Genomic DNA, 556,413 nt, shown 5'->3' on the forward strand with positions numbered 1-556,413 from the left:
AGCAAGGAGCAGGGAGAGGAGTGCCTCAGGTGCAGGGGGGTTGTCCTGGCCCTTCCCTGGGCTGGGAAGGGGTGGTGTGGCCGGTGGCCCTCTTGCCCTGTTTCACTAGTCGCGCTGATCCCGGGCTAGAGCTGTGCACCTCTTGTGAGGTGGGTTTCTTGTTTGCTTGTTCAGAGCTGAGGAAGGAGAGGCAGGCCAGGGCATGATGTCACTGCTCCAGCTGCTGGAAGAACCCTGGTGTCAGGCAACCCCTGGTATATGTGCTCCAGAGACTGTCTTTCTTGTGACTTGTGAATCTCTTGTTCACAGCTCCCTGGCAGGTGAATGGCGGGTGAAGGTCACTTAACACCTGGCTGATTATTGGTCACCCCTTTGTTGCTTTGTTGTTGTTGCCACATCTGGGCTCCTCTGTGGGTGTTTCCTGGATGCCAAACATAAGTCTGTGAGAAACCTACAGCGAAATCGCACAGCACCGTGTCTAGGAGACCAGTTTCAGCAGGCAGTGTTCCCTCTCCCTTTTCCCACCCCAGAGCGGAATGGATTCTGTGATGTGATGTGTGACACATCACCTTCGCATTGGTGTACACAACACAATTCACGTGGCAGGGGGCATAGGGTTCATAGTGTGGCAAGGGGCTCAGGCATGGGGTAGAGGGTTGGCGTGCGAGGGTGTGAGGGCTCTGGCTGGGGGTGTGCGTGAGAGGGTGGGGCCAGGTTTGATGGGGGTTTGGAGCAAAGGAGAGAGTTTCAGGTCAGGGCTGCTGCAAGGAGCGAGGACTACCCCAGTTCTCTTCCTTGCACCAGCACCTCAGCTGGCAGGGGGCAGAGGGCGGGGAATAGCACGTCTCCCACCATGATAGAGCTGGGGCTGCAGCAAGGTTGGGACTAGGCCCAGGCCACCTCAGGTTTGTCCTGGCCATGGCAGGATTGGGGCCAGGCCACCCCACCGTGGATGAGTCTGAGCCAGGGCTAAGTAGCTGCCACAGCTTTCTGCCCTGTACAGCCTCCCAGAGTGCCTGCACAGGGCTAAACAGTAGCTGCATAGTTGCACAGCTGCACATCTTACAGGTCAACACATTATGACTTTCCACAGGTACCTCAGAAGGCATACTTTGTACACCATGACTCATAACCATATACCAGTGGTGAATCTGGGGTCCAGGGAGTTGTTTTGAGGTACCATGTATCACAAGGGGTTAATTTCTCTCCTGGATCAGAGCACTGGGAAAGAGTCACGTAGACAGCTGGCACTGGGTTAGTATGAATGGACTAATGAGGACTGACTGTCAACATATGATTCATAGATGTAAAGGCCAGCAAGCCCCATTGTGATCACCCAGTGACTCTCACCTGACCTGCTTCATACTACAGGCCACAGAATTTCCCTGAATTAATTCCTGTCAGAATAGCTCTTTCAGAAATACGTCCAGTCTTGATTTAACCATTGCCAACAATGGAGACAGCCACAGCCCTTGGTCAGTTGTTCCCTCAGTTAATTGCTCTCACTGGTTCAAATGTGCCCCTTATTCACAGACTGAATTGGTCTCACTTCAACTCCCAGCCTTTGGACCTTCTTAGATATTTGCCTGCTACATTGAGGGGAGCTTTATTATACCAATTCTGTAAATCCTGCCAGTCTGGGGTTACGTCCCCCTTCACCTTCTCAAGCTAAGCTAAACAGGTTGCAATTGTGGTGTCTCTCACTGCAAAAATGGGCCTTATAGTCCTTTTTGTGGCTCTTCTCTGAGCCCCATACAACAAATCCTTGATGGGAAGGAAGTTCTCATACTGATACAATGGAACATCCAGGCCAGACATTAACTGTTAGTAACTAACAACCCAAGGAGGCAGAACACGTGAAAACAGCATGATGGGAAGTTGAAACAGGCTGGCAGTGTGAACAGGTTGGGGTTCATCTGCCACTGCCCAGCTCCAGGGGAGTATCACTCTGTAGCCATGTCGAGGCAGCTGAGGCTGCCGGCATGGACACAGGACAATCTGTGCTTTGCTTTCCCATCCTAGCCCACCAGCCCTGAACTACTGGATTCCGTGGCCCGGATTCCCAAAGAGGTCTAGGCGCCATCCTCCCTTTGGGTCTGAGGATCTATGCTCAGATGACTGGTCAGTGCTGGTTCCTTTGGAAAGGCTGTTCTGTGTCACTGCAAAGCTCTGCCAACTCCCTCGCTCCCCAAGGGAAATGTCTCTGAAGGTGTCAAACTGACTTGGTCCCCAGCGGGAGAGCGATGGTGAGAACCAGAGACGTGCCCCTTCCCTGGCATCACAGCTCAGCCTGATTGTGCCCAGCTGCTGCGTGCCTTCTGCCCCATCCATGTGGAGGTGTGGGTGATTATTGCTAGGGTTGCCAGATGGTTTCAACAAAAATACCGGACACACTTGACATTACATCACAATCTACATTACATCTGATTTAGAAAATACTGGACATTTCTATTTTCTCAATTTGTTTCCCGAACAGAAAGCTCAAATATTGGACTGTCCGGTTCAAAACAGGACACATGGCAACCCTAGTTATTGCGCAGCTGAGCCTGCAGGGCCCCTTTGGCTTTGGGAGACCCAGAGCTTCTCTCTTGTGCCAGGAGGCAGCACGAGGCTTCGCTGGCATTTAGCCAAGAGCCAGGCCTGAGGGCAGGGCCAGGTGAGCTCTCAGTGTTTCCTGAATGCGCTGGGGGCATTAGAATGTGAGGGGTCTTCTGGTCGCTGTGGCTCCAGGGCTGCAGAACTCAGACTGGGGACCAGGGCAGGCTCTGTTGCAGGGACGGGGGCTCCATGGCACTGGCACGACAGGACTGTTTTTAATAGTAACGCAACTTCCACGATGGCCCAGATCTCTCCTAAGCAATCAAGAAAAGCTGCAGTTTGTTTTTTCCACTACAGAAATTCAGGAGTTAATTGTTAGCCGATCGTGGACTGAAATGGCCCAGAAAGGGGCCCTGGGCTCTGATCCGGCATGGGTCTCAGCTCCCACTTTCAAGACCCCACCAGGGAAGCTGTATGTGTAGGTAGGTGGAAAGCTCAGCTAATCAGGGCCTAGCTACTGTGTCAAGAGAGATGGGCTAAGGGTTGTTAAGCACTTTGCTTCTGCGCAGGGGTGGAGGGGCTTTGGAGTAGGGAAAAGTTGGATTCTCCTCTTAGAAGCAAAGTGTTGCAGGTGCTTGTAACAAAAAATGCCTGGGCTGTAGTCTTTGCCAGAGACCATCGGGGATCTGTGCGCTGGAAGGAGAGGGTGGCAGGCTGGGCTTGATAAAGAGCCATCATGGAAAGAGCTCAGAGCAAAGCTGTAGGGTTTGATATTCCTTGATCTCTGCTCTGTGATAACAATAAATGATAAACTTGGTGCCTGGGCTACATTTTCTTTCTGGTGCACAGAGCCTGCCCCTCCTCCCTAAACAAGTAAGAGCAGTTTATGATTTTAAAGTGGAGTTTTCAGAGATAAGAAAAAAGCTAAGTAGGGCTGACAAGCCATTAAAAAAATTAATCGCACTGTTAAACAATAATAGAATACCACTGTTTAAATATTTTTGAATGTTATCTGCATTTTCACATGTAGTGATTTCAGTTACAACAGAGAATACAAAGTGTACAGTGCTCACTTTGTATTCCTTTTTGATTGCAAATATTTGCACAGTAAAACACAAAAGACATGGAATGTTTCAATTCACCTAATACAAGCACTGTAGTGCACTCTATCATGAAAGTTGAGCTTACAAATGTAGAATTATATACCAAAAAGCTGCAATCAAAAATAAAACACTGTAAAACTTTAGCACCTACACATCCACTCAGTCCTATTTCTTGTTCAGCCAATTGCTCAAAAAAGTTTGGTTACAATTTTCAGGAGATAATGCTGCCCGCTTCTTGTTTCCAATGTCCCCTGAAAGTGAGAACAGGCATTCACACGGCACTGTTGAAGCAGGTGTTGCAAGATATTTACATATCAGATATGGTAAACATTCATATGTCCCTTCATGCTTCAGTCACCATGCCAGAGCACATGCTGCTGATGCACTTTAAAAAAACCCGAATTAATTAAATTAGTGACTGAACTCCTCGGGGAAGAACTGTATGCCTCCTGTTCTGTTTTACCTGCATTTTGCCACATATTTTACATTATAGCTATCTCGGATGATGACCCAGCATTTGTTCATTTTAAGAACACTTTCACATTTGCAGATTTGACAAAATGCAAAGAAGGTACCAATGTGAGATTTTTAAAAATAGCTACCGCACGTGACCAAGGTTTAAAAATCTGTCCAAAATTCTGCAAGGCCCAAGGTGTGACACATGCTTTCAGAAGTCTTAAAAGAGCAACACCCTGAAAAGGAAACTACAGAACCCAACCCACCAAAAAAAAAAAAAATCAACCTTCTACTGGTGGCATTTGACTCAGATGATGAAAATGAACACGTGTCAGTCTGCACTGCTTTGGATTGTTATCAAGCAGAACCTTCCATCAGTGTGAACGAGGGCTGTCAGGCAATAAAAAAAATTAATCGTGATTAATCATGTGCGCTGCTCCTTTGAAACGCTGCGGCGGCACTGCAGGACTGCAGGAGCCCGGGATCAGCTGGAGTCCCCAGCTGGTCCCGGGCTCTGCTAGTACTGCCCCTTTGAAACACAGCAGCAATGTTTCCAAGGAGCAACACCGCGAGAGCCTGGGATCAGCTGAAGTCCCCAGCTGACCCCGGCTCCGTGCAGCGCTGCCCCTTTGAAGTGCTGCTCCAGTGCCTCAAAGGGGCAGCATAAGGTGGCGCCTGGGATCAGCTGGGAACACCAGCTGATCTCAGGCTCCTAGGGTTTGTCTAGACTACAGGTTTTTGTTGACAAAAGTGGACTTTTGTCGACAAAACTATACCTGCATCTATGCTACCACCGAGTTCTGTCGACATAACATGGACAAACTCGGCAGTTTTGTCGATGGCAGTAAACCTCATTCTATGAGGAATAACGCCTTTTGTCAACAGAGTTCTGTTAACAGAAGGCGTTATTGCATCTACACTGTCCTTTGCATCCACACTCTCATGTCGACAAAGCGGCTTGCTTTGTCGACAGAACTGGATGCAGTCTAGACACTCTTTGTCGACAGAAACTTTGTCGACAGTATCTGTCGACAAAGCCTCTGTTGACAAAAGCCAGTAGTCTAGACATACCCATAATGTGCTGCCCCTTTGAAGCACTTGAAAGGGACAGCGCAGCATTAATGCCTGCAATTAATGCGTTAAAAAAATTAATCCTGCACTGGTTTAATCTCAGGCATTAACGCACATCAATTGACAGCCCTAGTGTGAATGCATGTCCTCTGGAATGGGAGCCAAAGCATAACGAGGCATATGAATCGTTAGCGCATCTGGCACACAAATATCTTGTGACACCAGTTAAAACAGGGCTGGGCGAAAACCTGTTCTCACCCCTCAGAGGCATTGTAAATAAGAAGCAGGCAGCATTATGTCCTGCAAGATGGAATCAAATGTGTTTGTCTGCACAATTGCTGAACAAGAAGTAGGACTGAGAGGATGTCAAGGAGCTAGTTTTACAGTGTTTTGTTTTTGAGTGCAGTTATGTAATAAAAAAAATCTGCATTCGTGCATTAAACTTTCATAATAAAGAGATTGCACCACAGTACTTGCGTAACACTGACAGACCCTGGGTGACAGCGGATGAAACTTGGGATCTCTGAAGCTTAATGCATGAGTTTCTGTTGCAGTGGTTTTGATATAGTGTTGGCACCTTGCTGGTTGCTATGCTGGGGCTGTGAGTGACCCCCACTGGCTGCTGTCTGTAGCACGGCCCAGCAGGACAGGGGATGAGTCACTAGGCAAGGGTCTCTCAACCTGTCCGACCAGTTACCTCCCAGGGAGAGAAACAAAGGAAGGAGGCAAGGCCAGCCCTGGCTGGGGGGCAGGGCTGGAAGAGGGTTTTAGTTTCTGTCTGGTATCATGGAGGAGGCAGCCTAGGGAAGGGGCTGGAATTTAGGGGCCCAGTCTCCTCCATCTCTATGGGGGCTGAGGCATCCTAGGCCTGCCCCGTAACCAGATTGCATCTATGCTGTGCTGTATCCTGGAGAAGCAATAAACACCCTCTATTCTACTGGCTGGTAGAGTCTGTTCGTGCCACTACGGGGGTGCAGGAGTCGGGAAAACCCTGACACGCCGGCACAGTGGTCTCCAAACATTTTATTCCCAAGATAATTTTCTGAATATAAGGGCAACCCAAGGGCTACCCTGGTCCTTCCCTGAGGCTCTGTCCCTTCACTAAAGCTCCGCCCCTCTCACTCCATCTCACCGCTCCCTTTCCCTGGGCTGGGGCAGTGGGTTGGGATATAGGAGGAGGTGCGGGTGCTGGCTCTGTGAAGGGTTCAGGTACCGGGGCAGGGGGTTGTGCAAGAGGAGGCGGGAGTGCTGGTTCTGGGAGGAGGCTGAGGCTGTGGCAGGGGTTGGGATGCAGGAGGGGGCTCAGAATGCAGAAGTGTGGGACAGAGGCTACAGGAGGGGTCTAGGGGTTGGGATGCGGCCTCCTGCCATGTGGCACTGCCAGTGGATGGCTCTAGGTTGGTGGCACAGTGAGGCTGAGCAGAGGCAAGCTCTCTGTGTACCTCAGCCCCACACCACCCCTAGAAGAGGCCACAGTGTTCCTGTGGCCCCAGACATGGGGGGAAGTGGTCACGTGGCACCACATGCTGCCCTTCTCTGCCGGCACCACTCCCTCAGCTACCACTGGCTGCAGTTCCCTCTTCCTGGCCAATGGGAGCTGTGGGGTTGGTGCCTGCAGGCAGGAGCAGTGCAGGAGACTCTGCCTCCCACCTGCCCATCTGGCCTCCACACAGGGTTCGCATGTGGGACTGGCACAGGCAGGGATCCTGCTGATAGCAATCAACTGGGAGACTCCCCAGGATCAACCAGCTGACTGCGAATGACCCAAGGGTGACTACTGCATGGAGTAGAGCCACAGAGCGTTGAGCTAGGGCTGCAGCGCAGACTCATTAATCTCTCTGTCTGTGTCTCAGTGCCACTAGAGCCGGGGTGGGGACCCTAAGGCCCAGGGTGCTGGATGCAGTCCCTGGCTTGCCTGGATCTGCCCCCCGGGGCTCAGGACTCCTTCACCAGCATTGTGGATTCCGTGCTGGCGCTCCAACCTCCTATGGTCCCCTTTGACACTGAAGCACACAAAATCTACTAGCCTGGGCCCCCTGGGCTCTGGTGTGTGAGGGGAATGTGGAGAGTGTCTTTCTGCTTCTCATTTGGGGGCTACATCGGTGAGGTTTGGGTTGTTTTTGTTTTGCTTCTCACTTGTGTGTGGCCACTGACTGATTTTTCGATGGCTCTCGATCCAAAAAAGGTTTCCCACCCCTGTACTAGAGTATAGCTCTCCCCATTGGTCACTCTGCATGCAGTAGAGCATTCCTCTACAGTTCCTTCCCTTTCCATGGTATGGAAAACAGTCCCATTCCAGGAACTTCCTGCTTTCCTGGCACAACCAAACCCTGACCTTGCTTAAAGTCAAGAGAAGAGGAAGCTACATACCAAATTTGGTGGTCCTAGCTCTTACCATTAAGGAGGACGAATGGACCCACAGGCAAAGACAGACAGACAGATGGAGGCACATTTCTAAACTATATAGCTAGGTAGATTGTGAGGCCAGAAGGGACCACTGTGATCATCTAGCTTGACCTTAGAGCAGATCTTTTGGATAAACATCCCATCTTGATTTAAAATTTGCCAGTGATTAAGAATCTACCCCAGCTCCTTAGACGTTTGCCCAGTGGTTAATTACCCTCACAGTTAAGAACTCGGCCAATAAGAGCTGAGAGATTGGCCTGGAGGATGGGAGCAGTGCACGTCTCTGTCCTCTCCTGGAGCAGAGAGCCATGTGTGGTTTGCAGCTTGCAGTTTGAAGTGATTTGGGGCTGCAGCAGGCAGGGAGCCCAGCCTGCCTTGTGGGTGCTGCCGGGCTGCTGGCTTAGGTAAGCGCCTCCCAGCCATAGCCTGCCTCTGGCACCCCAGGCCCTCTTACACCCCAATTCCCTCCCCTAGGTCACCATCCAAACCCTCTGCATCCCCTGCCCCAGGTCACAACTGCTTTCCAGAACCTGTCCCCACTTCTACACCCCTCCCCAGGCCAGAATCCTCTCCTGCACCCACACTCCCTCCTAGACCCTGCACCCCATTCCTCTGCCCCAAGTCACCATCAACACCCTCTATAGTCTGCACCCCTTTTCCCCCTTCTCCCAGGTCACAGCTCCCTCCCAGACTTTGCACCCCCTCCTAGTGCCCCTTTCCCAGGCCAGAACCCTCTTGTGTACCCGTACTCCCTCCCTGACCCTACACCCCTATCCCCTGACCCAAGTCATAACCCCCTCCTTTGCCCAAACTTCCTCTCAGACCTCTCACTATCTCCTTCACCCCAGTTCCTTACCCCGTGTACCCTTCTGTGCCCAACCTCCATCCTAGACCCTGCACATTCTCCACAGAAAAGTGCGGCCCTTGACCACTTTCCGAAATCTGGGAGTGGCCCCCCATCAGAAATTATTGCCTACCCCTGTGTTACATCTAGGTCCCAGTGGTTCATGTGTTTATTTATCTCATATCTGCCCTGTATGATAGCACAGCACTTTTAGCCCCATTTTACAGAGAGACTTAAGGCTTGTCTACACTACAGGGGCCAAGCCATGCCTGGGGAGGGAGGTGGGAAAGAATAATGTACTAGGTTGGGTTGGGACCCAGGAGATCTGGTTTTGATTCCAAGCTCTGCTACTGACTCCTTGGGCAAGTCACCACATTATAGCATGTCCCAGTTTCTCCTGTAAAATTGGCTAGTTAGAGTGAGAATTGAACTGCCTCTGTCGGCAGAGGGATGCAAATCAAGCACTTTGAAAGTGCAAATGAGCCGAGGGTTTAAATATCCCGGGCTTCATTTGCATACTCACGTTCGGGCGCTGTGGTGTTCAAGCGCCCTTTCAAGAGTGAAAGTGAAGTCTAGCTGCGGTTCTGCCGACAGCAGGGAGCTTTTTCGGCAGATCCTGTACTCCTCGTTTTTTGAGGAGTACAAGATCTTTAGAAAACAGGGCATTTCTGTCAAAAATGCCCCGTCTAAACTGTCGGGTTTTTTTTGTTGAAAAACCCTGTTTAAAAAAAAAAACGGCAGCCACCATTATGTAAACGAAGCATGGGATATTTAAATCCCGGCTTCATTTGCACTTTTGATATGTCTAATTTACATCCCTGTGCCGACAGAGGGGTGTAGTTTAGACGTACCGTTACTGTGTATCTGTGCAGTGCCTGCTGCAATGGTGGGGTCCATCACCTTCTCCCCCAGCAATGCACATAGATGGCTCAGTCTGCGTGGGGATGTGGACAAGGTCTATTAGAAACAACCAATTCAAATCAGAGAATTGAATGACATGCATTTACCTTCCTTCCTTCCCTTCCCCCCCCCCCCCCCCCGCATACCCCTTCTGTTCTGAAATGTGATTTGTTCTTTTCATATGTGTTCATTTTTTTAATTGTATCCTTTGGTAGATATGGTTGTGACTATTTTCTTCCACTATTTGATCTGAGGAAGTGGGTCTGGCCCACGAAAGCTCATCATCTAATAAACCATCTTGTTAGTCTTTAAAGTGCTACATTGTCCTGCATTTTGCTTCAGCTACACCAGACTAACACGGCTACATTTCTATTACTATGCTCCCTAAGCACCTGCCTGTAAAGTGTGGTGAGAAAAACTGTGTTGCTAGGGTGGAGTTAAATTTGGGAGCCATCTGCTGGAGGCCTTAAGCAATCGGTAATAAAGCATCACTAGCATTTCGAAACATTGTACAGGGTGAATTTCCAGCACAAACGGTGTCACGCCCAACATGTGGTAACTCTATTTTGAACCTCATCATCCAGAATAAAGAGGAATGAATCACTGGTTGAGAAGTTGCTAGTTGCCTAGGGAACAGTGACCATGAGCTGATTACATTCAATACGCGCTAACAGAAGATAGGCTTTATACTTGCGGCCCAATGGGCTAATTTTCCAAAGCTGAGGAAAATTCTGAGCAAAATTGATTGGGAGGAAAATTTAGAAAAATGTGAATGAAAATTGGGAGATATTAAGAGGAGTTTATTAGTTGACCAAAAAGCTGGAAGAAAGAGGGCAGCTTTAGCTATAAGTTCCTCCTGGTTCAGTGCAAAGTGAAGGCAACAATTAAAAATAAAAAGAGCAATAAATAACAAATTGAACAATGGGGAATAGATAGAATTGGACCTAAATTACAAGTTATAAATTGCATAACATTTGGGAGGGAAGCTAACGAAATCAAGGAAAAATTGGTGGTCGGCTGAGCTAAGGACAATAAGCAGCTTTTAAAGTATATTAGGAATAAGTGGAATTCTAAACCATTATAAGATGGAGATGGTGAAACTGTTAATGATGAAGAAAAGATAGGTATGTTCAAATATATATATATATATATATATATATTCTGTATTTGAAAAGAAGTAGGATGATGTGCTTGTATTATATGAGGATCATGAAGTACTTACAAGTTGATTAGTAACTGAGGAAGACGTTAGACAATTACTACTATGGATAAACAATCCCAGATAACTTATATCCAAGAGTCCTAAAATAATTGGCCAAGGAGACCAATGAGCCTGCGTATGTTCATTTTAATACATCTACATTCCAGAAGACTGAGAGTCTAATGTTATGCCAGTATTCCAAAAGGACAAGTTGGATGACCTGGGTAACTGTAGGCTGGTTAGCTAGGCATCAGGCCAGGGCAAAATATTAGAAAAGCTAAAATGGGATTCAGTGGAGCGATGGGAATATCATTAAGGCCAGTCAGTATGGTTTTATGTATATGTGGCCTGAAGCCTTACAGAAGAGGGGAGCTTACTATGGGAGAGATCCCAGAGGTCGGGAAAATGGCAAATATAGTACCTATCTGTAAAAAGGAGAAAAAGAACAACCAAAGGAATCATAGTCCAGTCAGCTTAACTTCAGTATCTATAAAGATAATGAGCAAATAATTAATTTGTAAGTGCCTAGAAGTTAATAAGGTGATAAACAATAATCAAGATGGAGTTATCAAGAACAAATCATGTCACACCTCCTAATAGCCTTCTTTGACAGGGTAGCAAGCCTTGCAGATGTGGGGAAGCAGTTGATGTGATATTTCTTGACTTTATACAGTAAGAAATGTAAAAGTCTAATATATCAATACATTAAACATTAATAAGGACCAGAGGGTATTTACCCAAGAGTTCTCAAAGAATTCAAATATGAAATTGTACAACTAGTGATTATGGTATGTAACCTATCACTTAAATCAGCCTTTGAACTAGATGACTGGAGGATAGGTAATATAATGCCAATTTTTAATCAAGGTTTCAGTGGTGATCCTGGTAATTACAGGTCAGTTAGCCTAACTTTAGTACCAGGCTAATTAGTTGAAACTATAGTGAAGAATAGACTCATGACACAAAGATTATCATGATTTATTAGAAAAGGATCAACCCAGCTTTTATAAAAGAAAATCATGCATCACCAGTCTACTAGAATGCTTTGAAGGCGTCAACTAATGTAGACAAGGATGATTTTGTTGTTGTCACTGTAGTGTACTTGGACTGCCAGAAAGACACAAAACACTAATAAGCAAAGCAGAGTCTTGGGACAAGAGGGAAGATCCTCTCACGGATCAGTAACTGGTTATAAGACAGGGAACAAAGTGTAGGGATAAATGGTCAGTTTTCAGAATGGAGGTGGAGAGGCCCTTCCACTCCAGCTGAACCATCATTGTAATAATCACTGGTATTACCCAGTCAGACTTTCCTTTGAGGGGTGGAGATAGACCTTCCTGAAGCGTGGTCTCTGCTAACTCTGGACAACTGTGGGGAGCAGTGAACAAGGGAAGCAACTGATACTAGAGGACCAGGAGCGGCTTGAGGAGAGCTGCCGGCAACTGGCGCCCTAGGCGGAATGTGCGATTGGCGCCCCGCCTCCATAGCCCTCAATGGCGTGACGTCATCATTGGGCACCGCGTTAAACGCGGTGCCCTAGGCAACTGCCGAGGTTGCCTGCATCCACAGGCCGCCCCTGTAGAGGACCTTGCCTCACTGATCACTCACAACTGAGAGAGGACTGAAATTAAGATGCTCAAAGGTGGGAAGACTTGCCTAATAGATGGTGTTGATTCACTGACTGCTGGCTTTCCCAAGTTTCTTATGTGTCTCCCACTTCCCATAATGCTTTTTTGTGTGTTTTAAGCCCTGCAGTTGGTGCTTATATGGGGGAGGTGTAAAGGTGCCCTGGCTAGGAATGGTATCATTTCCAGATTTTTGAGTGAACGCTCAAGTCAGTTGTCATGCCCCCCCTCCCCATGCTTTATGTAAATTGGCTGATGGATATGCATAACTTAAGGACACTTTAGGCAAAATACTGTAGAAACCATTTCATATTTAGCTAGAAGCCATTCTGTATAACAAAAGCCATTTCAGTTTCTTGTGTCTGCACGAGGGAGTGAACTGGCCTTCACCGAGGTGGGGAGAGACCAGAGGGATGCGCTGTTGGAATGTGTTAATGAACTATTTTGAGCTGAAGCTCGAACTCCCTCTTTCTATGCTGATAATAATTCCTCTTTAAAGTTCTCTTTGATTTCTTGCCCTGACGTCAGACTTGTTTGGTTAAGGGTATAAAATACAGGCAGTCCCCGGGTTACATGGATCCAACTTACATCAGATCCCTACTTATAAACGGGGTGAGGCAACCCCGCACTAGCTGCTTCCCCCCAGCAGACCAGGGAGACGCGAAGCTAGCGCCCCCCCCCCCCCCCCCAGCAGACCAGGGAGACGTGGAGCGGCTTTTCTCAGCAGACACCTCAGCTTGAGAATAAAGGACTGAGGGAAGTGAGATGTGGGAGAATAAAACTGAGCTCTGGAGAAATGTTTGGCTAGAGTTTCCCCTACAATATGTACCAGTTCCGACTTACATACAAATTCAACTTAAGAACAAACCTACAGTCCCTATCTTGTACATAACCCGGGGACTGCCTGTACTAGGATTGATTGTATTAGCCAGCTTTACTGGGCCCAACTTTGCTGGGACCATGTTTAGCTCACTTTGCTTTACTGATCAATAAAGCAAATCAGTTGTTAGCCGCCTAAACAGAGAGGAGCGTGTTTTTGCTTCGACAATACATCAAGTAACATATCATTTTAAAGTTACAAACTGCTGACTGTGTATATTCTATTTCTGTGCATGTATCATTCATGTATGTGAAGTTAGAAATATGACGTGTGAATCTGTTTATAATTATAAATGTGCTAATGAGGGCCATTAGTAATACTCCAGAAACATAATTAGCCCAGTGCTCAAACCAATTATTTATGAATGGCTTTATTTTTCCTTCAGAGGGGTAGCTTAAAAAACAACAAATAGTCTGGTAGTACTTTAAAGACTGACAAAAGAGGTAGATGGTATCATGAGCTTTCGTGAGCACAACCCACTTCTTCAGATGACCTGTAAGCCCAAACCATGGTTGATCCTATAACGATATGTGAACATGCCACCTGGTGCTAGAATCTATCTTGAATCTGATATTTTCCCATGAGGATGGGGAGTGTTACATAATTTCTGCCCTGGGGAAAATCTATTTAAGGAATGAAAAGCGATCAGTTTTTTGTCTTCCTCTGGCCTTTTAAACTGCCTTCCCACCCCACAAGAATACATAAGTGGCTGCTGGATCCAAGCCAGAGAAGATAACCCTGGCTTGTGAAGAATTGCACAGGATATGTCTGAGATAAGGGCGAAGGTGAGATTGGTGTATTAGGATTAGTGGTGTGTTTTGTTTGTTTTGGCTTAGTAACTCACTTTGATCTGTTTTCACTTGCATTCACTTAAATCCTACTTTTTATAATGAATAAAAACAATGTTTATTGTCGAGCCAAGTGTAAATATGTGACCTGGGGGGAGCCACAGCAGTGCATATCTCTCTTTCCTTGATGAACAGAGTGAGCCTTATGAAATTTCTCTGCGTAAAACTTTTATACAGAGTAAGTCCAACTTATGTGGGGGTTTTCCAGCCCTACCTAACCAGCCTTTTTGTAGGGTGACACCTGGCAGAAGGGTTGTCTGTAGGAAATAAGTCTCACCCGAGCTGCTTTCATTTTTTGAGGAGATTGTTAGTTTGGTTAAGACAGGTAATAGTGTAGATGACGTATACTTAGACTTGTGTAAGGCATTTGATTTTATGCCATGACAGTCTGATTAAAACCTTAGCATTCTAGCATATCAATAAAACACACATGGAATGGATTAAGAACTGGCTAACCGATAGACCTCACAAAGCCTTTCGAGGCTAAATTAACACAGCTTTTTCAGCCTCCTCTTGTCAGATCAGCCAGGAGCCATTCTCTGCACCTGAGCCATTTTGAATTCCTTTCAGCAGTGACTGCTGGGGAGGGACACAAAAGAGGCCATGTTACCCCCCACCTCCACGTGACTCCTCCCTGTGCCACCCCTAGTCTGGGAAAGAACTGTCCCTAGGAAAGTGTGAGGCACAAGACAATCCCCCCTAGACCCCACTCCACCCCTTACCCAAAGCTCCCTCCCCAAAGCAACATGGCTGGGACTCAGGAGAACGGAACAGGTTAGGGCTGGGTCACGCCACTTTCAACTGATATTGATGAGTGCAGGGGGGTGGGCCTAACCCCTGCTGCCAGTGCCATCTGCTGCCAATGCCCCTTCCCCCATGGCATTGTGATGCTTTGTTCCTCTTCCCCCCTCCCCCGATTCCTTTTACTTTGAAACAAGGTGACCAGAGATATGCCACCAAGATGAGATCTTCCCAGTGCCTGGTCCAAAGGCAGGAATCCTTCCCTATCTCCCACTGCAAAGCTCTTACCTAATAGACTCTAGGATTGCATTTGCCTTTAGTCATGGCTGCATCACATTGGTGACTTGTAGTTATCCGGGGATGACTCACTGACATCATCATCCAGTCTTCCCGTGATGGCCTCTGTCATTTCCAATGGATGAGTTCACAGTGGACATTCCAGTCCTTAACCTCATTAAATTTTAATCCTGTGTCATATTCCACAGGTGGGATGGCTAAGGCAGAAGGAGGAGTCGGGGGAAAGAGCAGGGCCAGTCCTAACTAATTGGTGGCCCTGGGCAACCACCCGGCTCACCCACCAGGAAAATTTGTCGAGGGGAAAAAAAATGCTGGGGAAAATTTGTCATGCCAAAAAAGGATTAGGGAAGAATTCAAGATGTTGGGCTGAAATGCGGTTGCAGCCCCTTTAATTGTCGCATGTCCTGAGCAGGCTTCTGTTGGGGTCTGTCAGTGGCCCCTTGAAAATGGTGGCCTCGGGCTACTGCCCAGCTCGCCCTCCCCTAAGACTGGCTCTGGGTAAGAGTTTGGGTCCAAGGCAGGAGATGGGCAGAAGGCTGGGCATGGAGAGGAGTAAGGGGGTAAAAGCCAGTTTTGCTGCAGCTGAGCTGGGCAGCAAGGACAGCAGCCAAGATCAGGGGGGAGGGTCCGGGTTCCCATCTAGGGTTGCCAGATGGTTTAACAAAAAATACCAAACACCCCCCAACACCTTCCCCCTCAAAAAAAACACACTGGGGAAAAAATTCTGTTGAGAAAAAAACAACAACAAACAAACAAACAAACAAAAAAACAGCAGCAAAACTTGTTGAGAGGAAAAAAAGGAACTGACCGGGGCTGAAAAACAGTCGTGGCCCCTTTAATTCCCGGGACCAGTGTTTTAAAAAAAAAAAAAAAAAAAAAAAAAAAAAAGGTGCCAGTACTCCAGGGGAAAAGTTATTGATCCAAAAATAAAAGGAAAAGTTTACAATTGTTGAACAAAAAGGAGAAAAGTGTACAGTAGCTGATCAAAAGAAAAAAACAAACCCATTTTGCCTTAAGAGCAGAGTAGTCATGCTTTTTCATGCTGAGACTTTTCAGTGAAATGTAAACCACAAACTATATTTACATAACTAACAAACAAGCAAGAACGGTTAAAAGATGCACAGTACAGATTATTAAACATAGTCTAGGTGCAGGGAGGACAATTGGGTAGTGTTGCTGGCCACCTCAATCCTTTGGTCCTTCTGGGCCTCGGGAGAGGAACAGCCAGGAGATCCCTCGAAGATGACTAGAATCAGGTACGCTGACTTGAGCCTTCCGCACGAATCCCAAAGCCTCTTGGCTGTTCTTCAGGACAGGCGATGGTGGCCTAAACCCTAGCCTAAACTAAAAAGAAAAACCCTAACTACGCCCGATGCACCAGACAAACAGTCACGATGATGGCCGATGTGCTTTGACCCGACGCTTTACAATTGGGGGGGGAGGTAAAAGGAGGGGGTGGGGAAGGGTAGGAGATGGGAGGGAGTAGTCTGGGGAGACCCAGGCGACCCTACTATGGGGCTTGGGCAAACATGTCCACCAGGGCCTCTCTGATGCGCACCACATCCTGGCGCGCCTGGCAGATGGCAGCTGTGTCGGGCTGTTCCAAGGTCTGTGCCTCAGCTGCCATCCATGCAGGGAGGAAGGCCTCCCCACTGCGCTCCACAATGTTGTGGAGCATGCAGCACGTGGCCAGTACCTCCGTTGCATTCTGCTCACCCATCTCGAGACGGGTGAGCAAACAACGGAAGCAGGCTTTTAAACGTCCAAAAGCGAGCTCCACTGGGTTTTGGGCCCGGTTGAGGCGGTCGTTGAACCGGGCCCGGTTCTGGTCCAGCTGCCCCGTGTAGGGCCGCATTAGCCAGGGCATCAGGGGGTAGGCCACGTCCCCGATGACGCAGATGGGCATAGGCACATCCCCGACAGTCAAGTCCCGCCGGGGGAAGTAGGTGCCCGCCTTCAACCTGCAAAACAGTCCAGAGTTCCGGAGGATGCGGGCGTCGTGTGCCCGGCCAGACCAGCCCCCGTAAATGTCCAGGAAGCGTCCTCGGTGGTCCACGAGGGCCTGCAGAACAATGGAGCAGTACCCCTTGCAGTTCATGATATGGGCCGCTCGATGCTCCAGGGCCCGAATGGGGATGTGGGTGGCGTACAGGGCTCCCCCGCAGTTGGGGAACCCGAGGGCAGCGAAGCCGGCCATGGTATCATCCATGTCGCGCAGGCGGATGATTCATGGGAGCAGGGACATCATTGACGGCGTGGACAACCTGCAAAAGGGTGCAGAGAAACACAAGGGAACACATCACATACAGCAGGGGTGAGTGTGCGCTCCCTTGGGCCCCCCCCTTGATTCCCTCTGTCCTCACACACACACACACACACACCAGGACCCCCCCTTGTCCCATGCCCCCCCCCCACCAGCGGGCCTGTGCAAGGGAGGGACGGCCCAAACCCCTGGGTGACCCAGCCTGGAGTCTTGGCTGTCCCTGGGCCTGGAGTGCAGCACCCTCCCCCCATCCCACTCCCCCTGGGACTTACCTCAATGACAATCACTCCGACGGTTGATCTTCCCACCCCGAACTGCTGTGCCACCGAGTGGTAGCTGTCCGGTGTGGCCAGCTTCCAGAGTGCGATGCGGGAAGCTTCCCTCTTCTTCACAGGGATGGGTGCCCGCAGCTGGGTGGTGGTTCTCTGCAGCGTGGGGGTGAGCCAGGTACACAGCTGCAGGAAGGTCTGCTTTCTCATCCGGAAATTCCGGATCCATTGGTGGTTGTCCCATATTCCTAGGACCACCCGGTCCCACCAGTCGGTGCTGGTCTCCAAACTCCAGAGGGGCCTCTCTACCGTGGGGTGCTGATGCGACAGGATTGCCAGGGCCTCCCTGGTGAGGGAGTCCAAGGCGATCTCTGCCTCCTGGTACATGTACAGCAGGGCACCGGCATGCAGCATGAGCTCCAGGCACCTGTACAGCTGCAACAGGGGCCCGAGCAGGTACATGGCCACCCACGGCTCCATGGCAGACAGAGTAGGGCAGAAGAAACAAAACTCCGTGAAAAGCAGTTGGTGTCCCCAAAACGCAGAGGGCAACCACCGAACCTGATAAGGGTGCCAGTCCCTGGCAGAGGTCACAAGGCAGGGGAGCACGAGACCAATGGCTGTCCGGTGAGACCCCTTTAAGCTCATGTCTGGACGGAGCTCCGGCCCTGCCCCCGGAAAGGTCTGGTGGCCTTTGCCCTCTTCAAAATGGTTCCGGGCTTCTGCTTTTCCGGAAAAGCATGCTGCCAATGTAGACGCTCCTTTTCTGGAAAAACTGAAAACGGAATACTATTCTGTTTTAAGCAGTTCCGGAAATTCGTGCCAGTGTAGACGTAGCCCCCAGGCGTTGGGCCCTGCCGTGCAGCGATGGCTGGGGAGGATGCAAATTTTTCCTTTGCTCCCTGATGCATAACACCTTCGCTACACCTCTGCAGTGCTCACATTCATGAGGGGCTCCCCGCAGGGCTGGCCCACAACATTTTGGCCCCCTCGCTGCACCAGCAGCAGACACAATTTTCTACACGCTGGGTCCTTGTGGCGCCCCCCCCCCCCAGTCTGCCACCCGCCTTAGTTCGCCTCCTGGTTAGGCCAGCCCTCGCCCCCTTGCTCCCCATAACTCCAGCGCTGGGAGCAGGGGATGTTTAGCAGCTATGGGGGGGGGGGGAGGAGGCTAAAGGAGAAGGGGTGTGTCCGTGTCCGCACGTATATAGGGTGAAGGGAGCGATAGGGACAGATGGGAGGGAAGTAAACTTTTCCGCACCAGCTGGCAGGGAGGCGGGACGGTCTTAGGGGCGGGGCTCTAGCTGTGACGCCTGGTCATTCGCAGCGATGCCGAGCCTTGGAGCGAGTCTGTGGCTGGTCCCGCTGACGCTGCTGCTGGCCGGGCCGGGGCTGCGCGCGGAGGGCCTGGCCGGGGGGTTGCAGGACGTGTCGGTCTCGGATCCCGCCGTGCAGGAGGCCGTGCGGTTCGCGGTAGCGGCCTATAACAAGGCCAGCAACGGCCCGTACTACTGCCGGGCGGAGCGGGTGCTGCGGGCTCGCAGCCAGGTGAGCCGGGCGGGGAAGAGCCGCAGTCCAGGGGTGCGGGTTGGAAGCGGGGCGGGGGTGGAGTTTGGATCGCTGCGGGGAGCTGCGGGAGGGGAGGGCGCTGGATGAAGAGGAAGCTCCACAGCCAGATGGGGGGGGGGGGGGGAGCAGGGCCGCTGGTTAGGGAATGACAGGTTGCAGGGGAGGCGTCCTGGTAGCAGCTTCTGTCCACACTGCTGGCCCATGGGAGGACCTGTGGCTTGGGGGGGGGCAAGGATCCCCCTTGGTGCTAACTCCTTCAGTTACAGCTGAGTGTCCTGCCTGAAAGGGGAGGGGAATCCTGGGCTGCGACGTGCTCATACCCCCCCCCCGCCCACGGTGAGCCCCATGATCTCAGCTTCCTGTAACACAACATCGCTGCAGCCCAGGGGCTCTGGAGAAAACCTGGCAAACTGGAGCATAAGCAGGCACAATGCCCATTGGGCAGACCCTGGCACCTGCATCCCTGTGCCACAGCTTCCCATGCATGTGGCCGTGTACCCAAGCCCCCAGTCTCACGGAGTTCATTGAATTCCATCTCCAACCCTCGTGGCCGTGGGGAGACCCTTGCAGTGTGAGTTTGCAGCATGGGACTGTCAGGATGCCCTGTGTGGAGGGTTGTGAGGAAGGGCATTGATTGGCATCAGTGTGTGAGCACCTGAATGCCAGAGCCTCAGCTTTCATCTAAAATAAATTGTCTCCAGGCCCCCTGGCTGCAGAGACTCCCCTCCTGTGTTAGGCTGGTGTCACGCAGGGAATTCCATATTGGTGGCTGTACCCATCACAGGAATGCTGCTCTGTAGCCCGGGCCTGTCATCTCCCAGCATTGTCCAAGCACTGTTTGCCCAAATCCATGCCCTGCCCAGCCTCTCACCTGGCCAGGGCGGGTTCCTTCCCATTGCCACTGGTTCTTTTCCAGCACTGCTTCCAGCCCTTGTGGTGTTCGGAGGGGGGGGACTGTCTCTGGGATGGTGTGTGTGGTGCTGGGTGCTCTCCTGCTGATGATGTGCAACTCCCAGTCTGAGACTGAGAGCAAGGAGGGCTTCCCTGCTGTGTTGAGTGCTGCACAGGACCCTGGCTCAGATCTGGTGATGAGGGTCCCATGCAGCACTTAACACAATGGGGCCCTGATCTCGCTGCCTTAGAACCTGGCCAGGTCTGGGAGCCAGGCAGCATAACTTGAAGACCTAGTCAAAGAGTGGCTAGACTGTGGGGTCCATCCCACAGTGGCTTGAAAGGGATGCACTCAGGGAATGGGGAAAAGATCATCAAAGGGGTATTTTCCCAGGGCCCACAAGAGCACCCTTGTGCTGTGTTTTTTCTAGCTATGCACTCTTTCCACTGCTACCCACTCTGGATCAGCCCATTGTCTCTTAGCTCCTGGCTGTGTATGTGAACATCTAACTCTGCTGGAAGCCAGAAGATATGTGGTGATGAGACTGTCTGAACTAATTGTGCCCCTTCTAGGGGCGATCAGGGTCAAGTCCAACCATTATTATTGGTGTGACACTTGTGCCTAGAAGACTCAACTGAAATTGAGGGGAGGCCCCCTGTCAGCTGTAGGGCTTCCTGACCAAGATTGGTGGGAGGGCCTGTAGGGGTGGGATGTTTTCCCATCCCAGTTGTCCTTTTTGTATCCATCCTGTCTCCTCCTATCAAGCATGAACAGAGCAAGTCCTCAGTCTCTCTGTGAACTTATACATGCTCAGCTGTGCCCTCTTGCTCTTGGAAATTGGTTTTCTGTGAGGTGGGCAGTAGCTGTCCCGCACTAGACAGATGTGACCTCACAATTGAACATTGCTCCCATGGAATGTTGTTTACGGCTCTCCAGCACCTAACACTCTGAAGAACTCTCAGAATGATCATGCTGGGCTTCTGCAGTGCCTTTTGCCCGAGGCTTGCCCTGTGCTAATACTTGCAGCATGGGGGAAACGCTTTGTTCTCATCAGGATTGTCTTTCTTCACCTTTCCTCAACAGCCCGTTACTGTGGACCTGCTGGTCTAATTTGATAACCTGGCTGGGTTAGGTGAGGGACTGGAGAAGACTCAATGAAGAGCTACAAGAACAGTAGGGAGTCTGGACTCCTGGAACACAGTGCCACTGAAAAGGACTTAAGGGATGTGAGCTCCCAGTATGATGATGTAGCTAAGAGGGCTATTGCAATCCTTGAACATCTTAAGCAGAAGAATAAGCAAGCAGGAGTAGAGAGGTGCTATTACCTCTGTCTGTTGTGTCAGACTATTACTGGGTACACAATCTAACCTTTCAAAGTGTATTAGTGATTGGCGAGAACTCGGAGAAGAGCCACTAAAGTGATCTGAGGGCTGTAAAACTCCTTCTATTTTGCTTCCGCAAGAGAAGGTGGATAAGTGACTTGGTCATGGTCCCCAAGTATCTATGTGGGAGGAGATTGCTGAGAGCAGAGATTTTAATCCAGCAGACAAAGGTAGAACAAGATCCAGCAACTGGGACCTGAAACTGGACAACTTAGACTAGAAGCAAGGTGCACTTCTTTAACAGGAAGGAGGATTAACCATTGGATGACCTATTGCAGGCACAGGGTGAAATTTGTGCCCCAGAAGTCTTTAAAGCAAGATTGGATATCTTCCTCTAGGACATGCTACAGGTCAACCAGAGGGTGCAGAAATAGCTGGGGAAAATTCTCAGGCCTGTGTTTTATAGGAGGTTAGAGGTGATAAGCACCGTTCCTTTTTGCCTTAAAGTTCAGGATTCCCTGCTCCACCAGCTTGCGAAGTTGACTACTGAGTGAACAGTCAGTTTTGATGCTAAACTTCCCTGAATTAGTGGAACACGTGGAGAGACATTCCATAAAAGTTGTGGCTGTATAAAGTGGTGTCCTAGATACAGATTAAGGATACAGTTAATCAGCTCTCAGCCCCAGCTATGTGGGACTGCTCTGGGGGAGCCAGTTAACTTTTACTAGGTGAGGCTTACCCGGTAACAGTTAACCGGTTACTCATTTACAGCCCTAATATAGATGCATGCTACATATCAACAAGTGGATGGAACCACCCACTTGTGGGCTCCCTAGCCTCTACCTGCTCAACCAGGAGGGAAGAGCAGTAGCAGGGACAGAAGATGGAGCAGCATGTTGCTACTTGCATCGTGCTTAGAGCCAAATTCCTTTGTTCCTGGGCCATATTTCTTGGTTGCCTCTTTATAAAGCTCCAGCTCTTTTTATTGTTGCTGGTGCTAGATAGACCCAGTCATAACAGTCCATCTTCCCTCCATCTACAGAGGATGAGGAAGGACTAGTGGATTGGCTGGTAGTGCTGAGGACAAGTCAGTCCTACAGAGCAATCTGTATCCCTGAGGGAGCCAGGCCTGTTCCAGCACAGTGCATTGTAATACAGACAAATGCAAAGTTATACATCCAGGAACAAGAAATGCAGGCTGTGCTGATGGATTGAGGACTACCTCCTGGACTGCAGTGACCCTGAGCAGGATCTAGGGTTCACAGTGGACAAGCAGCTCAGCATAAGCTCCCAGATTGATCCTTAGCTGGGTAAGCAGGTGCATGGAGTAGGAGCAGGGAGGGGATTTTATTTCTGTGGGAGCGATACTGCAACCCTGCATCCTGTTCTGAGGGTCACATTTTCCAAAGGACACTGAAAAAGTGGGAAGGCTGCAGAGAAGAGCCAGAGAACTAATCAGAGAAAGTGATTAGGGGATGAGGAAATGCCTGATGGTGAGAGACTTAATGAGCACAATGTGTCTCGACAGCTCCAAAGGGTCTTGGTCACTTAAGTACCCTCAAGGGCTTTGTCACCTAGTGGAGAGAGGACTAATGTCTGGAAGTTAAAAACCAGTCACACACCTGTAAAAACATGTGCCTCATTTCTAACTAGAAAGGGTCATCATGGCATACATGCAATGTGCCTCAGCTGGCATATGAGCAGGTTTCATCAATGATTATGGTCTGCTGGTTGGATCGTTAGCATCACTGGTCTAGGCTGGGTACCAAGAGGGAGTGTGACAGACTAGCTGGGACAAACTTTCAGCAGAAGTGGTGGATTCACCGTCTCTTAGTGTCTTTAAATCCCATATGGCTGCCTTTCTGGCAGGTGCTTTGGCCAAGTGGTGTTGGGCTCAATGCAGGGGAAATGGTCTGATGTTCTCTGGCCTGTGCTATGCGGGAAGTTGGGCTGGATACTCTGACCTAGTGAGTCGGGAGCCAGATTAATGATCAAGGTTACCCAAAAGAGCAAAGTCGTGTGAATGCACCTGGGGCACGTTGCGTGTACGTCATGATGACCCTCTCTTGTTAGAATTCAGTAGCTTTTGTTTTGCTACTTGTGTATAATCCTCACCGCAAAATGGCTGACCTGGTATTCTCCAATTGGGAATAACATAATAAAAGCATTCTGATTGGTTGTTAAATTGCATGGTGTGTTAAACATGTGCTGCAAAGAGCTGCATTAAAGAGCCATTTGCAGCTTCTGAGCCTCGTCTGAAAATCACTGGCCTAGCCCTAGTTAGTCGGCTGGGCCCTTCTGGCCTTAAACTCTATGAATTGTAACCAGTTACCTTTCTTATCACTTTTTTTTTTTCTCACTAGCCCAAAGCATCGTTTTGTGGTACTGTCCCCATCCATGAAAGTTCCCCACAGCTGCCCAGCCAAAGGCCCCTACCCAGCCTGCAAAGCATAGGGGTAACTCTGCTTATGAGTGGGCTCCCTCCCATTGGCCATGTTGAATCCACACTGGTCTGGCATGGCCCCCCACCCCTTCCCTCCACTACATATGTACCTGTCTAGTTGTGTGTTTCTTTGTCTGTTGTCCTTTTGTATAGTGCCCAGCACAATGAGGTCCTGGTACAGGACTGAGGTTCCTAAGTGCTACCTCTAACCAATCTCTTTTTTATAAGAAAAAGGGTTTGGTTGGCTTGTTACACTTTCTTCTTTCCCTAAACCAAAACATTTTGCAGTAAACTTTGTTGGCCAGTTCCCACCAGATACTGAACCAAAACATCTGTCCTGTTTCTCTGTTTGTGTTTTTGCAAATTCCCCCATCCCTTTTGTGGTGGTGGTTTTTATTTTGCAAACTAAGGGGATTGAGAAGTACCTCTTTAATTCTTTGAGCCTCCCGGGAATTGTAAAAGCCAGCATATCCTAGCTGAGAAGCAGAGTATCGGTGTAACTAAGTATTGTATGTTTGTGTCTAGCTATATGGAAACCTTCTGAGTGTTTCCTTGTGCTCTCAATCTTGCGTATAGATGGAGGATGCAATGCTTGCCAGAGTGACTAAAACCTTTCCCTGTGTCACTTCAAAGCCGAACCACGTTTGTTTGAGGGGAAACTTGGTTTCTGAAAAGGATGGCATTTCCTCCCTCCTGGAGATAGGAGAAATCCGTGCACGTATTTGTTTTAATCCTGTGGAACAAAAGCAATTTTGATTTCTCTGAACTGGCTTTTTATTCTTCAGCTGACTCTGGGGAAGAAATCATGCTCTAAATCCAGTGACGGATGAGTAGCCTGCACTGGGACACAGGCAAAGCTGAGTTTTATTCCTGGCTTTGTTACTGAACTTGGATAAGTCCCTTCTCCTCTCTGCCTTAGTTTCCTCTCCCACCCTTAAGTGCTGGAACTAGAGGTGCGGGGCGGGATTGTGCTGCAGTTCCCCCTGGCTTGAAGTGGCTTTCATTATATATAGGGTTTACAGTTTGCTTCACTGGCTCTCAGCACTCCCGCCATATAAATTCTTCTAGCTCCCCTACCCTTTGTCTATTGCAAGGCTGGGCAATAATTTCTGAGGGGGAGCCATTCCAATAATTTGGTATGTAGTCAAGGGCCACACTTTCCTTATATTAATGGAAAGGGTGTGGGGTCTGCAATGGAGGTTGGGTGCAGAATGGAGCTCAGGGTAGGAGATTGGGATGCAGGAGGGGTGTGTGAGCCTGGAAGGGAGTTTGGGTGAAGGAGGGGGCTATGACCTGGGGCAGGGGGGTGCAGGATCTGGGAGGGGGTTTGGGTGAAGGAGAGGATTCTACTAGAGGGAGGGGTGCGCAGACACACGATCACTCACTCTGAGTGGCATATGAAGCTGTCGCAGGCAGCGAGTGTGCCCAAGGATCCCACTGAAGCATAGGATGTTGGCTGCTCAGAGGATCACAGCAGACTGGAGCCAAATGTTTGGTGGGCCTGATCCACCCCTGGTCTATTGCAGGGATGTAATAGTGTAGTTGATTAACCAATAAGCAAAAGCTTATAAGTTAATACTACAGACTACATGCATTTCCCCCCCCCCCCCACCAGTAAATATTTTAGCAGGCTGGCCAGCAGCCCGGCTTGCTCCTGGCTTGCACTGGATCCTGGACCTACCCCTGCTGCGGCTCTGCATTTAAAGTGTATTAGGAGCTGGGCGGGCAGGCAACCCAGTTCAGTTCTGGCTCGCACAGGGTCTGAAGCTCAGATCCAATTTAGACAGGGGGCTGTTGCCACCTTGCACTGCTGCCTGTTTACCAGAGGCAGCAGCACAGGGCACTAGGCAGGTGGTCTGTGAGGGGAGCGGTTTAGTCTGGCTTCCCTCAAAGACCAGCTCTCTCCTGGCACCCTGCGTTGCTTCCTCTGATACAGAGGCAGCAGCACGAAGTGGCAGAGGACTTCTCAGGAGTGGGGCTGGAGCACACTGGTTGCCTGCCCCACACCCGGGAACTATAGAGTAGTTGACTAACTGATAAGAATTCAAGAGGTTACTTGACTATTCAGTTCATCCATATCTAACATCCCTAGTCTATTTGTCTAACTCTTCAGTTCTGGAACAGTCTCTTATTGATTTCAATGGGCTTTGGATCAGCTCCACTGCCTGGCATGGGGGGGGGGGGGGGGGATCGTGTGGATTTTTATGAGAGGGCAGAATGGCGGAATCTGCACAGTGCGTGGCCCAAACATGGGCCTGGATCTCAGTCTAGGCAGCGGGGGGGAGGGGAAAGCTCTCTGTGCAGCTGTTAGAATAATGATGTGGGTGGGGCGAGGGCCCAGTCTCAGTTGTGGCCTTTGAGCACTGCCATCTGCAAACAAAACAGTTATAGTTTGTGGAGCTGAAACTCCTGATGCCACAATTCCCTACTATTGATCGGAAGTGGGGAAATGTCCAGAACCCTCTTCACGCTGGGATCTCTGCTCTTGTTCCAGGTGGTGGCTGGTGTAAAATACTACCTGACCGTGGAACTAGTGACAACACTGTGCCGGAAAAATGGGGCAGGCCTTGGAAACGTGGACATCAGCAAATGCCCCTTGCCGGCAGCATCAGAGCAACTGGTGAGCAGAGAAAACTGCATAGTGTCTGGTTGAGGCATCAACTTCGTGTAGGCTCAGGGTTGCCTTGCGAGATCAGGGATCTCTGCCCAGCATGGATTATTCTCTGTAAGCTAGGCTCTGTCCAGCTGACCTCTCCAGGGAGGCACCACTGCCACAGCCTGGCTAAGAGGGGAGGCAGTGGTGAATCTGGAGAGATGGAGTCTGGCCTGTGAGTGTGACCTATAGAGGGGAACCATGAGATGAGGCACTTGAATCACAAGGGTTGGGATTCATCACAGCACCCTATCAAAATCAAAAGAGCTCCAGCTTTGGCAGAAATATTTTAAGAGTTGGATAGTTTGGCCAAAAGTTGAAATTTGGAGCGTAAGAGAATAGGACAAGCTAATTATGCCCCTCCCTATCAGCAGTGACTCAGGTAAGAAAACTTAACATAAAGTCCCTAACCTTTTAATCTGAGGGGACCTTTTGGACAAATGACACTTTTAAAACGGACTGGATATGGGGGCAGTGACTTGCTATTAGAGTTGGGATCATCTAGAGCAGTGTTTCTTAAACTTTAAGACCTAGAACACCAAACAATACTCTATTTTTTTTTTAAATGGGGAACACCAAGGATTTTTTTGTTGGCGTGGGGGAAAAGTTGTTGAGCAAAAAAAAAGCCCTCAGAAAAGTTGATGAGCAAAAATAAAGGAGGCTTGTTCCTTTAAGGGTGGCCATTTTGAATTCTGTTCTCTCTGCAGCACACTGGTGTGCTGCGGAACACACTTTAAGAAATGCTGATCTAGAGCCTTTGGGATCACAATTGTAAATAATGGCTTCCCATCCACTTAGGTCAATGACCTGTAGAGCAGTTGCATGCCAGTGTTGTGTGAGCAGGTGATATCACTGTCACTAAATTCTTGAGCCTGATTCTTGCTATGCAGTGTACCATAAGCCAAATTATACTAGGATAACTGCAGCCATGCTGTGTTTCATAATTCTCTAATCATGGGACATTTTCCTCCCTGCAGAAACTGCACTGTGAGTTCCAGGTCTGGTCCCGTGTCTGGCTCAACGACACACGGTTGTTATCTCAGAACTGCTATGACTCTTGAAACCTGTCCCATCTGATGACTGTGAGCTGATCTGATGCTGCCTGAAGGGTCAGATGCTCTTCTATTGCCGCCTCTTCTCACTAATCAGCCAGCCACATTCCCATCAAGTGGGTGGGAGATCAGAGTCTTGGACCTCCCTCTCCCAAGTCGGTTTGGAAATAGCTGGACCCCCTTTTCTCCTGGACCATTTGATTATTCCGTCCTGCTTAATGACCACATTGAAGCTCCTGGACGCTTTCTGTTGTAGCTAAGATTTGGCATCTCCTATGATGTAGGGAATAAAAATGATTTAACCATAGCTGAATGGCTGGTATTTTTCCCTCCCTCATCCCTCTCTTCTATGGTGCTGACCACTTCATATATTTCAAGGTTATTGTTGTCAACTGTGCTGACCTGCAAAACATAATCCATGGAATCTCATCCAGCCCATATCTGGCAGTTGAGTTAGAGCATAACTTTCAGTTCAGACAGACATCCAGTCTTAGGGTATGTAGCATGTTGTGCAAGTTAATACAGTAATAAAATAGCCCTGTCTGGGATTGTGGCCATAATGGTTAATTGGGTTACCCAGAGTGTTCTGGGATGGAACTGTGCACAACCTCTCCCTTGCTTCTTGCTTTCGCTGCTGGTGGTGGGGAGTTTATTCATGCTCTCTCTCTCAACACCCCCTCCCCACTGCATTGTGATGCCCCTGAGTAAAGCAGCAGGTCCCAGTCAGCTGTGCTGGGAGTAGACTGACTGTTACACTTAGTGATCACTTAGTGATTTGGGGGAATGGGAGGCTTCCCAGCAAATCAAAAAATCTTTTATCCTGAGCTGTTGTAGGCTTCCACTGTGTCAAGGGCAGCAGAGCTCTGGGTCTATTTTTTTAATACAGTAAACAAAACTACCCCAGAATAGACCTGACTCAGGGCTCACATTTCTCCTACCAATGAAAATATCTCCACAAAGTCCTGATTGTTTCCAAACTGCTCGGGCCAAAGAGGCAACAATCCATGTATAATTTGTGGATGGGGGAGATTCTACCTCTTTCACTCACCCCGACCCGATCTTGCTCTTGATTATATAACAGTGTACTCTCCCACCTGTAGTCCTCCCAGCAATGGTATGTGTCACTAATGCAGGGCCAAACCGGCATAGAGAAGGGAACCTGGGAGTCCTGCCTTCCAGCTCCTTTATCTCACACTTACTCTCCATCCCCTCTTTGATTCAGGAGCCTAATCCAAGAGTCTGGCTCCCAGCTTCCCCAGTCTCACCACCAGACCCCATTCCCTTGCTAAGCCCAGGTGGGCTGGCCTCCAATTCCTGCTAGTATCTATAGACACCGCCCTCTGAGGTAGAACCCAAGAAGTCTGACTCACCACTTCTTTCTCTAACTATTGGACACCACTCCTCTCCTAGAGCCAAGCAGAGAGGCCAGGAGTCCTGTCTGCTGATCACATGCTGAGGAGCACTCCACCTCCTTAGGACCCGTGGCTCCATGCAGGATCTCAGTTGGACACTGGTGATGGCCAGCTGCCACCCCATCCCTTCAGCCAGGCTGCCCCATCCATCTCACATTGCTCATGACAAAAGAGGCCATGTCTGGCGTGGCAATGAAGCAGGCTCACATGCTCTGGGGGTTCAGGGTTTATTAGCTCAGGGTGCAGCAGCACACCAGGTTACAAGGCCTGTTCATACACTGCTGAAAACACGGCAACCCTTCATTCCCCAGACTGCTTGGGCACTCTGTGTGGTGCTTTGTGCCCCCTCTAGTGGCAGCAGGGCCACATACACAGGTTGAGGAGGCTGGTAGAGCCCTGGCTTGTAACTCAGGCAGGAGTGGCCCGTGCATTTCGATCCAGAGGTCAAAGGTTGGTGAGAACTTGCCAGGGGTGACTTTTGTCCCACACCCATTAGTGAACATACCTGACCCCCAAGGCTGCTAAGTGTGTGGGGCTGGAGAGGGAGGCTAGGGATAGGGTGGCCAGCTAGGTCCAGAATCATTACCGTGCCATCAGGTTCCCCTTTGCACTGGGCAGAGCGTGTCTGAGGCTGGCACTGCCCACTGCCTGCTGTGGGTGTAGCATCCTCTGGGGCTGGCACTGCTCCCCTCCCCCAGCACCTTCCTGCTTTCCAAGGGAGTCCCAAAAGCTCCCCTCCTTTTGCAGGCATGTCTGGCCCTGCCATTAGTTGCCAGTTTGAGGTCCCTCTGATACCTGTGTCTGGGCTGTCCTCAAACTGGGAAGGAGGGATCACTAGGGAACCCCTGTGGCTTTGCCTACTGCAAAGTCCCCTCCCCCCCTCCGAAATCACTGTTCCCTCTTCCTGAAATGGAGGAGACAATCAGCCAGGACCCACCAGGTTGGACTGCTGTGTTAGGGCAGGTTAACAAGGGTTGGGGTGGGGATAATAAGGGGAGTCCCTGTGACTGAGACTCTTGACAGCGTGGCCAGCACCCTCTGTGATTGTTGACATGCAGGGAAACACCACCTAGACATAGCAGTTCCGGCTAGGGGAGTAGCACTGGGGCTTACACATTTGATGGGGCCTAGCAAGAGAAATGTGGTCAGAGCCGAGATTTCTGTTCCCAGGAATGGGGGTTGGTTGGGAGTTTGGATCTCAGCTAGCCTGGACCATGGGAGAGAAACCTAGAGTGATAGGTGGGAGATAGAGAAGGGGTGTATGTTCAGGTAAAGAGAGACTTGGGAATGGACAAATAAATAAATGTATTTGGAGATAGGCAGATGGGTGTCTATGGGGATAGATGGAGGGTCATGTTCTGTATAAGGATGGATCGGTGCATGTGGGGACAGCTAGCGGGGTGTCTGTGGGGATGGATGGATAGATTAGTGTGTATGGGAAAGGACAGGTGATGGATCAATACAGGGGGCAGATTGATCTGTGTCCAGATGGGTGGCCCAGGCCCATCTCTCGTAACTGTCAAAAAAGCAGCCAGTCCCTAAGGCACCCATTGGGCAGATCAGTGGCTGCCATTGCTCTAGGAAGTTCATGTCTCTGGGAATGGCCTGCCATCCAGAGTCACTGTCTCTTCGAATGGTTCCTCAATGTGTCACCAGCGATGGGGAGGCATCAGAGCGGAGACCTGGGCGGCTCAGCGTCACGCTGTTCAGGTTAGCCACGAAAGTTTCCCAGCCTCTGCGGAGGGCTCGGTCCATCTGCTGGAGGATAGAAAACCGGGTGAATGTCCAAGGACGGGTGTGCTGTGATCAGATCCCCCCATTATTTGCCTCCTTCCTCCCACAGCCCCAGGACAGGCACAAAGGCCGTGACAGAAGGTATCCAGTGGAGCTGTCCAGGGGCTGCCCACTGAGAGCCGGGAATAAAGTCCCAGCCAGGATCACAGCAGGCTATAGACTGAGCCAGCCAGGAGATTCCCCTGGACCAGCAGCTCTTTTTTCCCTCCACCTGAAGGGTCTTATGTGAGTCTTCTGAGCTGCTGGTCTTCTATCAGGACGTGCTCCAGACGTGAAAGCTACTTTTTGTGACCAGGACTGTTGTGGCCACCCAGGAGACAGACCTCCTCACTGAGCCCCTGCTACCCAATTCCTGTCTTCATGTGCAGGGAGTGGAGTCCTCTTTGGTGCATTGGAAATTGATCCTGGCAGAAACCACCAGGATCAGAGACCTCCAGGACTACGACAGGGGGGACTGAGTGGATCCCTGAGTGCTTGGTTGGCACGTGGGCTCTCCAGCCTTCAGACCCCCTGTGCCTACTCCAAGAGGTGGGGGCAGCCTTATCGCTCACTTCTCAGGTTTTCTCCAGCAGGTCCTGCGATAGGATGCCTCCCCACTACACTCCAGTCCCACTGGACCTTTTTATTAAGCCCCGGTCCTACAAGCCCTCTGGCCTCCTCCCTTTCGCATCCTGAGTCAGCCACATACTCTGAAGCTGCTTTGCTTTCAAACTGCACCTAGGGGAAAGCTATACATGCTCGCCCGCCACACGTCCTATTTCCTCGCCCTTGTGTCTCCAAGTAGCGGGACTCTCCCCTACTTGTGGAGGGTGAGGAATGCCAGTGGAGTGCTGTGCTGGAGGAAGGAGGGCACAAGAAACATAACAGGCAGGCAGGCGAAAAAGTGGCATGGGGGCATCATTTGAGCTCCCTGCCTCAGGTGCCAAAATGTTGTGGGCCGGCCCTGAGTGGCCCAGCCTCTGTTCTACCCTGGTCCTGCTGCCCACTGGGGATATCAGTTGGCAGCTCCTTCCCAGAGCTGTGAGCATGGGCATGTACCTGGTGTGGTTCACTCCCATCCCCAGAGCCCATCTGCAGGGTGAGGAAGAACCTGGCGCATGTCTTCCTAGAATGAACCAGGGATAGTCCCTTCTCCAGCTCCTCTAGGTGAGGTTCTGGCTGCACTTTTTTCTGCACAGATGGACACCTTGACCGTGGCCCCACAAAGTTGCGAGACCTCCTCATTAACCTCCTCCAAATTGGCCATCGATAGCACCAGGAGAAGGATGCTCATGCTCTGCTAAGGCAGGGCCTATTTCTGTTCCTCTCTGGTTTCACATATCCAGGCAGAGTTCCTTTGGGCAGCATTCACAGGTTCCCTAGACAGCGTTGGCGAGCAGTGGGTGTCATCCGGGGCTCTCTGCTCGGTTTCCCCCTTTGGATCCTTCATTATGAACCTGTGACCTCCACTCCTGTCCCTGGTATTCATTAGTTGTCCCAAGAATTCATCTGGATCCTGGGTCCTGTCCTACCTGCAAGGCTGGGGGTGGAGTCTTTAGACATGGATGGCCTTGTGCCCCCACCTCCCTGGTTTTCCAATAACACTCAGGATGTTAGGAATAGGCTCCCATCTGACCCCAGGGCAGAGGGACTGAGTTGGCCGGGTGTTGGATACAAGACCTTTCCCTCTAGGGAAAGGCTCCATTCTGGCCTATGACAGGCTGCCAGGTAACTGTAAGAGAGAATGAACCCAGGCCTTTGTGACTAATTAGATCCTTCCCAGCAGAGACAGTTTAGCAGCTCACCTAATTCTACTTGGGGCCACTTCAGGTAGTGAGCAGTCCCAGCTGAGAAGGGGCCGGGAGCTTCTCACAAGGTGCTCTCTGAAATCTGTGGGGGTGGGGCATTTCATCTGAGGGAAGTCGGTCCAAGCTGCTGAGTGATAGGAGTTACAGAAGTACTTCTGAGAAGTGAAAAGCTCAGGGAACTAGCCCTGGAGGTTGCTGCCCTGGCTAAGGGCCAGGATCCTGGGAAAGTCCAAGGTGGGGTGACAGTAGCTCAGTGGGGTGGATACTAAATACCTAGGTCTGGAGAATAACCCCAAATGGGAAGGCTGTTTAAACTTCTTCATTGCGGGGAGGGAAATCCTGGGAAATCTGTGGGGCCTGTGAGCTGGGAGAAGGATCCAAAAATGAGGAAGAACAGCTCTTGCGCAAAAGGGGGTTTTTGTGCAAAAAGGCACCGTCTACGCAGCACTTTTCAGCACAAAAACCTCTTGCACAAAAGGGAAAGGAAGAGGAAATGCAAACAAGAGCATGATATATGCAAATGGGCGCTCCATTTGTAGTTGCTCGTCCGCAGGTGGCTCATAGTGTAGACATAGCCTTAGGCTGTGAGGTAACTAAGCTGTTAAACCTCTGAGGCCTACATGCCCTTGGTACTGGGATTATCAGCACCTCAGGGCAGTGACTATTGCTTGGTTCTAGTTTAGCAGGACCTCTAAGGCCAAAGAGATGCTGGTCTGTAGGCGCTATCCTAGTATAGCTAGCGAGGGATTGTATGTAAGAGGGGGATTCCTAGATATTGCTGTTATCAGAACAATCCTCAATATGAGCCAGAAAGTTTATATACCAAGTGCTATTACAGGAGGCTCTATCTTGGGAACCCCTCTTCAAAGAGCCCTGTAGTTGTAGTGCTAAGTCTAGCCTAGGCCTCCATGAGACATGGCAATTTTCAAGACTATTTGAGTCAGCAGCTGGATTTTAGGACTTGGAAAAACCATGTGTGATACTTAAAAGAAGAGTGGGCTGCACTCTGATAAGGAGAGGTTCTATGAGGATTAGTTGACACCAACCCTGTTTATACATAGGGTCTGTTATGATACATTTCCTGACTTGATAAAACATTGAGGGAGAAGGGAGACCTGGAGTGTCCTTTCTTGATATTTGCTAAACAAACTTCTGATGTTTTGGTTTGAAAGCACTTTTTCTTTGAAATTTAACTTCATTAGGCTTAATAATAATTGGAAAGTGTTTTATTACAATGGATCTGAGTCAATGCAGTTTTCTGTTTAGGTGGCAAAACCTTTCTGCTGTGTGGGGAAGGGGAGAGGAAAGATTTTAAAATCTCAGATCCTCATGGGACGTGATAACCATTTCCCACCAAGCTTCTTAGAAGATTATTTTTGTTCTCTTTCTCCTCTCCCCCCACCCGCCCTCCGCCCACACAAAGCTGGACAAATTCATTTCCAAAGGCTTACTAGCACCCCTTTATTGTCTAGTTTATGGGAGCAGGGAATCGGATATGGGGGCCTTTCACCTTCAGCAAGTGCTGGCTCGGGGGGAGAAAAGGGAACTTTCCCCTCTTGGTGCTGGCTTTGACTGGGCCCCAGACCAGAGACAACCTCATGTCACCATTCCCCGAGAGCCTTCACAACAATGCTACTGAGGCAGTGCAACTTTACTGTCCCCAGCACCTGATTTAGTTTCCTATCGGTAAAACAAGTTGTTAAGTTAGGTGGTGGACCAGGGAATTGAACCTAGGTGCTTGAGTTACAGACTAACACCCAGGCTAAGTCTAGACTACGGAGTTTTTTTTTAAAAAGTGACCTTTTTTCAAAAAAGACTGCCATTGCATTCTTTCTAAATGAAATCAAAAGAATGCGGCGGTTTTTTCGACAGCGGTGAACCTGCTTTTTTACGAGGAAGAACGCCTTCTTTCGAAAGAGCTCTTTCGAAAAAAAGGTGTTCTTGAACGCAAACAGAGCTTTTTTGAAAGAGAGTGTCCAGATTGCCTGGGTGCTCTCTTTCAGAAGAGCGGATCACTTTTTCAAAAGTCTTGTTGCTGTCTAGGCAATCTCTTTCAAAAGAGGCGTTTTCGAAAGAGGCTTGTAGTCTAGACGTACCCCCAGAGTACTGGATCATCCTTCCCCTCCATGGATAAAGGGTTAATAGCGGTCTAAATAAATGGCTAGAGTCTGACCGATCAAAAGGCTTACAACAGTGTATAATGCTCTCTCCTGGCAGGGTTTATAACCTCAGGCCTGTTACACCTGTACCTCATGTAGCTGTCAGGTATTAACTCTTTAGAAACAGAACCCTCACATAAAAAATTAGCAGCCTTTTTGGGGTGGGAGCCTGTGGATTCTTCTGCCCGCAACTGTGAGGCAGCAGTAAAGTTTTAACACTCCTCCCCACACCAGGTGAAAGGTAGAAAATGCCACTGCTAGAAAAGTATCAGGGGGTAGCCGTGTTAGTCTGAGTCTGCAAAAGCGGCGAGGAGTCCTGTGGCACCTTATAGACTAACTGAAGTGTAGGAGCATAAGCTTTCGTGGGCAAAGACCCACTTCGTCAGGAAAAGACTCTCTGGAGCTGTGGGCTGGAAAAAGCAGAAAGGGGTAATGATATCACTGGGGAGAGGACAGATAATGTCACCATCGGAGAAGATTGGAGATGGAGGGTGAGGGAAAAGAAAGAGAAAATGCCACCACTGGAGGAGATGGGAATGGAAACCTCCAAGGGCTATTGGGAAAAATCTAGGCTGGGATGGGTCTGGTTGGAAGGCCAGGAACACATTGTGGGCGGCTCCCGTCACTGCCCCAAACCCATCCCATGTTGCCCCTTCCCTCCCAGGTTTCCAAGCTGTTACCTTCTTGCGCTGCTTCATCTTGTGATAGCCCTTGCTCTGAGCCTCTCCAATCAGCAGCTCCCCGTCATCAGGGCTTAGTGAGTGGGGCATCTCTGCTGGGTTGGGGGTCCTCTCGGCTGGGGACTCTCCTCCCCAACTCTTCCACCCCTTCAGGCTGACCGCTCTCCTCCTTCCCCTTGGCTTAGCTTTGTCAGAGCTCTCAGTCTTGTCCCCCAATACATGGGGCAGGGTGGCATCCTCCAGTGGGCTGTAGGTGGGATCCAGGAGGCTGTGGGTTTTGGGCGTGCGGAGGGAATATGCTCGTCGGAAGCTTCTGCCATGGGCCATCTCGGTAGTGGGGGTGGCCTGATTGGAGCTGGCACTCAGTCTGATCCTGTCCCGTCTGACCCGCAGACACCAGACGCTCCTGTCCCAGTCGGATCTCCAAGGGTAAGTGACTCATGCTTCCCTTTTTGCTCTGGCTAGGATGGGTGTGGCTGCTGTGGGTGTCACCCCATCCAATCAGGCCACTTATGGAAATTCCCCGCCCCCTCCGGTCCCATGAGGCCAAAGATCCCTGCAGTGGCTGCGTTATCACAAAGTTCCCCCTTGCAAATCTTGGCCCCTGGGGTCGAAGGTCGATGCAGCTGCTCGTCAGAAGTCGCCTCCACGTTGCGCAGTGGGGTCAAATGTCACTGCCGTTGTAGTGCAGTCAGTGATGGTCTTATGGGCAAAGAGCAGGAACAGTGTCAACAGCTTAAAGCCCCCGACATGGACCCTGATGCCTTAGGCCCACAGTTGGCTGGCCTGGTGAGCTCTGGGCAGTGCCTGGCACATGGGATCCCTGTCTCTGACTGGGTGGCTCCCCCCACAGTGACCTTGGTCAGATACATCCTTTGTTTTCCCCATCTATTGCATAGGGGTCATTATCCTGACTGCCTCTGTTAAGTGCATGGAAAGTGCTGGGTAAGAGCTAGGGGTTGTATCAGAGCCTGTCTGGTCTGGGAAGAAAATTGGAATCCAAATCCAAACCTCCCCTCGAAACGTTCAGGCCCCTCCCACTTTCCCAAATTAATTCTCTGGGTGCATAATGTTGGGTGCAGGGAGGCTCAGAGCAGCTGTTACTGGGGCTGGGTGCTCCTGAGGGAGGGACATGAAGCAAAAGGGGGTAACTGAGGCTGCAGAGAAAGGGGCATCTAGTGGCGTGTGTGATTGGAGACCCCCATCTCTCCTGGTCCCAACCTGCTCCCAATATCTCCTAGGCCTGGGTCTCCCAGCTGCTCCCATCTCTGCTGTTCTCAAATCCCAGTCTCTCCCAGCCCCTTTGGAGGGACGAGAGGGGCAGGAGCTCAGCATTAGAGGGTAAATATTCGAGCCCCCAGGGACGCTGCTGCCTCTGGGAGGAGGGAGAAATGACACCATGGCAACTGCAGGCAGGGGGAGGAGGAGCTGGTGCCTGAAGGAAGCTGGTTGTGACACAGACTGTGAGTCCTGCCCATGACAGGCTGGTGAGGGCGGAGAGAAAAGGGACCTTGATGACTGAGTGGGGCTGGTTCTTTGACAAAGATGCAGCTGACAGTGTGGTCATGGGCGCTAGCCTGTCACAGGGTGCGTCTGGGGAATGGTGCATGAGGCTGATCCCATGCACTCAAACCACTTCCCTTTCCATCCGCTGTCAAAGCAGTTTCACGGTGGCCAGGCTCTGGGCTTCCACTACACCAAGATCCCAGCTGGTCACAGTATCTTATTGCTCTTATCCATAGTCCCCAGCTGATCCCAGCATGTCCCAGTCCAGCTGCTCCCAGGTACATGACTGGCCGGACCTTGGTAATCCCTTGCAGTCTGTGGCATCCCTGCCCCAACACCCATCAGGTGTTTTAGCATCAACGTGTTGCTAAAATCAGCCCGGGAGAGAAATCCAGAGGCTGCTATCCTTGCCCCCTGCACCTCCTCTCCAAGGACAGCAGCAGCACCAGCCTTCCAAGGACACAGGGGTTCTATTCTGGCCACTGACCATGAGCAAGGCTTTTCCCCTCCATGAGACAGGGACTGTGTCTGTGCAGTGCCTGGCATGACAAGGGACCCTGATCCAAGCTGAGCTTTGTACAGCTCCCAATGTGACACGGACCCCAGTGGCAGCTCGGATCTGTAGAGTGCCAGGCTCAGCAGGGCCCTTGCTCCCTGCTAAGGTCTATGCAACATGGAGCCTGATTTTGGCTGGGGCTGTTGTGATGCTGTGATATAAATGTTAGTACCTGTTAAATCTGCTCCAGTTCTTGCTTCAATGAAAATCAGTCTCTTGTTAAAATCCAAGACTTTTCTGTACTATCTGAGTTTGATTGTCTGTGTATCCATCGATCCATCTGTCTGTTCAAGAACTCCTCCTAAACGCTAAGAGCTAGGACCACCAAATTTGGTATACAGCTTCCTCTTATCCTAACTTAAAGCAAGGTGCGGGTTTGGTTGTCCAAGGAAAATGGGATGTGCCTGAAATGGGACTGCTTTGCATAAAACCAGACAGAAAAGAGATAGAATCACTAGGCAGGTGAAAGGGACTGGCTGGGGGTGTGTACCCCACACCTGTCCAGGACTGCCGCAGCCCTGAGCCTTCCACCCCCACGTGCTGTTTACAGAGCATCTAGAGGGTGATGCCCCCCTCATTCTGTGGGGAACATTGTTGCCTGTTCCCTTTTGTCAGGGCGTGAGAGGAAAGTGAAGTTGCTGCATTCCTCATTCTGGCTGACAACTGCAAGGGGCAGATGGACCTGCGCCTGCCTCAGCCAGGGGACATGCACCGCTCTGCTGGCTGTGCCTGCTGGAGTTCCAGCGGCCATGGAAAGGTGTTTCTCACCTGGCCCCAACCTGCTGCAGTGAGAAAAGCTGGGGAAGTCCTCTCTAAGCCTGGTCTACATTGTAAGGTTAGGTTCTAGTTAGCCACGTTACATTGATTTTATAATGAATGGGTCCCACCAAACCCCTTCTACCAACCTTAAGAGCTTTTAAAGTTGAATTCAGTACTTTACCTTGACAAGGGAAGTGGAGCTAAATTTGATCACACAGTGTCAGATTTGGAGTAGTGCAGACACAGCACTTTTCAATTCACATTCTTGGATTCAGGGAGTTGCCCCACAGTTCCCCAATGTAACCACTCTGGCCAGCACTGTCACTGCTGCTGCACGCCCAGGTACAAAGGAAAAGTCCTGAAGACTTTTGAATTTCATTTCCTGTTTGATCAGCATGGTGCAAGCCCAACAGCTCACCTGACCATGAATGTCCAGGGCTGCAAATGAGCTCCAGAATGGAGCATGCAGGAGACACTGGGTCTGACTGTTGTCTGGGGAGAAGAATCTGTGCAGACAGCACTCCAAACCAGCAGAAGAAACACTGACATCTTCTATACCGAAATCGCACAGGGCATGGTGGGAAAACGATACAGCAGGAACACCCAGCAGTGCTGCATGAAGGTGAAGGAGCTTAGACAAGAATGCCAGAAGACGAAGGAGGCAAATAGTCACTCAAGGTCAGAGCCACAGACATGCTGCTTCTAGGGGGGACTCAACCAGTATCCCAAAACTGGCCGTGGATACCTCCCAAGTGCCTCTACAGGCAGTGAGGGGGAAATCTCGCTCCCCTGGGGTACAGAGCCCCCAGAAGGGTCCGAGGCCGGAGGTCAAATCAGTGAGGCAGGAGAGAAACTTAGAAGAGAAAACTTTATGATGCATGCATGCAGGCTGTCACTTCCAAGAGTGAAGCAGCAGCCCTGACAGACAGATTCAGGTATCCTTTATACAGAATTGTTCTTCTTTAACATATCAAAGTCTCAGCAGAAGTACTCTGAGACTTCTGTTCACCCCAGGAGTGCTAGAAGTAAGTTTTTACAGTACACAAAGCCACATGAGAACTTGAGTGGAGGAGTCTACAAGGCAAACTGTGACAAAGATAAGAGTTTACATGATAATTTGTGACAGACTAGGAGTATCCATGAATTTGAGATAGTCATTTGTAAGGGTCTTTGATTAGAGTTAATTTGATTCTCTCTGTTACAGGAAGAGAGGCCTGGAAAACTTTTTAACCCTTACAGCAGTTTTCTTTAGAGAGTTTTGATTTTTGCACAGTTCCCCCCTTTAGACACAATTGGAGTTATTTGATTTTTCTCCCACAATTCCCCCCTTTAATACTCCTATTGGAGTATTACTCAAAGTTATTCTAGACATTCTTAGGTATTCTTCTTTTGCTGGGATGAATTCTTATCTTAGAGGGAGGTTTTCTTTATCAGTTGGGTAAATGATCCACTGCCCATTCACCCCCAGATCTTTACCAGTGCCAATATTGCTTTTAAAACATAAGGGAAACATAAGGGAAGCATTCCCTGATGGATGTAATGCTTGAGTAAGGGGAATCTCTGAGGCAATTAGATTTTTATGCCAAATCTGCCTGTTCCCCCCCATGACTATGTACTTTTGGCACAGTGTTATCATTCTGGGCATTTACCCACTCCCGCTCTCCTGTAGAGTACTGACTACCAGTAGATCTGAATTTTAGGGGTCTGGTCCACAGGGAGGCAGGAGTTGGGATAAACTGTAATGGTAAAAGGCCTTCAGAGCCTTCTATAAGCTGTTCACATATCCAACAGTCACTTATATTGGTGAGGGACACAACCTTTTGCAGGGCTTCCCAATAAGGGTGGGGAAAGTTATATACTAAGGCTATTCTGACTACTAAAAGAAGGAAAACAATCCTTATCCTATTATAGTATCTTAAATTTCTAAAGTAGAAAGGATAATAATAATATAGTAATTATCTAGCAACTAGCAAAGCAGTCTTTTAAGTAAACTTAATCAGTTAGTATTGTTTGGCTTGCCTCTGCAGGCACTCTTCGAGATTTCGTAGTCTCTTAGTTCACTCAATACTGGAATGGCTTCCCCTTTGTGAGAGCTATGGGGCGCCAGGCTCACCTGTAGGTCTTTTCTGGCACAGTCCTACCTCTCAGGTTGTACCTCGAAGCTCCTGGTGGAGGCCGGTTTGGTAACAGTCTGGTTTGAGAGTCTGCCACCTCGGTCCACTGAACCTCGTCCTCAGGTGATTCCTCCAGGGAGGGGTCCTGGGTGACGGGGTCAATCAGCTCTGTTGGATCTGCAGTTCGGCGTACATGACTTGCGTGGATCCACGAGGGGCCCTCCTTCACCTTTACTGCTGTGTGGGTGATGAACAGCAATTGGAACGGTCCTTTCCACCGGGCTGCCAGGGAATTCTTTCTGCGATGTTCCTTCACGAACACGTAGTCGCCTGGTTGGATGTTGTGGCACGGCACATCAGTAGGTGCTGGGAGGGCTTCCTTTACCTGCAGATGCAAGCTCTTCTAACCGTCATTTTATGTCTAGGTTTTTTTCTTTCTGTGTGGCTGCTAGCCTGTGGGCCTCCTGCAACATTAAACTGCTTACAAATCACACATGAATTAGATATGAATTATATATTCTTGAGACAGCTTCTAGGTGCATGCCTGGGGCGTACCATTGTTTTGGGATTTGTGAGGCCACCCCCCTTTTGCTCATGTGTGTCATTTGATGAGACACCTGAGCAAGCTGCCATGTGAGAGATTTTTGGGGCGACTGGGCAGCCATCAGGTGCACCCATTATCCCAGCTGGGGATAAGGAGCAGCCTGCTTTCTCCCAAAGGTTTTTCTCTGCAGGTTGAGCAGCTTGCTGTAGTTCTATCAGGTCCTGCAAAGAAACAGGGAGGGAAAGAGAGACCAGAATCTGAAAGGGAGCCAGAGGTCCATGTGCTGCTGCACGTCTGGCCGCTGCATCAGCATTCCCATTATCCAGAGAAACAGGATCAGTGGCACCTGTGTGGGCCGGGCAATGGGTAATAGAAAGGGATGTGGGTAGCTGAATAGCATCAAGGAGTTGGGAGATAAGGGGACCATGAGAGATAGCAGAGCCAGAAGGGGTAAGGAAACCTCGTTGTTTCCAAATTTGTCCTGTGGCATGACAGACAGAGAAAGCATACTTTGAGTCAGTATAAATGGCAGCAGACTGTCCGGACGCTAAAAGGCAAGCACGAATTAAAGCGATGAGCTCAGCAGCCTGAGCTGATTTTGGTTCCTGGAAGAGACAAGGCCTCTAAAACATTATTATCTGAGACCTCTGCATATCCAGCCTTTAGTTTACCAACTGAATTTCTTTTATATGAGCCATCAGTATACAATACAAGAACTGCATTTTCCAGCAGTTGAGCAGACAAATCTTGGGGAGGCTTTACACAGTGCTCAAGCAATTCTTCACAGTTATGGGTATGTGCTTTACCAGTAGAGGGTAAAGGAGAAAAAGTAGCTGGGTTAAGTACATTACATCTTTGAATTACCACATTTGGGAAGAGAGGATAACATTCTCATACAGGGTTTGTCTCTGAACAGATAGGTGCTGAGTGCGGTGTCGCTGTAAGAGAGCAGAGACAGCATGAGGGACCTGTAAGATAATGCTGTGGCCTAATGTGACAGGTTGGGCCTTTTTCAAGTAATTCAGCAGTAGCTGCAACTGCCCTCAGACAAAGTGGGAACCCACGGGCTACTGAGTCCAGTGTTGCAGAAAAATAAGCTACTGGACGAGGTGTGGGTCCAAGGGGTTGACAGAGAACTCCAGCTGCAATTCCATCCTGTTCATGACAAAACAGAGTAAAAGGCTTGCTATATTTAGGTAAGCCCACTGTGCAGAAGAGTTTTAAGGGAAAGGAAAGCAGATTCACATTCTGGGGACCAGGTCACTGGGTCAGGAGCTAAGACTAAGAGTAGAATAGTAAGGGGCCTGATGAGTCCAGAAAAGTTAGGAATCCATTGTCTGCAATATCCTGCAGTACCCAGAAATTTGTAAACCTGACTTTGGTGAAAGGGTGAGGAATGGAAAAAACTTGTGAGATTCACTCAGGTGTTAACTGGCGGCCATCTCCTGAAAGTAAATGTTCTAAGTACTGAACTCTTTGTTTTACAAACTACAATTTGGCTTTGGAAGCCTTGTGACTCTTTTTAGCAAGACACTAACACATATGAGGTATCAGTTTTACATCTTTCCTCAGTTTTACTAGCAATTAACACATCATCAACATACTGAACTGCAGGGAAGAGAGAGAGAGTTAAGGTCAGCTTTTTAAAAACTGAGAAAACAGAGTAGGGCTTTTACAATAACTTTACAAAAACATGTCCAGGTTAATTGATGACCCTGAAAGGAAAAGGCAAAGAGAAATTGGGAATTCTTATGCACTGAAATAGAAAAGAAGGCAGAACATAAATCTATTACAGAAAACCAGGTTAGGTACTACTGGAAATCTAGGGATTACAAACTTATTAATGGCTCTTAGGTTTTCTTCAAATCTATAGATTTGCTTTTTCACAGGTAGTACAGGTGTATTACATGGTGAAGTTGTATAAACAAGTATCCCTTGTTTAAGGAGGGAGAGATTACAGGCTTAATGCCCTCTTGTGCCTCCCTAGCCAATAGATACAGGGCTACCCTTGGGAAAGGCTTGTTGTGTCTGTATGTTATTTGCACTGGTGTTGCAGAGGCTAGCAACCCCACTTCATTCACAATGGGCTGCCCACAATGTCTCTGGGACTTCTGAGAGGTCCAGGAGGGGTGTATGTCCTGAGGTCTCATCAGATTCCTCTGAGAGTAGTAATGCCATCAAATCTGGAGCCTGATAGGGGGAAAGGTCAACAAATATCCCTTCCTCTCTACAGAGAAGGTTTGCACCCAATTTACACAACAAGTCAGGTCCCATAAGGTTTACAAGAGAAAAGGGAGATAACAGGAAAGAATGTTCAGCTGACAAGGGTCCAAAGCGGGTGGGGGTGCAGATGGCACATCTGGGGAATCAAGCTGTTTCTTTAGAGTAGCCAATTCTTGCTGCAGCTTTTCAATAGAATCTTTTTTGCTAGCCATAATGCTCTGATTTTTTTTTTTTTTACTGCCACATCCTCCCAGAGGCACCAATATTCCATCTGGTTAGGATGTTTTTCCTCGAGGAAAACTCTAAGATAAGCAAGCTTTTGTAAGTCAAAGCTCTAGTTGCCATGTATTCTGGGAATTCCCCTGAGTATAGCCATTCCAAATGCTCAATAATTCCTTAAGTCTCCTTAGTTTCAAACCTGCAGGCAATACCTAGCTGACTGATCATCTGAGACAAGGGAGTCCCAGGCTGTGAGAAACCTTTTCTCTCAGTAGGAGACAGACTTGAGGGAGCAATCTTATCCATGTTAGCACTGTCTTGTCCAAGGACAGCGCAGGAGCCCAACAGTACTACCCTCTCCAAGGATAGTACAGGCGTCCAGCAACACTACCCTCTCCAAGGATAGTGTGGGAGTCCACACAAACTGTCAGCTTCACTCACACTCCTTATGTGCCGGGGGAAACCGCCCTTGCTTTCAGCAGCTGTGCAGTGACACTGACAGCACTGGTGCGGCTGCGGTCCCACTCCGGACTTCACTCACTCAAAACCATGTGCTTGGACTCGCCACCAATCAGTCAGCAACAACAACAACAACAACAAAATCCAACCCCTATTTGGCTATACCCAGTGTTTTCGTTTTAAGTTTCCCTCAAGCCTCTTAACAAAAAAAATTTTAAGTAAAAGATGACTCTTACCGCCAGCTGGTCCAGCTGGTGCCGAGAACAGGGAGGCGGACCGGGGGATTTTAAATGGATCCCTTACCCTCCAGATGCGCGCTGTAGTCCGTTCCCATTCCCCGTCATCAGCCTTTCCAACTGGAGTTCCAAGCCATCCCACTTCTGACACCAAATTGAGGGGGAAATCTCGCTCCCCTGGGGTACAGAGCCCCCAGAAGGGTCCGAGGCCGGAGGTCAAATCAGTGAGGCAGGAGAGAAACTTAGAAGAGAAAACTTTATGATGCATGCATGCAGGCTGTCACTTCCAAGAGTGAAGCAGCAGCCCTGACAGACAGATTCAGGTATCCTTTATACAGAATTGTTCTTCTTTAACATATCAAAGTCTCAGCAGAAGTACTCTGAGACTTCTGTTCACCCCAGGAGTGCTAGAAGTAAGTTTTTACAGTACACAAAGCCACATGAGAACTTGAGTGGAGGAGTCTACAAGGCAAACTGTGACAAAGATAAGAGTTTACATGATAATTTGTGACAGACTAGGAGTATCCATGAATTTGAGATAGTCATTTGTAAGGGTCTTTGATTAGAGTTAATTTGATTCTCTCTGTTACAGGAAGAGAGGCCTGGAAAACTTTTTAACCCTTACAGCAGTTTTCTTTAGAGAGTTTTGATTTTTGCACAGTTCCCCCCTTTAGACACAATTGGAGTTATTTGATTTTTCTCCCACAGCAGCAGCACTGAAGAGGACAATGTAGAGGAGAAGAATGCTCAGCAGGCAAGTGGATGATCTGATCTCACTGATGCCAGGACCTTTTCCTACCTCTGGTGCCAAACTCCTCCCAGGATGGACCTATTGTTGCTGGACCCTCATGACAGGAAGGGCAACTCTGATAAGTTCATATTTGTTACCACGCCACAATGGTTAAATGTAGTTGGGTTTAATGTTTGATCTGCCCTGAACAATTGGGATACAGTGGCAGCCAGTCCACCTACACAGCAGGTGCTTTCTGGAAAAGTTTATTAACCGTGCCTGGAGATGGAATAGGAATCCTCCCAACACATCTCTTCAATGCTCTCATGGAGATACTCTGCAATCTTTCTCAGGCTATATCTAGTCTGCCGCTTTCTATCAGAAAAAGGTATGCAAATTGTGCTCCACAATTTGCATACCTTTTTCCAATAGTTTTGTCAGAAGAGGATTTTCCGAAATTTGGCCCGTCTACCCTGGGCAGAATTTCAGAAAAACCTCTCTTTCGGAAGAGCCCTTCTTCCTTGTGGAATGAGAAAGACAGGGCTTCTGAAAGAGCATGTCTGCTCTTTCGCAAAAAAAGTTGGAAGAGCAGATGTGTTCCCTGGACACAGCTGAGTTTTTCCAGGATACCTCTTATATCCCAGAAAAACTCCATAGTCTAGACATAGCCTCAGAAGGATTCTGGGAAGGGCTGTCTTATTCCATCCTCCATGATAAGACACCATCCCATGCCAAGCCACCAGCAAGTGGTCTGGCACCATTGCAGCAAAAAACATTGCAGCATAGGGCCAAGTCTTTGGTCATATTTTTGCAGCATCCACTCCCTATCATGCTCTGTGATTCACAGAAGACTGATATCATGCATGGTGAAATGGGGGAAACTTTGTTGTAACCCTGGCTGTACTGCCCTGTTTGCAATGGGCTTGAAGGGATCACGTTGGAGAACAGCTATGTTGTATATGGGGGTGACCCCATGCCAACTGCGCACGTGTCCCTCCACCTTAAATCTGCTGTCCCTTCTTTGCAAACGTGAACACATGAACAATGAGGGCTGTAGATTGCAAGCATTCTCTCCCATATGTTTTCAAAGAACCCCTCCTAACATGTTGCTTACCATGCTTGCCAGCAAAGAGAGTTCAGTCGCCCAGCACTCTGCTGTGTAGTATACCTCACTGGTAGGCACTTAATTTAAAGCGCAAAATTCAGCCTGGTACCTAACACATGCTATAAAGTACTTAATTCACTGTAAAAGCGTCATCCTTCTGTTTTTTACTATGTTTCTTCTGTAAAGTCTACCTTTGTTGGGTTTTTCCAGTGCAGCTAGAGGCCTGTCTATGGTACTTCCCCCTGTTCCAGCAGTTAGACTTTCTTAGATTAGCAACAAAACATTTAACGATCTCATGCAGTCCACCCGCACTGATAGGGCACAAGCCAAAGCATGGAGGAGCAGGCTGTTAGAGATCATCTACACTGTACAAGAAAACATGCAGGGAACATGAAGGTGACATGTAGGATGAGATGTTGAGGCTCATGGGGAAGCAAACAGACCAGATGAGATACCTGGCAGAGGTGCTGGAAAAGCAGTTAGAGCACCAATCCCTCCTGTATTGATTGATAAACCATCTGCCCTGCTCACCAAGTTCCATGTCCCCCTCTCCCAAATGTCTTAGAATGTGTGAGGAGGGCCCAGGAAGCCTTTCACTCAACTGCAAGGGATGGCTGTCATTCCCACAGCTTTGATTGCTATACAGCATGATTGTCATAAGCTGCATGTCCTTGTGCTGTATTATCAGACCTTTGTTACACCTGCAACTCCTTTTTCATTCAGTGATGCTTGTTTCACTGTGTTGCCTAAATAATGATAGAAATGTAGCCGTGTTAGTCTGGGGTAGTTGAAGCAAAATGCAGGACAATGTAGCACTTTAAAGACTAACAAGATGGTTTATTAGATGATGAGCTTTCGTGGGCCAGACCCACTTCCACTTTGATCTGAGGAAGTGGGTCTGGCCCACGAAAGCTCATCATCTAATAAACCATCTTGTTAGTCTTTAAAGTGCTACATTGTCCTGCATTTTGCTTGCCTAAATAAAAATGCATGTTTTCAGAACATTCAGCTCTTTAGTCACGGTGCCTACTGCAGTTGGGGAGAGGGTTGTTTTACAGGGCAGCACATGTACGACAGGGACAGCTTGGTAATAAGCAATACACACACCTGTCACATCATTGGTCATTCATGAAACTGGTTTTCAAAGCATCTCTGATGCATAGGGCATCTCAATGTGCTCTTCTTGTTCCCCTAGTATCTGACTGCTCATAATGTGCTGCCAAGCGATCTGCTTCAACCCCCCAGCCTGCTAGCAACTTTTCCCTCTAACTTTCACAGAGATTATGCAGCAAGCAGCAACAGCAATGGGAATATTGCTTTCACTGAGGTCTAAATAGTCAGTAAACTGCACCAGTACCCCTTTATATGCTCAAAGAGACATTCTACCACCATCATGCACTTGCTCAGCCTGTAGTTTAACTGCTCCTTACTGATATCCAGGCTGCTGGCGTCTGGCTTCATGAGCCATGGCAGCGAGGGGTAGCCTGGGTCTCTGAGGGTAACTATTGGTGACATTGAAATGCCAATAGTTAATTTTCCAGTCTTAGAAGAAAGTTCTGTCTTGCAGTTTACTGGAGACCAGAGTGCCTAAAGATGTGTGTGTCATGCACCTTTCCTGATCTTCCCAGTTTGATGTCGGTGAAATGGCCCTTGTGATCCACCAATATTTGTAACACCATTGAGATGTACCCCTTGCAGTTTATGTACTTTTTGGTAAGGTGATCTGGTGTCAAGATAGGAATGTGTTCTTTTTGCCCTACCACAGTTAGAGAACCTCATGGAGGCAAAGCCATCAACTATATCCTTCATGTTTCTCAGAGTCACTAGCAGAAGGGTATTGATTGCCCTGGCTACTTGGATCACAGCAGCCTCAATTGCAAATTTACCCCTACCAAATTGATTCCTGACTGACTGGTAGCAGTCTAATATTGCAAACTTTCACCAAGCTATGGCCATTTGCTTCTCAACCTGGTGCTTCCAGGTGGGGGGAAGCAATTTGCAAAATTCTATGAAATTGGCCTTCTGCATGTGAAAGTTTTGCAGCCACTGGTCATCGTCTCATAGCTGTATAACTGTGTGCTCCCACCAATCTGCACTGGATTCCTGGGACCAGAATCAGAGTTCTGCTGTGTCTGCCAGCATATCCCAATTGCTCCCTTCATTGGGTTACTGTACTGCTGTATGCATGGTCTCTTCACCTTCTCCTTTGCACAGGTAGCTCCTTCAACTTTATAAATTCGGATGCTAAATGTCAACCTCAATAAATGTGACCTAATTTCATAGTATAGACATACCCCTAGAGACCATCAGTGGAGCTGTATTATAAGGGGAAGAGGTTGGCTCTATGTCCTTCTCCAAAATTCAGTACTATACTATAAAGTGCACAGCACCCTCTACTGCTGTGTTAGGGTGTGGAATGTGATGGGAGAGTCCCCTGCAGAGCTCCCTGCTTCCCAGCAAACCCTAGCTAGCACCATGCTGGTGGCTGTCCCTTTCTGAGTGCCCCTGTCCTACAGTTTCCTGCAGCAGCAAGGTTTCCTGTAGACCTAGACCTCCATTGGCTTTGCAAGCTCAACTTACCAGAGGAGAGACCTATGCCTTGCTAATACCCCCTTTTTTTGTGGGGAGGGGGAATCTGTAAAAGCATGAACTGCAGAGATGATGCATCTATTTGTAAAGCTACAGAGCTCCTGTCAGGGATTACTCCCTGGGATAATTCCCTCTGTATCTCCTTTCTTTTTTCTACATGCTGGTTCATTAATACATTCCAGCTTTATGGTGTGTGGAGGAACAGTTGCCAATAAGACCATTTCTGTGTCACCTGCCAGTCACCTTGCGGCAGAAAGGCTCTTCAGCAGGGACTTGATCCCAGTAAGGACACGTGTGAGAGGGTTTGTTTTTTTTGTTGGGGGGGGGGGGGGAAGAAATGTGGACTCGCCTGGATGGAATCGGAATAGATCCGCTGTGCGTTATCAGCCCCTCTCTCGGCAGCGAGAAGGTGGATTCCCAGCAGGATCAGTCCTCAGAGAGCTAGTCTCCCTCCTGAATACGGGACGGGGGTCTGGACTGGGTTCTTTTGCCTGCCTCCCAGGTGCCATTTCGGCGTCCTCACAGCGAGGAAGTCCGCGGTCTTGGGTCCCACGGGCAGTGGCCTGGCAACGCGGAAGGCGGGGAGCCCGAGAAGGCAGCTTGGGGTACGTAGAGGGGATGCTCAGGACACAGCCTTACTGCAGTCTGACGCCGCTCGTTGTTTACGGCCCAGAGGAGGGAGGTGTCCCAAGGGGCGCCCCCCAGCCCGTCCGCAGCCTCGAGCAGGGTCCCCCTGCAGCCCCTGCCCCGTCCCAAGGGGCGCCCCCCAGCCCGTCTGCAGCCCCGCGCAAGGTCTCTGCAGCCCCAGGCGCTGTCCCCACGCTCATTCCGCACACACCGCACCAAGCCAGCTGGGGGCCCGCGCTGTTACAGTGTTATGGTCACATGTTCCCTGCCTGGCTGAATGAGTCACTCGCCCCGCCCACCACATTGGGGGCCGTCCCTTCCTCCTAGCACCAATCGCGGCAGGGGAGGTCTTAGTCTAGCCAGCCAATGACCATTCCAGGATGGGGGAAGGCGCCGCCACGTTTCCCCCCCTTGGGCGGGACTCTTGGCTGTAGATTGATAAATTCATTGTCCAATGGAAAATAGGCATGAGAGATTCTGTCAATAGCAGGCGGCCAGTATCCGGGGTGGCCAATAGAGAGGGGGATGAGTCACCGGGGGGTGGGATGGCGCCAGGCTTGAACCGGTGAGTGACAGGGCTGCTCGTCCACAGATCGGGCGCTGGGGCCGTGATAAGGAGGAGAGGAGGGTGTGGCAACAGCAGCCAATGGGAGCTGGGATCGTAGTGGCACGGCCAATGAGAATGCAGGTGGGCGGGGCAGGCAGGGGGTAGGAGATATCCGAGTAAGTTGCGGTGGCTGGTACCTGACAGCTGGGGAGCGAGGGGCTGTCGCGCCGCGGGGTAAGAGGGGCCCGCTGGGGTAGGGTGGGCTGGGTCCCCAGCACCCCATATGGACCAGCCCCTCCCCCCCGCATGAACCGGGCTGTACCCCCCCGCATGAACCGGGCTGTACCCCCCCTGCCCCATATGGACCAGCTCCCTCCCCCCCGCATGAACCGGGCTGTACCCCCCCTGCCCCAAAGGGACCAGCCCCTCCCCCGCACGAACCGGGCTGTACACCCCCTGCCCCATATGGACCAGCTCCCTCCCCCCCGTATGAACCGGGCTGTACCCCCCCTACCCCAAAGGGACCAGCTCCCTCCCCCCCGCTTGAACCGGGCTGTACACCCCCTGCCCCATATGGACCAGCTCCCTCCCCCCCGCATGAACCGGGCTGTACCCCCCCTGCCCCAAAGGGACCAGCCCCTCCCCCCCGCATGAACCGGGCTGTACCCCCCCGTGCCCCAAAGGGACCAGCCCCTCCCCCCCGCATGAACCGGGCTGTACCCCCCGTACCCCAAAGGGACCAGCCCCTCCCCCCCGCATGAACCGGGCTGTACCCCCCCTGCCCCAAAGGCACCAGCCCCTCCCCCCCGCATGAACCGGGCTGTACACCCCCTGCCCCAAAGGGACCAGCCCCTCCCCCCCGCACGAACCGGGCTGTACCCCCCCTGCCCCAAAGGGACCAGCCCCCCCCCCCCGCACGAACCGGGCTGTACCCCCCCTGCCCCAAAGGGACCAGCCCCTCCCCCCCGCACGAACCGGGCTGTACCCCCCCTGCCCCAAAGGGACCAGCCCCTCCCCCCCGCATGAACCGGGCTGTACCCCCCCTGCCCCAAAGGGACCAGCCCCTCCCCCCCGCATGAACCGGGCTGTACACCCCCTGCCCCAAAGGGACCAACCCCTCCCCCCGCATGAACCGGGCTGTACCCCCCCTGCCCCAAAGGGACCAGCCCCTCCCCCCGCACGAACCGGGCTGTACAACCCCTGCCCCAAAGGGACCAGCCCCTCCCCCCGCACGAACCGGGCTGTACCCCCCCCGCCCCAAAGGGACCAGCCCCTCCCCCCCGCATGAACCGGGCTGTACCCCCCCTGCCCCAAAGGGACCAGCCCCTCCCCCCCGCACGAACCGGGCTGTACCCCCCCTGCCCCAAAGGGATCAGCCCCTCCCCCCCGCATGAACCGGGCTGTACCCCCCCTGCCCCAAAGGGACCAGCCCCTCCCCCCCGCATGAACCGGGCTGTACCCCCCCTGCCCCAAAGGGACCAGCCCCTCCCCCCGCATGAACCGGGCTGTACACCCCCTGCCCCAAAGGAACCAGCCCCTCCCCCCTGCATGAACCGGGCTGTACACCCCCTGCCCCATATGGACCAGCCCCCCCCCCCGCATGAACTGGGCTGTACACCCCCTGCCCCAAAGGGACCAACCCCTCCCCCCCGCATGAACCGGGCTGTACACCTCCTGCCCCAAAGGGACCAGCCCCTCCGCTCGTATGAACCGGGCTGTACACCCCCTGCCCCAAAGGGACCAGCCCCTCCCCCCCGCATGAACCGGGCTGTACACCCCCTGCCCCATATGGACCAGCCCCTCCCCCCCGCATGAACCGGGCTGTACACCCCCTGCCACAAAGGGACCAACCCCTCCCCCCCGCATGAACCGGGCTGTACACCCTCTGCCCCATATGGACCAGCCCCTGCCTCCTGCATGAACCGGGGCTGTATACCCGCTGCCTCCAAAGAGACCAGCCCCTTCCTCCCGCATGAACCCGGGCTGTATAGCCCCTGCCTCCAAAGGGACCTGCTCTACGCCCTGCATGGACTGAGGCTGTACACCCTTTCTGTTCTATGGACCGTCCCTTCCCACTGCACGGACTAAGGCTGTACACATATCCATTCCCCATATGGACCTGGTCCCCCCCTTCCTATATGGATGAATCTCTCCCCCTGAATGAGCCTGTGCTGGACACCCCACCCCCCTGAATGATCTGCCTCCCCTTGATGGACACACTATCCCCCAGCATATGAGTCAGGTTGTAGATACTACTTGGTCCTGTCATGAGTGCAGGAGACTGGACTAGATGACCTCTTGAAGTCCCTTCCAGTCTGCTGTTTCTATGACCAGGGCTAGGCCTCTCCTTATTGTATATTCCACTTGCTCCCTTCTGTATTTGTACTTTATTGTACTGTATTGTCAGCTCCTCCTTCCCTTCCTCATGTAGATCAGGCTGTATCTCCTCATATGTATCAGTGCTGATCTCTCCCTCCTTGTTTGGTCCAGTCTTCTCCACCCCCCACCCTTGAACCAGTCTGTATTACCTTTATGGACCACACTTGTCAAGGACTTGGCAGGGCTCCCCTTTCCCTGGCATGTATTAGATTGTATGACTCTATATAGACTAGTCTCTCCTTCTCTGTATTGACCAGATTTCTTTGTCATCCCTGTATGGACTGGGCTGAATTGCCACATGTGTACCATTGATTGTCTGATTTGGGACAGCCCCTGGCAAGGGCTGGGCTGGCTCTGGAATGCCAGGCTTTCAGGTTAGTCCATGCTTTTTCTGGGGGCTAGCCTGTATCACATCATATGGACCAGTCTATGTCAGGAAGTGAGCTGTGTTGCCTAGATTAGTCCATATTTGGGGTTATTGCATCTCTAGGGGACTAATTTGGGCTCCCCTGTGTATTACCAGTGTGTATGGCTTTATATGGAAAAGTCCAAACTGCCCCATACAAATCCATCTCCTTTTTGCCCATTGTGGGGCCTGGGAGTCTCCTTAATATAGAGCACACCAATGTCTAAATTTCCTTCTCAAGGAACCATACCAGGGTACCCTTTGACTCCCAGTAAGGACTTTGATGTATGACCCATATGGACCAATCCCAGATGCCCAATAAAACCTATCTCTCCTTCCACCACAGGGTTTGGACCGGGCAGCCCTAATACAAATCTGTCTGAGACCCTACTACCCTTTGGGGCACTATATGGCAGGGAGTGTTGTGGGAGAGTGGTCTGTATCTGCTTTCCCTTACATTGTGGACTTGTTTCTATCTTCCAGTAGAGATTAGAACCACCTCTGATGGTACATGGCTTAGTTCCCTCTCTGATAAATTATACCTCCCCCTCTTAGAAAATAGAGAAATTTGTGGCCCCAGTTCCCTTCCCTCTTTGAGATTGGCCTGTAACTCTGCAATATTGACCCAGACCTTAGATTCTCTAACTTTAATATGGATTAGTATCTATCTCCTGGTGTAGATCTGTCCTTGGCCTTCTGACACTTTAGTAAGGACTAATGTATTGATTAGAAGCCACAGCAGTTGCACCTCTCTGAATAGGGGCATTATTCTTCATTATGAGCTATTATAGACTGCTTGGTCTTCTGCCATCCGAATATTGACTAATCTGTATCCCCATAATATGGAGTCATCTTTAGTTCCTATTGCCTCTATATATATCCCTCAATATGATCTGGGTGTGGGCCTTCTGCTGTTGTAATGAGGAGGCAGACTGGGCTATATTGGGAAGGATGGACAAGTATGTGGGCTATTTGGATAATGGTCTATGTTGGGGAAATGGGGCTGTGATAGGTAGAGTATAGGACCTGCACTGGTTTCTATTGGGATGGAACAGTTTATTGTGCAGGGGAGGGATTAACTGGTCTGTATTGCTGTGGGTAGATTAGTACAGGACTGTGCCTCAGGAAGAAGGTGTGTAGTTTGTATCATCCCATACCCATTGGCATACCCGACTGAACAAGCAGGCATGGTTCTCTTGTACAGCATCTTTGTGAGTGCTTGGGGATACTGAGTGGGCAAGGTTACAGTTAAAACCAGCAGAGTTGTTGAGTGTGCAGCCCTTTAGGGCTCTCTTTGTATGAGTTACACAATCTCAGCCATAAATCTCAAATTAGTGAAGAGTCATTGCCTGGTAATTATCACTCCAGGGTTACTGGCATCTGTTTCAATTGCAGATGTGAACGTCTAGAAAGGCCTCTTGTGATGTGCTTCCTGACAGCCTGGGATTGATCTGTTCTCCCAATCTCCATGATGGGACCCGTTCCCTGATCCCGTGGACCACTCAGAATGTCTGAGACCATTGATCATACTGGTTGTGTCCTCTTTCAGGTACTGGTCTGTAATGGACAGGGAGGTCTTCAGGTTTGTAAGGGAGCCTAGTTCTTGTATGTACTGGGAGGGCGACATCTCTTGCTAACTTCTGTCTGTAGGGGCATGATGTGTCTGGGCTTCCACCCTGTGATTAGAGCTCAGGGTCTGATTTGGGTAGCTGCAACTGGGAATTGACCAAACAGGACAAGGGGAAAAGATGCACTCTACAGTGGGAAAACTGATCTGCCTATTGAAAAGGGAGGGCCTGGTGTGTAGTGGGGTCCATGTTGGCCTTTAGCTGGTGGGACTGTGGGGCTTGTTCTCACAGTGGTCTCTAACTGGAGAGGATGGTGCCATCTGGATGTGGGGAGGACCAGTCCTGCCCCCATGATGGAGATTTAGTTTATGGATCAAGGTCTCTGTGTTTAACTTTGAACTTGGCAACCTGGTGGTATGAGAATGGGGCACTGCTGCTGCATGTTAAATTTGCCAGAGCATGTTCTTGCTGTAATACCTTGTTACTAATTGGTATAATGGTAGCAACTGAAGGTCCCAGACAAGATGGGGGGGGGTCCTGTTGGGATGAATGTTGCACAGACCCCTTAACCGAGATGAGGTCCTGTTGGACAGGATGCTTCATGGCCTTCCATCAGGCTAGGCATCCCACCAGCACATAGCAAGACACACTCTGCTCTGAAGAGGAGTTCACAGTCTAAATGGACAAAGGGTGGGAGAGAAACTTTCCTGAAGTCACGCAGCGGGTCAATGGCAGAGCTGGGAACAGAATCCAGATCTCCTTAGTTCCATCTAGTATACACCCCACGGCCAGATCATGCTGCTCTTCCCTGAGCTCAGAAGTGGATGGCATGGTGGGAAGAGCTCTCCTCACAGGACAGCTTGCCCCACTGCCTCTCTGGTGACACATTGCAGGTCTCCTTGTCAGCTCCGGACATGGGTTGTCCCTCCTGCCTCTCACCGCTATGGGCACCCAGCTCGCATCTTGCCAAGCTGAGAGCTTTGTACCTTCCCCAGGAACTTTCTGCTCCTTGGCGGGCTGACTTGAGCCCCATGCTGCCATACTTTCCCAGCTCCTTCCTTCTCTCTGAAACTGACAGCTGCTTTCTAACCTCAAGCTTAGCTCTGCCAGGGGCTTGGGCTCCAAATGGAAACTGGCTGGGGCCTCAAATCTACAGGGGCATGTTTGGCTCTGGCTCATCTGTCTTGCGTTAGGCTCAGAGACCGCATCCTAAGGCTGCCACAGTAGTGCAGTTCTTAATGCTGAGCCACATGTATATGACCATTTGAGGATAACTGATGATAATTATACCCAGCTTTTCTGTAGCACTTGTCATCAAAACAGTTCACAAAGGTGTATCGCTAGCCCCAATTTACAGGTGGGGAAGCTGAGACATGGGGGGGAAGCGAATTTCCCATAGTCATCCCACATACCAGTGGCAGAGCTGGGAACAATCCTGAATCCCAGTCCAGCGCTCTACCCATTAGGCCACAGGGCTGTTTCCTCTGAGCCAATATTTCTCAAAGTGGTCTGTGGACTCACTGTGAGAAAGCTGCTACCGGGCCACACCGGTTTGCTTCCTGGCTCTGCAGCCACGGAGCCTAGCAACTCCCACTGGCTGCAGTTCACCGTTTGCTGCTAATGGGAGCCACAGGAAGCAGAGTGACCCAGGACACTGCTTCCTGCAGCTCCTTTTGGCTGCAAATGGCGAACCGCAGTCAATGGGAGCTGCGAGGCTCTGTGGCTGGTTAATAAACAATCTGGAGCAGCTCGGTAGCAGCTTTCTCAGAATGGGTCTGTGGACCACTTTGAGAAACGCTGCTCCAGGCCCACTCCTATTTAAGCAGGAAACTAGGGTCTGTACTCTTTTTTTGAAGACATGCAGGTTGTTTTTTTTTTTAAGCTAAGTTCATTTTCATTCAGCCAATTCAGTTAGGAGCTGAGAGAGTTCCCACTATGGGAGATCAGTCTCTCATTGAAAGGCTGAGAGCTTCCAAAGAGACCTCCTCATCTTCCAAAATGACTTCTGGCAAAGCAGAAGCTGTATCTCAAGATCTGATATTTTAAACAGAAAAGGTGTGTTTGGAAAAGCTCCTTTCAGGCTGTATTGTAAAGAAAGGACAGACCTAATTTTATTTCCATAGTGGGTTTCATAGTTTGAACATTAGGGCTGGCAGAAAGTTTGTTGTCAAAGCTTTTTTTTTTTTTTTTTTTAACTAAATAGATTTTTAAATAAAAAAACCAGGTGCCTAAAATCTAAAGTACTAAACCTAAAATATTTTTATTTGGAAATGCAGCTGCACTGTCTCATGGGAATTGTAGTTTAGTTGCCTCATGTCCCCTTCTCTGTTTGCTAGGTCCCCTCGCAGGATTTCATTTTTCTTGATGCATCATGGCTGTGAATTTCCGTGATACACCACCTCCCCTCTTTTAGAAGGACATTGTGCTGCATCATGGGAAATGTAATCTGATAAGGAAGCCTAGTTAAGAGAGGAGAATGGGAGCATGAAACAGCTGAACTACATTTCCCTGGATGCACCAAAGCCAGGTAGTCTCATGATGTGTGAACTGCATGCCTTCTGCAGGAGGGGAGGCTGCTGAATCGTGGGAGACGTCCTCTAACCAGAGAGGCTGGCCTAGGGAGGAGAATGGGAGCATGAGGAATCCAAACCTCATTTCCATGAGACTTCCAAATTAAAATATTTCCATTTTTGATTGAAATGTTTTTGGTATCTGAATTTGGCAGTGGGAGGGAGGGAGAAGGAAATCCAAATGTTCAGTGGATAATAATCCTATTTTCCCAATAGCTCTGTATAACCCAGGGCAAAGAAGCTGACCTGGCAGATTCTGTGTCCAACCTATAGTGGATTATCAGGCATAATGTGTCTGCAGTTTCCCTGCCTTCAGGATCACTGTAGGGCAGTGCATGGTATGCCTGGTAGGCCCCTCCCTTTCACTGGCTTGCTTGTGAAACAGCTGTTCTCTGTATTTGATTTGTAGTACAACCTACTTTGTCTCTCAAGAGTTGTTTGCTGAAAGTTTTTGTTTCAATTAAGGGCTAATTAGCTAATTCTTTAAACATTGATTAGTTAATGATTGTCACAGCAGGGCTGTAAGCCTTTAGTGGGGCTATTAAAAGGTCATGCTAATAAATGATTTACCAGGGTAGTAAAAGTTGGGAAAAAAAGGCTATGATTTAATCTCCAAGAACATCTAGGTTTCAGTTTTGTGGCAAATGTGGGTTTGGGGGCCTCAGGATTGCTGGATTCTGTTTGTAGCAATGGAAGAGGGAGTGATGTCTAGTGGTTAGAGTGGAGAGTATAGAGAACAAGGAGCCAGGAATCATGGTTTCTCTTCCTTCCTTCTTGAGAGGAGTGAGGATCAAGTGGTCTTGGAAGCTGGAGTTCCTGTGTTCTGTTCCCATCTTTGCCTTTGCCACAGCCTTTCCGTGTGTCCTTGGGCATGGTCAGGGAGGGCCTCAGTTTCTCCACCTGTAAAAAGGTGGGAGAAAGCCAACCTACACAGAGGCTTTGTGACTTCTTTCATGTCTGTAGAATGCTTTAGAACCCAGGCACAGGCAGCCATAGGAGGATTACTCATCAGGTGCAAGTTGAACTCTTCTAGATAGTCAGTATCCTAACTGGCGCTTGCAGAGGTTGTGCTGCCTGATAGTACAGAGCACTGGTATCAGTGCCGTAGCTGAGGTGCTGTCCATCAGCTATGCTGTGGGTCTTGGAGAATGGGGCAGAACAGAGGCTGTTGCCTGAGCATCAGACTCTGTTGGTTTCTAGATTTCTTTCACTAGCTGGCAAACGTCATCCTTAGGGTTGCCAGGTGTCCGGTTTTGAACCGGATAGTCCAGTATTTGAGCTTTCTGTTCGGGAAACATAATATAAATATAAATGAGAAAATATAAATGTCTGGTATTTTCTAAATCAGATGTAATGTAGATTGTGACGTAACGGCAAGTGTGTTCAGTATTTTTGTTGAAATCATCTGGCGACCCTAGTCATCCTGAGCCACAGGACAACAATTTTGTAGCCCCCTGAGACATTTCCCTCTTTGTTCTTTGGGATAACTTGGTATTTCTGTCCTCAAATCACTTTGCACTGGAGTGGGTGGAGAGGTGGCTGTAGATCTCTCCCATCTCTGACTATCATGGTGAAGCGGGAGCAAGTCTGAGCCCTGATCATAACGCTCAGCTGATTTCAGAGTCTACTGCTACAGCCTCTTGTACGGCTGCTGTGGAAGGGAGGATTTTAAATGGATCAAGGAAGATATTTATAGGGGGAGAAGCCTGCAGACACATGTGTGGATGGGGGAGCAATTTGCACATGCCAGGTGGATATCTGGGGGGGAATACTTTGCAGGTGCACATGTGATTGAGTGTGTGTGTAGGAGGAAGCAGTTTATAGGCACACGTGTAGAGGGGGCACTTTGCAGGCTTGAGTGTAGAGGAAGCACTTTACAGACACACACGAGTGAATATGTGCAGTGGGGGGGGCAGTTTGCAGGTGTGAGTGAGTGAGTGTGTGTGCGCGCAGACTGAGATGATCAAAAGTCCTGATTTTGTAGGGATAGTCCTGATATTTGGGGCTTTGTTTTATTGATGTCTATTATCCCATCTCAATTTTTCATGCTTGCTATCTAGTCACCTGGTTACAGGCAGAGGTGTGTGCATGAGGGAACGGTTTGTATTCTTGTGTGTGTATGGTGCTCACATGAGAGTGCAGGGGGAGTGCTTTGCATGCACATGTGGGGGGGAAGCACTTTGCGGGTGCATATACAAGTGTGAAATGTCTGGGAGGGAAGGAAGCATTCAGCGGGCACACACGCACTCCCTGTGTGCACTCTCATATATGGGGAGTGAAGCACTTTGCAACCACAAGGAACTTCTCCTGCATTGCAAGGGGCCGCTGATCAGCTGGGCCTTCGTGCCTTGGATTCCTCCGCAGGGGACAGGTGCGAGGCTTCCCCCTCCACGTCTGTCTGGCTGCCTGGGCTGCATCATTCCTTGTGTGAGCAGGGCCGGAGGACGTGTTAATGTGCAGCTCGGTGCTCAGCAGCAAGACACAGCTGGCTTTCAGAATTATCTTTGCCACTTACTGGTGAAGGGAGACAGAGTGTCAGGTGCCAGCACAGCTGAGAGCCGGACAACCCAATAAGGACACGCAGTAAATAAAACGGGTGGGGAAGGTGTCTGCAATGGTTGCTTTTGTGTTGTTGCAGTGGCTGTGCTGTGATCCAGCGCAGCCCCTGACTGCTCAAGCAGTGTCTGTCTGTCTGATACGCCCATGCCCTTACTGCTGCAGTATCTATCAGTTATGGGATCCACTAGATTGTCCTGGCTACTTCTTTGTTCCCCGGGCCCACATATTGCTGTGGTGCCCGGGAACCCCTCACCCTGGACAATAGTTATAGATTCAGGGACTTTGAGGCCAGAAAGGACCATCCTGATCATCTTGTCTGACCTTTTGCACCTCACAAGCCACAGGAACTCTCCCCCTGCACTCCTGTAATAGACCCTCCTAACCTGTGGCTGAGTTACTGAAGTCTTTCATGGGTTGGGAAGCAGAAGGCCTGGGGACCAGATTTGCCCCCCGGCTTACCTGGATCTGACCCCCGAGGCTCAGGGCTCACCCCCAGCATTGGGCAGCTGGTGCTGGCACTCCAGTTCCCCGCATAGGGCTGGAGGGCCAGCACTGGCTGAGTGCGGGGATGCCCCAAGCCTCGTGGCCCAGAGTCAGGCAAGCCAGGTCCAGCTCCAACCCATAGGCAGGGGGAGAAAGAGGCTCCTGCACCCTCCTCCCATGCAGACTCCTGACCCCCACTTCACTTCTGCACCTTACTTCCCTCTCAGCCCACTCTTGCACATTACTACCCTCTTAGCTCTTTCACCCCCAGCCCATTCCTACACCCTACTGCCTTCCAAGACCCACCAGCCCCCAACCCACTCCTGCACCCTCCCTCCTGCCTAGAGCCCACACCCCAAGCCTGCTTTCCTGCCACACACTGAACTCCAGAGCCTGGGGGGGACCACACAATCTACTAGTCTGGCCCCCCCAGGCTCTGGTGTGTGAAGGAAATGTGGGGTGTATCTTTCTGCTTCTCAGACAGGGACTCACTTTTGTTCAGACCCCGACTGGTTTTTCTGTGGTCCCGGATTTTTTTAAATAGAAATGTTGGTCAGAAAAAGCAAGTTCAACGTGCCTGGCCTTGCAATGGAAGTTGGGGAGGTTCATGATGGTCCTTGGTCCTGGGGAAGTTCATTCCACAGCCACGGACCTATCCTTGAGTTCTCTCCTGCACAGACGAGCTTTCCCTTTCTTGCTGAGAGCAACTTTGTGCCCAAGGAGCAGATCTGTTAACCAGGTTCTTCATCATGGCTCTTAAATGTCTTGGACCCTGACCACGGAGTGCCTTGCAGACAGAGTCCAAGGCTTAGATCTACGGGTGTGGAGGACAAGGCTGATGTCTGCGTGGAAGCCTGCCTGGCTGAGCAGATGTGCTGCAGCAGCTGTCTGTACTTGGAGCTTCCTGAGCACTGAAGGCTTTGTGCCCAGGTATGTGATCGTTGCTGGAGTTCAACTGAGAAGTGACAAAGGTGGGAATAACGGAGTCCAGGATGGGATGGAGTTTCCTAGCCAACAGGAGAGGATAAGAAGCATTACTCGCGGTGGATCTCTGCCTACTTAGAGAGGGGAAGCACATACCTTTCTCTGCATGATCATGTAGCTTGAGTTCTGCCAGCCTCAGTGGAAGAGGTAGGCTTCAACTTTTTCTCTTCACTACAAAACCAGAACCAAGGCATCAGTGGAGCCAAGCAGCTCTGAGCACACATTGCTCAGCAAGGAGATTATTATGGTTGGTAGGCAACCTGATCTCTTGATTGCAGAAGAGATTCCATGTTGTGGTAGTGCCAGACGCTCTGTGTTAAGACTGTTACTTTTCTCCATCCAAAGGCTCTGCATTTGGTTGTTGTCAGCTGCAAGAAAAATATTGCACTGCTTTGAAAATGAACTGTTTAAATAGCATCTTCTTGCTCAGCAGATCTTCAACCTGCCTGCCTCACTGTCAGAGCCACAAACTTTAGCATCTCAAGCCTTGGAGAGCTGGATTCCATTCCGGCACTGGCATCCGTCACCAAATGCAGATCCAAATCCTTTGGTGGGGGTGGCCTGGTTGTTGCTAAAGGCATGATGTGCAGGTGATGGAAAGGAGGTCACCAAGGGCAGAGTCTGGGCTGTTGATTTTCTCTCTTCCTGGGGATGACTCAGATCCTGGAGTGAGTTTGCAGTTAAAAAAAAAACACCCAAACCATCTTGAAACTGAGCACATTTTAATTTGGAGCCAGTGAACCTTCACCCAATTGAAGAAGTGAAGTGCTTACATAAATAGGAGAATATTTACTATAGTTTAGGCATTCCCTCTATAAAGCTTTATAAATGAATATTTTGAAGCTCATCTTGGTGGCTGAGCCAGAGTGGACCTTTTTAGCAAGGGTGCAGAAAAGAGCAACAAATGTGATTTGAGGAGGTGGCAAAAATGCCTTGTGGCGAGAGATCTGAGGAGCTCACTCTGTTTAGCTTCTCAAATGGAAGATCGAGGTGTGACTTGATGATGTGTAATCACCTTCACAGGGAGAAATCGCAGCTGTACAAATACTGTGTACTAAAGGGCTCCGTAACCTGGCAGAACAGGAACCAATACATCTGTGTTTGTAATGCACAGGGCTCATGGTCCATGACTAGCACTATGGTAGTAATGACTGGAAGTCAAAGTCCGACTTGTTCAAAGGAAAAATAAGGTGTTTTTTTTGTTTTTAATAGTGCAGGTGATTTACCATTGACACAAACTCCCAAAGGAAGAGAGAGATTCTCCTCCATGTTTTAGTATTTGCAAATCCAGACTAGATGCTTTTCTGGAAGATGCTTTAGAGGAACACAGGATATTGAGCTCCATACATGGTATCTGGATCTTGTGTTTACATAGGAGGTCAGACTAGATTGTTTCATGATCCCTTTTGGCCTTAAAATCTATGAATCTAACTGCCAAGACTGACGCACTCATCTGTTATGACCATAGTTGCAGGAGATGGTGACCAAGGATCCTAGGGGACCTGGCTGGGGGAAAGAACTTCTGGGGGGATAGGAGAGCTCCAAAGTGTGATTTCCTTGGGGAAATGCTGCTATAGCCTTCCTATGTGGTTAAAACTTTGTCATAACTGGAATGGCAGTCCGACTACCTGCAGCAGACATCTGAGATGGGCCTCCCAAAAAACTGCCTACGGCTTTGCTCACATGATTTCAAGTCCTGCACCTTCCTTCAGTCTTCTGGCTTGCCCCTTCTTGTTTAATCCATCACCCTCACTTCCCCCTCATTGGGAGATTCGGCTCTTAGCCTTCAGTAGGAACATCCTGTTCCACATGTGATGGCAGAGAATGTTTCTGATCTTGCCGCTGGCACAGTCTTGATTCATGTTCTTGCGAGAATGTTTCTGATCTTGCCGCTGGCACAGTCTTGATTGATGTTCTTGCAAGAAGCAGCGGATGAGTAACCCTAAAACGTATCCGTTGTGGTGAGGCTTGTTTTGCAGTTCAGGTCTTTGCTTGGAAATGCGGCCTTCAGCACTGTGGATGTGTGTGAAGGAAGGATTTTAATGATCATTGTTTGTGTGATTGACTCCCCTGGGAGCACCTCGCTGGAAGATCGAGTTTATTGCAGGTAAGTCCTGTCCACATGTGCACAAACTCTCGCTCAGGAGGGTGGTGCTGTAAGCTTGGGATGGCTGGTTGGAGATGCGTAATAGGCTAAAACTCAAATGACTGTAACTTCTTAGCAACATATCCTAGTGGCTAGAGCACTGGACTGGGATTCAGGAAAGCTAGGTTCTCTTCTCAGCTCTGCCTCTACCCTGCTGGGCAAGTCACTGCCCCTCTCTGTGCCTCAAGTTTGCTAACGATACAGACCTCCTTTGTAAAGCGTTTGGAGATGCAGGGACAAAAAGTACTGAAGAAGAGCTGGGGACCATTCTGCAGTGTGGATGCAGGCTAGCGCCACCCAAATGCAACTAAGGAGCCTCCGGGGTCATTGAGATTGGTCTGAGCTGTCACAGCCAACCCTCTGATGGAATCCCAGCTGGAAACATAGGCAGCTCCGTCTTCAAACGAGTTGGTTTGTTTGCCTGCACCGCCCACTCCTGGTACTGGGAGCTGCTCCAGAACCTCCCTTCCCTGCTGGGCACAAACCTTCTCCTCTCAGCCTCCATTGATTCCTGGCCAATTGGTCCCCATTTGTTCTTGTGCCAACACTGTCCTACAACTTCAGTAACTCTTCTCCCTCCCTGCTGGTATCCTGGGTGTAATTTTCAGGGAGCAGATCCCCTCTCTGCCTCTCTCTGGCCAGGCTAAGCAGAGCCAGCTCTGTATGAGCAGCTCTCTGTTTCCTGGATCAGCCTAGGAGCACTCCTCTGAGGTGGGCCAGTTTGGGTCCATTGTTCTAGAGCAGGGTGACCTGAGCTGTGCACGGCTTTCCAGTCCCTGGCAGCCCAATTCAGTTCTCTTTTATGCATCAGCCTGGATAGACGATGGGAAGGGGGAAGCTGAGCAGGTTTGACCAGAGTGTATGGTCTGATGGATCTTGGTTGGGATCATTGTGTTCTTCACGAGCATTATCACCATTTTACAGGAGAAAGTGAGGCACGGAGAGGAGGAAAGGTCTTGGCCAAGGTCACACAGTGAATTAGTGGGAGAGCTATGAATACAGCTCAGGCATCTTATCAGCCCCAACCCTTCTCTAAGCATTGGGTCTCCCCTTCCCTTCCTGTAGATGGAACCCAGGAACTTCACCGGTCCTCTAACTACAAGACTCCCCTTTCAGAAAGGAGAGGAGAACCCGGTCCCTTGCTCTAACCGCTACTGACCGCAATTCCACAATCTAGCCATTCTTGCATTGTGTTCAAAGGTCCAAGCCATGGAGTCCACTGATCTCAGCATTCAAGCCCTTGGCAGCTGCTCAAGTCCAAAAGGGCAGTCCTCCAAGGGAGGAAGGATGGCTCCGTGGCAGTGTTCCCTCTAACATTTTCTATCCTTGGGCGGGTTGATATTTCTGATGTGCACCACCAATATTGAGGTAGTGAGTGTGTGGATGTGCACCACCAATACAAACAAAACACACACACATAATTTTAAGCAGTCCATATGTGTGAAAGAAAATATACTAAAACAAGGGATATTTAACAAGGAGCAATGCTTATAATATTTAGTATGAAATCAAATAAAGAAAATTAACACTGCCTGTGGAGTACAGGTATCAACCTTTCCAACAACTCAAGCTAGAACTTGCTACTCTGACTCATAAGAGCCAGAACTCCACCAAATAGCAAAGATCTGGCCTTAATGCAATACATGTATTACAGTAAAGTCTCGGTTATCCGACTTTCACTATCTGACCGTCCGTTTTATCTGACGGTGCCGCCTGTCTCGTGATGGCACGGGACTCCAGGGACACTTCATACGACAATGGCACGCAGTGCAGGCTTGGCAACCCTACCTCCCCGCCCCACGCCTGGGGCAGCTTACGCTCATGCTGCAGACTCACCCGGCGTTCAGGTATGCTAAGCCCGTGTCCTGCTCGGGGCCCAATCCTGGCCGTCCTGCCACGTTAGCGGCTCCGCTTTTAGGAGCGGGCCTGGACCCGGCCGGAGAAAGCAGGGAGTCCGGGCCGACGCAGGAAGGGAAGGGGAGGGGGGGTATGGTGAGGGGAGGCAGGAACGCCGGGGCCTTGGGCTCATCCAGGCGGCCCGGGGGAGGAAGAGGAAGGGGAAGGCTGGGGGGGGAGGGAGGGAGTTGTCCCCCTGCGGAGCGAGCCTGGCTCTTGGCCGGAGCAAGAAGGGAGTCCGGGCCGAGGCAGGAAGAAAAGGGGAGGGGAGGTGTGGCGAGGGGAGGCAGGAGCACTGGGAAATTGGGCATGTCCGGGCCGAGGCAGGAAGGGAAGGAGGGGTGGCGAGGGGAGGGGCCGCCACCGGGCTGAGGAGAGGCAGGAGCGCCGGGGCTTTGGGTATGTCCGGACGGCCCGGGGCAGGAGAGAGGAAGAGGAAGGGGGGAGGACGCGGTGTCCGGAATCTGCTGGGGAGGGGGCAGCACACGCGCCAACTTCCCCCGAGACAAAGAGCGGAACCAGCTTGGGATGCTTCCTCCCCCCCCGCTGCCGCTACTGCTGTCCCTATTATTCAACATTTCTGGTTATCCGACTATCCTTTGGTCCCGTTTAGGTCGGATAACCAAGACTTCACTGTAATTAGCTTCAGGGGGTAGCCGAGTCTGTACAGGATAAACTTAAAAAACAACAAATGGTCTGTTAGCACTTTATAGACTAACAAAACACGTAGATGGTGTCATGAGCTTTCGTGGGCATAGCCCACTTCTTCAGATGACCGGTTATCTGAAGAAGTGAGCTGTGCCCATGAAAGCTCATGATACCATCTACGTGTTTTGTTAGTCTATAAAGTGCTACCAGATCATTTGTTGTTTTTTAAGATTATCATGTATTAATTAGTAACACAGATTTTTAAAAAATCATTAAATTCAGAGTTTTAGATCTCTGCAACACTCCTAAAACATTCTGTTAAAAGAATCTTTTTCTTTCTTATCTTAAGCCATTAACACCTATGCAAACTTTGTTTGCAATGCAATCATACAAATGTCCTGGCACACATACTTCCCGTGCAGCCTGCTCCCCGCCTCATCCCAGTCAGACAGAGAGGATTGCAGCTAGTCAGACACCCCAAACAAACTGCCCCCTGCCTCTACCTCACTGCACAGATGCCAGCACCCGCCTACCCTCTGTTTCCCCCACCTACACCATGCAGTCAGCCCCTTATCTCCCGCTTCCCGGAGGCTTGAGAGTGCTGAGTTTCTGCCTCTCTCTCCTCCTGCAGAGGGATGCTCTAAACTCCTGTCCCTTCTGACTCCTCATCAGCCACTTAATTACTTACTCCCTCCCTCCCTCCCTATCCTCCCAGATACTAATTGTCTCCTTATTTCCCTTTTTACCAGCTCTGGTTACTCCTCAGTTCAAGCAGGCAGCTAGCTCCATTTAGCTGCTTGCTCAGTGAGAGCCCCTTCCCCGCCAATCAGTTGTTCTCTCTGCCTGCATGGGAGCTCTGAACTTCTGAGCAGAGACCAGAAAACTGCTGTGCAAGTGCGCAGGTGTCCAGTTTATGGGGAACCTTGCTCAGTGGTTAAGACACTAGTTTCCAACTTGGGAGATCTGGGCTGCTGCCCCGCTACAAAACTTCTTTGTGATTCTGGACAAGTCACTGAGCCTCTCTGTGCCTCAATTTTCCCATCTATAAAATGGGGATAACAGGGCTGTCCTACCTCACAATAAGGATAAATGCATTAGCAGCTGTGAAATGCTCAGATACTAGAGTCATGTATAAGTTCCTTAGGTACCTAGCTATTTCTGTTGCGCAAGGGGCATCTCTTCCCCCCCCCCCCCCCATTGGAGTCATCGGGCAGGTGGTGTTGGTTGGCAGCTCCCTCTGGTCCCCCACCCTGCAGTTTGGCTCAGGTTGTCTGCAGTCCCAGACAAGCTGAGATCTGTTTTATTTTAGAACTCTTCTGTCTTTGAATAGTTGGCAATTTTTTCATTACTAATTGGGTTGCCTGCATGACTGAGCTGGAGAAGAGTGTGTGCTACTTGGCAGTGCAAAGGAAGCTCCTGTTGCCTGTAATTGGGAGGGAGGGCTCTTTATTGAGCCCACTTCAGACATGGTACTGATAAGGGGTCAAGGGCTTGCAAATTAATTATTGCAGATTTACATGGGTAATCTGGCAATGCAACGAATATTCAACAGGCCTTCACTGAGCACATGAGTATTGCCAGTGTCTAGAGCTCTGAAAATCTGCTGAGATCCACTAAAACCATGTTTGCGGCTCAGCTGCAAATACAGATTTTGTGTCTGTGCAGGGCTCTACCAGTGTGTTCAAAAAACCAGCCATCACACAGCACGATAGTGTGAGACTGGACTAAAAATCTGGCCATTAAAAAAATGCTGGGGTCTTTGTCTTTTGGTTTCTGAGTCTGCAGGGTCCAGTGGCTTCAAGGTTTCACGTTTTTTTCTTGGAACTGTGCAGGGTGGAGCCTTATCTTTTCATGCAAAAAAGCAGTTGACATTTTCTAACACTGTCATGTGATGGCATGAGCCTCAGGCTTTTTGGAAAATGGCAAATATTGCCAGACTCTTGATAAAACAGTAGGGGCGGCAATACTGCAATAGTTTTCAGCATTTAGATCTATTTAGGGAAATGAACTACAATAGCTCTTGCAGAATAGCTTCCTCTGAGGACCCTGATGTAAAGAGTGCCTTTTTTCTGATTTAGCTTAATCTGATTTAGCGTAATGGATCAGGTGCAGGGAAGGGGTCTTAGGCTGAACAGGGGCAGGGACTGCTGATCTTATGAGAGAATGAGAAAGCTGGGCTTATTTAGCCTGACCCAATGATAGCTGAGAAGGGATCTGGTTGCTTCCTGTCTAAATGTATTGGGGGAGAACCCCAGAGAGGGGGAAGAGCTGTTGAAGCGAAAGGAAAATGTCAGCACAAGATCAAAGGGGTTAAACTGACCATTAATCAGTGGAGACTGTTAAGGAAAGTTTTAGCCATCAGAAGGGTCTCCTCTGGTTCCGGAACAGCCTTCCCATAGGAGCAGTGGAGAACAAATACCCTTGATTCATTTGAGGATGCTAGGGTTACCAGATAGTTTCAACGAAAATACCAGACACGCTTGACATTACATCACAATCTACATTACATCTTATCTAGAAAATACCAGACATTTATATTTTCATTTTTATATTTTCTCAATTTGTATCCTGAACAGAAAGCTCAAATACTGGAGTGTCCGGTTCAAAACCGGATACCTGGCAACCCTAGAGGATGCTGCTGACTAAGTTTCTGCCAGGATTCTAAATGGGGTTGGCAGTGGTAGCAGGGATTGGATTCGATCATGTAGGAGGCCCTTGCCTATATAATCCACTTTGAATTTGAATTCAGCTTAACTTGCAAAAGGAACTTCTGTTCAGCATAAATGTTCATATGGGGGCTATTCCGGAATAGCTCTTGTGCCATAAATTTACACTCTACCTCATTCTACGCAACGGGATTTTGCTGGCACCACTCAGACCGCTCCCTCGACCATGGGCAGAAGTATGGAGGGAAGGCCTGGCTTAAGTTACAGGAACAGAACCAGTTTATAATCGCCAGGGAAAGCCCAGATCTGCTGCCTTTCAGTCTGGTTCTTCCAGTCTGACCATCCCTGTTCAGACAAGTCTGAGCACTTCCCCAGAAGAGCGAGATAGCTGTGAAGTGTAGTTGCTCTGGCGTGGTCTCTTGCTGATCCCTCAAGGTAAGCTGTGAAGTGAGTCCTGGAGGAAGCCTGTGCAAGAGAGTTCTGGTATAGCTACGCCTCTTATGGGGGAGACTGGGTTGTGCATTTTGGTTTTGGGGCAATGTTTCTATGCCATCAAAAACCCTGGGGCTGGTGCAGTAATTGCAGCAAACTGATGCTTTTGCTGGGGTGGCTTATGTCACTGCTCAACCAGACTGAACTATAGCCGCACAGTTTTTCTAGGGTACAATTGGCCTTAGAAAGAATCTCCCCTCTCTCGCCGTGTGCTACCCAGTCCGAACTGGAGTGAAATATCCATCCCCATATGGTGCAGATTACAGTGTATTGTTTGCATGGAAGCCACGCCCAGGAGCCCCTGTCATGGGCCAGGTCCCATTGTGCTAGGCACAACATAGAACAGATAGATGGTCCCTGCCCCAAAAAGCTGACTAAGTATAAGCCAAGAGATAACAGATGGTGACAGACACAAGGCTCAGTATGGTGGGCAGAGGCATCTGTACACCAGTGGTCTCATCCTTGTCAGGTTTTTGGTACCTCATGGCTTGAAGGAGGGAATGAGGTAGCTTTGCTGATGTTTACAGATGTTGCCCCTCCTCCCCCAAACCTTGAGGGCAGCCCGGGAGAAAGCACAAAGGTGTGTGTGTGTGTGTGTGTGTGTGTGTGTGTGTGTGTGTGTGTTAATGTAAGAAGTGGGCAATAGAGATTGGCACTGTGAGCTGATTGGAGGTGGGACTGCTTCTTTTAGTGCATGGGAGCTGATGGGTATGAGGGGAGTGGCTGTGAAGGGCCTTGAAAGTGAAGATAAGTAACCTTTGTCTGATATGCTGGAAAAGGGGGAGCCAGTGGGAAGATACAAAGAGGGATGATAGAGTCAAAACCATATGGACAGGTACACTCTGCTAGTGACAGATGAAAATATACTATTAATAATAATGAAAGAAAACGCTCACATTTGCTTTATGGACCATTCTAATTATCTAGTCCTGAGCTTCTCAGCTGATGGGTTGTGACCCCTTGGGGAAGGTGCTATGAAAGGCATTGGGCAGGGAATCCTGAATCCTTCTGGGATCACCTGGGCATGGCTCCCCTCAGCAATCCTTGCCATCAGGCGGCTTTGTCCGTTGGTCATTGATCGCCCCTCAGCCTCTCCTGCTTCCTGCTCCACAGTAGCTTAGTCTCCCAAGGGCCAAAATACTTTAATGTAACCACACTTAAGTCTTTGGGCTTAATGTAGGTGTAGATGGCTGAAATGTACTGGTCTGTGCTATAGAGGAGGTCAGAATAGATTTAATGGACCCTTCCGACCTTATGCTCTATGAAACCTCCTGAAACACCCCTTCTCCCCAGTATGTTAAAGTTTATCATCGATTCATTTACTATGCAGATAAAGTAAGTGTTGTGACATTATTTGGCTTGGAAGAAGGGCCACCAATCTGAAACAGCTGAGAAAAGACTCCTCTGGATCGTATCACACCAATCAGAGAATTTCACCCACTGATTCTTGTCCTGAACTCAAATCCTTCTTCCTTCAGGCTTAACGGCTTTCAAAAATAGATAGCTGTAGTCCCATTAGTCATTGTTTAGTTAAGCTACATTGCACTTGGTTCCTCTTTCCTCATCACAGTAATAAGCAGTTGCTCCAGGCTGTTGAATTCCATCTAACACACACATGGGTGAGCTCTTCAAAAGCTGCCAGAGGAATTTGGAAACCCTGTTCCCATTTAAAATTGCATCAGAAATCCCACATAAGTATATGTAGTTGGAGGATATTTCATTGTCTCTTTGGGGGCCTGATTATGTGCATTTTTCTCCATAAAGATCCAGTGCAGCCGTGGGCAGGGACTATCTTTGTAGTCTCTGTTTCTGGAGTAAAATGGGAGGGTGATCCGTGTTTAAGACCCCTATGCACTATCCCAATACAAATTACTGGCAGTGATTCTAGGGAACTGTGCATTGTGGGAGAGGTACCAATTGCCACTGAAAATTGTTTAGGCTGGTATGGAAACTTATCCCAGTTTCTCTTTATATAGCCGCAGCTATTGTGCGCCTCACAACTTTAATTGTATGTATCCTCACACACTCCATGTGCGAGGGAATTATTCCCATTTTACAGATGGGAAGATGAGGCATAAAGAGGCTAAGTCAGCCTATATCTGTTATTAAACCAATAGTCATGAGATTTTTAAGATCAGAGGGGACCATTAAAGCATCCAGAATAGCACAGGCCAGAAAATCTGTCACCCAGCTACCTTTGCACTGAACCCAGCACTTTGTGTTTCAGAAAGGCCACCAGATCTTGATTTGAAGACTCATGAGCTGTAGAATCCACCCTTCCCTTGGAAGTTTGTTCCAGTGGTTAGTCTCCTACACTGCTAAAACTGCACCTTCTTTCTAATTTGAGTTGTTCTGGCTTTTACGTCCAGCCACTGGTTCTTGTCCTGCCATTCTCTTCCAGACTAAAAAGCCTTTAGTAACTGGTATAAAGATGCCTGGCATTGGTGTAGTTTGTGCTGTGTCCCATGTAGGCATCGCAATACCAGTAGAAACACTTCTATAGCAATATAACTGCACCCATGCGAGCAATGCTGTGTACCAGTAGAGTTCAAGTGGGACAACTTGTGTGTGTAAACTGGATAGGAACTTAGGTGTGGAAGGAACCTCCTGGTTGCTGAGTCCATTTCCCTGCTATTACAAGCAACCCCTTTGCATCATCCCGTTCATAAATTTATCTAAAATCTGGATTAATAGATTCTCAAGGCAGAAGGGTCCGCTGTGCTCATCTAGTCTGACCTGCAGTACATCACAGGCCATGTCACGCTGCTCTGAATTGATTCCTGGTTGAACTACAGCAAATCTGCTTAAAAAAAATCCAGTCTTGATTTATGAATTTCCAGCAATGGAGAATTCTCCACAACCATTGGTCTGTGCTTCTTGTTAATTACCCTCATGGGTAGCTAGCTGAGTTGTTCTCCCCCCACTTCTCCACCAGAGAGGCTGTTCCAGAACTTTCTTCCTCTGACAGGAAGAAACTTTTTTTCATTTTCAGCTTTTATTGATTCCTGAGCTGCTTATCCCCAGTGGTTCTTGTGTCCTTGAGCTCCAATGGCTCTTCTCTTTCCCTGGGGTTAACCTGCCAATGTATTTATATAGAGCAACCGGATCCCCTCTCAGGTTATGTCAAGACTGCAGGCTTCTTTTGGAAGCAGCTTTTCTGGAAGAGATCTTCCAAAAAAACTTCTTCCGAAAGAGAACGTCTACACAGCAAAAGTGCATCGAAAAAGCGATCTGCTTTTTCAAAAGATAGTGTCTACACTGAATGGATGCTATCTCACATTTAAACTGTGATTACTATGGATGGAGTGGCCACCAGGGCACCTGTGCTTTTCCCTCTTTCCTCTTCTTTTGAAAGAATTCCCTCTTCCCTGCCCACACACGCCTTTTTCCAAAAGAACTCTTCCTCTTAGAAAGAGGTTTACCAATGTTGGAAAACCTTCTCAGTTCTTTTGATTTTTTTTTTCCCCCCAAAGAACATGATTGCAGTGTGGACGTAACTGGAGTTTTTTCGGAAAAACAGCTGTTATTCCAAAAAAATTCTACAGTGTAGACATACTGTCAGCCTAACCAGCCCAGCTCTTTCAGTCTCCATGCCACCATTCCCTGTCAGCCTAGGAGCTTTTTCAGCACCTGGCTCAGTTTAAGTTCACTTTTGGTGACCAGAACTGCACACAGTATTCCAGATGAGGTCTTCCTCGCGCTCTGTCTAATGGCATTAATATTTCCCTGTCTCCACTGGCAATGTGTTGCCTTAGATCTTTGCCTGTAAATTCTCCTGGACATTCATCCTGATCTACATAAAGTTACTTTAGTGTAAGACTATGGATGTGAACGTGTAACTGTAAACGGTTAACTGATGAGCCTGGGCTCATCGGGTAACTTTCATGGTTACATGCAGGTTGCCAGTACACATAGGGAACCATCTTAAAAGCTGCCTCCCCGCATGCATCAACTCCCAGGGAGTCGCCTGCCCTCAGCCCCGCTCTGCTGCCTCTGCATCAGACAGCAGCGCAGGTGGTGGGGGCAAGTGAGCTACGTGTAACTGCTAAAATTTTCTGCTTGTTACCTATTTACTTATTAAATGGAGATATTAAAATGTGTTTAATTACCTACCAATTTAGAAAACTTGGCAGGCAAACAAACAGAAAACTCATAATTTAATTTAAACCTGATTTATATAGATTTCTAATAAAATTGTTTCCTTACTAAATTAAGCTAAATCAATGTAAGCCGAGTGTATATTGGTTTGAAGTGTCTATACAGGCAGCCCCCAGGTTACGTTCAAGATAGGGACTGTAGGTTTGTTCTTAAGTTGAATTTGTATGTAAGTCAGAACTGGTACATATTGTAGGGGAAACTCTAGCCAAACATTTCTCCAGAGCTCACTTCCCTCAGTCCTTTATTCTCAAGCTGAGGTGTCTGCTGAGAAAAGCCGCTCCGCGTCTCCCTGGTCTGCTGGGGGGGGGGGGGGGGAACGGACGCTAGCTTCGCGTCTCCCTGGTCTGCTGGGGGGAAGCAGCTAGTGCGGGGTTGCCTCACCCCATTTGTAAATAGGGATCCAATGTAAGTCAGATCCATGTAACCCGGGGACTGCCTGTATATGCTTCCTGTAGATGGTTAACTATATTGACTTTACTGGTGCGTCTTTGAACACGATTCACTCTTGCTGTATCTCGGCGTGCAATACCCGCCCCTCCACTACCTCCAATCTGACTGCACAGAATCTAGCACAATGGATCCCTGATCTCAGTCAGGTCTCTAGCTGCTACCAACCATGGTGCTAATTTAAAAAAAAAATACAACTTTAACCTAAAGCTCATTTGGGATAAAACCTCTGTCCACCCCACCCTCCAAGGCCTTTCACCTCTGCTCAGCAAGAGGACGCAGATGTCACTGTGGCAGAACCCCACAGTGCTTGGTCTGAGCATGGGTTTGTGTAGAGTTAAAGAGGGAGGTGCTATGTCAGTTCTCATGAGTTGTGCCAGCTGACAAGTTGCCAAGTTGCCAGAGTCTCAACTACTGTGGCTGGCCCCGTTTTGAAAGTGAACCACATGATGATTCTTTTCTTTTCTTTTCTTTTCTTTTCTTTTCTTTTCTTTTCTTAACAGATTGCTTCCCAGATCACATGACCCACATGGGTTAAATGGGCTGGCCATACAAGATCTTTAATAGACTGCGTATGAGCAGAATTGGATTTAAAAAAATGTGCACATAGTGTCCCATGGGCACGTCTCAAAGTCAGATCATCCAACCGGGGTGTGGTTAAAGAAAGGGCTGTAAAATCCTGTTTGATCTGTTAACGAGTTAAACATTAGGTTAACCTAATGTTTAACTAGTTAACTGACTAAGCGGGATCCTAGGCAGGAGACTGCTCCAGCCCTGCTGGACCAGCCCTTAACCCTTGGGGCTCCCACTTCCAGCCTTGTGTGGGGCTGGTAGCTGGGGTCCACTCCCAGTCCCAGCTGTTAGCAGTGCAGGATGGTCAGGTGGTCATGCATGGTGGCCTGGCAGGACTGAAACAGTCCTCTGTCCATGGCAGGCTGTGGATGGGGGCTGCTCCCTACCTGGTAATCATTGCCCCGTTATCTGTTCACATGCCTAATTAAAGAAAGGACCTGACAGCATCTAGGATTTGGATAATACAGGTTGGACCTCCTTTGTCTGACACCCTTGGCACCTGACTTGTCCCGAATGAGGGAATTTTCTGGATATAGGGAGGTCCCCTGCCACTGGCGTCCCAGAACACTCCCCCCCTCCCTGCAGTTGATTCCACTCCAGCTCCACTGCCACTTGGCTCCAGCCTGCAGGGCTTGGACTTGGGCTCTAGCCTCCTGGAGCTCCCCAGGACAGAGCTCCCCAGCTTCTGTGGCCCCGCTTCTCCCCTGCCCAATTAGCTGCTCAATTAGCTGCTCCCCTTCCCAATTAGCAATCCCCACCAGGGATGGGGCTTGCCTGCCCCACCCAGCCAGGGCTCCTCTGGTTGGCCTCCTTGTCCTCTATTGTCAAAGTCACCAGAATTTAATGCGGCAGCAGTGTCTATAAGTAGCTATATGCAGAAATACAAGGCCTACTAAACACGGTTATTTGAAACCCAACTGTGTCTGAGAGAAATCACATGTTCTTTGTTGTGTGGAGCCTAAAGATACAGCCTCTGTAGAATGAAAGAAATCAGAGGGAGGTTCCTTTCTTACTCAATTTAGGTCAACTAGACATTTTTCTGCTCTTTCATAGACTTAAAGGCCAAAAAGGGACCATTAGATCATTTTGCACAATAGGGTTCTATTTGTGACTAGGACTCTTAAGCACATCAGTAATACGATACAAACCTACTATATATTTTAGAGAGTTTGTCTGTCTGTTTGTTCAAGAATGCCTCCTAAATGGTCAGAGCTAGGGCCACCAAATCCAATATGTTGGAGGTCCAACCTCATATCATAACTTAAAGCAATGTAACGAGTTGGTTGTGCCAGGAGAACGTGATGTGCCTGAAATGGGATTGTGTCTCATAAAACCAAACAGAAGAGAGAGAATCACCAAAGCAAGTACAATCCTCATAATTGACATAAGTGAGCAAATGTTGAAAGAGACTGCACCAAGATGAGTCAGGAAAAGAGGATGAACCTGGAATACGATTGCTTCTCAATAAACCTTACAGAAAAAAAGATAAAATGGAGAAATGTGGAGGAGTGCTCTGGTTTGGCACTACCAGGAAACACTGGGTAAATCCACTAGTAATAAATAATAATAACCTATCTGAATAGCATAGGCCAGAGAATCTCCCCCTTGTCCTGCTTTGAGCCCAATCATTTATGTTTGACTAAATATTTTCCAGAAAGATGTCTAGTTTGAATGTGAAGACCTCAAGAGATAGAGAATCCACCACCTCCAGTGGGAGATTGTTCCATTGTTTAATCCCATGCTCTCTTAAAACTGTGTGTTTCTCACTTGAATGTGTCTGGCTTTTAATTCCCAGCCATTGGTCCTTGTCCTGCCTCTCTGCTAAACAGATTGCATTAATACCCGAGCTTTTCTCAATAAAGTTTGGATCTGTGCATTTTCTGCCAGCTTCAGTCACTCTTGAGCATGTGCCAGTGGCATTTGAATAGAACTTTAGATGGCTCCAGAGCTGTCAAGTGCACACAGGTCACTAGTCCAGGTGGGAACTGACTAATCATCTGCTGCAAGAGTAACGGCCCTGGAAGCTAGTGGATCTTGCCTCCTTTAAATAAAGGGCATGTGTTTTGATTAGCTTGCTCACCTGGGCTCTGGGCTTTCCCATGTACAGCTGCATGTATTATTTGTATTCCCATAGTACCTAGAAACCCTACTCATGGACTGGCCTCCGTTGTGCTAGGTGCTGTACAGCCATAGAACAAACATGGCCTCTGCCCCAAAGAGCTTCCAGTCTAAGTATAAGTCAAGACACTACAGATGAAGACACATAGATGGGGGAGTCTAAGGAATCCGCATGGTAGGCAGTGGTCTCCATGCCCCTCTGGCCTACCCATTGTTGAGTATACTGTAGACATAATGGCCAAGGAGGGTTTTGAGGAGGTTAATGAAATGGCTTTGTGATTGCTTACAGAGAGCTCCTCCCAAGCACAAGGGACAACATTGGAAAACACAAGAAAGAGCTTATTTGCAAATGTAGCAAGTGGGTAACGGAGGCTGGCACCGTGGACTGATGGCATGTAGGCATCAACAACTAGATGGTGAATGAGAGCTGATGGGTAGGTGAGGAATGGCTATGAAGGGCCTTGAAGGAAAAGATGAGTAGATTATCTCTCTTACAATGCAGAAGAGGGAGCCAGAGAGGAGGACTGACCTCCTGAACCACCCCCCTCACCCAAAAAGTAAGCATCTTCCACATCGGGATGGGATCTTTAATGACCTTTGCAGTGTTCAGTTCTAAGATGGCCGCATTGCTTTTGGAGATGGCTACACCCAGTATGCCAGGTGCAGGTTTGCAGAACTCCCTCTTCTGCCTTGTGGCTCAGTGGTCACACTTCGGTGTAATGCGCTGCTGGGTCTTGTTAATTTATTAGTCTCAGCCACCCATTAGTTCTGCAGGCTAATGCTATGAATGTTTTTTTGGGTCTTGTTTTAAATCTTACCCCTTCCAGTTTAATTGCCTTTCCCCTGTGTTCTGGTACATTGAAAAACAGCCTCTTCCAGGACAGGAACTTGGGAAGGGCACTAGCCTAGGCCTTGGGAGGTCAGGGTTTAGTTCCATGCTCTGCCAAAAACCTGCCTGTATGACTCTTGGGCAAGACCCTTTGTCTCTGTGCTTTAGTTTCACCATTTGGCAGCCAGAAACACCATCAAACTGTTGGGGGTTAGTGCATAGGCTCTGACCGGGGGTGGGAAATGAGGTACCTTGGTATGGAGACTGGGAAATGAGGGGCCCTCACAATTAGGGTTGCCAGATAGTTTCAAAAAAAATGTGATAACTATTTGTCAGGGGGAGCCCCAGTGAGTAACCAGGGAGACCTGCAGGGGGGATTCGGTAGGTTGGGCCAAAATGCAGTCGTGGCCCCTTTAATTGCTGCGTGTCCTGAGCCCGGGAAAAGCAGATAAACTTACTTAATTAGAAAGTACTGGACATTTATATATCCGGTATTTTCTCAATTTGTTTACTGGACACAAAGTCTAAATAGCGGATTGTCTGGTTCAATACCGGACACCTGGCAACCCTGCTCACAATAGGGATGTTAAATATCAGTTAATTGAATAGTTCAGTCACCTCATGAATTCTTATTGGTTAGTCGACTAGTCTGTGGTACTTGGGGGCGGGGCAGGCAGCCATTGCACGCCAGCCCCACTCCTGAGAAGCCCCATGCCACTCCATGCTGCTGCCTCTGTATGAGGCAGCAGCGTGGGGTGCCAGGTGGGAGCTGTTCCGTGAGGGAAGCCAGTTTAAAAACCAGCTTCCCTTGTGGACCGGATTCCTGTCACCCCTTGCTGCCACCTCTGATATAGAGGCAGCAGTGTGGAGTGGCAGCAGCCCCTGTCCGGGGTGTGTGTCTGAGCTCTCGGACCTGGTGCAAGCTAGAAATGAACCGGGCTGCCTGCCCACCTGACTCCTAATACACTTTAAAAGAAGAGCAGCAGTGAGGGTAGGTTCCGGATCCGGCACGAGCTGGAACTGAGCCAGGCTGCTGGCCAGCCTTCTAAAAAAAAAATTACTGGTGGTGTGCGTGGGGGAGAAATGCATGTAGTCTATAGTATTAACCTATAAGCAAAAGCTTATCAGTTAATCAACTACACTATTGAATCCCTAACTCAGAGCCCTTGGTGGAAGGAGGGATTTTGTGTGGGAGAGAAGAGGGGCAACACACAGATCCCAAAGGGGATTTTTTTTTGGGGGGGGGGAATTGTGAGGAGTCCCTGACATAGGGAGGAATGGGGTAGTGGTGGCACCCAGTCAGCTGTAGATGTCAATGGGGGGATGCAAGGAGCCTCTGGAGGATGCAGTAAACGTGGACAACACAAGCTATGAAGTGTATTCTGTGAGTGTCTCAACACTCCTGTGATAAAGCCATTAACAATTATGAAGTGTCAGTGAGGACTGTATAAGTTCATTAGATAGATACACTATTCATTATTTTGTAGTCTGCTCTCACACGTCAAGCCCTAATCTCTTCTCATTCCCATTTCCTGCTTCTAATGATTGTCATCACCCCGCTCTAGACCTTCCATTTCTGCTAAGTTTGATTTTTGAAAAGCACTCGCCCATTTTTGCCTAAATTGTCCGTGCGTGGAGCTGACAGCTGAAATTTAACTGGAGCCCTTTTATGATTCGCCTCGCTCTAATCAGCAAAGGTCAAGAGTGAAGGTTACTTTCTCCCTGCTTGAGAAGGGCGTTCGGAGCAGCCTGACTTTCCACGGGAGCAAATCTATTTAATAAGCCAGATTCTAGTCAAAGAGTTTTGATGACTCAATAGAGACTTTCAGCAGCCGTCTTGGCTGTGGTGAGGAGTTTGACCAGCTCTAGCTCTTCTTAACAGGCCAGTTTTCCAAACAGTCCCTGTGGGTGTTTGTAATGCTTTGGTGGGGATGCGGGGATGCTGTTTGGCAGCCTGGTTAGTGGTGAGTGGAAGAGTCACAGTACCTGAGGGAACTGCACCTCTGTCCTCCTTGAAGACACCATACTTAGGCCTTTAACTTTCACCTTCCTCTCCCTCCAGACTCAGGACCTCGGCTGCAGGCCATTGGTTCCCTCAGCAGGTCTGCCCCAGAGGCAGTGCCAGAGCTCGTCTTCAGTCTTCCCAAAGCAAAGGACTGTTTATTCAGAGCCATATCCTTCTGGAGTAAACAGAACTAGAAAGCAATAAATTGTGGTCTAGCATAGAAAGTGTCACTATCTTCAACATGGGGACTCTGACAGCTTGAGTCCCTCAGGCCCAGGGCAGGGCCTGTCTGTCTGGGCCACAGAAGATTTTTGCAAATCCAATTAGCACTGGGGTGTGTATTTAGCATATCTCTTGGCACAGCTACCCTGGGATAAAAGCCCTGTAGCATGGTCATGGCTGGCCCTGCTCAGCTGACTTGGGCTCAGTCTTCAGGGCTGTAAAATTGCAGCATAGACATTCGGGCTAAGGCTAGAGACTTTCCCAATATGGGGTCTTAGCCCTGCATTCCAGCCTGAGTGTCTACACTGCAGAGTTACAGTCCTGTCAGCTGACCCACAACATGGAGACTCCCCGCCTGGTTTTTCTGTTGCAGTGCTGTCTCTTTGAGGATCTGACCTTTAACCTCTCTGTGCCTCACTCAACTCCCTGTCTATAAAATGTGCAGAATAATAACTTCTTGGGTGATGATGGGAGGGTAAATACCGTGAAGGTTGCTAGGCTGTTTTAGTAATGAGAGCTGCGTAAGTGCCAAAGAGAATCAGTTTTAAGTTTTGCCATGTTACTCTTAAGTGCGGTGACTTCTGGGTACCTATCCCACAGTGCTCAGCTACCCAGAATTGTTTATATCATGTATTTGTATTGAGGTAGTGCCTTGGATTCCCCATCATGGCTCAAGGCCCCATGGTGCCAGGCACTGTGCGGACACACAATTCAGGGACAGTCCTGGCCCCAGAGAGCTTTCAGTGTAAATGTAAGGGCTTATCTACCTAGGGAAGTTATTTCGAGATAAGGTAGGGTGTGAATTTGAAGGTCTAGAGCAGTGGTCTCCAACCTTTTTAAGCACAAGATCACTTTTTGAATCTAAGTCAGTCCGGGATCTACCTCAAACCCAAATACCCCCACCCCACCCCTTCGCCAAGGCCCCACCCTTCTCACTCTGTGAAGATGGGGTCCAGGGGAGGAGGACAGAGTGACTTCAGTGCCCACCTGCCTCTGTCTCCCCCACCCTGCACAACAAGTGGGAGGCTTCCAGGGGGCAGCTCTGAGGCTCTGGGCAGGAGCAGCAGAGCAGTGGGGCAGCTGAAGTGCCTCCCAGCCAAACCAGTCAGGGTCACCTGTCAAAGGCTAGGGTTGCCAGGTGTCCAGTATTGTACCGGACAGTCCGGTATTTGCACGCTCTGTTGGTAAAAAAAATAAGAAAATACCGGACATGTGCAATGTCCAGTATTTTCTGATTTTTCCAGCTGCGCACCGGACGGAAGCCTGGCATGGGCGGGGGGAGCGGCTGGGAGTCCCAGCTGGGAGGTGGGGCCACGATTGCTGCTGGGAGCCCTCGGTCAGTTGAGTGTGAGGAGGAGGGGAAGCTGCCTCCTCACTCGTGCGTTGCCGGGAGCCTGCGCGGGGCAGGCAGCAAGTGCTCAGGTCAGTCCCGCTCCCCGCCAGCCAATTTGCTCACCCCTCCTCCCCGGCCAGCCGGTTCTCCCCCCACTTCCCCTCCTGATCGTCCCTGGCCAGCCCCCCTGCACCCACCCCAGCTCTGCTTCCTGCTGGCCCTTTCCTCTTCCTGATCTCCCCCCGGCCAGCGCCGCTGCACCCCCCTTCCCCGCCAGCTCTGCTTCCCACCGCCCCTTCCTCCTGGCCACCCTCGCAGCCCCCAATACCCCCCAGCTGTGCTTCCCGCCCCCCCCCTTACTCACGGCCAGCCCTGCCCCTGCCCTGATCCTATCCCTGCACTCACTCTTAATGCTGTTTTTAATTTAAAAAAAAATTTTTTTTGTGCTCAGCAACTTTGGTCCCCTCCCCCCTTTTTTCCCCTTCAACAGAATTTTTTCCAGGTGTTTTTTTTTTCGGGGGGGGGGGGGGGTGTTTGGTATTTTTGGTTCAACCCTCTGGCAACCCTATCTTGTGGTTGGTAACCACTGGTCTATAGCTATTTTGGGCAATTTCCCCATCTAGAAAAGCCTGAAGACTCACTACTGCCAACCCCAAAGATGAAAGAAATCATGAGTCTGGCACCAACCATCTGGCAACCAATCATGAGATGGACACTACTCCAGGCAGCTGTGGTAGCCTGGGGCCCTTTTCCTTTTCCACCCCTTTTCCACCCCCAGGAGGTAATGCAGCATAAAGGGGAAACTGAGGTGCACATTTCATTCATACAAAATATTACTGAAGATTCATCCTCCGGGATCAAACTGAGCGTGGTCACTGTAACCAGTGTCCTGGGAATGTTTGAACTTGTCATTGTTATCCCTGCGCTCTCTATCGCTGCCACTGCTGCTCCGAGACCCTCTTGGAACCTGCTTCTTGGACCTCCGGCAGTGCAATCAGCTGCACCTGGTTGAGCTCCCCAATGCCTAACCCTCTCTCTGTGCGATGCCCTCCTTAGGGTGGGGGTTATTCTCCACTGTCTTGCTGTTTCTTTCCACTAGGCTTATTTTTCTGTCACAAGTCACTTACTGCAAAACGCTTCTCGAGCATTCAGGATCCCACTTTGCCACCAGCAGGCATGGAGTCACAGCCCATATGCACCCCTTTTGTGATAATAAGAGTATAGGGGAAACTGAGGCACATCAAAAATATTGCAGAAAATTTCCATTCTGTCACACTAGTCAGCTTTGGAAAATGTGCCACCAAATGATTTGTGCTCCCCTTGTATAGAGAGAGACTTAAAGAATTCCATGTAGTTATTTTATCCAAGAGAAAGCTAAGAGGTGATGTGCCCATGGCCTAAGGACCTCCCTAGGAAGCAGGGTTATGACACAAGCAGGCTCATTAGTCTGTGAGAAAACAGAACAAGACTGAATGGTTAGAAGCTGAAGCTGGACAAATGCAAATGAGAAATTAGGCAAAGGGTTTTAACTGGGAGGGGTGTTGACCATTGAAACAACTGACCTAGGTGTCTGTAAATCAAGACTGCATATCTTTCCATAAGATTGTTATAAATATTAGTGGGGTAGCACCTAGCAGTTTCAGTCACAGAGTGGGGACCCCCACTACTCACATGGTTCAAACACAAACTGAAAAGACTCTCTTCCCAAGGAACTTGCACATTAACTCACACAGAAATTATGAGCTTGATCCAGAATTACTGGATGGGATTCCCTGGTGTGGCAGATGATCCCTTCTGGCCTTCAAAATCTATGTAAAGATTGGCTTGGGATTTCATGATCTCAGGCAGAAGACAGGACTTGATGAAATACTAAGCATGGTTGCAAAAGAAACATTTCTTTGCCCATCATATTGTCATTTTTCTGACTGTGCACCTCAGAAATGTAATCTGTGTGTATTTCATTCCCCGAAGTGCATCTCCTTCCACAAAGGATAACAATGCTTTTGCATGGATGGATAGATGTGGGGAGGAACTACTTACAAATGCTTTGAATTCTTTGGATTGTGCACAAGTCCCTGGCAGCTCAAGACAAGATTGTTCATTTTTTTTCTTTTTCTCCTTCTTTTGTTTCACATGATTCGCACGCTCCGATTTTTCAATCTCAAGAACTCCAAAGCAAACATTCTAGTTTACATTTTTCTTTCGCCTCCTCCAAGGTGAATTGTGAGAACTCTCTGACTGAATGCTTTGCAGACTGTTTTCATTGGGCAAAGAGGTATGTTCTTACCTGTTAACTAACATGGTTTGTAGTTTTCAAGTGTGTCAGCAGGTTGAGGTAAGGGCTAGGGAATACCTAGGAATAATATGGATTCATATTTTTCCAAGGCTGCTCATGTTTGCTCTTAACCTTGAGCATATGGTGCAAATGCAGGAGAACACCATCCGATTGAGATTAGTGTCTGTGTTAGAACACAACCAGTGAATTTCACTAAAGCCTTCTCTTTAGTAGGAAAAAAAATTAATAGATTTATAAGGCCAGCAATTGGATCAGCCTCTCTGCCCTCCATTTTTATTCCTGGGTGGACACTGTCCACCATTTACCCCTGTATTGAGCGCAATAACATCTGTTTGATGAATGCATCTTGCAGAAAGTCAGCCAGTCAGATCTGAAGCCACTGAAAGGTATGGAATCCACCACTTCCCTTGGGAGTGAGTTCCTGTGGTTACTTGCCCTTGTTATTAAACATTTGAGCTTTCGACTTAATTTTGCATTTGTCTGGCTTTAGCTTCTAGGTACTAGTTCTTGTTCTGCCTTTCCTCACCAGCTTGAAAAGCCTTTTGTTCTCTTCATCTGCGAAGGTCCTTATGTGCCATGAGCAAAATCTCCTCAATTTTTTTTTATTAAGCTGAATGGATTGAACTTCTTAAGTCATAGGGCTCAAACTGGTGGTAGGTAGGTGAAATGTAAGGGCCTGTAATATGCAAGAGGTTAGGCTAGATGAGATAAAGGTTCCCTCTGGCCTTGAACTCTATGAGGTATCTCACTGTAAAGCTTTTTTTTCCAGTCCTTGGATCATTTTTAGAGCTCTTCTCTGCACTCTCACCCATCTTTCAAAATCCTTTCTAAAGTGTAGACACCAGAATGGAAAAAGGAGAGCCTTGCATGGATACAAAATTGGTATCTGCATCTGCAAAAATGATCCATGTATATCTGCTACCCACAGAGATAAAGTGAATATCTGCGGATTTATCTCTCTATGAATGAGAGAGTCTCGTCTCAGTCTCCTCAGAGCCATATACAAAGGTAAAATCACCCCCCTGTTAACTTGGAGGCAAACATGAGGCAAAACTCTTGGTTCCCCACTACTGTTTACCTTGATTGGCTAATGTATGAAAGCTACAAACTGCCATCTCTTCAGGAGGGTTTCACCACCTCTTTTGCGAATGTGGTCAGAGCATTTCTTTTTTCTGTGTGTGGACATAACCTCAGGCCAGATCTATACTAGAAACTTTGGCTGGCATAGCAGTGTCATAGATTAATAGATTCTAAAGCCAGAGGGCCCACTGTGACCCTCTAGTCTTACTCCCTGTAAACCTCAGGCCAGAGGCCAGCTCTGAATTAATGCCTGGTTGAGCTAAAGCAGATATTTTAGAAAAAAAATGGAAAAATTCGGTTTTGATTTAAAAATGGCCTGTGATGCCTTGTGTGGAACGTGTAAGTACTGTGTACCTTCTCTGAACTTTATATATTAGCAGAATTCCTGGTGTAGATGTAGAGACACTGGCATAAAAATCCTTTTGCTGGCATAGCTAACTTCACCTGGGGATGTATGGTATAACCTCTACTGGCAAAACCACTTTATTTTTCACATAGAAGCTGCATCTGTTTAGGGCAGGGGTGGGCAAAAGGGCCTCTGTGGGCCAGATCCGGCCTGCCAAGTGGGTTGATCCAGCCAGCAGAGGTCCTGCTGCTCCCCTGCCCTCAGGCCAATCGGGGCCTGGCGGGAAGGGGGAGGAGAAATGCACAAAGTCTTTTCCCACCCTGCAAGGGGCTTGGCACTTTGAGCAGCAGCTGGCAGTTGTCTCCGCTGGCGAGTGACGCTAAGCGCGGTTCTCTCTTGCAGGGCGGTGGCAGACTTCGCTCACCTCCCCCCCCCCACGCCCTCCGGCTGATTGACCTGGTGATGGGGAGGAGTGTGTGAAATCTCCTCTCACTGCCAGGGGCTTGGGTGCCTAGAGGGAACAGTTTAGAACAGCTGGCGGTTCTCTTGGGGGCGGGGAAGGGAGACCAATCAGGGCCTGTGGGCAGGGAAGCACAGAAGTGTCCTGGCCCCGCCCCTTCCGCCCAAGGGCCTGCCCCTTCCAGGGAAGACCAGGGCCTCTTAAAAATTTCTGAAGTGGCCCCTGGTCAAAAATTATTGCCAACCCCTGACTTAGGGTTTGCTGGAAGAGTTATACAGGCAAAGGTGGCCTAGGGTAGACCAGGACTGAAAAGACAAGACATATGGAAGGAGAACTGAGGTACAGAGAGGCAATTGACATGGATCTTGTTTATGCTAGGAAAGGTTTCCCAGTCTTGCTATGCTAGTACAGGCAGTCCCCGACTTACGCGGATCCGACTTATGTCGGATCCGCAGTTACAAACAGGGCTTTTCTCGCCCCGGAGGACACGGACTGTGGGACCTTGCGGTCCCGCCGCCCGTGTACTCCGGGGCGAGAAAAGCTGCTCCGTGTCTCCCTGGTCTGCAGACCAGGAAGACGTGGAGCAAAGCTGCGGAGAGGCTCGGGCAGCAGGGCAGCCCAGGCGCGCCTGGGCTGCCCCCCTGCCGGCATCCCCCAAGGCTTTGCAAAGCTGCGGAGGGGGCATGCCTGGGCTGCTCCGCTGCCCGAGCCCCTCCACGGCTTTGCAAAGCCTCGGGGGAAGCCGGCAGCGGGGCAGCCCAGACGCGCCGCGGCTGTCCCTCTGCCGGCGTCCTCAGAGGCTTTGCTCCCAGTCTCCCTGGTCTGCTGGTCTCCAGCAGACCAGGGAGACTGGGAGCAAAGCCGCGGAGGACCTGGCGGCGGGACCGCGGTGCGTCTCGGTCTGCCGCCCGCGTCTTCCTGGTCTGCTGGGGGGGGGGGGCGCAGCTAGTACGCCCCCCCCCCCCCAGCAGACTAGGCTTTTCTCCGGATGCCTGTGGCAGAGCAGCTGGGGCGCTGCCGGTTGGTCCCGCAGCGCCGCTCGGGGCGCTACTGGACCAACCCGGCAGCACCCCAGCTGCTCTGCCCCAGGCGTCCTGATTCAGCCGCTGCTGGTCAGTTTCAGCAGCTACTGAATTAGGACTGGGGCAGAGCAGCTGGGGTGCTGCTGGGTTGGTCCAGTAGCGCCAAGGAGTGGCGCTACTGGACCAACGCCGCAGCACCCCAGCTGCTCTGGCCCAGGCGTCCCCAAGTCAGCCGCTGCTGAAACTGACCAGCGCTGACTACAGGAAGCCCGAGGCAGAGTTGCTCTGCCCCAGGCTTCCTGGAATCAGCTGCTGATCAGTTTCAGCAGCAGCTGACTTGGGGACGCTTGGGGTTCTTAAGTTGATTCTGTATGTAAGTCGGAACTGACGGTCAGTTTCAGCAGTGGCTGAATCTGGATGCCAGTTCCGACTTACATACAGATTCAACTTAAGAACAAACCTACAGTCCCTATCTTGTACGTAACCCGGGGACTGCCTGTAGAGCTCTACTTCAAACAGAAATTAATTCATAGCAGCCCTATGGCCCATATTATGCAGGTCAGACTAGATGATGGCAGTGGTCACTTATGAGCTAGGAATGCAGACAGCAGTCACGAACAAAAAAGGACGGTCTTGCTGGTATAACTGTGCCTATGCTAGGGCTTATACCTCCAGTTATGTCAGTAAAAGAAAACAAAACTGCCCTTAACCTGGAGCAGCCTTTGCAGTAATAATATGATGTAGTAGCTCCACGCAGTTGCTGTGAAGCACTTCAAAATTGCCAGGGTAAACTGCAGGAGAGATTAAAAAGAGCAAGGGATGAACATGTCTCCCCTGATAAGGGCAGGACTGGGCATGTGCTGAAGAAGATAGTGGAAGGAAAGAGTCAAAGCACTAGGAGGGCAGTTGGGGCCAATGGGGAGAAATCAGACTGAGCAGCATGGAATGAAGATTCATCAGCAAGTTCCTTAGAGCTGAGAGAATGTGAATTGATAGGGTCTGTTGGATTGGCTCTCACCAGCACTGCAAAGCTGGATGTGTTTGTCTCTCCAGGCCTGCAGAGCAAATGTGCTTAGTAAACACACCACTGCTGGGATCAGAGAGTAAACCTGGGTTTCTATTTTTTTCTTCCATGATAGTCTGCCCTCTGTAACTCAGGCAGGCAGAATTTGCCTCTACAACTGGAATTTAGCTAATGGTTCTCATGCATAAGCCAGGAAGAAATATAGCTCCTTTTGGTCTTGCATTTCTGAGCCAATATGCTTAACCAGAACTCCTTTTGTCAGTAATAGGCTGTGTCTATACTTGCACTTGCTCAACACAACTTACATAGTGTCCAGAAGCAGCTAAGACCTCTAGGCTGCTGCGGCTGCCTACCAGCATAACCCAGCTACCTCCTGTCTCCCAGCTATAGTGTGGGCAGGAAGGGGTTAAGCCCTAAAACCACATTGTGACTGGAGCCCAGGGAACCTGTTTCATTAAATGGTTCCTGGTGCCCAAGAGTTGGCAGGGGCAAGTGCCTAGTGGACAGATCAGCCCTGTGCTCCCTAGGGGTATGTCTAGACTACATGGCTCTGTCGACAGAGCCATGTAGATGAGTTTACTAGATATAGGAAAATGAAGCGGCGATTTAAATAATCGCTGCTTCATTTACATCAAAATGGCCGCTGCGCTGTGCCGATCAGCTGTTTAGCGGCACAGCGGGGCAGTCTGGACGCGCCGCGGTCGACAAGGGAAGCCTTTGTCAACCGCTTCGGTATGTCTCGAGCCAGCACATAGTGAAGGCTGCAGTGATCAGTCACCAGGGCCTCACATGGTGCATCTTTGTCCCACCCCCAGCCTTGCACACCCACCCCCATTGTCAGCCACTGGACAGCCGCCCCATTCACTGCTGGTAGGCAGGCAGCTGGCAAGCAGGGATCCAGCCAGCAGCAGGACTTGCCAGTACGAATGGGGGGATGTGGAGGGGGGACAGAAAGTATGGAGCAATTTGCCCTTTTAAAGAAAAAGTCAGGACACCTGAGGAGGGTATAAATGCAGGGCTGTCCTCTAGATGCCTCGTGGAAGTTTTATTTCAGAGAGAGAGAGAGACAGAGACAGAGACAGAGACCTTCCTTCCCGGACTACATCCTCCATGGCACTTTCTCTCCTCTTTCTGACGGAACATGCCTCTGATGAGACCCTGACCATGATGCATCATGGAAGATGTAGTTCTGCCAGATTATGCCTAGACTCATAGATCGGTGCCACACAGCACTCAACCGAGATCAGAACTCCATTTTGCAGCACCTGACACCAACCATGTCTCTTTTAGGGATGTAAAAGAGTAGTCGAATAGTTGACTACCCAATAAGCCTAGGCAGCAAAGGCAGGAGATCAAGAGCCAGTGCTGGGGAGAGCTGGCTTAAAAGCCAGTTCACCCCGGCACCGTTTCCGTAGTGTGTGGGGGCGGACGGGGGGAGAGCGCAGGAGAGGCAAAGGTGTAGCAGAAAGCCCAGCGCGAGAGGGGTCTGAAGCACTCCCTGCTCGTGCCAGGTTCCCCACTGCACCTCCCCGCCTTATCAACTAATCAAGTAGTTAATGGAAATTCCATTGACTACTCGATTCGCTGATTAATTGAAATGTAACATCCCTAGTCTCCTTGACTGAGATGGGGGGAGGCCCTCATCCTGCTACACAGACTCTCCTACTGAGATCAGGGGCCCAACATGCCAGCTACAACAGTACAGGGCAGGGAGCTGAACTAACTGGATTCCTGGTCTGATCCAATCTGACAGTCCCAATATGACTCCCAGAATGGTTTGCCTTGTCAGCAGTAGCAGCAGATGCTTGCTGCTTTCATGTACACTCAAGGGCTGTGTCTACACTGGGCCACTTATTCCGGAAAAGCAGCCACTTTTCCGGAATAAGCTGCGAGCTGTCTACACTGGCCCCTTGAATTTCCAGAAAAGCACTGACGATTTACTGTAAGAAATCAGCTGCTTTTCCGGAAAAACTATGCTGCTCCCGCTTGGGCAAAAGTCCTTTTTCCGGAAAACTGTTCCGGAAAAGGGCCAGTGTAGACAGCACAGTCGTCTTTTCCGCAAAAAAGCCCCGATCGCGAAAATGACGATCGGGGCTTTTTTCCAGAAAAGCACGTCTACATTGGCCACAGATGCTTTTCCGGAAAAAGGGATTTTCCGGAAAAGCATCCTGCCAATGTAGACACTCTTTTTCCGGAAATACTTATAATGGAAAACTGTTCCGTTTTAAGCATTTCCGGAAAAAGGTGCCAGTGTAGACACAGCCATAGTGCCTGTTAGAGTCTCTTGAATTGTTGCATCTGCCCTTCTTGTGTCTGACTGTCAGCTTGTCTCCGGCAGTTGATGCCAGTCCAGTCTCTGTGTGTCAAAGCGCCGCTGCACAAGCTCAGTAAGTGTGACAGCTGCGAGAAAAGGCCCCAGCTGATGTTCAGTTAAATCCTGTTCTTCCTGTCTGGATTCCTTAACTTTCTGACTCCAGCCTTTCCCTCTCCCTCCATGCATTTCGAGCTTGGTAACAGCTGTGGTGTCTTGTTCAATACTGAAATAGCTTCTCCCAGCTGCCTGGTCCTTGTTCATCATTCGGATCAGGCTGTGAGCTGCTGTTGTGTTATGGTGGTGACTGGAAGTTACAACTGAGACCAGGGGCCCTGTTGTGCTGGGAGCCTCCCAGGACCCCCTATTGCGGATACAAGTGCTTGTGCTGGTAAAGCAATTCCTGAGTGGGAAGGAGAATCGGCTGTATTGGTGCAAGGCACCTTTATCCTGGTATAGCTGCTGGCCGTTTCTCCGTATCCACCTGTTGCCTCTCATTTACTGTGCAGGGTTTGTCTGTGCAGGGCAATGGGGTGTACATTTTGGCTATGTCTACACTGGCCACAATTTCCGGAAAAGCCATGCAAATCAGGTAAGTCAGGATAGGGAAATCCGCGGGGGATTTAAGTATCCCCCGCGGATTTAAATAAACATGTCCGCCGCTTTTTTTCCGGCTTGGGGAAAAGCCGGAAAAAAAGTGTCTAGACTGGCGCGATCCTCCGGAATAAAGCCCTTTTCTGGAGGATCTCTTATTCCTACTTTGAATTAGGAATAAGAGATCCTCCGGAAAAGGGCTTTATTCCGGAGGATCGCACCAGTCTAGACGCTTTTTTTCCGGCTTTTCCCCAAGCTGGGAAAAAAAGCGGCGGACATGTTTATTTAAATCCGCGGGGGATAGTTAAATCCCCCGCGGATTTCCCTATCCTGACTTACCTGATTTGCATGGCTTTTCCGGAAATTGTGGCCAGTGTAGACATAGCCTTTAAAATGCTAGAAGGCAATCTGGGAGACAAAGGCAGCAAGATCCAGCGGCTGGAAGCTGCAGCTGGACAGTTCAGACTAGGAATAAGCTCCCCTCTCCCCAGTAACCATGAGGGTTATTAAACTAGTGAAACAATTTCCCAAGGGCTAGGGTAGGTGCTTCAGCCCTGGCCACTTTTCAATCAAGACTGGAGGTTGTTTTCTAAAAGGTCCATGCTAGGAATTAATTCAGGTCAGCCCTGTGGGGCCTCTGCTGTGCAGGAGGTCGCACTCCATCAGGGCTCGGCAAGATGTGGCCCGGGGGCCAGATCTGTCTGCCTAACACTTGGATCTGGCCTGTGGGCTGCATCTGACCACTTTCAATTTATATCCTGCTGCCTGTGCCACAGAATTTCCAGGCAATGGCTGAGGCAGCAGGATCCATTTTAAATGTCCCACGGTTCTCAGTCTGGCAGGGGCCAGAGCAACAAGCCCTTTAACTAGCTGCAGCAATGCGGGAGGCTGCCAGGTGATAGTAGGGAGGCCAGGAGCTGCGAGCCCTTTGCTGTGTATTTAATTCAAAACCTTTGGCCCCAGACAATTCTGGGGGGAGGCTAGTCCTCAGCCGGGCCCCTTCTGCTGGCCCATGGCCACTTACCAAAATTCATTAAGTGGCTTCCCTGTGAAAATTATTGCCCCCCCCCCCCCCAACTAGATGATCGTAGTGGCCCCTTCTAGCTTTATAATTTGCATCAATTGTGGAGTAATTCCTGGGGAAGGCTTTTGTCCTGGAATCAGTTTTGAAAGTGGATTAAAGTGAACCATGAAAAAAACACCCTAGTTCTAGAATAAGAGCATCCATTGTGGGAGCTCTTGTGGAATAACTCCGGTCATCTGAAGAAGTGGGCTGTGCCCACGAAAGCTCATGATACCATCTACATGTTTTGTTAGTCTATAAAGTGCTACCAGACCATTTGTTGGGTTTTTTTCTGTAACAGACTGACTCGGCTACCCCCTGAAGCTACTGCAGAAAAGTTATTCCAAAATCCCTACCGCCCGTCAGTTTTGCTATGTACAAAAGCCCTCCAATTGGAAGCTCTTTGGGGCAGAAACCATCTTTTGTTTGGTATTTGCACAGCTCCTAGTGCAGTGGTCCATAGCTGGGGCTCCTGGGCACTACCGTAATCCGGCCCATTACACTGGTACAGAATCTGTGCATAGACCAGGCTTAAGCAAAGAAAGCAGGGAGGAGGAGCTCTTGCTGAATAAGTCTGTGTAAAGTGACCTGACATCCTGATATTATTGGCACTGTCTTGATACGAGGGATTTTGTCTTATATGCAAATATACCTCCACTCCTTCCCCTCCCCCTTGCTGTCTTGTCACTCCAGCTCTGTGCATGTGTGTGTGCACACACCAGGCCAAAATGCCTTGCCCAGCATGGTGGATTAGGTTTCCCGGGCTGCAGGCTCACATCCTCACCACTGGACCTTCCAGCCTCTCTAGATGAGCAACCCGTGGTCTGATGACTGTCCGTTCCCCTTGAAGCGTAGAGGGGATCTGATTGCTCTGTAGGAATGCTTTCGAGCAGATATCTCAGGGAGGGAGAAGAGCTACTGAAGCTCAGAAATAATTTTGGCACAAGAACAAATGGGCATAAACGGGCCAATAATTAGTTTTAGCTAGAAATGAGAAGGAGGCTCCGGAGGAGCAAAGGAACCAACACTGATAAGTTTCTGGCCAGGATCCTATGAGGTTGCCTGCAACAGCAGGGACTGGACTCACTGATTCCAGAGAGGTTTCTTCCTGCCCTGAGTCCCAAAGCCCTGGGTTTTCTATTCCCTCAGCAATTGCATCTCTGTTCCAATTGCTATTCTCAGCACAACTCTCCCTGGCTCGCTTATTGTTGTTTTGCTTCCCTTAACTTTCTTCTTTTGTCTCTGCAGGATAAAGCTTTTCCCCTTCTGGAAACCCAGCTTGGATCAGAGACAGCGCCGTGTTTCTTGCCCACGATCCCAATGCACTAGAAGCGAGGCGCAGGCTCTCTGAACGTAGGTCTCTTCTGCTTTCCTTACTCAAACTCTCCTCACACAGGCACGTTGGTTGGCTTCTAAAGCTGCTTGACTTTACATCTCTGTTGCATTCCCTCTGTGCCGTCTGGGAAGAGTAATCACCTCTCTGAATAATCTGGTTTGGTTTGTATATTGCTTGCAAAGAATGCGCTCTCACAATCGATATGCCCCTCGGCAGTCAAATTACAAAACCAAATGAGACCATGTGGCCTACTAGCTACAGCACTGGTTTGGGACTCAGGACTGCTGAGTTCTAAGAGTAAATGCTTCACAGAGTAGGAACTCTCTCATTATGGGTCTGTGTGATACCTGGCACGAGACCAAACTCCTTTTCCTTACGGTAGCACTAGAGATTCCATGCTGGGTGCTGCAAGAGACAGCCCCTATCCCTCATAAAACCACATTCTAAATAGACAAAGCTTGGGAGGAGAAACTGAGGCACAAAGAAGGGAAGTGATTTACTTAAGGTCCCACAGTAGATAGGTGGCGGAGCTGGGGCTAGATCAGAGGAGTCTGCCTCCTAGTCTGGTGCATTAACCACTAGACCGTACTGCTTCAAGTTTGTAGACTGTATGAGGCAGTGTACACCAGTATGATGGGTACTGCACTGGACTGGGAATCAGGTTCTTTCCTGGTTCTGCCACTGGCCTGCTGCATGGCCTTGGGCAAACCACTTTCTACTCAGTTTCTTCATCTGTAAAATGGGAATCTTCAGAATAAGGTACCAGAATTGTGAGTCTGGGTGTCACTGATGTCTGAGTGACTTAAGTCAGCATTAAGTGATGGAAATAGCTATGAGCTTGACTGAGAGTTCCACCAGTTTCAGTCATCACCTGTTATCAGCCAATGTTCTAAGTTCTCAGCCATTTTTGGCTGTTCGGTCCACATGACTTCCAGAATTACCCCTGCAAGATGTCCCATGCTTTCAGCTACCAAACTAGTAATCATATTGACCTCCTTTTTAAAGTGCATTGAGATCTACTGAAGAAAAACTCTAGGTAGGAGAGGTATTATTATTAGGCAGCATTTGCAAAAATGTTAAAGCGAGTTAACTTCAGTGCCACAATCTCTAGACACGCATAGCAAATCTTGGATTGACCTATTTGTCATGGCCAGGAATGGGAACAAACCTTTGTCAAATGCCTGCATGCCACTTCACAGTGATGTTACTTGGATCCTGGGAATAAGCCGTTTGAAGTGTCCTCATTAGAATTTCCATTGTGCTGTTTAACAGTAGAGATGGGCAGAATTTTTCAGGTGAAACTTGTTTTTGCCATAAAATGCAGGTTTGTTGACTGAAATGTTTCACGAATGTGTGTCAAACCAGATTGTTTCACTTTGAAAATACAAAAAAAAAAAAAAATTGAATTTCAAAATGACTCATTTTTTCTTCAGTTTTGTTGGAAAAAAAAGTTTCAAAAAAATCTCAAATTAAACAAAACATTTTGTTTTGAATTTTTTATCATTTCTTTTAAAAAAAAAAACCCTAAAAAATTTCATTTCTGATCAACCCAAAACCAATTTTTTATTTCCCCTACCTGGTTTGGCCACAGAATTGAAAACTCATTTATTTCTACAGCTCTGGATGATTGATGTGTAGTCACAAAAGACCCCTTGGGATTATTCTCCAGTGTGTTGATTATGCTACTGGCACCTGCCTTCTTGCTCTCTGGGGCTCCCCACCACCTTCTCTTGCTGGGCCAGATTCTCTGGTTTCCCCCAAGCAAGGCACAGAGTTGGAGTTTCCACAGCCATGAAGAGCAGTGCAGACACTGAACCACTTCAGCTCTGGGAGAATGCCATTCTAGGGCATAGCACCCAGGAAACCAACCCTTAAAAGGGATAAAAACCACAAATAAATCCATCTTTCTCTTTATAAGTTTTACACAAGGAAAGCTCATGAGGATGTTCACCTTCTTTATCAATGAAAGAGAGGTATGCACACTGGTCATTTTCCCCAGGTAACAATTATTTACACGGAGCCTGATAGTAAACAAAAATGTTCTAAGAAGTACAAACAGTAGGATTTAAGTAGTTACAAGTGAAAACAGACAGATCAAAATAAGTTAATAAGTTAAAATGAAAAGAAAACACATAGCGAGTTCTAATTCACTGAAAAACTTACTGCAAGCAGATTCTCTAAAGAACTATTTTGTTCTAGGCATAATCTTCAGGTCAGAGACCACTTCTTTTATCTTGACCCTCTTTGGAGTGTGTCATACCAGCTGAAGACAAAGGGCTGATAACCTCCCCTTGCTTAAATAGTCTTTTCCCCAGGGTGGGAATTTTTTGTTCTACATTCCCCTTTCCATGGAAAAATACCTGGGTCAAAATGGAATCCCTCTGTCAGATGGTAGGGCACCTGTCTTACTAGTCCAATCACCTTAGGACTTACAGGATAAACAAGGCTGTTTACAAGTCTTTAAACTGATCACAGAGGGTGCGTCTACACAGCAGGGCTTAACTCGAAATAAGCTATGCAAATTGAACTACGTTAATTGGGTAGCTTATTTTGAAATAGGGAGTGTCTACTCAGCACTTATTTCAAAACAGAGCACCCTTCCTCCGACTTCCCTTACTCCTTGTACAATGAGGGTTGCAGGAGCCAGAGTAAAAAGTCCTTTAGCTTGACAGGATTTCAACATTATTTCAAAATGCTGTGTAGGTACGGACTAAGTTATTCCAAAATAAAGCTAGTTATTTCAAAATAACGTTGCTGTGTAGATGTACCCCAAGTCGCTAAGTTGGCACCAGTAATGGCTCTCATTAGCACATTTTAAAACTATAAGCAGTCTCATAGTTCATATTTCTAACTTCACATACAAGAATGATACATGCACCACAATAGGATACACAGATCCAGCAGATTGTAACATTAACATTGATAGGTTACATGAGGTATTTTGTTTAAATCATCTCTGAGTTATGCATATTGACATTCATAACACTATGTTTTATAAAGTATTGCGGGGGGGAGGGGGAACTGTCACAACTTCATCCCAACTGCACGTTCAAGTCTAGACAGAGCCTTAGGATGCATCTAAGCACATAAACAATTGGCAAGGGTAGCATTAGTAGTTTGGTGCCAGTAGTGACAGATGGATGCCTGTCATTCATTCCTATGCTAAATGGCACCAGGAGTGAGTCAGTTAACATTTTCCAAGGGTTTGAATTAGTGTTTGGTGTCACTTCTGTGTACAGTTGATTTATGGAGCATGACTAGTGGTGATGTCACTACTTTATGCCCACATGTGGCCTAAAATCAGGGCTCAAAATTCTTCCTTGGTGGCTTTGTGATGTAGAGCCTATGGCCCAGAACAGTGCCTGGCAGTGTGCTTGTCACTGATCTTGGGTAATCTCTCTTGGGTCCTCAGTTTCCCCTCTCTGTTGTATTAGACTGTAAGATCTTTGGGGTAAGTAAGGCCTGTCTCGTTATAGGTCCATGTAGCTCCCCTTGCTATTGGTCAGAGGGATGGGCCTGTATGGCACCTAGCAGGGAGGGGGCCTCCCTGATCTCAGTGTAGTGCCTAGCGCCTGGGGCTACCCCCGAACCATATTGCCTTGTAGTGAATACATTTGGAAAAGCTCTTTAAATTAGCCAGTATAACAAACGTGCAATGAATGGACTCTGGGGGCTGCTCATCTCTAAACTGGCATTTCCTGCAGCTGTATGATTCATTCCTTTATGCCTTTGTTTTCACTCTAGTATCTCTCTCCATGGGCTGGAAGTGTCTGTCTGTCTGACTCACTCTCTCTCTCTCTCTCACACACACACACACACACACACACACACACACACACACACACACACACACACACACACACACACACGTTAAGTTGCAGCAATTGGAAATGAAATGGCATCAAAAAGGATAATTCATAACAACTGAATACTCTTTTCTCCCCAGATGTTTGGGCTGGAACCCTGTAAGTTACTGCATGGCCTCAGCACAACCCACATATTTCTACCCAGGCAGCTGATGGCACTCAGTCCATCACAGTATCAGGCCCTGCATTAGGCAGTTTGAGGCAAGCTTGCCCATGTGTGACAGCATGGGAAGCAGGCTGGGGGAAAAGGTGGGAGGAGTCTGGAGTCAGTGGGGAAAAACACAGGACCTTGAAGAATCAGAGAGGCAAAGGCAATTATTACTGCCTGAGGACAGTGGTTAGAGGCCTGGAACAATGAAGTAGGGGCCCAGACTCGTTAGGCCAGGTGCTCCTCAGATTCTGAGGCATGGTTGGCTATGATAGTAGGGGCCTGGACTTGAAGAGCCAGGAGTTCCCTTCCATTTCGATCTTCTTGTGAGATCGAGGCCCTTCAGGCCAGACGCTGCACAGCACTCGGCAGATTGGAGGCCTACGCCGCACCAGGCACTGTGCAGGCCCGGGCCAAGCTAGAGCCCCCATTGTGCTGGGTGCTGTCCTGAGACACCATGAGAGACAGGCTCTGCCTCAAACCGCTTCCAAGGGACAGCAGATGCATACGGACCCAGTGAGGAGCACAAGGAAATAGTGAGACGTCCACATCCCTGGGCTCCAGTGGTTATTTGGCCTCAGTGTCACTGGTTCCTGGAAATCCCTCTGATTTCTAAACCTTCATGGAAATGTGGTTTGTTCCACACAAGGGAAGAAGATGTTGACCCAAAAGGAAATGAGCATGTGCTCGTTTTCAGACCAGTTGGCTTTCATCAGCTTTTAGATGTTCAGCAGCTCATCCAAGTGAAGGAACAGATGTGAGACTAGGGCTGATCTGTATCATACAGTTAGCTCGATATAAGGCAACTTATGTCCACCTGATCGTGTCAGTGTCCACACTGCAGCCTTCCTTCCACTGATATAAGTGCCCCACTACACTGGCATAACAACGCCACTTCTGCCAGGGCTATGCAATTAGGGTGACAGTGTCTGTGTAGACAGCGTGTCCTTCACATCAGCTGCCTTGTCAATTTCATGACTCCTGCTGTGAAATTGATAAGAATACTGGGCAGCTAGAGCCCATCTGCTCTGGTCTCCCCTGGAGAGCTGGGAATCTCCCCCTTCCCCTCCTCCCCCCCCCCCCCCACCCCACCCACGCTGGGCTCGGTGTCAGGGTGATAAGCCTGAGCAGCTTGCTCTTTGCCAGGAGTCAGGCAGCCTTGTCGATTTCACAGCTGGGTGAGCAGGGAGCTGGGTGGCAGGAGGAGAATTTAGGGCAATTGGATCCTGTTCCCAGGAAGCAAAAAGTCCTGGGCAGCTTCCCTGTGCTCCTAGTGGAGAAGAGGGTGGAGGGAAGCTGTGGGGAGTGTTCCCCCGCTCCTGGTGGGAAATAGGGACCAGGAGGAAGGAGCTTGCTAGGAGCCTGTGGTGCAGCCAGGTTCCCAGCAAGGAGCTGCCAGCAGAGCAGGGAGAACGGGCTCTTAGCTCCCCACAGTGCCCCCTTAGGTCAGTGGAAGCGCATACATCCATGCCCGAAGGAGTGTAGTGTGGACATGCGCCTCTGTGAGTAGACCTAATATACGTCCATTTAAGTTTGTAGCGGAGACATGCCCTGAAACACCTTTGACTTTGTCTTCGCTGCTTTGCAGTTTCTTGCCAGACGAAATGCTGTTAACTAAGTTTTCTCTCCCCATTTTGATATCTGTTTTGTTACCTGGTGACAGTGGGGGCTATTAGGATAGGATCCTTCTCTCAGCTTGGTGTGACACTGTTTTAATGCAATTTAGATGGAATGTGAGTATGTGACCCCAGGCTTTACAGCTAATGGCTGCTGCTCTTCAGTCTGGCTGCAGAAGAAGGGTTTCATTTAAGGCCTTCCAATATGGCTGTAGAAAAACCATCTTGTTATAATCTGCCATCATCTGAACTGAAGGTGAGTAGCCACTAATCTTCTGGAGAGAGGGGGCAGGATTTTCAGACATGCCCAGAGATCTTGGAGTGTCAATCTCATGGCTCTGCTCATCCTCAGGCTTCTTAAAAAGGGCCTCTCTTTACAAGAGCAAGGGCTCGGTGCTTTCTGAAAATTAGGGAAATCCCCAATGAGACGTTTGGAAAGTTCTGTTCCGGGACACTGCAGCAAAGGGCAGGCCAGAGGCAGCTGGGTAGGCGGCTTGCTCTAGCGGCATGAATTGGACTGCACATATTTCTGGGAGCAGCAGGGCTCCGTTTCCAGTTGCTCATACAGCTGAGCTCTTTATTCTGCTTAAATTCAGTGGCGTTCTGGCAGCGCCTTGTATCTGATGCTTCAAACGTTCCCCCCCCCCCCTTTCATTTGGCTTTCAAATGAGGCAAGAATTCTTGTGCGCCAGCTCAGTCCTTTAATCCTGCAGCCATGCACAGTCCTGGGAGATTTAGAAGAATGAGATCTTTGTCGCAAAGTACTGATTCAGGCTTTATCCTAGTTTTGTGCTCTTATTCCTTTAACTGGGAGACTATTTGAACCACTTAAATGGACCCACATGAATGCTTCCAGCTAAAGGTGGCTGTACATGCAGATTCCGTTCCTCTTGAATAGAATTGGCCCAACTTCTATTGTGTATTCTGCCTAACGCTGATGTAGCTTGTTCTTATAAGCAGACACTGAGCACCTCAGGGCAGGGACTGTGTCTATCTGCAGTGCCCAGTGTGATGATGTCAGCAGGGGTCTGTAAGACACCTGGCACCATAGGGGCCTTGCTCTCAGGCAGACTGTACTGTTGTTATGATTTGTTTGTCAGGCCAATGAGTTGTGCCGTGGATCTACATTCACGTTCACTGGATGTTAGCCTAGATTGCTTTCAGATGCATGACTGCTCAGTGCAGTCTAGGAGTATGGGCACTGCCTTTGCATAGCTAGTAGGATTGTATGAACAAGGTGCCTTCCTTCCCTCACAAGCCTTTGTTGGTCAGTGGACAGAGTAACAGGCGGGGAGTCAGGACTTCTAGGATCAGTCCCTGGCTCTGGGAGGAGTCTAGTGCAGGGGTGGGGAACCTCAGGCCTGGTGGCTGGATGTGGCCCCCTACTTGCCTGGATCTGGCCCCTGAGGCTCAGCACTGGGGAGCCCCACAGCCATCTCCCTCATTCCTTATGACCTCCTGGAGTTCTGAGGTTGACTGGAGCACCATCAGCGGTCGATTTAGTGGGTCCTTACTAGACCCGCTAAATCGAACCCTAGAAGATCAATCCCCAGAGTGTAGATCTCTGGGTAAGTATAGACAAGCCTGAGAGGGTTGATTACTGTTTGGAACTGGGGATCTAGGCTCCTGGGTTCTGTTTCTAGGGAGAGCAGTGGGAAAGTCAGGATTCTTGGTTTCTCTTCCCAGCTCTGTGAGGGGAGTCTGGCTGGGAGCCAGGACTCCTGGGTTCTACTTTTAGCTGTGTCCGCCAGGGCTCGAATGCAGGAATGGCCGAGTGAGGTCCATGGGCTTGTGCTGTGAAGAAGGTCAGACTCTATGAACAGAATGGCCCCTGCTAGCCTCTGATTTTGCTGAATCCAGCAGGGTGCGAGCGAGCGTCCCAGAGGCAGTACTTTCCCAGTCTCATCTGTCCCACCAGCCCCACAGTCCGAAAAATATGTCTCCCAAGTATCTTCTCACCCTCTTGTCTTCACAGCAGTTGGGAGGCACAGTCCAAAACCTGGTGGTAGGCTGCATTGACTGTGACTGATGTGGAAGAGCTGGGAGATGAGCAAGGAACTTAGCTCGGAATTGACTAGGCATTCTAGAGGGGCCATAATAGGGTGGTCTGGCCCTTTAAGAGCAACAAGCAGGTGGGTTGCTTTGGGGTCAGACAGCCCTGTTCTGAGGAATAGTCCCTTTAGGAACAGGCTGTTGGGGAGAAGATCATCAGCCCACACTTGGAATGGGGACCACATGCCTGGCTGCCACTGGGAGTATAAAAGAGTGCTCTGGCCCCAGCTTGGTTGGTGGGTGAGGGGGAGAGGCTGGGAACTGGGGCGGCAGGGCCACAGGGCACTATCTGAAAGTGGCTTAGTGGCTAGGGTGTGTGCCGGGGTGGGGGAAACTTGGGTTCAATTTCCAGCTCTGCGCACAGACATCCTGTGTGACTTTGAGCACATCACTTAGCTGCCCAGTGCCTCAGTTTCTCATCTGTAAAATAGCAGAGGCTAATGTCCTTGCCCTGCCTCCCACATGCAGTGACTGCGTAGTACTCTCCATATCAAAACACTTACAAAATGGATCATTATTCCTATTTAACAGGTGGGGAAACTGAGGCACCGAGCAATGCTGAGACCTGCCCAAGCTCACCAGTGAGTCAGTGGAACACCTGGAAGTAGAATCCAAGTCTCCAGCCGAGAACTGTGGCTCCTGGGCCACGGGGCCACTGTTACATTGTTTCACTTGGGGAAAAATAAACCCACCCTAAAGATATGGGGCCAATCCACTTGCTAGTAGCAGTGTTCTCTTGAGTTCTGTTGGTGCAATAACGGGTTGTCCCTGCCGAGTTAATGAGAGGGATCAGTACCGGGGTGTGAGCGGCCATGCTGCAAAGTGGCAACTGAGCTACTGTGTCCCCTGGTTTACTGGCACTGTGCTCTCCCTTCTGTGTGGCCAGAGTGTCTCTGGGGGCACATGGCAAGGCTCTCTGTGCTCCAGCAAGCTGCACCACTCTCACTTCTCTCCTGGTGGGTCGCAGGAGAACTTGTCTGTCCCGAGCAGAAGGGGGGATTGTGGGAAGGTGTTGGACTCTCAAGTAGGTCACTTACCAGCCAGGCCAATTGGCCTGAGCTGAAAGCCCCACAGAATATCGGGCTGTGTGTCTGATCAGCTCTAGAGCTTGGACTAATGGCAGTTGGCGAGCCCAGGATAACTCCCTGTATTCCCAAGCCCGGCACAGCTTGGGTTTAAAAAAATACAAACTGAGATTCTGGAGCGCAAACTCGCGGTGTCAGAATGGGGGTGCTGCACCTCCCTGCATCCAATCTCCCTGTTTCCTGTGAATGTAGGCAGGAGAATTTCCCATTGCAACTCTGTCTACTCACCAGTGGAGGGCACCTCCTGGAGGAAGTGAAGGCAAAGTTTCCATCCATTTCTATAAACAGCAAGTTAATTCTTTAGTAAATGCAGACCCTGAAGGGTCAAACTTGGTGTTTATGGCATGTTTCAGCAGAAGCGTTAGAGCAGAGGGGGAGAGAGGGGCTGCTGACCCACAGAATAATCAGTCAGGGGCTGCACAGGAGTGAGAAGTGGGTCCCGACTGAGAAGAAGAAAGAGACTCCCCACTTCTCCTCCCACACCAGAGCCTAGGGAGGCCCAGCCTAATAGATTGTGTGCGCTAGCCCTGCAGTGGAGCAGTGGGAGGGCTGGAGAGCCAGCACAACTTCCCAATGCTGGGGGGGCAGGGCTGAATCTTGGGGGCTGGACTCAGGAAAGCTGGGGAGCTGCATCTGGCCTCCAGGCCTGAGGTCCCTCCCCTCCCCCCCATGCTTTAGATGCACTAATTAATATGGCCTTCCCCAACAGTGAGAGAGGTCCATATTATTTCCATTTTATAGATAGAGTAACTGAGGCATGGAGAGATGTGACATGACCATGTTCACAAAGGGAGTCTGTGTTGATCAAGATGGTCCATGTTTATCCAGGACTTACCATCTCCCTAAACACCTAAGGGGACTGGAAGTTGGCAGCCTGGTTTTGAAGGCTCTGTTTTAACTACACTTCTAGAGTGGGGAATACCCCAAAAGTCCTGATTTCCTGTTCCTCTGCTCTGTTTGACCACACATGTCCTTCTAGTAGCACTGTACACATAAAGTCCCATTGAAGATCAAGGCCCTGTCCCACTAGGCATTGCCCAGACACACTGTGAAGGACAGCCCTTGCCCCAACAAGATTACAGTCTAAGAAGACATAGTGGGGAAGCTGAGGCACAGAAAGGGAAAAGGGCCTGCTCAGGCTCACAGCGCAGGTCAGTGACAGAGCCAGGGATGGAAGCCAGGTCTCATGTCTTGGGACTAGATCTCAGGACTTAATGTGCCACTGATACGCAGTTGAGTTAAATTTGCAGAGCTAGCAGTTGGGCCTGATCTCTTTTATTTGCCGACTGAGCAAATAGCTGTAGTCAGAGACAATAAACATACCGCACACAATGGCCCCTTTCGTGTCCCTTTTGCAGAGCAAAACTGCACAGTAAACAGGCTTTTGGAAGAAACAAAGGAAACCAGGTTGAAAAGAAAACAGTAGATACAGTGTAGCCCAGGCCACTCACCTAATTTGCTTCCATTTGTAGCCCTTCTAATGTGCCCAGTGGGAGTTTACAACAAGCTTCTTATTACACTAACAACTGTGTGTCTCATAAAATTCCTTTAATCTTGAATTCCCCTGGGCACTTTGGAAATACGTAACTGGAATACAAGCTGCACGGCTGTTGCTTCCGCCGCTGCTGACATGTAGCTGTCTCTGGGGTGGAACGTAGCCGCGTGTTTGACTGTGATCTTACTGTGCATAGCTGGTGTTTGCTGGGCAGCTGAGCTGACCTTTGACTGAGATGAATGGTGCAGCTCACACCTCTCCAAGCTATTGTTCTAGTTCTCTGCGGGCTCAGCGGTGCGCAGCAATGAGGGGAACTCCTGGCACAATTTACCAAGGGCGGTGGTGGAGTCACTGTCCCTGGCAATTTTAAAATCAAGATCGGATGTATTCCTAAAAGCTCTGCTCTAGTTCAGCCAGCTGTTAATTCAAGGAATCCCTATGGCCTGTGTGTCCAAGAGGCCAGGCTAGATGCTCAAAGTGGTCCCTTCTGGCTTTGTCATCGCATTCGCCTCATTCACAGAGATGAATGGGGTAGCTGTTCACACCTCTTTGTGATTCTGCAGGTTCATCAGCCTAGGCAAAGCAATCTGAACACCTGCCCCCGACTGTGAACTCTGCTAGAGTTATATAAAGGTGGCTAACTGCCCTTCCTGTACTGATGTGCGCTGTGCTGCTATAAGCACTTTCATACTGGCATAACGGAGTCCATGCTAGAGCAGAGGATTGTAGTTTTAACTGTACCGGTAGAGCAGTACAGCCTTAGTGCAGGCCTATGCTACGGGACAATGCCGACCTCAGGCACATAACTCTACGTGAAGAGTATAGCTGGAGTTGATGTACCTTAGGTTGAGTTGCTAGGGGGTCTCCACTGTGGTGTATCGATGGGGAAAACTCTCATGATGACTCCCCTTAGGCTCCTCATTCTGGTAGAGTACCAGAGTCGACAGGAGAGTGATTGGTCCTCAATTTAGTGGGTCTTTACTAGACCCGCTAAATCAACCCCCAGTGGATAGATTGCCACAGCTCCAATCTCCCGGTAAGTGTAGACCTGCACTTTGTGCATGGGCTAGTTATGCAATCAGCTAGGAGTTGCACCCTTTTGCCTACATAGCAGTGTCAGCAAGCCCTCCAAAGCAGACACCTGTGTGGACAGAAGATGGCTTCTGTTGCCATAGGGTGTTCAGGGAGGTGGTGTCACTGGGCCGGCAGAAGAACCCCTGTCTGCTTACACTGCATCTCTACTATGGGCTTTACTGGCACAGCGATCCTAGTGTAACTGTTCTGGCAAAGCATTTGGAGTATGAACAAGCCCATAGTCTTTCTGTGTTGTGAAAATAGCTTAAGCCTTAACTCCTTGCCTCATGGGGGCATATGTCCAATTAAAGTGGGCAAGAGGTTTAAATGAGCACCCCGATAAAAGTACCCAAGGATTTTAGCTAGCAAAAAAACTGGTGCCTGCTCATCGCTTCATATCTGCTCTGATTCAATTGCAGATGACAGCTTGGTGAAAGAGTCTGGACAGCAGGGAATCTTGGCAACAGTTAACTCCGCAAAGATCAGGTTCAAGCCACCTGCTGTGTTTGACCTACATAGCAAAGGCCAAAAGTTAACTTCTCTTTAATTTTATTCAGTGCTGAGAGCTAAGCAGTAGATACCCAAGTGAGAAAGTCTAAGTTGCATTGCTGCACGGCTGTATTCAATGGAATGAGCTTTTCCGCCCTGTAAATTAGGTAACTGGGTCCTTCCCCATGTCCTTCTAAGCTCAGCAGAGCCATGTGTAACTTGATCTAATGCCTAATGCATGCTGTCTCGTGAGCCAGAGAATGGACTGGAAAATTGAATTGCATAGGGGATGAATTGCACAGGGGGTGAAAGGTTCCAGTGGATTTTTTAAAAAGTTCAAAGATTGAATCTCTATTAGAAATAGTGCCATGGAGCCTCATGGGAGCTGTAGTTCACATGTTTCAGTTCTCCTCTACATGCTGAGCACTCTACATCTGCTTACTACATCTACCATGGTTTCCCCTCTTGGGGAGGCCATGGCCATGGGGCATCATGAAGGGTGTGATGGCCCAGAGAAGAGAATGGGCACATGAGGAATCCATGTTAACAGCTACTATGAATTTAAAGGGACAGTCTACTCTTGAAAATGACATGTATCTTGGTGTCAGCTGTGCTGGCTTGAGTTCTGAAGTTTCTCTGCACTATTCAGCTATGGCATGGGGAGCTGCAGTCTGTTCTTGCTCCTGCATTGAAAGAGTTCACCAATTCCCTATTAGAGGATCGAATAGGGATGCCTGCACTGAAAGTGAAGGGGAGAGTCCTGCCAGGACTCTGGGGTGGTAGTTATGCAGAAGAAAGGAAGAACCCATTTTAATAATGCCCCTGGTTGAGTGAACATGGGACCTCTAGACCTTAAAGCACAAGTTGGATTTTAAAGAATACCAGGGGGCTGCATCCTCTGCTTACTAGGCTTGCCTACCCCCTCTCTCTGGCCACTTTCGCTTTGCTGAGGGAGCCTGTTGATGCTGATCACGTCATTCTGTCGTGATGTCATTCTGTCGTCCGCCAGGAAAAGCTTATATATAGATTTGAAGCTTGCAGCTTGTAACCTCAAAAGGGAGAGTCCTGGTTGGATTGGTCCCTGACCTGGGTAAAAGCTCTTGCAATCTGGAAATAGTTAAGAGCCACGTAGCTAAAGAACCACTAGACTAGAGCTCCGAGGCTCTAACTTCTAGACATACTTTGGCCACTAGAGAGAGACAAAGAATCATGCAGCATTACCTAGACTAGAGCAAGAAAGAGCGTTTATCAGAATTTTTTTATGTGGAAAGATTTTGGTGAACAATAGAGTTGTCAAAACTGAACACTTCACAGGAAATGTCCATTTGAATGAAAAACGTTTGGTTTGCCCTGCAGGGAATTTCATCGCAAGTCAAGGTTTGAAAAGAAAAACAGTAGTTTTGCCTTAAAATCTCATTTTATTTTTTAAAACTGTTAATTAAAAGCAAATGAAAATGTTATCTCAGTTGAAATGAGAATTGAGGGGTTTTTTTTGTTTTGTTTTGACTTAAATTCCAGCTAGGTGTGTTTGTTTTTAAAAATCATAAACCCTTAAAATGATACTTTAATCAAAATATTGATTAGAAACAAGTTTTTTTGTGTAAAATGTCATTATGATTGAAACCAAAACTCCAAACAGACAGAAAGTCAAACATCCACACCAAAATAACCCCCAAACCCAGAAGAAACAAGTCTGAAACAAAATGATTCATAATACATATTTTAACTTAAAATGTCATTTCATTTTTCCATTAAAAATCCTCACAAGACAAAATGATGCTATCTGGTTGAAATGTCAAGTAGAGAAAATAATTTTGTTTAAATTGTTTTGTTTTTTGTTTAATCCTCCCCCAAAATGAAAAAATGTTTTAATCAAAATGGGGACTGGAAACAAAAGATTTTTTTTCATGTTGACTTAAAATGTTGGTCAGTAATAACTGTTTATTAAGGCAAAATTGTGAAACAATGTTAACATGCTACATCATACGTTGATTATTCAGGATCTGGTTAAAAAACCTGGCTAAAGATTCTGGCTTGCCATCCCCCTCTGAGTATGCTGAAAAGGGTGGCCACATTTCTTAATAAGAGTCGCAGTCTTTTTTTTAAAAAACAAACAAAAATGTGAGTTGACACATGTTTATTTTGAAGTGGTTTTCAGAACTTCAACTAGATAGTCCAGATTCCCCTCCCCCCCACCCCCCCCCCCCCCCCGGACCGTTTTTGGAGTATTTCAGACTAACTACAATGTGTGGGCTTGATAGATGGGTATCAGGGCTTGTGGTATGCAGGAGGTCAGACTGGTTGACCAGATGGTCCCTTCTGGCCTTAGATCTGTGAAACTATGTAAAGACTTTTTTGTCTGACGTTCCTTGAGGGGAAAATATCATTGTTTTTTCCCACCAGTTTGTAGTAATGCAGATGGGAAGGGAATACAAATGGGTCAACCCAACCCCATGTTAAATGAAATAAAAAAAAATTATTGTGTCTTTCTGTTGTAGGAGTGAAGATGGCTAGAAAGAGAAAGGTCTAGAGGAGACGAGTGGCAGGGTGAGGGATGCTTCTAGAGAGACTTCACAGAAGGAGGAGGAATAGAAAAGAAGAGGAGGAAAAAAAAGGCAGATGTTAGAAAAATACAGTGAGTGACTGATCTGCTAGGTGTAATCAACCATGATTGAAAAATGCAGTCTTTCAACGGGAGACCAAGGTAACTATTAGTTTGTAATTAAGTGAATTAACATTAGTCTCTCCTGCCTCACTGAGGGCATGTGTACACTGTGGCTGGGGGGTGTGCACCCCTGCGTGGGGAGCCCATCACGTAAGTGCTCTGAGCTAGTGTGAGAGAGGCTGTGGCTGCACGGGCAGCTGCTCAGGTGAGCCACCCACATAGGTAACCGAAGGGTTGGGTGATTTGGTCCCAGGTGGCTAGGCCAAGCCAATGCTCATGCTGCCACGGCCACATATCTCCTTCTAATGCCTTACCGTGAGCAGAACTAACATGCGTAGACTTGCCTGCTCCCAGAACCTCCCAGCTGCAAAGTAGAGTTCCTGCTGTCATTTCTGCAGCAAACTTCAGGGGCTGCTGCTGTTTCAGATTGATTTATTATTTGTCACTGGGAGCTGTTTCAACTGATTCAGTGTAAGAGCAGTTCACACAGGGAGCTAATCTGGAATGGTTAATCTGCTTTATATTCACAGTTAAATTGTTTGAACTCCTCTATAGTTTCCCTGAAGCCAGGCTGACTAGGAGCTTCCTCTAGCCTGGTGCAATCTTTGAGTTTCCTTTTACTGCTCCAGTGGCCTCTTCAGCCCCCTGCTTAAAACTTGCCAATCACTTGCTCTGGAATTCCAGCAAACAGCCTGCAGGCAGTTCCATTGAGAGGGGATTACCTAGGAGGCAGGTAAATAGGCCACCTACCAGTCTTATGCAGCACTCTGAGCCACAGGCTGATTGCCTTTGGTCTCACGCTGAGAAAGGTAGAACTCAGCATTGGATCAACTTGCAGCCTTGGCAGAGGTAAGAGGTTGGGGAGGGGGGATGCTTTGTGGGACTGGGCGCAGTTTGATTTCCCTTGGTGTTGCTTGGGCCTTTGCAACATGCAAAACGTGGCCCCTCTTGCCCACAAGCTGCCTGTAAATGTGCATCCACAAGCCCTTGTCTTGACTGGGATAGGAGGTCAAGTTTAGATCTGCTCTGCTAACATGCTAGCTCAACCCAGTCTAACCCCAGCCTATCCTCTTGAGCAGATGTAAGATTAAAACCTTTTCTCTCAAGTTTGACTAGTCAGATTGTTGCCTAAAATCCTGCTACATGTGCTAACCTCTTTCCCTAGCATGGGCAGTAGCTGAGGCTTAGCTAGCACGTTTTAGTGAAGCCCAGCTTTCATCCTAGCCTGCTCAAGGCCGGTAAAGAAACTTGGGTGCTAGAAAGCCATTTCCAGGATGAATAATTTGCAGATTTTAAGCAGGGGATGAGAGAACGGTAAAAGGTCACCAAAAGACTTTATCTAGTCATTAGAGGAAGCTCCATGTTAACCCAACTAGAGGGAAATATGGGGTGTCTTGCTGCTCTCCATGATTACTTTTCAGTCAATACTCAGTTCTTCTACTTGGGTTTGGTAGCTGGAAATGTTCTAAAGTATAAGGATGGTCCAGCAGCTGGGACCTGTCTGATGTGGTACAGGTCCCTGCTCTGCCAAAGATTTCCTGTGTGACCTTGGTCAAATTGCTTAGCTTGTCTGCCTCAGTTTGGCAGTCTGTAAAATGGGGATAATTACTTGCTAAGATGAACATTGGAAGTGTGTGTGTTGCAGTGGTGAACTGGTGCTTTTCTGTCACTGCCATTGTGAAACAAGGCAAGATTTATTGTTTGGAGAATAGCCTAAAAACCCAAATGTGGAGGTCTGCAGCAGGAGGGCCATGGCTCAGTGCTATGTGTTTGGTTCTGGGGTCCACACTTTGTGGATTGGAGAGGCTGCAGACGAGCCACAAGAAAGATTCATGGCCTGGAAAACAAAGGGAAGACTCATCTAGAGGGGGACGTAGACCTGAATTGCTAGAGCACAGTAGTAGCTCAGCAACTAAAGGAGCCCCATCGGTGTAGCTTATCCGAGCCAAAGCTAAGAGGTGGTTTGGTCCCAGTCTACAAGCACCTCCATGAGGAGGAGATCTCTGATGGCAGTGGCTCTTTTTTGTCCAGCAAGCAAAAGCAGAACAAGATCCAGTAGCTGGAGATTTGGTCTCAGATGGATCCACAAAGGCCTCTTGAGCCCGGTGACTGAAGTCCAGGACTCCTGGGTTCTGTTTCTGACTGGCTGTGTGGCCTTGGGAGAGCTCACTTTGTGGATCTGTCCTGAAGAGCAGAGGGATGGTGCAATGATTAGGGCATTGATCCAGGACACCTGGGTTCTTTCAATTCCCTGCTCTGCGACAGGCAGGTCATTTAATCACTCCCTGCCTCTGTTTCCCCATCTGTATAAGGGGGAGAGTGGTGCCTACCATTGCAGATATCCCCCCCCTCACCCCGAGTGTCTATACATAGTTTGCACAATCTTATAAAGTGCTTGATGGTTTCAGTTCTCCGCCCGCCTCTCAGATCACCCAGTGACAAGCTAGAAACCCCCTGCAGCCATGGGGGAATTGGGTGTGGGCTGGGTTCCAGACATGCCTCAGACCTTGTGTACCTAGGTCAGCACAGCCACAGTGCTCCAGGGAAGACAGGAGGACCTTAGCTCCTAACAAGGTGAGAACACAATTCATTCTTTGCCCTTTCAGCCATGCTGCAGCCAGTAGGTTCAAGTGCTGTTTTGGGCTGTGCAGATTCGGGGAGACATTGTTCTGGGGTAGCTTAATGACTGTTCCTTGTTTTGTAAGTTTTTCTGCTTTGAAAGTGGGGCCCTGGCTGGGGTCTGTGCTGCACCCAGCACAATGGGGCCTTGAGGCAGCACTGTAATAGGAATAACCACCAATTACATCTACTCTTGTTTTCCTGAAGCTAATGCCTCATGCCACAAGCTGCTGGCTTTCCCAGTGGCTGGTTATCTTTTCTACAGAGCTGCCAGTAGCAGTGTTGTGGGTGGTCAGCTCAACAGGGCAGTGGGCACTACCATTGCAAGACAGGCAGTAGTACTGCATTGTTGGAGGCACCCCTTGGACTGCCTCCAGCATGGGAACTGCTCTTAGAATTTTTATTCTATGATGCCAACAGGCTGTTAACCCAGACAGGGGCCTGCTTTGTGCCAGGTGCTGCACAGACACATGGTGAGAGACAGTCCCCGGGCTGAAGAGCTCATTGCCTGAAATGACAGCAGGCCATCCTTCAGACTGAAGGTATTACCCAAGGCCAGTAGCAGAGCGGGGACTAAAACCCAGGTTCCAGGATCAATGCCCTGCCCACTAGACCATGCTGTGCTTTGTGTGGGGCTTGGGATATTGACCATTTGTGCCACACAACAGGCGGTGTCAGGACTGTAGCAGGCCTCCTGCCCCCAATGCAGCAGGATAAAGCAGTTAGCTACAGAGCTGAGGAGGGGTTTATAAAATGTCAGGGACAGAGCTGTATTTGGGTGATCAGGCTTCCTAGGCCACAGGGCACCATGTCCTGCTTTCTACTGATCATTGTTTATCTTCCATGACAGTCTAGGAGCCCCAGTCACTGATCAGGGCCCTCTCCTGCTGGTGCTGTGCAGGCCCTGCCTAAGATGATGAGGTCCCTGCTGGGCTAGGCACTTAACCACAATCCCTTCCTTACCAATCTGTGTGTATTTTGGCTTCTGATAGCTATAGGTTAAGTCTTTCATTGAAATTTGTACCACATGCCTTGTGCCTCTGTTTGCTAGGTGTGGACACGTGCCTTCTTTATTGGTGAGTGCCCAGTACAAATAGCTCTGTGGCTGATTTATTATTAACTGTAGAGAACCATCAGTGACTCATGGCAAAGCTTGGGAGATCCTCCCACAGTGCTTGGCTTTTTGACTATGAACAAGTCTGTTCCACCCCTGAGAATGAAGCACTTAAACCACGTGGCCGCTAGGGGGAAGCAGCACAACTTGGGAACAGTAAGATCCAGTGAGGAAAAAGCACAGGTGCCCTGGTGGCCACTCCAGCCACAGGAATCACAGCTGAAATGTGAGAGAGCATCAATTCAGTGTGGATGCTTTCTTCCAAAAAAGCAGATTGCTTTGCCAATGTGCTTTGGCAGAGTGGACACGCTCGTTCAGAAGACATTTTTTCGGAAGAGCTCTTCCGGAAGAAGCCTGCAGGACAGATGAAGCCTGGCTCAGACCAATAGTCCATCTAGCCCAGTAATGGGCTTCCAACAGTGGCCAATGCCAGGTGCCCCAGAGGGGATGATCAAAACAGGCAGTCATCAGGTGATCCATCCCCTGTTGCCCTTGGCAAAAGTGGCCCTGGGCAAATCCTTTCCCTTCTTGGTGGCTCTGCTCCTCCTCTCTCCCCAAAACTTCTTGTCTCTCTTGAGACATGGGATTCTTGGGCAAATCCCTTCCCCTTTCTATGCCTCAGTTCCCCCTGCCACATTTCATTTCTTGAGACCATGGGTGGAGAGTGACCCCCCTGGCTTGGGGAAGCTAGTCTGTTCCTCAAGCCTTCGGCACCCACCAGAGCCCAGCCCTGGTGTGGCTGCTGGTCTCTGCCCAGCATCTCCAACCTCTGCCCCTACTGTGTCCACTGTCCCTTGCTCCGGTCCAGCACCCCTACCTCCCATAGCCTTAGAGCGCTGGGCAGCTTGGCCCTAGTCCTTGGAGACCCAGCAGCATGGCTCTAGCCTCCCCAGGTCACCTGGCCTGACCCCCAGCTTGTCCCGGCCTGGAAGGCCACCTGCCAAACTGCCAGCCTCAGCACAGGTCAGGCACTGGAAGGTTGGCCCTGGGAGCGCGTTGTGGCCCCCAGCCTGCCTGTCGGAACAGGAACAGCAGGAGAGGGCCTGTAGGTGGAGCAGGGGCAAAGACGCATCAGGCTGTGGGGAAGACAGAGCCTCTGTGCCTGGATACCGGCCGCCTGTGCTTTAGATTGTCAGCTTGTGAGGGGAAAGAATGTCTTCCTGTGGACTCCTGCAGCACAATGAGGGTGGGGGTCCCAGGCTCAGTCAGGGTCTGTGCAGCGCTTGGCGTCATATGCTCCTGTTCTCCGCTGGGGTCTGTGTCATGCCCGTGCACAGGGCGCCCAGCTCTGTCAGAGCCTAAAAGCATAAATAACGGTGCCACCCCAGGGGATATCAGTTAATCACAGTAGCTATGGAAGTTATTTAGGGGCACACAGCGGCCACACACTTGTCTGACTCTATTGCCTTCTATTGTCAGCAGATTAGAAGGAAAGTCATTTCCCCTAAATCGCAGAGCCACAAATTTCAAGGCTGGAGCGGAACTGACAGAAGCCCAGCCAGAGTGCAGTTTCCTTTGGCAGCACCTTGTGGCTGGTCATGTTCCCTGTTTTCTCTGTCTGTGGTTACGCTGATGATGTTCCACATGGTGTGACACAGAAGGATGCACCGCAGCTCAGATTTTCAACAGCGAATAAGGAATTGTAGGATGATCTGATTCCCATTTCACTGTAATGAGCATCGAGTCTCCAAATCCCCCAGGCTCTTTGGAGAAGCATCAGCCTTAAAGCAAGAAAATGCAGCTGTAAACAGAGCACAAATGGGTAGAGGGCTGATGCATCTTAACCCATTGCTCCTGAAGTAGATGAGATTTGCCAGCTGACTCTGCCCCTCTAATACATGACTTGGGTTCTGACCAAATCACTCAGTGATTGAATTAAAGGTGGAGTCCTGTGTGCTGGACATGTTTAACTCCCCCGTTTCCCTCCTCCCCCCCCCCCCCCCCCCCCGCTCTGCTGGAGAACAGCTCCCTTTTGTTTGCAGCTTGCAAAATGGCCTATTGATGGTATTAGTAGTAAAAGTTGCTGGTAGTAGCCCCATGAGCAGTGGCTGCCTTACAAAGAAGAGGGCTTACTTCCAGGGGCTTTGATCCAGTTGGGTTAGTTAGTGTTTGCCCAATTTATCTGGGGGAAATGCTTGTGCACAAGGATTCATGGGAGGCAGGGTTATCTAGTGGTAAGTCAGGCACTGGACTATGAGTTAGGATACCTGGGTTCTATTCTTGGCTCTCCCACTAACCTTGGACAGATCTCTTCCACTCTTTCTGCTCAGTTTCCCCTTCCACCCTTCCTCTATTTACACTGTGAGCTCTTTGGGCTGGGGTCCGTCTCTCCCTAGGTATCTGTGCAGTGCCTGGTAAAGTGGGGGTCTTGATCTTGGTCAAGGTCTGTGCAGCCACCTGCATGACAAGGACTGTGATTTCAGCGAGTGTGTCGAAGGTTTACTGTAATACACACACGAAAATCTGCTAAATCTTGTTCTATGCTGAATTTTCTCCCAGCAGACTGGCACAGGTCCAGTTCTTCCAATGGGATGCCAGCTGCCCTTTAAATATCTCTTCCCCTTTAAATCTCTCTCTCTTCAGTGGTCTCCACTAATCTTGGGTCTCTGTCTGGTTCTTTCAGCATTATTTGCCAATGCTTCAGTAAAATTCACTTTATTTCTCTCTGAGTGATGGGAGTAGAGAATGGATTACTTGTGTCTGTCTCTGTATCCCAGCATTCATTTCATGGATAAATACCAGCTCTGGGTATTTTCCAAATGTGGAGGGACGTGAGGCTCTGGCTAGGTGACATCTCAATATAAATGTTCTCCAGAAAACATGCCTTACAGTGATTGCAGGAGCTGAATCTCTTTAGCTTAGCAAAGAGGAGATTAAGGTTGTGGGTAACTTGATCACAATCTCTAAATACCTAGATGGGGATCAGAAATGTGATCATCTAACTGGCCTACAAAACACAGTCATAAAGCAGCCCTGGATTAATTCTGGTGGAATTAATCTGAATTAAAGATCACAATCTCTTGCCAGGGCTCTTCACATTAGCCAACAAAGTTCTAACAGGACCCAATGGCTGATTGCTGGAGCTGGACAAATTCATAGGTGAGTAAGCCACACATTTTTACTAGCGAGGGTGATTAACCATGGGAACAACTTCCCAAGGGCTCTGGTGGATTTCCATTGCTGGCACAATTTTAAAATCAAGATTAGATGTTTTTCTGAAAGATCTGCTCCAGACAGATCTTTAATTCCGATTAATTCCACCAGAATTAATCCAGGGCTGCTTTATGACTGTGTTTTGTAGGCCAGTTAGATGATCACAGTTGACCCTTCTGTTCTCCGTTTTCATTGGCAAACACCCACCAAATACCATTCACTGCTCTGCTCTATGCAACTGTGGACGCAGTTGGGTATAAAAGTTCTTAGACTGCGATGGCTGGTGCCTGTACAGTAAAGGGAATGAGCTGTACTGGTACAAGGCGCCTTTACACTGATATAACTGTGTCCACAGCAGGGACATTAAATATCGGTTAATTGAATAGTCAGTTAACCTCATGAATTCTTATTGGTTAGTCGACTATTCTATAGTCCCCGGATAGCCCTTGTCATGGGGGAAGGAGAGGGGTCTGAGCTGGAACTGAGCTGGGCTGCCTGCCTGCCTGGCTCCTAATACACTTTAAATGCAGAGCCGCAGCGGGGGTAGGTCCAGGACCCTGTGGCAAGCTGGGACTGAACTGGGCTGCTGGCCAGCCTGCTAAAAAATGTCCTGGCAAGCGGTGGGGGGAAATGAGTGTCGTCTATAGCATTAACCTATAAGCTTTTGCTTATCGGTTAATCGACTATACTGTTACATCCCTAGTCCACAGTAGGGGTTGTACTAGATCACTCCCCTTCAGTCAGTGGCATTCTATCCGTATGACAAGAGGGGTGCACGCTTAACAGTTTCTGTCAGCAGAGCTCACTGCACATATCACGGGCTCCTTGCATCCCTCCACTTCCATCCCCCAAACACGCACACTCTCTCTTAGGGAACCCCTGCACTCCAGATATGTCCTTCATGTTAAGGACTTTTTGTACCCCCTATTCCATCTCCCCTCATATCAGGATCCCTTGCTAGGAGCTTTGTGTGTGACCCCCATTTTGCCCTGAGCTGCATTCTAGGGTCCTCTTTTGCCCATACCAGCCTAGCAGTTCCCAGAAATTTGGAATTGATTGGATTTGGTGGCCCAGTTATCGTGTTATAGGCAGACAAAGAACTGCCATCGAATTTAGTGTGAGATTTGGCAAGTTTGGCCAAAGGTATGTGTGCAGACAAGCCCTTGGTCTCTAAGGGTATGTCTACACTACAGAGTTAGTTCGAACTAACGGACGTTAGTTCGAACTAACTTTCATAGGCGCTACACTAGCGCTCTGCTAGTTCGAACTTAATTCGAACTATGGGCGGAGCGCTTATTTCGAACTAGGAAAACCTCATTTTACAAGGATTAAGCCTAGTTCGAACTAGCTAGTTCGAATTAAGGGGTGTGTAGCCCCTTAATTTGAACTAGTGGGAGGCTAGCCCTCCCCAGGTTTCCCTGGTGGCCACTCTGGCCAACACCAGGGAAACTCATCTGCCCCCCTCCCGGCCCCGGACCCCTTAAAGGGGCATGGGCTGGCTACGGTGCCCGTGCCAGGTGCAAGCCTGCCAGCACCCAGCCAGCAGACCCTGCACCTGGCACGGATCGAGTCAGCCACCCGATGCCCCCCAGCCCTCCCCCTCTTCCCGGGACCAGGCTGGTGGCTCCTGGGAGCTTGCCCGGGACCGCAAGAGGCGGGCACCTGCCTGGGCTAGTGCGGACATTGTGGACCTTGTCCACGATCTCCGCACTAGGCACAGGAAAGTGGCTGGCTTGGGCAGGAGAGCTGCCAGCCTGGCCACCCAGGAGCAGGTGTGCATGAAAATCAAGAGGGTCCACTGAGACCCCTGAGCCCTGAGCTTACAATGGCCGTCCTGGGTCAGACCAAAGGTCCATCTAGCCCAGTAGCCTGTCTGCCGACAGCGGCCAACCCTAGGGACCCTGGAGGGGATGGACTGAAGACAGTGACCAAGCCATTTGTCTCGTGCCATCCCTCTCCAGCCTTCCACAATCCTTGGGCAGGGACACCACTCCTACCCCCTGGCTAATACCACTCATGGACCCAACTTCCATGACTTGATCTCACTTCCCTTTAAACTCTGTTCTAGTTGTAGCCTTCACAGCCTCCTGCAGCAAGGAGTTCCACAGGTTGACTCTTTGCTTTGTGAAGAACAACTTTCTGTTACTACTTTGAAGCCTGCTACCCATTCCTTTCCTTTGGTGTCCTCTAGTCCTTCTTTATGGGAACTAATGAAGAACTTTTCTGTATGCACCCTCTCCACCCAACTCCTGCTTTTAGAGACCTCTATCCTGTCCCCCCTCCGTCTCCTCTTTTCTAAGCTGAAAAGTCCCAGTCTCTTTAGCCTCTCTTCATATGGGACCTGTTCCCAACCCCTGATCATTGTAGTTGCCCTCCCCTCTCCCAGCCTCTCTTCCCCTCTCCCACCTCCTTTTCCCAGTCTCCCCCAGTTTTGTTCAATAAAGATAGATTCCATTTTTGAACACAATTGTCCTTTATTTTGTACATCAAGAAAAGGGGCTAGGGAAGGGTAAGTGGAAGGAGGTGAGGGAGGAATGGGGTACGCGCCCCCGATGGGGAGGACTGGGCTGGATCTGCAGGCTTTTGGGGGGGAACCTCTCCTGCAGCTCCCCGATTGCCCCCTCTCCCCAGATGGCAACCTGCGGCAAGTGCAGCCGGTCTGATGGCCGAGTGCTGTGATGTGCCCAGTGTGGGTACTCCGGGCACTCCAAGCCAGGACTGCTTTGCAAGCAGGGCACCCCTGAGAACTGTCTGTCCGAGGTGGGGGTCGGGACCCTTTAAGCACAGCCCTCGGCTAGCCTGAGACAGCATCTCCACGCTCTAAGTCCTCCTCTGATGCCCTGCCGGCACTGCTTCCGGCCATCCTTAAGCCTGGTTCAGGGTCCACTTAATGTGGACATGCTAGTTCGAATTAGCAAAACGCTAATTCGAACTAGTTTTTTAGTCTAGATCCGTTAGTTCGAATTAGCTTAGTTCGAATTAACTAATTCGAATTAGCTTAGTTCGAATTAACTAATTCGAACTAAGTTAGTTCGAATTAACGTTGTAGTGTAGACGTACCCTAACTGTTCTAATTGCAAAGAACGACCTGAGTCTGTAGAGGGCCTGAAACAAAGCTCTGAGGGGTGAACTGGCTGGTGAGATTGAAGGGTGCTGACTCAGAAACCAGTATCGACACAGTGGCTGTAAGAAAGCGGCGGGTGAATCCTATTATGAAAGTGCCATGACTGAGTTGTAGGATAGGCTGGGGTGAGGGGTTCGTTTGGTTGGATCTCAGCTAGAGCTGGCCAGGAAATGACTTTCCCATCCTGCTGGAATTTTCAGTATATTGACATTTTTCCCAACTTGGATGGAGACAAAAAGTTGACTTTTTGAAAATTTCCACAAACCAAAACTTGATTTCTTTTTAAAGTTTGGGTCAGAACGTTTAGATAATTCCAAGATGTTTCATTCTGATTTTCTCCTTTTCTTCTTTAATATTTTTTCGTCTTCATTTCAAAATTTTAGTCAGTTGAAAGTTCTTTTGACTTGAAAACTATAGGCCTTCTGATTTGAAAACGTCACAATTCAGTAATTTCAGAACTTTCTTTGCCAAATTATTTGAGTCAGAACATTTTCTGTATTGTACCCTGTTTCAGTTTCAATGAATTGGTGTTTTTTGATGGGAAATAATGGGTTAGCAAACATTCGCAGATGGCTCAAATCTCAAACTGTCCACAGTTCTCCTAGTCTATTCCTAATCATGTGTCTGGACAGCTGTTTGTGCCTGCAATGCTTTTGCTCATGTTCAAAGATTCCCAAGTAGAATTTTACATAGGAACTTCACAACGGCCATACTGGCTCAGACTGGTGGTCCAGCTCAGACTAAATTTGTGCCTGTGACAGTGCTTCAGAGGGAGTGAACAGAACAGGTAATTGTCAAGTGATCCTTCTCAGTCGCCCAATCCCAGTAACCAACCAAAATAGCATTTTATGCCATTTTTATGCCATATAAAACAAAACCTGAAAGAGGTTATTATTCCTTGTTTGTTCTCGGAAAAGTGGCCTCTTCTTTTGCCTCTTCTCCAATTTATTCCTCTTTGTGTTAATTGTCACGATTTTGTCCCAAACGTTTCCAGCTTTTAACCAAACTGGTTTGGTTGCCAAAAACAATGTTTGGATTTCAGATGTCCAAAATTAAAGAAAGAAATAACCAATGAAAAAATTGGATGAAATTTCGGGTTTGGGGGAATTCTTTTCACTACCTTTTTTTCCCCCCAGGGTGGGTAAAAGTACAGTTTCAAGGACTAGGAGAGCTAAGTCCACACCAGAAGTGTAGTTGTAGGTCTCTTATCTGCTGATGCTATTGAGTGCAGTAGTGCTTAGGAGCCATAGTTATGGCCGAGGGACCCTAGTGTGCTAGGTGCTGTACAAACACAGAATGAAAACACAGCTCTTTCCTGAAAGAGCCTTCGGCCCATGCAACAAGATACTTGATGTCTACTTTCTTTCCCTAGCAGAGCGGAGGAAGGCTGCATGTGTACAACGCAGAGAACTGTCTGTACAAATTGGTCTCGCCTACCCTAGCAGAATGGCTGATTAGCTCATGTCTCATTTCATTCTGCAGCTCTCCCAGTCAAAGCAGCATGACAGGAACAGTGGTTAGAATAAAATCCATCTCAGGCACTTGATTGAGGATTAACACCTTGGTATCTTCCATCAGAGGTTCTGTAAATATTTTCATACCCTGTGTGCCAGGCCTGGCTTACTACACCACAGAATGTGGCTAGCTGCACCTCCACACCAAGAGTGAGGCTAGAACAGGAAGTTGAGAGTGACACATCCTGGGAGTTAGTTGATTGCTCATTTGAGGTTAGCTAATATGAGAGTGGGTTGAAAACTTCCCAGCTGAACGTTTTTCTGTAGGAAAATACTGATTCAACAAAATCGAAATGTTTCCTAGGATTGTCGAAATCATCTGCAGGGACTGATTGAAACGTTTCCTGCTGACTTTCTCCTTTTCACTAATGAAGCCAGAGAAGAGCTCCTAGTCTGGTGTGACCCTGGCACCCCATGTTGGCAACAGATTGGGAGTGGTTATGAGTCTATACCCTGGGACTTGTCTAGATATGCCAGATGGGCACGTTTCCCCTGCGAGTGCCATCTTTATGATACTGCTGCACAAGGGGCCGCGTGTGGTCTCTGCTGAAAGCAAAGACTGGTTGTCATGGTTATTGCAGAATGTATGAACAGAAATATTGTAAGAGTTATGTGGCATGTAGAATATTCTGTGCGGAAGCTGCTGAAGGTGAAACTGATCACCTGAGTTCGGGTGGTTCTCGGACCTAAACCAGCCTTACGTGAGAACAGTTGATGTCTTTGACCCAACCCAGCCTAGTGTTTACAGTTTAGACATGGTGCAGGCCTGGGCCTTTGCATAGCACAAAAGAGTCCAAGAAAAAGATCTCGAATAGCAGCCAAATGAAGTTACCCAAATGCCTTGGTTATGAAAAGAGGCAAAAGGTCTGGAACTGTATAACAGGAGAAAGAAGGGCACAAGTTGGTATCCCCTGCTGCAGTGCCACTCTGCCATATGGATCCAGCTCTCTCCAGCGGATGGACTGACTGCTGGCAGAGAAAGGGCTTATTTATATTTCCCTTTGATCTGTTTCCACACTCTCAGTCCTTCTGCTTGCTTCAGTTTGGATCTCTCTTTGGCTGTGTCTATACTTGCAAGTTTTGGCCACGAAAGTACTGTCAACAGGCAAAAGTTGTTAAAACTGGAAACTTGCCATACCAGTTTTTCTGGTAGCTTCTGTGGAGAATTCATGGTCACATGTGCAACTCTGTTATCGACAGAAAGAGTAAAGCACCGTGGGTATGCATCCCACAGTGCCTTGCGTCAGCTTCACTCACTAAGCCCTGGGGGAAAGCGCAAATAAGCGTCAAATATGTGTCTCTTTGCTTTGAGCACAGACACCCCTCAGGGCTGCGAGCTGCAGAAAGAGTCGTGCTGAGTTGCAGCGAGGGAACAGGGGACAGAGCTGTGTGCATGGTGGGATCCAGAAGTCAAGGGGCTGTGCATTTGGGTGTAATGCAGTTGGGTGTGCATAAAGGATTGGAGGGACTCTGGGGTTACCTATCTCCATAGACTTAGCCACAGCTTATCTCTGCTCTCCCCCATGGTCTCACTAATGGGCTGGGTCTAGACTGGCAAGTTTTTCCGCAAAAGCAGCTGCTTTTGCGCAAAAACTTGCCAGCTGTCTTCACTGGCCTCTTGATTTTGCGCAAAAGCACTGATGTTCTACTGTCCGAAATCAGTGCTTCTTGCGCAAATGCTTTGACGTTCCCGTTCGGGCAAAAGCCCTTTTCCGGAAATGTTTTTGCGCAAGAGGGCCAGCGTAGACAGCTAAAAACTGTTTTGCCCAAAAAAGCCCTGATGGCAATCGGGGCTTTCTTGCGCAAAACCGCATCTAAATTGGCATGGACACTTTTCCGCAAAAAGTGCCTTTGCGGAAAAGCGTCTGTGCCAATCTAGACGCTCTTTTCTGCAAATGCTTTTAACGGGAAAACTTTTCCGTTAAAAGCATTTGCGGAAAATCATGCCAGTCTAGAGGTAGCCATGGAGTTTAAGGACTGGGTGTGCTAATTGCTAGCCTGCAAAAGAAGAGAGGGTATGTCTACACTACCCTCCTAATTCGAACTAGGAGGGTAATGTAGGCATACCGCACTTGCAAATGAAGCCCGGGATTTGAATTTCCCGGGCTTCATTTGCATGAAGCCGGCCGGTGCCATTTTTAAATGCTGGCAGTTCGAACCCCGTGCCGCACGGCTACACGCGGCACGGAGTAGCTAGTTCGGATTAGGCTTCCTAATCCGAACTAGCTGTACTCCTCATTCCACGAGGAGTACAGCTAGTTCGGATTAGGAAGTCTAATCTGAACTAGCTACTCGGTGCCGCGTGTAGCCGCGTGGCACGGGGTTCGAATTGCCAGCATTTAAAAATGGCGCCGGCCGGCTTCATGCAAATGAAGCCCGGGAAATTCAAATCCCGAGCTTCATTTGCAAGTGCGGTATGCCTACATTACCCTCCTAGTTCGAATTAGGAGGGTAGTGTAGACATACCCAGAGGGACTGGCAGAGCCTAGAGTAGGATGCTTGTGTTACCAGCAGCTCATAGGCCTGGGCACAGATAGGTCTCCCTCATACTATGAACAGGCACTAGTGATTCACCCTGTACCCCTTGGGTAATCCTGCAAGTGTCACAGCTGCTCTGGCAGACAGAGAGCTGGTCTTAGGAACAGGAAGGGAGAAGGGCAACTGAAGCCAAAGGGCAGTGTCAGCAAGAGAACAAATGAGGGAGGTTTTGGAATAGGGATGTTAAGAGGCGAGTAATTAGCAAATTGTGTAGTTGATATAATTTGTATTGACTACATGATTAGTTGATAAGGGAAGTTATCCCCAGCTGCAGCTCTGCAGTTTAAATGTAGTAAGAGCTGGGTGGGCAGGCAGTCCGGTTCCTGCTACATTTAAAATGCAGAGCCACAGTGCGGGTAGTTTCCAGAGCTGGTGTGAGCTGGGACTGAGCCAGGCTTGCTCATGCCAGGTCCAGCAGCCCCTGTGCGTGGGGGATCTCAGTGGCGAGCGTGGGCCTGCTGTGGGCAGAGGCTGCTTCGTGGCAGTTTCCTCTGTCCCACCCCCCTGGCTGTTGCCTCTGATAGAGGCAGCAGCACGGAGATGGGGCAGACGGCACCGTGGAGACGGTGCTGGGGGAACTGGCTTTTAAGCCAGCTCCCCTCAGCACCGGCTTGTGCCCCTCCTGCCCCCCAGCTGCTCAGAGGCAGCAAGGGGGTGGAATGTGAGTAGTCATTACTTGCTTACGTCCCTAGTTTGGAATAGTCTCCCCACAAGACCAGGTCAGTCTGAGGATGGAGTTGGATACTGCAGAAGGAGCTGGGATTTTCTGCCAGGTCCTGCCTGTGATAGCGTGGACTAGGCTGGATTCTCTCTGTTATTCTCCATCCTGTTCTTTCTGCATCTTGATCTCTTCTTGGCATTTTTTGATAGCAACTGTGCCCTGGCATTAATACTTCCCTATTTCAGCTGGAACTGTCTCACCTAATGCAACATTTGCAAAGCGCTCTAGTCCTCTGTGATCACCTGTCTGACCTCCTGTAGTATATAACACAAAGAAACTCGCCCCGCCAGTCCTGCCTCAATCTTGGATCTAGTGGATGATCCACATATGGTCTTCTCTGCACAGAAACCACAGTATTGCCAACTCTCACAATAGCAGGAAGTTTTCTAAAAATCCTGCCTCTGAGTCATGTAATGCTGTGGGAATCTTCAGTCAGGAGTACTGGCTCCGCCACTGCCCTTGGGCAGGCCACATCACCTTGTTGTGCCTCAGTGTTTCCATCTGTAAAATGAGGCTAATATACTGGCCACCATTGCAAAGTGCTTTGAGAGTTAGAGTTATTCCAAGGGGAGAATCAGGAGTTGTGACCTGGCTGCTTGCCTTGAATTTATAGCAGGGTGAATAATGGCTCTGGGACAATTCAGCAAAATATTTTTGACATAAGTGAATTTTTTAAATGTTTTCAGTAAATTGAAAAGTGGAGAAAAATTACCTGTGAGTAAGGCAAATCATTTTGTTAACTTGCGATAACACGTTTTGTTTGATTTGGAGCTTTTAAAAACATTTCACACTTTTTTTTTTTTTTTTTTTTTTTTTTTTTAAAGAATAGCATTAAAGGAAATTTTGGACCAAAAAGATATTTTGAACTGGAAACTTGAAATATTTCCTTTGTGAAATTTTTTAACTGAAACCTGGGGATTTGGGTCATTTATTTGTTTACATTTTTTTCCCGACTGAAACAATTTGGGAAAACCACCACCATGAATGCAAAATGTTACAGTGTTTCCAAATGTGCATATTTTGGTAGAAGCAAAGCTTCTGCTGAAAACTCTCTCCTGCTTCTACCTGCCTTCCTAGGAATGTCCCTGGCCACTAGCTCTATGTGATCCAACCTTTATGCCACTTCTTGCTCTGGATGCGCAGCCCTGGGGAGACATTGCTAACACTACGGCTCATTCTCTGCATGCTGATCACTAGTGTGGCATCTGTCAAACTGTCATAAAGGTAGATGACGATGCTTGAGACACCCACAATGGGCTCCAGATGGCACTGTGTGCGGGCACATTGAAAGCACTGCAGAGCATGTTCAGAAATGTGAGAGGTTGAAATGGCGCTGTTGTAATAGAGCTGAAAAAACTCTTCCAGATGCCTTGTTCCTGAGGAATGCTTTCTGCTTCAAAATCAATGCTTAAGAAACCAAATCCCTCTGGGATTTTGACAGCCTCAGGCATTGTAAAAACTCAGGATCTCAGCTTCGGAAAAATCACAAGATTGGAAAGTTCATGTTTTCCGGCCTTTCTCTGTTGGGCTGAGAGGCTGAAAACTTTATTATTTTCAGTTGAAAATGAGAATTGCTTGTAATCCCAGGACTCTGGGAGCATGTGATTTAAGGAAGATGCCAGATACCTGGAGGCTCATGATAAAAGCTCAAGAGCCAACATTATTGCTTCCACCTGTGAAACTAACCAGGCCTGAAATTGACATGGTTTTTAAAGCCTGTGGGTACATCTACACGGCAGGGCTACAGTCAAATTAAGCTACCCAACTTCAGCTACGTCAGTTGCGTAGCTTAAATCGAAAGAGCTTAATTCAGCTTTTGGCGCTGTCTACACAGCAGCAAGTTGGAGGAAAAACACTCTTCCTTCGATTTCCCTTGCTCCTTGTGAAATGAGGGCTACAGGAGTCAGGGTAAGAAGTCCTCCAGCTCGACATTATTTCGAAATAAAGCCTTGTAGTGTAGACGTGCACTCTGTTATTAAATAACGCTACTGTGTAGACCTACCCTGTGTGGTCAGACTGGTGTGCTTCGTGGTTGTTTCTTACTAGACTTGCATTGCAGTTGCCATGCACTAATAATCCTTAGCTCTTCTTTAGGACTCTTTACCCTTGATTCTCAAAGCACTACTGAGGAAGCTGGTATCATTATCCTTTTTAACAGGTGGGGAAACCGAGGCGCACAGTGGGGAAATGACTGTCCTGTCGTCACCCAGCAGGTGCGTGTAAGAGGCAGGAACAGAAGCCAGGTCTCTCAGATTCTACTGGAAGAAGGGACACTGTGTTCCAATCCAGTGATGGTTAACCTGCAGCCAGAGGGCCATATGCGGCCCATTGGGGGTCTGTGTGTGGCCCACAAGATGTTTTGTTTTCAGTTGCCCATGTGCAGGGCTGCCAGATTCCCTTGGTTTCCACCTGTGGAGGTTTTTTCCCATTGGTATTACTAAAGTGACACGCATGTAAAGCGAGGGCACAGGAAGTGAGGTGCCTGCTGATTGCTCACAACATTGAGAGCCCCGTGCTCCCTCTGTGTCCAATCAAAGCGCTGCCACGGTTCAGTTGGCACAGCCTGCAAATTCAAGGTACGCAAGTGCAGTTACTTAGCAAAACTGCCCTCTCCTGAGAGACCGTCTTGGATACAACAATTTTGTGGCCACTGAGATAAAGGAGGGTCATTCATGCAGCCCTTTGCTGATCTAGTCTGACCTCCTGTACAACAGGCCATTGGCCTGCCCTGAATTAATTCCTGGCCGTGCTGGATAAGATCTTTTAGCCTGAAAAACATCCCATCTTGATTTAGCTGTTGCCAGCGCTGGAGCCTCCCATGATCCTTGGGAAGCTGTGCCAGTAGTTTATTCTTCCTGTTGTTACAAATGTGGCCATAGCGCCAATCTGAATTTGTCCAGCTTTGGCTTCTAGCCATCGGCTCTTATTAGACCTTTGTCTGCCAGAGCGAAGAGCCCGGTATCAAATTTCTGTTCCCCATGTTGGAATTTAGAAACTGAAAGTCCCAGCCAGGGTCCTATCCCTTCGGTGCTACTGCCTCCTTAGCTCACTCCTGCAATGTTTGCACTGTCTTCCTGCGCCCTCTCTTAGTCCCTAAGCCCGGTTATTAAATAAAGTTTGTATCATGCTGGTGCAGGAAGCCCACAGTCAGGCTGGGTGTACAAAAATATTGTTGCCCCGTTGCCAAATAGTAGCAGACAGCAGCCCTTGCAGACTGACTTTCTGCTGCAGGGGAAATCAATGATATGGAGCCTTGGAATTCCCTTAGTGCACCTTCCCTGTTTGCACCACCCAAACAGGCATGCTCATCCAGTGAGTCATCGCACAGGCAGGGGCGGCTTACCTTAGGAAGGAGATGCGGGAGGGGGCGTGTGCTGGGAGCCCATGCTGGAGTGGCTGGGCTAGAGAAGGCAGAGCTGGAGAATCTGGTAACACAAGTGAGAGCCAGGGGGCTACTGGGGGAATTAAAAAGCAAGGGGTTGGAAGATGGAGGGAAGGTGACATTTCCCCAGGCAAGATGTAATATGCCCGTCAAACTCCTGGGCCTGGGAAGTCCTTCGGGCAAGATCTTGACAAGGTCAGAAGGGAATTGAACAACAATATGGATCAGGAGAGTAGCCAGAGTTGGGATAGCTGAAGGTAACACACATTCTGGAAGGGGTTTTAAACCCCCTGCTTCAGGGCAAAGCCTCCCTGTAAGTGCGAACAGGTCCCAGGCTTTGTAGCTTGTGTTGGTCGAGTGCATTGTCCCCAGAATGGGCCCCCTGCAGCCCTCCTTTCCCTCTCCCTCCACTGCCCCTGGGGCCCTCCCTCACATTCCCCTCTATTTCAGGGACTCCACAACTCCTCCAACCTCCCTCCTGCCAAGAGCTGTGTCCCCCCCATTATCACCTTGCCCCATATGACAGGGGTTGTGTGTGACCCCCTCTCCATTTTTCTCTCCTTATACAAGGGACTCGGCATGCCCCCTCCTGTTTCCCCATACCAGAGTCCCCTGTTCTCATCCCATGGGGATGGGTCTATGTGAACATCTTAACCCTCTTCACTATATCATCCCCTCTTCTAGACCAGGGGCTCTGTGTAGCTCCATCCTCTCACAACTGAATTCCCCAATTCCTGCCCTCCTGTCACCTACTTGTGGTTCTGTCTGCCTCATTTCTCCATACCAGGAACCACCATTCTCTCCCCGTGCCAGAGGCTGTGCACACCTGCCCATCAATGTTCCCTCTAAATTATTCATCCATGTGCAGAATACATTTTGTGATGTGCACTGAGGCATGTTTAGAAGTGCACCACTGATAGAAACTCATGGTGTGGGTGCTCTGATAATCAGCTGGGCAGCATTTGAATCTCTCCTGGGTGACTGCCCAAGCACACAGCTTACAGGGTGTACTTGAGGGCGGGGGGCTGCACTCGATGACCTCTCGAGGTCCCTTCCAGTCCTATTATTCTATGATTCTATGATGCCCATCCCCACTCCTATTTTTCTCCTTTCTGTCTGGGTGTTGGTGGTTCAGGTGTCACCAGGTTACACGCTATGCGGAGGATCCGCACTGGTGGGATGGGATGGGGTGGGGTTAGGCTGGAGGGTACAATGTGCCTTCACATTGAACCCTCCAGTACTGGCAGAGGCTTCAGATGTCCCCCTTTCTCCCCCAAATCCATAGTTCCGGCTTCCTGGTGCCTGGAACATTCCCTGGTATTTTGGGATTGATTGGCGGTGGGCTTGGAATGTTCCCACCTTACAGATAGGATTAAGTGAGTGAGAAATGCCACCAAATTGAGTGTAAGACTTCCCACAAGCTTGGCCAAGCAGAGAGCAGGCTGAGATCCACTGTGGGGGCAGATTATCCCCCGTATGCTGTGGCGGGGTTCTTGCACCTTCCTCCGAGGCATCTGGTGCCAGCCAGCCACCGTCTGAGCCAGGCTCGTGAGCCAGATAGATCCTGGCTCTGCTCCAGTCTGGCAATCCCTGTGATCCAATCTAGTGAGGAGTTAGGTCAGTAAAACCTTCCTGAGGCTGCATCACCCAGCTTGTGTGACAGTCCTGCTGCAGCGTGTCCCCCAGGCAGTGCCCAGTGTTGCCTGTCTGCAGGCCTGTTCCTGGGGGTGGAAAGCGGGGGGAGGGGGCGAAGAGGGCAGTTGCTCCAGGCCCAGCAATTTAAAGGTGCTACCGCAGCAGCGGTGACAGCCGGAGACACGGGCCCTTTGAATCGTCACCTGAGCGCCGGACACTCCATGTGTCTGAAGGCTGGAAGAGGACGTGCCATGTTCCAGGCAGCCCTTCCTCTTCCTCCCTAGGCTCCGCCCCTTCTGGACACACTTGCCCAGGGGCCCACGTGTGGCTCCCCTGCCTGTCTGGTTACCTGTACACACTCCACTGCCCACGTTTTTGGAAGGATAAGCTCCCCCTTTTCCTGATCACCTTTAGGCTTCGTTTCACATGGAAAAACCACATAATTTGTGAAAAAATACTCCTTAAATGAGTGGCCTCTTGCCAGTCCCAATTGCCTGCCGTTTTAGCAGCAACAAATGGGTGGTTATTACACCATTAAGCCCAGCTGGCTCGCTCAGTATGGTATTACACAGCCGGTCAGTCATGAATCTGAGCTGCAACCTCTTCTAACAGAGGGCGATTTTTTGGGAGTGCAAGAATTATTAAAATACTATAAAGCCGGAGTTTTATTGCCTTGGTTACTGATGTCTTTGGAGGCGTTGTAAATTTCAACTTGGAATGGCTGGCAATTTGCATTGGTAATTGGAGCATCTGCTGGTACTCTGGTTAATTTATGTTTGGGGAGCGGGGGTGGGGGTGGGGGGGTTGTGCAGCTAAAGCCGGGCTGGTCACAAAGGGGAGATTGCGAATGGCTGCCATAGATTCACAGGGTTACAGCTGTTAGGTTAGATGATCTTGGTCTGATCTGTCCATCACAAGCTATTAAATTTCACTCCCTTACCCCTGAGTTGAGCTTACCAAGTGACAGGATCATGTAGTGCAAGTGTGTCTATTGTGTATTCACATAGCTCTTCGGGTCAGGGTGACTGGGTTTTATAAAGGCATCGCTTGATGGTGCAGAGCTCTTGTGCTGAGTCACGTAGCAGCCTGATCCTGATGGCCATGCTGGATTGATGCAAAAGCTCTATGAGCAATGAGCCGCTGACTCAGGCCCTGGCTCGTGTAGTCATGTGATTGCAGTGGAATCTCAATTGCCATGTACAGTTTGGACCTTCCTTGTCCAGCACCCTCAGGACCTGACCAGTCCCAAATGAAGGATTTTGCCAGACAAAGGGAGATCCCCTGCTGCTGGCCTCCCAGCCTGCTGCCCCTACCTGCTCCTGATCCAGCTGGGGAGCCCCAGCCAGGGGGAGTCCATGGCCACCTCATCTTTGCAACTGCTGATCAGCCGGGGAGCCCCAGGAATCCCCAGCCGCCACAGGGCCCCACTGCTGCCAGCTGACTGAAGCTTCCCAGACGGGGGCTTCCCACGCGTCAAGGCTCTTTGATCCAGCTACATCTATGGCCTGGCAGGACCACGTATGTTGCTGGACCAGAAAGTCCTGAATGTGAGAGCTTGCACCTGTAGAAAAATGTAGAGTTTTTAGCTCCTGCGGTGGGGGAGGAAAAGTTGGAAAATGTTTCCTACATACAAGCCACCTGCCTGAGGCTGCAGAGAGCCTTCACTGATTGCTCCAAGTTGGGCAAGTATCACTGACCCAGTGATGCCTTCCTGAGTGTGTTAAGAACCTGAGCTGATTGCTGTGGGCGGGGAGAGCTGCCTGTCTGAACATGCAGAGAGCCTGAGATGGCCTCACTTCCTCTAGCACAGCAGTTCCCAACCTTTTCCAGATGGGGACCCATTTTGACAATTCAAGAAGACTTGGTGACCCAGGGCAATTCAAAAAATGTGTGAATGGCTCCTTAAGAGCCACCTGGGAAACCACTTGGCGACCCTTTTGAAATGTAATGGTGACCCATATTTGGGTCCCGACCCATAGGTTGGGAAACCCTGCTCTAGCACATCCTCTGGGGGAATAAAAGCACCTGCCTAGTTAGCACTGTGTTGTGTCATGGTACGCTGGAGCTCCCAGCAGAGATGTCCACAAGCCTTGTCTGTTATGGTCACAGCGAGAGCCCCCATGTTGCCAGCTGCTAAAGAGCAGACACACGGTGAGTGTCCCTGCCTGAAGCATTCACCATCTAAACAGAGAGTGGGAGGTCACGCTACAGGACAGAGCTGGGAATAGAAACCAGCAGTTCTGACTCCTGGTCCTTCCCTTGCTCTTACCACTAGATTTCCCTCCCTTCTTGAGCTGGGGATAGAACACAGGAGTCTTGGCTCCTAGCCCTCCCTGCTCTAACCACCAGGCCCTGTTCCCTACCTACAGCTGGGAACAGACACCACCAGTCCCAGCCCTCAGCCCATTACCCCCACCCCCATATTGTTCGGAATCTGCCCAGAGATTTCAGTAGCTAACTGCATGCAAGGAGCATTGCCATCTTCCTGGCATTTTTAGCATCTCAGAGCCACTCTTGCTTATTGCTGTAACCTCCATGCTGCAGAGTCCCTGAACCTTTAGACAAGCTAGCACCACTTTATCTCTTAGAAACAGATAATGCTGGCAGGTTTCCCATATTTGCTTTTAGCAAACAGGCACGAATGCTTTTCCTATTGATCAAGGGCTTAGAGAACTCTTTTGTAAGGAGACATTGAAGAGATTGGGATCATAGAGAGACTGGAAATCAGAAGGGACATAAGAAAATTATACACAATGAGATTTTCTAAACTAAAGGCTTATCACTTAGCCAGATTTGGGCAGATTTTCCCCCGGGGACAGCCAAAGATACCTCCTTGAGCCCAAGGCCAACCCTGGCCAAAATTCAAGTCCCTGCTCCAAAGCATGAGGACACTAGATCTTTTGAAAGAAAAGATGGGCCAGGATGCCTCTTTTTAACATGGCCAAAACAAGACATTCCCTGACCTCATTCTCTGAAAGGGCTGAACCAGTTTGGCTGAAACTTTCCCCCAGAAACACAGCTTTCCACAGGCAGGATCATAATAACTAATTGCCATGGCGCGGCAAAAGCCTCACTACACGCATGCTCTTAGTTAACCAGTTGACTCCAAAGAGGTATATGTCTGTAGACAGCACTCAGGGTGAGATTCACCAGACAGCACTTCTTACAGGAGAAGCGAGATTGGGGTTTGGGAGGTGCCCAGCAGCACACTCGGGACACTAAGTTAGGTCACGGTCTGTGGATGCCTGAATTTGATTTGGGGCTTAGAGGTGTTATTGTAATATTACCCGTAGCCCCGCCATTGTGAAAAGAACATCAGTACACACAAGCCTCTGTGGGAACCAGATTATTCCAAAGGGGGTGCGTCTCGGCAGGTAGCGTGATCAGGGTGATGTGCCTCGCTCTGTGCTTTTTGCTGGAGAAGCAAAATATAAATGGATGGGTAAATATTAGCAAAGTCAAAAACCCAAGCAAACAGACAACAGCCCTTAGCACGCAGCCCACATTTCTTAATGCACTAAGCACACACGTGTCAAAAGATGAGAGGAGCTGGAAGGTTAGCATCCATATCAGAGGACTGGCCCATTTGGGCCAGCAACTCCCTTGCACTCCTGGGAGGCAGATGAACTCTGAAGTACCAGATGTGGGAGAATTTACTCCCTTCCCACCGCCCACCTTCGGGGTCTTGCTAAAAAATTTAAAAACAAATTATTTCAGGTGTTTGGCAACTCAAGGAATCAAACATTTCAATTATTGGGAAACTGATTGGGAAAAACTGAAACTTTTAGTTATTGGAAAACTGAAACTTCTTGTGTAAAAACAAAACAAAAAAGTATTTCAGTTCTGGAAAACTGATCCCCCCCCCCCCTCCAGAAATCCAAATAATCGTACACAATGGACACCTGGAGATTTCCATCTTAATCAAAAACCCACTTTTTGTTGGAAAAACCTTTCTGGAGGAAACATTCTGTTCAGCTCCATGGGCTGCATTCACGCTAGACAAAAAGGAGTTTTCTAACCATGTTTGCTAAGATGTGGTAATTATAACTGTGGTCCAGTCCAAGGCACTTTGTAGCTTTCGCATGTGGTAGCAGGTTGTGGTAACCTCTGGGGAAGACTACAGCTGATTTTTGACCTGCTGCTATAAATGAATAGATTGTAAAGCCAGCAGGGACCACTGTGGTCATCTAGGTGACCTTGTAGGCCAATGTTCGCTAACCAGTAGATCAGGATCTCTTGGTAGACCTTGGAGCTTCTGACAGGTGATCTTGACTAGTTTGGCCAAGAGGCTATCAAATGCTGGCACTTCAACTGCCCCTCCCCCCACTGCTGTGCACCTCCTGCCCTTTGCCTTGGAGCTGTTCCCCTCTCCCACCCTGTATTCCATCTCCACAGAACGGATGGGGTGGGCACAGGGCTTGGGATGGAGGGAGTTTGCTGGTTGCTTTTGAGAGTGGTGCAGGGCTAGGGCAGGCGTGAGCCTACCTTAGCCCCACTGCACCACCTCCCAAGAGCCACCTGTGGTAAGCAGTGTCCAGCTGGAGCCTGCATCCTGAATCCCTGTCCCTGTCATGTACCCTCCCCTGTACCTCCAGCACTGAGCCCCCCTAGACCCAAACTCCCTTACAGAGCCTTACCCTGAACCCCTTCCTATACTCCAACCCCTGCCCCAGGCTCAGCTCAGAGCCCCTCTTACATTCTAAATCCCTTAGCCCAAGACCAGATCCTGTGCCCCTGCCTAATGAAAGGGAGGAAGGATGGGGGAGGGAGGAAGAATGGCGTGAGCAAGGGCAGGGCCTTGGAGAAGGGGCACAAAGGAGGAGGGGAAAAGGTATTTGGATTTGAGGTAGATCCTGGATTGCATTTCAATTCAAAAAGTGATCTTGTGCTTTAAAAGGTTGGAGACCCCTGTTGTAGGCCATAGGACTGCCCTGAATTGATTTCTGTTTGCGTGAGAGCAGATAGTTTAGAAAAGCTTCCCTCCTTGGTTTAGAAATTGTCTGTGACAAGCCTGGGCTACACTACAGAGTTAAGTCAATGTAATGTAACTTCCATCAACCTAACTGTGGAAGAGTCTATGCTGCAGTGTTGCACCTGTGAATGTAAGTTGCCCACTACATTGACCTAATAACAGCCCCTCCGCGAGAGGCACAGAGCTTAGGCTAATGTAGTTAAGTCGACGCAGTGTCCGTGCAGAACAGTCTCCAACCTTTTTATGCACAAGATCACTTTTGAAAGGTAAGTCTACGCTACAGGGTATGTCTAGACTGCATCCTTCTGTCGGCAGAGGGATGCAGATTAGGCAGGTCGACATTGCAAATGAGGCAGGGATTTAAATATCCTGTGTCTAATTGGCATAAACACAGCCACCGCGTTTTGCCGACTCAGCACTTTGTCTGCAAAAAGCGGCAGTCTAGAGGGGGATCTGTCAAGAAAGAAAGGCTTTTTCGACAGATCCTGTAAACCTCCTTGCAGGAGGCATAAGGGATCTGTCGAAAAAGACTTTCTGTCTCGACAGATCCCCCTCTAGACTGCCACTTTTTGCCGTCAAAGTGCTGAGTGGGCAAAACGTGGTGACCATTTTTATGCAAATTAGGCATGGGATATTTAAATCCCTACCTCATTTACAATGTCGACCTGCCTAATCTGCATCCCTCTGCCAACAGAGGGATGCAGTCTAGACATACCCACACAGTTTTTAGTGACATGGCTAAGATCTGCCCAGGATCTCTCTCGCCCCTTCTGAGGCCCCACTCCTTCCGTCACTCGCTGTCCCCCACCATCACTCACTTTCACCGAGATGGGGCGGGGGTTTGGAATATGGGAGTGGGTTGGGATGCAGGAGTGAGGGGTGCAAACTCTGGGAAGGAGTTGAGGTGCAGGGGGGGGCTCCAGGCTGGGGCAGAGGGATGGGCTGTGGGGTCTAGGAGGGAATTTGGTGCAAGATGCAGGCTCCGGTACGGAGGTGCTTACCACAGGCCCTACGCCATTCCTGGAAGCGGCTGTTTTCTGGTACGTCTCTGCAGGCCCTGAGGAGGAGGGGGCAGCGGGTCTCTGTGCACTGCCCACAAGCCGTGAGGACAGTGAAGGGCGTGGGGGCAGTGCACAGAGCATCCTCACACCCTCTCGCCGCAGGGCCACAGAGACGTGACAGCAGCCGTCCACTTCCAGGAGAGCCTTGGGGCCGGAGCAGGTAGGCAGCCTGCCCAGGTACCCTGCTGCACCACTGGATTTTTAGCAGCCAGAGAATGCGATCAGCTGGCAGAGGCTCCAGGATCAACCAGCTGATTGCGATTGACCTGCTGGTGACCACTGGTATAGATACTGAGTAGACTGTTCCAACTGTCGGGTCCCATAGCGGACAGCTCACAGCCCCACCAGTGGCCGCAGGTGGCGGGGCTCTGGGCTGTCAGTGCCCCACACCAATTGGCACAAGACATGCACTGAGAGGCGCATAATATATTAAAATCAATGTGGTGGCTGTATGCCAACTTACTTAATTTTGTAGTGGAGTTGCACCCCGAGAGTCCGCCACAGCCACTGGGAAGTTGTTCCCGGGGTTTATTCCTCTCACTGTTACAAATTGGCATCTCGTTTCCAGTTTGAATTTATCTTGTTTTAGCTTCCAGCCACTGGATCTGGTAGCGCTTGGATTGAAGAACACATTATCAAATGTCTCTTCCCCTGTGGGTCCTTACAGATGGGGACAAAGTCACACCTTGTGTGAAAGCTACAAACTAGCTTGTTCACACTACATTTTCTGTAGGTATTAGCTGCAACATGGTAAGAACACACCATTTTCAGGTTGGTGGGGTTTTTTTTTCTGTGAAGACAAGTCCTTCTATATCGCACTTGCTGCTTAATTATAATTCCCCTTCTGATCAGATCAGGGAGCAATTAACAAGCTGAGGCTATCTTAGTGTGTCGGCTTGACTCTGTTTCAAGCGATCTTCTCCCGACACTGGCTTGTCTCTCTTTGATCGCTCAGCGCGGGTGTTCTTGCAGAGAAAGTAGGTCATAAGTCTTGTCTAGTGCGGCTCCGTAGGGAGGAGAAGGGGCAGAGTTTTTGTGCTGTCAGCTGTGTGTCGAGCGGTGTGCTCTGCTGTGTACTCAAAATGGATTTCACAGCCCAGTGGCAAGGCGTCAAATAAAAGAGCTAAGTGGGGAAAAGACTCAGTGCTGTTACTTGTGCCAGTAAGAAGGGCCATAGCCAGAGCAAAGCAAGACCCTTTTAGGTAGGGGCTGGCGGGGGCTGGTGGAGGGGGTTGGAACAGACAGTGTTATCTCACAAAGTAAGGCTTTGGATTGAGAGTCAGGACACCTGGATTCTATTTCCTGCTCTGCTGCTGACCTTGGACATGTCCTGTTGCCCCTCCGTGCCTCAGTTTCCCCATCATAATCCTTCCTTTGTCTGTCATCTCTGTTAGATTATGAGCTCTTTGAGGCAGGGGCTGTTTCTCACAGAATGTCTCTGCTGTGCACATCTTTATCCCCAATTTCTGTTTGGGGCATGACAGCACCCTGCCTGCTAGTGGCCCTGGTGTTGGTCAGTCTGTGTAACTCTCAGCCCAGTGCAGGCACTGATGTCGCTTGGAATTGGGGCAGCACCTGGTCTGACAGGGGCCCCAATCTCTGTGTCTGCTACTGCAATGCAAATGATAAAAATATTTGATGCCCAACTTGATTCCCTTTAAATGGACAAGTTTGTCTTATAATGCTGACAACTGTAGAGGTCAAACCAAGATTGGGGCCCCCACTGTAACAGATGCTGCACCGACCCGCAAATACATTCTCTGCCTCAAACAGTGTACAATGGGAAACTGAGGCACAGAGTGGTGAAGGGACTTGCAGAGGGTCATACTTGCAGAGGTGAAGGGACTTGCCGAGGGCTGGAACAGAGCCAGGAATAGAACCCAGGAGTCTTGACTCCTAGCCTGTCCTGCTGTAACCACTAGATCCCACTTCCAAAATGCTGGAAATTGTGGCATGAAGGGCTGTGCCTTTAAGGGTTGAGAGTCCCAGGCAGAGTGTGGGTGAACACTGTGTTTATGCACATCCAGCTGAAACCAGACACAGAATAATGCTGTTTTCTTGCAAGCTCCTGAAGCACGGAGCGATCGCTGACTCCCATCCACCCACATTAACCCACTAGACCCCACTCCCCTCCCAGAGCTGGGAGCAGAACTCACAAGTATTGACTCCCCTGAGCCCCGCTCTAACCACTAGACTCCATTTCCCCTCCCAGAGCTGGGGATAGAACCAGAAGTCCTAACTTCCAGCCCCATGTCACTTAACCCCACTGACCTGTAGTCCCAATCTGTCTACTCCCAAACTGTCCCTTGCTGATTTTACCATGTGATATTTGGGAGAGAAGGGGGGCAGATTCCAGTTCGTGTGGAAAGCAGGACTGCGCCCTCTTAGTGTTTTCTATTCCCCAGTCTTTCCTTACCGCCCAGTGAAGCTCTGTTTTTTCCTGTTGTAAACACGTATGTTGGAGAACCGCAGCTGCCTAAAACGGGGATTAAGCTTTCTGCAGGAAGCCTTCATGCAGCCGTGTCCCAAGTGTGGCCCTTAACCCTGAGACATTAGCACTGCGCCTGGGCATTCGATTCCTGATTGGCTTATTCGCGCTGGTGCTCAAGTCTGCCCACATGCCCCGTAGACTCTCCCCTCCAAATGGGTAGCACCTTTCAGAGCCCTGTGGATGCAACTAACAGGGTGAGAGAGAAGAGCCAAATGTTTCCCTTTGCTGAGGGCTGTGATTATTCAGTGCACTGTCTGCCACTATCTAATTCTGCAGGCAAATGTTCCTAGTATATTTATCATACCGAGATGTTGCCAGCTGGCTGAGAACAATAGCAGATGTGTTCGGGCCAGTCGGGTTATGAGTGCTATTTATTATTTATATCCAGTGGTCCTGAGATCCCAGTGAGGACTGGGGTTCCATGGTGCTTGATGTATAGACACCGGATGGCAGGCAGTTCCTTGATTACTAGCTGTTTTACAGTAGTATCTAAAGACCCCAGCTTTGATCAGGGCCTCACTGTGCCAGCTGTGGCACTGACCCCACCCAAAATTGGGGCTCCCATCATGCTGGGTGCTGCACAGATGCTTAGTGAGCAAAGCTGTAGACTGAAAAAAGAGAAAGGAAGGATTCTGTGGTGGGAAGGGAGGTAGAAACTGAGGCACAAGGTAAATGAAGTGACTTGCCTGAGGTCCCACGGAGAGTCTGGGACAGAGGCAGGAACTGACCCAAGATCCCCTGAGTCTCAGGCTGAGATCTTAACCACAAGACAGCCCACCCCTGCTCTAACCCACTACATCCCCCAAACTGCCTAGGCATCCTGGCTCAGCCTCTTGCTCCAACCACTGGACCCCACTCCACTCTCCAAGCTGAAAACAGAAACCTGCAGTCTCCACTTAAGTGCCTTATCCACTAGCCCTCACCACCTCTCCCTCAGTGCATTGATTCCCTGCACTCTCTGAGAATGTCCTTCCCTGAGGCATTAGGCCTCCAGGCAGGCTCATGAGGGAGCGATGAAATGCACCTTCCATAATCTGACTCCTACCCACCTCCCAGGCAAGTGTGTTTACTTGTTGAGCAATCGCTATCAAAGTGCAGGCAGATTTCCCAGCCCACCAGCTTGGCATCACTCCCGGGGGGCTAGCACAGCACTGTGGCTTGTGTATAAAGACACAGGAGATCCAGCCAGGGCAGGGGTTGCCTTGACTTCACTTCTTCCACAGAGAACTTCGCAGTAGGTACCCTTCCTGGTTCTGATTTGGGGACGAGCAGCCTGGACTATGCCACGAATCCCTGCCTCTTTCTGAATTGGACAGTTGCCTCTGGGACACGCGACAGGGAACAGGACCAGCATGGTCAGTGGTTAGAACACCTGGGTGCCACACAGGGGTGTGGGTCTAGTCCTGGTTTAAGGAGGTGGAGCATGAGCTAGGGGTTACAAGAGTCAATGCTCCTGTGTTTTCGTCCTGGCCTTGGAAGGGGATTGGGGTCTGGTGGGATATTACAGGAGAACTGGGGTTTAGTACCTGCCTCATCCACACCTGTTGTGTGACCTTAGGGAAATTCTATGCCCTTTCTCTGCTGATTTCCCTTCTCCCTCCAATGGGGATTCATAAGTGCTTCAGTGATAGGCCCTGCCTGGGAATCAGGATGCCTGGATTCTAGGCCTGTTTTGGGAAGGAGTCGGGTGGATGTGGGGTTTAAACGCATTTAGATTCTGTTTCTGGTGCTGCTCCTCAGCTGTTGTGTGACCTTAGACAAATGGCTTTCTTTTGCGGTGCCTCAGTTTCCCCTCTTCCCCTGTGGTGTATAGCAACAGGTTGTGAACTTTTTAGTGGTGCTCACTGTGCAATGTTATTTAAAAGCTGCTGAATCCACCCTGAGCAATAATGTGTGTGGCGCTAGACCCCGCATGCGTGTATGTGTCATGAGTGATCTTGGGTATTTGGGAGCCAGCTCTGCTCCTGATTTCTTCATATTGTTATTATCTAGAGAACAAAAAGGCACCAAACACCCTTTGTGTATTTAGCCTTTGAGCTGTTCCCAGCAGGGACTGTCTGGCACTGGGGTCTGTGCAGTACCTGGCCCTAGAAGGGCCCTGATGTCATTCAGAGTCTGTCCAGCTGTTGGCACAGTGGGGGCCCTGATATCAGTTGGAGCCAGTGCAGGGCTTGGCACGGTGGAGCTGTGATCCCTGGGATTATGCGGCGCGCAGCACTTTATTGTAGACACCAGAGCAATGGAAGGAGTTCTTGCTTTAGTAAATGCCCCTGCCTGAGAGACGGTAGCTAGGTCAGCAGTAGAATTCATAGCCCTGGTCTGCACTAGGATCTTACTTCGAAATTCCCCCCCTCCCCGCCCCCGGTTGAATTTATAAGCAGTGCGACCACACTACCAAGCCCGTTTTTTCGAAGTAATGGGCCATGGAATTGAAACTCTGTACTTCTGCTTTTCATCAGGAGTAACGCTAATTCCAAATTAGTAATTTCAAAATAACGGTAGTGTGGACATTCCAGTGCTGCTAATTTGACCTAATCACGCCCCAGTGCTTCCTGGGGCTCTAAGTCCATGGTAGCGCATCCACATTAAAGGAGCCTGCCTGAGACTAATTTCAATGGTTTCCTGTAGTGAGGACACACTACTTTGAATTTGTTAAATTGGGAGTTCTTAAGTCGAATTTAGTAATTTCAAAATAGTTTCTGAGTGTAAACATGGCTATAGAGTTTAAGACTAGAAGGGACCAGCTCAGCTTAGGCTTCAGATATAGACCCGGCTTTAGGGTACATTTACACAGCAACATCAAAATAACTAGCATTTCGAAATAACTTAGTCCGCGTCTACATAGCAGGCAGTTATTTCAAAGTAATGTTGAAATACTGTCAAGCTGGAGGGCTTCTTACTCCAACCCCTGTAACCCTCATTGTACGAGGAGTACGGGAAGGCGGAGGAAGAGTGTTCTATCTCGAAATAAGTGCTGCGTAGAGGCTCCCAATTTTGAAATTACCTATTTTGAAATAAGCTATGCAGTTGATGTAGCTCAATTTGCCTACCTTATTTGAAGTTAAGTCCTGCTGTGTAGACGCACCCTGAGATGTGATGCGAACTGGAGTGGGCCAGTCAGGGAATATTAAGTAGGAATTTGATGGTGGAGTCACCTCTGTATATAGATTCGTAGACTCCATGTAACCTTTATGGCCGCACAGTCTGATCGCTCAGGACTGCCCTAACTGATTCCTGGCTAAAGTAGTTAAATTAGAAACAGGGCCTGGCTTTGCTGCCACCAGACTGATGTAGTGCTAACTGATGGCAAACTAGAGTGAGTTGTGTGGCTGGAGAAGCAGAGAGCCATCTGTGGGAACAGTGTTGAGCATGGGCTGGACTCAATTGGCAGCATGGGAGAGGCACAGAGCAGCTGGGACCAGGACCCCTTTTTTGTCTGGTGTTGCACAGACAGGCAGTGAGAGAGAGTAGAAAGCTCATGATCAAACTAGACAAAGCTGGGGAGGAGAATAGAGGCATAGGTGAGGAGAGATTATGCCCAAGGCCAGTGGCAGAGCCAGGGGTAGGCTCAAGCCTCCTAAAGTACAGCACAGTGCTCTATTTAGTGCACCATGCATTGCTCTGAATGACTTTCCCTTGCAGTGGAATTACATTTTCCTTCTTGTTTGCATGTGGAGGTTAACACTCCATACCCAATTACCGTGCAGTCTGTTCCCCAGAATGTCCTGCGTGGAAAATGTCAGTGTATTTCCAGCCAGCTGCTGGTAAGCTAAAGGGAGCCTTTGAGCTGATAATTTTATACCAACCTTGCATTTGGCTCAAAGTTCTGTTTACCTGCTTTTTATTTGCGTTCCTTTGCTCAGCTTCCTGCTGCTGTTCAGTTCCATTAGTTTTCAATGATCTTCATTCCTGTAAAGTTGCATCTACGCTTGGAAAAAAAAAAGATGCAGAATTTCATAGGTGGCAACATCTCAATGTGGAAAAACTCAGGCCAGTCAAACATTTTTTTTTGTCAAGATTGTTTTTGATAGAAAATTGGGTTTTTGGACAAAGAAAATGTGCAAAAATTGAAATATTGATTTTGGAAATACCATCACAGTGCCTTATTTAGAGTTGTAGTTTGAAGGCCTTATGCTCCCATTCTCTTATGAGACTCTATGGGTAGGAACTCCCCTGCCAGGTGCCACCTCCCCACTCCAAGAAGGGAGATTATGGTACATTGTGAGAGATGTAGTTTGACCAGGAAGTCTGGTTAACAGAGAAGAATGGGAGCATGACACAGGCAAACTACAACTCCCATGAGGCATTGTGGCAGCTCCACAAGAGGGAAGACCATTATGTGTCATGGTAAATGTAGTCTGGCCAAGGAACCCATCCTGTTGAATGAGAGGGTGAGGCTAGGGTTGCCAGGTGTCCGGTATTGACCCGGACAGTCTGGTATTTTCTCCTCCTGTCAGGTAAAAAAAAATTCAGAAAATACCAGAAATGTAATATGTCCTGTATTTTCTGATTTTTTTTTTCCTGGCCAGGAGGCGAAAATACCGGATGCTGACCAGGTTCCGCAGGGGAGCAGTCTGGCTTGGAGCAGGAAGACAAGATGGCGGCAGCCGGTTAGGCCAAAAAGCCTCAAAAGCATTTCTTAAAGGGGCCATGCTGTTAAAAAAAAACACACACACAATTTTTTTTCGCTTAGTAACTCTCGGAGTCCCTATTTTTTGTTGTTGTTGGTTTTTTTTTTTTTGTTCAAGAACTTTTATCTCCCCTCCCCCCCTTTTTTTTCCTCAACAGAATTTTTTCCCTGGTGTTTTTGTTTGTTTTTGTGGGGGAGGGAGGGGAGAAGGGCTGGTGGTGGTCGGTATTTTTGGTTAAACCATCAGGCAACCCTAGGTGAGGCCCCAAACGACAATTCCCATGAGACACAAAACATCAAATAATTTAGTTTTTATATCAAAATATCAATATTTTCCATGTTGGTTTTTCCTGTGTGAAATTTATGGACAATTATCAATATTTTCATATTTGTTTATATTTTAAAAAATTTGGAAAATGTCAAAATTTCCATGAAAGGAAAAATCTTTTTTTCAGGCAGTTCCCGTTAATGTAATCAGTGCCATAGATGAGCTAGGAATTAAAGCCACATTTCCACTAGGGATGTGAAAGTGAAACCGTGTACACAGCAATGGTTAACCTTCACAGTTACATGCAGGCTCCGCCTGCCCTCCCCTCCACACACACTGCACATTTTCTTTGGTCAAAAACCCAATTTTCCATCAAAAACAATCTTGACAGAAAATGTTTGACTGACCTAAGTGTCAGCCCCCTGCCTCTTAGAGCCCCCCACCCCCAGAGCCCCCCAGCACTAGCCCTGCCCCCGGAGTCTCCAGTGCTTGTTCTGCCCCCGGTGCTGTCTCCCAGCTGCCAGATGAGTTCTGCTGTCTGGTTTGCGGCTGCTCTAAGGCTGTTGTGCTGGGCTCTGTGCAGCCCTTCTACTGAACAGCGAATAAGGTTTTCGTCTACTGTGCAGTAACCCCCTCCACCCCAGAAAATACTGGACATGTAAAATGTCCAGTATTTTCTGTTTTCCTCGGATGGAAGACTGGCGGGGACATTTTTCCCCTGCCACGTCTGGTGTGGGGAGCATGGAGTGGTAGCGCAGAGACTCCCCCCCCCCCCCACACACCATGTTTAGGATTTTTTGTGAAGGTATCTGGCAACCCTAACAGCAAACCGCTCGTCTTCGTCCCAGAGGAGACCCTGCCCCTGAACCCTGCCTGGTGCTGATTGGCTGAGAGGCGGGGCAGGACATGCCTCTCCCAACAGCTGCAGCAGGAGGGGAGTTGCTGGGCGGTGTACCCTAGACCTGGCACCCAGAGGTTCTGCAGCCTGGCACCGATCCACGGACCAGCAGTTGGGAACCGCTGCATTAGATCATCCAGTCTCACCTCTTGCATAGCACAACCCCTAAATTGCATCCAGTTACCCTGGGATTGAGCTGTAACATGGAAGCCTGACTCTCTTAGGGCCACAGGCACTGTTCAGATAGCCCTGCCCCGCTACTCCTATGCTGGGTGCGGGAGTGAAAAAGGAGTTGTCCGGCAGGTGTCCAGTATTCACCCAGACAGTCCGGTATTTTCGGACCTAAAATGTCTGGTATTTTCTGAATTTTTCCCCGGCCAGGAGGCGAAAATGCCAGGCACCTGGCAACCCTACAAACACTCAGTGCCCGGCTTCCCCCCTGCCCTGAGTCCTCCCCTAGCTCCCAACACCTCCAGCCCCCTTGCTTACCTGGTTCCCCAAGGCTGCTGGCCAAAAGATCTAGCGGAAGCAATGCTTTCCTCTGGATCTTAGTGCTCAGCCTCTCCCCTTTTCCTATCCCTGCACTAACTCTTAAAGGGGATATGCTTTTAATGCTGTTTTATTTTATTTGGCTTACTTGGAGTACTTTGGTGGTGGTTTTTTGTTTTGTTTTGTTTTTTGCTCTGCTCACCAACTTTGGTCCCCCCCCCCCCCCCTTTTTCCCCTTCAACAGAATTTTTTCCTTTTTTTTTATCTTGGCATTGGAAAATGTTCAGAAAAGGACAACAAAAATGATTAGGGATATGGAATGGCTGCCATCTGAGGAGAGATTAATTAGACCTTTCAGCTTGGAAAAGAGACAACCAAGCAGGATACCATGTAAAATATATATAAAAATCATGACTGATGTGGAAAAAGTGAGTAAGGAAGAGTTATTTACTTCTTCCCACAGCACAAAAACCAGGGGTCACAAAATGAAATTAATTGGTAACAGGTTTAAAACAAACAAAAGGAAGTACTTCTTCACACAACACATGGCCAACCTGTAGAACTCCTTGCCAAAGGATGTTGTGAACTTCAAGACTATAACAGTGTTCAAAAAGAGCTAGATTAATTCATGGAGAAATGGCTATTATCCAGGATGGGCAGGAATAGTATCCCTAGCCTAGGTTTGCGGGAAGCTGAGACTGAGTGACAGGGGATGATGGATCACTTGATGATTACCTGTTCTGTTAGTTACTTCTGGGGCATCTGGCATTAGCCACTGTTGGAAGACAGGATACTGGGCTAGATGGACCTTTGCTCTGACCCAGTGTGACCATTCTTATGTATGTTCTTATTTTCTAAAAAGTCAATTCAAGTCAAACTGAATCTCTGACAACTTCTGCTAATTGAAAAAGTCCATTTTGGTTTGAACAACAACAACAACAACAACAACAAAAAAGATATTACTCAGCCACCAGATCTGGGCTGAATGCAGTGAGATGTAACAAGCTCCATCTGTTTGGGTTTGGAAAAGATTGAGAGGTGATTTGTTTACAGTGTCTAAGGATCTTTAGTGGAGAAAGGCAGAACAAAACCTTGTGGCTGAAAGTTAAAGCCCGACACATTCAGACTAGAAACAAGACTCCTATTTTTAACAGCATTGATGATTAACCATTCAAATAAATGCCCAAGGTTTTAGTGAAACACAAATGATTGGGAAAATTCAGGAGGAACTACATGAAATTCTTTGTTCTGTGCTATACAAGATGTTCATCTACGTGATCTAACCATCCTTTCTTGCCTTAAACTCTATGAATTGATTAATAAATAGATCCCTGCTTTGGTGAATAATTACTAAATATCACAACATGCTTACTTACCACCCAAAAATTGTCCATCTGTTCTCTGAAACTCTGCTCTGTTGATTTCCTAACCATGTGTACTTTGTGGTTTATCTGACTTCATTTTCCCAGTGTCTCTGGTTTGCACACAAAACGAAGTCATATATTTACTATACCACAGACTATGGGGCACCCTTTGATCCCCATAATAGAATCTGGGTTGCGTCATTCTAGTTCACATAGGTAAAGGAGGCTACTGTTTAACTGGTTAAGCTGATGTTGTTTGGAAATATTGTTCTCTATTCTCTGGCCAAGTAGGTCAAAGGCTATTGCTTAGTTATGGACTTTCACCCAGCTCTTCCCCTTTCACAAAACCAAAGACCGTCACAAGTTTTCCCATGGAAAGTTTGTTTTTGATTAACAACAAAAAAAAGGCTTTCAGCTCAAATTGAAAATAATTATCATTTTTTCATTTCTCAGGAAAATTTCCCTACCTTTTTTTCCACCTCCACAGTGAAAGTTTATTGCCATTTTATGTTTAACAAAAATGCAGGGTTTTGGGGAGAAAACATGGGATTCTGTAACAAAAATAAATGAAATTAATGGGTAGCAGGTTTAAAACAAACAAAAGGAAGTACTTCTTCACATAACACACAGTCAACCTGAGGAACTCCTTGCCAAAGGATGTTGTGAAGTCCGAGGCTATAATAGAGTTCAAAAAAGAGTTAGATAAATTCATGGAGGATAAGTCCATCAATGGGTATTAGTCTAGATGGTGGCAGGGATAGTGTCCCTAGCCTCTGTTTGCGCTTGTCTACATTAGTGAGTTATTTCTAAATAACAAGTGAAGTGTCCACACTAACAAGCCCATTATTTCGAAATAACAGGGAGGGTATTTTGAAGTAATAACTCCTGCTTTCCACGAGGAATAACGCTTATTTTGAATTTTTTCTATAACTTCAAAGACTTGGAAATTGGGTTTCTTTTGTTTCTGTTTTTTAAATGAAAGCTGCAATTCTCCCAGAAGCAGTTGACACTGGGAGCTGAACTTAGGACAAACTTTCTATATTCTGAGGCTTATAATAGAATCCCAAGTGTTTGTAACACCCTTTGATTTTTCCCTCTATGGAAGCATTCTGTATTTGTGTAACTGCGCCTGGGATTCCTGTGTCCATTTCTGGTGTCGACAGTTCAAGAAAGTTGTTGATGATCTGGAGCGGGATCAAAGAAGGGTCATGAGAATGATTAAAGGATTAGAAAACATGTGTCAGTCTGTTCATTTTGACAAAGAGAAGGTTAAGGGGTAACTTAAATGTCTAAGTACCTACAGGGAACAAACATTTGATACCGGTCTCTTTGGTCTAGCAGCTAACAGTCTAGCAAGAGTGAAAGAGTAGAAGTTGAATCTAGACAAATTCCAACTACAAATAAAATGCAGGACAATGTAGCACTTTAAAGACTAACAAGATGGTTTATTAGATGATGAGCTTTCGTGGGCCAGACCCACTTCCTCAGATCAAACCTTTGATCAAAGGTATGATCTGAGGAAGTGGGTCTGGCCCACGAAAGCTCATCATCTAATAAACCATCTTGTTAGTCTTTAAAGTGCTACATTGTCCTGCATTTTGCTTCAGCTACCCCAGACTAACACGGCTACATTTCTATCACTAACTACAAATAAGGCACACCTTTTTAACAACGAGGGTTATTAACTACTGGGTTAATTTAACAAGGGCTCTGGTAGAATCTTCATCACAAGAATTCCTTAAATTAAGATTGGATGCTTTTTCTGAAAGATTTGCTCTAGTTCTATCTCTGAGTTTAGGGAATTGCTATAACTTGTGTTATATGGGAGCTTAGAACTGATGAGCCTAGAATCTGGTCTTAGACTCTGTGAATGTATAGTAGCAGGTCCTAGCCTTCCCACAGTGATCACCATGATCTGCAACTAAATATAAGAGCTACAAACCACCTTGGAATTTACCATAATTTTAGTTACCGTATTTTCCGGTGTATAAGGCGACTGGGCGTATAAGACGACCCCCTAATTTTCCAGTTAAAACATAGGTTTTGGCCTATACTCGCTGTATAAGACTACCCCCCCTTCCGAGGCAACAGCATTTAATAACATCAGATTTGATTTAAAGAATTTTAATTAAAATGGTTTTGACTTACCGGTACTTAAAATCCTTCAAAATCCTCATCATGTTCATACAAAGCCTGCTTGGATTGGCAAAGGTTGTAATAGCCCGCCTCTCTGACTCAGCCAATCCGAGCAGGCTTTGTATGCATTAATAGATGACACCGCTTGCCGTGATTGGCTCAGCGCGGTACATACAGAATCAGCACAGGGACGTTCTGTATGTAGCCGAAGCTACAGTACTGTATTAGGGCACATCCAGCGGGCTAAAAGGTAATAATAGGGATGTTCTGTATGTAGCCGAAGCTATAGTATGTTTATACCCGGTGTATAAGATGACCCCCGATTTTTGGGGGATGTTTTTTAGTATAAAAAGTCGTCTTATACGCCAGAAAATACGGTACTTAAAATGTGCTAATGTCATTGATAAAGACAATATTTCCACCTTTCTGGGTTGGAAACTGGACTCGGGCATTTTTAATGCCAAAAGGGTCCATTAGATCCTCTGCTCTCACCTCCTGTAAAACATGGACCAGAGAATGTCACCTCTGCACTGAGCCCACTGACTTGTGCCAGAATAAAGCATCTTCCAGAAAGGCTTCTATTCTGGGTCTGAAGCCATCGAGAGATGGAAAATCCACCACTTCCCGTGCGGGTCTGTTCCAATAGATAATCTCCCACAATGTTAATAGGACTTGTGGGTCCTATTCCTAATGTGACTGCATCTGGCTTTAACTTCCAGCCATTGATTCTTCTTGGTCTGCCTCTCTCTCTGCTAGATTAAAGAGCCCTTGAGTACCCAGAAGGATTTTCTTCCCATGAAGGTCCTTATACACTGTAATCAAGTCACCTCTTGATCTTCTCTTTGAGGAGCTAAACAGCTGGAGCTCGTTGTGTCTCTCACTGTAAGGCCTTATTTTCCAGTCCTCAAATCATTTCTATGGATAGCGGTGGGGCACCCTTATCCGATCTGGCTGGCTCAACTGGAGCCAGATGTTTCGCTGAATCTGTACAACCCAGCTTGGCTTTGCATTCAGTGCAGAACATACAGTAATGAGATTTCTAGCCTAGCTCATTGCTATCCAGAGCTGTGCTGCTTAATAGATCCCACTCTGTGCCATACCACTGTCACTTGTGTATGTGCCAGCGGGCAGACCATGACCAAAGCCTGGCTTGTCCCCTTCTCCCGCAAAGCCATATTTTTGGAAACCAACAATGGCGCATTAGCCAGATTCAGGCGATTGAAGCTGGATCTTCTGCTTGCCCAAGTGTAGCTGGTTGGAGAAGGAATGGGCAAAGCTAAGGATCCACAGAAGGCAGCTACTGGTCATGCAGGGAGCGGCCTGCCTGCATCCCACGGCTGACATGTATGTGGGGGGTGTTCTCGTCCTGGCAGGATGGGTGACCTATCTGAGCACTTCCCTTATGCTGTTGCGTTGGCTCTGCCAGCACCGGCTGATTGTTTTATCGCACTTCATTTCTCTGGTGAACTGTCTCAGTTCAGGAGCTTCAGGGAAATCAGACACTTTGAATGGTCCCTCTTTGCTCATCTGTACAGATGACACTGGGGGTTCAGGGAAAGAGAGGAATTGAAAGCCCTAAATGATGGCATTAAGAAACGGCTCATTGCATAAGAATATAACATAAGAACAGCCGTACTGAGTCAGACCAAAGTTCCATCTAGCCCAGTGTCCTGTCTGCCGACAGTGGCCAATACCAGAGGCCCCAGAGGGAGTGAACAGAACAGGGAATCATCAAGTGATCCTTCTCCTGTCGCCCATTCCCAGCATCTGACAGAGGCTAGGGACACCATTCCTACCCATCCTGGCTAATAGCTGTTGATGGACCTAACCTGCATGAATTTATCTAGTTTTTTTCCTGAACCATGTTAAAGTCCTGGTCTTCACAACATCCTGTGGCAAGGAGTTCCACAGGCTGACTGCACTGCGTGAAGAAAAATTTCCTTTTGTTTGTTTTAAACCTTCCACATATTAATTTCATTTGCAGGGCCCTGTTTACAGTGTTCTCCTATCAACATCAGCGATATTGACAGCTGACCCTGCAGCTTAACAGAACAAAGATGGGTCTGCCTGAAATGGCAAGTGCTCATCCAGTGGGCAGTATTGACACTGAACCCATCCATGGAGGCCTGGGCTCTTTCATACCGTCCTTGTATCTGTCTGCCATTATTGTAGTGTTTTATGGTGCCAAATGAGAACTTTGGGCCCCTCACTGTGACAGGTGCTGCACAGATCCCAGCCAAGATCAGGGTGGGGCACAGGAGAGGCAGCCTCCATCCCGAAGAGCTCACATTCTAAACAGACAAAGAGTTCAGGGGGAATAGAGGCACAGAGAGAGGACCGTCCATGGATGCCTAGGGTCATGGGCAGAGCTGGGAATAGACTCCCAGTGTACTTATGGCCAGTGCAGTGCTCTACCCAAATTGGAAAGATGGTAGGGCACTGCACCGGCCACAAGTACAATAGTTGTGGATACATTTAAGAGAGTCTGGGGAGAGCAATGCAAATGAAAAAGGTTTCAAAGATAAGCTGATCTATGGGGAAAGGTTAAACACTTGGCATATTGTCCTGAGAAAAGAGAATGAAGAGAGATTTGATATGAATCTTCAGATATGTTCAGAGCTGCTATAAAAGAGGACTGTGGCCAATTGTGTTCTCCAGTCCACTGCAGGCAGGACAAGAAGTAAGGGTATGTCTACACTAGCCCCCTAGTTCGAACTAGGGAGGCTAATATAGGCATTCGAAGTTGCAAATGAAGCCCGGGATTTAAATATCCCAGGCTTTATTTGCATGTTCCCGTCCTTAGTTCGAATTAACTGTTACTCCTCATGGAACTAAGGACTAGTTCGAACTGGGGGCTAGTGTAGACATACCCTAATGGGCTTAATCTGCAGCAAGGGAGAGCTAGGTTAGATATTAGGAAAAATGTTCTGACTCTAAAGGCAGTTAAGCTCTGCAGTAGGGCTCTGAGGGATTTGTATATCCCCAGACAGTCACTGGAGATTTTAAAGAAAAGGCTGGATGGACACCAGTCAGGGAGGCTCGAGGGTTAGTCTTGCCTCAGCACAGGGAGCTGGACGTGAAGATCTTTGGAGCCTACGTGGTTATGATTCTATGAGAGGAGTAGTTGGCTGTGAACAGAACCCATGTGTCCTGGCTCCTGGATCTGAGTGTTAGCCATAACAGTGTCTGTGGTTTGTGGGCTTTTTAATTGAAATTCTCTCTCTGTAAATTCCAATCCAATATCCGTTTCTCTTCCTGAAATTCCTTTACACTGGGTGAGCTTTTGTAAAGCATTAGATCTGTGCAGAAAAAGCCAAAGTAGGAAAGCAGATCTAAGGCAGATAGAATTGTACACTGTGTTGCTCCCGGCATGCCTAGAGCCTGGCGAAAATCTCGTTAATAGAGATTTGAAGGAGTTTGCAATCACTTTCTACCCTCCTGACGCCCAAAGAAGCCAGAGGAAACAAGTTCTGGGCTTTTCTTTTCATCTGCGTTTTGTACTTAATTAGACGAAAGAAGGCACTTTTTGCTATTTTGCCTCCAGGAGATCAGACGATTTGCTAACATTATTTCCATCACAGTTTGCTCTCTGATGAAGCTGTCTCCTGGCCCATTGTGTGGCTTGATGGAACACTACCCAATGGGGGAAAGCAGTGACTCTGAAATGGACCCGAGCATCATCGTGGTTATAATATTACTGCCAACACTGGCGATATTTCAGAGGGACTGCTGTGACCAGCTAGTCAGACTTCCTGCAAACCAGCTCATAGGACTGCCGTAAATTAATTCCCTTTTGAACTAGAGCAGATCTTTTAGAAAAATGTCACAAGTTGGTTTAAAAATGGCCAGTGATAAAGAATCAACTACATCCGTTGGTAAATTGTTCCAATGGTTAATTCCCCTCACTGTAAAAAAAAAAAAAAAAAACCCAACAACCCCAAACACCTTATTATTCCTTGTCTAAATTTGTCCAGCTTCTAATTGCAGCTGTTGGATCTTGTTAGGCTGCTAGACTGAAGAGCCTTCTGTTATCAAGTATGTATTCCTCCTGTAGATACTTCTAGACTGTGATCAACCAACCCATCACCTACTTGGGGTGTTTTCTTAAATCATTGGCTCCTGAAGGCATGTGAGCCTATCGTTTTTTAATTTCAAAGCAAGTTTCTGGCCCTTGTGTTTAGGAAGAAAAGCTTGCAAACGGGACCCCTGAAGGCAAAGTTAAAAGAGCAGGATATTTATTCTTGTAAAACATCTCCTGCTTTTTGAGCTGATTTCATGATTTGAAGCGCCCTGACTCATGACTTTTGTGTGTCTGGCTTTGCAGTGCAGGGACACCAGCCAGCTGTGCACTCCTGAAACAATGTTGGGGCTCACACAGTCACTACCAGGACATGGTAAAGTTTGCAGCTGGCGCAAAGCTCGGCAGAGCAGGGAAGACCAATGGTGAAGGGGTGAGCTGCACAGAGGGAGCTCAGTCGTTTGGGAGCCTAGGCTCATTCCAACAAGGTGGGCTCATATACAGTCTGAGGCAGAGTCGTACTTCCAAGGTACAGGGTACATCAGGTGCTAGATACAGGACAGGGCAGGACCTGGAATACAGGGTCTCCAGAATGGGCTCAAATTCTGGTGGAAACCATCTGCTCCATGAGCTTCTGTTATAATGTGAGGGCTGAGATCTCACATGAGCCTGGGGTGGATCAGTGGGAGGCTGAGCAGGAGTGGAAAGTGGCATCACCTCTGTATATGTGACACTGGTACTGTCAAGGGTGCTGTTTCAGGGGAGTGGGGGAGGGGGGTGGGTTAGGGCAGCAGCTGTGTGTACTGGGACACCGCTTGCTTTTCTTCCAATTCCCCTGACTATTAGGGAGTAAGGGGAAAGTATATGGCTTCTATGCATGCTTCTCACTCCTGGCTAGTGAAGGGAGGGGGCAGAGAAGTAATTCACAGAATCCAAGTACTTTCCTCTCATTCCCTGACAGGGGAATGGGAGGAAAAGCAAACCACATCCCAGTGCGCACAGCTGCTGCCCTCCCTGCTCTCCCGAAAAGGGGCCTTTGGGTGCTGTCCAGCACTGGGGTGTGTATTTAGACCCATTGTAGAGAAAGCGCCACAAGAACGACCTGAGAGCAGGGAAACCTGCTTCCTAAGGAGAGGCTCATAAAAATGCACTGCATGGCCCATGTGTTCCTGCAGAGAAGAGGGGATCTGTGCCTATCCCCTTCCCCGGGGAGTGAGTAGTACCCAGGCAGTCCCTCACCTGGTGCCAGATCAGAGCCGGTGCCCTCTAGAGGGAAAAGGCCCCTGTTCTGTTCCCCAGTCCCCACCCCTCTGAGCCAGCTGGGGCCATATCCGAGATGGCACCCCCAGAGCGGAAAGAGCCCATATTCCATTCCCCACTCCCCATAGCCAGCCAGTCCCCTGCTATGGAGCCAGACTGGAACCAGTACCCCCTGAAGGACAAAGGCTCATATCCCATTCCTCTTCCGCCCAGTTCTCTCCCACACACCCAGGCCCAGACAGTATTATCCAGACCATGGTGCCACTCTGCCTTTGCTGGGTTCGCGTCTCCTCCATTCCACTTGTCTCCTTTCCAAGGACCCGACCGGGGAGGAGGCGGGGAGGAGCCAGCACAGAGTCTGATGACACCTGAAAGTTAATTTGGGGCTTGTGCGTTGGAGGCGCTGTTGATTTTCGACTGTAAAAATAAATCTGCTGCAAAACTCCTGTGATTTTTTTACCACTTCCCTGTTTAATCACAAGGCATGTGCTAGCTGCAGACAGGGCCTCAGGCAAGGGTTGCGCGTTCTGTAGGCTGGTCTGGTCTGGACCATTGCACCCAGCTCGGCATCTTACAGCCCTCCATCTTACAGCCCTCCATTGCCTCTGTGCTCTTTGGGGGCCACCCAACCATCTGCTTCTATTTCAGGCACTTCCTGCAACTCCTCCTTCTCTGTCATGCGAGGGGCTCTGTGTTTCCCCCATTTTCCTTAGCCTTCTTGCAGCACAGCAGGGTCCTGATCACTGTCAGGGTCTGCACGGCACCTAGTACAAGGGAGTCCTTGATCTCTGGGTTTGTGCCGCTGATGGGTTGTGCAGCGTCTGGCAGAGTGGAGGCCCTGGTTTTGGGTGGGTCCTTTAGGCACCGCTGCACGCAATCATCATAAGTTGAAATATCACCAGGGTCACTCGGAATTTGGACCCATTCATCCAAAGTCAGAATTCATACCCATTCACCTGCAAGGCACTAGTGCCAATGAGATCTCCTCCGGGGCTGCAAATAGCTCTTTTGCCTTTGATTAGGTGGGGATCTGGCTGCAAGAGACCACGGTTGGGCAAGCATCTGGCAGAAGAGAGCCCTTTCCCTGGTGTGTTTATACCCAGCCACTGAGGCAGGGAGATCTTCTCCCAGCCCTTCCCCCGCTGCCTGGGAGCCTTTGCAGAGGGGGACCTGTCCCCTGCATGTGCTGCCCTTTGTATCACCCTGATGTGCCGGCTCTATTTGTCTCTCCCCAGATGCTGCAGCTGTGTTTTGTGAGAGGAGGCCTGGGGTTCCTGGGCATCAGGCGCCTCTCCCTGATCCATGCCGCCTTCCAGAGCACCCAGCGGGTGGAGTACAAGCCCATCAAGAAAGTCATGGTGGCCAACAGAGGTAAGAGATGTACCCAGCCCCATTGCTGCAGATCCCAGCGACTACTCTGTGGCCCTGTTGCCTTGCTAAGGCCCCACCCTAACCCATGGCCCCCAGGACAGTGACATAGCGTGTCCCCTCCCAGAGTACCCGCACTGGAAGCAGGTCCCCACCCATACTATCCCAGAAGCCTTGAGTCAGGGGCCTAAGCCCCTCCTTCCCTACACTGAGTCACCTTAGGATGGGGTCGGTACAGCCCCCCAGGCAGGGGGCTGGGAGCAAACACCCCATTGAGATGCCGTGGGTCTGCTCCTTCCCAGGAGTGATCTGCTCAGGCATTGTTGGTGTGTCAGTCGCCGCTGGGGCAGCTTCCCTTTCACAGCGTGATTGGCTCAGGCTCTCTGCAGACTCCGGCAGCTGGTTGCCCTCGTTTGCCTTCCATGCCCAACCCCCTCTGGGTCATTCCTTGGTGTGTGTGCTGCAGGGGAAATTGCCATCCGGGTGTTCCGAGCCTGCACCGAGCTGGGGATCCGGACGGTGGCTGTCTATTCCGAGCAGGACACAGGGCACATGCACAGGCAGAAGGCGGACGAGGCTTATCTCATTGGGAAGGGACTGCCCCCCGTCCAGGCGTATTTGCACATTCCTGACATCATCAAAGTAGCCAAGGTATGATGGGAATAGGGTTGCCAGGTGTCCGGTATTCTACCGGACAGTCCGGTATTTGCGCTCTCTGTCCGGTAAAAAAAAATCAGAAAATACTGGACATGTGCAATGTCCAGTATTTTCTGATTTTTCTTGCTTCGCATCGGACAGAAGCCCGGCATGGGCGGGGGGAGTGGCTGGGAGGCGGGGCCACGATTGGCGCTAGGAGCCTGTGATTGCGCAGAAGCCTGGCAGGGGGAGTGGCTGGGGGGCCGCCCCTGCCACGTTTCTGCGCAATCACAGGCTCCCAGCGCCCATCATGGCCTCGCCTCCCAGCCTGGGAGTCCCAGATGGGAGGCAGGGCCGCAATTGCCGCTCTGGGCGCATCGGAAGCCCAGAAGCCTAGCGGGGGTGGGAGGAGTGGCTGGGAGGCGGGGTGCGATCGGCGCTGGGAGTTCTCTACAATCATTTCAGCTGCAGGATAAAAAGGAGTCCTTCTAAATTCTTCTATAGCCTTAGCTTTAGAGGAATAGAAAACAATGAAAATAGCATGCACATTTGCACAGTTACTTCTAAGCCTCTTTACATAGAGACGGTGTAGGATGAAGACTGTTTATAATAAAGTTTAGCATGTGTGTTTGTGGCAGTGATTTATTTATGTATTTATTTTTTTGCTCGACAGATTTTTAGCCCGCGTGTTCGCTATTTTTTTGGGAGACCATCTGGCAATCCTAGATGGGAATGTCGGGGGGGGGGGAGGGTACAATTAATAATTAATACAAAGTGTGATCATGAACAATCATATTATGGCTGTCAAATTATTACAAATTAACTGAATTTAATCGTGAGAGTAAAAAATTACGATTAATCATAGTTTTAATTACACTGTTAAGCAATCACAGAATAAATATTTGATTATAAATATTTTGGGGTGATTTTCTACATTTTCAAATATTTTGATTTCACACAGAAGTATTCAGTGCTCACTTTATAGGATTAGTTTTGATTACAAATATATGAACTGTAAAAAAGATAAAAGAAATAATAGTTTTCATTTCACCTCATACAAGCCCTGTACTGCTGTCTCTATCGTGAATGTGAGATTTACAAATGTAGAATTTTTGTACATAACTACTGTATGTAACTAGCACATTTACCTGGCATTGCTCAGGTCCGGGGAGGAGGGGCTCAGGGCAGGGGGCTGAGGGTGTGATGGGTGCGGGAGTCAGGGTGGGGGGGATGAGGAGAGGGTCAGGACAGAGGAGCGTATGTGTATGTGTCTAAGGGAGGTGTGGCTGAGATTTGTACTAGGGCTGCTTGATTTTCCCGTTCCTGTCCCTGTCAGGGAATGAGGTCAAAGTGCACAGCTCATCTGCCCCTTGAATTCCTCATCCAGAATGAGGAAAACAGCAAACTGTGCACTTACCCCTCGCTCCCTAACAAAGGGGACCAGCCCGCAGAATCCCCATAGGAATCTGGGGTGGAAACTTCAGCTCCCCTTGTCCTCCCTAATGGGCACCTGGAGAGTGGGAGGCTGGAGGCTGAGCAGTCCCAGGCGTAGGCACCCTCAGCCAGCCCCTTTCACCTACCTGGTGTGTGTTTCTCTTTTCTATATGGTTTTCTGAGAAGCAGTCCTATTCTAGACACATCCCATTATCCTGGCACAACCAAACCCTGACGTTGCTTTAAGTTACGGTAAGAGGAAGCTGTATACCGAATTTGGTGGTCCTAGCTTTTATCGTTTAGGAGGAGTTCTTGAACAAACAAACACAGACAGACAAACTCTCGAATCTATAGTCAGTTATTATACAATTGTTATATTGTTATATATTAATTATTAGTAATTAATATAAACAATGTAAAACTTTAGAGTTTACATGTCTACTCAGTGTGTTCAGCCAAGTACTAGGATAAGTAAGTTTGGTCACATTTATGGAAGATAATGCTGCCTGCTTCTTATTTACAATGTCACATGAAAGCGAGAACATGCGCTCACATGGCACTGTTGTAATGTAAAGTGAGCACTGTACACTTTATCGTCTGTGTTGTCATTGAAGTCGATATATTTGAAAATGTAGAAAAATACCCAAGATAGGTATAATAAATGCAAATTGGTATTCTATTATTGTTTAATTAAAACTGTGATTAATCACAACTTTTGTTTTATCTAATGAATTTGTTTCACATTAATTGCTTGAGTTAACTGCTGTGAATTGACAGCCCTGATTATGATTAATATTTACAAAATTAGACTGGATTGGGGCTTGGACTAGGTAGTGTGTACTTGACTCTGGAAAGGAAATGGGGCTTGGTAGGTTACACTGCAGGGAGCTAGGTGCCAGATCTCCTGGGTTCTGCTCCTGCTTCTGCAATCAACTGGCTCTTTGCCATGCTCAGTTTCCCTAATCTTCTGGGCACTTGAAGGCCTGTGGGTTTTAAAGAGGCCACTGAGACATTTCTCTGATGACTCTTCCCTTGTGTCTGCTCCCCTAGGAGAATGAAGTGGATGCTATTCACCCCGGCTATGGCTTCCTGTCAGAGCGCTCAGACTTTGCCCAGGCTTGCAATGAGGCTGGAGTACGCTTCATCGGCCCCAGCCCAGAAGTGGTACGCCAGATGGGTGACAAGGTGGAAGCCCGTGCCATCGCCATTGCTGCAGGTAGGGGGCGCTCTCCCCTCTCAGCCAGTGTTGGCCCCAGTGTGATGCTAGGAGGTGGTGGGCCACAAGGATCAGTATGGGGTGCTCTTCCTTCTAGGCAGGGCTGACCCCTGACTGGAGCTTGGGGCATTGAGCTGTTGGGGGTGCTGCATCCCAGATGGCTCTGCTAGTAACTCACTGTGTAGCCTGGGGCAATCCACTCTCAGTGCGTTTATCACAGTAGTGTCTAGAGTCCCCAATATACTGGAACCCCAGTAGCGGTGGTCACTGCATAGATCCCAATGTTAATCAGGCCCATGTTGTATTGGGTGCTGTGCAGACACAGAGGCAGTCCTGCTCTGAACAGCTCATGCTCTAACTAGACAAAGGGTGAAGGGGAAACTGAGGCACTGAGCGGGGCTGGGATTTGCCCAAGGTCAGTGGCAGAGCTGGGAATGACATGCCTGTGTTTGCTCTCTCCTAGGGGTCCCTGTGGTGCCGGGCACCGACTCCCCAATATCATCTCTCAGTGAGGCCCATGAGTTCTCCAATAAGTATGGCTTCCCCATCATCTTCAAAGCTGCATATGGCGGAGGTGGACGAGGCATGAGGGTCGTGCGCAGCTATGAGGTACCATTCATTGCAGAGGAAAGACACACCCACCCTTAATACCCTTCTGGCGTCCTGGCCGCCTCTTCTGGGGCTGAGTGTCAGTGGCAACTGCAGCTTCTGCTCCTGTAGCTGTAGCAAGTTGGCTGGTTGACTGGCACATTAGTGGCACAAGAGTCTTCTCCTGTGCATCACATGTGGAAACCAACTGTCCAGCTGCAGTGCTGGTTTTGCATGTCCCTGTGCCAGACCCCTGCGCCCAAGAGCCATCTCCCAGGTATCTGCCATCTCTGCACCCCCTTGCCAGAGAGAAGCAACATCTCTTTAATGTTTCTCCTGGAGGTCACTGGGTGGCAAAAACAGAGGCAGTAGCTTACTTTTGAGCAGTGGGTTCCACGCTAAACCTTTCATTGGCAATGGAAGCTGTATACGAGGGATGTTAGATGGCGTGTAGTTGAATAGTCGTGTAACCACATCACATTTTAGCAGTTACACGATTATTTGATAGTCCCCGGAGGTGGGGTTGGAAGCAAGCCCTGTCCGAAGGGAGCTCGGATTCTCTTCCCCCCTCCCCCGCAGAGGCAGCACCATGGAGCTGGTAGGCTGGCTTCCTCCAGCATTAGCTCCTGCCTGCCCCCTCTCACCCCTCCCTGCCTCTGTAGGAGGAGCTGGCATGAACAGAGAATCAGCTTACAAGCCAGTTTCCCACCTGTATCAGCTCCTGCCTGCCCCCACCTCCCTACCCTCCATGCTGCTGCCTCTCTAACAGAGGGGGCAGCTCAGCAGGGGAGGGCAGGCAGAACTGGTGCTTGTGGGGAGACAGCTTAAAGCTGGCTCCCGCCTCCCCCACTTCTAATATAGAGGTAGCAAGAGAGGGTCATGCCTGTAGTCGACAGGATTAACCGATAAGGCCAGGCTTATTGGTTAATTGTGAAGTCCAGAAGTGGTCAACCTGCAGCTCGCAAGCCGCAAGGAAAAAATTGTGGCTCCTGACAGAACCGAGACAAACCTGGAACCACTCAGGTCAGCCGGTCTCACGGCGGGCTGCTCTGAGCCGCATGCGTGCTCACGGCCCGTGCCGTTCTGCTCATGGCCCCCAGTGCACTCTCATATCCCGCACGTGCAGGCCGGGTCGCACTCAGCATCCCAGCCTGCACACGCTAGCAGCCGGCCACTGAGCGCAGGTGGTGGTGGTGGCAGCAGCGCCTCCAGCTCCGGCTCCAGGTGCAGCGGCACCTCCAGCTCCGGCACCTGGGCATAAGGTTGGGGGGAGGGAGGATTGGGTTAGAGCTGGAGGGAGATGCCTGGCTCTGGAGAAGGGAGGGAAGGGAGATTGGGTTGGGAGGGGGGAGCGCATGGCGTCCCAGCATCCTGGCCAGCACACACTCAAAGCCAGCTGCTCAGTGCATGCATGCAGCACCTGGGGAGTAGCGGCAGCAGCAGCAGCTCTGTTCCAAGACCCGGGCATGAGGTTGCGGGGAGGGGGATTGGGTTACAGCGGGGAAGAGAGGTGTCTGGCTCTGTGGAAGGGGAGGGGAGTTGGATTGGGTGGGGAGGGAGGGTGCGCATGGCATCCCAGCCAGCACATGCTCAAAGCCGGCCGTTCAGAGCACACGCCCCAGTGCCTGGGGAAATGCGTGTGGTGGTAGCAGCAGCTCTAGCTCTGGCTCTGGCTCTGGCTCTGGGACCCAGGCATAAGGTTGTGAGGAGGGGCATTGGGTTAGAGCCGGGAGGGAGGCCTGGCTCTGGGGGAGGAGAAGGGGATTGGGTTAGAGTGGGGATAGGGGGCTGGCTCTGGGGGAGGGGAGGGAAAAGGGGGCGAATTGGGTTAGAGGGGCAGGAGGGAGTAGGAATCCTGGTACTGCACGCCAGCTGCAACTTCTCAGGAAGAACATGGCTGTCATGGGGAGCAGAGGAAGAGCATGCGCTTCCTGAGAAGTTGAAGCTGGCATGCAGTCCCGGGACTCCTACACACACACACATCCTGCACAGGCAGGCAGCAGGGGGAAGGGCCAAGCGACAGACCTGGTGTTTCAGGAAGCGCGCCAGCTGTTTATGGGAGGGGAAGGGAGGAGAGGGGAGGGGAAGAGCAGCCGGGATCTCCAGGTACCAGCTGAGCTGTCCTGTCCCCTCCCCCTGGCCAGACCCCCCGCACAAGCACCCACCAGCACCTTGCCCCAGCACTCTGTCCCTTGCCTCCACTAGCACAGTTGGGGACCACATTAGTGAGGCTTGGGGTTTTTTGGAGGGGTTGATCTCAACATTGTCCAGCTTGGAGCCCCGTCCCTGGGATGGTATACCAGCACCTATTTTCTCCCGGCGCGTTTCTTTTTTTTCTCAACAATTTTCCGCCCCAGTACGTGGCTCCTTGAACTCTGTCCACTGCTATTTTGGCTCTCAACGGGTTGGCCATTCCTGATGTAGTCAACTACACATTGACATCCCTACTGTATACAAAGATATGGTAAAAACTTCCTGCTACTCTCAGCACTGCCTGGGCTGCTTTGTCTCAGCTCTCATCCTAAAGCTGAGAAAACCCTGAGGCTGCATGAAGAGTGTACAGCAAGGGTGACGTCTCTGCACTCCCTGGCAGACTAACTCTATTGCACAGCAGAGAAAGAGGTGCCCCTTGCTCCAAAGTGGGAGGTATCAGGGACTGAAGGGACCTTACCTTCAAAGTGGCAGCATGGGTCCTGGACAGTGCTCCTTGTAAGCTAACTGTTTGGGTGACCACCCAAGAGAGATTCAGATGTCATCCCGGCTGATTAGCAGGACACTCATAGTGCCCACAGCCAGCAACATGTGTTTCTACTTGTGGTGCACATTTTTACATGCTTTGGCACACACAACAAAATTTATTCTGCGCTCGGATAGAAAAAATGAGAGGGAACTTTGGTCTTGGAATAGGAGGCAGGATGCCTAGGTTCTCTCCCTGGCTCTGGTGTGGAACTTGGGCAGGCCCCTTTCCTTCTTGGTGCCTCAGTTTCCCCTGCCATCCTGTGTCTTTTTAAACTCTGAGGTTTCAGGTCAGGGATTATTGCAACACAAAGGACAATGGGAGCTTCAAACTCATAATTTTCCAAAGATCACCAGTAATTTGGTGGGAAAACTGGGACTAGAGCCCAGCAGACCTCACTCCCAGCCACCTTACCCCTGCCCACCAGACCTCAGTGCTTTCCCAGAGACTAGAACTCAGGGGTCCCAAGTCCTAGTCAAATGCTAGGCCATGCTGCAGAGTCAATTTTTCACCTATCTGCCCCCTGCAGGAGTTGGAGGAGAATTACACCCGGGCGTTCTCAGAGGCACTAGCTGCTTTTGGGAACGGAGCTCTCTTTGTGGAGAAGTTCGTCGAGAAGCCAAGACACATTGAGGTCCAGATCCTGGGTGAGCCTCAATATCCCTCTGCCTGTCTGATCCAGTCCCAGAGCGGGAGGTGTGGGCGGGGGCTGGGATGGGACACAGGGTTTTTCTCCTCTAGGAGGCACCAGGTGTGTGCCAGTCCCAGGGCAGGGGGAGTGGCTGACTTGGGGGCAGGGAATGGGATGCAGGGCCTTTCCCCATTAGGGCATGCTGGCTCTGATCCAGCCCCAAGGTTGGAGGACATTGGTTGGGTGTTGCCTGCCTCAGGTCTCTTCTACCTGTGACCAACGGTCCCCAGTCAGTGGAAGGGATACAGCATTGACCTTCCCCTCTCTGCAGGGGACAAGTATGGGAATGTGGTGCACCTTTACGAGCGGGACTGCTCCATCCAGAGGCGGCACCAAAAGGTCGTGGAAATTGCCCCGGCGGCTCACCTAGACTCCCAGCTCCGTTCCAAACTCACCAATGATGCCGTCAAACTGGCCAAGCAGGTATGAGCCACCCTGGGTTTCTGGGCTGGGACAGAAGGGCATTGGCACAGCTGTGTGTGTGCGGCGCTCAGAGCTGGGATAACACAAGGCTGTGGATCGGGACAAGGGCAGGGGAGTTGTGGGGTAATTGTTAATTAGGAGCCTTTGAGATGCCAACTGTCTGATATCATGTGTCTCACCACTGGTCCTTTGTGAAGTACAAAATTATTTCCGTTCTGTCTAAACACGATTGCTTTCTTCGGGAGGGGGTGTAATCCCCTATCTAGAGTATCGGTCTGGGATCCAACATTTCTGGGAGGAGTGTGCAGTAAGGTAGTTAGGACAGAAGTGGATGGGTATCAGGACTTTTCCTGGCTCTTTGCGCCTCAGTTTCCCATCACTGTAAGAGCTGAGAATAGAGTCCAGATTCCCAGTCCCGTTGCTCTGACCACTAGACCCCACTCTCCCCCCAGAACCAGGAATAGGTCTGGGGAGCTACCTTGTTATCCACGGTCACATCTCTCTGCACAACTCTCCCCTGGATGCCCATGGGAAGCTCACCATTGGTTACGCTGCTGGCCCTGATCCCACTGCCTGTCGTGCCTCACTGCTTACTTGTACTTGCCCGTCTGTCTCTTGTCTCTTGCCTCATGGTTAGGCTGGAAGCCCCTGGGGGGCAGAAACTCTCTTTCTGCTCTGTGCATCTAGCACACGGGGAGCTTGGGTCATGCGAGGGCTCCTAGGTGCTTCTCCAGACAGACAGACGGGAAACGAGCAGTAACCCAGACCCCAGCTCAATGCCCTTGTCCATTGGACCAGGGTGTCTCGAACTGTTCCCGGCTGACGCTTGCTGGATTCAGGAGCCCATGCTGTGGGTTGGGGCCCTTCCAGGGCCATCCCTAATTGGGTCTGGGACCAGGATAACCCCTCAACTCCATCACAGGCCTTGCCCTGCTCCACCTCTTCCCACCCCTGCCCCATCCCCCAAACGCTCACCCACTCTGCCCTCACCCCACCTCTTCCTGCCCCGACCCCTGCCCCTGCTCTGCCCCTCCTCACTCCCTCTCCACTTCTTTCCCCAAGCCCCCTCCCCCAAGCAACGCAACTCAGGGAATTAGCGGGGGCTGGGCCCATCCCTGCTCTCACCAGCAGCGTCAGGAAGTGGGACGATCTGGCCCCAGCCCACTCCACTTCCCACCATCCCTTCCCTCAAACGGCCTCCCCCTGCAGCAGGAGTTCCTCCCCCACTCACCAGTGGAAGCAGGAAGTGGAGCGACCCGGCTCTCAGGGGAGGAGACTTGGGGGAAGGGGTGGAACCGTCCCCAAACTCACCAGCAGAGCAGAGTGGGCTGGGACTGCCGGTTCGCTCTGCTTCTTCCCCCTGCTGCCACCGCTGAGTGCAGGGGTGGGTCTGACCCCTGCTGCTGGCCCTGGGTCCCTCACTAATCTCCCCAAAGCACGGTACCCGCACAAGGATGACTTTGGACCCATCTGTCCATCTCTGTTACCCGCTTTTGGTAGGAGAGTCATTTGCAGGTGCCCTGGTGATGGAGTAGCTGAATCTGAGATGCACAGAGAATGATGGATCTTGACAGAGCCAGGGCCTGCTGTGTGTCTTAATTAGCTGGCATTCATTCCCAGAACACCTGATCTCCTTGTGGGGACTTGATGGCTCTGTTTGTCAGCCTGATTGCATCCTGTGTATCGCTGGTGCATGGTCAGGAATCCACTCCACTAGTTAGGTGTTTTATGGTCACTTCCAGAGCAGTGCTTCTCAAACTTTAACAGCCCAAGGGCTCCAATTTTGATTTCAGATTTTTCACAGATCCCCAAAACTCCCCACCCCACCTCAGCCCCAGGCCCTGCCCCCACTCCACAGCTTTCCTCAAGGCCCCACCCCAGCCCCACCTCTTCCCATACCCACTCCACACTCAGTGCAGACCCTGACAGGGATAGGGGTCATTGTTGGGCTGAGTGCTGCACGGACACTGACATCGGGGCCCAGAGTGCCCAGCATTGTACAGACACTGAGTGACAGCACCTGCCCCAAAGAGCTACTGTCCCAAGAGTAAAATAAAGAGGTGAGACTGAGGACCGCAGTGGGGCTGGGAGTAGCCCAATGTCAGGGGGACTCTACATGCTACCATAATGCATATGATAACACTACAGCTCAGATTTCCTCTTGCGGGGGGGAAGAGTAGGGACGGACATAAAAACGTACAGCCACTGGCTCGGCTGCATAGGAACACACCTCTTGAATCCTTGTGTGCTGAGTACCCCATTGGGACGCTCCTCCTCTCTGCAGTTTAGTAAATCACCACTGCAGCTCAGAGCCAGGCTGCCTGCAGCGGGGAACTGGGGTAATGGAATTTGTCAGCGGCCTCTGCTGCTGCCCCCTACAGAGCAGTGTGCTCTCCGCGTGTGTGCGTGTGTGGGAGATGTTGCCCCCTGCTGTAGATTTTCAGAGTCCCTGCTTCCCACACTTGAGTCCCCACCATGTAGGTAGGGCCTTGTATTCTGTGTTCCTAGACGTATACATTTACATTTAGCCGTATGCAGATACACATTGTGTGCTTGTGTCTGGCTGACGAGCGATCCAGATCACTCTGTGTCTGTGACCTGCATTCTTTGTTTTTGATCACTCCCCCAATTTTTGTGTCATCTCCAGGTTTACCAGTGATGCTTTTGCTTTCTTTCAGGTTATTAATAAAAATGTTAACAAGCACAGGGCCAAGAACTAATCCCTATGGCACTCCACGAGAAACATCCTGTTTGATGAGGATTCCCTGTTTACAATGACATTTTGAGACCAAGCAGTTAGCGAGCGATTAATCCATTTAATGTGGGCCGTGTTCATTTTATATGTTCTAGTTTTTTAATCAAAACATTGTGCGGTACCAGTCAAATGCCTTCCACAAGGTTAAGCATATAACACCAAGATTCTTACCTTTATTAAAAAACTTGTAATTTCATCGTCAGATGATATCATTAGTTTGACAGGATCTGGTTTTGATAAACCCCTGTTGACTGGCATTAATTACATCTCCGTCTTTTAATTCTTTATTAATCAGCTGCTCCATTATCTTGCCCCGGATCAATGTCAGACTGACAGGCCTATAATTATCTGGGTCATCCCATTTACCCTTCTTATATATTGGCACAACATTAGCTTTCTTCCAGCAGCCTGGAACTTCCCCAGTGTTCCAAGACTTATTGAAAATCAACATTAATGGTCCAGTGAGCACCTCAGGCAGTTTCTGTTGAAATCTTTTGGCATTTTGTCAAAAAACTATAAAGAGAAAGTGTGAAGGCCTGGAGCAGGGCCCATGACGCGAGGCTGTGTACAAACTCTCAACAAAATCCAGACGCATCAGTCTGGTGAACAGGAGATGCCAGGTGTTTGTCACGATGCAGTAGGACAGTTAAAGTAGTCATGGTCCCGTCTCGCCCAGTTGCTCAAAAAAAATGTGTGCAGGACAGTTTTCCTTTGGAAAATACAGCTTAGCTAAATCAACAGGTTTTGCAGGAAGCTGTCAGTGCCAGCAAAATATTAAGACGGATTCAAAACGTTATCATTTTGATAGTTTAGAGCATTTGGTTTATACTAATACAACAAGCCCCAGCTCCTCACTAGGGCTTTTAATCCCTTGATCTCAAAGCATTTTCCAAAAGAGGCCAGTAGCATTATCTCCATGTTACGGATGGGAAAACTGAGGCATGGGGGAGACATGACCTATCCAGAATCACTCAGCAGTATGCTATCAGAGCTGGGAATAGAACCTACAAGTCCTGAGCAACTAGATCAGCGGTGCGCAACCCGTGGGTCGGCTGTGTTCCTGGGGGGTCGCAATGCTGTGCCGGTGCCATTTTGTTTTTCCAGCTCAGCACTCGATGTACGCACGGCGGGAGTGGGGGGGAGTGGCAGGGGAGCGGACCGTCACTTTAAAAATTAAAGGGACCGCAACAAAAATTATCCCAGCTTTTTTTTCCTCAACAAAAATGGAAATTCTGGTTCCCGAAAAATTCCAGGTCACCTCTAGTGGTGACACGTACTCAGCTGTGGTAGAATCTGGCTGGTAGAACTGTGTGCAGAAAGTCTGGGGGTCAGGACTGCTGGCTTTAGTCTCATCTCTGGGAGAGGAGTGAGGACTAATGATTAGAGTGGGAGGTGGGGCCTCAGAGTCAGGACTCGAGTTCTATCCTTAGCTTTGCTGTGTTTTTGGGAATAGGGGCTGTCAGTCAGATTTAGAAAAAGCCCAGGAATCCAGCGCTGGGAGAGGTGATTTGTGCTGATGCGGTAGAGCATTGTGACAGTCGGCTCGGAGTGGTGACATTAGCAGCTGTTGTCTAACTGTGTCCCTTCCCCCTCTGTGCTGGGTCTCCATTGTGTCTCTGTGAAGTGAGTAATTACCAGACTTCCTAACGAACTCAATACACCTCCCATGCACTGTGGGCGTGACAAGTTGGGGCAGCAGCTGTTGAAATAGATGCCCCCAGTATGAAACATTCCACTTCCAGGACTCCTGTGTTCTATTTCTGGCTCTTGGAAGGCAATCGGATCTAGTAGGGCTGGGCTCTGTCCCAGCTTTGGTGGTTGAAGGAGTCTCATGGGTGGAGTAGGGGTGATTGGGAGTCAGGAATCCTGACTCCCAGTCCCGAGTACGGTGTAATTGCTAGAGCAGAGGGGTGAGAGTCAGGACTTCTGGGTCTGATTCCCAAGTTTGGAAGGTGCAAGGGCTGATCCGTGTCCTCTTTGTGATTTTCAATCCCGCCACATGACTTTGAAGGCAGACAGCTGTGAAATGTGCCGCGGGAGCATCAGTATAAGCCTCGCTCCTGAATTGCCAGTGCTACCTCCTCCTCTTATTATGAAAAGACAAAGCCAGCGGCAGAGCTGCTGATGGGTTTAATTGTCTCCCCCTCCAGACGCCTGCTCTTTGTTGGCCTCTGGACCTGCACAAGACTCCTTGGCAACCTTGTGGCAACCAATCCGTGATGCACTTTAAGCCAGGAGTTTGGGGGAAGGGAGGGACAAGGAGGAGTCAGGACTATTTCCCAGCCCAGATGGTGAAGGGGAGTGGGGTCTAGTGGACAGAGCAGTGAGCTTGGCAATCAGTACTTCTGGGGATCTATTCCCAGCCCAGATGGTGAAGGGGAGTGGGGTCTAGTGGACAGAGCAGTGAGCTTGGCAATCAGTACTTCTGGGGATCTATTCCCAGCCCAGATGGTGAAGGGGAGTGGGGTCTAGTGGACAAAAACATAAAAGAGCAGATTTTCTGGATGCGATACAGAATAACATAATAGCAGGACCCTGCATTGCTGCCTCTGATACAGTGGCAGGGGGCCAGAGCACACGGGCTGCCGGCCCTGCCCCCAGGGACTACCGAATAGTCAACTAACCGATAAGAATTCATGAGGTTACTCAACTATTCAGTTAAGTGATATTTAACATCCCTACTATGTGCGGCACCCAGAACATTCTGTTATTCTGTATCTCATCCAGATCCCGAGTGTCACTTCCTCTTTGCATTCTCCCCTCACCCAGCTAATTGGAGTCAGCAGCAAATGCCCCCTGTGGGCCACTGGAGCTTGCAAGCCTCCAGACATGTGCCCCCACTCCCACCCTGGCAAGGTGTAGCTGCTCTCTGGGTGCCTCCTGCCTCCCTAGTGCAGATGCAGTCGCCCTGCAGGACACCTGGCACTAGGGGGCAGCGTTCGCCCAGCAGATGCGCACAGGCTGTGGGTTCCATGCATCTCTGCTATGGAATGATGCATCTGAGCTACATCCAAAGCCCTGCTGGGTTATTTTCCTTCAGGGACAATGAATCGTAAGCGACAGGATAAAATAACAGGCCACGGATCTTGACTTACAATTTGAGGCTCCAGCTCTGTAACCGAGCTCCTGGTTATCAGGGCCCTGACGAACTAACAGAAGCTCTTGGAACACGGTGGATTGAGGTTGCCAAGTGCACTAAAGACACCTGCCAGTAATGGGCTCGGCACAGACCCTGTGGGTGATCAGGGGCCCCGCTGTGCCAGGTGCTGCACAGATCCTGAGCGAGATGGGGAGTCCTGTGGGCCAGATCCAGCCTGCCTAACAGTTTGATCTGGCCTGCAGACTGCATCTTGTTGCTTTCTATTTATATCCTGCTGCCCAGGCACTGAATTTCCAGGTGGTGGCTCAGGCAGCAGGATCCTATTTAAATGGCTCACGGTCGTGGTGCTACCTGGCAGGGGCTGGAATAGCAAACCTTTTAAATAGCCGCCGCAACCCCAGGTGGCTGCCAGGCAATGCAGTAGAAGCAAGGCTGGGAACCGCCAGCCCTTAACTGTGTTTTTAATTCAAAGCCTCCAGCCCCAGAGAAATAGCGGGAGGCCAGTCCTCAGCTCCGCTCATTCTGGGGGTAGAGCCAGCATGAGCCACATAGCAAGTTCATTAAGTGTCCCCCCATGAAAATTATTGCCCACCTCTGGGCTGGGCACTGCAGACACATGGGTCAAGACCAGGGCCCCCATTGTTCTGGGTGCCGCACATAGTAGGGATGTTAAATATCGCTTAATTGAATAGTTGATTAACCTCAAGAATTCTTATCGGTTAGTTGACTATTCGGTAGTCCCTGGGGGCAGGGCCAGCAGCCAGTGTGCTCTGGCCCTACTCCCGAGGGGGCCCCTGCCACTGTATCAGAGGCAGCAATGCAGGGTACCATGCGGGAGCTAGTCTGCAAGGGGAACCAGTTTAAAAACCAGCTCCCCTTGCGGACTGGCTGCCTATCACCCTGTGCTGCTGCCTCTGATAAAAAGGCAGCAGCATGCGGTGGCAGCTGCCCCTGTCCAGGTGGGATATGAGATCCTGGACCTTGCATAATCTGGAACTGAGCCGGGCTGCATTCCCGCCTGGTTCCTAATACACTTTAAATGCAGAGCCACAGCGGGGATAGGTCCCAAGCCAGGACTGAGCCGGTCTGCTGGCCAGCCTGCTAAAAAATGAACTGGCAGGGGGAAGGGGGAAACACGTGCAGTCTATAGCATTAACCTATAAGCTTTTGCTTATCGGTTAATCAGTTAACCAACTATACTATTACATCCCTAGCACATAGCAGGACAGTGACCAGGTGTAGCAAAATGGAGGCTACAAGGGCCACCACTGTGCCTAGCCCAGCACAGTTACATCTCACATGGGGCCTCTGAATTACACCAGACAGAGCGTTGAGCAGCCCCTGGCCTGTGTGGCGTCCTCGCCCTGGGCACAGAGCATACTTGCAATAATTGGCTGAGAATTGACTTTCCTGGCTAATGGGTGCTTCTTTGCAGCTTGATTAAAGCCCCGAGACAAATGGCTGCTCACCCTGATTCCCCTTTGCTTTCAGACTCCTTCCCGATGAGCGCTCTGCAAACAGGCTCCTATTTATTCCTTCTCCCGTTCAGCTTATCAGCCAGTTCCTTCCAGTTCAGCCTCCTCCCCCTGGGTAGTCAGTGAGAAGGGTTTCAATTTCCTTCCAAGGGGCTTGACCCAGGGCAATGGGAAAGTGGGAAATAGAACCGTGGGGTACTGCTTCCCCCATTCATTTAGCCTGGGTACCTCTACACTGCAAGCTTCTTTTGGAATAAGTTTCCTGGAAGAGATCTTCTGGAAAAGCTTATTTCGAAATAGAGCGTCCACACGACAGGGAAGCCTCAAAATTAGTCCAAGGAAGGCTCCCTAATGTGGACATGCTATCTTGACTTAGAGCCCCAGGAGGCACTGGGGAGGAATAACTTTAGAATGGCCCCGGGGAGGAGCTATTTTGACATAGCAGCAGTGGAGTGTCCACACACACCCTCTTCTGAAAAAGCTTTTTCAGGAACGGGCTTATTCCTCGTGGAATGAGATTTACTGCTGTCGGGAAAAGCCCTCTGTTGTTTTGACTCTCTGTCGAAATAACGCAATTGCAGTACGGACACTAGTATTATTTTTCTGGAATAACAGCTGTTATACCGGAAAACGGTGCAGTGTAGTCGCACCCCGGCTACGTCTACACTGGCCCCTTTTCCGTAAGGGGCATGTAAATTTCACCTATCGTCGTAGGGAAATCCGCGGGGGATTTAAATATCCCCCGCGGCATTTAAATAAAAATGGCCGCCGCTTTTTTCCGGCTTTTAAAAAAGCCGGAAAAGAGCGTCTAGACTGGCCCCGATCCTCCGGAAAAAGCGCCCTTTTCCGGAGGGTCTTATTCTTACTTTGAAGTAAGAATAAGACCCTCCGGAAAAGGGCGCTTTTTCCGGAGGATCGGGGCCAGTCTAGACGCTCTTTTCCGGCTTCTTTAAAAGCCGGAAAAAAGCGGCGGCCATTTTTATTTAAATGCCGCGGGGGATATTTAAATCCCCCGCGGATTTCCCTACGACGATAGGTGAAATTTACATGCCCCTTCCGGAAAAGGGGCCAGTGTAGACGTAGCCCCTCTGTCTAGATTGTGTCTCCATTGTGCCTGAATCCATGGCCCGTCTTTCCAAGAGAGGAAGCATGGCTCAGTGGTTAGATTACTAGCCTGTGACCGAGGAAGTGGTTCAGTTCCCTGCTCTGCCGTCGACTCCCTGGGCCACTTGCTTTGTCTGGGGCTCTGTTTCCCCATTTGTAACACTGGGATAATAGCACTGCTCTTCCATCCGCCTTAGGCAGGGATGATCCGTGTCATATCAGCACAATGGGGGCCCTGAACATGGGGCTCCTGATGCAGAGCCAGGCTGGGAACAGTGTCGAAAGGGCTACATTTGCATCATGAGCCAGTTCAGCCCAGCACTTTGGCAGTATCTGCAGAGCAGCAGGTTCAGTGGGGGATTCCTCTGGAAAGAGGCATCAGAGGGAGCAGATGAGACGCCAGCTACAGAGCTGCGCCATTGATCACTCTCCTTTTCGTTCCCAAATCCCCTTCAAACGCCAGCTGCTTTCACATCTCCTTGGCTCCATTGCTCAGGCACTTCAGCTGTGCTTAACATCTTGCTGCAGGCCAGCACATCTACCATACCCTATTTAGGATGCAGATCTGGGTGCTCTGTGCAAATAAGGCAATGCCCTGATTTGCATATTTGAATATACATCACCTCCTTTGGATACATCTCTCCCCCAGCCCTCTTGGCAGATCCCCCCCCCCCCCCCCCCCGTCTCCTTTTCCCTCTCAGTTTCTTACCTGAAATAATAGGGATTTCTGGGAGCAGGTCCCCTGAATCCTAAGGCTCTGGGTCTGATCCAGGCACGTGCAATACAGGGATGGTTGTCCCACTAGTTGGATCTGCACAAGGTCTCAGGCACAAGGGCTTCTGGGAGTGCAACCCAGCATTTGTGGGGCTGCTGCAAACTGAGGTGTCATGCGTGGCCTCATGTGCCCCACCACAGGCAGTAAAGGACCAACTTTGCAAAGGCCTTACCTCTCTTCCTGCAAATCCAGTATTAGTGGGTAATGGACGCTGCCAGGGGCCCTGACGGAGATCCCGTTGTGCCAGCTGCCACACAGACCCGGACTGTCTTGGTGGGTGCCACGTGGACCTGGAGTGTGAGTGGGGCCCCACTAGGCTAGGTACCACACCCCTTGAGTGACAGTCCCTGGCCTGCAGAGCCACAGTGTAAAGAGAGTATGGAAGCAGAAGTGGAGGTAAAGGGGCTTGTCCAGGATCACCCAGTAAGTTTGGTGGCATAGGTGAAATTGAATCCAGGCTCCTAGCTACCCCTCCGTCCCCCCACCCCCACTGCTCTAACCACTATACTGTACTACCCCCAGAAGTGGCGCTAGGACCCAGTGGTTCTGACTGCCAGCCTGGCAAGCCTATCTAGTGTCTATTATGCATGTTGCTACCAGGTATCTTTTCTCCAGCTGCTGATTTGCAGGAAGCTCCAGCCTTGCTGATCCCGCTCTTAAACCCACTCAATCGCCTCGTAATGTGCTTTCATTTAATGATCAAAATGATATTTGATTAGGCTGCCTGCTCTACATTTTTTCTTAAATAGATAATTAAGAGATTATTTCCTCTCAAGTTTGTTATCAGGTAATTTAAACTGCAGGAAACACAGATGCATTTCCATTTGGAGCCGCTCTTTATAGGACTCAGCAGATGATTGGGGTGTTGCTCATCTTTCGGGATGGGGTGGAGATGCCAAATCATGATGCTAGTTTAAAATATATGGGAGTAAGACACTGCTGCTGTTTGTGGTAAGAGCACAGGGCTAGGCCTCAAGACTTCTGGGTTTTATTCCCAGCTGTAGGTGGAGAGTGGGGAGCAGCAGTCATTAGAGCAACAGATGTGGAAATCAGGACTCTTGGGTTATAGTCTCCCTCTTCTCCCAGAGCCTCCTTTTCTATCATTACCCGTCTCTATCCCCTCCCAAAACTGGGCCTAGAGCTCAGAAGTCCAGAATCTCACCACAGAAAAGAGGGCAGAGAGAAAACAAAGGCACGGAGTCGGGAAGGAACTTTCCCAAGGTTGCACAGTAGGTCAGTGGCAGAGCAACAGTAGAAGCTGGCTTCTAGACCAATGCTTGCATCACTAGCCCAATGTCTTTCTTAGCCAGGAACTCCAGTGAGGCATGAGCCACGTTCATGTGGGGCTCTCCCTTTCCCAGATGCTTCCTCTCTGATCGTCAGCCCCAGCAGGGGTAGGAAGAGCTCCTCAGTCTCATGCGAGCCAGTGCCAGCAAGGAGCAGATTCTGATGTCTCTTTACCTTGCTTTTCTGTTGCCGGTGGTGGGAGTTGGGTGGGCAGCGCGGTGCAGTAAGAACAGATAGCTCGGCTCAACCCCCAAGTGTCAGTAGGTGGCGCTGGCGCTCAGGTACAAGCACTTGGGAAATAACCGCACAGTGAGGGGATGCGATTCCAGTGTTCGGGCTTGGAGGAGGCAGGTTGTGGAGTGTGGTCATAAACCAGACACTGCACTAACTGAATGGAAGGACCCAGTGTCCTCACCCAGCCATCTGCCCTGGCACAAGGACATGGAACTTTGCCCCTCCCACAACATAAGCCCCACCTCCTCTAGGGTATGTTTACACTACCACCATAGTTCGAACTAGGGTGGTAATGTAGGCAACCGGAGTTGCAAATGAAGCCCAGGATTTGAATTTCCCGGGCTTCATTTGCATAAAGCCGGGCGCTGCCATTTTTAAATGTCCGCTAGTGCGGACTCCGTGCCGCGCGGCTACACCCCAAGAGAGCAGACATACCCCAAGACATACCCCAAGAGAGCAGAGTGAGATGTTGTTATAATAGATTTCTAGTATGGCCCAGAGGCCCTGATGGAGAGAGGAGTCCCCTTTGGGCCAGGAGCTGCACAGACCCTGACTGAGATGGGGCCTCCCACAGACACAGTGAAAGACTCTGCCCCCCAAGAGTTTCCAGTCTAAATAACAATGGGTGGGCAGATAAACTGAGGCACACAGAGGGACAGGGACTTGCAGCAAGTAAGTAAGTTGCAGAACTGGAAGTACAACCCAGGTGTCCTGACTGCCACCCTTGCTTACTCTAGTCCACCAGACCCACTCCCCTCCCGTTAGCCGAGAACAGAGCCCAGAAGTCCTGCTTGCCAGTCATGCTGCCTTGTTAAAGGGGGAAAATATCATTGCTGTCCAGGCCTCTTAACATTCAGGAGCTCTGAACAGTTAAAACATCTTTAATGAGCTCCATGCTTCATTATCCTCTTTATGGCTGTCTGGCGCCCGCTCCCCCTGCCCTGCAAAGAATGAAATGTACAGTTAATCTATATTCTCTGGTCTGTGTTTAATTCCTACTCTTCCACTGACACCCTCCCGGTTGCTCCATTCAAGGATTTTCCTCCATCCTCAGCTTCCCATGAATTCCCAGTCTCCACAGCTTGCGGGCTCCGTGTTTAATTAGCAGGCGTGGGTTGGATCAGCGATGCTCTGTCTGATGTCCTAGTGCTGCTGCAGAGAGAAGGCCCCGTCCTGTCACTCTAGCTCAAGGTCACCCTCAGGGCTGTGATGCGGCCAGGCAGATTTTGTATCTGTAATTCAGCATCTGGGTCTTAAATAGGCCGGGGAATGGAAGAAACAGAACTTGGGGGCCTGACTCCCAGCCTTGGCCCCTGCACTTACCGCTAGACTCCCCTTGTCCCCAGAGCTGGCAACAGAACCCAGGTGTCCTGGCTCTCACTCTAGCATGGTGACCACTCCACCCTTGTTTTCCAAGCACTGTGTCAGTGTTCGCCACCACAGTGCAGCATCTGCTCAGCGGGACACAGAGATGCTGGCTCCTCATGTTCCTTTCTTCTGTGCTGCTGCTGGCGGCTGCTCTGCCTTCAGCGCTGGGCTCCTGGCCAACAGCCACACTCTCCAGCTGCCCAGCTCTGAGAGCAGGGCCACCACCAGCAGCAGCGCAGAAGTAAGGTTTGCAGTATTGTAACACCCCCCCCCCCCCCCCCCGCCATAACCTTGCGACTCCCCAGCAACTGGGTTGAGCATTGGCCTGCTAAACCCAGGGTTGTGAGTTCAATCCTTGTGGAGGCCATTTAGGGATCTGGGGCAAAAATTTGTCAGGGATGGTTCTTGGCAGGGGACTGGACTCGATGACCTTTCAAGGTTCCTTCCAGTGCTAGGAGATAGGCAATCTCCATTATTTCTATTTATTTAAACTCCCTTTTAGGTCAGGATCCTACTATTACAACACTGTGAAATTTCACGCTTGAATAGCTGAGATCATGAAACATACAATTTTGAAAATCCTACGACTGTGAAATGAACCAGAATGGCCTGTGAATTTGGTAGGGCCCTGCTCAGGAAGGAGCAGTCTGCACCTGCCATCTGGCACCCTGCACCTCAACTGACACAGGGTTCTCTCTCCTGCCCTTCAGTGAGATTCAGCCTCTACACCTAGTGCTGGGGGTGGGGTTCTTGATACTGCAGTCTGAGGATTACCCACCGGCCATTAGGGATCAGGGGAGCTTATGCTGGACACCTGGGTCCCCTGGAATCTCCTGTCCTGCTGCTGCTCATGTGGAGGACACAGCCTGGGACCTTTTCCCAGCCTCTGCTGGGGGAGATGCCCTTATCATGGGGCCTGAGTTCCATCCTCAGCTCTGTGAGGCAGTGGAGTAAACGGAGTATGAATGGCTGCTGGCTGTTCATACTGTGCACTCTTCAGGGAGAGTCTGTGCAGCAGCTGGCACAGTGGAGCCCCGATCCCATATGGGTTTGTGCAGCACCTGGCACAGTGGAGCCCCGATCTCATTCAGGCTTGTGCAGCACCTGGCACAGTGGAGCCCCGATCCCATTTGGGTTTGTGCAGCAGCTGGCACAGTGGAGCCCCGATCTCATTCAGGCTTGTGCAGCACCTGGCACAACGGGGTCCCTGATCTCAGCCAGCAATGGAGGTTTCAGTTAGGCATTACCATAACGCGTCAGGAGGGCCCCAAAGAACGTGGTACACCCTTCCCAGGGCATTGTCAGTGGCAGCCTCAGCCTGTTCCTCGCTCCGTGGCAGTGGCCGCGTTCCCCGGAGAACACCATGTTTATTTCTGATTGAAGAGGGAAGGGAGGAGGACTCTGCAGCGGTGCTTATTGCCAGGCTGAAATTACCCACTTATCCCAGGGCCCTTGGCTGAGCGCTCTGCTTCCATTACGGCTAGTTAATATCTATCCTGCAAGGAACCGTTCATTCAGAGAGGCAGGCCTGCTAACTTAGCCTCCGTGCTGCTGGAGAAGCCTTTGTAACCTTACGTGGGTAGAGAGGTTAGCCGATCCCACTGTGGCTTAATGGCTGGAGCTCTGTGCTGGCAGGGAAGAGACCTGAGTGCTAATCCTGCCTCCCCTGAGGTGCTGATTCCCCTCCCAGGCTTAGACTGCAGGCTCTCTGGGCCAGGGAGCTCTTCTCGCAGGCCGACTCACAGCCTCCACTGGAACAGTCAGCGTAACGAAGGGTTGTGAGGCAGGATTGGCAGCACCCCTGGGCACAGGCTGTGCAGTAGCGGCACGGCTGCGCAGCTCCCTCCCATCCATCCGGATGGCGTGCGGTGGAAGTGTCTCCTTTTGAGCTCCTGCTGCGAGCCCCTCTCCTGGTTCCGAAGGGGGCTCTGGTAGCGTGCCTGCCACTTGAATGCCCTTCCAGCGGCAGCTAGTTACGTGCCAGTGCTCCAGACTTCCCCTGTTACATATTTTGCCCTGTCCCCCGACATCCCTGGATTTAACAGAGCGTACCTTTGTCTGCACATCGCCTGCTGGGATGGAGGACGCAGCAGCTGGCAGAGAAAGTGCTGCAGTTGCTGCAGTCACTCTAGACGCCAGTGCTAAGGGGGAGAGTGACAGAGAGAGAAATTGTGTTTCCTCCCATCCCCCTCTGTTTACACAGCAACATGAGCCCCTGTCCTGGGCCTGCCTGGCTGTGGTCAGGCCACAGGGATTCCGAGCTGTCCCTGGCAGCAGCCGGGAATCTCCAAGCACCTGGGGTCCCTGGCAGATGCAGGGAAAGAACCGGTTCTTGCAAGTGGCTTGGGTTGAGTTCAGCAGCTGGCTCTCTGCAGGGCGCCGTACGGGAAAGGGAAGCTGAGCTGAGGCAAGGCTGAGAGGCCCAGGAACTGGCAGATTGGTGGGGAACAGGGAGTGTGGGGAATGGCTTGGGGATGGAAAGGCTCCCAAGCCTGTGTCCTAAAGAAGGCCTGGGCCACTGGGCAGAGGGTGGGGAGGGGGGACTCAGCAAGGGGGCCAGGTGGGGGTATCAAGGAAGGAGGGAGAGATTGGGGCAGAATCTGTTGCCTCTGGTTTCACTGCAGCAAACACATCCCAGATGCCCAGTGTTTGGCTCGCTGGGGTAGCTGAGTGGATATCAGAAGTGATGCTGCCATCTACTCCACGTCTGCTCCCACCTCCAACCCTGATCAGAGCAACTGGCCCGTCTAGCACGGCATCCCATCCTCCTGCCTGTGATCAGCCCCGTGACCCATCTAGCTTGGTAGCCCTTACAGACCTGCTGTGGCTGTATCCTCTCCCCAGCAGGGACCAAGTCTCACTGCAAGAAATGCCCTTGGACAATGAATGGACAATGTCAGCAGGAAAGCTGCTCCCAAGTATTGGGCTGGGGGTCAAGACACATCTGTCTTCTAATCCCAGCTCTGCTATTGGCCTTTCCCCTCTGCACCCCAGTTCTCCAGCCCACTGTTTAGACCCTCAGCTCTTTGGAGCAGGGAGCATATCTCTGGGCAGTGCCCAGCCCCCCACTCTGTCCCTCTGGGTCATGGCGTGGAGGTTGGGTGGTGGCCCCAATTCCCAGATGAGTTAATATGACCAGCTCAAGCTTTTCCTCCTGCCCCAGACTCTGCTCAGCTGTTCCCTGGCAGGCTGCTGTGTATGAATGTTACATTACGGCTAATCACGCCAGCTACATTAGTGTCACCTCCCGGCATCTGAAACCTCCCTGCGCAGCATCTTGTGGAGTCGAGTGCTTTGGTTGGGAGGGCTGGGATTTAATTAAGAGCCGTATCCGAACGATGCCTGATTGCACTCAACCAGGATTCAGCTGCGAGCCAGCCAGGCCGCCCTGAGAAGGTGTCACGTGCTAACTGCCAGGGACAGAACGAGGCCACAACACCGCTGACCCGTCTGCTCGCTTGCCCCTGCAGTGCCCTTCCTCACCCGCCTCCTGGGCATGGGATCCTCAGCACCATCAGCCTCACTTGGTTGATCGGGATGTTGCCACTTACATCCCCGGGGGCAATTCCCATCTCCCATCAGAACCCAGGAATTCTAGCTTCCAGCCCTCCTCTGCCCACTAGACCCCAGTCCCCGCACAGAGCCAGAGTCCTTACTTTCAACCTCCTCCACTCCGACTCTAACTCCTAGACTCCACTCCCCTTCCAGCATCAGAAATGGTTCTCTGGGGCCCAGAGTCCCAGTCACCCTGCTGTAACTGCTAGACCCACTCCCCTTCCAGAGTCAAGAATAGCACACGGCAGCCTTGTCTCCCAGGCCTGTGCGCTAAGCCAGACCACGGCAGCTCTGTCTGCTGCTAAGGGACACAGCTGGAATGCTCAGACCCTCACGGACCCCTCCTGTCCTTGCAGGTGGGCTATGAAAATGCCGGCACGGTGGAGTTCCTGGTAGATAAGCATGGCAAACACTACTTCATTGAAGTGAATTCCCGGCTTCAAGTGGAGCACACGGTGACAGAAGAGATCACAGAGTAAGTGACGCCTCTTGCTCCCCTGTCTGCAGCGGTGGGGCACCTGCCTAGGCATCTAAACGGGGATAAGAAGTAGGAAGGTGGTATTAGCTCTGTATATGGCACCAGTCAAATGGACTGTCTAGTGGAGAACCATCATCAAGTGGGGATATTTCGAGTAGAGGTACATGGGGATCTGACAGGTAGACACTGAATTGTGCATTGTTAGGGGCCAGAGGGAACATCTAAGAGACAATTATGGGTCACTTCCTTTCTTTTGGAGTGATCACCTCAGGCTCGCTGCAGACTCAGGCAGAGTTGCTGCTTTGGTTTATGTGCCTGTCACATTTGGAAGGTTTGTCTGGGACCATAAGCCAGGCTGACTACTTTTTTTTATAACAGAAGCTGTGACTCTGTGGCATAACTCCGGGAAGGTCACTCTGGCCTTCCTCTCTCAGGTCTGCAGCAGGAATATTTTGAACACTGTGACCTATCTATGCAGCAGCTTGCAGTCAGGGCCAAGACCCCTCTCCTGCCCCACACAGCTGAGGAGTCTTGCAAATAAATAGGACAAAAAAAGTGGGCTATATACGAGCTTGGTAGTCAGATGACAGATGTGAAGGGGTGCTGGTCAGTGTTTTCTCTATTTTCCCCCATCTGTGAGTGGAATAAATTTTGTTATGTGCATCAATAGATGTGCACCACCATTAGAAACACATGCTGCCAGCTATGAGCGCCGCAGGTGCTCTGCTAATCAGCTGAACAGCATTTGACTCTCCCCTGGGTGGCTGCTTAAGCCCTCAGCTTACAGGGAACACTGGTGCCGGGGCACCTGGCAAAAGCAGAGGAACATGGGCTGTGCCAAGCATGGAGGCATGGCCCAGCCTGTGGGAGAGGGAATGAAAGGAGGCAGTGGCGTAGTGAGAGGGGACTGGGGGCGCCACGCTAGGGGAGCACCAATTTAGCTGCCAAAAGTTGTGGTGGTGTTTGCTTTTTTATGATGATTTCCTATTTTGTATGTATTCCAACAGTCGACTGTGAAAAGGTGTCAGCAAAACCTTCAAAAAGTGAACAGGATGATAGTTATGTTATACTGCAAATGTCGAGGTTACACTGCATGTGTTTTAGCTCGAATGGCGGCAGGAATATGCTCCACCCAATCACCTCAGTTCGCGTGCATTTGGAAGTAATCCAAAAAAAGTGAACAATGTAAATTTTGGTAGCTAAATTGGCGCCTCCCTAGCGTGGTGCCCGGGGGGCAACTCCCCCCCCCCCTTGCTATGCCACTAGGAGGAGAAGGGAGGGGGTGGCAGGGTGTGAGAAGGTGGTGTGTGGTGGGATGGGGAAGGAGGTGTCTTGAATCCAAATGCTGCTTGCTTCCCTATCTCAGACCCATGTGCCCATCTAGCTCGGCCTCCCATCCTGCTACCCCAGATCAGAGTAATGGGCCCAGCTAGCCACGTATGCCCCAGCACTTCTCTTTTCCTTTGGTGCAGGGCGCTTGTTGGTCTGCGTTTGGGCAGCACCTGGCACCGTGGGTCCCGGCTCATGCCCTAGGTATAACGTAAGCCACACTTCATCAGAGGAAATGCTGGGTAGGCTAGAGTAGCCCTGAGCTGTGGCTCATAGCCCGGTGTAATACGCGCCGGAGAGCTGAGTATCTGCAGAGCTGAGACCATATCTGGTTGCTGTGGTATGAGAAGGCAGCTCCGCAGGGCATTGAATGGTGGATGTTGCATTTGCTGTTAGCTGCAGACCTAGCCTTTGAGCTGACCTCACCGCATGCACCTCCCCGGAGCTGGGGCATGTTTTCACACCCAGCTTACGACACAGCACTCTAGAGGAGCAGTAGGAACTAGGAATGTAAAATCCCAATGAATCAATTAAATGATTAACCTACTAAACAGAGTTGGTTACCCTAACATTTAACCGGTTAACCAACTAAGCAGGGTTGGGGCTGCTTCTGCTGCTGCTGGCAGGCTCCCATTCTCAGTGCTGGCTGTGATCAGAACTGGTTAACTGGTACCTGGTAAGCATCATGCAGTAAGGGTGATGCTTACCGGGTAACTGGTTAACCGGTTACCAGTTCACATCCTGAGTGGGAACCCATGAACGGTGCTGAGAGGGGAAGAAGGAAATCCTTCCCCCCGGCTTGGTTGGGTTTTAGCAGAACTGCCACCACCAACATCGGAGGCTCTCGGGCGTTCCACATTCTCATGTCAGATCATCTTGAAAATCATCAGGTTGGTGTAGAAAAAAATCAGAAATCCACTGAAATAGCATCATGTTGACTTTAAAAAGCACCAACATTGGCTTAAACAATATGCGCTTATTCTTTAAAATTATGAAATTTCTCCCTATCTGGGAGGGTTAGAAAATTACTTCAAAAAAGGAAAAAAATGAGTTTCTCACATATTCACGACTCCAGGAGCTGTGCTTTACGGAAAGCACTAAATATCGGGAGACTCAACACTGTGGGTGCCTGAGTCATGCTATGTGCTGAAATTGTGATTCCCTGATGAATTATTGTTTCTATAGAAGGTTTGCCCACGTTTGATTTGAATGTTTAATTTTTTATATTGACAGATAATAGTGATGTTTATTTTAAAGCTTTGTACAATTTGTATCGATTTAAATGTTCACAGCTGCAGCAAATTCTGGGGGGTGTCAAAGAATGGGGAGAGAGAGGGTGATTACTGAGTGACAGTAGATGTTGAGATTCAAAAAGTTAACGTTTTACAGCCATTAAAACACATCGTATCTCCAAATACACAAAGTAAATCCCCAGAAATCACCCTGGAGTGCATTTCCAAGCAGCATTTTTCTTGCATTGCCCATCTGTGCGTTTTGGCTATTGCAACAGGAAGTGTTTTTGCATCGGTGTGTGTGATAAAACCACCAACATTTACTGATGACAGATCTCAGCCTTTCAAGCCTATTTAGATGATGGTAGCAATCGGAAGGTCCAAATGAGACACATACACCCTGTTGTGCTTGTGCTGTACACGCTCCCCTGACTATAGCTGGGGCCCAGAACACTGCACAAGTGATTGCTCCAAACCTGTACATAAATAACGGATGCTAAATCACTCCAGCGTGGAAGTAGGATGGCCCAGTGGTTAGGACACGTGCTGAGGACTTGAGAGACTACGGTTCACTCCCTGCTTTACTCCAGACACGGACATGTCACCCAGCCTCTGGGTGCCTCATTTGACCTATTGTATAACAGAGCTCTCTGCTCTGCCCTGCCCTTTTGGGCTAATACATCACTGCTCGGGAGGCACTCAGACAGTGTAGCGTGTAAGTGCCAGCAATGGACCCCACCAGATCTGAGACCAGCTGCATGGTTATGGAAACCGCCTCCCCCTACCCCTCCCACTCAGGTGCTGCCTAATTCTCTGCCAGTCAGCACACACTCTGCTGGTGCCACACCACAGCTTACAGGCAGCTCAGAGCTTCACAGCCAAGAAGCGGGATTCTCACACTGTATTTCCTCCTTAATTTGCCAGTAGGGCCTGATCCTGCAGGTGTGCTCTGAGCATGCTCAGGATCAGGCCCTGTGCAAAGGAAAGCATGTGTGTAAGTCTGGGCCAGGAATGTACCTGGGCTGTGAGAGATGCAGGTTTGAATTCCAACTCTGCCTGAGCCCAAGCAAGGACTCAGCTGCAACTTTCTACAGCCCTGGGCAGAGCTCTGAATGCTGAGCTCTTGGCCTTTTGAGACTTGCCCTGTGAAAGGGTAGTCCTGTCTCGGACAGCTAACTCCAGGAGAGGGTTCGCAGGTGAGGTGCTGAGTCCTGCCCTTTCCCTCTGCATTTTACTCCTGCCGAGCTGAGCTGGCTCCCTGCACAACTGCTGGCTTCTGAGCCTCCTTTCCTTCCTTGACTCCTTACTCGGACCCAAGAGTTCCACTGGGCAGCAACCCAGCAGCCCTTAGTGTAGGCGCTGCAGCCTGACACTCTGTGAATCTAGCCCTCCTCTTGCTCCAGGGTTTGTGACGGAGCAGGGGCTTGAACCCAAGTCACCCTGAACTGCTGCACCCGTGAAATGGGTGAAAATGAGGCCAGGATAATTTGTGGCCTCCTGGGTGGTGAATGTAGCTCCAGGTGACTCAGGCTGAACAGCCACTGAGTGCAGCAGCCTGTCTCCGCCGGTGCCCAGCACTAGATGGCATGTGTTAGACACACACCAGATACTGGACTTAATTCAGGGGGAGCTGGAAGAAATGGAATGGCCTGGGATAGACAGCAGGCCAGACCAATGCTCGGAGGTACCTTCCGACCTTACAATCTGTGGATCTGTACTTCACAGGAGTGCGCTTCCAAGCCTTTTTCCAACTTTGGGTTTCTTGGGAAGCCGGGCTCATTTGAGCAAGGTGCATTTTCCTGCAGCTGGAGGCCAGGTTGTGTGTTCTGGGACAAGAAATATCAGCTGCACCTACTGGGGGTGGGTGTGGGGGTGTGGGCAGGGCTGTGTCTGGGGCTCTGGAAAGGAGTCAGATCCTGGTGAAAACCAGCTGTGAGCTCCCAGTGGGAATGGGGGCCAAGAGGAAATGCAGTTTGGGGTGGATCCAGGGGCAGCACTGAGTAGGAGCAGGGACGGGGCCTCATGGCACCAGTGACTGGGATGCAGCATTGCAGAGAAAGAAGCATAAGAGGGATCAGAGGGCTGGAAAACTCTGAGACTTCTTAGCTATTTCTGCTGAATAAAACAAGGCTGGCTGGCCTACGAAGCTCCCTGTTACAGTCTCATAGACCTGGGGAGGGTGGCAGCTCTGGACTGCAGCTGTGGGGAGTGGCTCGAACACTCTGCCCATTTTGGAAGGGCTGGATGCTACTGCCAGTTGGCTGGTCCAAGTCATCGCTCCTTCCTGGTCTCAGCATCTCTTTGTCGCACAGTGGTAACGGCAGCTCATCTCACTCTTAGGGAGGGATCCCATATGTCTCCCACCCCAGAGTACCCTGCATCTCAGCCCCTGGCGAGAAGTCCTGTACAATGCACGGAGCACGGCCATGTCTAGCAAGTTTATTGGCAAAGCCAAGCGCAGTAATGAATGTGAAGTTGTTATCAATTAGCTGGCAATTGGAGATTAGGAATGGGTAAGGGGGGTGCTGTGTGTTTCCAGGGGCATTAGCAATGCCATAAATCCTTGTCAGCACTGGACATATGCAACCAATTACAAAAATTAGCACTAATTAGTGGGACAGAGCCTCTGGCTTCACAGTTTCCCCAAGCAGCAGTCTGCTCCCAGGGAAGCTCTAGCCAGACCATGTGTTCTGCTGACAGCTTGCAGGCGTTCTTGGCTGCAGAGGGGCCAATGTGTGCCTGCGGGGAGGGAGGAGGCTCTGCTTTCGGAGGGTTTTCTCTCCCCAGGCTGTCTGGCCTCAGGGCTCTCCCGGAGATAGGTACACACAGGGTATACAGATCATGGTCAGGGAGGTTTCCCAACTAGGACACTGCTCCACTGTTTGCCAAACTAATCTTAGTTTGTGTTAGTGTCCTACAGCGCCCCCTGTTGAGAGAGCTGGCACTGGGTTAGCCAGCAGCTCCCCCACAGCCACTGCTGCCTTGCTACCTTCAGCGCCCCCTGGTGGGCCTGGAGTAGCTGGACACTCCCTCCACAGCCAGGCCAGCACTGGAGTATCCTGGAGTATCCCCTACAGCCAGTGCGCCTGCCTTGCTCCCTACAGCGCCCCCTGCTGGAACAGGCCAGCACTGGAGTATCCCCTACAGACAGTGTGCCTGCCTTGCTCCCTACAGCGCCCCCTGCTGGGACAGGCCAGGACTGGAGGAAGCAGAAGTTCCCCCACAGCCAGTGCATCTGCTCCATACAATGCAGGGGTACTGGAGTAGCCAGGCACAGATGACCCCTCTCCCTCCAGCACCTCTCCCCTGAAGATGGTGCTAGTCACTTGGTGTCCATGGTCACAGGCTGGAGAGTAACGAGGGAGGATTGAGGCCTAATTTCCAGCTGACCAGAGTGTCTAGCCACGGCCCCATGGCTGGGGGTGCCGGCGTGACACGCGGGAGGCCAGAGGCTCCAGCAGTGAATGTTCCTTTGCTGGTGCTGGGAAGCAGAATCCCTTTGAAGTTCCAACCCAGGGAGCTGGGCTGAATATAAATCACTTAGCCTGCATGGCTCCAGCAACTACAAGGGAATGAGGTTCCAGCTCCACAGACCTAACTGAAGTGCTCATGACCCTCCCAGCCTTCTCTCTCTGCACCTGTCAGGCCAAGCCAGCCTCTTTCCTGCACGGTGTTGCAGGGAACTATTTGATTCTCAGAGTCATGGAGGCATGGAAGGTGAAGGATTGGAAGGGCTTACAGTCCCCCTACCCCCTTCTAACCACCAGAATTTATTTCCCTCCCAGACCTGAGATAGAACCCAGGAGTTCTAGCTCCGAGATACCATCCCCACTAACTGCTTTAATTTGTGGCATTGCTTGGTGGCTGTCAGTGTCACATGGTTCAGCTCAGGTGCAGTTCCACTGTTGTATACCAGGGTTGCCAGGTATCTGGTTTTCAACCAGAGCACCCAGTTGAAAAGAGACCCTGGCAGCTCCAGGCAGTGCTGCTGACTGGGACATTACAAGTCCAGTTGGCGTGGGATAGGCAGGCTCCCTAACCAGTGCTATGGTTTCCAGGAAATGGCCAGCATGTCCCTCTGGCTCCATGGCATAAGGACGGCCATGGGGGCTCTACGCACTGTCTAGAGCCCCCTTCTGCACCCCAAGCCCCTCATTCCCAGCCAACCCTGGAGCCTGCACCCCCACAGCCAGAGCCTTCACCCTCTCCTGCACCCCAACCCCTCACCCCCGTCCAGTGAAAGTGAATGAGGGTGGGGGAGGGCGAGTAACAGTGGAAGGGGGGGTGGAGTGAGCAGGGAGCGGGGCTCAGAGACGGAATGGGGCCAGGGTGTTTGGTTTTGTGTGATTAGAAGATTGTCAGCCCTATTGTATACAGCAAGGGCATTGTGAGGGGGGTACGTGGGTAGGAGGGACTGGCCAGCAGCTTGTGGGCTGACTACCAGAAGGCGGGTCTGACGCCCACAGCAGGAGTCCAACTTCCCCACACTGTCTGGCAGCAGTGGGGGAAGTGGAGCAAGGCAGCCCCAGCTCACTCTGGTTTCCAGCGTATTGCCCCGGGGGAAGGGGCGGGCTTGTCCCTGCACTCACTGGTGGGAAGTGGAGCCATGTGGCTGAGGGAGCAAAGTGACCTGGGCCACGTTGCTCCACTTCCCCTGCCGCTGCTGGTGACTGCGGAGAGGGGCCAGACCCCGCAAAGTCCCCTGGGCTGCATCGGTTGAGGGAAGAGACAGGGAGAGGGTGGAGCGGGGCAGGGGAAGAGGCAAGGCCTGGGAAGCAGGGGGTTGTCCAGGCCCTTTCCTGGACTGGGGAGGGACGCCATTGCCTCCTAGGTTCCCCTCATCTGCTGCCTCTGGTTTATACTGGGAGCAAATCCTTTTAAATGAGACGGTTGTCAGGCAATGTGCTCTAATGGCTAAGAGAGTGGACGGGGTGGTGGGATTTCAAGACTCTTGGATTGTTTCTAACTCTGGAAGGGGAGTGGGGCCTATTGATTTGGAGCAGAGGTGAACTGAGAGCCAGGAAACCTGCTTCTGTTCCTGGCTCTGCTACTGCCCTGGGGGAAAATCTATTTGCCTCTCTGTGACTTAGTGTCCCCGCCCACCTGTTGTCTCTTTAGGTGGTAAGAACATCTGGACAGAGATGGTCTCTGTGTTTGCACTACTGTGGGCCCCAGACTCCATCAGGGTCTATGCAGCACTTGGCACAGCATCTGGGACGTCTACAGTGTGATAATAAATGTGAATTCTGTGCCAAAGCCACTTCTCTCCTAGCCCTTTGTGTGTGTGGGGGGGGGGAGGAATCTAGCTGTAGATTATAATGAGAACCCCCAGTCATGCCCCATTGTTGTTCATGCTCCGTAGCCACCCTACCCTCGTGCTATGGATTGAGTGCAGGTGGAGCCTTGCCTAAAAATAGCCACATAATGCTCTTGAAATCGGCTCTCTTCCTCCACCCTAGCATGCATCCGGCTCTCCATTGTGCAGTGGCAGGCGCTGCTGCTTGTGGTTAGAGAAACTCTCCCACCTCCTTGTTGCTTTTATTTTCCTGTCTGGTTTTTTTCGTGAATTGGGTGAGAGTCCAGGCTGATCCAGGGAGCCTGCCTCACCTTTCCTCTTCGCTTCAGTTATCTGTGGGGGAAGTGGTGGGGGCAGCAGGAAGTTCTCTCCTGTCTTGGGTGGCTGAGGGGCTTCGGACTGATTTTTGTACATGGACCCAGTCACCTCCTCAAATCACTAGTCTCTGCTCCTGTCCCAGACCTTGGGAGAGAACCCAGGAGTCCTCGCTCCCAGCCCTCCTGCTCAGACCCATTACACTCTTCTCCTAGGTGAGGAGTCCTGGCAGCGAAGTGGGGTCCAGTGATTAGAACAGACGACTGTGGGGGTCAAGCCTCTGAGATTCTGTTTCCATCTGTGGGAAGACAGTGATGTCTAATGGTTAGAGCAGGAAGTGCTGGGAGTCAGCTGGCTCTGCGAGGGCAGTGGGGTGTAGTGGATTAGAGCTGAGGACCTGGGAGCTAGGACCCCTAGGCTCTATCTCTGCTCTGCTGCAGACTTTGGGCAAGTCACTGAGGGTATGTCTAGACTGCAGAGCTTTTCCGGGATATCGGAGGTTTCCCGGAAAAGCTCTGCCACGTCTAAGGAACGCATCTGGTTTTCCGAAAAAAATATCAGTAAAGAGGACACGTTTTGTTGGCATCCCTGTAAACCTCATTTTACGAAGAAGAAGGGAGGTTCCGAAAGAGGGTTTTTTCCCCAAAATTGGGCCCTGTGTAAATGGGCCAAATTTTGGAAAAGCCTCTTTTGGAAGTAAATCAGAAAAAGATACATTTCTTTTTCCAATTTATCTTTGTAGTCTAGTCTGAGTGTCTGTTTCCCACTCTGCAAGCTGAGGATGCCGTGCTTCCCCACCACATGGGGGTAGTATGAGGGCTGGTGCTTGGCCGATGGCAAAGTGCTGGTGCACAACTAAGGATTTGTCTACACTGCAACACTGTTCTGAAATAACTTAGTCTGCGTCTACACAGCAGGCAGTTACTTCGAAATAGTGTCAAAATACTATCAAGCTGGAGGACTTCTTACTCCGACTCCTGTAACTCTCACGGTACGAGGAATACGGGAAGTCGGAGGAAGAGGGCTCTATTTCGGAACGAGTGCCGTGTAGACGCTCCCTATTTTGAAATAAGATACGCAATTGACGTAGCTCAGTTTGCCTAGCTTATTTCGAGGTAAGCCTTGCAGTGTAGACGCACCGTAACTGGGAGCAGGCAGGGATCTGGTTAGATGGCATTAGTGCTGAAAGTCAAAACAGTTCTCTTCAGGTCTAAGGCACAGCCCGTGCTGGCTGCCAGCAGAGTCAGGGTCATGGTATCAGAAGGCTCTTGAGGTTTTCTGAACCTTCTTCTGAACCTGCTGGGAACAGCCTTTGGCAGAGACCCCACGACAGGCTAGATGGGCATGTTGGTGTGATCTTGGGGTGCAGGGAGGGATACCTGTCTGGATGACCCCCTCACACTGATCCAACACAGCAGGGATGGGCTTGGGAGGGGATCAGATACCTGGTTAGTTGTGACCATTGGGCTGATTTTGCAGGACAGTTCCCATGTTCTCAGCTTGTATGGGGGGGGGGGGGGATTTCTGCTCCCTGCTGGTGAGAATCGGGTGTGTGGTAGGTGTTGTGTGTGTTTGTATTTGTAGGTGCCCGCACTATGATCCCTCTCTCCTTTCCCAGTGGTGCTCTTGGAAAGTTTCCATCTCCTCTTTTGAATTCTTCAGCACTGTGCGAATGAATGGCTCAGAACTTAACAGCAAAGGTTGCTGAAGCTTAAGGTCGGGGCCAGACATACAGAACGTGCTGTGTTCATTACGTGGCCCAGCCATCCAAAACAGCCGGCCATTTTGCACCCGGCTGGGGCGCTGCAGCATTAGCAGAGATAATTTTGCCTCATTTATTGGGGGGGGGGGGGGTCTAATTTGAGGTGGCAGGAAATCCAGAAGCAAGAGATCTGGTGGCATTGAAAATCGATGTGCCTGCTGCAGTGCAAATGTAATTGACTACATGCCGTTATAGATATATTGTGTGCATACTGCAATATGCTGCATGCAAATACACATGCAGCTTCCAATCCCAATATGCTGTCTGCAAAGGAAATTTACCACATGCCAAGATTTTTATGTAAAATGTAGACACACATGCACACATATACTGCATGCAAATCTAATATACAGTATGCATATGTAGTATACTATGTGATAATGTAATAGATTGCATACGTACACAAACTTATGTGCTGTGTTCATAATGCAATATACTGTATGCAAATATGTATGCAATATGCACATCTAGTATACTATATGCTTATTAATACAGTGGATCAAAATATAATGTACTGCATGGATAATTAATATCCTGTGTGCATAAGCAATATATTGCATAAAGATATATAGCTTGTGTGCATATTTCAAGTGCCTGTTAAATATACTGCAGGTGTATGTAACATGCTGCATGAAAATAGGGTACGTCTAGACTACATGGCTCCGTTGACGGAGCCATGTAAAATAGTTTACTCGGCATAGTCAATGAAGCGGAGATTTAAATAATCCCTGCTTCATTAAAATAAAAATGGCCGTGGAATGAGGAGTAACAGTAGTTTGAATTAGGATCTTTAATTCGAACTACCTAGTCCGTGCCGCGTGTAGCCGCGGGCACGGGGTTCGGACTAAGGGGGATTTAAAAATGGCGGCACCCGGAAACATGCAAATGAAGCCCAGTAGATTTAAATCCCGGGCTTTATTTGCAACTCCGCTTGCCCTCATTACCCTACCTAGCTCGAACTACCGAGGTAGTGTAGACATACCCTGATATATCTCACACCATTAGGTATTTACTGCATGCAAATATGCATATGCATGCAAATATAATTCACTCATGCAACTGTTATAACGTGCATGTGTAACATGTCAGGGGCATGTTTAATGTAGTGTGTGTAAGCGTAAGATGCAGCATACAAATATAATATATTAAATACCTCTTCATTATACATTGCATGCACATTTAATAAACTCTACATATGACCTCATGTGTGTCAGTGCCTGGAGCTAGCTATATATGCTGGCATTTCTACTGAGATCCTCTCTATCCCCCCAGCTCCAGGGAGCAGGCTGAGAAGGAGCCTGAGCTGTGTAATTGCTTGCATGCTTTGGCACACGCCAGACAAATTACAGTCCCTGGAGATCAATACACCATAAAAAATACACAAAAAGCAAGTATATTTACGCCCTTCCTCTAGAACGATTCTTTCTGAGCGCCTGGTTGGTGTTCGGTTCCTTGCTGTGTAATAGAGGCAATGTGCCTTGATTGTTAGAGCAGATGGGGATGGGGATGGAAGCCAGGACTCCTGGATTCTGTTCTTGGCCCTGGGAGGGGAGAGGGATCCAGTGGTTAGAGTCCACAGGAGGGGCTGAGAGTCAGGACTCCTGCGTTTCATCCTCAGCGCTGGGATGGAAATGAGGGTGCAGTGGTCGGAGTGGGGCAGACTGGACTTCAGGGCGTATTCCTAGTGCAGGGGAGAGAGTAGACTGCAATGGTTAGAACTAGGAGTACACTGGGAATCAGAACCTCCTGGGCTCTGTTCCTAGTTCTGTTGGTGACCCTGGGCCAGTCCCTCCCATCTTTATGCCTTGGCTTCCCCTCCCAGCCTTGGCATATTTCGACTAGAAGTGGCTTGGGGCAGCCTGGTATCAGAGGGGTAGCCGTGTTAGTCTGAATCTGCAAAAGCGACGAAGAGTCCTGTGGCACCTTATAGACTAACTGAAGTGTAGGAGCATAAGCTTTCGTGGGCAAAGACCCACTTCGTCAGATGCATGCCATCTGACGAAGTGGGTCTTTGCCCACGAAAGCTTATGCTCCTACACTTCAGTTAGTCTATAAGGTGCCACAGGACTCTTCGTCGCTTTTGGGGCAGCCTGTTACTGTCTGTGCAGCACCCAGCACAACAGAGGCCCAAGCTTTGGTTGGGGACTGTAGCTGCTACCACAATGCACCTAATAACGAACAATGAGGATGTCAGAGCACTTTTTGATTTGTGAGACTTGCTGGCGGCCTGTCTGATTTCTCTTGCCACGGGCCTCTGTCACTCCAGTGGGTGCAATATAAAATATTTATCACACAAACATGCAGCGCTATATTACAGCCAGTGCCGAATCTCAAGGTCCTTTGCTGAAATGACACATCATCTGCTGCAGCTCTTCCTTTGACTCGCACTGTCCCAGCAGGGCTCTCTGTTCTCTGTAAACCCCTTGTCTGTTGCAAACTGCCATGAAACCGCTAAGCTAAGCTTGTTGCTTTTGGCTGGCCTTAGCCGATGTCACCTCTTGTATCCTTGATCGCCTGAGATCTGACACCGGAAACCTTGTATTTATCCAAATTAAAGGCCCTTTTGCCCTCTGGCAGGAAAGAGATGGTGCTGAGAATCTGTTTTGTGAGTTAGAAGCAATAGGAGTGGAAGCTTGGAAGATTTTCTGCTGGTTGTCCTAAATTTGGATCATGCTCCATTCCCACTGCTCCTGCACTACCCACTAGGCCTCCTGCTTCTCTTGCACTGAAACTTGTGATGTTGCCTAAAACAGCACCATCTGCTGTCTTTTGCTGTAACAGTTATTGTCTGCTCGGATAACTTGTTCTCCTCAAAACAGCTTCTACAGGCCAGTTTTCATGGAGGTTAGGTCCATCAGTGGCTCTTAGCCAGGTTGGGCAGGAATAGTGTCCCTAGCCTCTCTTTGTCAGTAGCTGGAAATGGGTGATAGGGGTGGAATACTTGATGATTGCCTGTTCTGTTCACTCCCTCTGGAGCATCTGGCATTGGCCACTATCAGCAGACAGGACACTGGGCTAGATGGGCTTTTGCTCTGACCCACTATGGCTGTTCTTATGTTTATAACGTTAGAGTATTTACCATTGCAAACACTTGGCAGGCTGGCCAGACCTGAAAGTCCCAAGAAACTTTGGGCTGTTTCCTAAGCCAACTTTCAGGCTGGGGTTATGGCACCAAGCTGGGACTCCAGAGATCTGGGGTCAATTCCTAGCTCCCATGCATGACCTTAAGTTGCTCAGTGCCTCGGCTTCTGCACTTGTAAAATGCGGATCCCATTTCATTTCACCCCCATGGTCAATGCTAGGTTAAATTGAGAGGTTTGGTTTAGAGGGGAGGCCCCTAGGAGTGGGAGTCATGACTCCTGGGTTCTAATTCTGTGTTCTGCCTCTGACCTAGGGTAAGTCTTTACTTTTCCATGCCTCAGTTTCCCCTCCAGTCCTTTTATTTGTTTAGACTTTCAGGTCTTTGGGGCAGGGACTATCTCTTGTGTGTCGTGCAGCATCTGTGTTGTACTTAAAAGAAGCACCCGGGATCTTTTTCAGAGGGATAAGGCAAAACGCCACATTTATTGAACATACATAGATCAATCAAGACTCATCATATGCATATGATATATATATCACTCATAGAATCTTAGATTCATAGAACCATAGAGCTGGAAAAGACCTCAGAAGGTCATCAAGTCCAGCCTGCTGCTCTAGGCAGGACCAATCCCAACACACACACACACACACACACACACACACACACACACACACACACACACACACACACACACACACACACACACACACACACACACACACACATCGATGCTCCGATGGTGACAAGATTAGACCGATGGTGACAAGATTAGACCGGGGTCCTCTGCAAGACACTTCATTTTTATAGCAGCTTCCCTCTCATGCAAATCTATCCCAGATTCAAAATCTAGGTCTGTGTCCATTGGTCCTTTGTGCTGCTTCTCTTTGGGTGTTGTCCCAATGCTGTTCAGAGAGGGTGTTTTCCAAAGAAGGTGCTTGCTTCTAATCCCCAAGGCTGTCAATATGTCTGCTCTTCTTTCTTGAGCCCACTTGACAAGTTTTATTGTCCTTGGATCTGGCTTCCACCCCCTCTTCAACTGTTGTAGTTGTCTGGAGGTGCTTGGCTTCCAAGTCTTACTCATTCACACCTCATTCATTCAACAGGGCAATTGATTACAGAGTGGGGGGGGGGGGGTAGATCTTATTCTACTCCTAGCAAAAAGACATTCTTCTTCCACTTTAACTTTATACCCAGTTTTCTACAAGTTTTCTATATAGGGTTCTAATACAAAGTTCCCATATCAAATAGGGGTCTAATACAAGGTTATATGGAAAGGCACAATGCCAAGTCATATGAAATACAGGCAGTCCCCGAGTTACGCGGATCCGACTTATGTCGGATCCGCAGTTACGAACGGGGTTCCTCTCCCTGGTCTCCAGCAGACCAGGGAGAGGAAGCAAATCGGCGGAACACGTGGGCAGCGGACAGGGCTGTCCGCTGCCCACTTGCTCCGAGGCTTGGCTCTGCTTTGCCCCCCCCCCTCCCCCTGGTCTGCAGACCAGGGGGACGGGGGGGGACGGGGGGCAAAGCAGAGCCAAGCAGAGCCAAGCCGCGGAGCGCACGATCAGCTGACAGCCCAGACGCGTCTGGGCTGTCAGCTGGCAGCGCGCTCCGCGGCTTGGCTCTGCTTTGCCCTCCCCCCCCATCCCCCTGGTCTGCAGACCGGGGGGGGGGGGGAGCAAAGCAGAGCAAAGCCGCGGTGCACGCGAACAGCCACGGCGCGTCTGGGCTGTCCCGCTGCCCCCGTGCTCCGTGGCTTTGCTCCAGACACCTGTGGTACAGCAGCTGGGGCGCTGCCAGTTGGTCCCGTAGCGCCGCTCTGGGCGCTACTGGACCAACCGGGCAGCACCCCAGCTGTTCTGCCCCAGGCTCCTGATTCAGCCACTGCTGGTCAGATTCAGCAGCAGCTGAATCAGGACGCCTGGGGCAGAGCAGCTTGGGTGCTGCTGGGTTGGTCCAGTAGCGCTGAGGAGCGGCGGCGCTACTGGACCAACCCAGCAGCACCCCAGCTGCTCTGCCCCAGGCGTCCCCAAGTCAGCCGCTGCTGAAACTGACCAGTGGCTGACTACAGGAAGCCCCTGCCCCAGGCTTCCTGGAATCAGTCGCTGATCAGTTTCAGCAGCAGCTGACTTGGGGACGCCTGGGGTTCTTAAGTTGAATCTGTATGTAAGTCAGAACTGGCGTCCAGATTCAGCCGCTGTTGAAACTGATCAGTTTCAGCAGCGGCTGAATCTGGACGCCAGTTCCGACTTACATACAGATTCAACTTAAGAACAAACCTACAGTCCCTATCTTGTACGTAACCCGGGGACTGCCTGTACAAAACAGCACAATGCAAAGTCATATGAAATTATGTGAAGATACTTAATACATAGATTTATCTACATTTGGAGCAGCAGAGCCTACTTGATTTCAAGCAGGAATATGTGTAGCACCCCCAAAAAATGAGGTTCTGATCCTATAAAGTGGAGCCCCCCTCAAATTCAGTTACCCTTTACTGACATACGAATACATCCGTTCATGGTCCCAAAGTTCCATGCTATAGTGAGGGTTGCAGATGGAAACTGTGGTAGATAGCAGTGGATTTGCCCTGTAAAGAGCTTTTGAATCCTGCTGTCAGTGCACAAACAACCCACCTTTCAAGCTTCTTTAATAGGAGACCTAGTTTATATTTATTTTGCTAATATGTACCTAGATTTATAGCCACGCTGGGGCCAGTGTGCAGGCTGCTTTTACAACGCACTCAGCTCTTTAAATTGAGATATTTGCATATTTATCCTGTAACCTTTAATGAACATAAAAAACTCCAACCTTTTCCAATTAATCACCACGCTAAAAGGCCCAAACAACAATCTAAGGACTGTTGGGCCTGCATGAAATAAATACATCCAGCTCGGAACCAATTTGTCAAGAGGAGAAGAGTCTAAATAGCCATGTCAGGGAGCTGCTGATAGGTATGAGAGCAGGTTCCAGGGAGAAGGCGGCATTCATGCACAGTGGACGTCTCCATCATATAAAAAGCCCTTTTCGTGCCGTTCAAGCACAACCTGAGCTAACTACTGGACATTGCTTCTCTCCTGGAGCTGGGCTAGAACATGGGAGTCTTGGCTCCAAGGCCCCTGTGTTCTGAACACCACTGCCCTCGAGGTGAAGATGGAATTCTGTCCCCTGCAACCAGTAGACTTGGCCTCCCTCCCAAACCAGGGGAAGGAACCTGGCTTCCAGTTCTTACCTCGCTAGATCCCCCACTTCCCAGCCAGGCCTGGATACAGAACCTAGACATCCTGGCTCCCACTTCCAAGACCTATCCACTGCTCCTGTGAAGGCTTTCCCCATCCCATTCTGTCTGCAGGGTGGCCCGGCTAGAGGGCGGGATGTGTGACATCCTGTCACTAACTCATTTTAATTCCAGCTCTACCACGGTCACCTTGGGCTAGTCATTTAACCTCTCTGTCCTGCTGGGGGGCCCCTCAGCCATTGGGATCTTAATTGCAGCAGTAAAATACTTTGAGATAGGCTGCTGAATTGCCAGTGCTGGCCTGTCCCCTGCCACCTCTTCCTGCAACAGCTGTAATTTTACAAACAGCCCCCAAATTCCACCCCAAAGGCAGGTGCTGCTCAGCATTGTGTGAGAGAGCCCTGTATAAAGAGCCCCGGCACCCCACCCCAGAGGCAGCTGCATCTCAGCACGAAGTGAGGAGTTCATAAATGTCAAGGCTCAAAGGGCTCGTTGTGATCACATCGTTTGACCTCATGTATAACACTAGCCACGGAATGTCCTTGAACTAATAAGAGGTCCCTATATAATCAGCCCTGTCCTGCGCCCCCAGCTCCACCTCAGCAGTGGCTACATCTCAGAGCCAGAAAACGGATTCCTGCCTAAACAGCTCTCATGCCCCACCCCAGAGTCATCTACACCTCAGCCCACGCTGCCCCTCAACCAGGGCTGACCAGAAGATGTGTATAGCCTGGTACCTGCCCCCCTCCACTTCCTGCATGGACACATTAGAAGTATATACATTGTGTGATGGCGAGGCACTATTAACTTGTGTCAGCTCCATGCAGGCATAGATGGCCCCACCTCAGCTACAGCGGCCATCAAGCTTTGTTGCTGGCATTGTGCGAGGTGGCTGCCTGTCTTTGGAAGATAACGCTATTTGATGGGCATTTATTCATGGAGGGACAATGGACCTGGCTCCATTCATGGAGCTGAGATTTCTCTAGTACCTTTCAGCCTGAGCCCCCTGTCCCCATCAGAGCAATCTGTCTTCCCCCAGAATAGCTGGAAATCCATCGCAGACAACTAGGTGGTAGGAGTAGGATTATTCCTCCTGGGTTCTGTCTTACCTCTGGAGGAGAGTGGGCTCTAGTGGTTGGAGCAGGGGGAGCTGGGAGTAAAGACGCCTGTGCTCTATTCTCAGCTCTCCTACTGATATAGGCCATACCCTGTAGCCTTTCTTTGTATCAGTCTCCCCATCTGGTCAACAGATTTAATAGTTTCCCTGAGAGTGGAGGGGGGATCAGTAGAATATGTTTCAATGGGACCATCTTGCCTGGTGTCCCGTCTCTGACAGTAGCTAGCACCAGCTTTGTTAGGGGAAGGTGCAAGACACCCCCTAATGGGGAGCAACAGAATAACTGCCCTCTAGGACTATGTAGCACTTTAAAGACTAACAAGATGGTTTATTAGGTGATGAGCTTTCGTGGGCCAGACCCACTTCCTCAGATCAGAAGTGCTACATAGTCCTTTAAAGTGCTACACAGTCCTGTATTTTGTTTCAGCTCCACCAGACTAACACGGCTGCATTTCTATCACTGCCCTCTAGGAGACAGCTTAAAAGCCAGTTCCCCCAGCACCATCTCCGCAGTGATGCCTGCCCCCTAGAGGCAGTGGAGTGGGGCATTGAGGTGTCTGCTCTGGCAGCAGCCCCTGTCCATGGCCAGCCCAGGCTGACAAGAACAAGGGCTGCTGGGCCCTGCGCGAACTGGGACCGAGCAGTCCCAGCTTGTTCCGGTCCAGAACCGCTACGCCTCCGCTACGTCTGACCAGCAGACCAGGGAGATGCTGAGCAGCTTTTCTCGCCCCGGAGAACGTGGGCGGCGGGACCGCGGCTCATCTGGGCGTCCCGCCGCTCCCGTCTTCCGGGGCAAGAAAAGCCCCGTTCGTAGCTGTGGATCTGACATAAGTCGGATCCGCGTAAGTCGGGGACTGCCTGTACAGGGTTTACAGTCTGGTGCAATGGTGCTCAGCACCCCCACTATACACCAGTGCCCCTACCCTGCTCGCCTTCATTCTAGCATGTTAAGGCAGGGTGAATAGTGGTGGGATCTTCTAGCGATGAGTTTCCCACGCTCATAGGGCGGCCTGTCCCTACCCTGGATGGTGATAACAAGTTGCCATCCAGGAGGCATTTGATGTATAGACCTGGCTAATGCTGGCAGATGTGCGAAGCACCATCCAGAGACGTGAGAGAGCTGGAGAAGCCATGGGAAGTGCTCCGCATGGCAAGGCTGATCAGAAGCTAAACCGAGTAGTCAAATGCGGTTTCCTGATTGCAGATGGAGGGACTGGTGTGTTGAATGGTTGCCCCTGTGTGTGTCTGGGTGGGCGACCCAAACTGTTAGCAAAGCAGTCACCAGAGGGACCCTAAGTGGAAGCAGAGAGACAGGGCTTTTGGGCACAGAATGGGACTGGCTGGTGACATGCAGGGGCTTTCAGACCTAGGCAACTGCCAGTTCAGGGAACAAAACTTTCTCTGTATGCTTAGGAAATGAATAGAGTGGCACTAAAGAAATAGCAGACTGGGATCATCTATTTCTTCTCCAAATGGGAACAATCTAGCAAGGCTCTGCCTACCAGCAATTAGCCTGGGATGAAAGGGCACCAGCATTAAGCACTATCCATTGATCAGTCCTGATTTTGCTACTTCCTGGCTCATTCCCTCTCCTCTTGTTTCTACACTTGGAAGCAGGATGAGTGGCAGTGGGATCCAATGGCCATGAGTTCCCCAGGCTAATGCGATGAAGAACTAGATCCATCTGACATTTTGAAAAGACCCTTCTTGAGAACTGAAGCTGCATCTTCCTGAAACACCTCATGCTTTGCTTCACAAAAGGGTGGGAACAGCTGCTGACCTATGCCAGGCAAAATGAGGGTGATTAATAAGCCGTAGTAGCAGCACTTTGTACCAGCTGTTTGTGTGACTGGAGGAGCAGGGTGGAATTGTTAATATCAGCTCTAACTTTGGCCCCTAGTCCCAGCCCCCTGTTGTCCCAGCCTCCACCCCCATGAACTCGGCTAATGCCTCTAAATCCTGACCTGCAGCGCCCATTGGGATTGAAAGGCATTGGCAGAGCCGGGGCAGGGTGGAGGGGCACTGGCAGAGCAGGGGGGAATGTGAGGCGGGGCTGGAGGCAGGGTGGAGGGGCGCTGGCAGAGTAGGGGGGAATGTGAGGCGGGGCTGGAGGCAGGGTGGAGGGGCGCTGGCAGAGCAGGGGGGAATGTGAGGCGGGGCTGGAGGCAGGGTGGAGGGGCGCTGGCAGAGCAGGGGGGAATGTGAGGTGGGGCTGGAGGCAGGGTGGAGGGGCGCTGGCAGAGCAGGGGGGAATGTGAGGCGGGGCTGGAGGCAGGGTGGAGGGGCGCTGGCAGAGTAGGGGGGAATGTGAGGCGGGGCTGGAGGCAGGGTGGAGGGGCGCTGGCAGAGTAGGGGGGAATGTGAGGCGGGGCTGGAGGCAGGGTGGAGGGGCGCTGGCAGAGCAGGGGGAAATGTGAGGCGGGGCTGGAGGCAGGGTGGAGGGGCGCTGGCAGAGTAGGGGGGAATGTGAGGCGGGGCTGGAGGCAGGGTGGAGGGGCGCTGGCAGAGCAGGGGGGAATGTGAGGCGGGGCTGGAGGCAGGGTGGAGGGGCGCTGGCAGAGTAGGGGGGAATGTGAGGCGGGGCTGGAGGCAGGGTGGAGGGGCGCTGGCAGAGCAGGGGGGAATGTGAGGCGGGGCTGGAGGCAGGGTGGAGGGGCGCTGGCAGAGCAGGGGGGAATGTGAGGCGGGGCTGGAGGCAGGGTGGAGGGGCGCTGGCAGAGTAGGGGGGAATGTGAGGCGGGGCTGGAGGCAGGGTGGAGGGGCGCTGGCAGAGTAGGGGGGAATGTGAGGCGGGGCTGGAGGCAGGGTGGAGGGGCGCTGGCAGAGTAGGGGGGAATGTGAGGCGGGGCTGGAGGCAGGGTGGAGGGGCGCTGGCAGAGTAGGGGGGAATGTGAGGCGGGGCTGGAGGCAGGGTGGAGGGGCGCTGGCAGAGTAGGGGGGAATGTGAGGCGGGGCTGGAGGCAGGGTGGAGGGGCGCTGGCAGAGCAGGGGGGAATGTGAGGCGGGGCTGGAGGCAGGGTGGAGGGGCGCTGGCAGAGCAGGGGGAATGTGAGGCGGGGCTGGAGGCAGGGTGGAGGGGCGCTGGCAGAGCAGGGGGGAATGTGAGGCGGGGCTGGAGGCAGGGTGGAGGGGCGCTGGCAGAGCAGGGGGGAATGTGAGGCGGGGCTGGAGGCAGGGTGGAGGGGCGCTGGCAGAGCAGGGGGGAATGTGAGGCGGGGCTGGAGGCAGGGTGGAGGGGCGCTGGCAGAGTAGGGGGGAATGTGAGGCGGGGCTGGAGGCAGGGTGGAGGGGCGCTGGCAGAGCAGGGGGGAATGTGAGGTGGGGCTGGAGGCAGGGTGGAGGGGCGCTGGCAGAGTAGGGGGGAATGTGAGGCGGGGCTGGAGGCAGGGTGGAGGGGCGCTGGCAGAGTAGGGGGGAATGTGAGGCGGGGCTGGAGGCAGGGTGGAGGGGCGCTGGCAGAGCAGGGGGGAATGTGAGGCGGGGCTGGAGGCAGGGTGGAGGGGCGCTGGCAGAGCAGGGGGGAATGTGAGGCGGGGCTAGAGGCAGGGTGGAGGGGCGCTGGCAGAGCAGGGGGGAATGTGAGGCGGGGCTGGAGGCAGGGTGGAGGGGCGCTGGCAGAGCAGGGGGGAATGTGAGGCGGGGCTGGAGGCAGGGTGGAGGGGCGCTGGCAGAGCAGGGGGGAATGTGAGGCGGGGCTGGAGGCAGCGTGGAGGGGCACTGGCAGAGCAGGGGGGAATGTGAGGCGGGGCTGGAGGCAGGGTGGAGGGGCACTGGCAGAGCAGGGGGGAATGTGAGGCGGGGCTGGAGGCAGGGTGGAGGGGCACTGGCAGAGCAGGGGGGAATGTGAGGCGGGGCTGGAGGCAGGGTGGAGGGGCGCTGGCAGAGCAGGGGAGTGGGTGCAAGGACAGCGCTGGAGCATGCAGTGCAACGGCAGCTCTGTGGGGGGCACTGTCCCACAGCGTTTCCTGGACACCATATGTATCCATTGCTGCACCCTTCCCTTCAGACAGCGATTGTCACCAGGTGCTGTTCATTGGGGCTATGGTCCCTCTCCAGATTCCTCTGGGAATAGCGAGCCTCGGCACTGGCAGGGCAGGCCCCTGGCCTTGCTGAGAAGGTGAGCTGCTGCTTAGATCAGAGCCCAGACTCCTATCCTCCCTATGCATCAGCTGCTCTGTATGGGCTGGAGTGTTTACCCCAGCAACAGTGCTGTCTGTCACCCCGTATTTGTCTGGGGAACAGCAGTGGATCCATGGTCTGTGAAAATGAGGCTGAGGTTTGGACAGGGGCAGGCAATAGGCAAATCTCCATCATGGAGCTGCCGTTGCCCTGCAAATGGTATCCCTCGTCATACCCCCAGCTTGGCTGGTACCCCTCAGTCCCAATCCACGGTCCCTGTTATCCTAGCTCTGGGCTCCCCTTAGCTCTGCTGCTGCTTTTTACTCCCCACCCCAGCTCCTGCTATGCTAGCCCTGGGCTCCCTTCACACACAGTTCTGCTGGTGCATCTCAGTTCTAGCCCACAGCACCTTGGGATCCCAGCCTCCTGGGATAACCCATTCTGACTCTTCAGACACAGGTTGTTGTAGCAGAGGTGGCCTTGGGCTAGGGCTTGGGACTTGCAGGACCTGCTTGGAGCAAGGCCTCAGTTTCCCCTCCTACTCCTTGTTCAGATTGCGAGCTCTTTGGGCTAGTGACGGTCTCTCACCGTGGGTATGTCTACACTGCATTCCTCTTTTGAGAAAGGAATGCAAATGCAGGCCAGCAAAATTGCAAATGAAGCGCGCATTTGAATTTCCCATGCTTCATTTGCATAATTACAGCAGGCCACTTTTTCAAAATACTCTATTTTTAAGAAGAAACGCAGTCTAGATGGGGTTATTTTAAAAAAAAACCCTTCTTTTGAAATAACCCTTTAACCTAAATAACAGCGTTTTTTTTCTTTCAAAATAGGGTATTTCGAAAAAGCGGCCGGCTGCGATTATGCAAATGAAGCACGGGAAATTCAAATCCATGCACCATTTGCAATTTTGCTCCCCTGCATTTGCATTCCTTTCTCGAAAGAGGAACGCAGTGTAGACATACCCTGTGGCTGTGTCTAGACTGGCCACTTTTTCCAGAAAATCAGCTGCTTTTCCGGAAAAACTTGCCAGTTGTCTACACTGGCCGCTTGAATTTCTGCAAAAGCACTGACGATCTCATGTAAGATTGTCAGTGCTTTTGCGGAAATACTATGCTGCTCCCGTTTGGGCAAAAGTCTTTTTCCAAAAAACTTTTGCCCAAAAGGGCCAGTGTAGACAGCAGAGATTTGTTTTCCACAAAAAAGCCCCAATCGTGAAAATGGCGATCGGGGCTTTTTTGCCGAAAAGCGCGTCTAGATTGGCCACGGATGCTTTTCCACAAAAAGTGCTTTTGCGGAAAAGCGTCTGTGCCAATCTAGACGCTCTGTTCCGAAAATGCTTTTAAGGGAAAACTTTTCCGTTAAAAGCATTTCCGGAAAATCATGCCAGTCTAGACGTAGCCTGGGAGTTTTTGGCTCTGTTTTAATACAGCCCCTTTATTAAAGCCACTTGCCTCAGTTCGAGCCTGTGGTTAGATCTGGGGGACAGGGTTCCCTCTGACTCTGGGAGGGCAGTGCTATTTAGTGGGTGAGAGCAGGAAACCGGCACAGAGTCCTTCACTGCAGAGTTGGGAAGAGAACCCAGGAGTCCTGACTCCCACTCTCGTCACTGGGCCCCACTCGGGATCTCTCTACATAAAGGCAAGGTCTAAGCTGCCCGGGGTTATGTCACAAGCAGATGTATTTAAAACCGCTGCGTTTCTAACCCAGCCTTGAGTGCATGGATCATAAAATATCGATCACCCTCTAACGTGTGCATGTTGCAGAGGCTGGTTGCCTGTTAGAGCCTTTGTCAGGCATTTGCCTTATTGACTGAGCCTTGATGGCTCATTTGTCACTTTGACAGCATTGTATAAACCTCAGTCTTTAGGATTCTGTGTTAGAGGCCACACACCAGCACCCTGTTCTGCTGGAGGCTGCCCCGACCCCAGCTGAGATCTGGGTAGGGATGTTAAATTTCGATTAACTGACTAATCGAATAGTTGAGGCAATTTTCATTGACTATTTGATAGTTGATAGGGCACCTTTGCCTTTGAAGTGTAGCAACAGCCATAGGACAGTTGCTACACTTCAAAGGTGAAAACACTGGGGACTCTCCTGCTGACCCCAGGCTCCGTGCGGTACTGCCGCTTTGAAACGCCACATGCAGCCTGGGGACACCCCAGCTGGCTCTGCACGTAATGTTTCAAAGTGGCAGCACCGTGTGAAGCCCGGGGTCTGGCCCCCGGCTCCACATGGCACAGCCGATTTGAAGCACTCTTCCTCTCACCCCCTTTGCTGCCTCTTTCTGATAGAGGCAGCAAGGGGTGGGGGGAAGCAACCAGTCAACTAGCCTATCGACTATCTGATAAGCAAATTCTTATTGGATAGTTGACTAGTCGTTCACATCCCTAGATGGGCCCTGCCCAACACACTGAGGCTATGTCTAGACTGCAGGCTTCTTTCGAAAGATGCTCTTTCGAAAGCATCTTTCGAAAGAGCATCTTTCGAAAGATCGCGTCTAGACTGCAGGCGGATCTTTCGAAAGAAAAATCCGCTTTTTCGAAAGAGAGCACCCAGCGAGTCTGGATGCTCTCTTTCGAAGACAGCCTCTTTACATTGAAGAACGCCTTCCTTCGAAAGAGCCTTCCATCAAGGCTCAGTCAATAAGGCAAATGCCTGACAAAGGCTCTAACAGGCCACCAGCCTCTGCAACATGCACACGTTAGAGGGTGATCGATATTTTATGATCCATGCACTCAAGAGGAGCTTTCGAAGGAAGGCGTTCTTCCTCGTGAAATGAGGTTTACCGCCATCGAAAGAAAAGCCGCGTTCTTTCGAAATAATTTCGAAAGAACGCGGCTTGAGTCTGGACGCAGGGGAAGTTTTTTCGGGAAAAGGCTACTTTTCCCGAAAAAAACCCTGAGTCTGGACACGGCCTGAGAGTGACAGATCCTGCCCCTTTGTCTGAATAGACAAAGGGCAGGAGGAAAAACAGGCATGGAGAGACAAAGGGTTTAGCAGGCAGGATTAGAACTCAGGAGTCCCTGACTCCCAGTCCCAGTTGTTGAACTAGTGCTAATTTTCTAGAGTGAGGTAGTTGATCTTGACCTGAATACACCATGTGCTGGAGTACCCCTGGGTCAGCTGTGGAGTGGTTAATCCCTCTCCCTGTTAAATTGCTGCACCTGATATCCAGCCTGTTTGTCCAGCTCCAAACCAATCAGCTGTGGAGGGGAGATTTGTTCCGTTCTATTTCTGAACTGTCCTTAAGAGGGGATTTTAGTCCTGGTTTCTAAGCCGCAGGAGCAGATTTTGGAGAGCAGAGAGCTCTTTGCAGCAGAATGAGATCCTGTGGCTAGGAAGTGAAGCTGGACCAGTTCTGGTCAGAAGTGAGGCCAAGTGTTTTTAAGTGGGAAGAAGATTGACCATTGGAACTGCTGACCCAGAGATAGGGTGAGTTCTCCGTCATGTGGAGTTTCTCTGTAGCCTTGGGGATTGGCCCCTGCTGGAGACAGAGTCCGTGCACTGAGGTGCTCCAGTGACTCCTCTCTCTCTGCCTGCCTGGTGCATTCTACCCAGATGCTCGGGGTCCAGCTAATCACCAAATTGGGGGCTGGGAAGGACTTTCCCTCTGGTCAGATTGGCAAGAACCTGGGGGCTGTGTCTAGACTGCATCCCTTTTACGGAAAAGGGATGCAAATTAGACACATCGCAATTGCAAATGAAGCGGGGATTTAAATCCCCCCTGCTTCATTTGCATAAAAATGGCTGCCGCTTTTTTCCGACTCGGAGCTTTGCCGGAAAAAAGCGCCAGTCTAGATGTGGATCTTTTGGAAAATAAAGCCTTTTCCGAAAGATCCCTTATTCCTCTTAAAATAAGGGATCTTTTGGAAAAGGCTTTATTTTCCAAAAGATCCGCATCTAGACTGGTGCTTTTTTCCGGCAAAGCTCCGAGTCGGAAAAAAGCGGCAGCCATTTTTATGCAAATGAAGCGGGGGGGGATTTAAATCCCCGCTTCATTTGCAATTGCGATGTGTCTAATTTGCATCCCTTTTATGGAAAAGGGATGCAGTCTAGACACAGCCGGAGGTTTTAATTTTGCTCCTCAGCATGGGGCGCAGGACACCTGCTGGGATCAACTAGGCATGGTTCACGCAGCAATTCCTACCAGCGCAGGGGCTTTGGATATGGAGGACCCTCTGCCTCTCCTGTTCTCTGCCTGACGCTCACAACAAGTTTCTCTCCTGAGGACTGAAATACTTTGGTCTAACTGAAGTCTTTTTGTTCAATTCAGGGGGAATCAGGTGAGATTAATTGCCTGTGCTATACAGGATGTCAGGTTGGAAGATCTATTGGTCCTTTGGGTTTCAAAGCATTTTAGGCCACAAAAGTTGAACTGTAGCTCACCTGCCAGATTTGAGCTGGAGGGAGTGACTGGGGTAGCTCCTCCAGAAGGTCCGATGGGGTGAACAGAGCGGTCCTATACAGTTTTGAACCCCAGAAGGAGCCGAGTCCAACAGAACGGACACAATGTGTCATCTGTTAGAAGCAGAGTTGGGTTCTTTGTTCTATCTTCCCAGTACCTAGCACTAGGGGATCCTGGGCATCATGGTGATCCAGGTACTGCCTCCCTCTCCTCAAGCAAACCTCTGTCGAATTTACCAAGCCAGGCCGGAGCTTATGTTGTAGGCAGCACTCTGACTGAGTGTAGAGGGGTATATTTTGAAGGTGAAGCTCAGCAGAATATTGGGAGCCTTAATTCTAATGTAAGAGATCAAACAGGACCACGAGAAGGTGATTAAAATCTGTTCATCATCCTGAGAAGTAGCTGGCCTAAGCATGCCTTGATGCAGCTGGGTGGAATTCTTCACATGAAACATGCCAAAAATGCATGTTCTGTAACACTGAAACGTTTCTCAAATTTCCGTCCATTTTGCAGAATTGTTCATTTTGGGCGAAAAAAATCCCCCAAATTAAAAAATGTTGAAAAGGCCAATGTTAAGGTTTTGGGGGGAGAAGGGGGACTCTTTGCATTCACAACCGCTTTTCCTCTCAATTTCCTTGAATTTGCTTAAAATAGGATGGTGAATTGAGGGGTGGCAAGTGCATGAGAAGAGGAAATGTTTTTAGTTCAGTCGAACATTCTGGTTTGACAACATTGAACTGAAAGGGTTAGTTCAACCCAAAGGGAATTTCTTTTTCAGTCTTCATTTACCAAACATTCAGTTCAGACTACATTTTTACTTTTATTTTTCTATTTTAAACTTGCCAATACACTGGAAAACCGTGTGTGGTGGGTTTTTTTACCCAATTTTCCATGCCTGAGAGAACTGGGGACTTGAGGATGCCTTGATGTTAGGGGCTCTCTGTTTCTTTGGTGTATTCTTTGTTGTGTTGTCTGTCCTGAGGCTACAGTGTAGCTGGTAGATCTTGTTCTGAGGAATGATTGTTCCTTCAGTTTTCCTTTGTCCCTCTTTGAGCTCTTTAAACATCCCCCCTCCCCCTTCCCGCCAAATTTCTCCCTCCATGGCTGTTAAGCTAAACTTGGCATATTTATAGAGCCCAACAAATTGGCGGATGCCTGCTCACAGATGTCTGCTTTCTATCCACGGATCATTTTTGTGGATTGGATACAGATACAAGTTTTGCATACGCACTGGGCTCTATGTATTTAATACTTTAAGCTTCTGAGTATTAGCACCACCTTCAGTTGTGAGTTTGTAAAGCCTCAGAATCCAAAGACATATAAACCCCCCACGTTTGTTGGGCTTGTGTTTTTTTTTTTCAAGCTCTCTTGATCGTTTAAACCAAACGTGATTTCTTTTCTCCCCTCCCCAGGGGAGGGAGACTCAACTCAGGACTTTAAATGCTTGAACTTGGCTCACTGGGCCTATTGTAAAACCAGCTCCCTGTCTTCTGAGCTCTCCGCTCAAGTGTATTCAGAATCAGACTGGCTGGTGTCCACGAGCTGGATTTAGTCCGGTCTCGTGCATCACTGGCAGAATTACTGGCTACAATTCCAGCGATGTGGGCCCAGTTCAGCAAAACACATCAAGGCCCTAAAAGGACATTCATTGCCCCAATCCGACAAAGTCCATAGGATTTAGATTGCTACTGGCCTTTCAAAAAACGCTTGTAGTTAAGTACCTGCTTGAGTAATCCCTTTGCTGTTCAACACAGCATTTAAACACTGGCTTAACTTGTCATGATTCTAGGTGCCATTCCAGTAGCATCCAGAGGCACTGAGATTGTCAGGGGGCATTGTGTTAGGCTCAGTGCCTAACACATGCTGCGCAGTGCACAGGCACGCAGTGGGAGATGGTCCTTACTCTGAAGACCAATAGTCAAAGGATGAGAGGGGAAAATGAGGAGGGAGGGGACTGTCCTGTCACTTTATGCCTCCATTTCCCCTTTGTGTAGTAATAATGAGGCTACCAATCCTGACCTGTGCTTGCAGAGGGCTTTGCAATGGGGGGTAGAAAACCCTATGTGATCCCAAAGGGTGTTAGCCCGGAGTGTTCGGAGACCCAATGCACCTGCAGCTCTCCAGCCCTGTGAGGACACTGGGGGATAATGGAAGAGAAGTGTGGCAGGTGATGTGAGCCATTATGGGGGCTCTCTATGAGATAACAGGCCATAGGGATTAGGTGCCCCATTTGAGGGTTGTTCAGTGACACCTGGGCTCTGCAGAGGAGGTCGGGTTGCTGGGAACGGTTCTGGCAGACACTGGCAGTCCTGCAGTCAGCTGAAAGTTAACCCCAGCTCCCGTCTTCTACTCTCTTGGCAGCGTGGACCTGGTGCATGCCCAGATCCACATCGCAGAGGGGAAGAGCCTGGAAGAGCTGGGCCTGAAACAGGACAACGTACGCATCAATGGCTGTGCCATCCAGTGCCGCGTCACCACTGAGGACCCCTCCCGTGGCTTCCAGCCCGATACTGGCCGCATCGAGGTAGGACATCGTGCCGTGTTGCTGCGGGACCATACAGGCCCAGTTCAGCACCATACTGGGGAAGGGCCGAGTGTGGGTCTGCTCTTTGTTGGAGGACATTTTGACTTGACATCAAAAAACTAAAATTTTCATCCCAGACCTGGAAAATTTGGAAGGGAACAGTTTGGGCTGAAAGCTGCTGAAAATCCAGGACGTTTTCCCCAGAACCTTAACATCTCCCGCTAGGAACTTCCAAACGCTAGGCAGTGTTTGGCCCCATGATGTTCAGTTTTCAGTGTTCAAAGAAAAATCAACAATTCGGAGGCTGGTGGAAATGTTCTGTGGGAATTCTCTGTGTGTGAGGAAACCCCGTTTTCCTTTCTAAAAAGGCTCCCTGGGAAAACATTTTCCCTGAGTGACAGGTGCTCTCAGCAGCCTCGGGGTGCATGTGGGAGGAGGAGAAAGCGGTGTGTGTTAGAGGTGGAGGGGGCGTTACCCATAGCACTGTGTGTGACGCTCAGTCTGGGGTCAGATTTGAATCCACTGGCAAGCATGTGTTTAAGCCCACTTCTGTGCCTGATCCATGGAAGCTAGCAATGAGGTCTAGTGGTTAGAGGTTGGAGCCAGCACCCCTGGGTTCTATCGCCAGCTCTGGGATGGGAGTGGGAGCTAGCGAGTTAGACCCTGGGGGGGGGGGAGTTCAAGGGGGGGCTGAGAATCAGGACTCCAGGGTTCTATCCCTGGCTGTTGATCTCACATGCTGAAGCCTCCAGCCTGCCAGTTTCCTACTTGGCTGTTCACATTCCCTGGCATTGTGCTCGATTCTCTGGGGCGCTGGTGATAAACAGAAGCACTTGTGTTACGCCTGCATGACAGGCTGCTCCATTCAAACCCCGGGCGTGGGCGTTCGGCTGTTCAGGCTCCCCATTCCCTTCCTAACCACGCAACTGCTCTTGCCACTCAAACTAACAGCTAGGGATCGCTGCGAAAGAGTCTGGCGCTGATACACCCCACCTCCCCCGCCAGCTGGAAGCAGGAGAGGAGGGGCTGTGAGAGCCCCCGTTGATTCCACTCTTGTGACTGGGCTGCAGAGTAGAAAGGCAGGGGGACGGGAGGGGGCTAGACTCTGCCTGAGCATGAGTGTGTGTTCAGTGTGCTGGGAATAGGGGTGTCAACAGGGTCATGGTGTGGGTGCTGGGAATTTGTTTTGTAGGAGTGGGGTAGGCCCTTACCCCAGGGTTGGCTGGGTAGGGCTGTGTGCGTGTTGGGGGGGGTCCCTTGGATTCCCCCAGGGGGGCGGTGGCAGGCACATCACTTGGTTCTCGGGGCGCGTATGCTCTTGGTGCGGTATGGATCGACAATCACAGGGTGCAGAGCATGGCAACTGAATTATTAAAGACCAAGTAAAATTCCTGGGAGAAATGCTTGTCTGGATGGGGTTTGCTCACATTAGAGAGGAGACGAATTTGAGGGAACATGTTTAGAATCTGTATTATAACAACTGGGAGAGTGACAGGTGACCAGGCACCTTTGTCCCCCAACCCAAGGGCAAGGGGACAGCAAATGAGGCTCATCAAAAGAAATGACTTTATTACATAGCCTGGAATGAGTGGATGGGACTCATTGCTACAGGAGGTGAAGAACTTGGTGTGATTCCAAGAGGGGGTGGATTCATTTCTAGGGATATTGAGAACATCTAGTGTTACTATAGTTAATGCAAGTAGCTAATTTTGGAGGCAAAACTCCTACTCCAAGGTTTAAGCCGATCTGTGACTGGAAAACAGTAGAATCATAGAACTGGAAGAGATCTCAGGAGGTCATCACGTCCATCCCCCTGCCCAAGGCAGGACCAATCCCAGCTAAATCAACCCAGCCAGGGCTTTGTCAAGCAAAGACTTAAAAAGCTCTAGGGATGGAGATTCCACCACCTCCCTAGGGAACCCATTCCAGTGCTTCACCACCCTCCTAGTGAAATAGTTTTTCCTAATATCCAACCTAGACCTCTCCCACTGCAACCTGAGAGCATTGCTCCTTGTTCTGCCATCTGTCACTACTGAGAACAGCCTTTCTCCATTCTCTTTGGAACCTCCCTTCAGGAAGTTGAAGGCTGCTGTCAAATCCCCCTCACTCTTCTCTTCTGCAGACTAAACAAACCCAAATCCTACAGTCTGTACTCATAGGTCATGTGCTCAAGCCCCCTAATCATTTTGGTCGCCCTCCTTTGGACCCTCTCCAATGCGTCCACATCCTTTCTATAGTGGGGGGCCCAGAACTGGACACAATACTCCAGGGCTGTGTCTAGACTGCATCCCTTTTTCGTAAAAGGGATGCAAATTAGACATATCACAATTGCAAATGAAGCAGGGATTTAAATCTCCCCCACTTCATTGCCGGAAAAAAGCGGCAGCCATTGTTATGCTAATGAAGCAGGGGAGATTTAAATACCCGCTTCATTTGCAATTGCGATATGTCTAATTTGCATCCCTTTTACGAAAAAGGGATGCAGTCTAGACACAGTCAAGGTGTGGCCTCACCACAGCCAAATAAAGGGTAATAAAAGTCACAGATTTTTAAGGCCAGGAGAAACCATGGGCCATCTAGACTGGCTTCCCGTAGAATACGGACCAGAACCCTATTAGCCAGGATGGGTAGGAATAGTGTCCCTAACCTCTGTTTCTCCGGAGGTAGGTGACAGGGGAGGGATCATGTGAGGATTACCTGTTGCGTCTCCTCCCTTTCTGGCATCTGGTATTGGCCACTGTCAGCAGACAGGAAACTGGACTGGATGGACCATTGGTCTGACCCAGTATGGCCATTCTTATGTTCTAAAAATTCACTCAGCTCTCCTTGTTTTGAGCCCAGTCAGTTCTATTGAACTAAGTCATCCTCCAGGAAGGCAGCCAGTCTGGATTTGGAGACAAAAAAGCTGGAGAATCCACTGCAGCCCTTGACAGTTTGGTGCAATGGTTACTCGCCTCCATTGCTTTCTGTGGCAATCGGACGAGACTGTAAGTTTGCTGCAGTGACAAAAAGGCTGATGTGTCAAATTCACCGCATTTCAGGAGCACGCGTCAGTGTCATTCAAACTTTTGACAGAAATCTTCCTCTTTTCCTCTTCGCGCAGCTGGGTGTTTGGTGGCCCCCCTGGCAGGGAGCTCGGAAGCCAGGGCCTAGGGGGCTGATCTGCAGTGTAAAATGCCAGAGCGTCTGGCTGTGGGAATGTCTTGGTGTTTTCAGAAGAAACGATTACGGAACTCCGCTGCACGACATTAGGAAGTTCCAGCTTGTCGGCCTCCTTCAGGACACTATGTTGACTGGAATTCCAATTTCTTTCCCAACCAGCTCTGTTGCTCTAGTTTGATTGTCTTTTGGTAGCAGTGTCTCTCCCATTGTGCTGGGTCCTGCCTGGATCCCTACAGATCTCAGGACCCCGTTGATCCGGGTGCAGCACAGACACAAAATGAGAGCTGGTCCCTGCCTTAGAGCAGGAGAGAGGAAACTGAGACACAGAGAGGGGAAGGGCCCTACTGAAAGTCAGTGGCAGAATAGGAACAGAACCCAGAAGTTCTGCCTCTGTCTGCCAGTGCTCTGTCTGCTGCCTCCCTTCGTTTTGGTCTCTGAATGGCCTGTCACTCAAGACCCTGCTCAACAGGGGGCCCAGATATCTCTAACCTCCCCCTTTGCCCCAGCACTTGAATTCATTGTGCGGGGAATGTGGCCTTGTCTAAGTCCAACCCTGCCGGGCTTTCAGGGATCCCACTCTGACCAGACTCACTCATAGCTTTCCATGCCTCATTAGCCGCCCTGCTCGGCTGCTCCTCCGGACACACCGCTGCCTCCCACTTGGAGTCTAGCTTGCTGCTCCCTGGGCCAGTGGTTTCAATTTCCTGCTTTCATCAATTCCCAGAGCTTTTCAGATGCAGCCACTTATTACAAGGGGCCCTGTATCATGGAGCCTGAGTCTTCTAGGCAGAGCAGTGGCCAGGTTTATTTATAACCTCCCCCCGCCCTGTGTAAATGCTCACCTGGACATCTGTTTCCACAGTGTCTGAGCATCTCTGTCTATAAGGCCATTATGCTCCCACACTGTGGAAGATAGGGAAGGGTGGCTGATCCCCCAGGGTATGTCTACACTACAAAGTTAGTTCGAACTAACGGACGTTAGTTCGAACTAACTTTAATAGGTGCTACACTAGCGCTCCGCTAGTTCGAATTTGAATCGAACTAGCGGAGCGCTTAGTTCGAACTAGGTAAACCTCATTTTACGAGGACTAACGCCTAGTTCGAACTAGCTAGTTCGAACTAAGGGCTGTGTAGCCCTTTAGTTCGAACTAGTGGGAGGCTAGCCCTCCCCAGGTTTCCCTGGTGGCCACTCTGGCCAACACCAGGGAAACTCTATGCCCCCCTCCCGGCCCCGGACCCCTTAAAGGGGCACGGGCTGGCTACGGTGCCCGTGCCAGGTGCAAGCCTGCCAGCACCCAGCTAGCAGACCCTGCACCTGGCACGGCACAGAGCCACCCACCCGATGCCCCCCAGCCCACCCCCTCTTGCCGGGACCAGGCTGGCGGCTCCCGGGAGCTTGCCCTGGACCGCAAGAGGCGGGCACCTTCCTGGGCTAGTGCGGACATCGTGGACCTCGTCCACGATCTCCGCACTAGGCACAGGAAAGTGGCCGTCTAGGGCAGGAGAGCTGCCAGCCTGGCCACCCAGGACCAGGTGTGCATGAAAATCAAGGGGGTCCACTGAGACCCCCGACCCTGAGCCCTGAGCTTACAATGGCCGTACTGGGTCAGACCAAAGGTCCATCTAGCCCAGTAGCCTGTCTGCCAACAGCGGCCAACCCTAGGGACCCTGGAGGGGATGGACCGAAGACAATGACCAAGCCATTTGTCTCGTGCCATCCCTCTCCAGCCTTCCACAAACTTTGGGCAGGGACACCACTCCTACCCTCTGGCTAATAGGACTCCATGGACCCAACCTCCATCACTTGATCTCACTTCCCTTTAAACTCTGTTCTAGTTGTAGCCTTCACAGCCTCCTGCAGCAAGGAGTTCCACAGGTTAACTATTTGCTTTGGCAACAACAACAACTTTCTCTTACTAGTTTCAAGCCTGCTACCCATTCCTTTCCTTTGGTGTCCTCTAGTCCTTCTTGATGGGAACTCAGGAAGAACTTTTCTGAATGCACCCTCTCCACCCAACCCCTGCTTTTAGAGACCTCTATCCTGTCCCCCCTCCGTCTCCTCTTTTCTAAGCTGAACAGTCCCAGTCTCTGTAGCCTTTCTTCATCTGGGACCTGTTCCCAACCCCTGATCATGTTAGTTGCCCTCCCCTCTCCCAGCCTTTCTCTTCCCCTCTCCCACCTCCTTTTCCCAGTCTCCCCCAGTTTTTTTTCAATAAAGACAGAGTCAATGTTGGAAGAAACGTTATCTTTATTTTGTACATCAATAAGAAGGGGGGCTAAGGAAGGGTAAGTGGAAGGAGGTGAGGGAGGAATGGGGTACGAGCCCCCGATGGGGAGGACTGGGCTGGCTCTGCGGGCTTCTGGGGGTGGAAGCTCTCCTGCAGCCCCCCAATTACTCCCTCTCCCCAGATGGCAGCCTGCGGCAAGTGCAGCCGGGCTGATGGCCGAGTGGTGTGATGTGCCCAGTGTGGGCACTCAGGGCACTCCAAGCCAGAACTTCGTTGCAAGCGGGGCACCCCTTAGAACTGTGTGTCCGGGGTGGGGGTCGGGACCCTTTAAGCGCAGCCCTCGGCTAGCCTGAGACAGCATCTCCATGCTCTAAGTCCTCCTTTTATGCCCTGCCGGCACTGCTTCCGGCCATCCTTAAGCCCTGTTCAGAGTCCACTCAATGTGGACTTGCTAGTTCGAACTAGCAAAACGCTAGTTCGAACTAGTTTTTAGTTCTAGATGCGTTAGTTCGAACTAGCTTAGTTCGAATTAACTAATTCGAACTAAGTTAGTTCGAACTAGCGCTGTAGTGTAGACATACCCCCATTTTGCAGATGGGAAAACTGAGGCAGAGAGGGGCTGGATGGTGAGTCCAAAGTCTCCCAGTGAGTCTGTGATAGATCAGGGAATTTCAGAGGGTAAGGTGAGAAGGGATCAATAGATGACCCTGCCTGACCTCTTCTCTGTCTGAGGCTATTCCCCCAGTACAAAGCCCCAATCCTGTAGTTTAAACCAAAGCATTTCGGCCCTCAGGAATCTAGCCTATTGTGAGCCCCAGGCAGGGACCAGGAGAGACCCAGGGGTCCTGACACCCCTGCACTGGCAGGGAATTGCTGCAATGAGCCATGCCAAGCTGATCCCAGCAGGTGACCCAGGCCCTATGCTGCAGGGGGAGGTGAAAACTCTCCCAAGGTCCCTGCCAATCTGACTTGGAGAAAATTCCTTCTCGAACCCCAGTCTGGTGATCAGCTGGACCCAGAGCAAGACCCATTAGTCAGGCACCTAGAGCGGGAGTGGGCCAAGACAGCCTCCACAGGCTGGATCCAGCCTGCCATGCTCTTGAATCCAGTCCATGGCCTGCCCTGCCGTTCCCCCACCCCCAGGCCAATTGAAACCTGGGAACAGGGGAGTGCACAAAGTCTCTTCCCACTGCCAGGAGTGCATGGCACCTAGAAAGACCCACCAGCTGTTCAAAACAGCTGGCGGTTCCCTCTAGGTCGGGGTGGGCAATAATTTTTTGCCGGGGGTCACTTAAAAAATTTCTGAAGTGGCCCCAGGCCGCACTGGAAGGGGCGGGGCCTTGAGCCGAAGGGGCGGGGTTGGAATACTTCTGGGTTCCCCACCCCCAGACCATGATTGGTCTGGGGAAGAGGGGGGAGCGCTTTTGCCCACCCGCCCCCTGCCTTTCCCCTAGGTCAGTGGTGGGCAACCTTTTTTTTCAACTGAGCCAAATCTCGCCAAAACCACGATTGAAATTTATTTTGAGAGCCACATTTTTAAACCCGAAAATACATAGGATGGTACACTGTTTTTAGTTTCAATAAGTTTTTATTGAGAATATTCTGCATGCAAGTATGCCTTTTCACCACTCTTGGGTATGTCTACATAAAAAAAGTATGCTTAACTCAAGGGTAGCTAATTTAGGACAAAACAGTGAAGATACAGCAACACAGCATTTAACTCTTATTAGTATACTGTTAAAGTCTATAGGGCAGCCTCAGATGAGCTAGCACTGCTAACCCAAGTTTAAAGCTAAATTGCTGTGCCTTAGTGAGCATGAGTTAAAACCCTTTTCCTCAGCAGTGAACTGTTCTCTTCTGATTCCCCTACATCTCTAATCCTCCATCAATAGGTCTTTCTGAAAATCCTCATCCCCACTCCATCTTTCTGTGGAAGTTGTATAGGGCTCTTCATCTATACCTTATAGCCAAGTAAACTAAATTGCAAAGAAGTTCAACTACCATCTCTATGCTGCCAGCTCAGTATTTCAGATCAGTCTCCCTCTGTCCAAATTCACATCTCAAGCTTGAAATTCCTAACTATAAGGTCACAGAAAGCAAATAAAACCTTAAAATGTTCAGGCTACAGTTACACATCACAAAGCAGCACAAAAGGAACAACCCCCTCCCAGCAGGTCAGTTTTAAATAAACAAAGCTTCCCCAGCAGTATCTGCAATCCAAACATGAGGAAGTGCATTAACTCACTGGAACAATTACAGAAAGGCTACAATAAAAAAAACCAAATCCTGCAACCCAATCGCCCTATTTTCATTGTTCAATTGCAAGAAGTGAATAACCTCAAGGGTGAAGACTGCACTGGATTTTTAGAGAGCTTCCAGTTTCCAGAATCCCGGCTGTTCTTGTTAACACTTCTTAGAGGTATCTGTGTGTTGTCGGGTCTCTGGCTATCATGATAAGGGACCTTCTGCACTGAGTATCTTTGCACAGGCCCCTCCGAGTGATTACGATAAGAAAGAACTAGTATTTTACAGACTGTTTAATTCACACAGAAAGAAACTTCTTCTCTCATTTCAGACCAAGCAAAAATTCAGAATGAAGCATCGCTAAAATCCACCCCTCTACTCTCCCGGGCCGTTTATCTGCCCAGGAGTGTTTTACACAGGTTCAAACTAAATGCTCCAAAATGCTTAGCATAACGTTCAAAGCGCAACAGCAGCACAGGCCAGCCAGGGTGGGGGTCTCAGCTGAGAAAAGGCTCCGCAACAAAACAAACGAGCTGTGAAGCAAGGAGTGAGACCCGCGAGCAAAGGCAGCCCGCCCCAAGAGACTGGGGTCCCAGCACCAGAGACAGGCAGCTCCGTGTAGAGACCCCAACGCCACCACCCCCCGACCATACAATGCAGACACCCCGACTTCCCGCAACGAAAAGAAGTGTCTGATCTGCCCCTCCTCCACGCGTCCGCACTGTCCTTTCCTGCACCCCGCCCTTCCTGCCACTTCCCCGTCTGCCCTCTCCGTCCCCGCCCGCCTCACTGACCCGCCCCGTCCTCTGCCCCTTCCCAGTGCCCCTGTCTCGTCCACTCCCCCGCCCCGCTGTGTGTCCGGCCGGGCGCCGTGCTGCCCCGGGCGCCACCCCCCCACTGCCCTTGCCCCCTCCTTTCTCCCCACCCGTCCCACTGCCCCTGCCCCCTCCATTCTCCCCCTCCGCCCCTGCCCCCTCCATTCCCCACCCGCCCCACTGCCCCTGCCCCCTCCTTTCTCCCCCTCCGCCCCTGCCCCTGCCCCCTCCATTCCCCCCCCCGCCCCACTGCCCTCCTTTCCCCGCCCCTGCCCCCTCTTTCTCCCCCCCGCCCCATCTTCCCCTCCGTCCCACGGTTCCTCCACCCGCCACTCTGCCCGGGCGGCGCCCCCCCCCGTCCCCGCCTCTAGCCCCCTTCCTTTACCCCCCCCCCCACTATCTCTATGCCCTCCTATTCCCGCCCCCCCGTCTCACTGCCCCCCGGCCCGGCACTCACACGAAGCGGCGCTGAGCAGCAGGAGGTGCCGAGAAACACCACCCGCCCCCTTCCCAGGTGAGGCCCCGCCCCCGGAGCCCCATTGGATCCCGGCCCACGCCCACCCGCCCCCTGCGGCCCCGCCCCACTCCAAATGCGGTTTGAATTGCGGTTTGGTCTAGTAACTAGACTTTTGGGGCGGCCGCCCGAGAGGAGGGAGGGGAGCGGGCGCCCGGCACACAGAAGAGCCGCATTAAAGCGTGTAAAGAGCCGCATGTGGCTCGCGAGCCGCGGGTTGCCGACCACTGCCCTAGGTGTCCATGCCCCTGGCCAGGAGGAGACTTCCCATGATCCCCCACCCCCAGGCTAATCAGGGCCTGGGGGCAGGGGAGCATGCGAAGTCTTCTCCCACCCTGCCAGGAGCACGTGGCACTTCTAAGTGCCAAGTGCTTCTCACAGGGTGGGACCAGGGCAGAGGAAACTTTGCATGTTCCCCTGCCCCCAGGCGCTGATTAGCCTGGGGATGGGGGAGTATATGAAGCCTCCTCCAGCCTTGTCAGGAGTGCGTGGTGCTTTTAAGTGGGGACAGAGCCGAGGAAACTCCCCCCGCCCCCAGGCCCTAATTGACCTGAGGGCAGGGGAGCGGCAGGGCCTCTGTGGGCCGGATCCACCTACTTGGTGGGCCAAATCCGGCCCACGGAAGCCCTTTTGCCCACCGCTGCTCTAGGTGCTGTGTGTTCCGGGGGAGATGGGGGGGCAAAGACTTACGTGCTCCCCCATCCCCTGGCCAATCAGGGTCTATGAGCCAGGGAGCATGCAAAGTGTCCTGGCCCTGCCTCTTCTGGGGCAGCCCGTGACCTCTTCTGAAATTCATGAATTAAACTGCCCACCCCTGACCTAGAGAGAGGACTCTGTAGGCCTAGCTCACCCACCTGGTATCCCGTCTCCAGTGGTGGTTAACCCCTGAGACCTCAGAGGAAGGCAAAATCCCCCACTCCCCAAACCCACGCTACATCTGGCCAGCTGGGCATAGGTGGGAAAAGCACTTAAACCAAGATCTCCCAAAACACAGGCTAGAGCACCTGACCACAGGGCAGTCCTTGCTCTCTCCGCTGATTTCCGAGTGCCATGCAGTGTTTCTTCCCTTGTCATGCTCTCTACCGGTTCAGGCTGCTTTCCTGCATCAGTGGCACCTGGACACATCCCCCACCTCTCAGAGCAGTTGGCTCAGGCTCGCTGCAGACTCAAACAGGCATGGGTGCACCGCTTGCACTGAGCACACGGCACCCCTTCGTCCACCTGCGTGGCAGCTTGCTGGAACGAGGGCTTTCCGCAGCACCGCGCTCTGTGCTAGGATTCATCGAGTGCTGGAATGCCCTTGCATCTCTTCTCTCAGCAGCGTGATCCACCCACCAGGTTGTCGTGACTTCTGCTAATTTAACATCCCCTCCCGCTTCTGCTGGGTTCAGAATAGGCCCCCCGCTCCCCTCAGCATGCTCCGCGCAGGACTCCTGGGTTCCGTGTCTCGCTGCGGGTCCGGAGTCTGATTGGGTGGGTGAGAGCAGACAGTCTGGGAGCTGGGACTTATAGGCCCAGTGGGAGTGATCAGAGCTGATCTGGGCGAATTTGGGATGTGATCCAGCTGGCTTAGACTCCCTGCGGCCTGGGTCTGTTAAGGTTGGCTGGCTCGGCAGATTACTCAGCTCTCTGCCTTGACCAGCATCCTTGGCGTGGAGCGCAGCGCTGCCAGGTCGGTGTCTGCTAGTAGTTTCTGTTCCATCTCACACACAGCCGGCTACAGCTCTGCTTGAAAAGCCCGGGGGATTAAGGGGGAGACTTGCGCATCTGCAGCTGTCTCTTAATTATTAACTAGCGGTAGGATATAATATTATAGTGAAGGCTGCAGGCCCTGTCTGCCACTGTTCAGATATGTGAAGGACTGTACCTTGTCCCCCCTCCCCTCCTGGTTTATAATCTCGTGGATGAAGAGCGGGAGGGAAACACAGGTACCAAGTGGGGAGGGACTTGCCACGGTCACACTGCAGGGCAGTGACAGGGAACAGAAGCCAGGACTCCTGACTCCCAGCTTCCTGCTCTAGTCATGGGATCCTGTTCCTCTCCCTGAGCCAGCAAGAGCATCCGGGACTTGGCTGAAGGTGGCCAGGACTTGCGGGTTTCCCTCCACTTGTGGGAGGAGAATGGAGAGTGGGGTTAGTGCAGGAAATCCAGGCTCGAGTAGTGAGTGGGATTAGACTCTGGGCCCTATCCCAGCTGCCACTGTCCCCAATGTGCTCTCAGCCCTCCCTACTCTACCCCCACCCTAGCAGCATCATGTGTGATCCCCCTCAGTCCTGCAGGCTGAGTCCTGGCCACTGACCTGAGTGTGCTTGTGCTGGTCAAGTCTCTGAAGGGATCTGCTGCTGCGCCACACATCAGAGCCCTGGAGGGGTTGGGCATGAGTGCAGCCTCCCTAGATATGGCCACGGCTGGCTCAGCAGGACCACAGAGATTTGGCGTGGGAGGCCGCATGGCCCAGTGGATGGGGGCTGGGCTGGGAGCCAGGACTCTGAGGTTCTTTTCTCACCTGTTGAGCAGGGTTAGTGGGTTAGAGCAGTGCTGGGATTCAGGACTCCTGGCTCCTTACTTGCGTTCTGACCACAGAAGCACAAAGCAGAACGACTGTGAACTGCAGGGGCAGTTGGTGAGTTGAGCCATCCATCCCGTCTGCTTTACTGAATCGATATTCTGCTCGGCTTTGCCTTCGCCTCAGTGCTTCCCCGCTGCCTTTCTGCACAGAGCCAAAGGGAGGCAAGGGTAATTGACACAGCAGAGTAGCGCTCTGCTCCCTGTTAGCAGAGTGAGGGCGGGCCAGACTGATCCAATGGGCACACAGTAGAAGCTGAGGTGGAAAGCGCTTTCTAAGTGCAGTGCAGGTTGGGGAGGTGTGTCAGGGCTATTCCTGGCAGCTCAAACAGCAGAGACTCCTGTAACCTAACAAAACTGAAAGGAGCCATTATGCATTTATAAAATCATAGCTGTATGGGGCTGAAAGGTACCTTGGGAGGTTGTCTGGTCCATTGAGCCACAACCAAGTCAACCTATCCCATCTCTGACAGGGTTTGGTCCATCTTGTTCTGAAAAACTCCAAGAATGGGGAGGCCAAGCTCCCCTGGAAGCCAGTCCCAGGGCCTCGTTACCCTTAGAGTCTGAAAGTTTTCCCTTGTATCTGGCCTAAGTGTCCTTTGCTGCAGATTATGCCCATTGTGTCTTGTCCTACCTTCAATGTCCATGGAGAACACTTGATACCCATCCTTTGTAGCAGCCCATAACATATTGGAAGACTGTTAGCAGGGCCCCTCTCAGTCTCTTGGTTGTCTTTTCTCAGGTCTAAACAGGCTCTTTTTTTTTTTTTTTTTTTTTCCCCCTCACCGGTCAGGATTTCTAAAGCTTTTATAATTTTTCTTGCTTTCCTCTGGATTCTCTAGTTTGTCCACATCTTTGCTGAAGTGTGGCACCCAGAACCAGATGCAGCATTGCAGCCAAGTTCTCCCCAGGGCAAAGCAGTTACCTCCTAGGTCTCGCATACATCACTCCTGTTAACACCCCCCCGAATGATATTACAGGTTGAACCTTTCTAGTCCAGAAACATCAATGGTCCAGCATGATTTTAGTTAGCCAGCTGTCCACTTATCATGGGTATGGCCGAGTCTCCTGTTGTCCCATAAAGTTTGTTTACAGCCAGTAGTCCTGGCTCTCAGGGTTCTGTGCTGTTACTTAGCTCAAATGTACCCCTAAATGTCTTCTAAGAGCCCAGTAAGCAGTGGAAGTGTTGATGCTGCTGCTAGACAATACTGACCTCTGGTAGTTTGGCAAATTCTCTGGTTCAGCAGCAGTCAGGTCCCGAGGGTGCCGAACTAGAGAGGTTCAGCCTGTAGTTTTTTTTTGCAACTGCATCACATTGTTGACTCATGTTCAGTTTGTGATCTGGTATAACCTCTGGCTCCTGGTCAGTGGTACTCCTGTCTAGCTGGTGAGTCCCCATTTTGTAGTCGTGCATTTGATTTTTCCTTCCCAAGAGCAGTGCTTTGCCCCTGTCTGTATTGAATTTCATCTTGTCAGTTTCCGACCAGGTCTCCAATTTATCAAAGTTGTTTTGAATTCTAACCCTATCCTCCAAAGCACTTGCATCCCCTCCCATCTTGGCATCATCTGTTGATTTTATAAACATACTCTACACTCCATTATCCAAGTTATTAATGAAAATATTGAACAGAACCAGATCCAGGACTGACTCCATGAGATCCTGCTAGATAAGTCCTTCCAGTTTGTAGCAAACCACTGATAACTGTTCTTTGGGTTCAGTCTTTCAACCAGTTGTGCACTCACTTTATAGTAATTTCATCTAGGCTACATTTCCTTACTTTGCTTATGAGAATGTCACTTGGGAGCATGTCAAATGCCTTACTTAAAATCAAGATATATTGCATCTACTGCCTCCACCCCATCCATTAGGCCACTAACCCTGTCAAGAAGGAAATTAGGTTGGTTTGGCATGATTTGTTCTTGACAAATCCATACCGGCTATTCTGTATAACCCCATTATCCTTGGGGTGCTTACAAATTGATTGTTTAATAATCTGTTCCAGTATCTTTGCAGGCGTCAAAGTTAGACTGACTGGTGCATTATTCTCTGTGTCCTCTTTGTTCCCCTTTTTAAAGTTAAGTACTATGTTTGCCCTTCCCCAGTCCTCTGGGACCTCACCTGTCCTCCAGGAGTTCTTGAATATAATTGCTTCAGCTTGGTCCTTAAGTATCCTCAGATGAATTTGATCACGCCCTGCGGACTTGAATACATCGAATCTCTCAAAATAATCTTTAACCCCTTCTTTCCCTGTCTTGGCTTTTGTTCCTTCCCCCTTGTTTTTAAGATTGGAGTATCTGCTGAGTAGAGGACCGCTTTCCTTCCTCTTTCTCTTGGTCCTAGTGTATTTAAAAAGCCACTTCTTGAAGCCTTTTATGTCCCTTGCTGGGTATAACTTGCTTTGTGCCTCAGCCTTTCCAATTTTTGTCCTTATGTGTTGGTGCTGTTCTTTTGTCCGACTCCTGAGCAATTTTTCCACATTTCCACTTTTGTCGGTGGAATCCACTGAGTAATTTGCACTACTGTTGTGTCTAGCTCCAGTCAAGATGGCATGGACTCCTTTATGCCGGGCACTGCGCAGACTTGTGAGTTAGGCACATGATTCCTGGGGTCTCTCCAGATGAGTCAAGCACCTACCCTGAGCATGTTCGTAAATGCCATTAGCTGCCTATCTTCATCCTTAGACACTGTAATACCACCATGAATCCAGCCCAAGGGCCTTGCTCCTCCTGCATTGACTTCAGTGGGAATTAAGCATCCTCATGCCTTTTGATGTTGTGGGCTTAAGTGACTTTAACAATTACCCAGCAGCTAGCTCCCTCTCCGGTGTGGGCTGGAGACAGGAAGTTCTCTGGATTGTGGGATGCAGGAAGGCACACTGGCATAATCAGCATGGCCTTCAGACCAAGGGATGTTTCCATCAGCTGTGAGCCTTGCCCTGATTCATAGCAGACACGCTGGCTGTGCTGTAGTCCAGGGAAGTGGTGTATGGGACAGCTGGGGGTTGGAAGGTAGGTGAGGGGGCAGGGAAGAGCTACCACAATGATCTGGAGGCTGGAAAAATGCCTTAGGATGAGAAACTCCATCTGCTCAGCCTCTTGTAAAGAAGAACCAGGAGGTGAATCCCCACCATGGGGAGAGGATTCTAGGGCTCTTCAGCCTAATGGAGAGAAGCTGAACGAGAACCATGGGCCAGACACTTTCCAAGGAGAAATCGGACGCATTGTTTCAGCAGCGCGGGCAATTAACCAGAGAAACAAACACCCTAGGGAAGAAGGGGGATGAGAATTCTCCTCCTCTCCTGATCCAGCCTGGCTGCCTTTCTGGAAAATGCTTTAATTTAATCAAACGCTAGTGACCAGGCTCAGCAGAGGAGTACCTGGGTGACCTTCTCTGGCCTGTGCCATCCAGGATGCCGGAGTCCTTTCTGGCCTGAAATCTCTGGATCTGTTGACTTTGCTAAGACAGAATTGTGCTTGAAAAGCAGGTGAGCCCCTGCAAATAGATGTTTCCGTTCACATCTGCTCCCAGAGCCTGGAGTGCCTAAGGAGCCCATGCTGGCTTTGGCATCTGCTCGGGAATCCTGGCGGCTGCGGCTGTGTTGTGTGCGTGTTTTAATAGAGTAAATGCTGCAGACGTACACAGTCTGGCAAGGGCTCTGCCACTCATGGCCACGTCGCATGCTGAGCTCTTCCCCTCCCAGAACGTGGGGAAGCTGCCTTCAGTGCTCAGCACAAAGGGGAAGTAGAGCATGCTGGGATATAGAACTCAATCGGTGGGAGGAGGGAGGAGTGTATCTTAGAGACAGTGTGGTGCAATGGTTAGAGTACCGGACAGGGATTGGGAAATCTGCCCTCCTCTTCTATGTGATGTTGGTACAGCCCTTCCCTGCTGTGTGCCTCAGTTTCCCCACCAGTGAAGCTGAGAGAAATGGTGTTGCTCTCCTCAGCAAAGCACTTTGGGATTTCTGGCTTTAAAGCACTAAAGATAAAAGGGACTAGCAGTCCCATCAGTTTCCTCTTTTCCTTCCTCTAAACCGCACATGACTGTGGTTTGAAATCCAGGCTGGGGCTACGGCAGGGCACTGCTGATTGCTAGGAACTCCCAGATTCTCACCCCTCCTTCTAGCTGGATAACTCAGCCCCAGTCCTGCTTCCCCTGGGCTAGTGAACAGCTCAGATTTTGCTGAAGGAAATGGATTTTTCCTCCTGACTTTGCAAGGAAAAGCGTGGCGGGGGCCAGGGACATGTGCTGAGAGTGGGGATTGTTACGCTGACTCAGCACAACACCGCTGGTGCCAAAGAGCGCTTTGGGCGATGGCTGTAAACAGTAGAACAGTCTCTTGGCTTTTTCAGCTTGTTACATTTGCAGGCACTAGTCGCTAGGTGGGGAGTTGGGTAGGAAGGTGCAATGGCATTCAGGCCGCTGCTTTGGGTTGTCTGGCTTTTCACAGAACCATAGATTTTTATTGTATTTATTTTTCAGGCCAGAAGAGATTGTTCTGCATGTCCCATCTGCCCTCCTCCTGCATGTCTTGTTCATGATCCCAGAGTCCTACTGGTCACCAAATTTGGAGCCAAGAAGAAACTTTCCCAAGGTCAGATAGGTAGGGAAAGGGATAAACGAGATTTTTTCACCTGCCTCTGCAGCATGGGTCACAGTTTGCCTGTGGGGAACACCTGGGCATGGCTCACCTTAGCAATTCCTGGCCATGTCAGGGACCTCAGGCATGGACCCCCGAGTCTCTGCTGTTCCCTGACTGGGGCTCACAACAGGCTAGTCTCTTGAGGACTAAGATTTTGGGCTGACTGTATGGGAGTTTAGATCAGGTTGACTGGCTTTGCTGCACAGGAGATTCAGATTATGTGAATTCCCAGAAAATTCCCTGCGCCTGAGTCATTCCTGCCTCCAGCACAGATCTGATGATCGTGCTAGAATTTTTAGAGAGGTCTAATTTCCACTGAAAACCTCCAAGTGTTGGAGAATCCACCCTGTCCCTAGATGAGCTGTTCCAGTGGTTAGTCTCCCTTGCTGTTAAAAATTAACCCCTTATTTTTGGTCTGAATTTGTCCAGTTTCCACTTTCAGCCGTTTGGCCATGTTCTGTCATTGCAGTATTAAAGAGCTATCTTCTCTCCAGAATCTCCTCCCTGCATTGGTAATAGACCATGATAATGTCACCTTTTAACATGCTCTGGGATAAACTATATAATGTCATTCCCTAACTCGCAGTTGTTCCTGGCCCTTGAAATATTGCCATGAGAGTGATCCAAAGTGTGCACCCCAGAGCTAGGCACAGTGTCCCAGTCACCAACGCTACATACAGAGGTGACGCCATCTCCCTGTTCCTGCTTGACGTCCTCTGCTGATTCACCCCTGGGTCTCATTAGATTTCCTCCCATGCGTTGCACCAGAAGTCCTTTCTGGAATCTACGTGTCCCTGAGTACGTCTGGCTGAAGTTCCTAGTCCCTGTATACCTGACCCTGCCTCTTGACAAATGAAGACCCAGGTCAGCTGGAAAATAGAATTTGTGTCCCATGGAAATTCTGAGGTTTAAGATTTTCCATTTGTGCCAAATTGGGATGAAATGTATATTTCTAAATTTACACCAGAACAAAAATTCCCCGGTATTTTCATTTTGGAAACATCAAAAAGACCTCAATGAAACATCATCCTATAAAACATAAAATAGCACTCCTATAAATATTACATGTAATATGATCCATTAGAACACATGAATAGGTTATATTTATATATATTTACATTTTATATTATATATTTTATATATAATAGGTAACTATAAATGTTCAGTAGCACTAAATATATATAGAATGCAAAGTATTAATGTATTATTAATATATTAAAATGAGTGGAATGTTTTAAAAACACTAAGTCAAAATGAAAAATCCAAAACAATATCCTCCATTTTTGAAATATTTCCATTGAAAAAGCTGTAATCACCACCTCCCTAGGCCCTGCTTTGATGTAGGTGTGGTACTGATTGCGAGTGGAAAGTTGCTCTTTGGAAATCTTTCCCCCACCTTGAATTAGACCATAGGAGCTGAGACCCCAGAGCCAGCTGCGCTGTTGTAATGGATGTCTTCCTGACGCCCTTACACGCAGCGGTGCTGGGAATGTTTTGCTGTCAACGGGTTTTTAAGCTGTTTGCCAACTTGAGAAGCTTTAAAAAAAACCCTGAATCAGTGCAAATTTAATTTCCAGCGATTCATTTTCAAATAGCAGACGAGAGGAAGGTCACGCTGCAGAGTGTGAAAATAATTTAACGCAAACAGGCAGCCAGCCCCACTTGTGCTAAAATAAACAGAGCTGTAGCACTGTTGGGTTTTCTTCTCCCCGCAAGGAAGCTTAGTTGGAAAGCGGCATCTGGGTTCTAAATGATTCTCATTTCTCTTTTGTCAATTTCACCCGTTTGGGTGCGATGCTGCAAACCGTTCAAGGGCGTGCTCAAATCCAGTGCAGCTGGGCCTTGATTCGGCACAGGGCTTGGGCACTGCATCCCTTCAGGAAGGGGAGCATTCCCCTGCTGTGTTTAAGCCTCTGCTCAACCTCTTTGCTGCACTGGGACGCGAATCCTGCCAGTGCCCCAGATCAGGGAGAGCTGTGGTTCTCAAACTCTTCCACCAGGGACCCCTTTGACAACTGACGTAGTGTACTGGAGCCTTTTTAGTTCCACTGCTACCGGCACATCTTTGCCAGTGCAGGAATGCCCCTGCCAGCGTGCCCTCATGCACGGTGTGTCAGAGGTCAGGCTAGGCAGAGGATGCCATTTTTGGAGGGAAAAATGGCACCCTCCATGCAGCAAGGGGACAAATCCCCACATGCCTCACAGCTGGACTCCCACCCTGGACACCGTTGAGCTAGAGTAAGGGAGGAATGTATCCTTTCAACTCTCTAATCAACCCCATTCGTATGGTTAAGATGACAGAGTGCGACTTGGTCCACCTGGGTTCTGTTCTCAGCTCTGCTGCCCTTAAGTGACTGTGGGCAGGTCATTTTCCCCTCTGAGCTGCAGTTTCTCCATCTATAAAATTAACATCATCATCCTTCCTTTCTCCTGGAGCTGGGGCAGGAAGGGGCCTGGTACTCCCCTCCACCACCACACAGAGCCTGCTGGGCTGAGGCTGGCAGTACCTCAGAGAAATGGGAGCGACCACCTCTGTGAAATGCCTGTGACAGCTCCCGTCTCGGCACCATCAGCTCAGACTCTCTGCAGACTCAGGCAGGCATCTCAGCATCTGTTACGTTCAGGGCCACTCCCCTGCCTGCCGCTTGGCCCAGTCAGCTGAGGTTCTCTGCAGGTTATGGTTGGCATTGGCCACACATTTCTGGTTTTCTCCTTTATTTTTTTTAATGGAAGCCACTTGATGCTGGGAGCCTAGCCGCGGGCCTGTACCATTTGTGCTACTGACCAGTCATGGGGGAGCATGCAACATGGACAGCGCTGAGTTTGAGTGAGCGAAATCTCATGCCCAAATGTCTGGCAACAACGGAGAGGAAAGATGGAGCAGGACGGCTCCTGGGAACATGAGATGCTGGGGAGTCGCGGGGGCTATGGCCAAATTGCGAGTGCTGTTTCTATTCTGGTCAATGGTGCCTCCAAGCGGTGGACTGTTGTGACCCCAGCTGGACATTTTGCCACTCCAAGGGAGTGATTTTTTTGGCATCCAGCGTAGATAGAGACCCCAGGGGGTAGAGTGGGATTCTGGGAAAGCCAGTCGCACCCTGAAAGCAAAACTCAGGCCAGTCTGCACAGTGTGCCGGCTGCAGTGGGAGGAAAGGAGGATTCTGTTTGCTGCCTGAATTTGTGGGGAGCACAGGTATTGTGGGAAAGCATGGCTACCCGGAGCCCTCCCCCAGTCTGCCCTGGTGTCACCTTGAGCGGGGGCAGTGAGGGAGGTTGTAGGGGGATAGCAGAGGAGGAAGGGCACAAGGCACTTTCCATTCCATGCTCATCCCCCTTTCCCTGCCACCTTCCCTCAGGGTCTGATTTCCATGGCAACACATCTCAAAAGCACCGAAAGACAGGAAGGTGAGAGCGGAGCATCCCTCACATTTATTGTTTGGCTTATAGATACCTTGGGGCGGGGAATAGGACCCAGGCATCCTGACTCCCAGCACCACCTACATCAATGCTGGGGCTGGGCCCTGGCTCTGGAGGCAGTGGGGTCTAGGGGTTAGAGGAGCAGAGACTCATGGCCTTAGTCCCCAGCTCTGAAGGGAGTGATGGGGGGGCGGGGAGAGCTGGGATTTGGAGGCAGTAATTGGTCTTGACATAATAGGCTTTGGAGGAGGGTCCTGAATCAACTGTGCTGTATCCCTATCTACGGGATCCCTTATGAAAGGAGTTTTTGGCCCTTTAATTAGCATGGCCCAGAGGCCACCTGGAATGCGAGGATCTAGCGGCAGGAAGTGACTCCTGTAGTACAGTGGCAGCAAGGGCCACCAGTGTGGGCTGTACACACACCAAACTCAGCGGGAAGAGACAGGAACAGAACCCAGCCCTCCTGCTCTCTAATCACTAGACTCTGCCTCCCCGAGCCAAGGTTGGAACCCGGGAGTCCTGCCTCCCATTCCAGAGCCCTGCTCTCAGTAACAAATGTCTCTGTGGCTCTGGAAGCCTTCTGCTCCCTTAGGGCAATGGGATTTGGAAATCCATGTGTTCGGATGAATATGTATTAGCGGCTAGTCATGTGTTGTGCCTGTTCCACCCCATCAAGGCTTGTTTGTATGAATAGTGGAACGGGATGGGCCCACTGGTTAATGGATAATGGGATCACACCTTGGTATGCAGGGAGCATAATAGGCTGAATAAATATCATTAGCCCCTAATGTCTGCTGGGAGCTGGCCCAGCTGCAGCAGTGAATCAATGTGTTTTGATGCCTTGCTGCTTCTGACACATGATCAGAAACTCGTCTCTGTAAAAAGCACTTAAAGTCCGGGACCCAGCTATTAAAATCCTTTTTGCCTCCCCGGCCCCTCCCCTTACAATTTTCCCACTGCTGCTCCCATTTAAGGTCAGTTGCGAAGGAAGTTTGTTACGTGATGATTCATTAGGTGGATGGCAGTAGCACCTAGAAGTTGCAATTATGGACCAGCTGCCCCTTCATGCTGGGGTCTGTGCATTTCCACAATGAAATCAGGCCCTTTGTGATGCCAGACAAGGAAAGACCATCTCCTCCTCAAAGTGTTTGCCGGCTAAAGAGACAAAGGATGAGGGAAAACTGAGGTGAGGTACTGGGATGGAGGGGCCAGGACACCGTGGCCCTCCTACTTTTTACTGGCTGTAAGGGTGAGCAAGAGGGGAGTGAGCAGGGGGCAGGCTCTTGGGGGGGAAAGAGGCAGTGTGAAGGCGGGGCCCCATAGGGAAGGGGTAGTGTGAAGGTGGGGCCAAGGTTCTGACACTGATGGTCCCCTCCCCTACTTGTAGGAAACTTCTGCTGCCCCAACCTAGGGCCCAGAAAGGAGAAGGCATTTGCCAAAGATCACACAGCAGGTCAATGGCTGGACTAGAATCCGGGAGTCTCGGCTCTCAGCTCTCCTCACCCCTAACCACTAGACCCCACTCTCCTCCCAGAGCTGGAAACAGGACTAAGGATTCCTGAGAAAGGCAAAGGGACCAATGGTAGAGGCAGAAATGGAATCATGGAGTCCTGGCTCCTAGGTTCTCCCTGCCTCCCCTCAAACCACTAGCCTCCCCATCCTGGGGATACACTCCACCAGGCCTGACTCCCCTCCCAGGCCCCTGCCCTCATAGAGCCAGGAATAGGCAGGACTCTGTGAGCCGGAACTAGAGTGAAATGCAAGGAAATGGCTCTTCAAAAGCATGCTGCCTTAGCCGCTTATAGATGCATAATTAATCAAAGGGCTAATTAAGGGGCTTGAAAAGGAATAGATTAGCGACGCCGTCTCTTCCAAAAAAATTAATTGAACGCAGCCTCCCCGGACCAGCATGCTCTGGTGTGAATCAGCCACCGCGGAGGTGGGGAAAATTCCTAATGTGCTTTGAAGAGTGTCTCCGAATTTGGGCTGTGCATTTTGTCTGAGTTGCCTGTCACATCCAGCCTCTCTGGGATACTGCAGAGGCTCTGACACTACCAGGAGCAGGTGACTGCCATTATTACTGAGAGATTAACCATGTACCATCCCTAAAATCTTCACTCCCCCACTTTCCCTGAGACAGAGGCCCTGCTGTTCCACATACTGCAGAGACTCTGGTCTCCGTCAGGGCCTCGTTGTGCTGGGAGCTGCACAGACCCTGACCAAAATTAGGGCCTTATTGGGCCAGGCACGGCACAGACCCCAGCCCAGATGGGGGATCATATTGCAGCTAATGCACTTCCAGTGGTTCTAGCTTTGAACCAAATTGGAATGTGAGGGTTGTACCCTCCCGGAGGGAGATTGAAACCCCTGTAATCTGGACTCCTTTGATTGGAAAAGGAGCAGCACCTGGGTCTAGAGAACCAAGCTTGGTTTCACAGTCAAAAGATTAACAAACAGGAACCTGTCAAAAGCTGTTTTCTGCCTTGGATTGAGACACCCCCTAAGGTGGGGTGGGGGAGGTGCCATGCAAAGAGCGGGGTTGCTAAAGTTCAGACAGAGGACATAGCAGCTCCTGGGATGTGGATCGGAGCTGATCAAAGCAATGAATTAGAGAAAAACCCACCTGGGACATCCATCCTGCTAAAGATGTCACTTTGTGCTTACACAAATCCCTCAATTAATACAGTCAGTGGCAAGCGAGATCCCCAGTGGCTGGAGCCTGAGGAGCTGCGTGGTGGGCAGGCGGCTGCTCCGCCCGGCCGGGGCCCGAGGAGCCACATGGCGGGTGGGTTGCTGCCACCAGGGATTGGGGCCGCGGCTGGGCGGGAGGGTTGCTGCCGGTGGGAGTTGGGGTTGAAGGGATTCTTCCTTCCTATTATTAAAACAGAGGAGGGAAAGGTGCCAGAAAAAAGAAATGCTCAGAGTTGAGAACAGATCCTGGATGTGAAGCTCTCTTGCTGTATATGCTGGATGAATGGATCGCTGCCCAAGATTCCACGCCATAAGCACGTCAGGAGCTAAGAGCTGTATTGTGTCTTTTATTGCAGCCTTGAAGTGTAGGAGGTATTGGGCCTAGTGAGCTGCAGGAGAGAAGATAGAACTATTGTAGTTTGCTTTTATCTGTGCCCAGCTCTGCTGATGAATTCCTGTGTGATTTCAGGCAATTTATTGACTACTCCATGCCTCAGTTTCCCTGTCTATAACATAGGGACTTTGTGCCTCAAAAGCATCACAGAAGGTTTGGGATGCCTTGATCATGTAATGTGGGCAAAGTGGCATGAGACTGTCAGCGCAAAGGGGAAACAGTTACCTGCACTGAGTGCCTAATCTCACCTTAGTAGGTAAAGCTATGGGCTTCCACCCCATTGCCAATGACCAAATGTACATCCACGCTGCCCCTGCCCTCAGCTTCACGCTCTCACGCCCCCCCTGCCCTCAGCTTCATGCCCCCCCGCCCTCAGCTTCACGCCCTCATGCCCCTGCTGCCCTCAGCTTCATGCTCTCACGCCCCTTGCCCGGAGCTGCAAGAGGGGGGAAGCACAGAGCTGCTCCTTCGGCAGGAGAATTCTCCCATGGCTGGGTGCCATCCAAACAAGCACAGGTGACCTCATTGTCAGTGCACAAGACAAAACTCGCTTTGCTCATGGATGGCAGATCTTAGTGGGAACACTGGTCCTGACCTTAGCTGGGGTCTGTGCAGCACCTGGCACCAGGGGGGCCCCCATTTCAGCTGGAGTCTGCACAGTGCCCAGCACAACAAGTGCTCCGAATTTGGCAATGGTCTATGCAGCACCCTCCTGGCCAGAGCATGCTCTGGGCCTCTGTGCTCCCACCAATGTAAAATAAATCTGAGTGTGTTTCCTTCTGCAAGTGCTTGAGAGAAGAGATGCTTGTCCAGATAAGCCATTTGAAGAGGCTAGTTTTTGTGAGGGCTACATGAATGTGATGAGGTGGCTGGGAATAAACCCAGGTGTCCTGACTCCCTGCTGTCTGTGTTGTAGCCATGGGCTCCATGTCCCTCCCAAAGCTGGAAGGTAGAACTCTGGAATCCTGGCTCCCACCCCCTCCGTGCTTTACCTATTAGACCCCACTTCCTTCACAGAGCCAGCAATAGATCCCAGGAATCCTGTCTCCCAACACCCTTCCCCATGCTGTAACCAACAGGCACTGTGCCCCTCCCAGAGCTGGTAACCAAACGCAAGAGTGTGTATGTGACCTTGATCCTGCTGCTGTGTCTGATTGCGTGTGTGCGCAGAGGGGCCAGTGGTGTGGATGTGGTGATTTGTGTGTGATTGTGTGGGTGGTGGTGAGAGTGTTCTAGCACTGTTCGGTGATCCACAACCGCATTCTGGTACTTCTGATGGACCCAACAAAAGGGGAGGCCCAACCTCGCCCTGCCCTTCCTTGTCTAACTCTCCTAGCCTATGTTTACACTCGCGGCTTCTTGTGCAAGATTATTTTCAGGAAGAACAGCATTGTGCAAGATGGTTTTTCTTGCGCAAGAAGGGGCAGTGTAAACAGCGCCTTCTGGAGCAAGAGCCTCTTCTGCAAAAATGGTGGCTCATTAGGTATGCAAATGAGGCTCGGCGATATTCCATGCTTAGCCTCATTTGCATATTTCTCGCACAAGAAGCCGCGAGTGTAGATATAGCCGTAGTAGCTCCAGCCTCCCATTTCTGGTCATGCCCAAGAGAGCAGCACAAGGTGGCCCTGAGGCTGGAGACCTTCCACCTACACAGGAGGTAGCAAGCTGGGGCACCCATATCCCTGGCCAAGGCAGGACGGGGGATGCTGGGGGAGGGGAGGGCCCAGCATTTCCCTGAGCCCCCTGCCCTGAGGGTAGCAGCGGGAGGGGGGCTGGATGCTAGGGATTTCCAGAGGGAGCAGAGGTTCTGGGGGCCTGTGGGACTGCACAGTACCTGCCTCTATGCCCTGCCATGCAAAGGGAGCCTGGATTAGCACACCCTAGTGCTTCCCTCCCTGGGTCCCAGGTGCCAGGCAGGGCACAGCTTGGAGAGCACAGAAGGAGGTACCCCTAGCTCCCTGCTCCCCTTGGAAAGCCCTGGCATTCAGACTGCAGCCTGCTCCCTCTCCCCTTAGGGCCAGGGGCTTGGGGAAGTGCCTGGGCCTCCTTGCCCAGCCCATGCTGCTGAAGCTCTAGCAGGGGCTCCCTCAGTGCTGTGGGTGTAGGCACCCCAGCCCGTTACCTTGTGTGTTCGAGGAGGGCAAGGAGGGGGGCAAGGAAGGCAGAGGCATAGCAGGGGACCAGGCACGAGCATTAATACATTTATTAATACATGCTGGCGGCTCTGCAGTTTCCCCCCCTTATCAGCTAATCGACTAGTCGATGGAACTTCCATCGACTAGTCGATTAGCTGGTTAAATGCCATTTAACATCCCTAGTTGGAGCAGACGTGGGCAATCTAGTAGCTACCTTAAAACTACTAATACACACACCACAATTGATTGTTGGTCTCATATGAGCGCATCGGGGTAACCATAAAGCTCTTAAGAATATATACACCATAACGGAGATACTACCTACGACCATAATGCTACTAATAATACACATAACAAAATCAGCCTGATCTCACTTGTGGGCTCTAGGCAATACTGTAATATAGATGATATAAGTTCCACCGGAAAAAGAAATTCAGTGCATGTAGGAGACACTCAATGGATGGAGATTCTCCTGGAAGATACTACAAAGAGAAGGGTGTGTGTGTGTGTGGGGGGGGGGGGATCTATATAGAATCAACAAGGCCCTTAAAAGTCCCTGTAGCTTAAGCTGCATGAACTGAGATTTTCCCTGCCAGCACCTCAATCCTTTCCATGCTGCCTTGACATTTCCAGGCCGTTCTGTGGGTGGGTGAGGTGTCAGGTTGTGGAAATGCAAAGGCAGGTTCTTTCCCCCTTGGACAGCTGGGTGAGAGGCAGATGGGCGACATTTACGAAGCACGTGTCAGTGACAGTGATTTTGGTCTGGGGGTGGGGGAGCGGCTGCCTCAGAGCTGTTAGAATCAAGATTAACAGATTTCAAGGCCAGAAATTGATCATCCAGCCTGACCTCCTGTGTAACCCTGGCCAGAGCCTTTGTCTAGTGTCTCCTACGATCACCACGTGCCCCTGGTTATCCTGCAGGTCAGTGATGGAATAGAACCCAGGTATCCTGAGGCCATGTACTCTTTGCTAGACCACACCACCTTTGAGTTATTACCCCCACTTTGCAAAAGCCTCCCCTCTGTAACTACTAAACCCTGCTGTGGGAGGGGAGTGAGGTCTAGTGGGATGGAGCAGAAGGGGCTGTGAATCAGGACATTTGCCTTTTCCCATCTCGGAGCTGCTGAGTGACCTGGGGAAGAATCCCCTCCCTGTGTTTGTCCATCTGTGAAATGGAGATGATGCCACCAACTTCCTTTGCAAAACGCTTGAAGATCTGCTATAGTAATGTGCTACATAAGAGCTAGGGATTAGCATTGTTACACTCCAGCTCGACCACCAAATACGGGCTGCACGTGGGAACCATTGAGAGACATGTTTCATGTGGGATGCCGCAGTCTTCATTCTTTAAGAGCTTCAGAAGCAACTAAAGGATTGGAAAACGTGCCTTGTAGCAAGAGATTCCAGAAGCGCAGTCTGGAGGAGGGCTAAGCCGTGACTTGATCCCAGTCTATAAATGCCTGCCTAGGGGACAGAAATGTGATACTGGGCTATTCAGTCTGGCAGACAAAGGCTGAACAAAGTCCCGTGGCTGGAAGTTAGAGCAGGACAAATTGGGGCTGCTAGAAATAAGGTGTAAGTGTGAATAAGAAATAAGGTGTAAGCAATGGAGTCTCTGGTGCTGACCTGTGTAGCATAAACTCTGTACTGTCAAGGACCAGGGGTGATTCCCCTCTGCTCTGGGGGGCTGTGAATCACAGCCTCACTGTCATTGGGAAGTTCTCTGTGGTTATCGGAACCTCCCAGGCATCTGCCACTTAGACCTCTCTCCTCTCCAGTTATGTCTACACTTAGCTACTGGAACGACTGAGCAATGTCTGCGATGTATTCTCCAATACTGGACATTCATAAACCAAGGTTGGGTGTTCATGTTTTCCTAAGAGATCTGCTCTAGTGCAATCGAGCATTATGTCAAGGCTGTCCGCTGGCTTGTGTTGTACAGGAGATCAGATCAGAGGGGCACAGTAGTTCCTTCTGGCCTTAGAATCTGTGCATAACACAAGGTTTGTAGCCAAGTCGAGACATCTGTCTAAAACCTGCACTCTGGCTCAGTGACTAGATCTGAGCAGGATGCAGGAATGGCTGGGGGAAGATTCTATGGCCTGGGTTATGCAGGATTCAGACTCGGCGATCTGAGTGGCCTTAAAGTGAGTCTGTTTTCTGGAGGGACTCTCAAAATGTTCATCTCTGTGGTTTCTCCAAGAGAAGGTTATAGGGTGACTTGATCCTGGGCTATAAGCACCTACTCAGTGGGGAGGTTAATAGATCCCCGACTTCTGAGGCCGAAAGGGACCATTCCAAGGGCCACTGTGATTTGGGCCTCTGTTTAAGCGCAACTCGTGTAGGTAGCTCCTGTTACTACCCTGCCCAAGTTTTGCCAGAGCTGAGAGCAAGTCTCGGCTTGACAAAGCCCTGGCTGGGTTGATTTAGTTGGGATTGGTCCTGCCTTGGGCAGGGGGCTGGACTCGATGGCCTTTTAAGGTCTCTTCTAGCTCTATGGTTCTATGATTCTAAGTGTCAGATTTAGCGATGTAAAATCCCATTTAATTGGCTGACCAGTTAAACGTATTGTTTAATCGTTTAAAGGGGGTGAGCAAGGGGCAACCCCTGCTGGCCGCTGGGCTCGAGTAGCCTCTACCTGCCCCCATCCCTGGGCTGTACATCGGAGCAGCCCCTATCTGTGGAGTGGCCTCTTCGGTGGGCCTCCTGCAGAGCTGGAGTGGTCCCTGCCTGTGGCAGGCGAGAGATTGCTCCAGCCCCTACCGGTTAACCAGTTAAACTTTCACATCCCTAATCAGATTTTGTCCCCAAAGTGTTCATAGACTCATAGACTCATAGACTTTAAGGTCAGAAGGGACCATTATGATCATCTAGTCTGACCCCCTGCACAGTGCAGGCCACAAAATCTCACCCACCCCTCCTAGAATAATCCTCTCACCTATATCTCAGATATTGAAGCCTTCAAATACTTTGAAGACCCCAAGATGCAGAGAATCCTCTAGCTGTGATCTATACCCCATGCTACAGAGGAAGGCGAAAAACCTCCAGGGCCTCTGCCAATCTACCCTGGAGGAAAATTCCTTCCCGACCCCAAATATGGCGATCAGCTAAACCCTGAGCATGTGGGCAAGACTCATCAGCCAGACACCCAGAAAGTTCGTGTGCCCTGTGCCATCTGGGAGGGTGGGGCCCAGTGTGGGTGTTCCTGAAGTGTAGAGGCATCACGCAAAGGGAGGAGAGAGAAGTTTGGGTGTGCTTTTTAAAATGTCTGGCCGATTTTCCGCCAGCCTTGGTGGAGCAGGTGATAACTATTAACATTTTCCATTAGCTCTGACTTGTAGGGTTCATTCTCTGCTTCATTTCTCTGGCTAAGAGAAAGCCACGCAGCCCAGGTGCCTGCAGCATGCTTGTGAGCTGAAGGGGGAAGGCACAGAAGGCTGCTGGTGTAAGCAATGGAGTCTCTGGTGCTGACCTGTGTAGCATAAACTCTGTACTGTCAAGGACCAGGGGTGATTCCCCTCTGCTCTGGGGGGTTGTGAATCACAGCCTCACTGTCATTGGGAAGTTCTCTGTAGTTATTGGAACCTCCCAGGCATCTGCCACTTAGACCTCTCTCCTCTCTGGGTATGTCTACACTTGCATCATCTTTCGAGAGAGGGATGCAAATGAAGAGATTCAAAATTGCAAATGAAGCTGGGGTTTAAATATCCCACACTTCATTTGCATATTCATGTTATGGTGCTATTTTGAAATAACAGACGCTCTTAAGATGCGGTTATTTCGAGAGAAAACCCTTCTCTCAAAATAACTGGTAAGCCTCATTGTATGAGGAATAAGGGTTATTTCGAGAGAAGGGTTTTCTCTCAAAATAACAGCGTCTGTTATTTTGAAATAGCTCTATTTCGAAATAGCACCGTAACATGAATATGCAAATGAAGCCCGGGATATTTAAATCCCGACTTCATTTGCAATTTTAAATGTCTTCATTTGCATCCCTCTCTCGAAAGAGGGTGCAAGTGTAGACATACCCTCCCAAAGTGGGGAACAGAATCCAGGAGTCCTGACTCCCAGTGCAGTCCCCTACCCGCTAGACCATGCTACCTTCCATCCCCAATAAAGTGCTGTTAGAAGTAACTGTGACAAATGTAGGATTGGATGGAAAAATGCTGGGAGCTGTCCCGTGACCCAGCAATGTGACTCAACAGAGTAACTGCTAATTGCATTATTTACCCACTGCGGGGATTTGTTTGTCGATGAATTCGGGGAGAGACGCAATAACTCTTGGCAGGAACCACTGCCTCAGCACAATTGAGGTTAATTAGCACTGATCTGTAAACTCAGAACCAATCTCCAGCCCTGCCTGCTTCATGGAGATGAGAAACCCCTGCGCAGCCCCACTTGTTCTCGTAAGCTCCTGGCAATAGGAAAAAATGGGCATGTTGCATAATCTAGGCTCTGTATCTACTGGCTGCTGCAGTGGTGTTTTACCCAGCCCGGGATTCCAGGAGCTCAGCCCTTAGCCCCCTTTCTCTTTCCGGAGCAGAGGTTGGAACCCAGGAGCCTTGACTCCCAGCTACCCCTGGTCTAATAAATAGACTTTGATTTCCTTTCTGTGTTGGGAATAGAATCCTGGGGTCCTGACTTCCAGGCACTTAGACTGTAATCACTGGGCCATACTGCCTTCCTATGGCCTGGAATAGAAGCCAGGACTCCTGACTCCCAGCCTCTCCTCCTGCTCTGACCACAAGGTATCACGGTCTCCCAGAGCTAGGGCTAAAACCCAGGAGACCTCTCGACTCTCAGCTCCCCCTCTGACCATTAGACATCACTCTACTGCCAGAGATAGAGGTGGAATCCAGGAAACCTGGATGTGAGCCCTCTTCATTCTTTTACAAGGCTAAGCCCTCTCCCCCTCCACCCCCTTTGCAAGGCCCTATGTTGCTTCATGCATGTTTTGTCCAGGGCTGCATTGCAGTTATATTGGCTTCCTGGACCTGTTATGACATCCCCTCGTTATGAAACTCATCTGTCTTCAGTTAATTCTGGGCTCAGTGATCTGTTCAGAAGCTCCCGAGGGAGAACTTTGATTGTAAAGCTTGATCCTATTTAGATTTCCTTTATCTGGCCGGTATACCCCAGTGCCTGTCCAAGTAGACCCTCTTCCAAGGAATCATTCAGCTGTCCGTCAATGTCAAGGCCAAAAGAGACCATGAGGATCATCCATCCTGACCTCCTGCGTAACCCAGGCCTGAGAGTCCTCCTCAGGCACTCTTACTTCCAGCCCCTATCTGGTGGTTGAGCTAAAGCTTTAAGAGAAACATTTGCTCTTGATTGCAAGACTCCAAGGCTTTGTCTACACTACAAGGTTTTTGCGGCAGAGAATATGTTAATGACGGACTCATTAGCATATTTTCTGTCTACTTTTTGAGCAAAAAAAAGCAGTGCAGCCACTTCCATTTTGCGCAAAAACCCCCTTTTGCACAAGAGCCTTATGCCCCCTTGTGCAAAAAGCATCGGCAGAAAATATGCTAATGACATCGTGACTCATGCTAACGAGTCTGTCATTAGCATTCTCTCTGCTGCAAAAACTTGTAGTGTAGACATAGCCCAAGTGATGGAGACTCCATCCTGCCTTTGCATCAGTTGTTCTAATGGTTAATTGCCCTCTGATAAAAATGTGTGTTGTATTTCTAGCCTGAATGTATCTTGAGTGGGAATGCTGGAGCTACCATAACAATAGTAATTAGATGTGTTATTGTAGCACAGAGGAGGCTCGGTTGAGGTCAGGGGCTCCTATTTTCCAGCATGGCACAGGCCCCAAATTAAATCAAGGTTCCCTTTGTGCCAGAAGCTGCAAAGACTCTGACCAGAATCAAGCTAGTTGGGAACTTTTTTACAAAACAATTTTTAACAGAAAATACCAGTTTCTCAAAAGGGAAACTTTATATGATACAGGGTCACTTTCAGCCAAAATTGTGTGAGGTGAGTGTCTTAAGCCTAGTCTGCACTGCACAGTTAGGTCACAATAGGGCAGTTTATGTTGATCTAGTTATGTCAGTGTCTACACTTCAGCCATGCTCCTGCCAGAGTAAGTGCCCTGCTACCCTGAGGGTATGTCTACACTTGCAGCCTATTTCGGAATAGGGCTGTAAATGTAGGCATTCAGAATTGCAAATCAGGCCCGGGATTTAAATATCCCGTGCTTGATTTGCATCCTCCCGGCCAGGCACCTTTTTTTTTTTTTTGTGAAATTTACAAGCCCGAAATAACTGCCCGCGTCTACACATGGTAGTGAAGCAGGCTTTCGAAAAAAAGCCCTATTTCGAACTACCTGTTATTCATCCTGCAATGAGGTTTAACAGGTAGTTCAATATAGGGCTTTATTTTGAACGCCCCTTTCACTGCCACGTGTAGACGCAGGCAGTTATTCCGGGCTTGTAAATTTCAAATATGGTGCCCGGCCAGGAAGATGCAAATTAAGCGCGGGATATTTAAATCCCGGGCTTGATTTGCAATTCCGAATGCCTACATTTGCAGCCCTATTCCGAAATAGGCTGCAAGTGTAGGCAAACCCTGACATAACTCAACCTCCACAAGATGATTTGGGCTGATGTCGGTGCAGTTAGGCTGATGTGGTTTATGTGCAGACACTGCTGGTTACTTACATCAGCTGTTGGCTCTCTCAACCTCTGAGGATAGATCAAGATGCAATGGAGTTAAATTGCAGCAAGGGAGGCTTAGGTTGGACATTAAGAAAAAGTTCCTGTCAGGGTGGTTAAACACTGGAATAAATTACCCAGGGAGGCTGTGGAATCTCCATCATTGGAGATATTTAAGAGCAGGTTAGACAGACACCTGTCAGGGATGATCTAGATGGTGCTTGGTCTTGCCCATGAGGGCAGGGGACTGGACTCAATGACCTCTCGAGGTCCCTTCCCGTTCTAGTATTCTGTGATTCTTGCTAATTTCATAGGTCTGTGCTGAAGCCATGTAGTTGACAAGAAAGCTGTTCACAGCTTTGGGATGTCTCCTTGGAATGGGGTGAAATCCAGCTAGACCCCAGCTAGCCCTTGGCTCCTTGCTTCCAGCTGGGAGCTACCTGGGCTGCCCTGCCCCTGGGATCTTGGCTCCCTGCTCCCGGTCAGGTTGCTGCCTGCGCTTCCCACTCCATAGTGCCTCAAAGCTCCCCATTGGGCTGCTTCCCAGGCTCTGGCTCCCCAGCTGAGAGCTGGGCAGCCGCCTGGGCTCCAGGTGTGGAGATCCCCGCCTGCTCGCTCGCACTTGTTTGTCGATGGGTCTGGGTGTCATTCCACATCTGAATGGAAACATGCCCTGAAACCTCAGCATTTTTTACAGAATGGAATCTTGTCTGGCCAGCACTAGTCAGGACTCCTGGGTTCAGTTCACAGCTCTGGGAAGGGAGTAGTGGCCAATGGTTAGAACATTCTCCTGGGTTTAATATTTGGCTCTGTTCTGACATGGCCCTGGACAGTTTCCCCTCTATGCCTCAGTTTCCCCATCTTTAAAACAGAATTAATGATACTGACCTCCTTAGTAGAGGGCAGTGAGCTCTACCCAGGAAAAATACTAAAAAGGAAGTAAGTATCGTTATCTTATTACAACACATTCCCTTCAGTGTGCATGTAAGTTATCCACCTCTCATGTCCAAGCAAACACGTCTTTTTTTCCATCTGGGATATAAAAAGCTGAAGCATCTCAGCTCTTTAATTATCCAGCAGGTTAAGGGAGCTGAGTCCCTTGCGTACAAGTCCTTCCGCCCGTCTCACTTAATTAGCTGTCTCCCGTCTTCCCTTGTCAGGCTCATAAATAATATTCCTTTGTCACTTCCTTTAAATCACTGAGACTTGGAGACAGCTCGGGAAAAATAGTTGCCTTGTAAGCATGTGAGGCCACACCACCAGGGGAAGGCAACTTGGTCTTCAGCTCGAAGGAGAGTCTGTCCAGGATTTTCACCAAGTTTAAAGCCAGCAGGGGCCCTTGAGATTAGCCAGTCTGAGCTCCTGTTCAGCGCAGGCCAGAGAGAGTCCCCCAGTAGTGAGCCCAGGCACGTGGGTGTTGAGCAGAGCACCTGTTGGAAAGGCAGCCAGACTGGATTTGGCGACACCGAGATGGAGATTCCACCACTTCCTTTGGGAGCTTGTCCCAGTATTCACCCTCACTACATTTGATGCCTTGTTAGTCAGTGTAGGCACTTCCAGTCCTCTTCTGCCTCTTGCTGCTTGATTAAAGCACCCTTTTGTGCCTGGGTTGTCTCCCCAGAAAGGTCCTAACCCCCCTGAAGCCAAGTCACTTCATAGACTTTAAGGTCAGAAGGGACCATTATGATCATCTAGTCTGACCCCCTGCACAATGCAGGCCACAGAATCTCACCCACCCACTCCTGGAATAATCCTCTCACCTATATCTCAGATGTTGAAGTCCTCAAACGATGGTTTAAAGACCCCAAGATGCAGAGACTCCTCCAGCAAGTGACCTGTGCCCCATGCTACAGAGGAAGGCAAAAAACCTCCAGGGCCTCTGCCAATCTACCCTGGAGGAAAATTCCTTCCCGACCCCAAATATGGTGATCAGCTGAACCCTGAGCATGTGGGCAAGACTCACCAACCTGACACACAGAAAAAAGGTCTCTATAGTAACTCCTATCATCTCACCATTGGCCTGTTTACCACTGATAGTAAAAGGTCAATTAATTGCCAAGATCATGTTATCCCATCAAACCATCCCCTTCATAAACTCATCTAGCTTAATCTTGAAGCCAGATAGATCTTTTGCCCCCACTGCTTCCCTTGGAAGGCTGTTCTAGAACTTCACTCCTCTGGTGGTTAGAAACCTTCGTCTAATTTTGAGTCTAAACTTCCTGACAGCCAGCTTATATCCATTTGTTCTTGTGTCCACATTGGTATTGAGCTTAAATAATTCCTCTCCCTCCCTGGTATTTATCCCTCTCATATATTTACCTCTTGATCCTTTTGAGAAGCTGAACAGACCAAGCTCCGTAAGTCTCTGACTTTCCCAGCCCTCAGTTTTTGTGTCTCTTCTCTGTGCTCTCCATAGTTCCATAGACTTCATGGCCAGCAAGGGCCATGGCCATCCAGTCTGATGTGCTGTGTACCACGGGCCTGAGAATTACCCTTGCCCTTTCTGCTGCCTGCCCACCTCTGGCAATTGGGCTGGACTCTGTCGGACAGAGAGAAGTCAAGTCTCAATCTGAAGACTCCAGCTGACGGAGAATCTATGCAGTCCCTAGGTCAGCAGTTAGAAATCACCTTGTCGCAATTTGTCCAGCTTCAGCTCCTAGGCGATGGGTCTGGTTCTGCCTCTGTCTGCCAGATTGAAAAGCCCTCTTCTTCTCTCCCTGATCTCCTTGCGGGGGTGCTTATGGACACGTCTCCTCAATAGCTAAAAAGATTGACCTCCCCAGTCCTCAGATTTTTGTAGGCTCTCCTGCTAGAACGGCATCATACACAGATGGTGAACCCAGGGTGAAGGGGTAAAATTGAGTCAATGGAAGATTTAGGCTGGAAAAACTTCCTCTCAACTATGGTCTGTTCAGCACCTGGCGCACGGGAGTGGGGGGGCCTAGTCTCATCTGGGGGGTCTGTGTAACACCCAGCACAATTGGGGCCATAACCTCTGTTGGGGTCTGTGCTATCCTCAGCACAGCGGGTCCATGGTCTCGGGGGGGGGGGGAGGGGCTCTAAGCACTACTGTAATACATCGAGTAAAAGCAAGGAACATTTCCCCCAGGACTCATGGATGTGGCTTTTAATAGTGGCTATTATAAGCATCTAATTTGGATGAAAAACAGGTTTCTAAAGAGACAAAGCCAAGCTCTTAGCTGAGGTTTCAGGTGATGGATCCCAGGCTGGAGTGGCTGTATTTATAGCCCAGTGACTAACCTATGCAAAGAGGGTTCCTGGCCAATATACCATTAATCATGAAGGCACATTTGTAATTCACACACACACACAGAGCTAGGTTAAGGTGAGGCGGGGGTTAATAAATATCCATCACTTGGAAACACCATCCCTGGAGGGCTGCAGGGCAGACAGTATGTTCTAGTGGGGTGGGTGCTGGGCAGGATGCTGGGCTGTATTCCTGGCTGAGCTGCTGATCTATTATATTGGGGTGTAGGATGCCTGGGAAGGGATCTGCCAATACAGTGGATAACAATAGCCAGTGGCAGAGCCAGGGATAGAACCAAGGCATCCTGCCTCTCTGCACTGCAGTGCCCCTAGATTGCACTGGCCATGCCTCCCAGCAGGGTAAGTCGGAGCCGCTGACACACCCTAATCTTTTACACCCAGCCCCCAATGAATGGCAGGAGCTGGACTGTCTCTGTTTGCACCTGGGGGTGCTCTCCCTGCTCTGGTTTTGCCTGCCCCACTGCCAGCCCTCCCAGCTCAGAGGGATGTGAACTGAGCACCATCCCTGTGTAGCTGTCTCTCCCCAACCCCCACCACCACGGCTGTGGGGCAGGATTGGCAGATCCCCCACTCCCCACCCCGGTTGCTTTTAGGCATGAGGCTGATACGTCCCAGCCATGGCATCCCCCCACCACCTGTTTGCTGTGAGCAAGGGCCACTAGGCCTGGCTGCAAACCTTAATCAGTCCTTCCCGCCACCCCCCAGGCTAGGAGAGCATGAAGCAAAGAGACATGGGGGACCCCCTGTAGCTCTGCCCCATCCTTGTGCTGTGGCCATGCCCTCACATGGAGGGAGGTCTCCTTCCATTCCTCACAGCAGCAGGGATTCCTCCCAAGAGTTGCTCTAGGCACTGAGACACATGGGTCCCCTGTGATTCCTGCCCCCTTGCCACGTCCCTATGCTGTGGCCAGACCCCACAGCTGCAGCAATCCCTCCCCTTTGAAATTCACTTCTCCAGAAGCTGTAGGTCTCTGCTTGGATTGGGGAAGGCTGCCTCACACACACAGCTGCCCTGAGCAATAGGACTGGGCGTTCACACCCTATTGAGATACCATGGGCAGCTTCCCCTCTTGGAGCCATGGGCTCAGAGTCTCCGCAGACACAGACAGGCACCTCTGCATTGGGTACAGTCTGGTCCCATGTTTTAGCTTTTCTCCCAAACTTTGTGATAAAACACTGCCTTTTTCAGAGTGGAAGCTGCAGTTCTGGAGAACGGGTTCCTGGCCCTCTTCGATTTTAGCCCTGATGGTATCTAGGTCCCAGAGGGCAGAGCTGAGGTCATGCTACCAGACCTTGGCCAAGATTAGTGCCGCGATGTGCTACATAGACTCACAGTGAGAGACAGAGCTCACAGTGTGAATAGCCAGAGGGTGGGAGGGGAAACAGGTACCGAGAGGTGAAGGGACTTGCCTACGGTCACATTTTGAGTCAGCTGTGGAGCCAGGAAGGGATTTCAGATGTCCTGTGGCTGGAAGCATAGATGCTGACTCTCTAGGGTGCAGGATGCTCAACCCCCACTCTGCCCCCACCTCACTCCTTCCCTCAACCCCCTACCTCCACCCAACCCCACCCAGCTTCACTGCTGCCCAACCACTCTTGCCCTGACCCACCACTTCCCCAACCAAGCATACCCTGTCCCCACTCCTCCCCGTCTCCCTCCATCCCTGCGCTTCCTGAACACTGCCAAACAGCTGTTCCCGAGGGGAGGGGTGCACTGGGAGGGAGAGGAGAGCTTGGCTGTCTGTGGGTGCTGAGTGTCGCGAGAACCACAGGTCCGATGATGCATACCCGGGGGGGAAGGACAGAACCAGCTGGACCGTTTTAGCAAATAAAAGATATTTATTTATGACAGTGATTAATTTATAGTATTTATTCTAAGATTTTTAATAGACAGTGTTAATAATGAATTTACAGTATTTATTATATTTATTCTATGATTTCTAGTTAAACGTGTCAGAAATATAAGGATGGGAATGGCAAGGGGAATAGTCTCTATTCTAAAGATATCCAGCTACACTAATTAAATAACAGTGATAACTACAAACTCTATGTACTACCAAAAACAACTGCAACACTAAGCTTATACGAAAGAGAAAATCAAATCTTACATACCAACTTACACAGCACTCGGAACATTTCAAAAATATCGGTTTGGTTGTGAAGGCCTTGGTTACGCCCGAGAGTTGGGGGAGGTGGCTGGTCGGTTGATCAGGCCGGCAGCGCTTTGGAGTATACGAGAAGGCACACGCACGGTGGTACGTGTGTTGCGAGAACCTCCCTGAGTGAACTGTGCGATGGGTATTTATCCCCAAATCTGCACATCGCTTTCCCGTGCTTGGATATTACCATATACGGCCCAACGGTCACCAAGTGGGGGGGTCTGTGTCCCAGGGGTTGGGCCGAAACTGTGCAGGTTTCATGGGACCAGGTAAGCCCTGCAGTTCTCTCGCCAAGGTGATGGGTGGGAGAGTCTGAGGCTATTTTCCCCTTTTCACACCTTCCCTTTTCCTAAAGGCAATGGTATGCAGGAAGGGTGCGGCTGGTTTCTCCCAAGGAGTACTGCAGCCCACTATAGCAAGAGCAACCTGGCCAAACTTTTTACTGGGGGGGGGCAGTTTTTTTCTAACACTGAGCACTTGCTAATTTTTCCTGGTGGGTGCTCTAGGCCCAGAGCACCCATGGAGTCGAAGTTGGCACCTATGGCTGGGAGGGAGATGAGGCCAGAGAGCAGGGAAGTGAAGTATCTAAGGTCACATGGCAGGTCAACAGCAGAGCTGGGAACAGAACCCAGTTGTTTGGAATCCCAGCCCCCCGCGGTTCTAACCACTGCACCCTATTCTCCTCCCAGAGCTGGGGCAAAACCTACTCCAGGGTTTGAACCTGGCTCTCTGGCTCTCCTTTGAGCACCAGCTGCCTGCTTCAGCTGCCCCAGAACAGCAGAGAGAGAGGCTGGCTTTCCGGTGCCTGTGCCTGAAGCCACATGGGAGCACTGCAGCTTGGACTTCATGGGGAGGAGGCACGCTGCATAGGGATGGAGGCTGGGGCAAGGCGAGAGGATGGTGCTGAGTCTCAGGTGCTCTCCTGAGTTGCAGGACAGCTGTGTGGGAGCTGACAGCAGCTGGCTCCCAGGGACCATATGGCCCTGGAATTGCAGTGGGTTGAATCCCTCCTGCTCACATGGGCTTAGCTAGCCCCGGGGCCAGCCAGCTGGAGTCGGTGCCCCAGTCCTTGCACCACAGCACCCTCATCTGAGCCGTCCTCAGCCCTGTCTCCCAGGGCTGCCGGGCACGTGGGATATGTCAGCATTGTGGCAGGCATGTCGACTCCGATACCATCAGGGAGTCACAGAGGAGGGCTGGCCAGAGGGGGCGGAGGTGCGGGCCAACTCCCACCCTCCTGCAACCTCATGCGTGTCAGTCAAGAGGGCTGGTTCGCCCCAGGGAGTGGGTTTTAATAAGCATCACCATTGTAAATCTCTCTGTACAGAGAATGCCAATGAGGGGAAGGGAATTGCTGACGTACAAGGCAGAGAGCACCTCTGTGCTCTACACCCCACTCCCCTCCCAGAGCTGGGATACAACCCAGGAGTCCTGCCTCCCAGTTCAGCACTTTCTGCCACATGTCTGCCCTGCCTCTTACTGCTCAGCCCCACTGACGTGTCTCGCACAACTAACAGGACAAGGGGAAGTTAATTGTCTCTTCATTTTCTCTCTTGAGAGAAATAATTGGCAGGGTGCCGGTGTGAGCCTGGCAGAGTTAATCTATCCCCCTCTTCACACCTACCACCCCGTGCTCGGACTGGACTGAAGGAGACAGCCAGGGGGATGTCTGCAGGGGCGTAGTGAGAGGGAGGCGGGGGGCAGTTGCCCCCAGGCGCCACGCTAGGGGGCGCCAATTTAGTCCCTCTCCGCTCCCCCTGTCATCCCTCAGCTTGCCTGCTCCTCCTCCACCCACTGCTGCTGGCTGGCGCCTCCTCCCCGCCTCTCTCTCCCAGCCCCACCCTTCTCCATCTCTGCTGGTGGATTAGTGCATGCAGGGGCCCGGCCCAAAACTGGAGGGGCAGGGAAAGACTTGGTACAAGCTCCCCGCCCCCTCCTCCCAGGATTGGGCTCAGCCGTGTGCCAGGTTCAGGGCCCCCACCGCACTGCAGGGGGGGGGGGCACAAATTTGGCTTTTGCCCCTGGGCGCATAACACCCTCGCTATGCCTCTGGATGTCTGCTCCTCCCTTTCACCCACGGCAGAATACACCCCAGGCAGGAGAGCTCCCTATGACTCCCTCACTTGTGCCACGCAGACCAGGAGACAGGCAAAGCCATGCTAGGGCCTGAGTTCCCCTCCCACAGCCACTGGGAAGGCTCAGACGGTCCCTGCCAGGACTAGACTCCATGTCTCAATGAATTATCATCAACCAGCCAGCTGGGGCTAGAACGCCTTAGGGGGCTAGAACCATCCACCCACACACCAAGGCTACGTCTACACTGTGGCAATTTTTTCGGAAGAGGAAATGCAAATGGAGTGCTCATTTGCAAATGGAGCGCTCTCATTTGCATATTATCTTCCCATCCTTTTTGCGGAAGAGCTTTTTGCAATAAAAAGCCCTGTATGGACAGGGCCATTTGTCGGGAAAACCCTGTTTTGTGCAAGATCCCTTATTCCTCAAAAAACGAGGTTCACAGGATCTTGTGCAAAATGGGGTTTTTCCAACAAATGGCCCCGTCCACACAGGGCTTTTTATCGCAAACACCTCTTCCTGAAAAGGATCGGAAGAGAATATGCAAATGAGACCACGAGATTTATAAATGAACACTCCATTTACATTTCCTCTTCCGCAAAAAACTGCCTCAATGTAGACATAGTCTTGCAAGAGAGCAGAGCCTAGAACCCAGGACCCACTCTCAGGGAGAGCAGGGACTAAAACCCACAAGCCACCCACAGAGTAAAGGCTAGCCTGCTTGTCTTTTAGTGCCACGGTCACTTAAACCCATAGGCTACGTCTACACTGGCCCCTTTTCCAAAAGGGGCATGCTAATTTTCAACTTCAGAATAGGGAAATCCGCAGGGGATTTAAATATCCCCCGCGGGATTTAAATAAAGATGTCCGCCACTTTTTTCCAGCTTGGGAAAAGGCCGGAAAAAAGCGTCTAGACTGGCCCGATCCTCCGGAATAAATCCCTACTTTGAAGTAGGAATAAGAGATCCTCCGGAATAGGGCTTTATTCCGGAGGATCGGGCCAGTCTAGATGCTTTTTTCCAGCTTTTCCCCAAGCTGGAAAAAAGCGGCGGACATCTTTATTTAAATCCCACGGGGGATATTTAAATCCCCACGGATTTCCCTATTCTGAAGTTGAAAATTAGCATGCCCCTTTCGGAAAAGGGGCCAGTGTAGACGTAGCCATAGCGATCCCTTAGGCAGTCGCAGTGAAAAGTCTCTTGCTCACTTTGTCAGAACAGGGATGGGAGCCAAGACTCCTGGATTCTGTGTCCTCCACTGGCCGTGATCTAGTGGCTACAGCAAGTGGGGCTGGGCTTTGGGACTCCTGCGTTTGGTTCCCAGGGCAGCTCCCTGATCTCGGAACAATCGGCTCAGGCTCTCCGCAGATGTCGGTCACAAGTTCCAGCTCTTGTGCACCAATGAAAGAGAGAGAAACTCACTTTATTTCTCAATGGAAGCGGCAGTCTTGCCACAGTTGCATCACTCCAAGAGCCAGCACCCTGAGCATGGGCCAGCCTTGCACAGGGCCCCATGTTGCAGCCCACTGGGGAGGAGCTCTCACAAGCTGCTGCAGTCAGAGCCACAGCCCCCTGGGGCCAGATGTTTGCACTGCATCCCCGTTAACTTTCACCCTGTCATCCCACTTCAGGTTGTTGTGATGGCAGCCTGACAGCTGTCAGTCACAGGCTGGGAATGACGGAAGCCTGACTGAAGTCTGACTTGCACTTTAACCCCTTAGCTGACAACAGGCTCTGTATGCATCTCACCTACTGTGAGATACCCTGGGTTAGTTCCTCAGCTTTAGAGCCAGGGGGTAGGAGCGGAAGGATTGCAGTTCCGGGACTGCTGGGATCTGTCCCACTCTTGGAGACTGAGCAGTAAGAGCGGGTGTGGGGGGAGGGGCTGGGAGTCCTGCTAACAAAGGAGCTAAGTTAGAACAATAGACCTGAGGTATGACTAGATCCAGACAAAGACCCTGGATACCTTTCAATAGGCCCCGACCCACCCACTCCCCCTTCAGTAACATCCTGAAAGACTCCTCCATTGTAGAAACAAGCAAACAGCTTTAATCGGAATCTGACAAGAAGCCCCATTAAGGAGCATTTGTAAGCAAATCCCCCAGCTTCATCCTTGTTTATTGTTCTGATTTATTAGCTTCATTAGCAGCAAAAAGGAGAGGATGGAGGTTGCTGGGGCATGAATTATTCCAAATACTAGACATGCTGCCCTGGAGTCCAAGGAGTTGCTACAAAAATCCTTCCCTTGCTTTCTGTAGAAATCCCCTAAACCCAGAAAGTCATTTCACATCCCCACACTTAATCCTGCACAACAGGGGCCTCAATCTCAGTCAGGGTCTGTGCAGCGCCTGGCACAATGGGGCCCTGATCTCGGTTGGGGTCTGTGTAACCGGTGGGAAACATTCTCTTGACCTTTTGAAATATTTCAATGAGAAAAAAGAATAGATTTTCTGTAGGCGTTTCAAGATGAGCAATGCTCATTTTTCTTTCCCCTTCATACTTTTTAAAAGTAATTTTCCTTCTTTTTCCAATGAAGGGCAAATTAAAAAGGGGAGAAAATCCCATTTTACTTAAATAGGAAACAGAGTGGATCAGGACCATCTTTGTTCTGTGTCTATGTTCTGTGTCTGGACAGCACCTCGCCCAATGGTGACTGGAGCCCTCAGGCACTACTGCAATACAAAGGCAGCTGGAAAATGTTGTCCAAGTCCAAGCTTTCCTGCAGCAAAATGTCCATTTCTGTTAAGCCACATTTCCCAGGAAGAAAATTTCTCATGGGAATAATATCTGCAGCTTTAATAATCACCCCTTCTGGCCTTAAAACTTCTCTTAAAATCACCGTTATAGAGGAAAGACCCTGTATCCCAATTCCCCAATTCCCTGAATCCCCTGCCCAGGAGCCAGATTGGAGCCCGCACCCTCTGAGGATACGTCTACACTGCAATGCAGTTTCGAAATAACTAACGCTATCCCAAAAGAACTTAGTCCGTGTCTACACAGCAGGCAGTTATTTCAAAATAGTGTCAAAATACTGCCAAACTGGAGGACTTCTTACTCTAACTCCTGTAACCCTCATTGTACGAGGAGTAAGAGAAGTAGGAGGAATAGGGCTCTATTTTGAAATAAGTGCTGTGTAGAACTCCCTATTTAGAAATAAGCTATTTCAAAATAAGATAGGCGATTGATGTAGCTCAATTTGCATAGCTTATTTCTAGTTAAGCCCTGCAGTGTAAGCGCACCCTGTAGGGGAAAGGTCCATTGTTCCCTTCCCCACATCCCTGAGTTAGCCAGTTCCTGCATGCTAGGGCCAGATCGGAGCCAGCGCCCTTTAGATTGCAAAGGCTCCATATAATATTCCCTCAACTCCACCCTGTCTGATGCAGACCCCATTTGGCATCCCAGCTCTCATATCCCGATCCAGCCAGTTCCCCCAATCCACAAGCCAGCACTGATATGCTTTGAGAGTGGAGATGTGGGGGGTACTTCCGTGTTCTCCATTAGCTTTCATGAGCAACTTTTTTCTGGAGACTGGGTTTGAAAGTCCAGTGATGTGATCCAGGCTGGCAAATGCTGTGGCTGTGCTGTGTGTGTCTAAAGGGGCACTGTCAGGTCGGCTTAACTTCCCCCGGAGCCTAAGCATGATTGAAACGTCACCGTGCATATAGATTCATCCTTCCGCTGCAGTGTTTTCTTTGTAGTTGCCCAGGGGAATTTTCAGACTGAACCTCCCAGCCTCAGACCAGGGCTTCAGACTAAAAAATGAAACTGACTAGAAATACAAATTGAAACTGACCGGGCTGGTTGCGCTGCCCAAACTGAGCATCAAACAAAGCAGCAAGCAGCATTGGCAAGGGAAAAATCATTTGTTCTGATTGTATTACTGTAGCACCTGGAGGACCCAATTGAGTGCCTGGCAGAATGAGGGCACTGATCTCAGTTGGGGTCTCTGCAGCACCTGGCAAAATGGGGCCCTTATCTCGGTCGAGGTCTGTAAAATGCCTGGCACAACCGGGCTCTGATCTCAGTCAGGGTCTGTGCAGCACCTAGTACAGTGGGGTCTTGATCAGGGTCTGTGGAGCATCTGGCACAGCAGGGCCCTGATCTTGGGGAGGGTCTGTTCAGCGCCTGGCACAGTGAAGTCTGTTCTACCCCATCACAATACTGCCAAATCTGAATTCTGCTACCATAGCATATGTAATAAGAGAGCAGGATCAGAGCCATAACCTCATGCTTTTTTCCTGTATCCCACGTGCAGGTTTTCCGAAGTGGAGAGGGCATGGGTATCCGTCTGGACAGCGCCTCCGCCTTCCAGGGGGCTATCATCTCCCCTCACTATGATTCCTTGCTGGTCAAGGTGATCGCCCATGGGAAGGACCATCCCACGGCTGCCTCCAAGATGAGCCGAGCCCTGGCTGAGTTCCGCATCCGAGGTGTCAAGGTAGGAGAAGCTGAGCAGACGCTGATGCATTCTGCCGGGGCCACTGCTGGGGACTGCAGGCAGCAGGCAGTGTTCTGGTCTGCTGGGAGGGGAGGGGGGTTTCTGCAGCCGGCAGTGTGGGGGTTGGGTGACATTAATTTCATTTTCAGGGTTTGTTTTTTATCAAGTCTGAGTTTTTTATGCAGTTATCCAAAATTTTTTCCCGGGGCTTCCTTTTTGTATGTACTGTTATGAGTAATGTATGTTGTAAAAACTACTCATTACAGCAGAATATACAGTGATGGGTAATCGCCATGTAATATTCCCTAGTGCGCTTTAAGGCTACACTGTTTCAAACAGCACTACTTCAAAGCACACTTGGGAACCTTTCCTGCACACCAGCAGGGTCTACACGGACCAATTAATGCTCAACACAATCGTTCTTTTTAGAAATTACCTCCCTGTCGTCTGCATTAACTGCTCTGTATAGACAAACCCTTAGATTTCTGGTGATTTTCCAGTGTTCATTGGATAAACACTTATTTCGCTTGCTCTTTTTTTCCCTTTTCTATTGGGATATTTTATTGATTTAAACTTAAAATCTGAATCCCTTATAATGCATCCCCCAGTGATGGCAGGTGGTATTGCACCCAGAACTGGCCAATGCAACCCCTGGTGGTAGCAGGAAGTAATGCACCCTGCAGTGCTAAAGCCCCCATGTTCTGACAGGAAGTACAAACCTACACCCTGCAGTGATTAGTGCATCCCCTGGTGGTAGCTAGAGGTACTACACCCTGCAGCCTTCTGTTGTAGTCGGAGATCTCACTCCCTGTCCCTCCACTGTAGTCTAAGGCATCACACTGGCGGTAGAGTGGGGCAGAGCTGAATCCGCTCCATCCCTACCTGTGTTCCTTGGCCTGAGTCTCTTCCCGCTGCTGCATGCAGACCACATGCTTAGGGATCTCCCCCTAGTGGCTGCTAGGTATAATGCAGCCTCTGGGGGGGGTAGAGAAGGGCAAGCTCCCCCATGCTGGCAAGAGGTTCTGCACCCTGCCTTCCAGACAAACAGTGCAGCCCCCAGTGGCAGTAGGAGGCCCTGCACTTTCAAGCTGTCTCCCCACACACATCAGCTGTGATATTAGAGGCGTGTCACAAGCGGCCCTGTACTGCCTGTCAGTCAGATGTTCCCTCCCCGAGGCTTGGCATAGGCTAGTTCCACCGCTGCTTGTTCTGGTGGGAGAGCTTCATGGTGCTGGTCATGGTGGCGCTCAGAGGAGTCAGCTGGTGGCCTTATGTTCTGTGTGCATAGGGGCATTGCTGAGGTATCAGTTGGAGGGGCCAGGCCATAGGCGTGAGAAGTAGGAGTGAGGGGCGGGGGAGGTGCTGCAGCACCCCCAGGCTTTGTGTCCAACATCTCAGCCACTAGCCCCAAGCTTCTGCTGCCTGGGGGCTCTGCTGCCAGCCCCAGGTCCCACTCAGCTCCATTGGCCCCTTGCCCGGGCTCCGCTGCTGGCCCAGGGTTCTACTCAGATGCTGGGCTCCGCTGCTGGCCGCAGGGTCCTGCCTAGCCACTGACCCCATGCCCAAGGACTCCACTGCTGGTCCCATAGTCCTCAGGGCCAGCTCTAGGTTGTTTGCTGCCCCAAGCAAAAAAATTTTTGGCTGCCCTCCCCCCACACACTTTTTGTTGGCTTTTACACGTTTGCACTTTGCAGTTTTTTTTTGTTTCGTTTTGGTGACAGAGACAAGATTTCCAACTCACTTTTCAAGAGTGGGAAATGTACCTTAAATCTCGACTTTATTGTTCTTATAGAAATAGGCTATTTTTTAATTGTGGTTTGAATGCATGAAAAACTATTAACACAAATAGTTAAGGAAATATAAACTAAGTACCAAAAATAGAAGGGAGAACTTGTGCCACATCTAAAACTCAAGTAGTTTATGGCTATACTTAATCAATCTTCAAACCAATTACAATCAGCTAACAATACCACTCTGTTTTAACATACTTGTCAACCAATTATGATAACTATAGTACTTAAGACATCTAAACTAAATCAATAAATATTTTTATTGTTAAACTAGATTTGTTTTGGAATGCAGTGGCTCCTTATGTGGCTCTAACACATCTATGTTATCAGATAAACTGAGATCAGAGGGTGTGCATGTGCACATTATTTTTGTGTGTCTATCTTGTTAGTAGTCATTATATATTCAAGTTTATGAGGTGTTAGAGGGAGCGGAGAGTTGTACATGCCCAATACAACTATATGTGGAATGAAGCTTGCCTTAGAGACATCAAACACAAAAGTTTACCCAGATCAATGAAGTTTAATTCTTTAAAGAAATATCCATGGGTATGTCTACACTAGCCCCCTAGTTCGAAGTAGGGTGGCTAATGTAGGCATTCGAACTTGCAAATGAAGCCCGGGATTTAAATATCCCGGGCTTCATTTGCATGTTCCCGGGCGGGCGCCATTTTTAAATCCCCTTAGTTCGAATTGACTACCCGCAGATACACGCAGCAGTCAGAAGTTAATCTGAACTAAGTCCTTAGTTCGGATTAACTTTTGACTGCTGCGTGTAACCACAGGCAGTCAGTTCGAACTAAGGGGATTTAAAAATGGCACCCGCCCGGGAACATGCAACTGAAGCCCAGGATATTTAAATCCCGGGCTTCATTTGCAAGTTCAAATGCCTACATTAGCCACCCTAGTTCGAACTAAGGGGCTAGTGTAGACATACCCTATGAAACAGCATGTGTGATTCTTTGAAGAGTGTAGAACAGTTAATATTCTGTGTGTGTGTGTGTGCGCTGGATCCTTGTTTGGTTCTACTTCTACTACAAACATGAACAAGAGAAATATACTAGGAACAGACTTCAAAGGGTCCGTGGGGCTGAGGTTGTCAAGGGCTGGGGGCTGGGCCAGCGACCTGAGTGTTTGTAGGTTTGCCAGGCTGATATTTTTCTGATTTTTTTTTACCGGACAGGAGGCAAAAATACCGGACACCTGGCAACCCTAGGCAGAAAGGGGGCATCTTACCTGGGATTTCCATATGAAGTAGGCGGAGGGGTGGCTGACGGCTTGGAGTGGATAGGCTCTTGGAGGAGGTAGCAGCCACCAGGGAGGAGCAGGACTCAGGACTAGGAAACAGGGCTGGCCAGCAGGCTCCGGGGCCAGGCGCACATGCTGCCAGTGCTGCCTGCTCAGCCGCGGCGTCTCCCGCGGCCCTTTAAATCGGCGGGGCGGGGCAGGGCGGGGCTAGGCGTTGCCTGGGGAGGTGCGGAGCAGGAGAGGAGACAAGGGCAGCCAGTAGGCTCAGGGGCACATTAGTGCTGCCAGTTGGCTGCACGCAGCCACGGTGTTTCCTGGGCCACGGCCCTTTAAATCAGTAGGGCGGGGCTAGGCATTGCAAGGGGCGGCACCAGCTGCTTACCTGAAATGCCACCCCTAGCAAAGTGCCGCCCCAAGCACATGCCTGAGTTGCTAGTACCTAGAGCCTGATAGTCCTGGTCCCCAACCCTGGGTCTCAGCCACCAGCCCTGCATGCAGGGTCCTGCCCACCAACCCCAAGGTCCTGCCTGGCTGCTGGCCCCAGAGTCTCAGCCACCGGGCCCAGGGTCCTGGCCCCTGGCCTCATATACAGGGTCCCAGTTGCTGACCCCAGGTCTAGGGAGCAGTGAGTGGCACCAACAGGTGAAAGGGGGGGTGCAGTTCAGCACCGTCCCCCCTCCAAAACCAGTTCCAGCACCACTGGGCTAGGCAGCACTGCGGAGCCTGGAGGTTTGGGGTCTCTATGCACTGGGGGGTGTCCCTGGGGAGTGTGCTCATTGGCCTGGGCTGTCACCAGTCTGGCTTTGCCTCCAGAAAAGCCAACAGCCTTCACCTCATCTCCACCATCCCCAGGGAGAGGAACTCTCACCTTTGGGCACGAGCCTGAATTGAATCCTGACCCCACTCCCAGAATGGTGGGGGATCGTACCCACCCAGGGCGTCTCCAGTTGGAGGGGGGAGGTTCTGGTACCGCTGGATGTGACACTGGTGCAGCTACTGCTGGAATCCTGCGTCCAGTCCTGGAGCCCACAGCGCAACAAGGAGGATGATACATTAGAGAGGGGTCAGAGAAGAATTACTAAAGGGCTGGGAAAACTCCCTTATGGGGGAGAGACTCCATCTGCTTGGCTTACCAAAGGGAAGGCTCAGGGAGACGTGATCCCAGGCTGCATGGGGTATGAAGATTTGATCCTGAACCCTTCAGCCTAGCGCCCAAAGGTCTAAGAACCAAGGGCCGGGAGTTGAATCTGGACAAATTCAGGCTGGGACTAAGACTCAGATTTTCACCAATGAGGGGAATTAAGCCTGGGGACAACTTGCCAAGGGCCGGATGCATTCGCCATCACTGGGAATGTTTCAGTCGAGATGGGTTGAATTTCAAAAAGCTCAGCTCTAGTTCAGCCAGCAATTAATTCAGGGCAGGCGTGTGGCCTGTGTGGAGATCAAACTAATGATGCCTTCTGCCTGGCTGGTCTATGAATCCTGGGAGCAGAGGCTCTAGAAGGGACTCGGTGGTCTTTGTGGAACCAGCTGACCCAGCTGTGAGGCGACGCTGAGGTTGGACACAAGCGGGGGGGGGTGGGGGTGAATCAGCAGGAAGGTGGCATCACCTGTGCATGCAGCATCAGAGTGACAGGGCCACTGCATCTAGCTCTGGGGCACGCACTTCAAAACATGGCTGAGAAAGAGCCACAAGAACAAGCTGAGGAATGGCAAACCTTGTGACTTAAGGCAGCAACCTGGTTCTGTTCCCACTTCTGCCACTGACTCCTTGTGTGACCCTGGGCAAGTCCCTTCACCTCTCTGCGCCTCAGTTTCCTCTCCCATACTTCTTCTTTTCTTCACAGAGCGGAGCAGTGTCTAGGGCTTAGAGCAGGGGGGACTGGGAGCCAGGACTCCTAGTTTAAGGAGGGAATGGAGCCTAGATAGGGTTGCCAGATGGTTTAACCAAAAATACTGAACATACCCCTCCCAACCCAAAAAAAACACTGGGGAAAAAATTCTGTTGAGAGGGAAAAAAAGGGGGAGACCAAAGTTGTTGAGGAAAAAAAAGGACCCTGAGAGTGATTAAGCAAAAAAAAAAAAAAAAATTAAAAACCAGCGTGGCCCCTTTAAGAAATGCCTTTGAGGCTTTTTGGCCCTGACTGGATGCTGGCGGCCGTCCACCATCTTTTCTTCCTGCTCAATAGCAGACACCTGGCAACCCTAAGCCTAGAGCAGGGCTCCCATTGCCCTGGGCGCTGCACAGACTCACGTGAGAGACAGTCGCTGCCCCAAAGAGTTCGCAGTCTAAGCAGGCAAAGGAGTAGGTGGAGATACAGTCACTAAGAGGGAAAGGGACTTGCCTAAGCAACATGTCAGAGCAGAGCCGGGAATGGAACCCAGGGGTTCTGAGTGTGTCCCTACCAGCTCATGCTGTATCTCAACACACTCCTAGGATCTGCATTCCCTTTGGGGTGGTGTATCCCTACTCTACCCACACAGGGAAACCGAGGCACACCGAGGAGACAAGATTTGCCCAAGTTCATTAGCAGAGCTGGGCATAGAGCCCAGGAGTCCTGACTCCCAGTCTTAACGCTCCTCCCCCCCCCCCAAAAAAAAAAAACTCTAGTCCAGTGTTTCTCAACCTTTTTTTATAAAGTACCCCTTTAAAAAAATTAAAAATACCCCAGTACCTACAGTTTTCAGACACACAAAATTTTTTCTACCATTGCAACACATTTGTTTAAGCAACTTAATCTTAGCTGGGTGGGTGATGAAATTTTTGGGTGTAAAAAGTACAAAAATAAGAAAGCGCTGTAAAACTTAAAAGAAAAATTCTGTTTTCTTCAAATTTCTGTTGTGTTGACGTACTCCCCAGACTCCTCGCAAGTACCCCAAGAGTACTCGTACCACTGGTTGAGAAACACTGCGCTAGCCGCCTGGACTCTCCCCCAGCAGGGCCGGAAATAGAACCCAGGAGTCCTGATGCCCAAACCCTGGCCCATGCTGCCTTGCTTCCTCTAGCTCGGGCTCAGCCACCTCCAACAGGCCACTCAGTGTCCCCGAGACATCACCCTGGGCAGCTGGGGGACACCGCTCTCGCAGGGATGGTGCACGTGTGCCTCTGCCCTTGTGCCATGACTCCGCCCCACCCCGTGACAAAATCCCTCCCTCAGTCAGCCCCTCCTAGTGCCATGCCCCCAGCCACCCAGTACCCACTGGTACTGCTCCTTGATAAGCAACTGGGATGGAGGAGAGGAGGCAAGAAGGTGTCTCTCTGTACAGCCAAGATCTGGAAAGCTTCTTTGCAGCTCTGTTGCCTGGCCCCCAAGTTCTGGCGCTGGCCCTGAGGGGAAGTTCCTGCTCCACATTTCCCCCTCCTGGCCTTTGTCTCACTGAGAACTCTCTGGGAGGGGTCCTGTGTCTCTGGCTGAGGTGAGTACGGTGCCTGTCCCGCTGGGCCCCGGGGGCTCTCCAGTCTCAGACCCACACAGTGCCCGAATAATGGCAGCCAGGGACTTGTGACATCATCCCTGGGTCCAGACAGTATCTTAACTAAGGCCTTTCCAGTGGGTTTTACTGTTGCCCATCACCCTAGTATCTGGTTTAGCGGCGTTTCCGGATTCGGGTAGGATGTTAACCTCTCCGTTGCATTCCTGTTTGTTTATGTTGCCGTTCAGCGGGGCCTTTAAATAAATGGCTCCTTGGTGTTCAACTGCCATCTCTCTCAGTTTGGAGAATTCGGTGTTTATAGGAGCTTGGCTTAAGAAGTCTCTGTCTGATGAGCTGAGAATATATCACACCACAGGCAGCACAGTGGGGTCAGCTAGTGGGGGATTTGAGCTTAATTTTATGCTCTTGACTCAGCTGGGGAGCAAGAGATTCCAGGGGCCTGTAAGGGAAAATGAAGCAGGATTTTCACTGCATGGCTATGGAAGTGATCTGTAGATAAATCAAAGAAAAGGCTGGTGTGAGAGTCAGGATTTGGGATTTACTTTGCTGTCACTGAGTGGTGGATGGCTGTCTCGAGAGACAGAAAAATCCTGGGCTTGGGAAGTGAAAAGGGAGAAGAAATGTTCTGGAGGTGAGGCTAGCCGGATTGAAGCAGGACTTGGGCAGGCAGCGTAGGGGAGTGGGAGTCTTGGATTTCACTCCTGCCTCTGGAAGCAGAGTGGGGTGCAGTGGTTAGCACAATGGGGTGCTGAATGCAAATTCCTGGCTTCTATTCTCACTACCAGGAAAGGAGTCTAGCAGTTTGATCTGGGAAGGGCCTTCTAGCTCTGCCACTGGCCTGTGTCATGTCAGCTTGAGCGAGTCTTGTCCCCCTCCTTGCCTCGGTTTCCCGTACTATTTGCCTGTTTAGATTGTGAGCTCTTTGGGGCAGAGACTGCCTCTCACTGTGTGTCTGGGCAGCACCCAGTACAATGGGGGCCATGATGCTGGTGGGGCTCCATGCAGCACCTGACCTCGGGCAGGATATCTAGTTGCTAGTCGGATAATTGTTGCAAGAGAGATCATGTCGTCCCACGTGCCTGACCTGCTCAGGGGACTGTTCCAAGCCAGGAAGGTTGTGTTGATGCTTTGTGGCAAGGCGTTGTATTTACACATGCCGCTCTGACAGCTTGTTAATTTCTCCCTCTTGCCTGGTCGCATCTGCTTAGGATTCCAGCAGGACTGGGGACACCTCGTGAATATTCAGCGCCTGTTTCAGCTTTGGATAAGTCCTTAGCAAAAATGATCCCCTGAGAAATAGACCTTTTCCCTCCCCCACCCCAGCTGGAGAGGTGTTGTTCTAGGTCCCCCACCCCCACCCTGCAGCTGACCCCACTGCACCAGAGGAAATGGCAGGAGGTTTCAGCTTCGTGGAATACAGAGCTTTTCCTTCTGAGGTCCGTAAGCTGTGAGATGTTGAGGTCTAGCATGCAAGGTCTGGACTAGGGCTCAGGGTCCCTGGGTTCTATTCTCAGCTGCAGGAGGAGAGAGAGCCTTAGACATCACTCCCCTCCCAGAGCTGGGAATGGGACTCAGGAGTCCTGACAGTCCCCCCGCCCCACACACTAGATCCCACTCCCTTCCCAGAGGTAGGGCTAGAACCCAGTATCTGCCCCTCCTGCGTGCTCCACCCCCTGCTGTAACCATTAGGCCCGTTCCCCTCCCCAGGAATAGAACCCAGGAGTCCTGACCACACCAGCCTGTGCTCGTCTTTCAGAACTCACACCCCTCCTCTACTTGGGGATAGGATACGGGAGTCCTGGCTTCCAGCCCTCCCACTGCTCTAGCCACTAGCCCCCACTCCTTTCCCAGTGCTGGGAATAGAACCCGCAAGTCCCGACTCCTGATCCATGAGACCACACTGCCACCAAGCTGCTCCAGCACATTTATCTTGCCTTTGAACCTCCGTGGCTCAGTGGGCTCAGCTTGTAATTAGCCCAAGGCACCCTGCAGCCTGGCTATGGAAAAGGAGAAATCCAGACGTTGCGTCCGCTCCCTGGCAAGCTGAGAGCACCTGCTGGTGTACCCAGGCAGGGTCAGTATCACAGAGCCGGGGGGCTGGGCAGACAGGTCCTGTCACTGCTATAGAAGGTTCAGGAGGAAGGGATCACATGGCACCAGGACTTCTGTGCCTCCAGCCTCAATTACCAGGTCTCCCTAGAGACACCAGGTCAGGATCCCTTCCCCAGCATGGAGTTAAGAGGCTGAGATGCCAGCTGCCCCATCTACTACCAACAGCTGGGCAAACTTGGCAGCTGCCTGGCTCCCCACTCCTCCTCCACCAGCCATGGCAGAGGTGGGCTCCTCAGAACAGCCTCCCCCTCCCCCTCCCCTTCTGGGCCTACTGCCTCCGCAGCACGGCCTCCACTCCAGTGACACAGATTTCCCAGACTCTGGCAGGTGCCCAGATGGCACCTGGGGTCAATAGCCTGGCCCAGCTCCCATGGCTTCCTGGCAAAAGGGAGCAGGGAAAGACAGAAGAGTGTCAGCTGGAACATGCGCTGCGTGCCAGCCTCTGCCATTGAGCTAGACAGTGAGAAAGGCAGGAGAGTGGGTGCAGGGAGCCAGGCATGGCTGGCAGCTTTGCTGGGCTGTGAGCATGGGGACCCGGCTGCAGCAAGTTTCTTTTTGCCTCTCAGAACCCTTAATGCCATTCATCCTGCTCCTTAAAGCAGGACGGGAGCAAGCAGCCCTGGGTAATTGGGAGGCAGGGTTTGCTAGTGGAGATGGGGCTGAGCTGGACTATAACAAACCCAGCTTCTCTTCCTTGCTCTGGGAGGGGAGTGGGTTCAACCAGGAGGCTGGGAGCAGGATTTCTGGGTTCTCTTCCCAGCTCTGGGAGAGGATTGTCACCTAGTAGTTGGTGGGTGAGTCTTTATTTAGCTATGCAGAGCCTCAGTTTCCCAGTCTTTACACTGGGGGTAATACCTGCCTCCCAGGGGCATTGTGGCAATAAGGACATTGTGGTTATGCGGTGCCCAGATACTGTAGTGATGGGGCTGGTAAGGACAATGGATAGGTTTATCAGGGTAGATCAGCTGATTGATTCAGGTAGGAGGAGAAACGGGCACTCAGAGAGAAAGAAACTTGCCCTAAGTCAGTGGGAGAGCCAAGAATAGCTCCAGGCACCCTGCATCTCAGAGTGCTGCTCTGTTGACTCACTCACACTGCCTGCTTTAAAAGCAGGATCAAGGACCAGGACACCCACCCAGTCCCCCTGCCATAGGCACCATGCTGCTAAAGAACACAGATACACACGCTCCTTCCTAGTGAGATCACACGCCTGCTAGAGACCCCCCCTACAGCTCCATAACTCACCCTTCTCCTCTCGCTGGCAGCCTGACAGCTCGTGCCGTTTGTATTGTTTGTTCAGTCCGCGCGCTGGCGCATCCCCCGATCTGTCTTCGTCATGGCATGGTTGGCTGGCACCATCTGTCCTGTTAGCACTAAATTACCCCTCCTCGTATACCAATCTGTTTGAGTTCGGGACTGTCCCGTCCCATGCGCCCAGTGATTTATCACTGTCTCACTTGGCTGGCAATTCACAATCTGCCTGTGTGCAATGACTGCTTTGCCCCAGTGGACACCTGGGATGGCACCAGCAACCTGACCCATCCCTAGAACAGCAAGGGGAGACAGAATCCTCTCTCTGCCCGTTAAAGCCCATGCCTAGTTTTCGTGTATCTCTTGAGCACTTCTGGCATAGAAATGTTCACCATCCTAATTGTCCTCCGTCAGGGAGCAAGAATCAGGCTTGGGAGTGGAGTGAGTGAAAGGTCGTGTGGTGTAGTGGGAAGCAGCACTCCAGGGTTCCATTCCTGGCACTGCCTGACCTATGAAACCTTGGGTAATTCCCTTCCCTGCTCTGTGCCTCATTTCCCCTCCTGAACTGGGCGTAGCTCTTCAGGACAAGGATTGTCTCTCACTTTGTGTCTGTGCAGCACCTGGCACAGAGAGGGTCCCAAGCACTTGGCACAGAGAGGGTGTGTACAGCACTTGGCAGAATGCTCATTGCAGATGACCACAGACACACAGTCCTTGCCCCCCTGTGGTCATAAATTGCACAAAGGCACTTTTCCCATCAGCTGACGACTATGGTAGCACCAAGAGGCTTCCGCTGAGATCAAGACCCCCATGCTGCACAGACAGTGAGTGACAGTCCCTGCCCCCAAGAAAGTATACTCTAGAGAGACAAGGGACGGGAAGAGAAACAGAGACAAGAGGTCAGCAGCAGAGCCAAGACGAACTCAGGTCTCTTGCTCAATGCCTTGCATAGCACCTGTTGAGATTTCAGGCTGGAATTTGATGGGGCAGTCAGCAGGTGGTGCTGTTGCACATTGTCTCACAAAAGTTCCCAGGGTGCCAGCAGGGTTCAGTCTTAGAATAAATGGCACATTGTTGTTAGTTGGATGGTGGTGTTTCTTCTCCTGGGGAGTTGTTGCAAGCAGCTGGAGAGTTTGTGGTGTGCCTGATTCCCCTTAATGAGAGTCATTCGATCCCTGGGACTCTGACACTGGGCAAAAATGTCTGCGAGAAAGGATTGTGTATGCCATGTGCAACCACTTCTGTCCAAGAACTGCTGTATATAGCCTAAATAAACTAGCAACACTAACCGCATTCTCCTAGACTCCACTGATTGCTCCTTTGATGGGAAGCTGACCTACAGACCCTCTAAATCTGCTACCACTGGGCCCCGGGGGTGAGAGATGATCGATGGTATTTCTCTACATTTTGATGGAAGCAAATCACAGATTCACAGCCCCGTTATGTCAGGCACTTCACAGATTTAAGTCCACTCCTGCCTGTTATGGCAGAGCCACATGCCGGTCTGCAAGCTCAGAAGAGCCCCCTGCTTTACCTGCTGCTAATCAGATGACCATGGAAAGCAAGACGTAAAACTGGGACAGGAAGCAGCTCAGGGAAGCGTTTACTTAGAGGGGTTTGATGGTGGGAAACAGGACTGAGACCCACATGGGATTGATTTTTAGTCACTATGTCTCTGTGCCATCTGGTCCCCTGACCTGGGTCTGGATAGGAAAGAGCACCCCCTAGAGCGGAGAGGCCACATCTCCCGTTCCCTGTGTCCTGAGCCAGCCAGTCCCTCTGCCCTGGGGTTGGAGCAGAGCCAATGCCCCCTAGAAGGGCAGGGTCCTGGATCCCATTCCCTGCCCCTGTGACGCAGCCCCACTTAACCTCACCCTCTGCCTCTATTTCTGCCTGTCTCCCCCTCTCCCTCAAAGCCAAGGAGCGCTGTGAAGCCATAAGGGGATCTGAGCTATCGAATCTGACAGCTACTGTCAGACTGCGTCCAACCTGCAGTCACTTCCCCTCTAGATCTACAGTCCCTGGAACTCATGGCCTGCGGAGGGGATCCAGTGCCTTCTACCCCATGTGCAGCTGTGTATCACAGCCTCAGGGTGGTGGCGCATCGTGTGACCAATAGTGACATGGGAGATTCCCCTCGCACGTCAGCTTGAGCTGGGATTGCCCTGGGCAGGGAGTTGATTGTGATCCCGGTGCACCATTTGTATTCCGGAAGTGCCAAGAAGCCCCACACATGGACCAGGGGCCCCCAGGCACCGTACAGACACAGAAGAGAAAGGCAGCCCCTGCACAGCATCGGTCAGCCTCACCGCTAATGTCTCTGTAGGCATCACTGCACAGGAGAGCTGGAAGGAGGACAGTGAGGTTGCTTCGCCGGTCTCTATGGGAATCTCTTCTTTGTGTGGAGGGCAGCCTGGACAAGCACACAAAGGGGCTTGATTGTAAGTGCACCAAGTGGGGGATGGAGGCTGGCACCATGGGCCAGTTGGCGGTGGGAGCTGGCCAGGAAGGGCAGACGAGTGGGTTCTCTTTGGGGTGCTGGAGAAGGGGGGCATGCTGAGAGCAATGGGTTGGGAGGAGGATCCTTGCAGCAGCCTGCTGCATGGATGAGAGCAGGGCATGTTGTAGGCAGCAGGAATGTTGTAGTAACCAAGATGAGGTTCCTTCCCATCCTCCACTCAGGAAGCAGCTTCTTTCCCTGATGTAGAGAGGACCCCGGGGCCTCGCACAACTTGGAAAACCTTGCAGAACCTTGCAGTTAGGAAGATCCCAGCAGCATGGAGCTTTAGTAAATGCCTGAGGCATCGGGTCTTAACATCACATCACTCTGAGTCCCGGCACTGTTGGGATTGTATCTGCTTGTCCTGGGGCACGTAGCATCAGCATGCTCCTTAGATGATTATTCCTCTAAAGGCCCTGACCAAGGCTGGGCTCCTTTGGGCTCCTATTCTGCGAGATACTCTACAGATACACAGGGAGAGATCGTCCCTCACCAAAGAGCTCAGTCTGAAATAGACACTAGGTGGGAAGGGGAACTTGCGGGACAAAGCCAGAAAGTGATTTTCCTGAGGTCAGTGGCAGAGCTGAGACTAGAACCCAGGTGACCTCACTCACAAGCCAATGCTTTGCCTACTAGGCCATGCTCCCTCTGTAATATGGAACTTTCCAGGTGCAGTAATTCTAGATTATATTTTTCTAAGTGCAGCCAGGGCTGATCTTGGTGGATTATGGTGCTTCCTTCCGCCTCTTTATTCTGCAGTGATCACTAAGGTGTTTCCTTTCTCCCAGGGAGCAAATGGGAGAGAGATAAATATTCCCCAGGCTGGGGGAGTGAGGAGATTGTAGAGAGTGGGCAGTTTGGCCTCAGATGTTATCAGCCAGGTCTGGGTGTTAATAATTCTCCCTGATACATCCTGAGCTGGGCAGCACAGCAGAGGGGGAAGGCAAATTGGTTGGGTACTTCAGGGTGAATGGCCAGTAAAGTTCTACACAGCTGGGAATTAGCCTTGCAGGGAGGATTGATTACAAAGGCAGCAGGGTTTGGGCAGACCAGTAGGAGGCGCTCTCTTGTCCCAGCTAGTGCTTCCCACTACCCTAGTTTGGTACCAGGGGGCGCTGCACTGCAGGGAGCAGAGTAGGGGCTCAGGAGAGGGTGTTCTCTGCTTGCAGTGGATGCTGACTTTGATGCCCCAGAATGAGGCGAGGGGGCGCTGTGCAGTTGTGGTTACTAATAATGCTTTAGCCAATGGTGGGCGCCCTGTGACCCGCGGGCCACGTGCGGTTCATTAAGGGAAGCTGCTAGTGAACAGCAAACCATGGCCTGTGGGAGCTGCGGGTGACCGTACCTGCAGACACAGGATAAACAACATGTCTGGCAGCCTGCCAGTGGCTTACCAGGATGAACTGCATTCAGCCTGCAGGCCACAGGTTGCCCACCACTGCTTTAAGGTTTTTCACAGCATTTGGGCTGTAAACCTACCTGGGTGTCCAGGCCAAATTCCCACTTGGAAGAGCCCACTGTGCCTCCCTAAATCCCCAGTGCATTTTCAACTGGTCAAGGCCTTTTCCTTGACCAAGTTATTGTGCAGGGTAACGAGTGTCACAATAAAACCCCACCACAGAGGCAGCCGCATCTCAGCACCAAGCAAGGGATCCCTGTATAAACAACCTCAGTGCCCCACCCCAGAGGCAGCTGCATCTCAGCTCTGGGTGGGAGATTCTTGGGTGAGCAGCTTCTGTGCCCAGCCTGGGTTTTATGGCCAGCTCTGGGAGGGAAGTGTGGTCTAGTGGCTAGCGGGGCAGGAATTCTGAGAGGGATGTGGGGTTTGATATTTTGAGCTGGAAGGGGCTGGGACTGGAGCCAGGAATTCTGGATTATAGTTAGAGTAAAAGGGGCTAGAACTCAGGATCTCTGTTCTTGGTTTAGGGAGGGTAAAGGAGCCCATTAGTTACAGCAGGCCAGGGAGAGGTCTGTGAGCAAGGACTCTTGGGGTGTGTCCCCTGCTCTAGGGGGAAAGTGGTGTGTAGTGATTAGTGCAGAGGGCTGGGAGTCAGGCCACCCGGGGTCTGTCCTCAGCTGTGGGAGGGAAGTGGTATGTATGGGTTAGTGTTCACATTGTCCCAGCTGTCTAAGCGCTGTAGGCAAATTTCCTCCCCCTTTCAGTATCTGTCCCTTATCCCTGACAAGCCACCTCCAGCCCTTTCAGACCCACACTGGGAGTGAATGAAATCCAACCCTCCGTGACCCCCAACAGCAGCCTTTCCCCTGGGGGACAGTGAGGGGAGCCAAACTGTCCATGCACTCAGACTGGCTTGGGCAGCAGAATTAATTAAAACCCAGCCTTTCCAAACACCACCTCATTAAACCGTGCCATGGGAGGAGGGGTTAGCAAGGGTGCTTCATTAGAGTGGGCTAATTGGGCCTGGAGGGACAGCTAGCAGAGGCACTGCAGAGCTCCTGCTGGAGAAGGGGTTAGGGCTGGTGCCCCAGCTCCAAAGGTTTCTGGAATCAGCTCTTGGCACGGACAATTTAGGGTTCCCAGCCCCATCATCTCAGGGGTGAATTGAGGCTCCATGTTGGTCTTTGGGTTGAGAGTTGGTATAAGCAAAAGTCACTGAGTGACATAGCTGGGGGTGATTTGCACAGCTGAGAAGTCCTAGAAGTCAAGCTATCTGGAAGATCAGAATCTTTGAATCCTCTAGACACCACTCCTTTCTTAGAGCTGAGATAGACCCCATGAGTCCTGGCTTCCTGCCCCTCCCCCCCTTCTAACCACTAGACAGCACTCTCCTCTCAGAGTCACAGTCCTTCTGGCCTTGAAATCAGAGACTCAAACTGGAGGGGCATTGTGGGTAGAGGAGAGGGAGCTGGAATTCAGGACTCCTGGATTCTAGCCTAGCTCAGAGAGAGGTGTGGGGCTAGTGCTTAGAGACAGTGGGGTGTTTGGCACTGGGAGTCAAAACTTGTGTGTTCTATTCCCCACATGTGGCCTGGGGATGATCTTGGTCAAGTCCATCCCAGCTGTGTGCCTCAGTTTCCCCTGCATGTTAGTGCTCAGAGCACAGACTGCTGCCACTGATGGGACCCACCAGTGAGGCTGAGAGGCTGGTGAGGGAGCAGCAGTGCCCCTGAGACAGCAGTGCTCTGGCTAGCTTTCCCTGGGCTCTGCTTGGCAGGACAAAATGAGAGAGTGCCCCCTGCAGGCCTCCCCACTGGGGTTGGAGAGGAAGAACTGATCCCATCCCCCACTCCTCCCATTCTGGGGCCAGTGGAGTGCGACAGCAGGAGCCTGTTGCAGGGAATTGTAACTGTCCATCACCAGCCACATGGGGAAAATGGAGGCACCGCGGAGAACTCAAGAGTCCAGGCTCCAGCTCCCCCTGTTCTAGACCCTGCTCCCAATTTCCCCCTCCCTGAGGAGGCTGGCTGTGCATTTTGAGGACAGAAGCTCAGGTGAGGACCTGTGCAGTGTCTTGAGAGCTGAGGTTATTTTTAACTGTGGGTGGAGCCCTAGGCTCGACTAGCCAGGGGCTGCGTGTCAGGATTCAGGGACACTGGCAGAGCAGTGGAGGCGCCTTGGGAGGGATAGCTGGGGGTTGCAGGCCGGGATGAAGGAGCATAGACGGATTGGCAGGGGAAGGGGACAGGGCTTGAGTGGCAGGGGCTGTGGGTTGGGATTGAAGGGCCTGTCGTTTGTTTGGGCCTGGCACAGTTCTCCTCATGTGACCCTAGCACAATTCACTCCAGATGCTGCCGCACGCAGCTGCGCCTCCTCTGCATTTATCCACGGCCCACGGGGCTCCAAGACCCTGTTCCTGCTGCTGCTCTGTGCTCACCACCAAGCCAGTGTGTACACGTAGCAGAACACCGCCCTGGGGGGTCACAGCGCTGGGATAACTGGGGCTGCAGGTCAAGAGTGAGGGGCATGGGTAGACTGAGGAAGGAGCCCCGGCTGGTAGCAGGAGGCTGCCAGGTGGGAAGGAGGGGCACTGGCAGAGCAGGGGTGTGGGAGCCCAGGGCTGGGACAGCACATCAAGCCCATACTACAAACTAACATGGGTTCAAATGCAACTGCCCGGGAGCCTGCCCAGCTGGGTGTGGGAGTTGCTTAGAATCCTCCTCTAGCTGTCACCCCCGCAAGCTAATCAAAGGGTGGGAAGGGAAACAGAGCAACTTGCCCAGGGTCACCACATCTGGGCACTGAACTCATCACCCCTGCTTGCCAGGAGTCGAACCCAGTGTCCTGACTCCTAACACCCCAACCCTTCCCCTTCACCATTACGTCTCTATCCCCCTTCCCCTCCCATAGCCAGGAACACAACCCAAGCATCCTGACATGACCCCCTCTCCCCACTGCTCTAACCACTAGATGGCCCTCCCTGAGCCAAGACCCCCCAGCCACTGCTGCTCCCAGCATTCCCTCTTCCCAGCCATGCATGGCCCCTTCTCTGCTGTTCCCACAAGCGGGGGCATCCCGACAGCTTCAATATGCAGAGCCCAAGTCACCTGTGCACCACCCCTATCCCCAGAGCCTTCCAGCCAGCAGGGACTATACACCCCGAGCACTCCCAGCCACCCTGACTCCATGGATTTGGATGTGACTGGCATATTCTACCGACCAGGCCTTGTCCCTGCGCCACTGTCAGGAGACATTATTGATCCATGCTGCAGCCTGTTAGTGGCTCTCCAGGGAGGGAGGACGACACGCAGCTTTCAGTAGCGAGATCCATTGGCATCCGGTTTATCCCTGCAGGACTGGGAAGGGAGAGAGGCTGCTTTGTAAGGACACTGAGCATTTGGCGACTCCTGATTCTGCTGAGCCCTGTGCTCTGCCTCACACTATTCAGTGACTTTACTGGGGATCTGGAGGTCAGTTTTAAACTGCAGATGACCTGGTTGGTGGGTAGCACAACCCTGCAGTAAATAACACTGAGGTCAAGGGCAGCCCTCCAAGGCTACTGGGCCCTTTGGAATAGCATGTGTTTTAATGCCATCAAAGGCAAGGTCCCGCATGAGTGGGACACAGGCCATGCCTATAGAAGAGGGACTGGATCCTGGAGAGCAGTGTTGCAGGACAGGATTCAAGCATCAGAGAAGATGAGCAGTTGATTGACCCTGAGCTCCCCGTATGACCATAAGCTCAGCTGGCAGAGGACTAGGGAGTAGGAGCAGGGAGAGGAATTTACCTCTGCATGTGGCACTGGGGAGACCCGCCCTGGGATGGTGCTGCCACTTCTGGGCACATATGTTAGAAAAGGCGTTGAACAATTGGCGAGGGCGCAGAAATGAGCCACAAAGGTAATTTGAAGGCTGGAAAAATCTTGACTCAGAGCTGAGACTGGCAGAGCCTCCTAGCACAGACACAGCCTCTATGGACAGATGGAACATGGCCTCCCTGGCGTACGTTTCTCCCTTGACCTCACTGTGGCTGCTCTGGGGAGTGTCAGCACCGCTCTGGGTCGGCGACTGGGGTGTGGTTTTCCCACCCTTGGCCAACATGTCTAACGGGCTTGAACTTTGAAGGTTGGTCTACACTTATCTCTGTTTAGGATCTGGTAAAGAAGCTTGAGAGGTCATGTTGAAACACTTAGCACTCTTTAATCCCATGGGCAGAGGCAAAACAAGAACCAGTGGCTAAAGGATATAGCCAGACACCTTCCACTGAGGAATACATGCCCCAAGGTTTTACAGTTCAGGTGAAGAGCCATTGGAACAAACTCCCAGGAAGGGGTGCCTTCAAGTGGAAGATGCTTTCATCAAACTCAGGTTCTGGGACTCGATGTGCAGGGAGAACTGGGTGCTAATTTCTGGCCTTACAGTTGGTGAATCTCTGTCTGTGATGCGCTGGATGCAGATTCCAAGGAAGAGATTGTGTAGCTGGGCACGCAGCAGGGGTGGAGAAAGGGTTGAAATGAACAATGGGGAAACTGAGGCTGGGGAGCATCTCCACCTTGAGACCTGTCCCCGTGGGAAAACAACCTGAGAGGCTGTCTGATTAAATGGCAGGATTTGAAACACCTTGAAATCTCCACACAAGGTCTGCTGCCCCTGAAAATTGCCCTGCAGGTTAGGAGGGGTGGGATAGAGCCTGGAATACAAATGGGGAGGGCTATCTGCTCACAGAGTTTCCAATTTACAATCCCCCTTCCCTCCCAATGATGTGCTTTTCAACTTCACTGGCTTATTTTGCCCAGAACTAGGATGTAACATAGAACCTGGTAGCTACATTAAACCCAGCTTCCTGGACAGACCTAGAAATCAGCTAGCCTACCAAATCAGGAAGTTGCCCCTAACCAGTTACATAATCATAATGGCAAATTGATTGTGATTGTTGATTGCTGGCTGAGTGGTTTCAACTGCCAGTTTTCCCTCTCCAGAAGGGTCAGTGTTGCTAATCAGCATTCTTTTAGTCCTTTTAAATTTATTTTATGTATTTATATATTGAATTATTAGGCCAGACATACACTAATAACTAGGGAACTTTCTCCCACTAGAAGCTAAGAAGCCCAGAATGTAAACAGAACCTGGATGTATTTTTAATAATGTCACCTGAGAATTTTTTTGGCATATCTGGGGCTAGCAAATGATGGTGGCAGCATTACTACTGGACCTGGTCTTTCTGGAGACCTGAGTTCTAGTCCTGATCTTTCTGTGCCTTGGTTTCCCCACCTGTGTAATGTAAATAAGGATTCTGGGCTCCTTTGTTAAGTGCTTGGCAATCTAGGACTTGTTATTCTTATGATACTAGTAGCTGAAGGCCAGGCCATCATACTGGTTTGGTAGCTAGGTCAAGTAATTCACCAACTGTGCAGTCTTCCTCCTCCAAGCTGTGAAACTGTTGCATGCAAATTAGCTGTTGAGCGAGGGTGGTGATTGGTTGCATTACCTCTGCTATCACAGTGTTCCACTCTTGATGTGGCATGGATACATGCCTTCCTGTGGCTGTTACTCCCCACAGGAGACATTTGTTGTGTCAGAACAGCTGAGAACTTAAAACCTGGGCGGTAGCAGGCTGCAAAGCCCTATGATGGTTGAACCTGGTGATATTCAGAATCCAGAAGAGCTTTCACACTTTCCTCCATCCCTTCACACTGACTCCACAGACTGTCTAGGCTGTGAGTGACACGCAGACAATCCTGCAGTCATTGTACAGGAACACACTTTGTTGAGCTCGGCTAGAGGGAATGGCAATCTTTTGTGTCTGGGACAAAGACAGTCGGGCGCCTGCACTGCAGCGGGTGCTCCCTCACTGGAGTCTTTGTATCGGACATCTCAAAGCTGTGCTGGAGCTTGCCAGCAGATCCAGGCTGTGGTCACACAGATCAGACAAGATGGGCAAAGGGCACTCCTGGGCCCTGCAGGGGATACCCACTGGCTCTTTGGGAATCTGCCCACTAGCTTCAGGCTGGGATATGCCCACCCTTAATGCCCCAAACCCGCTGCTCTGGGCATCTGCATTCCTGAGCCTCCTCAAATGTGTCCCCTACCCCTGGGGCTTTGCAGTCTTACCCCCTCCCTCCTTCCTGGGGCCTGGCCGAGCTCACACAGGCCAAGGCCACACAACTGGGTTTCATTTAGGACCCCACCCCAGCTGGGGACTACCAGCACCACACCAGTCAGTCATCCCCAAACACAGCCCTCTATGTATATGCGCCACCCTTCTACCTCCCTGCCCCCCAGCCTTCCATCCCCCTCCCCCCTTTCAACACTCCACTCTCAGACACCCCCACCCTTCTGTCTCTCTATGCCCATACCTCCCCCACTCTGATTCCTTTACTCCCTCCCTGACCAGCAGTCTCATCCCCAGCTCCCCTTCCATTCTGCTTCCTGCTCCCAATTTCTTCCTCAGCCAGACTCCACCCCCTGGCAGAGCCAGTTTAATATGGTCCCCCTCCATATCTTCCCTTGTGCACCAAAGAGCACCCAGGAGAGCCAATGCAATGGCCTGGCACACTAGGTACAGGGTGCCCTGAGTGTGGAGGGGGTTTCTGAGTGCAGGGATCCCCCATCCCTGGCAGCCCTCCCATGCTGGGCACTGGCACTGGTGCTAAAGGCCCAGCCCCCAGTGGCCCGTGATTGTGGTAGGATCACCACTCCCAGGTATTGCAGTTGAGGAGAAGAGGTGACCCAGGTGTGACCAGCACCTGCCAGAGTCTGCCAAGAGCCTGAGCCCATTGCTCCTAGAGTGGGAGCTGCCCCACCCCTAAGCACAACAGCCTGAGTTTGCACAGTGTCTGAGCCAGTAGCTCGGGGGGGGGGAGGGGGCACGTCATGAGTGCGCCAAGGGAGGGGGGGAGTCAGTGATCACTCCAGGGGCTGCAGCTCCCAGGAGCTCTTTCACTTTCAAGGCTGCAGGCTCTTGAATGTGCCTGCTGCTGTTGCCGTGGCAATTCTTGTTGTTTAGAAATGTCAAGGTCTGGAGCTGCAGCTCTCAGTCCTGCTCCCCACAGCCTCCCTCCCCCCCACACAATCGCGTGCCCTTGCCAGGCTCCCAGTGTGGGTTGGTGACCCACAACCTCACACCACACGCGCACACTCCGGGCAGCTCTGTCCCCTCGGGGCCATGGGCTCAGGCTCCGAGCCTTCTGAGAAAGCAGCACATCAGTTACAAGTAGCGCCAGGCAGAGCTGCTGCAGCAGGCTGCTAATTCAGGGATCCCCCACCTGGTGCAAGGACGCAGCAGCCTCTGGAGGGGGCAGAGGGGCTGTTAATACAGGGATCCAGCGCTCACAACCCATCCCTGCTGCTCTCCTTCTATTACCAGAGCTCCAGTCCTCACAGACTCAGGTTTGTTTATTTATTTAGGCAAATGAGTTTAAAAACCAAACATAAAATACTCGGTTCTGATTCCCCATCCAGCCTCCGACCCAGGACCAGCTCCCCTTCCGGGTGCACCTTCTGCAGTCACGTTATCGTTCCCCTTTGGGCCCTCTCTCTAATCCAGGGCCCATCTCCTAGCCAGACCCTTCCCCAGCAGGGCCCATCCAGGTCGCTCTCCAATCCAGGGCCTATTCCCTCTAAAGGAGCCCCCCTCCTTTTCTGGTCTCTATCAATCCCCATCCAGGCCCACCCGCTCTGTGATCTGGTACTGCCTGCCTGTCCTGGCCCCGCTTCTCTGATCTGGTTCCAGTTCCTCCTAGCCCTCCTGTTCCAATCTGTGCGTCTCACCCCATGTGCATCAAGATGAGGGGGCAGCACGAAGAGCTGGGGGTTCCAGGCATTCCCCGCCTTGGGTGCAGAGTCAAACCACATCCGATGGCAGAATCCAAACCCTCCCCCAACCATGTGGGATTGTGTCTCTGGCCAACTGGACACTCTCCCTGGAGAAAATTCAGTGTTGGGGGGTGCTGCTGTGCCAGCCAAGGCCTGGTGGGGTCAGACCTGGGGTCACTGTGTTGGCTCAAGAGTGGCTGGGTTAGATCAGGGGTTGCCACGTTGGCTGGCATGTCACCGTCTCAGAGAGGTGGTTACTGGAATGGCTTGAGTGTCACCACGTCCAGTCGGCTGTCACTACATCCAGCGGAGTGTCACCACGTCAGCTTTGAGGCCATCTTCCCCCTCCTCAGCTGTCCCCTCCCCGGCATTAAGCCAGCTGCTCCAGTGCGATGCACTCCCACCCTCCTGGGTCATACCACGCTCTCCTCCAGCTCATCTGCACTGGCCAAAGCCCCATCCCTCTTGTCCTCCCCCTCAGCTGTGCAGTTGGCCAGCATCCCGTGCACTGACTGGCTGCGCTTGGTCCACATGATGCTCAGCCGCTTGGCATAACCATAGCAGGCGCTGGCGGAAATCTCCCCCATGTCCAATGAGCAGCTCCGCTTGGCCTTGGAGGTCCCCAGCTCCGGCAGGTCCCCCGGGCACGCCACCACCCCCTCTGCCGTCCTGCGCTCCAGTGCCTCCTGCCGGGCGGGCTTGCCCCTCGCCCTCCGGCGCTGCACCTTCGGCCCCCGCTCCCGCTGGGGGCCCCGCTGTGGCAGCATCCCGTTGAGCACCCCCGGCTGCCCGCCGTTGGTCTGGGAGTACATGTTGGAGACTTTGGGCATGCCGGAATGGGCACTGCCACAGAACTTATACTTCACCATCATGACCACAGTGAAAACCAGCAGGGTCACCACAATAATGCCCCCCACAATGACCGTCAGGGTGCCCCCCAGGAAGTGGGCGTGGAGCGAGTGGCAGTCGGGGTACGCCTCCTGCGTGGAGAACTGGGCACAGCCCAGCAGGTGCGTGGCAGCCAGCGAGGTGGCTGCGTCGTCGAAGATGGCCAGGACGCACAGATTGTAATCCACGCCTGCGACCAGGTGCTTCAGCACAAAGTGGCGGCTGCTGGCTGGGATGATCCTGAAAGAGAGAGATTTTTAGGGAGCCGAAAGCACACTCAGCACATCCCCGCTGACCCACTAGGCTGGGAAATCTCCCAGACGTGCCTGCAGCCAGCCCCAGATCTGCGCTTGTAGCACCCAGGACTGGAAGGCACCGTCCACTCTCTGCTATCCCAGCCAACCCAAGCCCCACATAGAATCCCAGACAGAAATGCATCCTGTTCCATCTTCGAACTAGCTGGGGTGTTTCCCCCACTGCTCCCAGAGACTGCTCAGACCCTTCCTCCTCTGCCAGGCACAAGCCTTCTTTTCATCTCTCGTCTCATCGATTCCCAGCCAGTTTGCTCCCATTTGTTCTTCCACCCATGCTGTCCGTCAGCTCCAGTAGCTCTTCTCCCTGTGGTTAACGCCTCTGGTGCAGCAGAGCAGTCAGATCCCCACTCAGCCTTCGCCCAGGCAGGCTACACTGCTCGGCCGTGTCCGTCTCCTCTCGTGAGACCAGCTCTCCATTCCCCAGTCAGCCTGGGAGCCCTTCTCTGCCCGCTGGTTCACGCCAGCACCATGCACGGCATTCCCACCGAGGGCTTCCTACCGCCTTGGCCAGTGACATTAATGCTTCTCTGTCTCAGCTGAAATCCCTCGCCTGATCCAGCCTAAAAACGTTGGTTTTCATGGAGGCGCAGTCATGCTGTGATTGGCCAACACATTTGGCTTTTTCTCCTGCCCTGTTGTTTCCAGCCAAGCCAGAGTGTCGGGGTCCTCCCCAAGCTTCTTTGACAACAGGCCTCAAGCAGCTTGTGATTTGGAGGGCGCACACTGAGACCCCTGAGAAGGGCCAGGTTTCCAAACCCGACACCCAGACTCAGGGCTGTATTTCAAGCTTCAGCTCCTAGGGCACCTAGTTCTTATCCAGCACTTTTCATTGCTGGAGCTCAAGCACTTTACAGAGGTGGACAGTAGCCTATCCCCATTTTACAGGTGGGGAAACTGAGGCCTGGGGTTAGTCATTGGCCAGGATCAGCCAGTGGCCAAGCCAAGAATACAGTACCACAGTTCTGAGTCCCAGGCCAGTGCTATAACCAACAGGCCACACTGCCTCTGGAGCCCAGAACCCACCTCGCTTTTGAAGAGGAGATGAATTCCTAAGGCATGTAGGCACTTTGGAAAAGCCTTCAGGTGCTGGGGAATCTGCCTTTTCCTGAGTCAGCTAATCCAGTCTTTAATCTTCCTCCTTGTTACCAATGTGACCTCATTTCTAGCCTCAGTTTGCCCAGCTTCAGTCATTGGATCTTGAGCTGCCTTTGCTGGCTGGATTTGAAGAGCCCTCTTGCCCTCCAAAGTCTCCTCCCACCATAGGGGTTTCCAGACCTGGATTGAGTCACTTCTACATACAAAACAGGGAAGGGCTCGCTGTCTAACTAAGCAGTGAGTGGGAAGAGGACATGGAGGCACCAAGAGGGGTGCTGTGGTAGAACCCATGAGTCCTAGCTCCCAGTCTACTGCCCTAACCACTAGACTACACTCCCCTCCCGGAGCTGGGGATAGAAACTAGGAATTCTGAAACCAGGTTCCCTACATCTGGCCCCCAGGCACTGCTGACTTTGTTTTGCCTCTGCCCCCCCCCCCCCCCCCCCCATCTCTAGCCTGAAATAATAGCCTCATCCTAAACCACTGGGATGGCATGGCCTCTTCCAGCTCCCGAGCAGTGTTCCCTGTAAGCTGACCAGTTGGGCAGCCACCCAGGAGAGATTCAAATGCCACCCAGCTGATTAGCAGAGCACCTAGTCAGCAGCATGTGTTTCTACTGGTGGTGCCCATCTGCACATGCCTCTGTGCACATCACATTTATTCCACACAAGGATGGAAAAATTAGAGGGTGCATTGCCCCAAGCCCATCGTGTGGTTTCCAAAGGACGTGGTGTTGCCACTCCAACGAGCTCCTGGTCCTGGATTAGCCACAGGGTCCAGGCAAAACCTTGTTAGTTTGCACTTCCTACAAACCTAATTTTCCAGCTTGCTGCTTCAGACACTGCTCCTTAGTCTATATATTTATAATGGGCTGGGCCGTGACCACCTCTGGGTTGAGGCATGTGGGCTGTTGGTAGAGGGGTCCCAGGCAGCTGCCTCTGGGCTGGGGCACAGCGCTCCGAGCCCAAGCAGGACATAGGGGTGCAGCGAGTGCTGCAGCACCCCCTATTTTACATTGGACTGCCTGCCAGCCCCATGCCCAGGACTTGATTCCCTGGCTTCCCAGCCACTAGCCCCGTACCTGGGCTCCAAGCCCAGGGCCCCACTCCTGGCCCTGTGCTCAGTGTCCCACCCCAAACCCCACACTCAGTGCCCTGCAGCTGGGGCCTGTGCACAGGACACTGCTTCCCGGTCCTCTGGGTCCACGATTTGGGTCGTGGCCACCAGCCCCATTCCTGGCTTTGCACCCCAGCCACTGGCCCTGCTAATGGGATCCTGCAGCCGGGGCTCCACTCCTACAGCTCCAGCCACTGGCCTGTGGCCAGAGCTTCCCTTCCAGTCCTGTGCCTGCCCCAAGCTGTGGCTCTAGCCCTGGCCCCCTCACTCCGGGTTGGGTCCAGTGTTCCCTGTGAGCTATGCACTTGTGCGGCCGCTCAGGAGGAATTCCAGTGCCACCCCACTGATTAGCAGAGTGCCCACCGCTGGGTGGTTGTTTCTACTGGTGGTGCACGTAGAAAAATGTATTCCACACGCAGATGGGAAAAATCCGCGCGTGGATGGGAAAGGTTAGTGGGAATATTGTTTGGGTCCCCACTTCCCTGCTCCCAGCACCAGCTGAGGGGCGGAGGTGCATGGACAGCACCTCCACTGCTGGATGTGTTCCAGCACCGCTGTGGCAGGGTTGGCAGCTGCGCGTGTCAAGAGCAGAAAGACTGATTCCCAGCAGTGCCCTCTCTCTGCTTCCCCGAAGATTTAGAACAACCCCAGGGCTGCTCTGCCAGAAGCTGCTCACAGGCAGTGGTTCCAGCCATGCCCCCTACCCCGCACAATGCCCATAATACGGTGCATGGCCACTCCTCACATGAGAGAAAATCCCCAATGCAATGTGTTCCAGGCACACCCCTACCCTGGAGAATACCCATAATGCAATGCACTGCAGCCACACACCCCTCCTCAAGACTCCCCGTGGCTCGGTGATGTGGCTGGGACATGCCCAACTCTGGTCTCTCTTCTCAGAGCCTGGCGATGGCATCTGCCCCACCCACTCCCTCCATCTCACTGGTGCTGTGCCCCCTACCTGTAGATCAGGGTGTCATCCACGGTGCAGTTGTACTGGATCTGGTACATCCAGGCGGTGAGGGCCGACCTGTCCATGGCCCAGTGCACCAAGGCCGAGTCAGCTGTCACGTCAGACACCTCCACGCTCCTCTCACCCACCCCCAGGTCAGTGGTGTTGGCTGCTGTCTTGGTGGCAATGTCGGAGGAGCCTGGGTCATGGCGCAGCACTGTGCTGCTGCTCCCGTTGCCTCGATGGGGCAAAGGGATAATCTTGAGGTCCACTAGGGCAGTGGACTCACCTGCTGCATTGATGGCGATGCAGGTGTAGGGGCCATCATCCCGCACTGTGGTTACCAGCACATCCAAGGTGCCGTTGCGGAAGGAGATAGTCCGGGAGGAATTGGAGATGATCTTGTCATCAGGTGATACCCAGTGGATCACTGGCTCGGGGTCCCCAATGGCACGGCACTTCAGGGTGGCCCGCTGGCCCTCCAGCACCCACAGCTTGTGTGTGTGGCGGGTGATGAGGGGCGGCTCGCAGGTGAACTCCTCCTCGGGCACTGACCAGAAGTAGCGGCCGGCCACGTGGGATGGCGAGGCACAAGTCTCCATGTCGTCCTCCCGTGCCAGCCGCCGCAGCCATAGCAGCTCACAGTTGCAATGCAGGGGGTTGCCCCCAAAGCTCAGCACGATGGTGGCAGTATAGGGGGTGGGGCTGATGACGCCCATCTGGGAGCGAGCGAAGAGCGGGTCCGGGGGCAAGGTGTACAGCCGGTTGGAGGTCATGTCCAAGCGGGAGAGCTTGTAGAGCTCAGAGAACGTGCCCTCCATGATGGAGTCGATGAGGTTGTGGTCCAGGTTGAGGGTGTGCAGGTAGACCATGCCTCGGATGCCCTCCCAGGGGACACGGCGCAGGTTGTTGTAGGACAGATCCAGGTCCTCCAGAGTCAGCAGGAAATCATCGAAGGCAGCAGCCGAGATGCTCACCAGCTGGTTGTTGTTGAGGATGAGGTGCTGCAGGTTGAGCATCCCACGCAGAGCCTCCTCGCCGATCTCCATCAGCCTGTTGCCGTCCAGGTGCAGGGAGCGCAGGCTCTCCAGGTCCCCAAAGGCGAAGGGCCGAATGCTGTCGATGGTGTTGCGGGAGAGGGTCAAGTCCACCAGGCCACTCATGTTGAGGAAGTCATGGGGCTCCAGCACGCGGATGTAATTGTCAGCCAGGCGCAGCTCCACCGTGCGTCGGTCAATGTTGGCTGGGATGAAGAGCAGCCCCTTGTTGGCACACAGGGTGCTCAGTGACTCGGAGAGGTTCTGGCACACACAGTGGAAGGGGCAGGAGGCAGCCCAGGACACCAGGGTCCCTGCCATCAATAGCAGCACCAGCAGCAGGCAAGCCATGGTTGGTGGGTGGGAAGTGCCTAGAAGGGTGAGGAGAGAGGGGAACAGAGAAAGGAATGAACAGGGGGCAGCCAAAAGCAGGGGTTTGAGGCCACACCCCTAATTCCATAGCCCCACCCTCCATGCCATAGCCACGCCCCTGCTCTGGAGCCCCACCTCCATACCATAACCACGCCCCCTTCTTTATTGCCCCACCATCAATCCGTAGCCATGCCCCTGCACTGGAGCGCCACCTCTATTGCATAGAATTGTGGCTCCACATCAGGACAGTACTCCTGGGACATATCCCTGCCTGCTGCACCATGACCACACCTCCCCATTATTCCCCCACCTCCACACCATAGCCACAGCCCATCACCATGGCTGTACCCCTGCACCACAATCCTGCTCTGTAGCCCAACCTCTGTTCCACAGCCCAACACCCCCCTTGAGCCCATCCCTGCACCATGGCTCCTTCCCACACACCATGGCCCCTCCTGCACTGCAGGCTCACCCCACACCCTATGGCTCCCAGCTCTGCACTGGACCTCCTCACAAATGGTGACCCCACCCCAGCAGAGGGGCCTGACAGCTGCACGCAGAGGATGGGTTGCCAGCAGCCACCCCTAGTAGCTGGGGTATGTCTGCTTAGATCTGCTGGAACTGACAGGACCCCCAGATCAGTGGGATCAGAGGGAACACGCCCGTGAGATGCCCAGGTCCACTGCCCTGTCTTGGAGCCATCAGCACAGGCTGTCTGCAGACTCAGGCTGGCAGGGCTGGGTTAGCGAGCCCTGGGCTTTATTTTCCTACTTTGCTCCCCAACCACAAGGATGAGAAGTGGAAGCTCCAGTTCTAGCACATTCCCATGACTCACGGAGCGGGGGCATAGGACGTGCATAGGGCCTGTGATGTTGTGGCCGATAGAACCTGGTGGGTCTGTTCTTAGCACTCAGAGGGGTGTGAGGTCTAGCGGCTTAGTGCAGGGGAGCTGGGAGTCAGGAGCATTGAGTTCTAGCCCAGACCCAGACCTGGGCGTGGAGGAGGCTCTCACTAGAAGCACTGAATTGTCACACTAAATAGATGGTTTTTCCCCATGCTGCCAGTCTCGCCTTGCGCCCAGGGTTCCCCTCCTCCCCCACTGCTGGAATCCCCCCGTCATGCCCATTTTGGGCCTGTGCTCCCCACTGCTGGGAACCCTCACTGTTTCCTCCCTGCAGCATGCTCCCCACAATACCTCCCTCTTCCCCTGGCCTGTGCTCCCTGGGCCACTTGCTTTGCTCCCTCCATAATCTTGCTCCCCCCCCCCCCCACCCATTAGTGCCACAGACAGGGAACCAGCCAGGTCCTGCAGACAGGGAACCAGCCAGGTCCCGCAGACAGGGAACCAGCCAGGTCGATAGTTCAGCCACTAAATATTTAAAGAGCTGCCTGGTTCCTGTGTCTGTCCCAGAGCCCAGAAACCTCCTCACAGGAGGCTTAGACTGGACAGGCTGCTGCATTAGCTGTCCTACCCCCGGCCAGGCAGTTGAGGGAGGAGGAGTGAAGAGAAAGGGGAGCTGAGGGGTATGAATTGGCTTTCTGGACAGAAGATTTGGCTACTACTCCTGGCTCTCCCGCCTCTGTAGACAGACTCCGCTCCCCTTCCAGCTCTGGGCATAGACCCCAGGAGGAGTCCTGACAGACAGACCATGGTGTGTAGTGGTTAGACCAGAGGGGCTGTGAGTCAGGACTCCTGGGGTCTATACCAGCTTTGGGGATGGGCAGTGGGGTAAAGCAGAGGTGATTGGGAGCCAGCACTCCATTTCCTTGGCAACACCCCTTTCTATCTAAGTTACTGATTTAACAAGTGCCAGCATTCAGGGCATACTGATAAAGCCACTGACATGGGCACATACCTGATTGGCAGGGACAGGCAGATGAGGTGAGATCATCTTTCTCCAAGGCCCTGGTGCATGGGTGGAGAGATGTTGGGGGGGGGTGCTTGGCTAACTATGACAGATGGGGGGGCTCTAGGTACAGCTTTGTGCAAGGAGAACTATCTCAGGTCTGCCTTCGAGAGCTCTGTGTAACTCCAAATCTGGTCTCTCCCCCCAGCAAAAGTTGGGCCAATAAAAGATGTTACCTCACTTACCTTGTCTTTGAGTAAAACAGAATTAGCCATTAGCCATTCCCCCCCCCCATCCACTCACTTTCTGCCAACTCCACCCACACCCCTGTCCTGCATGTGCTCTAGAAACAGATCCCTCAAATAAACAAGAGTGGCGTTCCTACCACAGAGGCTAGCAAAGGAGGGGACTGGGGTTCCCTCCTGGGTTCCCTCTGCAGCTCTGGAAGGGAGTGTGGTGTAGCACTGAGAACAGGAGGCTGGGCGTCAGGACTTCGGGGTCCTCCGTTTCACTGAGCTTGAGCAATGAAAGGGACTAGTTGGTTGCTCTGTGCATTCCTAGTCAGCTTTGTTTTTGCCCATGGCCCTGGCTGGGCTGCAGGGGAAAGGGCTGGATAAACATATTCACAATCCTGTTTCCAGTGCTTTTGAAGAAAGGAAGGGAAGAGATTTCGAGCAATGTTTGTATTGGGCTTAAGGGGGGAAATCTGCAGCCAAAGAGACCTGTGAGTGTGTCTCAGGAAACGAATTATCGGTGTTAGAGCAGTGATCCCAGCCAGAGCTTGTTGGGCCTGCAGCTCCCTGAGTCAGTCTCAAAGCAGGAATGAGAATCACTTCCCCCACTTCACTAAAGGGAAACTGAGGTACAGAGAGAGACAAAGGGACAGCGGCAGAACTGGGCACAGAACTCAGATGTCCTGAATCCTAATCTGATTCTGCTCCAATGACTATCCCCAGGTCCCAGAGGAAAGTAGGTTCTAAGTGGATGAAAGCAGAGGGGAAGGGAGTCAGGACCCTTGGGTTCTATCTGGCCCTTCCAAAGGAAGGTGCCGTCATCACCTTTGCTCTTCTGACATTACATAAGATCAGGCAGAACAGGCAAAAGCAGCTGCACCTGACCTAGGTCAGAGGACTGGAAGATGCCCTGGGAGAATATACCCATGGGAGCAGACTTCCAGATGGAATCGAGTGGGTTAGAGCAGGGTGGAGCTGGCAAGCTGCATGTGAGCCCTGGCTCTGGGAAAGAGACGAGAGTCTCTGGGATTAGAGCGTTGGGGCCTGGGAGCCTGCAATGGGACAGGAGTGGGGCCTAGTGGGTTTGAGCCGGGGGCAAGAAGGGAGCTGGGAAGAGATGCTCTGCCTGTGCCTGTTTATTACTGGGGGATCCTGAGAGTGTGGAGGGGCTGGAGCTCTGCTGTGTGCTCACTGCTCTGCATGTGTGCACAGGTGCACCCTTCTGAGTGCCCACTTGCCTGAGTGTGCTTGTGCTTGTGCATGTGGGTAAGCGTGGGCACAGTGGTGTGTGTGCGCACACCATGGGGAGCAGTGGGATGTGGGTCCATGTCTCCCCACACCCACTGCTCTGCACCGAACCACCCCTCCTGCGCCAGCCTGGGAAGCAGGATGCCCCCCTGTTGCTGAGTGAAGGGAGCTGTGCCCATCTCTGCTGTGAATGGGGTGGGCTCTTTGGAAGGGTGGGGTCACTACAACCAGCTGCCCCCATCCCCAGTGGCCTGACTTGGATGAGCCTATGGCAGCAGGGTGGGGGACAGCAGGTCACTGCTGCCTCCCCCCCCCCCCAAAAAAAACTTCCTATCCCAAAACCAGCCCACCCACAGGCCCTGTCCTCAGCCAGGCAAAGGTCAGCAACACCACAGTTTCAGGGGAGGGGGGAGGTTAGGAGCGGATCACTATTCCTCCCCTCCCCCCCACGGTGCCACGCTGGTGTCCTTCAACCAGAGCTTTGAGAGTTAATGAGACACAGTCAGCCCCCTCCCACTCCCCCATTGCCCCAGGCCAACCCCTGTCCCTTCCAGCCCTCTGCAGCCTCTCCAGCTTCTTCCAGTGCAGCCCCAAGCCGCTCATCCCTCCGGGCCCCCACGTCCCTGAGCCACCCTCTCAGCCCCCCCAGCTCTGATCCAGCCCCCCCCCCCATCCCCGCTCCAGCACCCCCCACCCCTCCGCCATGCGCAGCGGCCGATGCTTTTACCTTGCGCTCTGTCTCTAGGGGGGGCCGCGTCGCTCGTCTCCGGGCCCCCACCCGCTCCCTGGCTCATCCCCGGGGCTGCGATTTCCCCCCACGCCGCCTCCGCGCGTCCTTGCCGGCTGCTCATGCCCGGGGCCCGGGGTCGCCCCGGCCAGAGGGACCTCCCATCCCCGCCGCCCTCCTGCCCCGGGGGGCCAGCAGGCCCCGCTCTCCCACGGGAGCCCCTGTCGGCTGCGGCGCGGCGCGGCTCAACTTCTGCCGGGCTGGCGGTGGCATGAAGGGGGACACGCGTGTGCGGTTCGATCCGAGCGCCCTCCGCGGCTAGCAGCCCCCTGCAGCGCCAGCTCGGACCCCCTCCCCCATCGCCGGGCGCCTGGGTTCTCCGGCCAGCCGGCGCGATGGATGGTGTCCAAGGCGGTTCTGTGTCCGAGGGGGGCGGGCATGGGCACTCGGGGCAGCCTCTCGCCCCCCGGACGCTGGGCTCTGTCCACCGGCGGTGCAATCCGGGGTGTCCAATCCAGACAGCTCCCCGCGGGGGGTCACATGCGGCCCCCCCCGGCTCCCCGGGCGCCTGAGTTCTGGCCCCCGGCAAGGGCCGCAATCCGGGTTCAGTCCAGTCTCCGGGGGAGGGGTGGATCCTCGCGGGGGCACCCCCGGATGGCCGGTGCCGGGCTCTATCCGCCCGCGGTTGGGTGCAGTCTGTGTTGTCTCATCAAGTTATACATCCGGGCGGGGGGGGTGGCGCCCCCCAGCACTGGCCGCCGGGCGCCTGGCTCCTACCCCCGGGGGGGCTCCGTGCACAAGCTCCGCTGCCATATCCAGGCTCCCGGACGCCTGGGTCCCAGCCGCTGTAGCATTCAGGGTGCGACCCCCTTGATGGCTCGGTCCCAGGCAGGGCGCAGCGCAGCGCAGCCTCCCCCCTGCGCCCCTTCTCGCTCCCGGGCTCTATCGCCCGCAGCGGCCGGGCTCGCCCTGGCCCGCCCCTCCCGCACCCGCGCGCCCTGCCTTGGAGCCGATTCGGGGGCGCACGAGTCCGCTGCGGGTTGGGGGGCATCAGCTGCCCCAGCCCCGCCGCTTCCTGGCGCCCAGCCCCAAAGCCCCCGCCGAGCCCCCTGCAGACAGCGCGGGGGAGGGGGGAACCGCGCGCCCCCGGTCCCTGCCCGGGCGCCGGAGCTGTGCCGCGGGGTGGGGGATGGGAGAGCTGCGCGGAGCCAGCCGCCGCTTCGCTCCTGCTCCCCTCCCCCAGCGCGGCGCCGGCTCTGCCCCTTCCCGCCTGGCGGGGGGGGGGGGAGTGTTGTCGTGCGCGGTCCCTTTGAGGGAGGGGGGGATCGGCAACTGCGGGGGTGTCTGGTAGCTAAGGGGGAAGGGGCGAGGCTGGGGGATGGGCATTGTCATTTCCCAGCAGGATGGGGGGGAGACGACTCAGCAGGTGGGGAAAAGGGGACTGGGAGCTGGTGGGATGGGGCAGATGGGGGTGAGCAGGCTGGTGCCTGACCCCATAGGAGAGTGGAGGCTGGTGCATATATCAGAGTGGGGGGTTGTTAGCTGGGCTTGGGAGTAGAGATGATGGTGCATGGTTCCTTTTTGCCAGGAGGGGGGAAGAAAGGGCTGGTGCCTGGACCCAGCTGTAGGTAAGAAGTGGGATCTAAGGGTTAGAGCAGGCACAACAGGAAACAGAGTCACACTGCCAGTCCCCAAATAGCACCCAGGAGTCCAGGCTCCCAACCCCTCCTATACTAACTACTAGACCCCACTCCTCTCTAGGAGCTGCCAATGGACTCCTGATTCCTAGCTGTGCTTCACTGTAATCACTAGACCGTACTGCCCCTCCCAATACCCTGTAATGCCCAGCTGTTTGCAGCTGCCTCAATCCAGAGCTGGGATTTCCCCACAAAGTTTGTAGCTTCCTGACTCCTGTCACAATTCACATGGCTAAGACCAGAGTTTTTGAGCTGCAGCTTCACAAACCAGGGATCACTGTCGTGCCCTGGGGACCCAAATGCCCAGCAGTGCTGTGCTATGGACAGACTTTACCACTGCCCCCGCAGACCTCGGGGCTCGGAGTCAGGGGGCTAAGGGTCAGAAGTGAAGGGCAGTAGCAGAGCTGGTGGGGGGAGCCCAGAGTAGGAGTGTGGGGCATCAGCAGGGCTGTGCAGGGGAAGGTGCTCTCTGCCAGCACCTCCACGGTGAGCACTGGCCTGTGCCAACTGGGGCTCTGAGTCTTTCCCCTCCTGCCAGATGCTGAACAGGATGTTCACTTAGGCAAATAGGAGCAAGAGGCCTGGGTGTGAAGGAGGTTTAATGGAGGGTGGGGGCAATGAAGAGGGGCTTCTGTTTAGGAGTTTTAGGATTAAATTAGATGATACGGTGGAGGGAGGGAAACACCCCACTGCCCCATTCTGAGCAGAGCTGCAATTGCTCAGACTCACAGGCATGGATGGAGCAGTAGTGATTCAGCATTAGGAGTCCCAAGTTCTCGTCCCAACTCTGGGAGGGGGGACTAGAACTAGAAGAGACTGGGAGGCTGGGAGCTAGGATGCCTGGGTTCCCTTCCATCCCAGCTCTGGGAGGGGAGAGCGCTCCTGAGTTGCGGGAGGAGGGCTGGGCATCAGTACCCACCAGGGAAGAGCTCTGAGTGCCAGGGCTGAGTGGACATTTCCTCAGCACTCTGGGGGAGCTAACGGAAAGGGGCTAGCCCTGGCTCAGGAAAGGGAGTGGGAAGCAGGGGCTGAAAATCCAGGTCTGGGGGTTCTGTCCCCTGCCCTAGGAGGGAAATGGGATCTCGAGCAGAGGGCCTGTGAGTTTGTGCTCCTGGGTTCTATGTCTAGTGCTGCCACTGACTGGCCACTGCTCATCCTGCAGCAGGTGTTCTTAGCTGTCCTGCTGCCCTCTGCTGGAGAGAATCAGCCCTGCTCTGTGGATGTGACTTCCCAGCTCTTCAGTTTTTGCCTTGTGTTTCTTCTGAGTCCATGGTTTTTCCATCTCACCCTGCAGAAGGCTGCCCTAAAGGCTGCCAGGAACATAACGAGTCAGGGCCAGAGCTGGGGTAGAACCCAGGAGCCCTGGCAATCAGGCAGTGGGTAAGGCAGCCGCAGAGGCCCCTTTCTGGGCAGCATCTGCAAACAACATCATTGGTGCCTTAAAAAACTAGCACAGCATCCCTTGAGCCATGGCAGTGCCCAGCAAGCAGAGGAGCGGGCCTGTGGGTGCAGAAAGGAGGGCACCAGTACCCATGTCCCTGCCCCTGAGAGATGACACCGAGCGGGGAGATGAGCTCGCAGCAGGATAATTAGCCCTGATGAAGACTTTGCCCCTTGGCCATGGTATCAGGAGCCCTTCACGTGCCCAGCGCACAGTGCCAGGTGCCCGCATAGCTGAGGAGAGGCTGCCTGAGGGTCTGAGCAGCACATGAAATAAGGGAGCTGCTGGGGAGGAGGGGTTTGATCCCAGGGGGCTGGGCGTGGTTTCTGCAGGTCAGGGCAAGTCACCATGGCAGAGCGGGAAATGGAGGCTCAGGAAGGGGACAAGGTGCACTCAGGGCCACGCAGCAGAGATGGGGATAAAACTGGGGTTCTGGTTCCCAACCGCACCCTCCCCTCCACCACTAGACCCTACAACTCGCTGGTCCCATCTGCTAACTGCATCTCCTGCACTAGCACACTAGCCCACCCCTCCCTTCCAAGAGCCAGGGACAGAGGCACTGCCCTCTGCTGGCTATCTTGGGTCCTGCATCTTTTACTGCTTCCAGCCCATGCTGTGATTGTGGGCCCGCAAGAGCCCAACCGCTTTCCCCGACTCAGAGCTGGGCCCCTGAGGAGTGTAGCCTGCCCTGCCTCTCTTAATGGGGCAGGACGTCCCAGTGTGGCTGCTGACCCCCGAGCCTCACGCTGCACTGCCCAGATCCCACGTTGCACCCCCTCCGCTGTCCTTCCTCAAGCAGCAGCTGTTCCATCCAGCCCATGAGACACAGTCCAGCTCCCTGAGTCTAATCCCTCTTGACAGCTTTGACAGCGCTCGGGGAAAGGGGGGCTAAGCTTACACCAGCCTTTCCCATCCTGCCGCCAATCCCCATAACCCCCCCCCCCCCCGCTCCAGTGCACAAGCCCCTCCCCATCCCTAGGTCACAGGCAGCTGGACGGCTGTGCTGCTGGGAATAGAACCGAGGCATCCTGCTTTCCATCCTCCTCCCCCCAATCTGATGGTGAGCCTCTCCCAGGGCCAAGGATAGAAGCCAGGGGTCCTTCCCTCCTCCCATTTCTAAGCACTAACCTCCCAGAGCTGGGGAGACCCAGGAGTCCTGATGCTCTGCACCCTCTGCTCCAGCCCAGCAGCCATTGTCACTTCCTGCACTAGCTGGGCCTGGATCTGGCTTTAGCTGTCTGAGCCGTAATCACAGTGCAGTGAGAGCTGAGTGCAGGGAGCAGGGAGCACTGAGTTCAACGGATTCCAAGGGAGCACACGGTTTTAATAACCCAGCTGCAAAGACCCTGCTTCTCCTCCAGCCCACCTCTCCTGGGGTACATCACCCTGGCATCAGGCCTGGGCAGCATCCCCTGGGGAAGGAAGGCATCGCTGGCTCTGCTTCCCTACCTCAGAGCAATCGGCTCAGTCTCCCTGCACACTCAGGCAGCATCACTCGGGGAAGCTCCCTTCTTCCTGGAGCCTCCAGCCTGGGCTACACCTAAAACATAGCAGAACCAGCTGCATCACTCGTGGGGCAGGGAGTGAAAAAATCCACACCCCTGAGACAGCCCTAGCATAAACAGCACTAGGTCTCATCTTTGCCACCCTAGCCGGTAGCTCCAGCTGGGGGCTTGCTGGGGCCAGGAGGGAAAGGAGTAATGCCGTGGGCTGGGGGATCTGTCTCTGGGATTTAACCCCTCAGATGCGGAGCCATGTTCACAGCCTGTCACTGTTTGTCCGCAGACCAACATCCCCTTCCTGCAGAACGTGCTGAGCAATGACCAGTTCCTGCGGGGCACAGTGGACACCCAGTTCATTGACGAGAACCCCGACCTCTTCAACCTACGCCCCGGCCAGAACAGGGCCCAGAAGCTGCTGCATTATCTTGGTACACGGCCTGCGCCGGGACCACAGACTCAGGCCTATGGCTGGGATCCCCAGGCAGTACCATGGGGTTGGGCCCCAAGCAGCTGTGGTACCACAGGGCCATAGGAAGGCTCTGTAGGGTGAGCACCAGGAGTAAGATCCCCGACTGATACTGCGGGGCAGGCCCAGGAGGCAGGAGCCAGCCAGTACCATGCCCCAGGGGGATCCTCAGCTGGTACTGTGGGTTGGCTAATGTTCCCTCTAATTTTTTCCATCCATGTATGGAATAAGTTGTGTTCTGTGCACTGAGGCATGTGCGGATGTGCACCACCAGTGGAAACACATGCTGGCAGCTGTGGGTGGCTGTGAGTGCTCTGCCGATCAGCTGGGTGGCAGCTGAGTCTTTCCTGGGCAGCCGTCCAAGTGCACAGTTTACAGGGAATGCTGGTCGGCGCCATCTGTGGGGTCCCAGTCCAGTCCTGCAGGATCGGCCCCAGTGGGCAGAGCTCCCACCTATTAGGGATTCAGGGCCAGGGGTATGATGTCCATCCCTTACCACAGTGTCAGGTTCAGGGTGGGGCTCACCAGCTGATTCTGGAGGGTCAGGGCCATAGTGGGCCCCAGCTGATTCTACAGGGTGGGCATGAGGTCGGGATCCTTGGTCGGTTCTGCAGGGTGGGATACCTGGTGCTGAGTATGATCCATGCACCACACTCTGTAACTCTGCCATTCTCTCTCCAGGCCACGTGATGGTCAACGGCCCCACCACGCCCATCCCCGTCAAGGCCCGGCCATCCCCCATTGACCCGGTCGTGCCCTCTGTGCCTCTGGGTGAGTCGCCTTCCCTGCTCCAGGACTGCCTTCCGTGGAGGCTACCCGCAGGGCCCCTCCCTCACCCTACAGCTCCATCCCATTCTGTTCCTCAGCCCCACCCCTCTCCATTCCCCATGGATGGAGTGAGGGGGGAGGATGCCTGGGCTCTCTGGCCGTGTCTGGATTACATCCCTTTTTCAGTAAAGGGATGTAAATTAGGCACATCGATATTGCAAATGAAGCCGGGATTTGAATTTCCTGTGCTTCATTTGCATAAAGGCAGCCACTGCTTTTTTTCAAAATGGGGCTTTTTTGGGAAAATGGGGCTTTTTTATGGAGTCTGTACTCCATTCTCCCCTTGTGGCTGGACTTCACTTTCTTCCCCACTCCTGGGAGTCAGGGCCTTTCTCTGCCCTGTTCGTCCCTCCTGAGGGCAGTAGGATCTAGTGGGTGGAGCAGGAAGGGTTAGAAATCAGTGTTCGCAATTCGGAGGCTGCTTGCCCCATTAGCCATGCTGCCCAGCAAATCATTAGCTGCGCTGTATTCTATTCCCGGCTGCTCCCCGGCCTGGGGAGGGAGCAGTTAGGGTCTATCAGCTCTTAAAACAGATTTAACAGGCTGCTCGGGAGAACCTTAATGAGATTTAAGCCTCCGTAGTTCATTCTCGTAATACTGGTTCAGGCTGGGGATTAGAAGCCGACAAAGAAATAAACTGCGATAATAACCAGACGTGGCTGCGATGCTGGCTAATTAAAGCCAGCCCTGCGCATCAGTCACATACATGCTGGGAACATCAGGCCCACAGCTCAGCTGTCAAAGCCACTTCATGGTGCTTGTTCCAGACTAGTTAGAGTCAGAAAAGACTTGCTAGGTGTCAGCATGGCACATACAGGGATCTCTGGCCCGGTGCTGAGATGCAGCCACCTCTGGAGTGGAGCATGAAGGCTGTTTATTTAAGGACCCCTCGCTGGTGCTGAGACGCCACCTGAGACCCTGACCCCTTCTAGCACCGTGCTGGAGTCAGCACTGACTGTGAGGAGGGGAATAGTGCCCCCGAATCCCCACCCACTCCTTGCAGAAGAGCACCCCCTAGCCCCAGCAGTACTGAGGCCAAGTGACTCCTCGCAGACTAACTAACGGTACCCTGGGGTGCTTCAGGGAGTGGTGCAGGGGTCTCTCTGGAACTCTACAGAGGCTGAATCCACTTCTCTAACCCCCTGCCCCCTTTCCAGGAGACGCCCCCATAGGCTTCCGAGATATCCTGCTCCGGGAAGGACCCCAGGGCTTTGCCAAGGCTGTGCGGCAGCACCCAGGGCTGCTGCTCATGGACACGACCTTCCGGGATGCCCACCAGTCCCTGCTGGCCACCCGCGTCCGTACACATGACCTCAAGAAGATCTCACCCTTTGTGGCCCACAACTTCAACAACCTCTTCAGCATTGAGAACTGGGGAGGTAAGAGCAGGACACAGGGCCTTCCCCTTCCAGGGGGCGCTGGCTCTGACCTGGCCCTAGGGTGGGAATTGGTGGGCTGCGGAGACACAACAGAGAATGGACTTGGGGCCTTTCTCCTCTAGCGGGCACTGGCTCTGATCCAGACCCAGGGCAGGTGGACTGGATGGCTCAGGGAGGTGGGGAATGGGACACTAGGCCTTTCCCCTCTAGGAAACATCCCCCATGGGACTGGAGGGGAGGACTTGTGGGCAACACCAGGGCCAGGTGTCACCTTCTCCCCTCTCTGCCCTGACCCCAGGTGCCACGTTTGACGTTGCCATGCGCTTCCTGTACGAGTGCCCGTGGCAGCGGCTGCAGGAGCTCCGTGAGCTTATCCCCAACATCCCCTTCCAGATGCTGCTGCGGGGGGCCAACGCCGTGGGGTACACCAACTACCCCGACAACTCCGTCTTCAAGTGAGCCGCAGGGCGGGGTGACACGGCGGCAGCGGAGCTGTGGGGAGGGGAGCCCACCACTGGGCTAGCAGAGGGCTGCGAGCTAGGATTGAGGGCCAGGGCTTCAGACCCCCCCGGGGGAGGAGAATTATGGATGAGAAAGGGGGATGGGATTCCAGAGTTTCCTGACTGACTCACCCTGACGCCAGCCCTGTGGGGCTTGCTCAGCAGGGATAACTCCACAAGGCCGGCTGGCATGTGGGCCCTGGGGTGAGGTGGGGCTCCTTCTCCCCCAAGACTCACCGGGACTCCCCTGATCCCCCAGGTTCTGTGAAGTGGCAAAGGAGAACGGCATGGACATCTTCCGCGTCTTTGACTCCCTCAATTACCTGCCCAACATGCTGCTGGGAATGGAGGCGGCGGGACAAGCCGGGGGGGTGGTGGAGGCAGCAATCTCTTACACGGGAGACGTGGCCGACCCCACCCGCACCAAATACTCCCTGGACTACTATGTCCAGCTGGCTGAGGAGCTGGTGAAAGCTGGGACGCACATCCTCTGCATCAAGGTACCCCGGGGAGCCCAGGGGCTGCAGAAGGTGGATGAGGGGCACTAGCAGCACTGGGGAGCAGAGCCCAGTGGGAGGAGGGACCCATAGCCCAGGATATCAGTGAGTTGAGAAGCTGCCCTTTGAGGGCATCTTGGCACTTGGAGAGTGTCTGGAGAGAGCTCACCCTACCAACTTTCCTCCCTAGCCCCTCTTGCTGTAGCCCTCCCACAGACCTGGCCCTCATCTCTGCCCCCCCCACCTGATTTCCCCTGCACCTTCCCTGCTCCCTACCCCACTCACCCCTTCCAGCCCCCCTCTTCACCTGTTCCTGCCCCCCATGCCCACTCTGACTCCTCCTTTGCAGGACATGGCTGGGCTGCTGAAGCCACGTGCCTCGGAGCTGCTGGTGGGGACGTTGCGCCAGCACTTCCCTGAGATGCCCATCCACATCCACACCCACGACACCTCGGGGGCAGGCGTAGCCTCCATGCTGGCCTGCGCTGCATCCGGCGCCGACATCGTAGACGTGGCTGTGGACTCCATGTCCGGCATGACCTCCCAGCCCAGCATGGGCGCCTTGGTGGCCTGCACCCGGGGCACCAACCAGGACACAGGTATCGCCCCCAGGAGCCTGCACGCCCAGGGTCTGTGCTTGGCTCCGGGAAGGAAACGGGACTTAGTGGCTAGCACAGGGAGGGCTGAGAGTCAGGCATGGTGTCTGTCCTGCCCCCTTGAAAAGAACAACATGAGATGGGCTAGAGCAGTGTTTCTCAACCTTTTCTTATAAAGTACCCTTTAAAAAAATTGTAAGCACCCCCAGGACCTACAGTTTTCCGACACACACAATTTTCTTCTACTATTGCAACACATTTGTTTAAACAACTTAATCGTAGCTGGGTAGGCAATGACATTTTTGGGTGTAAAAAGTACCAAAATAAGAAAGCGCCGTAAAACTTAAAACAAAAATTCCGTTTTCTCCAAGTTTCAGTTGTGCTGACGTACCCCCCAGACTTCTCTCAAGTGCCCCTAAGGGTACTCGTACCGTTGGTTGAGAAACACTGGGCTAGAGCAAGCAGCAAGGGGGTGCATGGCCCAGCTGCCCCCATGCTGCTTTTTTTTTTTTTTTTTCAACTATTTGGTGTCCGGGAGGCGGGCGGGCATTAGCCTGCCCACATCTAAAGGACCTCCCCGCAGCCTGCGGGGAGGGTCCACAGAACCTGGAAGAACCAACTAATTACTGGGGACAAATAATGAAAAAACAGGTATGGGTGTGAGGGTCAAAGGGTTAAAACGAGGGAACCGGATGGGGATACTGAGCAGAGAACCCTGGACAGCGCCCACTGCCCCCCGAAGGTCGAGAGAGATCCAGCAGACGCTGCCCGTTGGAACTCTGCCCGGATACGTGAGCGGATCCAGCAACGGAAGTCCATGCTCTGCGGAGCCAAGATCTCAGGGTGGCGGATAGTCCCAGAGCCCGTCTCTGTCCCACACACCAGCATGAGCCAAGTCCAACCCCTGCACCCCAGCCCAGCCCAGCCCCATCTCCTCCCTTTCCCCTGTCTCAGGCATCCAGATGGAGAAGGTGTTTGACTACAGCGAGTACTGGGAGATGGCGCGGGGCCTTTACGCCGCCTTCGACTGCACGGCCACCATGAAGTCGGGCAACGCCGACGTGTATGAGAACGAGATCCCCGGGGGGCAGTACACCAACCTGCACTTCCAGGCCCACAGCATGGGGCTGGGCAACAAGTTCAAGGAGGTCAAGAAGGCCTATGTAGAAGCCAACAAGCTTCTGGGGGATCTCATCAAGGTCAGAGCACAGACCTCAGGGGGCCGCCAGCCCTGTGCGGGGGGGAGGGGGGCTGGCTGGCCCGGGAGGGTGGGAAATGGGACATGGGGCTTTTCCCCACCTGGGGGCACCAGATCTGACTGGCCCCAGGACGGGGGTCCTGCCCGCACTGACCCATCTCCTGCCTGTGCAGGTGACACCGTCATCGAAGATCGTGGGGGACCTGGCACAGTTCATGGTGCAGAACAACCTGTCGCGGCAGGAGGTGGAGGCCATGGCAGACGAGCTCTCCTTCCCGCGCTCCCTGGTGGAGTTCCTGCAGGGCTACATCGGGATCCCCTACGGTGGCTTCCCTGAGCCCTTCCGCTCCAAGGTGCGGCTGGGCAATGGGTGGGGTGGGGCTGTGGGGGGCAGGGCTAGATCAGGTTCCTGTGCTGGGAGCTCTCTGGGCCCTTCCACTCCAAGGTGAGCCATGGGGACCACAGGGCGGAGCTATGGGGGGGTATCCCCTTCCCTAGCAGGAGGGGGCTCCCATTGCTCCAGCCCCCCCAGCATGGGATTCTGATGCTCTCCCCTCAGGTGCTGAAGGACCTGCCCCGCATTGAGGGGCGCCCAGGGGCCTCGCTGCCCCCCCTGGACTTCCAGCAGCTGGAGAAGGACCTGCGCACACGGCACCAGGAGGACGAGATCACCCCTGAGGACGTGCTCTCGGCCGCCATGTACCCCAAAGTGTTCGACGAGTTCAAGGAGTTCACGGCCACCTTTGGCCCCGTCGAGTGCCTCAACACCCGCCTCTTCCTGGAGGGGCCCAAGATCGCCGAGGAGTTTGAGGTGAGGGAGACAGAGAGTCGGGCCAGGCCCGGGGGGCTGTATGGGGGCTGTGTGCTCTGGGTGGACCTGGGAGTAGGAGTCGAGGGAGTGAGAGGAGAAGTTTGAAGTGGGAGGTTGGGGTCTGTGGGGAGCTGGGAATAGGGTTAAGAGGAGACTGTGTTGGGGGGCCTTTTGGACCAGTGGGACACTGGGAGGAGCTCCGGGTGGGGTGGCTCCCACTCTGGGACCCAGGAAAGCGTCACCATGTCAGTCCCCCAGAGCGAGTGACTGACTCTCTGCAGACTCAGGAAGCTCCGGGGCCTCCCCGCTCTCTGTCTCCCCCTGCAGGTGGAGCTGGAACGTGGAAAGACTCTGCACATCAAAGCCCTCGCGCTGGGAGACCTGAACCGGGCTGGCCAACGCGAGGTCTTCTTCGAACTCAACGGCCAGCTGCGCTCCATCCTGGTCAAAGACACACAAGCCATGAAGGTGCCTGGGGGTGATATCGGGCTGGTCACCCATTGGGCCTGACCTTGCGGGCTGGGCACACGGGTCTGGCCTGAGCTAAGGCCTCGTTGTGTGAGTAGTGGTGCCTGACTGTGTCTCTCTGGCCCACCCGCAGGAGATGCATTTCCACCCCAAGGCGCTGAAGGACGTCAAGGGCCAGATCGGGGCCCCCATGCCTGGCAAGGTCATCGACATCAAGGTGAAGGAGGGGGCAACGGTTGAAAAGGGGAAGCCCCTCTGCGTGCTCAGTGCCATGAAGATGGAGACGGTGGTCAATTCCCCTGTGGCCGGCACCATCAAAAAGATCCACGTCAAACCCGACATGCACCTAGAGGGAGACGACCTCATCCTGGAAATTGAATAGGCCCCACCCCCTGCTGCATTCTGCTTCTCCTCCGCCACCCCGGACAGAGAACTGCCCCACAATGTGTCGGATGCAGACGGCACACTGTCACTTTAAGGGCATGCACAGCCCACTTTTAACCCTTTGTTTAGAGGAGATGTTCCAGCTTCTTTCTCTTCTCCCACCCCACCATCTCAGCTATCGGAGTCCTGCTTAGCCTCAGAGTCACCCAGCTTTTGGGGGAGGTGCAGTTCCTTCCACCACTACATGCATCAAGCGGTGTAATTCCTTCTGCCACCACCAGGGACTGTCTATGCACATGTCATGGATTAACAGGGCTGTGTTACGGCCCAGCCTTTACGCAGTCTTTTGGCAGTGACCCCATTGATGTGCCAGAGCCACGCTTCCCCCCAGGCAGCCAGATGGCCTCAGCAACTCCATGGCCTCAGTCCCCCTGCTTCCCCTGTGAGCACCTTCCGCCTGGCCAGCTGCAGTCAGACCCCTGGAGAGACTCTTCTCTTCTCCGGGAGCGACGTGCCCAGGGAGAATCGCTGGTGAGGCCCAGGCAGCAGGCTTGGCAGACCCTTTCCCTGAGCTCCTTAGACCACAGATATGATCAGCACTTTCCCCCCAGTGGGCAGTGATGCAAAGTGGCCAGTCCAGAGTCACAGAGACAGTTCATCACTACAGAGAAGTCCCACCTGTGCCATAGCATCATACAGCCTACAGGTGCAGTCCCTCTTCCTCTGCCAGGGGGAAGCTGATCTCAGAGGCTAAGCTTTGCTGCCCCCTGCCATCCCACTTACTCTGCTACCAATTGCATTATACCCATCAAGTGCCAGGGGGCACTATTCAGCCAGGTCCTCCCCTGCACCATGTAGGGTGTTCAGTGGGGCTGACAGAATTGCCAGGCCCCTGGAAAGGGAGGGGCAGCTCTGTGTGCCTGAAGGGGGCAGAGCTGGGGCAGCCAGCCCTCTGTGTCACACGGCCACTCCCCTTCCCCCTCCTCCTCTCAGCCAGTCCTCAGTACTGCCTGGAGGGAAGTAGTGGGCCCTTTTGAATATCCGGGTCCCAGGGTAGTTGCCCCCTTTGATCTCCCTCCTTCATCAGTGGACCTGGGGGTGCTGTCCCCCTTGACCCTCCAGTCCAGGTACCCCTCAACTCTGGGGGCACTGTCCCTACACACCTTGCCACTACATTCTGTGCCCCCAAAAAGCTGCTGCTTCCCCCAGGCTTAACCATGACTCCTTTCTCCCTGGTTGGGGGAGAGGGGTTCTCTCCCCTGCCATGCTGCTTCTGGGGGCCCCTCTTTCTGCTTCAGCCCTGGGTTAGTCTAGCAGCCCATAATCAAGTTTTGTGTCTATTGTCTTAATTGTCAACTCCTGCCCCTAAATATGGATGCCCCTCCCCCCTCAGAGCAGATAGGTGCTAAGGGGCATTTCTAGCCATGAATTTCCCCCACCCCTGCTTCCCAGTGACCCCACCCCAGTGTTGGTCTGGGTGGGGCTTCCATAGGGTGAGAGGGGGCACCCAGTGGGTAGTGACCAAAGCAATCATGCTGGGTTTGGGGGGTGGAGGAGGGCGGTTCAGATGTTTACAGGGTTGTTTGCCCAGAGCTGGGGAGAGGGAGAGATCCCCTCCTCACTGCCCAAGGGCACGGGAACAAACCTCACAGCTGTGAGGCCAGTCTGTGGTGCAGGAGTCCTGAGGGCCCTGTCAAGCTGGAAGGATCAAGGCCGTTTTTGGAAAGGACTCAGTGACTCGGGCCCCTAAGGAGCTGGCCTGACTGGGCAATAAAACTCATCTCACTAACCATTCCCTACTGACCTGGCTGAGTTTGTGAGACCAGAGAATTGGGCACAGCCTGCCCCCTGCTGGAGAGACTCCGAACTGCTGCTGATGTGGCTGCCTGTGTATGTGGGGAGCTAGTGCCTTTTATATCTGGGCAGGATAAAAGGGCATCTGCAGAGGTAGGGAGGGGGGAGTCCAGAACAGGGATTGCAGGGGGCTGTGGGTCAGGACTGAGGGGCAGGAGTGTCCAGGTCTGGGATAGCAGGGGCTGCAGGTGCAGTTTGCACAGCATCACTTTTGCATTGGCTCCAGCCTCAATGTTAAAAATTCAGCCTCTGTGTAAAAGGAAGATTGTGGCTGACTAGCAGCTGCTGTGCGAACAGGAGCGTGCTGCCACGGTCAACTCAGGAAGCGCAGACAGAAGGGTGAGAGTATAAAGAACGGGGGCAATGAGTCATGGGGGTTCTTTCCTCTCTGCGGGAGGGGGACGTCTAGCAGAGCAAGGCCCAAGGTGGGAGACAAGCTGGCTTAGGCAGGCAGGGGCTCCAGAGCCTGCTGTCTCTTTGGCCTCCATCCGCCAGGCTGCACTGCTCACCCTGGCAAGGTGGGGGGCTCCCTTCACCTGCATGCCAGCAGACTGGCCCTGTCTTGTCCCCACACTCACGGCACCTGGCAGGGGTGTGAGGTGACAGGTCTCAGCTCGGTGCTGAGCAGGGATGCCAGTAAAATGCTCAGGGGCGTGGCCCATCAGGGGCCAGGTTAGGGCTCCCGTGTGCGGTGCATGGAGGGAGCCTGTGGCTGAGGAGCAGGGGTTGGAGCTGCCATCTGAAGGATATAGCAATCCCGCATGTCGGCTCCAAGCTCCTTGAGTCGCTCCCACCAGCTCGTTACGCTGCCGGGATCGTTAATAATTCATCTCCTTCTGTGCTGTAACAGAATTAATGCAATTCTCTGCAGCTGTGCCTGCCGCATGACTCTCAGCCCCATCGCACCGGCCTATGGCCTGCGGCTCACCCAACCCCTGCTGAGGGGAAGGGGCTTTGGGCTAGGAACTGGTGGGTTCTGATCTCCCCTTTCCTACTCCCCGCTGCGCTTGAAAACCCATCATAGAGGGAGGCTGCTAACCCCCCCAAACACACACACACTTTACAAGGTCAGTGCCACCACCCTGCCACTTCCTCTCTCAAGGGATGGCCCCAGTTGACAGGGCACAAACCACCCTGACCTTTCCACATCTCACAGCAAGATCCCCACCCTTCTTCCAGGCCCACCACTTAGGTACCCCCAAGGGTGAGCTCTTCAGCTCCAAGCCTGGCTCCAGCTGCCTGGATCACACCATGTGCTCTCCACAGCACAGATAAACCCTTCTGGGAGCTGGGCACCCAGGGTGGCACTGCAGGGACACAGTGTATCCCGGTGAGAGCAAGCCAGGGTTTATTAGTTCCATGGCAAAGCCCCTGGGCAGACTATTAGGACAGCATGGTCAAGCCAAGCTCAGGTGAGCTACCAACAAGCATGCGTCCATCACCCTAGCTGAGGCTGCCCCAGGGGCTAGGTGGGCAGAGCTCTGTCACACAGCTGGGGACATGTCACAGCCCGGAGCAACGCAGCTTTGCCAACTGACATGCTAGCGGGGCACCCTCTCAGCTTGCAGCAGCTGGGTACATCCGCACTTGGGGCTGGGGTGACATCACAGCTCACCTAGGCCAACTCTGGTGGCCACACGTGGTCCTGGAATCCTGGGCATTGCATCATTGCTGGGCATGGTGTGCAGGAGGCCACGTTGAAGGAGGAGCAGCAGCACTGTTAAAACCGACGTCCTCTGATACCAGATGGGGAACGAAATCCCCAATAAGCTGACTGTGTGGTTAAAACCAGATGTGAGTCCTGCTTACTGCTCCAACACATTGAGCCAGTGAGCTAACACAAGCTGGGGCGTGGGGTAGCCATGCTGGGTACATCCCAGGGGGAGACAGGTTTGCACTCAGAGCTGCTGCAGGTGCTACCATGGCTGCATTGCTAATTCTAGCACAGAAGCTAGTTCCTGCAGAGCTCAGCAAGGCAGGATGTCACTGAGGTGTCTCTGTTGCTGGGTGTCCCAGACTGAACCTTGACAACCACACTGTACAGCCCGCAAGTCTTACCCACCCATCTCTGCCCAGCTGCTGGTCAGTGGGGCTTAACGGGACAGCATTGGCCCTTGCAGTCATGTCTGCTGATGCTGTCAGTGCTGGCTGGCATATTAATCTCACCAGAGCCTGACTTAGCCAGACCCAACGCTGATCCCCCTGTACCAGGACAAGTAATGTTACCCCTATAGTTAGACAGACAAAGGGAAACTGAGTCACACTTACATTGGTCATTGTCAGGGTTGTTCCCCACTTTGGCACTCCGAATGCAGAAGACGGGGGCCCACAGTAGACCTTAAATACCTTGCCTCTCCTTACAAAAACTCCCCAGCGTCACAGATTTACTGACTTTGGGGGGTAGCTGCCGCCACCAAGAGAAACAAACCCCTTTTTTCTTGAACCCAGGAAGAAAGCACCTGGGGATACCACAGGGATACCCCAAGCTCCTCTGCCACAAGAGAGTTTGAAAAAAGAACGAAAAAACAAACTGGCTTTGATAGCTGGCCTCTCGGGGTATGTCTACACTACCACCCTAGTTCCAACTAGGGTGGTTAATGTAGGAAACCGAAGTTGCAAATGAAGCCCGGGATTTGAATTTCCCGGGCTTCATTTGCATCTTGCCGGGCGCCGCCATTTTTAAAGCCCCGCTAGTTCGGACTCCATGCCCGCGGCTACACGCGGCACGGAGTAGGTAGTTCGGATTAGGCTTTCTATTCCGAACTACCATTACTCCCCGTGGAATGAGGTGTACCGGTAGTTCAGAATAGGAAGCCTAATCCGAACTACCTACTCCGTGCCGCGTGTAGCCGCGGGCATGGAGTCCGAACTAGCGGGGCTTTAAAAATGGCGGCGCCCGGCAAGATGCAAATGAAGCCCGGGAAATTCAAATCCCGGGCTTCATTTGCAACTTCAGTTGCCTACGTTAACCACCCTAGTTCAAACTAGGGTGGTAGTGTAGACATACTCAGGCTAGGCAGACACACACTCAGACCTCCTGTTTCTTTCCAGGACATAAGAACCAAATCTCCTTAAAAAGGGTGATTTTATTAACAATAACAAAAGAAATACATGGTAAAGCATACTTGGTTGCTAGGTGTTACAGAGCAACTGAGTAAACCAAATTAAAACACTGAACTTTTTCCCTTTATTTACTCATGGTCCCTTCCGGGGTCAGTCTACTTCCATGCCCCAAATTCCTTGGAGGCATGGTAGTCCTGCCTGGGTTTAAAGCATGCTATTTTCCAACTTGTGTGTTAACTCACCCACAAAGAAAGCCGGCAAGGTATCTTATACAATTCAAATTTCAGCACTGTAATCCCATTGGTTCTTCTGGCTCTCTGCCAATCCCTCTGCTAGCTACCTGAGTTTAGCCCTTTAGTTGCCAAGTGCTGGTCAGCGCTTCTCAGATCCATCACACACACACTCCAAGTCACAGATGATGCTGGACAGGCTGGCCCCCACTGAGGTCTAGAATAAAATATAGTTAATAATGTACATGGACACACTACATTTATTACTGAATACACAAAGATTAAACATAATGCCCCAAATGCATGGAATACAATAGGGAGAGTTTTAACTGGCTTAATCTGCGAAACCTTCATGGAAGAGTGCATCCATTGCTTTGTTAGAAGCTCCTGAGATGTGTTGTATGTCAAAGTCAAAGTCTTGAAGAGCCAAACCACCAAAGAAGTTTCTTTTAATCTCTTTTACCGAGTGAAGCCACTGCAGAGCAGAATAGTCAGTCTGCAGATGAAAGTGTTGTTCCCAAATATATGGTCGTAGCTTCTCTAGAGCATATACAATGGTGTAGTATTCCTTCTTGGAAACAGACCAGTGGCTTTCCCTCTCCAAGAGTTTTTTTACTGAATTTTTCAACAGGGTGGACTTGTTGATCTGGCCCAGTTTGCATCAAAACTGCCCCCCACCACACTCTGACGCGTCAGTGGTGATGAAGAAAGATTTGTTGTAGTCTGGGGCCCTTAGGATAGGGTTAGACATAAGAGCAGCCTTAAGCTGCTTATAAGCTTCGTGATACTTCTCAGTCCACTTAACTGCATTTGGTGTGTCTTTCTGGTTAGCTCTGTCAGTGGTGCGGCGATCTCACTGTAGTGCCATACAAATCGCCTGTAATATTTTGCCAAGCCTAAGGTTTAGACCTGTTCCTTTGATTGCGGGACAAACCAGTTTTGGATAGCCTCTACTTTAGCCTGTAGAGGGCTGATAGTCCCTTGACCCACCTGATGTCCCATGTAAGTTACCCAGTTAGGCCTATTGACATTTCCTAGCCCTAACAGTCAGCATGACCTCCCTTATGTGGTGGAAGACAGCTTGGAGTGTTCTAGATGGTCTGTCCATGAATCACAGAATACAGCCACATGGTCCAGATAGGCCATTGCACATTCGCCAAATCTCACTAGCAAATTATCTACAAAGTCCTTGGAAGGTTGTGGGTGCATAGCGAGAACATTCAATTCACAAAACCCCACGTGTGTAACGAAGGCTGATCTTTCCTTGGCTGACTCATCCAGAGGTACTTGCCAGTATCCCTTGGTTAAGTCTAGGGTGAAGATGAACTGGGTGCATCCCAGTTTCTCCAATAGCTCATCTGTACGTGGCATTGGATAGTTGTCTGAGTGTGTTACAGCATTTAACTTACAATAGTCCACACAAAAATGGATTTATCCATCCAGTTTGGGGACTAGGACCACCAGAAAGGCCCATGAACTTTCAGAGGGGTGAATTACACCCATCTCTAACATGTCCTCGAGCTTCTCTACAGCAGCTTTGGCGGAAGGAACCATCCAGTAAGGTTGGGCTCTGAGTGGGTGAGCTTCACCTGTATTAATGGAGTGGTAAGCCCATTCAGTCCAGCCTGGGCTAGCTGAAAACATCAGTGCAAAGCTGGCGCACAGCTCCTGGATCTGCTATCGCTGCTCATATCCGAAGCCCACGGAGAGGGTTACCTCTACCCCTTGCTGCTACTGTGCTCTCTGAGAGCCAAGTGTGAGCCCATTTATCTGCTTCTATTTAAGGGACTTGCGCCTTCCCCTCCCCTCCCATTCAAGGCCCCGCTCCCCCCATTCGAGGCCCGTGACCACTTCAAAAATTTTTGCAGTGGCCCCTGCTCAAAACTTATTGTCCACCCCTGCCTTAGGTTTAAGGTTAGGGTCTGGGAACACTATGAGGTAGTTAACCGCTCCTATGTGCTCTCGGCCTGTGAACGGTCTCCCAAGATGCTTCCATCTTATTGGCCTGGAGCACCTTCAAGACCATGACTTGCTCCCCTACCCTGAAGGAAGGCTGTCTGGCATGTTCATCATACCAGGCCTTCTGCTCTTGCTGAGCATTCGGTAAGGTTTTTTGAGCAAGGGCTAAAGAGTTCTGATGATGTTCTGCAAGTTGCCCACAAAAGCCTCTATATTAGTCCCTGATGAAGGGGTAGCCCCTTCCCATTGCTAATTGCAATGGCCCCTTAACCTCGTGGCCATAAATAAGTTCAAAGGGCGAGAATCCCAAACAGGGTTGGCGTACAGCTCTGTAGGCACACCAGGTCCCAATCACTGGAGTGTTCATTTAAGAATTTGTGTATCATAGCTCCCAAAGTTCCATTCAATCTCTCCACCAGGCCATTTGTCTGGTGGTGGTAAGGGGTAGCAACCAAGTGGTTCACTCCAGGAGCTTCCCAAAGAAGTTCCATGGTCCAAGCCTGGACGTTAGTCCCTGAATCCATAAGGATCTTGGAGGGCCAACCTACCCTGGCAAAAATATCTCTTAGTGCCTGGCACAAGCTCTTGGCAGTGGTGTTCCCTAGAGCTACTGCTTCCATGGGGTGGCAAAATCCATGAAAGTCAGGATATTTTGTTTTCTTCTGGGTGTCTTTTTAAGGAAAGAACCCAGAATATCCACAGCCCACATGCTGGAATGGAACCTCTATTATAGGGAATGTCTGGAGAAGTACCTTGACCCAGTCTTGGGCTTTCCCACTCACTGGCACTCCTCAAAAGACTGGAAATACCCTAGACACATCCTTGCCCATCACCTCCCAGTGGAATGACTTTCCCAACAAGTCTTTGGTTCTGTTTACCCCAGCATGGCCATTAGGGTGATCGTGGGCTTAGTTCAAGAGCTTTTCCCTGTACTTAGTTGGAACTACCAACTGTCTGTGAGGATGCCAGTCCTTCTTGTGCCCACCAGAAAAAGTCTCTTTGGCTACCTGGACCTTTTGGAAGAGCTGAGAGGCAGGGGCTCACTACAGGCCACCATCTAAGTCCCCGAAATATCCCGAACTAGCTATTCCACATCTTTGGAGCAAACCTATTATTTCAAAATATAATGGGCTCGCTATTCCAACAGCCCAGTAAAGCTCGTTCTACAAGAATTAAGGGACATTTTGGAATAGTGCTCTATTTCAAAATTTGGTGCTGTGAAGGCCAATTTGAAATTTGAAAGCCAAATTTCAAAATAAGCTATTCTGAAATGAACTTGAATTAAGCTATGCAATTTGCATAGCTCAAATTGCGTAGCTTATTTTGAGATAAGGGTGCAGTGTAGACACACCCAGACAGACCTCCTGTTTCTTTCCAGAACACACGAATCAAATCATCGCCTTAAAAAGGGTGATTTTATTAACTAAGCAAAAAGAAATACTTGGTAAAGCATATTCGGTTGCTAGGTGTTACAGAGCAACTGAGTAAAACAAATTAAAATACAGAGAACATCTCTGGGTATGCTCTTAGATCAGTGGTCCCCAATCTTTTTAAGCATGAGATCACTTTTTTGAAGTGCAATTCAGGAGCTACCTCAAACCCAAACACCTTTGCCTCACCTCCTTCTCACCCCTTCTCTGAGGCCCCACCCCCTGCCACTCCATCCTCCCTCCCTCCCCTACCTTTACTCACTTTTATCAGGTTTGGGGCAGAGGGCTGGAGTTCCAGGGAGGGGGATGCAGACTCTGATCTTGGGCTAAAGGATTTGGAATGTGGGAGGGGTTATGAGCTGAGCATGAGGGAGGGAGTTGAGGTGCAGGGGAATTCAGGACTAGAGCAGGGGTTTGGGGTGCAGGAAAGGTTCAGGACAATGGTGGGGGTTCTGAATGCAGGCTCCAGCTGGACACCGCTTACCACAGGTGGCTTCTGGGTGGTGGTGTAGGGGACTAAGGCAGGTTTGATAGCCAGCACTTGTTAGCGTCCAGGCCAAACCTGTCAGGATCACCTGTCAAAGGCTCCAAGATCTATCAGTAGATCCTGATCTATTGGTCAGTAACCACTGTCTTAGATAGTGAATGATCGAGGGAAGGCATAGATTCACACAGAGAAGTTTAACCAAACAAAAAAAGATGGCCTTATCACAACTAAAGATATATTTCCCTTTATTTACTCTTGGTCCCTTCCTGGTTCAGTCCACTTCCATGCCCTGAATTCCTTGGAGGCATGGTAGTCCTGATCAGGTGTAAAGCATGCTGTTTTCCAACTTCTGGCCTAACGCCCCCACAAAGAAAGCAGGCAAAGTGTCTTATGCCATTCAAATTTCAAAACCGTAGCCCATTGGTTCTTCTGGCTCTCTGCCAACACCCCTGCCAGCTACCTGAGTTTAACACTTCTGTCGCCGACTGCTGGCCAGCACTCCTCCTATCTATCACACGCACACACATTAAGGAACCCTCTGGAGAAACTTGCACAGCCCTGTCTCGACTGAAATGTGGTCATGTGAGCAGGCAAGCTTAGCCTCCGATAGTCTGGTGCAATACGTGAACGCAGGCAAGGCCTGACGCAAACATGTGAGAATATGGCTTCCTCTGCTTAAGGGAGTTGGGCAGAGCCTGACCACAACGAGCAAACACAATGAACTAGATCAGAACATTCCAACCGATAAGCATAAGTACAAGACGTGACCTGGCAGTCCTAAAGCCGTTAGCCACGAAGACGCAAAACAATTTACAAAAGCAGCGTGTCACAAAAGGAAATAGTGATGGATAAGTTAATCAGTAGTGTCGTTTAGGTTAAAGAATGACATCGTTCTAAACAACGAGTGGTTAATCATAGTCATGGGTGACCAAGTCAAGCCTAGTCAAGATAAAGGCGAAGAAGAGATAATCAGTGGGAGCGACTGGGCAAGGGATTTCCACGTACCTTGTCCACTGCAACTAGACACTGGAGCAGTTCATACCAGCAACCGAATTGTGGACACCTCTCTGCGTGGGAAAAGACCGAGGCTGCAACCTCCCGTCAGACAATTGTAGGTTTGTTAGCGGTGGAACTGCGCACGATTTATTGAAATAAGTAGGTGTATATTCATATCCTTACCATTGAATATCTTGTGTATTGTCATAGGTGCAGGTGTTATGGCATTGTCTATGCTAACTACCCATTTATTGGACTAGCTCTATGTAACTTTGCATTGCTTCGCTTTACTATTTTGTGTATAATAAGGTTAGAGGCAGAGCTCATCCTTGGTGTCTACTGGCTCCTCTCATATCTAAGATCTCGAACACATGCCAAACCATCCACCACAGCTCTGCCCAGGCCATGCACCTGGATCTGTGGTCTGTAACCACTAGACTCCTAGGCTATGTCTACAGTGGTGGGTTCTTGCTCAAGAATGGCTGTCCACACTGCCCGCTCGCTCTTGCACAAGATGATTTACAGTACGGCGTGGTAAGAGAGGGCTTCTTGCGCAAGAGCTGCACTCTTTTCTAACAGGTGTAAGCCCTCTTGCGCAGGAGCTCTTGCTCAAGAGGGCAGTGTGGACGCGCAGCCGGGGTTTCTTGCGCAAGAAACCCCTATGGCTAAAATGGCCATCAAAGCTTTCTTGCGCAAGAGAGTGTCCACACTGCCATGGACGCTCTTGTGCAAAAGCACATGGCAGTGTGGATGTGTTCTTGCTCAAGAACCCACCAGTGTAGACATAGCCCTACACACCCTCACTCCTAGTCCATCCCCTCTCCCACTATAACCCTCACTCCTAGTCCATCCCCTCTCCCACTATAACCCTCACTCCTAGTCCATCCCCTCTCCCACTATAACCCACTCCCTTCCAAGAATGGGAGAGACCCCCGAGCCCCTGACTCACAGCTCACTCCAGCTCTAACCACTAGACTACCAGCCATGCCTTGAGCTGAGGCTAGAAGCCAAGAGGCCAAATATTGTCACAAACAGGCAGGTGGGCGTGAGAGCTTCCCCCACCTCCAAGCTAGCTACCCTACACAGAGGAAAATAACCTACTTCTGCAAGGCCTTTAGCTGAAGAGGCCGAGGCTGGGCTGTGGCTGTGAATGTTGTTAGGTCGGTGCCGAGTGATGACCCAGCTGGGTCCAAGCTCTGGAAAGGCGACCTGCCAGGAGCAGCGTTACTGGCTCCCGTTAGCCTGGCACTTCCTCCACGGTGAGTGCATGAATAGCCCCCCTCTCCAGCCCCATAACCTTGCTCTGTCTAGCCCCACACATGCCCCTCTCTATAGCTATCCTCTGACACACACCCTCACCACAGAGCTACCCCCCGATCTGGCCACCCATTTCCCCCCCACACTCCACTAGCCCTGGCCTACCATTGCTTCCCCAGCCCAGCTAGCACAGGCTCATAGACTTCAAGGCCAGAAGGGGCCAGTGTGCTCAGCCGGTCGTCGCAAGCCACAGCCCTTCCCCAGTCACTCCCATGGGAGGCCCAGCATCCCTGGCTGAGTTACCACAGGCCCAGCCTCACGGCGAGATTGAAACCGCCCAGCATCCCCCCTCCCCACCATGAGCCTTGCCAGCCCTTTGCACTGCTCTGAATGCCACCCCTCCAGCCCCTGCTCCAGTGGGCTGGTAAATTAAACTCCACTCCAGGGGCCCCCCAGCTCTTCATGGGCGGCTGGTGCCCCTCAGGCGTCTGCGCTGAGACGCTGCAGCCACAGGGAGCAGCCATGTGTAGAGAGCGCCTGCCTCCCATCGCTACTGGCAACGGCCTTTATTCCAGTAGGGAGATGGGGGCCTTGTCCCTGACGGGCGGCTCTGCTTTAGCCCTAGGGCCGTGGGGACTGCTTGGTTGGCTCAGGGCGGTGGGGATTGGGACATGGAGGCCTGCCCTCTCTAGAGGGCACCAGCGCCACTGCAGCCCCCAGCCCCATGCGCAGGTCACTTGCCCCAGGCTGGCAGTCGGCACAGGGGTGCTAACACAGCACCCAGCTCTAGTAATGCTGCAGCCCAGCAGGCTCCCCGACGGCTCACGCTACAGAGACCAGTGTTTCTGGATTGCCAGGGTCGTGGTGCCAAGTCCTGGCTGTGTCAGAAACTCCCCTGTTTGCCAGCTTCCCGTGCCCTTCCCTGGCCTGGCGGGCCTTGTCAGGCAGCAGCAACACCCAGTCAGTAACATGCCCAATGCACCATGCACTCAGGGAAGTTGTGAGTCAGGGGCACTTTCCCAAAGTCATTGGGTCCCTCACCTGGTGCACAGCTGCAGCCGCCTCTGGGGTGGAGCACAGAGGCTGTATATACACAGAGCCCTTGCCCCCTGCTGACACAGCTGCCTTGTTCCCTTTAATTGTGGGAAGGGAATAGGGGTTAGAGCACTGGTCTGGGGCATGGGTGTCCATGCCAGGAGTGACGTGGGGCCTACTGGCTTAGTGCGGTGGGGGGAGGAGGGTCATAGTTTGTGGCACGTGGGTAGGGGAGGGAGCAACCATACCATGTGTTCCCATAGACAAGACTTAGCTGGAGGGGGCAGTTGTGGGGCAGGAGGGTGAGCACTGGGAGAGCCGAAGGGGGACCCAGGGCTGGGGTAGCAGCAGGGGGCTGCTGGATAGTAATGAGGAGCACTGCTCAGAGCTGGTTCAATTCCCTGATTTTAATAGAGTCACAAACAGACAAAGACACGAACTCACAATGACTAAAACTGGCTCGTCTCCCACAGCCAAACTGAATGCGCCCCCGGCCCTGGCAGCCCAACTCAGTGGCAGCCAGGCCATGCAGGGGGTGAGGGAAAGGACAGATGCAGTTAGAGCAGCCCAGCTGAGTGGGGTGAGGGGTCTCCGCTGCCTGCAGGGGAGGAAGCTCCTCCCCAAGCTGGAAACAGGGCCCTCTGCCCATCCTCTTGGCACGGGGGGTTGGCAGAGTCCCCCACTCCCAGGTTTAAAGGGATGGAAGTTAGTATGTTGGGGGCAGGGTATGTGCTGGGTCTTCCTGCTACAGTTATGATGGATCCACAAAGGTGCAGATGGGGGGTAATACAGCCCAGCTTGTTATATGTGGGGTGCAGCAGCCCCCTGGGAGGCCATTGGTGGGGCCCTCTGACCTGGGGTCTCTGCTACAACACCCACTCACAGTGAGCAGGTGGGGGTCTGCAATTGTCTGGATCCTGGACCCCCAAATTCCAGGTGTTCTGTGATGTGTAAAGGTGTGGGAGAGGCGCAGGCAGGGGGAGGGGGATCTGGTCAGGAGGGGCTCCACCAATCAGTCTGAGGCACAGAAAGGGGGGCACCAGCTGTCCAGGTTAGTGTCAGCTGCAATCGGGGGAGGTGGGGCCTGGAGAACTGGTGCTATAGAAATAGAGGCTCCCCCCCCCCATTGCTAGATGCGTCCAAGGTCTCCACCCTGAGTGGAAGCCAGTGCCAGATTTGAAGGGCAGGCGGCTTGCTCCCAGGTGTGGCTGGCGCCCTGGCGAGGATCGTGCACTGCCCTGGCTCCCTTCTCAGGCCCCCAGCACAGGGCTCCAGTCAGCCAGGGAGCCTCCCGGGTGGGGACAGCTGGGATTTGTAACAAACCCCTTTGCCAAAGCAACAGCGGCCCAGGAGCAGCCTGCACTTCACATGGGAACAGCCGGGGCTCCAGCCAACGAGGCCGGGGAAATCCAGGCCAGAACAGTCCTGCTGGGAGCAGTGGGGGCAGGGAATGGAGCCACCCCTGGGTTCTCCCTGAGTGTGAGTGGTGGGGGTGAGGATGGGCTGGAACAGCACCGAGGTGGAGCCGAGGGAGGTAAATGCACCTGCTGACCGGCTCCCCTCAGGGAAGAGCAATAGCAAAAAGTCCTTCCTGCCCGCCCGGCCTGTGGGCAAAGGGCCTTGGGGCACTGGCAGAACCAGCCCAGGGAGGGTGTGGGGCACCACGTGGCCCACAGAAGGGAGCTGCCCCCACTTCTCCTGAGGCTTGGGGGAAGGAGCAGTGCAAAGTCAGTGCCTGGGGATTGCTGGCTGCCCCAGAGAGCAGGGGTAGCATTGGGGACTTCTCCATAGGAGGTGGGAGCTTCTTCGGAGCATTTGCCACTTGCTGCCCATGTCCCCGGTCACTTTGGGGAGGGACCGGATGTGTCCGGTCTCCAGGAAGCAGGGCTCAGTCACTGACCCTGCCCCAGTGTTGGGTCTCTGGCCCCCGTACTGGGTGCTCTGCAGGGGGCCCATGACCCAGATGCTGGGTGCTCTGCAGGGGGCGCCGTGGCCCAGGCGCTGGGTGCTCTGCAGGGGGCCATGACCCAGATGCTGGGTGCTCTGCAGGGGGCGCCGTGGCCCAGGCGCTGGGTGCTCTGCAGGGGGCCCATGACCCAGATGCTGGGTGCTCTGCAGGGGGCGCTGTGGCCCAGGCGCTGGGTGCTCTGCAGGGGGCGCTGTGGCCCAGGCGCTGGGTGCTCTGCAGGGGGCCCATGACCCAGATGCTGGGTGCTCTGCAGGGGCGCCGTGGCCCAGGCACTGAGTGTTCTGCAGGGGGCGCCATGACCCAGATGCTGGATGCTCTGCAGGGGGCGCTGTGGCCCAGGCACTGAGTGTTCTGCAGGGGGTGCCGCCTCACAGGTGCGGGGTGCTCGGCAGCAGGGTGGGGAGGGCGCTGTGCAGGGAGGCAGCTGTCTTGCGCGAGGCCTTGCGCAGCAGGGGGCTGTTGGGGTGTTGCTCCCGCAGATGGAGCAGGTGGCTTTCCTGGCTGTCGGCTGTGCAGCCGCACTCCTCGCACACGTACAGCTTGGCCCGCCGCTCTTTGTAGGCGTAGCGCTGCTGCACCCCATGGATCTTCTTCAGGTGTGACTCCAGCGAGCAGCGCTGCGTGAAGGCCTTGTCACACAGGTTGCACTTGTATGGGCGCACGCCTGGAGGGAGGGAAGGGTTAGCGCTCCCTGTGCTGAGTCACCCCCCACGTCTGCCGTCACCCCTCCCCGGATCCCACCTGCCAGCCCCCCAAACCCTGCTGCTCAGGAACCCCACAACCCTCCTGGTGTGTGCAGGCAGGCAGACACAGCACCTCCCATTCTACTAGAGCAGAGGCTGGTGGGGTAAGAAATCCCCCCAGACCATAGGTCTAGGGGTAAGGGATGGGGTCTGTTGCCAGGGCTCACCTGCGTCAGTGCTGAGGCAGGGCTGGTGGGGACAGGTCCCGGGGGGGTCAGGGCTCTCATCTGTGACTGTGCTGGGGTGGGGCTAGTGGGAGTGGGCCTGGCAGAGGCATGTCCCAGCAGAGGTGGGGCTGGCAGGGGCGTGTCCCATCAGGGCGGGGCTGGCAGGGGCGTGTCCCAGAGGGGGCGGGGCTGGAAGGGGTATGTCCCAGAGGGGGCAGGGATGGCAGGGGCGAATCCCAGCAGGGATGGCAGGGGTGTGTCCCAGTGGGGCTGGCAGGGGCGTGTCCCAGTGGGGGCGGGGCTGGCAGCGCTGTCAGGGGCGTGTCCCAGTGGGGCTGGCAGGGGCGTGTCCAGGGGACGGGGCTCTCACCTGTGTGGGTGCGGACGTGGCGCTTCAGGTCAAAGGTGTCGTTGAAGCCCTTCCCGCAGTAGGGGCAGAGGTGGCGCTTGACCTCACTGTGGCACTTGAGGTGCCGGTTGAGCATGCGCTGGTAGCTGAAGCCCTTCTGGCACACGGGGCAGGAGAACAGCTCGCCTGGCCCCTCGCCCAGCGTCACCTACCAGGGTGGGGGTGGAGCTGTCAGACATGAAGCCCACAGGGGGGGCAGTGATGGGGCTTTCTCTCCTCTCCCAGGCCCAGAGGCACCAGCAGCTGCAGCAGCCCTGGAGAGCCCCTCCCAAGTCCAGCTCCTTCACTGCCCCAGTCTCCTGCCCACTACATCCCCCTCCCTGGACACTCCAGACAGGGATCCGCTCTCCCCTCCCACAAACGCCCCCCACAGCACCATGGGGCAGCTGGGTAGTGCGATCGAGGGCCATTGGCAGACGTGTGTGGGCGAGGAGCCAAGGCTGGGACAGCAGAGCCACTGGGCATTGGGATCGAGGGGCATAAGGCCAGGAGCTCATGGCCATGCTCATGCCTCCCTTGTGCTCAGCCATGCTGCGATAGGCAAGAAAGGGATTCTCTGGCGAGGCTGCTGGGCACAGATAGATTCTGGGGTTCTTCTGGGCTCCCAGCCTGCACAGCCCAGACTGGCCACACGGGGGTGCTATGGAAGAGCCCCACGGACTCCCCTGGCCCTCAGTCCATACCTTCATTTTGGGGCGCAGGTACCCATTGTGCTGTCCAGTGGGGGGTGCCTCCCCAGAGAGCTGGGCAGTCGTGTAGCTGGAGTTACGCAGGGTCATGTCCAGGGGCATTGGATATGAGGGAGATTCAGCCACCGAAGGCACCAAGTCCTTTGCCAGGGCACAGCCCCCCAAGCAGACTAGGAGAAAGTACAGGAGGGGATTATGGGTTTGCTCCCTAAGATCTAGGGGGGGTACAAGCAATGGAGGGTGGGAGTCAGACCTGTCCCTCCAGGGCCACACAGGAGATGAGCCCAGGGCTCTGCATGGCCCCATAAGCTTGTAAACCCCCCACCCCACCAGTGGGCCTTACCCACCATCCTGCCAACCCACACTGCATGCAACGGGGGTAGTTTCCGGGGGTCCTCCTTCTCCCAGCAAGCTCTCCACCCCACCCTCACCTGCAGCATTCACTGTCCCCCATCAAGTGGAGTCATGCCATTGATTTGCCCACACTTTCTGGACCAGCAGGTACCTGGCACTGACCCCTCCTGGAGCAGCTCTAGACCCTGTGACAGCTGGCAGCCACAGACTGGGGAGAGGTGTGCCCTAGCAGCCTGAAGAGAGCAGGAAACTGGGCCCAGGCCAGGGCAACACAGAAGGAACCCCCCCCCCCCACCCATTCCAGTTCCCAGTCTCCTGAGCCAGCTAATCCTCCAGCTCTGGGCTAGATCAGAGCCAGCGCCCTGTAGAGGGGAACCAGACTGAAGCCAGTGCCCCCAGAGGGGAACCTCCCCGTACCCTATTGCCTAGCACTGCAGTAAACAAGCCCCTGGAACCGGTTCCCCGGGGTGTTATTGAAAAGTTCGGCCCAGCCCAGGCACTTAATTGAGCATATCCGGATGGGAGTCACCTGCCCCTAGGCCAGCTGGGAGGTGGGGAGGGGGCAGAACTAGTCCAGCTAGTCACCCCAGTATGCCCCTCCCAAAGCACACGGCAGAACCTCAATGCATCCCCCTAGCCCTGCTTCCCCTGCCCTGCCGCCCCTTCTCTCATGCTCTCTTAACTCGGTTATACTTTGGGCCTTCACAACTTCCCCTGGCAATGAGTTCCGCAGGCGGACTGTGTGCTCTGCACAGTAATGCTTCCTTCGGATTGTTTTAAGCCTGCTGCCTCTTACTTTCCTTGAGTGAGCCGTGATTCTGTGTTACAGGGACGGGGCAAATAAATCATGGTTTTATAGACTTCTATCACACACACCCCTAGTTATCTCTTAGGTTTTTTTCTAAACTGAACAGACACTGGCTTGTTAATCTCGCCTCAGAGGGAAGCTGTTTCACCCCCCTCCCTCAGCATTTCATTGGCTTTCTCTGTACCGGTACCAACTCTAACGTACCTCTTTTGAGCTGTGGGTGCCCAGAATGGCCGTGGTATTGGGGAGGGGGGCACCCCAGGGCTTTCTATTGCAGGATTATGGTATTTTCTGACCCAGCTCTTTCCCTAACAGGTCCTAAACATGCTCTTAGCATTTGTGCCTCCCGCTGTGCGTTGAGCGGATGTTGTCAGGGAACTGCCCCTCTTTCCTGAGGGGTAACAGCTAATTTAGACACAAACACACACACCCCGCATTTTGTATGGCTAGTTGGGATTATGTTTTCCAGTATGTGTTACTTTGCGTTTACCAACCCTCGCAGCCCAACCCAACTCAGGGAGGTGCTGACTGGACACGTTGTTGCCAGGGATTACACCAGAGCTGAGAGAGCAGGGCCTGGCCACAATGGTGCAGGAAGTCCCTTTGAAGGGGAGACTTAGCAGCCGTTCCTACAGCTGGTCAGACTCTGGGCTAGCCTGCTCTCTGGAGGACTGTTGGGCCGCTGGATCCTCTCCCTGGAGAACGCTTTGTCCCCAGCTCTCACAGCCATTGCTCTGGGCTCATGGATGGGCACTTCCCCAAAGAGAGCAGTAGTCACTGGGGTTTATAGATCGACTACCGGCTTTGATGCAGCTGGGGCATGATCCACAAATGGCTTTGAAAATCAGGATCACTACTTTAACCCCGTGGTGTCCAGCACACTAGCCACTAGCCACATGTGGCTATTTGGCTGGTTGAGTGTGGCTAGTTTGCTATAGCAGTAGCTACTATAGTGGCTACTGCTTTAGAACTGGTTGGACACCCCTGCTTTAAACTGACCCCAGGGCTGGCAGGGAGTCAATGGAGGGGGAGCTATAGAGAAAGGAGGCAGCTGCTTTCTGTTTGAGCTGGAGCTTGTGCATCATTTTCACATGCAGCTTCAGTGACAAATACCAAGGCCAGGAGTCAGTGTGACCATCTCGTCTGACTTCCTGTATCACCAGGCCATGGGGCTTTAATTCCTGGCTGAATTAAAGCAGATCTGTTGCTGCTATTGGAGATACCCAGGGGATTAGCTGGCCCTCGGCCCTGGGAAGTTCTGTGTTTTCTCAAGTAGTTCTGTAGAGTTTCCCACAGTTCTCCCCACCACTTCACCCACAATGGCCTGAAATTCTGACACCTCCACTGAAGGTGCTAGAGCTGGGGGCTGTTCCTGGAGACATCCACTGATAAAGCCAGAGCTCTCCCTTCTGCTTGTCTGCCCCTGAGCAATGACACCCCAATATGTATGTCCCTGCCGCAAGCACTGTCCCTGCCTGAACAGTACCAAGCACAAGAGGGCCTAAACAGCCAGCAGAGGAAAGCTAAGCACATGTGTGGATGGACATAGAAAGGTTGGGATGGAAGGAACCACGAGGCATTGTCTAGTCCCCCTGCTGAGGCAGGACCAAGTAAACCCCAGCCAGCCCTGGCAAGTGTCAGCCTGCCCCCAAGAACAGGGATGTTCCACCCTCCCTGGGGAGGTTGCAGGATCAGGGCTAGGTTTGCCAGGTGTCTGGTTTTGAACCGGACAGTCCAGTATTTGACGGTTCTGTCCGGGGAAAAAATTAAGAAAATACCGGACACATCAAATGTCCAGTATTTTCTAATTAGGTAAGTTTTATTATTATTAGGAGTGTGTGAGTGTGTCTACCAGCCAGGCAGTACGCACCTATGTGAGAGGAGGGCGGGGACGGGGCCAGGGCCAGGGCAGGCGAGAATCCCCGGGGCCGGACTCGCTCAAGCTTCGCCGGGACCATGCACAGGATGGGCAGCGCCCCGGGATCTGCCTGTGCCTGGGTCAGTCCCGCTCCCCGCCAGCTGATTCTCTCCACCTGCTCCCCCACAATGGCCAGCCCCACACCCCCGGACCCCTTCTTGGCCAGGCCCACTTCCCGTTGGCCAGTTCCCCCACACCTCAGCCAGCCCCACTGCCCCCAACCAGCCCTGCTTCCCGCCAGCTGGTTCTCCCCCCCTCCTCCTCCTGATCTGCCCTGGCCAGCTCCGCTCCCCCGACCCCCTCCCGGCCAGACCTGCTTCCCGCCAGCTGGTCTCCCCCGCATGTTCCCCGGCCAGCCCCGCTGCTCCCAACCCCCCATACCCACCAGCTCTGCTTCCCACAAGCCAGTTTCCCCCCGCACACACACACACACACACACACATATCCTCCCAGACAGCCCTGCTCTCCCCCCCCCCCCCCCCCCCGGGCTGGTGTCCCCGCCCCCATCTGAGATCAAGTATGTCTGGTATTTTTTCTGAAGCCACCTGGTAATCAGGGCCTGTGTACATAAATGGATCCCAAGATCCAAAGGAACTGCTGGGGTCACCTAGTTTGACCTCCTGTGCAATTCAGGGAAGCCCTAGGGCCTATGTTAATGCCTGGCCGAACTAGAGCAGATTTTCTAGATCAGCAGTTCCCAACTTTTTCCAGCTGGGGACCCATTTTGACAATTCAGGAAGACTTGGTGACCCAGGGCAATTCAAAAATGGGGGGAAGTGAAGGAGGACAGAGCCACCCGGGGAGACACTTGGAGACCCTTTTGAAATGTAATGGTGACCCATATTTGGGTCCCGACCCATAGGTTGGGAAACCCTGCTCTAGATGGACACAGCTGGCCAGTCCTGATTTAAAACTGGCCACCGATGGGGAATCCACGGCAGTCTTTGGTCTGTTGTTCCAATGGTTAATTCCCCAATTTGCTCCTTATTTCTAGTCTGAATTTGCCCAACCTCCATTTCTAGCCCTTGCATCTTGTTAGACCTTTGCTTGATTGAAGAGACCCTCAGCAAATATTTGCTCTTCCCAGAGTGCTGAACTGGGGGTGCTGCTGCACCTCCTGGTGAGAGGTGGTTTCCATCACATTCAGGGGTTGCACTTTGGTTCAGTGTCTCTCTGGACCCTCACTATACAGTGTCATCCTGGCTCCCCCTGTAGGCACTTAGGGTATGTCTAGACTGCCTCTGTCACCAGAGGCATGTAAATTAGACTACCCAACATAGTCAATGAAGCCGGGATTTAAATATCCCCGGCTTCATTAAAATAAAAATGGCCAACAGGCCTAGAACCTACTGCGTTGTGCCATTTACCCTTGTAGAATATTGGCCCAGTCTTCTACCCCTGACTCCGGGAGAGCGGTGGGTGCAGTGGGTTAGAGCAGGCAGGGCTCCTGGCTCTCACATGAGCTATTAATTCCTTGCCCTGAGAAAGGAGGAGTGGGGTGAAAACCAAGTGTGGCTCACACGGCAATGGAGAGGAGAAGGGATCTGCCCTCTCCCTTGCAGTGGCTTGGGATGGAGCGGCCAGGGCTTAAGACAAAGGGGGGCAGGAATACAGGCAGCAAATAACACTGCTTCCCCTCTCCCCCTCCCCCAGATAATTCCCCAAGAACTGATGTTGGGCTCTACCTTCCTCCCTTCCCCCTGTCCTTGTCCCCCATTTGACTATGGAGCAGGAACACCAGGTCAGAGGTAAGATACACACAGCCTCAGAGCCTGTGTCATGCAGCAGCCTCCATAGCCCTGGCTCATTTGGGGCTCCTAGTAGCCATCTGATTGCTCCTGAAAACAGTGAGACTGTCCCTGCTCCCAGGTGTGAACATTCAAAGGGTGGGACGTGGGAGGGAAACCTGAGGCCCAGGGTCAGAGCTGGGAATAGAACAAGGTGTCCTTAGTCCCAATGCCAGATCAGCTGGTCCCACAAAACAGCCTCGCTGAGCGCAAGGGAGAGGGGAGGAGTTTTACATGCAGAGACACAGCTTCCAGGAGCAGCACTTCCCCCTCCACCTGCTGTGCGAATGGAGTCACTGGGGCCCACCTGTCTCATGCCCTCCCCTGAGCCCCCATTACATCACAGCCTCAGTTAGCCAGGCCAGAATTCACAGAGGGAAAGCTAGGACCAGACTCCAGCGCTCCCTCCACTCCCAGAGCTGGGCTAGAACCCAGGCATCCTAGTACCCAGCCCTCTCTGCAAGGGCTAACCTGCACTGGCAGGTATTTAAGCAGAGCTGAGGTTTATCAGACCAGAGGGGGCAGCAATGCCTGACCCATCAGGGGTATGAGCCAGAGTTAAAGGGATCCAGGACCAGCCAATCAATGAGTTAGGAGGAATCTGTCCAAGGAGAAGTGAACAATAGAGAGAGTAATGGACAGAGCTGAGAACCAGGACTCCTGTGGTCTATTGCCAGCCCTCCTAGGAAGGGTCAGTTTCCTTCCCCTCACTGGTCCTACATTTTCCCTCTGTTGTACAACAGAGATTCATTAACCCTGAGGTCAGGACCAGGCAAGGGGAGCGTCTAACTGAAGTCAGGCCCCTTTGGATTAGTTAGTGACCCAGACAGACGCCAGGTTCTGCCAGGAATCAGCAGGTTGGAATCCACACACAGCTGCTCATACAGTATCCGGGTATTAATTACTGGCTAATTACAGACTCCAGAGCCAGGCACTCCCAGGCAGGGTGCTAACACACACTCCCTGCATGCTGCAGGGTGGGTCATGAGCCAGGTACTCAGTGTCCCGTTGACTTCACTGGGGGGTCCTTACTCATCAGTCCTGATTTCCCTCCCGCCATCAGATTTACAGGTCCCCTCTCACTGAGCATCTTCAGCAGCCCCCAGGGCTTCTAGCCCCAGCTCTGGAAGAGAAGTCAGGTCTAGTGGTTTGAACCCCTTCCTATTGTGCATGGGGGGCAAAAGTGGGGCAAAAGTCAGTCTTCTCTTCCCCCATTGGAGGAAATGGGGGACACACGGTTGAAGGGAGCTCTCCTGCCACCAATCTGCAGAGGAACCCAACACCAAAGGGGTGCTCAGATGGCACTAGCAGGGGAAGGATCTGATCTGGACCCAACCAGAAACAAGTGACATCCCAGTTTGCAGTCAAGCACTTAAGGCGCTGGATTGTGTTCTATTCCCAGCTCAGATCTGTGGCAACTCCCTTCATCTGCCCTGGGCCTCATTCTCTTGTCTGTAAAATGGGGATTAGTCCAACAGCCAGAGATTTAAAGGGAGCTTTAGACCACCTAGTGACCCCATTTCCTCTGCATTGAGCTCAGTCACTCCTGTTTGACCAAAGTTCCCCAAAGCAGCCAGCTTCTCCAAGGGAGAAGAGGCCACTACTGGCCTTGGCTGTTTGTGCCAATGCTATTCACTTACCAGATCCCCCTTATCAACACCCACACTGGGGCCTCCATTCTCACTTGAACATGTTTGACTTTTACCATTCATTGGTTCTGCCTCTCTCTCCGCTAGATTCAAGGCCTGTTTGCTCTTTTAGACTCTCATCAGGTTACCTATCAACTTTATTTTTGAGCAGTTTAACCAGCTCACCTTCCAGCCAGAGCCCTGTGCTCATGTGCTCCAGCCTTGGAGCTCAATGCTGGAGGAGCTCGTCCCCCTCTACAAAGCACAGCCCAGGAGGCTGGGGGATGCAGTGCTGGGGCACGTGAGGTGAAGAGTAGGTCCAATCTGGGATTTCTTTGCTTGCATGGGGTTCTTTCTTTAAAGAGAGATTCAATTAAACTTTGACAGGAGGATGGGAATTCTAAGGCCCCCTCCTGCCAGGCTGGCCTTAGGGCTGGCCATGCCCAGGGCACTATAGCCAGAGCGTGAGGAGCAACTGGGCATGGGCAGTGGAGGGTACTGAGCAGGGGAGCAGCGTGGCAGGGCATGCCTGAAGTGCAGGGCTGGGGTTGGGATGAAGGGGTCATTGTGCAGAGATTTAGGGGCAAAGGGGGCGCAATGCAGGGTTAGTGGTAAAGGGTGCACAGGAGGATGGCGCAGGGGTTGAGAAGCCCATGGGTGCTGGGGAAATGGGTGGTGCTATGCTCAGAAGGGTCAGGGGCATCAAACCACAAATTTGCCTAGGGTGCCATATTCCCTAGGGCAGGTCTTGCCCTGGTTTCCACAGTCTCTCTCACTGAAGCATTCAGATCCAGCACTTTAAGATCAAAGATATTTCACTAGCCTCCAGGAAAACAAAACACTCTCCCAGTACCTGTCTAGCCCTCCCATCACTGTGGTACCTGCAGGCCTCACTGTCTAGAGGTCCCCCCCCACACACACACACCCTTAATGGCTATCACCACCAGTTCACAATGGGGAAACTGAGGCACAGAGACTTTACATGATAGACTGGTGGGAGAGTAAAGACCTGAACCCAGGTCTATGCAAGGACCTAAATACAACCCAAGCCTTGCTGCTGAAGTGGGCTGGAACAGCACTAGCTGGACCAACACCCTTAGAAGGAATTCCTAACTGATTGAGCTGAGCGACCTCGGGTGCCCTGACTTGTAACCTTATTCCCAGCTCTGGGGAGGAAGTGGGGCTGGGAGTCAGGACCCCTGGCTTTTATCCTCAGCTCAAAAAGGGGAGTGGGGCCTAGTGGTTAGATGGAGTCGGGACTGAGGGCTCCTTGTGACAGTCTAATGGAGCCAGCATCCCCACACACCTCCCAGGCCCTCCCCTAAGGAACAGGCCCGCCCACGAGGGAGTTTAAACATTAAACGCTACTCCCGAGCATGGACGCTAGAGTTCCGCACCATTGCGCTTCCCCCTCCCCCCGCCTGAGCAGCCCCCCGGGGCTCCAGCGGCTCAGGGGCAAGGCACAATGATCAAGGAGCTAGACGGGAGCCTGGCGTGCCAAAGATTCCCCTTGGAAGAGCTGAGCCAAAACAAATGCTACCTGGAAACCCTGATGGGTCCCCTTTCCGGATCCGGCCCTAGGCTGACACACAGGCTGCCCTCGGCAGATCAGTTAAGGAAATGAGCCGGGTCCGAAGGTCACCCTCCTGGAGCCGAGAATCCGTTGTAGACCCTTCCTGGAAGCTGTGAATCCTCAGTGAGCCAGGCTGGACAGAGGGGAGCACGGAACCGTTGGCCCCACATTCTAGCTGTCTGTCGGGCTCCCCTTCCACCAGGAGAAGCCGTTTCCCCAGCGTTACTGTCCCCCAGTCTGGGCTGAGTTTTGAACAGGGGACGCGCCAGCAACAAACGTCATTCAGAAAGCATGAATGGCACTATTTCAAGGAATAGTTGCCTAGAATTTGAAGGACCCGGTTTAATCCTCTTTCTGCCAAAGACACACCGCGTGGGACCTTGGCAAGTCACTTAGCCTCTCTGTGCTTCAGTTTCCCTATGTGAGCAATGGGAAGGAGAGCACCAGGATTGTGAGGTGCTCAGATACTGGGTGATGGGGACCAGATAAACATCTGCACAGAAATAGCACCCTCCCTTCAATCAGACTCACCTGGTACATAGATCTCTCCTCTCTCTTCATCAGGCAATTCACTCCAATTCCTCTTGCCCACAGCCACACAGGATTTTTTCACTAAGAAAGCCCGAGGCATCTTTGAGATCAATGAATTGTCTGGGATTCATAAACAGATCAATAACGAAATACACTTCTCCCTCTTAGCGTAAAATCAGGGGGAAACTTTCACCCAACTTGGGAAGAATCTTTTCCTTTCAAATAAAATTAAAACAAATCAGCAGCCGAGGAATTTCCAGGGAGTATATAAATTTGCAAGGAAACCGGGGAACAAAGTTTCCTCAACGTTCTGAGGAGGGAACGTTGCAACAAGTCAGGACCGCAGCGTTCTACAGATGGATCATTGGGTTCTGGGCAATTTCAGGCAGCGCCTTTCCTTCGCGCGCAGGCTGCGCTCTGGTCAGTTTCAGCCTCCCAGCAGGTACAGTCGCTGAAGGGAGGGAGTGTCGGAGCTGGCTACGGAGCAGGCAGGCTCCCCGGGGTGTTCGATAGCTGCTTCCCTGCCGGGATAACCGGGATTCTTGCGGGCTCGGATCCGGAGGGACAGGTCGGATCGGGAAGGGAAAAGAACTGTACCTGCGCGCTGCGCTGAGCTCATTAGGGAGTTTGTTTTTTAAGGAAGGGGTGGGGATGGCGCATGCGTTTGGAAATAACGGTGTCACCCACCTGTGCGCTACCTGCCCAACCGGTTCCCTGCCAGGAGGAGACTGTGACACGCAGAACCCACAGCTGGGGCGGGGACGCCCCCCTTTGTTTTCTTGATCCTTCAGAGTTTCCGAAGAGAGAGCCGCTTGGGGAGGGGGTTGGGCAGGGGCGTGAGGCACAGACTCTTGGAGGGAAACTTCCCAAAGCTCGGCGGGAGTGAGAGCAAAGAGCGGGGGGGGGGGGGGGGGCAGCGAAGACGCTGAGCTTACAAGTGCCGATCAGTCCAAGCCAGGGTGGCCCGAAGAGCTGGATCCGGATCCTTACATTTAACACTGGGAAAGGTGTTTTCTTGGTTCAAGGTGAAAGTCCCTGATTAACCATCAAGACTTGGCACACTCCTGTAACTCCCCCCCTCCCTCACGAACACACTGATCTACCCCAGTGTATCACCCCTGAATGCGCACAACTCTGGACTGCTGTGGACATCGACGTACATCGCAGGGGCGATGGTGGTAAAAGTGAGGGTGGAAAGTAAGACACCAGAATTCATAGTGGGTTGCACTAGTGTAATGCAGACTCTAGTGTGCATGTATCAAGGTGATTTGCACAAGCGTGGTTGGTGCAAAAACGACCAGCGCTGGGCATGACAGCAGGGACCCACAGCCCCACTCCCAGGTTTTCCATTAACTACCAGGCCCAGCTCTCGCTGGTCTCAAGGACCCCCCACTCTGGCTAGCACTAGATTCTGCAATGCATAGGAGGGGAGCCTGGATTAATTACTACTGGACTAGGGACGCCGTGCACCTGATTACTAACAGTGCCCAGCTCCCGTAACCCGCTCAGCTCCCCTCTCATTTAGGCACAGAAAGAAGAAGCTCAGATCTTTCCACAGATTTTTGCACTGATTTCTTATGACAACCTCCCCTCAAATGAGACCTCACTGGTGGGTCGGAATGGAATCCCTGGACAAAAGCCTCCCCACCAATGGTGCCGCTCTGAAGCCCTGGTAATCAGACCCAAGGTGTCTCAGGATGGGCTCCAGCAGCCAATAACAGACAATTGCAAGAGCCCCAGGGGCAGGGGTGGGAAAGAGAAGCTGTGCTGTTTACTCCAGGCAGGCGTCTGCTCCTGTTCAAGGGACAAGTCAGTGGGGCGGTGCAGGTTGCCTTAGAGGGGAATGTCACATGGTGCGCGTTCACTGGATGGATGTTAGCCAGGCTGCACTTAGCCAGGCTGGAAAAGCAACTTGGGAGGACTCTTAGAATGATTGAATTACAGGATTGGAAGGGACCTAGAGAGGTCATCTAGGCCAGTATTTCTCAACCTTTTTTTTTATAAAGTACCCCCTTAAAACAGTATAAGTACCTCCAGTACCTCCAGTTTTCAGGCACACAATTTTTTTTTCTACCATTGTAACACATTTATTTAAACAACTTTATCATAGCCGGGTGGGTGATGAAATGTTTGGGTGGAAAAAGTATAAAAATTATAAAACACTGAAAAAAATTTCAGTTTTCTCCAAATTTCAGTTGTGTTGATGTACCCCCCAGACATCTCTCGAGTACTCCTAAAGGTACTTGTACCAATGATTGAGAAACATTGATCTATGGCTAGGCCAGGCCCCTGCACTCATGGCAGGTCTACCCATTGAGACACAGGCATGGGGAGGGCATCTGGAAAGGTCAAGGGAGCAAATGTTAATGCCTGCATACAACCCCTCCCTACCCCCAGCAGGTCTGCCCCTTCCACACGGAAATAGAAGCACACATCCCTCAGAACATCTCATCTCCTAGCCCCATATATTCCCCACAAATCCCCCCTCCAACACAGTCAAGGCTTTGGAGATCTGTATGCTCTGGGCTGTAGGAGGGAAGTGATCTATGGTGGCTTAGAACAGAGGGTTGGGACTGGGACTCGGGGGCCCTGGGTTCTTTCATCAAGCCTGGGAGGGGAGTGGGGTTGAATAGCGGGGCTGTGATTCAGGACCCCTGGATTCTATTTCTTGCCCTGGAAAGTACAGGGGCTAACTGGGCTAGAACAGGAGCACTGGGAGAAGCAGGAGAGTAGTGAAGAAGTTTAGCCATGGCCCACCCAACACAGCACCTTATTCCATATAGCTCCTTCCAGCTGTGTGTCCATGGCCACTGCTCCCCCCCCCCCCCCACACACACACCCATCCAACACTGAGTGGCTGCTTCGTGCAGCCCAGAAGCTCCCAGCCTGGGAGGGGAAAGGAACTGTTTGTGATTCACCCGCTGCTCAGGAGAACCGGAGCGTCGGGCGGATGCTGGAAGCCAACGCCTGGCGGGTGAGAGGGGAGTGGGGCTGAAAGCTGCGGGCCCCGCTAGGCCCAGCTCCAAAGAATCTTAATTGCAGCCAGCTTGGCACCTGTCAGCCGAGATGCTGCTCCTGGCACACACAGCACATTCCTGGGGCCCAGAGTCCCGCAAGCCAGGCCCTGACACACTTAAGCCTGGGAGCGGAACACAGGGACTTCTTCAACAGCTGCTGGCTCAAATCCAGGCCCAGGAGGAGGGGATTGGCTGGCTCAGAGGGGTGGGGGATGGGACACAACCTCTTTCTTTCCAACATGAGGATAGATGGGAACTGTTGCCTTCTAGAGGGGAAAGACCCCATTCCTGCCTCCTCTTCCTCCCAACCTGGATTGGAGCAACAGATCCAGGATATATGGCCCTTATCTGGGCGGGGAAGGTGTGGACCTATTCATTATCTGTCCAGCCCTGCTCACCACTAGTCCCAAGGAAAAGTGTGACGCCTGAAACATATAATTATCCTGCCTATGTTTCCTCTCGTGGACCTGTTTCATGGCACGCCAAAGAAAGGCAGAGCTCAACCCACCCCCAGCTGCAATGCGGCCAACCCTGGGGTGGAACATGCTGGGGTGGTAGAGGAGTGTAACAGTGCACAGCAACGCTACTGAGCGTGGGTGGCAGGGAAAAGGGAGTGGAGATAGTCCAGGTTCAGCCTGAAACTGGGGTGCAGAGAGACAGAACCAAGTTCACAGAGCTGGGATTTGACCAGGACCTCAGAGTGCACACCCTAGCATGTAGGGAGAGTGCCAGGTGGTTTAACAATCTAACAACCATCAGTGGGCAGGGTGACAGGGTTACATCTCCCTCAAAGCAGCGAATTGGAACAGCACAGCACCCTTGGAAGTGGCACACGCCCCGCTCCTGAGCTCCTTGCTCTGCCCCCTGCATCCCAGCGGTGCTGCATTGGGGTCAGCACTGGCTGTGAGAGGAAGGCACCCTCTACTGAGCTCTCCACCACAGTAACTGGCGCTCCGCACTGTAATGGATTAGCGGTGAATGTGAGGGGAGAGCACCCACTACCCACTCCCTGCAGCTCCTTAGTGGTCTGCCCCCCACTCCAACTGATAGTGCTGCTGCTTAGCACGCCATCGCCTCCCACCCCAGCATAGGCAGGGCCCCTGCTGCCTCCTGAGCCTCAGCCCACAGGCAAAGCGGATGTCAGCATGTCTGGGATGTGGGAAACACCCAAGGCTGGGCAGGTGGTGCCAGCCCAACGGGTTCAACTAAATACCGGGGTGAATAACCTCAGGGAGGAGAAGACAACTAACAGGAATTCTGGGAGGGCAGTGTAACTAGTGGTTAGGGTGACAAGGGGAGTGAAGCCTCCTGGGGTTTAGCCCTGCTTCTGGTGGGAAATGGGGGTCAGAACAAAGGGGGGGCTCTGAGGCAGAACCCCAGAACCTCTCTGTGCATTAGTCTCCCACACGCCATTGGAAGAGTCTCCTGGCTGGACACTTTCCCTGGCAAACGTGGGCACCAGCAGGTAGACAAGCTGTGAGGCTGATGATGAGCTGGGATGGGCACATTGGCTCGCCCAGGCTCATGGGTCTGGCAGCTTGTACTGTAGAACTGCCTGGGTCTAGAACATGTCTTCAAAGAAGTTGGCTAATTAACCCACAGGTGAAGCAGCATCAGCACTGCTCACACAGGGAAACTGAGGCACCTCTACTTCCTCTAAGCCAGTGCATGAATCAGGGCAGCATTGGAATTACAACCCAAATTTCACTCCCAGCCCTCTCAGTCACTAGGCTCTCTTCCCCTCCTACTGCTACAAATAGAGCCCAGGTGTCCTGGCTCCCAGCCAAGCTCTCTGGGTTGGGGTGCTCCCAAAATCCAGCTAGAGTTTCGGCCGCGCTAGTTCCTGGTGTTGGGACGCCTCCCAACCTCAGCCTCAGGGGGCAATGAGTCTCGTGTCAGGGATGGGGCCGACGCTGGGGAACCAGTCTGGATGTGGATGGGAGAGGTGCGGTTGGAGCCTTGGGTGAGGGGGAGGGAGAATTGTCCCCAGCTCTACCACTGACTCATTGTGTGAGCCTTTCCGCTCCTTGCCTCAATTTCCCCAACTCCTCATGAGCACGGCGTCTGTGAGAGGCTGCCCAGAGACACTGAATCACTCCAGCTGGATCCATGTTTAATATACACAACTAATACTTTTCATCCCCTGCCTGGTGCTGAGATGCAGCCACCTTGGGGCTGTTAACAATTCACAGCAACAGCATGTAACAGTTTTGGACAGGAAGTTAAAAAAGTTGCATCTGATTGAAACTACAGTGTTTACTGAGACAGAATATAAACAGCAGAGGTGGGATTTGTCTGGGCATTGGGAAGAAGTGCCCTGCTCTAACCACTAGCTCCCACTCCCTTCTCTGACCCACAAACAGAACCCAGTATTCTTGACTCCATCCCACTTCCCTCGGAGCCTGGTTGCTGCTCCTGATGCTGGGATCCTCCCTTCTCGCCCCCGCGCCTGGCTAGGGGAGCAGGAATCTCCATGTGGGGGCCTCTCCCTGTGCCCCAGGCAGGCCCTGTTGCTGCTGCAATACAGTTAGTTTCACCACACGCCCACACGCCAACCTATTCCAGGCTCCATGTGCAAGTAACTCCCTCTCCTCATCCAATGCTGGGGTATCTGGGCTTGACCAAGGTTCCTTGATCAATGCCAGTGCCTGAGCCCCAGGCCTAGAGGGTACCTCCAACCCAGCACTGCCATGGCTGTTGGCTGAGGGGGAGGCAGAGGGCAGGAGTTGTATCGGGGCAAGTGGGTGAAACAGTGAGGGGGATGGAGGAGTAGGAAGAGCAGGGGATACACAGGTTGCCTTGTCCTCCTTTCTCCCCTCTGTCCAACCCATGTGATGCACTAGGCTCAGTGGGCACAAACTACCTTTGTGTGTCTTCTTCTCTGGCCCCATAGAACTATGTATAGGGTGCGGGACCCCAGGAAGAGCAGGGGACTGCAGGCCAGGATTCTGGATCCTTGGCAGAGCTGGGGGAATCCAGGGCTAAGGTAACAAGAGATTGAGGGGTATCAGCAGAGATTAGGGGGTCAGACTGGGATAGCAGAGTAGGAGGCACTTCTCAGCCCCTAGGTACCTGCTACCTGTTAGCCAAGATCTCTGCTGCAGCTCAGATGGGGGTGGTTTCATGAGACTGTTACTCAGAGGTTACACAACGAAACTGAAGCAAGTCCGCACCTGCTTCTGCCCCCTCATCCCAGACCCTTGGGGCAACAGAGCCAGGGCTCAGCCAGCACCTCCTCCGTTAGGTGCTCTGGGGACACAGCCCTGCCACTCCTCCCTGCTCTATCCCATAGGCCAGCCCTGCCTGTCACCCTCAATCCCAATTTCCTGTTATTCCAGCTCTGGGCTTCCCACAGCTCTGCCAGTGCCCCTCAGCTTGGATTTGCAGCCCTCATATCCCTCCACTCAGCGCCCCATAACTGAGGAGGACCCTGTGCTGTGGGTGTGATGTGGGTGACAGTCCTGAGGGTCAGGGATCCTTGGCTGGATGGGCCCATTGTTCGGGGGCGGGGGGAGCGGAGCAGGCAGTGACAGAGGGGAAGCTCCGACTGGGGGATGGGTAATGTTGGGAAGCGATGGGAATAGCCCGGAGGAGTGATGCGGGGAGGGGCATGTCCGGGGGGAGGGGCCGGGCGTGACGCGGGGAGGATTCCCGGGGGGAGGGGCCAGGCAATGACGCGCGAGGGGTAGACCCGGGGGGAGGAGCCGGGCGCTGACGCGGGGAGAGGGATACCCGGGGGAGGAGCCGGGTAGTGACGCGGGGACAGACGGGAACACCGCCTAGCGGGTCTGGCCCCATCTAGCGGCCGGCGGGGAAGCAGGAAGGGCGGGGGCCGAGGCGACTGCTGCGCCGGGCGGTGAGCAGGCCGGGCTGGGACGGAGGGGTGCCCCGCGGTCCCCCTCTTCTCTGGGGCGGAATTCCCTGGGCCCCCTTCGGGCCGCCTCGACCCGGGACACCCCTCCCTCCACCCCAGCGCCCCGGCACCCACAGTCCCCGGCTATTGCCCCAACACCCCCCGGGGCCCGACCCCGCATCGCCATATTCTCTGCTTCGCACAATCCCCTTGTGGGGCGCCGGGCCCCGGAGCCCCCCACATTGCCCACAATCCCCTGCGTGGGGCGCCGGGCCAATATGGGCCCCTCATTGCCCATAGTCCCCTGCGGCCCGGAAGGATCCCAGCAGTTGTCTGTGCTCCAGGGTCCTGATCTTCTGGCCAGCTTGCCTGACCCCAGCCCCTGCTCGCTCTTACTCAGACAGGCCAAGGGCTCCACTTGTCTCTGGGTCCAACCCGGGCCCCGTGGGGTTTTCCCATGGTCTTGGGTTGCTATTTGGCGCCATTTTCTTGATGCCTCAGTTTCCCCAGCATTACAACTGGGTTAGTTGCAGCTTCCCCTCCTCCCCCGAGAGCATCCTGATTCTTAGTTCAGTAACTCCCATTACATACATACATATCCCTTGCCTGACACCGAGATGTGACCACGACTGGGATGGGGCTGGCATGGGCACTGCTTATACAAAGATAATTGTTCAGTGCTGCCATCTCTGAGGCAAGGAGTGTGTGAAAGGGGGAGCTTGTGGCTTTGGTGTAGGATGCTCTTTTGTTCTAATTGGCTGCTCTCTCCCACCCAGGTGGTCCCTCCCAAGGGTTGCCATGAGTGTGCGGAGTGGGGAGAGCTGGGCCCAGCTTATAACCTCCTTCCGAGCAGGCCCCACAGCTTTCCTTCTGGCCCGTGGGAGTGATGATACCTTCCTGGCTGAACTGCTGCAAGACATGAGCAGCGAGAGGCTCAGTGAGCAGACCAAGGTATGTGGGGCTGGGCAGGATGTTTTGTTCTTGGCTTGAGAAGAGGTGTAGTGGACTAAAGAAAGTTTGGACAGGGACTGCTGGGTTCTGTCTTCTGCTTTGAATGGGAAATGGAGTGGGGTTTAGTGGTTAAAGCTGAGGGGGAATGAAAGCCAGGTTTCTTTGGCTTTGGAAGGTGAGTGGGGTTTAGTAATTAAAGCAGTGGGGCTGGGAGTCAGGACACTTAACTTCTATCCTTGGCTGAGGTGTGAGAGTCAAGACTCCTGGATTTTGTTAGTGCCGGGGTGGGCGATAATTTTTGATGGGGGGCCACTCCAAGAATGTTGTAAATTGTCAAGAGTCGCACTTTTCTGTGATATTATTGGAGAGGGTTTGTGGTCTGGGACAGAAGTTGGGTAAATGAGGGAGTTCTGGATAGGAGATTGGGGTACAGGCCATGCAGAGTCTGGATGGGAGTTGGGACCAAGGGCAGAGGTGCAGGAGGGGGTGCAGAGGGTATGTGTTGTGACCTGGGAAAGAGAGTTGGGGTGTGGGAGGGAGTGCAAGGTGCATGCTCTGGCTTGGACGTTCTTACCATAGGTAGCTCCTGGCCAGCAGCTCAGCAGGACCTTTGGGCAGGCTCCCTGCTTGCTTGTGCCCCTACACACCGCTCAAATCGCCCAGCAGCTGGGGCCAGTGTGTGCGTCTCTGCGCAGCATGCCCCTTGGGGGGGGGGTCTCCACATGCTGCACATGCCCTCAAGCACGGTCCAAGCAGCTCCCATTGGTCAGAGCTACAAGGATTGTGCTGGGGCAGGGGCGGGGCACAGAGACCCTCCTTCCCTAAGAGTGACACACACTGGCCCCAGCAACCGGGCAATTTGAATAGCATGTGGGACTGCAGCAGTCAGGGAGCCTGCCCGAGGGTCCTATTGGGCCACAGGACATTTGCAGCCCGGAGTATCGTGGTGGGCCAGATCTGAATGTTTGGCAAGGCTTCGTGTTAATGGCTCTCCCTTTCTATCTTCTGGTTCTGCCTCTGTGCATGGCACCCTGATTGCACTCCTTCCTCTCTCTTGCTCTTGCTCTCTTTTGAAGGTCTCCATGCTGACCCTTCTGCTGGAGTTTCCCACGCTGCTGTGTCCAGACCCCGAGGTGGGTGAGCGGGTGGCCAGCTCTCTCCTGGCTAATTTTGCCCAACTGCCCCACTCACCCAAGCTGTCCTGGCTGCGGCACCACCTGCTGCTGGTGTTGGGGACTGTGCTGATCACCACTGACGCCTTTGGGGAGGGCTCCCAGGCCTCCCGTGACTACCTCTCTTTGCTGCTGCATCTGGCCTCGGACCTCAACGACCAGCGGCAGGGGCCGGGTGACCGTGGGGTGCGGGCAGCTGCCTGCGAGAGTCTGAGGGAGTTGGAGTGCTGCTACCCTGGCCTGTTCTCCCGGCGATTGGACTCACTGCACTCCATGCAGCAGCAGGAGCTCACACCAGTCCACCAGGGCTATACGCTGTTGTACAGCCTGGCCCTGCGCAATGCTGTGCTGCTGCTGGCCTGCCAGGGTGAGGGGACCCTGAGTGACTTGCTGGCTGGCAATGAGGGGCTGGCCTGGGAGGCAGTGGGGAATGCTGGGACAGTCTCTCCGGCCTCCATTGATCGCCTGCTGCTGCTTCCAACCCCCACTGAAACCAAGGAGCTGAAGTCGGTGCTGTCCCAGCTGCTGGATGGCTCCTATCTGCTGACACCACCTGCCCAGAGCCAGCTTCTGTGGCACCTGGCCCAGGTGTTGTGTGTAATCCGCACCCAGTCACCTGCCATCTTCAAGGCGCAGCTGGTGCGGCTGTTTGGCACGGCCCACGTGGCACTGCTGCACGCCAGCCTGCAGCTCAAAGGGCTTTTCACCGACAGCCTCTTCACAGCCGAGGATGAGGCCTTCCTGCTGCGCCGCCTGGTGGGCATGGCCCAGCACCCTGCACTGCCCTCACCCCTCAAACTCTTCTATGTCGACTGCCTGCTGCACTTCCCCGAGAACCGCCCACTGGGCTCTGGCTCTGAGGAGGGGCTGCCTGTCCTGCTCACCCCTCGCCTGGCCTCTTCCCTCTTCCCCTCCCTCTTCAATGACCCAGGCACCATGCTGGCTCGTCTCAACCTGCTGAGCCTGGTGTGCCTGGAAAACCAGGGCCCTGAGGCTGAGCGGGGTGTTGGGTATATCTTTGAACATGTCCTGGCACTGGCAGACACTGTTGCAGGCAAGGGTGGCCACGAGGCCACTGCACTCTTCTTCCGAGCCACCTACCTCTTTGCCCGCTACTTTGGCTCAAGGCCACAGCTCATGGCAGAGCTGACGGACACCCTTGTGGGGTTGTATCGTCAGCACTGCTCCCTGGCCCCCAACCTCATCAACCTGCTGAATGAGACCCAAGTGGTGCTGGATGACCCAGCCTGGCCCACATCCTTGAGCAAGGCCCTGCTGGAGTTGATTGTGGGCATGCCGCTGTTGCCACCTTGGGAGCAAGAGCTAGGCTGGCACCTCAAGCTGTTGGCCCGCGTGGCAAAGGAGAGCGGGGTCCCACAGGGCAGCACGCTGGAGTTCCTACAGCGCCTGGTGCGGTTGGCAGGTGCTGGACGACTGGGAGATTGGCACATTGGCCAAGCTTTGCTGAGCGTTTGCCGCAACCTGCTGCATCACCAGCCCCCACCTGACAGCAGCCAGCTGGCTGAGCTGCTCCAAGTCGTCTCACTGAGCTACCCTGATGTGGATGTGCAGGATCGAGCCCGCTTCTACTACACGCTCCTGTTGTGCCTGTCCGGGGACAAGCTGGGGGCAGTGTTGGCCCCTGGTGGGCGCCTCAAAGCCCGAACTCTCTCCTCGTCCATCACGGCAGACAGTGAGAACTTTGCTGCTGCACTGACTGTGCACCCAGCCCCACAATGCCTGCTACAACTGCAGCGTGAGGCCCCAGCTAAGCCCATCTCGGTGCCAATGCCAGCCTCCCAGCCATGCCCTGCTGATGCTCAGGAGGTGGAGGAGTGCTGCCGATGGCTCCTGGAGCTGCGTTCTCCAGCCCAGATCAGCCTGTCGTACCGTCTGCTCCACACAGGGTCCCCGCCCGAGCGACTCTTCTGCCTCCTGCTGCGTTTTGAGCGCTCTGACAACTTCTATGAGCCAGTGCCTGACATGTGCGTGCCCTGCCTCTCCACCTCCTGCCCATCACCCGTCCTCACGCTCCATCTGCAGCCCCGCTGCCCCTACCCCACCAAGCTGGCAGTGAGCGCCTTGTACACCACACAAGCAGGCCTTACCTACTGCAGCCAGTTAGAACTACTGCAGGTGGCCTTTCCAGACATCTTCCTGCCTCTGGCACTGCCTGCAGCTTGGGACCCTGAGAGCCGCTGCCACCTCTTTGATGCCCTCTGGTCTTCCTTGTGCCCAGATGGGCAGGGTGACTGCGCTGAGAGCCTCTTTTGCTGGCCCTCCACCCAACAGCCCTTGGGGGCCCTGGTGCAGGCTCATTTTGCCAGCTATCTAGTGGCAGAGGAGCCAGGCACCTACAAGATTGCCATAGCCCTGCCACCTCACTATCACATGTTGCTGCAGGCCCAGGAGACCCAGGGGACAGCACGCATCACTTTCCGCACAGACTACTGGAAAGTGCTCCCCCACTTAAGTGCCTACCTGCAGGAGGTGGTGGGGTGACAGAGCCTCAAATAGGGATGGAGGGGTATCTGTGAGTGAGGCATCTCCTGGGAAGGGGGTTCTGTGAGTAGGAGTAAAGGGGACATATCTCCAGCCATTTGGGGGGATTTGAGAGTCAGCAGTGGGGACACATCTTCAGTCCCCTGAGAAGGCAAGCTGTGACTAGGACTGTAGCCTGACTTTCCTAAGTTCTGTACAAATATCTTTTACCAGTAAAACTTGTAGTGAAATGAACAAACTAGTGCATATGGGGAAACGTGCACTGGGGTGAGGGTAGGGGTGGTAAATTAGGTGCGATGGAGGGAGATGCAATGGAGTGGCTCTGGAGAAGTGAGAGAGTGAAAGGACAATTGGGGGTGCATTTGCACCCTCACATGTGGTGGACACCATGCCTGCTGTGTGGGCTCAGTGCTGAAGGACGGGTTTGGTTTCTGAAGCCTCGTTGGTGCTTGTCTACTTTGCTGGTACAGGGGCTGGTGAGCAAGGGCTGGTGCTAGGTGTCTTGTCACCGAGCTGGAAAAGGTTTTCAGTGTCCCCTGCCAGGACTGTGGTCCTCCCAAATGAGGTAAGGTAGCCGTGTCCCTGAACCTGCAACGTTGGTGCCCACGTTGGCCACCTTGCTTGCCTGCCTGTGGAAGCCTGGTTCTGCAGAGTTGTGCAGGGAAGGGGACCCTGCTTGGAACCCAACAACTGAGAAGGCAATGAGTCAAATCCAGGACAACTGCTGAGCAGGGTCTGAATGTGAGTCCCCCCCGCCACGCCACGCCACGCCACGCCACGCCACAGGCGATAACAGCGGCCATCTGGCAGCTTCCCCGGCAGACTCCCTCCAGCTGGCAACCCAGCGTCCATCCCTGCCCCCGAGCCAGCCAGGCCCCTCTCCCGGGAGCAGGGGGAGAGAGGCTGCTTCTCCATCTTCCAGCATGGACATGCCACAGGGGTTTCACTCTGGCCGGAAACTATCGCGTCCATCCTGCACTGGGACTGGGCCGCCACGCCCCTCATGCGCCGGAGGCGAGGCTTTCCCGGGTCCTACACGAGCGTGAGGACTACAACCCCCAGCATGCCCCGGAATCGGAGTGGGTTGTCACGGGGTGCGAAGTGTTCCCGCGCGGTGAGCGGCAGGAGTGGGCACGCCCAGCGCGCACGCGTGGAGCATATCGGCCCCGCAGGCACCTCCCCCTTCATTACTGTTCCCTCTCCGAGAGGATCCTGCCCACGTGGGGATACGGGTTCCTGACAAGGCACCCCCCGGCCTCTCCCCCCAGCGCCGCGCCTGCCTCCGGAGCGAGATGTCTGAGAGCAGCGGCCCCATCCGGCTGGACCTGAGCTCCCTCCGGGCGGCGCCCCGGGATGTCCTGCACCTGCTGCCCTGCGCGGTGGAGCACAGCGGCCGCGCCCCGGTGGACAGATACTTCACGCCGGCCATCCGCCAGCGCTCGCAGGGTTGGTGAATCCCGCCGTACTGGCGGCGCTGCAGGGAGCGGGACGATGGCAGGGGTCCGTGCGGGGGACGCCCCCTACAGTCAGTGCAGTGCGAGGAGGCGCTGGCTGCTGCAGCGAGGGGGTGGGGGCGCTGGTGGGGCGGGACCCAGTGCGGCACTAGGGTTGCTGTGCCCATTTCTCAGTAGCTCACCCCCTGGACAAGGGGTTCTGTCTCACAAGCTCAGTGTCGATCTGTCTTCCTGCAGAGAAATCTGTATCCTTCCGGGGCAGGAGCCTCAAGGGGCAGGATGTGCCGGTGCCCCAAGGTTATGTGGGGCTGGTGCTGAAGGAGGATCAAAGGCCCTGCACAGAGGAGGTGAGCCCGATGGAGATGGATTGAGGTGGATAGGGGAGAAGCAGCATGGAGACACTAGCACTGGCCTGGGGGAAGGCTGTGGGGCTGCAATCCAGCAGGCGGGGCTCTTTTGGAGAAACATGCCCCTTGTGGGGCTGGGTGGAAGAGGTGTGGTTACTGCTTTGGGGCAAGGCCATCAGATTTGGGAACAGCTAAAGGGGGCATGAGTGAAAGCTGGCTGGGAGACCCCCAGCCCCACTGGCTGTGTCCCTGACTCCCAGCCCTCTATGCAGGAGCGCACTGTGCGGCTGGAATCAACCTTTTCAGCGCTGACGGTGTGGAACCTGGAACAGCCGCCAAGTGCGGATGATGGGCTGTTCCTGGCCCTGAGCTGGCCAGGGATTGCAGAGGCTGTAAGTACTGGTGTGCTGCATACCCCCACCCCATCTCAGAATGGGGGGAGGGGAGCGTTGGTGTGTAGAGCCTGATGCTGCTGCTGCAGGAGCAGCAGCAACTGCAAGGAGGCCATGATTCCCCTCATCCCACAAAGACACTACTCACCTACTATAGGCAAATTGGGGACAGAGGACTGCTGACACCAGGTGCTCCTAGGACAAGAAGGCTGTGGCTTCATGCCACCCCACCTCCCTGAGTTGTGCTGGGGGGGGGTGCAGCCTGGCAGAAAGGGGCAGGGCTGGGGCTTGTCTCCCCCAGTCCTGCCCTGCCCAGCCCACCTTGTCTCCACCAGCCCTGCCCACCACCCATTAAGGATGTTCGATATTAATTTAATAATCATGTAACTACATCAAATCTTAGTGGTTACACAATTACTCAATAGTCTCTGAGGGCAGGGCCAGCTGCCAGTGCACTCTGGGCCCCAGTCCTGGGGAGTCCCCCTGCCACCCTGCATGGGGTCCCAAGCTCCCCATGGACAGAGGCTGTGCTGGAATCCCACTGAGCAGCCTCTCTGCTGCAAGCCTCCAGCTGCAGATGACAACTCCTTCAGCTGTCTTGGCCTGCCAGGATGTTCTTGATGGGGGCAAATGGAAGCCCTCATGGGGGAAGGTGACTGCAGTACAAGGCTGGGGCTCAGTACTCCTGCTGTTGGGCAAGATTTTACCCCATATGTGCCTGTTTCCCCTCCCATTCTGATTTAGACAGAGCTTCCTAAAGCAGTGAGTCTCATTGGGTGCCTCTGCTATACTTGGCCCAACAAGAGTCCCTGTCTCAGTTTTGGGGAGCTGCTCCTGCACTGCTGTCCCTGGAGGGCTGGAATCCCATGAGTGTGAAGGGCAGCGATTTTTGACGTGTCACCTCTCATTGCAGATCCACGCACCAGTGCTGAAGAAGGAACAGTGAGCAGCAATCTTAAGCCTGCTAGTCACTGGCTAATTCTGGGGTCTGCATTCTTGGGCATTTTGGCCCCACCACCCTGCACAGTAGCGCCATGCTGAGAATACATGGATCTCACAGAGATACCTGTTTGGTCCAAGTTATTCTAGAGTTTGCTGAAGCAACACCTGGAAACTAGGGTGGGACAGCATCACCCCTGGTCACTGGCTGTCTGTCTGCCCTCTGTGCTGGAGACTGGGGAGAGGAGACCTGAGTGCTATGGACCTAATCTTGCAAATACTGATTGCTCAGGTCCTTGGGACAGGCAGCTTCATCATCCTGCAGAGGGGGAAACTGAGGCACAGCCCTGGCCCAAGTCACAGCAGCTGAGTGGAATACAACTAAGGCATTGTTACTCACAGCCCTTCTTTAAAACTACTTGGTCATGAGTCTCCATGGTCTCTTGCTACCCCAAAAGGACTCTAATGCAAGCGTAGCCAGGACTTCTGCATTCTCTTCCCTTTCCTCCCTACTGTGCCTTTGTTTCCCCCTCTGAATGGAACAGAGTTAGCACATTCAAGAGCCCCTAGCAGCACTGACCAGTTAGGGCAGCAGGGTTGTGCTTGCAGCCTCTTCTTCCCCTAATTTAAGGCCTGGATTTGGCTCCCACGGCTCTAAGCCACCACCCCAGCATTGGGGAGCATGTGCTGGCACTCCAGCCCCCCCTTCTTCCCCCACCACAGGGCTGGAGCACACAAAATCTACCAGCCTGGGCCCCTTGAGGCTCTGGGGTGTGAAGAGAATGTGGGAACTGTCTTTCTGCTTCCCAGCAGGGGCCACATCAATTGAGGGTTTGTGGTGGTGGTTTTTTTGGCTTCTCACTTGTGTGCAGCTCTCAACTAATTTTTCTGGGGGTCAGCAGCCCTGATCCAAAAAAGGTTCCCCACTCCTGCCCTAATCCCTTCTCCAGCCTGCCACAGGCTTTGCACCCACGCCTGTGCCCTCACAGAACCATTCTTGCCCAATGTTCAGTACTGCTACTTTGACAGGGGGAACATGCTGTTTGCAAGGCTTGACTCCATAGTATGGCTGGGGACAGCAGTTGGGCCCATTGCCAGGTCAGTAAGGGTAGGGTAGAGCTCGTCAGGTGCAGGGGCTTGGCCACCATAGCAGGATGGGGATCAGCACCAGGAGTCTCTCAGACAATGGAGGGGAGGAGGAGCAGAGATTAGTGCGCAGCTCTAAGTGTCTTGGCCTGAACAGTCAGACCACCGCTCAGAGCTGCAGCCTCTGGTGCTAGGGGACACCTGCTGTTTCAGGGCACAGGGAGCATAGTAACTTTGAGGCCCTAACCTTGTGTTTGGCCACAGCCCCAGCCTGCACCCTTCCAGGACTGGGACATATTCATTGTGCAGGGAATGCTGCAGCTGGAGTGGCTGCCCCTGAGTCTCTGGAGTAGAGCGCAGTTGTTGCTCAGGGTATTGCACAGCCCTGGGGAGGGTAATGCAGCCAGAACATTCCTTGTCCTCCTCCAGCTGATTAAAAAGGGCCAGGATCAATCATTTTAGGTCCTGGGTCTTTTATAAAAAAACTCAAGAGTGAGTGAGTGACAGAGAAACGCAGAAGCCGGCCAGCTGCCGGGGTCCCAGGGCCACCCAGTCTCAGCCTTTGGGCTCCTTAGTCACAGCCCACATTGCACAGGGTGGCCTGGCACGATGCAAGTCTTAGATACAAATGGGGCCTTCGCTCTGGCGCTGAGACAAGGAGAGCAGCATAGGGGCCTCTGCCCCCTTCAATGGAGTCCAGCCATGGGTGGAGAACGATGCAGCTCCAGCCTGACCCCATGGCTGAGCACATGATCACCCTTGCAGATGCTGTTGTCTGGTCTGTCCCAGCTCTGGGGTAAGCTCCCAGGAGCTGCATGTTAGCTGGATGATTAGGAGGCCCCATGTCAGGGCCACCACGGAGTTGATGGCAGACAAGCCCTGCTTCTCACCACTTCCCCCTTTTGCTCCAGTCTTTGGGGGTGAAGTGCAGACACTTGGAGTCAATGCGCAGGATCCGCTTCAGCATCGCCCTCTCATGCCCATCCACTATGTCTTCTGAGAGTGTCAGGATGTACTGGCCCTTGAAGGGGGACAGCAAGGGACCAAGGTTAATGATGGGGTTCAAGAGAAATGTCTCATCAGGATCCCTTAGAAAACCAGCCAAGGGGCCCAAGTCAACCTAGCTGCTCATCTCCACTGGTGTGTTTCAGTCCCATGTGGCAGCCCCAGCAGCAGCCCCGTCTCTTTTCAGTTTCCTTGCACTGATCTCTGCCAGTGGGGATAGAACCAACCCCATCTACTCCAAGTCATTAGACCTCACTCCCCTACCAAAGCCAGGAAGAGATGTCATGAGTCTTGCCTCCCAACCCCCTTTAGTTCAGCTACCCTAATGCCTTGGTGTCTCTCCAGGCTAGTGGCACGTACAAAGAAGCCACTTGCCCCTCCTAGGTACCTCTAGGAATCTCTCTCTGCCTGCCATCAGTGTTTCCCCCCAGGGTGGGTACCTTGTAGTAATTGATGAGATTCAAATACTGCAGTGTGGAGATCACATCCTCCTTCTTGATGCTGGTGATCTCGCTGATTTCACTGAAAGACAATAGGTGGTGAAAGGGTGGAAGGCAGTGGCCAGGGGTCACCAGCAGGGAGATGGGGGAGGCATGTCAAGAGGGTATGCTATGGGAGCCAACCGTATCTTCCCCATATGCCCTGAGGCTATTTTGTCTGCAGCCAGCCCTGGAATCGCAGTAGAGGGAATGATTTTGAAGCAGCCCTCCAAGAAGTGTTAGCTGACTCCCAATGACAAGTGGCTCTGTGTTCCCTCTCACTGATTGGTGCAGAATCTTGGCTCTAGGGTTGGGCGTGGAGTTTGGGATTGTGGGCAAGGCACTCACTTGATAGTGATCTGTGGGCGCTCTCCGTTCTCAGACTTCAGGTTCATTAGGATCTCCAGGATGGTCTGGGACCAGTAACTGCGGTAGGAGAGAAGCCCCAGGTCTGAGAGTGGCTTTTCTGGTGTCCCTGTTTTCCCTTCCACCTTGGAGAGCTCATAGCCTGCCAGGGGAAATGCGACAGGGTGAGGGTGCTGCAGATCAGGGGAAGGAGACACTGATGAAGTGGTTGCCACTTACTGAATTCGATGAGCAGCTTGCCATAGCCTCGCCTCTGGTATGGAGGCAGGGTTAGGATGCAGGCCACATTGTAGTCCTCTGTGGACTCCTTCTCCTACAGCAAACAGCAAAAGCTTCACACCCCAGTAAGTGGCTAGAGTGCTGTGATGTTGTGTGTCCCAGTGATTCCTGTGCCATCAAGACTGCCCCCTTTCTGCCAGATCCCCATGCCCTCTATCAACTCCCCACCCCCCACCTCTCAGCCCCCATAAACTCCTGCTCATATCCCTTTCCATAAATCCTGCTCTTAGCCACTGATTCCTGCTCTCTCAGCCTGCCACGGATCCAGTGCCACTCAGCCAAAATGGCCCCCTACACAGACTGCAGCCATGACCACATCGGTCTTGGGCCTTCAATGCCCATCAGTGGCCAAAGTCACACGAGTTCCCCTCCTCCATTCCAGTCACAAATACCTGTCCTTAGTCACAGTGGCCCCTGCTCCTTCATGCCAGAGAGCCACAGCACCCTGCAGACAGAGCCGGGTCAATGGGGGAGCAGCTGCAATACGGCACAGTGATTCCCTGACCGAAGGCTAAGTCTCTCAGATGCCCCCTAGCTTCTATGACCCTTTAGGAATCTCCCATGGGGAGCCTGAGGATTCCCATCATACCACTGTTCTGGTTGGCTGGAGAGCCAGGGCCATGAAAGGAGTAGGGAAGAAGGGTCCCATTCAGGAAGCAGGGAGCACAGTACAGCGCCCCTCACCTTGGAGAAATAGCCCACGATGTGGAAGCCCTTGCAGTCATACTCTGTCATGACATAGAAGAGGAAGGGGTCAGTGTCATAGTACAGGGTCTTGTGGTCCAGGAAGCACTTCGCCAGCAGGCAGAGGTTCTGTGAGTAGCTCTGTAGGGACAGCATAAACCAGAAATGTTAACATCCCCACCCTGCTGCTGGGGTGTGTGGGTCAGCTAGCTTCAAGGCTACTGTGAAGAGGGTAGGCCCCGGTTCTAGACACCAGCTCCCCGGCCCAATGGGGAGCCACACTCAGACTATCTCCAGCTCCTTTCATCGGAGTGGCTCAGGCCACCGTACTAAAGCCCCACATGGCCCAGGACATTGTCATAAAGCAAACTAGAAAAATGTGGTCTCAGTCAATGTTCCCCCTAATCTTTTCCATCCATGTGCAGAATAAATTTGCATGTGCAAATGATGTCTCAATCGGTTTCTCTCAATCTTTAGGATACCAGCGATTGGCTTGCTGCCTGTCGCACCTTTGGCAGGAAGATCTTATAGACTGGCACTGGCATAGATGAAATTAGATCTCAGACTGGCACTGGCACAGATGAAATTACTATATGGTGGATGTACAGCTGGTTAAAAGGTTGCACTTAAGGTCAGTGTCCAACTGGGAGGGCAGAGCTAGTGAGATGCCATAGGGACCAGTCCTGGGGCCTGTACTATTTAATACTGTCAATATCTAAAGTCATTAATGGGGTGGAGTCTATGCTTAGAGCATTAAGGGATAGTCGAGGTTTATTGGTCCTGCCTTAGATTATCTCGAGGCCCCTTCCAGCCCTACATTTCTATGACTCTACAGAGGAGGGCATGTAAGAAAGAATTACTTATGGGGAAACTGAGGCATGGAAATGGGAAGAAACTTCTTCAAGGCTACTTAGAGAGGCAGTAGCTAGGCTGGAATGAACCCAGGAGTCCTGACTCTCAGCACCGTTCTGTTTTGGCCAGTAGAACCCCCTCCCACAGCCAGCTTTCCCTGTCACAGACCCAAACTCCCACACCCTGGAATCAGGAAGTCTCCTAAGGGTGAAAAGTGGAACAGAGAGCCCCGCTACAGCCATGCCTGAGTGAGGGGACTTCTGTCCCGGAACTGCCTCTTGCCTTGTTCTTGCGCCCGTCGATCTCAAAGAAGGAGATAGTGCCTTTGCGGTAGATTTCGTTCCCAGGTGGGTGCCGTAGGTCACACTTGGTCTATGGGAGAGAGAATCACATGTGGCCAGTCAGACCCCGCAGCTTGCACATGGGGCACCTCGAATGCAGAATGGAACCAGAGGGACTGAGTTTCAAGGGGAACAGGGAAAGAGCTGCCTGCATCTAGCAGAGCACAGGGGAGCGGCTAACAGGCTAGTGGAACCAAAGCATAATTCCCCTAAAGACAATCTGCCACCTCCTCTCCTTCCAGATGGCAGAACTAGGATTAGAGAATTACACAGTTACAGGGACTCCTCACCCAGCACTGAGATGCAGCATGCTCTGGGGTGGGGTGAGGGGGCTATTTATACAGGCAGCCCTTGCTTGGTGCCAAGTGGGCCCAGGATCAGCACTGACCTGGAAAGAAAAGCAGCCCCTACTGAGTCACCCACCCTGCTCCCTGCAGGCCAGAACCCCTAGTGCCACACTAGGGAACACACTTGGGACAGAAGCCCTGGGATCACGGAGTGAGGGCTGTGCCTGCTGGGGGCCATGCAGGGGCACGGGGAGGGTGATACGTACTAGGTGCCTCTGCAGGCACTTGAGGCTCTTGACATATTTGAGGCAGAACTCGCAGAGATACAGCACAGGCAGGGTGGTGAGCTCCTGCGGGTAGGGTGAGAAGTACCAGGGCTTCAGGCGGTGCCGGCCCAGCTCGATGCACTCTATGTTCTTCATGCGCGTGATGATGTCGTCATGGCTGCGGTCCGACACCAAGCTGCCAGTCATGCGCGGGGCTGAAGGGATACCGTCTGAGCTGTCCTGGGAGTCCTGTAGAAAGTGCAGGGGCAGGAGCTATTGGACCCTCCACTTTGGACTCTTCCAGACTCCTTGTGCCCTTCCCAAGGGCCTCCAGAACCCAACGACTGGCTGCTAGTGGTGGTGGTGCATATGCGATAGCACAGAAACGATTCCTGGCAGCTCTCCCAGATCCTACAGGTCTTCCAGGTTTGAGAGATGGAGCCTAGGAGAGCCCCCAACCCCACTTCTCCCCACCCAGCATCCCCAACTTTGATAGTGTTGTAGCCCTGGCCTTGGGCAGACCACAACTTCACCTGTCACCCACCCCTCACGTCCTGGGCTCAGGACTGCTTCTTGAGTCAGCAGTATCTTCCTCAGAGAAAGGGGGAGAGAATGTCTAGCCCCATAGCTACTCCAGGCTTCATCCTGGAGGGACCTTATTGATCATCCATGGAGCAGATCCCTGCCCGATACCCTGGGAACCTGAGAGTTCCTCCATCACTGGCTATGCCTGGTGGCTTCCCTGGCAGAGGGCAGTTAACGCTCCATCCTTTCATTCAAGTCAGGCAGATTTTACCTCATCTGTGCCCAGGCAGTTGGATTTCCTCTTCCTACCAGGCTGGGCAGCCACAGCTCTCCTGGCTGAGCCATTCTGGAAGAGAAGGTGAATGGGATGTTATATGCAGCCAGGGGGTAGGGGGGAGCCATCTCGCAGCGGAACAGGGAGGGACTCTGTCTCTCATCCTCACCTCACCAGTACCATGGAGCTAGGAAGTAGTAGGTTTTAAGACTGATTTTTGAAGATACAGATGTTTGTATCCATGCAGGGCTCTAGTTTTAAGGCAATCCAATACCAAATGGCTGACCACAGCCCTACGTGGAGCCAAGGAGTTGGAAACAGGGACATATCAGAACATCCCTCAGCTGGCCCAGGAAAGAATCATCTCCACTGGGGAAGTGCGGGTGAACCCTTTCTGCTCCAGAGTCCCTTGCTGGAACTGCAAGCAGTGGCACAGAGTTAATGCCCCTTGGAGATGCCCAGAACAGCTCTCCTCTCTTGGAGGTATTGACTCATTCTCTGCACACTCAGACATTGCTGCATTGGTTGCATTTGGGTTACGTTTTGTCCCCAAGCATGAGGGAGAGAAGCTGTGATTTTGCGCAGATCACATGACTCCAGGAACTCGGGCCCAAGTCTCAGGGTAATAGTGCCTGGGTCTACACCTAGCCCTGGGCAGGAAGGAGAAATAAGCTCTCCCCTGGGATGGAAATACCCCTTCCCCCAGCATAGCCCATCCCCTGCTATTACCTGGGGGAACACAGAGGCTTGAGTGGTCTCTGTCGAAGCAGGGACGGGGGTTGCAGGGGAAACCACCTCCACCTTCCGTTTCTGAAACAAACCCAAAAACTGGTTCATCCACATGGGACATTGCAAAACTTCCCTGCCCTCCCCCCGCACAGATTCCCCAGCAGGGGCAGCGGATCATCTACAGATGAACATGCAACACAAAGTCTTGTAATCTCAAAAGAACTTTCTAAGCCATTTGTATGGGAATCCCTCATCCAGCACTGCCCTGCTAGTGTCTTTGGGATGGGGCGCAGCACTGTTTATACAGAGATCCCTCGCCCGGTGCCGAGAGAGGTCCCTCTCAGGTGAGGCACGAGGGCTGTTGAACTGCCTGGCAATGGAGAGCAGAGGGTGAGAATCTCTTTTCCAGCTAAAACTGCAAGAAGTTCTAGGGAGGCAGGACGTAGCTGTCCAAGCTCTGATTTGGCCAGCACTCCGCCATTCATACCAAAACGCGGGGGGAAGGGCCAAGAGATCTTTAATGATCAAGAAGGGTCACAACCTTCGGTATCGGCATCATTTGACTAAGGTCTCATACTGAGTGTGAGGGAAGATTGCCCCCTATTGAGCCCCTGCTCCAGGCTGTACAGTACTCTCTAAAATCATGATATGACAGGACAGCAAGCTCTGTATATGGGAAGAATGTCACTTACTGAATCCCCAGCACCATGCCTTGGGGGCTTCCCATGCAAGTCCAGACCTAGCCCGACCCCGGCCAGCTTGTGCGACCTGGCGCGATCCCAGCTTGTGGCCACGCCCAGACCATGCTGAGGATACGAGATGGGGGAGGTATCCCCGGCGCCGGTGCGTACCGTTGTCCGATGGTTCGGCTGGACGCAGGAGCTGGAGGAGAGGGGTTGGTCAGGCTCCCCGGGAACAGCCTCCCTCTCCTTAGGCAGGTTAAAGCGGAGCGTTATCTGCACTGGGATGGGCAGGGTTTTACCGCTGGCTGGAGCTGAGGCAGGTTGTAGAGATAGATCCAAGGTCTTCCTCTGAGTAGGGATGAAGATGGGGGGCAGGGGTTACCAACACACCCGGCTGGGGAGAAGATGCATTGCTGGTCAGATATGGGGGGGCATGGCACCACTGTCCCAGCTTGTCACAGGCCAGACAGTGAGAAGAGTACATGGGCCCAGATAGATGTGATGAGTTGGTGCTAGGGCCAATGCTAGGCCCTGCTCTTAGGATAAGGTATACTCTAGCATTCCTGCCCTGGAAATCTGTATGCCTACAACCCCTGGGTCGAGATCAGGTAGAGGGAGCCAGCCTGGGCAATCGGAAAGAACACTGTTCTGGACAAACATCCAGATCTCCCCATTCTTTATCCCCTGCAATCTCGAGACCTTCCAACAATCCCTAGTGTCCTCCTCCTGATCCTCAGGCTGGCACTCTCATCCTGTCCCACCCCCCATAACATCCCCGAAAGCAGCGCTAGCATCCTCCATGGCCTGCGCCCAGCCCCTTACCACTTCCCGCTCTGGAGAGCTGGGCCGGGAGCCAGGAAGCCCATTCTTGGTGGGAGTCTTGGCTTCCTTCTTGGGGAACTGGATCTTCTTCAAGTCCAGCCGGTCATGGGTAACCCATTCATCCAGACGCTTGTTAACTGCGGACAAGAGGAGACTGGGTTAGCAGCTCTCTCTGTCAGGGTCATGGGAGAGGAGGAAAGTACCACCTGCGGACAGCCAGTCAAGGCAGAAAAGTGGTGCTAAGACTGCCCAAGGCTGGAAAAGGATGGATAAGCTACAGAGGGGAAGGCAATACCTCACACTGGTAAACAGCAGAACCCTCTGGCCATTTGGACAGTTGAACCCAAAACATTTAGCTCCATCAGTCTCAGCTCCTGAAGGAGGAGTCCTGGCTTCCTCCATACAGTGAGAGAGGAAGGGTCTTCAGAAGGGAAAGTAACAAGCCCAAGAACTCAGGATATTTGTAACTAGGGATGTAAAATTCCATTTAACTGGCTACACATATTGTTTAACTGGTTAACGGATTAAATGGGGATGAGCAGCATGGGGTGGGGCGGGGCTGCAGTCCAGCTGAAGCACCCCCCCTCCCACCCACTGTTGGGCTGGAGCCCAGAAAATTAGCCAATGGGGCTGGAGCTGCAGGGGATATTCCAGCATCCTGATCGGAGCAGCCCCTGGCTAGGCGCTCCAGCCCACTGCGGAGCTGAAGCAGCACCCTGCCCATGACAGGCAGGGAGCTGCTCTAGCCTCACCAGTTAACCCTTCACATCTGTATTCATAACTATGGTCATATACATAATACCCCCGAGTGTGTGTGTGTGCGCGCGTGCAGGAGAAGGCCCCCAAACAGGCTAGAGAACACAGTGCCTCCCTGTCTAGATGGTGAGCTCTGATTCTGAAGAAAAAGCCCCCCTCTCCTGAGTCTCTGACCCCATTTGCCACTGCACTCTCATGGGAAACCTCAAAAGATCCAGAGCTCCTTGAGCTGGGCAGAGCCAGCACCCCCTAGAGGGGAAAGGCCCCATGCTCCATTCCCTGCCCCATGAGCCAGCCAGTCCCCACGGTATAAGGCCAGACCGGAGACTACGTCCACTAGAAAGAAAAGACTCCGCATCCTATTCTCCAGAACTCAGATGACCTCCCTATTTTGGTTCAGAACATGAACAAGCCTGTGTCAGTGGGAGTGAGACTAGGAAATTAGTCACCCAAGGGCCAGTCAGTTTACTCACAGTCAATGTAATGTACGTAGAAAAGCTTCCTGCCGCTGATGTCCTTAACACTGAGGATTTCAGCCAGAGCTGCAGGAGGGAAAGAAATAGCATTTCAGAGGAAATTTCCACTCACAGCAGAGATGCAAGGAAACCTCCCTTGTGATGCTTAAACTCCACAAAGATCCAGAGTTAGCAACAGAACGAACAGGGTCACTGCAGGACACCAGGAATGGGCAGGGGGAACAGTTACAACTAGGGATGTAACAGTGTAACTGTTTAAATTGTTAACCGATAAGCATGAACTTATTGGTTACTGTAATGGTTACATGCCAACTCCCAGCCCTGTTCCTGGGGAGTTGACTGCTACCCCATGCTGCTGGTTCTGTATCAGAGCTCACAGCATGGGGCAGCAGCCAGCTCCAGAAGTGGGGCTGGAAGTGGAAGTCCTCTTAAAAGCCAGTTTTCAGTGCACACCAGTTTCCAGGGAACCATCTGCTGCTCCACACTGTGTGCTCTGCATACTACAGTGTATGCAGTACAACCAGCTCCCCAGGAATGAGGCTGGGAGTCAGCTCCTGGCATACAGTGGCTGCCATCTCCACTCCCGGGGAGCTGGCTGTGCTGCAGATACTGTGGAGTCTGCAGCAAGTAACCACTAAGATTTTTTGTTAGTGATTACGCAGTTATCTTATTAACCACTTTTTAACGTTGCTTTTTTAACATGCTATGATGGGAGTGTCGTGCTCAAATCTCTTCCGCCCGCCACATCTCTGCTTCTCCCACAGCATTTCCAAAGCTGAGAACAGAACACAGGTGGGCTAGCCCCTAGTGTTCTACTCCCATTCCACATCCAGGATTGGAAGCTAGTAGTCCTGACTCTCAGCCTTCAGTTCTAGTCACTAGACCCAACTGCCTCCCTATAAACACCACCCACATTAAGTGGTGAAGGCAGCATATATTTTAGACAGAAACTACAATTTTTTAAAATTGCCATATTTGGAAAAGACCTCAGTTTGTAACAGTTTTCCAGGAAACATCCTGGTTCTGATTCTGTGTTCTACAACATGCTAGAGGGACGCCATGGAATGTCCTGGGCATTTGCAGGATTGGAGAAATCTCCCAATATTTATATTCCTTTTAAAACACTTTTAGAAGGATTTTTCTTCCTAACCTCACGTTGATGCCTATAACGGGTTTTTTTTCCAGCAACGAAAAATTGTACTGTGGAAAGTTAAAAGTGAAACGGCACTGAACTATCAAATGCACACAATGAGCAATCTGGTGAGAAAAGAAAAATATGTACATTAGTTTGATTCATTTCTTTCAGTTCTAGTCATCTGGAGCATTACTTTTAACTATTGGAAGTCCAAAAGAACAAGGTCACACAGCTAAGAGTGCAGGTCAACTGTTTAAGATGTTTACTGTACTGTGGAAAGCAGCAACTCTGAAAATGACATGAGGTCATGGTAGATAAACAGTTGAATATGACCTTCCAATGTGACACTGTAGCTAAAAGGGTGAATGCACATTAGATGGATAAACAGGGGTATTTCAGGCAGAAGCTAGGATGGGCTATGTACAAAAGTAACAGCATTACTGGATATTGTGTCCTGTTTGGATGGCCACACTTCTAAAAACAAGCTGACAAGATGGAAAGAGATATAAGAATGATTCAAGTGTTTGGAAGACTCGCCTGACAACGTGTGCTCTGTGTGACAGGAGGAGGTTAAAAGATGGCTGGACGACGCTACATGGGAAAAAGATTCTTGACAACAGAGGGGTTGTTAATGCAGCAGATAAAGCTAGAAGTTGATCCAACTGCTGGATATTCAGGCTAGAAATGACTTGGAAATGCATCTTTAAATCAAGATTAGACATCTCTTTCTAAAAGCTTCACTCTAGCTCAACTCCCAGATCTGTGCTCAATGCAGGAATGTCGGAGATGGAGTCTCAGGCTTAGGTAATGCTGGTGATCAGACTGGATGGTCAATCCTTTTTGGCCTTGGTCTCTATAAACTCTGCATTCTGGTTTGATCTCCCAGGTGAACAAGAATTTAGCAGAATTAGATGGGGGGGGGGGTCCACGATTCAGAGACGGCACCAGGGTGGGGATGGGGGAAGAGGAACTCTCCTAGAAAAATAAGTTATTGGGATTGTCTGGTTTACAGAGCAGATGAAGAAATGACACATGATAAAAGTATATAGAAAAATGACAGGGATAGAGAATGGGGATGGGCACATCATTTCCATGTCTTGTAGCATAACTGCAATGAAAATTTCAAGAACACTTCAAAACCAATCAAACAACATTCTTTTTCATGTAATACACCACCAGCCTCTGGAACTCACTGGCACTTGACACAGTTAAGTGCAGGATCTCAAAGGAGACTGGAAGCTCATAAGGAGGAGACCATCGAGGGTCAACCCGAAAAAAAGAACAGGAGTTTTGGAAACCTCCCATTTCAAAAGTTAAGCTATCTTCTAAGTATTGGGGGAACCCACCTCCTATCAGGTTATTCCAAAACAATGTAAAAGTTTTTACACGTTCCACTGAAACACTCAGCTGCATGTAACCCAGGTCTGATCTAGTGTGGCAATTAATTCCTATGGCTGTGGTATTGTTTAAGTGGGAACACTTTGAAGAGTATAAATTAAGAATACCCTCTACCAAATCTAGCAGGTGAAATCTCTGCAGAACTTGGGAGGGTGACAATATAGACATATGAGAGATTATTATTTCAATAAAGTGTGTATAGAAAAATACATGATGTTTGCACTAGAATGAGGCATTTTTCATACTAGAGATTTTTTCTCCAACTCTGGCAGTGTTTCAGTAGAACCAACATTTTCTGGGTCAGGAGGTCTCTCCTCTGTGCCTAGCACTGCAGAGTGAGAAAAAATCCTTGCTCACAAGAGCTCACTCCCCAAGTATATTTGAGAGATATACTGGGAGAGAAAAATGCACAAAAATGTACCTTTATATTTGTAGGTACCAAGGGCCACACTCGCAGATCAGCACATCCCTGCAACATGTGTCCACACCAAGGCCAAACTTGATCCTCAATACAGTTATATAGATACCGGAGATCATTCTGATTCTGGGGCAGTGCCCTGGGTATTATCCAGAACAGTGTTTCTCAATCGGTGGTACAAGTATCCTCAGAGGTACTCAAGAGAAGTTTGGGGGTAGATCAACAACTGAAATTTGGAGAAAACTGATTTTTTAAAAAAGTTTTACAGCACTTTATTATTTTTGTATTTTTTACACCCAAAAATTTCATCGCCAGCTTAGCTACGATTAAATTATTTAAACAAATGTGTTGCAATGGTAGAAAACATTGCATGTCTGAAAACTGTAGGTACTCAAGGTACTTATGGTTTTTTGTTTTTTTTTTTTTTTAAAGGGGCTACCTTATACAAAAAAAGGTTGAGAAACACTGATCCAGAGTCTCTCCCACCCAGAGTGTGACAGCTCTCGCCTTCAAATGCTGCCCTGGGATCCTTGACCATGACCTGAAATGGAAGGGATTATCCCACAGCTTTGGGGCACTCCCTTTAACCAGGAGATGAGTTGGCAGTTCCAAAATGACAGGCTAACATTTCCCTCCCTAGGGAACCTAAGATGCATCCCAAAAGCATGGCAAGCACTAGAGATGACCAATCATTCCTACAATCTGGGTTCAAAGCCTCTAAAAGGAAAGAGATGCCCAGCTCCACGTGCTTACTGCCCCCCCTCACATTCCCTGTTTCCCCCTTTCATAAATGATGCAGCCTTATCCCTTTTTCCAACTGAGGTCCCCCATTGGCCGATTCTTCTATCCTCTGCATTGGGCCCATTTCCTCCTATACACTGGTCTCTTCATTAGCCTTCTGAGACTCCCGCCCGTCCTCCCTTTCCACACGGCCCCATGTCCCTACGTCTCCCAAGATATCCCCCGTGCCTCTTATATACCCTCTAGCCCCTCCTCTTTAGATCCCACCCCCATCATTTAGCCCCACCCCCTCACTTACGCCATTCATCTTCGTTATCCTGGTTGCGACGCAGCACGGGCAGCCGGCAGCCCTCGGTCACCTCTCCCTGCGGGCGGGATGCAGAACAGTTAAACAGGAACCCACAGGAATCCCCCCGCCGGACCCCACCCTACACATCCCACTCACCACCTCCGCCATCTTGAATGCTCGCCGGCGAGCGGGGTCTTCTCTTCCGTTCCCCGTGCCGGGACGTTTCCGGGAACGCGTGGGGGCCCTTCCGGTCTGTTATAGCTACTTCCGGTCCACTCAGTATATGTTGCTAGCGTTCAGCCCTGCTCAGAATTACTTCCAGCAGCATGATTAACTCCTTCCGGTCCCAGCGAGGACCCGCTCCGGGGCTGTTCGTGGCGTTCGCCTGAATCGGAAAGGAATCTGAGGAGTTGGCGGGACCGCAGTTAGCGGGCGAAGCACGAATGGCGACAGCGGGAGATTGCCCCACGTACGTGCGCAGCTAGCTGGGCGCATGGGAGAAAATCATGTGACTCGGACGTGACGAGGCCTCTGGAGCGTTTAGCCTCACGAGGCCGGTTGAGGGCCCGGCAGCGTTTCGAGGGGTCCCCGAGATTCGGCTTCCCCATCGCCTTCCCTCCCTCCCAGTTTCTAAAACCGCAACCAAGTAGAGGGGGGGCCTTCAGTGGAGCCGCGTGACACGGGCCCCTGGAGCCCTGGGCCCGACAGCTGCTGGGGCCCACAGCCACCTAACTTGTAGTAGCCAGAGACTCGGAGCCAGGGCTCAGGAGTTCAAGCTTCTAACATGTCCACCTGCTTCCCAGCCCTTCCTTATTGACCTCGTATCGCTGCCGGGGCAGGCGAAAAACACCCTTTCTGTGTCCAGGTAGGAAGCTTAAAGCAGAACTAGGACTAGAGCCCAGCTTTCTAAGTTGGTGTGGCAGCATCTGTCTCCATAGATTTCCAGTAGTTTGCTGTGGCACCACTTGCCTTGCCTCAATGACCCCAGGAATCTTTAATCTTCTTTTAGAGGGCTTTCTAGTTCTGTCTTGTAAATCACCCTCGTATCAAGTTCAGACTTAAAGAGGCTGTTAATAGGTAGCCTTTTCTCTATGCTTGCCTAGGATCCCCTTGTTGCAAGGTGCTGTAAAAACATAGAACCTGCCTCACAACCTATAAATCCAGAAATGACAGGTGGATACAGCCATGAACAATGAGACAATCTGGTCTGCATGCTGGGCAATGGGTTCACCACCAACAATCTACATGTCATGCTTTTTGAAGCATCCCATCAAAGGATAGTTTGAAGGAGCTCAATGAGATAGCTTTGCATGCACTTACAGGGAACTCATAAACATGAGTGATAGCATAGGAGAAAGGATGAAGAGGCTTAGTAGAAATATAATAAGTATGCAGTAGGGATGTGAGTGTGTATCCAAGTACACGATTAATCAATGAGTCTGGGCTCATTGCTTAACACTGTGTTACACGCCCCCCCCCCTGCCTTTGACACATAGGCAACAGAGGGGGGGAGGAGCCAGCTTTTAAGATGGTTCCCATGTGTACCAGCTCCTGTCAAACCAACCTCCTCCCGCACTGTTGCCTCAGTGGGTGGGAGCTGGTATGTGCAGGTAGCCTAGCCTCCCCCCCCGTACTGCTGCCTCCCACAGAGCGGTGGGGGATAAGGAGGAGGTGGGAGCTAGTGCTCACAGGAAGCCTCCTGCCCCCTGCATTGCTTCCTCTGATACAGAGGCAGCGGGGGGGGGGGGGGGGGGCAGTGGGAGGGAGGACAGGAGCTGCTGCTGACGACAGGGACCTGACTTAAAAACCAGCTCCTTGCCAGCACTGGCTTCCGCCTTCCTTCCCACTGCATGTAAATGTGTAGCCACTGGAAAATTCAATGGTTATAGATTTAAAATGTGTTTATTTGTGTAACATCCCTTTTAGGCAGTTAATGCTTGGCAGCATGGGCTGAAAATGAAAATGTATAGGTGCTGGAAGTCAGGGTGCTGCTGCACTCTTTGGCTTGAAGTGGTTTCCATTATGTTTGTGGCTTACAGTTTGGTTCAATGACTCTCAGCACCTTCTTGTAAAAACTGTTCCAGCAGCCCTGTAAGAGATGAGTCAGATGGGGATTGGCAATGGAGGGCCTTGAAAGGGAAGAGAAGCAGCTTAGACTGATACAGGAGAAAAGGGAGGGCCAAGGAAGGGAAGCAAAGAGAAGTATGTCATGCTCAAAGTGAGAGCCTGAAGAATGATATTTGCACCAGAAAGGAAATGAAGCACAATCTCTCCAAGGTTATGTCTACACTGGCGGGTTTTTGCGCAAGAACAGCCATCCTTCCGCAGAGCCTCCACACTGCTCGCCAGCTCTTACACAAGAAGATTTACAGTAAAGTGTGGTAAGAGAGGGCTTCTTGTGCAAGAACTATGCTCTTTTCTAACAAATGTAAGCTCTCTTGCGCAAGAGGGCAGTGCGGACGCCCAGCAGGGGTTTCTTGTGCAAGAAAGCCCTATAGCTAAAATGGCCATCAGAGCTTTCTTGAGCAAGACAGCGTCCACACTGCCATGGATGCTCTTGTGCAAAAGCACATGACAGTGTGGCCGTGTTCTTGTGCAAGAGTTCTAGCACAAGAACCCTTGTGCAAGATGTTCTTGTGCAAGAAGCTGCCAGTGTAGACATAGCCCAAGAATTTGCTGGGGGCAGAGGTAAGGTGATATGGTTGTGTCCTCTTTAAGGGAGGCAGCATGAGTTTATTAGCTAATGGTGCCTATGGTGTCCTATAAACAGGGAACAGAACAACAGTGTTGCTAAGAAATAGCCTTAATGGGCCACCTCTGGGATTTGAATCCCCAAAGGCAACTGCAGGGCCATTTATTCAACCATTTACTGCTGTGGACATTTGGCCTAAAAAACCCAATGGGGAGGCCACAGCAGCTGTAAGACACATGTTTCCTGGTTCCTTTGTGGCCTTCTCATAGCCTATAGGGCACTATAATGTCCATGCACAGCCCCATATGTAGCCTTGTATCACCCCCACTCTGGTCCCTGTATAATGAAGTAGGCCCTACCCTACTCGTAGTATGGTTTATGTCTCATGAATTGGTCCCTCTAGTCAAGGGCTCCATAATGGTCCCGTGTGTGATTCCTGAATGACCCCAGAGCACTCTTGGTTAGGTTCTTAATAGCCCCCACGTTCCCAGCTGCAACATGGCCCCGCCGCCTCTCTTGGCTTTGCAATTTGCCCTGGCTGCCTTCGTCGCTTCTGCGCCTGCGTGGAATCCCCCCCCCCCCCCCGCGCTCGTTTGCATGAGGCGGGGCTTTCCCAGCAGCGGGGCGGATCACGTGCTGCGGGCATTTCCGCGTGCGGCGTAGTTTGCGAACGGATACGGCGGGTGCTGGACCCGATCCCGCCGGAGGACCCCGCGTGGACCACGCCCCTGGCCCCGCCCCTGACGCGGACCCCCGATTGGGCCCGGAGCACCGCTTCCGCCTAGGAACCCTTCGAGGGGCTGGACCCGCCCACGATTGGACTCGTCTCCCGCCCGGACAAGCTCCTCGGGACGCCCCACCAGCAGCCCTCTCCCGAGTGGGGCTGGGACACGGGGTCGGGATCCCCCTCCCGCCTAGGACCCGCACAGGAGCCACAATCCTCCCGTTCCCTCTCAGAATTCTCTCCGTTGGGGGCCTCGCCCCACAGAGGCCCCCATCCCCTTGGAGTCTAACCCCCCCCCCCCCGCCTGCCGTTGTACTGAGACACCCCCCCGAGCTCGCACACGTCCTTCTTGTGGACTGGGGTTTGTTTCCTGAGCCCCGCGCAGGAGCCCTCCCCAGCCTCGTATTCCCTGGATTCTTCTGGCTCCAAAGCTGGGAGCCCCCTTCCTTGACTCCCTCCAGCCAGGGAGCACCCACCGCAGTACCTCCTGTATTCCTAGCCTGGAACCTAGCCTGACTTATGGCAGAAATGGAAGGTAAGTGTATACGCTCACCCCAGCAATAGGGACTTTCCTCAAATTCAGGACCCCCATTTAACTCTGGGGTATCTCTTCTCCTTACCTTCATCTCTGGAGGGTTTGCATGAAATACTCATACAGCGAGTTACTGGGACAGTTGGATGTGTAAATGCAGTTGAGCTCATACAGATGTGAGTGTGGGGGGAGCACCCATTACTGGAGTGCTGGTTATGAATATGGGGGGCTTGAAGAGAAGCTGGGATTCCCCAGGAGTCTGGGTTTCCCCCACTTTGTCCCTTCTCCCCCCACCCCACCCATTATTTCCTCAACTGGGCCTCTGTTTTGTTTTGGAAAAGTATTGTGATGGTGGCTTGTGAAAACTGCTTCCTAGGCCTTGGTTGGCAGTGATTTCCCTGGTTGCTTTGGGGGTAAGGCAGGCACAGTGGATTTGGGATCTGAAATGTGGGAAAAGGAGAAGAGGGGGAATTGGTGTCTCTTAAGAAAGGCCAACACACTGGGAAAAACACAGGTGGCAGGATCCTTCAGACTGGAGGAAGGGCTGGGCTTGAGCTGACTGGACATTACACCATGGAAATGGCATCTCTGACTTGATGTTTTGGGCCTGTAACCATTAACACCTAGTTCTTATGTAGTGTGGCACTTTCCATATTATCCCATAACCCAGAGCTCTTCTGTCCCGCCACATCTGGGGCGGAAATACAGACACACAGTAAATTACTAAAACCGGAAGTGGTTTGTTTGTTATGTGTTTTAGACTTGAGGAACTCAATTTGTTTAGCCTAACAAAGAGAAGGGGTGATTTGATCAGACTATGGATAATTACCAGAGGAACAGACACTTGATAATGGGCTGTTCAATCTAGCAAAGATCTCATAAGATCTAATAGCTGGAAGCTGACGCTAGAAAAATTCATAGCAGAAATACTGTGTTTCTGTTTTAACAACAAGGGGAATTAATAACATTGGGCCATTTTCCCAAGGGGTGTGGTAGATTCTCTGTTGTTGGCAACTTACAAACTAAAATGGGTGTTTTTTCTAAGAGATCTATTCTAGTTTAATCAGGAATTACTTCAGGGCTACTATACCAGAGTTCAGACTAAATTATCACTGTGATTGTTTCTGACATTAAATTACTGACTATTTGTATTGCACTAGTATGTTGGAGTCCCAGTTGGGGCAACCAGGTGTATTGTGATAGCATGAAGGATCCCCTTTCCCCACAGATTGGTGGTGGATGCTGCTCAGATCTCTGGCTTAGAGTGCCCCAGTTGTACTGGGCACTGCTCAGACACATAATGGACAGGCTCAACACAAAGAGCTCCCTGGTGAGATCTTGTTTAAGGTAAAAGTCTTTTCCAGTTACCTGTATTGGCTAGGAGCGTAGAACCCACAACCATGATCAACAGTAGTGCTGACAAAAGCCACAATGGAGACATCTTTCCTGGGATAGGGAGGATTTGATGATGAAGTGATACCAGTAAACCCTGCCTAATATAGACAGGATGTTGAATGACACAGGAAAGTGAGGCACAGAGAGGAGAAGGGACTTCCCCAAGATTAGTGATAGACCTGGGAATAGAACCCAGGTGCCCTGAGTCCCAGTCTGGTGCCCTAGCCACTAGCCCTGATGAAGGGCAGGGATTGCTTTTCAGTGTGTGTCTGTGGAGCACTAGGCCTGATGGGGGGGACCCTGTGCAGCTCCTGGTGTGACAAGGGGTTCCCAGTCTTGGTCAAGGTCTCTGGACATTATTATTACTTGTATTACAGTAACGTAACAGGTTATTCTGAGCCTGCTCTCTGTTACACACCCAGCCCTAGGCTCTGATCCAACAGAGTGCTTGTGTGTAATTCTATACCCTTCATGGGTATCAGTATTACTGTGTATTACATATGTCTTGGTAGCACCAGGAGCCCCGGCCCACAGCAGGACTCCATTATGCTAGGCACTGTACAAAGAGAACAAAGATACTCCCTACCCCCAAAGAACCCAGTCTCTGGTCATGGTTGTGAGACCAGCTGCTTCAGAGACCAGCACAAGAGGGCCCTTCCCACTGCTGTGGTGGAAGCAGCTGAGGGGAGATAATCTGGCCTCCTTCAATGTCTTTTTCCCAACTCTGGCTAGAGATCAGCTTCATTGCTGAGGCGGGAGGTTTGATGTCCCATCCAAAACTCTGGCTTTCCAGCCTTCACCCTTCCGTTCTCCCTTCTGGATTCCTGTTTGGCCCCCCCAGCCTTAGTCACAGCCTGTGGGAATGAGTTTGGTAGGTGAACCGTGCTGTGCATAGAAATCTTTTCCTCTGATCACTTCTGAATTTGCTGCCTTATGATCTCAGCTAGGACTCTATTCAGGACATGCCTATGGCCCATATGATATAGAAGGTCAGCTTGTCACAGGCGCTCTTCTGGCCCTAGGATCTACAAATGTCCTTGTGCTAGGAGGAAGCAAAGGAGGTGCCCTATTTCTCCTCTCCTCCTAAGCTCAGCTGAGAAGTGAGCAGTCCCCATTGCTCTCTGCTGTTCCAGGCCCATCATTCTTGAAGCCTCCTGCAATTCTGCCAGGCCCTGTAGGAGGTGGCATGTCTGGTGCTGTGTGCAGCAGCACTGTTGGGTTATATGCTCGCATTGGAAGATCTTTCATTCCAAATTAGTTTTTTTTTACTGCTGCTTTTAATCTGTCTTGTCAGATGTCTCAGACTCTGGTTTAATGCATTTATTTAATATTATTTGTATTATAGTTGTAGTTCAAGGTGCCAATTGAAATCGGGGTCTCCCTTGTGCTCAGAGCCCCCATCCAGCTGAGAAGGGTAGGCCCAATTCTGTTGTGCCAGGCACAGGCACACATTAATACAGTCCCTGCTCTGGAGGAGCTCACAGTATGAATAGATGAAAGTAGATGAGGAGACAGAGGCTACTGGCATGCTTACCAGAGTAATCAGTTAATCAGCTCCTGGCCAGAGCAGCTCCTGCCCATGGCACAGTGTGGCAGACTTGGCCTGGCCTGGCTGGAGCAGCTCACGATGGGCTGTGCTGCAGGCCGGGGCTGCCCCTCCATCCTGGCTGGGCCTGCTGCACCACACCATGAGTGGGGTGCTGCTCCAGTGGCTCTCTGACCTGCAACATGGCAGGCCAGTTAAACATACAGTTTAACCAGTTAGCATTTTAAATGGCATTTTACATCCCTAGTTCTGACTCCCAGACCAATGCGCCTATCTGCTAGAACTAGGTATGTTAAAATTCATGTAATTGATTAGCCATGTAACTGCAGAAACTTTCAACAGTTACACCTGGGGTGGCAGCCAGCTCCCTGGGAGCCATTGTATGCTGGGAGCTAGCTTTAAAACTGCTCTCCCGCCTGCCACTGCTGCATGCAGGGAGTTGGCTGGAGCAGAGGCAGCAGCATCGGGTGGCACATGACTCCCTGGGAGCCGGACCAGTAGCCTTTACACTACACCGTTGCACTCTTACATCTCTAACTAGAACACATTGCTGCTTACAAAATTGACCAGAATTAAAGAATTATCATGGATTTCAAGGCCAGAAGGGACTTTTGTGATCATCTAATCTGACTCTTGCATAACCCAGCCAAGAGTACCATTCCTAGCCATTCCTACCTCCAGCCAAGATCTGATTTTCAAGCTAGAACATTGGTTTTAGAGGGACTTGTGATCTGGATTGAAAAACCCCAAGGTATAAACACTGCATCAGTCATGGAGTCAGCTGTTCTGATGGTTAATTCCCCTCCCTGTTAAAAATTTGCATCTTATTTCTGGTCTGAATTTGTCAAGTTTCAGCTCCTGGCAACTGGGTCTGATTTTGCCTTTGTCTCCTGGATTGAATCCTCTGCTCTCAGAAAACTCCTCTGCACAGAGGTGCTTAAAGCCCATGATCAAGTCATTCTCAAGTGTCTGTTTGGGGGACAGCTTTCTAGACTCAGTCGGATTGATCTCTTAGTTTCATACCAGGTGGATAAAATTCAAAGGGTTTATTTAAAAATAATTTTAAATTATTTTTTAATATTTAAATTACAGATGTTCTTTTAAATTAAAAGAAAAAATAGTTAAAATATGTATAACCTATAATTTTCTTATAATCTCTTAAAACGTTTAAATAAAAAATATTCTGAATCCATGACATTCTATTTAAAAAGTTTGAGTTCAAGGCTGCCTTTCAGTATAAAGAAAAAGAGGGAGGAGGCATCTAACTTTTGAGTTCAGAGTTTAGAAATATGGCACAGGACATCAGCCTGTTTCATTTTTAAGAGATTTAAAAATCTCTTCTGACTAGGAATTTAAACTCCATTCTCTGTCACATAAGCATGTTTGAAAATTTTCCCAGGCTGACCTGATATTATCAGTTGAATTCACTGGCTACAGTTAATCCCTCTGTTCCTTTAATAAATCATTTAGTTGTAAACGTGAAACATGTCTTCATAAGAGAAATTTGTGGATGCAAAACACTTAAGATTTTGTTTAATAAAAATGAATTTTAGCTACTGTTTAGTGTATTTAATTAAATTTCAGTTACCACCCTAATGCAGGTTGACACAAATAATGAACAAAAAGTTAATTAGTAAATAAGCCATATGTCTTTTGCCATTTTCTAACATGCTAAAGATGTTAATAAGAATCTGAAAATATTAAGCTATGTAATCACATAAATAAATGCATATTGTTAGTTCATTCTCTTAGGCAGTAAAAAGATGTAGCAAATCTAGTATAAAGACTATTTAATTGTAACTACATTTTTTTTAATGAGGGCATCCTTTCTTTGAAAATTACTAAAGAACAAATGGAAAGGTTTATGAAAATGGATGACAGAAATTCAGGCTTTCCGATTGGTGATTTAAATTGCTTTCATTTTAAATCGGTTGACTTGGTTCTCTAATGTTTAAGGACACCGGAGATGATCAGATCATGCAATCTGACCTCCTGTCCAACATGGGGGATTATTTTTACCCAGTTCCACTTGTGTTGAGCCCAGTGCATTTCACTTCTCAGGAGACTAAACAGTTTTGAGCCCCAGGCAGAGAACAGGGGAGGTCAAAGGGACTGCAGTGCCCACGTGCCCTACGCTGGCAGAGAATTGCTGAGGTGAGCTGTGCCCAGTTGATCCCAGCATGTTTCCTGCACTGTGCTGCAGAGGGAAGTGATATCTCCCAAGGTTTCTGCAAATCTGACCTGGGCGAAATTCCTTCCTGAACCCCCATCTAATGATTAGCTGGACCCTGAGCATCTGGGCAAGACCCGCCAGCCAGGCAGCTAGAGAGAGGATTTGATACCATTTCAGAGCAGTAGCTTACCCCATCCAGTGTCCCACATGGGCTGATCTCTGATGTTTCAAAGGAAGACAGAAAACCCTCCAACCCAGACATAAGAATGGCTGTGCTGGTCAGACCAATTGTCCATCTAGCCCAAAATCCTGTCTTCCAACAGTGGCCAATACCAGGTGTTTCAAAGGGAATGAAGAGATCAGGTAATCATCTGGCTAATAGCCATTGATGGTCCTATCCTCCATGGATATATCTAGTTCTTTTTTGAATCTTCTAATAAGTTTTAACAAAAAACAGGACTATGTAGCACTTTAAAGACTAACAAGATGGTTTATTAGGTGATGAGCTTTCGTGGGCCAGTCCCACTTCCTCAGATCAAATTTCTATCACTAATAAGTTTTGGCCTTCATAGCATCCTCTGGCAGAGTTCCACAGACTGATATTATGTGAATAAATACTTTCTTATGCTTGTTTTAAACCTGTTGCCTATTAATTTCATTGCACGATCCCTAGTTCTTGTGTTATAAGTAGGAGTAAACATTTTCTCCACGCATGTCTTGATTTATGGATCTCTATCTTATCTCCCCTTAGTTGTCTCTTTTCTAAGCAGTGAAGTCCCCATCTTAACTAACTAAACACCTCTACTTAGCTCCTGACTGAAGCCCTAAGGCATGAGATTTGATTACATTTGTCTTGATGTAGTCTGTCTTTTTGCAGTCATAGACATGAAATCAGTTTAGAAACCGCTGCTGTGAAGATTTAAATCTAGCCCATCTGTGTCTGATTTCAGTATGTTCATTGGAAACGGAACGTTCATTCATTTAAAACTGATTTTTTTGGGGGGGAGGGGCTTTCCCCATGCAACAATTAGTCTGTGGGTGGCACTGCCAGAGGATTTTATTGTGGCCAAGAGTTCAGGAGGCATTGCATAGAGACCGAAAGTTTAGTGGGAGATCAAAACTACCCAGAGAAAAGATTAAATAAAGCAAGCAAACCTTCAGGCAGGGCTTTGTAGCTTTCTACTTCAGGCCCCAAGCTGCCTGCTAAATAATGACTTAGTGACACCCCAGGAGCTCAATCTATTTGTTTAACCAAGAGAAGGCTAAGGGAGAACTTGATCCTAGTCTAGGAAGAGTGAATGGCTGGAAGTTCCCACCAGATACATTCAGAGTGGAAATCAGGAGGTAATGTGGGGAATTAACCAATGGAATAAACTACCAAGGGCCAGGGTGGATCCCTGGCAATTTTAAAATCAAGATGGGATGTTTTTTTTTCAAAAATACCGGCTGATGTTCCTCCAAGAGTTAATTCAAGGCTGGTCTATGGACTGTCATACAAGAGGTCATATTAGACTAGATGATGACAGTGACTCCTTCTGACCTCAGAATCTGGGCATCTATAATAGGAGTCCAGGGATTGTTCCCATAATTTTTCCTTTAGGCATCTTTGCCACTATGGAGACAGGCTAGATGGGCCCCTTGATCTGATCCTGTCTGGCTCTTTAGACAGATAGTCCCTTCCCTAAAGTGACAGTCTTTGAATTCTGTGTTCACACATTATCTGTTGCAGTAGGGTCCTGGACCAGCACCGGGGCTTCTGTTCCTAATCCCAGAGTAATAGGAATTTGTGGCCTTACCCTCTAAGGTGCATTACAGTCCATACTGTGGCCCAACTATCTGACTTCTGGCTACACAATACGGGTTAGTTCACAGTGACCACCTCTTGTGTGGCTCCAGCTCCCTTCATGTGCTTGTTCACCTACAACACACAAGATGCTTATGCATGAAGATATATAAACTCCCTCATGAAATACGTGCACAGGGGAGTGTGTTTGTATGTATATGCAGATGATGCACACATGACACACTCTGCCCTGTAGTCAGTCTAGTGTGTGTATAATAGTAATTTTAGCTCTTTCTGTACTTTTGATCAGATTTCAAAGCCTGCTACACAGGGGAATATCATTCTCATGCTGCTGCCTCTGGGGTGGGACACTGGAGTGGTTTACACAGCGATCCCTTTGCCTAGCACTGAACTGCAATTACCCCTGTTCTACAAATGAGGGAAACTGAGACACTGGCAGGGAAGATTTACCCAAAATCACCCAGTAGACTGGTGGCAAAGCCAGGAACAGAATCCAGGAGTCCAGAGCCCCAGTGTTATGTGCTACCCACCTGGCCACACTACCAGGTCTATATGTAATATTCCCATTCCTCTGTGATGATCCACAGAGGATGGGAGTCTCCCAGCCCCCAACTGCCCAGCCTAGCTCTAGCTTAATCTGTAATGATGCTGTCCTGAACTAGTAAAAGATGTCAGTATGGCTATACCAATGCAGTCATACTGGCAAACCTTCCTAGCAGTCTCCATTTATAGTAGCAAAACACTCCTTTGTACCAGTGCCTCAAGCAAAATGAGCCATGGCAAAAGGCTTTAGTATCCTTAGTAGTAGTGCCCTGAGTTTGCTTTGGAGCTTTTGCTAGTATAAAAGGCTAACCAATCTCACCCATAAGTGACCGTGCTTTTACCAGCAAATGTGTAGTTTCAATCGGGCTGCAGGCTTGTAGCTCGGGAAGTCCCCAGTTCAGTCCCTGTGGCTGTCATGCCTTTTTGAATTTGACACACGTACCTCCCTGTATGCCAGGGGTGGGCAATAATTTTTAAAAGGGGGCAACTTGATAAATTTCTGAAGTGGCCCCAGGCTGCCCCAGAGGGGGCTGGGCCTTGGGTGGGAGAAGTGGGGCCAAGAGACCTCTTGTGCTCCCCCCTTCCTCCCCCCTGACCCTGATTGGCTTGGGGGTGGAGAAGCACATGAAGTCTTCCCTCACTTTCCCCCAGAGAGCATCATCAGCAGTTTTAAAACAGATGGCAGTTCTCTCTAGATGCCTCAACCGGAGTGGACCTCACATGCTTTCCCAGGCCAATCAGGGCCTGGGGAGTGGGCAAAGTCTATTGCCCCCTGTTCTAACCCTGCCAGGGGCACACGGCAGCTAGAGAGAAATGTGTTTCTCTCTAGCTGATTGGCAGGGGAGGGGAGGAGACATTGTGTGCTCCCCCTGTCTCCAGGTCTCTATTGGCCTGGGGAGTGACAGGGCAGCTACAGGCCAGATCTATCGGCTTGGTGGGCCACATCCAGCCCATGGAGGCCCCTTTGTCCACCGCTGCTGTATGCATTTCTCTCGGGTGAGTGCACAGGGAACAGAAAGTACCTACAGGGGGAACAGAAATTGGCTAACATGAGAACTCTTCAGACTGACAAGCAGGTCTAACATGATCCAGCTACAGGAAGCTAAAGCTTACCAAATGCAGATAGAAATATGGCATCCCTTTTTACCAGTGAGGGGGAATTAACCAGTGGACCAGCCGTTGGCTGTGGTGGGTTCTGCATCCCTGGTGACGTTTAAAGCAAGATTGGATGGCTTTCTGGAAGATCTGCTGCAGTTCCTCCAGGACAGAGCCAGGCCAGCCTGTGCTATATAGGATGTCTGACTAGGTGATGTTAGTGGGCCTTTCTGGCCTTACACATGATGGATCTGCACGTGCTCCCCTGTACATGTGCATGTCAGCTGCTTTGCAGACAATCAATATACAAAGGCGGCTCCTGCCAACGTCCCAACTTCAATGGCTTTTGGGGAGAGATGGGGTAGAGGCCTCTGCGGTCAGTGGGGAGGCATAGCTGGATTGTCTCCGGAGTGGGGGAAGAAAACCAGCAGGACCTTGCTGCCTCCCAGACCCCTAGTTCCCTCTCTCCTCTAAGAGCTGCCGCTAGAGCGGAGGAGTTTTACACATCAGAAAAGGTTTCCTGAAACTTTAATGGACCTGTATGTGGAGGTAGCCCAACCCAGTACATAGTGTGCAGGACTTGTGGGTTATTTTTGCCACCTTGATGGGCCTGTCACCCTCCCTTCCGCTCTCTGTAGCTCAGTTTTCCTGCCCAACACTTCTTTGTGGATTATTCATTCTCCAGGGCAGGGACTGCCTCACTGTGCATTTGCAGCGAGTCTAGTCTTGGTCCGGGTCTGTGCAGGGTTCAGCAGGCCGTGCCCCTGATTTCAATCGGTGTCTGTGCAGAGCCTGGCACTGTTATAATGCCCATAATTTTTAGAGATGAGTCCCCCATCTAGTTCCATTCTTTCCCCTCCACTCCAGCACCCAGGGCAAGATTGGTCCCCAGAACTCCAGTTCTCTGTCCTCCCTGTGCTGAGCTGTTGCCACTCTTCTGGCTGGGAGAGCTGTTGGCCCAGCCTGTGGCAGGCAAGATTCCAGCACAAAACAGATGACATCAAGGGAAAGGAATTGCTCTCTCTGCCCCTCCCCCTGCTTTCCAGCAGGACATGGGGATGAGGATTCCCCATTCCCGGAGCTGGCAGGCCTGGGGTCACTGGTTAGAATATTGCCCCACCACCCCTCAGCCTTTCCATTCTAAATACTTTAGTGCTGAAACTGGCAGAAAACTCCCTTCAGGTGCCCCTCAATTCTGCCCTGCAGCCCCCTGCTACCCCAGCCCCGGGCTCACCCCACCCCCACACCTCTTCTAGTGCCCCCTCAATCCTGCCCTGCAGCCCCCTGCTAACCCAGTCCTAGGTCTCTATTCTCTACACGGAGACACACCTGTGGATTTTGAGGTGATAAGAGATACCGTAAACTGCTGCTTCCATTGGTCCTGGTCCATGCATAGGCCCCATAAATCACTTCCTACTAGCAGCCCTATTAGGACAATGGTACCTGGTTAATGAGTGAGCTGTGTCCCTTAGTAACCAGGGTGCAGCTCTCAGCTCTGCAAACAAACCAAAGGCATTAACTAACTGCTGGTCTGATGGAAGTTGGGAGCCCCTATGCTGGGCGGAATCAGGCTGCAGAATTGGGGTCTTAAGTGTGTGTTGAGGGAGCTCAGGTGGAGGCACGGGATTGTCTTCCCAAAGGAGCCACCAGAAGCCAGGTGTCTGGAGGAGTTCAGTGGGGGAACCCTGGGCTATATGATATATAAACACCCCCATCCAACCCACCCCAGAGGTGGCTGCATCTCAGTACCAGGCCAGGGATCCCTTGGGTGTATTTCTGAAGGATGTGTGCTTGGGAGGGGATAGTCTCTGTAACAGGGCTTGTCTGGTCCTTGCTGTTACCCAGAGTTGGAGGCGTCTCTGGTCCTTGCTGTTACCCAGAGTTGGAGGCGTCTCTGGTCCTGTAGGAATGACAGGTCTAGTGTCCAGACTATTCTGTAATTACTACAGAAACCATCATTTCATCTTCCAGTGAGATCCAGACACTTCTGGGGTGGAGCATGGCAATGTACAACAGCCACCCAGCAGTGCTGCATAAGGGTGTCTGAGGCAAATAAGAACATCTGGAATTGCCAGAGCATCTCAGGAGAGCAAATGGAATTGTCTGAGCTGAAAATTCCCCAGGGGAGTGGGGTTGAGAGGTTAGGCTCAGCGCACAGCCTCTTAGTGCTACACTGGGACATCTGGACCAGCCCTGACTGCCATGGGAGGGAGCCTGTTCCCTTCAGCACTCAGTGTATCTCTTGGAGGCGTTCCAGCTGCATCCTCGCCTGGCAATGTCTGCAGCCTGGGCCCCTCTGACATTTGGGTGTGGTGCTAGGCTGGCACGGTCCCATGTGTGTTACAGGAAAGAATAGCAGGGTAGGGGAGTTGGGATTTGCCCAACTCTGGGACAGATCTGAGATTATAAGACCATGAGAATGGCCGTACTGGGTCAGACCAAAGGTCCAGCTAGCCCAGTAGCCTGTCTGCCAACAGTGGCCAGTTCCAGGTGCCCCAGAGGGGGTAGACCGAAGACAATGATCAAGCGATTTGTCTCGTACCATCCATCTCCAGCCTCTGACAAACAGAGGCCGGGGACACTGTTTCTGGCTAATAGCCTTTTATGGACCTAACCTCCATGAAATTATCTAGCTTCTCTTTAAACTCTGTTCTAGTCCTAGCCTTCACAGCCTCCTCTGGCAAGGAGTTCCACAGGTTGACTACACGCTGTGTGAAGAACTCTCTTTTATTAATTTTAAACCTGCTACCCATTAATTTAATTTGGTGTCCTCTAGATCGAGAGCCATTAACTCCCTGTCATGAGCCCCTGCACTACTTCCTTCCCCTCCTCATTCTCACCCTGCCTGAATATGTTTTATTTGTAATTCCATGTTATTCTGCAACTTCTAGCCAGCCTTGTTCCCACCCCAGAGGCACTTGCATCTCACCACTCTTCCCTAGGGCAGCATAAGCTCTATGTTGTGGGGAAGTCAAGATTCTGGGCAGCAGATAGGCCAGGCCTCATAGAACTATGTAAGAACTATGTAATACATTGGGGGGTGGGGGGGGGGCGGGGGGAAGAGTGGTGATGAGGTGTAATACCAGGTATGGACACTAGGTGGAGCTGATTGACAAGAGAGCTGTTTTGCTAGTTGGGACCATACAAAGGCCCCATCTGCATGCTGCACTTGTGGAACTCTGTGCTGCAGGAAGTTGCTAAAACTCTGGCTCAGTCATGTAAATAACCACTCCCATTGTTGCCTTTCAGACATGCTGCCTTTTGTCTTACTCCAGCAGAACTGGGCACTCCAGGGTGAGTCATGAGTCAATGAATGTAATTAACAAAAGTATGATCATTACTAATGTATTTCACTACTAATTGCCCTCAAAGGTGTTAGGGCTTTTGGAGCACTAGTCCCTCACAAAACCATATCAGATACTAGAGATTATCTCTGTAGAACCCAAACATCCTGGCTCTCAGAACCCCCTTCTCTAGCTCACTAGATAGCGCTCTCACCCCAGAGCAGGAATAGAATGCAGGAGGCTGCTGTGCTGCAGTGAGTGGAGCAGTAGGACGCTAGGGGGTGCTCTCTCAGGACAGCTACACTGCACCTTTAGCTTGAAATAAGCTATGCAATTTGAGCTATGCAAATTGCGTATCTTATTCTGAGTTAATTTTGAAATAGCATATTTTGTAATTTGGCACGGTCTACACAGCGCCAAACTTTGAAATAATCCGCTATTCCGGAATGTCCCTTAAACCTCCTGGAACAAGGTTTACAGGGACATCGGAATAGCGAGCCCATTGTATTTTGAAATAACAGGCTTGTTTCAAAGATGCAGAATGAAAATAGTGCCGCAGTGTAGACATACTCTGAGTAAGTGCCTTCTTCCCTGCCCCCCCAGTATTGTAGTTTGTCACTAGGGCGTGCCATGCTGCTAGAAATGCCATTAACTGCATGAGACACAAATGTGACGCTATCTCTCAGCACTTGGTGAGGGATCTGTGTATAAACAGGCCTTATTTTTCACCCCAGAGGCAGCTGCATCTCAGCATTCTGGGCTCCTAGTGCCAGGGGTTCCCGTCTGACTGGGGTTGGGATGACTCATGGTGGAATCTGGATTAGTCACACTCTGAGGTGGATTCCTGCAGTGGAAGTTGCAGTCAGTGGCTAGGCCCTGGGTGATGGCCCAGAGCATGATTGGGAAACGCTCAAGCCTGATTCTGGCAGGAGTTCTCCTGGGGATTCCGTCTTTTCCCTTCAGCGCTGCTGGCCTGCCAGCAAGAGTGATGTGAGGAGCTGGACATTGTCCTCTTGCTGTAAAGCTCCAATCAGGAAATCCTCAAGAGGGGTAACTGCCAGGACTATGCTGAGATGTGGCAGTGGGTGCTGTCCCTGGCCCTATGCAGCACTGCTACCATCTCTGGTGTGGGGCTGTTCAGAAAGATTCCTGGGTTCTATCCAGGTGGGATCTAGTGGAGAGGGCCAGAAGGGCTGGGAGTCAGCCCCTCATTCAGTCCATGTGCCTGACTTTCCCTCCATGCTCTATGGTACTTGTGCCCTGCAAGCCAAAGCTATTGCTGATTGCAGAGTTGTGGGTGGGGTGGGGGATGTTGCAACTCAGTTTGTCCATCACTCATGTCTGTGTCTCTGTGTCCCCAGAGCCCCCTCCCAGCAGCACTCCTTATGTGGAGATCATCGAACAGCCCAAGCAACGTGGCATGCGCTTCCGCTACAAGTGTGAGGGGCGTTCTGCCGGCAGCATCCCCGGGGAGCGCAGCACCGACACCACCAAGACACACCCCACCATCAAGGTCAGCCCCATCCCCCACCACACCGATCAGCCCGCCTCCCCACACTCACCAACCAGGTCTGTGCACCTTCAGTGTCCCCACTCCTGCATCTCCTCAGTCCCTCACCTCTGGCTGGTGGCCTGGACCTGCAATTGACATCCTGGGGGTTGCCTAGTGGATGGAGCAGAGAGCTGGGAACCAGGATTCCTGGGAAAGAAGTGGGGGCTTGTGGGCAAGAGGGGGCAGGGGGAGCTGGGAGCTAGGACTCTTAGGGTCTCTCTCACGCTTTCTTGATTTGCTGCATGATCCCAGGGAATGCTGCTTCCTCACTCTGACTCATTTCCCCACCCCCTAGGAGATTGGAGGAAGGTGTCAGAGTGTTAACGCTCCTGTGCCCAATGTAGCCTTATGCCTAAGGGGCCAGAGCCCTGCAGCGGCTGCCCCCAGGAAAGCAGGAGGGAGCAGTGAGTTTGGAAGGTCTTAGCCTGATTTCCAGTGGGGGTGGGACACCTTTTTTGTCAAGCTGAGGATCCGTGGCACCCCTAATCTCTGCCACCATCTTCCACCCCCAGATCAATAATTACACAGGTCCTGGGAAGGTTCGCATCTCACTGGTGACCAAAGATGCTCCCCACCGACCCCACCCTCATGAGCTGGTGGGCAAGGACTGCAAGGATGGCTACTATGAGGCTGAACTGTCACCTGAGCGCAACATCCACAGGTGAGCCCCAATGCTTGTGTTCAGTCCGAAGCTTTGTTTGGTAGGCGTGTGGGTTCTACTGCATGAGAGATGGGGGCTAGGAGTCAGGGCTCCTGGGTTCTGTCCCTGGAATTGGGGGAAGGCTGGGGGGGAGTGGGTTAAAGCTGTGGGGTGGGGGAGTTGGACATCAAGGCTCTTCAGCTCCCCTGCTGATTTCTTTGTGACCTTGGGGAAACTGCAGCATCGCGAGGGGTGAGGATCAGCATGTTGGGGCAGGGCTGGGGGCTCCCAACTCGGGCTGGGCTGGCACCCATGTGCATAATGCTGCCTGCATCTCAGCTTCCAGAACCTGGGCATCCAGTGTGTGAAGAAGCGGGAGCTGGATGAGGCAGTGGCACAGCGCATCCGCACCAACAACAACCCCTTCAATGGTGAGGGGAGACAGAACCAAGGATAGCCCTTCATGGGGGGAGGACTGTTTGGGCATGGGGCAGAACCAAGGATGGCCCTTCATGGGGGGAGGACTGTTTGGGCATGGGGCAGAACCAAGGACAGCCCTTCATGGGGGGAGGACTGTTTGGGCATGGGGCAGAACCAAGGACGGCCCTTCATGGGGGGAGGACTGTTTGGGCATGGGGCAGAACCAAGGACAGCCCTTCATGGGGGGAGGACTGTTTGGGCATGGGGCAGAACCAAGGACAGCCCTTCATGGGGGGAGGACTGTTTGGGCATGGGGCAGAACCAAGGACAGCCCTTCATGGGGGGAGGACTGTTTGGGCATGGGGCAGAACCAAGGACAGCCCTTCATGGGGGGAGGACTGTTTGGGCATGGGGCAGAACCAAGGACGGCCCTTCATGGGGGGAGGACTGTTTGGGCATGGGGCAGAACCAAGGACGGCCCCTTCGGGGGGAGAACTGCCCACGGGAGGGGAGAGGCAGAAACAACAATAGCCCCTGTGACATGAGGGGGGAACCCCTTGGGAAAGAGCAAACAGGAGCTCTTTGATGGGCCGGGCTCAGAGCCATAACAACTCTTTCAGTCAATGTGGGGCAGGAGTTTGCCTGGAGAGGGCTGGAGCCAAGACTCCTAGGAGAGGGGAGGTAGAATTGGGGATCAGCCCTCCCCAGAGTCTCATCCTTCCTCTCACCCCTGCAGTGCCCTTGGACGACCAGAAGGGGGACTATGACCTGAACGCCGTGCGGCTTTGCTTCCAGGTGTGGGTGCAGGACCCTGTGGGTACTGGACACCTTGTGCCACTTCCCCTTGTGGTGTCACAGCCGATCTACGACAACCGTGAGCCTGAAGAGAGAGGACCAGGCCTAGCTGGAGGGTGGGGGTGGGGAGAGGGAGATTGGAAGCAGGGTGGGGAGGGGATCTGACCCAGTTGCAGGAGCTGGGGAGCACAGCAGTAGGGGAGAGGGTACTTGGGAGCAGGTCCTTGACCCAGAGATTGAGGGAGTTGGTGGGGTCCTTGGAGCAGCAGTAGGGGGTGGTTATGGAAGAATGGAGGGGCCGAGGGATGCTGTGGGGAGAGGAGCCCCTGGAAAGAGACCCACCTGTGTCCACATGTGGGTTTGTACTGGGGACTCTGACTGTCTCCCCCTCTTCCAGGTGCCCCCAACACAGCTGAGCTGAAGATCTGCCGGGTCAATCGCAACTCAGGGAGCTGCCTGGGGGGAGACGAGATCTTCCTGCTTTGTGATAAAGTGCAGAAAGGTGAGTGCTTGGGGGAAGCCCTGGGACTCCTAGCATGAGAGGATGAATGGGGGACCTGGGCATTCCCAGAGGGGTGAGTACAGGGGTGTCTCTCCCTCCATCAGGACACAGTTGGCTTTTTCTCCAAAAGCTGGATCTCTAGCCTGGCTTCCCGCACAGGGATTGTGACTTGCACTTCTCCCCCCCACCCCACATACCCATCCTCTGAGCAGCTGGTTCTCTTGCTCTCAGATGAGGAAGCCAGTGGTTAGTGAGGGGTGTGGGCATTCCCTGTAGCTGTATATGCTTGGGAGAGATTCAGATGCCACCTAGCTGATTAGCAGAGCCTCCACAGCACGTTTTGGTTCTGTTGGTGGTTCACAATTACACATGCCTTGGTGCACGTAAAAAATTATGGATGCAAAAAATCCGCACGTGGATGGAAAAGATTAGAGGGAACATTGTTAGTGGGTTGGCCTGGTGTCAGAACTCCTGGGGTCTGTCCACAGTTTTGGCAGGGCAGAAAGGTCTAATAGTTGTAGGGATAATGAGGAGGGGGGATCCTTAAAGCCAGACTCCTGGGTTCTATCTCCAGCTCTCCCACTGGTGCCTGCAGCCCCTTCACCACCCCTTTATTTCCAGAGGACATTGAAGTCCGGTTCTTCAAGGACTCATGGGAAGCCAAGGGCTCCTTCTCGCAAGCAGATGTGCACCGGCAGGTCGCCATCGTGTTCAAAACCCCCCCCTATCAGGACCAGGCACTCAGGGAGCCGGTGACGGTCCAGATGCAGCTTCGGCGCCCATCTGACAAGGAGGTCAGCGAGGCCATGGAGTTCCGCTACCTGCCAGATGAAGGTACCATGAGGACTTTCCTTTAAGGGGTGTTGGCTCTACTCTGGCCATAGAGTAGGGGAACTAGCTGGCTTCAGGAGCGGGGAATGGTACCCTGCTCTGTGGTAGGGGGGAAAGGAAGGGGGAAATCAGTCCCCAGGGCTAAAGAGCTGTGCTGTCTCATAGGTGACTTCCATCGCATCGAGGAGAAGCGCAAGCGCACACGGGACACCTTCAAGAACTTTGTACAGAAAACACCTTTCGCAGGTGAGGCTGGGGTTGGCTAATGGCTCTGAACAGGGACAGGGCAGTAGAGTATGTGGGGGGATGGACAGGAGGTTGTGTGGGGTCTCTTAGATGGACATGGAGAGGATTTTAGCTAGGGAGTTGGGAGTGTCTGGAGAGAAGGGGTTCTTTGTTGTGGGAGGGCAGCTCAGGAGCATGCGTAGCTCTTGGGAGTGGGAGGGCTTTGAGTTGGGCTTCAGGCCCTGAAAACAATTGGGTTGGGGGCCAACTGAGCTTGCTTGCCCCTAGTACAGGTTATAATTGTGGTGTTGGGAGATGGAATCCATTAGCCTCCTGTCCCGGGAGGATCTGAGGGTGGCCTAGCTGCAGTGAGGGGATCCTCTGCTGTGTCACCCCCAGCCCCACCCCCCGGTCATTGACTCGGTCCTTCCTCCCAGCAGTGGTAGTTCCAGAGGCACGCTCACCACGTCGGATCGCTGTCCCTAGCCGCACAGCTCCTGTTCCCAAACCCACTTTCAGCCTACCCAGCATGAGCGGTAAGGGGGCGTCAGCCACACTGCACCAGGGCGGGGAAGGGAGCGTGGGGGCTTTCCCGCTAGGGAGCACCAGCTCTGGTCCAGCTCCAGTGTGTGGGGACTGCCCAGTCCCCTCTAATGCTTTTCTGTACCATGCCATCCTGGGGGAAGGTCCTGGGGTCCCTGCTGCATTCCCTGTAAGCTGCACGCTTGTGTGGCTGCTCAGGAGAGATTCAGATGCCACCCTGCTGATTTGTAGAGTGCCCACAAGTGGGTTTGTTGCTACTGGTGGTGCACATTCACACATGCCTCAGTGCCCATAAAAATTTATGGATGGAAAAAAATCTGCGTATGGATGGAAAAAATTAGAGGGAATATTGGTCTCTGTTCATTGGGTCCCCCCTACCTCCTCGCACTAACCTCTCCTTTCCTCTAGGTCTCCCCGGAATGGCAGGTGCCATGGGGCAGCTGCCACCAATCCAGAAACCGCAGGCCACGGCCCAGCACTCCTCTTTACCTTTTACTGGGCCCAGCCAAGCTCCTCCCGCCCCCCAGCTGAGATTCAGTACAGTCAACCTGGAGCAGTTCTCCAGCCTGGGCATCTCAAGCCGGGCCCAGCCCCCACCTCCTGTTCCTGAGACTGAGCCCAGCTTTGATGCCTTGTTCCAGCTGCCTTTTGACAGTGGGAGCGACTCCGCTACCATGGAGCTGGGAGCCCTGTTGGATGACACCACCTACGCCAGCCTAGAGTCCATCAACACTAATGACTTCCGGCAGCTGCTGAGCCAGGGGTCATCCATGGAGGGGGCTGATGGGCACAACATGCTCCTGACCTATCCCGACTCAATCACCCGCCTGATGAGCAGCCAGCGTGGTGTGGTGAGTGGGACAGGGGAAGAGTCACAAGGTGACGGTGGGGGTGGGGGGGGCAGCGGTGCCAACAGCTTCATCAACGGGGTCCTAGGCACCCTCCCTGAAGAGAGCCTCACCTCCATGGGAGATCTGGACTTCAGTGCCTTGCTCAGCCAGTTCAGCTCCTCCTAGAGGGGATGTTAGGAAAGACAGACTGACAGTGACACCCTCTGTGTGGCTTTGCACAAAGGACTCGGGGCAACTGCTCATCTGCTGAGAACCTCCCTGGAAAGATCAGACTCTGCTCTGGACTCAATCCGCCCAGGTCTCCCTCCAGCCTGGGCCTTATATTACTGGCTTTGTTTGGCTTCAGATCTCACTGTCCGCCTCTCCCCACATGTCTCCCGTGCCCTGCTCTGTATCTACCCACTGGTGGGTGTCTCCCATCTGTCAGGAAGAGTGGGTAATGCCAGGAGTTATTTTCCTCCCCCATTGCAGGGGTTGGGGGGCAGGAGCAAAGAAAAGCCCCACCCTCTTTTCACAGTAATGGAGGGGGAAAGGGCGGAGAATGGACTGATCTATGGTCGGGACAGGCTTGATTCATTCACAGGATGGGGGAGGTGGAGGGTGAAGCTGCCCCGAGCTTGGAGCAGTGTTCCCTGTAAGCTGAGCGCTTGGGGACTACCATGGAGAGATTCAAATGCTGCCCAGCTGATTAGCAGAACTCCTGCAGCCGGGAACACGTGTTTTTTCCTGGTGGTGTACGTCACATCTTGGTGCATATAACAAAATTTATTCCACATAGGTGGAAAAAAATTAGAGGGAATGTTGATTCTGGATTCTTTCTGCTCCCTTCTTCTTTACCTGAAAATTGCTGGCTAGTGTGAGGGAGCTCTACCCCAGCTCCTGTAACAGTTCTGATTAGCTGCCCATTTCCATTTCCAGCCTCCTGGGGCAGGCAGCCAATCACAAGGGGTTTCCTTAAGACAGGGCAGTGAGTTCTGGCATCCAGACCAGACTGGCTCTGTGTTGCTGGAGGAAGCAAAGAATTCTCTTCTCACCCCAGAAGGTGCCTTAGCAGAAGCAATATTAACTCCCCCCTTTTTGGAGTGGGGAGTGTAAACCGGGCTCCTCCCACCCAGCAGCAGGCAGGGATGACCTGTGGGCTACTCTGCACCTCCTTGCTAGGGGGGACTCTTCCCTCTGTTGCACAGTGGCTTTGGGAGGTACTCCTTGCCCTCTACAAGCTGAGTAAGGAGGATAGGGGTTGCTGCTGTATATTTGCTGCAGCCTGTTTTGGCATGACCTCAGGTTGTAATATGTGCCTTGCCATGTGGTGGGAGGGGACAGAACTGCCCCTTCACCTCTAGTGCCCTGGATCCCTCTCATCTGTACTCCATGGCTCAGAAGACTCCACTGGGCCTGCTGTTGGGGTGGTGGCAGTGCCCAAAGCAGTCAGGAGGAGCACCCTCCTGGGTCTGTGAAACAAAGTTGGCTCTGCTAGATGTCCTAAGAGAGACTATGGACCTTTCAGAGGCCCTGGGCCACTCCTCCATCTGGCTCCAGCCCACAGTAGGAATGCCCAGAGAGGAGCGCTACAGAGCGTCTGGGCCCATCATGGCCTCTCTGTGCATTCACCATTACAAGGCTTGTATAGTGTACCTGACTCTCTATTTTGGCTTCCTCTGTCCTGTGTCTTACTATTGGCTAAAAATAGAGGGTTGGTTTTAACAATGAGTGATGTACTATTAATGTATTTGCTAACTCTGGGGCATGGGGGACTTGCTTCCATGCCCACTTTTTCTGCTGACTTATGTTCCTAATAAAACTAGTCAAAGAACAGCGCCTCCTTCTTATTGGCACATAAAAATAGTGCCATCTACTGAAACCAGTCCCTGGTGGGCCTTGACCTCCTGAGTCATGCAGTCTCCTATCACAGGCAACTGTCATCAACAGCCCCTGCCAGCACTTAAGCATCCTGCTATTTCCCATTCCCTCAGCATTGCTCCAACAGTTTGTACTACAGTAACTCAAGCAATCCCTACCGGGAACACCTGGGAGTGTCTTGGCTCACTAAGTGGCTTCATTTACACACCCAGGTTGGAAATATTTTGACTATGGGCTGGATCTTGCCACCTGAATCGGGAGCTACTCCAGGAAGCTAGGACCAGATCAGATCTTGCTCACTGAGCCCAGACACTTCTAGGGGTGTGTCTATGTAACCCACACACCTGGGCTATGTCTACACTGGCGGGTTCTTGCGCAGGAAGATCTCTTGCGCAAGAAAACGTCTACACTGGCCAGAACCACATCGTAAGAACGCTGAGCTCTTGCGCAAGAAAGTGTCCACGCTGGCGGGAAGCCCTTGCGCAAGAATGTATCTCCGGAAGCAAATTGGCCATGTCAAGAGGTCACCAGCAGCGTCTGTGGACATGCGCCAGACCCCCACTGGGAAATGTACTTAAAGGGACTCCTCGATGGCTGTTTCCCTGTGGCTGCATGCTCACGCACCCTTTTGAGAACAGCACTTGTCACCTCTGATCCTGGCAAGTGCCCCGGGCACCCTCGCTGCCACCGTCACAGCCATGGAGCCGGAGGAGGACCCCAGCCAGCAACATCCGCTCCTCATGGCCATTACAGAGGCTGCGGAGCTCCACCAGGGAGCCACATTGCTCCTGCAGGAGCTGGAGACTGGGCAGCAGGTGCAGGACCTTACCACAGCTGCAGCTGGGCTTGGGCAGCCGTACCCCACCACTGACAGGCGCCTCTAGAGCTACGACACCAGTGGGGACTGGTGGGAGCGCCTGGTGCTGGGACAATGGGGAGACCAGCAATGGGTGCAGAACTTTTGGATGCACAGAGGGACATTCCATGAGCTCTGCACCTGGCTCACCCCTGCGCTCCAGAAGCAGGACACCCGCCTGCACCCTGCCATCCCCGTGGAGAAGAGGGTAGCGATTGCCCTCTGGAAACTGGCCACACCGGACAGCTACCGCTCCATGGCGAACCAGTTTGGGGTGGGCAGGTCCATCATCAGCGTGGTCATCTGGCAGGTAAGGCCCTCCATGGACCATGGGCTCAACCTGGGGGAGGGAAGGGGCCAGACCGGGTGGGGGAAGGCTGTCCCGGAAAGGGGAAGCCCCGCACATGGGGTCACGCTGTCCCTCCTGCACACAGCCCCGCTGGTGGGGGAGGGGGAGATCCCTGTGTGGGGGGAGGGGCCATCAAAGGGAGGGTGAGCACACCCCAGGGGCCCATGTACGCACTGTCTCTCATTCCATACATCCCTCTGCAGGTCGTCAACGCCATCAATGACGTGCTGCTCCAGAGGGTGATCCGCCCCCAGGACATGGACAGCACCATTACCGGCTTCACCAGCCTCGGGTTCCCGAATTGTGGGGGAGCTATAGACGGGACCCACATCCCCATCCGGACCCCAGAGCACCAAGTGGCCTGGTTAATAAACCGGAAGGGCTACTGCTCCGTGGTGCTCCAGGCGCTAGTGGACCACCAGGGCCGGTTCCAGAACATTTATGTGGGGTGGTCCAGGTGGGCCCATGACGCTCGCATCTTCAGGCACTCAGGCCTGTGCCACAGGCTGGAGGCGGGCACCTACTTCCCTCAGTGGGAATTCACCATTGAGGATGTCAGGATGCCCGTGTGCATCTTGGGGGATGCGGCCATACACCAGCGACCTGGACCACAGCCAGGCCACCTTCAAAAGCCACCTGGCCCTGGCCCACAATCCCGTCGAGTGCACCTTTGGCCGTCTGAAGGGATAGTTTAGGTTCCTCCTGACCTGCCTGGACGTGGGGGTGCACCACATCCCAGAGGTCGTCTCGGCATCTTGCATGCTCCACAATATTATTGAAGGGAGGGGGGAGGCCTTCCTCCTGGGGTGGATGGTAGGTGAGGGCCAAGCTTACCAGCTGCTCCACATAGCTGCCACCTGGCAGACCAACTGCCACAGGGTTCGGGTCCGGGAAGTCCTCTGGGTGATGCTGGACCAGGCCCCAGAATAGGCCACTCCTACACCTCTGCAGGGATGCCCCTGTGCCCCCACTTCCTGCTCCCATCACCACCCCTTCTTGCCACCCTTCCCTCACCTCCCAATAAATAAAATGCACTTGCTGTACATAAGGCACTTTTTTATTTACATGGGGAAGGGAGTGCACTGGAGGGAGGAGGGGACCCTGAACTGGGAGGGCCTCATGATGGATAATGGAGGCCTCTCCCACCCCCACAGGTGCGGGGGCACTTCTGCCCCTTGGGCCGGGTCGGGGCAGGCTGCACTAGGAGGTGCTGAGGGTGGGGGACCTCGGGAGGGGGCATAGGCAAGGCAGGTGGAGAACCAGGAGTGGCAAAGGGGAGCCTGGCAGCATTGGGCTGCTGCACAGGGCCCATCTGGTTGGCAGTGGTGCCCAGGAGAGTACAGACATGGTTGCAGCGCTCCAGGTACTGGCCCCACACCCACTCCCGCCACTCCGCATCTGTGCGGATCTTCTCTGTCAGAGTGCACTCCATGCGCTCAATCGTGCAGACGTGGCGGCGGAGCAGGTGGTGGCAGTCCCACTTGGCTTCTTTGCACCAGTGGGATGGGGCTGGAAGGTTCCCTTGCTGTGGGTCCCACTGCAGGAGAAGCAGAGGAGAGCAACATGGTCAGTGAGCCCTGCCCCAATGGTGCTCCAGAGCCCCGTGCCCTCCTCCCAGCATGTTACGATGCCCGGGGACAGGTGTGGCTGGTGAGGGGGAATTCCCCTGGGGTGGAGGGGGGGTCCCAAGGTGGCCCAGGAGCCCCCAGGGAGGCCACATGTGGTGGGGTGGGGCCTGTTGTGCCTTCCCCAGGGGAAGCTACAGTGTCCCAGAGGTGGCCATGGATGTGTGTTGTGTGGAGCACCCTTTAGGCTGTGTGGGGTTAGGCCTGCAACCTTGGGGCTGGCCTACTCCTGGCCAAACCTCCCGTCCCCCCAATCTGGTTGAGCGGAATCCCTGGGGTCCTAGGCATGTGCTGGGGCTAGCTGCTGCTTCTCTGTGCCACTTGGTCAGGCTGCACGTAGGGTTGCTGGATGGTTTCAACAAAATTACCGGACACACTTGACATTACATGACAATCTACATTACATCTTATTAAAAAATCCCAGACGTATATTTTCTCATTTTTATCCTCTCAATTTGTTTCCTGAACAGAGAGCTCAAATACTGGACTGTCTGGTTCTAAACTGGACACCTAGGAACCCTAGCTGTACGAGGTTGCACGTGCTGCATGCCTCTGCGCAGCATGTGGCCAGGCTGTGCAATGTGCTGCTACCTCTCCCCCATCCTGTGGTCCCTCTCCCCCCTGCCCCCCACCAGCACACTTGCAACTGGTAGCCACTGCACTCACCAGACAATCTGTCGCTGGCTTCGGAGGATGCCTGGGACACATCCTGAGTGGTGCTGGGCCGGGATGGTGAGGTCTGGCTGCTATCTTCTGCCACCTCCTCCTCCTTGTCCGAGGACCAGTCTCCCTCCTCCTCCGGTGGCCTGGGTCGGACCACTAGGGTGGCCACCGCCATGTCCACCTGGGACAGCAGGGGAGTGGCCCCTTTGTCCCGCAAGATTTAGTGCAGGCGGTGATACTGGGGACAGGCAGTGGCTCTGCCACCCCCATGCTCGCTAGCCCGCACATAGGTGAGGTGCAGATCCTTCATTTTGGCCTGGACCTGTTCCAGGGTCCAGGCCGGGTGTCCCTTTGTGGCCAGTGCCTGGGCCATCTGGACAAAAATGTGTGCATTTCTCCTCTGGGACTTGGGGTCCCAGAGGGCCTCCACCTTTCCACAGAGGTCCAGGAGGGCAGTCACCTGGGTGGTGCTCCAGCATGGAGCCCACCGCTTGCTGCCCCTTCGGGCCTGCTGGGTGCTCTGGGGTGGCTCCTCCATGGGGTGTGAGGGAGCTGGCTGATGCTGGGCAGCTGCCATTCCTCCCTCTGGCTGCTCCCTGGGCGGCACATGGCAAATAGCTGTGTTCCATGCCTGTGTCTTTAAGGGGGGGCAATTAGGGGGAACCAATGAGTGGTGATTGCCTGTACGGAGTGTCGGAGAGGCCACCTGTGTTTTTCACTGGAGGCCAATTCTTGCACAAGCACGTGCTTGCCGAACGTCCACACTGCCCTCTTGTGCAAGACTGCCTGCACAAGAGAGCTTAAGCCTGATCGAAAACAGCATAGCTCTTGTGCAAGGAGCCGTCTCTTACCATGCCATACTGTACATTTACTTGCGCAAGAGCGGATGGGCAGTGTAGATGCTCTGCGGATTCTTGCGCAAGAACAGCCGTTCTTGCACAAGAAGCCGTGAGTGTAGACAGCCCTAGTGCGGTTACTGAGCACTGCAAGTGGTACCTAGACCACAGCAACAGTTAAGATCAAGAGACCTCTACAGCATGGGCTAGAAGCCAGCTGGCTTTTAGTTCAGAGGGTAGAGGCTCCTATACTCAGCTCCAGAGGGGTTCAAATCTGCCTGGTGGTGGTTACATCTACACAGCGCTCTTACCTCGAAATAAAATGCTGTTCTGACAACTCCTTTACCCCTGGTGGATTAAGGGTTACAAGGATACCAGAATAGCACACCCATTATTTTGAAATAACAGGTGTATTTAAAGATGCAGAATTGCTTTTTCAGAATACTTCCAGTATTCTGAAAGCCCCACTGTCTAGACATAGCCAAGGAGTGTGGGTGAAATTAGCCCCACATCTTCTGCTCTGCCCTTTCTCTGAGAACCCAGCTGTTCCCAACTATACTCCAGATCTGGCTAACACCTCCAGTGTCTGACCATGCACCCTCCCTGTGGTGTGGGTAGCAAAGAGGCTTCACCCTGGTTTTGTTGTTCTAGGAGGGGACCAGAAAATGTTTAACAAAAAGACTTGCTTCACTTTTACTCTCGAAATTCTGGTCTTAGTCCAGTAGGGTGCCGTGGAGTGTACATACTGGAAATGTAGTGTACATACTGGAAATGGTGTCACAGCACTGACCACTTACACAGGCTTTAGAGTGTCAGGCAGTGTGTAATCCAAGTTTTGTGCAATTACTTAATCAAAAAACCCCTTAAGGATTCACTTTCACTCTTTGTGGGAAGTGCCAGATCAGTCCCATGTAGGCCTGGGTTTTGGCCCTGACCACAGCCAGTACTAGGTGCAAGAATCTGCTAGTAGCAACTGTGGCATAATCTTTTCCTTTGGAAGTCATCCTGACCCCTAATTGTTGAGCATCTTAAGTTGTTAACCCATACAAAACTTGTAGTTAGCAGTAACTAGTGTGACTAGCTGTTCTTACCCAGATAAATGACCACTTGCTCTGTCAAATGTGCAGTCCTCTGATCGTTTCACAGGCTAACTAGACCTTTCTGCTTTCACTGGTTAGCTCCTTGGTATGCTCTGCCTTATGGCCCAAAGTGCCACACTCTCTCCCATAACTTGATATCCTTTTCTTCCCTCTTGAAGATGAATGCTCCAAACCTTCCTTCCACCAGGCCCAGATTGTGCTCATCTCTTCTCACCCTTTAATTCTGCAGTGAAATTCAGTGGGCATTCCCATATGCCCAGAGGGTCCAACCTGGCATTCCAAATCAAATCCTCTCTAGCATCCCGGCTGGAGGGTCTTGCTCAAGGTCAGCTAATCACCAGATTGGGGGCTGGGAAAGAATTTTCCCCTGGTCAGATTGGCAGGGACCCTGGAAGTTTTCACCTTCTGTGGAATGGGGTCACCTGCTACACAATCATTTATTTTCTGCCATTGCAAGGCCCTTGGGGAACCCTCAGCCCCTCTTGTTCTTTCCAGGGCCCACATCAGGTTAGTATCCTGATTAAAATGCTTTGGTCTAACTAAAGTAATTGTCAATACAAGGGGAGTGGTGAAAGTGAATGGCTTGTAATAGTCAAGACTATCAAACTAGCTAATCTAATGGGCCTTCCTGGTCTTGAACTATCAAACATCAAGTAGAAATCCACCATTCCAGCTCCCCCCCCACCCATTCAACTAGCAAAAGAAAGCACAGAGAACTAGGTAGATCTCACCCACCACATTCCCTATGACACAGTGGACCTAAGGGAACTGATTCACAGGCAGCTCAGGGAGAGGCAGTGATGGGTTGTCTGGTTTTGGAGCAACCACTTCCCCAGCTTCTGGACCTTAAGAATTGCTGGCTGTTGGCCCAGAGATGAGCTTAAAGCTGAAGTCCAAGTGAAAAACTAGAGATTCCCATTCCCTCTCTCTGCTTCCACCCTAATGCCATTTAGCCCCCATCCCAAGTTAGTAGTAGGCATGGTGAGATGGGGTCAGAGCAGAGGTGCTGTGACTGAAATAAGAGTTAGAAATGACTTTTGCCCTTGTGGCTAATTGGGCCAGCTGGGAGGTGCCATTACTTGTTCAGAGAACCTGGGGGAGCGGGGCAGGAGAGAACTGCAAATCAGGACTTCTGGGCTCTAGTGAAGAATGCTAGGTTCCTGTGGGCAGGGATGAAAACACACCATCCAGGACTGTAGCTAAAGGGAGCTCCCAGCCACAAGCTATCCTTTCATCCACCTCCCTTTTCCAGCACATCTTTCTGGGTGCTAGTGCTGCCCCCTGCTAGCTATGCACTTCTACGGTACGTCTAGACTACATGCCTCTGGCGATAGAGGCATGTAGATTAGGCTACCTGCACTAGGAAAATGAAGCAGCGATTTAAATGATCAGCTGTTTGTCGGCTCAGTGCGGTAGTCTGGACGCTCCGCGGTCGACATCAAAGGCATTTGTCAACCTCCCAGGTATGCCTCCTGGGATGAGGTTTACCTAGGAGGTCGACAAATGCCTTTGATGTCGACCGCGGAGTGTCCAGACTACCGCACTGAGCCGACAAACAGCTGATCAACTCAGCGCAGCAGCCATTTAAATTTAAATGAAGTGGCGATTATTTAAATTGCCGATCCATTTTCCTATGGGGGGTAGCCTAATCTACATGCCTCTGGCGACCCCTAGGTACTCCATGCACTGCTTTCCCTCCCCTGTGCAGCCCTGCAGGCACTCCCAGCTATTTGAGTCTCTCTACAATTCTGGGCAGAGATGTCTGCTCTAGGCTGCCTTAATGCCAGGCATCAAATGAGAGGACAGGGCTATGTGAGAAAAGCTTTCAAGTACACCAGGGTGAAGGTAAGGCACTTTTTCACCATCCTTATTGCTCAGCACCCCCATAGGACAGCTACTTGCAGCAATGTAGGACATGTCTCCCCCCACCCCTTTTGCACAGAAGGGGAGATGCTAACAGTGCTTTGGGCCTCCAACTGGCATTGGGTCTGCCCCACCAGGGCATTGTGGTCTCACCCCAGGAAATAAAAACAATTGTCCACTGAATGGGGTTTTATTAAGCCTGTTTACACCTCAAACACCCATTGGGCAGCTGGGAGAAAAACATTCAGCAAGGAAGACCCAAACCCTCCAGCAGCCCTTTGCTCCATCCTCATCACCAAGAGTCCTGAGAGTTCAGAGAAGATCCTTCCTGCTTCCCCTTCCCCACCAGAGTGGGTCAGGATTCAATATGATCAAGACCACAGGAGAGGCATTTTAAAGACAACTTTTACATAGACCTGGGCACTAACTCTTAGATCAGGTAGGGGGGCTCCCAGGCTGTATCTACCCCCCCCCCCCTTGACTGTTAAACCCTCCTTTAGGACATTTAATAAACAGCACTATTGAGGGGACTCATTGCACAGCCCTTTTCCAGGGTGTGTACAGGTGTACACAGACTGTATGTTCTGAGAGTTCTTCAGGGAAGAGGCTCAGTGAAGGGCCTACATAGAGTGTCAATGGAACACCTGCGCCTCCTGTTTTCCAAGCAGCATGGTCCTGTTTCTGTGATCATGAGAAACCTTAATGGGCCCTGCATAGACTCGACTGTGGCTTCTTTCATGTGGCAGCTCTGTCCACCAAGGGCTGCAATGGCTGGAGAACCAGTTTCCAACAACCCTCTCAATAACATCAGCCAGCTGCTGCCATACAAGCAGAGCTTAGGCACATCGCCTCTACTAAGTGAGCTCCATCAGATTAGGCTTTCCTAAGAGACAAGCTGCTGGGACCTGTGACACTTTACAACATACGAGCAGAACCGGAAGGTGGTAGCACAGAGTTGAACTCACAGCCCTAGCTCTCAGCTATATGGTAGCACAATGGAGTTAAGCTTGCCAAAGGGACAGCAGCAAACCCCATGGGCTTTGGGAATATAAAGAGACAGTATCAACTGGTTGCAACAACTTCCACGGTCTTCTATCCGAGTGACTGCAGCTCAAAAGAGCAAAGGGGTCTTTCCAGGGAAACTGAGAGAGGACCATGTTAATACAAGCCTTGCTTGTGCTGGAGTGTACCAAATGTGGCCGAGAATACTGCAAGATAGTCACCTGTCATCTTTAAGAAGCATGACCAGCAGACACAACATCTCCCAGCGGCCAATGCTCCTCCCTGCTGTTTGACATCTCAGCCAGCTGCAGATTCTAGCAGAGCCTCTGCCCTTTGAAGAGGAAGACTATTACAGAAGCATGGAACATTACATGCTGGGCTTGTAGTCTGTGTGAGGCCTTCAAATGACTCTCACGTCTATGTACATCAAGTGCAGGCCACCTCCAACAAACCAGAGGAAACCAGTTTCAAAGCACAGTTGGGAGGCATTGGTGCCAGATGCCCATATTGGAGAGGGGAAAGGGGGAACTGCCAGACTGCGCCCCTCTCCCCAGCTAAGTCACCTCAGTGTTGCTGACTTTGTTGATGATACGGGAGCGGCGGGGGATGCACTCTAAGTCGAACTTGCTCTCATAGATGGTGGGGCAGAGGTGCCAGCGATTGTCCCGGTAGATGCCTAGATAGGTATAGACATCAGGCTTGTAAGAGAGCAGGCACTTGACGCCGGTTCCCCGGATGGCAGCATCCGCATCCATCACTTTCTCCTCGTCAGTGAAATCATCTGTGTAGATGCAGATGACATGCTTGCGGTCCGAGCTAGGATAGCAGGGGCTGACCTTGGCCACCCCAAAGCGCCCCTCCAGCACTGAGCGGGCGATGCCACTCCAGGCATGGTCCACTTTGAAGCCAGTGTCCAGGTGCATCAACCACTTGCCAGTGAGGACACGGTGGTTGAGTGCCAGCTCACGGATAGTGTTGAAGGTGACATGGCGCCCACTGATCTGAAGCCGCTCCCAAGCCTCCTGCAGCCCCACCACGTCACCTGACTCTGGGCAGTAATTTGGGCCATAGATGGCAATCCAGCCCACAGGCTCAGTGCGGTGCTCAGGATCTCCAAAGCGAGACACCCGTGAGGGCTGATAGGTCTGCAGCCACTCCTCAAACTCAGCCCGGGGGGTCTTTCGGGCATCAAACACCAGCCAGGGGTCCATGTCAGCTGCCATGGACTCAGCGGCCAGGTGCTCGGCCGAGAAGGCCCCTTCCTTTCCTGCATCCCCATCATCCTGGTCTGACATCACTCACTGGCCTCTGAAGGAGAAGAACCTAGGATGGAAGGGTCAAGGAGATGGGAAGCAAAATTATGAAGCACCATCTAATCCAATCTCCACAGCAGAGCCCAGGATACACTCAGCTGCTAGTGTCCATCCCTGAGTACCCTACCCAGTAATAACAGAGATTCCTCAACATCAGTGTTTCCCAACCTATGGGTCAGGACCCAAATATGGGTTGCCATTACATTTCAAAAGGGTCGCCAAGTGTCTTCGCAGGTGGCTCTGCCCCCTCGCCTCCCCCTGTTCTTGAATTGCCTTGGGTCACCAAGTATTCCTGAATTGTCAAAAGGGGTCTCCATCTGGAAGAGGTTGGGAACTGCTGCTCTACATCCATTACTACTCCAGTCTTCTACAGGACTCTGGCCACTGTGGATGGAACCCCCATTACCTCCCATGTCCCCAATGCAGGACTATGCCCTGTAGCCCATCCCATTGTCCTCTGTTGATTGAGGCACCCAATTAGTTCCCATACACAAACCAGAATAATTTACCTGCTGCTCATGGGCTGCCGGAGAAGTGAACACAATGCAGGATAGGTATTCAAACGCAAGATGAATGATCAGGGCTGAGAATGAGCAACGCTAACATAAAGACCACATGGAAATTCAACTGAGGATTTATCTGTTGCTCTTGGCAGGCTGCCTACTGTATGCACCCCACAAAGATGCTGCCTTGACTTTCCTATTAGAGAAAAATCAGGTTTCACTGTGGATAAAGAGCAGAGAACACTAAATGATCCAGGGAGCCCACAAACACGCCTATGCCGAGGGGTATAAACTTAAGATCCCCTGACAGTGTCTTTTAAACTTCTCCTAGACCAGCTGGACTCAGCTGCTTCCATACTGGGACCCTTCCCCATATAGCACAGCGAGAGCACAACGCTTTCACTACACACACCCTCATCTACAGAGACGAGCAGCATCCATTCCCTTGCCACAGCACAATATCGGTTAGAGGATCAGGACTCGGCTACCCTGGGAGATGCTGCTGGGGGCACCGAGCGGGACACGCGGCTTCAGGAAGCGACTCGGGGAGTTAGTTTCATTAACCATCCCGCAGACGGGACCATGTGAAACGCCGAAAGGGGGCGGGACTCGCCCTGCAGCCGGCCCGAAGCAAAGCTGGGAAAGACACCGGGAGTCTCCCCGCCGCCCCCAAGAGCCGGGGAAAGGACCCAGCCCCCCGCTGCCCAGCCCCCAACTGGGAACGAGACGGGCCATGCCCCCGGCTGCACGGGGAGGAACCATCTGCGCGCGGGCCGGGCCTAACGCCCGCGGGTCCCTCCACGCCCCCTAGCGCCTCTGACCCCGGGCGGGGCCCACCCCGAGACAGCTCCGCAAGCGCCCGCTCCGCGCTCACCCTCACCAGCCCCCTCCCGCGCTCAGCTCCCGGCCGGCCCCATCCTGCGGCGCGCTGCGCTCCGCCCACGCGACGGATAACGGCCACTGGGGCGGGGCCTCGGCCTCACCCGGATGTGGAAACGCGCGGAGCCGGGATGTGGGAAGGCTGAAGCTTGAGTGGGCGGGGCTAGAGAGCGAAAGAGGGTGGGAGGGGCCTAAAAGCCACCAATCCACTCCAGCCCCGCCCCTCGGCCGGTGACTGTGTCTCCAGCCCAGGCGTTCCGGTGTCTCTGGGCGTGGGAAGTTTCGTGGGGCCTGGCTCCTGCCAGGAAGCTGCAGCTGGTGTTGCGGTGGCCCCTGTCAGAAAGTGGAGCACGGCCTCCCCGAGCCAGTGGCGGGCCCGTAGTGTGACCCTGAGCCGTGTTCTGGGGGGTAATGGGTGTCCAGGATGGGTAGGAATGGTGTCTCTAGCCTCTGTTGGTCAGGGGTTGGAAATGGACGACCGGAGAGGGATCACTTGATGACTCCCTGTTCTGTTCACTCCCGCTGGGGCATCTGGCATTGGTGGCTGTGGAAGACAGGACACTGGGCTAGATGGACCTTTGGTCTGACCCAGTATGGCCGTTCTTATGTCCAGTCCCCTCTGGTGTAGAGCACAGGGGCCCTGGCCCCCTCACCCGGTGATGAAATAGATCCACTTCTAGGATGGGCACAGGGGCTGTTGCTACAGAGCTCCCTGGCCCAGCTTTCAGATGTAGCAAGGGAGGGCCCATGGCTGCGAGGGGGGGAAACAACCAAGGACGCTAGTGCACAAGCACTCCCTCTGCCATCCGTAGTGCAAGGAAGACCTCAAACCCCTGGAGGGTGATCTGCATATAACTCACTCTATGGGCTTAGGGAGAGGGGGTAGCCTGAGACCCTCCATAAGGCAATGGGGAGGGCATAGGAACTTCACAGACCCCCATCTCTGGTACTGGGGGCTAACCTAGGACACCAGGGATCTTCCAGGAGTGGGGAGTAGCTGTAGAGCAGGCAATCCCAGGGAACTGTGACTCTTGGAGAGCATACCTGCTTTCTCTGGGGGTGCTGGGAGGGGGAGGCGGAAAAACAGGTGGAAGGCACCAGTGGGGAAGGAGGTGGACAGAGCAGAGTTACGGGCCCCACGTCCCGGTTCTGCGGGGAGGATGAGCCCGAGACAGGAACTGCTGTGAAGAGAGGGCGCCAGTGCTAGGGGCGGGGAGGGGGAGACGCAGGGTGGCGTTTGTGCTGGGGTGGCCCTGCGCTGAGTAGGGTGCTTTGGGGGGGAAGGGCAATGGATGAGCGCTGGCGTGTTCCGGCGGCGCTAGGACACTGGCGGCCGGGGCGGCGCAGGAGACGCAGGGAGCCGGAGGGGCGGGGCGCAGTGGGGCGGGCTGGGGTCGCTGCTGCCGCTGCTGGAGTCTGAGCCTGAGCCCCGCGATGCCGAGCAAGAAAAAGAAATACAACGCGCGCTTCCCGCCGGTGAGTGCGGGCCGGCCCCGGGGCCTCCGCTAGCCCCCGGCCCGGCGTAGCGTCCCCAGGCCGGCCTGCTTGTCCCCCGGCACCCCGCCCTCCGGGCCGGCCGGCCCCCCCATGCCCCTTAACTCCTCGGGCCGTCCTTACCTTCTGTGTTGGCCTGGCTCCACCCGGCATCCTTCCTAAGCCCCCCCCAGCACCAGGCCGGCCTAGCCCCCCCTTCCCCCGATACCCCTTAACTCCCCCGGGTCAGTCTAGTCACCCTGACACCCAGCTCCCGGGCCACCTAGTCCCTTTTCTGATACCGCTTAACCCCCTGGGCCTGGCCTAGCCACTCCCCCATCTCCTTCATCTGCCCTCCACCCTTAACTCCCCTGAGCCCAGCCTAGCTCCCTCCATGGGTTCCCCCTAACCCCACCCCGGTCTGTCTTCAGCCTACCACCTTCTCACACCCCCTTCCCCCCTCTCCAGATCTTCCAAAGTTCTGGACCCAGCCTAGGTCAGCCTGAGCCTCTGTGAATGCTGCATCCTCGTCCCCACTGGCTTGTCTGACCTAGCTCCCTCCTTCCTCCGCCCAGTCCAGTCCACCAGGCCCAGTCTTCATCCCCCTGCCTCTGCCTCCCCTTACCCACCCCAAGCTAATATTGTCTTCCTCTATAGTGCTCACATAGAGATACTCCTGCAGCATCCTCTTTTATGTGCCCCTCATACTTTCATTATCCACTTCTCCCTGTAGTGCATGCCCACCTGCCCCACTCAAGACTTCCTTGCTCTCCCATAAGGATGTACCTGCTTCCCTCTATTTGGATCCCCTCTGTCCCATATTAAGGATTTAAGCATTGGGCAATTGACTAATTGGATAGTCGATGCATTTTTGCTACACTTCAAAAGCAAAAGCACCAAAGCCTGGGATCAGTGGGAGGACTCCCCTGATGATCCCGGGCTCCATGCAGCGCTGCCGCTTTGAAATGCTGCGAGGAGCCTCACATCAGGTTCCCTGTGGCATTCAAAGCAGCAGCAGCACCACATGGAGCAGCTGACCCGGGGCTCCGTGCAGCGCTGCCACTTTGAAGTACATCCTTCTTCCCCTCCCTTGCTGCAACTATCTGATACAGGCAGCAAGGGAGACAGGGGGAAGCAACTAGTCCGCTATCCTGTCAACTATCCAATAAGCATTTCCTTATCGGATAGTTGACTAGTCCTTCACATCCCTACCCCATATAGAGTTTCCTTCCAATACTGCCCACTGCTAATCCCCAGAAGGATGCCCCTTCCCTCTGTAGCCCTCCATTTGAATCTTCCACCTCTTCAGGGATCCTAGGATAACTCCCTTCGTGAGGAAGCCTCATCTTCCCTCCCTGACCTCTTTGGTCAAGGCCCCCAACCATAAAAGGGCTCTACACACACACACCCCTTAACCGTAATGAAACTTGGCCCCCGTTCAGAGGTTCTCTTCATGCACCCCCTCCCAAGGGATGATGAATCTCCCCCCAATCCTTTGGGACCCACAGCTCTGGTGGGCCAATGGGGGAGAATGTGTGGTTCAGGTTATTCTGTCTGGTGGGATTATGGTCTTTCAGATGAAGGGGACTCAAGTTTCCTGGATTCTATGCTTTGTTCTGGCTGGGGAGTGGGGTCTAGTGGGTTACAATAGGGATGGGGTTGGGGGGAGGAGCAGGCAGCGTGCACAAGAGCCAAAACTCCTGGGTTTTAGCCCCAGCAGTGCCATCTATGCAGTCCTATTCAGGGTGGAAGGGACACTTCCCTCCGCTCTCCTTTCTATAAAATGAATTAATTCTGGACCTGCCTCTCCTGGGACACTACTGTAGTACCTGAGGGCTTCAGTGAAAAGGGGAAAGATTGTTTATTGATATGGCAGGAAGAAACTGCTACTGTATGAGAAGGGGATATATTTACTGATTGTATAGGTCTCCTTTCCCCATGGAATTCTCACCACAGTGTGCTCGCACCACAAAGCCCTCCTTTTCTATCTTTGTCACATCTTCCGAGTTGGGGTAGTATGGAAAATGAAAGCTGCCTGATCAATTTCACCTCTTCTCAGTTTCAGTTCCTCCTTTCTTATGTTGGGCTCCCTGATGCCAATTGGGGAACCTTCACCATCCTGACCACCACCACAAAATCACTGAAATCGGCATTACCATCCGCAAGTGATTAAAAATCCTTCATCAGATCCTAAAAACATGATTTAAAAAAGAGAATCATTGGGAGGTGCAAGGGTTTTTTTTATTTGCCTTTTGCTCTGGTGGGAAGCAGGGATGTTAACTTTAGATTAATTGGCTAATTGAATAGCTGATGCAATTTGCATTGACTATTTGCTTAGTCAGTAAGGGCACCTCCGCCTTTGAAGTAGCAACAGCCCTAAAGTTGTTGCTACACTTCAAAGGCAAAAGTGTTGCAGGGAGCACGGGGCCAAGGGGGGACTCAAGCAGTCGCCCACTTGCCCCATACTCCCCATGACATTTCAAAGCGGACGCACCTCCTGGAGCCCGGGGTCAGCTGGGGACTTGGAGTCCCCAGTTGACCCCGGGCTCCATGCAGCACTGCCACCTTGAAACACCAAAGGGAGCCTGGTCTCAGGCTCCATGAGGCATTTCAAAGCTCAGCGCCACTTGGAGCCTAAGGTCAGTGGGGGAGTCCCCAGCTGACCCCAGGCTTCACGCAGTGCTGCGGCTTTGAAGCACCCCCTCCTCTTCCCTCTCTCTCTTGCTGCCTATTTCTGATAGCAGCAGCAAGAGGGAGAGCAACTAGTCGACTAGTGTGTCGTCTATCAGATAAACATTTGTTTATTGGATAGTCGATTAGTCATTCACATCCCTAGTGAAAAGGACCTTTTAAGGGTCAAGATGTGATTCTATCTGCATCTCTTGAATCCACAAGCTGGGGATTTTAGAGTGAAGTTGACAGTAAGATTGTGAGAGCTGGCAGCACTGACTCTAGCTTCTATGCCCCTTTGGTTCCCAAAGCTAAAGCTCTGACTTTGTGGTTGGGGCACCAGGTGAAGTTGGAGATCTGGGTTCAGTGCCTGGCTGTACTACATGTTCTCCCTGCGACCTTGAGCAAGATATGTCTCTTGGTGCCTCAGTTTCCCCATCTGTAATAAAATTTTCTCTGTTTAAAGAGTGACTTCATAGGGCAATGACTGTCTCACTTTCAGTCTGTGAAGCACTTGGTGCAGCCAGGGCCCTGAATTTGGGCCAGGATCCATGCAGTGCCCAACATAATAGGGGCCCCGGTGTTGAGTTAGAGTCTGTGTGGTACGTGGCACAGTCGAGCCCCCCAGTCTCATGTCAGGCTCTGTGCAGAACTTGGCACAGTGGGGGGCCCCTAATCTTGGGTTGGGATCTGTGCATTGCCAGGCACAACAAAGGAGCTCCCAATCTCAGTTCAGAGTCTGTGCAGTACCTGGCATGCCAGAAAAGGCAAGACTTGTGACTTAGCTTTGATCCTCGCTATTTTACACCTGGGTTGTGACAGCTGACACCTTATGCTTTGCCCCCTTAGCTGGATGCAGGCCCCCTGACATGAGGGTGAGGGGCAAAGGGGGCAATCGCCCCAGGGCCCAGTGACTCAAAGGAGCCCAGGGCTCCCAGCCACCGCTGCTGATACTGCAGCGACGTAAGTCCCAGGCCCTTGAAATCGCTGCTGGAACACTGCTCCGTGAGGCACTGAGGCCTGCCGGAGGCCCAACACCATGCATGTGGCACTGAGGACTTGCTGCCTCCAGCTCTGCCCCTTGTGGGGGCATGGAACTGGGTCCCCTGGAAGCTGTCGGCTCCCATGGCTGGGTGTAGGGGATTTTATTGCCCTGTGACATGGATACAAACATCCTTTGGTTTCAGCATGCTCCAGTCCAGTGGAGGAAAGTGTTGATTTGTGTCTGGAGGGGTGGGTGAGTTTGAACCCTAGCTTGCGAGGGGAGAAGGGGGCCGCTGCTGTGTTGCTTAGGCACAGGGAGGGTTCCCAGAGCCATAACGGGCAGGAATAGCTCTCGGTGAGACTACCAGTGCCCTTGGAGCTTGGGCAAGCAAGGAAGGAGTTGACCTCTCAGCCTTGGCTGTCCCAAAGGACCTAGTCACCAAAGAAAGGAGCCAGTGACCCATGGAATCTCTGCTGGAGTGACCAGCTCCCCAGGGGCACAGCATGTGCTGATTGTTCTCAGTGAAGGGTGGCCTAGGGCAATGTTTCCCAATTGGTGCTCTGCAGAACCCTGGGGTTCCGAGAAATGAAAGTAAGGGTCCTGTGAGAACTCAGCACTCCCCGCCCCCTCTTAAAGAGACAGAGCCTTTTTGCGGCGGGGCACGGAGGGTCTTTTTTTTTTTTTTTCCTCGACAAATTTTACTCTGGCAACCCTAGGAGTTCCTTGAAATTCTTTCAAGCTGAAAAGGATTCTGTGGCCCAATAAAATTGGGAAACACTGGCCTAGAGAAAGGGTGGCAGCGTCATGCAGGAATTAAGAGGTGCATGGCACCTATGTCTGGAGATCTAAAATCACTTGAGAGGAGTGGATGGGGCTAGTGGTTAGAGCAGAGGCTTGCTTGCCAGGAATCCTAGGATCTATCCCAGCTCTGGGAAGGAAGGGGAGTCCAGTAGTTAGAGCACATGGCTGGGAATACACAAGAGCTGTACAAATCCAACCCTAGGTCTGGGCCTGGCTAATTCCAGGGGTAGGGAATAGAATCTGGGACCTTTTGCTGTTAGGGCAGCAGACAGGGCGGTTCAGGGGAACAGAGGATGAGATGTGGTCAGTGCCACGGCTGGGACTAGAAAGCCTTTCTCTTTATGGGGTGCTCTCTCTGGTCCACACAGTCATGGTCTTAGCATTAGTATTGACGGGAGTGGGGAGCCCTGAGGGCAGTTCATAAGACCCCATCCCTGATAGTAACTGTTTCCTTTCATCTCTCTCCCAGGCCCGGATCAAGAAGATCATGCAGACAGATGAGGAGATTGGGAAGGTGGCCGCTGCTGTTCCCGTCATTATATGTATCCTTGGGAGTGCTGTTGTGCTGAGCTCCCACTCCTGAACCCCAAATGCCACCTTGTGGTCTGGGCAGTCCTGGGGATCTCCCTCCCAGCCAGGCTTGGTTCATCATCCTAGAGGTTTCATTGTCCCAGCTAGTGGCTAATTACAGCAGCAGGTTACACAAAGGATCAGAGGCAGCTTGTCTAGTGGTTAGAGCAGGGGGAGGCTGTGAGTTCTGAACTCCGGAGTTCTGTCTGAGCTCTGGGAGGAAAGTGGTGTTAGACCGGGGTCGTGAGAGGGAGTGGGAGCCAGGTCTCCTGGATTCCATCCCCAGCTCTGGGAGGGGAGAAGAGCTATTGGGTCAGAGCAGGATGGGAGATGGCTGGGAGCCAGGACTCCTGGGTTCTGATCCCAGTGCTGAGTTCCCTTAACCCTTGGCTTGCCCTAGCCCGGGCGCTGGAGCTGTTCTTGGAGTCGCTCCTCAGGAAGGCCTGTCAGGTGACACAGTCCAGAAATGCCAAGACCATGACCACCTCCCACCTGTAAGTACCCCTTTCCACCTGTGCACCCCTCTTCTGCCCAGCTGGGGACTTTGTGACCCAACTCTTGCAGTACTGGAACAAAGAAATGCCAGATCTACTCCACAACCAGATCAGCACAGCTACAGACAGACCTGTCTCACTTAGAACAGCGGGTTGGGTGCCAGCACTCCTAGGTTTCATTCTCTGCTTTGACACCCATTCACTATAGCACTTTTAGATAGTCCTTTCCCCTCCTTTGTGCCTCAGTTTCCCCATTTTCAAATGGGGAGGTAGGTGGGTTTGAGTCACTGATCCCTAGCAGGACTGAAGCTCAGGGAGGCAATGATGATTACTGTGTGCGGAAGAGAGACTTTAAACCCTGCATCCCCAGCTGGGCTGGATACACCATGGGGATCCCTATTAGTCCTCAGGAAGCCAATAGGGTCTGGGAAATTGAGGGCTGGGGAAGAGGTTTCTGAGAGTGGGGGTGCTGCAGTCCCCTCCCCCAGAATCTGAGTTGCTCTCCGTTCCCTGCAGGAAGCAGTGTATAGAGCTGGAGCAGCAGTTCGACTTCCTCAAGGATCTGGTGGCCTCGGTGCCCGACATGCAGGGAGACGTGGAGGACAACCACGCTGAGGGAGAGAAGGTCTCTAGGAGGTGGGCAGTAGGCGGCGTTGTGCTACAGGGAGGGGGGTGAGAGGCTCAGTGGGGAGGTTTGTACCTTGCAGCCAGTGCTGGCTAGGGATGTTAGAGACCGTGTAATTGAATAGTCGTGTAACCACATGAAATTTTAGCCGTTACATGATTATTTGATAGTCCCCGGGGGCAGAGCTGGCAGCCAGCGTGCTCCCGGCCCCATTCCCGGGGAGGTGTCTGCCATCCTGCGCTCTTGCCTCTCTATCAGAGGCACCAGCACAAGGTGGCAGGCAAGAGCCAGTCCACAAGGGGAGCCTGTTTAAAAACCAACTCCCTGCGCAGACGGGCTCCCGCCTGCTGCCCCCTGCTGCTGCTGCCTCTGACACAGAGGCAGCAGTGCGGGTGGCAGGAGCCCCTGTCTGTTGGGGCTCCAAGCACCCTGCAGACCGAGGCTGCTCCGGCATGGAGCAGCCCCCTGTCCGGGGAGCTCGGACCCACACAGACAGGGGCTGCTGCTGCAGAGCAGCCTTTGTCTGCGGTGTTCCAAGGCTCACTGTGGACAGAGGCTGCCCCATGGGATGCTGGAGCAGCCCCTTCCTGTGGGGACCTTGGATGTGGGGACAGGGCCTAGGCAGCTCCGCGGAGCCAGTTGTTGGCTTCCTCCAGCACCAGTTCCTGTCTGCCCCCCTGCTGCCTCTGTAGGGGGAAGCAAGGGGAAGGGGGACAGGTGGCTCCACAGAGCCGGTATGCATGGAGAGCTGCACTCTTGGCTCCCGCCTGCCCCCCTCGCCCTCCACACTGCTGCTTCTCTATCAGGCAGTGGGTGGAACGGGCAGGCAGATCCAGTGAACATGAGGAGCCCGGCAGACACCAGCTCCCACCTCTCCTCCCCCTGCTGCCTCTGATACAGAGGCAGCAAGGCAGGGAATGTGTGTAATCAGCAGGATTAACCGATAAGCCCAGGCTTATCAATCAATTGTGTAGTCGTCTACACTTTGACATCCCTGCTGCTGGCGAATGCTCCCTGAGGCACTGTGCTACAGTGAATGAGGCTGGGGCTCAGTAGAGGGCACTCTGCCCTCACAGCCCACGCTGGCCTTTATTCCCCAGTGTGCTGCAGGGAGTGTGGTGGGGCTCAAGAGGGGTGTGCCTCCTCTTAGTCACTGCTAGCTCTAGCACAGCACTAGGGAGTGCTGTGTTGCAGGGAGACACTGACAGACGGTGGTTACCACAGATGCTCTCACCCTTCACTAAGAATTTGAGAACAAACTCCAGTGTCCAACTCAATTCCAATTCATTCTGCCTCCCAAAACCCCTGCTTTGCCCTCAGAACTAGGCATGGGCCTTCTTCATGCTTCCTAGCGGAACCTGGGCGTTGTTGCTGTGTGCTGTTACCCAGCCACCATACCACACACCAGAGATGGCTGCACTCCAGCCCTGTTGCAAAGTGATTCCTAAATGCCTCTTCCCCATTGCACCCCCAGGGGATTGGAACACATTACCGGTGATTGTCCCAGTAGGGAGTGCTGTGGCCAGTTTGGGAGCTTGACAAGTGGAACCCCAAAGTGTGGTTCAAGGGTGTTGGGGTTGGGATGTGACCGGGGAGCCCTGGCGTGAAGCCAGGGGGACTGAGTGACCCAGGATTGAGGGGTCAAGGGATGCTTTCTGCATCAGTCTCTGCTGGAGTCCCGATCCATTGACAGAGCCCTGACTACTCCTTGGTCTCTCTCTGGACGCAGGGGCCGGAAGCCGGGCAGTGGGCGGAAGAACGGTGGCACTGGCAGCAAAGGAAAGGACCCGAAGCAGTCAGGCACAGACTCTGAGCAGGAGGTGAATCTAGCAGGAGGTGTCTCCCAGCCCGCAGGCTCCTTCCTGCATGCAGTACTGCCCCCTGCTGGCTGAGCTTTGCTGACGTGCATGGGACACTGAGGGCCGGGGGAGAGGTTTTAAGTCCTTGTGTGGGATAGATGGTGAAGGTTCTTCAGAGGTTGCCCATCTTGGCTGCCTCCCTGTATGGTGTATGAGCTGGGTATCCACAGAGGGGTGTAGGGTCTGGTGGCTACAGCAGGGGGTGCTGAGAGCCAGGTCTCTTGGGTTCTATTCTCAGCTCTATCGTTTCCCTTTTGTGGGACGTGGGGCTGAGTCCCTTTCCCCTTTTCCTGCTCAGTGTCCATGGGGCCAGCTCTGGGGAGCATGAGTCACTGTGTCCCTCAGGTGGTGCCATCTCCATGCTGAGCCCCCTGCTTAACCTGCTTCCACAGGATGATTCTGAGGACAGTGAGAGCGATGGGGAAGAGGAGACGTCCCAGTCTACACCCCCCAGCCGCCCCACCACTCACTTCCCCAGGTATGAATCGGAGGCTGTCCAGTCAGGAGCCATGGCCTGCCAAGCCAGGCACTACCTCAGTAGGGCTGAGGGACTGGGCATTGCTGGCTAGTGTTTAGATCTTGGGCTAGGGGGCAAGACTTCTGGGTTCTGTCCCTGACTGAGGGATGGGAGTGGGATTGAGGGGTTAGAGTCGAACTTTAGCTACTTACGGGGAGTGGGCGCTGGAACCCTCATAGCAGAACATATGCTCTGGATGGATCCTGACTTGTGGGGCAGAGCTGGGGGCATAACAAGCCAGATGGGCCTGTTGCCCTGATAGAGGGGGTGGACACCAGGCTGGATAGGATAATGGGGATACTGGAAGAGCCCATGGATGTGATTGGGCCAACGGCGGGGGTGAGGGATATGGGGTAGATGATCTTCCCTCCCCCACACTAATTTTCTTCCTTCTCCCCGCCCTGGCTCCAGCTCTCCAGCGCCATATTTGCACTTCACCTGCCCCCCACAGTCCTCCATGGCCATGCCTGTCTCCGTGCCCCCAGCCCTGCCTGCCATGATGCCCTCTGCTCCAGCACCCCCTGTCCCAGCGCAGGACGAGGAGGAGGAAGATTATGACTCGTAGCCCTGATTCCTTTTAGTTTATTTTAGTTGCTGCATTCGACGGGGGAGGGGTGGTTCTTAAATTTATTAAAAAAAGAGAGAAAAGCATTTTACCTCCATGTGGTTTGTTTTTATTGTGTCCTTGGGGTGGGTTCGAACCCCCTGATTCTCAGAGCCCAGCTGGCCTTGTTCTGTCATTCCTCTCTGTGGCGCCTTCCCTACTGGACCAAGCATGACTGAGCCAACCCAGTGATTAGCTGCAGATGTCTCCAGAGATGGGAATGGGTACAAAACAGCAACCCCAGCTTGTGAATCCTTCCCCCGACTTTGCATCGTGGCTTGATTTCTCCCTTCCTCAGCCCGAAGGAATCCCAGAGAATCTAAGGCTAGTGGTTCTGTTGGCGTTCCGGGTGTGATCCATGCTTTGTCTAGGACACTCTGTTCCATTCCAGGCCTCAGTATGGTCAGGCTGTCAGGTCACAGGGGCTTTTTTGGTGATGGGTAGGATTGTTTGAAGTGGCACCCTCCGGTATGCCCCCACCCAGCAACTCTGGCTTGTGATGGGGGGGCTGAGCTTCATTTTCATTTGAAGCAGGACATTTGGTTCCACGCCAGCCCTGGTTCAACGTCCCCCTTTTCTCTGCTCCCGGCAGGGCGCTCTCTGATACTGAGATGGGGGCTCTTTGTACTAGCGAGTCCTAGTCCATTGGAGAGGAAAGGGACACAGTGACTCTCACAGGCAGCTTCTTCTCCCTGCCCCCATCACTGCATGTGAAATTGACTCAGCTCTAATGATTGACTGGGGATGAATCTGAAGTAGGGGATGTAACTAGGGCTGGAGAGGGATTCCCCCCCCCCCCCCCCCCGAAAGGATTTAGTGTCTCTGGACATGTCTAATCTGCACTTAACTGCATCTGCCACTGGAAGATAGTCCTGTGGTTTCGCCCATCAGAATGCCACACACACAGCTGTCCTGGGCTCTGTATGTTCTCATTCTTTCATGCCATTTGCACTCCATCCTCCAAGTGGGACTGGGAGCCAGGGGTCCTGGGAAGGGAATGGGAAGTGCTAGGAACTAGGACTCCTGGGTCCCTTTCCCGTCTCTCTTTCCCTCCCAGGATATTTAGTGGATACAGTCTCCATTATTTCATTGTTACTAAACCCCAGGGCTCCACCACCCCACTGCTGTGAAGTGTAGCCCTAAGGGACAGAAATTTCCACAGGCCCTTTTCACACCCATCTGTCATAGGCTGTTTCCATGAAAGGGTGGGCCTTGGCATCCCTTCAGGGCAGGGGTGCTTTAAGCTATCGGGGTGGGGAGCATGAGGGGTGAACACTGGGTGGCTTGCAGCCACCTTGAGAGCTGGGATGTTGCGACTTTTAACACATTTGATTTTTGTATCGACTCAATAAAGTTCTGATTTCATTAGAATCCTTTTGTGTTTGGAATGAAATTTACAATGGTGTGGTTCTTATTGGAGAAGGCAACAGAGCTGGCCTGGACTCCTGGGTTCTATCCCTAACTTGCCACTGATTCTGTGCGTGTAGACTTTAGCACAGGGATGGGGAACCTTTTTTGGGTCAGGGGCCACTGGCCTCCAGAAAAATCAGTTGGGGCCTTATAAAAGTGAGAAGCAAAAAATAACAACAAAAAAACCCTCACAGATGTGGCCCCTGACTGAGAAGGAGAATGACACTCCCCACATTCCCCTTGCACACCAGAGCCTAGTGGGGCCCAGGTTAGTAGATTCTGTGTGCTCCAGCCCCGCAGGGGGAGGAGGCTGAAGTGCCAGCACAGGCTCCCCTGTGCTGTGGGGGAGCCCTGAGCCTTGGGAGCCACATCGGGTCCCTGGGCCTGAGGTTCCCCACCCCTGCTTTAGCAAGTTCCTTCCCCTGCTATCTCTGCAGGGAGGAAAGGGCCATGGCCCCTCCCAGGGGAGAGCTTTGTCAGGGTGTTTGTGAAGAGCTGTGGGGTCCTTGACAGCTGCAGGGTCTGGTCCCAAACACTTGCGCCATTGGCTGGGCTACATCCCTCAACCTCTTCCTTTCCCTGGCCTGGCCTATGGCAGTTCCCTGCCCAGGTGAGAGTCCACCTCTCTCCAACCCTCATTGGCCTAAGCTGGTAATTTGTCTCCATTCCCCTGCAGACTGCTCCTGCACAAGAGTACACACATCCCTGTGCTCTGAGTCCCCTCCATATCTCCCTAGAGGTGGGTGTTTTAGGGATACCTGGTTCTTATGCCCCAAGCCCCACCCTAATCTTTGATGACTCCTCCACTCTCCTGGAGTCACCAAGGGACTAGCTTATAACCCTCTTCCTAACAGTGCCCACACTCCACTGCAGCTCCAGTCTCCTCCCGGCCCCCTGGTACAAATGCATCCTGCTCTCCAGCACCTGCCTCTCTGAGCCCCAACTGGGCTGGTGCCCCCTCCTCTCTCCAAGGTGGGACAGGGAGGTATCTGCACCCTGGGAGGTCTCGCTCCCTCTTCTAAGCACTTTGGAAAAAGTCAGCTCTCTCCACAAGTAAATGCTGGTTCTCTGAGGCGATGTCTAGACTGTAGTGCTTTTTAGCAGTGCCACGTCCAAGGAACGCGTCCGCTTTTTCGGAAAAAAATTCAAAAAAGCGGACACACTCTTTCACTATCCCTGTAAACTTTGTTCTATGAGGAATAAGGGATGTGTCAAAAGAGCACTTTTTCAATTTGGTGCTGTATAGATGTGCCAAATTTCAAAAGAGCCTTTTTTGAAAGTAAATCAGAAAAAGACACACAAAAGATACCTTTTTCCGATTTAACAGTGCAATCTAGACGGAGTCTGAGAGGATCAGCCACTAGAGAGGGGACAGAGTTCCCCTCATCATGGCCTACAACTGTGTAGAAGCTGGTGCTAGAATCCAGAGCATTAGGAGGACTCCTAGGCTATGTCTACACTTGCGGCTTCTCGTGCCAGAAATATGCAAATGAGGCTAAGCGTGACATATCACTGAGCCTTATTTGCATACCTAATGAACCACCATTTTTCAGAAGAGGCTCTTGTGCCAGAAGGAGCTGTCTACACTGCCCCTTCTTGCGCAAGAAAACCCTCTTGCACAATGCCATTCTTCCTGAAAATAACTGACGTAACGGCATTGCGCAAGAGGGGTTTTCTTGCGCAAGAAGGAGCAGTGTAGGCAGCTCCTTCTGGCGCAAGAGCCTCTCCTGCAAAAATGGTGGCTCATTAGGTATGCAAATGAAGCTCAGCAATTTTCCACACTTAGCCTCATTTGCATATTTCTGGCACAAGAAGCTGCGAGTGTAGACATAGCCCTAGGTTTTCTCCCAGACTCTAGGGAGGCCTTACCAGGCTGGTGGCCTTTTCAGGAGAACCAACCACAGATTGTTGGGCCCTGTAGAGGGCTGAGCTGTGAGAAGCAAAAGCTCATACTGAATAGACTAGTGTTCCCATTGTCATAGTTATCAAGCTAATCCCAGGATATTAGGGACACAAGGGGACTTCCCCACAAGAGGTATTACCTCACCCCCTTATGTTTCTTTATACTAGTGACTAGTTCCTCGTGCTCAGGAATGGGGCATCTGTGTTGGCTGACACTAGGTCAGAAAAGCTGCAAAATGAACAGATGTCAGCACAGGAACCCTGGAAGTTTTTGACACCCCCCCCTCCCAAAATTCCTGGTGTTTCTGGTAGACATCTCAGAATGCGTGGATGCATAGCTGTAAATCTCAAGTAGGAGAAGTGAGGTTCTCTTACCTCTCTACTTGGCACTGGTGCAGCCATTGCTGGAGTCCTGCAGCCAGCTCTGGTATCCACAGTTCCAGAAGGATGTTGCTAAAATGGAGAGGGGGCCAAGAGCTAAGGGGTGGAATGCTACATTGCTGGGTCTCTGCATAGGAGGCTGCATGGTGAATTTGAACTGATGCAGTGCTGTATGGCTACAAAGCAAAGGACTGCAGCAAAGGGGTGTGGATGCACTTCAGTTCACTATGCTTACCTTGCTGCATTGCAAGTGAGCAAACCACGCTACACTGATGTCACCATGAGGACATGGCGTTAGGATGTGCCCTCTTGCAGGGTCCCAGGTACGGAGCAAACCTGGGAACACCCTGATTTAAAATGGTGACATACAGAGCAATGAACAGGGTGCAGAGGGAGCAGCATCTGTGGGAATGCTTCATGCAGTGTTAGCAGGGCTTACACAAGCACATATTGCGGGCCATTCCCTCTGAAAGGCAAAGTGACTGAGACCTGGATCCGGGAGGGTCTGTGCCCAGGTCTGCCTGGGTGTCCTTCCCTGTAAAGCAACTGTATGATTGTTGCCTCCATAAGGCCAAAGGACAGGCAGAGAGGCCTTGTTCTTTGGCCTGTGAAGGTGAGAGCTCTGTTAGGAGCAGTGAACTCATCACGACTGTAGAACCTTGGGTGGCATCCATAAGGGGCTGAGAGGCACTAGGATTCATTGCGGATGTAGGTCTGGAGCAATGGGGCAAGCAGTGCTGGCATCGCTCCATCAGCTGCCTGAGCCAGAACAAGGGGTGGGTGTTGTCTCCATCTGCTTAGCCTCCCACTGCCATGCCTGCAGCCTCCCAGAGCCCCCTGCTCCCCCAGCTCCCAAAATAGCAAAGGGTACCACATCCAGCTGATACGCTTGCAGCATCCCAGAGTCCCCCGCGCCCCCATCTCCTCAGCTGCCAGGGGGTCACACACACACACACACACATCCATGCAGCCGGGACCAGCCCGCCAGGGAGGGGGCACACGCACACTCATCTCCCCTACGCCCCCTTAAGACTCTATGGCAGACGCCCCCGTCCCCGCCGCTTGGTGGCCGATGGGTGGGAATCCTAGCGAATGGGAGCGAGGACTCCGTGCCTGGTGCCCAATAAGAAGAAGGGGCGTGGAGCAGCTGTCACAACCGATTTAAAGAGGCGACACTCTCCGCCGGCTCCCCCTCCCTATTCCTAGTCAGCTGATGAGGCCTGAGCCCGGGTCCGCCTACAGGGCATCCTGGGCTGCTCTTTTCCCGGAGGCGCATGGAGGAGCCTCTGGAGATGCCGCCGGGGGAGGAGAGCAAGGTGAGCCCGTGCCCTCAGCTGAAACCTGCATTCCCCACCCGAGAGGGGCAGGACCCTGCACCCTGCTACCCCCCACCCTGGTGCTCGGGGTCGGGTATCGCCCTGCATCCTCCCCCTCTGCGGGATTGGGTGCCCGTACATCTAACCCTCTTCTCTTCCTCAGCCTTGCTCATTTTCAGGGGAGCTCCCCGCAGACCCCTCCTTGCAGGTTGAGATCTCAGACGCAGTCAGCGAGCGGGACAAGGTGAAATTCACTGTCCAGACCAAGGTGAGGGGGGAATATGGGGTGAGGGGATTGGAGAGACAGGGTGGTAGGGGACCTTATGGGGGGGTCTCCCACCATGGGGCTCTGATGTTTGGGGGTCACTGGAGAATGTAATGAGGTTTGTGGATCCTTGGCTTGGGCATCCCCATTTGAGGTAGTCTTGGGGGGGGGTCCCTGGTTTGAGGAGGTCTCTGGCAGGTCTTTATATTGAAGTGAATACTGGGGGGGTCCCAGATTTGGGGTGTATCATTCTTGCCCCATCCCTGTTGCAGAGCTCACTGCCCCACTTCACCCGCCCAGCACTATCCGTGGTCCGGCAGCATGAGGACTTTGTGTGGCTGCACGACACCTTCTCTGAAAATGATGAATACGCTGGCATCATTGTAAGTGGGAGTATTGTGGGAGTGGAGGGGAGCCTGGGGGGACATTGTAAAACGTGACTCCAGAAGGGGCAGATGAGATATGGAGATCATCATGATGTGGAAGGTGTCTGGGGGGGACATGGGGAGGGGTGTCATAAGGGGGAACATTATGTCAGGTTCTGGGGTCCACAGCTTAAGAAGGATGTTGCTAATGTGGGCTCAGAGAAGAGCCCTGAGAAGAATCAAAGAACTGGGAAATGGAGAGACTCCAAGGCTCAATCTGATCAGTTTAACCAAGAGAGGATTTAGGGGTGACTTGATCCCAGTCTGTGGGAACCAATATGGAGAACAGAACTATGGCCTGGAAATTGTCCAGGAGGTGTGTGTGAGCCTTTTGCCTTCCCTGAGCCCTGCCCCTCCACACACATTGCAACTGGCTATGAACCCTTTTTCAGCCTCTCCAGCTCCACCTCCCAGCCTCCTGTCCCAAGCATTGCCCCCCACAGCTTCAATCCCCTCCCCAAAAATGTGAGCTTCCCTCAGCTCTGCTCTCCCCCATACCCCAACTATGAGTCCCCATCAGCTCCACCCCATGCCTCCAGACTGCCCTAGTCCTCCCCCTTCCCCTAGCCTTCCTCACTGCTAGTATCAGGAGACCATGGGCGCTTGGGGTCACAGAGGTTCGGGAGGCTGGAGGAGGGATTCAGAGCTAATATTTCTCCTGGTTCTTTCCCCACCACCTCCCACCCAGATCCCCCCAGCACCTCCCAGGCCTGACTTCGAGGCATCCCGGGAGAAGCTGCAGCGCCTCGGGGAGGGGAACAGCACCCTGACGCGGGAGGAGTTTGCCAAGATAAAGCAGGAGCTGGAGGGGTGAGTGACACCAGGGGAGGGTGGAGGCTGAGCTCAATGCCCCAGGATGGCACTAGGAGGCGCTGTGTGGTGGGGGTCAGTAAGGGGCTCTGTGCCATGGCTGCAGTTCAGTGAGAGGTGACACAGGGGTCAGTAGGGGCACTGCAGGGGGCAGTACAGGGAAGGTAGTGGGGGTGATCCAGGGGGCTCACTGGGGACAGTATGGAGGGCAGTGGGGGGCACTGTCCCTGCTGATGCTCACCAAGCTGTCTCCCACAGCGAGTACCTGGCCATCTTTAAGAAAACGGTGGCAATGCATGAGGTGTTTCTACAGCGCCTGGCAGCCCATCCCATCCTACGCCGGGACCACAACTTCCATGTCTTCCTGGAATACAATCAAGATGTGAGACCCCTAGCGCCCCTCCTCTGAACACCTCTCCCCTGCTGAACCCCCTAGTCCCCCACCCACCTGAGGGCCTTTTTGATTCTGCGCCCCCCCCCCACCTGGACTCCACTAAGTCTGCCCCAATCCCCCCACCTCTCCTCTTCCATGCTGATCTCCCCACTGAGTTCCCCCCCCCCCCACTACCAGCCTTCTCCATTGCTGAGCTGCACCTCCCCCCCCCTCCCCCCGAGATGTTTGCCTTCCTGGCACAGGCCTCTGGTATCCAATTTGAGACCATTCCCATCTCCACCCCTCCCATCAGCAAGAGGGGCCATGTGGGAGATAGTCCCCACACAACACGAGGAGAACAAGGCCTGGAAGGAGCTAGAGATGTAAGAGGGACACCTCCTTCTCTCCTCTTCCTTGTCCCCCTCTCCCCTCCAACCCCGGCCTGCATAGACCTCTCCCCAAGTGCTCATTTTATCTCTGACTCTGGTGGTAGGCTGGGAGGGATGTGGGGTGCAGGGGGTCCTGGGGGCCCCTCTCCCGTCTGCGCCCCCAACTGGCACTCCCACTCGTTGCAGCTCAGTGTGCGTGGAAAGAACCGCAAGGAGCTGCTGGGTGGCTTCTTCCGGAACATTGTCAAGTCAGCCGACGAGGCACTCATCACCGGGGTGTCAGGGCTGAAGGTGAGTAAGGGCCTGCTGCACAGCAGTGGGGTGTGTGAGCCCCCTGGGGATGAGGAAAAGAGTGCATGCCTCCATCTCATCCTATTGCCCGCAAAATCCATGGGCCCCGTGCAGACCTCTCTCCCCCCCAGCCTCGAGAATGGAATGGCCTGTCCCGATCCCCCAGTGACATTTGGGGGGTCAAGCCAGACCAATGCCTGTCCTGCAGTGCTGGGTGCCTCCAGTGCTCTGCTGCTGTGGCTCCCAGCCCTGACACCAACAGCCAGGCTATCCCCATGCAGGTCACACCCTCCCGCAGTGACCCAGCCTCCAGCCCTGGCTTCCCTCAAACCGTGGGGCAGTCTCCAGCCCTCTCCTGGAACACTCCCAGAAGTAACACAGCTCAGGGCTCCTTCAGAGACAATCCAGGGCTGCTGACAGATGTAATGCCAAACGCTTACTGAACTGGCGTGGATTAAAGGAAGTTTAGTGAAGGAAAAGGCCCAGGTTTGGTGGTTCCCAGAGGAGGAGTAAAGATAAAGGGCTACAACAGCAAAAGCCTCCCTTGTGCTTCTGAGAATTACAATCACTGCCTTAGCAGGGTCCTCACCTAAATCCAGTTCCTCTGGGAATTCAACCCCTTGGCTGGAGGACCCAATGGCAGGGCCATAACAAGGGTGGGGCAAGTGGGGCACTCGCCCCCAGCGCATCATAATCAGGAGCACAAAGACGCAATAAGTAAAAATAATAAGCTGCAAAAGTAAAGAGCATGATGCTGCTAACCTAAGGAGAGGAGGCACATAATTAATATTTTGCCCCAGGTGCAAAAAATACCTCGTTACGGTGCCACCCAGTGGTCTGTGGGTTCAAGAGCACTGGCCCCTTGAATCCGTCCTGGTTGCACTTAGCTAAGAGGCCTCTCCTCCACTCGCTAAGCTGCCAGCTTTGGTCACCTTTGTATGCACAGCTGACTTCCCTGTCTCTGCCTGATGACCAGGCAGGTCAGCTAAGCACATACATATTCCTTTGCCTACGATGGACTGGCCTTAGGCACTGCCTGCCAAACCCATTTGAAGAATGTAATTCTAGTGCTCATGTATAATGCTTTGTGCACATCCAGGCGCTACATCACACACACATTGTAATGAGCAGGGAATTAGCGGTCTAGTGAGATCTTGCATGCCACTGTTTGGGTCTATCTCATGCTAACGGTGTGTTAGGTGTAGTGAGGGTGTCAGGCCTGATGGGAGTGGCTGTCAGAGAAGCAAACCATCAACAGGCTTCTGTGTCATTCTCCCACCCTCCAAATCCCAGTGTGGAGAAACATGGCCTGTACAGATCCCCCCCCTCCTCACAGCAAGTGGCGCAGCTTACGCAACACACACACACACACACACACACACACGGTATTGTGGAGAGTGGCGCCACATGGACAGATCCACGTCCCCTCCTGGCTCTCACCAAGAGTGGCACGGCCTGCCCAGATTCCTCCCCCAGCAGCAGTGACCATGTTAGCACTTGGCCCAGCCCATGTAGATTCCCCCTTTTCCCCCCCGTGCAGGAGCCAAATGGCAATCTCTGGGCATGAGGAGCTGTGTAGTATATACAGTGCCCTGCTCCTGTTTTGGGTGGGTCCGTGTGTGGGGCACCCTTGGGTCTCTGGCTCCCTCTCACCCTCTGCAGGAGGTGGACGAGTTCTTTGAGCATGAGCGAACGTTCCTGCTGGAGTATCACACCCGTGTGCGCGACACCTGCCTCAAGGCCGACCGCGTCATGCGCTCCCACAAGAGTATGTGGGGGATCCCTTGCCTACCGCCCCCATTGGTACCAGGGTCACCCTGGCAGTGCCCCTTTCAGGAATGTCTCTCCTGGGGAAGGGAGGTCCCTGGTGATCAGGGGCACTCATGGGTGGGGGCCCCTGGGGTGCTTAGCGCCAGGGATTCCTGGAGCATGGCAGCTGCCTAGCGGTCCCCTACCAGGAGCCAGTAGGGGGAGCCCTTAGGGATCAGAGTGGTGGCGGCCGTGGGGAGGGATACTCCATTGGGTTCCTGGGGTTGGGGGTGAGGTTGGGACCCCTGATTTGGTGGGGGGAGGTGGGAATCCCCAGGCTAAAGGGTACATCCCCTCCCTGATGGCTGCCCCTGCATATAGGCCTGGCAGAGGACTATATCCCCATCGCAGTGGCTCTGGGCAGCCTGGGCACACAGGAAGTCCAGCAGCTCCAGATGTGAGTATTGAAATGCAGGGAGGAGCTCTCCTAGGTCCTCCAGAACTGCTTGCTGCAGGGGCTGTGCTGGGGACAGAGGTATTGGGACAGGGACTTGAATAAACTCCACCAAGCTTGGGGGCAAGGGGCTGATATAAGGTGTCCCCCCCCCATGCACTCAACACTAGCTTCACCCTGCAGTGACCCAAGTTGGGCACCAGGGGGCACTTCCAACCCAGCCTGGGGTGCCAAATGGGGATTCGAGGCTGGGTGGTGGTGGTGGTTGATGCAGTGGTTGGGTGTAGAGCCGGGGGTGGGCGGAGAGGCGGTTCCTGGTGTGGCAGTAGAGTTCTGTGGAGAAGGGAGCATCTCTGGCAGAGCTGGGGGGTGCAAGCTGTGTCCTGCCCTCACCTGATGGGGGTTGTCAGGTGAAGGGCAGGATACAGGAGATACTGAGGGGGGATGGGGTGCTGTCGGGTGAGGGGCAGGATGCAGGGGACACAGGGATGGGGTGCTGTCAGGTGACGGGGCAGGATGCAGGGGACACGGGGGATGAGGGGGCTATCAGGAAAGGGGGTGGGATTAGTGGGTGCCCTGGTCTTGGGGGTTGTTCATGTGACATTGGAGGGAATATCTCAGTAGGAATGAGGCATTCAGAGTGGCCCTAATGTAGGGGAAGGGCATGGGGTCTCTCGGGGGCTGGTGGTGGTGGGGCAGTACAGGGTTACTGATGAATTTCCCCTTCGCTCCCCAGGAGCTTCTTGAAATTGGCAGAACTTTTTGAACGGCTGCGGGTGAGTGATGGCTCCCCCCGTCCCGTCCTGAAGGGTCTTTTCCCCTCCCCTACTCTGCTATGCGCCCCCTCTGCTCTGCAGCATCTCCCCTCACCCTGCCACCATTCCTCAGGCTCTGGACCGCCACCCAATCTCCTGGTGTCTTCCCACCCTCCCCTGAACTCCACAACCAGGATCAGCCCACCCCAAAGGTCCTACAGTGGGGAGGCAGGACCTTCATATTCCTTAGTCTGCACCCCTCAGAGGGCCTCCTTACCCACTTGCTGGTGCCCCATGTGGCTGAGTGTTTGTGACCTTTGAGTTCTATGCAGAGGAGGTGATGTTAGTTCAGAAGGGTGAGGTGGGGCAGTAGCTGTGGGATTAATCTCCCCCTTTACTGAACCTCCTTCTGTCCCCTCCTCCCCAGAAGCTAGAAGGCCGTGTGGCATCAGATGAGGATCTGAAGCTGTCTGACCTGCTCAAATACTACATGAGAGACTCACAGGCAGCCAAGGTACAGGCAGCATGATGCAGGGATGCAGCCATCTCTGGGGAATGGTACAAGGTCTATTTATACAGAGATCCCTCCCCGAGCACTGAGACACAGCCAGTTCTCTGGTGGGATGTGGGGCTGTTAATATGAGGATCTCTCATTCATCCCTGAGATACAGCCATCTCTGGGGTGGAGCATGGAGATGTATAACAGTCTGTGTCTCCAGGATCTGCTGTACCGGCGCCTGCGGGCCCTGGCTGACTACGAGAATGCCAACAAAGCACTGGACAAAGCCCGCATGAAGAACAAGGAAGTGAAGTCTGCTGAGACCCATCAGCAGCTGTGTTGCCAGCGCTTTGAACGGCTGTCAACTTCCGCCAAGCAAGGTAAGTACAGAAGGGCTCCTGGGTTCTGTCCTTGGCTCGGGGGGAGGAAGGATAGGGGGCTGGGGTCTCTAATGGGTTAGAGCAGGAGGCTGGGTTCCAGATCGCCTGGGTTTTCTCTCTCCCTGGGCAGAACTGACTGATTTCAAGTCCCGTCGAATCTCTGCCTTTCGCAAGAACCTGGTTGAGCTGGCAGAGCTGGAGCTGAAACATGCCAAGGTACCTGGGGGGACCCCCTCAGAAATCCCACAACCTGGGACCCCTGGGAACCCCCAACCCAGTCTGTGTGTGGAGACACAGGGACTCCTCCAACCTGACTGGGAACCCCTGGGGATCCCACACTTTCCCTCCCCTACAAACCTGAACTCAGACCTCCTCAGAAGCCTCCATCTCTTTCTTATCCAATCAGGGTCCCCTCCTCACCCAATATATGCTCTGTTTCACTATCCCCTGGTGAGCCCTATTCCCTCCCCCACCTCCACATGCTCTCTGCATGCTGGGGTGGGAGTCTGGAGAGTTATCTGAGTCCCCCTCCCATCAGCTGCATGCCCCTCTTAGCACAGAACCTGTCCTCAGTTGCAATACCCAGAGGCGGCCAGCAGAGGGCAGAAGACACACACGCTTGGGCCCTGTGCACAGCTTGAATCCTGCAACACTGCTCCCAGTCAGGCTGGGAGCCAGCACTCCTGGGGTCTGTCCCAGCTGAGAGGGCCAGGGAAGGGTCATTTTAGGTTTGATGGGGATCCCAGTTTACCCCAGAGCATCACACTGTGGGGGTGAGTGTTCCCCTCCCCTTTAACTCCCCCTCTTTCTTCCAGGCCAGCAGCCTGCTGCTCCGGAACACCCTGATTGTGCTGAAAGGTGACGTCTGATGCTGCCACCCAGCCCTGCACCTGTGGAAGGGGCCGCTCAGCCTTTTGGTGCAGAGATCCCCCAGTACGACTGCAGCTGCCTCAACCCAGCCCTGCCCAAGCCAACCCTGCTGACATTCCAGCCCCTCGATACCTGCTCTGCAGAATGGGTGGGGCCAGTTGATTTGGGGGGCAACTACCCCATAACAGCCCATTAACTGACTTCCCTTGCCTCCCAGCCAATGCTGCAGCCCACAGTTCCTTCAGAAAGGCTTCCTGGGTTCTATCCCCACTGTTGGAATGGCAGAGAGGTAGAGTGGGCAGGCTTGGAGCCAGGAGTCTTAAATGTGCCCGTTCCCCTCTGCCTCACCCTCCCTTGCTGTGCATTGGACCACACAGGGTAGAGAGAGAGAGAGAGAGGTGGTTAAAAAGAGAAGTTTTTCCTCTTTAACCTCTGAGCATAGGACAAGAAGCAATGGGCTTAAATTGCAGCAAGGGAGGTTTAGGTTGGACATTAGAAAAAAACCTTCCTGTCAGGGTGGTTAAGTGCTGAAATAAGATGCCTAGGGAGAGTGTGGAATCTCCACCTTGGAGATTAAGAGCAAGTGAGAGAGAGCTGGCAGTAGTGGTCTATTACTCATCCCTGAGTGCAGGGGCCTGGATTAGAGGATCTCAAGATCCCTTCCTGTCCTTTCTAGCTGTGCAGAAGAGTCCAGGCTCAATGCCCTCTCCTAGCAACTAGGGGCAAGCAGAAAGAGGGGAGAAGGGGTAGGAGAAAGACAACACACCATGGCCAGGCAGCTCTTATTCAATTCTGCCCTTCCAATGCAGTCAATCCATTCACAGCTCTGTAGCCCCCAGCCCTAACCTCTCCCAATAAAGGCCCATTTTGTATCCAGCTCCATCCAGTGCAGCCTCATTGCCAAACCCATTTTTCTTCCTAGCCCTGCTTCCTACACAGCTGCTGCAAGGACTTCCCTGCTTCAAACACTGCTTACCTTTACTTCCCCTGTCTCCCCACCCTCCCCAAACACTCAGAGCGGAGAAGCTGTGCTGGCATCTCAAGCTAGGGTGAACATCCATACAGGGTCGTCAAGCTGTCGGAGGCTTCAACCCCCCACACCTTAAGTGAGGGAATGTATCCGTGAGGGCAGAGGACCCATTCAGGCCCCATCTCCTGCTGAGCTAGTACATGGCATGGCTCTACCCCCCATTGAGACTCTGGGTGGCTGCTGGGAGTAGCAGCCCCAACAGATTGTGAGAGCAAGGAGTGGGCAGCACTATTGTCCTCTTGTGTAGTTCACTCTCCCTCCCATCCCCCCCAGCAGCTCCACTACCAGGGCTAAGGAGCCATGTGTCAGGGGAAGCAAAGCCTAGTGCAACAGACAGCCAGCAATCTGGGCCAGGACTGAGATACGTGCAGGGTTGGGAAGTGGTCCAGCTGCCTAGATCAGGAGCCAGGCACTGTGGGAAGAGACCTTCCCAGGTCCCTCTGTGTCCTTCCTTGTCAAGCAGCTGCTATTACTGATAAGGCAGCAGCCACACCCTAGCCTCCACACTGATTGCAGACTCCCAGGACTCCTTAGTTCCGTCTAACCTTTCCTGGTGACCTCAAACCTTCCAAATTAAAAAAAAAAAAAAAAAAAAAAAAAAAGAGGCAGGGCAGTAGGTTGTTAGCATTCATTTTTTTTATTGAAGGTCATTACAGGTGCTGCTTCCATATTAGTAAGTTCCACTGGAAGGGTGTATCCCAGCCCCCAGTTACTTAAATTTTGCAAGTTTCTCCACAATATTCCATTTATACACAGTACTACAGACAAGCACAAAGCCACTAAGTCATGGACAAGTTGGCAACAGGGGTTTGCTTTCCAGGAACACCCCCAGCTCTTCTGGTGGGGCTACAGAGAATCGGCATCCTTCATTGTTTCAAAAACACAAAACTCTTAAAAAAATGTACACACACAAGAAATGTTTAATTCCAGAGTCAGGAAGAGGCTACAGGGATGCAGTTAAGAGGAGCTACTAGGATGTCACCTTCCACCAGAAACTGCTAGTGGCTCAAGACCTGGGTTGGCTGTTGGAGGGTCCCTCACTCACTAGCCCTGGCCAGCAATGGGTTGGCCATTGAGGCTTCAGCCCTATGGAGTATTTGAGATGGGATGTCAGGAGAGGGCAATGTGACCATGAAACCAGTTTGTCTCCTTCAGAGGTTGGTCAGAGACTTTCTGGAATTGAAATAGGGAATGGTCCCAGAACTAGACCAAGCTCAGGGAAGGCTCCCTAGGAATGGAAAACTGTCCTAAGACCTACAGTGAGCTCCCATTCTCCAAGAATGGTCCCTTCTTGGTGTCTCTAGATACCAAGCTAGGGAGCTCAATGCATGGTCCCTTCTGATGGTGCAGTGGCCCAGGACCTTGAGGAGAAGCTACAGTGCCCAGGGAATGGTCCCTTTTGTCTCCAAGGCAGAAATTCCAGGTAACCAAGGAGGCAGTGGGTTTGGCAGGTGCCCTGCACACCAGGCACGGCCGGGCCGTGGAGTGTCTTGGGGACTCTGATCGTGCAAACCGGAGAAGGAGACTTAGGAGGCAAAGAATCTGAACATTATCTAAGTAATTATCCCCCCCCCACGACCCTCCCAACCCCACCCCCAAAAAAGGTAGCACAGGACTGATTAACATGGAAGCTCCGGTATAAACTGGCACTAGGAGCCGCTCACAAGGGCTTCCCTTCCAAGCTGACGACGGCATTGCCGCCCAGCTTCTGGGCCAAGGTGCAGCGATCCTTCACCTCCTCGTAACAGGTTGCTTGCAACTCATGCTTGATACCTGAGGGGAAAGGGAGGGAAGAAATGGAGGTTTACGGGAACCAATGGGCTGCAATCATCCCAACATAGCTGGGATCCAGCTTGACTCTTCCCCTACCTCCCAGATCCACCTCCCCTTGGGATCTAGCCAGGACCTGGGACATACCCTTTTCCATCACTCCCTGTGGGCAGGGTGAAGGTGTGATATCCAGGACAACAAGCCTTAGCCTGGACATGATCAGTTGGGAACCTGAGGATTCCCAGCTCTGCCCCCATCCCATCAGGGACCTTTCCACACCCCACTCTGAGCCATCCTGCCATGGGATCATGGACTATGTAGCACCTCCCAGCTGGTCACATGCATCAGGGAACTGATACTCCCATCCAAGGGGGGAGTGGGATAAGTCTCAGAGCACAGCAAGGAACCAAATCTAGGCTCCTGGACTACTACCAAGTGGCTCCAGCTCAGTGTTTCCCAATTTTATTTGGCTACGGAACCCTAGGGCCATGTTTCATCAAAGAAAAAAAAAAAAAAGCCCCACTGCCGCAATTCCCACCGCAGCTCTGTCGACTTAAGAGGGGACGGGGGAGTGCCGGCTCTTCGCAGAACCCCAGGGTTCCACGGATCACCAATTGGGAAACACTGCTCTAGCCCATTAGTCCCACTCCCTCCCAGAGCAGGGATAGGAGCCAGGAGTCCTGGTATCACAGGTGGTAGCTCCCCAGGGCCACTGCCAGTGCACCGTTCCAGCTGGGCTCAGGCAGACCATGAGGCTAGAATCACACAGCACCGTCACTGAGCCATCCTGCTGCAGAGCTGCTAGCTTACTCACCCACCACAGGCCAGGGCCCCCTGAGCTGGCAGGGCTGGGGGCACAGGAATTGACTCACCTGTGAGTTTCTTCTTGATAGCATCCTTAGAGCTGGCATAGATCATCTTGCTCTTGAGGGGGGCACATTCTGGGGCCCTGTGGGGAGAAGGGGAGGACTCACACCAACCTCAGGAACTGGAGGCTTCCCCAAGGGACAAGCCATCACCTGAGGTTTCAGACACAAACCCACCTGGGGACAGACTGAAGGGCTAAGAGGACAGAGCAGCAGCAGAGGCTGAAAGGAGCAGGTGGAGAAGGGGCCCTGCTATACACTAGCAATAACACCCCATAGGCAGATTCAGATTCCCAGCAGGAGGCACAAGCAGCAAGAGGGGCACAGCCATGTAGGGAAGGCCCAGGAGAGAGATTGTGGGGGGTTCGCAAGGCAGAGGGGGAGCTCTGGGTTTAGTGTCAGGGTGGCTCTTTGCCCAGAACAAAAAGGGTCTTTCAATGCCACTTCAAAAGAGGTTCGAGCCAGTGCAGCAGCTCCCAGAGACGGTGCCAAGTCTCCCCTGTCCCATTGGCCTGATTCATCTACTGCTGGGCAGAGTTTCAAATGCAGGCCAGTCATAACTCCTAACCCCAGCACCCACTCAGATTCCCTCCATTAATAGCACCCCCGCATCTGCATCTACTCATGCCTCCCAAGTTCCCATTCCAGCAGCCTCCAGCTGGCCCCAGGGCAGGAAAGAGCTAGTGTTCAAAACCCTGTGAACGTGGTGTGCCCTGGAGGGGGTGCCCCAGCTGGGCTCAGGGGGCTGGCAGAGCCAGCATAAGATGCACTGACTGGGTCACTCCTAGAGGCCCAGCTCCTCCCATGTGCTCTAATGCTGTGGGCCCCACCGCCAGCTAGCCAGCCAGCAGCCCCTTTAAATTAGCAGCAGGCATTCTGCTGGGCTTGCTCCACCCAGCAGAGGAGCCGGGTGCTGACACTGGGTGAACAAAGGCAGCTTTCACTGCTGCTCTGCAGAGGGAAGGGGTGGCACTGCTGGCCTAGGATAGGGAACCAGGGGACTTTTGAGAACAGGGATAGGGGAACAGGGCCCCAGAAAGGGGAGGGGCAAAGGGGGCCACCCAGACTGATGGGTGTGGCTCAAAATATAGCAGGCAGAATGGAAGAGGATGCAGGTGGAGCAGGCACAATACTGGAGAGGAGCATGGCCAGAACAGGCGTGCGCTTAGGATGGACCCAGCTAGCAGGGCTGAGGGGCACACCATTGCAGGGGACCAAGGAGTGACCAAGGCAAGGGGCGCGGACCCTGGAGGGAATGGGGTGGGGGCAAGCCCTACCAGAAGACGAAGACCAGATCCTCCTTCTTGCTCTCCTTGGTCTCATAGGTGGCGTCATAGAGGGCGTAGCGGCAGTCAGAGTGGGGGAGCATCTTGACAAAGTGCAGATAGGGGTCCTCAATCGTCTCACCCACCTCCCCTACCAGGATCTCCTTGCCCTCCTCCAGGATGATGTTCCTCTTGTCCTCGCTCAGGCAGAACAGCACTGCCTTCTTGCGCTTCTTCACCTCATCGGGGGTGGAGGCCTTCCGCACCTTCATGTCATTGAAGACCTTGATAACTCCATCAGAAACTGCTACGCCAGATGCCTGTGGGGGAAGAGGGGGAATTAGGAGCTGGGGAAACCTCTAAAGGTTGGTCAATGAGGTGCCCATTACTGGGATGCCAGCCCCACCACACATCAATTCCCAGCAGCCACAAGCAAGAGACAGGGGTTTCCTAGCTCCAAAGGGCAGCTCGTCACAAGGGAAGCCTTGCAAAGGGGGATTATTGGGGTAATCCAACCATTGCCCCCACCACGAGGTCTCGGGGGCTACTTGTTTCACCAGGTACCAAGCCAATGGACCCAGCAGATTTAACCCAGCAGCTGCCATGGGCTTTGGAGCACAGAGGGAATCGGGCAAGATGCAGAGTTGCAGCTTACACAAGCAGGACCAGAGAAGACACACTCCAAGGGCCCGCAGCAAATCAAATAGACCCCAACTACAAGAGTGCTCAATGGAAAGCTCTGCATCAGTGCCTTACACAAGCACCCAGGACAGGCGCTGCAAGGGAACCCGAAACCCCATGCAGGAAACAGCACTACACATGACCTCTGCAGGAGGCTGTGCCCGCTGCTTCCCCATCACCAGCCAGCAGCCCGGGCCTTTCCCACACAGCATAGCACCAGCCCCCATTCACCTCAAGAGGAGACTAATCACCCCTCTACAACTTTTACCCCATAGTCCCTGTTCACCCTGTGCCCTACCTCCCACTCATCCTCCCCATTTAACCCCAGCCTTCTTCCACTAGCTACCCCTCCCCACACCACCACCAAGACAACTGCCAGTCTGTCTCTTGGTGCAGTAAAGCCAGCCTCCACCCTCCTTCCTGGCCTGGTACTCAGAGCACAGCACTTGACACTGAGTCCACCCCTTTTCCCCACCCCCCATTAGACACCTTAAGACCGAGAGCCTTGTTATTTGGGGCACTGACATAGCACTTTGCACTCCACTGCCTGACAGCACAGGGGCCAATCTGAGTAGCTGGAGGCACCCCAAATTCTAACCACTCAGTGCTCCATGCAAGTCCCAGCCCAGATCTCCCTGGATGACCAAAGGTCCAGCCAAGATCCCCAGCCAGCCAGTCAGCTGAGTCTGGCTTCAGCAGAGGGGCCCGGCAAATCAGCAGGGTGATATGCTCTTATATGGAGAAGGGAGGCTGCTTCAGGGGAAGCACAAGCCACTGTGCTCCAGCAGCCGCTTCTGGGAGGAGATGAAAGGGACATGGGGACAATGCAGGGCTCAGAACACGGACCAGTGAGAGAATCATCAGATCCCCCAGCCTAGGCCTAGATACTGTAGTCAATATCTTCCCTCCTGCAGCAAGGCTGATGCAGCCAGGATAGCTCCCCCCTCCCCCCGAAGCCTCCTAATTGAGTGGGCCCATAGGAGGCTAAAGGGCTTTTGTTCCCTAGCCCAGAAGCCCCGTTTGAATCCATGGCAAAGACCTAAGTAGTCAGTGCTATTGGCTCTACCAAAGAAATGAGACTATTCACAGGTCTTGCTGATCACCCTTCTCCCCCCCCCCCCCCCGATTCTCCTGTACCCTCCACCCCAAGTTTTGCTCACCACTAATCCCCAGCCAGGCAATGCTAGGAGCCTGGGTATTAGGCTAACCAAGCACCACTCCCCTTCCCCATCCCCCTAGCATCTTTGTCCTCCGCGTGGGAGGGCTCTACAGGCTGCAAGGGAACACTCCCACCGCTCAGACAGTTCAGAGCGCTAAGCACCATGAGAGCTCCTTGCTGGCACTAGGTGAAGCAGGTTTGGCCAATGCAAGGTGGGAGAACCAGGGCTGGGAGCACAAGGCAGAGAGAATCAGACATTTTGCAGAGCAGCACGCTTGCCCACCATCATGGCATTATCAAAGGGTAATGGTGGGGAGCAGAAACTGAGCGAGGCAGTTGAGAGCAGGACACTGGATTGGCTGATCTGGGGGGAGCTAGGACAATGTGGAGCACAAAATAGTTTCATCTTAGACTCAGATGTTAATGTCAGAAGTACCTCTTATGGCCCAAAGATATCTCCAGCCACTCCTACATCCAGCCAACATCCCCAGCAGGGGATCCCCAAAATTTGGCACACCAAAGGCCATCTGTACCATGGCAAGGCCTGGGATAGAAAGCTCAACTGTTGCAGACATGGGGAGCCCTGAAGTCACAGGATCCCATACACATAGGGCATCAGGCAGAAGAGATGGATCAAAGGGGAGCTGGCAAGCCTCAAACCCCATGTTTTAGGGGGATCGCCCATTGCCATCCCGCACTCTGATGCAATAGCAGCCCCGGAACAACATGCCTCAAGAAAGAGAGCAATACCTAGCCCATCCCGCATTGGAGAATAGGAGAAGGGGCCAGGCCCACATGGGACTCACTCAGAGGTGCATCATCAGCATCCTGCTACACTTGCACCTATAAGGGAAATGGCCAAAACAGGCCGCATAAAAAGCCTATAAAATCCTCTCATAGGGATGCCGATCCCAACCCCATACAGGAAAAAGGAGGAGGTCCCCCCCCATGAAACCCAGGGGTACCTTACATAGGGGGTGGAGGAAACCCCTCGCCCATGGATCCTACAGGGGCCTTCCGACGCAGAAGGGAGCATACAGCCGCCTATAGACCCCATACGGGGAGAGGCTCCCCTTGCAGATCCCATTCATAGAAACCCAGAACAGAGCAGCGCCCCACCTGCCCCACGGGCGAGAGCAGATTCCTGCCCAGGAGCCGACAGCGGGGCCCCCGATCGCTCTTACAGGCGCCCCCTACAGAGGGTGGCGGGTACGCCAGGCTCCCCCATCCCCTATGGCTCCCGTAGGCGCCCCAAAGGCAAGATGGCGGGCGTGGGCCATAAGATGGCGGCGGCGGGCCGGGGTCCTACCATGGTGCTGCGGGCAGGGGGATCGCGGTCCGGGCTGCGCGGTGTCCGTTATACTGCAGCTCCTCTCTCAAGAGATAACGGTACCAAATATCGCCCCGCCCCGAGCCTACCGGCCGCCCACTTCCGCTTTATGGGGGAGGGGGCACTTCCGGGCGGCGCCGGCCACGAAGCATGCAGGGAAATAGAGTCCGCGCCGCGGGGCACGCAGAGAAAAGGAATCCGTGCCCGCCGCCGGGAAAGAGCCGCAAAGCGCGGGGAAATGGCACGAACGAAGGAGAGCCGCGGGAGACATCGGCAGGGGAGTCATGGGCGATGTAGTCCTGGGATCAGGGAGACGCTGCCGCGTCTGCAACACCCCAGTGCGGGTGCCCTGCAGTTGCGTGCAGTGCATCATGGGTAACAGACCCCCCCCACGAAATAGTAGGACACGTCGTTTGATCACCACCGCCCCTCGCCTGCAGGGCGCTGGGCTGCGGGCAGCCCTCACGCCTGAGTTCCCCCTGGCTCTGGGTGCAGAGCGGGCCGGGAGTGGGAGCCGAGCCCCGGGAGTGGAGCCAAGGGGCTTGGCATTGGGAGCCTCCCTGAGGCCGACGTCCAAGCTGCGGCTTGGAACCGCGCCTGGAGATAAAACAGCCCTTGTATTAATCAGGGTGTCCGTGAGCGGGGCGGCGCAACGCAGCACAGGTAGCGCCGAGGTCGGCTTGTACTGAGCGCAGGCGGCCACAGGCTCTAGGGCAGTAGACTCCGAAGACCGGCTGCTGATTGGCTGAGCCGTGCCGTGACCCCGCCCCCTTCCATTGTGGCGCTGTCCTTCCTCTCCTTGCGTCGCTTCCAAATAAGGGCGTGAACCAGCTGCACAGAAAAAGGCCCCGCCTCCTGCAGCGTCCTCTCCTTATAAGGACATTTAGGGCACACAAGAGGAAGCCCCCCCCCCCCACCTACCCAACGCATTGAGGTGTGATCCTTAGCTACACGGAATCCTTCGCCTTGTCCCCTTCCTAGTCGTTTCCTTTGCTTCTGCGCAGACCCCTGCTTTCTCACTCATTATTTCCTCATGATCTTGATTGTTTTCTCTAAAGCTGCAGCTCCTGGACTCAAGTGAATCTGCGGTGCTTTCAGCCTTCAGTTCTCAAAGAAAAATGAATTTCTAGCTCTCTTGCTGTGGAGAAAGCTTCAAAATGTGACCCCTGTGCATCCTAAAGGCTCAAAAAAGCAAAATCCCCCCCCCCAGCTATTATTCTTACATAATCTCATGATTTTTATTAAGTGTGGCTCCTGATTTTTTAACAGCTGGGGTTGGCATCTACCACAGGATAGTTTATCTAAGAGTAACTCTATACATTTTACCTGGTAGGGTTGAAAATGTTTTGGGTGACTCCCTCACACTATGGTAAGTTGACAGCCAAGTGACCACCCTCCTTATCCAAAGGTACAAGAGACTCTGGTTATATCTCTTAAAGACATGCCTTCTGTTGCTCCCATTCTCTGAGCCAAAGCCCAAGCACAAGTTACATATCATAAGTAGTGGACCATTATGCTCCAGAGTAAACAATGGGGCTGTGTCTAGACTGGCAAGTTTTTCTGCAAAATCACATGATTTTGTGGAAAAACTTGCCAGCTGCCTACACTGGCCGATTGAATTTCCGGAAAAGCACTGACGATCTCATGTAAGATCATCAGTGCTTTTCCGGAAATACTATGCTGCTCCCATTCAGGCAAAAGTCTTTTTCCGAAAGACTTTTGCACAAAAGGGCCAGTGTAGACGGCACAGTAGTGTTTTCTGCAAAAAAAGCACCAATCACAAAAATGGCGAGCGGGGCTTTTTTGCGGAAAACTGCGTCTAGATTGGCCATGGATGCTTTTCCGCAAAAAGTGCTTTTGCGGAAAAGTGTCCTGCCAATCTAGACGTGCTTTTCCGAAAATGCTTTTAATGGAAAACTTTTCCGTTAAAAGCATTTTTGGAAAATCATGCCAGTCTAGACGTAGCCTGGGATAGGGTGCTTGGAGGCAATGCCAAACCTCTCTCTCCATGCTGCCATTCCAGGCATCCTGCATGACTCAGCAAAGAGTGCTCTCCCCAAAACCAGTGCTCAGCTTGCTATGCCAGTAAACCCAGCATTAACATGCCCTGTGCATCACCTCAGAGGACACTGTGTCTCAGAAATAAGGAGGGAATCCTTGTATAAACAGGTCCTGTGCCCCACTTCAGGCAGCTGAGTCTCAAAGCTGGGCAAGTACTGAGGAGGGGTAGGGCTGTCTCCAGGCAGAAGAATATCTATCTCAAAGTATTAACTAAATGCTCCAAGATTATCCCCTCCACAGATCAAATCAACCACCTGTGTGTGTGTGGAGGGGGGGGGGGGGAGTATGACAGCCCAGTGGGTTGGGGACAGCTGGAGAGGAAGGATGATATGAAGCCAGGACAGTGGTTCCCATGGTGGGGGAGGTTGGTTCCCCTCCTTTCTCAGTATGACCCCTTGAAGTAGGGTGGCTGTTTTGGCTGGGACAGAACCATTTTAAGCCCTTCCCCAGCCATTTTTTGGCAAAAGCGGGCATTTGTCCCATTTGCTGTTGCTGACTTGATCAGTTGCCAAGAGCAAACAAGACAAAAGTCCACTTCTGTCAAAAACAGTGGGGAGAAATGTGCAGAGGAATGAGCAGCAATGCCAGCCCCCATGTGGGTGGGAGGCAGGGCTCAGGCAAGCAGCCACCCCAGCTGTGCACAGGGCTTGGGTGTGCAGCCACCTGGTCCATGTCTGGGAAAGCAGGCAGGGCTTGGGTGAGCCAGCACCAACCCCAGCTGTGCATGGTGTGTGAGCGGGAGGCAGGGCTCAGGTGGGCAGCCACCACAGCTGTGCACACTGGGGAGGAGTCAGGGCTCAAACAAGCAGCCATGGAGGAGGTGGGCAGGGTTTGGACAAGCCATCACCCCAGCTAGCCCCAGCTGTGTGCAAGGGGAAGGCAGCTTGGGTGAGGAGCCCCAGCCAGCACCATGGGGATGTATTCACATGTGCTTGAACCAGCAGCTTGGGCCAGTCCTGGGAGGGGAGTCTGGGGAGGCACTTAGTCTAGGCCCATACTCTGTCCTTTGGGAAATATGGTCACCCTGCCTTGAAGGCTCCAGCTGTATCATAAATCTACTCGCCAATATGTACATTCTTCTTGTCACACATATTCTGCTGCTTCCCTTAACCTCTTACCAGCCAGTCTAAAAACCCTTTAGCAGCGGACATGTATCCTGGGAGATCTTCCAGGGGGTATAGCAACTCATCTAGATATTTGCCTAGTTTTACAACAGGCTACATAGAAAGCACTAGCAAAGTCAGTACAAATGAAAATTTCATACAATGACTTGTTTATACTGCTCTATATACCAACCACTGAAATGTAAGTACAATATTTACATTCCAATTAAATTGTATGGCAAAAATGAGAAAGTCAGCAATTGTTCAGTAATAGTGTGCTGTGACACTTCTGTATTTTTATATCCGATTTTGTAAGAAAGCATGTTTTTTTAGGTGAGGAGAGGTTAAAGTGATTGGGACTTTTCAGTTTAGAAAAGAGGAGACTGAGGGGGGATATGATAGGTCTATAAAATCATGAGTGGTGTGGAGAGGGCCGATAAAGAAAAGTTATTTATTAGTTCCCTAAATAGAAGAACTAGAGGACACCAAATGAAATTAATGGGGAGCAGGTTTAAAACTAATAAAGGAAAGTCCTTCTTCACACAGCGTGTAGTCAACCTGTGGAACTCCTTGCCAGAGGAGGCTGTGAAGGCTAGGACTATAATAGAGTTTAAAGAGAAGCTAGATAATTTCATGGAGGTTAGGTCCATAAAAGGCTATTAGCCAGGGGATAAAATGGTGTCCTTGGCCTCTGTTTATCAGAGGCTGGAGAGAGATGGCAGGAGACAAATCGCTTGATCATTGTCTTCGGTCCATCCTCTCTGGGGCACCTGGTGCTGGCCACTGTCGGTAGACAGGATACTGGGCTAGATGGACCTTTGGTCTGACCCAGTACAGCTGTTCTTATGTTCTTATATGTGAGGGAAACTTGGGGCTACACAAGAAGACAAATCAAGACTCCTGAAAGGCTCTGGAAAGGTTGGGGCCACTGGCCCTATATCCTGGCCAGGGAGGATGGGGGTTGGACAGTGCTACCTGACCCTCCTGCTTGGTGGTTGAGATTGGGGGAGCTCTCACTACACTGCCAAGAAGGGGGAAAGCTAAACAAGGAGCTAAAAGGGAGAGATGCCACTAGTCTCTGTAGGCACAGAAACCCCCCCAGATCTGCCAGTCCCCCTCACTCCTTACCCACAGCCTCTTGCAACCAACCCCCCCACACCTCATGGCTGTGTCTACATTGGCGTGATCTTGTGCAAAAACTTGCTGCCTGTCTACACTGGCCGTGAGTTCTTGCTCAAGTACACTGACGTTCTAATGTATGAAATCAGTGCTTCTTGCGCAAGAACTCTGATGCTCCTGCTCAGGAATAAGCCCTCTTGCACAACTGTTCTTGCGCAAGAGACCAGTGTAGACAGGCAACATGAATTTCTTGCACAAGAAAGCCCCATGGTTAAAATGGCCATCAGAACTTTCTTGCGCAAGAGAGCATCTACACTGGCATGGATGCTGTTGCGCAAAAGCACATCTCTTGCACAAACGCACATGCCAGTGTAGACGCTCTCTTCTGGAAAGAGTTTTTGCACAAGATCATGCCAGTGTAGACGTAGAATGAGTCCTAGTTCCCAGCCCCTTTGCTGCAGTACCATAACAAGGGTGGGCCGCTTGCCCTGGACACATCATAATCAGGGGCACAAAGATGCAATAAGTAAAAATAATAAGATACAAAAGTAAAGAGTGCAACATGTGCTAACCTAAGTCCCAGTTTACACGAGCCTGTCTCGAGGCCTGACAGGAAACGAAACAGTCATGCTGAAAGGCTCGCAAAGTCTCCATTTACACATTTTCTTGAGAGGCAGCAGGCTTCAGCTTGCTTCACTTTAAGCTGAATTTACACGGAGCGTTGGGCACATTGAGCCTTTACAGCATTACCAAGGTTGAATACAGAAAACAGTTCACAGTGGATGCAGTGGTTTTTCAATGCACGTACATGCGAATACACTGTCAACACACTCAATGCTGCATCAAAATATTAAAGGTATTTTGGTGCTAATGCTTGGCATAGGTATTGATCCCCTACAACACTTTTCCATTCATAGACATTATAAAACATGTTCCTAATATTGAAAATATATTTGTTATATTACTATACTGTTGATTTAGTTGATTTTTCTTGACTTAAAGATACATAATTAGTAAACTAGAGACATTTTTTAATTTGGAGGAGAGGGGGCACATAATTAATATTTTGCCTGGGGCACAAAAATACCTAGTTATGGCACTGCTCTGTAGTGAGCACACTACCCCTCACTACCCTCCCTTTCTGAGCTGCGAGTAGAGCCCAGGAGTTCTGGCTCCCAGGGTTGGGATAGCCCCCCAGCCCTGCCTGTGTCCCCCACTCCCGGCCCGCGGCCTCCTGCTACCCCAGCCCCGAGTTCCAGGCGCCCCGCCAGCGCCCAGCTGCTCGCTCTGTTCCGAGGGGCACCCGCAGCGCTTTGGGCAGTGCGGGCTCTGCGCGTCTCCCTCTGGCCGCCAGGGGGGGCTGGAGTTCCCCACGCGGCGGACGCTCTGGCCCGGGAGTGTCCGCTCTCTACGATGCCCAGCTGCGAGGGGCGGGGCTAAGGGAAAGGTGGGAATCGCTCCCGGGTTGGGGGCGGAGGGTTCGGGGTAACCCATGAGTCCGGGAGGGGGCGTGGCCTGTAATCCCCCGTGAAGCGTGAGTCACCAGGGCCCCCCCGGCCGGGGCAGAGGTCGAGCGAGGGGGACCCCCCCCCGGGCTGGATCGGAGCCGGCGCCCCCTAGAGGAGCGAGGCTGCGAGTCCCGGGGCTGGGGGCGGGGTCGCTGCTCCTTGCCCAGCTCGGCTGCGGGATGGCGGCCCCACGGCGGCTGGGGCGGAAGAAGCCGGTGCCCGCCTGCCCTAACCCGCTCTTCGTGCGGTGGCTGACGGAGTGGAGGGATGAGGCTGCCGAGAAGGGCAGGAAGACCCAGTTCGTGTATGAGAGGGTGAGTCCTGGTTCCCAGACCTGCCCTCCTGCTCTGACCACTGCACATCACTCCCCTCCCTTTCCAGCTGGGACTAACGCCCAGGAATCCTGGCTCCCAGCCCCCTGCTCTATCTCGCTAGCCCCCACGGTACCCAGGAGTCCTGGCTCCTGTGCTGGGATCACACTGGGGGAGGATGAGCTGGAGGCTCCCTGTGTCAGTATCTCCTCTCTGCCAGGCCCTGAGCTCTCTTCGGAGGTACCCGCTGCCCCTGCGCAGTGGGCGTGAGGCTGCGATTCTACAGCATTTTGGGGATGGGATCTGCCGGAGGCTGGACGAGCAGCTGGAGAAGCACCGAGCTGAGGAGGGTAGGTGCAGAGCACCAGGGATGGGGTACCAGGGCTGAGGGGTCCCCAGGATGGCATGAATTGAAGGATGATGAGCAGGGGGCAGGCAGCCACACGAAGGCATAAGGTGCACCAGTGGTCCTAGATAGCAGGTTCCACTATCTTTAAGATCCTAAACAACTGTGGCAGATTTGAAATCAAATGCCAGTGCTTTGTTATTGTAGGGTCTCTCATATTAAATGGGAGGGAATTGTCTCCCCCTCCCTCCCATGGTGCCTGTCCTTGAGCCTAACAAGTGAGAGTCTGCTCCCGGGAAGGAGTCCCCCCCATGTCTCCAGCTGGAGGGTGGGGGAATGGTCTGGCTGAGGGAGGCTGGGAATAGGAGAAAGGACCTGTCCTTTAGGGGGCATAGGCTCCAATCCGGGCCCAGGGTAGGGGGACTGGCTGGTTGAGGGAGCACCTAACTTATTTCTTTTTGAACCCTAGGTGCAGAGGTGCTCTTTGAAACTGTGGGAGGGGCCAGCCCCTCCATGGGAGCACAGGAAAGTGATCCCCCCAGCACAGAGCACCACTCCCCCGATGACCCTTCTGCCTCACAGGACTCACTTGTGGACCGGGAGCCTCCCCCGATGGTGAGAGCACAGCCTCTGGCAGAAGGGCTTGGAACCAGGTCTCCTGGGATCTATCTGGCTCTGGGAAGAGAGTGGGGGGGTCTAGTGGTTAGGGAAGGGGGGTGGAGTTAGAATTCCTGGGTTCTAGCCCTGGAACTGGCTCTCTGAGATGCTGGGTAAGTCCCTGTGGGTTGCAGGGACAGGTGGGGGCTTGGAAGGACGTCGGTACAGTGAGGAGATCAGAGTGGGGACCCTGCTGATTCTCACTTCTCTTTCCAGAGGAAGCACCGTCCAGCCCGGGCGTACGTCCCAGCCCCACGCTCTGGGGGCTATGCTGTGCTGCTAGCCCTCTACAAGGACAGCATGGTAAGCCTGGAATCCTGGGTTCCATGCCCCTGTTCTGGGAGGGGAGTAGGGTCTAATGGCTAGAGCAGTGGCCTGGGAGCCGGCATCCCTGGGTTCTCTTCTTAGCACTGGGAAGGAAGTGGGGTTTGGAGCCAGGCTTCCGATGTTCTCTCTCCACTGCTGACTTCCCTGCTCCCCATTACAGAGCCCACACAGCCGGGGGTTCCTGACGAAGCCTGAGCTGCAACGGGCAGCTCAGCCGCTGTGTGACAAATCCTTCACCCTGGTGAGTGAGAGCTGCTGTGGCGTCCCCCAGCTGGCCCCTTTCAGTCCAGCACCATCAAACATTCCTCAGGAGGCTTGGAGTTGATGACAGGCACCTCTTATTGGGGGAGTGTTAGTCTTGATGAGCCATCAGTCCTGCCATAGAGATCTGAGCCCATCACTCCACCCCACCCCCTCAAGTTTCCCTACAGCCTCTACTTCCCCCAGTCTTGCCCTCCGGCTCAAGCAGGTCCCACCCAGAAGAGTCACATGGGGTATCTGTGTCTTGCAGGGTGACCCGGGAAATAGGTACACAGCTTGGGCATCGGTGGGCACCTTGATCCGCAAAGAGCTGGTGCTGAAAACCAATGTACCGGCCAGGTAGGGTGCTGTGCTGCAGGAGGCATGGTTCAGGGTTCGGGAGGGAGTGCTGGCCTTTGGAAGGGTGCTGTGCTGTGGGGAATGGGCTTCAGCAGGGAGTAGTGTGCTGCTGTGGGTTTTTGTGGGCATACCTTGGCCATTACCCAGTCTCCTGGGCGTAACCCCAGTGCCCAGAGGCCCACACCTTCCTTAAGGGCAGCTGCCAGCCAGGCAGCCTTAGTGACTCAGTGTGGGTCTCTCCTGAGCTTGCTGCAGCGACGCCAGGGTCTGTAGGGAAGCTGGGCAGCTTGGCCAGGCTGAGGGAGCATAATGTCGTCACCTGGGATCCAGTGTCGCAGGGCTCTCCAGCAGCCTGGGAAAGCCACACTTAAGAGTCCATGTTGGTAGCAGCAAATGCTTTGCCACATTCTGGTTCTCTGAGCTCCATCTTCACTCTGCCCATGCGGGCATCCTGTCTGATCACAGGAGCAACCTTCAAACCAGCCCCTTAACAGGTTGTTCCTTTGTTCCCGTGGGGAGTTTCTTTCTGGGCCCAGGATGCCCTTTGATACAGAGCCATTTGTCTGCCTTGCCCTTGTATCAGAGGCAGCAGCACAGGGTGAGGGCACCACATGCCCCTTGCGGGGAGGGGAGAATTTGTGCGCTGCCTCCAGCCCAATCATTGCAGCTCCCTTTGCCCACCAGGGGTGCACAGCTCCTAAAGGGACCTACCAGCCATTTTGAGCAGCCTTGGGCTGCAGCAGGCAAATACTCTGTCTTGGGGTCTCACTGGGACAGGCCATGGGGTGGATCAAAAGGCCAAGTCCTCCATTCCCTTCAGTAACTCAGCGACTAGGCACTGAAAGGTGGCAGGTTCTGTTTAGGCCAGAGGTAAATCCAGGGACTTCTAGAGTCCTGGTGAGGGGTGAAAGCACCTGGCACCCCCTTCTTGCCCTTGGTGCGGTCCATGGTGCCAAGGGGGCAAGCATCCCCTTGTCTAGAACCTCTTCCACTGGGGGCATGGGGGAAGCATCAGACACTGTGATTGCATGAGCCTTTCCCTAACCCTTTGCTGCTTGGGCTGTTGGGCAGCTGAAGCCCCCCAAGGGCAGCATGTTCCAGGTGGTGGGCAGTTTTTCCCCATGACTGAAAGGAGATGGGAAAGTTGCCTTCTGTCTCCACCTGGTGGACAGCTAGGCTGGTGCACCCTGGTCTGCGGGAGGATACCTGCCTGAAACATCACTGCTCTGTCTCCCCCTGCAAATCTTGCAGCTTATTCTACACTAGGATGAGTGTCATAAGCTGGTTCCCTAGTCTGTGTTACTGGGCATGTGCTTGCCTTCGGCCGGCCGACAGGGAAGAGAATCCGGCCTCTGGGTCCCTGTTACTTGAGCTTCACCTGTGTCCAGGCCCTGTCCCTCTTTTGGGGTGCAGCTCTTCCTGTGAGCTTAGTACCTGGATGCAGCACAGCCCCTCAGCCTGATCACCATGCAGACAGCCCCTGTCCTGAGGGGTGAGCCTTCTGGGTGCAACTCAGTGCTTGCAGGAGCCCCACGGTGTCAGACACCTCCCAGACTCCCCTGCTGCTCTCTTTACCTCTTCACACCCAGCACAGAGCTCAGACCCAGCCTCCTGCCCACAGCACTAACCGCTAGCTCCGCCTTCCCTGGGGAGGCCTTGACCTGTCTGGGCTCTGACAAGGCTTCTGGCTCAAGGCTTCTCCCTCTGCTGGAGCTGCTGAAAATGGCCCAAGCCTCCCAAGAGCTCAGCTCCCCCCTTTTATAACTGTCCAGCCTCCAGTGAAAGGGTCCCCTGACATCAGCTGCCCCAGGCGAGCCCGGCCCAGCCAGGTGACCTCGCTGCCCAGGCTGCTTCTGCCCCCCGTGTTCCCCATGACCCAGTTTTCCTGGGGGGCCAGTCTGTTGGCTGGAATGAGCCTGGTGCTGTTACCCCTTCGCTGCTGGCCTTGGGGATCTGTCTGCCATGGGGGCCAACAGGTGAAAGGCTGCACCTCAAGGGAGCGTCCCGCATGGGAAGGAGCCAGGCAGCGAGTGCCTGATTCTGCTCAGCGTGCCTGGATTGTACCCACGCGCTCCCAGAGGCCCAGTGGGGGGTTCAGCAGAGGGTGTTGTGCTGCCTGGAGGTCTGCTAGGGAGCAGGGCAGGGATTCAGTAGGAGTGTCGTGCTGCAGGGCCGGGGATCGGCATGAAGTGCCAGGCTGTGGGTACAGAGCGAGGGTTTAGCAGGGCGGCAGACGGGACACTGTACAGATGCCCTTTGCTCCCCGCAGGTTCTCTTTGACAGCGCAGGGGCTGGCGCTAGCCCAGAGGCTTGTGGCTGCAGAGCAGGCTCCGATTTCAGAGGATCGAGCCCCAGAATCTGAGATCTCCCAGGGTGCCCAACCCCCAGATCCTGCTGCAGAGGAGACACTATGCCTGGAGCCCCAGTTGTGAGTGCCTGCCTGAGGCGGGGTATACCCCCAGGGAGGGGGCAGGACTCCTGCAACACTGGGGCAGGACTGGAGTCTAGCAGGTCGGAGTGCAGGTGGTGGGAGTCAGAACTGCGGGGTCCTTGCTTTGGGAGGGAAGTGGGGTCTAGTGGTTGGAGCCCTCCCTCCATTCATTGTGGCTGGTTGGTCTCTCCAGACCCAGCCAAAGGGAGCGTTGCTGCTCACTGTAGCAGCGACTCCCAGCTTCCCCCAGCATGTGCTCTTGGGAGGCTGGGGGGTGGAACAGGACTTCCCTACCTTTGCTGGCCCCTCTCCATGGCTCTGCTCTCATTGTGCTGTCTGCCCCACTTTCCTGCAGGCTCGATGGCGCCCTGGGATGTCAGGAGAGGGCAGCGGGTGGCTCTGGAGTGCAGAGACCCCATGACCCTGAATTCGTACTGAGACCCGGCCAGTTTGACATCATCCTGTGTGTGGATTTCATTGAGACCATGGGGTGCGTCGGGGGCCCTGAGCTGCGGTGCTGTTGGTGTAGGGGGTGTATTGAGGGAGTGTGTTTAGGGGTCCTGAGCAGGAATGATTATGGGGTGTTCCAGGTAGGCTGGGCTCTAGGGATGAGATGTGGGGTAACGGGGGGTCACTCACAGTGTCTTGGAGGGTTGGGGCATTGCAGGGGTCCTGAGCTTGCCCCAGTCCCACCTCATCTCTCCCCTCAGAGGCCCTGGGGCTCGAAAGCAGGACCTGCTGGCCGAGCTGCGCCGCAACACCGTGCCCTTCGACGTGCGCAAGCTGCATGTGGGGGACTTTGTGTGGGTCGCCCGGGAGAAGGTCCAGCCCTGCCCAGGTAGGAGCTGCCCAGCCAGCAGCAAGGGAGGGCTCCTCAGGTGTGACTGGCCCCACCCCCCATACATGCAGTGGGGCATTACCCCAGCCCCACACATGCAGATACACGGTACTGGGGTGTGTGTCCCTGAACGTCACTTCCAAGTGGGGGGTTATGGGGGAGCAGAGCCTCATGGCACCTAGATTGCCTCATTCTGGCTACACAGGGCTGGGGTGGGGTCCTGCTCTCTCCCTCCTGAGCCCGATCTACCCCCAGGGCAGCTGCACCTGCGCCCAGTGCGGGAGCTAGTCCTGGACTACGTGGTGGAGCGGAAGCGAATGGCTGACCTGTGTGGGAGCATCATCGACGGGCGCTTCCGTGAGCAGAAGGTGTGGGGGAAGGGGGCTGCCTTGGGGGCGGGGAGCTGAGGATCGAGAAGGGGAGTTGGGGGTTGTCTGGGTGGAGGATAAGGATCTCTGGGAGAAGTCGTAGGGGTGTGGGTTGGAGACCAGGGTGGGCCTCCCTCCCCTGGTAACCTCCCTCCCTTGCCCCACCCAGTTCCGTCTGCGTCGCTGCGGCCTGCGCCACCCCATCTACCTGCTGGAGGAATACGGCTCAGTCCAGCACCTGAGCCTGCCTGAGAGCACCCTGCAGCAGGCAGCCGCCAGCACCCAGGTATGGGGACTCCTGCCCAGCACCTAAGTTCCCAAGCTGTGTGGCCGTGCAGCTACCAGTTAAGCGCTGTGGCAGGGGGACAGGCCTCTCCCCAAACTCCAGCCCTGCCATGGTGCCCCAGCCCAGAGCTGCTGCAGTCTGGCAGTAGCATCCCTCCTTCAGCCTTGCCTGGCTAGAGCTCCTGTAGCTGGGGCAAGGTGCCTCTCACCTGGCCCTGAACTGCTGTGGCAGGAGAGGGCTGGGGGGTCCTTTCTCCCCCTCAGGCACCCCGAACTTCTTACCCCCCGCCTGACCCCAGAGCCCACACCCTCAGCCATGACCCCATTGGCTCAATCCTGCCACACACCGTCCGTGTGCAGAATGAATGTGCGCCCCAGTATGGCCCTTGTCACATCCTCTCCATACTGGTGCACGTAACGATGTTCATTCCACCCATGGACATAAAAAGGGACCCCTGCTCCCATCTTCCCAGCACCTTGGTACAGCGACCTCAGCCCCCCACCCCCCGAAGCCTCCACCGAGCACCCTGCAACAAGCAGCCACCTGCATCCAGCTCTGGCCTCCCCTTCCTAGCACCTGGCTCCAGGCACCCTCCTGAGGCTGCTCCCCCCAACAGCACAGGTGAAACTCACGAACCTTCTGAACCTCGAGGAGGTTGTGAACCCACGTGCCCCATCTCCACTCCAGGCTCTCCCCACCCCCACTCCCTGCTGCTCTCTTCCTCCCTGCCCAGGTAGTAGACGGCTTCTTCGTCAAACGCACCCGTGACCTGCGGGAATCGGCCACATATCTGACCATCATGACACGTCACCTGAACAGCCTGTATGGGGTGAGCATGGGGCTGGGCGTGAGGGGCACCCCCAGCACTGGGCTTCTGAGTCAGAGGTGAGGGTCCCAAGCAGAGCTGGGGGGGAAGGATGCTCAGGGCTGCGCTAGTAGGGAGTACTGGGGGGCACCGCCAGGGCTGGGCTCTCAGGGGCGGTGTGGCAGAAGCATAGATGCCAACTCCAATTAGTGGATGCTCAGCACTTGCTGGCAGCCAAACTCCCCCCAGTGCCTCTCAGCTGCTGGGGGTGGGGGCTGAGGACCAACTTCCTCCCCTCCCTCCCACCCATCCTGAAACAGCTGTTTTGCATGTTTTGGAGGCTGGGGCAGGAGGAGACAGAGTGGGGATGGCAGGGAGGGGTCAAATCCCCTGGCTAGAGGGGGAGTCAGCAGGCATTTGGGGTAGGCTGGGTTGTTCAAGTGCTCGGTTCCTTTTCTTCTCCAGAACAAGACCCTGGTGAGCTGCACCAAGGAGGAGTCTCAGGACCGCAGCCCCCTGCAGCCCAGCAGCGACTCCTGTACCTTGATGACCTTCCAGGAGTTTAATGAGGGAGCTGTCAAGAATAAGGTGAGACTGGTCAGTGGCCGGGCCCCCCTTTCCGGCCCTAGGACAGGGAATGGGACACAGTGTCTTTTCCCCTAGCAGGCCCTGGCTGGCTGTGTCCTTTCCTTTTGTGTGGGTGTTGCCTAAGGCTGGACTACACCCTGACAGCTCCCCCTGGCTCTGCCCCCCCAGGCTCAGACTGTGCGCGAGGTGTTTGCTCGGCAGCTCATGCAAGTCAGCGGAGTGAGCGGGGAGAAAGCAGCCGCCATCTTGGAGAGATACAACACACCAGCCAGGTACAGGGCCCCTTGCCTGCATTGTGGCTTCCGCTCCGGGAGGGGAGTGGGGTTTGGTGGGAGAGCAAGGAAGGGCTGGGGCCCAGCAGCCTGGGTTCCTTTCCTATTGCCTGCATACCTGTCTTGTCCCATGCCTCTCTTTCCCTTACTCTACAAAGCGTGGGGGTGGGAGCCTGAGTCCCTCCCCCCCTCACAGTCTGTCTCCACCCCATCAGCCTGCTGGCCGCCTACTCTGCCTGCCCTGATGCTGCGAGCAGGGACAAGCTGTTGAGCACTATCAAGTGTGGCAAACTGCAGAGGTGAGTGGGAGCATCGTGCTGCCCTTTAACCCCCCGCCCCCTGCTAACCCAGCCCTGGGCTGCCCCTCATTCCTGCCCCACAGTGCCCTGCTAGCCTGGCCCTGGACTCACTCATTACCACAGCCCTGCCTGTGCCCCTGAGTTCCAATCCCAGCACAGCTGCTCCAAGGGGCAGTAAAACCTCCCTCTGGCATCAAATGCTTATTTAGGATGTTACCGCCTCCTGGCTTGGGGGCATGTCAGTTCCTGGAGTTAAGGGGGGCAGGGAGCCAGGACTCCTGAATTCTCTGGCCGTGTGTTAGGTGCTGCATCTGTGCTTCAGTTTCTGGCTGTGAATGGAAGTTGGGGGTTTCTTGCTGTGCCCCTTTCCCCAGCCTTAACACCCCATTGTGCTTTCTCCGCAGGAACCTGGGCCCCGCCCTGAGCAGGACACTCTCCCAGCTGTACTGCAGCCCTGGCCCCCTCTCCTGACAGGAAGCCCCTGTTCCTCACAGGTTCTGCTTTGGACCTAGTGCCCCATCTGGGTAGCACAGGGGTGCTGTAGCCCTTCGACAGGGATGTCACTGGGCAGGGAGCCCAACACCAGAAAATGTGCGTGGGGGAGGGGGCTCACTGCCTCTGTGAGGTGTATGTCCATGAAGCATGGTGGCCATGAGGGGAGGGAGGTTTCAGGCAGGGTCTGGAAGGACTGTCTGAGGCATTCGACCCCAGCACTTGTTTTAATGAATCTTTGTATTTTCCTTGTTCCAATAAATTGGGTAGCTCCTTTTTTCCTGCTGGGTTTTCCTTGCCCTAGAAGTGAGGGGAGATCCCATGGCTACTTCATCACCACTCTCATGGGAAGGGGAACTAAAGCAGGAACGGACTAGGGATGTTAAAATTAGGTTAATGTACGAATCAAGTAGTCAATAGAATTTGTATCGATTAATAGATGGGGGAAGGCAGCTGGCTCAGTCCCTGCTCATGCTGGGACCAAACCGCACTGCGGCTCTGCAATTTAAAAGGTAGTAGGAATTGGGCAGCGTGGGCCCCCCCGGCTCCTACTGCCTTTTAAATTGCAGAGCCAAAGTGGGATTTGGCCCTGGACCCAGCGCAAGCAGGAACTGGGCCGGGCTACCTGCCCAGCTGGCAGCAGCCCCTGTCCACAGGACCCTCTGTGGACAGGGGCTGCTGCTGAAGCAGGCTCTGCCCGCAATGATCCTGGGCCCACCATGGGCAGAGGCTGCTTTACAGCAGCCTCCCCTGCCCCCCTTCGCTGCCTCTAAGAGAGGCAGACAGCACCACTTGGTGCTGGGGGGAACCAGCTTTTTAGCCAGCTCCCCCCAGATGCGAGTAGTGGACTCGACTACCTAATAAGCCTAGTTGACTACTCGCTTACATCCCTAGAATGGACACAGGCTTGGTTTGATCTTGTCCCAGAGCTAAGCTTGTCGTGCTGGCTGGACGGGACCCCCCACCCCCACTTCCACTCCCCATGTCTGCCCCGTTCCCTTGCTCTAGCCTGCGGGCGAGAGACACACACACCCCACACCCCTACCTCTCCCCTGAGCATTTTGCCCACTCCCAGAGAGGAGAGCATCCCCTACTGAAGGGCTTCTGTCCAACTTTTGAGCACATTTGCCTATGATTCAGGTGGCTCATTTCTTCACACTTAGGCAATTGTACGTGGTGCTGCCCAAGCCCCAGACACATACAGACTCACACTCACTGTGGTGCTGGTAGCAGAACCCAGACCCCCAACTCAACCTGCTTTGCCTTATTCTAGGTTTGGTCTTGGTGCTTTTACTGAAATTTTCCTTTTTTTAAACCAGAAAGTGGAATAAATCTGCTACAAAATCACACCTCCGCTCTGAGCAGGAGCCTGGCACCGGGGGCTCCAGCCAGGGAGGAGCAGAGCCCAGGGCAGGCTGAAGGGATGGGAGATGTGGGCCCAGCTGCATGTCAGTTTCCAGTGCTGGTGCCTGGGGTCCTGTACCCCACTAGCATCTCTCCAGAGCTGGTGCCGATGCTGGATCCAGTTGCACTGTCCCCTTTGGACCAGTGCCAACCTGCAGGGGCAGAAAACAGGCACATTGGGGGCCTGGCATCCTGCTTTAGCCCCCAAGGAAAAGGAGAGGGAGGGTGTGTTACAATCCACATCCCCCACCCCCCAGCCATTCCTTGGTCCAACTGAGCTGGCTCTACCAGTGCTGGGATTTCTTGCTTTTACGGACAGACAGGACACTTCTGATTCCCAGCCCAGAACACAGCTGGGTGAGGCCAAACTTCAATGGGGCAGAGGCAATAATCTGCCCCCTTGCATAAGCTGCTCTCCCCAATTTCCAGGGCAAATCCACCCCTCAGTTCCAGGCTAGGTCTACACTACAGGGTTTTTCTGGGATGTCGGAAATATCCTGGAAAAACTCCGCCGTGGCCAAGGACGGCATCTGCTCTTCTGCTTTTTTTTTTTTTTTTTTTTTTGCGGAAGAGCAGACGTGCTCTTTCAGAAGCTCTGTCTTCTCCTTCCACAGGGAAGATGGGCTCTTCCTAAAGAGGAGGCTTTTCCGAAATTTGGCCCAGTGTAGATAAGCCAAATTTCAGAAAAAGGTACGCAAATTGGGGAGCATATTTTGCATACCTCTTTCCAATAGATCATTGTAGTCTAGACATAGCCTGAGTGTCTGGCATTGGCTTCACTCAGCCTTTGTCTGCAGGACAGAGGAACCAGGATCTAGCCCCTTGGAACCTTTGTTGGGAGAAACTCACCCAAGGGGGCCCCCACCTCTCACCTGGGCAGGGCCGGCCTGAACCCTTTTGGTGCCCAGGAGCGCAGCGCGCCCCCCCCCCCTCCGGGCGCAGGGCGCATGTGCGGGCCGGTCACCGCTGCTGGTGCACAGCCCAGGGCCTGCCCCCGGGGCGCACAGCGCATGTGCTGGCCAGGCCAGCGCTGCTGGTGTGTGGGCCGGGCGGTGCAGGGCCCCGCAGCCATGGGGGGAAGGGCGCTGCGGGAGCTGGGCACGTGGCTCCTGATGGCAACTGTAAGGGACGCCGCGCACCCCTTACAGCTGCCATCAGGTGCCCCCCCCCATTGGTTGGCGCCCTGGACAGCTGCCCGGCTTGCCCATGCCTCCACCTGGCCCTGCACCTGGGGTTCATTCGCAGGTTTCTCAGAGCTGGGTGTGCCCTAGAACTGGGGGCAATCTCTTTTGGTCTGGAAAGGTCTGATGGGGCAGCTACCATAGATAATGGGGCTTCCCATTGTAATCAGAGACCCCCCCAATTCCACAAACTAGCCCTATCTTACCCAGGCTGGGGCACTAGAAGGAGTAGGCTCCCACGAAGATGGTGAGGCGTAGCACCGAGCTGGAGCGGTAGCTCATGAGTGAGTTCATAGTCACCATCTCCAGGTCCAGCACGTATTCCCGGGGCCCTGTGACAGGCCGGGCCAGAACCAGCATGGCACTGATGTTATTGATTTGCTGCCAAGAAAGCATGTGAATTAATGCAAACCTCCGGGGGCATTGGCTGCCATCTGGCCCCAGGTGAGGGGAAGGGGCGGAGGGACATGACTCTAGCCCTAGCCCCACGTTCAAGGAGGCAAAGGAAAAAAGGGGGCTCAGGGTAGTCACTTCCTGCTCCTTTGATTCACTGTGTGTCCCTGCCCTTCCTGCTTCTCCCCCGCTGTCTGTCTCCTCCAGCTCCCTCCATAACTAGTGGGCATCTACAGCTCCTGGTGCTCAAGCACATTGCCCCAGTCAGGGCTCCTGGCATCTGTCCCCCCAGCTGCCTGGTGCCATCCTCCACCCCCTCTAGTTCAGTGATTCCCTGTAACTCCTCCCCTTCTTGCAGGGGCTCAGTCTGCTCACCCTTATTCCCCTCCCCCCATGAAACAGCTGTTCCCCCTCTTTGGTTACCAGGGTTGACTACTGCAGGAAGTCCTGCCTTCTGGGAAGCACCCACTGCCTGGTGCTAGGAGCAGTTCACGAGCTCCTGCCCCCAAGATCAGATCAACTGGCTGGGGCTCTGGCTAAGGCGAACATGCCCATTGCCTGGTACTGGGAACAGCCCAGAAAGTCCTGCATTTGGGGTAGCAGCCCCTGCTCTTCTTGGTTGAGCTAAAAGAGGAAGTCCTGCCTTTGGCAGTGGTCTGTCCTGCCCAGAGGCCCCCCACTCACCCGGATGTAGAACTCTCCCTGCTCGTTGCCAGAGCGGATCTGGAAGGAGTTGTAAGCCCCGGGGTAGACGCTGGTGGCCTGGATCTGGAAGACATCGGAGGGAACGGTCCGGTCAGCCGTGATGCTCATGTAACGATGCACGATGGACGAGGGCTGCTCCCGGCACAGAGGGTTCGTGGTGGGGCACAGACAGCGACTGCGGGGGAGTGACAAAGTTAAGGGAGAGCAGGATGCCTGGGGGCTATCCCCAGGTCTCACTGACTTACTGGGTGCTTAGAAAAAGTGGCATTCCCAGGCACAGGAAGCACGACCCATCCTGAGCCCTCTGGCCCTGCAGCCTGGCACCTCCACTGCCGCACGGATCAGCACTAGCTACACTGTAAAAGCAGACAAGCCTGGTGTTTCCTTAGCTAAAGGAGACCAGCCCGTCCCTGCCCCGCCCACCACTCAGACTCACTTGTCAGACACCTGCACGTAAGGCTCCAGACAGCGGTTCTTCTCCACACAGCGATAGCCCCCATGGAAATTAATGCACCTCTGGGTCTCAGTGCAGTGGTGGGTGCCTGTCTCACATTCGTTAATGTCTGTGGAGGGGAGAGACTGGGGTAACTGGAGTCAGTGATCAGGCGCAGCAAAGACCCCAACCGAGACTGGGGCTCTCATTGTGCCAGATGCACAAACCCCAACACAATCAGCAGCCTCCCCCAGCAGCCCCACACCACACAGGACAACCTGTAGGTCAAAATCAAGGCTCCTGCTGTGCCAGGCACAGACACATGGGCTATGTCTACGCTGGCACGATCTTGCACCAGAGCTATGCAAATGAGGTTAAGTGTGGAATATCACCAAGCCTCATTTGCATATCTAATGAGCCGCCACTTTTGTAAAAGAGGCTCTTGCGCTAGAAGGAGCTGTCTACACTGCCCCTGCCCCTTCTTGTGCAAGAAAAACCCTCTTCCTGAAAATAATCAGCGTAACAGCATTGCGCAAGAGTGCGCAAGAAGAGGCAGTGTAGACAGCTCCTTCTTGCGCAAGAGCCCCTTCCACAAAAATGGTGGTTCATTAGATATGCAAATGAGGCTCGGCGATATTCCACGCTTAGCCTCCTTTGCATAGCTCTGGTGCAAGATCGCGCCAGTGTAGACATAGCCATGGTGACAAGCCCTGCACCAAAGAGCCTCATTCTGAACAGACTTGGGGCAGGAGGGGAAACTGAGGCACCAGGCAAGGAAAGAACTTTTTCAGAGTCTGGAACAGAATTCAGGAGTCCCTGCCCATTCCTAGCCATGACCCGCTACACTGGAGGCTGGATGCCCTAGGGCAGTAACAGGGATCTGCTCAGAGCTGAGTCTCTCTCTTGGGATGGCTAATGTAGAGAAGGGGGAAACCCCAGACAGCATTTCACACAGCTCTGCCATGGCTTTTAGTCCCAACACCAGCCTCCTGCTATGCCAGGCCACCCCCTTCCAATGGCTCTTGCAGAGGTTCCAGGATTTATTTAGGCCAGCCAGGGCTGGGGTCAGCTGGGATGGGCAGTGTCCTGGGGAGGGAGGCACAGCGGTGGGGAGTGGGGGAGCATTGGTACCTTGGCAGAGGCGGGTGCCCAGGAGTTGGTAGCCCTGGGGGCAGTCACAGGAGAATCTCCCTGGCTCATTGATGCACTGGAACTGGCACAGATAGCTGGAGTAGCTGCACTCATCAATATCTGGGGGGAGGAGAAAGATGTGAGTGCGCTGGGCTCCCCTCATCTCCTAGTGCCCCCCCACCTGCACCCTCAGGATCTGTCTGTGCCCATCAGCCTCACTTTAGAGATTCCCCCTAACCAGCCCCCCTGGCCAATGGTGGGAAAGAGCAGGGGGAGGAGCTAAGAAGGGCCACAAGGCAAGGGGATAGGTAAGTGGGTGGGGCAAAGCAAAGGGGGATAGCTAAAGGGAATATGGGGAGGGAACACAGAAGTGGGAGGAACAGAACAGAGTGGGAGGAGCTAGAACTGGAGACTAGAGGGGAGAGATTACCAGTGTGAAAGGACTAAAGGAAATGGGAAGGGTTGGATTTAGGGAGGGGCTAAAATAGGAGGGAGATTAAAGCTGGCAGCTGATATACAACAACACAAGGCTATACATGGGAGGAGCTAGGCCTGGGCAGGGCCATGCTAAAAACAGGGACAGAGGAAGAGGAAGGGCAAGGACTGGGTACCCTGCTCACCTACCATTGCAGGTGAAGCCGTCATGGTCGAGTTCATAGCCCTGGTTGCAGCGGCAGATGAAGGTGCCGTAGGTATTGAAACAACGCTGCCCGCACGGCGCCCCCATGTCACACTCGTTCACATCTGTGCGGAAAGCACAGTGAGACATCCCAATATACCCAGCACCAGGACGCGACTGCTTCTGGGGTGAGCCATGATGGTGTACAACAGTGTTCAAACTGCCGGGTGATGCAAATGGGAACAGGAACAGAACCCAGGAGTCTGGAGTCTCAGCACTCCCCATTCTAACCACTAGACTACCCTGTCCTGCCAGAACTAGGAGAGACCTCAGGAGTCCTGGCTCTCAGCCCCCATTGTCCCTCTGGCAGAGCAGGTCCCTTACCCACACAGGAGCGGTTGTTGCTGGCCAGCTGGAAGCCTGACTCACACTGGCAGGAGAAGGAGCCTGGGGAGTTGACACAGCGGTGCTGGCAGTACCGGTACCGGCACTCGTCGATGTCTGCCACACGGGAGAGAAGGGGTTAAAGCACGTCCGCATCCCAGCCCTGCAGCAAGGCGCCCCCAGTGGCTGGTGCACACTCACCCACGCACTCAGAGCCAATCTTGCGGTAGCCGTCGGGGCACTTGCAGTGGAAGGCACCGGCCGTGTTGATGCACTCCTGGCTGGGCTGGCAGTCATGCAGCTCTTCCTCGCACTCATCCACGTCTGCAGGGGGCAGCACCAGGACATGTGGGGTTAGCCAGGACGTGCTTTAACCCCAAGGGCTTCCTAGACAGGAGGTATCTGCCCCATAAAATCACCCTCCTTTGCCCCATAGCCCCCAGTGATACCAACCACCTTCCCCACACACACCTGAGCTGTGCCCCCTTTTTGTCCTTCCCGCCATTTCCTCCTCCTGGCTGTGCTCTCTGCCCTTCCCCCCTGTCATGCCCCCAATTGTCCTCCCCAGCAATGTCCCCCTCCTGGCTGTTCCCTCTGCCAATGTTCAAATTTTTTCCATGTGCAGAATAATGTTTGTCCTTTGCACTGAGGCAAGTGCGGATGTGCACCACCAATAGAAATAATTTGCTGCTGGCTGTGGGCACACTGCTAATCCGCTGGGTGGCATTTGCATCTCTCTTGGGTGGCCACCCAAGCACACAGCTTACAGGGAGCACTGCCCCTGCCACTCCCCCCAGCCATGCCCTTTGCCCCTCCTCCCCCCAACCAGCCGGTGTACTCACCCAGGCAGGAGCCGAGCCCGTCAGGCTCATAGCCCTGAGGGCAGGTGTTGTGGGAGGCGGTGAGTGAGGGTCGTGGGGGCCGGGGCCGAGGGGCACTGGGGGGTGCAGCGCTCTCGGAGTGCACGTCATTGATGACGGAGGCTGAGCGCGGCAGGCATAGGTACCCGCCATAGTGATTGATGCATTTCATCTCCCCCTTGCAGGCCTCGGGGATGGTCTCACACTCGTTCACGTCTGGGGACAGACACAGGGTCAGAACCCGGGAGTCCCAGCTCTTCCTCCCCATGACCCACTATCCCCTGCTCCTCTCCCAGCCCTGGGGTAGAACCCAGGAGTCCTGGTTCCCAGCCCCACCCCTGCTCTATCACAGTAGGCCCCACTCCTCTCCCAGCCCTGGGGAGGAGCCCAGGAGTCCTGGCTCCCAGCTTCTGTCCACTTCCCACACTGTCCTGCTCCATACCTTTGCAGTGCTGTGTGTCTGAGTCCCACTGGTATCCATCCGTGCATTCCTAAGGGTGGCAGAGGGAGACCGTTACACTCAGGGGTCAACGGGGAGGGAAAGACCCACAAATAGAGGAGTGAGGAAAACAAAGGGCTGGCCATGAGTAGGGTCACCAAGTAGGTTTAGAAAAAATACCGGACACACTAGATGGGGGGGGGTGACAGGGGGGCTGGTGGGCATGGGGTTGGCCCGTGGAGATGGGGGAGGGGTCGGGGGCAGCGCAGCTGGCCAGGGGAGATGGGTGGGGCAGCATGGTTGGCCGGGGGAGGTGGGGGAGGGGTCAGGGGCAGAGCAGCTGACTGGGGGAGATGGGCGGGGCAGTGCGGTTGGCAGGGGGAGATGGGGGAGGGGTCTGGGGCAGCGCAGCTGGCTGGGGGAGATGGGCGGGGCAGCGTGGTTGGCCAGGGGAGATGGGTGGGGCAGCATGGTTGGCCAGGGGAGATGGGGGAGGAGTCGGGGGCAGTGCAGCTGGCTGGGGGAGATGGGCGGGGCAGCGTGGTTGGCCAGGGGAGATGGGGGAGGGGTCGGGGGCAGCGCAGCTGGCTGGGGGAGATGGGCGGGGAAGCGTGGTTGGCCAGGGGAGATGGGGGAGGGGTCGGGGGCAGCGCAGCTGGCTGGGGGAGATGGGCGGGGCAGCGCGGTTGGCCGGGGGAGATGGGGCAGGGGTCGGGGGCAGCGCAGCTGGCCAGGGGAGATCGGGAGGAGAAGAACCGGCCAACAGGAAGCAGGGGTTGGCGGGAGGGGGTCCAGGTCGGGGGCAGCAGAGCTGGTCGGGAAGGGTCGGGGGCGGGACTGACCCAGGCACATGCAGATTCCGGGGCGCTGTCAGTCCTGTGCACGGTCCAGAGAAGTGCGAGTGAGTCCAGCTGTGGTTCCACCACGCGCTCAGGAGCAGGGACAGGGCTTCTCCTCCTCCCCAAGGCATCAGATGCAGCCAGGGCTCCCAGCTACTCCCCCAGCCCCTGCCAGGCTTCCATTTGGCACCCACCCAGAAATCCAGGAAATACCGGACACTGCACATGTCCCATATTTTCTGGATTTTTTTACCAGGCAGAGGGCCTGAATACCGGACACCTGGCAACCCTAGCCATGAGCCAACCAGACCCCATTGCTCTTGAAAGTATTAATGGGCTCTGCAGGGTCAGGGGAGGAACCCAAGTGTCCAGGGTCAACTCTGGGCAAGCAAACAGCTAAAGGCCTTGCACAGACTCTACCAGGGATCAGGGACACACCCACACATACAGAGCAGGGCGCATCCTTTCCAGTAGGGGGCAGTGCATGTGCACACAAAACTCTCAACAGATTGAACATGGCAAAACAATGAATTGATATCCCAGACCAGACAAATCATAATGGTGGGGAGGGCACACAGCACTTCCAATGGAGGTGAGTGGGGGGGGGGGTTGGAGGAAGCCTCTGAAATAGAGGGGAGGGTAGCACCCAGGGAGCTGGATTTGGGCGGGGAATGGGGGGCTGCAAGGAACCCTGGGGGATGCAAGGGAGTAACTGCTAGGTAATCTGAGAGCATTAGTGTCTCCATTTGTGCGGCTGGGCAGCCCAGTTTGTTATTCCAGAGTTTCAGGGGCAATAAGGAATGGACCCCCTCCAATGTACTGGAGTTTTGCTGAGAGATACCTGCATACAAAGTCTGCACATCTCACCCCAGAGGCAGCTGCATCTCAGCACCAGACCAGGGACCTCTGCATAAACAATCCATACGGGGCCCTCCAGAGGCCACGTGCAGGGTGGGCAGCATTGGCACATTCTTACCGTGTAGGAGTCAGGTTCCTCCAGCTCCTGTGAAAGCGCCACGCCCACCAGCACTGCCAGCAGCAGGCAGGAGACAGGCCACATGGTCCTGCCAGAGGTAAGACAGGGGTTAGCATCACCCACCCACAGTCCTGCCAGTGCCCCCCAGATAGGTCATCTGACACCCCTCTGAACTGAATCTGACCATTGGCATGGTATGACACTGTGCATCATTGCCTCCGTACTGCTAAGAACGAATGTGATTCCTCCTGAGCCTTGGAGCAGCAATCCTGTCTTTGCAGCTCCAATGGGGCCGAGCTCATCCCACAGTACCCTGGAGCAGATGGAACACAGATCCTCATCCCTGCTAGCTGAGCCTTCCCCCATCGTCCCCTCCCCTTCCCAGTCTCCCAACACTCAGCAGATTCAAAGCCAAAGAGTTTGGCAGGGACACACTGGCTCAGAGCCACAGAGCATCCAGACCACACCCATTCCTATTCCCACTGGGCGCAAGCTAGTGTCCATCCAGCCCCTTTTGGAGGATGAAGGGGAGAAACGTGGCAGCCCCCCACCATACATTGAATCTTGATCTTCCCACTGGGCCTCTCCACCCCTAAACTCCATGGAAGAGAGACTCCAGGAATTCTGGATCCCTTGGAGATTTCACAGTGAGGTTCAAAGCGTTATGTGTTACGCAGGGTGTGTTATGAGTTGGAGGGGCTCACCATTGATGCAGCCAAACAGCCATTGCGAGACTGGGCCTCAATGGCTGGGATGGCAGGGGGATCATGGGTCTGGATTGAGGGGGACTGAGTGAGCAGTAGCAGAGGGCAGAGCCTAGGGGACTGAGAGTCTGGATTGAGGGGAACTGTCCAAACAGTGGCTAAGTGAATAGCCACCCACTCAGCTCCTTGATTTTCCAGAGCTTACTTTTTGTCAGCCACTCAGTTTGTGGGAGGTAGGGATCCTGGTGCAGCCATCAGCAAATCAGAACTGTGGGGAGCCAGAACATATCAAGACTGGGCAGGAGCATTATAGTGTGGTGGGGAACAGGGGATTGGTGGGAGCAGTGGGATCAGGGGAAGGAGGCATCCTTAGGGGATTGAGGGGAACAAAGTAGGATCTTCCTCCCCCCCCCAGTACACAGCACAAAGCATGTGTGGATGCCACCAATGCAAAGTCTAATGGGAGCCTTCTCACTGACCCAGCAGTGTCAGTATTTATATCTGGCCGGGTGTATAATTAGCCTCCAGGGCCTGGAGCCCTGTGGCCTCTCCCAGTCAGCCAGAGTACAGGCGCCTAAGGGAACATGGGTGTGTCCTAGAGGAGTGTATAATTGACAGTCCCTAGAGCCCTACTTTCTGGCTGTTGCCCCAAGGACTGGTATTACAGGGAAGGGAGGGGGCAGGAGGGAGCAGACTGGAGCTGTCCAGCTGGACTCTTCAGACTCTCCTCCCTTCTACCCCAAACTCAGTCCTGCTCTTGGAAGAAAGTGGTTGAAGGAAGAGCCCCTGCATCAGCACAAGGTCTGATTGGCTGCTCTTCAGCAGGAGGCGGACCACTTGAGGAGGACAGCCAATCAGAGGGGGATCCCCAAAGGGCAGGCTCTATCAAGACTTGTCTCCAGTTGGGCATTCTTGAGAGAGCAGGACACAGGAGGTGGGGTGAGGGGTCAGCCAGAGACTGGGCAACAGGAGAGGCAGCTGGGTTGGGGAGCAGGCTGGGATCCCAGCCGTGGGGCAGGCTGGCAGGCAGTGTAGGGACCATAGGCTGGAAGGTGAAAAACCGGGAGGGGTCACAGCAGTGGGGGAGAGGAGCTGCAGGGGGGGACTGGGGAAGAATCCCAGCACTGGGAGGGGAGATGGTGGGTGGGGGGGCTCCAAGGGGGAGAGGGATCAAGAAAGGATTCTGGGGTCAATCAACGTGGGGGGTGCGCCAGCGGGGTCAAGCAGTTAGGGGATACCCGCCCTCAGTGTAAACATTGGTCCAGCCAAAAATCTTAGTTACCCTCCCCCCAGCCATCTCCGCGCTGGCTCCACTAGGGGGTCTCTCCCCCGCCCCCATCTCCGCCCCGCTTAGGGTCAGTGCGTTACAAGCGGCTTGTTTGGGCCTTGGGGAAGGGGCTGGTCTGGCGGGGTCGCGCCGGCCCAGCCCCGATCCCAGCCCGTCCCGTTAGGGTTCCCTCCCATCACTGCCAGGCGCGGGGCTGGCGCCACGGGTACAAAGCGGGATTTCCAGGGGTCGGGCGCAGAACGGCCCTGCGTGTTTCTCTGCTTTTAAGGATAACGCCATCCGGGCTCTTCCCCGGATCCCTTCACGGAGGCCCGGCCCGCTCCTGAGGATCCCGCCCCCGCTGACCCCTGCATGGCCCGACCCCCCGAGCCCGTACACGGCCCCTCCGCTCCTGGGCATCCCCCCGACCCATGCGCGGCTCGATCCCTTCTGGCCTCACTTACCGTCCTGGCTCGGCCCCCCGCCCCCGTGCTCAGGCCGGGGGGTCCGGTCTGCGCCCCCCGGACAGGACGGTCTGCCCCGATCCCCCACGGCGGGCGGGCGCACACGGAGCAGGCGCTGGCGGCCAAGGCTCCCTGGGAGAGACGCGCTGGCTCCCCCCGGCCCCCCTGCCCCGAATTCCTGGCTCCGGGCCAACGGGACCCGCCCCGCACCTGGATCCACTTACAGCCGGCGCCGCGCGCCCCGGGCCGGCCAGCTGCGAGACCGCGCCCCCTGCAGCCCGGCCCAGCCCCCACCGCTCCACCCCGTCCTCCCCCAGCCCCTCACCCCGTTGCCCCGGCCGTGGCGCCAGCCCCGCGCCTGGCAGTGATGGGAGGGAACCCTAACGGGACGGGCTGGGAGCCTGGGATGGGGGCTGGGCCGGCGGGACCCCGCCAGACCAGCCTCTTCCCCAAGGCCCAAACAAGCCGCTTGTAACGCACTGACCCTAAGCGGGGCGGAGATGGGGGCGGGGGAGAGACCCCCTAGTGGAGCCAGCGCGGAGATGGCTGCGGGGAGGGTAACTAAGATTTTTGGCTGGACCAATGTTTACACTGGGGGCGGGCATCCCCTAACTGCTTGACCCCCCCCCCCCCGCTGGCGCACCCCCCACGTTGATTGACCCCAGAATCCTTCCTTGATCCCTCCCCGCTTGGATCCCCCCACCCACCATCTCCCCTCCCAGTGCTGGGATTCTTCCCCAGTCCCCCCCCCCCCAGCTCCTCTCCCCCACTGCTGGGACCCCTCCCGGTTTTTCACCTTCCAGCCTGTGGTCCCTACACTGCCTGCCAACCTGCCCCACGGCTGGGATCCCAGCCTGCTCCCCAACCCAGCTGCCTCTCCTGTTGCCCAGTCTCTGGCTGACCCCTCACCCCACCTCCTGTGTCCTGCTCTCTCAAGAATGCCCAACTGGAGACAAGTCTTGATAGAGCCTGCCCTTTGGGGATCCCCCTCTGATTGGCTGTCCTCCTCAGTGGTCCGCCTCCTGTTGAAGAGCAGCCAATCAGACCTTGTGCTGATGCAGGGGCTCTTCCTTCAACCACTTTCTTCCAAGAGCAGGACTGAGTTTGGGGTAGAAGGGAGGAGAGTCTGAAGAGTCCAGCTGGACAGCTCCAGTCTGCTCCCTCCTGCCCCCTCCCTTCCCTGTAATACCAGTCCTTGGGGCAACAGCCAGAAAGTAGGGCTCTAGGGACTGTCAATTATACACTCCTCTAGGACACACCCATGTTCCCTTAGGCGCCTGTGCTCTGGCTGACTGGGAGAGGCCACAGGGCTCCAGGCCCTGGAGGCTAATTATACACCCGGCCAGACATAAATATTGACACTGCTGGGTCAGTGAGAAGGCTCCCATTAGACTTTGCATTGGTGGCATCCACACGTACTTCGTGCTGTGTACTGGAGGGGGGGGGGGACATACCACTTTGTTTTCATGAGAAGATCCCCTTGCAGCCTGGCCCAGCCCCTACTGCTCCACCCCATCCTCTCCCAGCCATTCCCCCCCCCCATTGCCCTAGCCATGAGGCTCAGTACCTACTGCTCCATTCCATGCTCCATCATCCCCTGCCCCAGCCCCATCACTCCTGTCCTTCCCCCTGCCCTGCTCCACCTCCTGCCCCCATCACTCCCCTGTAGCCTCTGTTGCAGCCCTCACTGCTCCATCACCTCTGCCTTCTCACGGGCCCTGCTCCACTCCTCTGGGCCCCTGACACCCAACCACTCCATGCATATCCCCATTACCAACCACTTTTGCTGCTGGCCTGACATCACTCACCCCATCGACCCCCCCCGCCCCTCCGTCCTTCCTTCCCCCTCTGCTCCACACACACCACCTTTCTCCTGTCTCCACCCCATCCTCTCTCCTTGCCCCTAGCCTTCTCCTCTTCCCACTCCCTAGACTCCACATTACTCATCTCCACCTCTGCCCCCCTTTCCATGTCAGCTTCATCATATCCCAGGGAGCAGAGACTGTTAATTCTAGGGTATATTTGCCTCTCTTCAAACACACCCTCCACCCACATGCCCTGACTCAGGGGACAGGGATTGTGTGTCTGAGAGTTCGACCCCTGGCTGCTCAGCAGCTCCCTCCAGAGGGGTAATGCCCCTGTTGTCTGGTCCCACCCTCCAGCCAGTCCCTTTGCTCACTTAGGGTGTGTCTAGACTACAGGGATTTTTTGAAAAAAGTGGCCTTTTTTCAAAAAATCTGAACCTGCGTCTAGACTGCAGCTGCAGTCTTTCAAAAGTAAATTGAAAGAATGCAGCCATTCTTTCGACCGCAGAAAACCTCGTTTTATGAGGAATAACCCCATTTTTTCAAAAGTGCACTTTTGGAAAAAAGAGGCTATGTAATGCAAGCTGTGCTTTTAGAAAGAGAGCATCCAGACTGCCTGCTTGCTGTTTTGAAAGTACTGGTTGTAGTCTAGACGCTCTTTTTCGAAAGAGGCTTTTTCAAAAGATACTTTTGAAAAAGCCTCTTTCGAAAGAGGCTTGCAGTCTAGATGTAGCCTTAGAGTGCATCTACACTGCATCCAGAGCTAGAAAGAAGTTACACAATTTGAGCTATGATACTTGTGTAGCTTATTTCTAGTAAATTTCAAAATAGCTTATTTCAAAATTTGGCACTGTCCACACAGCATGTATTTTGAAATAAAGCGCTATTCTGAAACATCCCTTACTCCTCGTGGAATGAGGTTTATGCGGATGTCAGAATAGCGAACCCATTATATTTTGAAACAACAGGCTTGCTCAAAAGACACAGAATAGCTATTTCAGGATCTGAGATCCCGAAATAGCGCTGCAGTGTAGATGTAGCCTTACACAAGGAGCTAGTGAGTTTGTGAAGGAGGAAGAGCCCAGGCCCCCCTGCAGAGTAGCAGGTGCCCCAATAGCCTGTCCCACTGCTAAAGCCAGTCACGGTCCAAGATAAATGGTGCACCGTTTTTAACTTTAAGGGTGATTAACCCTTGGACCAAACAGCCAAGCGCCATGGGGCATTCACTTCTCTCCAGGTCTCCAGCTTCAGCCTGACTGCCTTTGGGACGATGCTTCCTTCAGTCATGCACACGCAACTGGGCTCAGCTCCGGGGCAACAGTCTCTGACCTGGGCCCTCCAGGTTAGCTGGTCAGTCCCTTCTGGTGTAAAAGTCTATGGACCCATGTTGGATACAAGCACATGGTGGGGATCCCAGGGTGCTGTGGGCTGCCCTCCTGAGGGACCTTTCACACCTGTTCTGGAAGGGCCTGGCTCCCAGCCCTCCCCTTGCTCTAACCTACCAGACCCCCCTCCTCTCCCAGAGCTGGGAGATCCCAGCGGAGCCTCAGGAGCTGGGGCGGGGCAGGGAAATGGTATTGTGCCCCTGGGGACTCACGCAGGAATGGGGAGGTGCAGACAGAACATCCCTCTAGGGAAGGGATTAGCTGCACAGAGGCTCCAGTGTCCTGCCTGAGCTGGCACTGGGCCAGCGTGCAGGGCTGTCTGGAGAACAGAGACGTGGCGAGGGAGGGGGTGGGGGAATGGGAGTCAGGATTCCTGGGTTCTCTCTCACACAAACATTCCCCCACACGTATCCTCTGCTGACAGGGTGTTCTCAAGGGTTTGGCCCTTAGTTTATTATTAAAGTATGTTAAATAGAATCGGTGACACGGCTCTACCCCTCAGTCCTGGCCCACAACCGGGTTCACAAGAGCGGTATATAAAGGGATGCAGCTGTGCGTGGGGTGAGATCCCATTAGGGTTGTTCAGCTCGGGTCTGTGTTTCTCCCTAACCCTACGTAGAGCTGAGGGAGCTCCCCACCCCGGCACAGTCTACCCATAGCATGGGGGCGCTTCAAAGATTAGTTCTAGATGACGCCAAATTGTGGCAACGGGGAGACGATGATTCTTGGAAACAGCTCCACACCGATGCCCGTGGATACTGAAGGACAGGGAAGGGGAAACCAGGCTGGCCCTGTAGCTCCAATCCGGTGGGGTTTTGGTGGTGGGGATACCAGTCCAAGCTTGAGACTCCGATCCAAGGTAGGGTGACGGGAGCAGTCTGGGCCAGTGGTTCTGATCCAGGCAGTATTGGTGGCGAGGATACTGGGCTGGCCCCATGGCTCCGATCGGGGGATGATGACGGTGAGGATACCACGCCAGGCCCAGGGTCTGAGCTGACCTGAACAAAAAGTCAAATCCAACAACTGGCTCTTCCATTTATTGTCCAAAATGAGCTAAAACTCCAAGGACGTATCTAGACTACGCTAGACTTTCGAAAGAGGATATGCACATTCCGCGGGAACTTGCATATCTTCTTTCGAGCTCACTTTCGAAAGCGGCACTTTTGAAAGCAAAAGTAATTAAGGTGCGGTTTTGTCGGCAAACTCCCCCGTTTGTCGACAAGCTGCTTTTCCTTAAAAAATGAGGTTTACGCGGCTTGTCGACAAACGGGAAGGTTCGCTGACAAAACTGCATCTTAATTACTTTCATTTTCAAAAGTGCCACTTTCAAAAGTGAGCTCGAAAGAAGATATGCAAGTTCTCGCGGAATCTGCATATCCTCTTTCGAAAGTCTAGTGTAGTCTAGATACGCCCCAAAGGTGGAGAGAGGAAATCTTGGGGGGAGGCAGCACCTGGCCCTGGGAGAAGCTCCCTGGAAGAGTGTGTGTGTGGGGAGGGGCATCACACCAGGGCTGCCAAGATGCAGCCCAGATAAAGGGAACCAGGGATTCAGCAGGAGGAGCTGCAGTGGAGCAGAGAGTTTAAAATAGTCAGGGTGCCCCCTGCTGGTCAGTCGTGGTACATCTTAAGCAGGCAGGATTTGATGGTGTTCATGTACCGATCCCAGAGCGCCTGGTGCCTGCAGGTAAAGAAATGGGATGTCAGACAATGGCATCAATATGCATCCACCTCTGGGGTGGAGCATGGAAGCTGTTTACCTAGGGATCCCTTGCCTGGCGCTGAGATGCAGCCTTTTCTGAGCAGGGGCGCAGAGGCTGTTTACACTGGCTCTGTGGCCCAGTGCTGAGATACAGCTGCCTCTGCAATGGGATGCAGAAGCTGTTCCTATAGGGAGCCCCCACTTGGCGTTCAGATGCAGCTGTCTCTGGGGTGTGGCTGCTGGTAACACTTGTCATCAATGCTACTCACAAGTTTAGGACAGGAAGTGAATGTGGATGGAGAATAGGTGGGCAGTGATTCTGGTGGTGGTGGTGGCCCCCTCCTCCCTGGTGGGCAGTACTTACCGGAAGGCATCCACAGTGTGAGCAGATGTCATGTACTGCGTCAGGAAGAGACGCACATCATTCAGGGTCCATTTATCTGACTTGCAGGGCTCAATGAACTGAGGAGAAGGGGGGAATAGTCAGAGGTAGACTGGGTCCTGGGGGACAACACCCCACAACTTTGCCCTCACCTCCTGCTTGCTGGGAATTGGAACTAGCTGGCTCAGGGGGCCAGGGAAATGGGACCAAGGCATTTCCCCTCTAGATGCCATCTCCAAGTCTATAATTCCACATGGGGGGCAAGTTGTTGGGTCTCAACCCTGTTCCCACGGGATCAGAGTCCCTAATATACTCCCCTCCCCTGCCAGGGCACTCTCCAACTTCTCCCCCTGCCCATGGAACCTGGGGGGTGAAGGCCATGAAGGTCAAATCACCCTCCCCGTTACTTCCTGGGCATGCAGGGAAGCATGTGTTCTGGGGGCTTGTTTTGGGGGGCTCTCTCTGCCTGGGAGGAGAAGAGCTCCAAGCCACCCCAAATTCACCCCGAGAATTCAAATGCTGCAGGTGGGGAATATGAGACAACTATGTGTGTGTAGTGGGGGGATGGGGTTGATTTATATGGGGCAGTGGATGGGGGGATACAATTTCCAGCAGTCAGTGAAGTCCCTGTGTCTTGGGTGTGGGGGGCCATGATGCAGGGAGGAAGGAAACATGAGGGGTGGTACCTTTTCTACTAGGTCAATGAAGAAGTCGCGCACATCCTTGTTATGGGTCAGCTTGGAGGCGATATTGACCAGAGCTCGTGACAGGTTCTGTGGGGCCCAGACAGGTCAGCAGAGAGTCACAGCCCCTGCCCAGTTAGAAACCCCCCCCCCCCCAAATTCACTCACAGGAGAAGGGACTCACTCACCAAGGTCGCTCAGTGAGCTAGTGAACAGAGCAGGGGAGATAACCCAGGTGTCCTGGCTCCCAGCTCCAAGCTGGGAGAGGGGCAGGGGCCCAGGGCAGAGATAGCTTCTGGGGATACCCCAGAAAGACAGACCTGAGGGAAGGGTGTTCATGGCCTCACAGCCCCCAGGCATGCAGGGCCCAGAAGGCTAGTGGCACTGGCTGGGGCCAGGCAGCCTGACTCAGAATCCCCCTCTGGTGGGCACCTGAGACATGGCAGGTGCAGCTGGAAGTGGGGGTGCAGGGGGTCCAGAGCAGGAGGCTGCGGCGCCAGGCTGTGGGCTGCAGCCCTTCACTGGCACACAGGGCACCCAGGTCATTTGGTAACAAAAGGGAAATACATTGATAGGTGGTGCTAACAGGGGGCACCAGCCAGAGATCTGGCCACTAAGTGGGGGGCTTCTTGAACCAGGTAAAATCCCTCCTCCACACTCCCTTTACTCCCTCCTTGTCCCCACGATACACCTTGAAGTTGGCCTCCATCTCGTTGTACACAGAGATCTTCCCACGCAGCGACGTGCACACCAGGCTGCAGAGGGACAGAGAGGTAAGGCCAAGAAACGGTGTCTCGTAGGGACAGAATAGACACACCCCAAAATGGTCCTTCATCCAGGTCCACCAAATGCACTACAGCACAGGCCACATGGAGAAGGGAAACCAGGAGTCCTGGCTTCCAGCTGCCATGCTCTAACCCAGTAAATCCCACCTAATCCCCCTGCTCTAACCCACGAGACTAGGGATGTGAAGGACTAGTCGGCTTTCCAATAAGCAAATGCTTATTGGATAGTTGACAGCATAGTCCACTAGTCACTTCCTGCCCCTTTGCTACCTCTATCAGATATGGGCAGCAAGGGGTGGGGAGAAGAGGGGGATACTTCAAAGTGGCAGCGCCGCACGGAGCCAGGGGTCACCTCCTCCGGCTGCCGCTTTGAATGCCGTGGGGAGCCTCTATCAGATAGAGGCAGCAAGGGGTGGGTAGAAGAGGAGGGTACTTCAAAGCAGCAGCACCGGGCAGAGTCCGGGGTCAGCAAGGGAGTTCTCAGCTGACCCCGGGCTTCGGCGCTTTCGCCTTTGAAGTGTAGCCACAGCCCAAGGGCTGGTGCTACACTTCAAAGGCGGAGGCGCCCTTATCAACTAATCGAATAGTCAATGCAAAAATGCATTGACTATTCGATTATTCAATTACCCACTACTTAACATCCTTATTCCAGATCACACTCCCTCCCGCAGCTAGGGACAGGACCTCGGAGTCCTAGCTCCCAACCCTGCCCACACCAGGCCTGTACCTTTTATGCACATCAAGCAGGTCCTTATCAGCGATCAGCACCTTGAGCTCCTTCAGTTCCTGCAGGAATTCCTTATCCAGATCCACGTCCATGTCATCCACATTGGAGTCTGGGGTAAGGATGTTAATAGGTGGGTAAGTGGCTAATTATGTAGCCGTACAATTTGTACCGACTACACAATTAATTGATGAAGGAAGGTGCCCTGTCCCGGCTAGTGCTGGGTCCAGGAGCTACCCCCACTGCAGCTCTGCATTGTAGGAAGAGCCGCCCGGCTATTAGTCCCTGCACCCCAATGTAGTAAGAGCAGCCCAGCTACTACTACTTTTAAAATACAGAGCCACAGCGGGGGTAGCTCCCGGACTCGGCGCAAGTCAAGACTGAGCAACAGCCCCTGTTCACAAGGACCCCACACAGTCAGGGGCTGCTCCCAGGATGTGGAGCAGCCGCTGTTCGCAGCAAGCCTGGGCTTGCTGCGGGCAGAGGCTGCTTTGTGGAAACAGTGCTGGCAGGAACTGGCTTTTAAGCTGGCTCCCCGCAAGCACTGGCTCCTGCTCCCTCCCTCTTGCTACCTCTGATACAGAGGCGGGGCGGGGCGGGGGGGAATGTGAGCAGTCGGCTAGCCGCTTACATCCCTAGTCTGGGGGCAGCGAGTGTACAGTGGGAGAAGGCTTTAGGGTGCAAGGACTATTTCTACAGGGATCCCTAACCTAGCACTGAGATGCAGCTGCCTCTAGGGTGGGACATGGGGGTTGTTTATAACAGATTCCTTATCCAGTACTAAGATGCAGCCATCTCTGGCTTCGGGCATGGGGGCTGTTTACACAGAGGTGGGAATAAGTCTGGGACCACAGTGGGTAGCTCCTATTCTAGAGGAGGTCCAATTGGTGCATTTCCCACAGCACAACCCCACAGAGCCACGTGTGAGGTTGCCTCTCCCGCCCCCCCCGCCTCTCCCCACAGTGGAGTAAGCTGACATTGCAGATCCCGACAGCACCAGTGGATGGTTTGTAATGACTGTGCCAGAAACTGTCCAGGCACAGCTCTCTCTAGCTATGGTTTGCCCCATGTCCTCCCAAGCGGGGGGCCCCAGTCTCACCCACGGCGCCCAATGTCCAGTTCTCGATCATCTGCTCTGCACAATAAGCAAAATCCTCAAAGGTCAGGAACTGCAGCTTCTTCTTGCCCGTCTCGAAGCGGCTGTTTGCAAAGAAGACGATGGCAGCATAGTACCTGGGGCAACATACATGGAGTCAGAACATTCTCCTGTCCCTAAGCCCTGCCCCACTGCACCCCCTACCATGGCTTTGGGGCCAGCACTGGCTGCCAACAGAGATCACCCATCTAAGACCCAGATCTGAAGGGATGGCTCAGAGCAGCTCGGGTCTGTGCTGAGCAGGCCCAGCTAATAGACTGGAGGCTCAAGCCCAGGGTTCCAGCTCCTGCAGTCTTGTGATCATTTCTGCCTGAATATGCAGAGAGCCTGGGCTAACAGAGAGCTAATTGCTCAGAGGGAGTTGCCCCAGGCATCCTAAAGGAGATGTTAATTCCAAGCCTCACTGCTTCAGGGAGCCTTATGCCAGCCCTGTGCCTGTGTTGCATAGGAGGCACTGAACTCACCCGGCAGAGACATTCTAGGGGTGGAGCTAGAGCACGAGTGCTCCCACTGGCACCTCCCAATCTGTTACCTGGCCAGCCGGTCCGAGAGCAGGAAGTGCTGCTGGATGTTCTCCACCAGGGACCCCCGCATCTCCTCCACCACCTTGAACACCCGCTTGAAGTTGTCAAACTGAGAAGGACACGGGTGAAGGGAGGGGGAGTCAGAGTCCTAGAGGGGAAAGGCCCCGTATCCCATCCCCCGCTTTCTGAGCCAGCCAATCCCTTACCCCGGGACCTGATGGGAGCCACTTCGTCAGAGGCTCCTGGGAATCCCCTAGCCAGGGTCCAAATAGGTGTCCTTGTGTTGGAGGCTCCTGGCAATCCCCTGCCTGTGTCTTGACAGAAGCCACTGCCCCTGAGATTTGTGGGAGTCCCTAGCCCATGTTCCTGCAGACACCACTGCCTCATAGGCTCAGGGACGTCCTTAGGATCTATGGGGCCCTATGCGATGCTATTAAACTGGGGCCCCTAAGCCTGATGGCAGCTGGGGGTGGAGATTACGATGATGTTTTAGAGATGTGATTTCAGCAACACACTAATGAAATCATTTTAAATCAAAGGGTCCTGTGGACTAACACTGCAAATTCAGAAACTGACAGGCTATACCTGGGGTTGGCAAATGCCCATTAAGTGGCTTCATTATCACTTGAATGGCTCTTTCACAGGTTCAATGTTCTGCTAATACGTCTGGCAGGCTTTTTCACTTTCAAGTTAACTAGATCCTCTCTGGAGGAAGCACAGCCACAGAACAGGGATAGAGACAGGCAAGAGTGTGGACATTAAGACCCAGTAAAGCCCCAAATTTTCAGGTGCCCTGCGCAGCTGCATATTCTGCATATGGATAAGGGAGCTGCACAGGCTCATGGGAGCTGCTGGTTCAGGGCCTGAGAACAGCCACTGCCCTAGAGGCTCATGGGAATCGCTGGCCTGTGACCTAATAGATGCCACTTTCTCTGAGACCACTGGGAGCTCCCAGCTTGGGTCCAATGGTAACTGTTGCCTCAGAGACTCATGGGGGCTGTGGGCTGAGCTGTACCTGGCGCCGACAGCTCTTGAGGGTGATGTTTGTCTTTGTGCTGATGTCATCCAGGTCCTTCTTGGTGCCCTTGGAGAGCTTCTTGCCCAGCACCTCACGCACAAAGGACTCATCAAAGGCATAGTACCTGCCATCACAAGAGGGGGAGACAGACTGCACCTCAGCCCACACACTTGAGCTGCCCCACTTGTACTTCAGATACTGCCCTGTCCCCAGAGCCTCAGACTCTCCCACCATTGCCATGGAGTCTCAGAAATCCTCCCTTCCACACCCACCCTCAGACATGCCCCCCCCCCACACACACACAGTTGGTGGGGATTCAAGATCACACCCAATCTTGGTCCAGCTTCCCTTCCCCTCAGCAATGGGTGGGGCTTCTTCCCTCCCTTCCTTCCCAGCTCCTCCACCTGGCAGCCTCCCACAGCCTCAGGCCCAATTTCCTCTTTCCTCCCAGCTTTGGACCAAATTTTCCCCAGCCTCCTCTCTTCCCCCCCTCATTTCTCCACCCAGCCTTGCTTCCTGGCCTTCACCCCCAGCGCTATACCCCACCTCTCGATGAGCATGGCCTGGCGGGAGGGAGGGATCTGGAAGTGTAGCTGGTGGATGAGCTTGGAGGGGGTGTGCAGCAGGCGCTCCAGCATGTGGAAGGTGCGGTAATGATCCATGGTGTCGCTCTGCAGCACATCCACTGTGGCCCCTGTCTGTTCCAGAATCCCGCTGCGCAGCCGCAGGGTCACTGCATCACTCACTGGGGGGACCAAGGGACTGAAGTCAGCAGGGTCAGCCTCTCCTCACCTCACTCACTTCAGGGTTGAATGGGCTCAGAAGTTAGATCAGTGTTTGGTTGAGGGCAGGCAGGATGGAGGGGTCAATGAGATACACATTCTATTTCCCACCTAGGCACTAGCAAAAGCAAAACATCATGGTAAACTGAGGCACAAATGGGTTGCTGGGGGGGAAAACATTCATCAAGATTTACTCTTTTCTCCAAGCTGGAGACAGAACCCAGCAATCCTGACCCATCAGCCATCCCTTGCTCTAACCCACTTAGATCCTATCTCCACCCACAGGCAGAATCCTGGAGTCCAACAGCACCCTGACCCCTCCATACCTGAGAACCCATCCAGCCAGAGCCGGTACACATCCTCGTCGATCAGTGTGGTGTTCCCCACGAAGATGTCCAGGTCATTGGTCATGGCCGGCGGCACCTGTTTGGCCTGGCCCCGGCTCTACAAGTGAGACCCCAACTCCTGCCTACCCTCTGCAGGCCTCCAGAGAAGAGACAGGGAGTCTGCGGGGAGAGAAAGGAGGATTGGTCTAACAGAGCAGGGGGACAGTCACATCATGGGGACCTCCCCACGGTACAGTAAAGGAGGGCCAGGGAGTTCTGCCATCAGTCCCCTTACTCTGCCAGACCCATTTCCCCTCCCAGAGCTGGGGATGGAACCCAGGAGTCCTGGCACCCCACGCTGCTTTAACCACTAGCCCCCACTGCTCTGCCAAGGCGGGGATAGAACCCAGGAGACCTGGCACCCCACGCTGCTTTAACCACTAGCCCCCACTGCTCTGCCAAGGCGGGGATAGAACCCAGGAGACCTGGCACCCCACCCTGCTTTAACCACTAGCCCCCACTGCTCTGCCAAGGCAGGGATAGAACCCAGGAGACCTGGCACCCCACGCTGCTTTAACCACTAGCCCCCACTGCTCTGCCAAGGCGAGGATAGAACCCAGGAGACCTGGCACCCCACCCTGCTTTAACCACTAGCCCCCACTGCTCTGCCAAGGCGGGGATAGAACCCAGGAGACCTGGCACCCCACCCTGCTTTAACCACTAGCCCCCACTGCTCTGCCAAGGCGGGGATAGAACTCAGGAGACCTGGCACCCCACCCTGCTTTAACCACTAGCCCCCACTGCTCTGCCAAGGCGGGGATAGAACTCAGGAGACCTGGCACCCCACGCTGCTTTAACCACTAGCCCCCACTACCCTGCCGAGGCGGGGATAGAACCCAGGAGTCCCGGCTCCCAGCTGTTCTCCGCCCCAGCGCAAAGACGAACCTGCGGAGCAGCCCCCGCTTGACACTTTCCATATGACCCCAGAGCTGTTTGCTTCCAGGTCGAGCAGCCGCATGGCTGCTCGCGTCACCCTGTAGGGGCGGAGCCATCTGGGCGTGAGCCACCCGGAGCCAGGGCTCCTAGGCACTATTCTATGCCTAGGTCTGGGAGGAGAGTCGGGTCTAGTGGTTAGTGCAGGGGGCTGGGCGCCAGGACTCCTCTGTGGGTCTCCCGGGGGGGGGGAGTCCTGTCGCTGCTGCAGCCTGTGATTGAACACGCACTGGGAACTGGGGCGTGCCTCCCGAGAGGTCCTGGTGCGCCCCTTTGCAGGCTGCAGCTGGTGGTGTCCCGGGGGTCTCCTTTGTCAGGTCTTGGCAGTTACAAGGAGGGGGCAGGGGGAGAGAGGAGGAAGGTTTTCCCCCTTCAGAGGCTGCCTGCGAACAGAGCCGATTTCCCGGCTTTCCTTTTAGCAGCTGGGTTGCAACCAGCTTTCCTTCTGCTGTTTCTAGAGGGATACTTCCCTGGAGCTGAGATGCAGCCACGTCTGGGGTGGGGCGTGGGGACTGTTTATATAGGGATCCCTTGCGCTGTGCTGGATCAATGGGGTCAGCAGTGAATCTTAGGCGAGAGCAGCTCCTAATAAACGCCCCACGCCCACTGCTGCAGAGCTGGAGTCTCCTGGTCTCCTATGCCAGCCCTGTTACTGCCCATTTTGAGGTCCCCTGGGGAAAAGAGGATATTTTGTGACCATGAGTGCCAAGGTCTCTCAGCCTCCCATCCTAACTCTCCCTTTCCTGCCTTGTGCCCATGTCCCAGCTTCCCTTCCCTCCCCCACCCAGGCCTCTATTGCTCCCCCACTGCCCAAGCGGGAAACACAAAAGCTCTTTGTTCCCACCAGCCTTGGCATTGCAGGAATGTGGCTCTATCTGCCAGCCATGGCCCCGCTACTCCTGAACCCTTCCTTCCTGCAAGGGAATGACCCCAGGATTCCTGGGCTCAAATCCCAAGCCCCCTCCCCGCTAGAGATCCCCTCACTCCTGCTATTGAACCCCCAGGCTCTCCCCTGCTAAGAAGCATCCCCCCCATCTTCTGGATTCCACCCACCAGTCTCCTCCCTGCTAGACAATGCCCCCAGACGTCTGGATTCAACCTCCCAAGTCCCCTCCCTGCTACAGGGAAAAAAAACCCCCGCAGAGTCCTGGGTTCCAGCCCCGTTGCTCCACCTTAGCCCCTTCACAGCCCCCTGGGTGTGTGTGTTGGGGGTTGTTAGTACCCATCTCCCTACCCAGGCCTGGCTGGGGCCTTAACGGTTAACAGCATTTCCTCCCCTCCGCCCCAATGTCCTCTTCTATTGTAGCCTACATCCTTCCTGTCTCGGGACAGGATTCCTGGCAGTCCCTCCCCCGTTCCAAGCAGGGGGGCCCAGCAAGGCAATGGGAGAAGTTGTGGGAGTGGGGGTGGACTCTCCTCAGCTGTCAGGGCCGGCTGGGGTGTGCTGCAGGGAGTAGGGCAGGGTTTGAGGTTGATGCTGCCCAGGCCAGAGCTATGTGGACAATGTTGGGGGGGGGGGGGGCTAGGCTGAACAAGAGACACTGTCCCCTGAAGGGCTCCATCAATTCCCTACCTCCTCTCCCAACTATAACAGATGCAGCTGGGTGGGGTGTGGGGGGGAGTCACTGGAGTAGGACCCTACAATAACCAGCCCAGATTGGCACCTGGACCTTCTTGTCAGACAGGCTGGACTCCCCCGGCGCACTCAGAGCCCTCACACCAGGGGGAGACCTGCCCCAAACCAGGTCACCGGCGTCCCCTTGCTACCGAGCACCTGCCCCTGAAATGTGCCCCCAGCCCTTCCTCCCCTTGACCCACCCTAGCCTGCCCCAGCCCATCTCTCCCGCCATGCGCTAATCCCCCGCTCCTCTTCCTCCAGCCCATCCCATGCACCTGTCGCCCCAGCGCCTGCCCCCATCTAGACCTTCAGCCCGGCCCGAGCTGCCTGCTCTAACCACCTCTCCCCCACCCAGGCGGAGACCCCCCCCTCCCGGGCCGGGGCTGGGGGATGCGGTGCCGCTGCTGGCGTTGAGCCTCTCGCATTGTTATTCCCACGTCACGGCTTCCTCCCCCCCCCCCCCCCAGCAGCGCTCCAAGCCGCAGCCCCGCTCCCCGCCCCGGCGGGTACCCGCCGCAGGATGCGCCGGCTGCTCTGAGCCCCGGCAGGAGCCAGCACGGGGGCGCGCAGCCCCGGGCAGCGGCCTCAGCCCGCAGCCTCCGGAGCCGCTGGAGGGGGCGCTCGGGAAGGTGGGCTCGGAGACAAGGCTCGTGCGCCCGCCCGCCCCGGAGGAGCCGAGACTCGTCCCTTGAGGCTTGTGCGCCACAAAGCAGCGGGACGCGCGCTGCCGCGGAGCCGGCTGGGGGGGTCTGCGCCCCAAGAGGCGGTTCCGAGCGCCTATGGGGCCCGTGCGCCCCGGGAGAGCTAAGGGCGGTGACTGGGGGGCCCGTGCGCCCGCCCCGACGGAGAAGGGGGCCCTGTACGCCCCGAAAGCGCCCAGGTGGTGACTGGAGGGCCGGGGGAGGGGCCGAAGGAGACGGGCTCTGTGCGCCCTGAAGAGCCCAGGGTTGCGGCCCCCGGAGGCCCCAGGCCCGTGCGCCCCGGAGGAGCGGGGGCCGGCGCCAGGGGAGGCTGAGCGGCAGGAGGCGGGGTGGCGGCGGGGGAAGGGGCGGGGGAGCAGGAACCACCTTGCGGCAGCGCGATGGGCAGCGAGGCCGGCGAGCCGGCGGCCGGCCGGGCCCTGGCCCAGCTGAGCGACTCGGAGCTGGGCGGCTGCAGCAAGGAGGAGCTGGTGCGGCGGCTGCGGCAGGAGGAGGCGGAGAAGCTGGCGGCGCTGGTGCAGCGGGGCCGGCTCATCCAGGGCGTCAATCGGCAGCTGCAGGAGCATCTGCGGGAGATCCGCGAGCTGAAGCAGGTGAACGAGCGCCTGGCGGCCGAGAACCGCGAGCTGCGCGATCTCTGCTGCTTCCTGGACGACGACCGGCTGAAGGCCAAGCGGCTGGCCCGGGACTGGCAGCTCTTCGGGCAGCAGGCGGCGCGGGTGCTGCGGGACGAGCTGGCCGCCTGCCTGCACAAGCTGGCCGGGCTGGAGGGGCTACAGGAGCGCCTGGCGGCCGAGAACTTGGAGCTCAAGGCGCTGTGTCTGGCGCTGGAGGAGGAGTGCGCCGCCCGCGCCGACAGCAGCCCCGTCGGTTCCTCCGAGCTAAGTCTGCCCTGCGGGCCCCGGGACCTAGGCGACGGCAGCTCCAGCACCGGCAGCGTGGGCAGCCCGGACCAGCTGCACCTGGCCTGCTCGCCCGAGGACTAGAGCCTGCTCCTGCGAGGCTGGAGCAGGGGGGGGGGGAGGCAGGACCCTGGACTAAACCTGCCCCCAGGACTGTGCGCCCCCCAAGGGGCCGGAGGGGATGGGGACCAGCACCCCGCACTAGAGGTCTGCCCCTCAAGACTGTTCACCCCCAAGGGACTGGAAGGGTGTGGGCCAAGAGCCACCCCTCTGAGACCTGATCCCCAGTGACTTCACCTTCCTTCCCCCACCAGAGCACTGGAGAGCAGAGGACCCCCCAGACTGCAGGTGTGGGTCTCTCCACTGGGCTCTCAGGAAGAAGTGATCCAGCAGATTTGGGGAGGGGGGTGACCTCTGTGTAGACTCTGGGGCCAGGGACTGGAGTTGGGAAGCAAGGGGAAGGTCAAAGATGCATTTTAGGTCCCACCCTCTCTCTAGAAGCCTCATCTTTCTTGACTTTTACAGCAGCTCCCTTTCCCCCAGGTGCTAACCCCAAGCCCCGAGGTGTAGTGATAGCTTTTTGACTCAGGGGACGGGGTACAGGGTTATTGTGCTGGGTTGGTTTTGCTGCCCCTGGATTTTTGGGGGAGGGGGGAGGGAGGAGTGATTAGAGCAATTCATCAAAAAATAAAAATAAATGTTTAAAAATTGCAACTTTGTGTTGGGTTCGCTTGATTGCTTATTTCCTGCTTCTCTGAGTTCCTGAGTCCATAATTTTGGGTCCTGCAGTGTGTGTGTCTGCGTGATGCAAGGAGAGAGAGTCTGTTATAATTTTCTTTCCTGGACTCTGATATTTCCAATTCTGACATGAATCCCTTAATTTTTAGATTGCAGGATTTTTTGTTTGCAATTTCCTGTTTTCTCGGTTTTTGTAATTTCACAATTCCTTGCCATCTAAATTTCACACCCAAATCTGGGATTTCCCTGTTTGCAACAATAAACAAAAGTGGCAAACACCCAGTTGAACTGGAGAAAGGACCCAGAATGGAGTGGGTGAGAAGGAGGTGAAGAGCTATGTTTGCAGGGTAATTTAGACGCCCATTATGGCCCAGCCCCATAGAAATGTCCAGTATAGGGGATGAATGGTTGGGAGACTTCGGAAAGTAAAGGAGGGATGTTGAGATAGCAGGGGGCTGTGGATTAGGATTGAGGGACATGGGCAGGGCTGTGGGAGATCTCAGGGCTGGGATGGAAGATGTCTGCAAATTGGGATTAAGGGGCCCAAGCAGAGCTTTGTGTGTGGAAGCCCAGGACTGAGATAACGGGCTGTGTTCAAAGGGGACAGGCTGTAGGTGTCTGGGATATTGGATAGTCCAGGTTCCATGAGTAACTAGCTCCCCATGTCTTGCTCAGAACGGATGGATCTCATAGTCCCTTCCTGCCTAGCCACATCTCAAAGACAAAAGGCTGCCAGGCCAGGAAGCAGATGTCTGGATCTGGAGGCCATGATAACTAAGAGCTGACATCCGCAACCCAGCTCCCTCTTCCCAGCTCTACAAAACCCTCCAGGCTGGGAGGATCAGGGGAGGGGGCTGTTCCCCAACCTGTCAGACGGGAGCATAGTAGAAAGCAAGGGCAGGTATTGGGAGTGTGAAACTTTTCCAGTAGAGACATGGGAGGGAGACAGAAGCACTGGGCTGCAAGCAGTGAGGTAGGGGGCACTCTCCCCTCACAGTATTGACCCCAACGCCCCAGCAAGGCAGTAGGGGGCACTATGGTGCAGCAAATAGGACCGCTAGCCTCACAGTCAGTGATGACCTCGATGACCCTGTACTAGGGGGCGCTCTGCAGCAAGGAGGGTGTTGGGGGAGTTTCAGGCTCCCAACAGGTACAACTAGCTCTGCTCAGGCTGTAGCAGCTGTGGCTGCACACACCCCAGGAGGCTAGGAAGTGCCTGTCTGCTTGTGTTAGTGCTGCCCTGCTTGGCCTTTGCAAGGGCTGGCTGGCAGATGGGCAACATGCCACTCCCCCAACACCCACCACAGCAGCATGCATTATGGAATGTGAGGGTGAGGTCCCGAGCCTCCTGCACACCTAATCTTTGCTTCTGTTCCTCCACCCCTGGGCTTTGATCCTGGCCCGCACTGACTCCCGGCTTGGGTGCAAGCTTAGACTTAAGCACCTCCTAGTGGCACCATGTGTTTCATGAGTGTCAAGAACATACACTGTGCTCTGTCCAACACTGTGGAGACCCCTAATCCGTGCCTGGGGGCCTGTGTGCATCCCTGATACAAATAATATCCACCCTTCCAGCCTTGTCTCTTCCTGCCTGAGTGTTGGCATGTTTGTGTCAATAATGTCATAACCTTTGAACTCTGCATCCAATGCTTAATTTGTGCCAGAGCTTAGCCGGCATGTCTGGGCTTGCTGCATCAGATATGAATGTAAAAGAATTGCTTGTGAGCTCCTTTCATTACAAATTGAGCACTGGGAAGAACCCTGTGGATTTGGGGAGAAATCAGAAAAGCAGAGAGGGCATCCACAGCCCCCAGCAGAGGAGAGGTTAAGGGACTGTGGTAGAGGGGAGGGATGAAGAAGGGGTGAACAGGGCCTCCCGTGAGGGGAAGAAAGAGAATCCTAGCACTGTGAGTGGGAAGGGTGCACAAGTAGCAGTGGGAGATTGGTGGGCACACAGACCTCCTGGCAGGGGGGAGATTGGAGGGATTCCCTGTCAATGGGCAGGAGCACACAAGGAGTTGTGGGGTGAATGGCAGGGTCCAAGGAGCCCTGCTGAATGCAATGCACTGGGCTGACAGAAGCAACACCCTCTTGACTTTGGTGCCAATGTCCTTTCCTGGTTCTCCTCCAACCTCTCTAACCATTCCTAGGCCGTCCCCTGGAGGATCCTCCTTTCTGTGTGTTCCACAGGGCTCTGCCCCTGCCTCCTTCTCTGTCTTCCCCTGAGTTCTGGGGAATGTCATCCACAAACACAAATGCAACTGCCATCTTGCCAAGGGTCCCTGGAAAACATCAGATGCTGACAGTGCCCAAATCCATCACATGGGCCATTACAATTATGAGGGGACTGCACATTGTATTACTTCTGTCAGCCATGTGCATTGCATTGAAAATTTTGTGTTGCCTATTGCTTTTTCAGCTGCAGTCCAGGTAGTTAAAGTTCTCGATTACTGCCACGTCCTGTGTTCTGGATATTTCTGTTATTTGTTCTCCAAATGTCCCATCCACCCCCTCGTCCTGGTTTGGGGGTTTATAGTAGGTCCCAGCCATGACATCACACCTATTTTCATCCCTTTTATCTTCTCCCAACTGGGCAGCCTCCCTCCTCCTGAAGCACAGAACAAGTGTATATAATCTTGATGTACAACACAACCCCACCTCCCTTTTCACCCTGCGAGTCCCTTCTGAACAAGCCGCACCCCTCCATACCAATACTCCAATCATGAGGTTTGTCCTGCCAAGACTCTGTGGTGGCAATTAAATCCTAATTTAGCTTTTGAACTAATACTTCCCCTACTTCCTCTCTCTTCCTCATACTCCTTGCATATGTTTAGACATCAAACATGTCGAGCAGACTCCCTCACTTTCCCTCTTGTTGCTTCTGTGGCCTATTGTAAAGTCCATGACCTTCTGCAACATTTAACTCTTAGTTAAGGTTGCACTTTTGTATATTTACCTTTTGTCACCTACCACCTTTGAACCTAGTGAAAAGCCCTCCTCACTAGCTTCGTGCATGAAGATGAGCTCTCATATCACTTAGGTGATTTGTAAAGTTTTAGTCTTAGGCTCTGTGTCTCAGTTTCCCCATCTGTTACATGGGTTTAACAGTACTGCCCTCCAGAGGACTGCAAGGATAAATACATGCAAGGCTGTGACCTTGAGATGCTGCGGTAACTAGGGCCAGATAGCCTTGAACACATGGTTGTCAGCTAGAGGAGTGATTTTATTTATCAGCATAATTGCACTATAAGGATAAGGCCTTTTCTTGTAGCCATACTAGGAGGGAAGCAACCATTATCCAAGAAGCAGAAAGTCACATCTTCACATTCCCTTTCAATTACATTAAAACAATGTAACATTGGGCTGTTAAGAAGGCGATCCTTAGAGCCCTGTACAGCTATAAAATGTGTATCCACATCTATATCTGCAAAAATGAGCTGCTGATATCCACACCAACATTAGTGGATGCAGATACCCATGAATATAAAGTGGATCTCCATGGATATGTGGGGCTTTAGAAATCCTGTCCTAATAGTACCATCACCAGATAAAGAAACAGATCTTAAGGTAAAGAAAACTTAGTCAAATAGCATTCTGTCCATCAAGAAATCACATGCCAATTTCTTTACTGTTTTGTCTGTATGGTTCCCACTTCTCTATTGTCTGTATGATCTCTGTCTGGTTCTTTGGTTGTTACTTAATTGATTTTGTAAGTGTAAATCAATTAAGGTGGTGGAGTATGATTAGTTAGAGAAATACGTTACAATATGCTAGGACTGGTTACTAAAAGTTCAGTAAAATGATTGGTTAAGGTAAAGCTAAGCAAGACTCAAGTTTCACTATATAAGCTGGGATCCAAAAGGAAGTTCTTGGGATACAACTCTCAGGACACAGCTCCAAAATCAGAGCTCCCAGATCTCAACACCCTGCCAGCCACAGGCTTTGTCTACACTACGAGTTTTTGCTGGAAGAGGCAATGCAAATGAAGCACTGATTAGCATTCTGTCATTTGCATAATATATTCCGAGCCATTTTTGTGCAAGGGGTTTTTGCAAGCACAAAAATAAGCAGTGTGGCTGTGGCCGTTTTGCACAAGATCCTTATGCAAGGGAGGCATGAGGATCTTGTGCAAAAAGGGGTTTTTGCGCAAAAAGGGGTTTTTGCCCAAAAAGGAAATGTCCACACTGCTTGTTTTTGTGCAAATGCCCCTTGCACAAAAATGGCTTGAAATAGATTATGCAAAGGAAGCGTGACAAAATGCTAATCAGAGCTTCATTTGCATTCCCTCTTCCGGCAAAAGCCATAGTGTAGACAAAGCCACATTTTGCAGAAGCTAGAGTCCCCCCAAATGACCTGATCCTGACTGGACATTAAGAAAAGTTAATCTGCCTTATTGGGAGTGGTGAGCCTTGTAGAGAACCAAGGGGTTCTCTCTCAAGCCAGCAGCCCCACTCCCCCATAGCTTCCTGCCCTGCCCTTCCCAGGACAGGCTCCACAGAGAAAAAAGGGGGAAGACTGCACCAATTTGCTGCTTACCAGGAGATCTTGCCTGTGTTCCTACTCTGACCACCTGCGCCATTGCCACATTCCATTTAACTCCCCAGGGTAAGTTAAAGATCCCAAGAAAGGAAGCTGAAATATGAGGTTTTTTTATTTTCCGGGGCATCTCTAAGAAGGGACCGCGCCCTGCCTTTGTCCCAGCAGAGGGTGAATGTGTCAAGTGTGGGTGTTTGTTCATCTGCCTTGTTGGGAGTGGTGAGCCTTGTCTGTGTCATGTATGCATTTCCTTCTATAACTGTTAATAAATAGTGGTTAAGTAGGATATTATTGTGTAAGGCTCTTTCACTGGTAAAAGATCCTGCAAACCTGCAGAGTGCAAGGTTATGCTCAAGCCCATGGGAGGGCAAGGGTGGGTTCCTAAGTTAACAGGGTTACACCCTGAATCCTAGGGATTGGGTAAAGGTGGGTGTCCTTAGAGCAGCGGTGGGTAAAAACCGGCCTGCAGGCTGGAAGGTGGTTTGCTATGGTTAGCCCCTGGTGGGCTGCCACTTTATTTACCTGCAGGTATGGCTGCAGATCACTGTTCCCAGCTAATGGGAGCTATGGGAATGGTAACAGAAAATGTCATGTGAGTAACATTGCTGGGTTAATCTCCAGTGAGATACACAGGCCCATATTCCATTTGATCCTGGGAAAACTTATTATCTGACATTAACTGGACTTTACCCCGATCAGCAAGATACAAGGCATTGTGTGCCACTAGGTTAAGACTCCCTGGGGAGTGTGGCCATGTATGCCACATAAGTTCGCCTTTGGGATGCACCATTTCTTGTCTAGCATCTCTCACGAGAGGAGGAGGAGTCTCGGGCTCTGCCCCCGTGTCTGAGTTATTCCAGACGAATGACAGACCTCCCTGCGTTCAGCCTGGGTCCCGCACATATCCTGTTTTACGTATTTTTGGAAGAGCGTCTGCAGGCAGTTACTGGGATGGATTTTGCAAGGAAAGAGTCATTCACCGTGGGATTTTCCACAGTGACCTAAGGCCTAGAGAACGGGGCTACTCGGACTGCAGCCAGCATGGAGAGATCCTAACTGATTCCAGAGGCAGCTCCTGAAGCGAAGGAGAGAGTGAGCCTAGAAAGGTCAGTTACACTCCGATGGTCCACACCAGCTGATTCGGGCAATGGGGCTGTTTAACTGCAGTGTAGACATTTCAGCTCAGGCTGCTGTCCTAGCTCTGGGACCCTCCCACCTCTCAGGCTCCCAGGGCCCCTGATCCTGAACATGTGCACTGCAATGAAACAGGCCCTTAGCCCAGGCCCTGTGGCCTAGTCAGCTGGCCCAGGCCAGCCATGGGATTTTACTTGCAGAGTAGACATCCCCTCGGACTTAGCACTTCTCTTCTGCAAGGGGTTCTCTCTCAAGTCAGCAGCCCCACTCCCCCATAGCTTCCTGCCCTGCCCTTCCCAGGACAGGCTCCACAGAGAAAAAAGGGGGAAGACTGCACCAATTTGCTACTTACCAAGAGATCTTGCCTGTGTTCCCACTCTGACTACCTGCGCCATTGCCACATTCCATTTAACTCCTCCAGGGTAAGTTAAAGATCCCAAGAAAGGAAGCTGAAATATGAGTTTTTTTATTTTCCGGGGCATCTCCAAGAAGGGACAGTGCCCTGCCTTTGTCCCAGCAGAGGGTGAATGTGTCAAGTGTGGGTGTTTGTAAGGCCTTGTTCATCATTCCCAGAAGTGAGTACTAACACCTGCATCAAATTAGACATCTCTACTGAGATGAGGTGCCCCTGGTGAGGCAGGGGGGTTATTCAAACAGCTGCTGGTGAGTATGTGATGCCCATGGCAACTGTGACAGATCCTTGGGGAACAGTCAGGGGAGAGAGAGGAGAAAACAGCGACAGCAACTTGAGACAAGTCTCGGGCAGCAATGAACCCCAGCTGTTCTCCCTCTGAAGGGCTAAGTTGTTACGCCTCTGCCCTGACGCTGGAGAGGCACAAAAAGAAGCCAAATGCCAAATCCAAATTCCCAGCAAGGGATGGATCTAGGACCTGCACCTGACACTTAATAGACCCACAATAGGGAGGGAGGGGAAGGCCGGCTGGCCCAGCCACCTACTCTTCCTTCCTCCACTGGAGTTGGCCAACTTGAGTAGCCCAGGAAAGTTACTTTTCTCTGACTCTTCACCTACCTCTGCCTTCTTCACAAGCCTCCCTTGGCCTAGCAGGCTGATAGCAGGGCACTTAGCTGCTGGCTTTCCCGTCTCACTGTTCATTAGGCTACTCAGCCAGTTCCCAAGGTCTGCAGGGCAGGAGCTGGACCAGCCATCAGCTGCAGCCCAGACAGACAAGCTGCAGAAGAGGCACCCACCCCTCCACAGTCATTCACTTGCTCAGCCCACACTTCCCACAGGAGTTTGAGAAACACCAGCAATGGCTTGGAAAAGGAGGCTCCATGCCTGCATCTGGCCCAGCTTCTCAGTGGTATTTCAGCACCTCGCTCCCGCTGGGAGTGACATACTACTGCAGAGCTGGGCCTCCTGCCTTCAGCCTCCCACTTCCAGACAAAAAAAGCCACTCTCTTGTGTCACACCCTCAATGCCTTGCTGTGTTGATTCAAGCCTGCAGTGCAACTGCATTCCCAGGACCCAGGTTCTCAGTCACAGCCACATGCAGCTTTGGACCCGCTGCCCCAAACTTACCCTACCTGCAGTGGTGGCTGCCATCCCGTGAGGGTGGCATGGCCCGGAGCAAGGAGCCAGCCCTCTGGGACTGGAGCCATGGCTGCAGGGTGAGTGCAGGGCAGTGATGCTGGGACAATTTGTGTGCGGGGGTGCTGAGCTGTGCTCCCAATACCCTCGTCTGTGCCTCTCACTGCACTAGGCTGGGGTCACCACTGGGGGCAATGCAGAGTCCTGGACCAGTACCAGAGACAGAGCCCCAAGACCAGCATCTGGGACCCTAGGCATTAGTAGAACCCCAGCGTGCAAGGCTGGCACTCACAACTCCAGGGCCAGTGGCTGGGACCCCAAGGTTGGAGGTTGGCATCACAGGCAGTGGAGGGGCTGGCAGCTGGGCTCCTGGGTACAGGCTGGGACCCTAGCTGGGTGCAAAGCCAAAGGATGCTGCCGCACCCCCCAATCCCTACTTCCTGTGCCTATAGTGCAGGGTGGGCTCAATCCTTCACTCTTCTGCCCTGAGCCTCCCCTATGCAATGGGCCAGCATTAGGGATGCATGGACAGGTTAAGGGGCTCTGTAGTGCACCCATTGAGTAGGCAGACGACATCCTCCCCGCTGAGCTATTGAGGCCACCTCATTCAGAATTAGTTGAGTTAACATCTGGCCTGGGATCTGCTTGTCTGGTTTGATAGGCCCTTGCTGAGTCTGTTCATTCACAACAAGCACCTGCCACTGGCTTCCCTTCGGACCCCAAGGGCCAAAGATTAAAGAGCCACTTGGCTTCAGTTTTCACTTGCTACCTAGCACCCTCATCTCTCCATGTGGATGCACATCCCAGAGTTAAGCTGCTTTATCCCCAGTCCCAGCCAGTGTCAGAGTCCAGGGGGGGTAGACTACACGGGGCCTGGGTGCCACTGATGAAAAAAGGGATTGGTTCATGGAGCAGGAGGGCCCAACCCCTGTGGTTCTGCTGGGAGGTGGGAGAAGGCCAGGCACTGTAGTGGCCCATAGCGAAAAGGAATGTCCCCTGTAGACTGGGTACCAGCGTACAGCTGCCAGTTAATGAAGATATTCCTCTGGTGCCAGGGAGATGGGGTTGTGGCTGAGCTACAGCAGTGTGTGTGTGTGTGTATGTACACTCACACACACCCACTGACACCACAACACAGTGTACCCACTGCCCCCCGACACTTTACCTACTCTCCACTCCACACACACTATTCCCAATAATTCACATGCCTCCACCTCATACACTGCTGCCATGCACATTCTTGTATACCCCCACTCCCTGTAGTCCCCATCAGGCCACCTGCCCCTGCCACGACTTCTATATCTGCCCAGTGCTCCCAACACATCATGTAGCAACCAACCCCTGAACCCCGCCCCCAAACACACACCTGAGCTGTCTCAACTTGTAGCTTTTAATTGTCTCTTGAGACATGAGATACCATTGATAGAAAAATACTCTTTGAGTTACAATAAATAGCGTAGAAATGGTAACTCCAACAATGAATACTGTGCAGTCCCAGAGCACGCCCCGCGGTTCTGGATCAGCTTCTGGATTTTGGGAGCAAAAAAAATAAAATATAATAAGTCCAGAGGTTTGGCTGGCCAGCACTGTAAAACTCTGCACACTTTGCACAAAATTCCTGTAAATGGGCTAGTAATAGTTCTAGATCAAGGGGTGGGTTATAAAATGAATGGAGGGAATAGTCTGTAATGTTCAGATGAGTTATAGAATGAGGGAATTTTGGAACCATCAGATGGGGGGTCTAGAAACATCAAGCGAGGTCTGGAACAGCCGTGAGTATTCTAAAATGAGCAATGGCAGCCTAGAACAGCTGGACTGGTTCTAGAATGTACAAGTTGTTCTAGAATGGACAACATGTAGAATCAATGCCTTTTGAACTCGACATCTGGTTAGGTTCTAGTATGAGATCATTAATAGCTGGGGGATTCTAGAGCTATCCAGAAAGGGCCCAAGAAAGCTCTGGTAGGCTCTAGAAAATACAGCAAGCATAATGAGAATTTTGGTAAGGTTGCCACACCCCAAGAAGGAATAGAGAGCGGAACTTCTCTGGAATAGATCTGAAGGGGCTATGGGAAGGGCTTGGGATAATTGAGGTTCGAAGCACAAGGACTCTTTTTCTGCAAGGCTGGTAAAGGGAGCGAATGGGCATGTTCCTGACGCCTGGGTGAAAGATTGCAGGGAGTCCTGGAATAATCAAGAAACACCAATGGCAGAGAAGGTTTTAGAATGCCAATGGAAGTTGTAGTGCTGGTGGCTGGGGGAAATTCCAGATGGGTGTAGAGTAGCTGGGAGCCTGGCATGGAGTGGGTGGATGAGTCTAGAATTATCTATAATGACAGTGAAGGTTTGAGGCTACGACTACAGCGCAACAGTTTGTCAGAAGAGGAAATACAAATGGAGTGCTCATTTGCAAATCTCGCACTCTTATTTGCATATTCTCTTCCTATCCTTTTTTCAGAAGAGGTTTTTGAGATAAAAAGCCTTGTGTGGACGGGGCCATTTGTCAGAAAATCCCCGTTTTGCACAAGATCCTGTAAACCTCATTTTTTGAGGAATAAGGGATCTTGCGCAAAATGGAGTTTTTCTAACAAATGGCCCCATCTACACAGGGCTTTTTATCGCAAAAACCTCTTCCACAAAAAGGAACAGAAGAGAATATGCAAATGAGAGCACTCCATTTGCATTTCCTCGTCTGACAAACTGCCACAGTGTATATGTAGCCACTAGTCTAAGTGGAAGTGGAGATCCAGATGTATCTGGAATAATCAGAAAATTGGGATAATGGAGGAAGTGCTGGAATGGCCTAGAATGATATCACATCTGAGGTGGATGGTTCCAGAAAGATCTGAGATGACAGGGAACAGTTCTAAAATGGTCTGGAAGGAACCACATGGAAGGTTCCTGGTCACAAGGCTGGTTCTCAAGCAGGAAGAACATGGCTGGGGGGAGCCAGGCCTGTCAGAGCGCCAGCAGGGTCGGGGAGTTGAGGGAATCAGATGACTGGTCACCACTGCTGCTCCCACGCCGGTGGGCAGAACTGCAGGGCTCAGGTGTGAAGGCTGAGCCAGCAGGAGGCTCCCCCTCCCCTGTGGCAGGGTAGGTGAAGATCAGGCTGGGAGTGAAGGGAGTTAGTGAGGGTGTGACCATGAGGGTGGGAGTGTGCAAGGCCTCAGGCTCCAGGACCCCGCTGGGGGGAAGGCTGATCCGTGGAGGCACCCTGGGGGGTTGCCGACGTGGGACTGCTGGTGGATGCTCCAGGGACCCCTGCTTGACAGGGGGTGGGGCAGGCAGCCCCCCTTGCTCCTCCTCTTCTCCTGAGGACTCATTCTGCACCTTGCACACTGGCCTGTGGGCCTCCAAGATCAGCTCTAGTCTTTCCTTCTGTTTTTGCAGCTCTGCAATCTCCTTCTGCAGGACTGACTTCTCCTCCTCCAGCATGTCTGTCTCCTGTAGGAGAAGGGGGAGAAACAGGTCAGGGGGAGCCAGGACTCCTGGGTTCTGTCCCTGGCATGGGAGGGATGTGGGGTCTAAGTGGCCAGAGTGGGGGTGGAAGCCAGGACCTGTAGGTAAAATCGGCAGTGGGATCTGGTGGGTTAGCACAGGAAGGGTTGGGATGCCTGGTTCTGTCACCAGCACTAGGAGCAGGAAGGGCTTATCTTGCCACATACTGGGCCCCTGCCTCCAGTCCTCACAGTTCAGATGGCTTTGATCCCATCTCTTGCAGGGTCAGAGCTTGCATGAGCAACCTCCAATGAGAGCCAAAGGGGGACTCTGTAGGGGACCTTTGACCTCAGTGCCCCAACACGGTGTTGCGGGAGCGATGTCGGAGAGATTCAGTAGAGGGTGTTCACCGTTTGCAAACAGTCCGTTAGTTCTTTCCTCCGGTTCCGGCATTTTGCTGCAGCCAGTTTGTTCCTTTCCCGTCTTACCCTGCGCCGCTCCTCTTCCTCAGGGGTCATCTGCAATGGGGCAAGAGAGGGGCAGGGGATTTCAAATGAGTGGCAATGATGCCATATATCTTCCCTGCTGTGCTGGTCCATGGGCAATTTCCAGGGACCAATCCTTGTCAGGCATTCACCCCCAGGGGTAATACCCACAAGGACCCCTCAAGGTGCATTAAGATGCAGCCACTTCTGAGGTGGGGCACAGGGGGCTGTTTATACAGTGATCCCTTACTTGGTGCTGTGATTAGATAGGGTGTTTTCTAGTTAGGGCGAGGGCATTAGCTTTAGTGGTTGGATAGAGATGATTTGGGGGGCACAATCTGGGGACATGGCAAGGTTCTCAAGGGTTAAAACCTGTCTTGGAGGGAGCCAGCCCTCCTTGGCTTCAGACGGCTGCCTGGATTTCACAGGCTGGGTGGTTGGGGAGGGAACACTCCTGTTATGCTGCTGGCCCCAGTGCCCCTTCCCCTCTGAGTCAGCCTGTGGCTTCATGACTCAGCATGCTGTCATTTCCTCTCCTGCCAGCCCCCAGGGTGTGAGCCCAGGCATCCTAGCCAAATCCCAGCTGGAGAGACTCCCTTCTAAGACCACAGTGGGGTCTAGTGGTTGCAGCATGGATCTGGGAGGGGAGTGGGGTCTAGTGGTCAGAGCGGGAGGGCTAACAGCCTGGGCTCCTGGGGGTTATCCCCAGCTCCCTGTATGAGGAGAGTGCTCGGATCCGGCTTTCTAAGCATTTGGAGAGCTCCGGATGGACAGCGCCCTGAAACCTGTTCGCGATTCCGACGTTGGCCACTAGGTGACCTCGCTGCCCCGCTGCGTTTGTGGCAAGGGGACCAGCCGCAGGGCGGAATGGGAGGGTCCCCTCAGTGTCAGTTGCCCAGAAAGGAGAAGGGGACTCGCCTTCCTCCTCAGGCTCGGGCGAAGCCCCGCTTCCCACTCCCACCTCCTCCAGCCAGTGTGGACCAAGGGAAACTGAGGCACAGCGCCACATCCCTTCCTGGATTCCTCCCTCCCACCCCTCTCCCTTCCTGGAGCTCTGAGTCCAGGCCTCCGCACCCCTGAGCCAGGCATTTGCCCCTCTCCCCCTGCTGCAGTAGCTGCCCCACTCACATGCTCGTTGTGCCTCCGGCGTATCCCAGGCGTGGGCCCAATGGTGCGGATGACGCCCGGGCGGGCCCCGGTGGGGTAGGAGGCGTAGGGGCAGGCGTACGGGGCAGCTGTGGAGGTGGAGGGCGAGGACTCGGTGTGGAGCGTCGTGGGCCGAACCATCCACTGCAGGACCTGGCTGGAGGTGATGGTGTTGAGACTGGGAATGAAGCTGCCAGCCCCTGTACTTGGGCCTGGGGTGAACTTCTATGGAGACAAAGGGAGGCGGCAGTTTAGAGGAGGCCAGAGGCTCTGGGGGAGCTGGGTGCTTTGAAATCACAGAGGGTTCCCCATGACTACAGGCTGCACGGGGGCAGGACTGACACCTGGGAATGGGGGAGCAGTTCTGGCTGCAGCTAGTGAAGCAGCCCTGCCAGCATCGCAAGGGCCCTTGGCACTTGGGAACAGAGGGAAGATCCCCATTGCCATGGACACACGAGCATGGGGAAAGTGGTTCCAGCCTGTAGAAGGGGCCTGGCCTGGCTTAGGGGTCAGGGGACAGCAATGAATTGCTCCAGAAGCAAATCCTGGGTCACCAGCCCCCAGGCCTGCCAACAGCTTTTCTTGGCCCTGAGGCAAAACAGTCAGTGGGCCCCATGCACACTCAAGCTGCACCCAGATGGACACGGCCGGCCTGCCTGCCTGCCTGCCTGCCTGGCATTTGGGCTGTGCTGCGCCTGTGCTGGCTGTGCCCAGCAAACTTCCGGCTGCACTTCCTGTTCTGGCATGGCCGAGGCTCCCACATGCCCTGCCCCATAGGGCTGTCAACTCTCTAATAGCACAAACCCAAAGACCCTTGCCCTGCCCCTTCTCCAAGATCCCACCCCCACTCATTCCATTCCCCTGCTCCTTCTGGGGCTCTCCCCCACACTCACTCACTTTCACCATGCTGGGGCAGAGAGCACAGGGGATGGGCTCAGGGAGGAAGTATGGATGGGGGAGGGGGGAAGCGGTCTCTAGATCGGTGCAGAAGGGCAGGGAGGTAGGTGCTTACCTCATGTGGCTCCAGAAAGCAACAAGCACACCCCTTTGCCAGCATCTCCTAGGTGGGGAAGACAGGGGGTCTCCACATACCACTGTTCACAAACACCACCTTGCAGCTCCCAGACAATGGAAGCTGCAGAGTTGGCACTTGGTGTGGTGGCAGCATGAGGAGACACCCCTGCCCCTGGCCACCCCCCAGGACTGCATGGACATGATACTGGATGCTTCTGGGAGTGGGAGTGGTGCAGATTGAGGGAGGGCAGGAAGCCGGCTTTAGCCCCACTGCACTGCCACCTTTCAGCACTTCCCCTGTCAGCAGGCCTGCCAGCTGCAGTCAGTCTCCTTGTGACTTTGGAGACCCTTGTGGAAGCAGTAGCCTAAGATGCAGGCAGGGAAGGACTGGGAATCAGGACTCCTGGGTTCCCCGCCCAGGGGAATGGGGTGTAATGAGTTAGAGCAGGGAGGCTGGGGTCAAGTCACTTGAATTCTCCTGCTAATTGTGTGGGGAAACCCCTATGTTGTTAATGGAGCTATATGGCCAGGAGCTTCAAATGCACCAAACGTCTGGAAATTGCAGGTGTTGAACAAAGACAGGAGACAATTTCAGAGAGTAAATCAGACCCTACACAGGGGCTCAGGACTCTTGGCTCCTGCCACTGAGCTGGGGAAGGGCCTTTCGCCTCCGAAAGCCTCCATTTCCCCTCTGACCCTTCATAGGTGACATGGCCAGAAAGGACTCTTGTGATCGTTAAGTCTGAGCTCCTGCTTAGCCCAGCCCATAGACTGACTCTGAACTAATTCCTAGAATAGACCTATCAGAAAACCATCCCATCTTGCTTTCACAGCTGCCAGGCTGTGAGTTCTCCATCTCAGCCACTGCCTGTGTACACAGGAGAACCAGAAAGGAGATACAGCTACTCATGGTACAGTCCACTTTAAATCACTGTGAAGTGCCTCTTTGTCAGTCAGCCCTAATTCTCAGGTGCCTGATGAGGCCTCAGAAGGTTCCTTGTTTAACAACCTTCCACTCCCCACCCCATTACTGGACACTTTCCCTTAGATCTGACAGTTCATCTCTCCCTTCAACCCACAACATGGGGATTTTTTGTAACAGTCTGGGTGCCTCAGTTTCCCTCTGTACTTTGCATTGCTACCCAGTGGAAGTTTCTTACATCTGCTCTAGAGGGCAGTGCAGGATGAGGGGTGTTGTCTTGCTGCCTCGGTCCCACTGAATGGGTCATTAGTTCTGGATAGAACTGATTGAAACCATCCAGACCCACAGAGGGGTCAGAGAGACAGGAAGTACAGCAGTGGGAAACTCTGGCAGGCAGGATTGGGAACTCAGCTAGGCCCAGCCTGCGGACAAAGGATGGGAGGTCACCTGCAGAGGGTATAGAGTCTGTTTCTGGACCAGGCAGATGGCTCACACCAGCGCTCAGGGAGAAGCAGCCTGAAATGGAATCACTTACAGCTGGGATGGTGTGTGGTTCTGCCTTGGCCAGATGGACTGTGTCAGTGCTGGGTTGCAGGCGACTGCTGAGAAAAGGCTGGCTGGTCTCACTGCACATGTGTGCTGAGGAGCGTTTGTCTCTGAAGAGGGGACAAGACTGACTAGGAGTCTGTCTGCACTGGACTGGCTGGGCAGCACGCCCGTGTGATGCAGCAGGGCTGGAGCCCGGAGGCCTGCCCTGATGGAAGAATGGGCCCCATTGCTGCAGGGGTTCCTCCAAGAGGTTGTTTAAAAGCTCAGCCCTGAGCCTTTGGATCCCTGCACCTTCCCACCGCCGTGCTGGTGTGTTGGGGCTGGAAATGGGTTCTAGCTCCCTACAGTCAATTTACCCATTCTGCTGGCCTGGGGATTTTAAACTCATGATCAGTGTAGAGGTTTCTATTGGGCTTACCCCTTTGGTGGTCAGGGGGAAATCCAAGTCTTGATATCTCCATTTTACAGATGGAGGACTAAGGCACAACCTCCCCAGAGAGGGCTCTGCCCTGGTTCACAGAGCAAGTCATTAGCAGAGAAACCAGGAGTCCCAATGCTTCTTCCCTCACCTCCCAGCATCAGTTTGCCCCCTCCCCCTCCTCCCAGAGCTGGGAGTAGACCCCAGGAACACTGACTGTACCTATTAGGCTCGATGTCACCCTGGAAGTGACCTCTTTTAGCCCTCAGACATAGCCCCTTCCATTCCCCACCCAGCCTGTCTGCTTAATACAAAGCTGCCCTGAAGGCCTTTACAGTTCGTACTATCTCTAACCATGGTGGCTAGACACTAGCTGGGGGCTCATGCCCTCCCATCCCAAAGGCACAAACCCCCTTAGGCTTTAGGAGAATCCCCATTGGTGATTGGCAGAATAGTGTCTAGGAGACACAGCTACGTTCCAGCCAGCATTGCATTCAGCAGGGGCAAGTGATGCAGGCAGCACAGCTGATTTGGTGCAATGGGCAGAGGGGCAGGTACCTTGCTAGTGCCATGCCATGCCCACTGTTTGCCTCGTGCCCAGACAGAGGGGTGCCCATGTGGGTTACTTATGTGAGAAGGGAGCTAATGGGGCAGAGCAGAACAGGATGGTTTAGTTATTCCCATGTCCCATAGCCTTTTTAGGAGCTAGAGAATGTCAGGGACAGAGCCCAGGGCATGGGGCAGAGGAAGGGACTTGCAGCTCATGGGGTGGGGGATGGTGATATAGACCCTTTCCCCTCCAGTTAGTGCCAGTTCCAATCTAGCCCCCAGCTGGCTCCGGGGTATGGGGTTGTAATATGGGGCCTTCTTCTCTAGAAACCCCAAGCTTGGATCCAGCCCAAAAGCCGTTGTGGGATGGCTGCTTCTGTGCCTGCCAGAGTAAAGTGAGTTTGCTGGGTCATAGCATGGGGGTCCCCTCCCCACCTTGGCTCTAGTCCGTTCCCTCAGCAACAGAGGCCAAGGGCTCCGAGAGGCAGAGGCAAGGCACCTGCTGGGGGTGGGACATCACAGAGGGCTCTGTGCTGCCACTCTGGGCACACACTGGTGATTCCAGCTCCCAGGGCTGCTGAGTCAGCACGATCTGGTGTGTCCCTGCGTGTGAGCAGCAGGGGTGTGTGCGGAAATCCCGCCCGCAGATAACCCGCCCTTTGTCCTCCCCACCCTTGACCCAGTTTCCCTGGCCTTGTGGGTCCCTTCCCAGCCCTGGTGTGCAGGTGTCACCCGCAGGGTATTGGTGCCACCCAGCCCTGGGGCAGCAGGCTGGCCGCGCCTTCTGTGTCAGAGAGAGAGCACACCTCAGGGGCTGGGCATGGGAGCGGAGCTTCCCAGGCCCCCTGCCAAGGCTAGTGGCTACAGCAGCTGGGGCTGGGCGCCAGGATGCCTGGGTTCTGTTGCTGGTACTGGGAGGGAGGGCAGGGGAGTATAATGGCCTGGGGGTCAGGACGCTGGGTACTATGGGCAGTTCTGGGAGGGGAGGGGGCAGCTGGGGGTCAGGACGCTGGGTTCTGTGGACAGTTCTGGGAGGGGAGGAGGCAGCTGGGGGTCAGGACGCTGGGTTCTGTGGGCAGTTCTGGGAGGGGAGGGGGCAGCTGGGGGTCAGGACGCTGGGTTCTGTGGGCAGTTCTGGGAGGGGAGGGGGCAGCTGGGGGTCAGGACGCTGGGTTCTGTGGGCAGTTCTGGGAGGGGAGGAGGCAGCTGGGGGTCAGGACGCTGGGTTCTGTGGACAGTTCTGGGAGGGGAGGGGACAGCTGGGGGTCAGGACGCTGGGTTCTGTGGGCAGTTCTGGGAGGGGAGGGGGCAGCTGGGGGTCAGGACGCTGGGTTCTGTGGGCAGTTCTGGGAGGGGAGGGGGCAGCTGGGGGTCAGGACGCTGGGTTCTGTGGGCAGTTCTGGGAGGGGAGGGGGCAGCTGGGGGTCAGGACGCTGGGTTCTGTGGGCAGTTCTGGGAGGGGAGGGGGCAGCTGGGGGTCAGGACGCTGGGTTCTGTGGGCAGTTCTGGGAGGGGAGGGGGCAGCTGGGGGTCAGGACGCTGGGTTCTGTGGGCAGTTCTGGGAGGGGAGGGGGCAGCTGGGGGTCAGGACGCTGGGTTCTGTGGGCAGTTCTGGGAGGGGAGGGGGCAGCTGGGGGTCAGGACGCTGGGTTCTGTGGGCAGTTCTGGGAGGGGAGGGGACAGCTGGGGGTCAGGACGCTGGGTTCTGTGGGCAGTTCTGGGAGGGGAGGGGACAGCTGGGGGTCAGGACGCTGGGTTCTGTGGGCAGTTCTGGGAGGGGAGGGGGCAGCTGGGGGTCAGGACGCTGGGTTCTGTGGGCAGTTCTGGGAGGAGAGGGGAGGGGGCAGCTGGGGGTCAGGACGCTGGGTTCTGTGGGCAGTTCTGGGAGGAGAGGGGAGGGGGCAGCTGGGGGTCAGGACGCTGGGTTCTGTGGGCAGTTCTGGGAGGAGAGGGGAGGGGGCAGCTGGGGGTCAGGACGCTGGGTTCTGTGGGCAGTTCTGGGAGGGGAGGGGGCAGCTGGGGGTCAGGACGCTGGGTTCTAGCCCCTGTGCGGCAGCTGTTGGCACGCGGACGGCAGGCGCCGCAGCTGGCAGTGGGGTGGGGCCGGCAGCTGTCGCAGGGCCGCCCTTATGCAAGAGGAAACGGCGGAATCTCAGCACCCTGGCCACGGGCTGGGGTGAATGGCGGGGCCAGGCGGGGTGAGCGCGACCGTGACTCAGCCCCGCCGGTTCTGATGACTCACCGGGCATGACTTAGCACCCTGGAGCTCCAGCGGGAGCCATCTCCCGGTCTGCCCTGCTGCCGTAGCCTGGAGCCCCCCGCCCCCACTACACGCATCCAGCTGCTGTGGGAAGGAGCTGCCTGGGGTCTGTCTTCAGTGGACTGCCTGGGTCCCCCTCTCCCACGGCTCCGAACAGCCCAGAGAGGGAGGCGAGTCGTAAACCCAGCTGGCCCTGACCTCCTCCTCAGCTGGATTTTCAGCTCCGTGCCCGCCCTGCGGGACACGGACGGAGGAATCCGGAGATGAAGTGGTTGCCCAAGAGCTGGCCCAGAACCCAGCAGTCCGGACTCCCATCACCCCCAGCCGTAGAGCTCAGGCGTCTGCCTTCCCCTTTCCAGCTCTAACTCCTAGACCCCGCTCTCCTCCCCGAGCTAAAGTGCTGCGGGTCTGGCCGATCCACCAACCCGCTGAACTTAGATGCCCTGCTGCATGTGCTTCCTCAGCCCCCTCCTGGATGGGGTATACTGTGTGTCATAAACCCTGTAGGATGACATTTGACGGGGAGTCCCCCCGACTGGAACAGGGTCTCTGGGGTGTCTCATTACGGTGGCTGGGCGGTGGGCAGGGACACGGACACCCCAGGCCCCCACAGCGCAAGATCAGCGTAAGGCTCAGTCAGCTGCCGGAGTAGGGAGCCCCCCCCCCCCATCACTCTGCTGTAGAGCGCCGGGCGGGGGAAACCCCTGCATTTTTCTGCCGTCTGCACGCGAGTGCCTGCGTGTGGGGGGGAGGGGGCAAACAAGCAGGCGCCACGCGGTGGGGTGAATCAACCCGGAGCATTAGTCACCGGGGCTCCCCCCAGGAGGGAGAGTGAGGGCTCCCCTCCCCCCGCTCCTCCAAAAGAAACGAGAGCGAAAGCGAGAAAGGAAAGGGAAAGCACAGCATGGGCAGAGCCTGCGGAGGGGATCGGTGACTGGCTAGCGGGCAGGTGGCGAGCTAGGTGGGTGAGGAAGGAAGGGAAGGACAATCAGAAAGTGGCATGAATAGACAGCTGGGGATGAGGATGGCTAGAGAATAGATTAGACAGGAGAGTGGGTATGGGGACTGACTGACAGACAGTGAAGGAATGGGGGTAAACCAACAGACTGTGGGGGAATGAGGGTACACTCATAGACTGTGGGGAAATGGGGTGGACTCACAGACAGTGGAGGTGTGAGAGTAGACTGATAGTGGAGGAGTGGGTGTACACTGACAGACTGTGGGGGTAGGGCGGTAGACTGACAGACAGTGCGGGTATGGGAGTGGACTGACAGTGGGGAAAGAGGAGCTGGAACAATTTGTATCATGGGGGCGCTAGAGCCACTGTGAAACCAGTACCCTCCCAGCGCTTCTGGAGGAGGTGTGTCTGGGGACATAGGGACAGCCAGCCAAGGAGGTGTGCATGGGGACTGGGCACTGCCGGGCAGACATCAGGGGAGGTGTGCATGGGGGCGGACAGACAGACAGGTGCGCATGGGAACGGGCAGATGGGGAGGTGTGAATAAGGACCGACAGACGGACACAGCGGAATAGGTATGGGGATTGGAGACAGATCGACTGCCCCCTAGTTCTTTTCCCTTTGCCCCGCTTCCCCCTTACCTGCTGCGGCTGCCCTGGTCCCGGAGTCCCTGGAACGACGGCCGATCCCATGCTGCGCAGGGCAGGGTACTGAGGGCGAGGGTTGTACGAGGATCCCGGGCCATCCGTACTGCCCGCTCCATAGTTCCTGAACATGTCTAGATCTGCTCTGGGGCCGTAAGATGCCGGGTCAGTCCGCCAAGCGCCTCTCTAAACTGGCTCCCTCCAAGTTACTTTTTTTATGAATGGGTACTCCAGGACCTGCTCACTTTAGTCTAGGCAGGGGAGGGGCGAGTCCCACCTCACGCCCTTTTCAAGTCATCAGGAAGCAGAGAATCCCCTCTCCAGTAACCCACTCTGGTGTTTCTCAGACTTATTCAATTAAGATGCACCTTTTTTAGGGGAATCAGAGTTGGTGAGCCCCTAAAAGGACAACCAAGTCAATCTTTCCCCCTTACTCTAAATCTACTTGGTACGGTCTGGGGATTGACTCAGTGCTCGATGACGTAGATGTCCATATATAGTATGATTTCCTCTGGCTTGCTCTGCAATAGTAAAGGATTCCCCTCGGTGTTTGTTTCCAAACTCTGTTTGTTCAAGATGCGTATCGGAGATCCCGTCGCAGCACTGCAATAACAACGCCACACAAACAAACACCCACACCTATACACTTTCACATACACCCCGAACCTCAGGCAGGTGCAACACCCAACACCGCTCACATATGTACAACCACCCCACTCTTACTACAGCACACACCCTGCACACCACCACGGCGTGCACCTCTGTACCACACACAGCTGTGCAACAACACGTCCATCCCCTCACAACCACGATGGATGTGGAGCTACATGCATCGTTGTTGCACACAGAAATACACACATGGGCACCTTCCACACCCCGCGCAACAATAAACAGGCCTAAACACGGACAGACAGACACTCCCATCAGGCCAGGTAGATGGTTTTCACATGTCAAAGATACAAAGACGCAGCGAAAGACACTCTCCCCCCCCCCTCCCTTCCCCAGCGTCCAATACATGAATTCGGGGCTGGCTGGATAGGACCCCAGGAGCAATGCGGGCCGGGCCCTGTTTATAGGTGCTCGCTTCCCCCCCCCCCCCCCGCACATGCCTGGCGCTGCCAGGTTTTGGGGCCCAATGAGATGATTGTAAATCCCGTGAATCTCCATTTCCCCCAGCGGTGCAGGAGCTGGAATTCCCCCCCCCCCCAAGGTTAGAATAGGAACACCCAGCCCAACCCAGGCGTATCCCCCTGCAATCTGGCTGCGACCTCTCTTCCTGCAGTACCGCAGAGCCCCTTGCTCTTTGAACAGAGACTAAGCCTGACTCCCCCACCCACCCCTGCTGAGACTCTACAGTCTCCCCTCCCCGTAAGCGGCTGGAAGATGCCCTAGTGTGGAGAATGGAAGTGGCCAGCTAAGTGGGACTCAGAACTGTATTCTGTCCCCAGCTTTGGAAGGAGGGAGGGGGGCCTATTGTGTTAGAGCAGGGGCGGGGGCCAAGGCCCCTGGACCATCCCACCCTAGCTCTAGTTAAGGAGTGGGGTCAGGTGGGTTAAAGTAGAGGGGGCTGGGGTCCTGCCTCCTGGTTCCACCCCCAGCTGGTGGTTTCCCTCGCTCCGAGTGGGCTGCGGGGGTGTACATTCCTGACGCGCAGCAGACGCCTTTGGTCAGAAGCAGGAACTGAAAGCGCCTACCAGCGAAACTGGCAGGGCTGGGCCCAGTGCAGAGAGTGAGAGCATGTCCGGCTCCCGTCCCGCTGCCCCGCGGAGCCAGAGCGCCAGAGTTACCTCCCGCTACTGCTCGGAGACCCCGTGGAGCGAGGGACCCCGTTGTGCCAGACACAGCACAGACCCAGGGAGACACCGTCCCTGTCCTGAAGCGCTCACTGTCTAAACAGATCGCATGTGGAAGGAGAAAATAAGGCACAGAGAGGAAGAGGCTCCTTTAAGGTCACACAGCAGGTCACTGGGGGAGCAGGGAATGAAACCCAGAGGTCCTGTTGCTCAGAGTCCCCTGCCTTAACCGCTAGAACCCCCTCCAACCACCAGGAAGAGAACCCCAGGGGTCCTGGCCGCTTCCCCCAACCTCCAAACAATCAGTTCTTCTGGGACGTGGCCATAGGGTGGGGGCCAGTGACTCCCCGACCAATGCACCATGATCCCTAGGGTCTGGCCCTGTGCGGGTTAACAATCCCTCTCCCCAAGGACCAGGACAGGATGTGAGACACAGGAATGCAGCTGATCTCATGCTCCCGGTGACTAACCTGGCAGGAATGGGGGGCAGAGAGCAGCCAGCTGGCACCCTGCCACTGGCCTTGGGGACCAAGGAGAGATCGGGAGCTATGGCTGACTCCCATCCTAGCTACTGTCCCCCCTGCTCCCCGGTATTTAAACCCTTAGCACAGAGCAATGCAGTCATCCCATTTCCCTGGAGACTAGCATGGGACAGCTGCTGGGAGGCTGCAGGTTGGGACTGAGTGTCACCGGCAGAACCACATGGGGAGGGGGAGCCCAGGATTGGAATAGCAGGGAGCTGCAGACTGGCATTGAGTAGCACTGATGGAGGGTGCAAAGCAGGGGGCTGCAGGCTGGCACTGAGGGGAACAGGCAGAGCTGGGGGGGGGGGAAGCCCAGAGCAGAGGGCTGCAGGCTGGCACCGAGGGACACTGGCAGATCTGGGGGGGGGGAAGCCCAGAGCAGAGGGCTGCAGGCTGGCACCGAGGGGCACTGGCAGATCTGGGGGGGAAAGCCCAGAGCAGGGGGCTGCAGGCTGGCACCGAGGGGCACTGGCAGAGCTGGGGGGGAAGCCCAGAGCAGGGGGCTGCGGGCTGGCACCGAGGGGCACTGGCAGAGCTGGGTGTGTCCCAGCATTTCAAATTCTCCGGTTATCTTATTCCGCCTTTGAAAGCAGCAGCAGTTTCCGGCGGATTCCTGGAGAGCGATGGAGCTGGGGGCGGGGGGTTTCACACAGGCTCCCTCCAGATCGGCACGTGGCACTCACAAGTGTGTGTGGCTGCGAGGCGGGAGGCAGGGCCCCTCCGTGTCTATGGAAGGAACGGGCCAAATCCCAAACAGGAGACGGCCGAGCGCTTTGTGTGCTCATCCACTTACTCACCCTTCCTCTTCCTCCTGACTTTACTCACTTGGCGACTCGGGGTTTGGATCCCAGCCTAACCGGGCACAGCTCCAGGGCTGGGAGAGCAGAGGCTGCAAGTCGGGATTGAGGGGCAGTGGCAGAGACGGGAGGAGGCGATCCAGGGCGGGGGGAGGGGGCTTTAAGCTCAGCTCAAGAGCCACCTCTCTGGGACTCAAGGACAGCAGGGAACCAGCGTTACCATCTCCTGAGGACACGCAGAGCATGTTAACCCCTTGCTTGCTAGAGCAGAGGGACTGTGGGTGCTGCAGGGCTGTGGGGCGGAGGCTGCCTGAAGATCACCAAACATGTACACCGCCCCCCCACCAGCTGGTGAGTTGGCAGGGCCACTTTCAGCAGTGGGCTGCGGGGGGATAGTCCTTCCTTATCTCCCCTCCCCCACAGTTTAGGGCCCTCCCTCTGCTCTGAGGCTCAAATACTGTCAGGCTGAGGTGCTACAGCATGAGAGGCCATGAGTCTGCGGGGGAAGGGGTATCTCTGCCCATCCCAATCGTGGGCACAAGGGCTAGGGGTGCCAATATGCACACCAATGCCGCCCAGAACGCAGAGAAGCCCCAGGCACCCTGACACCCCCATGCTGCTCTAAGCTAGCAGTCCCCATAGCCCTTCCAGCATCCCAGTAAATCATCTGCCTGGGTTGGCCTAAGAGAGAGGCTCATGGTCTGTGCCTTTCACCAAAAGCAGTTTTGCCCCTTCCTGTTGCTCCCACCTCCCTTTGGCCCTGTCCCCTGAAGCCCTGCCCTGCTTCCTACCTGCCGTGCTATGTAGAAGATCCCTATGAGCCAGGACTTCTGGGTTCTATTCCCAGCTCCGAGAGGCCAGACAGTTGCATGGCAGCCCCTTAGCATGAGGGTGGGTCCCTCCTTGGGCTTGAGGCAGATGGTGCCAGGCTGGCATACTGAATTGCTGGCACCATGCCCAGCCAGGAGACCGTCCTGGAGCAGCGGGTGTCTGTGGAGCAGGAGGGAGCATTCAAGTCAGTTGTCTTAGTGCTGAGAGATTCTTGTAGAAAAGTCAGACTGGGGCTATGTCTACACTACAGAGTTTTTCTGGGATACCAGAGTCCCAGAAAAACTCTGCTGTGTCCAGAGAACACCTCTGATCTTCTGAATTTTTTTCAGAAGAGCAGATGCACTTTTTCAGCATTCCTGTAAATCTCGTTTTACAAGGAAGAAGGGATGTTCCAAAAAAGATTTTTTTTCTGACATTTAGCCCAGTGTAGATGGACCAAATGTTGGAAAAGCCTCTTCTGAAAAAAGAAGCGGAAAAAGCTACACAATTTGCACTTCACAATGTGCATAGCTTTTTCTGGAAGAACAGTGTAGTGTAGACATAGCCTGCGTGAGACAGAGTGAAAGAGGGATTGGATACAGGGCCTTTCTCCTCTTGGGGCACTGGATTTGATGTGACCCCAGACCGGCTCAGGGGATTGGGTAAGGGGCTATAGAGCCTCTCACCTCTAGGGGATACCTGACCCCATATAGACCTAAGTCATTCATAACTTCAGGCCATTCACAGCTCTGCTGGTGGACTGAGTTGTGGGCCCCATGCCCTGAGGTGTCTGCATCACACCAACCCAAACAGAGAGGCCAAGGGCTGAAGGGTCCACAGAGAACCACTTCCCCTTCAGAAGGGGGCTACAGCAGGCCATTTGTGGAAGAAGGTCTCCATGCTGCAGCCCCATTTTAGGACAAGTATAATCCAGGGCTACGTCTAGACTGGCATGATTTTCCGGAAATGCTTTTAATGGAAAAGTTTTCCGTTAAAAGCATTTTCGGAAAAGAGCATCTAGATTGGCGCAGAGTTCACGTTATAACAATGCGCTTTTGCAGAAAAGCATCCGTGGCCAATCTAGACGCACTTTTGCGCAAAAAAGCCCCGATAGCCATTTTCATGATCGGGGCTTTTTTGCGGAAAACAAATCTGAGCTGTCTACACTGGCCCTTTTGCGCAAAAGTTTTGCACAAAAGGGACTTTTGCCCGAATGGGAGCAGCATAGTATTTCCGCAAAAAGCACTGATTTCTTACAGTAGGAAGTCAGTGCTTTTGTGGAAATTCAAGCGGCCAGTGAAGACAGCTGGCAAGTTTTTCCAGAAAAATGGCTGATTTTCCGGAAAAACTGGCCAGTCTAGACACAGCCCAAGGGTTTATACTTGGCCTCTCTGTTTGGGTTGGTGTGATGCAGACAATGTTCCCTCTAATCTTTTCCATCCATGTGCAGAATCAATTTTTATGTGCATTGGGGCATGTGTGAATGTGCACCACAAGTAGAAACAAAGAATCTAGCTGTGGTGCTCTGCTGATCAGCTGAGCAGCATTTGAATCTCTCCTCAGACGCTGCAAAGGAGCACAGCTCATAGGGAACACTGCCCAGGACTGAGTTGGTACTGTGACCCTGGCACAACCCAGATCTCATCTCTTCCCTCTCCACTAGATCCTCAGTTACTGTCTCATCCCCCTCTGAATCACTCCAGGTCTCTGGCACATTCTCTGTACCCAGGAGCTTGTCATTCCAATCCCATGAGCTGGGGGATCTCTGGCATTTAGGGAGATTTCCTGCCCCAGCTCAATGCTCCCAGCTTGCAACTATTAGCCAAATAGCAGCAGGTCTCTAGAGCTAAGCAGAGTCCAGCTGAGTCAGTACTAGGTTGGGAGACTTGTACTTCTGGGGGGGCTCCACAAATAGTCCTAGCCAATGACAAACAGCACCCTTTGAGCAGGACAGGGAGCTGACAGAATTGCTGGGCCCAGCGGCAAGGTGGGGGCTGTAGGACTGGGACAGTCAGCTCTCAGTGCTACCTGGCACCAATTTAAAGGGCCTGGAGATGTTGCCACAGTGGTGACCAGAGTCCTGGCAACTTTTGAATTGCCAGGCTCCTCAGCAGGTGCCTCCTTTGCTCCACCATTGGCAGGCCTGGAGCAGGGAGGCTACTTGCCACAACTGGCACACAGTGCACACTCCTTGTGGGACTGCAGATGGCGACCTATGCAAAGGTTCACATCTAGAGTGTGCAGGAACACACACATCAACAGTCACTCAGCTGCACACAATAATTGCACATTCTCCTGATTGCACAATCATATGCAATGCCAATTACACAAACAAACAGAATGCCAATTTCAACACAATCACACTCACCAATTGCACACACACTTATATACACAGCTTGACAACTACACAGACACACACATGCATTGACAATTGTCCATCCCCCCACAATCACACACTATACGTGGGTGCATATTCTGACCAACAAACATCCTCCATTCTCATGCTCCCAGCTGAGTAGCGTGACCTTCCCCCAGATCTCAAGCCTGGAAGCAGGAGTATGGGGGTGCTGTAAGGGAGCAGAGTGGGAACTCTGACTGTGTGGGGAGAGCCAGCTATTCCAGACCTGCAGGGGGCACTGTAGAGAGCAGAACAGGCAAGGGGCGGTTCCCATTCCCAGCTGGGCTGTGTGACTCCAGCAGGCACAGTCTTGCCCCATCCCCACCCTCTTGCCTCTGACGCCAGCACCTGGCAGGGCTGACGCAAGGAGAGAGATTGCTTCATCCCCACTGCCATACACCACAGATGGGCAGGATAAAGGGATACTTTCCACACCCATGACCCTCACATCTCATTCCATGTTCCCCAAGCCTCTCGTCCCCAATGCCTCCCATAGTACTATGCAGTTGGGAGCCATGGCTAGTCCCAGTCCTATGCCCATTACTCAGGAAGTAACCCTGGAGAATCTCAGTTCCCCTGCTCCTGGGAGGAATGAGTGCACACCATTCCCACTTTCAGCCCCAATATTCCAGAGAAGCTGGTGCTAGACAGACACTGAGCCTGCCCCGTGTCCCGCTTTCTTCAGCCCAGGCCCAATTGAGGGCTACATCTAGACTGGCATGATTTTCCATTAAAAGCATTTGCGGAAAAGAGCGTCTAGATTGGCATGGACGCTTTTCCGCAAAAGCACTTTTTGCGGAAAAACATCCATGGCCAATCTAGACGCGCTTTTGCGCAAAAAAGCCCCGATCGCCATTTTCGCGATCGGGGCTTTTTTGCGCAAAACAAATCTGAGCCGTCTACACTGGCCCTTTTGGGCAAAAGGACTTTTGCGCGAATGGGAGCAGCATAGTATTTCTGCAAGAAGCACTGATTTCTTACATGAGATCGTCAGTGTTCTTGCGGAAATTCAAGCAGCCAGTGTAGACAGCTGGCAAGTGTTTCCGCAAAAGCAATTGTCAGTCTAGAGACAGCCGAGATGTTTCCAGCCCTTTTCCCCAAATTCCCAGCTGCTTTGTACCTCCCTCTCCACTGGATTTGTTATGCCTCCCCCAACATCCCTGTCTGCTCTTCCCCATAACCCTCCTTGCCCCACACCCCTCTTCTGGCCCCATTCTCCTCAACGCCAGGTCCCCCTCCCATTTATTAATCCAGTCCCCTTTGAATTTGCAGGTGGCTCTGATATCGGGAGGGGGGGCAGTTATTTGCTCTCTCCCACACACACTCCTATCCACCTCTCTTCTCCACACCCTCCCATTCTGGCACAGTAGATTCCTTGTGGCTGCCAAAGCAGGAGAGTGGAGCCAGGTTCTCTCGGTTACACGGTGCCAGACCCGCTGCAGGCAGGGAGTGGTGCCAGGGCTTGATGCCACCCTCCAGGCATCCCTGCACCCGGTGCCTTCCCAGCCTCACCCAGACACAGCCTTTTAACCGGGGCCAGCATTTGGGGGCTGACCCCCACCCTGCCTACGGGAGGTAGTCCGGGGGCTCCCTGCCTGGCCAGCTCTCGGGCAGCCCGGGGCTAGGGGTCGGTGGGGAACGAGGGGACCAGAGAGGGCACGTTCGGGGTGATGGGGCCGCTGGGGGAAGCAGGCTAGAAGGGAAGACATGAGGGTGGCAGTGGCGGGGCACCGGGGAAGGGTTTGTGCTGGGAAAGGCTCCCCAGTGACCTGCGGGGATGAGACGGGGGTTTCCCTGCCCCGACGCCGCGCTCCGGCCTCTCTTCCCGGCTGGCCGGGGCTGCTCCCCTGACTCCCCGCACGTACCGCGCCGCGCGCACCCTGCTCTCTGGCGCCACCCAGCGCTCTGCGCGCGCGCGCATCTGCCCCTCTGGTCCTGGGCCCGGGCCCTGCCTCTATCCAATATCCCCGCGCCCCGCAGCCGGGGGGGGGGGGGGGAGGAGCCCCAACAAACCCCGCCCAGTTCAGGCTTGGGGGGGGGGTAGCTCGGACTGAACTAACAACGCTCCGCCCTGCTACAAGCGCGCAGGGCTTCCCGCACAGCAGCGCCTGCGCACTGCGTCCTCCGCCCCGGATTCGCATTTCGCGCTGCCCGGGCTCTATTTGGCGCTACCGGAGATGAAGTCACACGAGGCCGGAAGCGGAAGCACAGCTGAGCCCTGTCCCTGCTATGGAGGAGGGGTCGGCCCATAGAGAGAGCGCCACGTCGGGTGAGCGCCAGGTCCGACGCCATCGAATCAGCTCAGGGATAGTGTGACGGAGGAGCCGGACGCGACCGACTCAACCGGGCTGGGGGAGCCGAACGCGGCGTCTCGAGCCAGGGGGATCCCCGCCGCTGTTCGCCATGCGCGTGCCCCGGCCGGGCCCCGGCCTCCTGGGTCCCCTGCTGCTGCCCCTGCTCCTGGCCGGCGGGTGCGGGGCGCTCTCCTTCCAGCTGCCGGCGCAGACCCGCAAGTGCCTGAAGGAGGAGCTGCACCGCGACGTCATGGTGACCGGGGAGTACGAGGTGTCGGAGCCGGGGGCGCCGGGGGCCAGGACCGACCTCCGGGTGAGAGCCCCTGGGGGTCCCCGCCGCCGCCGAACCCGCCCCTCGTGGCCCGCACTGGCCGTGCGGCCACCCCCATGCACACTCGGGTGCCCTGCCCCTACCGAAAACTTTGCATCCCTCCCGGGACCAAACCCCCTCTTGTTCTGCAGGGGCCAAGGCCAACCACGGAGCTAGTGACACCTGCCCCCTGTCTCCCCCCTGCACACCCCATTCTCCTGGGTGGAGGGGACACCCCTGCCCACGTGGGACCAGCGTGGGCATTGGGAGCCTGGTCTAGCGAGATGGGTAGTGCTGTGGGGTCACAGACTGTTCCCCCTCACCCAGGTGACAGACTCCTCCGGCCACCTGTTCTACTCTAAGGAAGATGCCAAGAAGGGCAAATTCGCCTTCACCACAGATGACTATGAGATCTACGAGATCTGCTTCGAGAGCCACGCCCAGACGGGTATGAGGGGTCACTCCTGGTGCAGGGATCCTGTATCCTGCCGGGTATTCCTCCCACTCTGCAGCTCCCTGCCACTTTCTTTTGGGGCCTTCTGCTTCCAGCATGACCAGGAAACTTGAGATCATGAGGGAGATCTAGTGGTTAGTGTGATGGGTCAGTGCCCCCTCAGGACTGTTACCTGATGAGTTGAGGCCCCCCTGAGCCTCCTTTCCCTGACAGCCTGTGCTCTCTGTAATCCTGTCTTATTGAGCCCAGCTCTCCAGCCTGCTTCAACTGAGTCACAGGGACAGGGCCATACCTTCAAGGCTGCAGAAATATACTAAGCAGCACAGGGTGAAACCTTTTCCAAGCTCTCAAGTTCACAGCCCCTCTGGGAGCTGATCCCTAGATAAATCCGTCTTAAGGTGCTTAGAGACCTATGCAGTGTAAGCTCATGAAATTCACTGTTTCCCAAGGTAAAGAGAAAGATGCATAGATCTCTTGCCACTGCGCCCCCACCCCCCCGTAACAAATATTTGCTGGTTCTATTAATAAACAAAAGTTATTTTATTAAATATAAAAAGGATTTAAGTGGTCATAAGAGCACACAGAACAAAGTAGGTTACTAAGTAGAATAAAATAGAACATGCAAGCTTAATACACCTAAAAAACTAGTTACATGTAATATCTCACCCTAAAAGTTGTTCTAATAATCTTCACAGACTAGACATCTTTCCAGCCTGGATCTAATTCTTCTCCCAACTCAGACTTAGTAGTTTTAGTAGGGATGTAATATTGTAGTCGAGTAATCTATAAGCAAAAGCTTATAGGCTAATGCTATAGACCAGTGTTTCTGAAAGTGTACCGTGGAAACACTTTCAGAAACACTTTAACTGGCCACCCCGATTTGTTTATATACCGGCGCCGCGGCCACGGAGCCTCGCGGCTCTCATTGGCTCCGTTTCCTACTTTGCAGCCAAGGGGAGCCGTGGGACGCCAGTACATAAACAAACTGGGGCAGCCAGTTAAAGTGTTTCTGCGGTACACTTTCAGAAACACTGCTATAGACCCTCACCTCTTGCCAGTAAATTTTTTTAGCAGGCTGGCCAGCAGACCAGCTCAGTCCCAGCTTGCCACGGGGTCCTGGACCTACCCCCACAGCAGCTCTGCATTTAAAGTGTATTAGGAGCCAGGCGGGCAGTCAGCCCAGTTCCAGCTGGTGCCGGGTCTGGGAGCTCCCGCTCCTCCCCCCAGGACAGGGGCTACCTGGGAACTATAGAATAGTGGACTAACGGATAAGAATTCATGAGGTTAATCAACTATTCAATTAACCGATATTAACCGATATTTAATATCCCTAGTTTCCAGCAGTCATCTTGGATGGGGTAGCCAGGGAGAACAGATGACCAAGATTACTTCACTCCCCACTCTTAAATAAGTTTGGCAAAAGGCAGGAATCCATTGTGTTCAGTCTAAACTTTTCCTCTGCTCTTGTAGAAAAATACAGCATCCAAGATGGGTCCCAGCATCAGGAGACATGGTCACATGTCTTGGTAGGACCCACCATAGCCCTTCCTCCAAGACTTACAGGAAAAACAAGTCTTTTCATTAGGGATGTAAAAAAAAGTATAAAAATAATAACCGTGTAATCTATCAAAATTCCATCAGTTACACAGTTAAAAGTGTTACCTGGGCATGGAGGGGCAGAGAGGGAAGGGGGCTGGAGGGCTGCCAGCTCCTGGCCCCGTACTGCCTATTAGAGTTAACAGGAACAGATAAGCATCATCTTATCGGTTAACTGGTTAAACTCTTACATCCCTACTGTTCACAGATCATTGCCCTGAGTATTGGGCCATTAAGTTTATTGAATATTACTAATAGTTTTCCTCCCTTAGCATGACTCCATAGTAATGCAGGCTTATACTTCATATTTCTCTCTTCAAACACAGGAATGATACATGCACACAAATGGGATACACATTCAGCAGATTATAACCTTTCCATGAATTGTCACGTGAAGTATTTTGCATAAAGCATATTTTGATTACACAATATTCATATCATAAGCTTATTTTCCTATAGAATATGGAAAGCAGTGTCACAGTTAGGGTTGAGGGAGGTGCTGTGGGCCAGGACTATTGTTGCCTTTAGGAGGGGAGTGATGTCTGATGTCTACAGTGGGACAGGTTGAGAACCAGGGTTCCAGGATTCTGTCTCTGACTGGGAGGGAAGTGAGGGAGAAGCTTTTCCCTCTATAACAGTTATAGCTTCTTTCTCTCGTGCTTTCTTCCCCAGGGGGTTTCCGAGGCCCTGACCAGCTGATCATCCTCAACGTCAAACATGGGGTTGAGGCCCGGAACTATGAAGATGTGAGTGTAACACTCTCTTTAAGTCTCCTGCCCTCTGCAGCTGCCCCTCTGTCCTGTGTGTGATGGGGAATGTGGGGCACTAGCAAGCTCAGCCCAAGGACAGATGTAACAACATCCACCCAACTGTTAATGTATATCCATCTCTGCTAGTGCTTAAGAGCCAGAGTTCTGAGTGTTTTCTGTATAAACAGCACCTATTCTACAGCCCAGAGGCAGTTGCATCTCAGTACCGGGTGAGGGATCCCTGGATAGACCCCCTGGGCCCACCCCAGACATGGCTGTGTGTCAGTGTGGGGTGGAACTCTGCGTCTCATTCCCACTGTCCTCATTTCTAGATTGCCAAGGCAGAGAAACTGAAGCCTTTAGAGGTGGATCTGCGACGCCTTGAGGACCTTTCTGAATCCATTGTCAAGGACTTTGCCTACATGAAACAGCGGGAGGAGGAAATGAGGGACACAAATGGTGAGGATGTGCCCCCTGTACTCACTAGACCTCACTGTCCTCTCAGGGCTGGAGGCATTTACCTGCCTTGTGGTCCCCTGTTCACTCCATCTTTCTCTTTCCACAGAGTCCACTAGCACCCGTGTGCTCTACTTCAGCATCTTCTCCATGCTGTGCCTGGTGGGCTTAGCCACCTGGCAAGTTTGTTATCTGCGTCGCTTCTTCAAGGCCAAGAAGCTCATCGAGTGAGCAGCCCCTGGCTTGTGTTGCCAGCCTCACATGTTGGCTCCCTTACTGTTGGCCCTAGAACCCACTCCCACTCTCTTGGCTCTAGTGGGAAGTGATGCCTGCACTGGACGTGTCTGCCCATCAGGAATGGATTCTGGGGGAAGAGGGGGTTCTGGCCCCTCGGTGGAGATCCAGAGACTCCCACATTTAAGGATCCTGTAGTCAGCAGAGGATCCAGCAGTGAGGGTGCTGCAATCGGGGGGATTGGGTCATAATTATTTTAATAAATAATTGATTGGGATGCTGGCTTGTGATAGCATTTTGTGAGGAAGTCGGGGGCATCTTCCACCCACCCTGTCCCTGATTCCAGTGGGAGCACCATCCCATCATGCCCCTGGGCTTGTCCTGGAGAGAACTGCATCCTGTCTGTGCTACCTTCTGGGCTGTGGCATAGAATCATAGAATAATAGGACTGGAAGGGACCTCAAGAGGTCATCGAGTCCAGCCCCCCGCCCTCAAGGCAGGACCAAGCTCCACCTACACCATCCCTGACAGATGTCTATCTAACCTGTTCTTAAATATCTCCAGAGAGGGAGATTCCACCACCTCCCTTGGCAATTTATTCCAATATTTGACCACCCTGACAGTTAGGAATTTTTTCCTAATGTCCAATCTAAACCTCCCCTGCTGCATTTTAAGCCCATTACTCCTTGTCCTGTCCTCAGAAACCAAGAGGAACAAATTTTCTCCTTCCTCCTTGTGACACCCTTTTAGATATTTGAAAACCGCTATCATGTCCCCCCTTAATCTTCTTTTTTCCAAACTAAACAAGCCCAGTTCATGAAGCCTGGCTTCATAGGTCATGTTCTCTAGACCTTTAATCATTCTTGTCGCTCTTCTCTGTACCCTTTCCAATTTCTCCACATCTTTCTTGAAATGTGGCGCCCAGAACTGGACACAGTACTCCAGCTGAGGCCTAACTAGTGCAGAGTAGAGCGGCAGAATGACTTCACGAGTTTTGCTTACAACACACCTGTTGATACAACCTAGAATCATATTTGCTTTTTTTGCAACAGCATCACACTGTTGACTCATATTCAACTTGTGGTCCACTATGACCCCTAGATCCCTTTCTGCCATGCTCCTTCCTAGACAGTCGCTTCCCATCTTGTATGTATGGAACTGATTGTTCCTTCCTACGTGGAGCACTTTGCATTTCTCTTTATTAAACCTCATCCTGTTTACCTCTGACCATTTCTCTAACTTGCTAAGGTCATTTTGAATTATGTCCCTATCCTCCAAAGAAGTCGCAACCCCACCCAGTTTGGTGTCATCTGCAAACTTAATAAGCGTACTCTCTATCCCAATATCTACATCATTGATGAAGATATTGAACAGTACGGGTCCCAAAACAGACCCTTGAGGAACTCCACTTGTTATCCCTTTCCAGCAGGATTTAGAACCGTTAACAACAACTCTCTGACTAAGGTTATCCAGCCAATTATGCACCCACCTTATCGTGGCCCTATCTAAGTTATATTTGCCTAGTTTATCAATAAGAATATCATGTGAGACCGTATCAAATGCCTTACTAAAGTCTAGGTATATGACATCCACCGCTACTCCCTTATCCACAAGGCTCGTTATCTTATCAAAGAAAGCTATCAGATTAGTTTGGCATGACTTGTTCTTCACAAACCCAACTCATGGCAGATGAGTTCTGTCCCTGGCTCAGGGTGGGGAGAGGGGTGCTGCATGTGAAGGAGGCTGGGGTCAGGTTTGCTGTTTCAATTCCTGGCTCTGCTACTGATCCTGCTACAGGATTTGCAAAGGGTTTGTTTGCAATCCCTCTGCTTTCCCCAACTGAGCCTGGATCTGGACTCCTCTAAAGACTCTTTTTAACCCCTCCCCTCTACCTATACTCTTGCCTCCACTCTAAGGCTACGTCTACACTGGCATGATTATCCGAAAATGCTTTTAATGGAAAAGTTTTCCGTTAAAAGCATTTTCGGAAAAGCACGTCTAGATTGGCAGGATGCTTTTCCGCAAAAGCACTTTTTGCGGAAAAGCGTCCGTGGCCAATCTAAACGCGGTTTTCTGCAAAAAAAGCCCCGATCGCCATTTTTGCTATCGGGGCTTTTTTGCGGAAAACACTACTGTGTTGTTTACACTGGCCCTTTTGTGCAAAAGTCTTTTGGAAAAAGACTTTTGCCCAAACGGGAGCAGCATAGTATTTCCGGAAAAGCACTGACGATCTTACATGAGATCGTCAGTGCTTTTCCGGAAATTCAAGCGGATCACTGACCTCTTTTGTAGTCTTCAACATGTATGAAGACTATGAGGACCATCTTGATCTTTTCTGACAGCTAAATTTGCCCAGTTTTCCTTATAGATCAGGGGTTCTAAATCTTTTTTCATTCCTTCCCCTGGGTGGTAGTATTAATCATGTTGAGTATTTGGTTACCATTAACCCTTTTATTGAAGACTAATGCAAAATAAGATTGAACACCTCAGCTCTCTTGCTATTGTCAGTTATTGGCTCTTCTTTCCTGCTAAGTCAAAGTTCTACACTTTCCTTCATCTTTCTCATGCTCCTAATTTATTTAAGGAACTACTTCTTAGTCCCTTTTCTGTTCCTTGCGAGGTATAACTCATTTTGTGCCTTTGTCTGAAGTTTGTGCTGTTTGTTGTACTCCACCTTAGCAATTTGTTCCTGTTTCTACTTTTTGTAGAATTCCTTTTTTTTTAATTGTTCAGGTGATGAAATTGCTTCTGAAGGAGCCATCATGGCTTCTTGCTGTTCTTCATATCCATTGTTTGCTGTTGTATCTTTAATATTCTTTCCTTAAAGTGTCCTGAACTTTATTCTTTAGATTAGGGGTGGGAAACCATTTTTGAGTCAGGGGCTACTGACCCACAGAAAAATCAGACGGGGGCCACACACAGGTGAGAAGCAAAACACACAAACCAACCCCTTCCCCTCGGCCCCAAAAAACCACAAACCTCTCATTGACATGGCCCCTGCCTGAGAAGCAGAAAGACACTCCTCACATTCCCCTCGCACACCACAGTCTAGGATGGCTAGTAGATTTTGTGTGCTCTAAGCCAGTGTTTCCCAATTTTATTTGGCCATGGAACCATTTTAAACTCGAAAGAATTTTGCGGAACCCCTAATAGTCTAATATATGGAGCTGAAAAAGGAGAGCACAAATAAGTAGGAATAATAATGCCAAACAAGGTCACAAGATCAACATTTAGTTTAATTGCACATACTTTAAAACAAATGAAAATTGTTTTCAATAAAATTCATAAATGTATAAATATTATTTTTTTAATCGTAAAATGTTATTGTAATGGAATTTTGTCACAGAACCCTTATTTTCACTTTGTGGAACCCCTGGGGTTCTGCAGAACACCTTTTGGGAAACACTGCTCTAGGCCCATAGCGGGGTGGTGGAGGGGCAGCAGCGCCAGTGTGGGCTCCCTAATGCTAAGGGGAGCCCTGAGCCTGAGGGGTCGGATCCAGGCAATCTGGGGGATGCATCTGGTCCCCAGGCCTTAGGTTCCCCACCCCTGCCTTAGATTTTCTTTGCACGTGACCTTACCTACCAGTTCTCTGAGTTTGGTGAAGGCAAGTGTCCTTATTCTGCTGCTCTCAGTGCTTCCATTCCTCAGAGGTGTGAACTTGCTCATTTCCTGATAATTTTTCACCCAAATTACATTCCACCTCTGCGTTTGCTACCACTTCCTCCCTCTTGCTGAGAATCACGTCTACATGGTTGTCCTGGTTACATCTGCTTCTTTCACACCTTTACTAGATGACCTGATGAACCCCTTTGAACTTACACCCTCAGAAACGGACCCAACTGTGAAAGTGATCTTGAGCCGTTCTGTTGCTCAAAGCAGAACAAGTCCAATTCCAGTCACCCAGTGACCCTCCCCAGCAACCATCCGGAGCTAGGCACTTTCCTGTGGGACTGGGCCACAGTTGGGCCTGCAATTAGACTGGTCCCAGGTCCACCGCCTCCCCCTCACCGATAAGACTGTGCTGTCCCACTCAACACCCCTGAAACCCTGTAGTGAGCAGGCTGTTATTGGATATTTCTATCCCCTGTCCCTGGGATTAGCTAGTAATAGCCCACCCCTATGATAGGCCCTGACCTGCAGGGATCAGACAGTGCTGCCCAAGACCCTGCAGGGATCAAGGCAGGCCACAGGCTTTGGGTCCTGGGGGTGCCTGGGCCCCCCACCTCCCTACAGCACTTGCAGCCCATGGGCTTAGTGAAAGTGAAGGACTTGGGGTGCAGCACCTACTTCTATCAGCTGAGATCTGGGGGCACAGAGGGATTGTCAGCAGGGATTGGTGCTTTTGGTTTCTGCAGAGGGATCTTCAGGAATTGTGGGGCCTAGGAGGTCAGCAGCTCTATAGCGAGAGGAGCAGTGACCGGAGGGGTTGGCCTCCATATGGAGGGAGCCTTGGGGGTTGTGGAACTCTGTCTGGGGTCTATAGAGGGAACATAAGGACGGTGCACTTGCACCTCCCAAGATCTTCAGGAACGCAAGGGGCATAGCTAGGAGTAAAGCTAGTGGTTCTGGTTCCCAGCCCCCTGTTCTAAACACTAGACCCCACTCTGCTTCCAGAGCCAGGATAGAGCCCAGGAGTCCTGACCCCTCACTGGCCGTTGGGGGAAGGATCCGGTGGAGTTCCCAGGCAATGATTTGCAGGAGCAGCCCTGCTGGTGGATCAGCAGCATCTGGAAGGGTATGTCTGCACTGCAAGCTAAAGTTCAATGAAGATCCGCAACCTCAGCAGACACACAAATGGGGTCACCTGATTGGTTAAATGGGGTGGGGGAGCAGTAGCCAATGAGAGGGGAGTGTCACTCACTGCAGTGCTCCCCCACCCTGCAGGAAGAGGGCAGGGCTGAGTGGGGCAGGGAAAGGATGGGGGCACAAAGGGGGAAGCAAGGGGTCACTGGGAGGTGTACAGGGAAGGGGGGGTCAATGTGAGGGGAGGCGGTTGCTGAGGTGCAAGAGGGAGGGTATCATGCCGGTGCTGCCCCCAGGTGAAAGAGGATACGGGGTGGGGCTGTAAGGTGGGTTCTAGGTGAGATGAGGTTACTGCAGGACTGCTACACAACATAACCAACTCCATAGCTACTCAACAGGACAACATAAATACGCACCGCAACCAGTGCTATAGCATTAACCTATAAGCTTTTGCTTATCTGTTAATCAACTATACTATAACATCCCTAGTGTAGACATGCCCCAGGAGTCCTGCTTCTCAGAATAGAACCCAAGGCTCTGGAACCTCCCAGCCATTCTCACTACCTTGAAGATTTGGTCCTAGTCAGTGGGGCTTGGATTTCAGCTACAGGCCTGAGCCCCGGCAAGCCTGTTGTACTTAAAAGAAGTACTCGGGATCTTTTTCAGGGGGATAATGCCACATTTATTGATCACACATAGAATAATCAACCCTTATCATATGCATATGATATCTATCTATCTATCTATCTATCTATCTATCTATCTATCACTCATGCACTCACACACACACAAGCACACTCCGTCTTGCTGTTGTTACCAACGAGTTGCTCCCCTTAACTGCACTGGCCTGGTGAGTTAGATGGGGGAAGGGTGGAGCCGGGCTTCTGCGGATCCGGATCGATGCTCCAATGGTGACAAGACGAAACCCGGGGTCCTCTGCAAGACACCTCACTTTTCTAGCATCCCTCTCATATGCAGATATATCCCAGATTCAAACTCTGGGTCTGTGTCCATTCGTCCCTTTGTGCTGCAGAGAGGGTGTTTTCCAAAGAAGGTGCCTGCTTCTAATCCCCAAGGATTGGATTTCTTCAGCCCACTTGACACCTTGGGTCTGGCTTCCACCCCCTCTTCAACTGGTGTAGCTGTCTGGAGGTGCTTGGCTCCCAAGTCTTACTCATTCACACCTCATTCATTCAATAGGGCAATTGATTACAGAGTGGGGGAAAGAGAGTGGGGGAAAAATTTTATTCTACTCCTAGCAAAAGACATTTTTACCATTTTAACTATATATTCAGTTTTCTACAAGTTTTCTATATAGGGTTCTAATACAAAGTTACAAGGTTATATGGATTCAGGTTCTAATACAAAGTTACAAGGTCATATGGATTAATACAAAGCTACAAGGTTATATGGAGAGGCACAATGTCAAGTCATATGAAGTAATATATATAATACATAGATTTATCTACAAGCCCAGCCCGGCAGACCCATTACAAGGATGTCTGCACTACAGGGGGCAGTTGCTCCTACGGTCTTTGGATTCTGGGGCACCATTACCTGGGGGGGCAAGGTGGGCACCAGAGGATGGTGCCCCGGGCTAAATGCCCCCACCAGTAGAGCAGATGAGCCAGGGGAACTGACAGAACAATGCCCCATTGTCTCCAAATCTGTCCATCTGGCACAGACCTTGAGAGCCCAGCAGCAGGTCTGAGGCTGCGTGGAGGTCTGAGACCCAACCCCCACACCTCAGATCTCTCTTCTCATGCCCCCGGATTTCACACCTACTGCTCCTCAGCTCCACAGTTTCCCTCACTCTCCTGCCCATGCCTGGGCTAGCACTGAGCTGCTACTGCCATGGGGCCTGGAGTGTGGAGTCCCTGCCTCCTGCTGCTGTGGGGCTGGAGCTGGGGCTGTGCCCTTCCAGCTGGCTCCATCCTGCCCCCGGGACTCAGCAAGGTAAGGGATGGAGGGTGAACCCAGAGGGAGCAATTTGGGATGGGGGGGCGGAGGGGGCCAGAAAGCCAGAGTGTCTGTAACAAGTGCCACTGGCTACTGTGCTCAGCCCAGCACTTTGGTGCATGTTGGATACTCCAGGGATGGGAGTTGGGCGGCACCACCAAAAGGGGTGAGTCCAGGAACCATTCCCACTGCAGGACAGCCTGTGCCTCATGCACCAGCGGCTGCACATTCCCCCATGCTCCATGTGCCTCTCTGAGCCCAAACAGCACATAGACACCAACACTCCCCCCATCCACCCCTCTGTTCCCACACACATCAGAGGGCTCCTCCACCTCATACCCCAAAGCAGGGATAGCCGGTGGAGGTGGGAGACTGAGGGGCATGAGCAGAGCTGGGTGGGAGCGCACAGCCAAGGGCTTGGATGGTAGGGGGTTGTGGTTCAGGACCTGAGGGGCACTGGCAGAGCTGTAGGATGGGGACCCAGGAAATAGGGGCTACGCGGGGATTTGGGGCATGAGCAGAGCTAGGAGGAGAGAACTGAGCATGAGGAATGGAACAGGACACTGGCTACTGGGATGCCCCTTCACTCCCACACTGCCTCACCGGTTTGTCCATTTCAGGCTGAAGTGACCCGAATGTTCAAGGATTTTATGATTCAATTCAACAGGACTTACAGGAGCCCTGCAGGTGATGGATGGGGGGATGGGGGACTCTTCCTGGGGGGCTCACGTGGGAGAACGTGGGTGGCAGCAGGGGAAAGAGGGGCTGTGGCCAAGTGAGCAGACTAGCTCGATCCCTTTCTCCTCGCCTCTGAGCCAGGCTTTCCCCGGGCCACACGTGTGCCAGGCCCAGGCAGGGGTGGGGTTGGAGGCCTCTGCTGCTGTCTTGCCCTTTCCATTATACCCGCTTCCCCCGCTGCCCAGGTCTCGCTAGCAGTGGAAAGAGACACTGGAAAATGAAAATTCCTGCCCCTGATGGTAGGTCTGGGGGGCAGGATGTTTAGTGCCACCAGCTAGGGGTCTCCTGCACCCCAGAGCCCATGAACCTCCTCCCCCTCCAGAACAGCAGAGACGCTTCGGGATCTTCACGCAGAGTCTGCTTGCGGCACAGCAGCTGCAGGAGACGGAGCTGGGCACGGGGCAGTATGGAGTGACCCTCTTCAGTGACTTGACAGGTGGGACCCCCAACTCCTCACATCCCTCAGCCCTGCAGATGTGTACCCCTTCCCACTCCTACAGCTCAGCACCTGTCCTGTGACCCCCCTTCTCTGTCCACACCACTTGGTACCCCTCATGTCCCTCACCATGCTGCACCCACTTCTCCTACCCCCACAGCTGGGCACCCCTAGACCCTATTCCCACCCCATCACTCGGCACCCCTCCCATGAACCCTCTTTCTCTTCCCCACCATTTGCCCTCCTCCCCCACCACCAACTCTGCACCTTCCATCTACCCTCAAAGCTCTGCACTCCTCCCATCCCAGTCCCCACCACTCTGCCCCCTCTTCCCAGTCTTTATGAGTCTGCACCTTTCCTATGTACCCCCTCTTCTCCTCCCCATGGTGCCTCTTCCTCTACCTCCCACCTCTTTGCACCCCTTTCTTCCCCTTCCAGCACCCCTCAGTGCCATCTCCCTCTGTCCCCCCAGATGAGGAGTTCCATGGCATATTTCAAAGCCACGCACCCCCCAGCATGGCCCAGGCCCCCGGCTCCCGAGGGGGAAGCTGCCCACATCCTGCAATTGAAGGAAGGCCGGGGCTGTGACTGCTGTGAGGAACTAGGTAGTTGGGAGCGGGGCCCACAAATCATCAGTTAAATGTGACAGGACGGGTGTGGCTTGGTAGTAATAACCCCTCCCCCCATTGCTAACCCCAGTCAGCGCCTCTCTGCCTCAGCTGGGGCACTGGGATCAGTGCTGAGGGCAGGAAGAGCTCCCCCTTGAGCTCCACAGCACCCCCTAGTGCCATGCTGGGCCTCCCCTCCCCTCTCTCTGCAGGGAATGGAGTGTCGCTCATGCTGGGCATTTGCTGCCGTCTCCAACATCGAGTCCCTCTGGAACATCCACTTCCACCAGCCCCGGAACCTCTCGGTGCAAGGTAGGGACATGGGGATGGGAAGCCCCCTCGACTGGAACCGGATGGGACACCCCAGCCAGCGCTGCCCTGCTGTGCGCAGCCCCCAACAGGCTGTGGTGAATGGGGCGCAGAGGAGGGGGTGTCTGGGGATGTTGGAAGATCCTTCCCAGCTCAGAATCCTGGTATGTGTGTGAGTGCATGTAAAGAACTCTCTTCACTTCCTGCCCCTGGAAGCTTTTAACTTTTGACATGCCTGGGAGTGTGGGGTAGAAAGGGACCCCACATGGGGTTTCATATATCTGCACCCTATTGGCACTCACTGGTGTCACTTGCCTCCTGGTAGATTTGGAACCCTTCTCCCCACTGTATTATCATAGAATACTAGGACTGGAGGGGACCCGAGAGGTCATCGAGTCTAATCTCCTGCCGCCATGGCAGGACCAAATACTGTCTAGACCATCCCTGATAGACATTTATCTAACCTGCTCTTAAATATCTCCAGAGATGGAGATTCCACAACCTCCCTGGGCAATTTATTCCAGTGTTTAACCACCCTGACAGTTAGGAAGTTTTTCCTAATGTCCAACCCAAAACTCCCTTGCTGCAGTTTAAGCCCATTGCTTCTTGTTCTATCCCCAGAGGTCAAGATGAACACGTTTTCTCTCTCCTCCAACTGATCCCTGCCTGAGGTACTCTCCTCCACCAGCTGTTAAAGCTGGGGATGGCAGGTGCCACAAGTATTTCCATCCAGGGGTGGGAAAATCACCCCCCCGGAGCCACAATGGGAAGTCCCACCTGCCAAATGAGCCAGGTGCTCACTGGGGTCTATCATGGTCAGTACCTGCTGCCCAGGAGGGGCAGGATTTCAGAGTGTGACGGGGATGAGTGGGAGCTGGCTTGGTGCTCACCCCGTGCTTCCTTTGCAGAGGTGTTGGACTGCAGCTGGTGTGGAGCAGGGTGTAAAGGGGGTTACGTGTGGGATGCCTTCAATGTGGTGCTCTGTTTACGTACGTAGGCACTGGAGGGACATGGGTCCTTTACCCTGCAAACTGCCTGCATGCCCCAGGACTGGCCCCATTGCACTCCCACAACAGTTTCGCTGCAATATTTTAGTTCCTGGGGACTCACCCCAACCCAGACTGGAGCCCCTCCCCAGTGTGCCAGGTGCTGCACAAACATAATCAAAATTGGGGCCCATAGCACTGCACAGCCCCCAGCCCAGTCTGCAGCCCCCAGCACTGGTGCTGCCCAGATCCTGACCCAGATGGGTGCCGGTCCCTGCACAGACCCACTGAGATTGGAACCCCCCCATCATGTCAGAGGCTGCAAGGACCCTGACCCAGACCCAGTGCAGTCTCCCTGGTACTGTGCACAGAAGGAGTCCTCTTCTCAGTCCTAGTCCCTCCTCTGAATGCACTCTGACAGGCTGTGGGGGGAGGGGAGATTGACTCTGCTGCTTGAGTCTGGAAGGGGAGGTGAGTAGAGCAGGGAATAAGGGGCTCTGGGCCCATCCCATCCCTTTCACATACACTTGCTTCCAGGAGGTCTGACCAGCGAGGATGACTACCCCTACACAGGGAGAGAGGAGAAATGCAAGAGCTGTGATGATCGTGGTGCCTATATCCAGGGCTTCCTGACTCTGCCTAGAGATGAGGAGGGTGAGGCCTGGGAGGAGAGGAATGGGGATATGGGATGGGGGAACTGGACCATTTTGGGTGGAGCGGTGGGGCAAAGGGAGTGAGGGGCAGTAGAACAGGATGGGGGGGGGGGTGACAAAGAGGGCTGGTGGGAGGGGGCAGGGCCAGAACTGATCAAGACCTGGTCAGTTTCCAGGCAGCCGTTCATGGAGTGATGTGGAGCTGGTTAGTTTTGTGCTTTCCCTGGGGGAGCTCTGAGTAGAAGAGGGGGAAGGTGAGGGATGTTGGGGGCCCAAAGGACACAGGGCAGGACAAGGGGCAGTGTAGCCAGCCTGTGGGTACAGCAGCAGCCTGGTAGGGCCATGCCTGGGTCTGGGGTGTTTGTTCCTGGGGTCTCCTCCCCACCCAGTTCATTTGGGTTTCCTATTCTAGAAATAGCTGCACATGTCGCATCTCAGGGCCCAATCACAGTTACCCTGAACTCAGCTGCCATGAAGGTATGTGCCCCCTAATTGCAGCAATGGGGGGAAGCCCTCTGGCTATGCACCCCATCCCACAGTGACCTGTACACTAAGCTCCCCCTCCCTTCCTGACTCACCTTCCCCTCATTTTTGTACCTCTGCAGCATTATCAAGAGGGCATCTCCCTGCCATCAGTGATCAGCTGCAGCCCAGACTATAGGGATCATGTTACTCTGGTGGTTGGATTCGGAGCTGGTGAGTGGGTGCATCGGGGCAGGGGATGGGTAGTGTGTGGGTTTGTATTGGGTGAGAGGCTGGGCAGGGGGCTCAGCTGTCAAAAGCAACTTATGTCCCTTTTCTGTTCCCTACCAATTAATTGCAGAGAACAAAAAGCTGTACTGGGTCATCAAGAACTCCTGGGGGGAAGGATGGGGAGAGAAGGTGAGTGTGGGGCTGCCCACAGGACAGCATCATCCATGGGTGTGTTGGTTGGTTTTAAATGAAGACTATGCTGTGGGATCCTGCAGAGATGCAGCCACCTCTGAATAGGGTGCAGGTAGGCTCACCAATGAGGGGCAATGGGGTCCATTGTCCTGGGACTCGAATTTTCAAAGAGGCCTATAGCTCCTTGGGGAGTAAGTCAGCAGTGCTACCTCTCTTGCGGGGAGGGGTTTTACAGCCCTAAGACAGAGGTATGCCAATGTAAGTTCCCAGGCTGTGTCTACATTGGCGCGATCTTTCGCAAAAGTGGCCACTTTTGCGCAAAAACTTGCTGCCTGTCTACACTGGCCACAAGTTCTTGTGCAAGAACACTGACGTTCTAATGTATGAAATCAGGGCTTCTTGCGCAAGAACTATGATGCTCCCACTCAGGAATAAGCCCTCTTGCGCAACTGTTCTTGTTAACTGTTCTTGGTTAAAATGGCCATCAGAGCTTTCTTGCGCAAGAGAGCGTCTACACTGGCATGGATGCTCTTGCGCAAAAGCACATGCCAGTGTAGACGCTCTCTTCTGGAAGAGTTTTTGCACAAGAACTCTTCTGTAAGAGAGTTCTTGTGCAAAATCATGCCAGTGTAGACATAGCTCCAGTGTACAGCAGCCCTGGGTGAGAAAAGGTCTCCAGTACCAACTGTCCCTAACCACGTGTCCACTCGGCAGGGATATTACTGTCTCTATCGTGGCACAAACGCCTGTGGTGTCACCGAGTCCCCTGTAACAGCCATTGTGCAACGCTTAGGAGCCCCGGGAAGCAAGGTCCACTGCCCCCCTTGAACAGGGTGCTGCTGCTGCAGAGAGGCTGCTGACTCCCCTGCAATGACCTCTGCCACCATCAAGACAGAAAAAACTGGTTGGCACCATAGGCCTTCGCGGTGTGATGGGGAAATGAATTCAATACTCAGACCACTATAGCTCCACACCCACAGGTACCAGAGCTGGGTTCGGCCGTTCCAGCAGCACACATGCATGCACTGTCCCCGAGCCCAAACCCCTTTCCCTTTGCTGGAACAATGAATGGGGCCTGTGAAATATCCATTAAACTGCTTTTCTGTGCTCGGTGTGGCCCCTTTGGTTGATGGGGGTTTAATGGTTTATCTGCATGTATCTCCCTGAAACTTCCATGCTGTATACTCCACACACTGACATCCTCGGTAAAGCAACTGTGCTGGCTTTATTGGGATGCTGTGATCACAGCTCAGGTTTCTAAGTGTTGCCCCCAGGTTTCAGGGATGGAGGGAGGGAGGGTAGAACTTTCTTTGATGCTAAATTCCTTCCTCTAACCCCTCTGATGTAAAGACCAGGCCTGATTCCAGTTGGGCAGCAGCACGGGATGCCAGGTGGAAGCTGGTCCACAAGGGGTGCCAGTTTAAAAACTAGCTCCCCTCACGGTCCGGCTGCCTGTTGCCCCACTCTGCTGCCTCTGAAACAAAGACAGAAGCGCGGGGTGACAGTAGCCCTTGTCCGAGAGGTGGGGTCTGAGCTCCCAGACCCAGCGTGAGCCAGAAATGAGCTGAGTTGCCTCCCTGCCTGGCCCCTAATACACTTTAAAAGCAGAACTGCAGCAGGGATAGGTCCCAGATTGGGCACGAACCAAGACTGAGAGCAGCTGCTCACCAGCCTGCTAAAAAATCTAGTGGTGGAGGGGAGGGGGAGAAATGCGTGTAGTCTATAGAATTAAGCTATGAGCTTTTGCTTATCGGTTAATTGACTACACGATTACATCCCTACTCCCCATCCGATTTGCAAGGAGTCCTGGGGAGGGAGCTGTGCTGAGAACAGGATGTCCATGCCCTGCACCAGGACTGGGATCCCAATGGCCTACTGCCTCAGTACCGGGAGCAGGATAAATATTCGAGAAACAATATGGTATTGCAGGGCAGGACGGGAGCAGGATTTAAAAACAGTCCCGTGCAGGGCTCTACTTCAACCCATAGCAGCAAAAACTACCCAGCCCCCTCACCTCTCCTCCGCTAGAGCTGTGGAGAAAATCATGATTTTTCTCACCCTGTCTCCTGGTTCCATCCAAACGCCCGTCCCCCTTTCATTCCCAGCGGTGGGTGTCCCATGGCCTACTCACCACTGCATTCATCTTAAGGGGTTCCTGTAGGGTGGATGTGACAGGCGCGAGGCTGGACTCCAGCGCTTTGACATAGGCCCGGGCTGCCATCAGGCGCAGCCGGCACAGGTCCTTCTGGAACACATGGTGCATGGCTGTTCCAGGCTATGGCTACACTCCCTGTTATTTCAAAATCAACTTATTCCTCTTCCCAGGCAGGAGCTGTCATTTCGAAATCACCGGCTTGGGAGTGTGGATGCTCACCGTGTTACTTGGAAATAAGGGGAGTTATTTCGCAATGACTCCCTAGTGTAGACATGCCCCAGGAGTCCTGCTTCCCAGAGTAGAACCCACGGATCCGGAACCTCCCGGCCAGTCCCACCGCCTTGAAGGCTTTGGTCCTAGGCAGTGGGGCTTGGCTTTTAGGTTCAGGCCTGAGCCCCAGCAGGAGCCAATGTACGAGCTCCAGCAAGCCCAGCCTGGCAGCCCCATTAAAAGGAGTCGTGACCCACTTTGTGGTCCTGACCCACAATTTGAGAAACGCTGCCCTTGAGCAGCCCTAGGGCTGTTGAGCTTAGTGGATGCAGTAGGGGGCACTAAAAGCCCCATGTCTCTGCTGGGGTATTTTACAGACACCCTTGGCAGAGGGGGGCTGGATTCCAGCGTGGCCAGCCCCAGACAGAGGTTCACTGTGCTGTGGTTGTCATAAGCGACATTGCTTCCAGGGTCTTTGGATTCTGTGGCACCGTTACCTGGGGGGGGGGGGGGGGGGGGCAAGGTAGGCACCAGAGGATGGTGCCCCGGGCTAAATGCCCCCACCAGTAGAGCAGATGAGCCAGGGGAACTGACAGAACAATGCCCCATTGTCTCAAATCTGTCCGTCTGGCACAGACCTTGAGAGCCCAGCAGCAGGTCTGAGGCTGCGTGGAGGTCTGAGACCCAACCCCCACACCTCAGATCCCCCCCTTCTGCCACCTCCGGATTTCACACCTGCTACTCCTCAGCTCGACAGTTTCCGTCACTCTCCTGCCCATATAGCCACCACAGGATGCCTGGGCTAGCACTGAGCAGCTACTGTCATGGGGCCTGGAGTGTGGAGTCCCTGCCTCCTGCTGCTGTGGGGCTGGAGCTGGGGCTGTGCCCTTCCAGCTGGCTCCATCCTGCCCCCAGGACTCAGCAAGGTAAGGGATGGAGGGTGAACCCAGAGGGAGCAATTTTTTGGGGGGAAGGGCCCTGAAAGCCAGAGTGTCTGTACCGAGTGCCACTGGCTTCTGTGCTCCAGCAATCTTGGTGCTTGTTTTGATACTCCAGAGATGGGTGATGGGCATGGAGAGGGGCAAATCCAGGAGCCATTCCCACTGCAGGACAGCCTATCCCTCATGCACCAGCCACTGCACACTCCTCTATGCTCCATGTGCCTCTCTGAGCCCAAGCGGCACATAGGCATCAACACTCTCCCCATCCACCCCTCTGTTCCCACAGACATCAGAGGGCTCCACCTCACACCCCGAAGTAGGGATAGCTGGTGGTGGTGGGAGGCTGAGGGGCATGAGCAGAGCTGGGTGGGGGTGCACAGCCCAGGGCTTGGCTCGCAGGGGGCTGTGGTTCAGGACTGAGGGGTGCTGACAGAGGTGTAGGATAGGGACCCAGGACTGGGCTTCCAGGGGGCTGGGGTGGAGATTGGGAGCATCAGCAGAGCTTGCGGGGCAGGACTGAGCATGGGGAATGGGGCAGGAGCACTGGCTGCTTGGATACCCCTTCAATTCCACCCGCTGGTTTGTCCATTTCAGGCTGAAGTGACCCGAATGTTCAAGGATTTTATGATTCAATTCAACAGAACTTACAGGAGCCCTGCAGGTGATGGATGGGGGGATGGGGGACTCTTCCTGGAGGGGCTTACGTGGGTAGCAGGGGGAAAAGGGGCCGTGGCCAGGATGACAGACCAGCTTGATTCGCCTCACCACATCTCTGAGCCAGGCTTTCCCCGGGGCGCTGCATGCGCTGGGCCTCAATAGAGGCGGGGTTGGAGTCCTTCGCTGTTGTCTCACCATTTCCATCAGGCTGGTGTCATACCCACCCCTCTGCGGCTCTCGCTAGCAGTGGAAAGAGACACTTGAAAGTGGAAACTTCTGGCCCTGATGGTAGGTCTGGGGGGCAGGATGTCTAGTGCTACCAGCTGGGGGTCTCCTGCACCCCAGAGCCCATGATCCTCCTCCCCCTCCAGAACAGCAGAGACGCTTCGGGATCTTCATGCAGAGTCTTGTCACGGCACAGCAGCTGCAGGAGACGGAGCTGGGCACGGGGCAGTATGGAGTGACCCGCTTTAGCGACTGGACAGGTGGGACCCCAGGCCCCCCGCATCCCTCAGCCCTGCAGCTGTGCACCCCTTCCCACTCCTACAGCTCAGGACCTGTCCTGTGACCCCCCCTTTTCTGTCCACACCACTCAGTACCCCTCCCGTTCCTCACCATGCTGCACCCACTACTCCTACCCCCACATCTCTTCACCCCTTCTAGTGCTACCACCCCTTCCACACCCACACCTCTCTACATCCCCTTCCCCAAATGTACTGCTCTGCACTGCTCCCTTCCCCTCCCCACCACTCTACATCCCTTTTCCTGGCCCCACTGCTTTGCACCCTCCCTCCTCCTGGCCTTCACCATTTTGCATCCCTCACATATCTCCCTCCCTGCTGCTCCCCCATGTCTCTGCACCCTCTTCCTCTACCTCCCACCTCTTTGCACCCATCCTTCCCCTTCCAGCACCCCTCAGTGCCATCTCCCTCTGTCCCCCCAGATGAGGAGTTCCGTGGCGTATTTCAAAGCCACCCACCCCCCAGCATGGCCCAGGCCCCCCGGCTCCCGAGGGGGAAGCTGCCCACATCCTGCGATTGGAGGAAGGCCGGGGCTGTGACTGCTGTGAGGAACCAGGTAGTTGCAGGGAGGGAGCCCACAGATTAGCAGTTAAATGGAGCAGTTCAGGGGTGGCTCAGTAATAAGAACCCCCCCATTGCTAACCCCAGTCAGCGCCTCTCTGCCTCAGCTGGGGCACTGGGATCAGTGCTGAGGCCAGGAAGAGCTCCCCCTTGAGCCCCACAGCACAGCACCCCATAGCGCCATGCTGGGCCTCTCCTCCCCTCTCTCTGCAGGGAATGGAGTGTCGCTCATGCTGGGCATTTGCTGCCGTCTCCAACATCGAGTCCCTCTGGAACATCCACTTCCACCAGCCCCGGAACCTCTCGGTGCAAGGTAGGGACGTGGGGGTGGGGCGCCCCCTTGACTGGAAGTGGATGGGACACCCCAGCCAGCGCTGCCCTGCTGTGCGCAGCCCCCAACAGGCTGTGGTGAATGGGGCACAGAGGAGGGGGTTTCTGGGGATGTTGGAAGATCCTTCCCAGCTCAGAATCCTGGTATGTGTGTGAGTGCGTGTAAAGAACTCTCTTCACTTGGGCTTGCCTAGAAACCTGGGGTACGTGGAGACCTGATGTGCGGACTCTATGGGGTTTCTTATATTTGCACCCTGTTTGTACTCAGTGGGGTAGGGGGACAGCCCCACCACAGACTTGCCTCTTGGTAGACTTGGTACCTCTCCCCCCACTGTATTATCAGCTGAGCCCTGCCTGAGGGACTCTCCCCCACCAGATGTTAAAGCCAGGGCTAGCAGGTGCCATGAGTCTTTCCATCCAAGTGTGGGACAATCAGCCCCACCAGGAGCCACAATGGGAACTTCCCCCTGCCAGGTGCTCACTGGGGTCTATCATGGTCAGTACCTGCTGCCCAGCAGGGGCAGGATTTCAGAGTGTGACGGGGATGAGTGGGAGCTGGCTTGGTGCTCATCCCCTGCTTCCTTTGCAGAGGTGTTGGACTGCAGCTGGTGTGGAGCAGGGTGCAATGGGGGCTACGTGTGGGACGCCTTCACCACGGTGCTCCGTTTACGTACGTAGGCACTGGAGGGACATGGGTCCTTTTCCCTGCAGACAGTAACACCGCCCGCCATGTTCTGGACCTTCCAGGACGTGCCCTTCTTCACCCCCACAACAATTTTATTGTGAGAATATTTTAGTGCATGGAGACTCACCCCAAACCAGACTAGGCCCCTTCTCATTACAGGTGCTGTACAGGCCCCTTGAGATTGGGGGCCCCTAGAATTGCACAGATCCTAGCCTAGTCAGCAGCTCCCATCATTGGATGCTGCATAGACCCTGGCCCACACTGAGTACAGTCTCCTCTGTATGGTACACAGACCCTTCCTCACTCCTGGACCCTGTTCTGGCTGTACTATATGACAGGATGCATGCAGGGGGGCTTCAGAACAGGGCAGTGCTGGAGCAGGGAATGAGGTGTTCCTGGCCCATTCCAGTCCTTTTACACACATCCCCTCCTAGGAGGTCTGACGAGCGAGGCTGACTACCCCTACAAAGGGAAAACAGAGAAATGCAAGAACAACGATAAGCCATCAGCTGCCTACATCCAGGGCTTCCAGACATTACCTGAAGATGAGGAGGGTGAGAGGGATTGGGGTGGAGCCAGCTGGGGAGACTGGACCATCCAGGGTGGAATGGTGGGCAAAGGAGCATGTGAGGGGCAGTGCAGCAGCATTTTGGGGACATAATGGGGAGTGTCAGGCAGAGCAGGGTCAGGGTGGAGGCTGTGTAAGACAGGGCCAGAACTGACAAAGACCCTGCTTAGTTTTCAGGCAGCTGTGCACTGGCAGGAAGGTGCATGGGGTGGTGTGTGTGAAATCAGCAAGGGGCTTATTAGTTCCATGCTTCCCCATTGGAGCAGCAGAGGAGGAAGGTGAAGGGTGCCCAGATGACACAGGGTGGGACAAGGGCCAATGTAGCCAGCCTGTGGGTACAGCAGCAGCCTGGTAGGGCTGGGGTGTTTGTTCCTGGGGTCTCCTCCCCACCCAGTTCATTTGGGTTTCCTCTTCTAGAAATAGCTGCACATGTCGCATCTCAGGGTCCAATCACAGTTACCCTGAACTCAGCTGCCATGAAGGTATGTGCCCCCCAATTTCAGCAATGGGGGGAAGCCCTCTGGCTACGCACCCCATCCCAGTGACCTGCACACTAAGCTCCCCCTCCCCTGTCACTGACTCACTCCCTCCTCCCGTTTTTGTGCCTCTGTAGTATTATAAAAGGGGCATCTCCCAGCCCTTGGTGAAGAACTGCAGTCCTGACCAGCTGGATCATGTTGTTCTGCTAGTTGGCTACGGGGCTGGTGAGTAGCAAGGGGCACTGCAAGTGGTTGGATTTGGGTTAAATGAACTGGGGGTTGGCAGGAGACTCAGTTGTCAAAATCACCCTAATGCCTCTGTGCCTTTCTCTTCGCCAATTAACCGTAGTGAACGAAAGGCAGTTCTGGATCATCAAGAACTCCTGGGGGGATCACTGGGGAGAGCAGGTGAGTGTGGGGCTGCCCGCATGGTGCTGCTGTCTGTGGGTGTGTGGGCTGGTTTGATCCCACCTCTGGGTGGGATGCAGGGGCTGATTATACAGGCAGGCCCATCAATGTGGGGGCAGTTGTCCCAGGACCCAGAGTTTCAAAGGGGCTTGGTGCTCCTGGTTGCTGCCGTTGCCCCGATCTCCTTTGAATTGCCACAGGAGTACTGAAACATGGCTCCGAGGGCTGGGGGGGCCTACACTGCGGGCTAAGGGCTGACTGCCCTCAGCCCCACCACTCCCAGGCCTGCGGTGGCTGTCAGCTTTGCTGTATACAGGGATCCCCTGCCTAAGGCACAGCCACCACCGGGGTGAGGAGTGGGCTTTTATTGTACATGCCCCAGCCAGGTTCCGACCCTGGCCCAGTTAGGTGCCAGGGCTGAGTGTGGGTTTGTCTACACTTGCAGCACAGCTGTTTGCCACCTCCACCCATGGGAGGGGTTCTCCTGTCATTGAAGTTCACTCCTCTCTGCTAGGCTCACAGAATTGTTCCATCCACCTAGGTCAGCACTGCTACCCATCTTGGGGGGAGGGGGATTTTTACAGCCCTGAGACAGAGCTATGCCAATGTAAGTTCCCAGTGTACAGCAGCCCTGGGTGAGAAAAGGTCTCCAGTACCAACTGTCCCTAACCACGTGTCCACTCGGCAGGGCTATTACCGGCTCTATCGCGGCAGAAACGCCTGTGGAGTCAGCAAGTTCCCTGTAACAGCCATCGTGCAACGCTTAGGAGCCCCGGGAAGCAAGGTCCATTGTCCCTCTTGAAGGGGGTGCCGCTGCTGCAGAGAGGCTGCTGACTCCCCTGCAATGACCTCTGCCACCATCAAGACAGAAAAAAACTGGTTGGCACCATAGGCCTTCGCTGTGTGATGGGGAAATGAATTCAATACTCAGACCACTATAGCTCCACACCCACAGGTACCAGAGCTGAGTTCGGCCCTTCCAGCAGCACACATGCATGCACTGTGTGCAAGCCCAAAGCCCTTTCCCTTTGCTGGAACAATGAATGGGGCCTGTGAAATATCCATTAAACTGCTTTTCTGTGCTTGGTGTGGCCCCTTTGGCTGGAGGGGGTTTGTTTAATAGTTTAGCTGCGTGTATCTCCCCCACACCCCATGCTGCGTACTCCTCACACCGCCACTCTTGGCAAAGCGACTGTGTTGGCTTTATTGGGACGCTACAATCACAGTTCTGGGGCTTTCCAGGTGCTGCCCCAAGGTTTGTGGGTGGGGGAGAATCTCCTGCCCACCTTCCTCACAGTATTTGATGCCAAACTGGGCACAAGTCCTTCCCCTATCTCCTCTGATGTAAAGACCTGGCCTGATCCCAGACAAAACAGCTGGGTCTGTGCTCCAGGCTGGGGGCAGCGAGGGCAGCCACAACACCCCCTCCCCATGATCCCTACTCAGCAGTGTGCATCCTGGGGCGGTTGGTGGTTCAGCTCCAGCTCCAGCTCCAGCTCCAGGCTCTGGCCCAGTGAGCCACCTATGGGATCTACTGCAGCTCTGGTCTCTATCGCCCCCCAGAGGGGGTTCAGGCAACAGCCAGGCCCTCACTCACTGGCATGTTGATATGGGCAGTCAGCAAGGGTGTGCTCTGGCCCTCCCGCAACACAAACACCTGCAAGAGAGGAGACAGAGCGCCCAGGATGAGAAAGAAGCCACCTATGGGGAGGGGTGCAGGGACTCTTTATACACGGATTCCTCCTGGGGCACTGAAATGCAGCCACCTCTGGGTCCCACCCCCATCCACCAACACCAGGAGGGAGGATTTCAAAGGACCAGGCATCTCTCTGGGGTGGGCTGTCTCTGTACAAACCTTGATGACATCTGAGATCCCCTTGTCACTCAGACACTCCACAAAGGTTTCAATGGGGTAGTTCAGTCCTGGGACCAGCATGGGGGCCTGTAGGGAGACAAGGCCGAGTCAGCCAGAGGGCAGGGGCCTGTAGGGGTGGACAGAGGTCAGGAGAGGGGGAATACCTTGAAGAAGGCTCTTTTCATGGCATAGAGGTTCTGGTCGTAGAGGAAGCTCACCAGCAGGTTGATGGAGGGGCACCCAACTGATGTATTCTGAATGTGGAGGGTCAGTTTGAAGGTGGGGCCGATGCCCTGGACCTGGAGGTGGAGGGGTAGATTCTGAGCACAGGTTCAGTGCAAGGAGGAGAGGAGTCCTTGATCCCAGAGCCAACCCAGCCCTTATGAGGGCCGGAGAGCCAGCTTGGGAATGGGGCGGGAGGGGAGGAAGCTCCACCACAGGAGCCATAAGAAGGGATCCCTGGAAATCTAAAGAGATGACAAAGCCAAATTCTGCTCCCACTGATCGGCGTTCAGCCCAGATCTGCTCAGTGAGCTAGAGACCCATCTCCCCCGGAGTTCCTCTCCCCCCTCCCATATTGCAAGGGCACATCTCGCCCTGTTTTAACACTGGCCGAATGTGTCTGATAATGGCTCCTGGCTCTTGCTCAGACTGCAACCCTCATGAACCACACAAATCCTCCCCCACATGCAGATGGGCAGGGAGACCAGGGCCAAGCTCCCTCAGGACCTTCTCTCAGAGCAACTCTTCCCCTCTGGCTGCCTGATGCCCGGCATTTCCAGTGGGGGGTTGTTCTCACAGCTCCTGTCTGACCCCCTCCCCGGGCGCAGTGTCCTTGAAAAGCAGCTGCCCCAGGTGCATGTAGCACCCTGCAAAGGCCTTGTCGGCACTTTCTGCTGCGCTCTCAGCAACAGTGGCTCTCCCAACAGTGACCCTGCCAAAGCAGGCAGCTCAGTCCAGTGGCTATACCTTGAACTTCAAACTAGAGCCCGGCAGCGGCAGTGGGCTCCCGAGGGGCCTGCTGCCATAATTAGCAGGAGGGGGAGAAAAATTCAAAAAATAATGTGGGAACAGAATGAAAGAAAATAGCCCTCCCACGCCGCAGACGAGACGCCCCAGCCAGCAGCAGCACAGAACAAAGGGTGGCAATGGGAACTTTCCCTCCCCGCGCTTGTGGGTGGCTTCCTGTCCCCTTGGCACGATGAGGAAGGGGCTCTCCAGCCACTTGCATGGAGGCTGCGAGGTTTCTAATCCCTTTGCCTGGGAAGGGGAGATGCAGGGGCTGCTCATCCCCTTGTAGGGATGTGGATTCTAATCCCTCTAAGTCAGGGGCTCCCTCCTTTTTGATACCTACCGGGGACCGGCAAACCCAGTCACAAACTTTTCGTGGACTGGTAACATTTTATTTGTATATTCATTATGCAAATGATGAATATGCAAATACATTACTGGACCGCCAAAAGCTGAGCCCCCAGTGCCAACCCTAACTCTTAGAGCTCTGTGCCCTTCCACTACACCCTAGTGCCAGCCACTGACCCCAGAGTCCCCTGCACTGAAACCCCTCAGGACCAGCTCCCCCCATCACAAATGCCTCAGTGCCAGCCCACCGCCCCTTAGAGCCCCCTGCCACCAGCCCCCCAGTACCAGCCTCCTATTTCTAGAGCCTCACTACACCCAACCCCCCCAGAGCCTCGCCCAGTGCCAGCCCCCAATATTAGCTGTCCCCAGAGCATCCAGTGCCAGCCCCGCCCCTATAGCCCTCCCCCCACTACTAGCTCAGCCTCCAGATCCCCCCAGCACTAGCCCCACCCCTGGAGCCCCCAGTGCTTGCCCCGCCCCCCTCACCTAGCCCTGTGCATCGCGGCAGCTCTGGGGACCAGGGCTGGAGTACACCACCTAGTGCCTCCCCTCCCACCGCTGCTGTTGGGAGAGGCCTGTCCTGACCCATGACATATGACTTGCCTTTCCCAACTGCCCCGGAGAGACTTGTATACCCCAGCCTCGTTCCCCAGATCCACCGCGGCCCAGGAGACAGAGATCCATGGCCATCAGCGAGCGGTGGCCCGGCGGTTGGGAACCACTGCTCTCAGAGGGTCTCCCCATTCCATTGCAAGGGATGCTGAGGAGGGAGCTGTGCTGAGAACAGGATGTCCATGCCCTGCACCAGGACTGGGATCCCAATGGCCTACTGCCTCAGTACTGGGAGCAGGATAAATATTCGAGAAACAATATGGTATTGCAGGGCAGGACGGGAGCAGGGTTTAAAAACAGTCCCGTGCAGGGCTCTACTTCAACCCACAGCAGCAAAAACTACCCAGCCCCCTCCCCTCTCCTCCGCTAGAGCTGTGGAGAAAATCCTGATTTTTCTCACCCTGTCTCCTGGTTCCATCCGAACGCCCGTCCCCCTTTCATTCCCAGCGGTGGGTGTCCCATGGCCTACTCACCACTGCATTCATCTTAAGGGGTTCCTGTAGGGTGGATGTGACAGGCGCGAGGCTGGACTCCAGCGCTTTGACATAGGCCCGGGCTGCCATCAGGCGCAGCCGGCACAGGTCCTTCTGGAACACATGGTGCATGGCTGGCGAGGGGCGAAGGGACAGCAAGGGAAGAAAGTCAGTCTGGGGGCAGCAGCCAATCGCCGGGGGGGGGTCTCTACCTATTACAGAACCATAGGACTGGAAAGGATCTCAAGAGGGCATCTACTCTAGTCCCCTACACTCATGGCAGACTAAGTATGAATGGATCTGGGTTTATGGCTTATCTGCAGCACAGTGCCATTTGGTGTGGCACTGCGGCATCGGGGTCAGCACTGAACCCCTAACTGAGCCCCTATCCCGCCCCCCTGCAGTGCAGCGGCCCTTGGGGGATTGTGGCAGTATTGGTTGTGAGGGCACGGCACCCCTGACTGAGCCCCCAACCTGCTTTCTGCAGTGCAGCGCCTCCTGGGACATTGGAGCTGCATTTACTGTGAGACTGCTCCCTACTGAGCCCCCCTTCTGCTCCCTACAGTCCACCGCCCCAGTGGTGCCAGTACATTTACACTGACATGTTGAGCTGGTAAGTAAATCCCAATCCAGTGGTTTCTATCTTTCCCATGGTTGATGCTCAGAGTGAGACTGGAGGCTCTAAGGCTGGACCCACGGGAGGAGACCCATTGCTGGGGGAGAAGGGAATGGGAAATAGTGTGGGAGATGCGCCACTTCATCTCCCACCCCCAATCTCCACTCCTCCATCCTCATACCCCTGCATCCTCATCTTCTCCACCCCCTTCCTGGCACAAGCTGTCCCCCTCCATGCCCTCCACATTCCTGCCCCACTCACCCACAGCATTCTCACGCTCCCGCAGCGTCTGGTCTACATACAGCCTGGTTTTCTTGGGCACACTGAGTCGGATGCTCTGGGCCATGGGAGGCCCCAGCGACGTGTCCTTCTCCTCAAACACGGCTGTGCGCTTCAGAATCTTGATGATCAGCCCCCCGCCTGAAGAGTGGGGCATGTATTATTGAAGGAGCATTTCACAAGTGTCAAACTTTTCAGTTGGCTGTACTTAGAAATATGATTTTCCAAAACTCTGCAGTGAATGCTGCACTAGAGGTAAAGTGTTGTCGGGATAGAGTGCAAATGGGCACTAAGGTCCTGAAACCCCTCTCCCTGGGTCAGATCTATGGGCCCATCCCCTGTGTTGTGCTACCTGTAATAGTGGCCGGACCCTTTAATGCCCCTTGCTGAACTGCATGGCCCATGGGATTTGAATTCCTTCCTGGATGCCTGAGGGTGGAATTTCTGAGCTAAGATCAGTGTGTCCTGCACGCAGCCAGCAGCATTCCCTGCAGCATGCATTCAGTATTGCACAGCAGCGCAGGGAACTGAATGGTGCCCACCTGGCACGTCCTTTGCTCACCTTTAGTTGTCATGATGAGTGTGTTGTCTTCACGCCCATAGCGGCCAAAGCAAATGCTGGTGACCACATCCTGTGTGGGGGAAGCAACGGTATCAGGCAGCCCAGCCAGTGTTCTGGCTTCCTCATAAGCACCAGACCCGCATTCCTGGCTCCTAGTCTCCCCATTCTAACCCCCTAGACTCCACTTCTTCCCAGAGCTAGGGCTAGAACCCAAGAGACCTGGTTCCCAGTCTCCTACTCTAACCCATGAGACCATTCTCTTCCCAAAGCTGGGACAGAACCCAGGAGCCCTGCATTAGCCTTGGCACTGGCTTTGCCCAAAGGGGTAGTTACCTGGGTGTGGATGATGTCCACAAGATTCTTGTCTCGGTACATGTGCACCTCCTGGTTGGCCAGACTCAGCATCACGGCCTGGAAGCCCCGTGATTTCTGATCTAGCAGGCTCATGGTCATCAGTGGGGCTGGCAGATAGATTGTCCACAGCTTCTTCCCCTGTGCAAGAAAGGGACCTGGTGCTCAGATTCAGCCAACTGTAGGGTGAGGGGCAGAGGCTGTTTATCTGCCTCTGGGGTGGGACAGAGTTATTTACACAAGGATCCCTCATGTGACACCCTGAATGACCCTCTTAGCAGACCAGACTTAGACGGGAGCTATAGAGATCTCCCACTGATCCCCCAGGGAGAGGTACTTTGGTACCAGGAGGTGTAGGGAGCAGATATGGGGGTATACAGGATGCAGAACCTGTCCAGTTGATCCACTCCCCAGTGCTCTGGAGGTGGTGCCATCACCCACTCCCACCTTCTGGGTGTAGCCTTGCAGTGTCTCATCGGAGCAGCCAACCATGATGCTCTTGTGCACCCGCACGAGCCCCACGGGCTGGGCACTCAGCTCAATGCAGTATTTGGATCGCTTAGACTCCCTGGAGTGGGGAGAGAGGGCAGATAGGTCAGTGCCAGCCCACCACAGGGCTTATTGCCCCACCCAACCCCCACTTTGTACCCCCTGCCTGCCTTGGGTGTTCCCATGACACATACACCACCATGCCCTGGGACCCAGGGGATGGGACCAGGCAGGCCCCACATGCAGGAATGTTACAGCAAAGCGAGACCTTCAAGCACCAGGGCCTGGGCTGAGGTGCATTATGGGCAACTGGCACTGCTGGCTGTTGGGCAGGAGCTAGGCAGAGTACTGGGATGGGCCCATGGGTCCCATCAGAGAGGGAAGGGAATACCAGGCTGGAGAGAGCCCCGGGTCTGATCCAGGTGGATGTGGGGACATACAGGGTCCCTTATCTTACGTTCCTCAGCACTCCCCAGCCCTCTCTTGGCCCCACTGTAACCCAGGTATCCACTCACGGCTTGCTGTCACCTGCGCAGGATGTAGATGTTCCCATCCCTGCAGGCCACTGTGACCCGGTACTCCACATCGAACTGCCCCATCACGTCCAGGAAGGCAGGCACGCTAGGCAACGTCATCTGTAACAGCAAATGGAGAGCTGGGGCATCTCCACACATGCACACGAACGAGCTATATATGAGCTGGGGTGCCTTGCTTGGTGCTGAGATGCAGCCACCTCTGGGGTGGGGTACAGGTGCTGTTTATTTAGGGACCCCCTCACCCAGATCCCCACTCACCTTGGCCAAGATAGTGAAGGCCTCGGGGTCCAGGATGAGGATATCAGCACTCTCCGTCCCAATCACCAGGCAGCTGACCGCATCCTCATCCGCCATGTTCTTCTTCAGTGTGCTCATGCAGGTGATGACAGTCTGGACAGGGAGATAGGCATGCGAGGGGCATGGGCCTCTCCCCCTTCCTACCTGACGAGGGCAGTGCCAGTCTCCCCAGGGGACATGCTGGGAGGTAAGGGTACCTGGATCGCCCTGCTGGGACTCACAGGACAAGGGGTGGGGAGTGGAAATGACAATGCTAGAATACCATTGAGTCCTCCTCTCCAGATACAGAGCAGGGACCCACCTGACGCTTGATTGGTTGCCCCTTATGTAGGTTTACAAAACTCTCCATCTCGGATACATCTTGGGCCAGGAACCTGGGGACAGAGGAGAGAGAGAGGTGGACTGTGCTCTAGTCTCAGCCTGCTCTGCCCCACATTGTCCCCCTCTATCTCCTTAGGATGGGAGATAGAGAGTCCCCAAACTTTGGGACAACTTACCCCAGAGAGCCTATGCTCCTCGCACCACCCACCTCTTCCACTACCAGGATCCCTCCCCAATTCCCAACCCCCCTGGCTTGTCATCCCCACATCACCTGTGTCCCCCACTGCTCAAATCCCTCCCCGATTCCCAGCCCCGGCCTTGTGCTCTTTACTGTACCTGCCTTCCCCACTGCCAGGATCCCTGACCCCTTCACACAGTCTCCCTTGGCCACCAACCTCAATCTCCCAGCTCCAATCCCCTGAAAAGTCAGGTTCATAGAGCTCTCAACCCAGGGTTTTAGTGCTAGTTAAGAAATTGGTGGAGGGTGAGATGCTCATGCCACTCCCTGCCCTCATTGGTACCACGTGGCTTACCTCAGTGATCGTACCGACAGGGGTATCTCCGCCTTGTCCCTGACACACACCAGGAGAGGAAGATGTTGAACAGAGAGAGACATGGGACGGAAACTCAGTAGGATATATTCACCATCCCATGTCCACAACCCAGAACAGAACTCTAGAACTGCTAGATCCCACTCCCCGCCCAGAACTGGGGGTAGAACCCAGGAGTCCTGGCTTTCAGCAGCCCCAGCTTTGGCCTCAAGGATCATCCCCAGACTATCTGCAGGGACTGAATGTTAAATGTCTCCGGCATGAACTCTCAGCACTTCCTAAGCGAGGGACCAGGATGGAATTTCAGGGGAGGGAAGGCATGGTGATATGATAGTTCATAGGGGGCAGGAAAAGCCACTCACCGGATCCCCTCCAGCATTTCCTTCAGAGTCAGAGGGTCAATCATATCCTGGAGTGGGATGCAGACAGAGAGATATGGGAAGGCAGGGAATAGAAACCAGGCATCCTGACTTTCAGCCCCTCCGTTCTAACAAGGCCACACTCTCAGAACTGGGTTTGATGTGGAGTGCAAGGGAGGGGTGGGCACATTGGTTTGATAAGAGGCAGGTAGCATAGGCTGGCCATACAATGCCACCCCCTCTGCTCACCTCTTTGGCTTGCTCCCAGACATCCTGCTCGAGAGGGTTGGCATCCAGGGGGGGCAGGGTGAATTTGAAGTAGGGCCGCAGGTTCTTGTAGACATAGACAAATGGACCGGAGGCCACAGCAACGGCCGGCGTGCGTGGCTCATTCTGGTCCATCAGAAAGGTGGCCACAGCAGCTGGCAGGTCCAACAAGGTGCTCTCGCTGGCCAGCCCCGTGCCCCGGTATACCTTCAGCCTCATGGTGTGGCCAGCCATGCCTAGGTCACCCACCACCAGCTGGGGGGAAGACAGAGACAGAAGGATAGTGTTCATGGGTCCTCATTCCCAAACCCATGGAAGCTCCCACCTGCTGGGCAGGACACAGGCATCATCACTCCCTCCTGCCCAGAAAAATAACTGGCCCTGAATACCTACCCCCATCTTGAGAGACAATCCCAACATTCCCCATCCAAGTGCTGTTTGCTCCTGCAGCCCAAGATAGGATGGAGTGTGGGGGATACCAGGCCAAGGGGACTGAACTAGGAGGGAGTGGGAAAGGATACCAAGGTGGACAGATTCATGGCCTGGGGTGAGCAGGCAGGCCAGCCCTCCTCACCTTGTAATCTCCATCGCCATGCAGGTCAGCCAGGGCTGGAACAAAAAAGAGATGTGGCGTCAGCATCCCAGACAGACTCCCCATGTGCTAAGCAGGTCCTGCCATGGCCCAGTATCTGACAGGCATAAAGGGACAGTCTCCTCCCCAGTTAATGCTGATCACATTGCCCCACTGTGGGGGAACTGTGCTGCAAGGAGGGGAGGAGAATGGGGATTAGGAGGAGGTATTCTCTCCTCACAGCAGTGTTGGCTCATTTCATAGCAATTTAAGAGGCTTGTGTTCCAGGGCCACTGAAAAATGTAAAAGACTTTGAAATAAAAGGGGCTTTGGAAACATGGATTGGAAGAGCATGACTGGGAGCCATGGTTCTATCCCCAGCTCTAGGAGGAAAGTGGGGACTAGTGGTTAGAGTAGACTCTTGGGTTCTATCCCCAGCTCTACAAGGCAGACTGTTGCCACTATGCTCCAGGCTCTATAACCACAGGGCAATATCTGTTCTTGCTGTGTGTCTGGTTCCCATCTGGGATGCTCTCTACAGAGTCCCATAAATGTCCACAGTGACATGAAAGGTCGGGGATATATCCTAGGGGACAGTGTTTGAGTCCCCTGTCATGGGTAACCCTCCACAGGACCTAGTTAGCATGAGCCCAGCAGTTCTAGTCATTATCCTGCATGCAATCAGAGGGGATCACACTGGGCCTTGACAGCCAGGGCAGCGTGCTACACACTACAGTTTGTGATTTAATGGTGAGCTGAAGCTGGCTGGGAACTAAGCTTCTAACCTCAGCTTTGGGAGGAGTGTGAGGCCCAGGAGGTTAGAGTTGGGGGCTAGGACTCCTAGGTTTATCCCATTGTAGGAAGGGATAACGCAGACAAGGTTTTCTTCCCAGCACTAACAGCAATGCAACAGCTACTTTCCAGAGGGTTCTCCTTTGAGGACCCAGAAATGTGAAGCTGGGGTTCTGTAACTGAAGGGCAGGAGGGGGCTAAATCTTTAATGGAGAACACTTTCCTGCCAACCAGACATAGGCCTCAGAGTTAAATAAGCATCAGATCATCCCCTTCATTGCCTTCCCCTGTGTTTGTATGCACCTCACACACTCACTTTGAGAGAGGGGAGGCCATACAGAGAACAGGAGCCCAAATCCCCATAAGAATTAACAAACATGTGGGGGAGGGTTTATTTTGTATTCCCTCGGTTGGGATCCCTTGTCTCTGCACATAACTATGCTCAGCCATCACCACACATTTAAGTGACCTTGAGACCAGTTTTCTTTGAGGTATCTCACTAAGCTATTGGAGGAGAATGTGGGGTCAGATAAGGGATGGGACTTATCTAAGCACCCACAAACACAACATGGAAGGGGCAGGAATAAAACCCAGATGTTCAGATTCTCAGCACCCCACCACCTGCACATTAAAACCACTAGAACACATTCTCTCCCCGAGCCAGGAACAAAAACAAAAAGCCCTGATTCCCAACCCCACTCCAATCTAACCATTAGCTCTCACTCTCCTCCCAGAGCCAGAACTGGCCCTTTCTCCTCACCCTCCCCACCTCCACCCAAGAGAATCCCACTGGAACATGCCCCGGCTCTCTCAGCTGGAGGATCCTGGACTTACCGATGCAGGAGGAGAAGGTGTAGAGATTGGCCATGGGGTCATAATGGGCATCAAGCCATTTGGAATTAGCTTCATTACTGGAGAGGAAGGGGTGTGGTCAGAGACAGGTAGGCACAGAGTGACAGAGAGAAGCTGGGATGTATGTTAGTCAACACATGGAACAGAAAATCCAGCTGCCACATCCCTCCCCATCTGCTCTAACCACTGGTGCCCACTCCCCTCCTAGAGCTGGGACAGACCCCAGAATCCGAGCTCCCTGCCCCTCCCTGCTCTAACCACTAGATCTCACTCCCCTCCTAGAGCTGGGACAGACCCCAGGGGTGGAGCTCCCCCCTCTAATTACTAAAGCCCACTCCCCTCCCCAAAGTTCCCCACTTCCAGCCCCTCCTCCCACCCCCACTGGGTGGGGATCCCAGCCATGGCCGCCCTCCCGGCCCAGGAAGGGTTCGAGGGTCACCAGCACTCCCCTCACCTCTCGCTGCTGGAGGAGGAAGAGGATGCCGCCATGTCCACCCGAGGAGGGGCCAGCCAGGATCTGTTGCTACAGCAACCCAATGGCTGAGTATGGGAGTAACAGGAAAAACAGTCCCCTAGCCAGCCCCGGTGTCTCACTTAAATAGGTCCTTCCGGGGGAGACTGACCCTGGCAACTCGAGAGTTCCGGAAGTGCGGGGACTCTCTCTAGTCTCCCATCTCATATCTACTCCCTTTGAAGCTGGTGGGCAGGGGATTACTAGCAGATCAAGTGTTGCAGTGTCTAGGAGTCACCACCCCAGGAGCCTGGCTACCACTTGTATCCAGCCCCCAAAAGACATGTCCCCTGAGTCTTGAGACCTCCCCAACTTTCCTGCCCCAGAGAAGGATCCCCAGGAAGTAAAAGACCCTGAATCCCATACCCCTGCACCAACTAGTTCCCCACCAACCCCTGGACCCAGGTCAGAACCAGCATTCCCATAAGCCTCATTTCCCTTGCTTCCTAAGCCAGCTCAGCCAGTCTCCACCCTTCCCTCTATTTTTTTCCATTCATGCACAGAATAAATTTTGTGTGTACCAATACGTGTGGATGTGCACCACTAACAAAAACACATGCTACTGGCTGTTGATGCTGTAGGCGCTCTTCTAATCAGCTGGCACACAGTTGAATCTCTCCAGGGTGGCTGCCTGCTCAAGCACACAGCTTACAGGGAACACAGCCAGTCTCCCTGGAAACCAACAGGCTGAAATGCACTGCTCTGTCCCTTGGAGATCCTCAAATGCCAGGGGAGCTTGGACTTTGCTGCAGACTGGGCTGGTGGAGCTGGTGCCTGGAGAGAGCCCTGCCCAGAGCACAATGCACCAGGTGGGGAAAGCCTTGGGCCCATGTAGACAGGCACTCTAACAGGTCATCTCACATTCCCTTCCTTTAGCTTTGAAAGGCTGGCTGCTGGATGCAGTGTGGCACCTTAGGGACGGCCCAGCTCGTAGAAATCCCTTCCTGACCTCAGAACTGGTGATCAACTGCATCCTGAGAATCTGAGCAAGAGGATTCTCCGACCCACCTTAGAGCCCAGCCCACCTATCTGCTGTCCTGTCTCCAGCAGTAGCTACTCTCTGGTGCATCAGAGGGAAGTCGGGGGAAAAAAATCCCAGATACACCGGGCCTGAACAAAAAAAATCCCTTTCTGATCCACTGCAGATAACGGCCTGAATCCCTGAAACATGAAATCTGATTACAGCCATTTTACTGCAGACCTGCAAATGTTAGGGTTCTATTGAGGCCAATTCAGGTGACCCTGCTCTCCCCCTAGTCTCCAAAAGAAATGAACAGGGGGATTCAGAGACTCCATGGCCAAAACCATATCAGACCCATTCAGCACACACATGCTGGATCATGTCTCACCTTAAAGCCTCTTGGTGAATCCCCACCCCTCCTCAGGGAAGCCATTCCAATGGCTGTGGAAATTACATCAGAGATCACTATTAACTCTGTCTACATTCAATATTCCAGCCATTCATCTTGCTATGGCTTTGCAGCAGTGTTGAAAAGCTTCTATTACCTGCTCTCTTTTCTATCTGGAAGTATCTACACATGCCATCAAGTCAGCTCTCACCCTTCACTTTGATCAGTGGAATAGATTGAGCTGCTCATCATATAGCCCTTCGTAAGGCTTGTTGTGCAGCCCTGACTCAGTTTTGGGGCCCTCCTTTGAGCATTCCACACCCTGCTGGAAGCGTGTACACCTGACCTGGCATTAAAGCAGCAATCACACCAACACTGGGGACACAGGCAAAGTCATTCCCTTCTACTCACTATTCCAGCTCACGCACCCAAGGGTCATGTTAGCCCTTTTGGCCCCAGGGCTGCACAGGGAACTCCAAGTGAGGTAATTATCTATGAAGCCAGCTACATCTTTCTATGCATTGCTGCTTGAACCTGAATTCAGATATATTATCGTGAATGACAATGCACTGAACTTTTCAGGATTCTCATCCCAACTCTGGAGGGGAGTGAGGTCTAGTGGTTAGAGTGGGGGGGAAGGGAGAAGGGGAAGGGGACTCTTCGGTATTATACCCAACTCTGGGAAGGAAGCTGTTTTGGTGGCTTGTGCAGGTGGAAGGAAAGGGGAACCAGGACCCTTATTAGAGGTGAGTTTTTAGGGGAAAGGCCTCAGTTTCTATGGCCTATTAAACATCCTGCCTTTTTGTTACGGTTGTGGTGAGCAGCCCCATTAAATGCCCTTGTGGGACACATGCTGGGAGCTGAGCAAGTGCCCCCACCCTCCATTGCCCCATGGGACGCAGCAGAAAGAGACGAGAGGCAGATACAAAAACTAAGTGTATTGAGTCCCTGGTGCATTGAGAGTCTCCCTGTTCTCAGTCCTGGTTTGCCCAGAAGTGGGCGTCAGCATCTGACAGCTCCAGTAGATGGCGCTCTAAGAGCTCAGCATCCTCAGGGAATCGCTCGGTGAAAGAGCGGATCAGTCCAGCTGCGGTGCCCTCATACTGCACCAGGGTCACGTCCTCTCCTAGGGAAGAGGAGGGAGACAGGATCATGGCATTGCCTTTGTTGTGGCCCCCTCTCATACTCACACGCTCTCTCTCTCCCCCCCACGCCCCACACCAAGATCATGTCCTTGCCTGTGGAGGGAAAGGGGGATGAGAGGTCACAGTGTTACTCCCACACCCTTACCCTCCCTGTCACTCTGCTCCCTCATAGCCCTCTATATTGCACCCACCTCCTGCTCTTGTGACCCTCCACCTGCCCTCACCCTGTTGTCCCACATCACTCACTCCTCCTGGACTCCAACCTTTGCCCATCACCCCTACTCAGTGCCCTTTCCATCCTGTCCCTGCCACCAAGGCCTGACCTTCCAGCTGGCATAGGACTGGGGTAAGCCAGAGATCTCATTACCCAAGAGGGGCAGCAGGAGTGGGAGTGTGGGACAGAATTGTACCTGTCAGGTGAGTGTCACCCCAGAGCTAGGTGGATGGGAGAACCTGGGGGACTGGGAGAACTCCATATTCTCCAGGCAGCACTGCTCTGTAATGAGGTGCATAGGGGCTGGGCAGTGCTGGGGGATTCCATACCTTCCAGGCGGGTGTTGGCTTGCACAAACATCTTGCGTGCCTCCTTGCGCAGCAGCACAGTGTCACGCAGGCTCAGGAAACGCTCAGGCCCCTCATCTGTGACGGTCGAGTAACCCCCGTAGAGCTCCTTGCCCCGTGTCACATCCGCTGTGGATTTCAGCACCTGCAACACAGGTGTTTGAGACCCAGCCAGGTCCCCCAAGCTGGACTCCCGCATGCCCAAATACCCTTGCCATGGTCCCTCTCACAGCACTTCCTCACTGAACCCCACTGTCGAATAGCACAGCACCTCCTAACTCCACACAGTTCCACTGGGCCAGCACTGACTGAAGACAGCACCCCATCCTGAGCACCCAGATTGCTCCCTGCAGCTCCAGCCCACCCCTCACCTGCAGCTTGCTCAAGAACCGCTTAATAGCCGGCTTCCCCACGGGCAAGATCTTGTTGCGGTCGAGAGTGATGAGTGCGTCGGGTTTGCCATCGGCGCCTGTGGTGTGTTGCAGTGTCACCAGCCCTCCGCCTGCCTCCAGTAGCACCCGCAGGATCACGAAACGCGCCTGCATGTGAGCCTGGTGGAGGGCAGCAAGGTGCAGTGATCAGCCCAGGAGTCCTGGCTGCCCTAACCCATTAGATCCCACTCCCCTCCCAGGGCTGGGACAGAACCCAGGCTATCCCACACACAGCAGCCCTGCCACACTCAGCCCAGAGGAGGAATCAAAGGCTGCCCTGCCTCCTTTTCAAGGGCCATTGCCTGTCCCCCTCTCCCCCACCTCACCTGGCGCCAGGTGCCATTTTCAGGGGTGTAGAACTCCAAGCCCAGGAGACCAGCCCGCACCATGTTCAGCCAATTGATGTAGATCACGTCTTCTGCATCCTCACCTTTCAGCTCAAAAATCCTGGGAGGCGGGGGAGGAAGTGAGAGACACCCAATGGGCAACTCCTCACCTGCCATCCCCCCCACTGAAAGGCAGCTGTTGAATTCCTAGTTTCTGACTCTCCCAAACTCTGCAGAGTACTCCCTCCACCCCCACTCGCCCCAAGATGTGCCCCTACTCCAAGTTCTGCAAGGTTCCTCCATCCAAGATCCACCCCTGATGAGCCCCTTACAAATACACTAGGTCCCACAGCAGAGATTTGGGAACAAGGGATGTGTATAGACTGGGACAGGCCTCTCCTCCCCAAGTCTCTGCAGGACAGCAGCATTATCCTGAGCCCTAAGCCCTGCCATCCTCCAGCCTCCCACCACTGTCCCACAGTCTCCAGTGTGAGAACCCATGTCTCCACTCACTACCCCTTCCGTACCCAGGTAGTAGGAACCCATCAGCCACCCAGGTGACCCCAATCTGCCTGCTGTCCCTAGGCCTGGTGACAGCCCACACCTCCGGCCCCTCACCGCAGCACATCCTTGTTGAGGCAGAGGTAGAGCCCCACACACTCAGCCCGACACTCTTCGTAACTCGATGCGATGGTGGAGAACTTGCTGTCCCATGTCTCGCCACTCTGATACCAGGTCCGGACCTGTGGGGGGTAGGACAAGGTTGTGTGGCAGGGCTAGCACCTGAGGGAACTTCATAGGCAATGTGCAAGGCAGGACTAGAACAGAAAGTCAATGGGATCCTGTAGGTAATGTAGGGGAAGGAGTCTGGAGAAGATACGCATGAGGACACTAAAGGGGTTGGGATGCAGGACTGGCCGGTGGGGCCCACAAGGTGATCAAAGATGTTCAGTCTAAGATGGCTCTCTCCCTTCCCACCCATTAAAATCAGTGCTCTTCCCTCCCTCTCCCAGCTTCCTTACCAGCTCCCCCGTCTCTGGGTTGATCACAGTGTTCCTGTCGAAGTTAAAGGTGCCATCTTTCTCCTAAGGAATGGGAGAGACATGAGTATCCACGGAGACATCACAGCTCTTCCCATCACTCTCAGCCAGCACTGCCGTGTGCACTAACCAGAGATGCAGCCCCATCTGCCTTTATATAGGGATCCCTGGCCCCTCCCTCCATCCCCCACCAAAGGGGTGCTTACCTGCACAAAGAGCTTCCCGCTGCCATGCCCCAACAGTTCATGCAGCCCGACCTGCACCTCAAACGATGGCCCCTTCCACTTAATGTACACGTCCTGCAAGAGACCCTCAGGCTCAGCCAGTGTGTGCAGTGACCCTCCCTCCTGATCCACAGATCCTGCTTCTCCAGCCTGGGCCTTCCTCCAACCCCCACAGCTCTGCCAATGTTCCTCAGCCCTGACCTACTACATCCCTGTTATCCCAGCCTTGGCCTTCCCTAACCCCCGCTTCCAGCTCTGCCCATGGCCCTTCAACCCCACTGCTATGCCAGCCACAGGCTCCCAAACCAGCTCTCGCAGGCCCCTCAGTCCCAACCCAGAAATCCCTGTTACCCCAGCCCTGGGCTTCTATGAATTCCATAGCTCTGCCAATGCCCCTCGACCCCGACCCACGGCTTCAAGTTCCCCCACACCTTGTCCTCCTCAGCAAGGAAGGTAAGTTTCTCCTTCTGGGTGGAGTAGGCTACTGACAACACGTTGCCCAGGGACACATTCTTGAAGCCTTCAGTCTGGCGAATGTCATCATCTGGAGGGCAGGGGGAAGGAAACACTTGGCTCAACCCCACTTGCCCCCAAACCTTCTCCCTGCAGCATAGCAACCCCTACCACTGCACCAGCACTGGGGTCAGCAAGCACTGTGAGAGGAGAGTGTTACACTCTCAGCCAAGAGAGGCTCAACTGCATCCATCCGACCTTGCCAGGAGACGAACCTCCCTAGGAGCTGCTGTACTCTGCTCCAGGGAAAGTTGCCAGGGAAGATTTCATTATTTCCAAACACTTTGGCTGGGAGAGTGTTAGGGGACGCCACATGGAGGTAGCAGAACTTTTATACAAGCCAAAGGATGAGCATTTAAGAGACATCTGCATCTCTAGGCATCTCCGGGACAAGTCACAGTGCAATGGCAGCAAAACATTGACTTGCTTTAATCAAATGGGTGAGCCATTTCAATGGGCAGGAAGAGTAGGAGGACTGTCTGTTGCTGGCAGTGCAAGATAAGATCATTGCTGCAGCAAAGGCAGAGCAAACAGAAATAATCGAAGTAGAGTCAATTCACACACACAGTGCTGAAAAATGTAAATGGCTTGAAATAGCGTTTCAGGAAAGCATGAAAGAAATTTACAAGCCAAAACCCTGTGGAAAATCTGCCACCCAACCCAGAAAATAGCACCACTTCAAAGGAAAATTAAAAATCCATGGGACAGATGGGGACTGCTGACCAAGAGGACAGGCTAAGCCTAAGCAGTCTGACTGGGCAACAATGTGCAATTCAAAAGGGGTACTCAGAAACAGGAGACAATGGAAGCTGTGATCAAGGCAGTTTGCCCAGGACTGAGCTTCAGGAGTTACCTGGAGGGAAAAACTAATGTGAGCCTGCCAAAATTGAGTGTATAATCTATATTAAAGGCCTATTACCAGGAAAAAAACGTAACAAGACTTGCCCTGCAGCTTGCAGGAGCAGCACAAAACAACCTCTCAGGATTTGCTTGTCCCAGCCCTAGTTTGCCTCACAAGAAGCTGATTCTCACTGAAGATATGATGTGCTACAAGATATGACTATACAGGAAAACCAAACTAACTGGTATTACTTGAAGAATCTAAAAGGCAGGTACATCAAGAACTACAAGAAAAAATGGGACATTGAGGAGCAAAGCAAGTAATCAGGCTTGCAAGAGATTGGTTTTATTGGACCCAGAAGGTGAGAGACATCAGACACTGTTCCTAGCGTCTGCCCATGTGACAAGCAAAAGAACCCTCACCAGAACACCAGAGTGTTATAAGTTCACAGTTGCAACTAAACCATTTGGGCTTCAATCCAGAGACTTCTTGCTTCTAGACAGAGGCAAAGGAGGATATGAATACATCTTAGTAATTAGGGATCACTCCACTAGGTATTTCCAAGACTATCTTCCCTTCCCACCACCACATCAGGACACACTATGGCAGACAAGATCTTTGGTGACAGTTTTAAAATTTAGTTTCCTCCAAAGGATCCATCAGGACCAAAGGGCAGAGTCTGCAAATAATTTTACTCCAAAGGTTACAGCACAACTGAAACACCTGGCAGAACTGCATACATCCATGGGGGCAATAGGCATATAGGAAGGCTGAGTCAGGCTCTGTGGGTTGTGCTGAAAACCTTGCCAAAAGAACAAGTCAAATTGGACATACTCCCTTAATAAATCTCAGAGAGAGGTAGCAATGTTAGTATGTATCTGTAAAAACAATGAGGAATCCTGTGGCACCTTAAAGACCAATAGATTTATTTGGGCATAAGTTTTCATGGATAAAAACCACAAAAGCTTATGTCCAAATAAATCTATTAATCTTTAATGCGTTACAGGATTCTATTAATTAAGTGATTTTTGTCTATAACTATATATGGCATGAGCCACCCTCTTCTCATCCTTTTGTTTAATATGAAAGTTTAGAACATTTGCCCACTGATATTGCATTTGGTTGACCTATAAACTTGCAATCTGCACCTGAGCACTGTAAACATAATGTTGAGAAATGGAAACAGATAAAAGCAGCTTACAAACTGGCATTAACATGTTCAGAAAATTCTGCTCCTCATGAAAGAGATCACTGATTAGAAAGTGCATGGTGTGCTCTTGCTAGGGGCACCAGTAGTTGCCCACAGCGATGGAGACCAGGCAAATTAAGATTGTAGTGGGAAGATAAATATTCACATAGTACTTCCCAGGGAAGGGGAGAGTCTAGGCCGGGGTAGTGAATTATATTTTGGTCAAAGTCCATATTTCTTGCTTAAAGTATAATCAAGGTCCAGACTTCAGAAAAAATAATAAAACCCAACAATAATAAGGTGACTTTACTAGATTGTGATATGTCTTTACAGATCATTGTTGCAACCACTGTTATATGTTTGCAACAAATCTTGTACAAAGTAGGCTACTTGAAATGTCTATGTAAAGCTTATGATTGTACTATTTGTAAGCATGTATCATTTTTGTACTTCAAGATATGAACATTAGCTGTATCTCTGTATTTCAACTGTTAGCTCCAGAAGTAACACCCACAGAGTAGCTAGTCAGTGTGTCCCAGAAAGACTATTCAGGATGACTGGCCAATCAAAATATTCAATGAACAATGAAGCATGAGAGGCACCCCCTACACTGAGTGGACTTTCCTGCAAACCTTCAATCTGAAATGCGGGCCATGGCTTCTGTTTATAAAGGCCTGAGTCATGCATGGACAGGTGACTTGCTCATGTGACAAACTCCATTCTGTAGCTGTACTTTTCCACATAGAGCAATGGGAGTCCCTCTTCCACATGACCTAGGATAATATGAAGGACCCTAAAAGTTCCTCCATGTGGTCTTCAGTCAGGATTCTCAACTCTGAAGGATCTTTGAGAGGAACTGAAGCTTGAAAATACTGATGATCCATCTTAACAGAGGAGGTATTCAAGAGACTTGATTTAAGACAGATTATTCTACCTCTGCTATAAGCCTGCACCATGAACTTTGCAGTCGGGTATGTACTTTGATTCAACTCACTCAAATAGTTTTGTTTAGTTTCTTTTCCTTTCCCTTTCTTTCTACTTTTAGATTTTAGATTCTAAGGGACTGGCACAGCATGCTCTTTTGAGTAAGTTCTGGGTTCTAAATTGACCTGGGAATGTGGGATCAGAAGAACCCTTTTTGATTTGGTGAAATTAGTTTTCATAACCTCACATCTGCATAAGAAGAGGTACTGGTGGTGGCAAAGAAGAACTGGAATGTCTAAGGAAATTGCTTGCATGACCTCTTGCCGGCCAGTGTGGTGAACAGAAGTGCTCTTTTTGACTTGTTTGGTGTGCCTTATATGGAGGAACCCCCCATTTTGGGTTGCAAGTAGCCCTGTCTCTAAGCAATTTACCCCGAATTGACAGTCAGAGCAGTGCTCCAGCATTATAAATGATGCTGATGATAAGTAAATAAAAAGATTTGAGATCTGTTCAAAAGCACCTGGTGATCCAGATTGACCCCATAATCCGCCTATTGCTCACCCCAGCCTAGTGTCTGAAAAACAAGCCGAAGACAGTAAAGGAGGCATGTGCAGCGTAGAATCCCACCTTCTATTTCTCTGTGGCTTCCCCTGGTATGTAACAGCACCGCAACAAACCCACACAGGACAAGGCAAATGAGAACCAAAGGAAATGAAGAGAAGGACAGGAATTGGAACTCCAGGGACTCCAAGAGTGAAGATGACCTAACACTGCTGATGGTATAAGCTGCTGTCCATGGCACAGAGGCTCGAATCCAGAAACATTTCCTGTTCAGCTAGGAAACCAGGGTGCTGTTGACCATGTGTGCTTGGAAACTGCTGATCAGATTAATGGGACATTTGCACTAGCCACTAAAAGACACAACTAGGGAATCATGACCGCAGAACCTGAAAGAGCAGTGCATAGAGGACAGATCACCAACACTTAAGGATCACTGACACGTAAGGCTGTCTGGCTAGAAAGAGAAGAGTCACACAGATGCTGACTTGGGAACCACTTGGGGCCCCTCAACATTAAAATCTAAACAGAAGTATTGGAATGGTGATGGCACCTGAGGTTGTCTTCATATTGGTCACATGCCAGGCCCAGTACCTATTCTTGTACCGTATCTGGCATTCTAGACAAGACTGATGTAAAGGATATTGAATGACACGGTTGATCTACAGTGTTTTATGGCTCTGGATAGTTTGTAATTCCATTAATTCTGTATGTTTTTCCAAGTAGCTTATCACATGCCCAGTGACTTGGAATTACCTGGTTATGTTGATTTGACCACTTAGTGGGTGGGCACTGCCATTCCACAAGATAGGAACTTCTTTGCAGTATTACAACTGCCACAGAAACTTTCTGCTGAATGTGAAATAAATTGAAGCAAAATGCAGGAAATGTAGCACTTTAAAGACTAACAAGATGGTTTATTAGATGATGAGCTTTCGTGGGCCAGACCCACTTGATCTGAGGAAGTGGGTCTGGCCCACGAAAGCTCATCATCTAATAAACCATTTTGTTAGTCTTTAAAGTGCTACATTGTCCTGCATTTTGCTTCAACTACCCCAGACTAACACGGCTACATTTCTATCACTGAAATAAATTGGAGAGAGATGCAGAAGATCCCACTGAACATACCAGAACTTGAAAGAGGGGAGGCTCTAATGACAATGACAGTGCTGAGATGTGGCTGGATGAGGTTGAGACCATGTAGAACTGCAGAGAGAATGCCAGGGTAGATTTACCCATCTTGTCCCTTTAAGGACTGAAGGTCTGCTGAGGCGTCCAGAGGAAGCTCTGGCTGAAGCAGCAGCATGGTGTGCGCTCCGGAAGCAAACCTTAATAAAACTGTCCCTGGATGGGGGACACTGAACGCTCCACCCACTGTCTGCAGCATAGCGCCCCCTAGTGCTGCATTGGGGTCAGCACTGATTGCGAGGGGGAAGAGTCCCTGCTGAACCCTCCATGCCCCGAATAGCCTGGCTAGGACATTGGGGCCAGCCCTCACCATGAAGGGAGAGCAACTCTATTTGGAAAACAATGGGAGGGGTGGGTGGGCACAGCCCACCCACTTCTCAAAGTCCCTCCCCCAGCCCTGTGGGAAAAATGACTAGACCCAGGGTCCAACTAATTTCTGGGGACAAATAATGACATAACAGGATCAAGGTGTGGGGGTCAAAGGTTTAAAACAAGGGAACCAGACGGGGACACCGAGCAGAGAACCCCGGACAGCGCCCACTGCTCCTCAAAGCTGTCGATGGAGCCAGTGGACGCCACTCAGAGGAACTCTGCCTGGATGCGTGACACAAGGGAGGACCAAAAATAGGCCCCACAGTCGCAGAGAACCCCCTCGTCTAGCATCCTCCTCTTGGTATTATATATAGTAGCTTTCTCCAGGGCCAGGAGGAGGTTGACGACTCAAGGGGACAGACCGTGGGCCTTACATGTGGTCTGGTCTCCTGTGCCAATGGATGGGATGCAGACGTAGAGGATTCTGGATAGTGCCTGGGTAGGAGAGTATTTTGGATAATGCCTGGGAGGCACAAGAGATTCTGGATAGGGATGCAAGCAGGGAGGATTCTGGGTAGCCCTAGGGAGGTGCAGAGGTCTGTGGCACAGGCACAAAGGATCATGGGTAGCACTCACAGTTGGGGATGTTGATGCCGGCCGGGATCCCACTGCCTGCAAAGGTCAGCACATCCAATGAGGTGAAGTCCGGCATGAGGAAGGTGTCCTTCTCGAAAGCACGGGGCCAGGGCAGCTCCAGCAGCAGCTGCTCAGCTGATGCCACCAGCTGCGCAAACTTGGCGCTCATGGCCTTGTTCACTACAGCCACGAATCCTGGGGGAGACAGTGGGTGCTGTGGAAGGGGCTAGCTAATATTGCCTCTCTGCCAGCCAGCCACGCTCCACCCACCGCCACCAAATGCAACCCAAACAGTGGCACAAACTACACTCCCTCCCTTACAGGCACCCCAAAGCAATTACAATACACACCCACAGCCCTCAAAACACACCTGCAGTACACAGTTGCAAGAGACACACCCCTAAGATGGAAACACCCCGCTCAGCAGTCAGCCACACCCTAACACAGTTGAAGTACACATGCCGGGAAGCACTCACCCCGGCTCACAGTCAGCACGTCCCCTTCCCTCCCACTACTTCAAACCGCGGCCCTCAGAGTCTGAGGCCAGTGTGTTTTACCTTCAAACTCCCCCCGGGAGCCATAGGGGTCTCGGTAGCTCTCGATAAAACCGATGTAACTGTAGGAGGAGAAAGCACATTAGATGGCCTGGCCTGCCCTGGGGCAGAGGAGACAAATCCCTCTGGTTCGCTGACCCCAGGAGGCAAATATCCCTATCAACAAATCCCTCTCCTTTCCCACCCCTCCAGTTGGCACCTGACTTCTCTCAAAACCCCTAGCTGCCGCGCCTCCCTGCTCAAACACCATGTCCCTCCCACAGCTGGGGACATCCTGGTTCCCAGCCTTGACCTTTCGACAATAGGCCCCTTGTCACGGATCCAGCAGCGGGAAGCCTCCTTATGAGCAGCAATGGAGCCCTGGGTGAAGCTGTGGATGTAATGTTCCAGCATGCTCTCCTGGTTGGTATTGGCAGCATAAGCCTGGGAGAAAGATCGTTGATCAATAATGACTATTCCTCTGAGTTCAGCCATTCCTCTCCCCAACCCCCTCCATACATTTCTGCCACTTCCTCAACCTCAGGAAGTGAGAACCCAGGAGTCCTGGCTCCCACTTCCGCCTCCCAGAACTGGGAACAGAACCCAAGAGTCCAGGCTCAGTCCTTTGGCTCCAAGACCATCCCCTCTCTCCGGATATAAAACTAAGGTTTTCCCCTGGTGCCAGGGTTAGGGTTTAAAACCTACAAACGTTACTGAGAGATCCCCGCCCTCCACCCTCCCACAGCCTCGGACCAACCCCTCCCCAGTGCATACGCCGAAGGGACATGCATGCCTTTGTACGTTGTAGGTTCTCCACCACTTTCTCCAGCAGGGGTGCGTAATCCCCGCGGGTCACACAGAACTTGCAGCTCTCAAATTCAAAGCAGCGCAGCTTGGGGGCCAGCTCAGGATCGACAGGTGCGTCTGGAGAGAGACCCAGAGACACACAATTCAATGGGGAGGTGAGGGGAAGACAGCAGGGACTGGGGGCTAGCATGGGAGTGGGAGCCAGGCAGCAGGCGAGGTGGGTGGTATAAGGGAGTACAGGTTGGGGAATTGAGGACAGATCCAGACAGTGTGGGAAGCATAAGTCAGAGGGAGTCAGGGAGGTGGGTGCTGTGGGGAGCGCAGACCAAGGAGATCCAGTGAGAGGGCAGAGGATGGGGAGTCTTACCAGTGCCCAGCACGGATGCCAGCCGCACCTCATAGCACGTCTGCCCTGCCTCATCCTTCTTCTTGAAGAGCCGTGTGTTGTAGGCACTGATGGTCTAAGACAGACAAAGAGATTTACCCCCATCTGACACTGCTCCCCACTCACAGGGCACTCTACAATCCCATGCAGAGGTTCTGGGATCAGAATGGGAGCCAGTCTGGTGCTGGGCACTCCCCTGTATGCAAGGGTTGTAGCAATGCAGAGGCAGAAAACACACCCCACAAAAGCAGTCAGGCTTGGGGTTGCCACGGGGGGACCCGGGGAATGTCCCATGTTTGCGCAACAACAGGTACCTGTGAGTCGAGGAACCTCTGGGCTAGCTGGGCATCTTCCAAACTGCAGTTCGCAGAGAAATAGGTGGTAATGCCCTGTGGGAGAGGGCAAGATGTTACAGAGAGACAGCTCAGCCCTATCTTTTCACTGCGCGCCTCGTCTCCCAGCTAACCCTCATCTTCCCCTGGCTCTAGGGTGACTAGAAATTGCTAGGATTTTTAATCAAATTTTTAAATGTACAGCCAATTTTTTAATAATTAAATAGACTTCTCTTTCCCAAGAAAATGTGTTTAAAATGCAGTTTGAACTCCTGACAGGCTCCGTCAAGCCCAAAACGTACTGCAAGCCATTAGGAAGAAATACACAATAGAAGAATATAGTACTTGGATGAGCCCTCCTCAAATCTTAAAGGGGGAAGTGCACGGCTTGCATACTTATATGAGCATTTGGGGCTAAACCATCTTTAATGGCAGAGGATGAGCCAAGCTTTATGCAGCTCACAACGGCCTGCATGTCCAGAGGACAGAGCAGAGTGAGACCTGGGTATGCCATCAGTTTGCCAATGGAGCAAGCACTGCTATCTGCATTATCTGAAACCACAGTTCTTTCAGTTTCTGTTCTGCACAAAAGCTCCCGCCTTAAGTTAGTTCTCTAGTTCAACCAGGAATTAATTCAGGGCAGCCCTATGACCTGTGACCTGATAAGAAATCAGACGACCGCAGTGGCTCCTCGTAGTCTAGAAACCATAAATCAACCCATATGAAGGGTTTATACCAACCAATGAGAATAAACCTTACTTTAGGAAAGCAACTAAAAAGTACAAAGGAAAAACAAGATGACAATAGGCTATTTCAATCAAGGTTTCCTGCTGGCTGATTTAAATCACTATTCAAATCAGTAGTTTAATCACCGATTTAAATCAATCCACCATGGTTGCTCCCAACCCTCCAGAATCATCATGTGTGCACAAGTGGGGTATTACCTTCTTTCCTAGCCCCAACTGTCTCTGCCGTGGGTCCAGTGAGAACATCAGCTCCCCACATCTACCCCACAGTGACTCCATTTCCTCTGGCTGCTCCTGGAATGCCTGGCTCTGCCAGATCAGCTGCTGGAGCTTGTCCTAGGAGGCAAAGGAGAAAGGGACTGAGCTGTGACTGAGAGGGGGATAAGTGGGCTGGAACCATGATATATGTGTATCGGGGCAAACAGCAAACTCCCCCTGCCTCTCTCCATAGACTATTCAACTCAATCAGGTACCTGCCTCGCAGCCAGTGAGGGGGATGGAGAGTGATGAATAGCTGGGTGAGGCAGATAAATACACACCCTGCTGCAGGCAGCTTGCACAGAGCTTTTGGCAGGAGGATGAATCTGTGTTGGGGAGCAGTGTTTTCCCATAGACATTCCAAAACATGTTTCAATCCTGTGCCCCAGACATGTGGTCCCTACCTCCACCCCCCGCAACCACAGACTCACCTTGGGCAAGTTGGGTACAAACTTGGTGTCCCCAAAGGATTTGTAGTTCCCCATGTTGGAAAACACGCCAGCAGCATAAACCAGGAACGCCTAGGTGAGAAGAGGAAAGATCAGTTCCAGCCAGGCACCCACCTTTCCTTCCCTTTCTCTAGCCCACTAAAAGCGAATTCCATATCAGAGCCAAACAAACCCAGCAGATCAGCTTCCCAGCCCCTTCCCACTGCTTTAAACCATTAGACTTTGCTCCCCTCCCAGAGCTGGGGACGGAATAGAACCCAGGCCTTTGGGTAGGGCGTACCTGGTACTCCTCGTCAGTGAGGCCAGCAGAGCATGCCAGTTCCCCCAGCTTGTTGGGGTCCTGGGCGCGGAAGAGGCGGGAGAGCAGCACGTAGATGGCTGGTGCTTCGGGCGAGGTCTGGAGCAGCACAATCAGCCCCCCGTACCAGCAGGCACGCGACAGGTGGTGGGCATAGAGCCGCTCACCCTGCAGCAGCAGCTGGAAGGCCTCACTGCAGTCCAGAAGTGCCAGCCCCACATCGTTAGGCAACACGTACTGGGGGTCCACCATCTCACTGGTCAACCTGCAGAGAGAGCACAGGTGTCCCTCAGTCCCAATCCACAACCTGTGTTCAGTCCCAATTCACAGCTCCCCACCCTACACTCCAATATCCGTCCCTAGGTTGGCTATATCCTCCTCACCACACTCCCATACAGCAGAAAGTCAGCGAGGACAGACAGCTGACAGCTTGTGCCCCACAGCTGAGCCAAAGTGGCATGGGCACAACTAGGGGCACAAGCACAGTCATGCAATAGCCTATCTGGCTCACCCACAAAACCACACAATTGCCCTTCCCAGCACCACTGTACAACGACACACCCAGCCCAGGATGCAGCACCCTGCGAAAAGCTGGATAAGGGATCCTGCCTGCATTAGCTGCCCCAAGCCCACCCTAGAGGCGACTATATCTCCGCATCAGACCCTCCCGACCGTGCCCCATTGCACCGTCACCCGCTTCTCTTGCAGCAACATCTGCGCCCACAAGTGCCTGCACACACCCCCAGCTGCGGGCGCATCCCCAACTCCCTGTGCCAAGGCCCCGGCTCTGGCTCACACCCGGCGTCTCCCCAGCCCGGGGAAGGCCTGTGCCCCTTGCACCGCGGGGCCGTCACCCCCCCCCACGCCTCCCACTGATCTGAGGATTTCCCCCCTCGAGCCCCAGGCACGCCCCGCCCCCCAGTGGGGAGCACGAGACCCCCCCGGCACCCAGCTCACGCTACAGCACGCGCCCTGCGCCCCCACCTGCCGCCGCTGTCCTGACTTCCTGCTTGCAATGCAGCCAGTCCGCCACCGGCTTCCCCATTCATAACCTCGGCCCCGGACCACCCACCAATCCGTGCGCCCAGCCGGGGAGACAGACGCTCCGGCAGCCAATCGAGCAGCGGGAGCGTCAGGACTTCTCCTCCCCAGCTCCTCCCCTTCCACACGCGGTACCTTAAAGGACTGGTCCGTATGCTGTCGCTTCAGGTGCTGTTGTCACATAACCAGTAGAGGGGAAGGCCTCGCTCATCTCCGAGCTAGCCAGGCTAGCTGCCCTGGGTCTGGCTCAGCTGGTCCCTCCAGTGGGGGGAGAACCCTGTGCTCCCCATGCCCCGACAAAGCGGATTGGGTCCCGCACTTTCCAGAGGGTTGCAGGCTGGAGTACCTGGAGCACAAGGAATGTGGAGGGAAGGTTGTTAGCCTGATTTACAAGTGCGTGTGGCTTTTCTGATTTTCCAGAAAGTTTGCAGCCAAACCCATATGGTGGGGTACTATGATCAAAACCCTGCAGGATTACAAATATTGTATTTGTGTCTGCACCTGTGGGATTGTCGGGTATTGACCTGGACAGTCTGATTTTTGCCTCCTGTCTGGTTTAAAAAAAAATACAGAAAATACTGGACACCTAAAATGTCTGGTATCTTCTGATTTTTTTTTCCCGGCCAAGAGGCGAAAATCCCAGGTGCTTACTGGTTTCTGCAGGGGCGCTGTCTGGCCTTGAACAGGGAGACAAGATGGCGGGCGGCTGCCAGCAGCTTGTTAGGGCCAAAAAGCCTCAAAAAGGTCAGGCTGTTTCTGGTTTTTTTTAATTTTTAAAAATTTTTTTGCTTAACTCTCAGGGTCCTTTTTTGTTTAACAACTTTGGTCTCCCCACTTTCTTCTCAACAGAATTTTTTCCCCAGTGGTTTTTTTTTTGGGGGGGGGGGGTATTTTTGGTTAAACCATCTGGCAACCCTATGCACCTGTACCTGCAAAAATGAACTGCAGATAGCCACACTGACATCCGCTGATACAGACACCCACAGATATCCACAAATTTGCAGTTTTCTAGATACAGAATTGGTATCCACATCCCTGTCTGCAAAAATGAGCTGTGGTTATCTGTATCCACATCAGTGAAGGCCTGTGGATTTGCAGGGCTCTATCTATGGTGGGCTGCCTGTATCCACTGGCAATTTTACAGGAGCATGATTATTAAACTACCATATATTTGAGAGTTTGTGAACAAGCAAATCTGTATGTCCAATTGTCTGTTCAAAAACTCCTCCTTAATGATAAGAGCTAGGACCACTAAATGTGGTATGTGGCTTCCTCTTTTCATAATTTAAAGTAAGGTAGGGGTTTGATTGTGTGAGGAAGCCCTCCCACATGCACACTTGATTTGTACAGGGATGCATAAAACCATACAGAAAAGTGACAGAATCACTAGGCTTTCCTCCTTCCCTGATTCATACAGGAACATTACTGGCTGTTCCCTTCCATCAGAGAGCAAGTGGAAAGTGCACCTTGAACTCTCCACCTTTGGCTCTGGATACCTTCGCCACTGTGCCACCAGAGGAGCCCCCCAACATTCTGCATCCCCCTTATCCTTCCTTTGTCCCCAGGGTGCCAGGTGTGTACATCACAAAGCTGGTGGTGGCTGTCCCCGCAGGGGTGGGGTGGGGTTAAGGTTAGGACACAGTTTGTTCCATTCCTCTATCTGGAGAGCGCAGGGGACAGAAGAACCATGACCTGCCCAAGCTGGGGGACATACACCCCTCCCCGACTGCCTGCTGCAGTTGCAGTGGCCATAGAGAGGCACTTCTTACCTAGCCCCAAGCTGCTGTGGTGAGAAAGGGCTGGAGTAGTTCTCTCTCCCCAGGGCGGCCTGCATACTGAACCCCTCATTCCCAGAGCAATGATTTAAATTAACTGAGTTATGGACCCAAGCAATGCTGGGTAAATAGTCTAGTTATTTATATTACAGGCATACTGATCAGATTTGGATAGCAGGAGCAACTTTAACCATGATTCCAGAAGCTACTTGGAAACCTAAAAACCTTTGGTTTTTTCATATGTAATAACTTTTATAGAATTTTCCTGGAAGATAATATCTAATTCCTTATAAAGAAAATTGAATAAATATTAGACCCACTCAACTCTAATACTAACATGTTCAGATACCTTGTCTCAAGACACTTAAGTGACATTGGTTAGGCTTAAAATTTTAATGTACAGGCAGTCCCCGGGTTACATGGATCCGACTACATCGGATCCCTACTTACAAACGGGGTGAGGCAACCCCACACTAGCTGCTTCCCCCCAGCAGACCAGGGAGACGCGAAGCTAGCGCCCCCGCCAGCAGACCAGGGAGACGCGGAGCAGCTTTTCTCAGCAGACACCTCAGCTTGAGAATAAAGGACTGAGGGAAGTGAGGTGTGGGAGAATAAAACTGAGCTCTGGAGAAATGTTTGGCTAGAGTTTCCCCTACAATATGTACCAGTTCCGACTTACATACAAATTCAACTTAAGAACAAACCTACAGTCCCTATCTTGTACGTAACCCGGGGACTGCCTGTATATTCTTACTTTGTTACTATCTCTTGAATACAACAATGATAAAAATTACAGAAAAAAATCGAGATGACTTTCTATCACTTTTTTGCAGTTCATCAAGCTTTGAATAGATTCCTTAACTTTTGGAAACATCCTATTTAGGGCAAGACCCAGGGACTTCATACTGCACCCACCTGGCGCTCCAGCAGTGTTACCCCATGACAAATAATAAACTAGAAAATTACTTTAAACACTACCGAAACTGACTTTTTCAAGTCACTTTCATAGTATTGCCAACCCCAAATGTTCAATAATCAAGACTTGGGCAAAACAAAAATCATGAGATTAGCTTTAAAATAATGAGATTATGTAAAAATAATAGATTTGGTGTGTTTTTTAAAATTATATTCCACTTTTGATCCTTTAAGGTGCACTGGGGTCACATTTGGAAGCTTTCTCTGCAGCCAGAAAAGCTAGAAACTTCCTGTGTCTTTAAGAATGAAGGCTGAAATAATACCGTATCACTTGACTCCAGGTACTGGGGCTTTAAGGAATACAATACTTATGATGAGGCTCATAACAAAATCATGGGATTTGGCAACACTTCCGTTCAAAAGCTAGTTACTTTCCAGAAGGGTCTTAAACATAAGGCTACAGGGATTGAATTGCAGTTTTCACAGGAGAATATTTTAAAATCAAACACCAAGAAAAATTCCATGTTTTAAAGATGGAGGAAGAATGAGACTTCTGAGATGTCAGAGCCATTGGGGCAGGAAAGGAAAATGAACAGGCCCAAGAGCTCTAGTCAGCTCTTCCTCTTGAAAGAAAGTTGGAGGGTCAAATCTTCTAGTCTGTAATCAAGTACAACTTCTCTTGCCATCAGCACTACCACTCGTAGACATAAACATCACCATGAACATGTAATAACAGGTGTAGTCAATAACTCTACACTTCATACTTAACTGTCTGAGCCATCTTATCAGAGTTACACATCTTACACGCATTGGCCAAGGGACTACATTTCCTGGCGTATTCTCAACAGTGAATCACACTTTTAATGACAATAAATGTCAACTTTATGGATTCTTGTAGATGCAGTTTCTGTTCTTTGTTCTGGAATTGGCCTGGGTACAGCTGAAACCCAAAGGACTGGACGTATGATCACATCTGATACTCATACGACACTTTCTCATTCCTTCCTTTTCCCAAACTCAGAGCCAAAAATGAGAAACCAAAATGGGTTTCAGTTCCAATCTAAAATTACCCACCAGGTGTTGCCGTACAGCTTTGTCCAGGGCAGAGCCTGTCACCCACTGATGGGTAAGTGCTCTTCTCTCAGCAGACTCCCATTTTCTTTCTCTCTTCATCCTGCCTGACTTCTCTGCTGCTTTTCACACTGTCATCCAGTGCATCCTCCCAGTCACCTGGCACGGATTGCTGGAGTCTTAGAGAACTGGCTGGCCTGGTTTTGTTCCCATCCATCAGAGGCCTTTTTTTTCAGCATGGAGAAAGGCTGGAGCAGTGGATAGTGACCTCATATCTGAGTTCTACTCCCCGCCCACTGCTATGGATTTCCTATATGACCTCAGGCTGTATTTTACGGACATTTCAAAGGGTTTTAAGCAACCAAAAGTACAGCTGTGTTGTGCTTAAAAGAAGCACCCAGGATCTTTTTCAGGGGGATAAGGCAACACGCCACATTTATTGAACATACATAGATCAATCAATACTTATCATATGCATATTACACATTACACTCATGCACTCACACACACAAGCACACTCTGTCTTCTTGTTACCAAAAGTTGCTCCCCCTAACTGCACTGGCCAGGTGAGTTAGATGTGGGAGGGGTGGAGCCGGGCTTCTGCGGATCCGGATTCATGCTCCTGTGTTGACAAGATGAAAACCCGGGGTCCCTCTGCAAGATGCCTCCTATTTATCCCTCTCATGCAGCCAATTAGTCATCACCTGGCCTTTCTTAATGCTGCTTCAAAAAGAGTTCTTCCAAAGGCAGGCACTTGCTGCTTGACTCCTAAGGCGTCTGTAGATCCAGTCTTCTTAATGAGCTCACTCTGCAGGTATTGTCTTAGATCTGGCTCCCAGACCTTCTCCACCCTTGCAACTGCTGCTGGAGGTGCTCACCTTTCATTCTCCATCACACCTCATTCATTTCAACAGGACAATCAAGGAAAGAGGAGAGCTCAAAATACATTTTTTCTTACAAGATCTCTATATCTTAATACAAAGTTATAGGAGAAATGTTACAGAGATTCTATAAGAACACTTAACAAAGATATATCTAAAAGGACAAGATCTTAATACAAAATATAATATTACAGGGATTTATCCACAGCTGGGTATCTCTTGGGGGATACAAAGCATGTAGCCTTCTAGGCACTTTTGAAAGCTTTAGGTGCCTATATGTCTGAAAATCTGGCCCTTATTCTCTCTGGCTACGTCTAGACTGCAGGCTTCTTGCGCAAGAAGCCTTTTGCGCAAGAGTTTTTGCGTAAAAACGTCTTGCACAAGAGCATGTCCACACCTCAAAGCGCATCGCAAAAGTGATGTGCTTTTGCGCAAGAGAGCGTCCACACTGCATGAACGCTCTTGCACAAGAAAGCTCTGATGGCCATTCACAGGAGGAGGTTTACCTACACCAGCAAAAGCCCTCTGTTCTGTCATTTTACTGCTGATTTAATTGCACAAAAGTGCATTTGAGGTGTGGATGCTCCTCTGGTTTTTGCACAAAAACCTTGCAGTGTAGACGTAGCTTCTGTGCCTTAGTGCCCCATCTTTATGGACTGAGCTGTCAATTGATGGATCTCATTTTCTTTCACGCCATTGGTGAACAACTAAACCAGTCCTCGATAGGCAAATCTGTTTATGGATGTCACATAAAAATCTGCCATCTGTGGGTGTTGTACATTCTTCACATCCTACACTTTTCTTGTCATGTCTGGATACGTTGATTCTCAATGGCTTTGTCTATACTGCAGGGTTTTTGCACAAGAAGCTTTTCGCAGAGGAGATCTTCCACAAAAACTTCTTGTGCAAAAGCATGTCTACACCTCAAAAGTGCATCGCAAAAGCAATGTGCTTTTGCGCAAGAGAGCATCCACACTGCATGGATACTCTTGTGCAAGAAAGCTCTGCTTGCCATTAACAGAATGGCCATCAGAGCACCTATGCTTTTTTTGATAGGCTCTTTGTGAAAGAACCCCCTGTGGAGTGTCCACATATAACCACCACCAGGCAAATTTGAACCTGGGACCTCTGTAGCAGAGTATAGGAGCCTCTACCCACTGAACTAAAAGCCAGCTGGCTTCTAGCCCATCCTGTAGAGGTCTCTTAATCTTAACTGTTGCTGTGGTCTAGGTACCACTTGCATTGTTCAGTAGCCACACTAGGGCTATGTCTACACTCGCGGCTTCTTGCACAAGTATGGCCATTCTTGCGCAAGAATCCGCAGAGCGTCTACACTGCCTGCCTGCTCTTGTGCAAGGAAATTTACAGTACGGCGTGGTAAGAGAGGGCTCCTTGCACAAGAGCTACACTTTTTTTTAACAGGTTTAAGCCCTCTTGCGCAGGAGCTCTTTCGCAAGAGGGCAGTGTGGACGCTTGGCAGGGATTTCTTGCGCAAGAAAGCCCTATGGCAAAAATGGCCGTTGGTGCTTTCTTGCGCAAGAGAGCGTCCACACTGCCATGGGAGCTCTTGCGCAAAAGCACAGCACACACATGGCAGTGTGGACGTTTTCTTGTGCAAGATGTTCTTGCACAAGAAGCCACGAGTGTAGACATAGCCTAGGTGTGTGGGTTATATACTTCCCCTAGGTGAGGGAGCGTATCCTGAGCTTCAGGGACCCAGTTGAGATCCTGGACAAGCCCCCATTTGTAACCGCCACCAGGCATATTTGAACCTGGGACCTCTGAAGCGGAGTATAAGAGCCTCTACCTTCTGAGCCAAAAGCTAGTGGGGGTGCCCAGCCCATGCTGTAGAGGTCTCTTGATCTTAACTATTGCTGTGGTCTAGGTACCACTTGCATAGCTCAGTAACCACACTAGGGCTGCGTCTAGATTGGCATGATTTTCCGGAAATGCTTTTAACGGAAAAGTTTTCCGTTAAAAGCATTTTCGGAACAGAACGTCTAGATTGGCACGGATGCTTTTCCACAAAAGCACTTTGTGGAAAAGCGTCCGTGCCAATCTAGACACGCTTTTCCGCAAAAAAGCCCCAATCACCATTTTCACGATCGGAGCTTTTTTGCGGAAAACAAATCTGAGCTGTCTACACTGGCCCTTTTGCGCAAAAGCTTTGCGCAAAAGGGACTTTTGCCTGAATGGGAGCAGAATAGTATTTCTGCAAGAAGCACTGATTTTACAGTAGGAAGTCAGTGCTTTTGTGGAAATTCAAGCGGCCAGTGTAGACAGCTGGCAAGTTTTTCCGGAAAAGTGGCTGATTTTCTGGAAAAACTGGCCAGTCTAGACACAGCCTAGGTGTGTGGGTTACACACACATGCCTTTTTGCACAAGAGCTGTAGAGCAAAAAGGAGTTACTCCTCATGGGGAGAGGAATAACTCTACTGGGAAAAGCCCTCTGTCCTGTTGATTTACTGTATTTTTTTTGCACAAAAACGCGCTTGAGGTGTGGACGCTCCAACGGTTTTTGCCTGATTGGCCTAAGGGTGAGGGAGCACGGGAAGTCTCATCCACTACCAGGGGCATGGGTGCACAGAGGGAAGTGAGGGCAAAGGGGCTCTCCCATCCCCAGACCAATCAGGTCTGTGGGTGGGGAAGGCTGAAGCATCCTGGCCTCGCCCCTTCCTTTTGAGGCCCCACCTCTTCCAGTGCGTTCCAGAGCTACTTGACAAATTTTTGAAGTGGCCCTTGGCAAAAAATTATGGCCCACCCCTGGCTTATCCTGATCACCAATAGAGTGTTTTCCTACAAGCTGGTAGTATGGGACCATCTTTGGTATCCATGTATCATTCATTCTCAGAACATGACCAATCCAGTGAAACTGTTCATAAGGATTGCTTCCATGCCCATAACACCACACAGCTTAAGGACCACCATGTAGAAATGTTGTGTGATTACCAGTTCACACAGGCAATCTTCCTGAGACAGTTCATATGGAATTGATTGAATTTCTAAACATGGCAGCAATATATGGTCCATTGCTCCGAGCCATAAAGCAAGATATTCAAGACAACTGCCTGATAAACTGTTACCTTGTATGAAGTTTAACACCATGGTCATTCCATAAGTGCTTGGTCAATCTTCCAAAGGCAGCGCTGGCTTTGGCTAGTCAAGCAAATACATCATCATCAGAGTTTATGCTGCAGGACGGTACACTTCCAAGGTAGCAAAACTTATCAACAGCCTTGAGGACAGTATCAGCAGGGGCAGCCCTAGACTAGCTGCCAGCAACTGGCGCCCTAGGCAAACCATGCAATCGGCACCCTCCCCCACCCCAAGGGCAGATATAGGCTGAGGTTTTTGGTTCTGTGGCTGAAGACGGGGGGGGGGGGGGGGTTGGGGATGGATTTCTGTGGCTGAAGACGGGGGGGCTGGGGATGGAGTTCTGTGGCTGGGGACAGGAGAGTGGGGAGATGGGAGAGGGAACAGGGTGCCAGTGGGGGGAGAGAGTCCCCTGCACCCACCTCCTCCCAGGATTCCCCCCCCCAGAGGGAATCTGGCATGCACCTCTCCCATGGCGACCCCCCCTTCCATGGTGCAGGGGAAGCCAGCGCATGCCTCCTCCGGGGCCAACCCCTTTCCTCCCGTGGCGCGGGGAACCCCCGGGCACCTCCTCCTTCGAGGCCGACCCACTCCTCTCGCGGCGTGGAGAACCCCTGCACGACGCCTCCCCTGGGGCCGACCCCCCCCTCCTGCTGCATGGGGAAACCCCTGTGTGCTTCCTCCCCCGGGGCCAACCCCCACCCCATGGCACAGAGAACCACCGCACATGCCTCCCCCGGGGCCGACCCCTCTCCTCTCGTGGCACGGGGAAACCCACACTCCTCCTCCGGGGCCAAAGCCAGGCATTAGGGGAAGGGGAAGTGGCAGGGAATTTGGCGCCCCATTTAACTCGGCGCCCTAGGCGGCTGCTAAGTTTACCTATAGGCATGGGCCGCACCTGAGTATCAGCATCAGCAATCACTGGAGTGCTGGGCTCTTTCTGACCAGACTGGGACATAACCTCTGTCTTCTTGAAGCGCTCAGTGAGTCCAAAATGGTGAGCAGAAGTAGTAAAACAATCAAAAAGTTCCTGTGCATCCTAGAGTGAATGAGCCAACAATGCACAGACATCAGCAAACAGGAAGTCATGGATAGTTGTAGTGACGACTTTGGTACGAGCTTGAAGTCTTCAGAAGTTGAAAATGGTACCATCAGTTCAGCAGTGAATGGGTATGCCCAATGCCCAATCCTTGAAAGCAACTAACAGCATCATCAAAAAGTAGATGCTAAACAGGAGAGGAGCAAGCACATCCTTGCTTTGTTCCATTTGATACTTCAAAAAGTGCTGATGTCTCTACATTGTCAAGGACGTGACCCCACATACCTTCATGAAAGGACCGAACTACACTGATAATTTTTCAGGACAGCTAGTTCGCCCAAGTACCTTCCAAAGCCCATTTCTATTGAGCATGTTGAATGCCTTGGTCAGGTCCATGAAAATCACATAGAGATCTTGATCTTGCTCTCTACATTTTTCTTAGATCTGCCTGGCTGTTAATGTCATGTTTGAAGTGCCTAGACTGGCACAAAATCCTCACTGACTTTCAGGAATGCTGCTATTTGTGAAACCCATGTAGGCTGTGTCTAGACTGCATCCCTTTTCCATAAAAGGGATGCAAATTAGACACATTGCAATTGCAAATGAAGTGGGGATTTAAATCCCCCCTGCTTAATTTGCATAAAAATGGCTGCCGCATTTTTCTGGCTCGGAGCTTTGCCGGAAACAATCGCCAGTCTAGACACGGATCTTTCGGAAAATAAAGCCTTTTCCGAAAGATCCCTTATTCCTTATTTTAAGAGGAACAAGGGATCTTTCGGAAAAGGCTTTATTTTCTGAAAGATCCGCATCTAGACTGGCGCTTTTTTCCGGCAAAGCTCCGAACTGGAAAAAAGCGGCAGCCATTTTTATGCAAATGTAGCAGGGGGGATTTAAATTCCCCCCGCTTCATTTGCAATTACGATGTGTCTAATTTGCATCCCTTTTACAGAAAAGGGATGCAGTCTAGACACAGCCGTAATGACAGCCAGTTGTAGAGGATACAGTCCAGGATCTTACCAGCTATCGACAGCAGGTAAGGCCCTGGTAGTCATCAAAGCAGGCTCAGTCACCTTTTCCCTGTATATGTGTACAATCAGGTCATCTTTGAAGTCCTGGGAGACTTGTTCTTTCTTCCAAATGGTGATAAACAAACAGGTGAGATGGTGTATCAGGTAACCACCACTGTCTTTATAAATCTGTGATGGGATCGCATCACTGCCCAGTGCCTTTCTAGATTTCATCTGCTTGACAACTTTTTGTACCTCATCAAGAGGCACAAACCCAGCTGGGTATCATTAGCCCACTGAGAAATCTCTTCAAGAAGGCTGCTGTCAGACATTGATGTCTGGTTTAATACACTGTGAAAACGTTCAGCCCAGCAGTCAAGGATTTTAGCACTACTGTATCTGTAATCAGAGTGCGGCCATCAGCAGAGTGTACTGGTATAGAGCCAACAACGCATGGCCCAAAGACTGCCTGCCTTCAGCCCATCATGTCTCTCGGCTGTGTCTTGAAGTTTGACTGCTTTACATTTCCACCAGTCCTCTTTCATTTGCCGTAATTTGACTTGTACCTTCTGCTTAGCTCAAATGTGTATGCTGATTTCCTGGAGGCATTTTCTTTATTGTTGATTCAGGCCACATGTGTCACATGCATCTTATCAAGAAGAGCTCGGGCATCTTTATCCTTGTCATCAAACCAGCCCTTGTGTTTGTGTTTTTGGAAATCTAATATCTTAACAGCAGGTTTGTAAGTTGTTTCTTTGAAGTTAATCCAGTCCTCTTCAATAGTGGATGGCTGCTCTGGATCTTCATTGCTGAGGACTGAGGAAGTCTCAAGACTGCGCTGGAGCAATGCTTGTGTCTTGGGCATTTCAAGTTTACCTACATCCAACATTTTCCAGCCTACAGCAGATTGACGATGTTTTGGCGGACAAAGGCTCAAGATGATGCAGCCATACCATGGAATGGTCAGACAAGGAGTCAGGGCCATGCGTTGCACTGACGTTAAGTTGATTCGTGCCCCGTCTATACAAAGGGGATAACAGCACTGAGATGCTGTGCCTCACTGAGGGGCTGTAATGTGAGCAGGCCCACTCACGGGGGAGGCAAAGGGGGCAGCTGCCCCAGGGCCCAGCAATTCAAAAGGGCCCAGGGCACCTGCCACTGCTACTGTACTGGGTCCCTTTAAATCATCTCTGGAGCCCCACATGGCACGCTCTGGGAGCACTGAGGGTGACCTGGGGGAGGCTAGCCCCAGCCCTGCCCCTTTTTCCTGATGCCCCGCCCCTTCTGGGGGCAGCTAGCTGGGTCCCCCAATCTTGCCCAGGGGCCCAGTGAGTCTGTCAGCCTCACTGGATGTGAGGTGCCAGCTACTGCAGTGATGGGGTCACATAAGAAATACAGGTAGAGTGGGGATATCTCAGCCATGGCTGGCCCTTCCCTGCGGTTTGGCTCCTTTTTCTCACTTATGCCCCTCACATCTTTCTCTTTTCTGAATGTCATCATGACTCAGAGGGTTTGGCTGTATTTCTTCTGAGTCTCTTGCCTGTTCTAAGGATGTTAAGTATCGTGTAATTGACTAATTGAATAGTCAATACATTTTTTCATCGACTATTAGATTTGTCAATAGGGCGGTACTGCCCCTTTGAAATGCCACGGTGGCGTTTCAAAGGGGCAGCTCCACACAGAACCTGGGGTCAACTGTGGAGTCCCCAGCTGACCCCGGGCTCCAAGTGGCACTGATGCTTTGAAATGCAATCCGTGACATTCAAAATAGTGGTGCCGTACGGAGCAGCTGACTCCGAGCTCTGTGTGGCACTGCCGCTTTGAAGTACCCCCCTCTTCTCCCTGCCCCCCTGCTGCCTCTATCTGACAGAGGCAGCAAGAGGGGAGGGAGCAACTAGTCAAATAAGCATTTGCTTATTGGACAGTCAACTAGTCGACTAGTCCTTAACATCCCTAGCCTTCTCTCTTCAACATGCGTCCCCACTCTCCCCGACACCCCACCCGCAGAGGGATTCCTGTTTTACAGGTTCATCCATGGACTTCCTGAACCTAATTTAATCACCAGCTTTTTCTTATCTGAATGGCCCTGCCTCTGTTGGTAAACAGAATCCTGACTTCCTGCCCTAGGACACAAGCTAGGAGAACACCTCTCTGCACAACTCATAGTCCCCACTGATTCTGTGCAGTTAAGAACTCTGACTGGGTACACAGTTCCTGTATGCAGCCCCCCGCCCAACCTAAGTCATGCCTTCGTTGTATTACCGCAGCCCCTAGGAGCTCAAGCCTTGTCTACACTGGTATGTTTTGTTACAAAACCTGCCTTTTGGTAACGAAACAGTGAGAGTGTTTACACTACAATGCAACTTTTGTCGGGAAAAACACCAGTTTTGGTGACAAAAAAATTCCACTCCTGTGAGAGACTTTTGTCTTTTCCTCTCCCTTTATTGTCTACAAAGAGCCAGGGTGGACTCTGCTGTTTGTTTTGTTGAGATAACTGGCTTCCGCCAGTATCCCACAATGCCTGCCCTGATGGCTGTGCTCAGTGTTTTGTGATCTCTGCTGCCCTGCAGGCATGCTTCCCACTCCCCCTGCCCCCTCAAAGCTCCGGGAAGTGTTTGACAGCTGTGGGGGCTGCTCCGTTTGGGGAACAAATAACAAATTGCTGGAATGGTCCTGTTCTGCTCTGCTAAGCACACAGCAACAGGCAGACTGCTGCTGCAGGGGGAGGGCTGGAGAGTCTGCTCTGCTGCTTTGACATTCCTCAGCACAGAGCTCACAGAGGTGCTCTGCCTTCCTACAACAGTGCACGGTGGGATGCTTACCCACACTGCATTGCTCTATCTTTTGACAGGATGCTAGCAATGTGGCCATGAAATGTTGACAATGGGAAGCAGAAAAACTGTTTTGACCAGTTTTCACTTTTGGTGACTTTTGCATGTTGACAGCGCTTTTGTCGCCGAACCTTCCCAGTATAGTCAGACAAATCTGGACATGTAATGATTTAAATGAAGTATATACATTTTCATTTGATTTTCCACCCCCTCCCCCTCAAAGTTAATTGAGTTAAGGACCCAAGCAACACCGGGTAAATCTTCTAGTCTGGAATATATTTCGGAGAATTTGTCTGACTGTCTGTTTGTTCAAGAACTCCTCCTAAATCATAGGAGCGCATTGCTTGGTCTTTAACTCAATTAATTTTTTGTTTTTCCTCTTTTGAGTCATTGCTCTGGGGTGGGGCTGGGGATGAGGGATTCAATATGCAGGCTGCCTCGGGGAGAGAGGACTACACCAGGGTTACAGTAGCTTGAGGCCAGGTGAGAAGTGCTTTTCAATGACTGCTGCAGCTCCAGTAGGCACAGGTGGGGAGGTGCAAGTTCAGCAGCTGGGACAGGTCCAGGTTTATCTGCTCCCTTTGCTCCCCAGCCAGAGGGTACGTCTACACTACAAAGTTAGTTCGAACTAACTTTCATAGGCGCTACACTAGCACTCCGTTAGTTCGAATTTAATTCGAACTAATGGAGCGCTTAGTTCGAACTAGGTAATCCTCATTCCACAAGGATTAAGCCTAGTTCGACCTTACTAGTTCGAATTAAGGGCTGTGTAGACCCTTAATTCGAACTAGTGGGAGGCTAGCCCTCCCCAGGTTTCCCTGGTGGCCACTCTGGCCAACACCAGGGAAACTCGTCTGCCCCCCTCCCGGCCCCGGACCCCTTAAAGGGGCACGGGCTGGCTACGGTGCCCATGCCAGGTGCAAGCCTGTCAGCACCCAGCCAGCAGACCCTGCACCTGGCACAGATCGAACCACCCACCCGATGCCCCCCATCCCTCCCCCTCTTCCCGGGACCAGGCTGGCGGCTCCCGGGAGCTTGCCTGGGACCGCAAGAGGTGGGCACCCGCCTGGGCTAGTGCGGACATCGTGGACCTCGTCCACGATCTCCGCACTAGGCACAGGAAAGTGGCCGGCTTGGGCAGGAGAGCTGCCAGCCTGGCCACCCAGGAGCAGGTGTGCATGAAAATCAAGGTGGTCCACTGAGACTCCCGACCCTGAGCCCTGAGCTTACAATGGCCGTCCTGGGTCAGACCAAAGGTCCATCTAGCCCAGTAGCCTGTCTGCCGACAGCGGCCAACCCTAGGGACCCTGGAGGGGATGGACCGAAGACAGTGACCAAGCCATTTGTCTCGTGCCATCCCTCTCCAGCCTTCCACAAACCTTGGGCAGGGACACCACTCCTACCCCCTGGCTAATACCACTCCATAGACCCAACCTCCATGACTTGATCCCACTTCCCTTTAAACTCTGTTCTAGTTCTAGCCTTCACAGCCTCCTGCAGCAAGGAGTTCCACAGGTTGACTCGTTGCTTTGTGAAGAACAACTTTCTGTTACTAGTTTGAAGCCTGCTACCCATTCCTTTCCTTTGGTGTCCTCTAGTCCTTCTTTATGGGAACTAATGAAGAACTTTTCTGTATGCACCCTCTCCACCCAACTCCTGCTTTTAGAGACCTCTATCCTGTCCCCCCTCCGTCTCCTCTTTTCTAAGCTGAAAAGTCCCAGTCTCTTTAGCCTCTCTTCATATGGGACCTGTTCCCAACCCCTGATCATTTTAGTTGCCCTCCCCTCTCCCAGCCTCTCTCTTTCCCTCTCCCACCTCCTTTTCCCAGTCTCCCCCAGTTTTGTTCAATAAAGACAGATTCCATTTTGGAAGACACGTTATCTTTATTTTGTACATCAAGAAAAGGGGCTAGGGAAGGGTAAGTGGAAGGAGGTGAGGGAGGAATGGGGCACGAGCCCCCAATGGGGAGGACTGGGCTGGCTCTGCGGGCTTCTGGGGGTGGAAGCTCTCCTGCAGCCCCCCAATTGCCCCCTCTCCCCAGATGGCAGCCTGCGGCAAGTGCAGCCGGGCTGATGGCTGAGTGCTGTGATGTGCCCAGTGTGGGTACTCTGGGCACTCCAAGCCAGGACTGCTTTGCAAGCAGGGTACCCCCGAGAACTGTCTGTCCGGGGTGGGGGTCGGGACCCTTTAAGCGCAGCCCTCGGCTAGCCTGAGAAAGCATCTCCATGCTCTAAGTCCTCCTCTGATGCCCTGCCGGCACTGCTTCCGGCCATCCTTAAGCCCGGTTCAGGGTCCACTTAATGTGGACATGCTAGTACGAATTAGCAAAACGCTAATTCGAACTAGTTTTTTAGTCTAGATCCATTAGTTCGAATTAGCTTAGTTCGAATTAACTATTCGAACTAAGTTAGTTCGAATTAAGTAATTCGAACTAAGTTAGTTCGAATTAACGTTGTAGTGTAGACGTACCCAGAGTGAGGAATGCAGTAAACTGCACTTTCCCCCTCACTCTCTGTGGAAGGGGAACAGCCAATAATATTTCCATACAAATTGGGGGGGGGGAGGGCTTCAGCCTCCCTGCCCTACTTAAAGGGTGCTTAGAGGGTGGGAGGCTTGGGGCTTAGGCAGTCCCAGATGGGTCGGGGTGCACCCCCAGTCAGCCTCTTTCATCTGCCTGGTGATTCTGTCTCTTTTCTGTATGGTTTTCTGAGAAGCAATCCCATTCTGGGCACATCTCATTTTCCTGGCAAACCAAACACTTACCGTGCTTTACAATAAGAGGAAGCTGTATCCGAATTTGGTGGGTCCTAGCTCTTACCGTTTAGGAGGAGTTCTTGAACAAACAGCCAGGCAGAAACACACACACAGATGTACAGACAGACAAATTCTCTCAGATATATAGTAGATGTCGAGACCTAGCAGTTAGCCAGCTATTAATCCATTCAGTGTGGGCCATGTTAAATGTATACCAGCCTAGTTTTTTAATCAAAATGTCATGTGGTACCAAGTCTAGGAGCAAGGGATGCAGGCCAGATCCCCAGAATGAGGGCTGTATCCTGGAGAGCAGCGACTCCGATCAGGACTTAGGATTCTCAATGTACTAGCAACTCAGCATGAGCTCCCAGTACCTTGCAGTGATAGAAAGGCCCAGTGCAAGCCTTGGCTGCATAGATAGGGGCCATAGTGAGCAGGAATAGGGTCGCTTTTACTTCTGAGGTGACTAGTGCTGGAATGGCACATCCGGCTCAGGAGCCGGGCTCACATGTTACAAAGGGTGTTGAACAACTGGAGAGGGTGCAGAGAAGAGCCGGGGCTGGAAAAAGTGCAGGCTCAGGTGAGTTGGCCCCACGATGTTGCAAAGACCCCTCAGAGGTGCTCCTGCTGCTCCCCAGCCTGGACTAAAACTCAGGTCTCTCCTCAGTGTGGGGGCTTCTGCCCACAGCCCCCAACTTCAACCACAGCTTCCAAATTTCCTTGTGGGTTAGCTTCCCCTTCCCAGTACCCCTGAGGATGCACTGTCCCTATCCCAGGGCATGGGGGCAGATGAATATTTAGTTCTCAGCTTCCCTATTGGGCCTACCAGCAACGGAGAGGGGCCTGTCCCCATGAATTAGCCACTTCCCCACCCTGGGACCAGACTTGAGCTGATTCCCCATTGAGAAGAAAGATCCTATTCCAGGCCCAGACAAAGGTCATGCCCTAATTTACTTCACTGAAAGGGCCACACAGGTCACTGCTCACAGGGGCTGAGCTGTGCTATCCAACTTTCAAAATGCAAACAGAGGCCGGGCTGGGGGACCTGGTGAGTGTGGGGCCAGGTGTGGGGTGGGGGAAGCTGACACAAAGGTGCCAATTACATAGGGGGAGAGGGGCTGCCTTCCTCCCCCAGTTTCATACAGGAGCTTTGCTCCTAGGCAGAGAGCTCTTAACTGCACAGCATCAGTGAGGACCTCGAGTTGTGCAGAGAGGTGCTTCTCCTAGCTTGTGTCCTGACTCCTAGGGCAGGAAGTCAGGGTTCTGTTTACCAACAGAGGCAGGGCCATTCAGATAAGAAAAGGCTGGTAATTAAATTAAGCTGTTACCTGAAGAAGTGGGCTGTGCCCAGGAAAGCTCATGATACCATCTACATGTTTTCTTAGTCTTTAAGGTGCTACTAGACTATTTGTTGTTTTCTAAGTTTTTCTTTTACAGACTAACTTGGCTACCCCTCTGAAGCAATTGAATTAAGGTTCGGGAAGTCATAAATGAACCTGTAAAACAGGAATCCCTCTGTGGGTGGGGTAGTGAGGGGAGGTTTAAAGTGAGAATTCAGGGGACTCAGCCAAGCCCTCTGAGCCAAGGTGACAGAAAAGAGGAAGACGTGCAAAGTCTGGTGCAGATACAAAATTGGCATCTGCATCCGCATCTGCAAAAATGAACTGCAGATATCCACATCCACATCCACGGACGTGTATAGAAAGCAGATATCCATGGAGTTGCAGGACTCTAAAGATATGAAGGGTGTAAGGGAAAGGGGACCAAACCCCAGGGAAGGGCTAGCAGTGGTACAGAGAAGTTCTCACTCTCCCTATCATACAGCTGTGGCCCCATCACTGCAGTATCCAGATGCCTCACCTCACATCACAGCCCCTCAGTGTGGTAGAGCATCACAGTGCTGTTATCCCCATTGTACAATGGGGGCACTGAGGCTATGTCTAGACTGCAAGCCTCTTTCGAAAGAGAGCGTCTAGACTGCACACGGAACTTTCGAAAGAGCAAGCCGCTTTTTCGAAAGAAAGCACCCAGTGAGTCTGGATGCTCTCTTTCGAAGAAGCCCTATTTACATTCAAGAACACCTTCTTTCGAAAGAAGCACTTTCGAAAGAAGGCGTTCTTCCTCGTGAAATGAGGTTTACCGCCGTCGAAAGAAAAGCCGCGTTCTTTCGATTTAATTTCGAAAGAATGCGGCTGCAGTCTAGACGCAGGTGAAGTTTTTTCGGAAAAAGGCTACTTTTCCCGAAAAAACCCCTGAGTCTGGACACAGCCTGAGAGAATAAGGCCCAGATTTTCAAAGGTATTTAGGCACCTAGTAGGATTTTCCAATGTGCCTACAAGGCAAGGTGCTTTGTATCCCTCACGAGATACAGAGCCTTTGAAATGCTGTCCCTGAGGCACTGACCAGGTGTGAAGTGGAATGTCCACTGAGGGGAGGAGAACCCCTGTCTCTCAGGGCTAGCTCCTTGTCCACTGTTGCAGCCTTTCTCCATGCTGCATAAAAGAGGCTTCTGATGGATGGGAACAAAACCAGGCCAGCCAGTTCTCTGAGGCTATGTCTACACTACAGAGTTTTTGCGGAAAAACAGCCATTTTTCTGCAAAACTCATGAAGCATCTACACCTCAAGCGCGTTTTTGCACAAGAGAATTGAAAGATCCGAGGGGTTTTTGCACAAATGGTAATCCTCTTTCTATGAGGAAGAATGTCTTTTTGCACAAGAGCTCTTGCACAAAAAGGCATGTGTGGACGGAGAAGAGGGGTTTTTTGTGCAAGAGGAGGGAAGAGAAAAAAGCACAGGTGCTCTGATGGCCAGTCTGTCCAAAGCAATCACTGCTTACTTGTGAGATAGCGTCCAGGCAGTCTGGATGCTCTTTTGCGCAAAAGCGCATCGTTTTTTGATGCTCTTTTGCAGTGTGGATGTCTCTTGCGCAATAATTTTTTCAAGAAGATCTCTTCTGAAAAAAGCTTCTTGCGCAAGAAGCCTGCAGTCTAGACGCAGCTTGAGACTCCAGCAATTGGTGCCAGGCGACAGTGAAAAGCAGCAGAGAAGTCAGGCAGGATGAAGAGAGAAAGAGAATGGGAGCCTGCTGAGAAAAGAGCACTTACTCACCGGTGGGTGACAGGCTCTGCCCTAGGCTGAGCTGTACAGCAACGCCTGCTGGGTGATTTTAGATTGGAACTGAAACTCATTTTGGTTTGTCATTTTTGGCTCTGAGTTTGGGAAAACAAAAGAATGAGAAAGTGTCGTATGAGTATCAGATGTGATCATACGTCCAGTCCTTTGGGTTTCAGCTGTACCCAGGCCAATTCCAGAACAAAGAACAGAAATTGCATCTACAAGAATCCATAAAGTTTACATTTATTGTTATGATGCATGTGATTCACTGGGCACCATCTGTGTGCTCAGCACTGCTCTAAATATGCCAGGAAATGTAGTCCCTTGGCCAATGTATGATGTGTAACTCTGATTAGATGGCTCAGACAGTTAAGTATGAAGTGTAGAGTTATTGACTACACCTGTTATTACATGTTCATGGTGATGTTTATGTCTATGAGTGGTAGTGCTGATGGCAAGAGATGTTGTACTTGATTGCAGACTAGAAGATTTGACCCTCCAACTTTCTTTCAAGAGGAAGAGCTGACTAGAGCTCTTGGGCCTGTTTATTTTCCTTTCCTGCCCCAATGGCTCTGACATACCTCAGAAGTCTCATTTTTTCCTCCATCTTTAAAACATAGAATTTTTCTTGGTGTTTGATTTTAAAATATTCTCCTGTGAAAACTGCAATTCAATCCCTGTAGCCTTATGTTTAAGACCCTTCTGGAAAGTAACTAGCTTGTGAACGGAAGTGTTGCCAAATGTCATGATTTTGTTATGAGCCTCATCATAAGTATTGTATTCCTTAAGGCCCCAGTTCCTGGAGTCAAGTGATACGGGATTATTTCAGCCTTCATTCTTAAAGACACAGGAAGTTTCTAGCTTTTCTGGCTGCAGAGAAAGCTTCCAAATGTGATCCCCATGCACCTTAAAGGATCAAAAATGGAAGTAAATTACTAAACCACTATATCATTTAACCTTATTATACATTTTAGAAATGTGCATCTCTCTATCCATCTGTGAGTTCATTTGTCCAAGAACCCTTCCTAAACAGTAAGAGCTAGGACCACCAAATTTGATATGCAGATTCCTCTTATCATAACTTAAATCAAGGCAGGAGTTTGGTTTTGCCAGGACAATGGAATGTGCTTGGTATTTGATTGTTTCTCATAAAATGGAAAGGAAGGGGGTCTGGTAGGAGGGACAGAAATAGGGACTGGGAGAGGGACAGCAAGGAGCCAGAGATGGTACTAGAACAGCTGTAATCCTGTTGGGCCAGCTGGGGGCAGAGTGGAGAAAGGGACAGCTATCTTTTACTACAGGGGTGGCCAACCCATTAGAAACGAAGAGCCAAAATTGCAGAGGATAGAGTGAAAAGAGCCACATATGGGGGGGAAAAGTTGTTGAGAAAAAAAAAGCTGCATTAGGGGAAAACAGGTGCTGGTACGCCATCTCAGGGCATACTGTCACAAAAAAGGGGAAGAGGTGAGAGGGGAAAGTTCTGGGTGGGAATTTGGGTGAAAGAGGAAGTAGAGAAGAGAGTATTGGGGTCAGGTAGAGGGTGGAGGTGCTGAGCAAGCTGCAGACTTGTGGCTGTGATGGAAATAAATCTGGACACTCTGGATGTGGTGAAAACAGGCAAGAGGATTTATTACACACAACTGCTGGCGGAGTGCTACCAGGGGTTAAGCTGATTAATTCTGGTTAAGCAAAACATTACAATAAATTCTATAGGGGGCTGATGAACAGAGGGGAAGCAATTCAATAGGTTCTAGCAGCAAGATGAAATGAGCACGCAAGCCAATAAACTACAAAGGTTATACAGCATCTCCGCTCATCCCAAGTTAAATACCTTATCTCTTAATACAGGTAGTTATTCCTAACAAGCTAAATAAGCCAACAAACAAAACAGACAATTTAATGACAACTGTTGTCTATTTAAGTTATGATGCATCTATGGGAGGATGCTGCTGCCTCGAGCTGGTGTAATCCATGAGTTTATGGGCCCATTATCTAGGATTAAAGTAAAACATGTTAGTAAGGTTGTTTAGGTATCAGCTGGTGCAGCCCCTGGAAATGTGGTTGCCAAGGCGACTGCATCTTCCCAAGGTCCCTCTACTCAGGCTAATTGTCCGTGCTGTTAAGTTACAGGCCTGTCTCAAATTTTAGGCTTCAATAGGGGTTCTTAGCAAAATACCATGGACTGCCTCAGTTTACCCTACAGGCTGTGAGGGTGCAGGAGTTTGGGCTGGGTGTATAAGGGGCTCAGGGCAGGGAGGCTGGGAGTATGATGGGCTCAGGACATAGATTTGCAGTGTGTGGATGGTGCAGGAGTGTTGTGGCAGAAGACTGGGGATGTGGGGGTACAGGAGTTTGGGGATGTAGAGGCCCAGGACAGGGGATTCCAGTGTATGATAGGCTCAGGTTTGGGGTCTGGAGGGGTGCAGGAGTGTTATGATGCTGCAGCCAGTTGGGGGCTTGGCCCCAACTGGGGTCTTGTTGGCCAGGCTTCATTTTTAAATAAAATATTATGTCAAACACAACATGTTTCAGCACTGCCTTTATTTACAAGAGGGGCAGGGAACCTGTTTCGAGTCAGGGGTCACTGACCCACAGAAAAGTCAGTTGGGGCCACACAAGTGAGATACAAAAATCAACCCCTCCAAAAAACCCCAAGCCTCACTAATGTGGCCCCAACTGTGCTGGTGGGGGCAGGGGACAGAGTGCTGGGGCAGGTGGCAGGGTGCTGGGGCAGGTGGCAGGGGACTGGGTCCTGGTGGGGATGGGTCTGGCCAGGGGGAGGGGATAGGGACAGCTTGGCTGGTACCTGGGGACCCCGGGTCTAAGGAAGTGCACTGGCTACTCTTCCCCTCCCCTCTCCTCTCTTCCCCTATCATAAACAGCTGGTGCACTTCCTGAAACACCAAGTCTGTCGCTGGGCTGGGGACTTCCTCCTGCCTGCTGCCTGCCTGTGCAGGGTGTGTGTGTTGCAGTCCCGGGACTGCATGCCAGCTCCAGCTTCTCAGGAAGCGTGTGCTCTTCCTCTGCTCCCCACGACAGCTGCGTGCTTCCTGAGAAGTTAGAGTTGGCATACAGTACCGGGATTCCTACTCTCCCCACCCCGGCTCTAACCCAATCCCCCTCCCCTTCTCTTTCCCAGAGCCAGCCCCCGCCCTCCGCTCTAACCCAACCTCCCTCCTCCCGCAACCTAATGCCCGGATCCCAGAGCCACCGCTGCTACCGCCATGTGCATCTCCCTCCAGGCGCTGGGGCGCGTATGCTGAGCAACTGGCTTTGAGGAACACGTGCTGGCTGGGATGCCATGCGCACTCCCTCCCAACCCAATCTCCTTCCCCCAGGGCCAGGCACCCCCTGCTCCGCTCTAACCTGGGTTCCGGAGCTGGAGCCACTGCCGTCACCGCTGCTGCCACTGCTACCACCACGCGCCTCTCCTTGCAGGCGCGGGGCATGTGCGCTGAGTGGCCAGCTTTTAGCACACGCTGGCTGGGACACTGAGCGCAGAGGGCCGACTGTGAGCACACTCTGGCTGGGATGCTAAGCATGAGGGGCAGGGGGAGGGGGGACATGAGCATGAGCAGAGCAGCGGCCACGAGCACGCACTGGAATGTGGCTCAGAGTAGCCCGGCTATTACCAACCTTGTGTGGAGTGGCCAGCCTGACGATAATTTTTAAATACAAAAAATTTAATCGGGAGCCGCAATTTTTTCATCAAAGAGCCGCATGCGGCTCGTGAGCCTTGGGTTCGCCACCGCTGTTCTACTACATATTTCAGAGAGTTTGTCTGTTTGTGTGTCTATATGTCCCCATGCTGGGGGACTTGCACGCTCTCCCAGCTGTGCTCAGTGGAGCAAGCCTGCATACTGAGCTCCCTCATCCCCAGCCCCACCCCCACCCCAGAGCAATGATTTAAATGAAGAAAAACAAAACTTATTTGAGTTAAGGATCAGACCTACAATGTCGGGAAATCTTCTAGTACTTTCAATTTTTTCCATTCCCAGCTCTCCAACAGCATCTGAACAGCACCCATGTGATCAATACACAAGCTATGTCTATTTTTTATTTTAAATCTTTGGGCCTGTTATGTGGTTACTCTGAACTTTGTGTCATCATTTACATCAAATCAAAGTAGGCATAAAATGTTATCATTCGCGCTTCATAGCATTCTGCACTGGCTCTTCTGTTATAAATGACTAAACAAGGTGCAAAGTCTCAGAAGGGTAGCCATGTTAGTTTTTATCTGCAAAAAAACTATGAGGAGTCCTGTGGCACCTTAGGGTATGTCTAAACTACATGGCTCTGTCGACGGAGCCATGTAAAGTAGTTTACTTGACATAGTCAATGAAGCGAGGATTTAAATAATTCCCGCTTAATTAAAATAAAAATGGCCGCCACGCTGTGCTGACAATCATCTGATCCGGCACAGCGCGGCAGCCTAGACGTGGATCGGTCGACAAGGGAACCCTTTATCGACCACTCCTGTAAGCCTCATGAAACGCACTGTGTCGGATCAGCTGATTGTCGGCACAGCGTGGCTGCCATTTTTATTTTAATGAAGCAAGGATTATTTAAATCCCCGCTTCATTGACTATGTCAAGTAAACTACTTTACATGGCTCCATCGACAGAGCCATATAGTGTAGCCCTTAGGGTATGTCTACACTACAAAGTTAGTTCGAACTAACGAATGTTAGTTCGAACTAACTTTCATAGGCGCTACACTAGCGCTCCGCTAGTTCGAATTTAATTCAAACTAACGGAGTGCTTAGTTCGAACTAGGAAAACCTCATTTTACGAGGATTAAGCCTAGTTTGAACTAGTTAGTTCGAATTAAGGGGTGTGTAGCCCCTTAATTCGAACTAGTGGGAGGCTAGCCCTCCCCAGGTTTCCCTGGTGGCCACTCTGGCCAACACCAGGGAAACTCTTCTGCCCCCCTCCCGGCCCCGGACCCAGCCAGCCACCCGATGCCCCCCAGCCCTCCCCCTCTTCCCGGGACCAGGCTGGCGGCTCCCAGGAGCTTGCCCAGGACTGCAAGCGGCGGGCACCCGCCTGGGCTACTGCAAGCCAAGCCAGGACTGCTTTGCAAGCGGGGCACCCCCTGAGAACTGTCTGTCTGGGGTGGGGTTCGGGACCCTTTAAGCACAGCCCTCGGCTAGCCTGAGACAGCATCTCCACGCTCCAAGTTCTTCTCTGATGCCCTGCCAGCACTGCTTCCGGCCATCCTTAAGCCCGGTTCAGGGTCCACTTAATGTGGACATGCTAGTTCGAATTAGCAAAACGTTAATTCGAACTAGTTTTTTAGTCTGGATCCGTTAGTTCGAATTAGCTTAGTTCGAATTAACTAATTTGAACTAAGTTAGTTCGAATTAACGTTGTAGTGTAGACATACCCTAGGGTATGTCTACACTACCCTCCTAGTTCGAACTAGGAGGGTAATGTAGGCATACCGCACTTGCAAATGAAGCCCGGGATTTGAATTTCCCGGGCTTCATTTGCATAAGCCGGGCGCCGCCATTTTTAAATCCCGGCTCGTTCGAACCCTGTGCCGTGCGGCTACACGCGGCACGGACTAGGTAGTTCGGACTAGGCTTCGTAGTCCGAACTACAGTTACTCCTCATTCCATAATCCTCATTGACAGGATCACCAGGCAGGTGAAAGGGCTGGCTGGGGATACACCCCCTCGTCCAGGACTGCCTCCTCCCACTCCCCAGGTGCCCTTTAGGGAGGGTCCCCCTGATTCATTTGGGCTGTTTCCCTTTGTCAGGGAGCAAGGGGGAAATGCACACTTTGCTGCATTCCTCATTCTGGCTGGGGAGTGCAGGGGGCAGACAAACCAGACCCGCAGCCGGGGATATGCACCCCTCCCCCAGCTATGCCCACTGGAGCTGCAGCAGCCATGGAGAGATGCTTCTCACCTGATCTCAAAATGCTGTGATAAGAGAGGGCTGGGGGTGTCTTCTCTCCCCAGGGCAGTCTGCATACTGAACCCCTCAACCCCAGCCCCGCTCCAGAGCAATGATTTAAATGAAGGAAAACAAAAATGAATTGAGTCAAGGACCTGAGCAATGCCAAGTAAAGCTTCTAGTTTTACCTAATCCCATTATTTTAAAGCCAATCTCATCCTTTTTGTTGTGCCAGCGTCTTGATTTTTGAACATTTGAGGGTGGCAATACTATGAAAGTGAATTGAAAGTGTCCGTTTCACTACTGCTTAAAGTCATTTTGTAGTTTGTTATTTGTCATGGGCTAGCACCACTAGTGCCCCAAACCTGCACAATATAAACTCATCGGGCCTTGCCCTAATAGGATGTTTCCAAACATTAAAGGATCTATTCAAAGCTTGATGAACTGCACAAAAGTGATAGAAAGGCATCTTGATTTTTAGACAATCTTTCTATTAATCCGTCACCGTTCTTGTCTGTTTGTCATGGGATTTTCAACTTGCCCCTCCTGCGCTTGCGCCAGCCGCCCCTGCCAACTCCTGCAGGAGTGCTCTGCTGCCTGGCTCCCACTGTGGCTGACACAGCAGGCCCCCCCCCCGACCAGCTCCCGGCCCCCTGGCAGCAGCCAAAGACCAAGGGAGGGCAGCAGCCCCAGAGGCAGGAGGGTAACAGCCCCAGAGTTGGGGGGAGGGCAGCAGCCCTAGAGCCTGGGGGGGTATCAACCCCACAACCAGGAGGGTAAGAGCCCCAGAGCTGGCGGGAGGGCAGCATTCCCAGATTGTGTGTGTGTGGGGGGGGGGGGAAGCCAGCAAACCCATAATGTGTGTGGAGGGGAAAGGCAAAAAAGACAAAAATATATACAGGCAGTCCCTGACTTACGCGGATCCGACTTATGTCGGATCCGCACTTATGAACGGAGCTTTTCTCGCCCCGGAGCTCACGGGCGGCGGGTCGCCACCCGTGTCCTCCGGGGCGAGAAAAGCTTCTCCCGGTCTCCCTGGTCTGCTGGGGGGGTCCAGCAAAGCCGCTGGCCCCCCCAGCAGACCAGGGGCACCCAAGCAAAGCCACCCAGGCGGCGGGAGTCCCGCCGCCAGGGCGGCTTTGCTCCTGTCCCCCTGGTCTGCTGGGGGAGTCCAGCAAAGCCACTGGACCCCCCCAGCATACCAGGGACACCCGAGCAAAGCCGCCTACTGGGCGGCTTTGCTCCCGGGCAAACGAGCAAAGCCGCCCAGGCGGCGGCTTTGCTCTGGTGTCCCTGGTCTGCTGGGGGGGTCCAGCGGCTTTGCTGGACCCCCCCAGCAAAGCAGGGAGACGGAGAGCAAAGCCACGGAGCATTCCCGCAGGGGGACAGCCCAAGTGCGCCCGGGCTGTCCTGCTGTGGGCATGCTCAGCTGCTTTGCTCCCCGTCTCCCTGGTCTGCAGGGAGATGGGGAGCAAAGCCTTGGAGCACGCCTGCAGCGGGACATCCCAGGCGCGCTTGGGCTGTCCCGCTGTGGGCGTGCTCCAAGGCTTTGCTCCTGTCCCCCTGGTCTGCTGGGGGGGGGGGTGCAGCTAGTCCGCCCCCCCCCAGCAGACCAGGCTTTTCTTGCTCTACCCCTGGGGTAGAGCAGCTGGGGGCTGCCGGGTTGGAGCAACCCAGCAGCACCCCAGCTGCTCTGCCCCAGGCGTCCCCAAGTCAGCCACTGCTGAAACTGACCAGCGGCTGACTACAGGAAGCCCGAGGCAGAGTTGCTCTGCCCCAGGCTTCCTGGAATCAGCCGCTGATCAGTTTCAGCAGCAGCTGACTTGGGGACGCCTGGGTTTCTTAAGTTGAATCTGTATGTAAGTCAGAACTGGCATCCAGATTCAGCCGCGTTGAAACTGATCAGTTTCAGGAGCGGCTGATGCCAGTTCCGACTTACATACAAATTCAACTTAAGAACAAACCTACAGTCCCTATCTTGTACGTAACCCGGGGACTGCCTGTATATAAAAAAATGTTTTAAAAAGACAATCTTTCTAAAAGCGCACCAAAAGAGTAAAAATAAAGTTTTCAGCTACCAATTTAGGAGAAAGATTAGACGGCTAACAGTTAGCA

At 52.6% G+C, this 556,413-nt stretch overlaps 22 protein-coding genes and 1 long non-coding RNA gene across 58 annotated transcripts; 12 read left to right on the top strand and 11 right to left on the bottom strand.

Moving 5' to 3' along the window:
* Positions 1 to 18,705: 18,705 nt before the first annotated feature.
* Positions 18,706 to 27,680, top strand: CST6 (cystatin E/M). Its single transcript, XM_075939030.2, has 3 exons — positions 18,706 to 18,990; positions 26,163 to 26,288; positions 27,299 to 27,680. Exons 1-3 carry the CDS (start codon positions 18,772 to 18,774, stop codon positions 27,380 to 27,382), a joined length of 429 nt encoding a protein of 142 aa, XP_075795145.2. The 5' UTR covers positions 18,706 to 18,771; the 3' UTR covers positions 27,383 to 27,680.
* A 21,884-nt stretch (positions 27,681 to 49,564) lies between these two features.
* Positions 49,565 to 291,316, top strand: PC (pyruvate carboxylase). Of its 13 annotated transcripts, XM_075939019.2 has the most exons (25): positions 49,620 to 49,653; positions 52,056 to 52,172; positions 53,600 to 53,753; positions 91,346 to 91,450; positions 105,757 to 105,962; positions 150,546 to 150,681; positions 151,145 to 151,329; positions 153,799 to 153,964; positions 154,428 to 154,573; positions 157,819 to 157,936; positions 158,252 to 158,403; positions 174,413 to 174,531; positions 202,794 to 202,956; positions 246,198 to 246,380; positions 282,679 to 282,823; positions 283,543 to 283,632; positions 284,847 to 285,068; positions 285,367 to 285,523; positions 285,828 to 286,068; positions 286,415 to 286,664; positions 287,616 to 287,860; positions 288,033 to 288,212; positions 288,419 to 288,670; positions 288,998 to 289,138; positions 289,272 to 291,316. In XM_075939019.2, exons 6-25 carry the CDS (start codon positions 150,546 to 150,548, stop codon positions 289,518 to 289,520), a joined length of 3,540 nt encoding a protein of 1,179 aa, XP_075795134.1. In that variant the 5' UTR covers positions 49,620 to 49,653; positions 52,056 to 52,172; positions 53,600 to 53,753; positions 91,346 to 91,450; positions 105,757 to 105,962; the 3' UTR covers positions 289,521 to 291,316. The 13 variants fall into 13 exon arrangements, with proteins under 13 accessions (XP_075795140.1, XP_075795132.1, XP_075795134.1 ...); XM_075939016.2 differs by lacking the exon at positions 105,757 to 105,962; XM_075939025.2 differs by lacking the exons at positions 52,056 to 52,172; positions 53,600 to 53,753 and having other exon boundaries at positions 49,565 to 49,653.
* Positions 129,054 to 142,031, bottom strand: LOC112546905 (uncharacterized). The gene is made up of 4 exons (XR_012906502.2): positions 141,909 to 142,031; positions 138,082 to 138,170; positions 132,220 to 132,370; positions 129,054 to 129,138 (listed from the first exon to the last, which is right to left on the bottom strand). It is a non-coding gene; the product is annotated as an uncharacterized LOC112546905 (long non-coding RNA).
* On the bottom strand, positions 267,497 to 279,002 carry LRFN4 (leucine rich repeat and fibronectin type III domain containing 4). Its single transcript, XM_075939028.2, has 3 exons — positions 277,756 to 279,002; positions 272,301 to 273,699; positions 267,497 to 269,054 (listed from the first exon to the last, which is right to left on the bottom strand). The coding sequence occupies exons 1-3, from the start codon at positions 277,877 to 277,879 to the stop codon at positions 268,340 to 268,342; spliced, it is 2,238 nt and encodes a 745-aa protein (XP_075795143.2). The 5' UTR covers positions 277,880 to 279,002; the 3' UTR covers positions 267,497 to 268,339.
* Positions 291,317 to 302,222: 10,906 nt separating the features above from the next.
* Positions 302,223 to 315,735, bottom strand: OVOL1 (ovo like transcriptional repressor 1). Its single transcript, XM_006129753.5, has 4 exons — positions 314,410 to 315,735; positions 305,805 to 305,980; positions 305,083 to 305,269; positions 302,223 to 304,466 (listed from the first exon to the last, which is right to left on the bottom strand). Exons 1-4 carry the CDS (start codon positions 314,507 to 314,509, stop codon positions 304,171 to 304,173), a joined length of 759 nt encoding a protein of 252 aa, XP_006129815.1. The 5' UTR covers positions 314,510 to 315,735; the 3' UTR covers positions 302,223 to 304,170.
* Positions 315,736 to 321,147: 5,412 nt separating this feature from the next.
* AP5B1 (adaptor related protein complex 5 subunit beta 1) lies at positions 321,148 to 326,594 on the top strand. Its single transcript, XM_075939008.2, has 3 exons — positions 321,148 to 321,282; positions 322,056 to 322,230; positions 323,307 to 326,594. Exons 2-3 carry the CDS (start codon positions 322,078 to 322,080, stop codon positions 325,902 to 325,904), a joined length of 2,751 nt encoding a protein of 916 aa, XP_075795123.2. The 5' UTR covers positions 321,148 to 321,282; positions 322,056 to 322,077; the 3' UTR covers positions 325,905 to 326,594.
* A 559-nt stretch (positions 326,595 to 327,153) lies between these two features.
* Positions 327,154 to 329,160, top strand: RNASEH2C (ribonuclease H2 subunit C). Its single transcript, XM_006129685.4, has 4 exons — positions 327,154 to 327,350; positions 327,596 to 327,705; positions 327,978 to 328,097; positions 329,011 to 329,160. The coding sequence occupies exons 1-4, from the start codon at positions 327,197 to 327,199 to the stop codon at positions 329,041 to 329,043; spliced, it is 417 nt and encodes a 138-aa protein (XP_006129747.1). The 5' UTR covers positions 327,154 to 327,196; the 3' UTR covers positions 329,044 to 329,160.
* Positions 329,161 to 330,578: 1,418 nt separating this feature from the next.
* Positions 330,579 to 343,234, bottom strand: KAT5 (lysine acetyltransferase 5). Of its 5 annotated transcripts, none has more exons than XM_075939011.2 (14): positions 343,084 to 343,234; positions 342,937 to 343,003; positions 338,944 to 339,012; positions 337,715 to 337,851; positions 337,061 to 337,240; positions 336,210 to 336,290; positions 335,478 to 335,552; positions 334,682 to 334,930; positions 334,070 to 334,159; positions 332,936 to 333,076; positions 332,192 to 332,285; positions 331,955 to 332,114; positions 331,568 to 331,649; positions 330,579 to 331,143 (listed from the first exon to the last, which is right to left on the bottom strand). In XM_075939011.2, the coding sequence occupies exons 1-14, from the start codon at positions 343,093 to 343,095 to the stop codon at positions 331,009 to 331,011; spliced, it is 1,572 nt and encodes a 523-aa protein (XP_075795126.1). In that variant the 5' UTR covers positions 343,096 to 343,234; the 3' UTR covers positions 330,579 to 331,008. The 5 variants fall into 5 exon arrangements, with proteins under 5 accessions (XP_075795126.1, XP_025043804.2, XP_075795125.1 ...); XM_025188019.3 differs by having other exon boundaries at positions 336,902 to 337,240; XM_075939010.2 differs by having other exon boundaries at positions 336,902 to 337,240; positions 343,087 to 343,170.
* Positions 343,235 to 343,257: 23 nt separating this feature from the next.
* Positions 343,258 to 366,843, top strand: RELA (RELA proto-oncogene, NF-kB subunit). Of its 4 annotated transcripts, none has more exons than XM_006129689.5 (11): positions 343,258 to 343,396; positions 358,681 to 358,725; positions 360,077 to 360,228; positions 360,780 to 360,928; positions 361,247 to 361,338; positions 362,064 to 362,201; positions 362,520 to 362,624; positions 363,246 to 363,458; positions 363,621 to 363,701; positions 364,118 to 364,216; positions 364,632 to 366,843. In XM_006129689.5, exons 2-11 carry the CDS (start codon positions 358,683 to 358,685, stop codon positions 365,237 to 365,239), a joined length of 1,680 nt encoding a protein of 559 aa, XP_006129751.2. In that variant the 5' UTR covers positions 343,258 to 343,396; positions 358,681 to 358,682; the 3' UTR covers positions 365,240 to 366,843. The 4 variants fall into 4 exon arrangements, with proteins under 4 accessions (XP_006129751.2, XP_006129750.2, XP_006129748.2 ...); XM_006129688.5 differs by lacking the exon at positions 343,258 to 343,396 and adding an exon at positions 343,403 to 343,792; XM_006129686.5 differs by lacking the exon at positions 343,258 to 343,396 and adding an exon at positions 344,697 to 346,878.
* A 7,554-nt stretch (positions 366,844 to 374,397) lies between these two features.
* C11H11orf68 (chromosome 11 C11orf68 homolog) lies at positions 374,398 to 378,103 on the bottom strand. Of its 5 annotated transcripts, none has more exons than XM_075939004.2 (3): positions 378,028 to 378,103; positions 377,051 to 377,240; positions 374,398 to 376,551 (listed from the first exon to the last, which is right to left on the bottom strand). In XM_075939004.2, the coding sequence occupies exon 3, from the start codon at positions 376,521 to 376,523 to the stop codon at positions 375,783 to 375,785; it is 741 nt and encodes a 246-aa protein (XP_075795119.1). In that variant the 5' UTR covers positions 376,524 to 376,551; positions 377,051 to 377,240; positions 378,028 to 378,103; the 3' UTR covers positions 374,398 to 375,782. The 5 variants fall into 5 exon arrangements, with proteins under 5 accessions (XP_075795119.1, XP_075795116.1, XP_075795114.1 ...); XM_075939001.2 differs by having other exon boundaries at positions 377,925 to 378,057; XM_075938999.2 differs by having other exon boundaries at positions 377,919 to 378,054.
* Positions 378,104 to 379,245: 1,142 nt separating this feature from the next.
* Positions 379,246 to 388,568, top strand: DRAP1 (DR1 associated protein 1). 2 transcript variants are annotated; one of them, XM_075939005.2, is made up of 7 exons: positions 379,246 to 379,399; positions 384,322 to 384,394; positions 384,823 to 384,916; positions 385,433 to 385,552; positions 387,271 to 387,361; positions 387,793 to 387,878; positions 388,329 to 388,568. In XM_075939005.2, exons 1-7 carry the CDS (start codon positions 379,358 to 379,360, stop codon positions 388,480 to 388,482), a joined length of 660 nt encoding a protein of 219 aa, XP_075795120.2. In that variant the 5' UTR covers positions 379,246 to 379,357; the 3' UTR covers positions 388,483 to 388,568. The 2 variants fall into 2 exon arrangements, with proteins under 2 accessions (XP_075795120.2, XP_075795121.2); XM_075939006.2 differs by lacking the exon at positions 385,433 to 385,552.
* A 4,805-nt stretch (positions 388,569 to 393,373) lies between these two features.
* On the top strand, positions 393,374 to 402,402 carry SNX32 (sorting nexin 32). Of its 2 annotated transcripts, XM_006129691.5 has the most exons (13): positions 393,374 to 393,530; positions 393,694 to 393,798; positions 394,068 to 394,178; positions 394,909 to 395,030; positions 395,289 to 395,412; positions 395,979 to 396,083; positions 397,746 to 397,851; positions 398,214 to 398,289; positions 399,023 to 399,062; positions 399,469 to 399,555; positions 399,761 to 399,920; positions 400,051 to 400,136; positions 400,736 to 402,400. In XM_006129691.5, the coding sequence occupies exons 1-13, from the start codon at positions 393,489 to 393,491 to the stop codon at positions 400,787 to 400,789; spliced, it is 1,218 nt and encodes a 405-aa protein (XP_006129753.1). In that variant the 5' UTR covers positions 393,374 to 393,488; the 3' UTR covers positions 400,790 to 402,400. The 2 variants fall into 2 exon arrangements, with proteins under 2 accessions (XP_006129753.1, XP_014432330.1); XM_014576844.4 differs by lacking the exon at positions 400,051 to 400,136 and having other exon boundaries at positions 400,736 to 402,402.
* A 36-nt stretch (positions 402,403 to 402,438) lies between these two features.
* On the bottom strand, positions 402,439 to 409,203 carry CFL1 (cofilin 1). Of its 2 annotated transcripts, XM_075939007.2 has the most exons (5): positions 408,871 to 409,203; positions 408,368 to 408,404; positions 405,734 to 406,041; positions 404,463 to 404,539; positions 402,439 to 403,593 (listed from the first exon to the last, which is right to left on the bottom strand). In XM_075939007.2, exons 3-5 carry the CDS (start codon positions 405,991 to 405,993, stop codon positions 403,481 to 403,483), a joined length of 450 nt encoding a protein of 149 aa, XP_075795122.1. In that variant the 5' UTR covers positions 405,994 to 406,041; positions 408,368 to 408,404; positions 408,871 to 409,203; the 3' UTR covers positions 402,439 to 403,480. The 2 variants fall into 2 exon arrangements, with proteins under 2 accessions (XP_075795122.1, XP_006129755.1); XM_006129693.5 differs by lacking the exon at positions 408,368 to 408,404 and having other exon boundaries at positions 408,871 to 409,029.
* Positions 409,204 to 414,622: 5,419 nt separating this feature from the next.
* Positions 414,623 to 423,580, top strand: MUS81 (MUS81 structure-specific endonuclease subunit). The gene is made up of 16 exons (XM_075938994.2): positions 414,623 to 414,996; positions 415,214 to 415,343; positions 415,809 to 415,954; positions 416,213 to 416,299; positions 416,484 to 416,564; positions 416,835 to 416,923; positions 419,193 to 419,351; positions 419,710 to 419,844; positions 420,065 to 420,192; positions 420,448 to 420,560; positions 420,730 to 420,846; positions 421,580 to 421,675; positions 422,117 to 422,239; positions 422,408 to 422,511; positions 422,727 to 422,810; positions 423,215 to 423,580. The coding sequence occupies exons 1-16, from the start codon at positions 414,862 to 414,864 to the stop codon at positions 423,279 to 423,281; spliced, it is 1,794 nt and encodes a 597-aa protein (XP_075795109.2). The 5' UTR covers positions 414,623 to 414,861; the 3' UTR covers positions 423,282 to 423,580.
* A 996-nt stretch (positions 423,581 to 424,576) lies between these two features.
* Positions 424,577 to 435,280, bottom strand: EFEMP2 (EGF-like fibulin extracellular matrix protein 2). 3 transcript variants are annotated; one of them, XM_075938995.2, is made up of 13 exons: positions 435,102 to 435,280; positions 432,851 to 432,979; positions 432,667 to 432,754; positions 430,855 to 430,903; positions 430,395 to 430,628; positions 429,754 to 429,876; positions 429,553 to 429,669; positions 429,174 to 429,293; positions 428,550 to 428,669; positions 427,422 to 427,548; positions 426,965 to 427,160; positions 426,094 to 426,268; positions 424,577 to 424,858 (listed from the first exon to the last, which is right to left on the bottom strand). In XM_075938995.2, exons 2-12 carry the CDS (start codon positions 432,877 to 432,879, stop codon positions 426,107 to 426,109), a joined length of 1,365 nt encoding a protein of 454 aa, XP_075795110.1. In that variant the 5' UTR covers positions 432,880 to 432,979; positions 435,102 to 435,280; the 3' UTR covers positions 424,577 to 424,858; positions 426,094 to 426,106. The 3 variants fall into 3 exon arrangements, with proteins under 3 accessions (XP_075795110.1, XP_075795112.1, XP_075795111.1); XM_075938997.2 differs by lacking the exon at positions 432,851 to 432,979 and adding an exon at positions 433,576 to 433,638; XM_075938996.2 differs by lacking the exon at positions 432,851 to 432,979 and having other exon boundaries at positions 435,102 to 435,279.
* A 4,372-nt stretch (positions 435,281 to 439,652) lies between these two features.
* FIBP (FGF1 intracellular binding protein) lies at positions 439,653 to 450,189 on the bottom strand. 3 transcript variants are annotated; one of them, XM_075938992.2, is made up of 11 exons: positions 450,049 to 450,189; positions 446,371 to 446,550; positions 445,809 to 446,007; positions 445,260 to 445,386; positions 444,253 to 444,353; positions 443,664 to 443,797; positions 442,568 to 442,676; positions 441,747 to 441,810; positions 441,059 to 441,145; positions 440,355 to 440,452; positions 439,653 to 439,969 (listed from the first exon to the last, which is right to left on the bottom strand). In XM_075938992.2, the coding sequence occupies exons 2-11, from the start codon at positions 446,453 to 446,455 to the stop codon at positions 439,900 to 439,902; spliced, it is 1,074 nt and encodes a 357-aa protein (XP_075795107.1). In that variant the 5' UTR covers positions 446,456 to 446,550; positions 450,049 to 450,189; the 3' UTR covers positions 439,653 to 439,899. The 3 variants fall into 3 exon arrangements, with proteins under 3 accessions (XP_075795107.1, XP_006129758.1, XP_014432343.1); XM_006129696.5 differs by lacking the exon at positions 450,049 to 450,189 and adding an exon at positions 447,316 to 447,466; XM_014576857.4 differs by lacking the exon at positions 450,049 to 450,189 and adding an exon at positions 447,245 to 447,355.
* On the top strand, positions 450,063 to 451,272 carry CCDC85B (coiled-coil domain containing 85B). The gene has a single exon (XM_075938993.2). The coding sequence runs from the start codon at positions 450,063 to 450,065 to the stop codon at positions 450,666 to 450,668; it is 606 nt and encodes a 201-aa protein (XP_075795108.1). The 3' UTR covers positions 450,669 to 451,272.
* Positions 451,273 to 461,097: 9,825 nt separating this feature from the next.
* Positions 461,098 to 471,250, bottom strand: FOSL1 (FOS like 1, AP-1 transcription factor subunit). 2 transcript variants are annotated; one of them, XM_075938990.2, is made up of 5 exons: positions 470,925 to 471,250; positions 466,085 to 466,205; positions 463,596 to 463,838; positions 462,393 to 462,500; positions 461,098 to 461,988 (listed from the first exon to the last, which is right to left on the bottom strand). In XM_075938990.2, the coding sequence occupies exons 1-5, from the start codon at positions 471,044 to 471,046 to the stop codon at positions 461,500 to 461,502; spliced, it is 1,083 nt and encodes a 360-aa protein (XP_075795105.2). In that variant the 5' UTR covers positions 471,047 to 471,250; the 3' UTR covers positions 461,098 to 461,499. The 2 variants fall into 2 exon arrangements, with proteins under 2 accessions (XP_075795105.2, XP_006129817.5); XM_006129755.5 differs by lacking the exon at positions 466,085 to 466,205 and having other exon boundaries at positions 461,101 to 461,988; positions 470,925 to 471,234.
* An 8,196-nt stretch (positions 471,251 to 479,446) lies between these two features.
* LOC102452921 (transmembrane emp24 domain-containing protein 10-like) lies at positions 479,447 to 483,619 on the top strand. Its single transcript, XM_075938989.2, has 5 exons — positions 479,447 to 479,856; positions 480,181 to 480,301; positions 482,576 to 482,649; positions 482,985 to 483,111; positions 483,218 to 483,619. The coding sequence occupies exons 1-5, from the start codon at positions 479,653 to 479,655 to the stop codon at positions 483,337 to 483,339; spliced, it is 648 nt and encodes a 215-aa protein (XP_075795104.1). The 5' UTR covers positions 479,447 to 479,652; the 3' UTR covers positions 483,340 to 483,619.
* Positions 483,620 to 488,873: 5,254 nt separating this feature from the next.
* Positions 488,874 to 493,752, top strand: LOC102460213 (cathepsin W-like). The gene is made up of 4 exons (XM_089781179.1): positions 488,874 to 490,044; positions 490,668 to 490,734; positions 491,108 to 491,221; positions 491,694 to 493,752. The coding sequence occupies exons 1-4, from the start codon at positions 489,943 to 489,945 to the stop codon at positions 491,807 to 491,809; spliced, it is 399 nt and encodes a 132-aa protein (XP_089637305.1). The 5' UTR covers positions 488,874 to 489,942; the 3' UTR covers positions 491,810 to 493,752.
* A 3,019-nt stretch (positions 493,753 to 496,771) lies between these two features.
* On the top strand, positions 496,772 to 503,217 carry LOC102446591 (cathepsin W-like). Of its 2 annotated transcripts, XM_006121669.5 has the most exons (11): positions 496,773 to 497,953; positions 498,563 to 498,629; positions 498,997 to 499,110; positions 499,569 to 499,702; positions 499,921 to 500,020; positions 500,627 to 500,707; positions 501,157 to 501,276; positions 501,708 to 501,772; positions 501,904 to 501,994; positions 502,119 to 502,177; positions 502,866 to 503,217. In XM_006121669.5, the coding sequence occupies exons 1-11, from the start codon at positions 497,852 to 497,854 to the stop codon at positions 502,977 to 502,979; spliced, it is 1,047 nt and encodes a 348-aa protein (XP_006121731.4). In that variant the 5' UTR covers positions 496,773 to 497,851; the 3' UTR covers positions 502,980 to 503,217. The 2 variants fall into 2 exon arrangements, with proteins under 2 accessions (XP_075795102.1, XP_006121731.4); XM_075938987.2 differs by lacking the exon at positions 501,157 to 501,276 and having other exon boundaries at positions 496,772 to 497,953.
* Positions 503,218 to 503,355: 138 nt separating this feature from the next.
* BBS1 (Bardet-Biedl syndrome 1) lies at positions 503,356 to 513,920 on the bottom strand. 3 transcript variants are annotated; one of them, XM_075938982.2, is made up of 17 exons: positions 513,774 to 513,920; positions 513,302 to 513,378; positions 511,679 to 511,713; positions 511,087 to 511,359; positions 510,841 to 510,887; positions 510,461 to 510,499; positions 509,908 to 509,980; positions 509,568 to 509,699; positions 509,302 to 509,408; positions 508,732 to 508,852; positions 508,267 to 508,425; positions 507,934 to 508,003; positions 507,354 to 507,512; positions 506,477 to 506,610; positions 504,197 to 504,331; positions 504,033 to 504,119; positions 503,356 to 503,834 (listed from the first exon to the last, which is right to left on the bottom strand). In XM_075938982.2, exons 1-17 carry the CDS (start codon positions 513,806 to 513,808, stop codon positions 503,748 to 503,750), a joined length of 1,770 nt encoding a protein of 589 aa, XP_075795097.1. In that variant the 5' UTR covers positions 513,809 to 513,920; the 3' UTR covers positions 503,356 to 503,747. The 3 variants fall into 3 exon arrangements, with proteins under 3 accessions (XP_075795097.1, XP_075795098.1, XP_075795099.1); XM_075938983.2 differs by having other exon boundaries at positions 513,302 to 513,433; positions 513,774 to 513,834; XM_075938984.2 differs by having other exon boundaries at positions 511,498 to 511,713; positions 513,774 to 513,811.
* A 2,177-nt stretch (positions 513,921 to 516,097) lies between these two features.
* DPP3 (dipeptidyl peptidase 3) lies at positions 516,098 to 529,961 on the bottom strand. 2 transcript variants are annotated; one of them, XM_075938980.2, is made up of 18 exons: positions 529,860 to 529,961; positions 528,858 to 529,140; positions 528,560 to 528,649; positions 528,069 to 528,206; positions 527,107 to 527,181; positions 526,775 to 526,868; positions 526,394 to 526,524; positions 525,914 to 526,044; positions 525,625 to 525,683; positions 525,068 to 525,262; positions 519,338 to 519,450; positions 518,889 to 518,981; positions 518,665 to 518,727; positions 518,261 to 518,385; positions 517,643 to 517,763; positions 517,257 to 517,436; positions 516,868 to 517,030; positions 516,098 to 516,305 (listed from the first exon to the last, which is right to left on the bottom strand). In XM_075938980.2, the coding sequence occupies exons 1-18, from the start codon at positions 529,922 to 529,924 to the stop codon at positions 516,154 to 516,156; spliced, it is 2,271 nt and encodes a 756-aa protein (XP_075795095.2). In that variant the 5' UTR covers positions 529,925 to 529,961; the 3' UTR covers positions 516,098 to 516,153. The 2 variants fall into 2 exon arrangements, with proteins under 2 accessions (XP_075795095.2, XP_075795096.2); XM_075938981.2 differs by lacking the exon at positions 529,860 to 529,961 and adding an exon at positions 529,833 to 529,856.
* Positions 529,962 to 556,413: the final 26,452 nt, after the last annotated feature.

Source organism: Pelodiscus sinensis, chromosome 11 (assembly GCF_052426305.1).
Source record: "Pelodiscus sinensis isolate ZL-2025 chromosome 11, ASM5242630v1, whole genome shotgun sequence".
In the NCBI taxonomy this organism is placed as follows: Eukaryota; Metazoa; Chordata; order Testudines; family Trionychidae; genus Pelodiscus; species Pelodiscus sinensis.

Excerpts from the sequence above, each read along its gene's own strand:
- DRAP1 (XM_075939005.2), top strand. The coding sequence starts at position 379,358 with ATGCCGAGCAAGAAAAAGAAATACAACGCGCGCTTCCCGCCG. Across the intron at positions 385,553-387,270 it reads GGAGAGAAGGTCTCTAGGAG|GGGCCGGAAGCCGGGCAGTG; the intron begins GTGGGCAGTAGG and ends CTCTGGACGCAG. Across the intron at positions 387,879-388,328 it reads CCCACCACTCACTTCCCCAG|CTCTCCAGCGCCATATTTGC; the intron begins GTATGAATCGGA and ends CCCTGGCTCCAG.
- C11H11orf68 (XM_075939004.2), bottom strand. The coding sequence starts at position 376,523 with ATGTCAGACCAGGATGATGGGGATGCAGGAAAGGAAGGGGCCTTCTCG.
- LOC102460213 (XM_089781179.1), top strand. The coding sequence starts at position 489,943 with ATGGGGCCTGGAGTGTGGAGTCCCTGCCTCCTGCTGCTGTGGGGCTGG. Across the intron at positions 490,045-490,667 it reads TGCCCCCGGGACTCAGCAAG|GCTGAAGTGACCCGAATGTT; the intron begins GTAAGGGATGGA and ends TGTCCATTTCAG. Across the intron at positions 490,735-491,107 it reads GACTTACAGGAGCCCTGCAG|AACAGCAGAGACGCTTCGGG; the intron begins GTGATGGATGGG and ends CTCCCCCTCCAG.
- BBS1 (XM_075938982.2), bottom strand. The coding sequence starts at position 513,808 with ATGGCGGCATCCTCTTCCTCCTCCAGCAGCGAGAG. Across the intron at positions 510,888-511,086 it reads TCTGGGAGCAAGCCAAAGAG|GATATGATTGACCCTCTGAC; the intron begins GTGAGCAGAGGG and ends ATCCCACTCCAG. Across the intron at positions 509,981-510,460 it reads CTGTCGGTACGATCACTGAG|GTTCCTGGCCCAAGATGTAT; the intron begins GTAAGCCACGTG and ends CTCTGTCCCCAG.
- RELA (XM_006129686.5), top strand. Across the intron at positions 360,929-361,246 it reads CCTGAGCGCAACATCCACAG|CTTCCAGAACCTGGGCATCC; the intron begins GTGAGCCCCAAT and ends CCTGCATCTCAG. Across the intron at positions 364,217-364,631 it reads CAGCCTACCCAGCATGAGCG|GTCTCCCCGGAATGGCAGGT; the intron begins GTAAGGGGGCGT and ends CCTTTCCTCTAG.
- FIBP (XM_075938992.2), bottom strand. The coding sequence starts at position 446,455 with ATGACCAATGACCTGGACATCTTCGTGGGGAACACCACACTGATCGAC. Across the intron at positions 444,354-445,259 it reads TCAAGAGCTGTCGGCGCCAG|TTTGACAACTTCAAGCGGGT; the intron begins GTACAGCTCAGC and ends TGTCCTTCTCAG. Across the intron at positions 443,798-444,252 it reads CTCTCGGACCGGCTGGCCAG|GTACTATGCTGCCATCGTCT; the intron begins GTAACAGATTGG and ends ATGTTGCCCCAG.
- KAT5 (XM_025188019.3), bottom strand. Across the intron at positions 335,553-336,209 it reads AAGCCTCTGTGTTCCCCCAG|AATGGCTCAGCCAGGAGAGC; the intron begins GTAATAGCAGGG and ends CTTCTCTTCCAG. Across the intron at positions 334,160-334,681 it reads AGTGCCTGCAGAGGCACCTA|ACCAAGTGTGACCTACGGCA; the intron begins GTACGTATCACC and ends TCTCTCCCATAG.
- LRFN4 (XM_075939028.2), bottom strand. The coding sequence starts at position 277,879 with ATGAGCAGCCGGCAAGGACGCGCGGAGGCGGCGTGGGGGGAAATCGCA. Across the intron at positions 273,700-277,755 it reads CCCTAGAGACAGAGCGCAAG|GCACTTCCCACCCACCAACC; the intron begins GTAAAAGCATCG and ends TCACCCTTCTAG. Across the intron at positions 269,055-272,300 it reads GATGACACCCTGATCTACAG|GATCATCCCAGCCAGCAGCC; the intron begins GTAGGGGGCACA and ends TCTCTCTTTCAG.
- RNASEH2C (XM_006129685.4), top strand. The coding sequence starts at position 327,197 with ATGTCTGAGAGCAGCGGCCCCATCCGGCTGGACCTGAGCTCCCTCCGG. Across the intron at positions 327,351-327,595 it reads CATCCGCCAGCGCTCGCAGG|AGAAATCTGTATCCTTCCGG; the intron begins GTTGGTGAATCC and ends GTCTTCCTGCAG. Across the intron at positions 328,098-329,010 it reads GGCCAGGGATTGCAGAGGCT|ATCCACGCACCAGTGCTGAA; the intron begins GTAAGTACTGGT and ends CTCTCATTGCAG.
- EFEMP2 (XM_075938995.2), bottom strand. The coding sequence starts at position 432,879 with ATGATGCACAGTGTCATACCATGCCAATG. Across the intron at positions 430,904-432,666 it reads AGGAACCTGACTCCTACACG|GAATGCACGGATGGATACCA; the intron begins GTAAGAATGTGC and ends TGCCACCCTTAG. Across the intron at positions 427,549-428,549 it reads GGGCACCCGCCTCTGCCAAG|ACATTAACGAATGTGAGACA; the intron begins GTACCAATGCTC and ends TCCCCTCCACAG.
- CFL1 (XM_006129693.5), bottom strand. Across the intron at positions 404,540-405,733 it reads GATCTGGTCTTCGTCTTCTG|GGCCCCAGAATGTGCCCCCC; the intron begins GTAGGGCTTGCC and ends TTCTCCCCACAG. Across the intron at positions 403,594-404,462 it reads TATCAAGAAGAAACTCACAG|GTATCAAGCATGAGTTGCAA; the intron begins GTGAGTCAATTC and ends CTTTCCCCTCAG.
- MUS81 (XM_075938994.2), top strand. The coding sequence starts at position 414,862 with ATGGCGGCCCCACGGCGGCTGGGGCGGAAGAAGCCGGTGCCCGCCTGC. Across the intron at positions 414,997-415,213 it reads CCCAGTTCGTGTATGAGAGG|GCCCTGAGCTCTCTTCGGAG; the intron begins GTGAGTCCTGGT and ends CCTCTCTGCCAG. Across the intron at positions 416,924-419,192 it reads AAAACCAATGTACCGGCCAG|GTTCTCTTTGACAGCGCAGG; the intron begins GTAGGGTGCTGT and ends TGCTCCCCGCAG.
- AP5B1 (XM_075939008.2), top strand. The coding sequence starts at position 322,078 with ATGAGTGTGCGGAGTGGGGAGAGCTGGGCCCAGCTTATAACCTCCTTC. Across the intron at positions 322,231-323,306 it reads GGCTCAGTGAGCAGACCAAG|GTCTCCATGCTGACCCTTCT; the intron begins GTATGTGGGGCT and ends TCTCTTTTGAAG.
- DPP3 (XM_075938980.2), bottom strand. The coding sequence starts at position 529,924 with ATGAATGGGGAAGCCGGTGGCGGACTGGCTGCATTGCAAGCAGGAAGT. Across the intron at positions 526,045-526,393 it reads AGAACCTACAACGTACAAAG|GCTTATGCTGCCAATACCAA; the intron begins GCATGCATGTCC and ends TCTTTCTCCCAG. Across the intron at positions 517,764-518,260 it reads CTCAACAAGGATGTGCTGCG|GATTTTTGAGCTGAAAGGTG; the intron begins GTGAGGGGCCGG and ends CCCGCCTCCCAG.
- LOC102446591 (XM_006121669.5), top strand. The coding sequence starts at position 497,852 with ATGGGGCCTGGAGTGTGGAGTCCCTGCCTCCTGCTGCTGTGGGGCTGG. Across the intron at positions 499,703-499,920 it reads TGACTGCTGTGAGGAACCAG|GGAATGGAGTGTCGCTCATG; the intron begins GTAGTTGCAGGG and ends CTCTCTCTGCAG. Across the intron at positions 500,708-501,156 it reads CACCACGGTGCTCCGTTTAC|GAGGTCTGACGAGCGAGGCT; the intron begins GTACGTAGGCAC and ends ATCCCCTCCTAG.
- FOSL1 (XM_075938990.2), bottom strand. The coding sequence starts at position 471,046 with ATGGAGCGGGCAGTACGGATGGCCCGGGATCCTCGTACAACCCTCGCC. Across the intron at positions 466,206-470,924 it reads GACCAGGGCAGCCGCAGCAG|AGACAAACGCTCCTCAGCAC; the intron begins GTAAGGGGGAAG and ends TCCCCTCTTCAG. Across the intron at positions 462,501-463,595 it reads GCCGGAGGCACAACGAGCAT|ATGACCCCTGAGGAAGAGGA; the intron begins GTGAGTGGGGCA and ends GCCCCATTGCAG.
- CCDC85B (XM_075938993.2), top strand. The coding sequence starts at position 450,063 with ATGGGCAGCGAGGCCGGCGAGCCGGCGGCCGGCCGGGCCCTGGCCCAG.
- LOC102452921 (XM_075938989.2), top strand. The coding sequence starts at position 479,653 with ATGCGCGTGCCCCGGCCGGGCCCCGGCCTCCTGGGTCCCCTGCTGCTG. Across the intron at positions 480,302-482,575 it reads CGAGAGCCACGCCCAGACGG|GGGGTTTCCGAGGCCCTGAC; the intron begins GTATGAGGGGTC and ends TTTCTTCCCCAG. Across the intron at positions 482,650-482,984 it reads AGGCCCGGAACTATGAAGAT|ATTGCCAAGGCAGAGAAACT; the intron begins GTGAGTGTAACA and ends CCTCATTTCTAG.
- SNX32 (XM_006129691.5), top strand. The coding sequence starts at position 393,489 with ATGGAGGAGCCTCTGGAGATGCCGCCGGGGGAGGAGAGCAAG. Across the intron at positions 393,799-394,067 it reads AATTCACTGTCCAGACCAAG|AGCTCACTGCCCCACTTCAC; the intron begins GTGAGGGGGGAA and ends TCCCTGTTGCAG. Across the intron at positions 399,556-399,760 it reads GAGACTCACAGGCAGCCAAG|GATCTGCTGTACCGGCGCCT; the intron begins GTACAGGCAGCA and ends CTGTGTCTCCAG.
- OVOL1 (XM_006129753.5), bottom strand. The coding sequence starts at position 314,509 with ATGCCTCGGGCTTTCTTAGTGAAAAAATCCTGTGTGGCTGTGGGCAAG. Across the intron at positions 305,270-305,804 it reads ACCTGCGCCCCAAAATGAAG|GTGACGCTGGGCGAGGGGCC; the intron begins GTATGGACTGAG and ends CCACCCTGGTAG. Across the intron at positions 304,467-305,082 it reads CCACGTCCGCACCCACACAG|GCGTGCGCCCATACAAGTGC; the intron begins GTGAGAGCCCCG and ends CCCTCCCTCCAG.
- PC (XM_075939014.2), top strand. Across the intron at positions 151,330-153,798 it reads ACATCATCAAAGTAGCCAAG|GAGAATGAAGTGGATGCTAT; the intron begins GTATGATGGGAA and ends CTGCTCCCCTAG. Across the intron at positions 288,671-288,997 it reads AGATCGCCGAGGAGTTTGAG|GTGGAGCTGGAACGTGGAAA; the intron begins GTGAGGGAGACA and ends CTCCCCCTGCAG.
- CST6 (XM_075939030.2), top strand. The coding sequence starts at position 18,772 with ATGCCGAGCCTTGGAGCGAGTCTGTGGCTGGTCCCGCTGACGCTGCTG. Across the intron at positions 18,991-26,162 it reads TGCTGCGGGCTCGCAGCCAG|GTGGTGGCTGGTGTAAAATA; the intron begins GTGAGCCGGGCG and ends CTCTTGTTCCAG. Across the intron at positions 26,289-27,298 it reads CGGCAGCATCAGAGCAACTG|AAACTGCACTGTGAGTTCCA; the intron begins GTGAGCAGAGAA and ends TCCTCCCTGCAG.